This window comes from Phocoena sinus, chromosome 21, assembly GCF_008692025.1.
Source record: "Phocoena sinus isolate mPhoSin1 chromosome 21, mPhoSin1.pri, whole genome shotgun sequence".
In the NCBI taxonomy this organism is placed as follows: Eukaryota; Metazoa; Chordata; class Mammalia; order Artiodactyla; family Phocoenidae; genus Phocoena; species Phocoena sinus.
The window spans coordinates 4,245,266-4,777,500 of NC_045783.1; the positions used below are offsets into that span (position 1 = coordinate 4,245,266).

At 38.4% G+C, this 532,235-nt stretch overlaps 1 protein-coding gene and 1 long non-coding RNA gene across 3 annotated transcripts; one reads left to right on the forward strand and one right to left on the reverse strand.

The window, feature by feature from the left end:
* Positions 1-223,797: 223,797 nt before the first annotated feature.
* On the reverse strand, positions 223,798-475,767 carry LOC116746794. 2 transcript variants are annotated; one of them, XR_004347875.1, is made up of 4 exons: positions 475,550-475,767; positions 472,867-473,209; positions 272,478-272,552; positions 223,798-223,882 (listed from the first exon to the last, which is right to left on the reverse strand). It is a non-coding gene; the product is annotated as an uncharacterized LOC116746794 (long non-coding RNA). The 2 variants fall into 2 exon arrangements; XR_004347876.1 differs by lacking the exons at positions 223,798-223,882; positions 272,478-272,552 and adding an exon at positions 430,495-431,291.
* A 170-nt stretch (positions 475,768-475,937) lies between these two features.
* On the forward strand, positions 475,938-486,918 carry AGA (aspartylglucosaminidase). The gene is made up of 9 exons (XM_032618507.1): positions 475,938-476,134; positions 478,016-478,169; positions 479,513-479,625; positions 480,541-480,653; positions 481,851-481,965; positions 482,596-482,671; positions 483,508-483,615; positions 484,318-484,451; positions 485,862-486,918. Exons 1-9 carry the CDS (start codon positions 476,005-476,007, stop codon positions 485,960-485,962), a joined length of 1,044 nt encoding a protein of 347 aa, XP_032474398.1. The 5' UTR covers positions 475,938-476,004; the 3' UTR covers positions 485,963-486,918.
* The last annotated feature ends 45,317 nt before the right edge of the window (positions 486,919-532,235 follow it).

Below are 532,235 nucleotides of genomic sequence, written 5' to 3' on the forward strand. Positions count from 1 at the left end.
ACAATGCCCTGAGTTTCATTCTGTAGAAACTAAACACTCATGTATTCATCCACCAAATAGTTTCATGTCTTATAATGCAAGGCACAATGACAGAAGATAGTATCAACAAAATTTATAAATTTCATATGTGGAAGAAAACGCATGTGAAAATTCATTATATTATAGGTATTCCGTATTATATATGTGTCATTATATCATATGTATTATGTCAGATTGGAAAAATGTCCTCAACAATTAAATTCTAGATGCTAAAATAATCTACAGAAAAGTGACTGGAATCAAAATTAAATAAGGTGAAAGATTGGAAATTTCATCTTAAGATACAGGAACAGTTGTACCAGGCAACTCCCAGAAGCAGTCACATTTTTATCTACGTGAAGGGCACCCCTGGCAATTGCGCAGTCAGTGTACCTCTGGTGTGGTCATGGACAGTGGCCCCGAGACGTAAACTAAAAGATCACTAAGAGAAGTGAGAATACCTAAGGATCGCCTCCACCTGAGGAAGCAGCGTAGGCTTTGGAAACAGACGTGTCTTTGTTAGAATCTTGGCTACAGTGCTTACTGACTATGAAACCAAACTAATGTTTGTTTGTTTGTTTAAGGTAAGTACACGATACAACGTCCCTAGAAGAGCGGGATGAATTACTCATCTGCACGGTCTTAGTCCTCCTCTAGTGCTGGTGGATGTTGGAGGAGGTCATGGAGAGGATGTGACCATCGAGAGGCCCACTAGCTGGACCTGGACAATCTGAGGCGCCTCACCTTCTCCCGTCTTTGGAGTGGACATCCTGCCGAATGGTCCCCCACTAGGAGCCATTTCCAAGGTCACATCCTTGAGAGAGCAGTGTGTCCTTGAGACTATGTGGGTGGTAGACATGACTGAAACCAGTTAAGACCTCTGCATGTGTAAACATTTCACATTCTGGTGGGTGAGTGCAGAGATCTCCTTGTCTTGGGGCCCCTCGTATGTAAGTTCCCTTGCTTATTAAACCTGCCACCTACCTATCTAGAGTGGTCTGCCTCCTTCTTGGATTTCTCCTCGCCCTCTGGGTACGGGGCCAGTTTGCAAACCAACAGTGGATGAGGAAGGTGGATGTCAGCTCTGAGAAGCAGACGGCTGGACATGCACGTTCACGGCAGAAGGGCACCATCAGTAAGTGGACAACTTCCCACACTGTTGGTGGGAATTAAAGTTGGTGCAGCCACTATGGAAAACAGTACGGAGGTTCCTCAGAAAACTGAAAATAGAATTACCATATGATCCAGCAATCCCACTCCTGGCACATATCCAGACAAAATTATAATTCAAAAAGACACGTGCACCCGTAGATTCATAGCAGCACTATTCACGACAGCCAAGACATGGAAACAACCTAAATGTCTATCGACAGATGAATGGATAAAGAGGATGTGGTACATATATACAATGGAATATTACTCAGCCATAAAAAAGAATGAAATATCGCCACCTGCAGCAACATGGATGGAACTAGAGATTGTCATATTGAGTGAAGTAAGTCAGAAAGAGAAAGACAAATGCCATATGGTACTACTTACACGTGGAATATAAAATATGACACAAGTGAACCCGTCTACCTACCTATGAAACAGAAACAGACTCACGGACATAGAGAACAGACTTGTGGTTGCCAAGGGGGACGGAGTTGGGGGAGAGATGGAGTGGGAGGCTGGGGTTAGCAGATATAAGGCATTATATATGGAATAGATAAAAATCAAGGTCCTACTGTAGAGCCCAGAGAACTATAATCAATATTCTGTGATAAACCATAATAGGAAAGAATATGAAAATGCATATATATGTATAACTGAATCATTTTGCTGTACAGAAGTAATTAACCACATTGTAAATTAACTATACTTCAATTTAGAAAAAGAAGTGGGGGACTGACCATGCTGGGCGAGTAGGTGAATGTGTACGCCTAAACAACGAATGAGGTCGTGCTGGAAATTCCCTCAGCAGGGATCTTCCATGCTGACATGCAGTTCTATAAATGCACAGTTTTCTCATTATCTTTTCTGTATAGTTTACAGAGGTATTAATATAATTCTAATAAGTAAATATTTTAGTTTACAAAACTGATTTCTCATCTTTATAGAATTAAAACACAAAATTCTGAATTTGAGGAAAACACTAAAAAGTTATGTATTGGGTAACTGTATAAAATTAACTATGCACATTCTAAGTAGAGTTGCTTAAGCCAACCTACAGGAGCCGAAGGTGGTGTTCATTTTGACCCTGTAATACTTCAAAAAAAGGAATCCACTGGCTATCAGAATTTTAATGTTTTTTTCATTAACATTCAATATCAAGGACTCACAAGATTTCCGTTATCTGTTTCTCTACTCTCTAAACCTCTTCATAAATTATTTTAAAAATATTTTCCGAATCAGTTAAGTGTATTAATGTAATTCTTTTTTTAAGGATTAAGTAAAAAAACAAAAAAAAGTGTCATTTGTTAATTCAAGTCAGTGCGTCTGAACTTAACCTTCTAGTAAATTTGGATCGTTTTATGGATTATTTTACGAAGGGTAGGCTTGTAATTAGTAACAGCTAGCATTCTCCATTTTGTAATTTGGGGAGGATAAGTTATCAAATTAATAACATTTGAACAAATCTCAAGTTTTTAAAAGAGGAGAGATTTGTGTAGACCTTTTAGGCAACATTTTGAAAATGCTAAATTAAAAAGGTACAGATATTTTAGCTAACCTTGTTCTAAAGGCAAAATATGAATTATCTTTCCTCCCAACCCCAAGTTAGATAGGCCATTCACCTCTTTATATCCTACTGAGATTCTTCATTCTCTGAACTCTTCTAAACATTCATTTTCTCACCTCTGTACATCTTTAGATGCATACTCACTGTTCCAAGGGAAGCTCTAGCTACATCACCCGTCATCTGCAGAGAGCTGGGATTTCAGACGAGCCCTGGAAAATCATGTCGCCATTAGGCTATAAGCAAATTTGAAAAGGGAAAGTGGAGCGTACATACTACACCTGGCGAGTCTCTAATTACAATGGTCTATATCCATACACATTTGTCATTTTAATTAATTACTCAGGGCTCAATTCAATCCCTTTGCGGCATTCTAAAATTCCTATTGATTTAAGATGGTACGATTGTTGCCATGGAGTAATAGACTTTTTGGAATCAGTGTTTTTTATCCAATCAAGAACTATTCTAACTAGTTTGTCCTCTATGTGAAGTTCAGGTTCCTGCCACTTACCATCATTTTGCCTTTCTTTTTCCTATGACTATGAATACAAAGAATCTCTTTTGGGCGTTTTAGAAAGTCACTTAAGAAATTGTCTTCAGTCTTAACAAGTCCCATGTTTAACATCATTATAAGTATTCATAAAGGTTATTATATTTTATGTTGTTAATAGTTGCTTTAAATAAATATTAAAGGCTTATTTGGTAGGTAACATGTTTGCCTGTGAACAAATTCATTCATAGGAATCAAGATTAATGTTCAAATGCAACACAAACATTCTTAATTATTTATATAATACCTTTCATTCTTGAACTTTCCAATTCTGTTATAAGTACATTCTTGGTTTTTAATGTATTCAGTAACTTTAGAGATTTAACCGGTGTCACAAAAAAGGTCATTCACAACCACACGACAGAATTCCTTAGGTTTTGAGTAATATAAAATTCAGGAGGAAAAACATTCTTTAATGTTCCAAATTAACTAAATCAGAATCTACACTAAAATCCAATTAATTTAAATTGGTTATGTGTGTGTTTCCTTCATGAATTACTTACCAATATTAGCTAGTTAACTAAAGCATGTATATTGCCATGGGTGACTTCTAATAACTGCATTTATTGTTTACTTAGACTAAGGCACTTGTTCTAAGTGCTGTATGTGGACAGAGACTTAATCACAGCACACTTGTCGCTTACACTCTATTTCCACCTCCATTTTATAGAAGAGAAAACTGAAGCACAGAGGGGCTATGGAATTTCCCAAGTTGACATGGTAGGTGACACATTAGGTTTGACCTCAGATTCTGTACATTCAGAGCCTGCACTCCTAACCATTATACTCCAACGCAACATGTTTTTGTTTATTTTCACTATATTATAAAATGTTAGATGGTTGAGACCTAGTCGTAGCCATCTTGTTTCTCTCCCACAAGGTCATTAAAAAATAAGTACTGAGTATTTTTCATTGACACAACACATTTTATTAAAAGCCAACACAATTTGTGACCAACTCAACATAGGAACTGGGTCTCTTACTAAGTGCAAGATTTAGTTTGCTGGACAGCTTTATTTAGGAATAAGTTACATTCAATAATTGTCATTTGTTTTATATGAACAATTTGATGAGTTTTAGGGGACTGTTTATGTTCATGTCATAATGACCACAATCAAAATACAATATTTTAGCAATGTCTCAGAAAGTTCCCTCAAGCTCCTTTACAGTCAGTCCTCTTTCCCTGAAGCCTACATATGATGACCTGCCTTCAGTCAGTATTATTTGCTTTTACTAGAATATCATATAAATAAAATCCTGCAATATGTATTCTTTTGTATTTGAACTCTTTCACTTAGCATAATGTTTTGCAGTTGATCTAGATTGTTATATGTGTCAACTGTTTTCTCCTTTTCACTGCTGCTTAGATTCCACAGCATAGATGTATCCAAATTTGGCTAGAATCAGTCGATGAAAATTTAGATTATTGGGATTATTTCTAATTTGGTGCTATTTTCAGCAAAGCTACTACCAACATTTGTATACAGGTCACTGTGTGGATATATATTTCATTGCACTTAGGTAAATTTCTAGAAGTGGAATTATTGGGTCATGTGTAGTTTTAGATTCAACTACCTCTAAAGCTAATTTGTTTTCCAAAATAACTGTGCAATTTTATATCCCCACCACCAAAATAGGGAGAGTTCCAGTCACTCCACATCCTACCACTGGGGTGTTAATTTGAATTTCTCTGATGACTAGTGATTTTGATTATCTTTCATATGCTTACAGACCATTCATATGTCATCCTTTGTAAAATAATTATTAAAAATGTTTACCCATTTTACTGTTGACTTGAAAATGTCTTCTAGATATTTAAAATACAAATCCTTTAAAGGTTTACGGAATTCAGGGCAGTTGGGGCAGTCATCTCTTTGATAAGTTATTTTTTGCAGGAAAGATACTAATTATGAATTTGATTCCTTTCACTGAGAAAGCTTATTTATGTTAACTGTTTTTTTCCCTGGGTAGTTTATGGAAATTTGGGCCCATTAAGGATAATGTTGAACTTAGAATTACATTGCTCAGAATAGCCCCTTGTTATTACTTTATTTTCCTCAGGATCTACAGTAACGTTCCTTCTTTCATTACTGATATTGTTCATCTGTGTATTCTCTACTTGTTTTTAATCAGTTTCAGTAGGGTTTTATCAATTTTAATGACCTTTTCAAAGACTCAGCTTTTGATTTCATTGATTTTTCTCTTTTGTCTAATTTTTCTATTTCATTGATTTCTGCTGTTATCTATGCCATTTCTCCTTCTCCTTACTTTATGGATAATTAGCTTTGCTTTTTCTGTGTTTATTAAGAAGACACAGATCGGGCTTCCCTGGTGGCACAGTGGTTGAGAGTCCACCTGCCGATGCAGGGGACACGGGTTCGTGTCCCGGTCCGGGAAGATTCCCACATGCCTTGGAGCGGCTGGGGCCGTGAGCCATGGCTGCTGAGCCTGCGTGTCTGGAGCCTGTGCTCCGCAACGGGAAGGGCCACAACAGTGAGAGGCCCACGTACCGCACAAAAAAAAGACACAGGTCATTGAATTATGATCTTTCATCTTTCCTAATATAATCACTTAAAGTCATAAATTACTTTTAAGAACTGTGTTAGCTGCACCCAAATATTTTGAGAAGTTGTATTTACATTTCCATTTAGTTCAAAATATGTTCTCGGGCTTCCCTGGTGGCGCAGTGGTTGAGAGTCCGCCTGCCGATGCAGGGGACACGGGTTCGTTCCCCGGTCCGGGAAGATCCCACATGCCGCGGAGCGGCTGGGCCCGTGAGCCATGGCCGCTGAGCCTGCGCGTCCAGAGCCTGTGCTCTGCAACGGGAGAGGCCACAACAGTGAGAGGCCCGCGTAAAGAAAAAAAAAAAAAAAAAAAAAAAAAAAAATATGTTCTCATTTGCTGTGCTTTCTTTCTAGACCTATGGATTATTTGGATATTTCTGTTTAATTTCAAAGTACTTCGATATTTTTAAAATGCTTGTTTTATTGTTTTTCGATGTACTTATGTCGCAGGAATTTCAACATATGTTAATTTATTGATACTTAATTTATGTCCCAGCATGTGATCTGTCCTGGTGAATATATCATGCGCACTTGAAAAGAATGTGTTCCTATTGAGTAGTGTCTGCAAATATCAAGTAGGACAAAGTGACCGATAGTGCTGTTCAGCTTTCCATAGTTTTACTGATTTTTTTTAATCTAGTTATTATATTAGTTGCTGAAATAGCAATGTTAAACTGCTCTAGATATCATTGTGGGCTCATGTAATTTGTCCTTTAATTATGTGAATGTTCCTATATGTATTTTGAAGCTCTACTATTTGTCACATACATATTTACAATTGTTATGATTTCAAGGTGAGTTGCCAATTTTATCGTTAGGCAACGTCCCACTCTCCCTATGGTAATACTTTTTAAAATTTAAATCTATTTTATCCAGTACTAATAGATTAATAAAAGGCCTGCTACCCTGCTGTTCACATAGTATATATTTTCCAGCCATTTATTTTCAAACTATAGCTGTCATTGTACTTAAGACATGTCTTATTTTTCATGAAAATTAATGCCTTTTAATTGGAGAGTCTATTACAGTTTAATGTAATTATTAATATTGTAGCATGTTAATGTAATGCATTATTTGTTTCTCTTTGGCAACTCTGTTTATTATGACTGACATTTCCTGACTTTTTTATTGAAATGTTTTCATACATACTTATTTTCATTTTGTTTTTAGTAATTTTTCAAGGGATTCCATCATCTATTTCAAGTTTATATTATGCCACTTTACATAAAATATAGAAAATGTTAGATCATAAAGGTTAACTTATCCTCATCTTTTACACCACAGTAGAAATCTATAACTTTATATCTCTCTTATTCAAAAAAATAAGCCATTATTTTTTCAAGTATTCTGTCTGCTTTCTTTCTGTATTAGTTTGCTGGACTGCCATAGCAAGGGACCACTAACTGAGGGGACATAAATAACAGAAATTTAGAGTCTCCTAGTTTTGGAAGCAAGGAATTTAAGATCATGGTATTAGCAGTGTTGGTTTATTCTGAGGGCTGTGAGAGTGTGTTCCGTGTTTCTCCCCTAGTTTTTGGTGGTTTGCTGGTCATCTGTGATGTTCCTTAATGGGTAGAAACATCACCTTGAACTTAGTCTTTATCGTTACATGTGTTCTCCCGGTATGCAGCTCAGTGACCAAATTTCTCCTTTGGATAAAGAAACCAGTCATACGGGGCAGGAGTTCACCTTACTCTAGTATGACCTCATTTTAACTTATTACATACAATGACCCTATTTCCAGAAGAGTCATATTCTGAGGTACCTGGAGTTAGGACGTCAACGTATACATTTTGGGGAGACAATTCAACCCATAACACTTTCTCTCTGGGAATCAAATTATGTGTATGTTAAACTATTTGGTATGATCTAACAGCTACCTGAGACTCTGCTTTTTTTTTTTATTAATTTTTACTGGAGTATAGTTGCTTTACAATGTTGTTAGTTTCTACAGTACAGCAGAGTGAATCAGCTATATATATGCATATATCTGCTCTTTTTTGGATTTCCTTCCCATTTAGGTCACCACAAAGCATCGAGTTCCCTGTGCTATACAGTAGGTTCTCATTAGTTATCTATTTTCTACATAGTATCAATAGTGTATATATGTCAACCCCAATCTCCCAATTCATCCCACCCGCCGTTTCCCCTTTAGTATCCATACATTTGATCTCTACGTCTGTGTCTCTATTTTTCCAATTTTTTTCTAAGACATAACTTTAATGGCTGCATCTCCAAGATCACTGTCTTATTTCTCATGACCCTTCCCCTGGATACCAGCTATTTTTTCAAATTTCAGATATTGGATGTTTTCATATCTTTGATTTCCATGTGTTACTTTTATTGTTTTTATCCCCTCTAGTGATGTTTCCTATATTTTCAATATTTGAAAGTATATATACCTACATACTTTGTAAGTATATTTTATAAGCATATATATATATATATATATATATATAAGCAGTTTTAAAATCATTGTCTGTGAATATCATTTGGTTTATCTTAGGTTTGTTCTCAATTGATTGCTTTTAAAAATGGGTACCTAATTATAGATTCTTTCCATCAGGTATTTTGGAATGTGTCCCAGACAAAATTCATGTTAAGCTGTGGGGACTCTGGATTTATTTGTTGTTCCTGAAAGTGTTTTGTTTTAGCAAACATTTGTTTTGTTTTAGAAAATATTAGTTTTAACAAAATATAATTTGTTTAGATGCAAACTGTGCACTCTGTTTTCTGGGGTAGCCACTCATGACCTTCATTTTGATCCTTTCTCTTTAGCTGAATGCTTCGAGTCTGGCCTGTATACGCATGGTTCAGGGGTCAGCCAGATAAACAGAAAAACATGATTTGAGTACCCTCTTTCTGGCTCTTTCCTTTCCTAGATTTAGCCTTTTCTCTCTAGTGGTCATGGTTGCCTTCACTCAATTTCCTGGATTCTCAAGCCATAAAGTTTGAGTTTTCTACTGACAGCCTCACTGCTCTATGCTAACTGTGCCCGCCTCCAGTCTAAACTTAGCAAAAATGGGGAGACTACTCTGTTACTCCTTCCTCTGAGTATGATTATCCAACCAGAATCTGCTCCTTCTTTTCACTCTCCAATGCCTTCAAGTATCAGCTTTATGTATTATCTGCAGAGTTTATTACATGAGCTGTACAAGGGTCAGGCAGGTAGACCCTTACTCTCCCATTACCCAAAGGGAAAGTCCTGTCTGACTGTTCTCACTGCACTGTACAACCGTTTCTTTAAAACTAGTGACCCTCTGGCATGGGAAGCTCCCTAAAAGCTTACCATGTGGACTGTTCTATAGTAATAATTAGAGGAGGGAGTGAGAGATTTAATTGTAATGATAGTAGTGACAGCAGTAGTATCAGTATTAATAAAACAGAAATCAGTGAATACTTTGGAAGAGGCACTGTGCTATGTGTTTTTCATACCTTCTTTCATTTAATCCTCACGTAGTGTTGTAAGTTAAATAATAACATTATTATAATTTATCCAAAGTCACATAGCTTCTAAGACACAGATTCTGAAACCACATCAGTCCGACTTGAAAGCCTGTGCTCTCAACCTATACATCCTGTAGTTGTTTTTCACGTCTGTTTTATCAAGGCTAATTATATACATTTATAGTTACTATATAAAAAATATTATTGCAACTTAAAAATATTTAGGAAAGCAAGTGCTCACATCATATGTGTCTCATTTATAGTACAAAAAACCCACAGAATTTAAGATGTTGTACGAGAGAACTCTCAAGGGTTGACTCAAAGGAAAAAAAAAACCCACCAAGAATATTACTCTAGGCAAGGAACACACAGTTTTAAAATAGTTAACTAGAATATCCCTCAAGTGCCTAATACTGGACCACACACCTGATACATGCCATACTTCAAACACAAAATCCAATGAAAAGTTGAAAATATATACCTGAATAATATATGAATTTTTGCAGGACATAATTAAAACAGGGGTTAGTGAAACGCCTTAGAGAAATATATAAGAAGAAAATAAAGGTATTGACTACTTGAAATTTCTTCCAATTGAACTATGAAAAGAACAGTAAATCGAACTTAAAATGTAGAAAGATGGAATAAAGAGTAGAAACCTAAAAAAAAAAAAAAAAACCTAGAGAATTTAGACAAAGCGAAGAGTTGATTCTTTGAAAAAATTATTTGATAAATGCCTAGTGTGACTATTTAAACTAGAGAAAGCATGTTATTAGGTGCCAGAATTTAACATTGCAACATACACCACAGATAGTATAACAATAATAAAAGTGTATTGTAAAAATATGTTGATAAATATGACAAGGGGGTAAAAATACTAACTCTAATAGAGTCCTAAATAGAAAATGTTCATATTTTGTTATTTGTTAAAGAAAGTTAGTCCATTACTAAACACCTTCATAGAAAGAAAAACTAGCTCATATGGCTTCATCTAGAAAATTTTCTAGACATCCAAGGCAGAAATATCAATTGTATATAAATTCTCAGAAAGGCAAAAAAAAAGAAAATAGAAGATTAGATCAAATATATGGCCCTCACAACTATAATAACAAAAGCCATACACATCATTTCATTAGCAGTATCAAATATACGATCTCTGAATAATACAATCCATATCCTAACGTTTCCAAAAATGTACTCTAGAGATTCTTATTCCCCAACCTACAGTTCAGTTAAGGACCATGAAACTATATTAGATTGTCTTCTGAATCTCTTTTAATTTCAAACCGTCTTCCAGGCTCTTAAAAAAATGTATGACATTGCACTGTTATTATTACTTGGAAAATTCAAGTAGTTGAAAAATGCACAGTTATACTGCAGTTTACCACAAAATCTGGATGTTTCTGAATATCTTCTTTCTTATACTTAGATTCAGGTTAAACATTCTGAGCAAGAATGTCAGATAGTTGGGTGGTGGTGTACTTCATATAACATCAAATTACTAATATATTTACTAATTTGTTTTATCTTACAATTGATACAAAAATAGTTCCAAAATTACTACATGAATAACTCTAATCAAAAGGAAACACTGAATAAATCTAACATATACTATAGTTTTTTGCCTAAATAGTATATTCCAGGAAAGGTCTTTATTAATAGTACTGAGCACAAGAGTTTTATGATTGATTATTTTTGTATAATAATGTTAAAAATTAACATACAACTGAATTAACTTGTTTCTCATGTGTTCAGTTTTAAGTTGTTTATTATCATTGCTGGAACACTCATTTTTTTCTCTTGAGAACAAATATTTTCATGGTTTGAATGTTATCTCTACCTCTGATAGTATTCCTTTTTCTATAGTTGGCTTTGCCAGATGGTGATATACATGTCAACTTTGATATGATTAGCATTTCCATGGTAAATATTTTTTAATGCTTTCCTTTTGATCTATGTCTTTATCCTTTAACTGCTATGAGCTATGTTGAATACATGACAGCAAAATACAGAAAACATGATTTCTCTGTAACCTTCTGTCAATCCAATAATTTATAAATATTTACATTTGGTATGTGGATCCAAAAACTGCATTCATGAGAAAGGAACCCTTGTACACTGTCGGTGGGAATGTAAACTGTTGCATATGGAAAACAGTATAAAGGTTTCTCAAAAAATTAAAGAGAACTACTGTATGATCCAGGAATTCCATTCTTGGGTATCTATGTGAAGAAAGTGAAAACACTAATTAAAAGAGATACATGCACCCTTATATTCATCACAGTGTTGTTATGTACAATAGCGAAGATACGGAAGCAGCTTATAGATGGATGGATAAAGAAGATATGGTATGTTCATAGGATGGAATATTTCTCAGCTGTAAAAAGAATGAAATCTTGCCATTTGCAACAACATGAATGATCTAGAGGGTAATTATGCTAAGCAAAATAAACGAGACAAAGAAAGACAAATACCACATGATTTCACTTATATGTGTAATCCCCAAAAAGAAAACAAACCAAAACAGACTCACAGATAAGAAAGCAAACTGGTGGTTGTAAGAAGGGGGAGGGGAATGGACAGCACAGGTGAAAGGGAGTAAGAAGCACAAACTTCCAGTCATACAGTAAGTAAATCATGGAGATATAAGGGCAGCACAAGGAATACAGTCAACAGTTTTGTAAAAAATTTCTACGGTAACAGATGGATACAAGAATTATTGTGGATATCATTTCATAATGCACATAAATGTCAAACTACTAATCTGTACACCTGAAATCAACATTACATGTCATCTACACTGCAATTTAAAAAAATGCATCCATACGCAATTCAAGAACTCAGTTTAACAAATAAAGACTTATCTCTGAGGGAATTATTCCCCTTTGTTTCAACATGGATCCTTCCCTCCATGCTCTGTCCCCACACTCTTGTTGAAATTTTACTTTCATCAAGATTTTATGAAGTGTTTCTGTAATAAACTAATTGTTTTGAGTAATTTGTGATGGAATTTAAATTTCTACAAAACTACACTTGAGAGATGTAAAATATCACCATGCTTCATTACTAGAGTATTGCCAGTCTCTAGTGAGACTGTAAACATAACCCAACTTTTTTTCAAAACATATGAATGCTTATAGCAGGAAAACAATTTTGTTTAAAATTGCATCAAAAAGAATGGAATGCGGGTCTTCCCTGGTGGCGCAGTGGTTGAGAGTCCGCCTGCCAATGCAGGGGACATGGGTTCGTGCCCCGGTCTGGGAAGATCCCACATGCCGCGGAGCTGCTGGGCCCGTGAGCCATGGCCGCTGAGCCTGCGCATCCGGAGCCTGTGCTCCACAACGGGAGAGGCCACAACAGTGAGAGGCCCACATACCCCCCCAAAAAACAAACAAACAAAAAAACCCAAAAAAACAAACAAACAAAAAGAATGGAATGCTTAGGAATAAACTTAACCAAGGGGTTGAAAGACCTATACTCTGAAAACTAAAACACTGATGAAGGAAACTGAAGATGATACAAAAAATGGAAAGATATCCCATATTCACGGATTAGAAGAATTAATACTGTTTAAAAGTTCATACTACACAAAGAAATCTACAGATTTAATGCAAACCCTATCAGAATGCCCATGACATTTTTTCACAGAACTAGAACAAATAATCCTAAAAGTTATGTGGAACCACAAAAGACCCGGAATTGCCAAAGCAATCTTGAGAAAAAAGAACAAACCTGGAGATATCATGCTCCTTGACTTAAGACAATACTATAAACCTACAGTAATCAAAACAGCATGGAACTGACAGAAAAACAGACACATAGATTAATGGAATAGAACAGAGAGCCCAGAAATAAATCCATGCACTAATGGTCAATTAATCTATGACAAAGAACACAAGAATATACAGTGGAGAAAAGACAGTCTCTACAATAAGTGGTGCTGAAAAAACTGGACAGCTACATGTAAAAGAATGATTTTAGCACATTTTCTCACACCATATACAAAAATAAATTCAAAATGGATTAAAGACCTAAATGTAACATCATAGAACTCCCAGAAGAGAACGGAGTCAAAACGTTCTTTGACAAAAACTGTAGCAATATTTTATTGTCTCTGTCTCCGAAGTCAAAAGAAACAAAAGCAAAAATAAACCATTGGGGCCTAATTAAACTTAAAAGCTTTTGTACAGCAAAAGAAACCATAGACAAAATGAAAAGACTACCTAATGAATAGAAGAAAATATTTGCAAATGATATGGTAGATTAATATCCAAAATATATAAGCAACTCACACAACTTAATACCAAGAAAACACCAAACAACCTGATTAAAATATGGGCAGAAGACCTGAATAGACATTTTTACAGAGAAGATATACAGATGGCCAATAGGCACAGGAAAAGATGTTCAATATCGCTAATCAACAGAGAAATGCAAATCCAAACCATAATGCGCTATTACTTCACAGTTGTCAGAATGGTTATCATCAGAAAGTCTACAAAACACAAGTGTTGGCAAGGATGTGGAGAAAAGAGAACCCTAGTACAATGTTGGTGAGAATGTATATTGGTACAGCCACTATGGAAAATAGTACAGAAGTTCCTAAAAAAACTAAAAATGAACTACCATATGGGGCTTCCCTGGTGGCGCAATGGTTAAGAATCTGCCTGCCAATGCAGGGGACATGGATTCAAGCCCTGGTCTGGGAAGATCCCACAGGCCACAGAGCAACTAAGCCCGTGTGCCACAGCTACTGAGCTTGTGCTCTAGAGCCTGTGAGCCACAACTACTGAGCCCATGTGCCACAACTATTGAAGCCCACATGCCTAGAGCCCATGCTCCACACAAGAGAAGCCACTGCAATGAGAAGCCCACATACTGCAAGAAAGAGTAGCCCCCGCTCGCTGCAACTAAAAAAGAAAGCCCACGTTCAGCAACAAGGACCCAATGCAGCCAAAATTAAATTAAAAAAAAAAAAAAAAAGAACTACCATAAATCCAGCAATTCCACTCCTGGCTATATATCTGAAGAAATGAAAACATTAATTCAAAAAGATACATGCACTCTAGGGACTTCCCTGGTGGCGCAGTGGTTAAGAATCTGCCTGCCAGTGCAGGGGACATGGGTTTGATCCCTGGTGCAGGAAGATCCTACATGCCATGGAGCAATTAAGCCCGTGTGCCACAACTACTGAACCTATGCTCTAGAGCCCACAAGCCACAACTACCGAGCCCTCGTGCCACAACTACTGAAGCTGTGTACCTAGAGCCCATACTCCTCAAGAAGGGAAGCCACTGCAATGAGGAGCACGCACACCACGATGAAGAGAAAGCCTGTACATGGCAACGAAGACCCAACACGGCCAAAAATAAATAAGTAAAATAAATTTTAAAAAAAAACATGCACTCCAATGTTCACAGCATCAATATTTACAACAGCCAAAATATGCAAGCAACCTAAGTGTCCATCAACAGTTGAATGGATAAACAAGATTATACACACACACACTCAGGCACACACACAAACACTCACGTATACAAACAATGGAATACTACTCAGCTATAAAAATGAAATTCTGCCATTTTCAACAATGTGGATAGACCTAGAGGGTGTTTTGTTTAGTGAATTATGTCAGACAGAGAAAGACAAATACTCTATATATAGAATCTAAAGAATAAAACAAATGAATATAACAAAACAGAAACAGATTCACAGATATAGAGAACAAACTAGTAGTTACCAGTGGGGAGAGGGAAGGAGAGATGGGAGAGATAGGGGTAGGGGATTAAGAGATACAAAGTAGTATGTATAAAATAAATAAACAACAAAGATATATTGTACAGCACACATAAATATAGCCATTACTTTGTAATAACTTTAACTGGAGTATAATCTATAAAAATATTGAATCACCATTTTGTACACCTGAAACTAATGTAATATTGTAAATCAACTATACTTCAGTAAAAACACTAATGCTTATAGAAAGAAAAATATAGTATTTGAGATTATATGAAAATCTGCCCATTTGGATTCTATCATTAGTGTTGTTGAGCCTTTCCATTCACCTTGTCTCTAGTTAATCCAAATTTAAATATAACGTGCTACTTTCATTACACGGCACAAAATTTAGCAAAGCTTTAAGTCTTATGAGAAAACAGACATATATCTGATTACCTACCAAAAATATATATATATTTTACCATGCTGTACAGTAGACTTCCAGAACTTATTCATTTATATCTTTCAAACAACATCTCCACATTTATAATAAAATAGATTTTAAAAGACTTTTTTTTTTTTTTTTTAGAAGTTTTAGGCTTAGAGCAAAATTGAGCAGAAAATACAGAGAATTCTCAGTAAACTCTGCCTACACACACTCACAACCTCCTGCACTATCAACATCCCCACCACAGGGGAACATGTGTTACCATCCACACACTTACACTGACACATCACTGTCACACCAAGTCCATAGTTCACATTAGTATTGCCTTTTGGTGTGGTACCTTCTAAGGGTTTCAACCACTCTATAATGACCCATATCTACCACCACATCATCATACAGAGTAACTTCTCTGCTCTGTGCTCCACCTATTCACTCATCCTGCCCTCCTAACCCCTGGCAACCACTGTTTCTTTCACCATGTCCATAATTTTGCCTTTTGAAGAATGTAATCTAGTTGGAAGCCTATAGCGTGTAGTTTTGTTCAGATTAACTTCGTTCACTTAGTGACATGCATTTAAGGTTCTTCCATGGCTTTTTATGGCTTGAAAGCTCACTTATTTTTATGCTGAATAATATTTAATTGTCTGGCTGTCCCACAGTTTAATTATTCATTTGCCTACTGAAGGGCATCTTGTTTGTGTCCAAGTTTTGACAACTATGGATAAAGCTCCTATAGACATCCATGTGCAGTTTTTTGTGTACACACACCTTTTTGACTCCTTCAGGCAAATAACAGGAGTACAGCTGCTAGATCGTGTGGTTAAGGATATATTTACTTTCGTAAGAAACATCCAAATTGTCCTCCAAAGTGGCTGTACTGGCTGCTCCTCTTACTGCATTGGATCCCAACTCAGAAAAGCTCTAGAAAATGCATTAGAAGCCGTTAGGGCTAATTTGACTGTGATCTATTTCCCCTTTAAGTTAGTTAGGGAGGCTGGGAAGAGACTAGCAAAAACTGTGAAAGAAAAGTCTTAGTGTGAAGGGAAACAGATACACAACCTCACCCCCAACTCCTACCACAACTATACTTGCACCCCAGGGGGAAAGTACCTTTTACTTTATCCCACAGATAGTCCAAACGGTGCTAGGAGAAACACAGAAGGTAGTGGTGACAAGAAACAGAGAACCGGGGGAAGCAGACGAAAAACTCACCAACTGAAGCAATGCAAATTCAGCTGTGAGGCTGACAGGACCTTGGTGCTCCGGCCAGGTGTCAGGCCTGAGCCTCTGAGGTGGGAGAGCCAAGTTCAGGATACTGGACCACCAGAGACCTCCTGACCTCACGTAATATCAATCGGCGAGAACTCACCCGGAGATCCCCATCTCAACGCTAAGACACATCTCCACTCAAAGACTGGCAAGCTCCAGTGCTGGACACCCCATGCCAAACAACTAGCAAGGCAGGAACACAACCCCACCCATTAGCAGAGAGGCTGCCTAAAATCATCATAAATTCACAAACACCCCAAAACACGCCACCAGATGTGCTACTGCCCACCAAAAAGACAAGATCCAGCCTCATCCACCAGAACACAGGCACCAGTCCCCTCCACCAGGAAGCCTACACAAACCACTGAACCAACCTTACCCACTGGGGGCAGACACCAAAAACAAAGGGAACTGCAAACCTGCAGCCTGAGAAAAGGAGACCCCAAACACAGTAAGTTAAACAAAATGAGAAAACAGAGAAATACACAGTGATAAAGGAGAAAAGGAAAAACCCACCAAACCAAACCAATGAAGAGGAAATAGGCAGTCTACCTGAAGAAGAATTCAGAGCAGTGATAGTAAATATGATCCCAAATCTTGGAAAAAGAATGGAGAAAATACAAGAAACGTTTAACAAGGACCTAGAAGAGATAAAGAGCAAACAAACAATGATGAACAACACAATAAGTGAAATTAAAAATACTCCAGAAGGAATCAACAGCAGAAAAACTGAGAAGAACGGATAAGTGACCTGGAAGACAAAATAGTGGAAATAACTACCACAGAGCAGAATAAAGAATGAAAAGAATTGAGGACAGTCTCAGAGAACTCTGGGACAACATTAAATGCACCAACATTCGAATCATAGGGGTCCCAGAGGAAGAGAAAAAGAAAGGTACTGAGAAAATATTTGAAGAGATTACAGTTGAAAACTTCCCTAAGTTGGGAAAGGAAACAGTCAATCAAGTCGAGGAGGTGCAGAGTCCCACACAGGATAAACCAAGGAGAAACATGCTGTGACACATATTAATCAAGCTATCAAAAATTAAATACAAAGAAAAAATATTAAAAGCAGCAAGGGAAAAGCAACAAATAACATGCAAGGGAATCCCCATAAGGTTAACAGCTGATCTTTCAGGACAAACTCTACAAGCCAGAAGGGAGTGGTGGGACATATTTAAAGTGATGAAAGGGAAAAACCTAAAACCAAGATTAACCTAACCAGCAAGGATCTCATTCAGATTCGACAGAGAAATTAAAACCTTTACAGACAAGCGAAAGCTAAGAGAATTCAGCACCACCAAACCAGTTACAACAAATGCTAAAGGAACTTCTCTAGGTAGGAAACACAAGAGAAGGAAAAGACATACAATAACAAACCCCAAACAGTTAAGAAAATGGTAATAGGAACATACACATCAATAATCACCTTAAATATAAATAGATTAAATGTTCCCAAAAAAGACACAGACTGGCTGAATGGATACAAACAACACCTGTATATATGCTATCTAAAAGGCACCTGCTTCAGACCTAGGGATACATACAGCCTGAAAGTGAGGGGATGGAAAAAGATATTCCATGCAAATAGAAATCAAAAGAAAGCTGGAGTAGCAATTCTCATATCACATAAAATAGACTTTAAAATAAAGACTATTACAAGAGACAAAGAAGGACACTACATAATGATCAAGGGATCAATCCAAGAAGATATAACAATTGTAAATATTTATGCACCCAACACAGGAGCACTTCAATACATAAGGCAAATGCTAACAGTCGTAAAAGGGGAAATTGACAGTAACACAGTAATAGTAGGGGACTTTAACAACCCACTTTCAGCATGGGACAGATCATCAAAAATGAAGATAAATAAGGAAACACAAGCTTTAAATGACACATTAAACAAGATGGACTTAGTTGATATTTATAGGACATTCCATCCAAAAACAACAGAATACTCTTTCTTCTCAAGTGCCCATGGAACATTCTCCAGGACAGATCACAACTTGGGTCACAGATCAAGCCTTGGTAAATTTAAACAAACTGAAATCATATCACATATCCTTTCCAACCACAACGCTATAAGACTAGATATCAATTACAGGAAAAAAAAACATAAAACATACAAACACATGGAGGATAAACAATACACTAGTAAATAACCAAGAGATCACTAAAAAAAATCAAAGAGGAAATCAAAAAGTACCTAGAGGGCTTCCCTGGTGGCACAGTGGTTGAGAGTCCGCCTGCCGATGCAGGGGACACGGGTTCGTGCCCTGGTCCGGGACGATCCCACATGCTGCGGAGCTGCTGGGCCTGTGAGCCGTGGCCGCTGAGCCTGCGCATCCGGAGCCTGTGCTCTGCAACGGGAGGGGCCACAGCAGTGAGAGGCCTGCATAGCACCAAAAAAAAGAAAAAGAAAAAGAAAAAGGTTCAGAGGAAGGAACAGCAAGGAAGAGGTAGAGGCAGAACCAGCTACATAATCTGCAGGACCCAGTGCAATTTCAAGACTATAAACGCAGAGCATTAAACCATCACTGAATCCTGTGCAAGAAAACGGAGTTTCACCGAGAGCCTACGAATAGAGCTACAGTTATGCCCACACTGACTGCAGCCCGTGAGACCCATTTCACACTCCCAGCTGCCGGCACTGTAAGAGGACACATCTGTGGCAATTTGTTACAGCACCACGGGAAACAAGTATGTCGTCTTAGCGCCCAGCAGAACGAGAAGTGTGTCTTTTCCACCAAACCTGGGCCAATACTGGGCATTAACTTTCTTTTTTAATGTTTGCCAGGTTGGCCTTCAAAAGCTGGTTTCACAATGCTCATTTAATTTGTGACAAAATATTGCACAACTTGTATGGAAACACAAAAGACCCCGAATAGCCAAAAAATCTTGAGAAAGAAAAACGGAGCTGGAGGAATCAGGCTCCCAGACTTCAGACTATATTACAAAGCTACAGTAATCAAGACAGGATGGTACTGGCACAAAAACAGAAATATAGATCAATGGAACAGGATAGAAAGCCCAGAGATAAACCCACGCACATATGGTCACCTTATCTTTGATAAAGGAGGCAAGAATATACAATGGAGAAAGGACAGCCTCTTCAATAAGTGGTGCTGGGAAAAATGGACAGCGACATGTCAAAGAATGAAATTAGAATACTCCCTAACACCATACACAGAAATAAACTCAAAATGGATTAAAGACCTAAATGTAAGGCCAGTGACTATCAAACTCTTAGAGGAAAACATAGGCAGACACTCTATGACATAAATCACAGCAAGATCCTTTTTGACCCACCTCCCAGAGAAATGGAAATAGAAACAAAAATAATCAAATGGGACCGAATGAAACTTAAAAGCTTTTGCACAGCAGTGGAAACCGTAAACAAGATGAAAAGACAGCACTCAGAATGGGAGAAAATATTTGCCAACAAAGCAACTGACAAAGGATTAATCTCCAAAATTTACAACCAGCTCGTGCAGCTCAATATCAAAAAAACAAACAACCCAATCCAAAATGGGAAGAAGACCTAAATAGAGATTTCTCCAAAGAAGATATACAGATTGCCGACAAACACACAAAAGGATGCTCAACATCACGAATCACTAGAGAAATGCACATCAAAACTTCAGTGAGGTATCACCTCACACCAGTCAGAATGGCCATCATCAAAAAATCTACAGACAAGAAATGCTGGAGAGGATGTAGAGAAAAGGGAACCCTCTTGCACTGTTGGTGGGAATGTAAATTGATACAGCCACTATGGAGAACAATATGGAGGTTCCTTAAAAGACTGAAAATAGAATTACAGTATGACCCAGCAATCCCACTACTGGTCATATACCCAGAGAAAACCATAATTCAAAAAACACATGCACCTCAATATTCACTGCAGCACTGTTTACAACAGCCAGGGCATGGAAGCAACCGAAGTGTCAGGTGAATGGATAAAGAAGATGTGGCACATATATACAATGGAATATTATTCAGCCATAAAAAGAAATGAAATTGAGTTACTCATAGTGAGGTGTATGGACCTAGAGACTGTCATACAGAGTGAAGTAAGTCAGAAAGAGAAAATTAAATACCGTATGCTAACAGATATATATGGAATATATTTTTAAAAATGTATCTGAAGAACCTAAGGGCAGGACAGCAATAAAGATGCAGATGTAGACAATGGACTTGAGGACACGGGGCGGGGGAAGTGTAAGCTGGGACGGAGTGAGAGAGTGGCATGGACGTATATACAGTACCAAAGGTAAAATAGCTAGCTAGTGGGAAGCAGCCGCATAGCACAGGGAGATCAGCTCGGTGCTTTATGACCACCTAGAGGGGTGGGATTGGGGGGTGGGATAGGGAGTCTGGGAGGGAGCCACAAAAGGGAGGGGACTTGGGGATAAATGTATATGTATAGCTGAATTACTGTGTTATACAGCAGAAACTAACACACACTGTAAAGCAATTATAATCCAATAAAGATATTTAAAAAAAAAAAAGGAAAGCATAGTACTGAGATCCAAATCTCATGTGGCTCACCTTATAAATTGTTGATAAAAAATTTAAGAACATATTTATATGGCATTTTAAAAAACCTATTGTCTTGTATAGTGGTCTTCAGTAGCTTATTAAAGTTTTAGAAGATTCTCAATCATTAGAGAAAAACAGAAATAAAGTGTCTGTACCACTTTGCATTCCCACCAGCAAGGAATGAGAGTTCCTGTTGCTCCACAAACCACTGGCATTCGGTGTTGTCTGTGTTCTAGATGTTTGCTACACTATCAGATGTATAGTGATATCTCCTTGTTGTTTTAATTTGAATGTCCTGGATAACGTATGATGTGGAACATCCTTTCATGTACTTATTTATCATCTGTATATCTTGCTTGGTGAGCTGCCTGTTTAAGGTTCTTGAAATTCTGATTAATTATGTTGCTGTTTGTGGGTAGCAGATTAATCAACAGCAAGTGATTCATAGCAGGCATCCTTCTATTGATCACGTAATTGCAATGGTCTGATTATTCAAATTGTTTTTATTTCCCCATTTTATTAGAATTGGGTAAAAGTGCCAAAATGCAAAGCAAGAGATGATTAAGCATACTGTGTTAGAAGGAGATAAGCACCCTGCATTACGGGGAGACAGGCTTCTAATTATGCCTTCCAGGTCTTCCTTAAAGGTAGCAAAACAGATCTGTGATGCATGTTCCCAATCTCCCAATCAGCCTATATATTTTTTTGAAGGCTAGAAATCTTGAGTTTGTGCAGGTCAACATAGGATAAATGAGAACGCATTTGGATATAATAACGAGGTTTTAGCACAGAGCCACCGTGGAGAATTTGGGACGATTTATTTGGAGGGGATAGCTCAGAGACATACAGTATTTCTACAAGGAGAGACTGACATCCTACTCCTGGGCTGAATGTGGGCCAAGGTGCATAAACTGTTAAGATACGTCCTGATCCATCAATTAGGAATGTCTTGAGAGATTTTTCTGGGAGTTGAGCATTTGTTCTCAGAATATTGACAGGGGCATACTGTCTTAGAAATGATGTAGACTTTTGAAGGCAAAACGTAGCTAGGATAGGTAGAAGGCAGCAGTAAGATGCACTGAGTGCCCTTCTTTGGGCTTAGGAAGCATGTGCGGGGGGTCAGTCGATACCACGGCAGAGAGACAGCCTGTCTTCAAAATAACTAGCCAAGAGCAAAGCCTTGTGGAGCAAGAAAAACTCAGTATCTAGGTTCTGTAGGCAGATTTGCAGGGGCATTGCAAGAGTTCAGTTAAAGAGCAAAGAAGTGAACCCTAGGGGAGGTACAGAATGTGAATGTCTGCTTCGAAGAAGTTAGTGATAGCAGAATCATTACAGCTTCCACGATAAAACATTCAGCCTCGTTCCTCTGTTCCAATGTACCCAGGGTCCATCCTGGAGACTCCACCAGCATCACATGGAAGAGGTCGAAGGGTAAAGAAGCTACCACAGCCCAGTTCCCTGCTGTTGCCCCTGAGCGGAGGAGAAAGGAAAATAGGATAATTTGATATGGTATTGATGTTTTAAATTGGACACTGAAATTTTTTTATTTTGATACTTCGATTGTCTTAATTACCAAAGCGAGACATTTTTAATGGCTGAAAGTGACAGGAAGACTACAGGCTATCCTTGAGATCTCTAAAAAGGGCAGGGCAGGAACATGCTAGTTGAAAAGACCGATCCATTTCCTCTTTGCACTCAACAAGTTCGAAAATTGTTATAGGCTGGTTACAAAGCAAATAAAAATATACATGCATGCTTTATTTTGTTTCAACTTTCTCTCCATATATTTTAAATGAAATCTTTATCATAAAATAAATCTAAACAACAGTGTAAATTTTGTATAAACAAAGTGGGCTTTTCATTTTGTTTAATGATCTGCTAGTTTGATTTATTATAGCCAAACAATATAATTATAGATGTACTACAGTATACAGAACATTCTGTATAATATACTGTTTTTCATAAAAATATATTCCATATTTTATGTTTTATGTGATGTAGCATATATTACTTATTATATAGTATAATTTTAGGGCTTTAATATTGAAAATATAAAATGCATATAAAAATATTTTTGTATTTGTTATGGTTGGTAGCTAAGAAAGATTGGATACTGGTGATATATATTTATTTGTATATATGCATGCACACATACATATATACATATCTTACACATACGAATTCAGATAAGTATCACAACTATGTATTTATAGATAAAAAATGTTAAGCTGACATCATATAAGGGACATCAATACATGATTTCCTAAAAGAATCACACAATACTATTTTTAAGGTAAGAGTTAATAGTAAGTGTATTAGTCGTAATTTTTAGTTTGCTAAGTCTTTTCCTTCTCTTCCTTGGGGATGTCTTTGTGTTGCTTTGTTGGTTTGCAATAAGTAAATGTTTTATTATTGCCTGTGTATCTGTTACATGTTCAGAATACATTCACACACCTTATAAATTGTCCTGACCATGTGTAAATGCATTTAAAAATTTCTAATGTTTGACATACTTCAGTAACACCTGTGTCAAAAAGAGAGCCATGGCAACAAGACATTGAAAATCTGCTTTGATATTTAATCACAACTTTTCAAGTCTGAAGGATCAAGTAAAGCTTATCGTCTTTGAGTTTTTGTTGTTATGGTTGCTTCTTAATTAAGCAGGATCACCTTGAAAATAGCGCACATGTGGAATATGTTATTTTCTTGGACACATTAAAGAAGTTGGTTTTTACTTTCTTACCCATTTATACTGATCAACAACTGTATCTTGCCAAGCATAGGGACTTGAACTTGCTGTTTTTTCCTTTAATTATGATTTATTTTATTCCTTTAAATAATTTTTTTTTAACAAGAGTCACAGTCAGGGTCATTCTAATTTCATGTGTTGAAAACTGACACAGAAACTAGGCAAACATGATTTCCCTTTCTTTAACTTGGGGGATAAGTGCTTCACAAATGTTATTTCATGAAGATGAATAATAACAGAATATAGTTGGACTAGAAACACTGTCTTAAAAATCATACCTTTTCCTCCCCTAAATTCATTTCCAGAACACACAGTGATACGGTTTCCAGTCATCAAAGAATACTGCAATACAATTTTCCTTTCTTAGCTTTTTTTTTAAGTCAAATCTAAGATTGAATCGTTATTCTAGGCTTTGAATCCCATAGAAAGTCAGAGGATGAAAAGAAAAAAATAGCAAGGGCTAGCATAGCATGACTACATTAAACCTGGGAATCTCATGAAATCCAGAGACTTGCTCTTTCCATTTGATAGCATATTAGACTTTACAACCAACCACCAAGTCAGTGAGGGTAAAGTCTGTCCTTAGAAGAAGAGTAAATAACTCCCCTTAGACAGCTGACTTTCTTTAGTCAGTGACACACCTGCATAGTATAACCAGTTACCAAGAACACTGTTCCCACGTGGCAGTAATGTTAACGTAAGTTATCTAAATAAATTATTAAAGAATCAACCAATCCTTATATTTCTTAATATGAAGAACCATTTATTTCTAGCAATTTTTATAGGTTCTCAACATGTCACTTTGCAATAAATTATGTGCCCTTAATCTTACTCTTACTCTTTTAAATTCATATTAAAACTGCACTTGTCCTAGTATTTATAAAGTATAATTCACACAAATCATAATTAACTTTTACAATACTGGAAAGTTCTGACCACTCAAGGAGTATTTTTTCTATTTTCATGACCTCTATATTAAAGTACCAAATATTACTTCATTCTGGGGAGAGACAACACACAATCTTTTAAAGCACCATGAATTTCCTGTTTATTTTACATTAGCTCATGAAATTTCAATCACATGGGTATCTGTTCTTATTTTAGAAAAAAAAGAATAGAGAAGATAAATTGCTTAGAGTTTTGAGCCAGAGAAAGTCAGAGATATCTTCCTAAAGCTTGGGTCAGATCAAAACGTTTTAAGTAGATTCACTGTGCATGTGGAGCTAGGTTCCAAACAGATTAACTGCAAATTCAAAGCTGGAGATAGTTTGCCTCGTTTCTAAACTTTCTTTCTCACTGTTTCCCTTCCTAACCTCGGTTTCGCCACCATCTCAAACTTAACCAGCATTGCCCCAATGCAGTGTGCATTTTCATAGCTGCGATATTTAACGCATGCTACCGTTGACCTTAAAAATGCCGTATCTCCTCCACTTTCACAAGTCCTACTCACCTATCCCATTTCAGTGAAAATTACCATCTTCCCAGCAACCCTTCCTTCTTGCCACGGTTATTGTACACTTAGACATTTTTCTGTCATGCCTGCCTTGTTGGTATAACACGATAACATAGTATTCATTTCTTTCTCCTTTATTACACAGCAAGTAAAATCCACCACTCCTCTACATTTTTCATTAAGTGGAGAACACCGGATTTACAAAAAACAAGAACTCAGCAAATACTGATTCAAATCAAACCTTTGTATTTAGTAGTCATAATTCCAAAGATGGTATTGGATGTTGCCCTAACCAGTGAAAATTAAAAGAACATTTCTTCAGTGACTACTTGGTAAGGAGCATTGCACTGAGTTAAAGCGGGCTCCACGTCACTGTTGCTTACGATTCCAGCACAGCCATACCAACCCCACAGGGTCCTGAATGTTGGGATGTCAGTTCTTTTTTTTTTTTTTTAATTTATTTATTTATTTTTGGCTGTGTTGGGTCTTCGTTGCAGTGTGCGGGCTTCTCATTGCCATGGCTCCTCTTGTTGTGGAGCACAGGCTCTAGGCACGTGGGCTCAGTAGTTGTGGCTCGCAGGCTCAGTAGTTGTGGCACAGGGGCTTAGTTGCTCTGCGGCATGTGGGATCTTCCTGGACCAGGGCTCAAACCCGTGTCCCCTGCATTGGCAGGTGGATTATTAACCACTGCGCCACCAGGGAAGTCACTAGAACAGTTTTATGTTTACAGAAAAATTGAAAGAGTTCCCACAACCCTGCACCCAGTTTCTCCTGATCCTAATGTCTTACACTAGTAAGAATATTTGTTGCAATTAGTGAATAAATATTGTAACATATTTATTAACTAAAGTCCAGACTTTATTCAGATTTCATGAGTTCTTACTTAATGGTCTTTTTCTGTTAAGGGATCCCATCCAGGATACCACATTAAATTTAAATATCATCTCTCCTGATATCACCTCTTGGCTATAACAGTTTTTCAGACTATCCTTGTTTCTGATGACCTTGACAGCTTTGAAGAGTAATGGTCAAGTATTTTGTCAGATGCCCCTCTATTAGAATTTGTTTTTGTCATGACTGCAGTGAGGTTATGAGCTTAGCTTTGGGGAGGAAGATCACAGAAATAAAATGCCATATTCATCACCTCATACCAAGGGTACAAACTAGCAACATGATCTATGACTGTTAATGTTGACTTTATCGCCTGGCTGAGGGAGAGTTTGTCATATTTCTTCACTGTAAAGTTGCTCTTTTTCCCCCACATCTCGCTTCTGTGATGCCCTCCTTGGCAGGAAGTTACTTGGTGCAGCCCACACTTAGCGAGTGTGGAGCTGTGCTTCTCCTCTTTGAGAGTAGGTAATCGACATCCGTTACGTAGCATTCTCCCGCATGAGCCATTTTCTCTGCTCCCCAACTTATTAATTTGTTCAATCGTTTATTTATAATCACATGGGCTCATGGATATTTGTTTTATATGTTGGGTTATAATCCAGTACTATTTTATTTTACTCCTCAAAATGTTCTAGTATTGACCCCGACTGCCTCCTGTCTCTTTGACATATTCCAGTCAGTGTGTGTATGTGTGTGTTTGTGTTTAGCACTTTCCTTAACTTCTAGAAATACAAGATACTCCAGACAAATCCTGTATGTTTGATGCTCCAGCCCTATAATCAGCCACTTGTCCTGGGTGCCATAGTTCATTTTACTGGAGAATTAGAAACTAAGATCTGGGTGCTAGGTGTGCCCATTGCTACTTGTGTGTCACTTCTTTCGGGGTCTCTCAACTCACAGGGCAAGGCAATCTCTGTGTGTGTGCTAACCTGTTTATATAACGCATATCTTTAAGTATTTCTATATGTAACCATCTTCCCAATCAATTTCACTACCACATGGCTCCTTCCAGCATCCTCTCCTTGTCCGTGAATTCACACTCCCAACAGTGATATCTCTGGCTCCCACCATCTGCCCTTCAGATCTTTTGAGCATTTTCATTTGGTTTGTTTACTTTCCTACTGTTGCACTCTAAGTGTTCATTGTATACAGTATTTTGGGTATACAAAACGCTTGCTTTTAAATTGTAGGAATAAAGCTGTCATACCCTTAAAATTTTAATCCAGGGAGATGGCAGTACTAGTTCAGAGTCCTGTGATAAACAAATGTCACCCCCTTCACTATTTGTATTAGTCTCTTCAATTGTTTCTGTACAATCTGTGTCATTTTTTTTTACACATCATCTTTTATTATTATTTTTTTTAACAGAAGAACCAACCAAGAAGGTAATATTTCTTCTGTAGCTCTCTTTCCCAGGAATAAAAACATTGCAGTCTCCGCTGAGTTTCCTTTGCTATTTGTATTGCCCACTTCATCTCCTGCTTTTACCTCTTTGGGGAATAGAATGTATCATATATCTTTCTGAGGCCTTTTAAAATTCTATATTATTTCTTCAAAATGTAAGAAGATATAGTGCTTCAAGGTTATTTATACACATCCATATAGATGTAAAATTAAAATATTAGCATAAAAACAGATAAAAATTTTATTATAGCCTCAAAAAAATATAGCTTTGAAAAATTCCAGAAACAAAAACTGTGAAATCATTCTTTTTTTATGATTTAATATTTACTTAGCCCTACATGCTAGGCATTCTTCTGATCATTACAGATAGGGCACATAAAAGGACAAAAAATGTCCAAAGTCTCATGGCGTGTTTTCTAAGAGGAGACAATGAGCAAATGAATAAGAAAAAGTCAATTAGTGACAAGTAGAATCATTAATAAAAGCAAAAAAGAGTAGTATCTTCTAGTCTGTATTTCCAAATAATAGCAGCTTTAATTACTTTTATAACTAAAGCAATTTATAGACTAAAAATAGTTCTGTTTTAATATTCTAGACTTTCTCTTCTTTCAGCTATATTTGCTTATACTCAAACTTTAATACGCAGGATGTACCCAGCATATATTTGAACATATTTCTTCTGTAAAAAGACATGGAATTCTCATGCAATGCTGTGTGTGAATATGAGTATTCTTATCATAGTTACAATTTACATAGTTTTTCAGAGAGCATCAGAATTTTAGAAAGTATATTTAATATGTAAATGTGCTGTACCATATTTTATTATCTTGCAGTCAAAGCAGAGAGAGAGAAATATTTCTGGGTGTGTATGGGATTGAAATCACACTTTCTGATCTGAGGGCTCTACTTTTTATAGCCTTTGAAATAGGATGTAATGTCATACAATAATTATATGTATTTATACCTCCAAAAATAATGATTTAGTGTCATCTATAGAGCTGTGTGGTACAGCCCGTGGCCTCCATCAAGAATACTCCTAAGGATTTAGAGCGAGTGTGTGCTTGAATGCACTTATAACTGAATCATGTCCCTCGACAGAGTCAAATACATGTGTGCAGCCTGCCAAAGTGATGCTTTATCACCAGTTACGTGAACCAAATGAATGCCTGCCTGATTTTTAAAAATGGGTAGTGGATATACTTGGCAGGAAAAAGTAGCTGCGCCTGGATATTTCTAAGGAATGAGTGAATCTATAAAAAAACTGTGTGTGTGAGGGGGTGTATATGAATAACAAATTAATGTGTAAGGAAGTCACAACCTGGGGATTTTATACAGGCCAATCACAAACAAGTGTCATCATGACATGATACAAAAATGTGCTCTATAAATTTGAAGGAATGGTATTACAACACCATAGGGACCTGAATAATGGGAAGGAGAAATATTCCTTCTGTTGCATGTTTCTTTCTAGACCTGATGGTAAAGGCCTGATATTATCAGTAGAATCTATTAAAAAGTATGACAGTTTTAACGGTTCTAAGGAGATACTCCTTGCATTGAAATCAGTAAACGACAGAAATCACATCAAAGGCCCTGAATCACGTCTAGAAAACATACCTTTATAAGTTGGAACTTAAAAATGCTTTGGTAAAAGTTTGAGTTTCCTGGGTCATCTGCCACCATAATATGGAAATGTGATTGCAAAGTGGTGATGTTTGTTGTTTTAGGGAATCTCAGTGATTTGGTTAGCTGACATCTTGGCTCCAAAATGCCTGAGCAGTGCCGTATCACTTGCCTAAAAGTGGATATTGGAAAAAATTGCTCTCCTGAGGATTTTATCAGGTTGGCCAAAAAGTTTGTTCGGGCTTTCCCATAAGATGTTACCCAATATATCTAACTGCTTAGATGTTTCCATCAGGGGCAAGAATCAGAAGCCCACAGACAGTGGGAAGGTAGGTTAAGATTCCAGTGCCATATTTCTGCTCTGATTAATTACACTAGGTGATTTGATACTCTACAATGACTCCTTTTAAAAACCACATATTTATACGATCTTTTATATGTTATCTAGATACCTGCAGTTCTGTGCGTCAGGTAAGGAAATGACATTGCCTTCATTTTGCAAATGGAAGTAAACTGGTCTCAGAGAGGTTTAGTGTCTGCCTTCAAATCAAACCGCCAATAAATGATCGCCAGATACACAGATGGGTCATCTCGTCCCATGCCCCGTCAGCATCACACCACACATTGCCTTGTTATAAGAGGGAGGATGAAGGTCCAGGCATTCTCCGCCCCTTGGATCTCTGTACATGAATCAGACAACATGTCCGTGACTTTAATTGAACTATATATGAATTAAGAGAGTGGGAAAGTCCTTTTTTTCCTTCACTCTTGACATTTTAGGGATTTTCCTAAATATAATCTCCCTCTTAAACTCACTTTTATTGTTAAAAGGTACAACCTAGTGCAGCAGAAAGAATATTAGAATGTATCTCAAGACAACTCTAGCCGGGCCAATAATATGCTAGATTTCTTGGGACATGTCTCAACTGATTTAGCTTCAGCTAAATAGGTTTAGAAAAAGATGAGCTCCCACATATCTTTGAGCTATGAAGTGGTATGATTCAAAAATAGAGTAATCACTCCCATGGAGAAATCTCCTAAGAATACAAACCCAACACATTAACACAAGTGCCATAAATCATTATTATTATTTTTTTAATTCAGAAAGATTTCATTATCCCAGTCTTCGGTATTCTCAAGGATGCTGCAAAGCTTGAACATGGCACTTGACAGAAATACATCCACAATGCCTACGTGGAGGAGAAAACCGCTCTCAGCCTCTGGTCAGCACAGCGGCCAGAGCACCCTGGACTGAGGGCACGTTCCCAGGCACCTCCATCCAAAGCCACGCTCTGCCCCCTTCCTTGGTACCATCATCTGACTGAGGAAAGAGCACGAATCCTCTTGTAGCTTTAATGCCACAATTTCCAATAATGGCAACTCCCGCAGCCGAGGTGCGGAGATGGAGTCAAATTACAAAATTGTTCGCTCTTAGGACAATGGTTTAAAATTCTCTGGAGAACAAGAAATTGTTCATGAGAAATCAATGACCTTTTCTGATGGAGAGTATGGCTGTGGAGGCTGTGGGAGATGCCAGAATCATAATACTGCCTAAGGGGTGTCATGTATCCAGACCTGGAAAAAAATCTGTAAATATCTGCATAACCCAAGGAATAGCAACCGCATACCGTTAAGTGGGGAAGGTGCTAATTAAACGCTTCCTCAGGTAAATATCCAGTTAAAAACTCCTACACGTTAACACCTTTTTATAAGAAAGAGCAAGACCTGAAACTAACAAAAAGAATGTTGAAGACTGAATTTGTCAATGTATAAGCATGCCTCTTTATGACCTAAAGAATATCAATATCCTGTCTACTTGGTAGATCTTTTCCAGCACTGCCCTACCGAACGATTATTTGAAAAACCCTTTAGAAAATTAGGTCATTTTTTTTCTTTCACACCCTCATTCTGGGTCCCACAAGACAGGTTTTGTAGATAATAGGAAGAGTTCCAAAACTCACACTGACTTTTTATTTAATGAGAGGTACATTTGATTTTCTCCTGCCACTTAAAGAGGAGATTTATTCCAACACTCTCTTTGAATCTGAACAAAAGTCAACCCAGGCTCATTTTTAGGGATAAAAAAACCATTGTAAAAGAGCAAACCATCAAATCAGTGAACTATCTAACCCACATGACCATGGTTTGGGTCGCTGAGCTGCTTGCTTCCTTGGGAGTGTGAAGAGCTGTATTGTGCACAGGAATTCTGGAAGGAAAACAAAAGGGAATTCCAGCAAATAGAAACGCAGGCAACTAGAATTTTCCATGTAATACAGATTTTACCAAAAAAAAAAAAAGTCCATTTTAGGAATTTCGTGTGCCTTATCTGCATATGAGACCTAATCTGACTTGAGACCTGAGGACAAAATAAATGTTTTAAAATATCATCTGTCCCCTAAGAAATAAAACGTTTGTATTATTGGGACTGATTTTTGTCTTAAGAGATGATGGATTTAACGATTTCTCAAGGTCCATATTTTAGTGATGTGCCAGAGTGCTGTAATCTATTAGAAACATATTTAGAGGCAATGCATGTATCTTTATATAAGCTAATGACAAATATTATTTTATAATAAAAGCATCTCATGATAGGTACAAATGATGAAAATTTGCAGTATCTATATGTATGCATATATATGTGTGTATATCATGTCAACTTTTATTTTGTTGGATGTCATTAATGGGAAAGAAAAATATTACCTATTTGTGAAAGGCCCACAAGTTACTTGAAAAATTTAATTGTAAAACTCTTGGGTTCTTACAGTGGGGCAAGACAAAACATACTGGATCACATCTGGTTTAATGACACGGGAATATGGGGGCGGAAATGTCTCACTCAAAAATTTACTCTTTCTCGGGCAATGTGTCAGCAAACAATCATCAGATTTCACACAAAACCATGTTTTCAGTTCACTTCTATAACCCTCTAGTGTTGTTCTGTCCTTCAACAATAGGTAATTGGAAAAGGCACTCTGCATTTTACAAATGCTTTCCCTTGGATTTCTGAAAAGGTGACTTTTTCAAAAAATAAAAGCCAAAGCATTTCTAAGCCAGAAAAATCTCATATAATTAAAGCCTCCAGCTGCATGCATTTTTAATTCCACAGACAACATAGTAATTGACATATGTGATTCTGGATCACACTTCAGATTTTAAATTATTTTAATCTGCTGAACTGTGTTTAAGTGCACTAACCAGATACACTCTCAGTAATTCGGCTCTTAACGACTACCCATCACTGCAGAGCTACCTTTGATGTTAAAATACTCTAAGAAATAATGTAATTTCCCCACATGCTGGTTGGGTTACAGTCAGATGTTTCTTAAATATTTCATGTAAGAACTCTCCCTGACCCCTACCACTGTGAAAATGTGAGGAGATTTTACTTAGAATAATTTTATATCTTGCAGTTCACTGAATTAACTAGAATGATCAGGACCTCAACCAAATCGATTGCTGAACCAAAAATGAGATCAAAGCAATAAATCAGAAGGATGGAACAGAGGTAAAAATACAAATTACAAGAATAAGTTCAGAATAATTAATATCTGCAAAATTGCACTGCAAAACATCTTAGAAGGTATAAAGCTCATAGCACATTAAACTCTAAAATTTTAAATAGGCCTCTGAACCTGAAAAAGACTACCAATGCCTACTTATTTGCTGTAAAGCTAATAGACATGATACCAGAGAGCTTTGCTAACAACTACACCATCTACGTTCTATGCTTACTTCCTCTAGTGCCTGAAACCTCTAGCTGCCAGATTATTCAGATATATGAGAGCATTCAAAAGATTTCTAGTCACCTTTCACATACATCAGCCAAAATTATAGTTCTCTATATTCTTCTCCTTAAATTGTTTATACAAAAAATATATATGAAGGAAAAGCATAGAGATAATTAATTAAATTTAATAAGCATCCAATAGCTCCCATTATTAAGGAACTATGAAGTTGTTTGGGTAAATGAAGAGATGAAATCAAAACAATCATTGTGAGACATCAAGTGAATGGTTACCGGTGTTAATACAAAAGTTCAGGAAAGAGAAGGAGGGATACTGATATTTGGATGTTTATGACCTCATAACATGATTGTAGCCTCTACATAAAAGAACCTTTATAGTGTTGTATTCCCAGGAAAAATTACCTCCTAGTTTTGAAAAATACTTGATGAAATAATTTGAATTTATTTTAGTTGGTTATTAAATATTCATATTAAAAATGGAAATTGTTATGCAGAAAGTTTATTGAGTTGTGGCCTCGGGATAATCTGTTGGGAATTCATATGGACTCTCAAAGGACTCTGAACAGCAGAAACAATCTTGAGAAAGAACAAATTTGAAGGACTCACACTTCCCGATTTCAAAACTCACTACAAAGTTACTGTTATCAAGAGTGTGGTCTGATGTATTGACAGACATATAGACCAATGAAACAGAAAAAGCGGCCCAGAAATAAACTCTTGCATGTACGGTCAAATGATTTTTTTTTTTTTTTTTTGGCGGTACGCGGGCCTCTCACTGCTGTGGCCTCTCCCGTTGCGGAGCACAGGCTCCGGACGCGCAGGCTCACGGGCCCAGCCGCTCTGCGGCATGTGGGATCTTCCCGGACCAGGGCATGAACCCGTGTCCTCTGCATCGGCAGGCGGACTCTCAACCACTGCGCCACCAGGGAAGCCCCGGTCAAATGATTTTTGACAAGAGTGCCAAGACAATTAAATTGGGGAAAGGACAATTATTTTAATAATGGTGCAGTGAAAACTGGATATCCATGTGCAAAAGGATGAAGTTGGACCCTTATCTTATACCATATACAAACATTGAATACACAAACTGCATCAAAAACCTAAATGTAAAAACTAAAACCATAAACTTTTAGGGGAACAGTTCCATGACATGGATTTTGACAATGATATATTGACTATGACAGCAAAAGCACAGGCAACAAAAGAAAAAATAAGCAAGTTGAATCACTTCAAAATTCAAAACTTTTGTGCATCAAAGGACAACGTGAAGAGAGTGAAAGGGCAACCCCAAAAGAGGAGAAAATATTTGCAAATCACATATTTGATAAGAGATTTATATCCAGAGTATGCAAACAACTGCTAGAACTCAACAACAAAAAACCAAACAACTGAGTTTAAAAATGGGCAAAGGCTTGAACGTACATTTCTCCAAAAAAGGTACACAGATGGCCAATAAAGACATGAGATGATACTCAATATCACCAGTCATTAGGAAAATGCAAATTAAATAGACAATGAGATACCCCTTCACACCTATTAGAACAGCTATCACCAACAGAAAAATAAGTGTTAGTTAGGATGTGGAGAAATTAGAACCATTACTGGCCTTGCTGGTAGGAATGTAAACTGGTACAGCCACTTTGGAAAATACTATGGCAGTTCCTTAAAATATTAAACATACAATCACCATATGATCTAACAATTCCACTTCTAGCTATATACCCCCAGAGAATTAGAAACAGGAACATACCTTTGTACACCGATGTTTACAGCGGCATTATTCACAATGGCCAAAAACCAACTCAAGTGCCCATCAACAGATGTGTGTTTACAAAATGTTGCATATACATATAATGGAATATTATGTAGCCTTAAAAAGGAAGGAAACTCTTGATTATGAGTTTCCTTGATGAACCTTGAAAAGATGATGCTAAGTGAAATATGCCCAACATAAAAAGACAAATACCTTGTGATTCTGCAAACACAAGTTATCAGTGTAGTCGAGTTTATTGGGACAAAAAGTAGATTCATGTTCACTAGGGGCTGGGATGAGAGGGGGTTGGATGCGTACTGCTTTATGGTACAGAATTTCAGTTTGGGATGTTGAAAACGTCCTGGAGATGGAGATGTTTGCATAATAATATGAATGTGTTTAGTGCTACTGAACTGTATATGTAAAAATGGTTAAAATGGAAAATTTTATATTATGTATTTACCACAAAAAAAAATCAAAAAGGGGAAAAAAAATGTGTTGGGGAGTGAAAGAAGTAGGATTAGCAGAGGGGTGTTAACTGCAGTGAGGACACAAGAAAGGCCTCAGCAACTCCATAAGGGAACGCTGGACCTAGGCTGTCCCTTCAGAATTGATCCAGCTTGAGGACAAGAGCAGGGATCTTTATACCAATGGCATCTAACAGACTTGAGTACAAGCTGCTTCCAGGGATAGAATAAGCTTGGTGTGACTACTCTATTCTTCAAGATTCAAAGGAGGCGCATACCCGAGGATCATCAGCCACCAACACTCTCAGCAGCTGGGGGGGTGACTCACTCTTTGAGGGGAGATTTGGGCAACAAACCATGCCACTCATTACAGTCCACACTTGTGGGTCCCTTATTTAATGCTCTACCCTAACAGTGACATTGCTCCTTCACTTACTGTTGGCTTTCGCTTTCCCAATCCTGTAAGAGCCACAACAGACGCACGGTCATGGGTGAATCCCGTGTAAGAGGCGAGTGCTTCCCCATCAATAATATCAATACCTATTTCATATGCAACCTGATAGTTTTGCCCATCTTGACCCAGCACCCTCAGAATCCAATTATTTCCACATCTTCTCCCAGTTCTTCTTCTTACATGTTGACTAAATCCTGCAGCTGCTTCAGTTCTAAAATGTATTACTTCCTAGCATTCATTAATAACACTTGTAATACTTCTGATGACTTTTTAACATATTTCTTAGTTCTCTTTCTAAAAAACACTCCTAATTACCTGATTAACCTCCACTAACTGAAGATTGCCTCCTCTGTGGGTAACAAAATGAGAGCAACATTCTTTGTAGTTTTATTAGATGTTTTACACTACATAGATTGTCCTAATAATTGTGAGGCAAATTTTATCTCAATTTTACAGATAAGAACCTGAGACTCAGAGAAGTTAACTGACTTGAAAAGGATAAATAGCTAATAAGTAATAGAGTAATAATGTGGCTGCCAGACTGTTATCAACCACTTCCTTCTTAGTAATAGTAATGAAGGCTATTTATTGAGCATCTACAGTGTGACATACATTGTGAAAGTCACTCACATTTCAAATTTAACACTTATACCCACCATCTAGGAAACAAGGAAAAGTGATATTCTAAGTAGTATTATTCCAATGTTTCCAGTTAGAACCTGAACCTCAAACAGGCAAAATCCTTAACATAAGCCCACCTTATTTGTGACAAGACACCCTGTTTTATGAGTGTGCCATACCCAGTATGAATCCCTCAATAACCTTAGGAGTGTTCAAAAGCATCAAAGAAATTCTATCTGTATATATATACACACATATACATATGTATGGAATCATTAGGTTATAAAGTATTCCTTTTGTGGATGTATAGCACCAATTTCATTGTAAGTATTTTCTCTTAGGAAGAAAGTCACAGAATAACAACTAGCTGGCAAATATAAATGGCATTTTCTCCAGCACAAAATAGTTGAAATGTGTCACCTTCTATTTAATATGAAATATAGAGATAGCCTCATTCACCAGAGGGCAGAGAGCAGAAGCAAGAAGAACATCAATTCTGCAGCCTGTGGAAGGAAACCACATTCACAGATAGACAAAATGAAAAGGCCCAGGACTTTATACCAAAAGAAGGAACAAGATAAAATCCCAGAAAAACAACTAAATGAAGTGAAGATAGGCAACCTTCCAGAAAGAGAATTCAGAATAACGATAGTGAAGATGATCCAGGACCTCGGAAAAAGAATGGAGGTAAAGATCGAGACGACACAAGAAATGTTTAACAAAGACCTAGAAGAATTAAAGAACAAACAGAGAGGAACAATACAATAACTGAAATGAAAAAACACACTAGAAGGAATCAATAGCAGAATAACTTAGGCAGAAGAACAGATAAGTGACCTGGAAGACAGAATGGCGGAATTCACTGCTGCAGAACAGAATAAGAAAAAATAATAAAAAGAAATGAAGATAGCCTGAGACTTCCGTGACAACATTAAACGCAACAACATTCGCATTATAGGGGTCCCAGAAGGAGAAGAGAGAGAGAAAGGACCTGAGAAAATACTTGAGGAGATTATAGTCGAAAACTTCCCTAACAAGGATAAGGAAATAGCCACCCAAGTCCAGCAAGTGCAGAGAGTCCCAGGCAAGATAAACCCAAGAAGAAACACTCCAAGACACACAGTAATCAAACTGACAAAAGTTAAAGACAAAGAAAAATTACTGAAAGCAATAAGAGAAAAATGACAAATAACATACATGGAAACTCCCATAAGGTTAACAGCAGATTACACTTTCTTCTCAAATGCACACGGAACATTCTCCAGGATAGATCACATCTTGGGTCACAAATAAAGCCTGAGTAAATTTAAGAAAATTGAAATCATATCAAGCATCTTTTCCAACCACAACACTATGAGATTAGAAATCAATTACAGGGAAAAAACGTAAAATACACAAACACATAGAGGCTAAACATGGAGGTTATTACTAAATAGCCAAGAGATCACTGAAGAAATCAAAGAGGAAATCAAAACATACCGAGAGACAAATTACAACGAAAACATGATGATGCAAAACCTATGCGATGCAGCAAAAGCAGTTCTAAGAGGGAAGCTTATAGCAATACAAGCCTACCTGAAGAAACAAGAAAAATCTAAAATAGTCTTACACCTAAAGGAACTAGAGAAAGCCGACCAAACAAACCCAAAGTTAGTAAAAGGAAAGAAATCATAAATATCAGAGCAGAAATAAATGCACTAGAAACAAAGAAAACAGCAGCAAAGATCAATAAAACTTAAAGTTGGTTCTTTGAGAAGATAAACAAAATTGATAAACCTTTAGCCAGACTCATTAAGAAAAAGAGGGAGGACTCAAATAAATAAAATTAGAAATGAAAAAGGAGAAGTTACAATGGACCCTTCAGTAATACAAAGCATCATAAGAGACTACTATAAGCAACTCTATGCCAATAAAATGGACAACCTGGAAGAAATAGACAAATTCTTAGAAAGGGATAACCTTCCAAGACTGAACCAGGAAGAAACTGAAAATAGGAACAGACCAATCACAAATAATGAAATTGAAACTGTGATTAAAAATCTTCCAACAAACAAAAGTCCAGGACCAGATGGCTTCACAGGTGAATTCTATCACATTTAGAGATGAGCTAACACCCATCCTTCTCAAACTCTTCCAAATAATTGCAGAGGAGAAACATTCCCAAACTCATTCTATGAGGCCAACATCACCCTGACCAAAACCAAAGATACAACAAAGAAAAAAAACTACAGGCCAATATCACTGATGAATATAGATGTAAAAATCCTCAATAAAATACTAGCAACAGAATCCAACAACACATTGCAAGGATATACACCATGATCAAGTAGGATTTATTCCAGGGATTCGAGGATTCTTCAATATATGCAAATCAATTAATGTGATACACCATATCAACAAATTGAAAGATTAAAAGCTGTATGATCATCTCAACAGATGCGTAAAAAGCTTCTGACAAAATTCAACACTGATTTATGATAAAAACTCTCCAGAAAGTGGGCATAGAGGGAAACTAACTCAACATAATAAAGGCCATAAATGACAAACCCACAGCAAATATCATTCTCAATGGTGAAAAACTGAAAGCATTTCCTCTAAGATCAGGAACAAGACAATGTCGTCCACTCTCACCACTATTATTCAACATAGTTTTGGAAGTCCTAGCCATGGCAATCAGAGAAGAAAATGAAATAAAAGGAATGCAAATTGGAAAAGAAGAAGTAAAACTGTCACTATTTGCAGATGACATGATACTATACATAGATAATCCTAAAGATGCCACCAGAAAACTACTAGAGCTAATCAATGAATATGGTAAAGTTGCAGGATATAAAATAAATACACATAAATCTCTTGTATTCCTATTCACTAATGATGAAAAATCTGAAAGAGAAATTAAGGAAACACTCCCATTTACCACTGCAACAGCAACAACAAAAATACCTGGGAATAAACCTACTTAAGGAGGTAAAAGACCTGTACCCAGAAAACTATAAGACACTGGTGAAAGAAATCAAAGATGACACAAACAGATGGAGAGATATACCATGTTCACGGACTGGAAGAATCAGTATCATGAAAATGACCATACTACCCAAAGCAATCTACCGATTCAATGCAATCCCTATCAAATCACCAGTGGCATTTTTTTTTTAAAAACTAGAACAAAAACTCTTAAAATCTTTATGGAGACACAAAAGACTCCAATTAGTCAAATTAGTCTTGAGTGAATAAAACAGAGCTGGAGGAATCACACACCCTGACTTCAGACTATACTACAAAGCTACAGTAATCAAGACAGTATGGTACTGGCACAAAAACAGAAATATAGATCAGTGGAACATTATAGAAAGCCCAGAGATAAACCCACACACTTGTGGTCAACTAATCTATGACAAAGGAGCCAATGATATACAATGGAGAAAAGACAGTCTCTTCAAAAAGTGGTGCTGGACAAACTGGACAGCTACATGTAAAAGAATGAAATTAGAACACTCCCTAACACCATACACAAAAATAAACCCAAAATGGATTAAAGACTTAAATGTAAGGCCAGACACTATAAAACTCTTAGAGGAAAACATAGGCAGAACACTCTACGACAACAGTCACAGCAAGATGCTTTTTGACCCACCTCCTAGAGAAATGGAAATAAAAAAAATAAACAAATGGGACCTAATGAAACTTAAAAGCTTTTGCACAGCAAAGGAAGCCATAAACAAGACGAAAAGACAACCCTCAGAATAGGAGAAAATATTTGCAAATGAAGCAACTGACAAAGGATTAATGTCCAAAACTTACAAGCAGCTCATGCACCTCAATATCAAAAAATCAAACAACCCAATCCAAAAATGGGCAGAAGACCTAAACAGACATTTCTACAAAGAAGATATACAGATTGTAGACAAATACATGAAAGGATGCTCAACATCACTAATCATTAGAGAAATGCAAATCAAAACTACAATGAGGTATCACCTCACACCAGTTAGAACAGGCATCATCAGAAAATCTACAAACAATAAATGCTGGAGAGGGTGTGGAGAAAAGGGAACCCTCTTGCACTGTTGGTGGGAATGTAAATTGATACAGCCACTATGGAGAACATTATGGAGGTTCCTTAAAAAACTACAAATAGAACTACCATACGACCCAGCAATCCCACTACTGGGCATATACCCAGAGAAACCCGTAATTCAAAAAGACACGTGCACCTCAATGTTCACTGCAGCACTATTTACAATAGCCAGGTCATGGAAGCAACCTAAATGCCCATTATCAGACGAATGGATAGAGATGATGTGGTACATATATACAATGGAATACTACTCAGCCACATAAAGGAACGAATTTGGGTCATTTGTAGAGACGTGGATGAATCTAGAGTCTGTCATACAGAGTGAAGTAAGTCAGAAAGAGAAAAACAAATACTGCATATTAACTCATATATGTGGAACCTAGAAAAATGGTACAGATGAACCAGTTTGCAGGGCAGAAATAATGACACACATAGAGAAGAAACGTGTGGACACCAAAGGGAGAAAGTGGCCGGGGGGGGTGGTGGGATGGTGGTGGGATGATTGGGATTGACATATATACAGTAATATGTATAAAATAGATAACTAGTAAGAACCTGCTGTATAAGAAATAAAATTTAAAAATGTTTAAAAATGAGAAAATATAATATGTAATATAAAGTACACGAAAGAAGATGTGTTTAGAAATTAATACAATATGTAGAATATTCTAAGCTGGTTTTAGCCTACTCAGAAGAAAATCATCATCTCCTTTATGAGGTGTACTAAATGTATTATTTTTTTCTCAAAAAAATCCCTAAAAGTGTATACAGCTAAATGGAATTTTACTACTATTTTAATTAGGCTTGAATGATTTAATTGAGTAAGCCCAAATCACTTTATTATAGCAAGTACTAAAACAACATTTAGCTATTTATTGTTAATATGACAATCTAATGGATTAAGCTCTTCTGGGTTCCCAGAGGTAGGGGGAAAACCAAACTGGTGACTGAGTTTCAGGGTTCATGGAGAGTTTAAGGGCGTTTTGTGTCTGCGGTTAAAATACATGGAATCCCCAACACTGTATTCATTTGCAAGTGGTAAAGCAAAAACCTCAACAATCACCAAAACTGAAACAAAAATCTGAGCAAATTATCTAAAGCATAGTAGATGTGCCAGCACAGTATTTCAGATAATAAATGACAACAAGAAAATCTTAGAGGAGCTCAGTTCATTGTTGACGCCAATGCCCTTGATTTGAAAAGTTTTAAAGCGATGAGTTGGGCCCATATAGAGAGAGGAGCACAGCCTAAATTCACTCTAAGTTTAGAAATACATGAAACAGAGATTCTATTTCCTGTAACATAGGTTCAACTGCAGAGTGGGTTAATTTTATGAAATTCTTCCTAAAATGGGTTCAATAACCCTTACCCACAGAATCATGCTTTATTTAGTCTACAAATATTTGCAGATAACAGATGGTAACTGCCACAAATTAAATTTAGTCCTTTTCAATCTTGTGCATAAAAGATCACAAATGTTGGAAGTAAAATGCAATGAAGCAGCATAATCACCGAATTTTTTCCACAAGCGTGTACAACACTTGGAAAATGATTTTAGAGTGACAGCTTCCTATCTGGATTATTATACCTCAAATGTTTTAATAAAACAGAAAATAAGAGCAACAAGCGTTTTAAACAGAATATGTGACATTGTGGAATTGATAATACAATTGTAGAATTCGGAGAAATGAAACCCTCTATTCAGTGACCTTTTAATGTTTTGGGTTTTGTTTTTTAATAGTATGACTTCAACTGAAATCAGTCAGAAAAGAGGTCAATTGGAATGAACTCTCCCTTCCCAGTGAAGAATGAAGTTGAGTACGACCATTGGTAGAAAGTAGTAATCTTTATCAAATATGACTTTGTTCACATTTCTGTTTTTACACTGCAAATACGAACCTTTTCCAAATCTTAGTTTTTTTCCTACCCAAAAAAAAAAATCAAAGTAGTATTAAAAACAAGGCTAATGTTTTCTCCACATTATGAATACAAATGTTTTAGTTGCTAATTACATCAATGATGGAAAATTAAAGTGAATTATACTGCAGTGGAAAATCAGTCTAAACCATATAGATGACTTTATAAAAAATTATAAATGTGGCTAAAATTCCTGACAAGACAAGACAGGAAGGGCATGTGTAGAGAACCTTGAGAAAAAGTAGGGCATACAACCACAGGCTCAGGCTGAATTTGCATAGCTTCACCAACCAACAATCTACCATGACTTTACTGTTTCAGGCGATAAGCCTATTACACTCAGCAAAGGAAGACGCTGACAATTTGCTGTACTGGTTGAAATGATTAACAGTTCACAAGGAACAGGACCAACTGTGCTGAATTAAATATATTAAACTTTGAAGGCTTTACATTCCATATGCCCTCCACTGTAAATGCACATACAGTATAGTTTAAATGGCCTTGGTGGCTCCCTTTTAATGATGCAGTGGCATGTCAGCTTTGGAGATACAATTTAAATCTTTGCTATTAAATGGTGTTTCTAAACCATTTTAAAGTATGCCTAGTGATGGGGAAACAGTGTAGCAGGATATATTTAGAAGCCTGTACACACACACACACACACACACACACACACACACACACACACGGGGTCACTCATGCCCTGGCATACCTTAATAGACTTAGGAAGCAAAAATACTTAGATAATATATTTTTCAATTTTCATAGATAGTTAATACATTTTTAATCCATTGTGAGTCTTGATGGTTTTTTCTACTCCTTTCAATTCAAAGTTGCCTTTAATTACACATTTCTTTTTAAAAGAATTTGTTTCCTTTTATATGAATGTAGATTCTATGGAATCATAAGTTATTTTACCTGCTTCCACTTCATTCTCCTCATGTGTAAGCTACTGACATTCACACTAAATCTACCGATTTGTAATGAGGATTAAATCAATATAATATTTTAAAGCATCTACCACAATGTCCAGCATATAGGGGGGAGAACAAACATGTTATATAATAACACTCATGATAACAGTAACTATCAGTGTCTCACATGAATAGTGCATACTCATCTGGTATTTATTAAAAAATACCTCAGACAACCGGAAAACTTCTGTAGACTCTGGAAAATATACACTGTCTTGCCCACCTCACTTCTGGTGCTCCAGTGATGACAATATATCATTCGAGCTAACCTCACTGCTTCCTCTCCTACAAGGACAAAATTCAGCAGCATGTTATATTTTCTCCACTACAAAGGCATAATACCCCAAAAGGCTTTTCCTGCCTACCTTGATGAATAACACAGAGCGTGAGGAAATCGGGTTTCCTGACTCACATGGAATAGAACCATGCCTCCGGTTGTAGCTATGGGCAGACTCTGTGCCCATTTCCACTTGTATTCAAGAATTCTGCTTCATTTTTAAATGCAAGAACGTGTTTAGCCTAGTGCTTATATGCACATATATATATCAAAGGTCACATTTATATATTATTCAACATGATGGCTCGTCTCGGTAAAACTTCATGGTTGGTATTTTCAGAGTCCTGAAAACTAGCTTAAGATGGGCTACTTACAGAGGTTAGGAAGTAACTTAACTGACTTGGTTAAACATGTAGACCCAAAACTTCTTGCAACTGCTAATTATAACAAGATCAAAAATGAAAGCGGATGAATCAGATCATGGACGTCATTCAGAGGGAACTTTGCTATCACCTTCCCAGCTTGGCAACAGATCCTATCTTGCATCAGATAACTTCCTAAACTTCTCCACAAAAAAGACAAGATAGTGATGGCTCAAGGCATGCCTTCTCGGTAATTACATTTTCTCTTCAAGACCGTTATCAATGTCCCTGAGAAAATGCAACATAAGGACTATATAACCAACATGTTTTCATTTCTCTTTATGTAGAGGGGAAGGGGAGAGAGATGCTATAAATATATCAAAAGTTAAATCCTGGTGTTCAGCCTTTGGGATATTAGGACAGGTATTAAGAGCTTTCATTTGGTGGCTTAAAAGTCTGCCTCTGACTGATATTCTCAATATATGCAAATATATATATACACACACACACGTATATGTACACACATATATATATATCTTAAAGGATTAATTCTTTAAGGGCTTTGAGTCATGTTTTTACATAGTGTGCCGTTTAAAATAAAATCAACTAAGATGCTACTCAAAGCATATTTTTAAAGTTAGATGTTTCAAAGGATTAAGCTAAAACCATGAGAAACAAAGAAAGAATTATAGTTTTGAGCTAACTGGTAACCAGAGAGAGATACCCAGATTTGATACTCTTCGACTCACCTATTCACGCAGGGAGCAAATACTAAGTTCACTGCATGTTGGCCACTCTTATAGGCGCTATAAATACAGCAGCAAAAAATTTAAAAAGAGAAAATCCTGACATTACCAAGTTCACAGTGTGTGGAATATGTAGAAAAACTAAATTTTTGGTTTTCCACCCAATCCATAGTACTTTAAATTCTCCTCAATGATCATTAATTATTGCTGATGAATTTCAAAGGGCTAGATTTAAAAGTGAGAAAAAATAAAAAGTCAGATTATTGGATAGCAACGACTCCTTCAAAAGACTTTGAAATATCTTTCCTTACTATAGACAATTATTTTAAAAGTAATCTGCTTCATGTCGATTTATTATCACAAAGCACCAAAATGACTGAAAACTGAAGAAATTCTCTATGTTGGTGGACTGGTGAATATACATCTCTCCAGACAAACAAAATTTCAGCATTTCCAAATAACATTTTCAGCTTGAAATCTAATATTTACCTCCCTTACTGTATATGAAGGAGGTTACTAATACTTTAACATTTTAAAGAGATTGTGTTATTTACCTTTAACGATTGTGGGCAATATATTTTAATATTGGTTTTGAAAAATGCTGTAGAACTGGATCATTTTGATAGGTTTTTCTGTGAGAGACAGAAGTTATTTCCCTTTCTTTCTAAGATGTAAGATGGTGCTAGGTCTTTTATGATATTTATATTTTTATATTTCTGACCAAGACAGCCATAATAAATAGCATAAAGAAAAAGAAAACATACATAGATATGTAGATAGGACTATTAACATGCATTATTTATAAGTTTACTTTCTGCATCAGATTTTTAAAGCATACTTAGAAATATTAATTTTAAATTAAATATTCATTGTTTTCCACATATTATGATACCTTTCTAGACAAATGTGAATTTCTCTTTACAAACGTACTGGGATCGCTAGAAATCTTGCCAAAAGAGCCACCTCATAACACGTTTGGCTTTGCTGATTCATAATTTTGTGTCATCTAAGCAAGAACGGTTTACAGGCGGTGCTCCATTGATACTGCCCAAATATTATGAAATCCAATGTTGTGACGATGTATATCCTAACTATAAACTGATTTTAGTTTAGACAAACCAGATATAATGAGAGGTGCATTATGTAACCATCTGTCAGAGTTTACTTCCATAAAAAAATCTGGATGGAATAATTAAAATCAGAACAAAACAGTGATTATGAATTTGTGATTTGAGAATTAAACTGTGAGTGGGAAACTGATCAATTCTACTGCTAAATAACAAACATATCATTTCTGTGTTAGATATCAATTCCACCCTTGCTTCCTCCACTGAGAATCAGTAAGTTATGCCTTATTACATCAGCTTAGTCATTTGAGATATTATTAAACGACGATCGGGAGAGTAATATTTGTTACACATTTTGATTCATTAATCCAGTATGCTTTAAGCACAGAATTTGAATACATCTCATTCTACCATTTAACAAGTTCACCACCTAAACCTTGTACAGAGAAGGCAGGAAAAAAAAAGTTTTGACAATCTTCAAAAACGTTAGCAAAATTATCAGAGTTATTTTTAGTAAGATGATCATTTTTTAATGTTTTACAATTTAGAAGATCTTTCAGAGGATACCACAAATGCTTCTAAATATATCTCAAAAACTAGATCAAATAAATTTTGAAAATACTCCTTTGAGAAATACTCTTTGGGAAAACCATAGTAATTCTCTCCCTAAAGTGGAAGAGATCAGTTATGCTGACATTCAGGGAACAAACACTGAGGTCCCACAATAACCAGGTCTCTCAAAGGAGGTCAGAACGGCTGAGGTCAATAAAACCTCATCCTCAGGTCAAGCAAGAAACAAATCCTCTCTACAAGACAGTATCTCTAAATAAACCCTAGTTCATGCAAATTAAAATCCAGTAGGATTTTCATCCAGCAAAGCAATTATTCAAGACTGAAAATAAACAAATGCACTTCCAGAGGAACAAAATTGATTTTTTTTTTTTTTTTTTAACCACCACAAACACAATTGTACTGAAGGAGCCAATAAAGACCTAACTTCAGAGAGAAGGGAAACAATCTGAAAAAGAGGCTGGGATGTGAGAAGCAAAGGTAAACAAAGAAACTGGTGACCATACAGGAAAATCCAAAATATTTTCCCTATATCATTGTCATATTCTATGAAATTAAGAAAAAGACAAAACTAAAATACAAGATCACAGTAGCCCACCTGCAAGTGTTGTCTCTAAGTGCTAAATGCAAAATAGGCTGCAGCCGTAAAATCATTCCAAGTTAAAAAAAAAAAAAAATTAGTCATGATTTATGCATGCAGGGCAGGAAAAAAGGCTTATTTAAAAAAAAATAAACATAACTGTCCCTCAAGCCATGTAAAGATTTATCAGACATATTTTCGCCATTTCACATTCTCAAGAATAATCCAGGGAGAAGAGATTTTCCTTTTGGTTCAGTTGTTTGAGTTGCTCTCGCCCTGCTTCCCACCCTTTCAGTAACCCTCACGCTATCCCTGCAGACTCTGGGGTGGCTGTTTCTCGTGATGCCCTTTTCCATATTTATGAATTAGTTTTCTCTGCAAAAGAGATCATAGGTCCTATAAACACAATGTCTCATTCCCGCTAGTGCCGCACCTGCAGTGAAGTATCGGTTTTATCTTCCAGATCAACAGGATAGATATGAACAGAACAAGCTGTGTATTGTCTGAGCAATATCGCTAGGTAGCTCGACGTTGCCAAAAGATTTCTGTTCAAAATAGCTTCCGTGGATTTCTTTGTCTTACCACCAGTTACTTAATGCTCCACACCAAAATTGAAACGTGCAACAACAACCAAGTTAACCATGACACTTTATGTATTTTATATACATACGTATCAAAGTGTGTTAAGTAATCATCAGAAATCATACAACCACTCCTGCTTTGTTTCATCCACAGCATAATGTTAAAAATGTAGATTTTTGTCCAGCTCATTGTTTTATTGGAGGCATCGCATTGCCATTATTTGGTCAAAAGCATCATGGAAGATGTGAATAAGCTTCTAACAGGCTCAGAATTACTTGTACACTCTTTACATTTTTAATTACTAGGAAGACCCATGAGTAAAACGGTATCGACATGGTCTTACGTATTTTCCCAAATATTATGAAATTTGGGGTCGTGAGCAAATTATGATTTTAATTCTTCTGGGAATCAGAATTAGTAACTTAGAAGTTTTGACTCAGTTTCCAGCTGACAATAAATATCAGTTAAGCGAGTGAAGGTTGAGTCTACAAAGGGGCAGATTTTCAAAGTAGCTACAGGCTCTTCAGTAACTTAGAATGGAGAGCGAGAGAGACGCCTTTGGACAGAGTTGCTGCTGTGCTCTGAGTCCCAACACTTCCTGCCAAATGGACAGGAAGTGTCCAGCGGACAGTTCGGGAAGTGCTGCTTCCTCCTGAACCCTAGCGAGAGGTGACGCTCTTGAACGACCCTTAAGTTGTTTGTATTCATGGAGTTTGGAAGGGGGGAAGACTCCCATCCTGAGTCCCACTCAGGAAGTTGAAAAGAAACAGAGATGTGCAAATTCTTTGGTAGTAAACTTAGCCTTCACTGGAGAATTCATCAAGGTGAACGATAGGTGAGTCATTTAGGTCAAGGTAAACAACAGAACCAGATATTCTGTCACGTGGGAGGAGGAGAGGCAGCCTGGAGTCCATGTGACTTGTGCTCAAGTCTGGGTTATAATGAAATTCAAGCAAAGAGTTTTCCATGGAGGAGGGCCCTGAAAAAACCAGGATCTTACAGGGAGCAATACTCAGGGGGAGGGTACCGACAACTTATGACAGAACAGAGTCCAAGTGGAGGACCCCCAAAGACACCGTATTTTTTTCCCAAAATGACGAGCAGTTTATTGAAGATGCCATATCACTGGGCACGATCATGGGGCCAAAACTAGGAGAATTTTACGAGACAGTGAATTAATGGCTGGGCTACAAAATGGAAAATTAGAGCTGTTAAGGCCAGTAGATCATCGTTCTGAACCACTGGCTGAACCGTGAAATAACGAATCATTTTTAGGGAAGGGAGTATGGTTACCAGGCATCTGAAAGGATGTTATCAACACACCACTGCCATCTTTTTGAGCACCCACTTCCTGTTAACTCTATCTCTCTACAGACCTGTCCTCAGAATGGAAAGGAATAAACGATATAATTTTGTTTTCCCTTTGTAAAATGCTGAGTTAGGTTAGGATTAGGAAAAAGCTTCTCCAGCTACTCAGAAGGGCAGATCACAGATTGGGAATGTTCACCTGTCACTCTCATTAAAGCTGAGACTAAACTAGTATTCTAGTGAAAGTCAGCTGTAGCAATTTGCCAGACTTAGAGAACAGAAATTCATCTTAGAGCAGTACCGTTTTTAAGTAAAATCTTTGTATAAAACTCTACCCCTTTGCCACGCCCCCTCTCTACTCCATCTTGGCGGGCTTTGGGAGAAAATGAAAAGCAAGGAGAGAAGTAGCTGGCCACTACTGTTCCCAGGAAGCAGGCAAGCTGTCTGAAGCCTGTTCCATTCTCATAGTGGAGATTTAAATCAAATTCATAGTTATGAATATTATAAAGGACTGGATATTTTAAGTGCTGACTTAATATTGTGTTTTGTGATTTAAAATGACCTCAGGACTCCCTAAAAGTGAACAGAAGAGTTACAGGACCCACCAAAACTTTCATTTAATGGCAAAAGAATACCTTCTCTCATTTAGTAACAGCATTAAAGCGATAGTAGGGACAAATAATCAGCAGGTAAATTAAAAGAATCCCCTAAGTCACGTCCACTCAATATCTGTGTGCCATTTGCATAAATGAATCATTTCTTCTATTCAAAGGAGGATAGGACATAGTTCAAATATTAGATCAACTTACCCTATAAAGACAGAAAGTAACGTGGGAAAGAAAACATTATAGAAGTTCATTTTTTTTTTTTTCCTATACTGCCTTTCTCAGTATAACCATCTGGCAGTTTGCCTGTGACAATTACTGTAGAAACAAGTGGCTCTGAGCCCAGAGTAGTCACTGAAACACACAATAGATATTTAGAAGAAAGAGAATCTCCAATCACATGCAACACAGATGTCAGAAATGTAAAATGGTTGCATCGAGTTTGATTTCTTCCAAAGTTTTACAAGGCCAACAACATATTTCAATCACCCTCTCCATCTGAGTGCAATGACTTATCTAAAGCAGGGTCTCTGTTCTTGGCACTAATGACATTTGGGCCAGGTAACACTTTGTCTCATGGGGCCGTGCACATTGCAGGCTTCAGCAGCATCCCTGGCCTTTATCTATTCGATTCTGGCAACTCTCCCTAGTTGTGACAGCTGAAAATATCCCAGATGTCGCAAAATATCCCCCAGGGATTAAAATTACCCCTCACCTGCACCTCCATGACAGCTACGGGTTTAAAATCGGCTGGCATACAAAAATTTTGGTTTACAATGGAATGTTAACGTAATTTATTTTTATTGAGCATTTAAAAAAATTCACAGTAATTCAACACAAAATGATGTAACTTGTTAAGACCCAGTTGGAAAGGCTTGATACGTTAGAGGAGTATTGAAAATTAGGAGATTTTGTTTCCCTACGCCCACCAGGACCCTTCAGAGACAGATTTTTTATGGTACTATTAAAATGTGTCATGAAGTTTGGAAAACACAGAATCACTTTCATAAACAACTATTTTATTGAAAATTAAAAAGACTGTATCTCAACCCTAAGATCCTAATGCCACCCGAAGAGCAGATAAGTGTTGCTAATTGTAGCCCCAACTGAGCAGTGTAAAGCATCTACTATCATCCCAGATTTATTGAATGTCACTATAAAGGACAGTGTTCCTGATGCAGTATATCTTATTTCTTTGATATGCAGCCATAAGAAAATAATCTCTTATGATACTGATTTTATTGCTCTATAAAAATGCGTTAGTTTATTAAAATTGAATATCTCAGTCTTAGTATGAAGAGAAAGTGTCTTGAATATATTGTGAGTCAAACTAGATACGCATGGTCTTAATTTTCATGACCTTTTAAAAATATTCAGACCATATCATCAATTTTCTGATGTGTTAACCATAATGAAATATTTTTTATTTTAAAATTTTATTTTATTTAAAATTTATTTATTTAAAATTTTATTTTATTTTTTATTTTAAAAATAGCTTAGCCTGTAGATTTTCTTAACTCTTTTGTCATATAAATGGAATTGTCAGGGCCCCTCCCGATTAGGTACCTGCTCTTGAGGACATTTTTGTTTCTGTTATCATAGGAACAATTACTCGAGAAATTAGAATGAAAACAGTTAGGAAAGAGAATCAAAAGGGTATAGATCAAAAGGGTATACCATTATGATGCCAATCCACTTTCAATCAAGAGAGACAGCCAGTATTACATTTTGATAGATTATTTTAACAGAGAAGTAGCTGAAAATATTTAACAAGAAATATTTTAAAGGATCCTGTTTTAATGGACAAATTATTTTAAAACTAGGGAAGAACATACAATAGAATTTCCGTTCTTTTAAATACCTACTTTCTTCTCCAAACTCTGTTTCCTCAGATGATATCGAGTGAAATCATATGTCAGGCGAGCAAACAGTCAGGCACCATTAGTGTCTATCCCATCTGCTTCTCCATCCTGAATTCCTAATGTGAGTGTGAATAAGAGTTTGAAGTTATGAGTGTGCGTGTGTGCGTGCAGAGTATATTTTTCTTCTGAATAAGATAGGAACATAATGGTGTGCAAACAAAAGGCAATATAGGAAGTAATAACTTAATGGCCTTTAAGAAATTGAGTTAGGGCATTCCATGAACAATGACGTACCACGAAGGGATCACGTATAAAAATTTACATAAAAGGACAGAATGCTCAAACTCTCAATCTCTCTTCTAAAACCTAGAAAACTGAGACCCTCTGGGTTACAATGATATGAGTAAGGTCCTACTGAAAGGCAGTGCCTTAGCCAGGACACTACAAAGAACCCAGAATCATTGGCTTCCTCAGGCGCTATTCCTTTCATCACACGGTTTGCTGCATATAATACGTTGAATGGAGAAGGAAAAAGTGTACGTTACTTCAACAAAAGCTTGAAAATTAAGCACTATAATACATGCTAAAGTGCAGGAGTGAATTTGGGGACATTAAAACATTCAAAGATTTTTTCTATGTCATAACATCCCTCAGCGCACTTATGATGCCCTGTCTTTTGAACTCCTGGTAGCTACTCCAGTCGCCATGAACTTTGCCTAAACATCCCACACTGAAAGCAAAGAAATGACGAAAAATATATATCTACAGCAACTCAAAGTAAACCGCGTTTTTAGAAAACACTTGTGTGTCACGACAATGCAACAAAGGGACAAGAGAATAAAAGCTAAACTCACTCTCATTATATGCTTCTTTGAATAGTGGCACCAGACAAAGGCATCGCTGCAGGTAGAAATTCAGGCTTCAATGAGACAATCACCATTCACCTCAGTGACGAGGCTTAATGCTTATTTATTAAATTTTCAATGAAGTATTTATAAATGAACGCAAATTCTAATTAATCAAGAGTCACTTTATAAAGGGAAACTAACAACAATACTTCTAACCCACATTCTTTCCCTTCAACAATAAAAAAAAGGAAAGAGAAAAAAGAAAATCATATAGAGTCCATTTTTATTTGGGGGAAAATACAATCGATTTTCAGTCATGCTATAACTGACATAATCTAATGAGGAAATGAGCCATGGCCTTTTCCTTGAATCCAAATGATGTGTGTTATCATTTGGGGCTTACCTGTGCCACCTTCAAAAACACTTAGCATCTGTCTTTAAGATATGCTGTATCAGGAACCAGAGGGTTTTAGAGACTAGAAATGAAACTGGGGAAAGATCATATAGCATTTCACCGTAATATCCCTGGTTAACTACGGCCAGTTCACGTTCAGAAAACTGTGCCCCATCTAATTACAGTACGTATAGATGTGGAATGAACTAGACTACAGAGGGGAAAGAAATAACTGTGGGAAAAAGTTCTGTTTCATTTCATCTTGATCCTAGTGAAAGTTGTTCTTATGTTAGCAAAGCTCTGGACATTTTTTAAATAAAAGCAGAGAAGAGCAAACATTGCAGTTCCCTCCATTGGGAAGTCTGCATTTCTTTTCCTGGCATGACCTCCACAGGTGCTAGGTAATTGGGGCAATTGGCTTTGTACTCTGAGGGACCCTACTGGGCAGGATGTGATACAATCCCATCCTGGTTTTCGCCACTGCTCCCTCCACTGGCCAATGGGAATCACTCATGCATCATGCCTTGTCCAGGTATCTCTGGCCCTCATGAATTTATTCCATGTCACGTTCTATCCAGTCAGGGGAACTGATGAGAAGAGTTAAATTTGAGGAAAGCTTGTAATATATCAGTTAGTGATTAGTAAGAGCGAGTGTGATGACAATGCACTCTTTTATTTAGGATCGCCTGGGAAGAGCTCTCAGAGGAGGTGATATTTGATAAGAAATCTGAATGAAGGGAAGTAAAGAGTCATGGGCATATCTGGAGGGAAAACAGTGTAGACAGAACAACAGTCCAAGGACGCCTGAGCTTATTTGGTAGATGTAAGGAACAGCTACGAACCCCGGGTGTTGACAGTGGAATGAACAAGGGAAAGGCGATAGAAGAAGAAATCAAAGAGAGCAGGAAATGGAGAAGGGAGATCTGTAGCAGCAGATCATACGAAGTCACCCAGACCAGTAACATCATATGATTTTTCCATAAAGGAATCTCTACAGGTTCCAGACGGAAAATATCTAGAGTATGATTTGCAACGGTGAATCAGATCAGTCAGGTGGTTGCAATAGACCATATGAGAAATGATGGTGGTTTGAGCTACTGGAAGACACGGTAAAACCTGGCAGGAGTCTGGATATATTCTGAAGACAGACAAGAAGATTTATCACCAGGGGTCAGATAATTTGAGAGTTCTGTGGAAAGCCATTCTCTAGTAAGTTTCAGAGCTGAAATTAAGCCAATTCTCTCTGCCTTCAGGTGCACTTGAAAGTCCACTACTCAGTGGTTCCCAACCCAGGACGATCGTCGTTGGGCATAGCAGTATTGACAAAACACAGGTTTCTAAGTCCTGCTCCAATCCTACAGAATCAGACCATCTGGGAAAGGAGACCAGGAAGTCATTATTTCAGTATTCAACCAGGTTGGCAAACCACCTCATATATCATGCAGTGATCAGGATGATGGGTGTAGATATAAGACACAGACTTAACACCAAGAAAAATGACTCTGTTTGGGAAGTGTGCAGATAACACCTGTGTCAGAGTATTTCACAAAAGATAAACCATAATCAGGACCTTGAAGCATGAATTGTAGTTCCTGAATGAAGAATGGATCAAAAAACAGTAGACTTCAAACAGAAATTTCAGGAGGAAAAATCTTAAACTCTAAATGGGCCATTCCTTCTGAGCCTGGGACAGAGAACTGGAAGAATGGAGTGGGTAACAACACATTTTTAAAATTGAGATTGGTGTGAAAGCAAGTTTAAATCAGCTGACCTCTACTTTCTCTGTAAAATACAAGATGAGGTTAGCTGTTGAGGTGGCAGGTTACGATGGATATTTGGGCAAAAGGTTTGAAGAGAACAGAGAATTGTTTGAATCATGGCAGAAGAAAATGAGAAAGTGCCCTGGAAAGAAGAACACTCGGATGAAATTTCAGAGAACACACTGTAGTATATAACGTATAGAATAAATTATGTATTAATCTACTCAGCTGTGTGATTTCCGTCTGTTCTACTCCACAGCCTTGCACAGGAAGGGAGACACAGTATTGAGGAGTGATCCAAGTTTGAGGATTGTGGGCTTTGGAGGTGAATCTCACAAATTTTATAGGGAAGGAATGCATATTTGGTTTAGGAGCTGTGTGAGCTTAATCAATTTATTTAACTTTGTGAATCCCAACGTCCTCATTTGCACAATTGAGGTGAACCTTAACTCACTATGTTGTGGGGATTAAATTAGATAAACTAAATTGATTACTGTCTGATAAATGGTAGAGAGTCTAGAAGTGATACCCATTATTACTGCTGTTATTACTATGAGAGTATGTTCTTAAGTGGAATACATATAAATTATCAGAAATGAGAAGGCCAAGAATTAGGATAGAGTTTTGGAATGTCCACGTGCAGAGACCTTGAAACACCAAGAATAATGGCAGGAGACTTCATGAGTAAATGTGGAAAACTGACATGAGGGGCGCTAACCTATTTTTATATCTTTCCAACCTGTTGAGACCATTGTGCATCTATAATCCTTCCATCCCAATAATGTGCTTGCTCTAACTTCTGGCTCTGAGTCACCCGTAACTTCCCTTGATTTACTTTTTATATGAGCACAGTGATCTACCTAAGTCCTTCTGGTTTTAACTCACAAGGGTGCATGAGAAGGCAGGGAGGGTTATTGAACACATTTTGGTTTTCTGATCGGTTTTGTTTGTCACTACACAGGGACGAGTTTCCCCTCCCCTGTTCACTCCTTCATGCGTTTCCAATATGGCCTCTTAGCCAAGCTCCACAGAAAACCCTCCACTAGAGCCACGGATGACGGCTAGGTAGCCGAATCCCCAGGACCGTTTCCAGTTCTCACCTTGCTGGACTTTTCAATTGCTTCTTGAAACCCTCCCCGCTTGGCACCTGTGTCGCCACACTCTTTTGGTTTTCCTCTATCCTGCCCACTGCCCTGTCACGTTCAGACGTAAGTTCAGCAAACGCTATGTGATTATGTGGCAAATCGCTTCTATCCTTGGACTCCTTAAATGCTTATCAGAAATACGATTTCTTCCTACCTCCACATGTGGCTATGTCCGTCCCTCTCAAGGTAGAGCATGTCAAACCTAGTTTTGCTCCTCTTATGTGACCTCTACCTTTTAACACTTTCCAGGGCATGGGGAGACCCTTCTTTCCAGGGACTTTCTCCTCAGAGAGGGGCTGATCATCACCCAAGGATCGTTAAGCCATTTACAGACTTATGTCTAAATGCATGAGTCTAAGTGGTCTGCTCTCAACCCTAGACTCAACAATTCAAAGGATATTCACTCTCACGGGTGCCTCATATCTAATGTTAAAAACAAGCAAAGAAAAACAATTGAGCTGTTATGTCAGACCTATATTTTGCAATTTATTAGAATTTATGTTTCCAAGCCTTCTCTTTTTCTATAAATATATTAACCTATAAATTAAATTTCCACTAAACAGCCAGGATTACCTTAAAAAAACACAGACATAAGAATTTGCTTGAAGCTGTTAAACAGTCCTCACTGTACATCAGAGAAAATTCAAAGTCCACATCAGAACCTCAGATGCCTTCAGTCTGGACCAGGCCATATCTCATGAGACTTTTCCTACATCTATAGCATTCTAGACAGGTGGACCTCCTTCCAGATACCTGAAGACATACAAGCTCTTTTGCCAACTTTAGGGAACACAGGTCTAACTCGCCCTCTTTCCTAGAACCCTCTTCTCTATTCTCGGCTGGTTTCTTCTCATGACTCGAGTCTCATATTAAATGTCACCTCTTCAGAGAACACCCCGTTAATGTCTTTCTCCTCCGCTACTCTCCTCCCTTCACTTTTTTGTTTCCCACCTAGTATTTATCACACTTTTAATTGTATGGAATTCAGGTTTATTGTCTGCTTTTCTTCCCTCCACACACAGACACCACGGCCTTGAAAGAGCCGTGAGCCAGAGGGCACGGATGCTGTGTTTCCCACTCACCATCCAGCAGAGAACTCAGACCCAGCATGTGGTAGGCAAACCAAGCTATTTAGAACCAGTGAATACATAAAATGCCAGAACTCTTTCTAACTTTGTGAAATAGGTGGTTTTTTTTTTTTTTTTTTTTTTTTTTTGGTTGGTTTGTTTGTTTTTGCGGTACGCAGGCCTCTCTCACTGTTGTGGCCTCTCCCGTTGCGGAGCACAGGCTCCGGACGCGCAGGCTCAGCGGCCATGGCTCACGGGCCCAGCCACTCCGCGGCATGTGGGATCTTCCCGGACCGGGGCACGAACCCGAGTCCCCTGCATCGGCAGGCGGACTCTCAACCACTGTGCCACCAGGGAAGCCCTGAAATAAGTGTTTATGTGTGCAAGGAAATTTTGATTAGTTAATAGCAGAAAAAGCTCCAAGAATATTGTTTCTGTAAAGGTCCTTAAACAACATATCACTTTATTTTTATATTTTACCTTATCTTTAACATAGACTTTTCATCTTATGATCCAGAAAGAAAACTGCTTATATCAGGGGAGAAAAATGTCCAAGATCTATACAATATCTGATCACATTAAGTTTTATATTGTATTTGTTTTGAGGATAAAGGTTTCCAGCGTAATAGCGAACTTTAAAGGGAAAATTATATTAAATATAATACATTTACAATTTAGGACTGAATTCATTTTTGAATCTTCAGGCAAATCCAGAATATGCTTAGGCTGATTACGTAGAAACAGTATATTTGCCAAACCTCCAGTGACCCTAGTCAGCTTTTCCTTCTAAATGCCAGAAGATGCATCAGAGTTTGGTTATAATCTACCTTACCACTGGTGTTTATTTTTTAATAATAGTATGATTTTGTCAGTATTTGAAACCATTTTGTAACTAATATAGCACTTTTGGAATAAGCAACAATACTATCCTAAAACTGCTTGCATATTACAAACTAGCATGAAATAGGCTATTTTTGCTTCAGATTTCTGTTTTTGCTATTGGGAATATTTTAATACATCTTAATAGCTTCATTAAATAATTATATTAGTTTATATCAATGTCAAATAATGGATTCAAATTATACCTTTGTGTCTTTCAAAACTATTTTGAAAAAGTCTTAAGAAATTAACTTTTTGTTAGTTATCTTTTCTTACATAAAAACATTTATCCAGGGGCTTCCCTGGTGGCGCAGTGGTTGAGAGTCCGCCTGCCAAGGCAGGGGACTCGGGTTCGTGCCCCCTTCCCGGTCCGGGAAGATCCCACATGCCGCGGAGCGGCTGACCCGTGAACCATGGCCGCTGAGCCTGCACGTCCGGAGCCTGTGCTCCGCAACGGGAGAGGCCACAACAGTGAGAGGCCCGCATACCGCAAAAACAAACAAACAAAAAAAGCAAAACATTTATCCAAAAATAACATCATACTCTTGCCACAGTGAGACACGGTTAAGCTGCTAGTCACTGCCCACTGTATAAAATTACATGTGGAAAAATTTCATATTGTAATTTCACGGTTCTCCTTGAACAAAGAAAATCTGATTGATTGCCATCATTTACACAGCCAGAGAAGAGAAGAATATTAAAAAAAATCAAATATATCATTTTAAGCTTCTATCTACAAAGCTTTGAGAAGTGAACTAAAATGAGAAATCCTGCACTCCTTCCAGATTGCATAAAGCAGCTGTAAATTCAGATTCCACACTTCATCTTTCATTTTGATGTGCATTCTTTTGATCCCCGGAAATATGTTTATAATTTCCAAAAGAACTGCCTCAGAGGTAAGTGGTATCCAAATATTGTTTTGCAGAGATAAAAAATATACAATGTCAGTGGTATTTGGCTGTGGACTGATGACGCACTGCACGAGAATATAGAGACATCATTCCTATAAAACTTGTAACATTATGGTTTAGAGACTACTTAAGCTTTAACACAAATCATTTTTATTTTCCCACTGGAATTTAAAGCACTTTATTCTGTTATATTGTATTTCCTGTTGTTTCCCCATTTTCCCTGCATTATACTCACTGAAAATTTTGTCTTTGGCAAGCTGTAAGGAAGAAAAGAATAAGGAACGTGACTGCAAGGCAAACAAATTGGGAAAAGATGGAGAACCAATTTCCAGAGAAGGTATATTTTTAATGTAAGTGAGCTTAAGTCCATGCCAGTAAAAGACTTTTTAAAATTCGAAATAAATTGGTTCTGTTTTTTTCCTGATGAGTTCTGCCAGATAAACCCAGCAGTAAACAAAAACAAATCGACAATATGAAAAATAAACATACTGGCAACAGTACATTTTATCCTCATATTTTTCCTATTCAATATTGTAGAATGTTCTATTAGAATTACTGGAAGGCACATCACTGACAATGTGTAAAGAGGAGAAAATAAACTCTAAGTGATCTTGAAAATAAGAGAAAGGGGAAAGTCAGAGATAATTTCACTTCATAAATAATCTGACATCAGTGACAATTTTGAGTCTTCCTGTTGCTGTATTTGGTGAAGATGTGTGCATTCCTTAAGGAGTTCTTCAGATGTACTGCACATGGATGAGATTTAACACGTCTTTTCTTTCTAACAGAATAACATTGCAGTTGGTACACAGTGTCAGAGAGAAATAAAGAATAAAATGTTTTGAGTTCTACTGGGACAATAAAAATGATTTGTATTAAAGGTTAAATAGTCCCTGAACTATGTTACAAGTTTTATGGGAATGATGTGTCTATATGCTGGAGCAATGCATCAGCAGTCCACTGCCAAGAACCATGGCATTGTACATTTCTATTTCTGCAGAACGGTACTTGGATAGGATCTGCCTCTCAATAGATCCTTCCAGATACAGGAGCAATGGGCATCTTATCTAAGAATGAAATAAGGGATCATGACCCTAAATGGCACAACAGATCATTCAGCATAAAGGCCACTGTTGACGTGTTTCCCATCTGACTACATTTTGTGTTTCTTCAGTTTTTCAAGCAAGCTAGTTCTTTTTGCATGGAGTGGCAAACAGTTTGATTTAATATAAACTGAGATTTGAAATAGTTATACTTTGCCTTTTTAAAAAACATTCTTGAGATGTGGGAGTTTTTCAAAGCTTACTAATTAATTATATTTAGGAGGCAGTTTTATAAAAGGATGCACAGAATTGGCAATTATCTGTTGAAGTCAGGTTATACAAAGTCATTCAAGGAAACTAAATATTTTAATTAAATGAATGTCATGCAAATGTGCTCTATATATTCAGAAAAGTCTAGCTGAATATTAAATTATTTCTGCATATGGGAAATATTATGTCAGACTCCTTAAAATAATTGTAAGCAGTATGACTTCATAACCTCTTTTCTCACGTGGCTACTTGCATCTCTTCCCAAGTAAGCAAAGGCATTCAGAATGAGTAAAAGAAAATTTTCATGGAAAGTCAATGCTTTATATAGGATATTTTTGGAAAGGCCCTTATCTTTTATGTACCTTTCTCTTAGACTATAGGTTTAGTATACTGTATAATATAATGTCTATATCACTTTGATGAAACATAAAAAATTAAAGATATATAGAACAAAACCAAATTAATTAGTTTCTGGTAGAACCATAAAAGCCCATTTCTAAGCATCCTTAGATCTAAGATATATATCATTATGCTCAGGGTGAGTTCAATACAATCTCTCCAAGTCTTCATCATTAGCTTGGGAGCTATCAATTGATTTAACTTTAGATCTAGAGTCAGATGGAGAGGTGAGGAGCATATAGCATAAATGAGTGTAATAGATTGTTTAAAAAAGTCATCTGTCACAAAATATCCAAACTTTGTATGTACTGAAATGTGTTGTAATTATATTGCAACAAAAACAAGTATGTTACTGGCAAATATATTTTAAATTTGAAATCCATCTCAAAAAACAAAACATACCTTCCATCACTATTCTTTCCTTTGATTTGTAAAGTAAGCCTGAAACCCTTTCTTCTGCACCTATTATCAAGCTCAGGTCTTATGCTTTACATTGTGCTGTGCTTTCACAGTGTATGAACCTTGGCTTTCAACCTCTTAATAGCAGCAGTATTTAATTTTATCCAGTTCCCTACCAGAAAACAGATACTTCCATAAAACTAAGGTACTTCCATACACAGAATTTTTACATCACAGCTTTTATACTTAGAATAGCTACTACAAAGTTTTCTGTAAGAGTCAGACATTTCAACAATGTTGCCTTTAATGTTTGGAACTGCAATGCACCACGGTAAAATTTCTAATTCTAGCTCTTGACTCACCTAACCGTATTATATGATTGAACACTGCGAGGTCACTGTCATCAGTTTTAAGTCTGAAACTGTATTTTTTACTTTTTTTTAAAAAAAATTTTAGGAAAGTCATTTAGACAATCCTGTTAAGTTCCAGAAGGTGATTTCTGACAAGCTGTATGAGCCAGGTTAATCTTTAACAAAGGGGTTTCTGAAAAGCATAATTTCACAAGAAATCGGGTAAGCAAATCATATACTATTACTATCTTTATTCTACATAGCATTTGATAAGGTGCTTAGATGATGAACAATAAAAACAAAGGGACTTGCATCGATTCCATCTTTACTTGTGAGTTGAGATGGATTTTTATTTTAGGTGATAGAAACTCATGGAATTTTACATCTTAAATAATATGTTCAATATCAAATCACAAATCAACTAACTTCCAGGCAGTTCCGTAGACAATGGTTGAAGCCAAGGAAACATATGCAGATGACTAGCTTAATCTTCCTGAACAACAGGAGTTCCATTTAAAATTCTTAGTTAAAGCAGATCAAGGTGAATGATGAACTGAATGATGGTAACTAGTGTGTCATTGCCAAATATTTCCAAATGGTATTTAAGAGTTACATTAAGTTCAAAAGTAACCGATCATCTTCGAAACATTGCCTTCAGTCATTTTTCTTGGCAATTTTACCTTAAACATTTCCAGAACAATCCAACACGCATGCACACATATACACACACTCATACACAAAATCATGTTATGAGTGCATCCCAGTCATGAACCTCATGTCCACAAGTTCTGAATCACATCACAATCCCACTGATAATGCATTACAAATGCATGCCATCAACAGGTGAAAACAACACAAATCAGTTTTTGTTTTTTTTTCTTAATGTGAACTGGGTGTGCTCACCCATACTTTATATTTTCAAGCTTCTGGGCAACAGTTATGTCAGTTAGTCTTGTATTTGCCAATGTTTGTTCTATTTCTGTATGTACTTTTTTTTTCTTCATATGATAAGAGCATCTCCAAACTAACCGCTTTAAAAAAGTATTGATAAGAAAATTGTTTTCATTCATGATGTAACTGCTTTTCAGACTAGAAGTGCTTACTTACATTAAAAAATAAACCCTCTTAAAACTTTTCCTTTCAGTTCATTGTTTTTCATGACATGTCATTTCTTCATGTGGTTCATCACTATGACTGTGGTTTGTTTAAAAATGGTGCCTTAAATTGCAGTCTTTTAACACAGATGTACTTGGTTTGCATTTTAAGTACATAAGAATATTCTTCAGTTCCACTAAATAATATCTTCTTCGATTTTCCTGAAACACTCCCCTTCTTGGTTTAACTTTTATAAATTTGCTTTTGTTAGAAACACTTGTACAGAAGAATATTATATATCTTTTAAAAAGAAATTTTGTAAGCACAATGGAAAGGAAATATCTTTCAATGTCAGGAGAAGGATGCAAGCAGACATCATGGGAACCACGGGCAACTACAGAGGAACCGATGAGCAGCCCTACACAACTATGGCCAAGAGGGAATGCTGGCTTTGAGTTTGGAGCTCTTCCAATTTTTCAAATGAACTTGGGGATTGGGATTTTTGACCTGACATCTCATGATTTTTGAGTGTTGGTTCAAAATTGTTTGACTCTCTGTGTAGGAAAACAAACATGATTAAACCTGCATCTGATACTCAAGACCTATGTCTTTGACCTCTAAGTGTCCCAAGTCAACCTACATCTTTTTATAAAAGAGGAAACTAAGATTCAGAAAATTGATTTGCCCAAACACGCAGAGTGAGGTAATAAAGTTAAGAAATAAATTATGGGGCTTCCCTGGTGGTGCAGTGGTTAAGAATCCACCTGCCAAGACAGGGGACAAGGGTTCGAGCCCTGGTCCAGGAAGATCCCACAGGCCGCAGAGCAACTAAGCCCGTGCACCGCAACTACTGAGCCTGCGCTCTAGAGCCCACAAGCCACAACTACTGAGCCTGCACTCTAGAGCCCGCAAGCCACAGCTACTGAGCCTGTGCGCTACAACTACTGAAGCCCACATGGCTAGAGCCCGTGCTCCGCAACGAGAGAAGCCACCACAATGAGAAGCCCGCGCACCGCAATGAAGAGTAGCCCCCGCTCGCCGCAACTAGAGAAAGCCCACGTGCAGCATCGAAGACCCAACGCAGCCACAAATAAATAAATATTTTTAAAAAGTCATTAAAAAAAGAAATAAATTATGATATGGGGAAATATAATGGGGTCCACCACATTTAAAATGTGTCTAAATGTGTCATAATTTCATTGTGATTAAATTTTGAATCAACCAGTAAATATTAAAGAACGCTAACGATGTAAACTCTACCAAAATAACACAGATCACCATCTACCTTGGATTATGTCAAATTCAACCTGAATATACGTTTAGGCCAGACAATTTCTCAATATTTTTGTTGTTGTAAAAGGATAAAGGCAGAACTCCCAATTACATTTTAAAGCAAGTGCCTTATAGAAAAGTAAAATTTTAAATGTGCAGTTACTACATGATTTCAGATGGGCATTAGCAACTAGCATAGGCCAAAGGTTCTGATGACTAAATTGTCTTAACTGGCTCTTTGGACAGAATCAAACACTGTTCAACCCTAGCTGCATGGCTCTACCCTCTGGCACCTAAACAGCAAGCCCAAAAGAATCTCATTACGAAATGAAGTGCATTTGGTAAACATTCAGGAGAGCCAGTGCCAGTTGGAAAATAAAGTTCTGTTGATTTTGCCAAACCAATTTTGGTGAGTAGATGAAAAGGTTATACAAGGGCATTTGCTCTCTCTCGGCAATATTGTCTCAAAACTATGTTACTTTTCTAGTAAATAAAATAGTGCTTTGACATAAATATATTCTAAACTACGTATTTAAAGACAGTAAAAAAACTACTGGACACCTTTAGGTTAATTAGTTTAAAAGTTTTAAATGCTAAAAATACCTAACACATAGCCCTTCAATATTGCCTTTTCCTCAGCATATAAAATAAGGTTCAAGTGTTCTAACTAAATAAGATTAAGCATTGTTAAGAGAATGCTTTTTAAAAGCGCCTCATATCATTAATTGGCACTCAAATTCCGCTAATCCTTCCTGAAATTGTAACTGTCTCAGAAGAGCGGCAGCAAATTTCAGCATTTCTTTCTTTCTTCCTAAATATACCACGTTAACCTTTGCCCTACAGTTTGACATAAAAGGAGACACTGAATCATAAAGAACTCAGCTCTGTTATAGCTCCTTCTAAATTCAGATACTTCTCCCGAGCATGAAATTCTCTTTAAGTTAATATGCCCCATGGATGTGTATGTGGAAATGGAAATAAGCAAGAATTATACACTATAATTATAATTATACACTATAGTCAACTTTCCTCAACTGCACACACAAAAAATAAGGCAGAGGCATGAATTTTTATATCTTATTATACCTTTGTCTTTGGAAGACATCTCACTCTAGATATAATTCACCCCAGATATTTCTAAAGATCTGGTCACAACATTTCTGCAAGATGACAAAGCTCTGTGAAAAAGAGGGTCTGCATTTTTGTTCCGTTTCTTCTGAGATCCCCCACTCACAACTCCTTCTGTTCCAAAGACTGTCTTGAGGCTGACTCATCCATTCAACAAGCATTTCTCTGAGTGCCTGCAGAGTGCAGGGGCTATTTTAGTTACTGCACATACAGCAGTGAACAGAAAGGACCACATTCCTGCCCTTGAGGGATACCACTCTTGTGGGGAAAGACAGACAAAAAACAAGAGGACCGGTAAATACATACAAATCACACAGCCGAAGTTGACAGGCACGAAAATCATATTCAGTCAAGGGGTTGAGGGGGCTGCTGTTGATCTCTGAAAAGATGAGCTAAATTTTTCCTTTTCCGAGCATTTTATCATGAATCCTTAATCAGAGTATAAATATTTGCATTTCTACACTTTCTCCATCTCACTCAATCTCAGTAACTGGTCTTAAATTTTATGTTATGGTGGGGGCTTTCCTGGGGGTGCAGTGGTTGAGAGTCCGCCTGCCGATGCAGGGGACGCGGGTTCGTGCCCCGGTCCGGGAGGATCCCACATGCCACAGAGCGGCTGGGCCCGTGAGCCATGGCCGCTGAGCCTGCGCGTCCGGAGCCTGTGCTCCGCAACGGGAGAGGCCACAGCAGTGAGAGGCCCACGTACCCCAAAAATAAATAAATAAAAAAAAATTTATGTTATGATAATAAAAAGAAGAAAGGGAAATGTCTTGAAGAATAAAAAGCCTAAACTACCTGGCTTTAGAGCCCAGGCATCAGGATGTTCCAGTTTACTCTGTGCGCGGCAGTGAGGGGCCACCACTGCCCTGGCGTCACCTTTCTTTCAGATTTTCGTCCTAATAAATCCTTCGTTTTCATGTAGCGCACGCATTATGGCTGGGGAGTGGGTGTCCTCACTCTTTTTCTTCTGCCGCTAAATCTACGTTATCTTAGCAGTCATCCGCTTAGCGTAGGTGAGTAGGGATGCGTTCCTGAAACTCGAGTCACGATGTGAGGCTCTATTAGTCAAGTGGAAAGAATCCTCCAGAGTGAAGTTCGCCTCATCCTCACTACTAAACTGACTGGACGGAAGTGATTTTTCCGTTGAATAGTGCAGCTGGGCTCTTTGGAGAATATTAACACACAAAGTGCATGAAAGACAACAATGTTTCTAGTGAAACAGCATGTAGACTGCCTAATCCAGTACACGTGCAACACCAAAAAACCCCATTACTTTTGCATATATACATATGTATATACATAAACATAAAACGTATCTAGAACTTCTAAAACATCTATATTTAGGTTATAACAATTGGCTCTGAATAGCATAACTATTTCACTTTTGCTTCATAATTTTGTTTTTAGCTACACTCGTCTTAATCACTATATAGAAATTGTTAATTGTGTGACAAAGGAAAAAGATACAAAGTTTTCTTTTCATCAGAAGAAAAATACTTTTAAAAAAAATTAATTAATGAGAAGTTTTTTAACCAGTACATTTCTAACAACTCACATTTACCCAAGAGTAAAAAGAAAAACTATATAGCCTATGTTGAGAAAAAACATAGCTAATTTGAAGAGGTTTAAAAAGACCCAAAGATAGCAGAATGCAGTCCATATGTGGCTAGAGTAAGTCTTAAAACGTGTGTGTGTGTGTGTGTGTGTGTATGAGTGAGTGAGTGAGTGAGTGTAAGGCAGGTCAATTTGTGGATCACTTCTCCTGAAGGCAACAGAAAGCAATATATACTACGGTGGGTTTTTAAAAATTATTATTAATGAATCACATCATGAGATTGTATACAGGCGGGAAGCAGGTTGTGAAAGATTACTTAGCTCATTATTTTAGATAGATTCTCAGGAAAGAACAGAGATAGAATATCTATAACACCTTTATCTTGAAGATTTGTAGTACTTTTAATTGAAAGGGAGTGGATATTTACCAGGAAAAGGACAGGCGGCAAAGCAGGTGACCAAGATAGCTAATGAACACTGAATATACTTATATCATTTGAAAACTAATATATTGATTTTCGTTGTATGATTTTAACACATTGCAATTCTCACATGTTAATGGCTCATTCTTCTTTAACCTTTGTTCCCCCACCAATGAAACTGGGAGAAGACTGAACAAAAATAAAATTAAAGGTAAACATGATCAAACTAAAAGCAGTCTCATTAGGAGTAACTAAGAAAGCGAGTACACTAAAGCCACAGCTGAGAATGCCCAGATAGAGAGACAATAAGGTTGGTTAAGCACCAGTTGGGTGAAATCTGTAGCATTAGGGAAGGCATTCATTTCTTCAAGACAAGGTACTAGGAGGACAAGAGAGATGATAGGAATGGTAAAAAATCACCTCAACATTGCTCACCATTTACTTAAGAATCACTGATTTTGTGGGCAAGCGAGGGACTCAAGACTTATTCATTCAACAATCTTTACTTGAGAGATTTCAATAGTTATCTCTGCAGTGGTACTTCTAGCTTATACTAAGTGGTAAATAGTATCCCAAAGTAGAGAGAAAAAAGAAATCTGATATTTAGAATCTGTTCCGATCCTAATCTTTGCAGTTTATTTTCACCTTGACTTCTGTATAGAAATGCCTTGAGTAAATCAACATTTACCTTTTTGAGTTAATTATTTTCTACTGATTCAAACCCATTTGAATCTCAAAGTTTTCTACGCATTAGATGTTATAATGAACATCAGGTAGCTATCCAACTTCACGGCCTCTGGAATCCAAGCATGGCTTTCAGCCACACAATTCTACTGTCCTTACAGCCCTCTGTAAATTTCTGGCCTTTTCCTAGGTTTCTTCAGGGAGTTAGACATCTAATGAATTTCCCTTTTGAGAATATGGCTCAACACTTGGAGGGGATGGAGGTGTTACAAGTATTCAGATCAGCTTGGTAACTATCCAGGCCTTAATAGTATATCATACACCCAGCAAAGGTTAGAACTTCCATAAAACTTTTAGATTCTTGGTTTTATTTCCCCTGCAATGCTTTTACCCCTCCTCCAAAGCTTATAATATACTTTAATACAAGAAAAGAAGAAAAGTAGGAAACTAGACAATGTAGACCAGGGAGTTCAAAAAGTTAGCCTTTTTTAAGAGGATAAGGATTTGTTACTCAGTGATAATTTTACCGAAAGCCACAGCGAACAAAATTGACATGTCTACTTTTGCTAGTTATGAATGTGAATACTTGGAAGGTTGATACTCAGCTGCAATATTCTGTTAAAATATTTTAAATGGAGCATTTCAAAATGTCTATGAAGTATCTTATGAAATTGCCCTCATCATTTGCAATTCCTAAAGAAATATACTACAAAGAAATGTATTTTAACAATATTAGTAGACTTTTATTATCCAAAAGCCATAGAATTTCCAAATATATAGAATTGAGAATTTTAACTTTAGCTTCAAATACTACTCATGTCACCAAAAAAATTAATGTGGTGGCCTCTGAGTAGCTCAATCACAAAATGAGAGATTGGTAACTTCCTGACAAAAATAGCTTACAAATAAATAATAGCTCAACACTTTAAGAGAAGTACTAAGTTGGGTATTTTGCATACTGTCTTTCCATACTGGTAGGATTCATATTGAATGATGAACACCCCATTGTTAAAACCAACTGATTAACCTGTTTTCTGAAGACGTATGTCTGTAATTGCACTTGGTTGATAATCTTATCTTGATCAAGCAGTGTAAAATTTAGTATGTCAGTACTAAATTTCAAGAAAAAAGATATATTCTATACACTGACATGGAAACAGAATCCTGGAATGCAGTTTGGCTTTCGTTTTGTTTTGTTTTTCCCTATACGCAGGGTAAAAGGATACTGCATCTAATTCAAGGAGAAAAAGAAGTGTGATTTCAAGGGAACGCATTTTATTGATTATAGCAAAGGAAGGGGAACAAGTTCAATGGCTCACACTACTTGGGTCCTGACACAGATGCAACTTTGCTGAGGAGAAAATGAGTATGAGGTAATGCCGTCATAAATAATTGCTTGAATCATCTTGGGACTATAGAAGCTCAGGTTTTGTAAAAGGAGAAAGCCCTGTAAAGGTAAATGCATAGAAAGGCAAGCTCTTAAGGTAACTGAGGATTTTTCATTGGACAGAAGCTTTATACAATACAGGGTTTTAAATCTCAGTTTGGAATTCCCTCTAGTTAATAACTGCAGGTCAAAGCAGCTTTTACATTTTTTACTATTAGTTTTAACTACTACAAACAGAATTAAAGGGGCTAATGGAACAAACCCGATTAAAGAGCCTCCTCCAACACTGTGTACAGTGACACAGGCAGGAGAGGGTGTTTGTTACAAATAGCTCAAAAGCTTTTAAATGTATTTCTCGTCTGAATATTGAAATCAATATTGATCTGTACATTTGAAAAAGAAAAATCCAGCAATAGATTTAACAAATACCATTAAGATGGACTGGTAGAGTTTCCAGGATTTATTCTTGTCCCTTTTGGGAAAAGCCTAAAGTTAAAGATGGAGTGGGAAATGTAATGCCATTTATATGATAACTTTGTCTATTTTTTCCAAAATACCTTCTGACTTCAATATTTAAAGTGAAAGTTTAGTATACGCTTATCATCCTGCTTCCTTCCCCGGGAGATTAAGAATTTGCTTCAAGTCATATAGCTGGCAAGTAGCCAACTAGGTATCAGTCCTATGGAATGCTGTCTCAGTTTTATTTTTAATCTAGAAATAAAGAGAACCTGGTACCTGAAAAATAAAAAATAGTACAAGTTTTACTACGGCCAAATCTACTTCAACATTTTCAAAGATTTTACTTCTTTTGAACTTGCAATTGAACAAAATTAATTAGTATATAATAATAGAAGGCAGGTACCCTGCAAAGTGACTTAACGTCTATCATTTCATTTCACGAGAAACACTTCATGGGAAGTGATCTCTATTTTATAGTTGAGGTAAACCACAGTGTGGAGAGGTGAAACAACGTGCACGAGCTCCCGCAACCAGTAAACCAGGAGTCCACCCTTGACAAGGAAGGTGGAGCTGGTAGAAGGCTCAGAGCCCGGCCTTGGAGACAGACCACAAGGGGGATCATTTCCGCCACTTGCCACCTGTAGGACTTCTGTCAACTTTGTTACTTAGTGGTGCCTCAACTTTCCCTTCAGTAAATTAGGGTAATGGCTTCAAAGAGTTATTATAAATATTAATTGTATTCATATTGTTAAGATGCTATAAAAGTGTTTGGGGTAAATCAGTAAGAGACATCTCTCAATTTCCAAAACAGGATTTTCCTTTATATCTTACAATCCTGCTCCTTTACTATCTTCCCAGAGTGGCTTGTTTTTGTTACATGTATTATCTATTAAGAATGTGTAGGAAGCAATTTGGGTAATCATGCATTGCTCAGAGTTGGTAACGTTTTGGTAAAATGGAACTCATTTATGAAACAGTCACTGTAACTAATAAAAATAATTTAAAAGATTTTAATGTGTAAACCTGACAAACCATCAATTGCAAAGACATCTACCAGAGAAAACTTTTAGCAAAAAAATAAGATGTTACTGCAGAATTTACTTAAGAACTGTACAAGTGTCTATAAACTTCTCACAGGAATGATTAATAGATTTTTGCAAGTAATTCTCATTTAAAATATGGTTTTCCCAAAGATTAGAAACACTAGTTTCTATTACTCCCCTTAAAATATTTTTCAAAAAGTTATATTATGAATTAATGTTAACCTGACCTTTATGTAATTTGCAAATAGGACTTATACTTAAAATGATTCCCAGAAGAAACCTAAGACCTATTCTCACCAAAAGACAATGAAGTAAAATAGGAGAGTTAAATGCAAATTTTTTGTCTAAAAAACCTTATTTTATCTACAAAAAGTGATGCCATTAAATGAAATATCTTTCAACTGTTTGTCCAGCAATGTATTTGATTGTTAGTATGTGCTAAATAAGTTCCTCACTGGATAATATAATGCAAGAATCCAGTATAATTCAAGAATATGTCTTTATAACTCAAAGAGACTAAAGTATAAAGACTAAAATATGTCATGATAACATAGAAAGAATAAAGCTTAGGTCTTATTTTAATTCTCTAATTCTAGCATAATAAAGGAGAATTTTCTAATCTAATACAGTATTTTTCAATTTACCTCATCCATAGGTCTAAACTTATTAAATGACTAGTATTAGGCAATTCCCTTTTACATGTAATCATAGATTGGCATAGGAAGCAGTACATCCTATAAATATTTAAGAACATGAAATGAGAGTGAACTTAATAGTGTTTCAACCAAGTAATAAAAGTATGATATATTGATAAATATAATGTACTAAGCAGATTACAGATATATTTCATTTTACTCAACAAATGCCCAAAAACTTGTATGTAAATCATTTTTTTTCAAACTGAACCATAATTTAAATGAAACTGAAGAATTTGTAGAGACCTCTGCTTTGCCTCTCACTTCTTTTTCTCCCTCTTGAGGTGAGATTGCATGTGACTGCAAAAAAAAGAAACTAAATAGAAAAAAGTCTCAAAATGCTTTAGTCTCTTCTCATATTGTGCAGAAGAGGAAACATTACAATGCAGAGGAAAGATCAAAATTATTTTTAAGTAGAATCTCGACTAAAATAGAAAAATATCTTGAAATTAAATACAGAAGGGAGAATATTGCGAATGGGTGAAAAGCTAGATTGTTCTTAGAGTTTCATGAAACACCATCAGATAACAGTCTCATCAAAAGGCATGAAAATTTTCTCCTAGGTTATGTGTCCTTGTGTGTCAACCACATGGAGATTGTTCGATTACGCAGACACGATGTCTTTAGGTGTCATGAATGCTTCTCAGTGCCAAGAAAGTTTCTTGAAATACGTATATTATATGACCGTCTTCAATAAAACCCAGTTGCTTTCCAAGGTTGACTACTCATGTTATACTACTAAACCACCCCAAATATATTGTACAAGGAGAACTGGATACCGTGCCGTTTTGCAGATGCGTTAATTAATAAGGAGGCAGTAATTTTTAAAAAGTACTTGAGTAGTCAATAAGAGGCCAGAGATAATATGCATAAATGGAACATCACTTAAACAGTTGTGAATATACAGAAACATTTGTATTTCCTTGGTACCATCTTTAATTAGCATCCCAGGCAAATAGAACGTACGGACGCTTTGATGATAAAGCTTGCTATGGTTTCACATCGTGGTTCATTTCCCATTTTGAACGTTTTACATTGATTTTTCCCCGCTTCTTAAAGAGAATGCCCTTCTCGATGACCACTTTAACTAAATCTGAATAATATTACAAAAAAGAAGTTTATCAAACTTATAATAAGGAATTCAGGTTAAATCTAGGAAAAGCTAACACTTTTTTCTCCCATATTCTTGGAACAGCAGACAAATTGCCATGTTCCAGCGACTGTGTCAAGAATTTATAATAAATTATTTATTGAATGCTTTTTTATAAATTATTATACATATGGTCACCTACCTGAGGAATCACTGCTGAAAAATCAAAACCATGCCTGCCCTCTAACAAGAAACTGGGACATCTAATTATTATTAACCCCATAATACAAAATTTAAGAAAACTGTACAATTCTTCTAAAAGTACTTCAAAATATAAAAACCCAAATAAAATAAATGGGAAATGGTATTAAGGATTGTTTCCCAATGTAATAGTGAATAAAGTTTCACAAGCTATCATATTGCCAACATGAAAGGAAAATGTTGATTTCGGCACCTAAACATACATCTCTTCATCACCAAGAGGAGAGAAGTGACTATGTTGATACATGGTACCTAGTATAGCGTGGTACAAAAACCATCCCTGTCTTCCTACAGCTTGCAGTCTGACAGAGAGCATCACTGTTGGATGTGAGGAAGGTCTATGATACTATTATTCTCACTAGTTGGCAGGGCTGAAATCACAATGCCACCACCACCCTATGTCAACAATCTATGTCAACAGCTCTTGGAGAAGCTGCATCTAACTTTGGTCTCAACGGTCACAGCTGAAACTTTACTTTTTATCATACAATTGATTCATGCCTGAGCCCTCTCCCGTGCGGTAAATTCAACAGGATTAGGGGCTGTTTTATTGCTCAAGACTGCATCCTTAGCTTCTAGCACATCACCTGGCCTCTTTGGAAGAGATGAATGAATAGCAGCAGAGAGAGACAAGAGAGGGAGAAATAGAAAAATCAAACCTGACACAAGGAGCAATTCAGATCTAAGGGTGAAAGTTGCTAGAACTTAACAATGGACATTTTTTTTTTTTTTTTTTTTTTTTTTTTTGCGTTACGCGGGCCTCTCACTGTTGTGGCCTCTCCCGTTGCGGAGGACAGGCTCCGGACGCGCAGGCTCAGCGGCCATGGCTCACGGGCCCAGCCGCTCCGCGGCATGTGGGATCCTCCCAGACCGGGGCACGAACCCGTGTCCCCTGCATCGGCAGGCGGACTCTCAACCACTGCGCCACCAGGGAAGCCCAACAATGGACATTTTTAAAAGCAAAACAAATTTTCATGTATGTCAATTTTATGAGACTTTTTCAAAAAGGCAAACAATGAATTAAGGCCTTATATTACATAGCTCTCTAATCAAATTTTAAATGTTATAAGCTTAATGTAAATGTTAAATATATTTTTTATCAAGTATCTTGTCTTCAAACTTTCAGAAATTTCTCTCAGTTAATGATGGGAATTATTATCTGCTTTCTATAGATTAATTTTTTGAAGTGGAACAGACTTCTTTGTTTGGTCCACCAACCCCCATTTCCAAACTCTGAATATTTTTCTACAATCATATCCCGAACAAATCCAATTTTGTTTAACTGAAAGAGGCAGGAAGGAAACGTCTAACATGAACTGGGAGGTCATTAACTGGGATAGCGGCAGTCTAGCATGGCCTGAGATACACCTCGCCTCCTCCCCCTGGGCTGTCCACTAATACTGTACTGGGTTCAGTGAGAATCAGACTCGCTGGTAAAAGGTTAAGAGTCTCCCACTGAGGAAAACATCTATTCAGCTGTCAGGTCCCTAACAGAAGGCTACAGATTAAGTTACTGTGATCTTCCCCAACATCCTCTTTCTTCCCACCAAGCCACAAAGGGGCAGCTGATCACACTGAAAGAGAATGCGTTCTTCATAGTGAAAACCCATCACCCGAGTACTCTCAGGCAGACTCCAATTACCCTGGCAGCATTCAAAACATTCTACAGGCGCCATTCTGCACATAAGAGACTTTCTGATCTGAGTTTTGTGTGGCAATGTAAATACTTTAAGATATACGAAGACAGGCATTTTAACGTGTTAAATTCTTCTTATAATGGGAATTTCCTGTGTGAGCAAACTGAAATACATAATCACCATCTGACGGTTGGGAGGAGTTGGGGAAAAAAATCAAACACACAGTTAATGGGCAGAAGCTTCCTTGAGGGAACGTTAATTGTGATGACATAAAGACAGCTAACTTCTACCATTTATAAAGGCATAAAATATTCCAGCTTTGTCATATATTCTCATTTCATCACATGTTCACCATTTTATTATTGTTATCCAATTTTGAGAGTTGAGACCTCTGATTCTTAAAAACAAAGAATTATAGCAGGGCTAGGAGCCAAATTCCGACCCTTTGACTCAAGTTGAGTACATTTTTCATCATCTGGCCTTCGCCAAAACCTCTCACCCCTTTCCTCTTCTACTGTAAAGCAGTTATGAAATGGGAGAATTTTTTAAGCTGATTCTGTCTTTTGTTTTCACTCCTGAGATGAAGCAATATGTATCAGAAAGGAGAAACTTCTCAGAAAATAAGGCACTGTGGCTAGTCAGATCAGATTCTGGTCCCTGCATTGCATCCAGGCTGTTAAGATCCTTCCTGAGTTTTCTTTTTCCTCTATTTTTTACTGTATCTGGGACTGTGAGTAGATTCTTCCTCTGAAACAAGAAGCAACTTTAGCACGGTGCTGAGTAAACAATGTTTGATGTAAGACCATCATAAATACATTTAAATTAAATACTGAAACTGCCTTATCTTTCCACTTTTAATCCCCAGACTACCTTTATGAAAAACACTTCAAGCGCAACAGTGCTCATAAAATGCTTGTTATCACCAATGTTAAAAATCCGTAGTCAGTAATGAAAGTTTACATGACTTCTGTCTGCTAAAAAATAGCATAAAGTGAATATTTCTCATTTCTGCAAATGTAAACTGTCCTTTGTTATCACTGGTTTCAACGACGAAAAGAATTACAATGACTTTTTCTTTTTTAAGAAAAGGTAATCCTTACAGCTTCTATAAAAGGAGATAACTTTGCTTCCGTTAGTGTTACTGAAACTGTCTTTTTTCATTAAAAGAGGTTTCATAGGATATACTGCTTTATATAACTTTTCAATAACCAAAATTACATTATGTAGCATTTAAAAATTCAATCAGAGGGCTTCCCTGGTGGCACAGTGGTTGAGAGTCCGCCTGCCGATGCAGGGGACACGGGTTCGTGCCCTGGTCCGGGAGGTTCCCACATGCCGCAGAGCGGCTGGGCCCGTGAGCCATGGCCGCTGAGCCTGCGCGTCCGGAGCCTGTGCTCCACAACGGGAGAGGCCACAACGGTGAGAGGCCCGTGTATGGCAAAAAAAAAAAAAAATTCAATCAGAAACTGAGAGCTGATACTGTTAATTATGACCCTAAAACATCACAAAATTTGTGTACCAAGTACATCATTTAAAAAAATAAATAAAAGCTAAAATTGATCAGTGCAACAATGTCACCTGGAATGGCAGAATAAAGACTTCCAAAAATCTACTCCACCATAAGAGCAATGAGACCACCGCAAACTTTTTCAGAATCAGTGTTATCACAATTCTGAAAATTAACCAAAATCTTTCAGTAATCTAGCAATAGTTATTCAAGAAAAATTGGCTGAACAATGAACACTGTGACATTTTAATCTGCCCCATTCCTGAACACCAGCTCAAAGGTAGCCTTGAACATCAACAGCCCAGCAATTACAGTACGCATGAAAACCAGCAGCCTTGCAGCCACTGGAGGGGCTGGGGAAGACCTGGATGGGACCTACCCAAAAGGCTCATCTGCCGACCATTATGATCATCTGACAGCTCCTAGAAACACACACACACAGGGCTTGTCTTTATTTGACCTGACTCAAAGCTGGCTCACTGCAAACAGCTTTCTCCTACGGGCATTTGATGAAAACCAGTGGCAAATATCTGGAAACTGAACAGAAAGGAGCAATGAACAGAGACTCACAGATCCTTGGGGAAACAGTCAAGTGTAGCAACAGACACATAACGAATATCCCAGAAGTAGAGGAGAGGAAAGTGGGCACAAATACTATTTGAATAAATGATGTCCAAAAAGTTTCCGTACTTGAAGAAAAGCATTAATCTACCTAGCCAACTAATTCAACAATCTCCAAGTAGGATAAATTCAAGTATATACATATATATGTGTATATATGCATATGTGTGTGTATAAATCTTTCTAGGAGATTTAAGATGCAGCTGCCTAAAGCAGTAATCATTAAGCTGTAGTTATTGATGATCATATAATGTACAAAGATGCAACTTTTATAATAATGACATAGAAAAGTGTATACTAGAAAATATCTAACACAAAAGAAGACAGTAATGGAGGAACAGAGGAACAAAAAAGATATAGCATACAAATAGCTAAATGGAAGATGTAAATGCTACTTTATTGGTAATTACACTAAATGTAAGTGAATTAAACACTAATAAAACTAGAGATTTGTAGAATGTATTTAAAAAATAATTAAACTCTATGCTGTCCACAATAGATACACTTTAGACCAAGACACAAATAGACTGAAGATAAAAGAATAGACATACCCCATACAAAGTAATATCAGACAAAATAGACTTTAAAACCAAAACTGTTACTAGAGGCAAAGAAGTACATTTTACATTGATACGAGAAAGAAAGAGACAATTCAAGAATAATAGTTGGATATACCAATATTCTTTTACTTTCAGTAAAGAACAGCTACACAGAAGATCAACAAGGATACAGAAAGCTTGAACAACACTGTAAATCAAGTAGGCCTAGGCTCACAGCTACGGAATATTCAGCCCAACAAAAATAGAATATACATTTTGCCCAAGTGCAGATGGAACATATCCAGGATAAACTGTATCCTAGGCCATAAAGCAAATGATTAATTTACAAGGGTTAAAGTCATACAACATGTGCTTTCTAACAGAGTGGAATGAAATTAAAATTTAATAATGAAAGGAAAATTAGGAAATTTACAAATACAGTTGACCTTTGAACAATGTGAGGGTTAGGGTACTGACCCTCCACATAGTCAAAAATGCACGTTAACTTATAGTCAGCCCTCTCTATTTGAGATTCCCCTGTAGCCTAAGTTCTACACCTGCAGATTCAATCCACTCTGGATCATGTAATATTGTAGTATTTACTATTGAAAGAAATCCACGTATAATGGACTTGTGCAGTTCAAACTTACATTGTCCACAGGTCAGTTGTACATCAAAATTAACACACTCCTTAATAACTAATATGTCAACAAAGAAATCACAAGGGATACTGGAAAATACTTAGAAATGAAGGAAAATAAAAGGGTACCAAAAATTATGAGATGTATCTAAAAGTAACACTCAGAAGAAACACAGACATTTACAGCTATAAATTTAAAAAAGAAGTCAGGAATCAATAACTTCATTTTCTACCTTAAAAAATAGAAAACAATAGCAAACTAAACCTAAAGCAAAAAGAAAGAATAATCAAGATTAGAGAGGAAATACAGAATAGAAAAACAATGGAGAAAATCAACAAAACTAAAAAATGGTTCTTTGGATGAATCAACAAAATTGAAAAACCTTTAGCTAGACACAGCGAGAAAAAAGAAGACAAGTGACTAAAACAGGACTTGAGGAGAGATCACTATTACCAATGTCACAAAAATAAAAAGGATTATCAGGGAATATGATGAGCAACTGCCTGCCAATAAATTTGATTACCTAGGTGAAACGGACAAATTCCTAGAAAAGGCAAACATTACTGAAACTGACTCGAGAAGAAATAGGAAGTCTGAAGAGACATATCAGATGGCTTTGCTGGTGAATTCTACCAAATTTTTAAATGAAAAGCAACATCAATTCTCTACAACTATTGCAAAATATTGGTATAATGCTGAAAGCTTTCCCCTTAAAACCAAAAACAAAATGAGGAAGCCCACCCATGTCACTTCTATTAAATATCATACTGGAGTTTTAAGGTAGAGTATTAGGCACAAAAATAGGGGGTAGGGGGAATTGAAAAATTAAAACGCTCTTTTCACAGATGACATAAAAAATCCAAAGGCAATAAATCCAAAGGAACCTCCCCCCAAAAGAAAAAATTTATTAGAGCTAATATGAGTTGATTAAGGTTGCAGGATACAAGATCAATACAAATTAATTGTCCTTCTATACACTAGCAATGAACAATCACAAGTTTTTGTATGAGAAAATATTCCTTTATATCAAAAATAATAAAATACTTAGCAATTAATTTATTAAAATAAGTGCCAGTCTTGTACAAACTTATAAAATACGTTGAAAAAAACTGAAGACCTAAATAAATGGAAAGGCACCCCATGTCAATGGATTAGAAACAATTTAATATTGTAAAGGTGGCAATAACACCCCAAATCAATCTACAGATTTGAGGTATTCCCTAACAAAACCCCAGATGTTGTTTTTTTCTTTTTTGAACAAATTGTTAAGCAGATCCTAAAATGTACATGGAAATGAAAGGGACCCAGAATAGCCGGAAACATCTTACAAAGAACAAAGTTGGAGGACTCACACTTCCCAGTTCAAAACTTTGAACACAGCTGGAACTATCAAGACAGTGTAGTACTGGCATAAGGATAGACACATATATCAATGAATAGAATTAAAACTCAAGGTATAAATCCTTACATTTATGAACTGAATTTTAACAAGGATGCCAAGATAATTCAATGGGAAAAAAACAGTACTTTTCAATATATGATGCGGTGACAATTAGATACCCACATGCAAAAGATGGAAAATTGAGCCTCTAACTCACACCACTTACAAAACTAACTCAGAACGGATCAAAGATTTAAATGTAAGAGCTAAAATTATAAAAATCTTAGAAAATATCAGAATAAAATTCTGTGACTTTTGTTTAGGCAATGGTTTCTTGGATATAACATCAAAATTGTGAGGAAAAGAGAAGTAATGGATAAATTGGACTTAATTAAAATAGAAAAAGTCTGTATTTCAAAGGGCTCCATCAAGAAAGTGAAATAACAACCAACGCAATGAGAGAGAATATTGGTGAATCATATATCTGATAAGGGGCTAGTACTGAGAATATATAAATAACAACGAAAAGATTAATAACCCAATTTAAAAATGGGCAAAAGAACTGAATAGATTTCTCCAAAGAAGATACCCAAATGGCCAATAAGCATATGAAAAGATACTCAACATCATTAGTAATTAGAGAAACTCAAATCAAAACCGCAATGATGCCTCATTTCATATTCACTAAGATGGCTTTGATCAACAGGGGTGTAACAACAAATTTTAGTGAGAACGTGGAGAAATTGGAACCTTCATTCAGTGCTGGTAGAAATGTAAAATGGAGCAGCCACTTTGAAAAACAATTGGGCAATTCCTCGAGAAGTTAAAACGTAGTTACCATATGACCTAACAATTCTATTCTTAGAATTGAAAACATATGTCCACATAAAAATTTGTACATGAATGTTCATAGCAGCATTATTCCTAACAGCCAAAAAAGTTGGAAAAAACCCGAATGTTCATCCACGGATAAGTGGAAAAACAAAATGACATCTACCTATATAATGGGATAATAGTCATAAAAATGAGTGAAGTACTGATCCATGCTACAACATGAACAGTGAAAACATGTTAAGTGAAAGAAGCCAGGTGCACAGCCCACATATTATATAGTTTAAGTGTCCCAAATAGGCAAATCTATGATGACAGAAAGGGGATTAGTAGTTTCCAGAGACTCGAGGGAGGGTAAAATGGGTAGTGACTGCTTATGAGTATGAGGTTACCTTTGGGGGTGATGAAAATAATCTGGAATTAGGCAGCAGTGGTGACAGTTGGTTTAAACATATTGAAAACCTCAGAAATGTATATTTTACAGGGGTAAATTTTACGGTACTGTATCTCAATGAAACAGTTTGCTCAGGCCAGCTTAGTGTTAAGCTTACTTTATGTTAGCACGTTTTGAAGTTGTTAATCCATACTTGAGGATGTAATAACCTGTTAACTAAACATACGTAAACTGTTGTGTAGTACTTTTATAGAGCAATAGGTTCTTTCAAGCCTTGTAAAATATATCACTATCGGGGAGGACAGTAGTATTCCCCTCAGCCAGATGATCTAGTGCAGCTTCTCTGCCCTTTTTAATTGAGGTAGCTTTTATTTTATTATCATGGTAACAGCAAAATCTCCAGTCTCACATGTTCTTCTACAACACTGTTTGTCCCGGTGTGCCTGGGATTTACCTGGTTTTCAAACCAAAAGTCACATGTTCTCAGAACCCAAATGTGCACCAGAAACAAATCATCCGGCTCTGTGCCCGATCTGAACTCCAGACCCACACAATCTGTGAACTTAATATAATGGTTATTTCACCACTTCATCTGGGGATGACTAGCTAATTAGCAATGGTAGTGGGATACCAGTTACTCACCTACTTTCCTATCCCTTAACCTTAGGTTTGTTTCTGAAGACACTTAGTATCTTTCCTGCCCCTGTGTTCCCTGTGACCCTGTGTTCCCCTTGCTTTACATCTGTAATTAGAGCTCTCTGTTTATCTGATCACTGGTCTTCTTTCTCTCCGTTGCACCATTTAAGTACTTCTATGGCCCGCAGCAGCGTTTAATGAATTTCATGTTGTTCATTTCACATATTTATCAAATTCAGTCAGGTTTGTTCCAACCTGTTTGCAGGCAATGTCAAATAAAACTCAATTATTCAAATCATGTAGAGACAGTGATTAAACTCTGTATCTGTGACACTGAAGGCAAAATATATATGGGTAACTCAATTCTAAATCTCTGAAAGTAATAACTCTAAATCGCTAGAAATAATTTTTCTAATATTTGTCTTTCTGGGTACTCACTACAGATGTCAAGGACATGTTTGTCCTTAATCTTTTTATTAACTTTTAAAATAGCATTAGTCTTGGGGAAATTCATCTGCCTTAACAATAAAGGTATGGTTTACCATTATATGTAAAATGCACTTTCATTTTAAGCGAAGCACAAAAATGAATCTAATTTATTGCATATTTTATATTCTTATAGTTTTGGAGGTACAAAATAATAGCTATTTCTATAGAAGATTGTGGGGTGAAAGTACATGTATTATATCTTTAAGCAGATGATCAGAAATGTGATGGAAACATTTATATCTGTAACATGATTTATCATTAAATCCAAGCAAAAAAGCAGACATATTATGAAATATTTATTTCTTAAAATTTTGAAGTGTTTTTTTTTCTCCCGACCTGACACTGAGGAAAATGTTTTCTATCAGTGTCAGAAACTCTCGTTTTGTTATAACTGTGTAGGTTCTTTGAACTTTTCATACTGCAGCTACGCTACATGAGAATTCACTTCAATATATTTCCAGCCTCATAGCAATTCTGCAATACCCAAAATTTTTACAATGCCTTCTGTCAAAATGTTACAGACATGTGACAGAAAACAAAGAAGCAAACAAACAGATGAGTAAAAGTATACACTTGAAAACTCCCCTGCTGAAAACAGAGGGCTAGAAAATAATTGGCTTTTTTCATAAATAGCTATTTTTGATTAGATGCAGTGAGAACCTTTGTTTCTCATGGCCCTATTGTTATTTATATAGTCAAATAAAGTCCTGTTCTCAGAAACACGAAGCAAAAATAAATGTATCTTAACTTCCTGTGAAGATTTTGAAATAGCCGTATCTAAGTAAATATGCTACTACCTTCCCAGTGACTGAAGCGGAGTCTAGTCTTAACTAGGTACAACTTTTTAAATCTTGGACAGGTTACTCCCATAGATGAAGTGAGAATAAAATTCATGTCTACTAAATAGTGCTCAGTCCTTAAAATGGAATAAATGCCCAATACATGTTCATTAATTTATAACTGCTATTATTAAATGCAAAATGGGTAAATTGTTAGGTACTAAAACATTTATGAAATAAAGGCCACATGGTCTTTAAAGTTTGCAATGTATTATCTTCCTTTAAATGAACCCTACAACTGTAAAACCCAAAGTTTGTCTATTTGCACGTAATATCATTTGAAACAGCAAAGCTGCCTGATAAAATTAACGTAGATGATCTGTTATTTCTATCACTTGTTTGTTAAAATATCTTTGCTCTTGATTCCAAGCAAAGTCCCACTTATCTTTATAACCTGCATTTAACTTTTTATATTTTTACTTAGATATATTGTCTTACTTCAAGTCAGTCTAAGATTTATTATATTTTCCCCAGACTGATATACTCTCCAGATTTTTTTTTCCTTCTCCATCTGGACCCCTTTCTCTCTCCATCTCTTGCCACATGTAAGTCAATCTACCACAAAGGTTTACATTTTTCTCTTTCAGAGAATGTACCTGGTTGTCACAGATAATCAGATACATGTTTATTTGCTCCATTCAGTATTTTTAATTAGTCTATTCCTTTTTCACTGGTAGCATTTTCAGAGGTTCATCATTACCATTATATTCTTTCCTCAGCTGTGTTTTACATTTTTGTAGAGGAAGGTGCTTGCTATCACAGAAGTTGGTAGCATCAGTTAAATGTCTTTCAAGAATAATTTCTGGTGGGTGTTTTTCAGAAAAAAAAAAGTTATTGTTTATAGTATGAACTAATTTGACATTTCCCAAATGGTGACATTTCTTTACTGTTCTCCTGTGGAACTGTCTACACTAGAGCTAATTTTTCAAGTGGACACAATTGTGCCCAATGGAATCAGCTAGTTCCATTTCCCATGTTTCAACAGCTTTTAAGTCTTCAAACAATTTGACAAGTTTTGCTCCAAAGTATAGCTGAGATCCCATGTGTAAAACATCATAATTTGGTAGTCTGTTGCTTGGTCAAGTTCTTTCAAAACTCCAACAATCTTCAAAATTAGATTCTAAAGTTTTGGGTAAAAGATGTAATTAAAGCCACTTATCTTTAACTGGTTGATAAAGCATTTCTAATTACTTCTCAATTTTTCTCCTTCAAAACTCATTTGCACAGGCAAGGTAAACCCAATGTTAGCTTTATAATATTCAATAATAGCCCAGTCCAACCACATGACTTTTTAAAGTTCCAAATACAACTTCATCTAGGTAGAAAGCCGTCTGAAAAGGTATTACCTTTAGGATTAAAGCAGGGAACAATTTTGGTGAGAATAATGTTTAGAAAATGGATTCCATAGTAGACAGATTAAAAGACAGATTTCCAAAGGTTATCACTCCCGGATACTCAGGACAAGGTACCAAGCACAGTGTTATGGGACATGCCAGCTGCCTCCATACACCATCTTCCAGGCCTTCATCCAGGAAGCTCAGTTGGAAGATAAATATACTCTGATTCTTTTCTCAAGCAAGAACATAGTCAACTTTTTCCAGCAAACATGGGCATATTTAAAAAATAAATCAAACAACAAAGTGTTCCCATAAAAAAGAAAATCAGAAGATTTCCAGGTAAAAAACAAACTGTATTTGTCAGTTCCATAGTTTACTGGAAGTTCTGTCACTCTCAGCCTGCATTTTTAAATGGTAAGTAATGCATGGAACTCTGTAATAGATACAGCATCAGCCCTCTAGCTGCAGTGTTTTTATGCCATCTCTGCCCCTGAGTATTTTGAGGTTTCTAGTTTTGTCTTTAGAGTCTGCAATTTTCTCTTGGTTTTGGGTCTACTTCTACATTTCTATTGTGAACAATCATATTTGAATTAATCTTGGCTTCAGATAACACACTGCGTAGATTCTCTCTGCAAAGCATGACAGCTAATACCCACGGCACACTGAAGGCTTGCAGCCCTCAACCCCTTCTCTGGAATAGGCCTGTGTCTTCTGCTCCCACCAGTTGGTTTCATGCTCACCTAGACTTGGTTGTGCTCTCCCCACACAACTTTGATTATGGCAGGTGCAGCTGTTATTGAATTTATGTGATTATCCAAGTACTGGGTTGGCCAAACATTAAGATGTTACGGAAAAACCCAAATGAACTTTTTGGCCAACCCAATATTTATTAATCAAATGTGTGTTCCTGTGAAAAACTAAGTTGAACGCTTTTGAAAGACCATATATACGTGAAGACCCCACATCAGACCTCCTAAATATCAATAGCTAAAGCAAACATTGACAGAATTGAAAGGAGAAATGGCAATACGAAAGCAATAGGGGAATTTGATATTCCACTTTCAATAATGACTATACAACCAAACAGAAAATCAACAAGGAAATGGAAGACTTGAATAATAATATAGATCATTAGAGCCAACAGACATATACAGAACATTCTACCCAACAATAGGATGACACACATTTTCTGCAAGTGCACATGGAACATACTACAGGATAGAACTTCTTTGCCACATAACAAGTCTCAATAAATGTAAAAAGTATAAAATCATAAAATCATTAGAAAAATATCTTTTCTAATCACAATGCAATGACATTAGAAATGAAGAGCAGAAAGAAAACTGGAAAATCCACAAATGTGGAAATTAAACAGCACACTTAAACAACCAATAGGTCAAAAAAGAACTCACAGGGAAATAAACCCAAAGATAGTAGAAGGAAGGAAATAAAGATTAGAGAAGAGATAACAAAATAGAGACCAGAAAGTCAACAGAGAAAAATGAGGAAGGCAAGACTTGGTTCTTCAAACCAGTCAGCAAAACTGACAAACTTTGAGCCAGATTGACTAATAACAACAAAAAAGAGGAGTCTCAAACAAAATCTGAAATGCAAAAAAACTCCAACCATTACTACTGATTTTACAAAACAAAAGAGGATTCTAAGAATGTACCGTGATCAACTGTATGTCAAACAACTGAAAAACACCACTCATCAGTCATTAGCCAGATACAAGTGAAAGCCATCACTGAGGTACCACATCACCATTAGGATGGCTGTTACCTAACAATAAACAAAACCAACGAACAGAAAATAAGTAACAAGTGTTAGCAAGGATGTGGAGAAAACTGAACCCTTGAGCACTGGGTTGCAGTGGGTGACATTCCCACTGCTGGTGGGAATGTAAATTGTGCAAATGCTATGGAAAACACTATGGTGGTTCCTCAAAAAACTGATGAAAATAGAATTATATCATCCAGCAAGTCCACTGCTGGGTCTGTGTCCCCCCCAAAACAGGAACTCAAACAGATACCTGTACAACCATGCTCATAGTAGCATTATTCACAATAGACAAAAAGTGGAGGCAAATCAAGTGTTCGTGAATGGATTAGCATGATGTGGTACTTACATACAATGGAATATTATTCAGCCTTTAAAATGAAATTCTGATACATGGTACAACATGGATGCTCCTTAAAGACATTATGTGAAGTGAAATAAGCCTGTCACAACAGAACAAATATTTCATGATTCTACTTATACTGCATACCTAGAGCAGTCAATTTTATGGAGGTAATGGTGGCTACCAGGGGCTAGAAGGAGAGAGGAGTAGGGAGCTATTGTTTAGTGTGGGAAGATGAAAACGTTCTGAAGATGGATGTTACTGATGGTTGTATAACACTATCAATGTACTTTAATACCACTGAACTCCACACTTAACAGTTATAATGGTCAATTTTATATTATGTATATTTTACCACAATAAAACAAAAAAAGGAAAAAAGCATTTATGTGTATATATATGAATAGAAGGTGTCATTTTCTTTTCACTTCATTTGCCTTTGCTTTTATTAAGCCCATATTCTTACAAAATTAATATTATATAAAAATAAAAAGTGCATGTTGGAAATAGAGACCCCTCCAGGAAAATCTTAATATTGCTGATTACTTGTTCAACAGCTCTGAGGCATTTTCATTATCATAATAAATTATATCATTATATAATTATCTATAATTCTATCACACAACTATAATTGTAACTAAATGAACACATCCTAAGCAAGTACAATACTCCAGGGGTTGTATGTAATGAAAAGATATTTTACTTTATTGGCTTTGTCCCTTTCCAATTTTGAGAGGACTGTTTGCCTTCTTTATCTTTCGATGCCAAAAGTACTTCCTCTCAGAGGGTAAGCTTTCTCTAAACTTTTCCATTCCTATACCTACTTTATGAACCCTAGACGTTTTCGCAAGTATCCTAACAGCCTATTAAAAAAGTCAGAAGAGCCATCATACTAATTCTTATCTCATTTATTTAAAAAATTCCCCAAGCTATTTATATTTATGGGACTCAAAATAGATGTCCTATTAAACTGTTTGAGATTGCATAAAGAGAGAAGCACACAAGCTTGAAGGCGAATAGAGAGAGGTTCAAAACATGTATAATGTATTTTGATGAGGAGAATCAAAGGATTCCAAGATTTAATCACATGCAGAACTTTAAAGTTTAATTATAGGAGTCCATCATCTGGAGCCAAAGGCCAGAAAACTAATTCTTACTCATAAATGTAACTGAATTGAAGCTCATTTTGCAGAAGTGTCATCTGAGCTTCATGGAGCCATGGTTGTTTCAGCCCTTTGCTCGATTTACTTTGTTAGCAAAATTCTACTGGAATATAAAACAAATTTTGGAACTCAATTAGAAATCCTCTAATGCATTTTCAGAAAGGAAGAACTTCTGACCTAAAGCAATTTCAACCAGTAAAATTACATATATAGTCAAAATTCAGGCTAGGCTGGTAAGCAAACATAGTACTGGTAAATGGAGTCCTTAAAATTATTCATGCAGTGTATATGTGTATGTGTGTGTGTGTATATATATATATATAAATAGAAGGGTATTTTTTCTGAAAATTGAGTTTTTTTGTTACAATATATGGAAAACAAAGAAAAAATATAGGTATTAATAATAAAGAAATTCAAAATTTAATCTGGAAATTCATAAACAAGAACAATGGCTATGTGAATATGTTTCACTTAATCAGAGAATAAACTATAAATAGAAATATTTACTTATATTTAGGTCAGTGATCTCTGCATGGCAGAAAAATTGAGTTAGTCACAAAACATGAAAGCCGACTAAGCTAGGCAAGGAATTTTCATTGCTCTTTAGTGAAGGATATACTAGTTTAACATTGTAAGGAAATATACAAACCGACATTGAACCTTTGGCTTGTTTAGTTTAGGGGCATTTCAATAAAGTATTTCTGGTGCATTTTTTTTTAAACTGATATGTCTCATCTGCTTAAGTACTGCCTGACACATACTAGGTCCCTAATAAGCATTTGTTCATTAAGTTAGTATCTGGGATGTGGTCATGACAGCATTTCAGTTACAAGCAAAATGGGGGATTTTTTGCTCATTGGTAACAGCACCCTTGTTAGTCCTTGAAAATGGAAATCATTTGTATCCACACTGTTCTCACGCTGTAACAATCAGCTACAATGCCAACAGTAAGATGTCTTTGTGGAAAGAGATACCAGCAGTTTCCTGTTGTAAAGTGTCTGAGTTTCAGATTAGCTTCCAACTACTTCTAGAAATAATGACCGCTGTATAGTCCCCACTAGAACCTGGGAAGACTCAGAAGCTCCTGGAAAAGGGTGAATTTTTGAGAGCTCCTTCCAGAAATTGCTGACATTCTATACATTTGCCTCAGAGTTACAGACTCTCAGAACTGAGAAGGATTCCTATCAGAAAAAAAGTTGTGATTATGTTTTCTGATAACATTAATATTCATTTCAGAAAAGAAGATACAAATGAAAGTAATCCATCATCATCATCTTATTAGCGTTTAGATAGTGATTATAGGCGACAAACTTTTTTTGGGGGGGGGGGCACTGGTTTTCCGATGTCTCTTTGTGTATTTTGCATATTTTTTTCCTTTTTACCTGGGAATCAAACACTTGTACTTTTTACAAATGTGCTACAAGCCCGGGAACAAAGTTTTGCTGCAACTGAGTACAAGCGATGAAAGAAGTAAGGACACATTGAACTTAGCAGGTTATGTGACATGGTCTGAATTAATAACCACTTGTAGAGAACAAAGAGTAAGAAGAATAGAGTAGTGTAGCAAGAAAATGATTCCAAACCAAGGTTGCCTCTACGTTGGTATATACTTTGCCTCAGGTGTGCGTGAGGATTACTGATACCACACTGAGATAACTACTATAGACTTGTTTTGTGTTTTTGTGAGTCCTTGAAATCCAGAGTGATGGCAACAAAATCTAATGGAAGGATATGTTACTCCGATTTTCACTTAAAAGTCTATTTTTGTATTTCCCATGTACTCATTCTTTGAAAACAGAGTTGTATTGTTTACATATCTATTATTTCCATCTGCTTGATTCAATGCAATGAACAATACAGTAGGTGGTATATTCATATATTTCACTGTCTATTTCCCTTTTTTAAAAAACAGGTTTTATTTGATGTTATGTTGCCTGGCATGTAGTGTTTTCAATATATATTGAATATTATTGGTTTGACTTCAGTTGCCCTTGTTTTATTCATTAGATTTTCTATCCCCATAATAAGACTAAAATAAAGAAATTAACCCTTTCTGAAGGAAGAATGAGTAAGATGCAGCAAATACCCCTTGAGAAAAGGACATGATTTAAAATCGCAAAATAACTTTTCACATTGATGGAGTTTGGTACACATCCCTGCCCAATGCTGGGAAACTTCAGGAGAGTATTTTGTTTTTTGGGTTTTATTATTATGAAAGTCAAATTAACTTCTGTTCTGTGATGTGTGGTGGACCACCTACATTGTCCCAAAGCCTTCTTTTAAAGATTGCTTCAGGCCTCAAACTTGAGTTAATGGCAATCTTGTAGAATAGCAGCTCTGGCCACTAATAGGGTTGGTAATTTTGCCTGAGCAAGCATTCATAAGGAGACAGACCGTGAGGGTACAGGCATTTTGAAATGCCTCAAAAGGTGTGGCATGGTACTTTGCACCCCATAATAGGAGGAATATTGCCTTGAGACATTTCAGTTGATTAAAAAGATAAGCTTAGAAAATAAGGTTTGGGGCTACTTACATGAAACATATTTGTAAAAGTTGTCAAGAAAATGAGAAAAAAAATGAAATAATGTCAATAGAAATTAAGGGTATTTTCTGCCTAATAGAATGAAAAATTGTCAGTTTGGACCAAAGATAAGGAAGCGGGGGGGGCGGACTTTAGAGACACATATTGTCAAGAAGGAGAGGCTTTCAGGTTTTTTCTAACCTCAGCCTTAATAGAAGTATAAAGTGAGTTTTAATAAAGAATTAAATCAAGTGGCCTTACTAGACAACTTTCTTTATCTGGGTCAGGGTCTAAAAACATAGCTAAAATAGACAAATATAACTCCTCCATGTATTAATGAAGAAATGAGGTAATATGGGCTGAACCAGGGGTCAGTAACTATGGCCTATGGGCCAAATCAAGCCATCTGTTTCATTTTTGTTTTCTTAGTAAATAAAGTTTTATTAAAACACAGTCATGCTCATTCACTTGTATGTCGTCCAGTCTATGGCAACTTTTATGATACAATGATTGAACAGTCAAAACAAAGACTATACATAAGGCCTGCAAGCCTAAAGTATGCACTATCTAGTACTTTACAGAAAAAATGTATTGATCTCTGGGTTCAAATCTTAGGAAAACATTTTTGGAGAAAGTGCATCTTTGGAAATCTCTTAAGCGCTCTTGGGAAAAAGAGAAAACTAAGATGTATAGAATAATGATGTTAAATCTTGGGATATATTTCTTTCACATGTGCTTAAAAGAAGTCTTTGATATAGGTGCCATCAATACAATAGGTACAAATACAATGGGTACAAATGAGCAAACTGGGGGTCAGATTCTACACAAGGTTGCTCAGTCCGGGGTCTCTTCATACTCTTGCGGGGGTTATATATTACATAAGTGTGTTACATTTAAGGAAGTGCCATCTGTCCACAGACATAATGTATTTATATATTTACGACAATTATCTGACGGCAATAAGATGTTACATCAAAACCAGTATTACAGTTGGAAGTCAAGCATATTGAGATAGCACGCCCTTATTTTGAACTCACAGGAAGATGCCATCTGGGCTATTGAGAGTGATTCATAATACAATGCTGTACCATATGGAAATAACAAATTAGCATATTAGGTTGGGATGAGAAACCAGGTAAACAAAACTTGAACAAAGATTTGAATTAGCAGCAAGCATGGTATGGGTTTTGGGTTTTTTCCCCTGCACAGTGAAATGGTATCAGAGCATGAAGATATAAATGAACACTGGGAGAATGAAAAGACAGCCTCATATTTTGCCACATAAAGTTGTTAAATATTCTTTATGGAGACTGCTTCTGTGCGCACCCTGATTCTTGTGGTGCTATTAAAATGGAAATTTTGTGGCAACATTAATAAATGAGAATTTCTGTTAAATGTATGCGTCTCACAGAGCTGGGCTCCTTTTTATGTTAAAGGAATATGCCTCATTTACATTTTAATATTTAGGATTATATGACTCAGCTTTAAATATACAGACCCAATATCTGCAGTAAAGAAAATTCGCTAGAGATGGTGGCTAGACTTCCAAAATAAGCCAATCTTGTCATACTGTTAGCTTTTAAGATCATTGTATTTTAATACTGTTAGCATTTTCACAAATTCTAATGAAAAAAATTCCGGGCCATTTATATTACTCTGACTCTAATATATACATACACACATTTATATGCATATTACTAAAACAGTTTCTAACTGAATACTTTACTGTTTTGGAATTTTTTTTCCTTCGGTAAATTTAAAAAGACTGTTATAATGATAAACTCATTTACTAAGTAAGTGTAAGAATACATGTGATATATTCTAGAAATAGGTACAAAGTAGAACAAATGAAGGAGAGTTTATTTAAACTGGAGAATTTCACCACAGGATTGATATCTCAACTGAGTTTTAGAAAACATGTAGGATTTAGACTGATAGAGCAGGAAGAAAGCAAGTGTATCTCTGGCAGAAAGATGTTGGGAAGATAACTAGATAGAAATTCCCAGCAGGCATTAGGGAAGATGAGTCAGAGAAATCAGCCCAAGGATGCACATTTGGGACTCATATCTGGGAAGAAACCAAAAACAGTTGTGTGTACATAAGATCTCTAAGGGGGACAGTGTTGAAAAGGAGAAAGAAACAAGTGCAGAATATTCCGGCAACATCCATGTTGTAGAGTAAGAAAAAGTTGACAAGACAGCATGGGAAGAAGGAGAAGTAAGAAAGCACGTTTTGAGAGAAGATTACAGAACTTCAGAGAAGTGTGGGCAGCGTCAAATGCTCCGGAGAAGAAAAAGAGAAGGGATTTGAAAGGGTGATGGGCCTTGTCAACTACAAGATTAAAAACAACATCATTAGAGAAAGCAATTTCAACAGAAGGCCAGTGAACAGAGGGATGAAGCTCCACTCTCTAGAGAAATGAGAGCAGAGACAGTGCATGCACACCTGGCCCTTGTGGTTTGTAACAAGCTCAGAAGCCAGGGTCTAGGGAAAGGTAAGAGTACTTAACATTATTTTTTAACTTCTGTGTGTGTGTGTGTGTGTGTGTGTGTGTGTGTGTGTGTGTGTGTGTGTGCATGTTTGGGTTTAATTTGGGAATAGGTGAAATTTGATACCTCAGTTACTTGAAATTAAAGAGGTAAGAGATGAACGTCAGAAAATACTGGAGAATATACATGCTTAGTCTGAATGCACTAGAGGGAGGTAGAAACAGCTGACCAAGCAGAAAGAAGAGCATACTGGTCACCATTTAAAAGAAACTGAAGGGATCTTTAAAATATACCTGGTTCCTGGAGTGAATACATTGAGTACCATATACACAGTAATCACAGATACCTGAGAATCCTAGGATTAGTTTCCACGATTATCTAGATTCCACAGGACCTAGAATACCTTGGTATACAAGTTGTTTCCTTTATTCTGTTTAAGGAATTCAGCATGATCTTACACATAAATATTTCACTTAAATTAATAAGCCATTTGAGAGATAGTAAGAAGCTTTTTTTTTTTTCTTTTTTTGCGGTACGCGGGCCTCTCACTGCTGTGGCCTCTCCCGTTGCGGAGCACAGGCTCCGGACGCGCAGGCTCAGCGGCCATGACTCACGGGCCCAGCCGCTCCGCGGCATGTGGGATCTTCCCGGACCGGGGCACGAACCCGTGTCCCCTGCATCGGCAGGCGGACTCTCAACCATTGCGCCACCAGGGAAGCCCTAAGAAGCTATTTTAAGTTATCTTTCGAAGACATGAAACTTTCGTCAGAATGAGCATCTTTTAGAAGTTTCAGGATCTAAAAAACCTCTGACTACCTCACCCAATATTAAGTTAAAAAAAGAGTCTTTGAGAGTGAACAGAGCAGGGAAAATCATCTTGGAACACAAATCGAATTATTTAGCAATGAAACACTAATACATTGGATCCTCATAGGCCCAGCCGCTTCTGAAGTATTTCACTGGAGTAAGGCAGTTTCCTGTCGCTAGTACCATACTTCACACTTTAATCTCCTGTACAAATTCCCATCTTCTTCTGGAATAGGGTATCCTGCCCTCTTCTAACCAACGCAACCTCATCCCTTGGGACAAACAAGCATTATCAAATTTCTTGGCTTGCCTTGCTTTTGAAAATGAGGTCACTAATTCTAGGTCAAGGAAAATGCAGACTTTCAAGCCTTCTTTAGGCAGAGGAAGTGATCTGGTACTTTTGTGTGAGACCAAGACAACACATTCTCAATTGTATTGTATTATTTTGTCTTTGAAGTTCTTTTAACAACCATCATTCAGCATCTGAATGACACTTCCGTGTCAACAGGCTCCATCCCAGTTCACTCCTGTTTAGGAAGGCGCAGTTAGGCAGAAAGACCCCAATGGCAGCCGAGGCTGGAACAAACAGGGAAGCCCAGAAGTGTCCCCTCTGCGGAGAAAGAGGTGAGCATCCACAGGTTCTCTCAGCTCTTCTAACCCTGCGGGTCACTCATTCATTAACCCTGCGGGTCACTCATTCATTTGGCCAGCACCCTGGTTAGTCCTATCTCTACTGAAACGCCACATGTACTGAGGTCTCTGCCCAAGACTACTTTGATTTTGATAGCTCTGAATAAGTGTGTACTGGCAGTCCTCACAACTACTAGTGGGATTCCCCTTATCCATCATGTATTTATTTTAAATCAACAGTCCCTTAGCTTGCCTCTTCCTGCCTAGCATCTGGCAAGGGTAACTCTGGAGAACACAAGAGGGAAAGCGATCTGGAGATACTTCCACATTTTTTAATCATTCAAGGAGAAATTTCCTTCCTTTCTCCACACCATTACCTTTCAAAAGGTAAACAAACAAACTGGATGCAAATGTACATGTGCTCTAGCACATGGATACCCCCCTTCCATGTGGGAACAGGATTTCCAAATGTCCATCTCACATTTGCCACATTTTGGTCTAAGACGTATCTGAGTTTCTCCACTTAACGATCCTTTAAGGGAGATAGATTGGACTTAGCTTGCAATTCACGCTTACTGTTTTGGTCACATGGGGGCACAGTGATAGAATGGGGGGAGGTGCAAAGAGGAGGGAAAGAAGGGCCCAAGTCCCTCCGATCTTTCAGGTACGAAGCAGCAGAAGAAAATTATCTAAACCTTGTAGCTAGTTCAAATTTACAATACGGTAGAATTGTATCTTATATATTCTGTTTTTATGATTCACTGGGGCCTGTGAATTATCAGTGTATGGTACATTTATGCCCATTGCGTAGAACACGGAGCATAATTTTATCATTTAAAATTGCACAAAGTTATAGTTGTATGTCTTACTTTATGACATATTTTCAGTCATGTCTATGATTTATTTGCTACCGTATAATGTCAAATTACAACATTGTTCCTGTGAAGAAACATAAAACCTTTGGAACAATCTGCTTTACTCAGGTTTCTAAGAATGCATTGTGGTGACAAGTAGGAACTTGCCACAGCAGTTATGAACTCTCCTTGGCATAGATTTATGGTTAAAGGATAAAATGTCCCTTGTGAACATTTAGCAGGTTATGCCAAGCAAATTTTAAAATGTTGAGAGACATACTGTGTTTTAATCTTAACCTTAAACCTGAAAGGCTACTTCAGGACTACCTCTCTGAAATACACCCCTCTATGTGCTCCTGGCCTGAGGGTAGTTAGTTTCCTAAAGATGCTGTGTGTCTTTTTCATTTGACGCTTAAACATAACCTGCTTTGTATTGCTATTGTACTTCCGTAGCCTTTCTTTAGAAAGCCATCAATGCAGTATTATTTACATAGGAAGACTACAGGTTGTTAGATTGAATTAAAGAATATGCATTATACTGTTTCCAGGAAAGGCAATTCACCCCTGCACATGTGCGTACACACACACACACACACACACACACACACACAGAGTAACTGTGGCTTCTTAATAAATATCATGGTGACATAAGCCTCAATTTGTTCTGATTTCATAACATTTGCAGACTCACAACAGAAAGTAAAATCACTGAGCAAAATAATAAACTTGACATCTGAAGCAAAAGTTTAAACATACTAACTACAATACAATAAAATAGTTTTAAATATTTTACAGATAATTATTATAGTATATCATTTATTGTTATATAGAAAATTAAGGTATTTAGAAGACTTCAGGTATAAAAACACATACTAAATTACTTATTAAATTACTGAAGTACTGTTTTGTAAATATTTATATTTATTTGGGATATACCTTAAAAATGTTAAGGTATAATTCTAATTGCAAAGAAGTTTTGTCAGCGAATGCCTAAAGATCTATCTTACCTAATCTTACACGTAAAGAAAGGAAAAAAAGGGAAACAAAGCAAGCCCAAAGATAGTAGAGAAAGGAAATAATAAAGATCAGAATGGAAATAAATGAAATAGAGACTAAAAAAATTAAAGATTAAAATGATCTAGAAAAGTAAGGGCTGGTCCTTTGAAAAGATTACTACACACGATTTTATGCCAACAAAGTGGACAACCTAGAAGATACAGGTGAATTCCTAGTAACATACAATCTTCTAAGACTGAATCAGGAAGAAACAGAAAACATGAACAAACTGATCACTAGTAATGAAATTGATTCAGTAATCAAAACACTCCCAACAGGAACAGACAGCTTCACAGGGCAATTAAATATTCAAACAGTTACACCTGTTCTCAGGCAATTTCAAATGAAAGGAAGAAACACTCCCAAACTTGTTCTACAAAACCAGCATTACCCTGAAACCAAACCGGACAGACATATCACAAAAAAATGAAAATTACGGGCCACTAACTCCAATGAACAAAATCCTCAACAAAATATTAGAAAACCAAAAATCCTCAACAAAATATTAGAAAACCAAATTCAACATTACATTAAAAGGGTCATATACCATAATCAAGTGGGATTTATTTCAAGAATACAAGGATGTTTCAATATCCGTAAATCAATCCACGTGAATACAGCACATTAACAAAATGAAGGTTAAAAATCACATTATCTCAATAAGTGCAGAAATAGCATTAGACAAAATTCAACATCAATTTCTGACAAAAGTTCTCAACAAAGTTGGTATAGAGGAAACATACCTTAATGTAATAAAGGTCATATATGACAAACTGGCAGCAAACATAATACTCTATGGTGAAAAGCTGTAATCTTTTCCCCTAAGATCAGAAATAAAGACAAGGATGTCTACTATCAACACTTTTATTAAACACTGTATTGGAAATCTTAGCCACAGCAATCAGGCAAGAAAGAGAGATAAAAGGCAACCACATTGGAAAGGAAGAAGTCAAACTGTCAACTATAAACAGATGACATGATATTACATATAGAAAATCCTAAAGACTCCACCAAAAACCCTTAGAACTGATAAATAAATTCAGTAAAGCTGCAGGATACAAAATCAATATTCAGAAATCTGTTGCATTTCTATACATTAATAATGAACTATAAGAGATATTAAGGAAACAATCCCATCTACATCTACAAGAATAAAGTACCTAGGTATAAATTTAACCAAGGAGGTAAAAGACTTGTACCTATACATCAGTGTATAAGACACTGATGGAAGACATTGAACATGACACAAAGAAATGGAAAGATATACCATGTTCATGGATTGGAAGAAATAATATTGTTAAAATGTCCATACTACCCAGAGCAATCTAGATTCAATGCAATTCCTATCAAAATATCAAGGGCATTTTTTGCAGAACTGGAGGTAATAATCCTAAAATTTGTATGGAACCAGAAATCACCCCAAATAACTGAAGCTTCTCTTAGGTTTGGACAATGCGTTTGGACATGGATCCACCATTGGAGTATTCTATACAAGTTTCACTGCCTTAGAAATCCTTTGTGCGCTATCTAGTCACCCCTCCCTCCTCACTAAGCCCTGTTTTCACTGCATCCATCAAATTCAGATAAATTTTGTTTTCATTTAGTTCAAAATATTTTCACATTTCTCTTGTGATTTCTTCTTTGACCCATGCATCATTTAGAAGTGTGTTGTTTAATCATCACATGTTGGAACTTTCCAGTTATGTTTGTTATTGATTTCGAGCTTAAGTCCACTGAGATCTGAGAGAAGACATTTTATGATTTTTATTCTTTTAAGCTTGTGAAGGTGTGTTTTATGGCCCAGAATGTGGTCTGTCTTAGTGAATATTCCATGTGAGCTTCAAAACGATGTGTATCCTTAAGTTGGATGAAGCAGCATATAGATGCCATTTATATCCAGCTGGTTGATGGTGGTGTTGAGTTCAACTATGCCTTCACTGATTTTCTCCTTCTGGATATGTCCATTTCTGAGTGAGGGGTGTCAGTCTTCAACTCTAATAGTAGATTAACCTTTTTCTCCTTGCACTTCTATCAGTTTTTGCCTCATGTAGTTTGAGGCTCTCTCGTTAGCCACATACACGTTAGGAATTGCTATGTTTTCTTGGAGAACTGACTTTTTATCAGTATGTAATATGCTCTCTTTATCCCTTATTTTGAAGTCTGCTCTGTCTGAAATTAATATAGCTATTCTTGCTTTCTTCTGATTAGTGTAAGCATGGAATATTTTTCTCCATCCATTTACTTTTAGTCACATGTGTCTTTATATTTAAAGCAGGTTTCTTAGAGACAACGTAGACTTGGCTCATGTTCTTTGATCCACTCTGTCAATCGGTCTTTTAATTGGTTAAAGCATTTAGACCATTGATATTCAAAATGATTATTAGTATAGTTGGGTTAACATCTACCTTTTTTTTTTTTTTTACTGTTTTCATTCATTGGGCTTGTTCTTTATTCCTATTCTTGTCTCCCACTGTTTTTCTGTCTTGTATGCTTTTAAACACTTAATATGATTCCATTTTTCTCCTTCCTTAGCATGTTAATTGTACTCTTTTTAGTGGTTGCCTTGGATTTTAAAATATGTTTTTACAGCTAACCAAAGTTCTCTTTCAAATACCATTATACCACTTCATGGGTAGTATAAGTTCCTTAAAAACACAGTACTCCTATACCTCCTCCCATCCATCTCTTTTATCACTGCTGTCATTCACTTCACTTAGATATAAGTATACATAAGCATATATATATATATATATATACACACACACACATACATATGTATGCAAACATGCATAGGATATATACATAAATATACAGAATCAAATACATTGTTATTTTGAACAAATTGTTATGTGCTAGGTCAATTAAGAAAAGTAAAAAATTTTTAGTTTACTTTCACTTATTCCTTCTTCAATGCTTGCTTTCTTTATGTAGATTCAAGGTCTGCTCTGTAAAGAACCTTTCTTAAAATATTTTTTTTGTAAGGCAGGTCAGTTAAGGACAAATTTTCTCCATTTTTGTTTGTCTGAGATACCCCTTATTTTCTCTTCACTTTTGAAGGATAATTTTGCAAGGTACATAATTCTAGGTAGTGAGGGTTCTTCCTCAACATTTTAATATTTTCATTCCACTCTCTTCTTTCTTGAATGGTTTCTGAAGAAAAGTTAGATATAATTCTTATCTTTGTTCCTCTATATGTAAGCCCCCACCCCGGTTATTTTAAGGAATTTTTTTTGGAATCTTTGATTTTCTATAAATGGAAGAAAATATACCTTAGTTTGTTTTTTTTCAGGGTTTTTTTTGGGCATCTATCTTGCCTGGTATTCTCTGATCTTCCTGGATCTTTGGTTTTCGTGTTCGACGTTTGTGGAAACTATCAGTCATTACTGTTTCAAACATGTCTTCTTTTCCTTTCTCTTTTCTTCTTCTGGTATTCTTATTAAATTTATGTTACACCTTCTGTAGCTGTCCCACATTCCTTGGATATTCCATTCTGATATTTCTCTTAGTCATTTTTCTCTTTGCTTTTTGGTTTGAGGATTCTATTGATGTATTTTCTAATTCAGACATTCTCTTCTCTGCTCTGTGTGTTCTACTCATCAGTCCATCAAAAGCATTCCTCATTTATGTTATAGTGTTTTTATACCTAGTACTTTTTTTTTGGTCCTTAGAATTTCTACCTCTCTGCTTACCCTGCCCATCTGTTCTTAAACACTGTCTACTTTTCCATTAGAGCCCTTAGCATATTAATCATAGTTGGTTTAAATTTCTAGTCTGGCAGTTCCAACATCCATGCCAGGTCAGGGTCTAATGCTTTCTCTGTCTTTTCAAATTGTGTTTGTTGCCCTTTGGTGTGTCTTGTCATTTTTGTGTGATAGGTGGACAGTGTGTACTAGGTAAAAGACACCACTGAAAGTTGGCCTTTAGTAATGTGGTGATGAGGTGTGGGGAGAGGGGAAAAGTACTACAATTAGGTCTCAATCTTTTAGTGAGCCTGTGTCCCTTGCCTGTGAAATTCTTAAGTGTTTCTCAGTCTTTTTCTCCTCTCTTAGGTGTGACAGGATGGCTAGAGTGGTCTAGAGTTAAGTATTTCCCTTCTTCCACATAGAAGGCTAGATCCAGCTGAAGTTGTCCATTTCCTTTCACCAGGTTAGTCAGACTCCGATAATACCCCAGCAGGTTGGCCTCTGATTAACTAGTTCCCCCTGATAGCAGGCTTTATTAAGAAGAGTGCTCTGCAATATTTAAAAATGGTTCTTTTAGCCCTTCCCCTGCCAGAAGCCTGAGAGTATTTTTTTCCCAGATATTTACTGTGGGAATCTGGTCAAGCTCTGGGTGGTACCTCTCTAAATATTATGCACCTGCCATGACTAGGTCCCCCTGGAGTTTTTAAATCTGAGACGCATCCACATTGTGCCTTCAGCTCTTCATCAGTTGCAGTTCAGGTTTACTACGCCTGCACTAGCTCCCGTGGCAAGTTTCTGCCTCCAAGTCTCTGTTCCAGTAAGCTGTGACCCCCTGTGTTTTTCTCTGTCTACGATACTGGTGGCAGTGTTTTGCCCTGTGTCCTCCTCTCTTATGGATCCAGGAAGAGTTGTTGATTTTTCAGCCTGTTTCAGCTTTTTACAAATTGTTAGGACAGAGTGGGTAACTTCCAACCTCCCTGCGTACAGAATTATGAACTCTGTCCTAATATTTTGATATTTACTAATATTTATTTTTCATAAGTTGAAAATATGAGATAATAAAATACGAATTAATTACATATTAATCATATTAAATACTTACATAATTGCTTTTGTAACCATATAAATATACAGGGATTATTCCTAACAGGAAAATAATTTTTAATTGTTATATAAGTATCTGTAAGTTTTTACATACTTGTGTGGTTTATTTAATTGGGAAGAAATGTGTTACAGAGAAATGAGCCACTGAATAATTGGTCACCAAATTTTAGTGCTTATCCAGGCTGCTTTTTTACCTACGTATAATATAGTGAGGTATTTATATTGTATACGTAATTTTCCATGTAGGTATACAGTTTACTTATTTTGGAGACAAGGGTTTCCATAACTTTTATGAACATCTCAAATACATATGACCACAAAAACAAACAAAATTATTACTCTAAGGCATCAGGAACAAACTTTCACCAGTAAATACTGCAATGATATATTTATATTGAATGCTACATTTACATTTAGCTGTCAACTGAGAGAAAAAGAAAATGTCTTTTAAAAGTTCAGAAATATGATACCTTTGCCTACAAGTTTAGGAAAACACTTCAATTTTTAAATTTCTGTCTTATCTGATTCTGTTGCTCTGAGAAACTATTATCTTCATTATAGAATTAATGGATGCTACATAAAATCTCAAATGAACCAATTATCACTGAATTTCCAGAAATATTCAGTTATATAGGTGTTGGGGGCTGGCATGTGTTCCTACAAAAGTCTCGTTTGGAGCCCTAACCTCCATAGCTCAGAATTTGACTACATTTGGAGAGAGAGCCTTTAAAGGGTTTATTAGGTTGGAATTGAAATTAAGGTCATTAGGATGGGCCCCAATCCAATCTGGCTGGTGTCTTTACAGGAATAGGAAATTGACAATTGGAGACGCAAGGGGCCTGTGGACACAGAGAAAAGGCCATATGAGGACACAGGGAGGAGACGGCCACCTTCAAGTCAAGGAAACAGGCCTCAGAAGAAACCAAACCTGCTGACACCCTGATGTTAGACTTCTGGTCTCCACAACTGTGAGAAAATAAATTTCTTTTGTTTAAGCTCTCAGTCTATAGTACTTTGTTATGGCAGTCCTGAAAACCAGTACATTCGGTATATTGTAGGAAGAAAACAGTTGGAGGACTCACTCAGAATAAGCAATGACACACTCTACTTTTAAATTCTCTTTAAAAATGATGGAAGAACAAAGGTATTCTCATAGACTCAAGGAATAAGTAAATGAGAAACAAATATATATTTAAAAACTAAAGTATGTGCTTCAGGCAGAAAGAAAATGATTCCACATGGAAATACAGAAATGTGAGAAGCAATGAAAAACCCTGAAAATGGTAGCAATCATGAATAAAATTGAAAATGAATGCTAAACAACAACTGCAAGTTCCTATAAAGTCCAATAATATGTACTTCAATAGACTATTCACGATAATGCAAAAGTTGAGAAAGGAGTAAATAGAGCTTAGTGGTTTGAAGGTGCCATTGGTACTGTGGGAAGTGGTAAAAATAGTAATTTACTTTAGACTCAATACATTAAAATTATGCTGTAATCTTTATGGTAGGTGGTGAAAGAACAGTAAGAATGAATAAATAGTAAGCTAGTAGACTGCAAAATGAAATACTAAAATATATTCAGTTAATCAAATGAAGGCAACGAGATGAAAGGAATGTAGAAGAGATGGGTCAAAGAGAAAAGAAAAATGAGTGGTATCAGTTATTCCAATAAGTGTAAATAAATTAAACATGCCAAATAAAGCACTAAGAGCATCAGCCTGGGGGAAAAAAAAAAACCATAAACACACTTTGCTGCTAATAATAAAACCCAAAAAACAAAAAACAAAAATACAAAAAAAAAAACCTTAAATATATGGACTCAGAAAGGTTAAAAGCAAAGAGAAAAAGGAAAACCATGAAAGTACTAACAACAAGAAAGTGGCTCTATCTAGACTAATATCATAAATTCAACTTTAAAGCAAAAAAAAGGTCATTACTAGAGAAAAAGAAACATATTTCACATGGTGAATATGCATAGTTAAATGACTGTTTTGATGACCTCAACTGTGCACCTCTTACTGTATCTATGGCCTTTGAAATTCATTGAACTAAATAGTTGGAGTATATTTTCTCACCCCTCTAATTTGTGCTTGTCGATGCTACTTGTTTCTGTGAAATTAAAAAAAAAAAGATAGCAGACTGAGCAGAGGTAGGGGCTTGATGAAGCATGTGTGTGTTTTATTTTTTTCTCTTGCTTCTCTGCAGTACTTGTGAGAATATGCCTGAGATATCCTTTTGTAAGGACTTTAGAGACATGTAGATAAAAGAAAACACATGGAAGAGAGATGGGTTAATCCAATCAAGCCTGTCATAGACAAGCCAATGATCAGAAAACTTCCAAAAGTGGGGTGGGAGGATGGGAAAGACCAGGAAAATCTACAGAGTAAAGGAACCAACCTTCATCTGACTGGGATTGAAGAAGTTAACCCAAAAGAGAACAGGACAACGAGTCAACTTGTAGACACATAGGCAATATTAAATCATTTTGTAAAGTCATTATGTTTGGAGATGATTTGTTATCCATCATTATTATATAAAACATATAACTGATACAGAAACTGGTACTAGAAATATGACGCTGTCAAAAAAATCTATACCATGGAATTGACTTTGGTACCTGACAATGGACAGACGCTGAAAAAACTGGAAAAACAAACTGATCGCAAAGGCTGAAAAATGGCAAGGAACTTGTTGTAGGAGGCTTGAAATACAGCTACCAGTGTTTTGCAGTAGTGAAACAATCATAAGACTATCACCTGAATTAAATTAGAAAACAGGAAAAATGTGCCTAATGAACACTTGGAAGTTTTTAAATTGCTTTATGAAATACTGAAGATTCAGTTTGCTCTGAAGAGCTACAAATGATAAGCTTCTATGAGAAAGAAACAAACTAGAAAAGATAAAGCAGAACTTACAGAAAATAAAGAACAAAGAAAACTTAATGAGTTTGATAAGAAAGTATCATCTCCAAAACTCCTAGATGGCAAAATATTCCTATAGGGTCTTCCCTGGTGGCACAGTGGTTAAGAATCCGCCTGCCAATGCAGGGGACACGGGTTCAAGCCCCGGTCTGGGAAGATCCCACATGCCGCGGAGCAACTAAGCCCATGCACCACAACTACTGAGCCTGCACTCTAGAGCCCGCAAGCCACAACTACGGAGCCTGTGTGCCACAACTACTGAAGCCCACGCACCTAGAGCCAGTGCTCAGCAACAAGAGAAGCCACCGCAGTGAGAAGCCTGCACACCACGACAAAGAGTAGCCCCTGCTTGCCACAACTAGAGAAAGGCCGTGTGCAGCAACGAAGATCCAACACAGCCACAAATAAATAAATAAATTTATTTAAAAAACCTATTCCCAAAGGAAAATATGTTATGGAGTTGAAAGTTAAAAGGATGTGGCAGGAAAATGCTTGTGAATTAAGACAATGTGTAGGATATTATCTCAGCTAGGAAAAAAGCGCTTCCATAATCCTAGGAACATTGTGTGATGCATCAGCATATCATGCCCAAAATGAGTTTATCTAGGGAGAGAAGCATACATATTTCTAAGGGAATTATACGAGTGGATTCTGGTAAATGATGTGTAATGGAATCACATTTATAGACAACCCACCAAGTTTCTAAGGGAATTTAACTGGCTAATTTCTCCAGCCTGGACTAAAATGGACTGATATTGTTTAAAATGAAAACAAACATACAAAAAAACCCTCTCTCACATCTTTCTGCAGACAGAATGACGATTAAAATAACATGAAAAAGTCTCAAAATTTCCAGCATCCTTTTCAGAAGTGATCAAGGAGTGGAACCAGAAAGGATTTATGTTCAAAGTACCAGAGACAAAAGATGTCCAAAAAAATGGGTTGAGGAACTACTCCCAGGCATTATAATTAAGGCCAAAATGAAAAACATTCCCCAAACTTGGGGTATTTGCCACGATTTCCCAAGCTAGATTTCTGAATACTAATAAAACAGTAACTGCTACATGTCCATTGTACCCACTCTTGAGTAGGAAATTCTACTGTAGTTATCTTTTCCTTGTTGCACTATTAAGGTTTAGGATGGGGTGAGTAGATAACTTCTTTTTTGTCAAGAATTCTTCAGGACATGACGAACCATGTACAAGGAATCATACATTGATTTAATATAGATAACAAGATTCTGGAAAATGAACTTGATGCAACTGAATGAAACTTTGGGGGAAACTGAGAGAGAACTGATCATATTTTTCACATGGAAGGTTTGTAAATAATTGTGACCAGGCACTGATTTGTGGTTGATTGCACTGACTGCCCAGAATCTTCAGCTCTATTTGTATAACAGCTTTTTGTCTTATGACTTTGCATTCTTTCTCACTAAAGAGGTAGAGTCTATTTCCCCACACCTTGTATATAAGCTTTGTCATGTGACAATCTGCACTGGTCATCAATTTATTGCTTTTCAACTCTGAATTATCCCTCAGGACCTGCTCTGCAATAACGGACGAGACATTGTAATTATTTCTACTTTACAGGGAGCACAACACTCTGTCATCAAAGGTCACTAAAGGACAATGAAGGAAGAAAAAACTCCTAAGTTTGAGTGTTCTAAATTTTTACTTTTTCTTGCCTCTTACTTCATAATCTGTCTATGGTCACAAGTGGGGACATCCAGGGAATTTCTGCCCGAGCCATATGCCCAGAGTAGCATCCCTCAGTGATCCTACGGCCCTGGCCTGACCTTGGTGACTTCTCAGGGCCCTCCTGATACACAGAGTGTATGCTCCAGGACTGACAGCAAGGGCAACACTCCACCTCCCTCTGTGTGCCTACTGGTAAGTCTTAGCTTGTCTGCATGGTGGAGGGTTATCTTCCAAATAACCCTGCATGCTCTTGATATAGACACTGTATCTTCTGATGCAGACACTGCATGCTCCCAGCCTCATGCCCACAGAAACGCACTGTGCAAACTCCTACTAGCCTAGGCTTAAGTGCACCCTGGAGGGTTGTTTCCACTGGCTCTCCTGACAAGGAAACCATGTGCTTCAGCCTTCATGAACAAGAGAGGTGCCATGACACCTTCTATGTGCCTGTTTACCAGCCTCGATTCTCCTTTGCCCTGATGGTCATTCTTCATGGACCTTCTACATGGACTCTGTGTGTTCCCTGTTTCCCAACTACAGTGACATCCCAAATGCCACTGCATGCCTACCCACCAGGCTTGACTCACCTGCACATTTGAAGGTTATCACCTGATTGCCAGAAAACTGGACTAGCTCTGGCAGAAGCAATCTAGTGTATATCTCTGCCAACAAATGGGCTTAAGCCACACCTTCTCTGATGAGATTTGACCCCTAGCTTTAGAAAGGGCACCCTTCCTCTCTAATTTTGTTCTTCCTTAAGGACTCTCTCAAAACCCTAGGCTATCCATTAGTTATCTTTCCTTTTTATAGGTTGCTCTCCTAAAATAGTTTCATAACTACTTACATTAAACTTCTATTTAAACAACTATGCCATTTGTCTCCTGATTGGTCCCAGACTGATATGCTTATCTTGCCTAATAGGATGTTAGCAGATTTCTTACCAGCAAAGGCTTGAAAGAGTGTTGCATGTTTCTACTTTGTCTTATTTCTCTGTAGCTATCATTAGAATATTCCATGAAAGCTAACCAGATCAAGGAACAGAAAAGAATTGTAAGCATGAAAATCACATGAAGGAGAGCAGAGTTTTCACATAACTTATAAGGGAGCTGAGCCAAGATCAGCAGAATTGGCCTAGGTGACCCACAGCTGACTTCAGATGCATCAGTGAGCCTGGCTTTGACCATAAATTTTGTCCAGTCCATATGCTTGTTAGAAATATATCCTGTCTGGAGCCACTAGTTGTGGTATAATTCTTTATACAAGAAGAGAGTGGCAAAAGATAGCTGACCCAAAGGCCAATATATATGGAAATCCTAACTCCACAATCTTAAATCTGTATGACACCAATAATCCAGTTTTAAAATGAATAAAGCAATAGAAAACAAAATTAAAGGAGAAATGTTAAAATCCCCAACTTTACATCATTTAATGTAATGGGAAAAATCCAGAAGCTATCAAAAAAAGACAAACTCAGTATAAATTGACAGAAGAAAAATATTGAGCAAGTATTTAACTGAAGATTCTCAAAACATACGCAAAGTTGCTTGGCACTACTGTCATCAAGCCCAATGCGATATTACTGCAGGCACACCATAATGGCTAAAGAAAAAGAAAGAAAGAAACAACACTCTTCTAGTTATCTACTGCAGCAGAATGAAACACCTCAAAACTTCGTGGAGTAAAACACATCAATTTCCCTCTCATGCTTCAAGAATTCCAGCAGCCTTACCTGGGGGATTCTTGTGTTCTACATGGAACTGAAGGGGTCTAGTGGCTGGGCTGGTGGGAAATATTTAACACAACTTCACTCTTGTGACTGGCATAGAAGGTTTGCTGGAAGACTGGGATTAACTGATACTGTCAACCAGCCCTCCCTAGCTTGATGGTCTGAGGGTGGTCAGACTATTTACATGGTGGCCCAGAGTTCCAAGTGAGGGGCCTTCAAGATGCCCCAAGAGAAGCTGAGATGTTTCCTATTATAAGTAAAATTCCAGAACTTCTGTTGCAGTCTGTTGGCCAAGGAATTCATCTACACCAGCCCTGATTCAAGAGGAACAGAATTAGACACCGCCTCTCAACAGGAAAATGAGGCAAGAATTGCTAGCCATTAACAACCTACGCAATTACAAGTATGTGCATGGAGGGTAAATACCTGGTTGATGGGAGTGTGAAACGGTATATCCAGTTCTGAAAACTGTTTGGCATTATCCTCTAATCATATGCGTGTCTGAACATACAGTAATTATACTCCTAGATAATTACGTAAATGTAAACACATATTCTCCAAAAGACATGAACTGAAATGATACTGTAGTGCTGTTGTGCCCCAAATGGGAGAACACAGGAATATCCTTTAATAGTAAAATGACTAAAAGGTGTGTGACAGATTACAACCTGCCATCCAACACTCTTCTTAAAATAAGATTTTGACAATGTTATTCCAAAGGGGTGGGATGTATATTACTTCTCTCCTCTTGAATCTGGGTGGATTGATGGTTACTGTTAGAGTGACACTATGTGACTTTTGAAGCTAAGTCATGAAATAAGTCCGAGTTCCTGCCTGATTCTCTCGGGATGCTCACTCTTAGAACCAAGCACTGTGCCATAGAGAGCCCAAGTATTCCACTGAGAGACCAGCCTGGAGAGAAATGCACCTTGCATGAGCCCAGAGCTGTCAGCTTGTGCCAACAGGCCTGAGACATCAGCGTTGGGACCAGAAAGCAGGTAAAGCCCTAAAGCCTTCCTTAGAAAAGTGTTAGTGAGATCCTGAAAGGCCTCAGGGAGGCTGTTAGTGAAGATGTAAAGGAAGGACATGTTATTGGAAGTTTGAGGAGAGAGGCCCCATGTTATGCACGAATGGCACTGCTGGTAACACTGCCCGCTTCAGGACTGCGGAAGGTGGGAACAGTACCCAGTGAGCCAGATGACCTAGCTGAGGAGATTTTCAGATAGAATATTTGAAGGGCCACCTGTTATCTTCTGTTAGGATTAAAAGTGAGAAGAGAGACATGACTTCAGAAATGTTTAAACAGTAAAAGCCAGGACATACTGAGTTGTAAAATAAAACTGTTTCTCATCTCCAATCTCTCCTCGTGGCAAAATATTCTCAAATTATGAATCTTAAAGACATTATTCCAGGGACCTTCAAGATGGCAGAGGAGTAAGACGAGGAGATCACCTTCCTCCTAAGAAATACAACAAAAAAACATCTACATCTGGTACAACTCCTACAGAACACCTACTGAATGCTGGCAGAAGACCTCAGGCTTCCCAAAAGGCAAGAAAATCCCCATGTACCTGGGTAGGGCAAAAGAAAAAAGAAAAAACAGAGACGAAACAATAGGGACAGGACATGCACCTCTGGGAGGGAGCTGTGAAGAAGGAAAAGTTTCTACACACTAGGAAGACCCTTCACTGATGGGGGGTGGGGGGGTAAGCTTCAGAGCCACAGAGGAGAGCACAGCAACAGGGGTGCAGAGGGCAAAGCAGAGAGATTCCCGCACAGAGGATCGGTGCCGACCAGCACTCACCAGCCCGAGAGGCTTGTCTGCTCACCTGCCAGGGTGGGTGGGGTTGGGAGCTGAGGCTCGGGCTTTGGAGGGCAGATCCCCAGGAGAGGACTGGGATTGGCGGCGTGAATGCAGCCTGAAGGGGCTAGTGCGCCACAGCTAGCCAGCAGGGAGTCCAGGAAAAAGCCTGCACCCGCGTAAGACGCAAGAGACCATTGTTTCGGGGATGCGCAAGGAGAGCGGATTCAGAGCCCTGCCTAAACGAGCTCCAGAGACAGGCGCAAGCCGCAGCTAACAGATCGGACCCCAGAGATGAGCATGAAACACTAACGCTGCTGCTGCAGCCACCAAGAAGCCTGTGTGCAAGGGTAGGTCACTATCCACAGTGCCCTCCCCTCCCCTCCCCCAAGAGCCTGTGCAGCCTGCCACTGCCAGGGTCCCGTGATCCAGGGACAACTTACCCGGGAGAACACACAGCACACCTCAGGCTGTTGCAAAGTCATACTGGCCTCTGTGCTGCAGGCTCGCCCCACATCCCAATTATAAATACTATACCCCTCCCTCGCCCAGGCCTGAATGAGCCAAAGCCCCCTAAACAACCGCTGCTTTAACTCCGTCCTGTCTGGGTGGGGAACAGATGCCTGAGGGCTACCTACAAGCAGAGGTGGGGCCAAAAGCAAAGCTAAACCCCAGGAGCTGTGCGAACAAAGAGAAAGGGAAGTCTCTCCCAGAAGCCTCAGGAGCAGCAGATTAAACCTCCACCATCAACTTGATGTACCTGCATCTGTGGAATACCTGAATAGACAACGAATGTTCCCAATATTGAGGCAGTGGACTTTGGGAGCAACTGTAGACTTGGGGTTTGCTCTCTACAACTGATTTGTTTTTGATTATGTTTACCTTAGTGTAGTTTTTAGCACTTGTTATCACTGGTGGATTTGTTTATTGGTTTTGTTGCTCTCTTTTTTATTATTATTTTATTTTAATAATTATTTTTATTTTTATTTTTATTTATTTTCTTTCTTTTTTTTCTCCCTTTTCTTCTGAGCCGTGCAGCTGACAGGGTCTTGGTGCTCCAGCCTGAGCCTCTGAGGTGGGAGAGGTGAATTCAGGACACTGGACCACCAGAGACCTCCCAGGCCCACATAATATCAATCAGCAACAGCTCTCCCAGAGATCTCCATCTGAACACAAAGACCCAGTTCCACACAACAGCCAGCAGACTCTAGTGCTGCATGCCCCACACCAAACAATTAGCAAGACAGGAACACAGCCCCACCCATTAGCAGAGAGGCTGACTAAAACCATACTAAGTTTACAGACACCAAAAAACACACCACTGGACGTGGCCCTGCCCACAAGAAAGACAAGATCCAGCCCCACCCACCAGAACACAGGCACCAGTCCCCTCCACCAGGAAGATTACACAAGCCACTGAACCAATCTCACCAACTGGGGGCAGACACTCAAAACAACAGGAACTATGAACCTGCAGCCTGAGAAAAGGAGACCACAAACACAGTAAGTTAAGCAAAATGAGAAGACACAGAAATACACAGCAGATGAAGAAGTAAAAACACATCAGACCAAACAAATGAAGAGGAAATAGGCAGCCTACCTGAAAAGGAATTCAGAGTAATGATAAAGATATCCAAAATCTTGGAAATAGAATGGAGAAAATACAAGAAACGTTTAACAAGGACCTAGAAGAACTAAAGAGCAAACAATGATGAACAACACAATAGATGAAATTAAAAATTCTCTAGAAGGAATCAATAGCAGAATAACTGACATAGAAGAAGGGATAAATGACCTGGAAGATAAAATAGGGGAAATTAACTACCTCAGAGCAGAATAAAGAAAAAAGAATGAAAAGAATTGAGGACAGTCTCAGAGACCTCTGGGACAACATTAAATGCACGAACATTCGAATTATAGGGGTCCCAGAAGAAGAAGAGAAAAAGAAAGGGTCTGAGAAAATATTTGAAGACATTATAGTTGAAAACTTCCTAACATAGGAGAGGAAATAATTCCAGGAAGAAGAGAGAGTCACATACAGGATAAATCCAAGGAGAAACACCAAGACACAATCAAACTATCAAAAATTAAATACAAAGAAAAAATATTAAAAGCAGCAAGGGAAAAGCAACAAATAACATACAAAGGAATCCCCACAAGGTTAATAGCTGATCTTTCAGCAGAAACTCTGCAAGCCAGGATGGAGTGGCAGGATATATTTAAAGGGATGAAAGGGGAAAACCTACAACCATCAGTATTCTACTCAGCAAGGATCTCATTCAGATTTGACAGAGAAATTAAAACCTTTACAGACAAGCAAAAGTTAAGAGAATTCAGCATCACCAAACCAGCTTTACGACAACTTCTCTAGGCAGGAAACAAAAGACAAGGAAAAAACCTACAATAAAAAACCCAAAACAATTAAGAAAATGGTAATAGTAACATACATATTGATAATTACAGTAAATATAAATGGACTAAATGCTCCAACCAAAAGACATAGACTGGCTGAATGGATACGAAAACAAGACCTGTATATATGTTGACTACAAGAGACCCATTTCAGACCTAGAGACACATACAGCCTGAAAGTGAGGGGATGGAAAAACATATTCCATGCAAATGGAAATCAAAAGAAAGCTAGAGGAGCAATCCACATATAAGACAAAATAGACTTTAAAATAAAGACTATTACAAGAGACAAAGAAGGACACTACATAATGATCAAGGGATCAATCCAAGAAGAAGATATAACAATTGTAAATATTTATGCACCCAACATAGGAGCACCTCAACACATAAGGCAAATGCTAACAACAATAAAGGAGAAATTGACAATAACACAACAACAGCAGGGGACTTTAACACCCCACTTTCACCAATGGACAGATCATCCAAAATGAAAATAAATAAGGAAACACAAGCTTTAAATGACACATTAAACATGATGGACTTAACTGATATTTATAGGACATGCCACCCAAAAACTACAGAATACATGTTCTTCTCAAGTGCTCATGGAACATTCTCCAGGATACATCATACCTTGGATCACAAATCACGCATTGGTAATTTTAAGAAAATTGAAATCGTATCAAGTATCTTTTCCAACCACATATGCTCTGAGACTACATATGATTTACAGGAAAAATCTGTAAAAAATACAAACACATGGAGGCAAAACAATACACTACTAAGTAACCAAGAGATCACTGAAGAAATCAAAGAGGAAATAAAAAATACCTAGAAGTAAATGACAATGAAAACACGATGACCCAAAACCTATGCGATGCAGCAAAAGCGGTTCTAAGAGGGAAGTTTATAGCAATACAATACTACCTCAAGCAACAAGAAAAATCTGAAACAAACAACCTAGGCTTACACCTAAGGCAATTAGAGAAAGAAGAACCAAAAAAACCCAAAGTTAGCAGAAGGAAAGAAATCATAAAGATCAGATCAGAAACAAAGAAAAAAGAAATGAGGGAAACAACTGCAATGATCAATAAAACTAAAACCTGGTTCTTTGAGAAGATAAATAAAATTGGTAAATCTTTAGCCAGACTCATCAAGAAAAAATGGGAGAAGACTCAAATCAATAGAATTAGAAATGAAAAAGGAGAAGTAACAACTGACACTGCAGAAATACAAAGGATCATGAGAGATTACTACAAGCAACTATATGCCAATAAAATGGACAACATGGAAGAAAAGGACAAACTCTTAGAAAAGCACAACCTTCCAAGACTGAATCAGGAAGAAACAGAAAATATAAACAGATGAATCACAAGCACTGAAATTGAAAATGTGATTAAAAATCTTCCAAGAAACAAAAGCCCAGGATCAGATGGCTTCACAGGCAAATTCTCTCAAACGTTTAGAGAAGAGCTAACACCTATCTTTCTCAAACTCTTCCAAATATAATAGAGAGAGGAAGCCTCCTAAACTCATTCTGCGAGGCCACCATCACCCTGATACCAAAACCAGACAAAGATGTCACAAAAAAAGAAAAATACAAGCCAATATCACTGATGAACATAGATGCAAAACTCCTCAACAAGATACCAGCAAACAGAAACCAACAGCACATTAAAAGTATCATACACCATGATCGAGTGGGGTTTATCCCAGGAATGCAGGGATTCTTCAATATATGCAAATCAATGTGATACACCATATTAACAAATTGAAGGATAAAAACCATATAATCATCTTAATAGACACAGAGAAAGCTTTGACAAAATTCAACACCCATTTAAGATAAAAAAAAAAACTCTCCAGAAAGTAGGCATAGAGGGAACCTACCTCAACATAATAAAGTCCATATATGACAAACCCACAGTCAACATCATTCTCAATGATGAAAAACTGAAACCATTTCCTCTAAGATGAGGAATAAGACAAGGTTGTCCACTCTCACCACTATTATTCAACATAGTTTTGGAAGTTTTAGCCATAGCAATCAGAGAAGAAAAAGAAATAAAAGGAATCCAAATTGGAAAAGAAGAAGTAAAGCTGTCACTGTTTGCAGATGACATGATACCATACACAGAGAATCATAAAGGTGCTACCAGAAAACTACCAGAGCTAATCAATGAATCTGGTAAAGTAGCAGGATACAAAACTAATGTACAGAAATCTCTTGCTTTCGTATACATTAATGATGAAAAATTTGAAAGAGAAATTAAGGAAACACTCCCATTTACCACTGCAACAGCAACAACAAAAATACCTGGGAATAAACCTACTTAAGGAGACAAAAGACCTGTATGCAGAAAACTATAAGACACTGATGAAAGAAATTAAAGGCAATACAAACAGATGGAGAGATATACCATGTTCTTGGATTGGAAGAATCAACATGTGAAAATGACTGTATTACCCAAAGCAATCTACAGTTTCAATGCAATCCCTATCAAACTACCAATGGCATTTTTCACAGAACTAGAACAAAGAATTCCACAATTTGTATGGAAACACAAAAGACCCCGAATAGCCAAAGCAATCTTAAGAAAAACGGAGCTGGAGGACTCAGGCTCCCTGACTTCAGACTATACTACAAAGCTACAGTAATCAAGACCGTATGGTACTGGCACCAAAACAGAAATATAGATCAATGGAACAGGATAGAAAGCCCAGAGATAAACCCACACATATATGGTCACCTGACCTTTGATAAAGGAGGCAAGAATATACAATGGAGAAGAGACAGCCTCTTCAATAAGTGGTGCTGGAAGGGCTTCCCTGGTGGCGCAGTGGTTGAGAGTCTGCCTGCCAATGCAGGGAACATGGGTTCGTGCCCCAGTCCGGGAAGATCCCACATGCTGTGGAGAGGCTGGGCCTGTGAGCCATGGCCACTGAGCCTGTGTGTCCGGAGCATGTGCTCCGCAATGGGAGAGGCCACAATAGTGAGAGGCCCGTGTACCACAAAAATAATAATAAGTGGTGCTGGAAAAACTGGACAGGTACATGTAAAAGTATGAGATTAGTTCACTCCCTAACACCATACACAAAAATAAGCTCAAAATGGATTAAAGACCTAAATGTAAGGCCAGAAACTATCAAACTCTTAGAGGAAAACATAGGCAGAACACTCTATGACATCAATCAGTGCAAGATCCTTTTTGACCCACCTCCCAGAGAAATGGAAATAAAAACAAAAATAAACAAATGGGACCTAATGAAACTTAAAAGCTTTTGCATAGCAAAGGAAACCAGAAACAAGACGAAAAGACAACCCTCAAAATGGGAGAAAATATTTGTAAACGAAGCAACTGACAAAGGATTAATCTCCAAAGTATACAAGCAGCTCATGCAGCTCAATATCAAAAAAACAAATGACCCAATCCCAAAATGGGCAGAAGTCCTAAACAGACATTTCTCCAAAGAAGATATACAGATTGCCAACAAACACATGAAAGGATGCTTAACATCACTAATCATTAGAGAAATGCAAGTCAAAACCACAACGAGGTATCACCTCACACCAGTCAGAATGGCCATCAACAAAAAATCTACAAACGATAAATGCTGGAGAGAGTGTGGAGAAAAGGGAACCCTCTTGCACTATTGGTGGGAATGTAAATTGATACAGCCACTATGGAGAACAGTATGGAGGTTCCTTAAAAAAGTAAAAATAGAAGTACCATATGACCCAGCAATCCCAGTACTGGGCATATACCTTGAGAAAACCATCATTCAAAAAGAGACACGTACCACAATGTTCATTGCAGCTCTATTTACAATAGCCAGGACATGGAAGCAACCTAAGTGTCCATCGACAGATGAATGGATAAAGAAGATGTGGCACATATATACAATGGAATATTACTCAGCCATAAAAGGAAACAAAATTGAGCTATTTGTAGTGAGGTGGATGGACCTAGAGTCTGTCATACAAAGTGAAGTACATCTGAAAGAGAAAAACAAATACCGGATGCTAATACATATATATGGAATCTAAAAAAGAAAAAGTGGTCCTGACGAACCTAGAGACAGCACAGGAATAAAGACGCAGACGTACAGAGTGGACTTGAGCACACGGGGAGGGCGAAGGGTAAGCTGGGACAAAGTGAGAGAGTGGCATGGACATATATACACTACCAAATGTAAAACAGATAGCTAGTAGGAAGCAGCCGCATAGCACAGGGAGATCAGCTCAGTGCTTTGTGACCACCTAGAGGGGTGGGATAGGGAGGGTGGGAGGGAGACGCAAGAGGGAGGGGATATGGGGATATATGTACACGTACAGCTGATTCACTTTATTATACAGCAGGAACTAACACACCATTGTAAAACAATTATACTCCAATAAAGATGTTGAAAAAAAAAAAAGACATTATTCCACAGTTGCCTTACAGAGAGAGCAAGGCAGAGAAAAGCTTATGGCTGTGGGTTCTGTCTGGTATGTCACACACATACACACATATATATCATGTATGACTGTTTTAAGCCACTATGTCTTCTACAGTAGGTACAGCACAGCAAGTATCACAGGAGCACTGTGGTGTATTTACACAGCAGAACGCTACTATAGGCAATGAAAAACGACAAACCCTACAGATACGAACAAAAGCATATCGATGACTTCACAGTACGGTTAGGACCAAAAAGTGTATATAAGGCATGAATCAACGTTTAAGGTGTACAAGTGGACAAAATCATTTCGTTCTTAGAATTCATCATAGTGCCTTGTCTTGGAAGTAGTAAAGATTAGTAGGGGTACAAAATGAATTTTTCCTACCTTAGGTATCCTCTCTTTCTTGATCTGAGTGCTATTTCTGTGGGTGGGCTCGTTTTATAAGATTTTGTAAAGCTTTATAATTATGATTTGTGCCTTTGCTGTATGTTTAACTGTTATACTTGTGTCTGTCAGAATTCAGTCTTGGAAACAGAGGGAGATCAATGCAGTTAAAAGTGTTCTGGGTTCCAGCCTTGTCTGGAAGGACATAAAGGCACTGAGTTATGTTACACTCTAACAATGTAACAACAATGCCTGGGGTGCATGCTGTAATCTGGAAGGTAACCACAAAAAAGAGGAGGTAGCTGCTAGCAGGAGAATGTATCATTAACAAGCTAATCATCGAGAAAAATCAAATAAATATGGTAAACACAATATTGGCCCAAAGGATGGCAAGAGAGAATAGGGAACAGATAACACCTCTGACAAAGAGAACAATGGCAAGTCAGAAGACAGAGTAAAAGTAAATATGCCAGTAACTCCTCGACTCTAAGTGACCTAAATTAGGTCAAAGAAGACTACAGCATTTCAAAAGGCAAAATAGTTTCCCTGATAACCTTGATCCAGGTTTGTGACAGCCTTTGTCCTTCTGAAACTGGGGTGCACACGGATGTGTGGACAGCCACAGGACAGTTTCAACAGAGAAGAGGTCCATCATCCCTCCACCTCTTCTGGGTTCAAACAGATTACTCCCTGAATTCTTCCTGTGCCTTTAAACTAGTTACTTTGATTACTTTACACGTCTGTTCTCCTCATCTGCTGAAGACACAATAATAGTATCTACAGTATAGGTTTTGAGACAATTAACTAAAGTTCTTAGCAAACTAAGGTAGCTAATACCAATAGGCAGAGCATGAAAATTTTATTTCTGTTATTTCTACATATAAAGGAACTCAAGGCTCACCAGAAATAATGGTAGCTTCAAATCCTGAGTTCATTATTTTTGTTTATCTCCAATTGTCTAGATGTTCTTGTCAAGGAATTTTTCTTCTCCTTTTTAAATGTAGAGTTCATGTTGTTATTTCTCTAAGTTTCTTTTCGTTTCCTCTTTAAATGTAGAGTTCGTGTTGTTATTTCTCTAAGTTCTTTTGTGCTTGTACTGGAATAATACTGTTATCGTGAATAATATACTTGGGTCGTATTTTCATTCCCTCAGTACTTTTAAAACACTGTTTCATTGTCTTCTGACTTTGACTCTTACTATGGAGAAATTGAAGACCAGGCTCGTTTTTCCTGCTGTGAGGTGATATTTTTTTGGTGTGACTGTCTAAAGAATTTTATCTTTATCCTTGAAGTTCAAGAGCTTCACTTCAGGCTATCTGCAGTCTTTGTTAGAATACCCCGGCTTTTGTTAAATGCCCTTTAGCAGAGTCCATTTCCATTAATTTCCCAGTGTATCTTCTTCCCATAGAAGGACACCATTGGGCTTCAGATAATTTCCCCAACCCAATATGTGGGTCTGGAGTCTATTTGTTGGAAGGAATCAGCCCTGTTCGATTTACAATGTTGTACCCTTTTCTGTCAGTTTCTCCTCTTCCTCAGTCAGAGTAGGGAAAAGAAAGTGTGCCCACTGGTTTCGTTCCTCTACACACCTGAAGATGCTAATGGAAATTCCCCAGGACTGTATCATTTTACCAGGATGGCTTCTAGAGAAAGAAGGCAGGTTAAGGAACTGTGATTCCTTTTTGCTTTTCCTGCAAGATTCACATTAAGAGAACCTTGTTTTATCCCCTGGCTTGAAGTTTTGAACACAATTTCATTAAATTATATCTCTTTCCTTATTTTATTTTATGGAAATTTTGGTGGTTTGTTGTTGTTTATTAGCTTTTACTTTTTTTTTTCATTTCATCAGGATCTGGGAAAGGAAATTCTATGAAGTTTAAGTTCACTGTCATACTTGTGCTCTTATGTACAATTGACAAAGAAGGCAAATTAAAGGTAAATATATTTGAAGGAGAAAACAGACTTGGAGAGCCCTACATGAACCTAAGACCTTTCAAGAATAAAGGAACTTGAAAAAAATAATGATTCTTTCTTAATCAGAACTGAAAAATGTGAGGAAATTTTTTTGAATATGAAAAGAAAAAGAATCAAGAATCATGTGTATTTTGTACAAGCATAAGAAATTGACATGCCGTTAATCTTATAACCTCCAGTAACTGTATATAAGCTATTTTCTAATGTACACTGTTCATGGAGTACATGAATGTAATGGTTTTTCCAAAGTGACATCAACAACCTAGATGAAATTTATAAGCATTTTGTAGCACCACTAGAAAAGAGAGTTGAAATATTGAACTACCAACACTCCAGAGTACATTTGCACATTTGAAAACACTGATTATAAGTGTTAAGAAAAAATAAAAATAGAAGTTATGAACTGTTAAAATCTTGGTTACATGTTGATCCTTGTACCCTATGGCTACTGAATATATGCTTTTGATTAGAATTTTGGAAATGTCAATTATTCTTTCAGCATCATGGTTAGAGTTCCTAATTCTAGAAAATGTTATAAAACATGATATCCATTAAATTACTTGATCTGTTTATTATTATAAACTGGTACCTGGCTCTTGAAAAGAAATGGACATATAATTTGAGAGAATCTTAGAATTTTAGACCTAAATAGGACCATAAAGATCAGATATTACAAACTCCTTCATCTTATAGATAAGAGTCTCATAGATGTGAAGTCTTTCAAGCTTCCTGCTCATGTAGCAACTAGTAACAGAGAAAGATGTAACTTTTTCCATATGGAAGGGAATAAGTATATTCTCATTTTTAAAGAAATCATGACTTCTATTTTCTTTTCATTCTTAGAATAAGAGATCACTGCACAACTGTAATTGCTTCCAAAATTTACATTTCTGACATAATAAAAAATTAAACCATTTCTGTAAAAATTAATGAGTATTTTCAATATTTTCTCAGTCCTTGGTCTCCAGCTTTTTTTAAAAAGCTTTGTGGTCATACAGGGTGGTTATACTTGAGCCCCAGCGAAGAATTAACACACATGTAGAGCCGGAATGAGGATCTGAGATGTGAGTCGAAAATTCTCATAGAATCCTGATCTTGCTTCCAACGGTGTGTCCATCGACTCTCTGTAGAGCAGGACTAATGATATGGAATTGAGAAATAAAATTGCATAGTAGAGTATTCCTCCCAGAAATAACCCGTTTTAGTAACTCAGAATGAGAGAGTGCAGGAGTGATATTCTGGCCAGTTACATCTCTTTGTTTACGAAGAGGAGAAAAGTCCCAGATTTATAAGAAAATGTACAGCTTTTGGAAGGCAGGAAATTCTGTTTTATGTCAAGACAAGTATAAGCAGACATCACCTAAGACCTATCTGAATCTTGAATATAAACAGTCTAAAAATAGAAACATCTTCTCATTAGAAAAGAGTTCCTATAATGATTGCACAGGTACTCTTTAATAAAAGTACAAAAGCAGAAGTTCAAAGAGACCCCAGAATTGTAGTTAAACTATTTTCCTAATAATAACTACCCTGAGAAGCAGATAAAGTACAGCCCTCTTTTCCTAGGCTTCAAAGTCCAGGAAATCAGTGAGAACCAAATAAAAGAGTTCCAAAATAAAGTGTGTCATGTTGTGTTTCCTTGGTTTTAAAAGTGTATCAGTGGATCTGTTACAGATAATGGGCATCAACAAATAAATACATCTATTTTCTATAGATTATTATGGAAATTATCTCTAGTTTCTCTGGACAGCTTTACAAGCAATTCCTAGTCTTCTATTGATGCTGTGTACATAACATTTAAATGATGTAACCAGCCTAATACTGCCCATGTTCACAAATTCAAGGGTTTATACCATCATTGGACCTCTTCCAGTTATTATTAGGCGATCGTGGAATTATAAATTTGTTGAGTTTATTGTAATGATTATGTTTTTTCCTACTTTTGGCTCATCAACTGTAAGAACTCATGTTCAAACTGAGAAACTCAGGATACAAAAAGTACACACTAATTATAGACGCCTATCTTCCTTTCAGTAACTCATGCTTAGCTGATATACACAGGTACCCCTTCCTTCCCCTGCAATTCTCTGCCAGTTACCGCTTCCAGTGTAAACACAAAATATTTTTTCAACTCAGACACTGAAATGGCTTAATCTACTTCTTTTATTCTGAATCTACAGTACAGTGATCCTTCCTATGTGTAATACTGACGTCTTCCCCTTACTCGTCCTATTTTAACGTTGTTTCTACTCCTTTTCTGCGCAAAGCTGATTTTATGTATCTGTGTAAGGATCGCAGTGTTTTCTCTTTCCTTCCATTAATTTAATACATTGCTTATGATTTCATGCAACACTGAACAAAGTTCCTAGGAGGGTCTAACTATCTAGACTGTCAAGGACACATGATATAACCACCATCCATGCTTCACCCCAGATACAAGACTGGCAGAGCAATCCTACATATGTTGATAAAAACTGACTTTTCTGACCTGCAAAGCAACCCTGGGAAGAAGAGGGAATCAACGTTGCATCTTCATTTTACAACAGGATGAAATCTAGTTTTGTTCAAATAACTCAAGAGACAAAAATACAGGTAAAATGCAATCAATAAAGTGATAGGCAGAACCTTTAGCAAAGTTTTTAAGAAATTTTTAAATTTCTGAACCACATTTGAGGATTTCTTCTGGTGAAGTCCCACTCTCCTACCCCAGCCCTGATCTCTGATCTCTGCTTTATCCTCTGTAACCCAGGAGGCTAACTCCTCGATTCTGTGCAACTCACTATTTCTGCCTGCTGGCCTTGAGATTAGAGGAAAGAAAGATGGATATGCATCTTCCCTTCGGACACGTGTCCCTCTCTCATAGCACTTGTTACCTCCCCTAGATGCAGGGAGGCCTCCTGCACCAGCTCAACGAGGTGTTTGGGCCACCTGAGCTCCAGCTCTGAGTTCTACTAACACTATTTCACCTCCTTGGGCCTTTAGGCCTAGGGGTGATAACATTTTTCCAGCGGTGGTGCTCAGCCCTGGGTGCCTGTATTGAGGCCTTGTGTGTCCCTTCATCCCTGCCCAAGCCATTGTAAACAATCCTCTCATTCTCCTCATTAGTACTTTTTTGGTGAATCTGGTTTCCTGCCTGAACCCTGACAAGTACATCATTATAATGCCAAATGTTAATAATTAACAACAACTCATGGTTTTGCTTGCTACCTTATATATAATTTATATATTTATTTATATTTATAACATAAATAACATATTTCAGAAAAGCCTGTGCTGTAGGTAAAGAACTTTAGCATCTAGCTCTTAGTTAACCTCTACCGGTTAACTAAATAGAAAAGAGAAAGGAATAATTATTAAGAGACTTCCTGGACATTTGATTTGCACGTGTACAGCTTTGCTCAGAGACAGAAACTGACAATGTCTTGCACTGATTAAAGCCATTCTATCAAAAGCAACCGTAAAGGCAGAATGTCAGCCGACCATATGGGCACTCTCACCAGTAGAGACTTCGCGGTGTAATGAGGTTGTATGGCTTATAAACTTTTAAGACTATTTTCAAAAGAGAAGTTTAATTGAGAAGCAAAATTGAGCAGAAGGTGCAGAGATTTTCCATATGGCCCCATCCACCACATGCACAGCCTCCTCTGCTATGAAATCCCATCTCAGAATGGTACACTTATTACAAATGATGAGTCTACATTGACTTACCACCCAAAGTCTATAGCGCACCTTACAGTTCACTCCTGTTGTATGTTCTAGGGCTCTGAACAAATGTATTTTGACATGTACCCATCAGGATGGTGTCATACAGGGTATTTTCACTGCCCTAAAAATCCTCTATACTCTGCCTCTGCGTTCCCCTCCCCCAGCCTCTGGCAAAACCACTGGTCTTTTCACTGTCTCCATAATGTTGCCTTTTCCAGAATGTCACAGAATTGGAATCATACAATATATAACCTTTTCAGATTGTTTTTTTTCACTTAGTAGTGTGTATTTTCTCCACGTCTTTTCATGACTTAATAGCTTGTTTCTTTTTAGTACTTATCTACTTTTAACATTAATCAGAAAAATGCCAGCAACATGGCCCTAAAGAACACTTGCCAGTCTTGACATGAGAGATGCTTCAGCATGGCCAGATATCAACCTGACTTGACTTTGACTGATGGTGATGAGCTGGGATTGAAGACTGATTAGAACCAGGGCTTCGGAGTCCACATGCCTGGGGTGAAATCATGCCGTACCAAGCTGTGTGACCTTGAGCAAATCATAACGTCTCTCAACTCAGTTTATCTGTAGCTGTGGAATTAAAACCACACTTCAGAGCATGGTTGTATCAAATAAACTACTCAAGAGCACATAGAGTTTGGAAAGGCTTCAGCACCAGTAAACATTAACTATATTATAAATGGGGAAAAAGAAAGGTATCTAACCAACATTCCTGAACTTCAATAATATAGATATCCGGGAAGAGAAAGTTTAATGATTTTTCCAGTTATTATCCTATGACTTCCCAAATTCTGGCTTTTGTTTGAATAATGTTCTTACAATCCTGCTGTTGTGAAGAAAGGTCAGGCTATAGGACCAGAGCCACAAAAGTGGCTGAGAACCGAGGTGCTGAGCCTCAGTTCCTTAGAGAAATGTGTCTGTCCTATCCCTCATTTCCATATTGGAGGCACAAAACAAAAAGCTATAAACCACTGGTACACTGAACACAGAATGCAAGAGGAAGAATCTCACACAGATGGTGTTGGATGAGCAGAACCGATCATTTAGTTAATTCTTCAAATAGGAACGCGCAAGACTAACTGACACGATAACTTGAAGATATAGGGAGGTGCTGACTACCGAGAAAAAATGTCTTTACCCTGTTGTGAGAGTCCACTGACGTGCTTGGCTTTCTGATACAGTTGCAGAAAATTTGAAGTTGAGATGACAAGAAAAGACAGCAAGGATGCCTCCAAATGTTTACCTTGACTACTGTGTTTTAGTGAGTTAGAAACTACATGTTGGTCTATTTGAATTTCAGATGACTAGCTCCGAAGTAAGAGTAAAAAATGCAAAATAAAGTTTTAATATGATCTTCAGTTTTATTTTTTTAATGTGTAAATAAGGTCATAGTAAGGTTAAATCAGGAGAATATTGTAAGGAATTTAAATGAAATGACAAAACTTAAGAAATTTGCCTTAACATTTAAAAAAGGAATAATGCTAATAAAAATGAAGTACAAAAATTGATTCAAAACACAATTTACAATAATATCTGGAAAACAAAAGGAAATAAATTATGAAATGTTCAAAATATAAGAAAGCATCCAAATTAGTAACAAAAGACCAATGAGATTTTTAATGGACTGTAATTTTAAAAACTTACAAATCAACTACTAAAAAAGAAGACACATTTGTTTAAACATCATTTAGGTGCTCTTTTTGTCTTGAATGGCTGCTGGGTGCTATTCAGGAATACTTGCTCTCCCTCTAAGCTGTGTCTCTCATGGGAAAATGTTTAATTTATTTTCAAATCAACTCCCTTCAGGATGGTTGTTTATCTCTATTTCCTTTCCTCAAAAGATAACTCAGCTTGGGTGGCTACTTTTGCTAAATTACACATCTCCTTAGGCATTGCTTGTTTATTTCTAAATGGTCTCTCTCTAGGGTGATATATGGAACATTTGCTTTGTCTATAATAAAGAATGACTGCTTTTTTTAATGAATAGTGCATGTCAGCATGAAAAAGCTATATACACAAATTGATTCTGAAATTTGTACATATGAAAATATTTTATTTTTGTGATTTAAATTGAATCTATAGCATTCACTTCTTAAATTCTGTGAACCCTTACACCACTAAAATAAACCAAAAAAGAACGCATTCCCTACTTTCAAGCTTTTCAAAACTGTTTTCCTACTAGAGGAAACAGTACTTTACAGAGATAATAGTTCTTCTACAGAGGCCATTTCAAATGCTGGTAGGATGATATCCAACACAATTTTATAATGTTTGAGTGTACAGGTAAATGACAATTAAAAATATTATGTTGTTCAAAACATCACCCCTAAAAACAACTCCAACTAATTCCTACAGACTATTTTATCTCACATAGAATTTATCCTAATTTGCCAAGAAAATCAGGTGAAGTCAGTCAAGGTATGAGCAACAATTTTAAAAGATATTAACATATATTCTGTAGAGGAACAGGTGATTCAGGCTCAATTTTCTGCACTCATTGCATAATCTCACACTAGTTTTCTTTCCAAATGAAATAGAGTTTAATGATCTGGACTGCCACCCACCAGATTGCATTCTCAGGCGACTTCTGTGTATCCGGCTGATCAATTTTAAAAGATTCTGGGCACCTGTTCAACTGCCCTTGCTTCCCTTTTAAACTGTGATTCCTACTGACATTTTCCTGGGTTCTTCAACTCTGGCCACAACCAATCTGAAGTTAACACTTCAGGTTATTCTGAGCCAAAAGTTTATATCAAATTAAAGTCTAGTATTATCACTCTATTTACATTTATGAGTCAAGTCTCATCCAGTAGCCAGTTTTCTACCAGCTCTCCCTGACTTAACTCTTGTAACTACTTCCCAGAATGTTATATTATTCTTTTCTACAGAAGAGACCTATAAAACTAGTAATCTTCAAATAAATATCTCAAAAATGAATGTTATGAGTTGAAGAAAATATTTATTGAGTACATACATATTTATCAATTTTCCTATTATTTCATTCAATATTGAAAATAACTTTTTAAACTAATGAGTAAATGGAAATTCCAGGAGATTATATAACTTTCTTTATATAGATAACTGTCAGCTTAAGCTTAAAATCCATCGACATAGAAATCTAATATTTTCAGGGCCGTATATGCTGCTGCATATCAAAAACATATTCCTACTCATCATTTTCAATGACAAGGTTTACTGTTGTATCTTTGAGTATCACAAAGCTATGATAGAAAGCAAACTGTTTTCTGTTGTGGTGGTGGTGGTGGTGGTGGTGGTGGTGGTGGTGGAGGGGAGAGAATCCTGCTAATATCACTGTGAGATACTCAGCTTGACAAATCTTTTTTGACCACAATATACAAGTTCATTGAAAAGCCTCAATTGAATATGTGTGGTGATACTGTTGTTAAAAGACTAACAAGTCAGGGGACTTCCAGATTCCAACATGGCAAGTAAGGAGCTCTGAAGTCCTTCCTAATGACAAGGAAAAAGATGAAGAAATTTTAAAACTTAAAATTATTCTTAGACCCATTACAGAATTGAGATTTCGGGGCGGGGGGGGGGAACTCCCCTCCATTTTGGAGAGAGAGACAGGCAAATACAGACAAACACAACTCAGCTTGAGCTGAAGTCTCCATGGGAAACAGAACCAGTTGGAAAATTTACACGGTAATTAACAATTTGCTGGACTCTCATGTAGACTAATCTAAAGGTTCCAAACTCCAGGGGATCCAGTCTTAGGGTAGTCCCTACACTATTCTGAGTTTTATCTCCAGGAGCTCAACCTGGTTATCACAATACTGGAGAAAAATCCTGTCTGGCCTCCAGCAGGGGAAGGATAAAAGCATCCATTTTGAAATATGCCAAAGCACTGTCTTTGCAACCAGGCCCCCTTCAAAAGAAACTATTTTACCAGAATGAAAACTATTGGAATTTTTCAGACTGAAACAGACCTGGGGGAAGTCCACTCTAACCATACTGTTCTACGGGGCAGGGGTGGGGTAGTGTTGCTGAAAAACTCTTGTGAATTTCACAGCCCACAGGCATAGCCTCACTTAAAGACTGACATTAATCATAGGGCTTTAGAAGTTTCCCCATATCCACACAACTTGCCACTACATTGTTAAAAAAAAAAAATATTTACAGCAACTCCTTTTACCCACTACATCATATCTAGCACTCAAGAAAAAATTACAAGGTATACTATTAGGAAAAAAAATACGGTTTTAAGAGACAGAGCAAACATCAAAATCAGACTCAGATATGGCAATGTTGTTGGAATTGTCATACTGGGACTTTAAATCAACTATGATTAATACCCTAAGGGAGCTAATGGATATAGTAAATAGCATATGACAACAGATAAGCAATCTAAGTACAAAGAAGAAATTCTGAGAATTCAAAAATAAAAATACTAGAAATCAAAAATACTATACCAGAAACGAAGTATGCCTTTGAAGATGCCTTAGTAGACTGGATATGACTGAGGAAAGAACATTGGAGCTTGAGGATATCTCTGTAAAACTTCCAAAACAAAAAGCAAAACCTGAAAAAAACAGAACAGAATACCCAAGAATTGTGGGACAACTACAAAAGGTCTAGCATATGCATGATGGAAATACCAGAAGAAGAAATAAAGCAACTGAAAAATTAGGTGAAGGAATGACTGTGGATTTCCCTAAGTTAATGGAAAACACCAAGTCACAGATCCAGGAAAGCTAGAAAGAAACAAGCAGGATAAATGCCAAAAAGAAAACACACCTGGCATATCTCACTCAATCTGCAGAAAATCAAAGATAAGTAAAAACTCTTGAAATTAGAGAGGATGCCTTACCTATAGAGAAAAGTAAGATTACATCTGACTTTTCCTGAAAACCATGCAATCAAGAAGAGAGTGGAGTGAAATATTTAAAGTTTTGAGTGAGAAAAAAACCCCACGATCTAGAATTATGTACCCTGCGAAACATTCTTCACAAGTAAAGGAGAGGTTGGAGGTTAAAAAAAAATGAAGAAGAAATACAGACTTTCTCAAACAGAAATTGAGGGAACATGTTGCCAGTAGACCTGTCTTGAAAGAAATTTTAAAATAGGCTCTTCAGACAGAAGGATATATGTGGTGATGAGATGAATTGGGAGATTGGGATTGACATATATACACTAATATGTATAAAACAGATAACATAAGAACATGCTGTATAATAAATAGATAAATAAAATTTAAAAATTTTAAAAAAAGGATATAGGTCATAAAATAATCAGGTCTGAGCATCTGAGAGGGAATACTTGAAGGTAACATAAGATTTATTTCTCCTATTCTTAATGGATTTAACAGACAACAGCTTGTGAAAATAACAATGGCAACAATGCATTCAATTTTGTATGCTTATATATGTATACATGTGTATATATGTGTGCCTCTGTATACACTCACATACAGTCATCTCTCAGTATCCAAGGGGGGTTTGTTCCAGGAGCCCCTGCATATGCCAAAATCCACAGATGCTCAACTCCCATAATCAGGATTCTCAGTTCTGCATCTGCAGATTCAACCAACCATGGATCATGAAGTATTATATGTATTTATTGAAAAAAATCTACATATAAGTGGACCTCCACAGTTTAAACCCATGTTGTTCAGGGTCTCTCTATCTCTCTCTCTCTCTCTCTCTCTCTCTTTCTCTCTCTCTCTCTCTCTCTCTCTATATATATATATATATAAACTATGGTTACATGTATAAGAGAAATGAATGTCACCAATGATACACGGGATGGGAGGGAGGGAGGAGTTAAGAACAGTTTGCTATTTTAAGGTCCTTGAATTACCCATGAAGTGGTATACTGTTATTTGAAAGTAGACTTGAATTAGTTGTAAATGTACATAGCAAACTTGAGGACAACCACTAAAAAACATTTTAAAATAAGAATTGATATACTAAGAAGGGAGAGAATATAAAATTATATATAACTCTCAATTAAAACCCTAAAATGCAGGAAAAGTGTGAAAGTCAAAAAATAAGAACAAAGAACAAGTTCAGTGATTAGAAAACACTAGTAGATATTAATCCAACTGTAGCAATAACCAATTTAAATATCAATGGTCTAAATACACCTATTAATGGATAAAGACTGTCAAAGTAGATCAAAATACAAAATCCAATTATATGTTGTCTGTAAGAAACACTCCAAATATAAAGACTTATGTATATTAAAATTAAAAGGATAGACAAAGAGATACCATACTAACACTAATCAAAAGAAAGAAAACAGGAGTAGCTATATTAATTTTGGACAGAGTAGACTTCAGAACAAAGAAAGTTATCAGGGATAAAGAGGGGCACTACAAAATGATAAAAGGATAAATTCTTCAAAAAGACATAACAATCCTTAAAGTGTATCTCCTAAACAGAGTTTCAAAATACCTAAGGCAAAAGCTGACAGGACTGTAAGGAGAAACAGATGAACCCATTATTAGAGTTGGCAACTTCAACACATCTCTGTCATCCAGCCGACAGAAGCACACAGTTGTACTCAACAGCACCATCCATCAATTGGATATAGTTGACATTTATCAACTACATCATTCAACAACAGAATACACATTCTTCTCAAGCTCAAGTGGAACACTTACCAAGACGACCACATTCCAGACCAGAAACCACACCTTAACACATTTAAAAGGATAGAAATCATACAAGGTCTGTTCTCAGACCATAATGAAATTAAACTAAAAATCAGTAGCAGAAATATAGCTGGGAAATCCCAAAATATGTCAAGATTAAACAACACACTTTTTATTTATTTATTTATTTTTATGGTACACATGCCTCTCACTGCTGTGGCCTCTCCCGTTGCGGAGCACAGGCTCCGGACGTGCAGGGTCAGCGGCAATGGCTCACGGGCCCAGCCGCTCCGCGGCACGTGGGATCCTCCCGGACCGGGGCACGAACCCGTGTCCCCTGCATCGGCAGGCGGACTCTCAACCACTGCGCCACCAGGGAAGCCCAACAACACACTTTTAAGTAACACATGAGTCAAAGAAGAAATCTCAAGAGAAATTTTTAACATTTTGAATGAAATTAAAATAAAACTATAACTTATCAAAAATTATGGGATGTGGCATAAACAGTGCTTAGAGGGAAATTTATAGCCATTAATTCCATATATTAAAGAAGAAACACCTAAAATCAGTCATCTAAGCTTTCACCTTAGAAAATTAGAAAAAGAACAAATTCTAAAATAAGCAAAGAAAAATGATGTTAGACCAGAAATTACTGAAATTAAATATGCCATCAATAAAAAAAACTCAGTGAAACTAAAGCCTTCTTCTTTAAAAAGGTCAATGAAATTGATAACCATCCAGCCAAAGAGATAGAACACAAATCAGTAATGTCAGAAATAAAACATGGACATTACTACAGATCCCATAGAAATTAAAAGAATAATAAATGCATATTTATGTCCACTAATTTGAAAAACTAGATGAAATAGACCAATCTCTTGAAAGACATAATCTGCCAAAACTCATACAGGAAGAAGCAGACCATGAGAATAACTCTGTATCTATTAAAGAAAGTGAGTCAAAAATTAATAACCTCCCAAACAGAAAGTACCAGGTCTAGTTGCATTCACTGGTGAATTCTATCAAAAAAAAAAATCATACCGATTCTTTACACTCTCTTTCAGAGGTTAGAAGTAGAGAAAATATGGCCTAGCTCACTCTATGAGGCCAGCATTACCCCAATACCATAATCATACAAAGACATTACAAGAAAAAAAAAAAACTACACACCAATATCTCTCATGGATATAGATGCAAAAATCCCTAACTAAGTATTAGCAAATTGAATCCAACAAGATACAAAAAGAATTATACACCATGTCCAGTTGAAATTTATCCCAGGTATGCAAGGCTGGTTTAACGTTCAAAAATCAATGAATGGGGCTTCCCTGGTGGCGCAGTGGTTGAGAGTCCGCCTGCCGATGCAGGGGACGCGGGTTCGTGCCCCGGTCTGGGAGGATCCCACATGCCGCGGAGCGGCTGGGCCCGTGAGCCATGGCCGCTGAGCCTGCGCGTCCGGAGCCTGTCCTCCGCAACGGGAGAGGCCACAGCAGTGAGAGGCCCGCGTAACGCATAAAAAAAAAAAAAAAAAAATCAATGAATGTAATCCATCATATCAAGAGGCTAAAAAAAATTTACATAATCACATCAAGAGATGTTAAAAGAAGCATTTGAAAAAATGTAACACCCATTCATGATAAAAACTTTCAGTAAACTAGAAACAGAGAACTTCTTCAACTTTATAAAGAACATCTGAAAACCCTACAGTTAGTGTTATACTTAATGGTGAAAAAATCCAAGATTTCTCAGATCAGGAACAAGTCAAGGATGTCCCCTCTCACTATTCCTTTTAAACATTTTACTAGAAGTCCTACCTAATGCAATAAAAAAATAAGGCAAGAAAATGAAACAAAAGGTATACTAATTAGTAGGAGATAAAGCAAACTGTCTTTGTTTGCACATGACATGATTTTTTTTGTAGAAAATTCAAAAAAATAGACCAAGTAATTCCTGGAAATAATAAGTGAATATAGTTAGGTTACAGGAAGAAAAGGTTAATATACAAAGGTCAAATCATTTTCCTGTGTATCAATGAACAAGTGGAATTTGAAATTCAAAAACAGTATCATTTTTTTGATACTGTTATCATTAGGTCCCCCCAAATAAAGTACTCAGGTATAAATGTAACAAAACATGCCCAAGGAATGAATGTATGAGGAAAACTACAAAACTGGTTAAAAAAAAATTAAAGAGCAAAATAAATGAAGATATAGTTCATGTTCATGAATAGGAAGCCTCAATATTGTCAAGATATCACTTATTCCCAACTTGATCTATAAATTCAATGCAATCCCAATCAAAATTTCAGCAAGTTATTTAATATGGACTTTTACAAACTGATTCTAACGTTTATATGGAGAGGAAAAAGACCCAGAATTGTCAACACAATGCTGAAGGGGAAACAAAGTTGGAGAACAATGTTGTGTGACCTCAAGACTTACTGTAAACTATAGTAATCAAGAAAGCATGCACAAGGATGTTTATAGCAAGTTTATTCAGAATTGCCAAAACTTGGAAGCAACTCAGACGTTCTTCATAGGTGAATGGATAAATAAATAGTGGTACATCTAGACAACTGAATACTATTTAGTGCTGTAAAAAAAAAAAAAAAAGCTATCAAGCCACAAAATGACATGGAGTAACCTTAAATGCAAAATGGATCATAGACTTAAATGTAAAAAGCAAAAGTATGAAATTCCTAGATAATCTTGGGCATAGTAATGACTTTTTAGATACATCAAATATATGAACCATGATAGAAATACTTGATAAGATGGACTTCATTAGATTAAAAACTTTACTACAAAAGACAATGTCAAGAGAATGAAAAAACAAGTCACAGGCTGGGAGAAAATATTTGCAAAAGACACATCTGATAAAGAAATATTACCTAGTTAATAAAAAAAGCAATTATACTCTAATAAAGATGCTAACAAAAAATAAAATTAAAAAAAGAACTGTTATCCAGAATATAGACTCTTTAAAAATCAACAATAAGAAAATAACCCAATTAACAAATGTGCAAAGACCTTAACAGACACCTCATCGAAGATGATATACAAATAGCAAACAAACACATGAAAAGATGTTCCACATCATATGTCATCAGAAAAATGCAAATTAAAAAAAAAAAAGGAGATACCCCTACACAACTACTAGGCAAGGGGAAAATCCTGGACAATGACAAAAGCCAAATGTTAGTAAGGATGACGAGCAACAAGAACTCTCACACACGGCTGGAGAGAATGCAAAATGGGACACAGCCACTCTGCAAGATAGATTGGTATTTTCTTACAAAACTTAATCTTCTCTTACCATGCAACCTAACAGTCATGCTTCCCGATATTTACCCAAAGGAATCATAAACTTATGCCCATGCAAAAACCTGCTCACGGGTGTTTATAGCAGCATTATTTTTCTTTTTTTTTTTGCGGTACGCAGGCCTCTCACTGCTGTGGCCTCTCCCGTTGCGGAGCACAGGCTCCGGACACGCAGGCTCAGCGGCCATGGCTCACGGGCCCAGCCGCTCCGCGGCACGTGGGATCCTCCCGGACCGGGGCACGAACCCGTGTCCCCTGCATCGGCAGGCGGACTCTCAACCACTGCGTCACCAGGGAAGCCCAGCATTATTTATAATAGCAAAAACTTGGAAATGACAAGACATTCTTCAATAGGTGAATGGATAGACTGTAGTACACCCAGACAATGTAATATTTTTCAGCACTATAAAGCAGTGAGCTATCACGCCATGAAAAGACACGGAAGAAACTTAAATGCATATGACTAAGTGAAAGAAGCCAATCTGAAAGGGCTACATACTATATGCTTCCAACTATATGACATTCTGGAAAAGGCAAAACTGTGGAAACAGTACAAGGATCAGTGGTTGCCAGAGCTTAGTGACGAGGGAGAAGTGAACTGGTGGGGCACAGAGGATTTCTAAGGCATTGTAACTTCTGTGTAATACTGCAATTGTGGATAGACGTCATTATACGTTTGTCCAAACCCCTAGACTGTATAACCGTAAGAGAAAACCCTATGTGAATCATGAACTTCAGGTAATGATGATGTCAATGTAGGTTCATCAAGTGTAACCAATGTACCACTCTGCTGTGGGATTTTCATAGTGCAGAAGTCTGTGCTTTTGTGCGAACAGGGGTTACGTGGGAAATCTTTGTACTTTCTGTTCAATTTCGCTGTGAGCCTAACACTGCTCTAAAAAATAAAGTCTATTCCAACATTGAAAAATAGTACTAATAGATCAAAGATAAGAATGAGAAGAAAAACATTTTGATATCTACCCCACGGTTAAACTGAGTTCCTTTTGACTTCTTTGTTAGCGTCTGGTCTCTCTTTAGTACACTGACAATTGTCTACTGATATGTAACAATGAGTGGCCAAAAAAACCTCCAAAATGAGTCAAAACAATTTTGTAGAAAGAAAAACAAAGTTGGGGAACTTACACTACCAGAGAGTCAAAAACAGTGTGATATTAATGTAAGGAGAGACATATAAACAAATGGAACTAAAGAAAGAATCCAGAAACAGATTCATACATGCATCAATTAAAAGTATTTTACAAAGGTACCTACATAATTTAATAGAGAAAGGATAGTCTTTTCAGAAAAATGTGCTGGGATAATTGGCTATCCGTACATGAAAAAATCAACCACACCTCTTACCTCATAACATTTATGAAAAATAATTAGAATTCACCTAACTCTTAGAATTTAAAGTATAAATTTTTTAGAAGAAAACATAGGGAAAAGCTTGTGAACTTAGGTTAAGAAAATATTTCCTAGAAACTATATTTTAAAACCCTACTCATAAAAGAAAAAAATTGTTAAATTTGACACATCAAAAATTTAAATTTACTATTGAAAAGACCCTGCTTTAAAAAAAATGTAAGGGCTTCCCTGGTGGCGCAGTGTTTAAGAATCCACCTGCCAATGCAAGGGACATGGGCTTGAGCCCTGGCCCGGGAAGATCCCACAAGCTGCAGAGCAACTAAATCTGTGCGCCACAACTACTGAGCCTGCGCTCTAGAGCCCGTGAGCCACAACTACTGAGCCCACGTGCCACAACTACTGAGCCCACACGCCACAACTAGTGAGCCTGTGCTCTAGAGCCAGCAAGCCACAACTACTGAGCCCACGTACCACAACTGCTGAGCCTGTGCTCTAGAGCCTGCAAGCCACAACTACTGAGCCCACGAGCCACAACTACTGAAGCCTGTGTGCCTAGAGCCCGTGCTCCACAACAAGAGAAGCCATGACAATGAGAAGCCTGCACACCACAAAAAGAGTAGCCCCCGCTCACAACAACTAGAGAAAGCCCACGAGCAGCAACAAAGACCTAACACAGCCAAAAATAAATAAATAAATAAATTTATTTAAAAAAACCAAATGCAAGTCATAGACTAGAAGAAAATATTTGTATAATACTTATCTGATAAAATATTCGTATACACAACATATGTCAAACTCTTACAATTCAGTATTAAGACAAATATCCTCATTTTAAACCAGATAAAAGATTTAAATAGACAAGTTAGCAAAGAAGAGAGACAAACAGCCAATTAGCATGTGAAAAGATAATCATTAGTCATTAGGGAAATGAAACTAAAATCACAAAGAGCTACCATCATATACCCAGTAGCTAAAATTCTACAGTACAAAACGGTAAAAACATGGAGGAACTGAAGAATACATACATCACTGGTAAAAACGCAAAATGGCAGTCGCTTTCGGAAAGCATTTTGGTGGTTGCTTATGAAGTTAAACATATATTTACCACCTGACCCAGAAATTCAGATACTAGGTATTTACTGGGAAAAAAGTGTACTCCCACACAAAAGCTTGTACTAGACTATCAATACAGTTTTCTTTGTAATAGTCAAAAACTAGAAACAACCCAAATGTTATCAACTGGCAAATGAAAAGGCAAACTGTGGTATACCTATACAAGGTATTCTATTTAGCAATAAAAAGAAGTAAAAAACATCTCAAAAGCATCATGCTATGTAAAAGAAGAGAGACACAAAATTATGATATGATTCCACTCAGATGAAATTCTAGAAAAGATAATACTTTGCTGATAGAAGCAGATTACCGGTCATAAAGGGTCAGGAAATGGAGCAAGGGATTAACTACCAAGGAAATTTGAGGGGTGATGGAAGGTCCTATATCATGATTGTGGTAGTGGTTACATAACTTATACATTTGTTGAAATTCATCAAATTGTACTCGTATCTGGTGAATTTTATTTCTTATCAATTGTATTCTTATAAAGCTGAGGACAATTAAAATTAAGTTGGTTTGAAAAATCAAAGTCATTATAAATGGTGTAAACCAGCTTTCTTTCAAAAAGAAAAAGAAAAAAAAAAAAAGGAGGCACCAAGTTTGGGAACTAAGCATCAGTCAGAGGAACTAGTTGAGAAACTGAGTTCAGACTGAGAACCACCATGTCTGCGGGAACCTAGGCCATATGAGTAACGGGTGTATGGCGCCTCAGCCAGGAGCCCAGGGGTGAGCCTGCTGCTAGAAGCTCAAGGTCATCACCAGCCTTTCACTGGGCCATTATCACAGTAGAGCCAAGGAGAACACCCAGGACACAGGGATCACTACATATGTCCCTACATTATAGATCCTGACCCTAGGTATTCCCTCCATAAACTACCTCTAGATAGATCCATCTTCTATACATTAACAATAATGGACTGCTTTGCTTCTTCTGCTCACATTACTTGTGTCTTGTTTTAAAAGTAATGTCTATCATTTTTATAAAACATTAAGATTTCAGCAAAGCACAAAGAAAAAAGTGAGAATTGCCCATAATGCCAGTATCAATGACACTTTGAAACGGCGATAATACATGATTTTTTTCCAAAATATTCCCAAAGACTTATCTTTTGTTGCAAACGTGGAGTTTACTGGAAGTAGATTATAAATTGGGCCTCGTTTCTCTTGGTGGCTCCCCTACCTCTCAGTCTCCTTTATAGTGACCACCCCTCGTTCCTGTCCTGCATTTTCTCCTGTCTGTTCCTGGGTTCCCTTCCCAAAGGGCAGCTCTTAACTAGTCTTCAGCTCTGGTGGTATGACAGAGTTTCTTGGTAACCACCTTTGGTGCTTCCTCTCTAGTTGGAGGGATATATAATGAAAGACCCAAAGGAATGAATCTCAGAAATTGCTTTGCAAGTTGAGTGACAAGAAAGAGTCTGGGTTATGGAGTTCTGCCCAGCATCCTTCATAGATATAGACCATCCTGGGTCTCACCCATTGAAAAAACTGATCCTGACTCAGTATCACAGCTACCACCCTTTGATCATACCTGGATAAGGAATAGGGATTTCTGGATAATACAATTCTCTTTTTCAAAGAAATTTACTCCAACATGAACTGAGTCCATGAACTGAAATACTGTTAAATATCTGATTTAATGCTGCAAAATAAAATTGAACAGATCTTTCACTACTGAGAGAATTTTAGAATCTTGAATCCCCTACTGTAATGGATTATATGACTTTTATAGCTCATAGCATCAGGCGCTGTATTAGTATTATCTTTCCTTCTTACCAAGATAGCCTTACTCAGAAAGCTGTATGAAGTGCACTGTGTCACTGTTAAATAGAAAACCTACATCCAGTCCTAGCTTTCTTTTTAATCACCTGAAAGCTACTCTTTTGCTGGATCAAGCATTATGAATATCAGTTATCACCGACCTTCAGATGTACATTTATAAGTTAATAGTTTAACTTGATATTTTAATTCATCATGTACTTCTAAATAAAAACTCTCCTTCAAGCGACTTATGATCTGATAAATTCTTTATTAATATGAAAGAATAATCCCCTCGCGCCCCACGATTCCTTCATTCTTTTTTGCTTCTTCGTCATTTTAGTGTTATTTAATGATTAGGACATTTCAAGAACAACGAGTCTGATGTGGAAAAGACCTTAGAAGTTTTCTTCAAAATATAAAATTTTGTTAAAAATCCATTTCTTTGTGGTACGCGGGCCTCTCACCGCTGTGGCCTCTCCCGCTGCGGAGCACAGGCTCCGGACACGCAGGCTCAGCGGCCACGGATCACGGGCCCAGCCGCTCCGCGGCATTGTGGGATCTTCCCGGACCGGGGCACGAACCCGCGTCCCCTGCATCGGCAGGCGGACCCTCAACCACTGCGCCACCAGGGAAGCCCCAGTACAGGATTACGCTTGAAAATGTAGGAGGTAAATCAATTCTAATTTGATCAAATAACTTCACAAAGGAAATGTATCATGTCTTAGCGTTGTGTTCATCAATTTGCATTCAGAGTGAAAACTAGTCCCCTTACTGGCATACAGGGCTTCCTTAATAAATATTTTTGTTACAAACAAAGGACTAAGATGCTAATAGAAGCTTAGCAAAAATAAAAATAACAAAACTGTCCTATGTTCAAATCATTCTACAAATAGCCTGTAGTGTTAAGAAGAATGAAATGATGATTTTCCTTTAAGAACATCAGTCTTGTTATGATGTGGAGAATGGCTGAGTGAAGGGCAAAGATGGACCAAGAAAGACGAGCTGGGTGGTACGGCAATACTCCTATTGCAAAATCACAGCATCTTAGACTACTAAGATTCGGAAAAGAAGACAGAATCAAGATCTGCATTAGAATTATATTGGTCTGGATGGGAAACAGCATCAAGAGATTTTGTGGATATACGGCAAAAAAAAAAAAAAAAAAAAATAGTGGCCATGTGAATAAGAAAATACAGGACTACATATTTTCCCAGGAGCTATTAGATAGTTACACAACATACTGAAAAGACAAACTCAGTGAGGATAAGGTTTAGAAGGAGATACTGTTTAATGTTTTGCAACTGAAATATCTGTGCACTATGCACGTGGAAACACAGATTTTGTGAGTCGAAGAGGTCCTGGCCAGAGATAAAATTTGGGAGCCATCATGCACTAAGAATATGAATGAGATGTTTGGGAAAATATATTTAAAAACCAAATCGGCTCTCGACCCAGAAAACCTCTCCACCAAAGTAGAAGAGGAAGAAAACAATGTTATTATCGGGTAAGCATTAAACCAGAATGTGATGGGCATCACAGGCAATCCACGAAGAGATTACTAAGACAGAAAGAGATCTTCCCTTTATAGAGCCAAGCAGGTATCACCCATTACATACATGTTCTCAAGATCAACAGTCACTAGTCCTCAAGGAAGAGGACTTGACAATGCCATTTAATACAAAATCCACCCTAAATTCACCGGGCGATTAGTGACTATCTGTGTCAGTGACTTGGCTTTATACAAAGGAAGTTAATACAGGGGTGTTAGCATAGCAGGGAGAATTTAGGTAGGGTAGAGAAAACGTCTTCTGAAAACAAAGTCAAAAAGCTGCAAGTCCACGCTATGGGGTAGCTTATCCACATGGATGCTGCTCTCATCAAGGATGAAGACTCATTTCAGTGCTGTGGTATGACCAGGAGATGAGAATGACGTGAATACGTGAGCTAGCCCGGACAGCATAACCCTCAAGTAAGCAGTTTTGGGGTTTTTGTCTTTGATTTTTTTTTTTTTTTTTTTTTTTGGAAGTGGAGGGAGTGCTGATCTGGAAGCAATGACCAGGAACAGGGAGATGGGTCCTGATGCCCAACTGCTGGCCTTCAGGTATGTGAGATGTGAGAGCAAAATGGACCCGGTTTGAGTAAGTTGTAAAGATGAGACTGAGGAGCGTGTAGGCTGAAGAGAAAGCAACCTTGAGAGATTAGGTTAAAATATAGAGGGTTGTGTAGCTCCAAGATGCTGTGGTGTTCTAGAGACACCTCAGCAAACACCCTCAGCAAGAAAAGGGAAGGGGGCGACTCCATAAGCTCCCATGTTGTGCATCACAAAATGGGAGGGAGTGTCTGGGTCACAGCTGACCTCCAGGGAGCCTTGAACTCACCCTGGTGAAGGTAAACAGGGAATGAGTCACAGCTGGTTTACTGCAGATCGTTTCCAAGTAAAGTAGAGAAATCACAGCCATTACTCTGGATCCATCTGCTCTGCTCTGTTGAATGACGGCCTTTGCAATGCTGTCATTCAGTGCTGGAAACTGATTACTGTGGACTGAATTGGGTCCTTCCAAAATTCATTTGTTGAAGCCCCAACTCCCAATGTGATAACACTTGGAGATGGGGTCTTTGGGAGGTAATTAGGGTTAAGTCATTCCTAGGGGAATAATTAAAAGATAGATTTGTCCAGGACTGATCCATTATGTCTGGATTGGGGTCAATCAATTAAAATATGTATATACACCTATATATCTGTATATACGTATGTGTCTTTAGGTGTGCGTGGTATCTGTATCCTCAGGTGATTTTTTCAGTTTTTTTTTTTTTTTTTTTTTTTTACGGTATGCGGGCCTCTCACTGTTGTGGCCTCTCCCGTCGCGGAGCACAGGCTCGGGACGCGCAGGCTCAGCAGCCATGGCTCACGGCCGCAGCCGTTCAGCAGCTCCGCGGCATGTGGGATCTTCCCGGACCGGGGCATGAGCCCGCGTCCCCTGCATCGGCAGGCGGACTCTCAACCACTGCACCACCAGGGAAGCCCAGTTTTTTTTTTTTTTAACATCTTTATTGGAATATAGTTGCTTTATTTACATTGTTGTGTTAGTGGCTGCTGTATAACAAAGTGAATGTCATACAGAGAGAAGTCAGAAAGAGAAAAACAAATACCGTATGCTAACACATATATATATATGGAATCTAAAAAAAATGGTTCTGAAGAACCTAGGAGCAGGTCAGGTGATTTTTAATAATCGTCCAAGTTTGAAAAACATGATTTAAATTTTGTCACCCAAAATGTGTTCTGTGGGAGCCATGAGAAATTCAGAACATAAAGCTAACTCAAATCTACTGAATCAGAGTATTCATTTTAACAAGATCCAAAAGTGGGTCATAGTAATATTACAGTTTGAGAAGCTCTGTTCAAAGATGTGCAAAATATTGCACGAAGGAGAAATGCCGTCGAGGATACAGAACACTGCTTCAGGATAGCATGGCAAAAGTAAATACATGAAAATCAGGCAAAAGCAAAGAATTCGAGACAGAATGGTGAGACACTAACAAGCAGATTTAAACAAACAATTAAAACCGACGCTCGAACAACTTTGGACATCCAGCGTGTGTGATGGGAAATCACGTTCTTCAAGCTATAGAAGATGAAGGCAAATATCCAGAAAAAGCTCTAATAATTCAAAAAGATACATGCACCCCGTGCGCATAGCAGCACTATTCACTATAGCTGAGACATGGAAAACCTAAATGTCTATCAACAGATGAATGGATAAAGAAGATGTAGTACATACATATAATGGAATATTACTCAGCCGTAAAAAGAATAAATAATGCCATTTGCAGCAACAGGGATGCAACTGGAGATTATCATACCACATGAAGTCAGAAAGAGAAAGACAAATCCCATATGATATCACTTATATGTGCTTATATGTGTAATCTAAAATGACACAAGTGAACTTATCTATGAAACAGAAACAGACTCACAGACATAGAGAATAGACTTGTGGTTGCCAGGGGTGGGGGGTGGGAGTTGGGGGAGGGATGGAGAGGGAGGTTGAGGTCAGCACATGTGAACTTTTATATAGAGAATGGATAAACAACAAGGTCCTACTGTATAGCACAGGGAACTATATTCAATATCCTATGATAAACCATAATGGAAGAGAATATTTTAAAAAGAATGTATATATATATATGTATAACTGAATCACTTTGCTGTACAGCAGTAATTAACAACATTGTAAATCAACTATAATTCCATTAAAAAATACCAAAAAAAAAAAAGATGAAAGACACACAAATGGGAAAACCAAGAAAATCTCTTATAATTATATCCTAGGAAATGGAAGTATTAAACAATATATACATTTTAAGAGATATTCACAGATTGTCTATAACATAATTTAGTAAAAGCTGTGGTCTAGAAGAGATCAGAAACAAGACGAGGAACACTGCTAACATTCCACTCCATGTTTTGGATTATGGGAATACAATACTCCAAGAAAAATAAACGGAAGATTAAAAAAAAAAAGAGGAGCGTCTTCATAAACGAATCCTATGTGGTTGGTTTGGAAAGCACAGTGAAGCTTTGGTTGATCCTGTGTTAAAAGCAAGAAGGAGACATAGAGAGGCTGGCAGTTCACGACCAAGGTCTGACCGTTCTGGGCTGCTTGCTGCAGAGGCCATGTGTCCACGTCCTACATTCATGGCTGCTCCGGCTATTGCCCATTTTACATTCAGCCTCTTCAAGGGCAGAATTCACTCAGAGTATAGGACACACGTGGCTGTTCTAGGAAGGACAGACTTAGGATGGAGGATGAAACTGGAGAGTCAGGGTGGTTCAAATTATAAAGGTCTTTGAGAGCACACTGAAGAATGCGAGCTACATATTTAAGCTACTTGTTTAAATGTGACTGTTTAGAACAATTTTTTTCTGTCCCAAATTAGCCTCCAAATTAGCCTCCCTAAGTTCAAATGATAATTGTCATCTTGCCGATACCTGTATTTAAATTTAATCTCTGATAGATTTAAAAGTATGACCTAAGGCATATGCATCCCAATTTTGTGCTCCAAGCGTATGTTTCACCAGCAAAATGATGTCAGTATTCTGAATTAACAAGTGTCGGAGGTTGTGTTATAAAAGATATGTTATACGGATGGAAGTATAATCAGGGAATTTTATATCCACCACTCAGCACTACCTCCAGACCTGAAAAAGATTCAAAATACATTTTGTCTAATTTCCATTCAAAAAGAGCCCAGGAGTTTACAGGAACTCTTGATTGTGTGAGAAATTTATTCCAAAGAAAGGGAGGCCACAGGTGGCTTCAGGGAATGGGTTTTCAACTTTTTATTAATTGGAAGAGGCAATTAGGAGACAGGAAGACACTGAAAAGAGAAAAAACTTGCTCTGAATACTTTTTAACTGGTACTATTGTTGCAATGATAAAAATATAAGCCATGATATAGCAGTCTTTGTGAAAGCATATTGACACCCCAGGACTTGGAAGGAGTCCCGACCCAGCAGGCAGCTTTCAGGAGGCCCTTGATTGGGTACCCCAGGCTGCCAGAGCAGCGAAGTCCCTGCCGAGGAAAAGGCAGATGAGAACTATTACATCAGGATGGGGCCGGCGCTCAAAGCCAGAAGGCAGTAGCCAGAACTGCTGAATTTTAATAAAATTCCAGATGTAATACCCATGTATCTGAGCGACTCCAATGGCGTTCTTTGAGACTTTCAAGTGAATTATTAGTTTACATGTTGTTAAGCACTTGGATGATGTAAATCTCATTTAAATAGCAATGGACTTTGGGCAAAATAATCCGCTATACGATGCAAAGTAGAAAGTTTTATTTTTTATTTACATGATTTTAAATATTCTCCTATAGTTTGGTAACTATATATGAATATTTCTACAGAGTTTTGAGGCAAAACCATACAAAACCTTGCCTCCCTGACTGCTAAGCAGAAAGTTGAAGGAGCTGACAAGTGATTGCAATCATGTTGCTGAAAAAATCTCCTTCCTTTCCCACTGCTATTTCCAGGATAGGAGAAAAATCTAGAAGTGGGGAAATTTCCACTCTGAGTGAATATGCTTTTTTTTCTCCAGCCTAAAGGCAAAATGATATCCTTGCTAATTTAGAGAATTTTAAACAGTTTTTTATGGCACCTGAACATACTTAAGATTATCTGACTAAAGAAAACATCTAGAGGAAGGATTATTAAAGATAGAGTTCGAAGATGTTATTGACATTTGTGCGAAGCCAGGTTTGATTCTGTTCACAGCCGCTTTCTAAGGAGTGGGTCCAAGCTTCCACCATAGGCTCAAAGCGACTATGTGACCCAATAATTTAGAAGCAGTAATCTAAACGGTAAGTATTGTTTAGTGGCCTTTACAAGGAAGCTTAAAGAGCTTTGTACTGGAGATCAGGAGACCTGCTTCTCGCTGAGACTCCTCTGGTACCATTCTAAATATCCTTCTAGAGCAAATTCTTTCTCTCTTCTTGACCTCAATTTTCTCACCATGAAAACATAGTGGAATTAATCTTTAAAAAACATGCAATGAGTTGTATTACTTGACCCACTCCTCGGTCTATTGCACCTGTAATGTGTTGAATTATGTCCCTCAAAGAGATATGTTAAAGCCCTAATCCCCAGTAACTCAGAATGTGACCTTATTTGGAAGTAGGGTATCATTTATAAGCATAATCAAGTTAAAATGAAGTCTTTAGGCACTAATCCAGGATGACTGGTGTCCTTATAAAAGAAGAAATTTGTACACAGAGATATACACCTAGAGAAAACAATGTGAACATAAAGGCAGAGACAGGAGAAATCCATCTACGAGGCAAGGAACATCAAACCTTGCCAACAAAGCACCAGAAGCTACCAGAGACGGACGTACTGGAGTCTCCCTCGAAACCCTCAGAAGGCACCGACCCCGCCAACACTTGATCTCTGGCATCCAGCCTCCAGAACTGTGAGACACTAAATGTCTGTTGTTTAAGCCACCCAGTCTGCGGTACTTTGTGGAGGCTCAAACTAGTATACATCCTAAACCAAACAGTCTGACCTAATCCATATTATACTTCTGCTATGCAATGGCGGTGAGAAGAACGCTAACCTACTGTCTTTCTTCCCCAGCCTGTCTTATGTCTGTTGGCTTTCCTTATGTTGTTTGGGGGCTTTCCCCAGTGGTGTGGCCATGCAGAATACTTTAGAAGCCAAAGGTCCTCAGGGAACCCTGACAAGGTGCTCTTAAGTTTCAGTTGAAAACCTGTTAAGCTCTTATCAGTAGAACTCTACAATTTAACAAAGTATAAAAACTTACAAACGAATAGCTAGTGGGAAGCAGCCGCATAGCACAGGGAGATCAGCTCGGTGCTTTGTGACCACCTAGAGGTGGGATAGGGAGGGTGGGAGGGAGATGCAAGAGGGAGGGGATATGGGGATATATGTATAGCTGATTCACTTTGTTATACAGCAGAAACTAACACACCCTTGTAAAGCAATTATACTCCAATAAAGATGTTAAAAAAAAAAAAGGAAAAATATCTTTCAAAATTCTCCTTCCAATTGTATACTGTTGTCAGCCTTGTCTCTCGGTATCATTTGAATGGTGAATTCACCTACACAAAGCAGCGTCAGAACGCACTGACGAAAATATAAGCAGCGCTTCCTTCCCAAGACTCTCGAGTGTCACTCATGACCCGAGAGCAGGATGTGTGTTTCTAGCTTCGTGGCTGAACTGGTATTACTTAGATCTGAAAGTTTACTTTCGCTCGACCATCTGGTGGCTGCGAGGTCTCACTAATCAAGCTCCCGGAGGACTGACCTGCCATGTGACATGATTTCTAGCTGTTGCTTCAGCTCTTGCAGACACCATTTATTTATTGTTTTTTCCTCAAGGACTCTAGCTTCCAACTCCCCGACACTGATCCTTTTACAGATTTCGTCCTTTTTACTGGATACCCCATCCATCTGTTTTCCTCCAGTAATTTTCTGTGCGCCGTTCTTGAGTGCCGTTTTCCAGTTTATCACTGTCCCCTGGAACCTTACATTCTGATCCATAAAACCGACTTCCGTGTGTCCCGCCCCAGTGTGGCTACGCGCTTCCTCGGCCAGCAGCTCACTGTGTCACTGCTGCCCCTCCAGTGCCCCTGCTCGCGGCCACTGGCCCACGCGTCATTAGGACAGAGCCGTATCCAAACAATGTGCTGATTCACAGGGTACAGGTGGGAAAAACGCCTTCCTGATCTGTATACAATGGGAGAGATGGATCTTGAAAGATTTTAAACGGCAATTTAAGACTTATCAGAGAAAGACAAATATTGTAAGATATCACTTATACGTGGATTCTACAAAATAATACAAATAAATGTATATGCAAACAGAGACAGACTCACAGACATAGAAAACAAACTAGTGGTTATCAAAGGGGAGAGGGGAGGGGGAGAGGCAAAGTAGGGTATGGTATTAAGAGGTGCAAACTACTATGTATAAAACAGATAAGTAACAAAGGTATACTGTACAGCACAGGGAATTACAGCCATTATCTTGTAGTAACTTTTAATGGAGGATAATCTGTAAAAATACTGAATCACTATGCTGTACACCTGAAATATTATGTCAACTACACTTTAACAAAAAAATTTTTTAAATAAAACTTATGAAACAAATTTAAGGAATGAAATCAACTTACTTGTAAGGCAAGATGCTAATAAATGTGTTCCCAATGTTCTGCCATAAAAGATCATTTCTTTGACATATGATCAAGTGAGGAAATCAGCAGTAAGAGTAACTGATACAAAAGAACTCAGTTTTTATACCACTGATAAAGAATAAAGCTTACAAGAAGTAGGAAGGAATGAGGGTGTTTCAAACAATGTTATGAATTAGGAAAAACACTGGAGTCGTTTTCCATAAGGATGACCGCAATAAGAGGATAGAGGAGTGTCGGAATCATGTTGAAAATATTTAAGTGACTATTTGTAACTGACAAGAACTGAGGGATGAGATCAGTATGACAGGCTTTTGTTGGAGGAAATAGTAGTAGCATAACATATTTAAGAGAGCTTTGCTATCAACATGTGTTATTTAGTGCAGAAAGATTTTAAGTAGTTTATACCTATTTTCCTACTCTAAGGCCATTTATATTGTGATATTGTTAAAACCATCCCCTTGTGTTTCCTCAGTTTGCTGGAGATCCCGCAATGGCAGGTAGGCATTGTGGCTGGAAGAATAAAGCGGCACCCATTCTTTGATTCTCTCTTAACACAACCCTTATTCTGTGTCCATATAAAGTAGTGATAACACTTCTGGGAGTGAGGTCTTCCACTCGACTCATGAATTACATACTGTTGATCTCAGCTAATCATGGAGACTGAATCACTGTTCTGAATTCTTGATCCCATCTCTGTAATGCAATTGGGCAATCACACCCTTTACTGTGGGACTTTACAATGTTTCCCCCACTGAGGAAAGCAGATGCTTCTCTCCCCACTGATACTGAACCTGCTTGTGTGATTTGCCTTGGCTAGTACAGGAGAACAGATATAATATATGGCAGGTACTACCAGGAGCCTTAAATTTGCCTGTGTGGTCTTTGCAGTCCTCTTGCAGACTCAACCTGCCACCATTAGATTAAGGAAAAAAAAAAAAAAAAAGTCACAAATAGACCCGAAAAGAGACAAAATAAAACCACGGCAGAAATTTAAAAGATAATGGGAATATTATTAACTGCTTTTTGCCAATAAAGATGAGATTTAAATGAAATAAAAACATTTCTAGAAAATAAACTGCTATTTAATTTCTCTGGTATAGGTCAAATCAGGCTATTGAATTTTAGGTTAAGTTGACCAATAACTCTAAGGGAATTAAATAATTTTTTTCAGTTTTATTGAGGTATAATTGACAATTAAAATTGGAATCTATTTAGAGTCCACATTGTGATGGTTTGATGCACATATACATTGTGAAAAGATTCCCACCATTTACTTAACACATCCATCATGTCACATATTTACTTTTTGTGTGTTTGAGAACACTTGAGTTCTACTGTTAGTCAATTTTAATTATACAAAAGAGTGATATCAACTACAGTCTCCGTGTCATACATTAGATTCTCAGACGTCATTCACCTTAAAACTTTACCAACCCCTCCATATTTCCCCCACTCCCCAGCCCCTGGCAACCACTACTGTACCGTTTCTATGAGAGTCTGTCATGTTTTTGGATTCCTCATGTGTTAGAGACACCATGCAGTATTTGTCTTTCTCTGACTTATTTCACTTAACATAATGCCCTCCAAGTTCATCCATGCTGTTGCAAATGGCAGAATTTTCTCGTTTTTCAAAGGTTGAATAGTATTCCATTATATGTATATGCCACATTTTCTTTCTTCATTCATCCATTGATGGCCATTTCCTTGTTTTCATACCTTGACTATTGTGAATAAAGCTGCAATGAACAAAGGAGTGCAGACATCTTTTCAAGACAGTGATTTTGATTTCTTTGGATGTACATCCAGAAGTAGGATTGCTGGATCATACGGTAGCTTTATTTTTAAATGTTGAGGACCCTCCACACTCTTTTCTATAGTGCTGTAATGGTTTATATTCCCACGAACAATGCACAAGTGTTCACTTTTCTCCGAATCCTTGTCAACACTACTTATCTCTTTTCGATAGTAGACACCCTAACAGGTGTGGAGTGTGATACTGTGGTTTTGATTTGCATCTTCCTGAAGATGAGTGATGTTGAGCACCCTTTCATGTACCTGTTGGCCACTGGTATGTCCCCTTTGGAAAAATGTCTATTCAGGACCTTTGCCAATTTTTTAATTGGGCTATTGATTTTTTGCTTCTGAGTTTTATGAGTTCTTTGGATGTTAACCCCTTATTAGATATGTTGTTTGAAAATATTTTCTCCCATGTCATAGACTGCCTTTTAATTTTGTTGATGGTTTCCTTTGCTGGGCAGAATCTTTTTAGTTTATTGTAGTCCCACTTGTTTATTTTTGCTTTTGTTGCCTTTGCTTTCGGTGTCAGATGCAAAATATCATTGCCAAGAACCAAAACAAGGAGCCTACCCGCTATGTCTTCTTGTAGGGGTTTTAGGGTTTCATTTCTTATATCCAAATCTTTAATCCATTTGGAGGTGATTTTTGGTTTTGGAGTAGGATAGGAGTACAGTTTCATTCTTCTGTATGTGGATATCCTGGTTTCCCACTACTATTTATTGAAGAGACTAGCCTTTTCCTATTGAGTATCCTTGGCCCCCTTGTCAAATATTAGCTGACCATAGATTTGTGAGTTTACCTCTGGGCTCTCAATTCTGTTCCAATGATCTATGTACCAGTTGTTATGGCAATACCAAACTGTCTTGATTACCATACCTTTTTTAAGTATAATTTAAAATCATGAAGTGGGATGCCTCCAGCTCTGTTCCTTTTTCTCAAGACTGTTTTGGATCTTCTGTGGTTCCATACAAATTTTAGGACTTTTTCTATTTCTGTGAAAAATGCCATTGGATAAAATCTAATTAGAAAAGTCCACACCAGATCACTGCTACCAGGGAGCATAATAAGACTTCTGTTTTTCTTGCCCCTTCCACACGAAGCCCAGTGGGTCTCATTAGCAGTTTCGAACACCTACCAAACAGAGGTGAGCATAAAACGGATGAGATGATATTGCTGAGTTGCTAACTGGAAATTTGCCATAAATGTCTTAAGGAAAATATACAGAAATAAAGAAATCTAAACACTCCAGTAGCTAGTCCAGATGAAGTTTTTTAAAAGATGCTTTATAGTAGTAACAGAAAAGACACTTAGGAATAAGCCAATTAAAAGTTGTGCACAACTGGTAGGCAAAAATGGTGTAAGTTCAAAGACCTTAAAGCAAACTTAATTAGATGGAGAACGATGCCATGTTAATAAATCAGATATCTTAATATTGTACATATGTCAATTTCCCTAAAACTGACTCACAGATTTGATGCAATTTTTTAAAAAACACTTTTTTCAATACAACTTGACAAACTGATTCTAAAATGTATATGAAACAGTAAAGGCAAACAGTAAACAAGATGTTGATGCAGACAGAAGAATGTTGGCGGGAACCTGCCCTACCCAATGTCTACACTTATTATTATTGAGAAAATAGTGAAAACTATGGTACAAAGATGGACAAACTGACCAAATGAAAAAAAGTAAGTTACAAGAGACAGACCCATTCTTTTAAGGAATTTGACATAGGACAGAGGTGGCATCAGTGGAAAGGCTGCCCCATGAAGGGCACTGTGACATTGTTTCACTACATGGACAAATGAGGCTGGAGTCCTACCTCACAACCTGTAATAATGAGTTTGACTACTTTTGATGTTTCACTGCTGACAACCTTCAACCACATCATTCCTCCTTTTCCTCTTGCCCCAAAGTGAGCAGGAAGTTCACATATACAGAGTCTGTGCAAGGGAATCCACAGCTCAGCCCCATACCCTAACCAACATAAAAGCCCTGACATAAAAACCTCTCCTTTCTGCTTCTGTCCAGACATTTTTGGACCTGCACAGAAGTCACCCTGCTCATTAGGTGAGTAATAAACCATTCCATATATATATATAAATATAAACTAACAACCTTATGTAATAGTGCTTCATCGATTGTAAGGAATTTACCACATTAATGCAAGGTGTTAATGTTTTAGGATGTAAAGGGGTAATGGGAGTTCTCTGTACTTTCCTGTCGATTTTTTTTTTTTGGTAAAAATAAAACCAATAATTTGAAAAAAAGCAACCTAATGTAAAATTTGCAAAGACATGGACAGACATATAAAAGAGAGGTCACAAAGAGCACAACTGTTTGCTCCCTTTCATTAGCCATCAGAAAACATAAATTAAAACAGAAACATAATTTTACACCTATCAAATTCCCAGTACTAAGAAATCTGAAGATACAAATTGTTGGACATGATATAAGGGAACTGGAAGTCCTAAATTCTCATAGTGAAGGTGTAAATTGATAGAGCCATGTTGGAAATCAATACAGAATTATAAAGTTGAATAACCACATACTGTTATAACAAATTTCCAAAGCTAGATTTATTCCCTAAGAAACATGTGAAATAGAAGATCTACTCCAAAATGATTAAAGCAGCACTGTTCATAATGAAAAACAAAAGCCAACCAGGGACAAAAATATCATTCAACAGAAAAATTAATACACTGAGCTATACGCACGTGATGCAGTTTCACGGGAGGAGAAATGAACGCTCTACATAGCAACGTGGGGGACTCTGATACGTAATATAGTGCAAAGAGTCTAACCTAGGAAATGAAATACAGTGTGATTCAATTATTATACCGATTAAAAGCAAGTAAAACTAATAATGTTTTATGTAGGAATATATATACTTATGTAATTAAATTGTTTTTCAGAAATAGTGCAAGAAGAAACACAAAACTCAGGGCAGTGATTACTTTAGGGGGGAGCTAGGGAATGAAAAAGACAAAAATGCAGTAATTCTGGCTCTCAGACTGACTACTGATTTCATCATGCTCCTCCCTCAACTGTGTTCTATTACATATGTATCTTACTGAACTCTCTCTTGCATGTATCGAATAGCACCAAAAATAAAAAGCCAATTCACAAAATAAGTAAACAAAGAATTTACTGGGAGAAATTGGTTGGGTGTAGATTTATCGGTTGTAACAAAAAAGGATTAAACCCATACGTGAGATAGTTAAAAAGAAATCAATTATCGAGAACGAACGTATAGACACCAAGGGGGGAAAGCGGGGCTGGGATGAACTGGGAGATTGGGATTGACATATATACATTAATATGTATAAAATAGGTAACTAATTAAAACCTGCTGTATAAAATAAAATAAAATGAACACACGTCTAAAGAAAAAAAAACTGCAGCCTGAGAGCACTAGTAGTAGGCCACTGAAGCTTAGGGAGAGGAGCACAGGCAAAAAAACAAAAACAAAACAAACTCTACCCACAATATAAATCAATGGAACAGGATAGAAAGCCCAGAGATAAACCCACACACATATGGTCACCTTATCTTTGATAAAGGAGGCAAGAATATACAATGGAGAAAAGACAGCCTCTTCAATAAGTGGTGCTGGGAAAACTGGACAGCTACATGTCAAAGAATGAAATTAGAACACTTCCTAACACCATACACAAAAATAAGCTCAAAATGGATTAAGACCTAAATGTAAGGCCACACACTATAAAAATCTTAGAGGAAAACATAGGCAGAACAGTCTATGACATAAATCACAGCAAGATCCTTTTTGACCCACCTCCCAGAGAAATGGAAGTAAAAACAAAAATAAACAAATGGGACCTAATAAAACTTAAAAGCTTTTACACAGCAAAGGAAACCAGAAACGACAAAAAGACAACCCTCAGAATGGGAGAAAATATTTGCAAATGAAGCAACTGACAAAGGATTAAACTCCAAAATGTACGAGCAGCTCATGCAGCTCAATATCAAAAAAACAAACATCCAAACCAAAAATGGGCAGAAGACCTAAATAGAAATTTCTACAAAGAAGATATGCAGATTGCCAACAAACACATGAAAGGATGCTCAACATCACTAATCATTAGAGAAATGCAAATCAAAACTGCAATGAGGTATCACCTCACACCAGTCAGAATGGCCATCATCAAAAAACCTACAAACAACAAATGCTGGAGAGGATGTGGAAAGAAAGGAATCCTCTTGCACTGTTGGTGGGAATGTAAATTGATATAGCCACTATGGAGAACAGCATGGAGGTCCCTTAAAAAACTAGAAATAGAACTACCATACAACCCAGCAATCCCACTACTGGGCATATACCCTGAGAAAACCGTAATTCAAAAAGAGTCATGTACCACAATGTATATTGCAGCTCTATTTACCATCGCCAGGACATGAAAGCAACCTACGTGTCCATCGACAGATGAATGGATAAAGAAGATGTGGCACATATATACAATGGAATATTAGTCAGCCATAAAAAGAAATGAAATCTGAGTTATTTGTAGTGAGGTGGATGGACCTAGATAGAGTCTGTCATACAGAGTGAAATAAGTCAGAAAGAGAAAAACAAATACCATACGCTAACACATATATATGGAATCTAAAAAAGAAAAGTGGTTCTGACGAACCTAGGGGCAGGACAGGAATAAAGACGCGGATGTAAAGAATGGACTTGAGGACACGGGGAGGGGAAGGGTAAGCTGGGACAAAGTGAGAGAGTGGCATGGACTTATATACACTACTAAATGTAAAATAGATAGCTAGTGGGAAGCAGCCGCATGGCACAGGGAGATCAGCTCGGTGCTGTGTGACCACCTAGAGGGGTGGGATAGGGAGGGTGCGAGGGAGACGCAGGAGAGAGAGGATATGGGGATGTAGGGATACGTTCGGTTGATTCACTCTGCCGTGTGGCAGAGGCTGGCACAGCATTGCGAAACAATTATACTCCAGTAAATATGTTAAAAAAAGAGACACAAACTACTATGTATGAAATAGATAAGCAACAAGGATCTATTGTATAGCACAGGGAATTATAGTCATTATTGAGTAATAACTTTTAATGGAGTATAACCTATAGAAATACTGAATCACTAAGCTGTACACCTGAAACTAATGAAATATGCTTCAATGGAAAAATTTAATAAAAAATAAATAACTGCATAGAAAAAGAAAAGAGTAAATAAGACAGGCCAAGTCCTGCTTTCAGTATTTCACAGAAGAGAGAAATTAAATAGTTGGTTATAATTTACACAGTTAATTAATGAACTATAATTTCCATAATTGGACTTCCCTGGCAGTCCAGTGGGTAAGACTCTGAGCTTTCGATGCACGGGGCGCGGGTTCGATCCCAGTCAGGGAAATAGGATCCCACATGCCACGTGGCACGGCCAAAAATATATATATATACACACACACACGTATATATATGCACATATGTGTATATATACGCACATCTATGTGTATATATACATAAATTCCATAGTTCTTAGACATGAAGATAGTTAATGGTAACATTTTTTAATTAAGAAAAAATGTTTGTCGGAGTGCGGTTGCTTTGCAATGTCGTGTTGGTTTCTGCTGTATGGCAGGGTGAATCAGTCGCGCGTATACATATATCCCTTGTTCCTTGGATTTAATGGTAATGTTTTAGTGTATGTTTATTCAAGCTATTTATAAAAGCAATATATTCATTAAAAATTTTTTAAATTAGATAATACCGTAAATAAACAACTCTACCCACAAGGGAGACCCAGAAATATGTACTAGGCCAAACATTATATATGTAGGAGGAGAAACACCGCTTGCAAAGACTATGCCCTTAAAAAAAAAAAAAAAGAAAGAAAAAAATTACCTAGTTCTACCACCCAAATAGTTCAAAACTAAAACACTTAAAAAGAAATGCTGTGGGACATTAACTGCTATGCTTTCTTACTTTGAAAGTATATATATATATTCACCATTTCAGCTAAGAAATCAAAGTTTGAAAAAGCAAGGTATAAGACAGTAAACTTCAATTCTGCTTCTCACCTTTCACCAATTTGCTACTCAAAATATACAGTTTCCGTTCACTTCTCTAGGCAATGTATACCCAGGCTGGAGTTCAGTCATCTGCCATTGACATGTTATTTATAAACACAATATTTCTATCTCACTTAAAGCAAAACAAATTAAGCCAGCAAGTATATTGTGACAGGGAGGAAGATCAAAATTTCAATCCATGGCTCATCCCTCAGGATGAAAGACCACCCACAGATGGCATGCTGTGCCATCCTGTGCACAATTTAATGAGTGAAAATTTTTCTCTTTGGAAATTGAATTTCTAGGCAGCTGTTCATCCTGAAAATACTGTAGTTCTCAGAGTTGCATTGTTTTTCTTCATCGCTGGGTACATGTTCGCCTGTGGGCGTTATGTGCGCACAACTTCTCCCTTTCTTTTGGCCTTTTGTTTTGGGATCACGGTGGAGAAATTCATTTAGAAGTGTAAATATAGTATTTTTTCTTATTCTGAAATATGAATTAAGGTATACTCAGAAATATTGACTTTTCTCTCTCGAGCGTCTGCCCACCAGAAAGGAAAAAAGTTCTTGTCATTTTGCCCTCTTTCAGCTTTTGTATCATGGTTCTTTTTCCTTGGATGCAATGGCTACCATTTTTTTTCTTCAGTTGGCTCTACCATCCATCACTCGTGTCTGTTCTCTTTTATTCCCACTGGGTCCATCGCTTCCCTTAGCAAAGCCCATCGTCCAGAAACTACAGTATTACATGTTCCTAATAACCTAAGCTAGGAATCCTTCACGTAGACCTCGTCTTATTTTCTGCTTCAGTGGTTTTGTTTAGCATTAGCTTAGGAGACTTTAGAGAAAAGTAGACATATTTGTTCATTTTGCTGTTTAAGTACACAATCTCGTGAACCACTGAGAAAAACACACATTTTAGCCATAAAACCACGAAGCTCAGAATTCCAGCTGTAATCTGATCATCAGTAGCCGAATCGTCAGCTAAAATTGCATGTCTATTTAAAGCTTACCTAGACCCCATATGGTTTTCTGGGAAGAGAAATGATAACTAGCAGATTTACTCATTCCTATCGGCCCCAGATGCATTGTTTCAGCAAAGGATTGGCAGAATTTGGAAATTCCTTTTAGGGTTTGTTTTTCCATCAGCTCCCTCTGAAACCTGATGTTCACGATGAATAGCCTTCATAGATCATAATTGGCGCTATTATTGTAATAATAATAACCACCACAGTGAGAAACATTATCAGCATCTAAGCTGTGTTGTGCTTGTGATTCCTAAAACTGTGAGGCATTATGGAGTAGAAATTAGACCTATTAAAGACATCAGTCCTTCATTTCTCTACTCCACATCTTTATCTCTATTACAGTATCTTCCCTTCTTTTTCTTCAGTCTTCCTATTTTGAAGCCTAGAGAGACTTTACATCCTGTTTTACCCAGGGCAGCCTTGGCTTACACCCACCATACCCAACAATTATATACTATTATATCCTTATTAATAGAGCCTCCTTTTATTCTTACAAGTTTTCCAGTTTGGGGACATTATATGGTTACTTTATTTGAGCCCAAGAGGTTGATCTTATCTTTATGAAACCATCCTGAAATGCTACCAACCTCAAGTTCCAGTAAGACAAGGGTAGTGGTGAAAGTTGATAAAGGTGACTCCAGTGGAGAAATAACAACACTGCTGCCCTCATTTCCATCTCTAATGGAAAGATGGTTTAAAATATTCTACCTCTCCCCAACCCACCCCATTAGCTGTTAGGATTAGATTTAGTCTGCCTAGAACACAAAACTCAAAATCTAACTGGTTTAAATATACAAGGATTTATTCTATCAAGTAAAAAGGGGTTCAGCAAAGAACATCTAGGTTTGATATTACAGCTTCTGTTACAGCAGAGACCAAGCTCTACCTGAGTAACGATACTAGCACAGTTTCCACCCTTGATATCCCTTTGAGATCCAAAGTGACTGCTCAAGCTCGTCTTCCCACTTGCATTGCAGCCAAAAGGCAAAAAGGACAGAGAGCAATAAAAGACACACACATACACACCAGCACGTGTGCAAACACACGATTACCTGACTACCTATCCCACTTTTATCATCCCATTCTTGAGCTCCAACTTAACTTTTGTTATCACTGGTCACAATTTAGTCACACCTAAGAAGGAAGATAAGACCTAAAAAGAAAGTTCTCCTTTAGCTGGGCATATTACATTCTCAGAAACAGAAATGCTCCGATAGCACACGGAAGAGTGGTAACGTAGAGGTTGGGAGGGCAATTTGTAATCCGACACACTGCCAAACATGCCACGTGTTCAGGAGGGCTTATAGGACAGGGCCTGTGCCAGATGCTCTGGACTAAACACTTGTGCGAGTTATTTTAACCGTAACATGACTCAGCTCCCTGAAGGGGAGACCACAATCACTTACATCAGAGGATTGCTTTGAGGACCGAGTTCATCTATGCAAAGCTCTCTGAGTAGTTCCTCACACGACCTACACACTCCCCAGATATGGCAGACTCTTTCCATTGTCATAATATGCACACGATTTAACACATTTACTTTGAGGGTCCTTTTGTGACACCCTTTATCGTATTTTCTCATTCAGTAACGTGCCCTAAATACAACACTGAGAGGATACCTAGGTTAAGTTCAGAAATCTACATTTAATACTTAAGTTTACTGAAGAATGCCCATTAAGTGACAGTTGATACACTCGCATTGCCTCTAATTCACAAAACTGCACAAGATAGATTACGATGTTTCAAAATTTCAGCTGGAAGTCAAGTTGGTGTCCAGGGGCATTTCCTTTGAAAGAAGCTGGCGGGCTCTCCTCCAAAAGGTCTCATAGGGTAACACATATCATGTTGGTGAATTTATACAAGCTTTGGTTCTCATCCTTGCAGGCCTGGAGATCTTAGTAGCATGCTACATGGGGATTAGTCTCTCAGGATGCCTTTCATTAACCAAACCCACAAGTTTCCATTTATAATGACAAACATAACCAGACTAGAAACTCACAGATAACCAGACCCACACAGGGAAGATAACTTTTATCAGAATGGTGTTTGATGAATTTAAAAAAGCAAAATTCTTCTACTGTTGAAAGCCATCTCCACAAACGTCATTGCTTTAAAATGGCAACACTGACACATACACGCTGCTATATTTAAAATGGATAACCAACAAGGGCCTACTGTATAGCACAGAGAACGCTGCTCAATATTATGTAACAACCTAAATGGGAGAAGAGTTTGAAAAAGGATAGATACATGTATATACATAACTGAATCACTTTGCTGTACAGCTGAAACTAACACAACACTGTTAATCAACTATAGTCCAATATAAAATAAAAAGTTAAAAAAATAAAAATACGAACACTAAAATGGGTCAAACAAATTAAAAATAAAATAAAATAGCAACATAGTGGTTGATGACAGTACTTCACTCCAGGTTTCCTGGGTACACACCTTTCTAGGCTTCCCTTGCTTATCAAGTTTTCCTTTGACAGGCATGTTCTTTCCTTAGCTGCTCAATACATTCAGTCAGGTTTCAAGCAAGCCTCGTACATCCAGGAGCCATTCTGTCTCTTATTGCACGTATCTGTCAAGTTATATTCTGTATGATATAAAATTACGGACAGTCCGACTTGTAAAAGTCTACCTATCGGAGAGGGCACACCTCATTCCCTAGCTCATGCAGACCTTTCCCCGGAATACTCTTGGGGTCCAGGGCAGGCTGCCCCAAAATATGCCTCAATGGCATATTATTTTGAAGTAAAGTTAGTTGAGAAACAGCCTATGCGGGGAAAATGATATTTAAAAAAAAAAATTCTGACCACCTTCTTTCCCCCTAAAAGCGGGAAATAATCCTCCCATGTGAAGTCATCCTCCCTATACAAGGAGAGTAGAAAACATCCTAATCAACAGTTAGGGAATTCAAGACTAAGAGAGAACGTTTGCATAAAATCTTTGTTACATATTCACTGATTTGCTAACCCAAGCACAAGCCTGCTTTGGTCACTTACCGGGTTCCATTTCCCGCAGACCTCCATGTGTGCAAATTAAATTGTTGTTTGGTTTTTTTTTTCCCTTCCTGTTACTCTGTCCTGTGTCAATTATTAAGCCTGTCAAAAGAACTCAGTAGGGCTAGGGGGTGGGGGAATTTTCCTTCCCCAACAGTAAACAAACAAAAAACCACCAGGTCAAGAAATACTTACCCACCATTGTATGAGCAAGAAACCACAGTTAATTTGAACTGGCTGAAGTGAAAACAGCAATAAGTAAAAGAACTGGTTTGAACCAGATATGACTCCATCGCTTTCTCTTATAGTAGTGTATTTGCTAGAAATTTCTTGGAAATATTTTCCTTTGCTCACTCTCTATCCACACTACACATCACCCTACGTCTTGTCATTTAACATATATTCACTTGTCTGGAGGGAAACAGGAAAACATGAGTGCGTGATTTGGCAAAAGCATGAAATACACGGAATGAGTTATGCACCAAATGTTCACAGATAGATGCTTCAGAGGGGGAAGTGGACTTTTGATAGCAACCTTTGGTGAGAGCTAATATTCCCTGAGGATAGCGACCTCCGTAATCATTACTTCTTGCTTCTCCCCTTACTGTCTGTTTCAAAAAACACCAGCAAGCCTTCTCACAGTCTTTGCTGTAACAGCAGCTTTGCCTTGTGGTCAGCCAGGTGGTTTCACTAAGATAATGCAGTCCGTGTTCACACAACAATAGCAGAATCAAGCATGATTGAAAATTAGGGACAGTCCAATTTGTCACAGCTCAGTACAATAGTCCCAGACTGGTATTATAACGGAACAACTGACATAATCAATATTAGGCTTCTTGTGGGGCTGTGTAGGCAGATTTTACTGAATAAAATCAACAAATGTTGTAGGTACTTCTAATCCCACCATAACTGCCTAGATGTCAAATATAGTCTGTCATTTGGAAACATGATCTATAGGGTCCAAGGTAAAGGCAAGTTCATAGACCAAGAACCAGTGGTTTAGATATAGAAAAGACTGAAAGATTGCCCACCCATACTTCTACTTAAGATAGCATATTATTCTCCAAAAACTGTAATAATCACTCATTTCTTTCTTCAACACCATAAGTAACGCGGAATTTACAAACACACAGAGTAATCCATTCTTTTGTAAAAGTGTGATTAGTAGAAAGTTCTTTATGTAAAGACCAAACTTGGAATGCACATAATAGGGCATCTCTGTTCTGTACGACAGTTGTTTGGATCTTCTTTCGTAGTTAGGTTGCCTCTAATAACGATTTCCTTCTCTAGAAATGTCTCCAATATCCCTCATGTGACCAAATTGTAAATCTCTCTACTTTCCCAGGATGAATTCCAGTTTATCCAAGCCTTTCTCAAAATATTTTTGCTAAAGTTTACAGAACACCAGGTGTCACCTCCCTCATATTCAGTGAGCGCAGTATATCTATTCATACAAGAAAAGGGCATATTTTTATAGGCCATCCTGAACTTTGAGTCAAATGGGTCTCTGAAAACAATTCCAATAGCTAACCTGCTGATTGCTTACCCTGTTCTGGGTGCTATCTTACAACAGTTCTATGAGCTAGGTCCTGGTGTTACACCCACTGTGCAGATCAGGGAACTAGACCACAAGCGAGTTAAAAGAAACTCACAGAAGTTACCGCAGCCAGTAAGTAATGGAATTCAACTTGATTGCAGGCAACTAGTGGCTAGATATCCCGCTATTTACTATAACTCTAGTCCAATGGTTATCAAAGGGTGGCCTGCGGACCAGCAACATCAAAATCCTCAAGGAACTTGGTGGAAATGTAAATCATCAGGCCTAATTCCAACTCTATGAATCAGAAACTTGGAGCGGGGGGAGACGAATGCCAACTATTTCAGCAAGATCGTCCACCAAGTCTGGTGGATGCTTGAGTTTGACAGCCAATGCTCTACACACCATCCATCCAGGTTCTTAAAAATGCAATGCGCACATGACTTTCAATCAAGAAGACTAGAAACAAAAGGGCCTGGACATCTCCAAAGAAGATATACAGACCGCCAACAAACACATGAAAGAATGCTCAACATCATTAATCATTAGGGAAATGCAAATCAAAACTACAATGAGATATCATCTCACACCAGTCAGAATGGCCATCATCGAAAAATCTAGAAGCAATAAATGCTGGAGAGGGTGCGGAGAAAAGGGAACACTCTTGCACTGCTGGTGGGAATGTGAATTGGTACAGCCACTACAGAGAACAGTATGGAGGTTCCTTAAAAAACTACAAATAAAACTACCATATGACCCAGCAATCCCACTACTGGGCATATACCCTGAGAAAACCAAAATTCAAAAAGAGTCATGTACCACAATGTTCGTTGCAGCTCTATTTACAATAGCCTGGAGATGGAAACAACCTAAGTGCCCATCATCGGATGACTGGATAAAGAAGATGTGGCACATATATACAATGGAATATTACTCAGCCTTAAAAAGAAATGAAACTGAGCTATTTGTAATGAGGTGGATAGACCTAGAGTCTGTCATACAGAGTGAAGTAAGTCAGAAAGAGAAAGACAAATACCGTATGCTAACACATATATATGGAATTTAAGAAAAAAAAAGTCATGAAGAACCTAGGGGTAAGACAGGAATAAAGACACAGACCTACTGGAGAACGGACTTGAGGATATGGGGAGGGGGAAGGGTAAGCTATGACAAAGCGAGTGAGACGCATGGACATGTATGCACTACCAAACATAAGGTAGATAGCTAGTGGGAAGCAGCCGCATAGCACAGGGAGATCAGCTTGGTGCTTTGTAACCACCTAGAGGGGTGGGATAGGGAGGGTGGGATGGAGGGAGACGCAAGAGGGAAGAGATATGGGAACATATGTATATGTATAACTGATTCACTTTGTTATAAAGCAGAAACTAACACACCATTGTAAAGCAATTATACCGCAATAAAGATGTTTAAAAAAAAAAAGGGCCTGGACAATGAGATCTGGTGTTCTTGTAAGTTGTGGAGTCAGAAAGCCACACGTGGTGACTGCCAACAACGGATTTTTCAAGAATAACTCACCAGAGAGAAGGCCAATGTGACAACTCATTCTGAAGTAGCATGTCAATGTAGAATTTCTATCTTGTTTTTAACACTATCTTTGAGGAACTATCTGGACCTCTTAAACTGGAAGACTGAACCCCTACCTGCCTCTAATCACTGATAAAAGCTTAGAAGGTTTGTCTATTTCTTGGGAATTAACAGATTTCTTATTGCCTATTTTCTCAGTGACTGAAATCTCATCGACGGAAAATGGATTCCTTGTTCTAGACATAGTGAGCAGAATAAAAATGAATGCATTTTCTTGAACTACTTACAAGACCATATTGAATGAAGTCAAGGTCACTGTAATCTTTGGGGGTAGATCACTTTGGTACTTCTAAGAATTACTGCTCAATCAATCACCGTGATTATTGGGTTATAATTACTTTTACTGTTTATGTGCAATTACAATGTATGGTTATCAGTCCCAGAAAAAGTAATAACCATCAATCAACCAATTACAATTTATAGTTGCCATAGGAACAGAACCAGTCAAAATATATCTGGGTGCACTAATTGGGCCTAAAATTTCATAAGATAGTCTCACCAAGACATTTGCACCTACCAAGCTGCTGCCTCTGACGAGAGTAAAAGTCAACCAGCAATTCCTGTTATAATACTTTTTAGGTTACTTGTTAGCTTAAATTTCCTTGATCCCAAAAATATCCCCAGGAAGGGTGAACATATGTTGCTGTTTGGTTTTAACGGTGGGGAAACATGCAGAATTAGCGTTTCATGTACACGTAGATACTCTAATAATAATGCCAATTATTTCCAATTATTCTCCCAAACGTAGATGGTGAGAAGGCAGCTGTGGTTAATAAAAACAGCACTTAGTGCTGGAATCGGAAGACCTAGGCTGTTCACCACAGACCATCTGTGCAACCTTGGGCAACTCATCCCAACAGCTCTGGGCTTCGTTGCCTTCTATGTAAATGGCGATACTAACACTTTCTCTTTTTACCTTACAGGATATGTATGAGGATTCGTTGAAATTTATAGGGAAAAGCTTGTGTAAAAGGTGCAACTCAGCTTACATAAATGGTTGTAAATTATTTTAATAAAACTAATTTATTCACCTTTCTTTCTATGGATCCATTTTAACTCTCCCTTAAAACATGGGAGAGTATTTGAATTTTTCTTTGTCTTAGGATGTCATGTTTTCCTTTAAATATTGCAGAAAATAGAAAAAATCTCAGATGAACAAAAAATAATCATACCTTTGATTTATGTTGTGGTTTTCTTTTCTAATATCTCAGAGATTAGAAAAAAAGAAAATTAACACTCAGCTAAGGCATATTTATAAGTATTTTTCAGTGAGAGATTATGTCTTTGCTAGTAAGAGAGTCGGGGACCCAAAGATAGAAAAATACGTTGCTAATAGGGATTTGCATGTGGGTGTCCAATTGCATGGACCAGGTGTGTTTTACGATGAAGACACTTTTGATACAGACTTAAAAGTGGGGAAAAGTCCATTTCCTTTTCTTATGTGCAATCATATTTTATGTGTGTTTGTGTAAAAAGATAAGAGTAAAAGAAAATATATATGTCCTATCATTCTATCTTGTCTCCATCACTAGACTTTGCACTTCACTGAATTTCTAGAATAGCAATATAAAAGTATATAAATAAACCTCCAATTTGAATCAACTCTTATCTGATAAGTATCTCCATGCAGCTGTCTTCTTGCAGAAATGTTTCCAAACCATAGTTGGGCTATTCAAGAAAATAATGAAAAACACTTCATTCAAATGCAATTCCTTACACCATCACAGAGTTTCATTTTGATGTTCCTCAAATCATATACTTATTTTTACCTAGATATAGATATTAACCTTTTCTTTTATGACACTATTATTATCATCATCAACTAAAATTCTTTTTTGGAAGATCTATTGTATAAGAGGAAAAGGTACTTTCAATAAAGAAAGGGTATCTCTCCTAAGGGAGCTGACAACAGAATGTCATGTTGTTTGTATTAGAAGTGCGATTCTAGCTGAGGTTTTATTTTTTTAAATACCTAGTACACCAAATTATCACACAGTTGAATCTATTGCCTGGTGGTGTATTAGAAAGCTGTATTCACAAGGGCACTAAGTCGGTTACTATTAGGTAAGTTTCTACTCAGCATAGGGCCAAATTTCTGTTTTTAATTGACTAATATTTTCTTGTGGTGAGAAATAAACATAATCTGGACAACTGGAAATTAAAGAGGCAAACCATACCTGTGACATTATTTAATATAAAAGAGGATTATGACTTACACATCCACATTTTAAAGTGATTGTATGACTGTCAATCCTTTAGGGAGACAAACTTATTATATAATAAATTTGAATCAGAGAACTCACAACAGCCAAGATAATTTTTCCTAGAAGTAACCATATAGTAGAAAAATAATGGTGAATTTTTTTTGTAGGGAGGTCAAGCACGAGTCTTCAAGGTGAGATGAATAGGACTCCAAGAAACAACAGAGATGGTGGCATTTGTTGGCCAAAGAGAAGTGATTCTGAAATAAGGAGGTGAGCTTCCTAATTGCAACATTATTTTTTGTGCTTATAACTTTTGGTTTGTTTATTCCTTTAACAAAAAGAATCATTTCAGATCTCTGAGTGAAATTCTGGGTAAGAAGTCGAGTGTCCTTTGAGGACCAGGGCTGGAAGTAGGAAGGATGTCAGTGAGGTTTATCCTCTAAAATGCTAGCTTCTTTCAATATCCAACTGTCATTTCCCAGTTCCCAGAATCATGTTTAACCGCTGAGACGTTTCTAAGATTTCTCACCATGTAAGGCTGAACTGGGATCTCCTTAAAAGTACAGAGGTCGTAAAAGTACCGATTAAGATCCTGTGACTGGAAACAGACAGTTACACGTTTAACTTTCTGATATGCCCCTTATCAGCACTGTGAACTTCAGGAAACCACTTAACTTGACCAAGTTTTTTTCTTCATCTGTACAATTTGAATATCAATCCCAAGTGGGGTTCATTTGGAATCATGTCTAGGCAATAGCTCTGTGGCCGATAGGTCTGGAGGAGTGAACCTCCAACAGGAAGAAAAGGTCACCAGTAACTAATTCTGAAATGAGGCCAAGAAAAGGGAATAGACCACGGACATCAGGGCCATTAAAGACACAGATTACTAGAGACATGAGTAATATTAACTGTTACTATTTCAGAAAAGTGAGGGTAAAAATAAAATCAGAATGGGATGGGTTGAGTAGTAACACGTGAGGTGCCGGAGATGGTGAGTGTCAAAGGAACAAGAGTTTTGAAAACAGGACGAGGGAACTGAGAGCCTAGAAGTGACAATGGGAGGACTAGTTGACAAGCCCAGCTCTAGACCCCGAGGGCTTAGGTTTGAAAGAATAAAAGAGTTCACAGGAAAGGACTTCGGGGGAATTAGCATCCTCAGAGAGACGCAGGTCCCAGGCAAGGCAGGGAGAGAGAGAACATCTGACAAGCAAGCCAATATATAACAGCAATCGCTGAAGAAGTAAATGCCTTAGGGAAGTGCAGAAAGGAGGGAAGTGAGGAACGGGGGTCTGAGTCAGGACGAGAAGCCTGACGTAAGCATTACAGCCTGGATCCACGAGGGGAAGGCAGCTGCAGGCCTGGAGACACATACTGAGGCTTGGCCATTAATATCAGAAATGAGAGGTCCGTCCTGGGCCTAATGCATAAGCATTTTGCTTCCCTCAACCTTGCTTTTTGTCATATGGAGTCACGTTCATTACAAGTCAGTGTGCTTATGTTTGGGATAAAGACTTTCTTGCTGCATACTTAGCCACTGGTATGTCCTCCTAAAGCTGTAACCTGTGTTTTGTTTCACACGCCGCTCTAGCAAGAACAGTACCTTGGAGTCGCAGTGTTTTTCCTCTGAGGGTCTTACCTGTAAAGCATCACATTTTCCTACCTGCCTCTCCCAGAGAGAAGTTGAATTGCTTTAATGACTAAGATTTAATTAAATCTTTATTCCCAGGGAAAATGATGTTATTTTTCTAACTCTGAGGCGGTATTTCTCATAATTTGGTCCTCAGATAATAGGCATCACCTTCAAAAGAACTCATTAAAATACACATTCTTGAGCCTTGCCTTAGACTCACCAAATCAGCATTTCTGGCCAGGAAACTTCTGCACCTTCTACTGAATTCATCTTTACGAACGTTTGAGGAACATTTTTTAAAGAATCCTGCCCCCAATTAGAAACAATTGCAATATTTCTAAGAAAATATAATATAGTATTTCATAGAAACAGTAGAAAAGTGGTTGCCATGGCCTGGGGGTCGGGGGAGAGTATAGGAGACTTTAGTAAAAGCGTACAAACTTTCAACTATATGATGAATAAGGTCTGAAGATATAATGTAAAATATTGTGATTATAGTTGATAACACTGTATTATATAATTGGAATTTGCTAAGAGTTATATTTACTAACTTAAATGTTCTCACACACACACAAAAATACATGAAGTGATGGATTTGTTAATTAGATGGTGGGAAATATTTCACAATGTGTGTGTGTGTGTGTGTGTGTGTGTGTGTGTACCAGATCGCCAAGATGTATACTTAAATATCTTAAAATTTTGTCAATTAAATCTCTAAAGGTGAAAAAAAAGTCAGTCTAACTGAATTTCCCTGGGGCACTAATTCTCCACAAGTCATTTCCTTTGATGGCTGGTTTTGTTGTTGTTTGCTTATTTGGTTTTTCTGGTAGATAGGTTTCCCACTTTCCCTTATTATTTTCAGACCATTTTCCCGCTCATCTCCCTCTAGAGAAAGGAAGACAGGAGGAAAGGAAAGGAGGAGGGTGCCTCTTCCATACTGAAGTTTCCCTGGGTACCACATTAACCCTTCCTTGGTGCAGTAATGGATGGACCTCCTGGTCGTGCCCCCTCATTCACTGAGTAGGAGATAGAGATCACTGCCTTTCTTGCCAGCTCTATTTCTTTCAGCATTCCTGGTGAGGTCACCATCCAGAAGAATAATCTACCCAATATTCTGGCCTCTAAGTTCCTTGATCTTGTGTCCAGAGATCTTTATTTTTTTTTCAGTCTCAACTCAGTTACTGAACATCCTATTCTTATCTTTATCAATAACTACATTTTAGCATCATCAATAATTCAAATGGATAAAAATCTCAGCTTCATTCATGCAGTTCTCAGATGTGTGCCTCTCACTTTTTTCAGTTATGACAGGAACCCAAACCTCCCCATTTTACTCTTGAAACTCCCCTTACATTGATTCCATCCTTTCTTTGATTGTCCGTACTTCCTTCCTGAAGTACTTGCCTTCTTAAACTATTCAGATTCCATGGTGTAATTAACACTGCAAAATTATTCCCTATCATGGAGTTTCAACTTTCTTCTGCCCCTCTCATTCTCACCTGGCAACACCCCCAAATCTGGTTCAGTCCAGGTCTCTTTATACTTTGTGCCAAAAGTGATTGGAGAAAAACGAGTCATGCTGGCTGATTTTAATACAGGTGTAAGTCCAAAACTTTCAAGCAATCTTCCAATGCTACTCAGCAACCTCAGGCTATATTTTCCTGGCCAATTTTCTGTCCTTCCTTCCAAGATGATTGCTTCATAGCTTCTCCTTTACTTATAAACCTAACATACTTACCCTTTCCTCTTATTCAACTGTTCATTCAAAAAAATATTTTCACTGTCTCTTCATTTACATTCTTTGTTTTCCTTAACATAATGTTGGATAAACTTTCCTTGCTCCTAATTAAATACAACCCTGCATTTGTGTAATCTCACCTAAACAAAGACTTTGCTCCTATATTTCTCCCCACGTGATTAACTTTTTAATTTTCTACAATACTCCCATCAACCTGTAAGTATCTCCCGTTTAAAAAAACAAACAAACCTTGATCTCATAATTTTCTACAGATGGGGACAGCCTGATTTCATTCATGTTAAGAGTAATATTCCTTTAAAAAAATATGTCGGTGCTAGTAATCCCTACAGGCTCATGTCCCACTGACTCCTTAACCCACCTCAATCAGACTTCCATCAAGACCATCCCACTGAAATTCATCTTGAAAACATCACCAATGACCTCCATCAGATAGTTACCTGTGGCAGTTAACCACCAGTCCTCCTTAAAATATTTTCTACCCTATTCTGGTTTTCTGCCTAAAACACTGGCTTCTCCTCGTCAATCTTCTCTTTGGACCTTTAAATGTCCTAAATATGCAAGTGTTCTAGGGTTCAGTGCTTCACCATCCTCTCTCTCTCATTCTCAGTTTGAGTCCCACATCTTAAAATATCGTTTCAATACGTATTTGATGAATGAGTGGAAAAAATAAGAAATTATGGTAGAATTAATCGAGTCACTTTGTGTCTCTGCCGTAGGTTAAGATCCTAGGAAGAAAGGTGAATTTAAGAAGTTCTCCATGAATCATTCAGAAATAGAAATTCGAAATTTAGGAGTCAAATGACCATATGCATATCATCTTGACTCCCAAGTTTGAAATCATTTCTGTTCACGTATGTAACTGCCTAATTAAACATCTCTACTTGGAAGCGTACCAGACGTCTCCAACTTGTCAAGTTTAAAATAGAACTCGACTCTAATATTGTGTGTTCTTCACCATATAATATCAAAAGATAAAATAAAACAAACCTGCCTCACCTACCCTCTTCTCCATCTTAATACATGTTACCACCATTTAATCAGGCCGAATATCTAGGAAATATTGTCTCCTTTCCTTCTTTCTCATTCCAAATCAAGCAGTTCTATTAGTTCTACCTGCAAAATAGATGCCCAGCTTCTACAGCTTCCATCTGACAATTTCTTACCAATGCCTCAGTCTAAGGCATTTTCAACTTGTACTTGGACAATTTATCTAGACTCCTTCCTAGCCTTTCTGCTTCACCTCTTGCCCTCCTATGGTCCGTTCTTTACACAGTCACAAAGATCTTTTAAATTCGTAGACCACATCATTACCCTGCTCAAAATCTCCCAAATCTTTCCATTGCTTGCCAAACAGTACCCAGAATTCTTACCAAGGTAGAAGAAACTCTACTTGCCCTGGGTTCTGTCTACATTTTTATCTGTGTAATGTAACAAACTCATCCTCAGTCTCATGATTTCAGTTACACTGGCTTTTTCATTGTCCCCTAAACACACAAAGCTCACTTTCACCTCGAACTGTGCACATATGGTTTCTTCTGTCTGATACTTTATTTCCTCAATGTTATCTCTTCAGAGAAGCATTCAGAGAGCATCCTATCTAAAATACCTGCCCAGGGTTTCAGTGTCTCTATTACCTTGCTTTGTATCATATTTATATGTTATCTTTATTCTTTATATCACTATATATATATTTATCAAAATTCACTCCTATTTGTCTGTCTTCTCCACTAGAATTCAATAGATTTGTTCACAGCTACTTCCCCAGTATCTAAATTAGTGTTTGGCATAGAGGGTATTTTCGATCAATATTTTTGAAAGGAACATCAACACAAGATTGATGGTTCCTTCAGGTATCTTGCTAGAGCTTCAGGTGGCAAGACTTAAAGATGTAGCCTGGCTAGTTTTTAAATCTGAACTATTTAAGGTTACAGCTTAGAAGTAGTGCTAAGAACATGGCTGATCTCTTATATAAAACTCGATGCATTTCTGGTACTATGGATAAATAACCCTGAGATTGTTAATGTATTACATAGATCATATCTCCTCTGGACACTGAAACTCCTGGTTAAATACATAATACAGTGTTGGGTCATCATATATTAAATCAGTAAGCTTCAAGCTCTTTTGAGTCTATTCTATGGCAGAAATTTGTTTTACCAGCACAAGAAAATTTATGCATGAGTCTGAATAAACACACATCATTGAAATGAAAGCTTAGCAAACATTGATTCTACGTGTAATGTATGTCCAGCTTTTCTACTATACTGTATTCTATTCTACTCTAATTTTGGTTTCATTACATTTTTAAAATGTTCTTTCGATATTACGATTTTATAATGCATAAATGTTTCTCAAACCATAATTTATAACGCACTGTACATTACAAGAGATTTTTAAAAAGAGGAAACAAGAACAAGTAAATTTTATCTCAAATCTAAAGAAAAAGCTCTAAAGATGCAGACCTCTCTACACCTCCACCATCCTTAATCTTTTAAGTAAGTAATAAACAAGGGATGATGCCTTGTACGCCTGTGGTTATATCAATCTTTCAACAATTTGTCTGATGGATCTAAACATAAATCCAGGTCAAGGAATCACAGAATCCAATAGATGCTCATGTTTTTAGCTCATTACATTCCATTTAATCACCTCTGAATTATGTAGAAACATTTAATTTGAGTTCAGGTTCCTAAGAAACAAAGCAATGGAGGAGATGTTTTAAAATCTACAGGCGCTGGAGGGCAAGGACTAAGAATAGGCTTGAAACCTGGACAAAGCCTTCGTGGATTTATTCCAAAGCCCAGAGAGGAAAGTGTTCTCCACAACATCTGTGCTGTGTTCTAGGAAATGTCAAAGTGAACATTGGAGGCCTTGAAAATTAAAGTCAAAACAATCACCATCTGAATTTGCCTGGAGTATCTATTGAAAAAAAAAAAAAACCTATGACAAAAATTACTCAAAAATCTACAAGCATACATATCACCACTTATATAGAAAGTAGAGTCATGTGAGACAGAAAAAAATTTTTGATTTTGAAATCAGCTGTGGGGAAAAGGGTTGAGTATCAGAGGGAAGCTGTAATATTTCTTTTTAAACTAAATGTATTGCCTGTTTATAGATCCAGATAGAGTTAATTCAGGGAAAAGAAATCATTTTGAAGGGTTACATATAATTATCTCTAAGAGACATTCACTTAAATCTGATAGTCTCAAGATTTAGTAGTGGGAAAATGACCTGATTCTCAAAGTGATCACCAGTGTATTATGAATTGCATCACTAAGTTTATCTAATAACAACTCACAAGTTGTTAGAAATTTTGTAAATACAGAATTTTCAGAAAATAAATTTTTGTACTTTGTCTTTCTTGTTTAATTATTTTCTCTAATTTGTACCCAAAGGTCTTTTGAAAAGGTGGAATGTAGTATACAGATGAAAGTAATGTGTGTTTAAATACGTAAAATAGAACAAAGTCCATGTCATGGACCCACAGACACACCCAACATGCCAAAGCTTATTGGAATGTTTAAGTAATAAATTTAGATATAATTTTCTGGAATTATTAAAGAAATAGCCAAATTGGATTAATAGTATTTTTCATCAAGAGAAATCATATATTTTGATCTCCAAAAATACATTTTAGCTAAACTCCAGCAGGAAATTATCGGTGGGTAGTTATATGAGAATCAGATGATCCTACCACAAACATTTTTATAAAGTATTTAAAACTCTAACAGCAACAAAAACAGAACACTGTTCCATCCAGACAGCAATTACAGTGATCATTTCTAAAATGAGAAAAGGTGCAAAGTGGTGCAAGTAGTTTGACTCCGGTAATTTACATTTTGAGTTCTTTCAATAATTAACTAGGATTTGCTATGCATTAGATTATTGCCTCCAAATATGTGATCTTTTGAAACTTAACACATGACTTAACTAATATCTCATCTGCTAATAAATGACCCTAGTAACACTGCATAAGAAGTTTTATTAAGACTGAACTTTGAACCTCAAGAGGGATAATGCTTTGATGGCTTTCCTGAAATTGGTATCACTTGGCAGGCAAAGCAAAAGCTGCAAGAGGACAGAAAAGATGACGGATTCAAATGAGATCAAGAAGACCCCATTCTCATTGCATTCTAGAATAGAAAAAGAACATTAATGGGAGCACTAGGGAAATATGAATAACGTCTACGGCTTAGTTAACTGCATTGTATCAATGTGAATTTCTTACATAATTATAGTGCTGCTATCAAAAGTAAGATGTCAGCATCAGGGGAAGCTGGGTGAAAAGATGAAGGGAATTTACTAACTTTACAATTCTTATTTAAGCCTAAAATCATTTAAAATAAAACATATACATATTACAAAAGAAAGAAGACCCTCTTCTCCTCATTCAGTCGTTGAGTGTGAATATTCAAAATGAGTGCCATTTCCTATGAGTCACACCTCTTTTAAAATTCGAATAAACCTAAGATGATTAACACGTTAAGATGACATTAGCCATTAAACCCAATGTGATGTTTTAATCCTTTCCGAAAAGAAAATAATTGGGGGAGGAGACAGGACCATAAGGGATCCTGTAACCTCAGGGAATATAGAAGTCCTAAGGGTTCAGGTTAGAATGCCTACAGATTCACCATGAAATTCAGCACTTGGTGATTTTGCTTACTATTCCTGAGGTTTAATTTTGAAGCTAGGTAGGAATAACAAAGATATGAAGATCTTAAAGGATTTGAGAAAAGAATCTCTCCCACAGTTCTTCAGTAAGACATAATTCACAAGTATTATCTGTATCTTATAGGAGATATGTATAACTATGTATCTGGATTATACCGGCGGAATAAATGCATACATCATCTTTTTCCTAAAGAAAGCTTTTAGAGAATCAGGCTGGCTGAAAGTCAAGCAGACATAATCAAGTTTACCGTGAATTATGCTTATTCCTCAATTTTATTGTCATTGAGGAGGAGTTGCCGTGAAAGGAACATACCCATTCTTCCTGCCCCCAGCTTCTTCCTTTTCTCATGAGCAGAGGAATGACTTAGGTCATCTATTTGTGATGGTCCTGCTACTGGTATTTTCTGCATGCTCTCCATGTACAGGCATTGCATACAGAATTGGATGAGGGAGGCTTGTCATTTTCCAGGCCTTCCTGAGACTGGATGGGCAGTTCCCTGCATTGCCATGATTATGGACTAGAAAAGCCATTAATTCCAAACACATAAGAATTGTCTTTCCACCCGGATTTTACCTGCAGTATGGTGATTTGTTGGTTTCTTGTCCATTTCTTAGTTGATCCAAATTTGGGTAGGAAACATGGGTGTCAAACCCACGTAACACGCATAGGCTGGGATGCTTCAGTATTAGGCAACGAGTGAAATTTGGGGTGAAAATAACCTATGTAGAGGCTTTAGGTGGGCCCAGGATTAGCTTTAGCAGCGGATGTCTGAACACAACATCACTGCAGCCCATGGCCAGCTTCTCCAAGGAAAGCCTGTGTTTCACAGGTGAGTGGCTCTTCCATGTAAGCAGGAATGAAGGTTTGCCACCAAACAGGAGGTGGCCTTTGGCAAGGAAAGCACATGCTGGTTTCACACTGCACACTCTACAACTGATCTTGAAATTCATGGGCCGAGCTCTACTAAAGAGTGCAGCTTTAGAAAGATTACATCGAAAAGGAAACATTTCTGTCCCACTGAAGACCCTCCCTGAAAAGCAGACAATGACAACGTGTGCTTATTTCGCTGTGTTAATCATTTTACCCAAGAGAATAAAATCTGGATAGACAGCAGAGTAGAGCTTTTTAAATGGCAGACATGGAAAGAGATGGCTGAGTTCAAATTCTAGTTCTGTTTTTTTGACCTGTGTCCTTGGGCAAATGAGTAAGACTTCTTTATGTTATTTTCCTTATCTATATAAAAGAGGAATGATGACAATATTAAGTTCCTCTTAGATTGTTTTCAGTTAAGCCACATACGCATTTTTTAAAGTGATGAATAGGAAAGCCTTAGTAAGCACCAATTATTACTTTTCCACTTATGCTAGATTCTAGATTGTACATTCGAGATTGTACAGAACTACTACCATTATTTTTTTAAGTGAAGTTCAGAATTGCCTTCAGGGCTGATACACAGCAACACTGAAGGACAAACTGAATTCAAGTGTGATGAGATTTAGTCATGTCTTACACGTGGTCTTAAAACAGCTTTCAATTTATTAAATCGGTAAGTTCTGCCCATGGGTTAGTATTTCAAAGGCCAATCTATGTATACATCCAAAATAGTGGTCAAATAAAGAAATGGGAGTTATCTAGTTCTATTTAGGCTACAGATGTATCTGAAAGAACACCATTCCCACAAAAGTAAACCCCAGACAGAATAAAATTCATAGTTTTTATGGAGCTAGTAAAAGGTGATAGATAAAAATAAGCCTTGATGCACTGAAATCCAGAGGGAAAAATCCCTTCATTGGTAAGCAGATAACCAGGGAAGTTTTTAAACCTGGGGGTAGGTGTACACATCTGGGAATGGGTGTACCTTTAGTAGTACACAGATAAGAGCAATAACACGGTACACAGATAACAGCAATAATATAAAATCAACCAAGTCTTAGAAGACACTATGGGATAGCTGGATGGATTGGAATATGGAAGAGATATAAACACAAAAATTGTCTTAGCCCAACAAGACACACACACACAGGCTGAAATGGTAAGAAAGCAGCAGTGAGGAAAAATGCTGGGTAGAGAGAAATGTTAACATGAACATTCCCACAATGGTTGAACCAGGGGCCCTGTCAGAATAAAATCCAAAAGGGAATCCAAATATCTGAAATAGTAGCCAACCCATACCAGCTTAAATATCAACAAATTTATTAAGATGAAGGCTTGGAAAAGTGGATGATGAGCTAATCATAGGTGAACTCAATGTAATTAAAGACAGATAAGACCTACGGTATTCACTATAAGCACCAGACAGTATACAGAAAATAATTGTCCTCTTGAAAAATAAAAAAATGAGACAAAAATATTACACTTATTTCTTATATACAATGTCTAGAATAAAAATAAATAAAAGCTATGCAGAGAAGCAGTACAGTGTGTCCCATAACGAGGAAATCATAGTCAATAGAAGCAGAACTACTGAAGATAAAATTACTGGAATTAGCAGACAACTAAAAAAAAAAAACTTTTTTTAATTTACAGAAAAAGATAGATATAAAAGGGTGAGGAGGAAATGTTCATTCCAAAATAGAAATGGAAGACCTAACAAGAACCAGAAGGATTTGCTAGAAATTAAAAATACAATATATTAATAAAAATTTATTGGATGAATTTCAAATTAGACATTGCAGAACCAAGGTGAAGTAACTTGATAACAGGTCAATAGAAATTAGTCTAATTTAATCACAGAGGAAAATAAGATGGAAAAAATGTATAGAGTATGTGCAACCTGTGAGAGATATCATCTATCATGTATATTTGTAGTCCTAGGATGTCAGAAGTAAAAGAATGGGCAAAAAATACATTTGGAAAAAAAGTGGCAAAACTTTTCTGAAGAAAATATGAAACCACATATCCCAGAAACATAGACAACTCTAAAAGAACAGGTGAAAATAAAAGTATGCAAATCTATATGACAATTAAATTGATGAAAGTGAAAGATAATCAGGTATTTTTAAAGCAGCAAAATAGGAAAGACACAGTACATGTAATGGAACAGGTAAAACAATGGAAGGCTTCTCACTGAAAAACAATCAAGTTGAAAACCAATGGAACTAAATCATTAATGTCCTGAGTAGCAATAAGCACCATCAAAACCCAAAAAGCAAAAAGAAAGAGAGAGGAAAACCTGTCAGAATAAAATTCTATATCCAATAAAACTGCAACACACAGGGCTTCCCTGGTGGCGCAGTGGTTGAGAGCCTGCCTGCCGATGCAGGGGACACGGGTTCGTGCCCCGGTCCAGGAAGATCCCACATGCCGCGGAGCGGCTGGGCCCGTGAGCCATGGCCACTGAGCCTGCGCGTCCGGAGCCTGTGCTCTGCAACGGGAGAGGCCACAACAGTGAGAGGCCCACGTACCGCAAAAAAAAAAAAAAAAAAAAAAAAACTGCAACACACAAAAGTGAAGGTAAGTGAAAACAGAGAAATTGGGACCAGCAGAACAACACTACAGATTCGATTCAGAAAATGGAAAAACCCACTGAAAGCTGCATAGAAGTTATAAACTTGGCATAAGCACAGAGAGAAAAAAAAAAAAGAGGGAGGGGAATATACTGATATTAGATAAAGTAGTTTCTAAGGCAGGAGAGAGACATTTTTACTAGACATGAAGGACATTTCAAAAAGATAAAAATACTAATATTAAATATCCTAAGTATGTTACTATAACGAGGTTTTAAATGAAAAAAACTTGAGAATTAGAGACAAATCGACAAATCTACAGTTACAGCTCTAGATTTTGACTCTTCTCACATTATTAAAAAAAGGAAGAAGAAGATTTGAACAATACTATTAACCAATCTCATCTATTGACTTTTATTGAATTCTGTAACCACAACTGCAAAATATACTTAGCAAATATGCATGGTATTCACAGAGAAAAAAATGTCAGGTCACAAATAAATGTCAAAAATGAGAAGAATTGAAAGCATACTGAGTATGTTCTCTGATGACAATTAGAAATCAATAGCAAAAAGTAAATTAAAAATCTGCCTCCCTAAATTAAAAAGGTGACCACCATCTTCTAAATAATCTATTTGATCAAAGAACTCAAAAGGCAAAGAAAAAAAAAATTCCAACTGAATGATAATGAAAACACAGTGTCAGAATTTGTAGGATGTAAGTAAAGCTGGCCTTAGAAATTTATAACTTTAAATGCTTACATCACAAAAATCAAAAACCCAAAGTTTCTACCTTAAAACTGAAGAAAACTAAAGTTTGGAGAAGGAAGGGAAAGATAAATATATCAATGAAATAGAAAACAAAAATAAAAACAAAATGACAGAACAAAATTTCATTCTTTAAAAAATAAAATTGACAATTTTTTTTAATTGATGAGTGCTTACCAAGAATGGGCAATACAGAGAAAACACAAATTAACAGTACTGGTAATGCAAGAAAATATATCATTTCAAGCGCCATGTACATGAAAACAATATATAAGCAAACTTTTTGTCTGTAAATTCAACAACCTTGATAAAAAGAACAAAGTCAAAGAAAGGCACAAATTACCAAAACTGACCAGAATAATTATAAAATCTTAATCATCCTATATTTCCAATATAAATAGCTTCCAACAAAGAAACTTACATATGCAGATAGGTTTACTGTTTAAGTTTAGCAAACACTTAATGAAGAAAGGATACCAGTCCTATAAAATCTTCTTCAAAAATAGAGAATATTTCCAATTCATTTTATGAGATCAGTGTAGTAACTCTTATACCGAAATCTGACAAGGACATTATAATAAAAAAAATTCACGAGCAAAAATTCTACCTAAAGTATTACCAAGTCCAATGCAAAAACATACATCATGAAATGATTATATATCACTCAAAGCAATGTACCACATTATATGGAAGAAAACCTTATGGTCATTTCAATAGATAAAGGAAAATATTTGATGAAATTCAACCATCATTAACGATTAAAAAAACACAGTAAACCAGCACTGGAACAAAATTTCATCAGAATTGTAAAGAAAATCTTCAAAAAAGCTATGGGTAGATTTACACAGAGCAAACCTGAGAGAACAGTGCTCAGAAAAAGAAAAAAATAGAAAGGAATGGAAGAAAGAAAAAACATGGATGAAACTTATAAATATTACATTGAGCAAAGAAAGGTAGACCTGAAAGAATACATAATTGCTTGATTCCTCTTATTTGAAGTTTAGGAACAGGTAAAGCTAAGGTTTGGTATTTAAATCAGAACTAGTTCACTTTAGAGGGTTGGAGATTGACCGGAAAGGGCAGTGATGTCCTGGGATGATGCAAATACTCTATCCAGCTGACCCTTTAACAATACAAGTTTGAACTGCAAGGGTCCATTGATGCCGAATCTTTTTCAACAGTAAACACTACCATAGATGGTCCCTGGTGGGTTGAACCCAAGATGCAGAACCATGTATAAGGAGGACCAACTGTAAGTTATATATCTCTAGGATGAAGAGGTGAAAGAGTGGTTTGAACAGTAAATGATCTTAGCAGACCCAGAACTCACTGATTTTGAGATCAGTGAATGAAGGTATCCCCATAAAATGTAACATTGTAAAGTATGTCACTATGCCAGAAAGAGAAGGAAAAGGAACAGAAAAGGCAGCACTCCAGTCCAGAAGTCCCATCAACCTCACACTGAACAGAAAAGTCACTGGACCAAGTTCAGAAGCAGGTTAGTGACACGTTGTAGAAAGAAGTAACGGAACGTCAGAGAAAACCGCAAAGGAAAGACCATCCCGATACAGCTGTGGACGAGGTAGTTTAGTTCCAGAAAAATCCCTGGCAGCTTCGGGAGTCTACTGATGAGAATTTGGTGGTTGGCACAAATACAGGGACAAGGAGACATCTTTGTCTAGAAGTTAGATTTTCCAGAACCCAGTAATTCCACAGAAAGAAGCAATGGCATCAAGCTGTCATGGTTCTGGGGTCCAGAAAAGAGGAGCTCGAAAAGGAAATGGAAATTGTGAGGTTTAACTATGTTCCATGAGAGAGAGGACAACCTGAAATAAGTCCCAGGTTTGGGTGGCCAGCATTTCAAGTTTATAAACTTGGCAGCATCTCAAATGCCATTCTTTGAGAGAGGAGACAGTATGCAATAGATGGGTTTTATTCCAGATACAATAAGTATTAAAGGCAAACATTAAATGAAGAATTCTTTGAGTTTTCACTTCATGGCTTCTGGACGTATGGTACAGACTGACCAGCATTCTAGCCAAAAAGGCTTTTCTTTCTACCCTGCCTTCTTCACAAACCCTCTCTGCTGTGGTCTTCAGCAATCCCAAGCAGCAGGGTTTGGCTTCATAATTTTTTTTTTTTTTTTTTTTTTTGCAGTACGCGGGCCTCTCACTGTTGTGGCCTCTCCCGTTGCGGAGCACAGGCTCCAGACGCGCAGGCTCAGCGGCCATGGCTCACGGGCCCAGCCGCTCTGCAGCATGTGGGATCTTCCCGGACCGGGGCACAAACCCGTGTCCCCTGCATCGGCAGGTGGACTCTCAACCACTGCGCCACCAGGGAAGCCCCCTATGCTCTCTCTTGCTTGAAGTTTTGTAGCCATGGGACCTGCCATCTCAGGAAAATCTTGGCTCCAACCTCTGACTAGCTGGGAAAGTCTATCTTATTTTGATGTTCCCTCTTTGCTGCAGCCATTCACTCAAGATACATTAGCCAACCTAACATCAGGTATGAAGGTAATATTTTTTCCATCTACCTGACTCCCATATTTCCATTTCTCCTTGGGTTCTAAACATGGGTGTTGAAGAGACACATTGATTTATCAGCCCCATCAAGCCTTTCCACAGTTGTGTACGAGGAAGCCTGGGAGCAACAGGAGATTTAACCAGGATAGACTAGGAGGTCACTGTGCTCAGTTACGCAGACTGCCTTCACCCAGCCAATTGGAAAGAATGATAGATTTTCGGGCTTCCCTGGTGGCGCAGTGGTTAAGAATCCGCCTGTCGATGCAGGGGACACAGGTTCAAGCCCTGGTCCGGGAAGATCCCACATGCCATGGAGCCACTACTAAGCCCATGAGCCACAACTACTGAGCCCACATACCTAGAGCCTGTGCTCAGCAACAAGAGAAGCTGTCGCAATGAGAAGCCCACGCACCGCCGTGAAGAGTAGCCCCCGCTCGCCACAACTAGACAAAGCCCATGCACAGCAACAAAGACCCAATGCAGCCAAAAATAAAGTAAATATTTAAAAAAAAAAGAGAGAGAAAGAATTATAGATTTTCTTTTCTTCTAACAATTCTGTTGTCATCTCGGTACAGGAGAAAATTTGGGGTGGTGTAACTGACGATCTTGAAGTTTATACAAATAGAGATAGGCAAATATGGGCAAAACAGATGTTACAAAACTGAATGCCAATGGAAACGTCATCTCATACCTTCTGGGGTTTTGAATCATTTTGAGCTACTGGACAAAGGTAAAGGAAGAGGGAAAAGCAAGCAACATTCATGAAAGACTGGGCCTTGTTCTTCCCTAAGCTATGTGCCATCAACTCAACTCCCACAAGCATCACTTCAGTCCCATGGTTAAATACATTTAAAATATCAACCCATCAAACTGTTTTAAAATTTAAAAATCACAGCTACTGAGTAGCAGTGTTAACATTCAAACCTGGAGTCACGATCTTCCATTATCTAATGCAAACGGTAGGACCATCTCATGCTCTCTTATACTTCTTGACCATTTTTTCAAGGTATCTTAGGATGAGAATACTTACTTGCCATTTACATTTTTCATCCTGATGGCAACAGCTTTGTTTCCCAGAGTATATGACATCATCAGAGCAAATAAGCTATTATAAACGTAAAGCAAAAGAGATGAAGAGTTGTCTACTTGAGACTGAATAACTTTGCTCAATAAGGTGTAAATTTGTACCTAGATCAGTGGTACTTGTTGCTGCCCCCCAGTTGAGGAGGTGACATTTAACAGTTGCAGTCTAACCATTATTTGAAATGTTTTTATTATGCTTTTTTCGTTGAGTTGTTGCTATTTTCTGTTAAATCATTCTCAAGAGACAGTTTTAGACATGCTTATTTTAAAGGGATTCCACTATTTTATATATCTTTCTCATATCACATTAAGAAGACAGCCTAATGATGCTATATATTTGATTAACTAAGAACATGTACCATATGGAGTAACTGACAGCCAACATTTGTGATAACTGATTAGTAACCTCACTTCAATTGATGTAGTATATACATTAATTCCCTTTAGGCTCTAAACAGCCAAATGAAAGGAAGAAAGAAGGCATTTAACAAATGAGCAAAAGCTGTGTGTTCATTCCTCTTAAAACAGAGGGGGAAAAAAGTCATATGTGATTGCAAAAATTACCATTAAAATTTCTCCCAGGGGAAAAAATATATTTTGCTTTCTCTGTTTAAATAAATCCAATCTCCCAGATTGTACATGATATGAAATTTTCATCCACTCAGAGAGCATTCATTTCACATCTCATCTATCCTGTGAATGAGATGAGAAAATCATTTTCACTTGTTTTTACTTTAATAGCATAAAGAATCCATGGTGAATTGCATATTTACAATCTAGGATTATCCAGTCTGTCATTTTCAAGATATCAACTCACTGCACTTCTTTGCACTGTAGACTCACAACCACATTGCTTCATGACTATGCCATTCTTTCCACATTTATTTCAATAAATCATGATATTTCAGGCAGGCTTCAAAATCCAAAAGCCAGAAACGTAAACAAAGAAGGAAAGACTAAGTCTAAAAAAAACCCTGTTCATCAAATTCAAGACTATACAAGCTCTTTGAAGCATTCTTTATTTTCAAGGGCTGTGCTTAAAAAACACCATTTTCCCCACAGTTAGCAGTTAGAATTTCATCATAAAATACTACCGTAAAATCTATTTAATTTTCCACCACAGGGAGGGAGGGTTTGATCTCTTATTAAACATTTTATGGAAAAGTCTAAAAGTGCTTTCGATTCTTTATCGAATTGAAATCTAGGCCTTGCAAACTGCTGGCATCACACACACACATAATAGTATCAGCCCACGGAGTACCATTAGGTCATAAAGCACTGCTGCCCCAACATCTCTGGTACAGCAGCTGGTGCCCATGCAACTTTTACGACAGTTATAAAGTCATTTATTACGTTTTCTTTATGATGCTAATGCATTGCAGCCTGTTACTTTATTGCTCCCACTGTGATAAAGGCTGAAATGTATGAATATTGTAGGGGAAAAAAGATATCTGTATCTATCCATCTATCTTTCTAGATAAGTAGACCTAATAGCAAAGCCTGTTGCATTAAAAATCTCTTAAAGAAACTTAAAACGTCCATAAAAATATTAACAAGAGATATCAAAAAGGAAACATTTTTGTGGGACATTTTTTGTCATTTTGTTTCACTGTTCCCCACAGAATTATTTTGTTTTAAGTTTTACCTTGCCAAAATATACTAAGGATGATCTGAGTACCTGACTGGGTTTTTTTTTTTCTCCCCTTAATTACAATATCATCATTGTGTTAGAATATAATTTGTAATTCACTAGGAGGAACAATGACTATGTGATTTCCAAAGAATCACATGAAAAAGAACAAAGTCATTCAAAGATACTCATGTCCATGGACCCAAAGGTGCCTATAACTGATAATTACACCTTGTTCAAATTGCCTAAACTGAACACTCCCCTATGACACAATTGTACATAAAGAGAATGTAGTTTTCTGTTGAGGGACAAAATCAATTATGTTAATTAACTGCTACCCTGTGCTAAAGCTGAGGTAGCAGGTGACACCTACAGCATGATAACTCCGAGGGGAAATTCATTCCCACACTGGGGTCCTTCCGTGCTACTATTACTGCTTCTCCATTTCTTCTTTTCTCCATGCTCTTTACCTTCCTCTTTTACCAATTACAAAAAAAAAAAAAGTTTCAAGAACAAGAAAAAGTCCAAAGGAAACAATCATTTGTTTAAGCAGGTCTTGAAGTGGGACGTTCTATTTACAATTTTTTTAATATTCAATTTACCCCCCAAAGCAGTCAGAATGAAAAGGGAGATGGCATTTGAGGAAAAGCTTAACAGTGTGTTTTTTAAATTAGACTGAATTTTATTCTAGTCTCCATCTTTCTATTCTATTATCAACATGATTTGTAAAATTGTTCCAGCAATGAGCCAGCACAATTTTAATCATGGATCTCAGTATTATTAGACTACTAAAATGACTTAATATTGATACTGAATTTGGAGCTGGATGGGCTCTTAGAAATGGTTTTACTCATTTAACTGAGAACTAGAAAAGTTCATCTCGAGAGGTTTTTACGTAGCTGCATACTACGTCCTTCATTTCTTCTCAACCTGTTTTTAGTCTCAACACAAGGATCGGGATGGAAAAGGGACCATTCTCTTGAAGTGTAGGCTTCCTCACAGAGATGAAGAGTGGAGTCATTAAGACACTCGGTGCCTTTCTTGTGGCTGTAAAGTGCAGTAGCAGCCCAGTGTGAGCTCTCCTGTGTCTTGGATCGCAATCTGGTTATCACCGGAGGAAGTGAAGACTCCTGGTCCTGAATGTTTATCTCAAAACTAAATCGGTACTCTACATTTTTTATTATTATTTTTTTTTGCGGTATGCGGGCCTCTCACTACCGTGGCCTCTCCCGTTGCGGAGCGCAGGCTCAGCGGCCATGGCTCACGGGCCCAGCCACTCCGCGGCATGTAGGATCTTCCCGGACCGGGGCACGAACCCATGTCCCCTGCATCGGCAGGCGGACTCTCAACCACTGCACCACCAGGGAAGCCCGGTACTCTAAATTTTGTCTGACAAATTCCTACTCAAGTACAAGTTGAGATAAATTAAATATGATAGAAAAATTGTATGTGTATTCAAATTAGATGAAGGAAGAAATACAAGTGCATTAGATAAACTATTTTTTTTTTTTTTTTTTTAAATATTTATTTATTTATTTATGGCTGTGTTGGGTCTTCGTTTCTGTGTGAGGGCCTTCTCCAGTTGTGGCAAGCGGGGGCCACTCTTCATCGCGGTGCGCGGGCCTCTCACTATTGCGGCCTCTCTTGTTGCGGAGCACAGGCTCCAGACGCGCAGGCTCAGTAGCTGTGGCTCACGGGCCCAGTTGCTCCGCGGCACGTGGGATCCTCCCAGACCGGGCCCGAACCCGTGTCCCCTGCATTGGCAGGCAGACTCTCAACCACTGCGCCACCAGGGAAGCCCAGATAAACTATTTTTAAAACTTGTATCTAACTGCATAACTCTGGGCTCTTAAATACATTCCAAATATTTCTAAAGTCAGTGTCCAGTATGTTTTCATGCCTGACTAAGAAGACTTCATCTTACGTGGATAAGTTTATTATACCATGAATAATACATTTTAAATAAAATGATGATCTAAGAAAATGAGACCACCAAGAGCACATTTCCATGTCCATCTGTTAATTACAGTTACCTTCAGAGAAACAGTGTAGGAGTGTTTAAACTTACTCAGAATCTATCACATTAAGTCCCTAAATATGTGCTTAATATTTAAGTCCCTGAAAAGCAGTAGTAATAAAGTGAGAAGAGTTCTATACCAATGTTATCTATTTAGTATAGATTGAGTACATTTTATCAGCACGTATTTCTTTTTATCAGTATATATTTAAATGTAATGTGATATTTACTATTTTTATTTGTAATAGATAATGTTTTCTGAACCAGAAAATCAAAGGAAAGAATGTGGGAAGCAGCCGCATAGCACAGGGAGATCAGCTCAGTACTTTGTGACCACGTAGGGGGGTGGGATAGGGAGATGCAAGAGGGAGGAGGTATGGGGATATATGTATAGCTGATTCACTTTGCTATACAGCAGAAACTAACACACCATTATAAACTAACACCATTATAAAGCAATTATACTCCTATAAAGATGCTAAAAAAGAACGATAGGCTTTTCTCAGTCTGATGTAATAATTTTAAATCAAAAAGTATGTATTTTATGTAATATTTGAACCATTCTATTTTATACCAGTGATTGCCAGCCTTCTTTTAGTCTCCTAAATGTGTGGAAAATGAGTTAATTTTATGTCTCCAGATATATGAAGAAATTATATTAGATTTCAAAGGATATTCAATAGCGTACATGTTGATTTCTTTGTGTGTAAATATATAGAGAATATATGTGAACAGATAAATCTCACAGAACAAATGAACTTGCTTCTAAGTGAAAAGATCCACTTTATATACATTTTTTCGTTGAAGGAAATTTATTACAAAATACTATCAAAGACCAGAAGTGCTACAAATATCACAAATACTGACTATAGCATATGTGACCTTTTTCTGCCATCTAAAGCAATGTAGTTTTTGTTCTCAAAAATTTAATATCTGTTTCATTGTACTCTATGAATTTTCTTTTTTGGACTACTAAACTCAAGCGAAAGAACATTCATATCTCATGGTGTCTATCTAGCCATAGTCTTGCAAAATGCAATTCTGTTAGTGAACCAGAAACTCTGCTCATTGTTTGGGTCAGAACACATTAAAATGTGTCGATGCTTAAACGCAGCAGCATTTCAGCCTTAGGAGAGATGGGGGGTAAAAGCCAGACAAACAGACTATTAACGGATCATATGAGAAAATACCCTATAGAAATGAATAAAGGTAGACACAGATGAGAAGGGCGTTAAGGGAGTGTCTATTCCCAGTTGACTGCCTCCTGTTAAAATGAACTTAACCTTAACATCGTAAAACACATTTGGTTTTAACACACACATAATTCAACTTTGCACATGAATCACATATACTTGTGACAAACAGGTCAAAGATGCCTCTAGAAACACATGGGTGAGTAAAATACAGTTAGTGGGTTTTCCCACAGTCCAAGAGACTAAGGAAAATTCAGGAACGGTAAAATGTGACTGAACCTCAATTGAGATGTTGATGAAATCAAGTCGGGCTTATTATAGAATCCCCACCTGCTCTTAACTGCATTAAGTTTTTAAGCTGCGCTTTTATAAACTGGACCATATGTCATGTTTCTCCATATGCTTCTTAGCAGGCGTAGAGAGTTCTTAGTACTTTTTTAGACAGACTGAGCCCTGTGATATGATTATCACGGGTCAATGACCCAAGTCCTGGGTCATTACTGCATCTTCGCCATTTGGAAAATGGTGCTCACACACCTGAAGTAAGGTGATAGATTAGAATTAGATGTGTGTAGTGAACTCAACTATAGGCTTAAAATACACAATGCATTTCCAGGGTAAGTAGATGAGTTACTGAGGATTCAATCCTCTCTGTGAAACTAATTTAGGAGGCAGATGCTCCAGACAACTTTGATGGCCCTTCAGTTTCTTTATTGCAAATCAAATACTTGCTAAGTTGGGTAAAAACAAAGGAAGACAGCTGTCTTACCAGTATGTATATTTTCATAAGGATACCTAATCAGGCTCTAAGTGATGTGACCCAGTTAAAAAAAAAAAAAAATCCTCACATTTGTCATTACTGAACATAATATGCCCCAATGATAAGGCAATGAATTCTGGGGCTCCAGAAGTGATTCATTTCAGAAAAGTGTAAGCCATGGGGTATTTTCAGGAAACAGGAGGATTCATTATGACTCTGATAAAAGGGAGTGTGAGAGCACAATGGCACAATAAAAGTTATAATTAACTGCTGTGAGCCTTGAGAAAATGTAAACCATCATCTGTCTCATAAAACATTGCTCCCATCATGGTTAAGTTACCTCTGGAAATACATAAAGATAGGTAGTGCCCTGTCTAACCTGGCATTAGATTCATTCTATAATTCATAGTCTCCCAAATATAGTATTTCCCTACTCCAGTGGCATTTTGGACACAACTCTCATTAGGGATTTATCATGCTGTAGTGATTAATTGTTTAAATACAATTCTCCCCTACAGCGCAGAGAGGTCTCTGGAGGCACGAACCATATTTTTTCTCTTTTGTAACACCAGTGCTTGGCACAGGGCTAGTTGTTTGATTAATTATCAATTAATTGTTAATTAATTATTAATCTTACAACTGAATAACAGAGAATATAGTAGGGGGTCTACGATTAAGATGTATGTATGAAAGGTAACCACAGCAAAAATAGGATGGGGATAAAATCCTGTTTATGGCATTTTACTTGTGGATGGTAAAGTGGATGTGGGTTGTTCCAGAGGTAGCCAAATGTATGCTAATACTAACTACAGCAGGGGTCACAAACCCAAATGGCTACTGAGAGAAACTATGTATTTATAGAGAAGGTATCATACGCTTATTTTCCTATCAAGAATATTACTTTCCCAAAATTATTTTTCAAAGTATCACATATGCCAGTGTTTGAGTCCTAATCTGTATGCTACTCAAAAAGGTAAATCATTTGAAAATAAGATGCAACTGTTTCAAGGGAATGGCCCAAGATGTAGTAAGAACTTCTGAGCAGGAAAATGCATAAGGAGCTATTACAGGCTTGAAAAACAGCTCAAGGACATAGCATAGAAAGAATAATCAAGCCAATACAGGAAGTTAGCTGAACAAAGAAAGAATACAAGCAAAGTGCATGGTCCTCTCTTCCTGAGTAAAGAGAAACCACCTGATACACTAAGACAATGATGTCTAAACTTGTCACACCCAGACCTCTTGGGAAATTGCTATATGATCTTTAATAGAGAAATAATTTTAAGTAAAAGAATATTCTTTTAATAGAACAGATAATCATGATTTATCCTATATATAGGGGAAACAATCTATAATATTTTAATAATTTGAACTATACATGAAACATATTGAACAGTACATTTCAAAAATGACAGCAAATAGTGTTTCATTTAGGAGTCAAATGAATATTAAAAGATGCAGTAAGGGGCTTCCCTGGTGGCGCAGTGGTTGAGAGTCTGCCTGCCGATGCAGGGGACACGGGTTCGTGCCCCGGTCCGGGAAGATCCCACATGCCGCGGAGCGGCTGGGCCCGTGAGCCATGGCCGCTGAGCCTACGCGTCCGGAGCCTGTGCTCCGCAACGGAAGAGGCCATAACAATGAGGGGCCCACGTACCGCAAAAAAAAAAAAAAAAAAAATAGATGTAGTAAGGTGTATTCATCATGATATATCAAATATTTTAAAAATCTATTCTTATATCCTGAAATTTGTAATTTTATATTTACTGATTTAAAAAAAAATCAAGTGATTTTTTGTGAGAACAGACTTTTCAAAGGGCAAATATGGTTCTCCACTCAGTCCCTCCATCTACTCTTAGCTTGACACTCCACAGCTTGGCTTTGCACCAGGATGACACCCAAGTGGGGCTCACAGAGTGTCTGACACCCTGACTGCTTCACAGCCTTGTCAGCCCCACCTTCCTTTAGACTCCCATGAGCCTCCTGGTCATCTGTCACTTCCTCACACCTTCTCATTCATTCCTTTTGTGGGATCTTTGAATAAGATACTTCCTTAATAATATGAAGCCTCCCATATCCCCTCCCTGTGTTCAGATTTCAGTTCAAGTTTTACTTCCTTGGGGAAACCATTCCTGACCCCAGGGGCTTTCACTGTAATTTAAAAAAATTATTGAAATCTAGTTAACTTAAAATATTATATTAGTTTCAGGTGTACAACATAGTGGTTTGATATATATAGATTACGCACTATACAGAGTTATTATAAAATATTGGCTAAAATATATGCCCTAAGCTACACATTATAGCTCTGTAACTTATAACTGGTAGGTTGTTCCCCTTTAATTTATGTATTTATACAACCTCATTTCTTCTTTCACAGCACTTGCCTCAGTTTGTAAAGATACTCCCCTTTGTGTGATTCTCGTATGAAGTATGTCTCCTGCATGAGAGCCAGGCACCTGCCCGTTTTCTCTCCTCTACAGTGCCTAATTCCAACTCAGAGTTCCTGAAGCATTTTAGACATCCCTTAAGTATTTACTCATGAGTGCAAGAATGAATCAGCTGTTACAATGCACATGTAGTCTGAGATATGCTAATATTTTTATAGTTAATAAAGCAGATATTTTTGTGATTAATTAGAAAAAGTGTAAGATGAGCAGAAGTCCTCAAAACAGAGCCTCAAATCAATTAATTAAATGAAAAGGAGTGGAGAGCCTATTAGGAACTGGAAGGCACTAATATTGGTAACCACAAGTTACTTTCTACCTAGAATGGGACAGCAGGAGAGGAAATAAAGTATCACACAAAACGCAGGGTAGGAAAAAGGTGAGGAAAAGTCCAAGAGACTAATGGATGAAATAAGCCCACGTTTCAGGGTTTAGTAAAGCATGGGACAGGCATGGATCACGTTTGGATTTTCTTAATGCTTTTTTTAAAAATGTCCCTCTTTTTCTCTTTAAGACCTTACCTCTAGTTGCCGTGCCGGATGAAATATTTTAGTATACTGAGAGAACTTCACTACCAGTGATAGACACACACAGAACCTTCCTTTGAAGAAGATATTTATTCCTTATTTTTTTTCTTTTTTCACTATTTCACTCTTTTCCTCTTTGCATCTAAGCATTTTATAGCTAACCCACTTAGAGCTATTAATTTGAATTTCCTTTCAAACTAGTTCCATTATTTGTGGTGGAAAAGCAACTTGTTAATTAACAGAACTGTCCTCCTCATCCCTTTTTTATCACAGATTTGTTAATGGAATTAGGTGGTTTACAATAGTTCACCTGATAAAATAGTGTCACGAGTATAATGACTCTGTTTAAGGGAAGCAGCAATGGTGTGAAGATGAAATAGCAAGCTCATAGTAAGAGAGCACAATCTGAGTGGGAGTTTAAGATGTGAAGCTATTACACATCAGGGGTCAAAAGAAACACAGCCTACAGTAAAGCAGCAAAAAGGTGAGTTTCTAGGTGGAAAGTTCTCAACTACCAGGCTATATCTAGTTGATATATATAAAAATATTCTATTTAGAGTTGTCCTTAAAAGTGTTGGTAACCTATTTAATTTTCCTTGAATGCTGGGTAAAGGTGTAAAGGTCAGGCCTACATATAAAACTTTTCCAGAAAATTCTAGCCAAGATATAATGAAAAGTTCTACACTCCTTTTGTTCCATGTAGATGAATGCCTCCCATGTCACCCATCCCCACTTGGTAGGAAAGGATGTCATACTTACCACATGCAGCTCCTGAAAAAACGGAGGACAATGTGAAAATAAAGGACAGAAAACAAACCTACAGGAGATTAACTTTTTCTTGGAAGCCAAGCTTTAGTGAGTATGTAACACAGTAATCTCCTGAAAGCTCAGACTGTATGATTCTTTTGCAAAGAAGGTAACATTTTTACCACCTTCAATTCAAGGTTCTAGTCACAATTCTTCGGTTGAAAATTTGAGAATGTGTGGCTTTGTTAACAGGTTCTTTTTAACTGTCTGATAAAAAGTACACACTGAGGCTGTACTTCCACCTTCCCTGACATACGATGCCTGTTCATCCTGCCGCCATCACATTGTCCTTCAGTTCACCTTCATGATGGCTGCTTGGGTTGCAAATTATCCATCCTTCATGTGTATACAGACTATCTAATAGTAAAGGATGTGACATTCCTTACCCAGTCCGTGATTGGGGTTAGGTGTCAATGAATTAACATACAGAAGGACTTGGTACAGAACCTGGTACGTAAGAATTCAATATATGTTGGCCATTATCTTGACCCTACGTGAGAATATATATTTGAATACTCCAATGTGTGCGAATTCCAATTTCTACCGAAACGCAATCATTTTTTAGTCCATTTCCATATGAGGCAAGTATAGTCAATTCTCATTATTTGTGGATTCAGTATTTGCCAATGTACTTACTTGCAGAAATTTCTAACCTCCAAGATTAATACTAGCCGTGCTTTCATAGTCATTCACAGACTCATGCAGATTTGACAAGTATGAGTTGCTGGGCACACACATTCCCAGATGAGGTCAAACCAGGTGGTGTTCTGCCTTCTCCTTTCAGCTCTCATACTGTAAACAATGTTCTTTTGTCAGGGACACTTTAATGTCCATGTTGCTCACATTTATGATTTTTGTTGGTGATTCCACCCTGTGAAACGGCCCCCAAACAGACAGCTCAAGTACCTTTTAGGGTTTCTCAGAAAAAGAAGGTTGTGCTGGCCTCACAGAAAAACTACTCTATTAGATAAGCTTTGTTCAGGCTGAGTTACGGCGCTGTTGTTTGTAAATTTAATGTTAGTGAACCAACAATATATACGAAATAAGATGTTTTTAAACAGAAACCCGCATTAAAAAGTATGTATGAAAATTGTCGTGACCAGAGGCTTGCAGAAACCAGCTCTGTATGTTCTCTAGGAGCAAAGGTTCAGTATCCCTCCATTCAGAGTTCACGGCAACTTTACAGAACATTACCACAAACAATGAGAATTGACTGTGCTAAATGTAGAAGATTATGTATGAAAATGGGTAAATTATTTAATGTTTCTGAAAAGCAAAAATATTAATAAAATAGATTGGGGCAAGAATATGATTTTGTATGTCATACATAATGAGTGTGGTTTTTTTTAGGCAATTAGAAAATCCATTAAATATTTTTGTTTAGAATAATTGTCTAGAACTGACCCCCCCCCCCCCCCAAATAACCCAGAATGAAAAGAATGCTTCTAAGCCTTCATTTAAGGAAAAAATCCTAGGGAGCAGAGAAATTAGAACTAAGAAGTAAAAATCAAAGTTTAGTTGGAAGGGAAACAGAGACCAGAGGCTGGGAAGTGCTGGAGCTGACATCAAGCCAGATAGTTGAATTGAGAGCCTAAAGGGACAGCACACAGGGATCTCATCAGCGGTGGAGCTAAAGAAAATGAAATAAATACCAAAATGCTGAGACCAAGATGCTCTGGACCTAAATTTTCAAATGAGGAATCTATTTTATGAAGAACCATGAATATCTCCTGGAATGGGGGAGCTCCTTAAAGAAAATTGGACTCATAGTATAAATATTAATATACTTTAAGATAGCATTATATATCTCAAAAGATTCCTGAATCCTTCTCTATGAGGTCATAATATACAATCATCCCTCAGTGCCCACGGGGAGTTGGTTGCAGGGCCCCCATACATCCCCAAACCCCTGATGCTCAAGTCCCTTATATAAGAATGGAGTGGTAAGGTGAATACAGGCAGCCCTCAGTGTCTATGGTTCGGCATCCATGGATTCAACCAAACACATATCACATTTCAAAGTTATTTAGCTTTCCATCCAGCTGAAAAGATTCTTGAGAGCAAAAATCACTAGTCCAACCATCATGTTTGTGGTATACCCCCAAAACTCATGAACTCATGGTTCTAGGAACAAAAGAGTTATTTATTGAATAACTCGATATTAGAATAGAATCTTCAGTAATAGAATTCTTGGAATATTTTCTCCCTCTCTCTTCCTCTGTCTCTCACTTGCCCACCCCCAATATCCTTTAGCCTGTGTGTGGGACTGACACTATCAAACATGGCTGTGCTTCTGGTATGTTCACAGAGGCTCTGGGAAAATCATGAAATCTCTTATTATTATACGCCATCCCCCTCTCCCACGTAGGGAATAACAAAGCTAGTTATGGCTACATTCAAACCAAGTTTTGTACACTGGGCATACTAACAAGAAAAATCTTACTTTGGGGACACCATTATCTATATGATTATCACAAAACAGGAGCTTTGAGATCATGGAAAAAATTAGCTACTTTAGTCACACAGTACAGGCTTTCTGACAATCTTAAACATGCTCAAGTCGTGTAACAAGCCTAATCCTCTTTCCTACAGAATAAAAGTAGCCTGTAACAAAGTAACATGGGAAATATGGTTACACAACAAACAATGAAAGTATTAATGATAATAATGCCTCTTTAGAAGGCAGCCAAACAGTTATTCGATTGCTAAAGGTTACTGTACCAAAAACTCTCAATTACGCATTTTAAGGAAGTCCTTTAAAGACATCAACTTCTTTTATAGCTTAGTCTCCAAATTTCTAATCAAATCTAATCACTGTCATAATTCCATGTTGCGTTATTTAAAAGTCGCAATGGAAATTACGTGGTAAGGTAAAACTATGTGCTAAGGAAATAACATTTAGAAATAGAAAGGAACATATTTATTCTCCAAAGGAAAGTTGATCTTAGAAAGTCCAGAAATAAGAAAATATTCTTATATCATTAATCATTTCACATTTTTCAGGTGTCATCCAGTTCTAGTCGTATTTATCGGCACTTACTTAATTTTGAAGTATACACACATGAAGAGTTATAATCCAAATCTGCTGAAGAAAAAGTAAACAAAGGAAAGAGCCCCACTAAATTCCACTAAATCTGGTACAGCTATTACAGAGAGGAAAGTTGTTCTTAAACGTGTAACAAGCTTACGTCTCCAGAGTGATGTGGTGGTAACGCATATATTAGTTTTTTCACTCATTTATTCAGCAGTCACATACTGGGCTTCTATAAGAGACAGTCACTTTCCTCAAGGATCTAGAAGTCTACTTATTCCTCGAGACACCTAAACACAACTGCAACATTCTGAATTGTGCTTTAACTATCTGGTGATCTGAGAAGGCAAGACTAAAAACACGTGTCTTGAAGGGTAAGCAGGAGTTTACCTAGTCAAGACAAGGACATTCCTAGCAAGATAACATACATGTACAGAAGAGAGATTTTAAAAATACATCTGTCTAGAAACGTGAGAAGATCTGAGTGGTTGGAAGCCAGATGTTGGAGGGAAATCTTCTAAGAAAGTAGTAACAGGATCAAATCGTGAAGGATCTAGTTTACCGTGCTAAGTTTGGAGTTTTTCTGTTGTCAATGAGAGGCCATCAGAAACTCCTGGCACTGAGTATCTGTCTTAGTTTGCCCAGGCTGCTGTAACAAAATAACAGAAACTAGATGGCTTACAAACAAATATATTTCTCACAGTTCTAGGGTTACAAAGTCCAAACTCAAGATGCTGGCAGATTCAGAGTCTGGTGAAAGCCTGCTTCCTGAGTCATAGACTGACTTTTTGTTGTGTCCTCACAGAGTGGAAAGAACATAGAAATTTTCTCTAGTCACTTCTATAAAGTCAGTGGTCCTACTCATGAGAGCAGAGCTTCCCACCTCTCAAAGGCCCCACCCTCCTAATAACATCACCTTAAGGGTTAGATTTCAATATATGAATTTGGGGGTGACAATGAATGTTTGGAGCATAGCAACATCCTATTATCAGGCTTGCCTTCTGGGGAAGGTAGAATGTACTGTCATTAACCTGAGTGTGAAATATTGGAGGATCTTGATCAGAGGGAAGACCAGACTCTCTCTCTTACTAAGACCACCCTTTTCTTACCGCCAGGTTCCTATGGTGTGAACATGATTTGCTGATCAGAGAGGACCAACACTGATCTTCCACCTGTCTGGAAGAATCTTCAGATCTGAAGTATATCCTTCAGATCACTTTTGAGAGATTTTCCGTATTTCAGCGAAAATTTATAGAATTTTAAAGAAAACTTTGAGACTGAATAGGACACTTTTACGCAAGCCTCAGTCTTCTTAGAAGGCTGAGGTGGGTATCTGTCAGAGAGCACAGTTCAACAGAAAATGCCATTTGCCTTTTGACTTGGGTTAATGTTTCCTGAGTCCGGTTCTTTTTCCATAATAAGACACTGAAATTTGTACAAAACTTTGCTGTGTATAAAAGAGTATTCTTTTAAGCCTTATATCAAACACCTTTCTCAGCTCAAGGGCAACTACATACAAAAACCACGTTTCATTTCTTCTGAACACACTGAAAGAATATAGCAAAACAATTCTGATTCTGAGAGCATATGTTTAATAGCATACAGTTAATAAAAGAATCAGTTCAAAGAATCAAATTTTCTGAATAATTATAATTTCTTATTTAGGTAATACTTTACCTTTTTTCAATTTTTAATTGAAAATTTTTTTAATTGTTTTATACATTTTTAATTTTCAATTTTTAATTTGTTTTATACATAGCTCTGTTTCAAAACTTCTAATTTTTCTATGAATCTAAAACTAATTGAAGCTCACAGAGAACTAGAAAAACAGAATCATAAACAGAGCAGGATTTTCCTACTAAACAGAAGTCACCATTGATAATATTTCTGTCGTCCTTCCTTTTTTATAAATCATTTTATTGTGTAGATATTATGGTCTATATACAGATTTCCATATATTTAATCTTTATCACAATACTGAATGGAATTAAAATTGTTCGTTATGATTGGCTAACAATCTACTTACCATAATTTAACAATTTCTTATTGCTAGACATTTTGGTTATTGCCTGTGTTTTTGTTAAATTTTTTTTTAAAGTCTAATGTGTAAATATAATTCTGCATAATTTCTAGTCTATATTTTGGATTATTCTCTTACATCATGTATCCAGAAGTAGAATTACTGAGGCTTATACTATAAATCACCCCTGAGAATGTGACCCACAGCGTATCATTGACAGTGATCGTGACCCATTCCCAGGGGAGTCATGAATATAAGGTCTTGAACCCGCTTCCCCCTAGAGGGTCAAGACAGGTAAAGACCTTTGAACCTAGAAGCCTGTGGTCACCAATGCAGCTCTAATTTCCTCTTTTATTTAATGTAGTCTAATTTTCATTTTGCCATCTCTTTGGCTTAATGTCTGCAACTTTTTGAAGCTCTGTTTAAGTATTACTAGTTTATAGATATTATCCAGGGTTGCACTGTTTTCTGCTTCCTTAAAAGTTAAGTTCAGAGCTTTTTCTGCACTCAAGTATAGATTTTTAAAAAATCCTCCCAACATTCATTATGATAAAACGTCTCAACAAAGCAGGTATCGCAGGAATGCATCACAACGTAATAAACATAAGCCCCCAACTAACATCATACTCAATGGTGAAAAGCTGAAGGCTTTTCCTCTAATAAAAGGAACAAGACAAGGATGCCTACTTTCACACTTTGTTCAACATAATATTGCAAGTCCTAGCCAGAGCTATTAGCCAAGAAATAAAAGACATCAAAATCAGGAAGAAGTCAAACTGTCACCATTTGCAGATGGCACGACATTATATATAAAATCGCTAAATTCTCCACCAGAAAACTGTTAGTACTAATACATTCAGTAAAGTTGCAGCATACGAAACCAATATATAGAAATCAGTTGTTTTTCTATACACTAATAAGAAAATATCAGAGAGAGATTAAGAAAATAATCCCATTTAAAATTGCATCAAAATTTTAATTGCATTAAAATTGCATCAAATATGGTAACAGTATGGAGGTTCCTCAAAAAAATTAAAAATAGAACTACCATATGCTTCAGCCATTCCACTTCCAGGTGTTTATTCAAAGAAAAAGAAAACAGTTACTTGAAAAGATAGCGGCACCACCATGTTCACTGCAGCATTATTTATTTACAATACCAGAACGTGGAAGCAATGTAAGTGTCCACTGTTGGATGAATGGATAAAGGTGTGGTATATATACAATAGAATATTTCTCAGCCCTAGAAAAGGGCCTTGAGTTCATTATGCTATGTAAAATAAGTCAGACAAAGACAAATACTATATGATCTCATTTATATGTGGAATCTAAAAAAAGCTCATAGATACAGAAGAGATTGGTGGTTGTCGGGGGAGGGGGAGTCACATAATGGGTAAGTGTGGGCAAAGGTGTAAACTTCCAGTTTTAAAGTAAGTCCTGGGCATGTGATATAAAGCAAGGTGACTATAATATCGTACTGCATATTTCAGAGTTGCTAATTAGATCTTAAAAGTTCTCATCACAAGAAAAAAAAATTATAACTGTGTGTGGTGATGGATTTTAACTAGACTTTTGGTGGTGATCCTTTTGCAAAATATACATGTATCAAATCATTATGGTATACATCTGAAACTAATGTGTCAGTTATATCTCCATAAAAAATCTTTTCTATGGATATTGCAAAGAAAAATGTAGCCTCTAATTGCATATTATAAAAACGAACTTGACATTAGTTATATGCACTAAAACACTTTAAATGGCTCTTAGTTAGAAACTGTATTTGACTGCATTAGATAAAATGTCCAAAATAACAGTGAATTAAATGAGAGTTCTCTCTCACATAAAACAATTCTGAAGTTATGAATTCCAGGGCCAAAATGGCAGTTCATTGCCATCAACAAGTCAAATGTCTTCTTTTTCTCTGTTGTTCTAGTGCATGGCTTGGTCCACAAAATTGCTTCCTGGTCTAAGTTGGCCACTGAGTTTCCAGCTACACATCTGTGGTCTAGCCAGCTAGAGGGAGGAAGAGAATAAAGCAAGGGCCACAACTTCTGGCTTGAACAGCTTCCTTGAAGCTTCCTTGAAGAATCTGCTCTGACCACCACTTTCAAGGAGATCCAAACCAAACTGCAGATGATCTTACAAGCCCACCTTCTTGGTCAGAACCTAGTTCTATGTTCACACCAGGTGCAAGGTAGGCTGAGAAATACACTACAGTCAGCTTCATTGACAGCAAAATATATAAGCTGTCAAGATTCTGTTACCAAGGAAGAGAAGAGGCATACTGACTAGGCAACCAACAACCTGCTATCTGTGACAACTTTTCTTCCACTTTGGTCAATCTGTCAAACATGCAATATAGAGTCTTATTAAAATTGTCAGTTTCCTCCTACATATTAATGCTATATAAATGCAACAGAATATCTACATTTTAAATTGTTTTTTGGAAATTACAAAGTTAGCATCTCCTTACTCCATAAAATGACTGTCTCTGTTACAAGTTCAGATTCATGATCACTGTATCTTCACTGAAATCTACTCCAAACACAGTAAATAAAACACTTTTACACATCTAATACCTTTACCTTGAGTTTAAATTTGTCTGAAACTAATGTCTAGCTTTACTTTTATTCCTTAATAAATTGTTGCCTAATCTCTCATTTTTAACTTTGTACAAGTAATTCTGCTTTGGGGGTATCTCACAAATACCTGTATTTTTAAATGAACTTGATTGTCTAACTTTCAACACATTTTGTTCTCAGAGTAGTAGCTGGTCTTCTGTTCCTTTGTTCTATGTTTTTGGGGTTTTATGCTTTCTAACTTTGCTCATCCTTTCACACGTTGTAAGCTCAATGATGTTTGCTTTGTGTTGATATTTTCAGTTATTTTGATGCACATATTGTTCTTTTAATTTTACTACAGCATTTTACAAAAGAGCATTTTAACATGCATTATTATTATATTCAAGCATCAGTATGTTTTTACTTTAAAATGAGAGATGGAGGGGGGACCTTCAAGATGGCGGAGGAGTAGGACGTGGAGATCACCTTCCTCACCACAGATACACCAGAAATACATCTACACGTGGAACAACACCTACTGAACGCTGGCAGAAGACCTCAGACCTCCCAAAAGGCAAGAAACCCCCCCCCTCCACGTACCTGGGTAGGGCAAAAGAAAAAATAATAAACAGAGACAAAGAATAGGGACGGTACCTGCACCAGTGGGAGGGAGCCGTGAAAGAGGAAAGGTTTTCACACACTAGAAGCCCCTTCGCGGGCGGAGACTGCGGGTGGCGGAGTGGGGAAGCTTCGGCGCCGCGGAGGAGAGCGCAGCCACAGGGGTGTGGAGGGCAAAGCGGCGAGATTCCCGCACAGAGGATCGGTGCTGACCGGCACTCACCAGCCGAGAGGCTCGTCTGGGAGCTGAGGCTCGGGCTTCGGTCGGAGCGCAGGGAGAGGACTGGGGTTGGTGGCGTGAACACAGCCTGAAGGGGTTAGTGCACCACGGCTGGCCGGGAGGGAGTCCGGGGAAAAGCCTGGACCTGCCGAAGAGGCAAGAGACTTCTTCTTCCCTCTTTGCTTCCTGGTGCGCGAGGAGAGGGGATTAAGAGCGCTGCTTAAAGGAGCTCCAGAGATGGGCGCGAGCCGCGGCTAAAAGCACGGACCCCAGAGACAGACATGAGACGCTAAGGCTGCTGCTGCCGCCACCAAGGGGCCTGTGTGCGAGCACAGGTCACCGTCCACACCCCCTTCCGGGGAGCCTGTGCAGCCCACCACCGCCAGGGTCTCGGGATCGAGGGACAACTTCCCCGGGAGAACGCACGGCGCGCCTCAGGCTGATGCAACGTCATAATGGCCTCTGCCGCCGCAGGCCCGCCCCGCACTCCGTGCCCCTCCCTCCCCCCCCCCCCACCACCGTCCCCCGGCCTGAGTGAGCCGGAGCCCCCGAATCAGCGGCTCCTTTAACCCCGTCCCGTCTGAGCGAAGAACAGACGCCCTCCAGCGACCTACACGCAGAGGCGGGGCCAAATCCAAAGCTGAGCCCCCGGGAGCTATGCGAACAAAGAAGAGAAAGGGAAATCTCTCCCAGCAGCCTCAGGAGCATCGGATTAAAGCTCCACAATCAACTTGATGTACCTGCATCTGTGGAGTACATGAATAGACAACGAATCATCCCAAATTGAGGAGGGAGACTTTCAGAGCAACTGTACACTTAGGGTTTGGTGTCTGTGACTGATTTGTTTCTTAGTATAGTTTTTAGTGCCTGTTATCACTGGTGGATTTGTTTATTGGTTTGGTTGCTCTCCTCTTTTATTATATTTTATTTTAATAATTATTTTTTAATTTATTATTATTTTTTCTTTCTTTTTTCTCCCTTTTCTTCTGAGCCGTGTGGCTGACAGCATCCTGGTGCTCCAACCTGGTGTCAGGCCTGAGCCTCTGAGGGGGGAGAGGTGAGTTCAGAACACTGGAACACCAGAAACCTCCCAGCCCCATATAATATTAATCAGCAAGAGTCCTCCCATTGATCTCCAGCTCGACGCTAACACCCAGCTCCACCCAAGGGCCAGCAGACTCCAGCAATGGACGCCCCATGCCAAACAACCAGCAAGACAGGACACAACCCCACCCATTAGCAGAGAGGCTGCCAAAAATCACAGTAAGTTCACAGACACACCAAAATACCTCTGGATGCGGCCCTGCCCACCAGAATATAAGATACAGCCCCACCCACCAGAACACAGGCACAAGCCCCTCCACAAGTCACTGAACCAACCTCAACCACTAGGGGCAGACACCAAAAACAACAGGAACTATGAACCTGCAACCTACAGAAGGGAGACCCCAAACACAGTAAGTTAAGCAAAACGAGAAGACAGAGGAATATGCAGCAGGTGAAGGAGCAGGGTAAAAACCCACCAGACCAAACATATGAAGAGGAAATAGGCAGTCTACCTGAAAAAGAATTCACAGTAATGATAGTAAAGGTGGTCCAAAATCTTGGAAATAGAATGGAGAAAATACAAGAAACCTTTAACAAGGACCTAGACCTACAGAGCAAACTAACTGATGAACAACATGATAAATGAAATTATAAATTCTCTAGAAGAAATCAATAGCAGAATAACACATGCAGAAGAATGTATAAGAGACCTGGAAGATAAAATAGGGGAAATAACTACCTCAGAGAATAATAAAGAAAAAAGAATGAAAAGGATTGAGGACAGTCTCAGAGACCTCTGGGACAATATTAAATGCACCATCATTAGAATTATAGGGGTCCCACATGAAGAAGATGAAAAGAAAGGGTCTGAGAAAATATTTGAAGAGATTATAGTTGAAAACTTCCCTAACGTGGGAAAGGAAATAGTTAAGCCAGTCCAGGAAGCGCAGAGAGTCCCATACAGGATATATCCTAGGAGACACATGCCAAGACACATATTAATCAAACTACCAAAAATTAAAGATATTAAAAGCAGCAAGGGAAAAAAGGGAATCCCCGTAAGGTTAACAGCTGATCTTTCAGCAGAAACTCTGCAAGCCAGAAGGGAGTGGCAGGACATCTTTAAACTGATGAAAGGGAAAAACCTACAACCAAGATTACTCGACCCAGCAGGATCTCATTCAGATTCAACAGACAAATTAAAACCTTTACAGACAAGCAAAAGCTAAGAGAATTCAGGACCACCAAACCAGCTTTACAACAAATGCAAAAGGAACTTCTCTAGGCAGGAAACACAAGAGAAGGAAAAGACCTACAATATAAAACCCAAAACAATTAAGAAAATGGTAATAGGAACATACATATCCATAATTACCTTAAATGTAAATGGATTAAATGCTCCAACCAAAAGACATGCACTGGCTGAATGGATACCAAAAAAAGACCTGTATATATGCTGTCTACAAGAGACCCACTTCAGACCTAGGGACATATACAGCCTGAAAGTGAGGGAATGGAAAAAGATATTCCATGCAAATGGAAATCAGAAGAAAGCTGGAATAACAATTCCCATATCAGACAAAATAGACTTTAAAATAAAGACTATTACAAGAGACAAAGAAGGACACTACATAATGATCAAGGGATCGATCCAAGAAGAAGATATAACAATTGTAAATATGTATTTACCCAACATAGGAACACCTCAATACATAGGGCAAATGCTGACAGCCATAAAAGGGTAAATCGACAGTAACAAAATAATAGTACGGGACTTTAACACCCCACTTTCAGCATTGGACAGATGATCCAAAATGAAAATAAATAAGGAAACACAAGCTTTAAATGACACATTAAACAAGATGGACTTAACTGATATTTAAAGGACATTCCATCCAAAAACAACAGAATACACTTTCTTCTCAAGTGCTCATGGAACATTCTCCAAGACAGATCATATCTTGGGTCACAAATCAAGCCTTGGTAAGTTTAAGAAAACTGAAATTGAATCAAGTATCTTTTCCAACCACAATGTTAAGACACTAGATATCAAATACAGGGAAAAAAATCTGTTAAAAATACAAACACATGGAGAGTAAATACACTAGTAAATAACCAAGAGGTCACTGAAGAAATCAAAGTGGAAATCAAAAAATACCTAGAACTAGGGCTCCCCTGGTGGCACAGTGGTTGAGAGTCCGCCTGCCAATGCGGGGGACACGGGTTCGTGCCCCAGTCCGGGAAGATCCCATGTGCCGCGGAGCAGCTGGGCCCGTGAGCCATGGCCACCGAGCCTGCGCATCCGGAGCCTGTGCTCCGCAACGGGAGAGGCCACAACAGTGAGAGGCCCGTGTACCACAAAAAAAAAAAAAAAAAAAAAAAAAAAAAAAAAAAACTGGAAATAAATGACAATGAAAACACAACATCCCAAAACCTATGGAATGAAGCAAGTGCAGTTCTAAGTGGGAAGTTTATAGCAATACAATCCTACCTCAAAAAACAAGAAAAATCTAAAATAAACAACCTAACCATACAACTAAAGCAATTAGAGAACGAACAAAAAAAACCCCAAAATTAGCATAAGGAGAGAAATCATAAAGATCAGATCAGAAATAAATGAAAAAGAAATGAAGGGGACAATTGCAAAGATCAATAAAACTAAAAGGTGGTTCTTTAGAAAATAAACAAAGTTGATAAACCATTAGCCAGACTCATCAAGAAGAAAAGGGAGAAGACTCAAATCAACAGAATTAGAAATGAAAAAGGAGAAGTAACAATGGGCACTGCAGAAATACAAAGGATCATGAGAGATTACTACAAGCAACTATATGCCAATAAAGAGACAACCTGGAAGAAAAGGACAAATTCTTAGAAAAGCACAACCTTCCGAGACTAAACCAGGAAGAAATAGAAAATGTAAACAGACCAATCACAAGCACTGTAATTGAAACTGTGATTAAAATTCTTCCAACAAACAAAAGCCCAGGACCAGAGGGCTTCACGGGTGAATTCTATCAAACGTTTAGAGAAGAGCTAACACCTATCCTTCTCAAACTCTTCCAAAATATGAGAGGGAGAAACACTCACAAACTCATTCTACGAGGCCACCATCACCCTGATACCAAAACCAGACAAGGATGTCACAAAGAAAGAAAACTACAGGCCAGTATCACTGATGAACATAGATGCAAAAATCCTCAACAAAATACTAGCAGACAGAATCCAACAGCACATTAAAAGGATCATACATCATGATCAAGTGGGGTTTATCCCAGGAATGCAAGGATTCTTCCATATATGCAAATAAGTCAATGTGATACACCATATTAACAAACTGAAGGAGAAAAACCATATGATCATCTCAGTAGATGCAGAAAAAGCTTTAGACAAAATTCAACACCGATTTATGATAAAAACCCTCCAGAATGGAGGCACAGAGGGAACTCACCTCAACATAACAAAGGCCATATATGACAAACCCACAGCCAGCATCATTCTCAATGGTGAAAAACTGAAACCATTTCCACTAAGATCAGGAACAAGACAAGGTTGCCCACTCTCACCATTATTCAACATAGTTTTGGAAGTTTTAGTCACAGCAATCAGAGAAGAAAAAGAAATAAAAGGAATACAAATTGGAAAAGAAGTAAAACTGTGACTGCAGATGACATGACACTATACACAGAGAATCCTGAAGATGCCACCAGAAAACTGCTAGAGCTAATCAATGAATTTGGTAAAGTAGCAGGATACAAAATTAATGCACAGAAATCTCTGGCATTCCTATATACTGATGATGAAAAATCTGAAAGAGAAATTAAGGAAACACTCCCATTTACCATTGCAACAAAAAGAATAAAATACCTAGGAATAAACCTACCCAAGGACAAAAAAGACCTGTATGCAGAAAACTATAAGACACTGATGAAAGAAATTAAAGATGATACAAACAGCAGGAGAGATATACCATGTTCTTGGACTGGAAGAGTCAACTTGTGAAAATCACTATACTATCCATAGCAATCTACAGATTAAATGCAATCCCTATCAAACTACCAATGTCATTTTTCACAGAACTAGAACAAAATATTTCACAATTCGTATGGAAACACAAAGGATCCCGAATAACCAAAGCAATCTTGAGAAAGAAACACTGAGCTGGAGGAATCAGGCTCCCTGACTTCAGACTATACTACAAAGCTACGGTAATCAAGACAGTACGGTACCAACACAAAAACAGAAATATATAGCAATGGAAAAGGATAGAAAGGCCAGAGATAAACCCACGTACATACGGTCACCTTATCTATGATAAAGGAGGCAAGAATATACAATGGAGAAAAGAAATCCTCTTCAATAAGTGGTGCTGGGAAAACTGGACAGCTACATGTAAAAGAATGAAATTAGAACACTCCCTAACACCATATACAAAAATAAACTCTAAATGAATTAAAGACCTAAATGTAAGGCCAGACACTATAATACTCTTAGCTGAAAACATAGGCAGAACACTCTATGACATCAATCACAGCAAGATCCTTTTTGACCACGTACTAGAGAAATGGAAATAAAAACAAAAATAAACAAATGGGACCTAATGAAACTTAAAAGCTCTTGCACAGCAAAGGAAATCATAAACAAGATGAAAAGACAACACTCAGAATGGGAGAAAATATTTGCAAATGAAGCAACTGACAAAGGATTAATCTCCAAAATATACAGGCAGCTCATGCAGCTCAATATCAAAAAAAAAGGACAACCCAATCAAAAAATGGGCAGAAGACGTAAATAGACATTTCTCCAGAGAAGGTAGAGATTGCTAACGAACACATGAAAGGACACTCAACATCAATAATCATTACAGAAATGCAAATCAAAAGGACAATGAGGTATCACCTCACACCAGTCAGAATGGCCATCATCAAAATATCTACAAACAATAAATGCTGGAGAGGGTGTAGAGAAAAGGGAACACTCTTGCACTGTTGGTGGGAATGTAAATTGATACAACCACTATGGAGAACAGTATGGAAGTTCCTCAGAAAACTAAAAATAGAACTACCATACGACCCAGCAATCCCACTACTGGGCATATACCCTGAGAAAACCATCATTCAAGAAGAGTCATGTACCACAATGTTCATTGCAGCTCTATTTACAATAGTCAGGTCATGGAAGCAACCTAAGTGTCCATTGACAGATGAATGGATAAAGGAGATGTGGCACATATATACAATGGAATATTACTTAGCCATAAGTAATATGAGTTATTTGTAGTGAGATTGATGGTAGAGACTGTCATACAGAGTGAAGTAAATCAAAAAGGGAAAAAAAATACTGTATGCTAACACATATATATGGAATATAAAAACTAGTAATAATGATAATGGTTCTGATGAACCTAGGAGCAGGACAGGAATAAAGACACAGACATAGAGAATGCACTTGAGGACACGGGGATGGGGAGGGGTAAGCTGGGACGAAGAGAGAGAGTGGCATGGACATATTTACACTACCAAATGTAAAATAGATAGCCAGTGGGAAGCAGCCGCATAGCACAGGGAGAGCAGCTGGGTGCTTTGTGACCACCTAGAGGGGTGGGATGGGGGGGGGGGGAAGACACAAAAGGGAGGGGATATGGGGATATATGTATACATATAGCTGATTCACTGTTATACAGCAGAAACTAACACAGCACTGTGAAGCAGTTATACTCCAATAAAGATGTTAATAAATAAAATGGTTCTCTTATGAGAAAACAATAAAATAAAATGAGGGATCAGCACACTATCTCTATTCAACTGTTCCCTTCAAAATGTGTCTTATAAAGATAAAAGTTGTATTTATGTTTAAAACAAATAGTTTGATATTTAAGTTCTATTATCTTTTTTCTGCAGTTCGATACTGGTATAATTTCTGAGCCTCTCCATTTACAATATTTTTCTGCTGCCTTCACACATAGCAAATTCTTATTCCATTCTCTTTTCACCCTTAAAATATCTAGTATATTGTTCCCTTAAGTTTTAATTGCAAAAAAGATAAGTATTCTAACATTTGTTTCTTTGATAATTTTATTAATACACTGTATATGGCCTATATTAAAATTTCCTTTCTTCAAATTCCTTTATTATTTAAATATTAGAGTTCATGCTAACCTGTATACCTTCTAGAAGAATTAAAATATAAAATTTATGTTGCAAGTTACTTCTTTTTTTACTACAGCATTTCTGGTTTTGTTATACTGTCCTTTCCAACAGAAACCTAAGCAGACATTCAAGTGTGTCATAAGAATGTTATTTGTCAACATGACAAATTCACATTTTTTATTAGATTGTTTAAAGCAGCTAGACTTTTGTTTGCATGTCCTTTTCACTGTCACCAATTTCTTTTTTTTTTTTTCCATCCTGTCATAGACCCCAAAGTCCAGTAAACCACACTGATGGGCACTGAAAGGGCACAGTGGTGAATTACATCACGTGGTGTGCTAACAACCCAGGTCACGAGCTTTAAGTTGTAGAGCTAACAGCAGCCCTTTGTGGATCTTATACTTCCCGTTATAATGTAATCTTATACTTCCCGTTATAACTACATATTTTATCTGGTCAAAGTGTCATACATCAGCCAACAACCATAATGAGAGGAAGGCTGACTTTTCTTCCTACATTACTCTGGGGTAATGGCTATTTTGTTTCACAAGAAAGGGAGTGTGAACCAGTGTACATCACTGGTTCAGTTTTCCAGTTTAATCTCATTAACCTCCATGCTTCTGAAAGGTGATAAAACACAGAGGTTAAGAGGATGGATTCTGGAATCAGCTGTCAAACTTGCCTCAAAGTCTGTAAAATAGGGAGAATAACTACTTCACTGAGTTACTGTAAGGATAAAACAAACTACTATAGATAATACACAGTAGTGCCTATCGTGTCAAAACCCCATAGCAGTGTTAGCTGTCATTACTATTGGGTAAAAAATCTCTCCAAATCAGCCCAGCTCTCCAGTGAACATACCATTGGTCATAGTTTTTAATTTGCTGTCACGTGTATCTCTTTGCAATTAGGAGAGACTTCCAGGATTGCTAACCAGACAAGGTTCTAAACCAGAATTCAAAGGATGCCTTTGGTTACTGCAAGTCAACTATCCTTTTACTTACATTTCATCAAGAAAATAGACAATCTTTGTGTTTGTTTTCTTAATGTAATTCACAAGGCTATGGTCACCTTACTGCGACTAGAGTGTAAACAACCTGATAGTAGGCGCTATGACTTATTCAAATTTTCACATGGATTTAATGCGGTCTGTGATGTAGCTTGTTACTTCAATTTTTCATTGAATAAAGGAATAGATTAATGAAAAAGTGATAGAAAGACAGAATCCGTGTAACTAATCAAGGCTCTATTTTCTTTCTTCGTACTCAAAAATTTTAATCTGAAATTGGTAAGGAATAGATTGAGAGGAAATACAATGAACTTGAATAAACTTGCTTAACTTTGGTAGACTCTAGAAGTAACAATAGCAAACATATGGATTTCACATCTCTTAAAATACACACGGATTAAAATTAAAAGGAATAAAGTGCTTGGCAAACATGATCTTTAATTCAACAGATGGATGTCTTTTCTACTTTTGGTGATACAAGAAATTTAACATAATGAAAATGTGTATTTTCTGCCTTAATTTTTGCATTTTCTTGCACTTCATTAAGAAAACTTAAAATCCCTCTGGCCTCTTGAGGTGTTTCGACAGTGAAGATTTTATTTTAACGTTTTTTTTTTTTTTTTTCTTGGCAGACAAGACAGTAGAACCTATCCAAGTACGTATTTTACTAGATTATAGACATCTGCTAAATTTAAATAGGTTAATGGTCACGAACTTATAGCAATGGCATTAAGTTACATGCCTACCAGCCACCAACATATTACTGATATACACATAGTTTACCATATTTCAAAAGCTACTTGAGCATCTTTTATTTAAATTATGACTACATTTACTATTAGGATTCTATAGAATTAAAACGACAAAGTAATTTTGAATTTTCATTATCTGCTCTAAGAACATTAATTATTCTTGATATTTTCATATTAATTTGAATTCTATGAAAAACTAAATTTTTGAACTAAAATGTGGGCAGATACGAAAACAAGTATTTTCAAATATCTTGTGGGATGTGTCTTCCAGCTTAGTCTTCATAGTCTGTTTCAAAATTGTTTTGTTTGCCAGGTTCCCCTTTTCATCAAAATAAGCATACTTCACTTAGAACCTAAATATGATTTTTATTTGTCAAGTATATTTCTATTTAAAAAATTTGAATAAGACTCCATTTTGAAGTTATGTTGAATTACTCCAAGTATTTAGTTACTGTTGACTAACCGTTAGATTAAAATGTGCTAAATTATGTGAAAGCATTCACAGGTATTCATGCTATAAAGTTCATTTTCGAAGGTTATATTGCTTTTCAGTGTTCCATATTCAAACTCACTAAAATAAAATTTTTTAAAAAATCAAGTGTTAAAAGATATCTATGCTACAAAAAAGTTAAGAATTTAAACAAAATGGTTATAGTTAATATTAGCAATGGTACAGGAAACAAATAATCAGATGGTAGGAATTTGCCATACTTCAATCTGTTTTGGAAATCAATTTAGCAGTATGTATTAGTAGTCTAAGACACTTGAGAATTTAGTAATTTGGGTTAAGATATATGTACCACTGGTAATAGTGTAAAATGCCTGGAATTATCTAAGTGTCTACAATATTATGATGGTTAAATTATACTAGTTTTATGATAGTATTAAAAAGTCATGTTTGTGTGTGTGAGAAGAGCTTTAAATGTTTATAGTCTTTGAATTATTCATCCTGCTAAAAGCCTACCTTAGCTATAATGACGTGTAGGCAAAGACTTATATACAAGGATATTATAGCGTTAGGTAAAATATCTAAAGGAGATTTTTTAGATACATGTATTCTTCTATTTAATGGAACAATCCAGTAATTTAAATCATGCTTTTAAAAGTCTTTAATACTTGGGGGGGAAAAGGTTAATAAAAATGGTGAATGAAAATTCAAGGAGCAAAACAGCACCTAGTTTTTTTTCACCAAATTTTGTAGGTAAGATACACAAATTATAAACACTCACAAAAAAGAAATGCAAATACTGTGAATACACCTATTAAAAACTAAAGAAATTTACTTATGACCTGGCTGCATGTTTTTCCTTTATAATTATGTACATTTTAAAAATGTAACAGTGAATGTGAATATAATATTGTGGTATAAATAGCATTTGGATTAAATGCTAAGAACACTGCAGAATGGCTCATGTATTTGATTAAAACTATATGAAGTATGTTTTGGGCAGATACTAAATTGCATAGAGATTATTAAGTTGTATCTTCAATGACTTTCTATTTTCTTCATTGTTTCTACATTTAGTAATTGGAATTTTTCTGTAAGCAACGTTTGTCCCTTTTCTCCCATTTATTCAGTCAGTTTCATCAGTATGGACTCATGGATATTAATTTTATTTGGGGGATTATAATCCATTACTATCACCATTTTGTTGGTGAAATTTTTCCAGCTTTGGGGCGGTTCCTGTGTCCTTTATAACGTGCCCCCATCCTTTTTCTTTTGTTTTCAGCACTTATTTACTTTCTGATATTGCAAGACGCTCCAGGTTTATCTTGCGTATTTCCTGCTCCAACCTCAGAATCAGCCATTTCTCCAAGAAGCATGGCTTCTTTTATTGTAGAATGGCATTTAAAAACCAAGATCTTGGTTTCTTATCATTACGGGAGCATCACTACTTCTGGGAACACTGTAGTAATAATTTATGCAGGCAAGATGCATGGACAAATGTTAAAATGCGGTCAAAACTTAACAGGTTTTTGCATACCCCTAAAATATTCATTATTGTGATAATTTTAACATGTCCACAAATCTTTAATACCTCTCACCTCAAGAGATGGAATTTAACCACCACTATCCTCTCAAGTGTGGGCTGGACTTACCTTCCTTTTAGTAATTAGAGTATGGAAAAAGGGAAGAATAATAACTTTCCACTGAGGAATCCCGGCAGACCCTTCTTTAAGCAAATAGTCCAGGTTAACTCACTGAAATAAATCATGTTGATAACACCCCAATGTGATGTGATTAAAACCTCAAGGGTACTCTTCCATTAAATCTGTAGCATCTGGTTAATCATAACACATATGAGACAAACTCAAACTGAGGAATGTGGACAAAAAATATCTAACCAGCCGTCTTCAAAAGTGTCAAGGTCAGGAAAGGTGAAAGACCATCAAACTCTCATAGATCGGAATAGACTGAGGAGACATGAAGACGAAATGCAGTGTGGTATCCTGACCGGATCTGGGAACAGAAGAAGGGCGTTCGTGGGAAAACCAGTGGTATTCAAGTAACATCAGGCAGTTTCGTAAGTATTATCATACCATTGTTCACTTTACAGTTTTGATAAATGCATCACGGTTATATACAGTGAAACCATTAGAAGAAGCTCTGCAAAGGATATATGGGAACTCTGTACTATCTTTGCAATGCTTCTCTAAGTCCAACATTTTGAAATAGAGTACAAAGTGCAAAGGTAGGAGAGGGTTCGAAAATTCACATCTCTTAGTTAACACAGTGCCGTATAAAGGAAGGGCTGCCTGCATGTCTGTTTCATCCCATATCACAGAGCCTAGAACAAAACAGACGCTGGATAAATGGAGCCTTCAGTTATTAGTAATATTTTAGAGTAATGAGACAATGTTAAAAACGTAAATGGAAGTTATATTCTCTTGGAAGTTGAAACTGGAAATTTACACGCAATATCATAGGCAGTATGGAATGACTGAAAACGTGTGGATAGACTGAAGTGCTTCTAGGTACACAAATGGGAATCATATATAGTGATGTTATCTAAAAAGAAATGATCTTCAATTTACTTTTATGCAGCCCAACTTGGAGAAGGCAAAGAGACTAAATGTTGTTTTATGGGAAGAGATGTCTTGCTTCAATACTGAATCATCCATCCTGTGCGTCTCTGGGACCCGAGTCACGCCTTTGATTTCTCTTTTATCCCTCTGATGACTAGTTCAGCATTCTTTACATTGAAGGCTCTCAATAAGTCCTTGATGACTGAATGCTTTTTGCGATTCTTTCATCTTCACTGATTTATTGCACTCCTTTGAACCAACAACGAAACACAGATGGGGAAATTGATACAGCACTTCTGAAACCTGTTCAATTAGTTGTTCAACTATATTTTAAAAGGGAATGTGCATCTGTCAGAATGGGAGGAAGGAGAAAGTATTTTTCATTTTAAGAGCCTGTGTCCATTTGGCTGATTCTAGTCAAATGGAAGAGGTTAGCAATGATTCTGACTTCAAATGTCAGGCCTCCCAACTCTTTCTGCTTAAAGCTGCGGAACACAAGCATTTTTCCTGCCTCAAAGAATTGCGAAACTTTATCTGTGCTTTTAAGAAGCATTCAGTGGTGGTGATTTGACACATTGGTCCCATAAACCTGACTAAATATATAGCACTTGGAAAATCGGGACAATTTAAGTGTTTCAGGTCTCATATAAAACAAGAAAGTTCATCTGGTTCTGAGGAAATAGGCTGTGAAAATAATGAGCACTGAAGCAAATTTAAGACTCAATAGTTATTAATGTTTCAACTTTGTGTAGCTTTGTCAAGGGAAGCTATAATTCTATTAAGTAACTACTTCAATTTGTTACACAATTATTTAGCTTACAGCACTATGTTTAGAATAAATCTGAATTAACCTGCATATGAAAAAGTTTAGACTCAATTCTTCATTAAGCCAACTGACCACCCTCATTCTTCTAAGTCTCCAGCAGGTGACAGTGAAATTTTCATGGCTATACAAAGTACTTAGCGATAACTAAAATACCTTGGCTTCAGAAAAAAATTCACATTTTAAAATGGACCTTGATAAAAAAAATATATCAAACCCAATTGGTGGTTGCACTTCTCTGTAATTAAGCCTAAAATGTAAATCTAAATGAACAGAACTCAAAACTTTGATGCAGAGGCAATACTCATACCCCAAAAAAGAAATTTTATAGAAAAAAATCTCACTATCTTAAAAGACACAATGCAATTAAGCAGATGTTTGGCAGCTAAGAACTTATAAGCAGAGAGGTACATTTTCTAAGAGGAAAGCAGAGTATTATTAACACGTTGGAACATTTCAATACAATACATATACTTATATTTAAAAAATAAAGGTGTTTCATCCACATAAGAGGCATCAGTGCAGAAAAAAATGGGCCAATCAATTCTATTTCCAAAACAACGTTTGCATCCTACAGGAACAGATTTGTCCGTATGGTACATGCTGAGATTAGATCTGCATCTCTCTCACCCTTTCCTTCCGCCTTAGCAGAAGAAAGTTCTTCTGCATGTGGAAAATCCCAGGGTTTTAGCTGCTTTGGCCTCCTACTCAGGAATCAGGTCCAAACCTCTTTGCCATGAAGGCAACGATGCCTATGAAAAGACGACTGTGCCTCCTGCTTCTGCTGTCTTTAGACTGTGTCAACAAGGAAGAGCGAGCTGGAAAAAGCTCAAAGAACACATTCTGCCTGGATATACTCCCTGCATGTAAACCCAGGCAAAATTGAAAGGAAGCTTAAATATCTTCCATTGAAAGACATCCAGAAACCTCTCATTGCTGACTCTCAAATAACATTCGTGTTACAGTTTAGTATAAAGGTAAAAACTACCACACCATTTGATTGGTCTTTCTGTGGTTAATTTTTTAAAAAAGCTTTATCAAAGTCCATATACTGAGCAATGGAGTCTGCAGAGCCATTTTGAATGGGTTCAGCCGTATCTCCTAGAAAGCAGACAGAGCATGAGATGGCAGCAAAAAATAAACCCCATCAAGTCTGGTAGTGCGGCCAAGCCGTTGGTATCAAAGCCACACGCGGTTAATTCAGTGAGGTCATGACCCTGCGGGGGGTGAGGGATCACTGCGGGGCAGCTGAGCAGCTTAGAATGAACTGAAACGAAGCCACAGTGGCAGGGCTGTACATGTGTTCAATAAACGTCCCCAAAGCACAGTGGGAACCAGGGACAAGCCCTGTTGACATGGAGCATTTTAGTGGTAGAAGCCGAACTTAGGTAAGGTAGCGTTCCCCCCTTGAGTGCTAGAGTTTTTGCCATACAATAAGGCAGCCTCCACATGCACTGACAAATCATTGGTGGCATATGGAAGTCATTGTAGTTTAAGATATAGCATCATAATAGCAATAATCGTCTTTTAAAAATAAGTTGCAGTTACTCGGAACAAAAAATGAATGAAATAATGCCATTTGCAGCAACCTGGATGCAACTAGAGATTATCATATTAAATGAAGTCAGTCAGAAAGAGAAAGAAAAATACCATGTGATATCCCTCAAATGTGGAATCTAAAATATGGCACAAATGAACCTATCTACAAAACAGAAACAGACTCACATAGAGAACAGACTTATGGTTGCCAAGGGGGAGGGGTTGGGGGTGGGATGGCGTGTGAGGTTGGGGTCAGCAGGTGTAAGCTGTTACATATAGAATGGATAAACAACAAGGTCCTACTTTATAGCTCAGAGAACTGTATTCAGTATCCTATGATAAACCATAATGGAAAAGAATATTAAAAAAAGAATGGACATCTATGTATAACTGAATCACTTTGCTGTACAGCAGAAATCAACACATTGTAAATCAACTATACTTCAATTAAAAAAATCAAAAAAATAAGTTGGAAGGATGTAACATGTAGCACAGGGAATGTAGCCAATACTTAATAACTTCACATGGAATAGAATAAAAACATAAAATTACCATGCTGTATCCTGAAACTAGTATAATATTGTAAGTCAACTATACTTCGATTTTTAAAAACGAATGAAAAATAAACAAAAATATACTGGGTAAAAGCTTCAGTGACCCCATAGAATTCAGCACATCAACTGGTTGGCATGAAGGCCTAACGGTTTTTACTGGTTTTTACCTAGAACCCGGAGCATAGGATACACTTAGTACATAGATTCTGAGTTAATAGTTCTTTCATGAAATATACCAGACACTGAACTAACTCAGCCTCTGTGTAAACGTCATAATTGGCCGACTCTCTGGAGGTTTCAAAGCAAGGATAACTGGGCCGGGTAGACGGCTCCGGGTGACTGCCAGGGACCTGCCCTAAGACAAAGGTGAGTGAACTTATCCCTGTCCACCGAAGTTGTGAAGCTTTCGATGTAAGCTCACTGCTACCAAACCCAAGGCTGGTGCTTGCAGGACAGCATCCACATTCCTCCCCATGTCAGAAGCTCACAGCAGTTTTTAAACATGTATTCCACCCTATCTGCTGAGTGGAAAAAGAAATGGGAAAACTGCTGTAAGATATGATTTTAAAAAAATGTTTTACTCCTTGAATTTCGGTCACAGCCATTGTTCACAAATGCCACTTTTTTCCCGTGACAGCTCGAGGGCTAATAATGACATCGGTGGGGGGCATGTTTCAGTCCCTGTTGGTTTAGCAAAAAAAACAGGAATTATGTTGAAGGCATATTTCTACTAGCGATTCCAAAAAGGAATATATGACTAACACAGGAGGGGAAAGTCATCATGAACTGAAGTTATAGATGTTCTAAATGGTGAACTACTGTGCTTGGAAGAATATGTTATAAGCCACTTGATGAAAAAAAGAGCAACTGGACTATAAAAATGAGCAAATAAAAAAGAGTATAAAAAGGCCAGGGTGAAGTAAGTAGTGAAAGGCTTTTAGTACCAAGACATTGACTGGAGTCCATTAAGAAGTGGAAATGGGATTGCAGGTGTATTTGCAGAGCTGGCCCTGTGCTGTATTCCAACTCAGTAATTCTACAGGCATGGAGCAGATGAGCACAATTTCTAGAAAAAATAAATGATCAAAAAGGCAGAAGAACGTAAGCATTAGTGATAATCACTGCTGAAAATAAGAAACTTTGGGGCTTTAAGTTCTTCCACAGGTGCTCAGTGGTATATATTCACAGATGAATTTCTGTGCAAAATAAAAGTGCATATAAAACGTGTTAGTGACAAGTAAGAGGGATCAACTTCTCCACATTAATGAAAACCACACAGCTTAATTATGGACAGTGTGTCTTGTTAAGTATCTATGACCAGAGAAGAGAATGAGAAGTGAAGAAATAAACAGTAAAGCTAAAAATAGCTTAAGATTAAAGTAACATAATTCAAAGGCAACATGATAAGCGTTGACAGTCATTTTAATTACCAAATAGCAAAAAGTAAGCAACAGCAGGAGCTTGCAAGATTCTGTGTCTGTCTAGCACTGCATAAATTATCCCTCGGTCTGTTTAGATCCGCTAAATAATATCTACACACATAAATCAGGACTATCTCAATCACCTTGCTACAAGAACTAAATCTACACAGTATAGAGCAAACGGCCAAGTGGAGACTTGATATGGGAAGTTCTAAATTTATACTTATCGCGCCACGTAAATATACAACCTAAATATCACAGTGAGAGTGACATGCAAACACAGCTTCACAACAAATCCCCAAGCTCATGCTTCCACCTAGACTGTTGCTCTGAAGCCCCTCCTATATGGAAAACAAGGGCCATCTTTAGTCATCACATAACTCTCATCGGCCTAACTGCCCCAAACGTGGAAGACTGTTGAATGTCTTGTATAAACTCTCGTGGGAGGCGCAATCTGACACTCCTGCACTTGTGCAGTGTCTGCAAAAGAGGCCTGAGGGACAGAGCCTGAAGGTAATAAAGTTCATCGCTTCTCCCAGTGGAGGGCTAGCATCTCAAATATTGATACATTTGGAAAGCAGGGGGACACAGAACACTGTCCACTCCTGTCTGCATATTTCTCTCCTCCAAAAGTAGCCAGCCACCCCTGCCAATTTCTTGGGTCAAATTCTAGGAAAAACTTACAATGTTTACAGTTGAGCTAGGAAAAAAAAAATCCCTGGCGGGGTGGGGTGGGGTGGGGGGTGGGGGTAAAGGCCACGAATGTACTTAGCATTGAGCCTTAGGCTCCAGTCATGGAGTCCAGAAGAAGTGGCAGCTAGAAAGTCTGCAACGTAGAACTGCGAAGTGGTCTCTGTGGACTGCTGTTCACAGTGGGCCACACTCACATGTGGAACTACCCTCTATCAGAGTAAGCCCACGCCATATCAGTGACCAAACTCTTCCATGAGTTGACAGCGTTGGACAGGGCAGGGAGCCAACCACTTCTAGCGCACCTACTATGTGGTAGGCGGCGTACAATCTACCAGGTGCACAGCATCTCTTTTCATCTTGTCAATAGCCATTAAGGTGGACAGCAGCCTACTGCATCAAGAAAAAGAAAGCTAGAGGAAGTTAACTGCTTAGTGCCCAATGCCAGGAAAAACTGCCCAGTCCGGATGAAATCTAGGTCTGTGTTATTCCCAGTCCCACGTTCCTTATGGCTGACTCGCCAGAAGGCTGCTTCCACCCAGCTTCTGCTAAACCACTGACACCCGTCCAACCTTGAAGGCCAGCAAGCACGTGCATAGTTCCAGAGTATCCCCGGAGCCAATGAGGAGAAACATGGCCCACAAGCAAACATGATAGTGACTGTGGTTATGATTCTTCAATGTCCTGATTGAGCTCATAACTGTTGAGAAATTTGAGAAGCGTCATTCCCTAAAATCTCAGGCATGAGGGGAGAAAATTAGATGTTCAGTATTCTGTGTTCTGAACAGAGCACCTGGACTAGGTAGATGCAGAGAACCTATCACCTCAGCTCGGAAGAACGTCATTTTGGAATTTTCAGAATTTAAGGGAAACACCAAAGGAGGCTGGATAACTGTTAGCAAGAATCTTCTATAGAGCTCTGCATGCAAGATCGGCAAAGACTGGAAGGTGCCCAGTGCAACGTCAGTGCTGAGGAATGAATCTAAGATGTAAAGCTGTAGACCCACGGGCATCAGCAAGGCCAGGACTTGACACTGCAAAAGGGCATTGCATTATGGCGGAAATGTGTAATTTAGAAGGCGCTTCTGAACATAGCTCTAGACTCTGGTGATTTTGGTGTCTAGACTAATAAAACTTACGTGTAATATACGTATTTCAAGAAAAAGTCATCATCATAACTTAATCAAAGAAGAAGAGCACAGTTGGTCCTTGAACATCAGTTTGACCGCAGGCCCACTTATAAGTGGACAGTTTTCAATAGTGAACGCTTGGCGGCTGCAGAGGACCCTGTAAGTTACAGGTGGATTTTTGACTGCTCGGAGGGTCACTGCCCGGCAAACCGCCCCATTGTTCAAGGGTCGACTGTATACAATTTTATGTAAAAAACTGAATTATCAAGCCATGGTTCTTAGTTTGGAAATAAAAATAAACTTACTAAAAATGATAATTGAATGAAATTACTATGGGTCTTTCGTTAAAGACAACAGCAGAATAGGGGAAACAAGGTATCTCCAATATCCTTGTTAGAGCTTTAGAGCTACTTTGTGAAATTTTCCCCAAGGTGTACAATTAGTTGTCCAAATTTAGTGACAGTACAGAATTACATGAGAACTAGAGAACACGTTTTTGCAATGAATCAAGTTTGAGATATTACTTGCATGGTTTAACCTACAGACATGAAGAATAATATTTATTAAAATACTTTTCCGGGAAAAAAACATGATATAATTACAATGCATGTATAGAATGGCTTGAAAATGAATAGTATTTAAAATCCTATTTAGCAGAAATGTGAAAAATATTGTGTATTTTTATTGATGAGCTGACACTATTAACCCTTATAAATAGGAACTTTTGTCTTTTGCTTTTGTTCTCCCACTTGTAGCAATGGTGATGTATTTTCCCAGAACCGCTGGGAAAATGATCTGGATGATTCTATTGCACCTTATAAGGGCAGCCCTTAGTCACAGAACAAAGCAAAGAAAAATGACCCCTAGTCTTGGTTGCATTTGGCCTGTTCCGAAAAATCACCTAGTAACCAGCCACCGCTATGCGGTTGAGAATCTTCATTTTGAAATCTAGAACTTAGCTTAATAGCCAATTTCCTGAGACATAAATGATTACACAGTTAAGTGACCTTACAAATTTTGTTTTGTTTTGCACAGTTCTCTACAACTGTGGACATTACATAAATATTGCTTCACTCAACTAAGTGTCTGGATAATTGTACTTGTCGGGTAAAATTTTGTTCTGGGAAGTTTTGTCTTTCAAATGCACGTTCTTCCCTTCTGAACCCTAAGGAGCTCACCGAGTCGCCACCCACAAAAACCTGATACACCCTCTTTCACCATCTAGTGTGACTGGGACTTTGTTTTTCACACTTCCTTAGAGCCCATCTCACCTGGAATTATGTACACTGTATTCATACACGTTGTAGGTAAATATTCTCTAGATCTGCTACAATAAGACAGTTGCCCCCCTACAATCGAACTACCTGCCCCCTTGGCTTCTACCGCTATAAATCAATGCCTGTGTTTCAAGAAGAGAACATCTGTCCATCTTCAAAAGGAGAATAAGTGCATGAACACATCGGTTGCCTAGAAGTAGTTAAGAAATAACACTATCCGTGTTGGAATCATTGAATAGTAGAATTTGAAGGACCTGATTTATTTTGCAGATAAAGAATTGTACTTAGGAAGAAACATAATTCACTTGGTGTCACACAGCTGGTAAACGGTATAGTGTGTGAGCGCACGTGTACACACCTTAACCACCTTAACTTCCACAATCAGATCACTGCTCATTCTGTTACTCCATCTGGGAATTGGAGATGCCAATGTTATGCTTCCTGCTGTGCTATTAATATCACTCCCCCCTCAAAAAAAATCACTTCCACTGTGTTATTTGCATAGAAACATACAAGTGAGAAGGGCAGTAACATCATGACAATGTTTATGGCTTTCTTATGTAGCCTGATAGAAGATGCTACTATGCAACTGTTCTTCCTCGTTTAAGAAGGGATTGGGGTCTATTGGAGGCCAGATGATAAATGGAATAGTAGTCCAAGTCTGTTTTACTCTAGGTCCAATGAGTCTGAATGAACCACATGTTCCCAGTTATCTGGGATGGATACACATGGCAACTGTCATAACCCCCAATCAATATACTGACCCAGATTGAGTCAACATTGTAGGAAGGGCCAAGTAGAAACCCTGGAACCTGCCACCCTTCAACCTAATTAATAAACCAGAAGCAGTACAGCATCCAGGTAGATTTGAAAAGTTTGGCAACATCCTCAGACTTAAATTATGTAAGTGTGGATTTTGATTACCAATATATCCCTTTGAATTCACGTTTATGGCCCCTTCATAAACTAGAAGGACAGTAGACGATAAGAGGGGAGTAGAAGAAACAACCAAGTGGAAATCCTTTTTACAGCTCCTATGCTGTAAGTGATGTGTACACTGAACTAGATTAACACCACTTCTGGAACTTAGCACACGGCTACTGATCTGATGAATCCAAGCTTTTCAATCCTCATCAGAAAGCAGTTCATTCTTATGTGGAAAGGGCAACAGTACACCTACAGTCTGGCTTCAGTATGATGTTAACTCCTTTTCTCTGAAAACTATAGTCTGTGAGGACTTGATATCTTATACCACGAAGTGTCATGCAGGCTTAGTGTATGGTAATTGTTCCAGGGTATAGTGGCAAGTGCTTTAGAGGGTGAAAACAACAACCTCAAGAGATTCAGAGGCCTTTCATATTGGTAAAGTTTTTTGGGGGGGAGGGGTTCTATGATCTGGGACACTCCAGGAGCACTTCCAACACAAACAAATTAGTACACCTGGAACTCCCTACTACAAAATAAGAGTCCCAGCACTTGATGGCCCCTTGAGGTTTTAGAGACAGCATATGTCACTCTTGCAAATACTACTCTGACTCATCTACTGGTTGGATCAAAAGGGTCCTAGTTTCATGTGGGGCTTAGAGTGAGAGAGGAATGTCAGGTCCACTCTGTGCTACAAAATCCCTACCATGCAACCTGCATGATCTGGGAAAGCCAGTGGTATGATAAATAACCCTAGTAGCTAAAGATGCAGAGAAGTGTCTGGAAGGCCCCCACACAGAGTCACAGCACAGACCCCTAGGGTCCCAGAGCAAGGCCATGTTATTTACAGCAGAGTCAACACTTCCTGCTATGCCACTGGGTCCTGATAATTAGCCAGTGTCTGACCATGGAACATCAGTGACTCTGAGATCAGAGTTGCACGTCAGGAGGTGAATACCCACAGATCTCCGCATCGTAGGGTCAGCTGGCACAAACCCCATATGTGATGGATACGGCAACTTGGTGATCAGGTCCAAGCATATCCAAATGTCTCAAGTTTCATGAACAGGATTGCCTCCCAACTCTTGGACCAGCACCTTTGTCAGCTCAACCTATGGCATTAAAGAGCCCCCTAAGGCCAGCATACAGGGAAGAAGAAAACACTCAGATCTGGTTCACAGATGGGCAGCTAAATGTGTTTGTGCTGGAAACACATCTTTTGCTTAATAGTGTTGCCACTACAGACCCACTTACAGGTGGCCCTGAAGACATCGTGAGGGAAAATGTTCCCAGTCGATAGGGTTTCATGCTGCTGCGAAACCCCTTTACATTCACTAAGCTGTGTCTGTAAAGAGTTAGCCTGAGAGAATATACGTTAATTCCTGGCCAGTGGCAAGTATCTTGGCTGTGGGTCAGGAGTCTTAAAATAGCAAGTTTAAGATGGTGAACAAGGAGGTCTGGGGAAAAAGTACGTGCATGGGCCTCTGGGATAAAGTACAGACTGTAGGCATCTTTGTGTCTCATGTCCACGTCCACCAGAAAGGCTCCTCCGCAGAGGAGGTGTTCAACAACCTAGCCGACAAGAAGAGTTGTCTGGTTCCTTCAGCCAGGCCCTGTCCTCAGCCATCCCAACGGGCCCACATAAGGAATAAGCATGGTGGTGGGGAAGAGACCATGCCCGCGCACCATAGCACGGCTTTCCTCTCACCAAGGCTGGGCTGCCTACTTACACTCCCGAATACTTACCTCATTAGCGCACACTGCACCGTGGTAGCAATTGACCTGAGTACCTAGGGTGGTTGCTACTCACTGGGACAAGACACCTGGGACCTGGAGGAACCCCCGAGACATCACTTGGTACTTCTAGGCCTGTTGACACAGTGAAGGGGGATCATAGCGTTCTGAACTGATAGGAGATCAAGTCCCCCGAGAGATGAAATTCTGCACCTCGGCTGCCATCAGCAAGCTAAAATGTGGGCCAAGAGTAAGGGACATCCCGTATGGGTGATGGAAAAGGGAGATTATTAATTACAGCCCCGAACTGGCTGCAGCAACGGGGACTCCATCCTGTTACACTTACTTCCCTAAGATAAAGGTGTGGCTGACTTACCACCATTCTGAGCTGGGCACAAAAAAGACCTAATGATGCACCTGTGCAGCACAAAGGATGGGCAGGATGCAGACAGAAGAGAAGAGTTGCTGCCCCTTTTCATCCCTTTGGCCTGCAGAGCTAGTGAGACTGGGCAATTTCATGCAAGGTGACCCTCCAACTAAGCCTTCCACCATAATTCCTTTCCATTTTCTTTCAGATTTCTGTCATAGAATCACCTTCCAAGTCTAAAATTCTGACCAATGGGCCCTCTACAAATGTGTTACAGAAGTGAAAAGTAGTTGATACTAGGAAATCCTCAGCCAGTACAGGAGGAGAGCCGGTGGATAAATGCTGCAGCCCAGGGCCAAGTCTGGGAAGCCTTCTACATGCTTCTCAGATGTCCCTGCAAACCCCAATCCCTGGTGCCTGCAGCAGAGACACAGATAACATACTCTGGTCACTCCTTCCGTCTCCCTCTGCCTCCTCACTCCTACCCAGAGTCAAGTCTCAAATCAACCTGCTGCCCTGATTGCAGACCCTGCTTTCGGAAACAGAATGGAGACACCTAGGTCTCATGGAAACCTCCTAGATATTAAGAACGATTCATATATACTTATTATCATTTGTAATATTAGCATTATTGAACTGGTGCTAGATAAGTGTACATTATGTATGTACATTAGCATATGTAAATAAGATTATTCCTGTATGAGCTGTGGTTTTATTCACTGATGATATTAAAGTTTATACTGAAATACGTCTCTCCATTATAAGTGTTAAAGTACACAATTATCCATCTGCTGAGCTGACATTTTTCAGCCTGACATTTAATATTGTCACAGACAAACAGTCCTACTGAGCCTTGCCTAGGATTTCAAAGACAGTGTCTGCAGGCAGAAACGTTTTAATTAAAGTTTGAGTTAATGAAAATTATGAGTCACAAAAATAACTGCCTCAAGTAATATTAAATATCCAGACTGGAGATAAATCTGGAAGTTCTAATCTAAAAGCTTTCAATTGTCTCTAAGTTTGCTAAAATGAGCACAAGGTTCAGACTTCCACCACTGTCAATTTTGTTCAATTTACTACCTTGCAGAATTTGTAAACAAGCCCATTTCCCTCTTCAGAGATGAGTTCTTTCTGTTGCTGTTGTTTTCAATTTTGCATTCCCCACAGTGATTCTCACATAGTAATAAAAGGAATATTAGCTAACGTTTTGATCTCATGCTATGTAATAATTTGTTTTACACACGTTTCCATATATAGTTTTTACAGTATCTTTGTGAAATAGAGTGAGATCATCCCCATTTTACAGATAAAGAAATTATGGTACAAAGATATAAAATAAACATCCAACATCATGCCTGGTGGTAACACAAGGATAAAAATCCCAGCAGTCTGACTCCAAACAATCCATTTCTAACAACTAGACAATTGTGACTAAAAATATATTTTAGGGAGGTAAGTCCTCCGATAAAACTCTTAAGGTTTTAAAAAACTACAGCTGTATCTATGCAATTTTCACCATCTCATATACCAATATATACCTCTATATTTCAAATATTCTTTGAGAATATGCTTCATTCTTATTCTAAATCAAGAAGATAATTTAGTGTAAAGGTCAGAAAGCCAATCCTCATGGCACCACTCAACACAATTTCTTAAACTGACACCATATTTTAACTGCCAACTCACATTCCATCAAGTCTATCCATACTTAAGTGCATAAATATGAGTTTTTTAACCAAATTCTTTTCATGAAAATTATGCTTTCATGGCTATAACTAGGCTATAAAAGGTAGGTCTTTCTAGGTGCTTAGAGAAATATGCCATTAGGAAATTACTTTCTTCTGAAATTTAAAGAAACAAGTAAGCAAACTCATCCGTGGAGTTTAAAAATCACTCGAAGAATAAAACTGTCTGATTTATGAGGAAAAGTCTAAGAAGCTAGATAAGCTGATACCTGATGAGAGAGAAAATAAAGGTAGTAATATAACTGAAAGTTATAAACACCACTGAAGACAGAACTATTTGTCATCCTGGCTTTTCTGCTGTATCTTGGAATAGTGTGCTACTGTCAAGTGCGAAGGTGGTTTTTCCCCACTTTTGAGGTTTTATAATCTGCTGCCTTGGAAATGCAACTCCCTGATCAAAGTAGAACAAGTTTGCCATTTATATAATAGGTACCAATTTGCTGTGAATAGACTTAATTTTATTAAATCTTCTGAGATTTCATATGAGTCATTCCGTCAATATTGACTGCAATTTAGATAAAAACTATTCAGCTTTGGAATCTTCTCTTTTGTGTAAACTATGCTCATCTCAAAAGATGATTACTTAAAGCCTGCTCATTTACAAAATGGCCCCAGAATTTATTCTTTACTCTATGGCGAGTTCCAGCGTGGGACAACCCTTTTACCCGATTGCCAGAAGGACTTCAGTGTAACCAAGCCAACTCTCCCCTGTAGGGGATCAGGGAGTGGAAGATGGACCTGTGGGCGAAGCAGCTGAGAGTAGGCAAGCAAACCCCACGCTAGTAAATATAGAACCTAACCTGACACCAACATCCAATGTCTAGAAATTCAGAACTTTCTGTCAAGCTCTTGAAAAACAGAGGACAAACACAAATAGAATGAAAGTTAAAATGAAGCATAATATCCCCTAAGGAAACAAAACAGGACACAAACTGTTTACGTTTGTTCAAGACAGATGAATACAATGATTCAAAAAGAAAATGTAAGCACTATATATAAACTAGGGAAATGAAAGAGAACGAAGACCTACTTAAAATGCCCAACTGTAAAATAGATAGCTTGTGGGAAGCAGCCCCATAGCACAGGGAGATCAGCTCGGTGCTTTGTGACCACCTAGAGGTGGGACAGGGAGGGTGGGAGGGAGACGCAAGAGGGAGGGGATATGGGGATATATGTATAGCTGATTCACTTTGTTATACAGCAGAAACTAACACACCCTTGTAAAGCAATTATACTCCAATAAAGATGTTTAAAAAAATAAATAAAATAAAATGCCCAATGCTTTGTCTATAAAAGTTCTATTAACATTCAAAGAAACACAAGCCCAGGCACAGAGCTATGACACATGAGGGTGTTTGCAGGGGTAAAGCCAGGAAAAAAATTACCTTTAGAAATTCTTTTAAAACTGCCAAGGATAACCGTTAATAAATTAAGAACGTTAAGAGCACAAAATGATTATGTTTAATTAAGTTTACAATCTGTCTTTCCTAAATTATACATGTTATTCTCTAAAACAGAAATTACTTATAATTCTAAAAATAGGTGAAACATTTTTCATTTGAATTGCTATTGTCCACGTATTATCTAAAACACCTTCCCAACTTGTTGCATCACTATTACCACAGCATGTTTCAGATGTCTTTATGAGATAAAGACACCATGGTGGTAGGGATAGTCAAGCATACTCCTTAAGATCATAACCCAGAATAATTTCATTTTTAAAAGCCTCTCTCATATGTAGAACAATTATTTCAGTTTCATACACTGAACTTGAGTTGTCAAGCCCAATACACAGACAACTCACAAGAATAGATGTTGTTCTTGACATGATTATACAAAGGTTTGAACTGTTAGGCAAGATGGGAAAACCTAGGGTATGCTCCCCTTTGATGCATAATCATTCTTCCTTTTCTGGATTTTCCCATGATGTATTGTATTTAGCCTTACAAATGTCAGTTTTCTGGGGGGAATCTGGTGGCAAGATCATTTGACTGTTGGATGGATTTAATGTGAGCCTCTAGGAAATGTGCAAACCTCATATGTGTTTAAGAATTTTCACCTTGAACAAATTGCTTGTTACACGCAGATAACTAGTCTCAGGTGTATATTATCCCACGGGGCTAAATTATGATTCGCCAAGCTTAAGTCTCAGAAAAATTTGAATGAAGTTTTAAATAGTGGCTCTTTTACCTTATAATTTGATTAAGTTTTATAAAAATTGAAACGTACAAATTCTAATAGAATTATTCAAAGTTAATTACTATTTACAGAAAAAGTTATTTGACCTTTTATAATCATGAAGGACAAAGGGGAAATTGATTAATTGTATGTTATTGAAAAAGTCCATGTAAGACATTACATCAGTAGTATTTTCAGTGTTAAACGTTTTAATCCCACAAATACACTGCAAGTGTTTACACCATTAAATTTACCACTCATTTTATTTACCATACTCTGACACAAAAGATCCAAAGGTATTTTTGTGATTCATCTATCACACCAAGTTTGCTGTGGACACGCAATTTTCTGCATGAAAATTTTATCCATCTTTAAACCTTCTATATAGGGAAGTTGAGCATGAAAGATTCACTGGAGAAATCACAGGTGTAATTCTATATACTTAGTTATGAATGTTTTGGAAATGTCACCATCATTTCTATAGTAAGCATCTTCTTATTTCAGGATGGCTGCTTTCCATACAAAGCACAGATATAGAAAACTCAAATTCTTTCAATAACAATGGACATTCCCCTTCAAATGTGCCTAACGTTTTAACTCCTTTAGACATCTATGTAATTTGTGTTTGTATATCTTTAACTTTGTCTAAATACCAAGTATTTTGGCAGAAAAGAAATTATGAATATGGGTATGTGACATAAAAACTTGTCTGAAAAGTCTAGAAGCCCTTTGATGACGGCAACCAATTAATGAAGTCATTACCATACCGCTTAGACAGCAGTAGGAACGAAGGGAAACCCAGGAGAACAGAGCACCGAGTCCACCTGGACTGATCCACAGGCAAAGCATCAACAGTATGCAAATGAGTTAACAGCAATACAGGCTGCATTCCCAGAGTAAACCATTTCATCATTTTCATTTTGTAGACAGCTACTGAAAGCTTCCTGCTTGACCCTGAATTAACAGTTCCAGCAAAGCTGTATCTTGCAGTTTAGAGTAACACTACCTGCAAACCTTTGGAAAAAGAGATCAAGATTTGCCAAGGACTTCTGCAGGGAAACTGCTCAAAGCTTTAATTGTTTCTGTAAATGAGGGTCTACACACATGAGCGGAAACAGAAACAATCTCCACACACAATGCCACAGGTGGGTAACATACAGCCTCAGTGCCGGGGTAAGGAGATGAACGTTCCTGTCAGGAGCTGGTCACCTCAGCAAAGACATTCTATTTCTTTAAGTCTGTTTCCCACTGGCACAGTGACCTTAATTCCTGCTCGCCAACTTCAGGGAGCTGTTGTGAGAATTAAGTCAAATAATACATACAGAAGTGTACTTTCCAGATTGTAAACTTCACAGAAATACTTTATCTGCCCTGGGTTATCGGACAAAAACATGATCCTACTTCTATTTGTTTCCTTTTCTCTGATTCCTTATTTTCTCCCCTGTTCAAAGATTTGTACTAGAGGAGCCCATGCTCTCAAGCTCTGAATTTCTGTGATTTTCAGGGGCATATGCTCTAAAGAAACGTTCAGAGATTAAGAAGCCTCAAGTCTCTCTCTTCCTTTTATGAGTAGCTAAGAATATAAGAAACATACTTAATAATTTAAGTAGTAAAAAAATTTCTAAATCCTGTCAGTAGTTATTCAGGTTGTATTCTTACTGTCATCTAAATATAAAGTTATGGCTTAACTTGAGGCTTTTCAAGCAGAACTGGTAGAAACAGTGGAATGGTGGTTACCAAGGGATGGGAGTCAAGGACTGGGGAGATGATGTTTAAGGGTAGAACTTGCAACCAGCAGATACATAAGCAGATAAACAAGTCCTGGAGAGCTAATACTCAGCGTAGTGATAATAGCCAACAATACTGCATTATAAACTTCAAAGCTGCTAAGCGACAATTGTTCTCACCATTAAAAGAAATAATTACGTGACATGATAGAGGTATTAGCTAGTGCTACAGTGGTACCACACAGCAATATATGAATTCATCAAGCCAACACCTTGTACGCCTTAACTTATACAATGTTAGATATCAATTGAATCATAGTAAATTAAAAAAATTGAGACTTTCTTAACTGTGAGGTTTAAACAATTCATTGTGCCCAAATCCCCCCAATTTCCCACATTCCTCCCCCTAGAGAAGGGTACTCTTGGGAATGAAAGCATAAAATATCTTCAGACTGTTATCAACAAGAAAGTCCTATCATCATACAACATCTGAAGCACCTCTAGTTACCTCTTGAAACAATTAGGCTGACTTTTAGGTCACATCCTGAGAGAGAGAACATTTCCGCTTACGCAATAGCAAAAACATGTTCACACCAAATAGTATAACAGAGCATACAAAACTGCCACACACACACAGAAGCTGTCTTTGCTCACACGGCTCCCGTGTGCTTGAATTCCAGTTACTACGGTTAAGTTAGATAATATAGTCCCAACAACAGCTCAAATTTAAGTTACCACTCATATTAACTATGAGTAATTGCATTAATTACAAACTTTGCTGCTAGCTCTTCAGTATGCAAACTCCAACGTAGATATCAGATGTGCATTGTGATCAGAGCCCATTCAAATATCTCAAACTTCATTGGTGATTCGTTGTGCATCTGTTATTCAATTCACGCACAGACAGTAAAGCACGTAGCTGTGCTGTCTCCTTGTCTCCCAGTGATAAACCCAAGTAACATTTTTACAAAACTCGATAGTTCAAAGAGGATGTGACTAATACAGATAAAAGTACAGCAAAGAAACCTGAAAACACCACCAGAAGTCAAATCAGAATAAAACGTACATGGAGCCATAGGAGAAGTCAACCATGGGACTATTGTCACTGCTGCTGGTCTAGAAACTCTAGATATGCAGCCAGAGGAACTTGGTGAAGCCAAACTGATCCACATCAATAAGGAAAGTGGTTTTAATGAAAAGGATGAAAATGTCCCAAGGATTAGAAGTGGGTAAGAAGCTCGTATTAAAAGGAACTCGGCAATATTCCACAACATCAATGGCACAAGGATAAAATGATAGCTGATTCCAACTCAGAATATGACAATTAGTGTAGGATGTAGGCACAGAAAGGATGCTCACCCCATATCAGGAGTTGTACAATGAGGGAAAAAAGTACTACTGAAAACTATTCTTGTACCTATTTACGAAGAGTTGGCCACCCCATGCAACTGGGAATTTAGCAACCGCATGTCCTCTCCCAATAGGAATCCTGACTCCAAGGCAGGCGGGTGTAGGATACGCAGAGTATAGGACCCAGGGAAGGAGCCACGCAGTCGGACCAGCACTGGGTCAGAGAGATTTCTCTGATCCACACTTACCTAAGATGCCACCACTTTCCGCCCTCACGTGAAGGAAATGAAGTCACTGTCGGAATAACGTTCAATATCTACTGTTGTTTGTTGGCTGGAAAACAAACAAACAAAAAATACTTCTCAATGTTTCCAATTACAGTGAATAATCTTACCGTTTTCCATTTCCCTGTACATTATTAATGACCAAAAAGGAGTATTTATTATTTAGACCAAAATTTATAAAAGTCATGGAAAAAACATGATTTTTTGCCATTTATTTGATCACTTTGCAGTTTCGGTCTACAGAGTAATTTCCATGGTTCCACAGTACCATTCAAAGCCAAGAGATGTATCTACACACACACAACGGGGTTAAGGATAATCAGAGCCTTGAAGGAATGGGATTGCATCGAGAGCTCAGCACTGAGTGTTGTTCATGCTGCTTTTATTTTATTTAATTGAACTTGGTGCTCTTATGTATATAAACTCATACTTAACATGTATTTCTTCTAAGAAGTTCACGTTTCTGCTCTCCTTACCTTCAAGGTGACATCTCCACCACCACAGGTAGATTTAACAAGAAGCGTATTTTTAGTTCTCCATATGGCTGACTTGACTTTGCTCTAGCCATTACAAGGCACATTAGTTTCTTGCCAGGATGCTTTCTATCGTGGAAGTAGGCTTGAGGCCTATCACACTCCATGATTTTAATGTTAAATACCTTTCTTTGCCTTTAAATCTCTTCAGTTTCGTCATTTTCCCACTGTCCTACCTTTGGCACTAGAGAGTGTTATACTTCCTATTTTTAATCAGAAGCATCTCTTGTGTGTTCTTTTAACACTTCTGTTTTGCATGATGATGCTTTAGTCATCTCTATAAAATCTGCAAGGCCTAACAAATTTCGGGGACCTTGTCAAGTTAAAATAAGTATTATGCTAACATGTAGAAGGATGTCTACAGTCTGCTGCATTGAGAAACTTTCCTCTTAAAAATCCTGTTGAAAGTTTATCTGATGAAGCTTTTCTAACTGGTTCGTACTTCTCATGTTTCCTGAGTTGTTATCTTCTGTCTTTTGTTTACAGAACCATGGCACCTGATTTTATAATCAGTTGTAGGTTGCCATTAATTAAGCAGTTATGCTAAATAATCTAAGTTTTTTAAGGGTTTCCATCATCATCTACTGTGTATTAACGTATTGCTGGTATAGATGCTATAAAATAATGTATCATGTAGAGAAATTTGGTTTTAATAAAAGATTTGTTATTCCTTACTTTTGTTGGCACTAAAACAAGATAAGTGAAAGCAAGATATTGCTCGAAGAGTTATGATTTTATGAGCAATCTACAAAGAAACTAAAACTGTGATATATAACTCGGCTCAAAGGTAGGCATCTAAATTGCTCTGGGCACGTTTCACGCTAAGTTTTCGACCGTAGACAGAAACGTCAAGTCCTTCTGAAACCTATTATCAAATGAGAAAAAAATTTCCTGGCTGACACCCTTATCTTAGGCTGGAGCTCTGACACTCGAGTCAACTAACAGTTGTAGCTGTTTCACAGAAAAGGTCAATTTTGACAAATGGCCTCTTACACCTGGTGAAAACACTCATTCACAGTTAGGCTCAGGTTCTATTCAGTAAATGCAGTTACATAATCAGAGGCATCTCTGGATGGACCACAATATACCACAGGGCTTTCACATAAAGGAAAGCATAAAGCTACATCTTTGTCTTAATCGATCCTCCTAACGACAAGGACAAACAGATTAGTATAAAAAGCTAGAGGTAGCAGAGTTATGTGAACATGTCACTGCAGGTATGTAAGAGTAAGACCCTGGTGCCAAGGAATCAAGGGTAGATGAAAGTTAAAAGATGATAATTATACACAGCCCCCACTGTACCCTCTATTATGAGAAAACTTGGTAGTGAAAGTCACAAGTAAATGAAAAATCCAAAGTAGTGACCTTCTTCATACAAGTCTGGTTAGATGGGCAAATTCACATGTATTCATTTTTTTAATTTAAGATTGAGAGATGAATGTTGTATGAGTTATTTTCTTCTCTAGTCCCCGAATAATTCTCATAACTCATTAACTTTTTAAAAATTATCCCCGAATGTCATCAGAATTAGCTGAAATACTTTTAGGACTTAATAACCAACATACTAACATGTTTCATTTTAGAACTTGTTTGCAAAACAGAAACAGACTTACAGATATGGAAAACAAACTTATGGTTATGTTGGGGAAATGTGGTAGGGAGGGATAAATCAGGAGGTTGGAATGAACATATACACACTACTATATATAAGATAACCAACAAAGACCTACTGTATAGCACAGGTACCTCTATTCAATATTCTGAGATAAGCTATATGAGAAAAGAATCTAAAAAAGAATGATTGTATGTATATATATGACTGAATCACTTTGCTGTATGCCTGAAACTAACACAACATTGTAAATCAACTATACTCCAATAAAATTAAAAATATTTTGGGGCTTCCCTGGTGGCGCAGTGGTTGAGAGTCCGCCTGCCGATGCAGGGGACGTGGGTTCGTGCCCCGGTCCTGGAAGATTCCCACATGCCGCAGAGCGGCTGGGCCCGTGAGCCATGGCCGCTGAGCCTGTGCGTCCGGAGCCTGCACGTCCAGAGCCTGTGCTCCGCAACAGGAGAGCCCACAACAGTGAGAGGCCCGCGCACCGCAAAAAAAAAAAAAAAAAAAAAAAAAAGTATCATTTTAGAAGAGAATTCTTATTGTGTTCACATAGAAAAGGGGCTAACTTACACAACTTTCTGAGAAATGTGGACATGTATTCTATGACCAAGAATTGATCCATCAAAATAAGTGTTTGTCTGAATGCCTACTGGGTGCTTAGCAGTGCTACGTTATGTGGGGAATGGAAACGGTATCACAGTGCATTTTATTAGACGAAATTTGTGTGTTGCACTAAGGGTTAAACAATTATAACCCTTGCACCTGGTGAAAACACTCGTTCACTGTCAGGCTTAGGTTTTACACCCTTTCACCAGGTGCCGGGACAATGTAACAATTCACAGGAGATGAGGATGAAAAGGGGCCAAAGGGAAAGGACGTCCTGATGGAGGATACTGGTCTTCATTTTTGTCATCACCATCTACTAGAACTTTGATAGGTAAGAAGATCACTGAGCACTGACAAAGAGGGAGAAAAGGTGGAATCAGGGACAGTGGTGAGAACCTGATGTTATTTCTGGACAGTGGGGCAGGAGAAAAAGGAGGGAGGAAGAAAGGAGAATAAGGGACAAGGGAACACTAAAATGTAAGAGACAGAGGGAAGGCTGGTGGAGAGGCAGTGATAAGTAAAATGACATTAAGATAGGCCTGAAAACCTGACAAGTTCATATAGAAAAGAGTCAATAGTTGTTGCTCTTATTTTAAGAGGGCAGTGAGATTATGAAAGTGCCGTTCAAGGCCTTTTCATCTGGCAATGCAGTGTTGCAACAATTGCCTTCTTGTCAAACCTTACCCCTAGATGAACCCTGGAACGGAGGAGATCAATGTCCCAGTGGAAGTGAACATGTGAAGATTCAAAATATTAGAACTGACATCCAATAAGAATTCAGGACACATGATAAAGCAGCAGCCTCACAGAAACAAGAGCTGTAGCCATTAAAATGGGTGACCAAGGAGGGCTTCCCTGGTGGCGCAGTGGTCGAGAGTCTGCCTGCTAATGCAGGGGACATGGGTTCGAGCCCTGGTCTGGGAGGATCCCACATGCCACGGGGCAACTAGGCCCGTGAGCCACAACTACTGAGCCTGCGCGTCTGGAGCCTGTGCTCCGCAACAAGAGAGGCCACGAAAGTGAGAGGCCCGTGCACCGCGATGAAGAGTGGCCCCCACTTGCCGCAACTAGAGAAAGCCCTTGCACAGAAAGGAAGACCCAACACAGCCAAAAATAAAAATAAATTAATTAATTAAAAAAAAAAAAAAAAAAATGGGTGACCAAGGAAGAGGATTAAAGAGAAAACTTCAAGAAATACTTGTGGGTGAAGCCAGTAATTGAGAAATAAAAGCAGTATTGAGAAGGAAAGAGAAGCAGTATAATGAACTGTTAAAGAAATCAAGAAGGAGACATTAAGAGGCTGACCTAGCGAAGTTGTTTCAAATGTCAGAATAAAGCCAAGAGCAATCAGGCTAAGTTGGTAATGATAAGGGAAGAAATTTGGGAGGTACAGTGTCAGCAAAGTTCTGAGCAAAAATTACAAGCGAGTAAAAGAAACAGTTGGGTAGTAAAGAGAGAGGAAAGACACTGTATGTCAGAAAGAAGTGCAATGTGAATTACAGCTCTATCCTTGGGAAGGCAGGGAGCAGCTGAAGGCACGGCAGTGGAGGGCATGAAATTAGACTGGCTCATTTCAGGTCCAAGGTTGACTTCTCCACTTGCTGTACTCTAGACAATTTTGTCTTCACCCCTTTCCTTCATCTGAAATAATGAGATAATTAGGGTGTCTATTCCATGAGGTTGGATTGAGAATTAAATACTTAACCTAGGAAAAACACTTAATACATGTCTTGGCAATGTGTCATTACAGTATTATGCTGACAATTTGTTTGTACTGGGAACGGAGTCAAAGAGGAGAATGTGCTAGAAAGGTAGTGACCACGTTCTAGGAGCAATGATGTGGAGGTTACCCTGATGTCACTGTGGCATTGGACCTCCTCAGTCTTTTGGAACAGATTAAAATCAGCAGTTTTCATAGATTTCTAATTCTGTACTAAAATTTTCCCACCAATACATAAATCTTGGAGATTATTTAGTATAAAAGATCGTACACTTTCCACAGAAGAACCTTATAAACAGAGTACATCTAGGACTCACCAATAGAGTCTAAGTTGGCATTCTGTCACTACTTTGATTTCTTGTACCTCATCAAGAGCTTTAGAGAACACTTCCTGAATGATGGTATCATATTGGCATTCTTTTTTTAAAATAATATTTATTGGAGTATAGTTGATTTACAATGTTGTGTGAGTTTCTGCTGTACAGCAAAGTGAGTCAGTTACGCAGATGTAGAAAACAAACTTATGGTTACCAAGGGGGAAAGGCGGGGTGAGGGGGATAAATAGGGAGATTGGGATTGACACATACACACTACTATATGTAAAATAAGAACCTACTGTATAGCACAGGGAACTCTACTCAATACTCTGTAATGACCTATATGGGAATAGAAACTAAAAAAGAGTGGATATACACATATTGCCATTCTTGGTCTGCTCTACAAGGTAAAGTCATATTCAGTTTTTTGTAACAAAGATACAGTGGGAAAAGATAAAACAGTAAAGGCAGTTGAGAAGATGACATTTTCTCCTTTAAATCAATAGCAGCTTAAGCATCACCAATGGATTTTAGGAATATCCCACCGTTTGGCACTAAGTCTTAATTATGTCACAGGACTTATCTTTATTTCTTATTTTATACTTAATGACATACTATTTCTACCTAAAATTTGAACGTTTCATAGTTACATATATGGCTTGCTTTTCTAAATGATTTGGTAACTCCAAGTTACCACGGAACCTAAAAAAGACGACCTCATCCCTATATGGACAAGTTTCCATTAACATGGCACCAGCAAGGACTCCCTGCTTACCAAGTTTTACATTGTGTGGTTGTGTAAGTTGAACAAAATGATAAAAAGCTGTCTAAAAATCAAAATATTCAAGGTATATAGGCTTATTCTTTAAAAAATTCTTTGGAAAATGTTCAGTCGTAATGCAAAATAATTGAGCTTATAAATACATTGCATGGTTTAGATGTGCAGACAACAGGGCACATCTTATGCACTCCTACTGGAATGCCCAGTCATTACCAATGTACACCAGATGGGAGTGTTGCACATTAAGTAACATAGCCTCCCGATTATCGTCCTTTGAAGTATGTGAGATTTACTATAAGCCTAATTCTAATTCAGTGAATGCCATCAACTGATTGTATGATGGGTCATTTTCACTGCGGGGTGCAAGAGAATTACTAAGAAATTTGACAGGCAGAGCACATTACAAAACAATCTTGTAAATTTGATAACTGATACTTGCAAAGTTGCATTTATTCAAAAATAATGTGTTCTCTACATACGGTGACGTGCGAAAACTTAGGCCATCCCCCAAGAATACGAAGTGAAGCATCTTTAAAAAAGAAAACAAAAACTGATTTTGAGGCTCTGCAGTAAAAAGAAAATCTATGTATTGATTTAAAACAGACCTGTCACTGAAGATGGCATTTTTAACCAAAAGCAAGCCAATGCTTTAGCAAGTATGTGAATCCATTATTCACTGGATCTCAGGAGTGAAGACAGGGCTCTTGTCTACCTTCCATAGAGGCCTCACAGAACCCGGCCAGCCGCCGTGGAAGTAAGTGCCTGCCTCCTCCCCACAGGTCGGGATGGAGAAGCAGCCTGGAAATCCTTAGTACATTAACAGGTACCCAATATTCTCTGAGCTACCCAACTGCCGTTGCTAAGTCCTAGCTCTATAAGCAGCAATTAGAAGTACTTGGAGACACGTTTGCCAGAAACTCTGAAGATCACTGGTTGGAATGAAGCAATTTGCTTACACAATTAGGTTGCTGGGGGGTTTGATCAGAGAATCTGGAAGAGAGAGGGCCTTTTTCCCACAGTTACCAAGATTTCATTGTTTCAAACTCTAGATCAGTTGTCATATATACGTCGCATGCCAGAATTTTATATTTCTAATAACCACAGTAAGAAGTAAAAAGTGAAACTTATCAATGTATTTTTCAAACCATGTATATTTTATCCTGTGTATATATAAAACTTTTCTTACTAAGTCTTCAAAAGTCAGTGTGCCTTTTACACCTATAGTACATTTCAATTCAAACTAGCCACAGTTCAAGAGCTCAGTAGGAACGTATGGGTAATGGCTACCATTTTGGACAGCACAGATGTTGATCGTACCCAATATCAAAGCTCCATTATTTTCTTATTATTTATCAAAACCAGAGTAGTCAGTAGACTAGAAACTTGAAAAGAAATATCTACAGAATTTTCTAAAAAGAGTTAAACTATGTGCAGATAATGAAAACAAAATTTCTATCAGAATCCGTATTTTTTACCTAAGCCATAATGCCAAAATTACATTTAGATGATTGATCGCAACATTTACTTTTCATCAACCATAGTAATAAAATGCTGCTCTATAATTCACCCTGTTAGTTTGGTTAACATAGAAATCACACTGGTTATTTTAGACTCCACCAAATTTTGCATTCTGAATTATATGTATTGCATGTCAACACTGATCTAACTTTATATGAGGATACAATTTCCTTCTACTTTATGATAGGAATCTCAACATAAATTTCTTTTAATTATCAAAAACCTTTATAGATATATTTGGTAATTCTGTGACTTATTTCTTGTCTAAATTTTCATTTTCCACAAATCCTATTCAGAGATCTCAACAATTTATCATTAAAAAATCTTAGGTTTTTTTTTTTTTTTGCTATTCTTAGAACAAAAAATCTAATTTTCTTGAGTTATATTTAGGATTTATAGATTTGTAATATCAATTTTTAAATTATGTCTACTTTATGTACCAAGTTATCTGTAATTTGAAACTAAAAAGGTAAAGACCAAAAATGCATGAATGGTTATTCTTATTAATTTGTAGTTCGAATAATTGTTTCTTTTCTGACTAGGTCTTCACTCTTTTGTAGCCTAACCTGGGCTTAGCATCTTCAAATGTTTTATGTACAAAGTATGTACTATTAAAAAAAAGCTTAAATTCTTAAACCTGGCACCAAGATTTTAAAAGTACATTCTCAAACTATTTTGCTACTCTTGCATTTATAACAAAATAATTTCTCTCTGATTACTTTCCTCCAAATGCAATAACCATTTTTCAGCTTCCAGTTGTTGGTGCCAGGCTTTCCCCATCACTGAATGTTATTCCTTCCTCATTTAACACAGTCAGTTTCTACCCATACTTCAAGTCCCACATCAAACATTTCTTTTTTGGGAAAATGTTTCCAGAGCCCTCCAGCCTAGAGCAATCTCTCCTACCTCTGATCTCGTCTAGTGCCTATTATTTAATAGTTGTTTTAGTTGGGATTTTTAAGAGACCAAAAAAAAAGTCTAAAGAATAAAACAAGCAACTCTGCCTAACTTTAAGTGATTGCAACTGTTGTTGGAAGGATGTAAGATCACTCACAGGATTTAAGGCAACATAAAGATACCTGGACCAGATGTGAACATGCAGCCATCTATAGCTGGGACCAATACACACTTAGATGGACATGTCAATCAAATGCATCAATTGTAAACATTTTAACCTCCTCATTGTAACAATTAAGCCTCAATGTCCCAGGAGAGAAGTATATGATTGGCCAATATCACCTGCCAGTTATTTAAGTGTAAATGGTGAAGAAAAGAGATCTGGGAGAAGTATGCCAACTAGTCCATAATAAAAAGAGACTGGCAAGCTTCAGGTATACCATCTCACCAGTGCAGAGAGAGATGCTCCTTCCCTGGGAAGCTGGGATGATATTATTACAGCCAAAAAGATGATGGGTGGAAAGAAATATCACAATCTAGTAGTTTACTCTAGTAATAGTTTCACGTATTGAGCTGTATTTGTCCTGAATGGCTATTTAACTTTTCCTATGCATAAGTTATTTTGCTCCTTTAAAATGTGTAAAAAAAAATTGTTTCTTTACATCTTGTGTGATATCTTATATAGTAGGATCCTACTTTGTTTTTTCCATTCAGTTCCTTTCTAGGAATGTTGGCAAATATTTTTACTATAATTTAAATGTTTAAGATCACATGTGTAAACAGGCACAGGCTGACACATACTTTCTCCATATTCATGCTTTTACATGTCTCAATTTAGTTCACTTCAAACATACAGACCTCATATTCTGTGCCAGCAACACACTAAACTCTGGGACAGAAAGAAAAGATGTCCCTGCCATCAGATCTAGTGCTTCTGTATTTTATAGTTTTGGAAAATAAGTGCTATAATAAATCATGGTCTAACAACCTGATTTTAAAATGCCACTGATTTTGTTTCCAGCAACTTAGAATGTCTGAAGATTTGAAAGGTATTTTTACTAAACCAAAGGGGGGAAAAGAAATTCTCATGAAAGCAAACATATAAAGTCTATTTCTTTAGTCTTCATGGCACAAAGAAATCAGGCATTTTAAAACTAGTCTAGTGGTATGCACATTCTTAACTACAAATAATCTCATTTATAATTATATTCCCAGAAATGGGAAGTACAATGTTCAGCACATAACTACATCACTTTTCTTCTCGATTTCTGGCATTTCAAAAGTCAGTTTTAAGTTAGTCTGTACAGTACTTTTTCTTTGAAATATTTAACTAATGATTAAGTACCCATTATGCATAGGCTATAATGCTAAGCATTTCTGGGACCAGAAACCTGAAAAATATAGTGTGCCTTGAAGAGTTAACTTTTCAGTGGAGGTAAGTTCTGTCTGCAAACAACTATAATATCGGGTAGTATATGAAAAATTGCAGAGGACAGTTTAACTGCAGAAAATCCAGAGGACAGAGATATTTTTGTCTATGGTGCTTTGGTAAATTCTCTTAGCTACAGATGTAGATTAGCTGGACTTGGAGGATTCCTTCTATCTTTCTAGCTTCTTCTACTGGCCATGTCTCTTCTTCCTCCTCCTCTCTGAACAATCACTCTTTAAAATCATACTTGAGCTTTTTTGACCCTCTGTTCTTGTTGCCACAAAACTTCCAATTACCCTTATTCAAGGTTCAATGAGTCATTCGGACTAAGTTTGAGTTTCTAAACATTTGCCAAGTCCTGTGCTACCAGAACCATTGCCTTCAGAAAGAAACACTGTGGGAATAATCCCACAAGTCTAGTAGAGGTATGGAAATCAGCTGGGGCAGCTGAAACTGAAGTGGATTGGATAGTGGTAAGATCAAGGAAGACCTTCCTAGAAGATGCAGTTGGGTAGGATTTTAAATATTGAGTGTTCCGGGAAAACAGCAGTAATTATGAATTCTAAGTGTTGTAAAAATAGCTGGGGCAGGTTGTATGAACGGGTGTACTCCACCACCATTGGTAGGGTGAGACGCAAACCAAAGTACTTAAGCTCTGGTCCACCAGGGGTGCATTCTGACGGGGAAGGAGGCATCAAAAGGAGATGGGCCAGAGGAGAACCAAGAGCACGAATCTGCCTACATCACTGGAAATGTTATAGCTCTACTCCTATTTAAAAAGTTATGTTGCACAAAATTTTAGTAGGGCTAGTTGCTTTAATTTATTTTTGACCACACTGTATTACAACTATAGGCATTATGGGATATGCTACTGAAAGACTTTTAAAGTACAGCCATCTAGACATGATCGTGAATCCATATAATCACTGAATTCATAGCATTTCCCATGGTATTACTCTATTGACAAAAACCTGAGGTTAAGCATTTCCTTCCAACATCCCATTTGAAAATAATATTCAAGTTTAATACTTCTTATATCTCTAAAAGCACACCTGGTTGAAAAATAAGATCATAAATCACTTTCACTGATAAGTTACCTGTGAATCACAAGTTATTAATGCAAAATTTTGCTCAATAATTTGTTAGCTCAAGTATAGGACTTGACATTGCCTCTAGAGGTTGATGAAAAGAATGTACAAGAAAGCAGAAATCCTGCATCATTCAGGTGACTGAGAAAAGGGTTAACTTGTTGACTTTTAAATAAAAACGACCTACAGATTCACAATCCACTGTCCACTTGCCAACGAGGTATGGTTACAAACGGTAGAAGCCAACTTCATTTAACCCTCATTGTGATTCTTTCGAAAAAAGCTGCATACATTCATGTTAACTGCCCATCTAAGGCAAAAAATATATTTCAACAACTTCAAATACGTATCTACTGTAAGTACTAACTTATTAAAAGTGGGTGTTCCTAAATCTTAAGATGGCATAACAATCCAGTGTTTAAACATCGCTAATGCATTCTAAGAGTGAAATAATATTTTACATCAAGCTAGAATTTAATAATATTTTTTAAGTCATGGGCAATCTAAACAAAAAACAAGGTAAGTTTGTAATGAGATTGCATATAAATGGGACCCAAAGTGCTGCTGGATCTAACATTTATCCTTCAACACTGGATTCACCCTACTTGTAGTGATTGCTCTAGGAAAATCATTCCTCCTGAGACATCTTGCCCCTGTCCGAACTCATTCTTCCTCCTGACACTACGGCTGGCACTGACATCAGAGCTCCTAAATCTTGCCAATGTAGTAAAAAAAATAGTTAAGGCTGAATATTCGTGGGCTGGGGGATGAGTGTGGGGTGGCATGAAGAGCACAGGCACAATCTTAAGAACTTAATACCAGAGCTACAGAGATACATCATTACCTAATGCTGTGTAACAAGTCACCCCAAACTTAGAGACTACAAACAATTATTATCAGGTTCTGTTGGTCATGAGTTTAGAAAGGACACATGGAGATGGTTTCATTTCTGCTCCAGTGTCAGGAACACACCTAGAAGACTCAAAATCCAGACCTAGAGATATCTGGGAGCTCATTTGCTCACATGTTTGATCATAGATTCTGATGATCAGCTGGGGGACTAGCTGGGACTATCAGCTAGAATAACCTACAGGTAGTCCTTCCGTTCCAGGGTCAAGTGTACCAGGAGAAGGATTGCCAGTAGAAGCTACTTTGCCTCTTCTGGCCAGGCCTCAGAACTCATGCAAAGTCACTCTGCTGCATTCTACTGGTCAATGAAGTCACAAAGATCCACCCAGGCTTAAGGAGAGAGAACACAGACCATACCACTCAATGGAGGCATGTCAACATTTTAAGTACTGTATATAGGATGATATATACTATTACACACGTGCCTTGTGTAGCTGTCTTTGGAAAATAGAATCTTCTGCAAGTACTAGAAGAAACAATTTTTTTTTCAAATGGCATTCTCAATTTGAAACTACTTTTCCAAATACTTGGGAAATTACTTTAGTAGTAATATTAAGTCAGTTCAACACATTAGCCTCTGTACCCAGTATGTTATCTAAAATGCATAAATACCAATACGGTACATATAGGCTTTTCTGAGATTGGAACCAGCTTCCATTTATAGTATTGTTTCTATGAAAACCTCTCTGGCTTTCCACACTTACTATAAGGTCAGGAGCACATCTGAACTTCCAGTTACACACAATCCTAGGTGAGCACTGCTGATTTGCTCTTCTTCCTCGAGTTCCCCACTTCCTCCCTCCCCCACCAGCAGACTCATATTCAGCTGTGGATGAAGGCTTAACGTGACATGAACTTGTGACACACCAGTAACGCTCTCCTATTTCCAAATCACGCATTCCAACATAACCTCAGGACACTCTTCTCAGCATATAATTACCTATACGAAAATGAGAATGCTATTAGAAGTGCTGAGAGTTTCAGGACTAGTTATTACTGGAATGTTATGTGGTCACCACGGCCTCTGTAAACTGCCCTCTTGCCTTGGCTACAGGAACCATTCTCTAGATGAGTGAAAGCAATGTGAAATTCTATCTGGAGTCATGTTTATAATGGTCGTCCTCAGACTGTCATATTAGGGCGGCACAGGCAGACACGCACTCAGATATTCTTGACTAAATATTCTACCATTTTGTATGCTGACACAATTATTAAAAGGTATCATATCTTTTTGTCAGAAACATAATTATATGTCTCAGTAACGAGGATTTCACAGCTAGGATTATAATGTTCTCTGAAAATGTTCTATGGCCTAATTTTTCTAACAATTTAATAGGCCTCTAGATGTTATAACCAAGTTACCAAATCTTCTGTCTTTCAAAATCTGTGATTTATACAAGTGTACATAAGTGGTCCAAAATAGTTATAACTGCCAATTGAACAAAGGAATATCTTGTCAGGAGCTTATCTTCACAACACAGGCATTTATGAAATTTGGCTTCTAACTTAAATTGAAGTATCCATCCCCTCTAGTTAATAATAGAGTGAAGTGTGTCAAAACCACAGTCATTAGACTTAGTGTTGTATGTATCAGCAACTTTAAAAGTTCAGTTTCTTATATACCATATATTACATATCACTTAAATATAAAATACATATCAAAGAAAATACCAAGGTTAAAATGTTGAATTTTTCTCATTGGATGCACAATCAAGTTTTGGGTTTTTTTTCTTTTCTTTTTCTTTTTTTTTTTTTTTTTACTATAATTTAACCTCCATCTTTATAAAACTCGATAACTTCTTTTGATGGATGTGTAACAAGGTTCCTCGTGTATGGAACTGGTGGAAGGAGTGAGAATCACATTCCTTTAATCAGAGAGTGCAGGCCACGTAAGATGCAGCTTGTGGGATCAGACAACATTGGAAATGTGACCAGTGAGACCAAAGGCTTCCTGAATCTGACTTATCTGACTGTTCTTTACTGTACTGCCAGCTTACAACTTTAGAACAGACCAGAAGCCTCAACATCTCAGGAATCTAGAAAACCAATAGTGGGGAATAGGCCAACAAGCACTGGACTAAATATCCAACATGACGCAAGCAGTGCAACTTAACGGATACTTCCGGAACAACCTGTACACACAGCAGGTAGTACTGCCCATAAAGCTGAGACTTTTCCAATTAGGATTTTTATTGTTCAAAGGAGGCCTCCACCTCTGCAGTAGAAGATAGGATTAATTTATAGTCTCTTGTTAAATACTGTGATTATTTATGGGTTAGCACTTTATAAAGGCAAATATGGAAATGTAGGTAGGTAGAGGTTTATTTTTATGTTCAGTTTTGTGACGAATGCAAGAATTCTTATCTCCAATTTTTAACAAAAGGAGGAAATATAAACATGCCTTCCTCCATGCTGAAGTTGAAGAGGGTTAGTCATAAGCTCCAGTATTAACTTCAATGTAACTTAAACCCAACCATATCCTATTGAATGTAAATGACAAACCTACACTTACAAGGCAGAGATTGTCAGGTTAGATAAAAAGGCATGTCCCAATTTTATGCTGCTTAAAAGAAATGTACTTTAAATATTAATATCTAAGTAAGTTAAAAGTAAAAGGATGGAAGTAATAGACCATCCTAATCAAATATGCTGTAACTACATTAAGAGAAGGCAAAGTAGATTACAGAAGAATATAACCAAGAATGAACAAAGTCTTCTCAAAATGACCAAGAGGTAAATTCATCTCGAGGACAGAAAAATCCTGAACTTTACATATGTAACACATCTTCAAAATACATAAAGCAAATCCTGATGGAACTTCAAGGAGAGATAGACATTTCCACAACTCAACTTGAAGATTTCAATACAACTTTCTCAATAATTGATAAACAAGTAGACAGAAAATCCAAGTCTATGGAAGACTTCAGTAACACTACCCACCAATCAACCCAATTGACAGTTTTAGAATAATCGCCTCAGGATCAGAATATACATGGTTTTCTCAAGGGCACAGGGAACACTTACTGAGATGGGTCATATCCAGGACATAACAAAAGTCTCAAATTTGAAAGGATTCAATCCATACAAAATATGTTCTCTGACCACAATGGAATTACACATTAACAAAGATAATTAGAAAATTATCTGGAACATAACTAGAAATGAAACAACACTTCTAAATAACATGTGGGTCAAGGCAAAACTCAGAAACAAAATTAGAAAGTGCTTTGAACTGAATACAAATGAAAGCAGAGTATAAGAATAAGTGAAATTCCACTAAAGCCATACAGAGGCACAAATGCAGAGAATGAAACTGTGCTATAAAAAAGCCCTCAAATTCATCATCTCATGCTGCATTTTAACAATAGAAAAAGAAAAATTAAATCTAAAATAAACAGATGAAAGGAAGTATTAGTGATCAGAGCTCACACAAACAGGAAAAAAAGAGAAAAATCAATGTACACCAAAACTGGCTCTCAGAAGGGAAAACGAAAAGTGAATCTAGTCAAGTAGTCTGTAAAATAAAAGAGACAAAGACTATCAGGACTAAAATAAAATATAACTATGGATCGTATTCTACAAATACAAAGAGGATTTCAAGGAATTACGAACAATTTTGTGCCAATATATTCAAAAACTCCAAGGAAATGACAAATTCCTTCAAAGTTGAAGAAAAGTTAAGTTAAAAATCTATTACAGGAAATGAGTCTGCAATTTTTCTTTACTTTTTTAATGTCTGATAGAGCTATTTATTTAGTCCAGAGCCCAAGCAAGGTTTACACATTACATTTTTTTTTAACATCTTTATTGGGGTAAAATTGTTTCGAATGTTGTGTTAGTTTCTGCTGTATAACAAAGTGAATCAGTTATACATACACATATATCCCCATATCCCCTCCCTCTGTGTCTCCATTCCACCCTCCCTATCCCACCCACTAGGTGGTCACAAAGCACTGAGCTGATCTCCCTGTGCTATGCGGCTGTTTCCCACTAGCTATCTATTTTACATTTGGTAGTATGTATATGTCCATGCCATTCTCTCACTTCGACTCAGCTTACCCTTCCCCCTCCCCATGTCCTCAAGTCCATTCTGTACGTCTGAGTCTTTATTCCTATCCTGTCCCTAGGTGCTTCTGAACTTTTTTTTTTTAGATTCCATATATATGTGTTAGCATACGGTATTTGTCTTTCTCTTTCTGACTTACTTCACTCCGTATGACAGATTCTAAGTCCATCGACCTCACTACAAATAATTCGTTTCTTTTTATGGCTGAGTAATATTCCATTGTATATATGTGCCACATCTTCTTTATCCATTCATCTGTCGATGGACTCTTAGATTGCTTCCACGTCCTGGCTATTGTAAATAGTGCTGCAGTGAACATTTGTGGTACATGACTTTCTGAATTATGCTTTTCTCAGGGTATATGCCCAGTAGTGGGATTGCTGGGTCATATGGTAGCTCTCTTTTTAGTCTTTAAGGAACTTCCATACTGTTCTCCATAGTGGCTGTATCAATATACATTCCCACCAACAGTGCAAGAGGGTTCCCTTTTCTCCAAACGCTCTCCAGCATTTATTGTTTGTAGATTCACTGTTGTTGTTGTTGTACGCAGGCCTCTCACTGTTGTGGCCTTTCCTGATGCGGAGCACAGACTCTGGACGCGCAGGCCCAGTGGCCATGGCTCACGGGCCTAGCTGCTCCGCGGCATGTGGGATCTTCCCGGACCGGGGGTTAGGGTTTGTCTTTTCCTTCCCTTGTGTTTCCTCCCTAGAGAAGTTCCTTTAGCATTTGCTGTAAAGCTGATTGGGTGGTGCTGAATTCTCTTAGCTTTTGCTTGTCTGAAAGGGTTTTAATTTCTCTATCAAATTAGATCTGGGTAGAGTGCTCTTGGTTGTACGTTTTCCCCTTCATCACTTTAAATATGTCCTGCCACTCCCTTCTGGCTTGCAGCGTTTCTGCTGAAAGATCAGCTGTTAACCTTATGGGGTTTCCCTTGTATGTTACTTGTTGCTTTTCCCTTGCTGCTTCTAATATTTTTTCTTTGAATTTAATTTTTGATAGTTTGATTAATGTGTCTTGGCATGTTTCTCTTTGAACTTATCCTGTATGGGATTCTCTGTACTTCCTGGATTTGATTGACTATTTCCTTTTCCATTATAAGTTAGTTTTCAACTATAAACTCCTCAAATATTTTTTCAAATTATTTTCCTCTTCTTCTTCTGGAACCCCTATAATTCGAGTGTTGGTACATTTAATGTTGTCCCATGGGTCTCTGAGACTGTCCTCAATTCTTTTCATTCTTTTTTCTATATTCTGCTCTGCAGCAGTTATTTCCACTATTTTATCTCCAGGTCACTTAACCGTTCTTCTGCCTCACTTATTCTGTTATTGATTCCTTCTAGAAAAATTTTAATTTCATTTATTGTGTTGTTCATTGTTGTTTGCTCTTTAGTTCTTCTAGGTCCTTGTTAATCATTTCTTATATTCTCTCCATTCCAAGATTTTGGATCATCTTTACTATCATTACTCTGAATTCTTTTTCAGGTAGACTGCCTATTTCCTCTTCATTTGTTTGCACTGGTGGGTTTTTACCTTGTTCCTTCATCTGCTGCGTGTTTCTCTGTCTTTTCATTTTGCTTAACTTACTGTGTTTGGGGTCTCCTTTTTGCAGGCTGCAGGTTTGTAGTTCCCATTGTTTTTGGTATCTGCCCGCAGTGGGTAAGGCTGGTTCAGTGGATTGTGTAGGTTTCCTGGTGGATAAGGCTGGATCTTGTCTTTTTGGTGGGCAGTAGCACATCTGGTGGTGTGTTTTGGGGTGTCTGTGAATTTATGATGATTTTAGGCAACCTCTCTGCTAATGGGTGGGGTTGTGTTCCTGTCTTGCTAGTCGTTTGGCATGGGGCATCCAGCACTGGAGCTTGCTGGTTACTGAGTTGAGCTGGGTCTTAGCATTGAGATGGAGATCCCTGGGAGAGCTCCCACTGAATATTATGTGGGTCAGGAGGTCTCTGTGGTCCAATGTCCTGAACTCGGGTCTCCCACCTCAGAGGCTCAGGTTGACACCCGGCCGGAGCACCAAGAACCTGTCTGCTACACGGCTTACATGTAAATGGGTTACCTTCTCCAACCCAAAGGCACTGGGTGGCCAGCCTTCTGTTCTCTGCTCAGTCCTCCAGCCATCTGTTGTCCTCCCGGCCTGGTCAATATGGAGAGCCTTCCTTGGATCCAGGTGCAGCTGCATTCCCTAGCATCTAGAAGAAGCAACAGACACCCCCATCCTCCCCTAACCCCGCCGCAACTCATCACGATCCGGGAGCGCCCGAGGCTCTAAGTTTGAAATTTAAGAAACTTTCCCACAAGGAAAGTTAGTGACACCTATGTCATCACTGGTGAATTCTACCAAACCTAAGTAGAAAAATTTGGAATGCTTCCCAGTACACGAGGTCAAAACTAGACATTGTGAAGAAAACTGCACAACAGTACTTCTCACGAACACACATTAAAATACTAAAAAAAATGGTGAAGATAAATATACTTTAAAACATACACCATGACTAGGACTACAAGTTTGGTTTTACATTTGAAGCTGAATAAATACTGTTCACCATATTATTAACAAATTAAACAAAAGGCATGATAATCTTAATAAACTCAGAAAAAGCATTTTGACAAAATCCAACATTCATGTCCTGATACTCTCAGTAAAGTAGGAATAAAAGGGAACTTGTTCAACATAAAATTCAGCCACACTGGCTCAATGTTGTTAAGATGTCAATTCTCCCAAAATTGATCTTTAGATGCAATGCAATCTCAAGAAAAATACCAAGAGGATTTTTGTAGAAATTGACTAGGTGATCCTATAATTCCTATGAAAATCCAAAGAAATCAGAATAGCCAGAAAACATTCTAAAAGAAAACTGGAGAACACTATCTGACAAGATTTTAAATGTGAGTCATAAAAAGACAGTGTTGCTGGCATCAACATAGACAAGTCAATCCATGAAACAGAATAGGGAGTCCAGAAGTGGGCACACACACATGCACAACTGACTTTTGACAAAGCTTGAAAGACATCTCAGTGAAGAAAGGGTTTTTGTCCAAATATAGGAAAGTTGCACAGCCATGCACCAGAGAAAAGTGAACTTTGTTCCATATCTTCTACAAAATACAAAAATTAAATCAAAATGGATCATATAATTAAATGTTAAACCTAGAACTAAAAATTCCGGAAGTCAACATATGTGAAAGGTCTTTGAAAGTGGGCTTGCAAAGATTTCTCAAATATGACACTTAAATAATCCGTGAACTAAATTGGTAACATTGGCTGTATCAAAATTTAAAATTTCTCATCTTCAGGATATATAGTTAAAATATAAAGCCAAACCACAGTCTAACAGAAAAGTTTGCAAGTTATGTATCTGAGAAAGAATTATATCCAGAATATATACAGAATGTTCAAACCTCAGGAATTTTTTAAACATAATATAAAAGGCAGACAAAATATGTGAGCAGACATTACATCAAAAAACATACGGATGGGAGACCCTCAAATGGCAGAGGAGTAAGACGTGGAGATCACCTTCCTCCCTACAAATACATCAAAAATACATCTACATGTGGAACAGCTCCTACAGAACACCTACTGAATGCTGGCAGAAGACCACAGACTTCCCAAAAGGCAAGAAAATCCTCACGTACCTGGGTAGGGCAAAAGAAAAAAGAAAAACCAGAGACAAAAGAATAGGGATGGGACCTGCACCTCTGGGAGGGAGGTGTGAAGGAGGAAAAGTTTCCACACACTAGGAAGCCCCTTCACTGATGGAGAGAGGGGGTGGGCCGCGGGGAAGCTTCGGAGCCACGGAGGAGAGAGCAGCAACAGGGGTGCAGAGGGCAAAGCGGAGAGATCCCCGCACAGAGGATCAGTGCCGACCAGCACTCACCAACCCAAGGGACTTTTCTGCTCATCTGCTGGGGCAGGTGGAGGCTGGGAGCCGAGGCTTAGTCTTCAGAGGTCAGACCCCAGGGAGAGGACTGGGGTTGGCTGTGTTAAGACAGCCTGAAGGGGGCTAGTGCACCACAGCTAGCCAGGAAGGAGTCCGGGAGAAAATCTGGAACGCCAAAGAGGCAAGAGACCATTGTTTCGGGGTGCACGAGGAGAGGGGATTCAGAGCACTGCCTACACGAGCTCCAGAGACGGGCGTGAGCCACAGCTTTCAGCACAGACACCAGACACAGGCATGAAACGCTGAGGCTGCTGCCACTGTCACTAAGAATCCTGTGCGCAAGCACAGGTCACTACCCATACCCCCCAGGAGCCTCTGCAGCATGCCAATGCCAGGGTCTCGAGATCCAGGGACAAACTGCCCAGAAGACGCGGCACGCCTCAGGCTGTTGCAACATCACGCCAGCCTCTGCTGCCTCAGGCTCACCCCGCGTTCCAATTTCACTACCATACCCACATACCCTCCTCATCCTAAGTGAGCAAGAGAGCCCTAATCAGCTGCTGTTTTAACCCCCTCCTGAGCATGGAACAGACGCCTGCGTGCAACCTACACTCAGAGGTGGGACCAAAACCGAAGCTGAACACCAGGAGCTGTGCAAACAAAGAAGAGGAAGGGAAATTTCTCCACGCAGCTTCAGGAGACGCAGACTAAATCCCCACAGTCAAGGTGATAAACCCCGTATCTGAAGGATACCTGAATAGACAGTGAATGTTGCTAAAATTGAGGCGGTGGACTTTGGGAGCAACTGTAAGACTTAGGGTTTGCTTCTGCATATAATTTATTTTTGGTTTTATGTTCATCTTAGTGTAGTATTTAGTGATTATCATTGGTAGATTTGTTCATTGGTTTGGTTGCTCTTTTTTATGTATTTTTTTTCCTTTTTCTCTTTTTGTGAGTATGTATGTGTATGCTTCTTTGTGTGATTTTGTCTGTACAAGATTGCTTTTAACATCTGTCCTAGGGTTCTGTCCGTTTTTGGTTTTTGTTTTTTTCTCTTTTCTTCTGAGCCATGTGGCTAGCAGGGTCTTTGTGCTCAGGCCAGGTGTTGGGCCTGAGCCTTTGAGGTGGGAGGGCCGAGTTGAGGGCACTGGACCACCAGAGACCTCCTGGCCCCTTGTGATATCAATCAGCAAGTGCTCTCCCAGAGATCTTCATCTCAACACTAAGACCCAGCTCCATCAAACGGCCAGCCAGCTCCAGTGTGGGATTCCCCATGCAAAACAACTAGCAAGACAGGAACACAACCCCATCCATTAGCAGAGAGGCTGCCTAAAATAATCAAGTTCACAGACAACCCAAAACATACTACCAGATGCAGCCCTGCCCACCAAAAGGACAAGATACAGCCCCACCCACCAGAACACTGCACCAGTCCCCTCCACCAGGAAGCCTACATAACCCACTGAACCAACCCCACCCACTGGGGGCAGACACCAAAAATAATGGGAACTACAAACCTGCAGCCTGAAAAAAGGAGACCACGATGAGAAGACACAGAAATACCCAGCAGATGAAGGAGCAAGGTAAAAACCCACCAGCACAAACAAATGAAGAGGAAATAGGCAGTCTACCCGAAAAAGAATTCAGAGTAATGATAGTAAAGACGATCCAAAATCTTGGAAAGAGAATACAAGAAACATCTAACTAGGACCTAGAAGAACTAAAGAGCAAACAAACAATGATGAACAACATAAAAAATAAAATTTAAAATACTCTAGAAAGAATCAATAGCAGAATAAGTGAGGCAGAAGAAAGGAGAAGTGACCTGGAAGATCACTGATTTTTCAGCAGAAACTCTGCAAGCCAGAAGGGAATGGTAGGACATATTTAAAGTGATGAAAAGGGAAAACCTACAACCAAGAGTACTCTACCCAGCACACATCTAATTCATATTCGACTGAGAAATTAAAACCTTTACAGACAAGCAAAAGCTAAGAAAAGTCAGCACCACCAAACCAGCTTTACAACAAAATGATAAAGGAAATTGTCTAGGCAGGAAACACAAGAGAAGGAAAAGACCTACAATAACAAACCCAAAACAATTAAGAAAATGGTAATAGTAACATATATATCGATAACTACCTAAGTGTAAATAGAATAAATGCTCCAACCAAAAGACAGAGGCTGACTGAATGGATACAAAAACAAGACCCATAGAAACGCTGTATACAAGAGACTCACTTCAGACCTATGGACACATACAGACTGAAAGTGAGGGTATGGAAAAAGGTACTCCATGCAAATGGAAATCAAAAGAAAGCTGGAGTAGCAATTCTCATGTAAGACAAAATAGACTTTAAAATAAAGACTATTACAAGAGACAAAGAAGGACACTACATAATGATCAACCGATCAATCCAAGAAGATATAGTAATTGTAAATATTTATGTACCCAACATAGGAGCACCTCAATACATAAGGCAACTGCTAACAGCCATAAAAGGGGAAAACAGTAACACAATAATAGTAGGGGAATTTAACACCCCACTTTCACCAATGGACAGATCATCCAAAATGAAAATAAGGAAACACAAGCTTAAAATGACACATTTGACCAGATAGACTTAATTGATATTTATAGGACACTCCATCCAAAAACAACAGAATAGACTTTCTTCTCAAGTGCTCATGGAACATTCTCCAGGATACATCATATCTTGTGTCACAAATCAAGCCTTAGTAAATTTAAAAGAATTGTAATCGTATCAGGTATCTTTTCTGACCACAATGCTATGAGACTAGGTATCAATTACAGGAAAAAATCTGTAAAAAATACAAAACACATGGAGACTAAACAATATGGTACTAAATAACCAAGAGATCATTGAAGAAATCAGAGGAAATCAAAAAATACTTAGTAATAAAGGACAATGAAAACACGACAACCCAAAGCCTATGGGATGCAGCAGAAGCAGTTCTAAGAAGTTTATAGCAACACAATCCTACTTCAAGAAACAAGAAACATCTCAAAAAACCTAACCTTACACCTAAAGCAATTAGAGAAAGAAGAACAACAAAAAAAACCCAGTTAGCAGAACAAAAAGAATCAAAGATCAGATCAGAAATAAATGAAAAAGAAATGAAGAAAACAGTTGCAAAGATCAATAAACCTAAAAGGTGATTCTTTGAAAGGATAAACAAAATTGATAAACCATTAACCAGACTCATCAAGAAAAACAGGTGGAAGACTCAGATCAACAGAATTATAAATGAAAAAAGTAACAACTGACACTGCAGAAATACAAAGGATGAGAGAATACTACAAGCAACTATATGCCAATAAAATGGACAACAAGGAAGAAATGGACAAATTCTTAGAAAAGTACAAACTTCCAAGACTGAACCAGGAATAGAAAATATAAACAGATGAATCACAAGCACTGAAATAGAAACTATGATTGAAAATCTTCCAACAAAGGCCCAGGACCAGATGACATCACAGGCGAATTCTATCAAACACTTAGAAAAGAGCTAACACCCATCCATCTCAAACTCTTCCAAAATATAATAGAGGAAGGAACACTCCCAAACTCATTCTATGAGGCCACCATCACCCTGATACCAAAACCAGACAAGGATGTCACAAAGAAAGAAAACTACAGGCCAATATCACTGATGAACATAGATGCAAAAATCCTCAACAGAATACTAGCATATGGAATCTAACAGCACATTAAAAGGATCATACACCATGATCAAGTGGGGTTTATTCCAGGAATGCAAGGATTCTTCAATATATGCAAATCAATGTGATAAACGATATTAACAAGTTGAAGGATAAAAACCATATGATTATCTCAACAGATGCAGGAGAAGCTTTTGACAAAACTTAACACTGATTTATGATAAAAACCCTCCAGAAAGTAGGCATAGAGGGAACTTAACCTCAACATAGTAAAGGCCATATATGACAAACCCACAGCCAACATCGTTCTCAAGGGTGAAAAACTGAAACCATTTCCACTAAGATCAGGAAGAAGACAAGGTTGTCCACTCTCACCACTATTATTCAACATAGTTTTGGAAGCTTTTGCCACAGCAATCAAAGAAAAATAAAAGGAATCCAAATCAGAAAAGAAGTAAAACTGTCACTGTTTTCAGATGACATGATACTATACACAGAGAATCCTAAAGATGCTACCAGAAAACTACTAGAGCTAATCAATGAATTTGGTAAAGTAGCAGGATACAAAATTAATACACAGAAATCTCTTGCATTCCTATACACTAATGATGAAAAACCTGAAGGAGAAATTAGGGTAACACTCCCATTTACCATTGCAACAAAAAGAAAAAAATACCTAGGAATAAACCTACCTAAGGACACAAAAGACCTGTATGCAGAAAACTATAAGACACTGATGAAAGAAATTAAAGATGATACCAACAGATGGAGAGATATACCATGTTCTTGGATTGTAAGAATGAACACTGTGAAAATGACTATACTACCCAGAGCAATCTACAGATTCAATGCAATCCCTATCAAACTACCAATGGCATTTTTCACAGAACTAGAAAAATTTCCCAACTTGTATGGCAACAAAAAAGACCCCAAATAGCCAAAGCCATCTTGTGAAAGAAAAATGGAGCTGGAAGAATCAGGCTCCCTGACTTCAGACTATACTACAAAGCTACAGTAATCAAGACAGTATGGGTCTATATTTCTGTTTTGTGCCAGTACAATTGTACAGGATAGAAAGCCCAGAGATAAATCCATGCACATATGGGCACCTTATCTTTGATAAAGGAGGCAAGAATACACCATGGAGAAGAGACAGCCTCTCCAATAAGTGGTGCTGGGAAAACGGGACAGCTACATGTAAAAGAAAGAAATTAGAACACTCCCTAACACCACACACAAAAGTAAACTCAAAAGAGATTAAAGACCTAAATGTATGGCTGGACATCATAAAACTCTTAGAGGAAAACATAGGCAGAACAGTCTATGACATAAATCACAGCAAGAACCTTTTACACCCACCTCCTAGAGAAATGGAATTAAAAACAAAAGTAAACAAATGGGACCTAATGAAACTTCAAAGCTTTTGCACAGCAAAGGATATCACAAAGAAGATGAAAAGACATCCCTCAGAATGGGAGAAAATATTTGCAATGTTTTTGTTTTATTTTGTTTTTATTTATTTTCTATTGAACTATACTTGACTTACAGTATTATTTTAGTTTCTGGTCTACAACTTAGTGATACAGTATTTTTATACATTATACTCCATTTCATTTTATTATAAAATACTGGCAATATTCCCTGTTCTGTACAATGTATCATTTTTTAAATTTAATTTTTTGTTTATTTATTCTTGGCTGCATTGGGTCTTTGTTGCTGTGCTCAGGCTTTTCTCTAGTTGTGGCGAGCAGGGGCTACTCTCATTGTGGTGCACACGTTTCTCATTGCAGTGGCTTCTCTTGTTGCAGAACGTGGGCTCTAGAGCACAGGCTCAATACTTGTGGCACAGGGTCTTCAGTAGTTTGGCTCACAGGATCTAGAGCACAGGCTCAGTGGCTGTGGTGTGCGAGCTCTAGAGCACAGGCTCAGTAGTTGTGGCGTATGGGTTTAGTTGCTCTGCAGCATGTGGGATCTTCCTGGACCAGGGCTCAAACCTGTGTCCTCTGCATGGGCAGGTGGATTCTTAACCACTGTGCCACCAGGGAAGCCCTGTACAATATATCCTTGTAGCTTATTTTATACATAGAATTTTTGCCTTTTGATCACCTAGCCTTATCTTGCCCTGACTCCTTCCCTGTCCCCCGGTAAGCACTAGTTTGTTCTCCATGTCTGTGAGTCTGTTTCTGTTGGTAAATCCACGTGTTTATGCTTTAGATTTCACCATGTAAGTGATAACAGACAGTGTTCTTCCGACTTACTTCATCAGGCCTAACACCCTCTAGGTCCACCCAAGTTGTTGCAAATGACAGGGTTTCATTCTTTTTTATGGCTGAGTAGCATTCCATTATATATATGTACCACATCTTTATCCATTCATCTGTCAATAGACGCTTAGGTTGCTTCCATATCTTGGCTATTGTAAATAATGCTGTCATGAACATTGGGGCGCATGTATCCTCATAATAATCTGAAAAACTAAGATGTGAGTACTTTACAAACTTTTAAGTCATGAACTCTAAATAGATAAATTAAGTGATTTTGAAAAACAAGAGAAGGGAAGTAATTTGGGTCCAAGAGAACCTAGAAGATGGGTTGAATCTTAAACGGAAATTTTAAATAAGAAATCTGAGGTTCAAAGAAATCAAGTTTACTCTCCAAAACTATACGAATAGCTATCAGCAACATCAACTCCAATCCCTTAATTCAAATCCAATTTTGTTTACAATATACCATTTTAAACTTGATATTCTGGCAGAATTTAAAGAATCTGTTAAAAGTTTGAAGGCAGAGAAAGGAATAATCCACTGATTGTAAAAGTCATCAGAAAGTAACTTGCAGTATCATTCAACTTGTAGCACATAAAATGAGGTAAGAGCTTCCATCCTGGACATGTTTTGCCCCGGTAGACCCAAAGAGTATATTCATTTGCCCCCCTTTTCATTAACCTGCTCTCTATGACAAGCCGTTCCTTCACCCTTCTCTTCTATGTAGTTTCGTTCGATTGACCCAATTCTCCATCACTAAGTATTGGCATGTGGTCCAAGCTTACTAGGATTACCACATCCTCTTAGATAATTTCATTGCAGCCTCCTCAACATAGCTATGCCTGAAGCCAAGCTAGTTTGATCTGGGTTTCTGACCTCAACAACCTCCCAAATATCTTGACTATAACATGGAATTTACAATGGTTCCAAATGTTGTATTAAGTTTCAGATTTGATTATTTCTCAAGTTACCTAGAATAAGACTAGAAAAGTTCTATTTATTGAACATTCCTGTTGAGATCCAGGAGTTCAAGAAAGGGAAATTCTATTTGAAAAGCTGAAAACAGCTATCAATTAGGCCCACCTTATTATGACACTTTAATGAGAAACCTTCTGCTCATGGTAGGGGAAGGGAGATTTCTGAGTTTGAAGAGCACGCTGGCTTACAGAAGTTTATGGTGTCAAGTGATGTGACGCAGAAGTAACGAGTTCCTCTTGGACCAAGTTTTGTGGTGTGATTTTTAGCTGCTATCAATCCTCCTGTATTTCTACAGCCTCTCAGTGAGCCTGTGAACTACCTAATAGTTTTACAATACATTTCCTTTCTGCTTAAGTCAGCAGAGGGTTTTCTGTGGCTTGGAATTATATTGCTACAGTAAGGGACAATTTCTTTGGGTGGAGTTTTCCCTGCTTCCAAGACTTTCATCCACAGTGAGGCAGCTTACTCGTTTATTTATTTTTAACATATTTATTGAAGTATAATTGCTTTACAATGTTGTGTTAGTTTCTGCTGTATAACAAAGTGAATCAGCTATAGGTATACATATATCCCCATATCCCCTCCCTCTTGCGTCTCCCTCCCACCCTCCCTATCCCATCCCTCAAGGTGGTCACAAAGCACCGAGCTGATCTCCCTGTGCTATGTGGCTGCTTCCCACTAGCTATCTATTTTACATTACTTTCGGGATGCCTAGAGTCCCCTCGGTTTTCACTTCAAGAAACTAATGGTTTCTAATGATGGAGAACTCTTCACCTTGGCTAGGTATATCAATTTAATTTCTCCATCAGGGGTCAGAATTGCTTTCTAAAACAGAAGAAGCCGTATCATTTTTTGAGCTCTGTACTGGTGTTGTCATTTTGGTTGTAGTTCCACATGTGCACTGCCCAAATTCTTATTCCACTACCAACCTCTTAAAACCTGACAGATGGCTTGAATTACAGGCAAACCACTGCCTTGTATCCATTATTTTATTTCAGTTAGTTACTGTCTGCCTGCTTGACTATTAGTTTTCACTGCTTAAGGAAATCCTGACCTGTTTTCCTGTCTTGGTTTTGACCTGTGATTCTGTTTCATGCTTCATTAGGTAAATTTCCATCTTCCTTTAAGAGTTTGAGAACTAACTCAACTTCTAGATCCTGCCTTGGATCCTGAAGGCTCTCTGCAGTATTTTTCTTCTAGGACAATTAAGTCATTTTTTGGCTCTCAGAGAGCAGGGAGGAAAAAGGAGGGGGGAAACTAAATTCCATTCTCAAGTCGTCTAATATTTTCATCTTACTATGTTACTTAAAACACATAAATGAAAAATAATGCACAAGACCTACTAACTCCATTAAGAAATTAGACATGACCAATATGGCTGAAACCCCCTGTGTATTTCTACCTTCCGTATCTCATGGCCTCACTACCTTCCCTGAAACGAACATAACCCTCCATTCGCTGTGTGCGAGGTCCCTGCACAACTTTATGGTGGTGGTTAATCTTTGGAATTTCTTCAGTTTGGGGTTGAGGGTATGTCCTTTGAGGGGTATTGCTTCCTTCTACCAAAAGCCCCACTGTGCTCACGTTCAAGGCCTCGTCTCTTGTTCCATACGTGTTCCTTAAAATGCAAGCCTTTTGGTTACCAAGATTAGCAAAAGACTCCAATGCATGTATAGCTTCAGCTGACAGCTCTGGTTTCCAGTCCCCTCTGGTTTTCCACACTAGGATCTTTGCTCTACAGCACTTCTGGATGCTTTGCGTGTTGAAGTGGATGCCAAGCTCCACTTCAATAGATAGCTTATCTGCCATGTTGCTAGAAGCAGCTCTGTGCTTACTTTTTACATTTCCTTTGATAATTGCATTTACATATTTTAAACTATTTTAAGTTGAATGTGGCTATTTCAAGTGACTATTATTACCTATTAAAAGTTACAGTGTATAGGGCTTCCCTGGTGGCACAGTGGTTTAGAGTCCGCCTGCCGATGCAGGGGACGCGGGTTCGTGCCCTGGTCTGGGAAGATCCCACATGCCGCAGAGCCGCTGGGCCTGTGAGCCATGGCCACTGAGCCTGCGCGTCCGGAGCTTGTGCTCCACAACGGGAGAGGCCACAGCAGTGAGAGGCCCACGTACCGCAAAAAAAAAAAAAAAAAAGTTACAGTGTATAATCTAAAACTAAAGGGTGGTTATTGTAGGTATTGGAGATTATAATTGTGTTATGGTGCTTATATTGTTATTTTATTCAATTCCATGATAAGTTATAAGGTCTAGATATAAACAATTATGCAAAAGCAGAATAAAAAATTAAGTTCCCCAAACACATTCTAAAAGAGACCCAGGATATATTGGGCTTCTGTTTCCAATTGTCAAGATGGATCATCACGTCTAAACAATTGGTGATCAACTGATCTCTCACCGTTGGTGCTGAAAGCATTCTCCCGAGAAAATAGAAGCTACTGTTTCCTTGAAATATGTTCATCACCACAAATGATACGAGATGGACTCACTCTCGTTATTTTTTAATGAGGATTAATAATCTCTGCCACTTTCACCACACACTCTGTATCAAGACTAATATCGCTACTTAAGCGCCATCACTGCCAGGTGTTCCAAACTCAATTTCCTGCACAGGAAATTATAAGAAACCATATACCCATGTCCTTAAAGTAAAATTGGGTATTACAGATACGTCCTTCGAGTAAAATCGGGTATTACAGATGACAATTGAATTAGGCCAGCAGAAGTTATAAAATGATGGCAGAGTCAGATAATCTACGTAACAGACAAGATTATCAATTGAAATCGATGATGGTTGAAGTCAGGAGAGCGGGAGTGGCGGGTTCTAGGTGATACAGCCTGTGTGTGATTCTGGAGGAGTTACAGTGTGGGACTTGGTCAAGCAAGCAAGTGAAAATCTAGGAAGAGATGTGACCACACAGGAAAGAAACAATCTCCAGAAACCCAGCAACTCTACATTCAAGCAGATGTCTTGTCAAGGACACATCAAAATGAAGACATATCCATTTTACTGGCAGTCTTCAGGAAGTATTAGATCTCTTAACCTGATTTAGGTGTTTAAGCAGATTAAGTTTTCTCAAGGAAGTCTGCCAACTAAAAATAGATCTGTTCACTTAGTCCCAGTCAACAGTATTTTCTTCTGTTTTGTGAAGTGTTTGTGCCAATGAGATTCTTCCACTTCCTGAAATCTGCCACTACAATGTATATAAAATCTGCATTACCTCTATTATATAGACTGCATTACCTCACGATGAATCAGATTAACTTGTCTCTGGCAGATAGATGCGGAATAAAAAGTCACATCTTCCTTTAAAGTGAGTGCTCAGATTTGTAGATACTCTGAGTAAAGCAACCATCACTTCACAAGTGGAATAAAAGGAATACGTAAATAGTTTTGACTTATACTCATCGTGGATTGTAAAAGAAACTAACTCAAGTCTCAGTTTCCTCCTGTTTTTCTGTGGGATTTTTACAGTTGTAGTTCTTATATATTATGATCCAATTCAAGTTAATATCTGTATATGATTTAAGGACTGAGGTTCACTGTTTTTCCACATGGATAGTCAGGTTCCAGGACCATTTGTTAAAATCCTTATTTACTCTTTTGAATTGGCTTCCTTCCTTTGTCACAAATCAATTGACCATAAATGTACAGGTACATTTCTGACCATTCTATATGGTTTCATTGATCTGTATGTCTGTCCTTAGACAAACACCCAACAGTTTCTACTGTAGGTTTCAAATCTTGAAATCAAGTACAGTGTATCTTCCAAAATTTTTCAAAATTGTTTTGGTTATTTTAGTTACTTTACCATGAATTTTAGAATTGGTTTGTCAATTTTTATAAAAAGTGTTGCTGTACTATCGATATGGACTGTTCTGCACCTAGAGATTAATTCAGGGAGGATTGGAATTTTTAAAAGATTGTCTTTCAATCTATAAATAGGTATATCTCACCATTTCTTTAATTTCAGCAATATTTCAGTGTATATTTCTTGACCATATTTTCTTAAATGTACCCCTAAACACTTTGTCATTTGATGCTATCATAGATAGCATTTTTATTTCAATTTTCAATTTTTTGCTCAAAGTACCGAGAAATACAAATTGAGATTTCCACATTGACCTTGTATCCTACATTCTTTGTAGTTTCACTAGCAACTTACATATTCTATAGATTTTGCACTTAGGAAATCATGTCATTTGCAAATGCAGACATTCTTTTCCAATGCCAGTGCATTTTTCCTTGCTCTGACTGTTACTACAGCCAGGACTTTTGGTTCAATATAGACTGTAAATGTTAAAAGGAGAAATCTTTGCCTTGTTCTTATGGGGGGGGGGTGGGCATTTCTTTTTGCACTATAAAGTATGATGTTAGGTTTTTCCCACAGAAGTCCTTTATTGTGTTGCAGATTTTTCCTTCTAATCTCATTGAGAATTTTATCAAGGATGACTGAATTTTGACAAGTCTCTCTGAATCCATTGAAATCATTTTTCTTCCTTAACTAGTTAATATGGTTAATAAAATTGATGTCCCAATAAGCCAAACTTGGATTCCTGTGATAAACCCGTTTGTCATTATTCTTTTATACATTGCTGGATTTGATTTGCTAAAATGTTCTTAAAGATCTTGTCTATGTGCTTAAGTGGTACTGTCTGTAGACCTCCTTTCTTGTAAGGTCTTAAGTTTTGTTTTATTATCAGAGTAATGCTCGCTTCCTAAGATGAGTTAGAACGTGTCCTGCCATGGTGTGCGGAATTGGTAATATTTTTCAAAATGCATCTGGAGAGGAATTTTCATTTGGAGGTTTGTGACATCAAACGGAATCAGGCTAACATTTTCATGTTCTAGTGAGATATACCTTTAGTGCTTCTCTGGGAAACTGCCCATTTCACATAAGTTTTTTATTAAATTGGTACAAATTTTTTAATATAATTCCTCTTTATTATTTATAAACAGGGATTAGTAAACGTTCTATAAGATGCCATATAATTTAGGTTTTGTGTGCCATACATTGTCACAATTATTCAACTCTGCTATTATAGTACAAAAGCAGTACAGGCATGAAAACAGCTATGGCTGGGCTCCACTAGGACTTTGAGTGAACAGCTGGCTAGATTAGGCCTAGAAGCTATAGTTCACTGACCTTTAAATATCCATAGCATCTCCTGTGATTATCTGCTTTTTTATTCCTGATCATGGTAATTTTATCTATTGATCTTTCCAAAGAAACAGTTCTTGGTTTCATGGACTATTATTTTGTCATTTATGGCTTTCATTTTTATTATTTCTTTCTGCTGTTCACCTTGTGTTTACTTTGCTCTGCATGCTTTAGTTTCTTAGGGTTGAAGTTTATATCATTGATTTGGAATCTTTCTAACATCAGCACCTAATATTATAAATATCCCTGTAAGCACTGCCTTACCTGCATCTCAGAAGTTTTAATGTGTGAATTTTAATTTATTTTGAAACATTTTAAAATAATTTCCTTTATAACCACTGAATCCTTTAGAAGTACACTACGTTATTTCCCACTCTTTGATTTTATGTCTTTATGTTGATTTCTCATTTAATTTCAAAATGCTCAGGAGATACTCATTTTTCTAATCCTTTAAAAATTGAGACATTGTGTGGCCCACAATATGGTCTTGATCAATGTTCTGTGGGCATTTGAGAATGTTTTTTGCTGTTTGGCATATTATTCCATAAATGTTATAGGTGTGGTTGCTTGCTGGTATTCTTCACATCTTCTGTGTCCTTATCTGTATAATTGCAGACATGCTGTAATTGAGTTATCCAGTTTTCCTTATACTTTGATTAGATTTTCTCTGCATACTTAAGCTTATTTTGCATATATAGATAGGAGTTTTGTATCTTTGTAATTGACCAATTTATCAAATATTCTTCCTTATCCTTGTAATATTTCTCCTTCTGAAGTCTACTTGATCTGATATGAAGTAATTTGTGTTACTATTTACAGTATTTAAACTTTTATATTTAACCACTCTATATCTTTATAAAATAAGTATGTGGGAGATAGCATATAATTGGTTCTCGCTTTTTTAATTGAGTTTAACATCTGCTTTCAGTTGGTTATTAGGTCATTTAACATTTAATTCATATGGTTGATCTTATTTGTTTTCTATTTGTTACCACTGTTCTTTGTACATCTTTCTTTTTGACATCCTTGTAGATTGAGTTTAGAACTTCTTATATCCCCAGAAGCCTAATAGCTGCATTTTTGTTTTCATTGTTTGCTATGTTTAATATACATCTTTTAGTGTAACTTCAGTACATACAGAAAAGCCTTACAATTGTATGCTTCTGTTTCCCCTCCCATACATTATATTCTTGTCATATTTTACATCTACTTAAGCTATAAAACTTTATATACAATCAGTTTTTGCTTTAACAGTTATTTTTAAATATTTAAAGAAAGACAAGAATGACTTCTCTTGCTACTTTCATAAAACTAGGAGTCCTAGAATAAGATTACCTATTTGCACATGACAAGACCTAAAAATTGAAATGCAAACCCTAAAGCTTACACAAAACACCAAACTGTCAGAACTAAAAGAACTCAGTGAAATTTCTGGATATAAAAATATATTGGCATTTCAATATATAAACCAACTGAAAAGGAAATTAACACAATTCCATTTACAATAGGATCAAGAAGAATGCTTAGGATTAACTTAACCAAGGAGGCAAAAAGACATGTACGCTGAAAACTATAAAGCACTGCTGAAAGAAATTAAATTTGACAAGTAAAGGGAAAGACATCATGTTCATGGACTGGAAGAATGTTGTTAAGATGACAACACTACCCAAAATGATCTAGAGTCAATTCAATCTGTATCAAAATCCCAATGAAGTGATTGGCAAAAGGAGAAAAATTCATCCTGAAATTCACATGGAATCTCAGTAACCAAGTTACAGTCTCCCATTTCCCAATTGCTTACCATAGCTTTGTAGCAAGTTTTGCAAAGAAGTGTGGTACTGTCACAAAGAGGCATACAGACAGTAAAAGAAGAGAGCCTCAAGTTGGACCCTTACCTTATGCCATATACAAAAATTAACTCAAAATGCAAAGTCTAAATGATCTGGAACTATTAAATTCTTGGGAGCAAACATGGGGGAATAGTTTCACAACACTGGATTTGCCAATTATTTCTTGGACATGACACCAAAAACATATAAATTGAACATCAAAGTTAAGATCTTTTGTGCCAAGTACACATCAACATAATGAAAACGCAACCCATGGAATGGAAGAATATATTAGCAAATCACTATCTGATAGGGAATTAACATCTAGAGTATATAAAGAACACCTACTAAACAAAAATCAAATTTGTTTTTAAAATGGGCAAAGAACATAGACATTTCTCCAAAGATACACACATGGCCTGTAAGTACATGAAAAGACAATCATCACTCATCATTAGAGAAATGCAAATAAAACCCCAGAGATACTCACTTACATCTACTAAGATGCCTACTATCTAAAACAATTACAACAAATATTGGCAAGTATATAGAGAAATTGGAACCCTTGTGTACTGTTGATGGTAGAACAGTGCAGTCATTGAGGAAAACAGCATTTCTTCAAAAAACTAAAGATAGAACTACCCTACGGCCCAACAATTCAACTTGAGTGTATACCCAAAAGAGACAGCAGAGACTTGAACAAGTTTTGTGCTACCGTGTTCATAAGAGCCTTATTCACAACAGACTGATCTTGGAAGCAAACCAAGTATCCAATGACAGATGAATAAACGGTACATTTTAAGACAGTACTCTTCTCCCTTATCCTTACTGCTGCTGCTACTGTCACTTAGATTTTCTCCAATTAACTATTTCATTATTATTTTTAAATTTCAGTTTCTAAGTATGTAGCTAAGTTGAGGATTGCTCCATGTGAGGAGGCCATTTTTGGGGGGCTGCACTGCGTGGCTTGCGGGATCTCAGTTCCCCAACCAGGGACTGAACCCGGGTCACAGCGGTGAAAGCCTGGAATCCTAACCACTAGGCTACCAGGGAACTCCTGAGAAGCCTTTTTATTTTCCACTCCCTGAATCCCATTAAGCTCCTTCACCCATCTCTTTGAGAGGTTTTTACTTCTTATTGACTTGAGGCAATTATATGTTTACATACAAATTGTCTATGTCCACTTTAAATATTTTCTCCAAGAATCTAGTCACACTGCGGTTATTTTTTGTCCTCATGCAGTCCACCTTAGGATAGGGACAGGGGCAGCCTCCTGGAAAGCACCCCCCTCTTGGGCTAGAACGGGAAGCGCCCCAGCAGGAAACCTCAGTCCCCTGACTGCTGAGCTTCGCAAAGCCTGCCACTCGGAGTACCGCTCTGCACCTGTGTTCAGGAATGCTCCCACTTTTGTTAGATGCCCCGTCTCACAAAAGAGACGGGAACATACAAGGATCAAGCAGCCCGACAGGTCCCTCTGCAGGGCTTGAATGCACCTCCCTGCCAGGTGATCCCACACCTCTCCTGCTGCCGGGGTCCACCACCTCCAGGCGTGTATGGCCTTGATGTGGCCCCATCACTGTGAGCCTCCCTTCTGCGGGCTCTCAATATTCCCATGTGCCGCCATTTCACTCTTCAGTACCACCTTCCCTACTTTCTTAGGAATTCTTCACAGTTCCTTCCCCTCTGAGAAATTCTTTTACTCTTGTTAATCACACCGTATTTGTGTGTGTTCTATCATTATATAGTTTGTTTCTATGGTTTGAGGTAGGAGCAAAGACTGAAGCTTAACACAACTTTGTCCCAGCTCAATTTCAGAGCATCCTGGCAGAAAGACAGAGGCTCAAAGGCTCCACTACAACTGAACTTCAACTTTTAAAACTCTTTGAGGCCTAACATAGGTTTCATTCACCCTCTAAGAAATGAGCCTGATGCCTAATAAGATCAAACAAAGCACTCCATATACAGCCCCTTACACCACACAACTTCTAGGTTAGGAAGCCCACAGCACATACTAGAAAACAGATAGTTACTGGTCTCAATAATTCGTTACAGTTAAAAATAATGATACTTGTTAACAGATTAATGAATATCACAATAAAGAAGGCTGTAAAATTTTAAAACAAAAAAGTACTTTCCATTAAAGCATGACAACTTTGAATGTCCACACATCTCCAAAATGTATTCCTTTTTCCTTTCCTTCTCATCTGAATTAAGATACTTTCCAATGGCAGGCCTGTAGATGTTGGCACAAGTTAGCAGTGTAAATAAGGGCCAGGAGAGAGGATTTGTCAGGCTAAAAGCTGGGATTCACAGCACGAAGATGCTTCTCCAATAACAGCTGTTCACCATTCACTCACTAATGGATCCGAGTTGTTTGCGGACGTTTTAATGGGAAGATAAAACTGGTGGCAGAGTCTCGATGTTCTGATAATATTTAGTTTATAACATCGTGTGGAGGCAGCTATCCTGTGTGCTGCCTCAGGCTGAGTCACTACTTGTCTTTCATGGAGGGAGTAATGTTGAAAATCACACCTCCCAAGGCTCAGCCAGCTACAAATTTCATTTTTTTTTTTTTTTTTTTTTAAACTGAGAGGGGGCCGGGCCATTGACTAAGGATGGATCCCAGCAGTGTCACAGATCCCAGGAAGAAACGCAGGCGGGGTCGCTGACCTGGCTGAACACTCCCACCACGGAGGCAGAAAGAGCCTTTACTAACCCATTAAGCCACACCCCAAGCCAATTAAGCCCGTGTCTCTGGGGCTGGGATCCGTGTCAGATACTGAAAGCCCCGCAGGTGATTCCTCTGAACCCTCAGCCAGAGTTGAGAAACTATCACGGAGCTTCTGAGTCAGTGACTTAAAGCTTTATGGTTTCGTCCATCCAGAAAGTGGTCCTTTCCATTGGATTTTACCCTATTTTGCAAGGTTCTGATTCCTTATGCCCTCCCACTGGTATTTACCACCATTGAATCTTCTTCCAGAGAAAGTTACCAAATTCAGAGTACCCTGAAACAGGTATTTAAGAATTTCCATCTACATTCACTTGAAAACAAAGGGACATTTAGAGTGATTGCTTCCTCTACACTTCTTCTTACATTTAGAATCACAAGAAACACAAGACAGATTTTTCAAATATAGCTTTTTTTCTCTGTAACACATTCCTTTGTAATTATAGCCATTACACAAGCACTTTTATTTTAATTGAATGTTTCATTATCTCTAAAGTGATTCAACCTGCAGTGCTCTCCGCACAATCATGTCTGAAGAGAACAGCTCTCTCCCAGGAACTTTGCAAAAGGCAGCAAAATACACACACACACACACTATTCATTGAACAGTTCTTCCTAAAAGATAGTTGTTACTATAAACAAGTTTCATTTCAAAGAATGACGGGGAACATGTTCATTTTAATTATTACTTTTCTAAACATAAGAAAAGTGCGGGATGGTTTAAGTCCTTAGTGCCCCAAAGTGTGCTCAGGAGACTGAGCTGCGGTTAAACATACAGAACTTTCTCGTTATCCCATTAGCAGTGATGAGTTTGCCCTGGGTCATTCCTTGGCCAGCTCAGCAAGAGCCTTGTAACCAATAGCACATATTTCAAAAACGAATAGCTAGAGACAGCGTGGTTATTTGCCACGTTCGACAGCAGAGAAGACAGACTCTCTCCTCCTCCCCGCTCCGAAGCTATGGGGTGGGAAGGTGGTGGGATGTAGGGGCCTTGACTCTCAGAGAAACCTAAGAACAAGGGGCCGTAAGCAGCCTCAGGGGAGTTGGACCAGGAACACGGTCTCAGAGTTGAGGTGACTCGAGTCCAGGGGCATCTACAGAGAGCATGTGTGGAGCTCCTCATGGGTTACCCAACACGCCCGCATGAGCTTCCCACCGCTGCTGAAGCAACTGCGGCAAACAGAGCGCCTTAGCACAACAGAAGGACGTTCTTACCTTCAGACGTGTAAAGCCAAGGTGTTGGGCAGGGCTGCTTTCCTCCCGGAGGCTCTAGAGAAGAACCCCGTGTCTCTTTCAGCGACTGGAGGGGCCCGTGTTCCCGGGCTCACGACCCCTTCTGCACATCACCCGCCATCTTGCTTCCAGCAGCACACCTCCAGCCATGGCTGGGAGCTGCACGCCTCCCTCTTATAAGGTCAGGGTCACATTGACTCCACCTGGATAATCTAATCTCCCATCTGAAGACCCTTAACTAATCTCGCCATGCAAGGCAGTGTATTCACAGGTGCCAGGAATTAAGGTGTGCACATCTCTGAGGGGGGAATTGTCAGCCCACCAGGATTCCCATCATGGGGATACACTTCACGTGTGATTTTTCTCCTGAAAACAATTTAGGGATCATACAAGAAAGATGTGGCACAAAGACCTATGCGTAACTCATAACACCAGCTAAGATGAGAGGAGTGGAAGAGCCTATTTGAATTGTAAGTTTTCTCACAAAACGTAAATGAGAGAGAACAGTAATTGAGCAGAAGGGAACCGTGAAGCTTGGTTTCTATTACTGCAGCTCAGTAAGAGCTACCGTTAAAACATCAAGCTTCCTATGTGCCAGCCGCTGCAGTTGGTACTTGGTATGTGAGACCCCATTTAGTACTGCATGGATATTTCTCATTCACCAATGAATAAACGGAACCAAACAGAATTTAAGTAATTTGGCCAAAGTCACACAGCTAGTAGGTGGCAAGACGAGGATTCTCGTCCTTGGCTCTGGGCACCAGAGCCCGTGGGTGTTCCTGCTGCACGAGATGCCTTGACTGTTGAGGGTGCAGGAGGCACGGTGGACAGCGGCAGCAGCCCTGCAGCAGGACTCAGAAAGCTGCCTCCTGCTCCAGTCCAGCCGCCACGCAGGCTGTGGGGAAACGCAGTCACTTGTGAAAGGAAAGATCTCGTTCTACCTTGTCTCTTCCTTCTTTATTTCTCTGAGTCTCAAATGAGAACCTTATTTGCTTCTTCCAGAAGACCTGAGGATAACAACCTTCCAGGTCAACGTCTCACGCCCAGGTGCATCTCCTAAGAGGGTTTCCCTGAGGCACTGCGTAATCTTGCCTCCGACCCCTGACGACTTTGACCTTTCAGTTACCTTCACATCTCTCTCTCCAGGAAACCGACTTCTGCTTCCTCATACCAATCTGACAGTTCTTTCTGTTGTTTGTTGGCTTTTCTTGTTTATTTTAACATACTTCGTTGAAGTGTAATTTATGTAAAGTGTACCCATTGAGATGCACATTTCAATGAGCCTTGATAAATGTACACACCCATGCCACCACCTCCCAAATCAAGATACAGAATGTTTCCGACACTTCAAAACTTCTTTCCTGCACCTTCTCAGTCCTCTCTTCAGCTCTAGTCCTAGGCAGCCACTGATCTGGTTTCTGTCACAGCAGATTATACTGGTCTTTTCTGGAGCTTAATGCGAATAGAATCCTACAGTAATACTCTCTATGCCTGGCTTCCTTCACTCAGTGTGATGTTTGTTGAGATCCCTGTTGTTGCACCATCAGTAACTAATTCATTTGAATCACTAGGTGTTATTCACCCAGAGCTGTATCTCTAAGAACTTAGAGCACAGTGCTGTGAAGGGTGTATTGGACTTCATAGTGAAACAGAGCAACACCCTATGGTCCTTACCACCCATGTCCTCCGCCTGCCTTTTGTCTGTGGAAAAACTTTAGCCAAAGAATAAGTTTAATAAGAGCAGCGAGAAAATGCAGAAACAAAGGAAAACCGTCAGAGGAGACCAAATAATAATTGTTTAGTCATGAAGCATAGTCAAGGACCTTTAGGTCCTCCTCAAGGGCTATAGATAATGGTCTTGAGCCATATCCTGTGAGCTGTCTTATTGATACTAAACCCTACCAGGTGGAAGACATAAACACATGATGACCAGGCTGTAACCAGACATAAGCTGCCACAATCCTGAGAACTGGCCTCAAAGAAATGGAAACAAACCGACCCTGGAACCGAAGATTAACTGTGCCTAAAACTATCGAGATGATGCTGGTCAGAGCACCAGTGACCAATTTCAAGATGACCGTCAGAGCTGCCTGTGCTGTTTCTGCAGGCAGCCCCTCCTTCTGTCTATAAAAGCTCTTGCCCCCTGACTGCCTGGGGAGGGGGAGCTGGCCTTTGGACAGGTGCCACTCCCCACCCCTCCCCGCCCTGGTTACCGGCGTCCAAAATAAAGCAAACTTCCCTGTGTTTCGCTGGTGGCGCAGTGGTTGAGAGTCCGCCTGCCGATGCAGGGGACATGGGTTCGTGCCCCGGTCTGGGAAGATCCCACATGCCGCGGAGCAACTGGGCCTGTGAGCCACGGCCGCTGAGCCTGCGCGTCCGGAGCCTGTGCTCCGCAACGGGAGAGGCCACAACAGTGAGAGGCCCGCATACTGCAAAAAAACAGGAAAAAAAAAAGAACTTTCCTTTCCACCAACCTGGCTTCTGTATTGGCCTTTGAGGGGGGAGCAGCCGGACCCCACTTTCGGTTACAATAGCACTGACTCTGAAGAGAAGAAAACTTGCTAGAAAATTACAATATTTTACCCACAGAATCTAGCAAAATAATTACCACGTTTACAGTAAAACATTTTATAATCCATTTAATTATTTTATTAGAAATGCAGAGCCACCGCAGCTAGAAGTATAGAATTCTAGGTACTAATATGACTCCTGTCAAGGAAAGGCTAATTTTAACAATTGCTTAGCACGTGTTTCCTTTGCAGTTTTCATTTGGTCCTTTTAAAATAAAATAAAAATGGTTTATCCTGTGATATTTGCAGTGCTATTACAGCACTAAACACAATGTAGGGATTATAAAACATCTAACATTTATTCAAAAGATCAGTTATAGAAATACATATTCAGGGATTTAATCGTTTGCTTATACTGGAAATTATGATTTCATGGGTTGAGATGTGCCAGATACTCCTTGTGAATACTCAGCGTATTTCACACCATTCTAAACCCTCTGCTGTATGCAGAGGCATCAATCCTGAGCACTTCGCTTGCAAGTCTTTCTTGCCAGGAGGGTTATGGACAGTACCACCAAGAATCTGTGGGTTTAGGAAGATGGAAGAGATTATTCTCAAGTGTTGACTGCAGAGAGATGCTTGGGTGTCAGCAACTTACTGACTTGGGAGGCCGCCTGCGGATTCTGGAGGCCCTATTAAGAGTCGTCTGCTTTAGTTCAATCACAGTTGAGACTGTTGGGAGTGGCTTCTTTGTACTCCGTATTTTTTCACTCCTCAGACCTTCCAGTGGTTTTGTAGCCTCTCATTTTCTGCGTTAAATGTATTACTGGAAGTAGAAAACTGCAAAGTAAACATCGTGATACAATTAAAAGAAATTACAAGGCTAAGGCGTGGAATACACTGGATGTCAGTGAGAAGGGCCCAGCATTTGGGATCATTCTGCCCCGAATTAAAACAAGACAAACAGCTGAGGGAATGAGCAGGAAACCTTCATCCTCGTGGAACCAGCAGGACAGGAGCTGGAAGAGGCCCTGCTATCTATATAGCACTGTAACCACCCTTTAAAGTGCTGTCTCCTAAAAGTAAATATAAATAGCAGTAAACAAGTAGACCATAGCACTTCTGTGAGTTACATCAGTGACCCAAACTAATCTCATGCTCTGCAACTGGGTTTGCTGATTATATATTTCTCATGTTCTCAGGTACCTGAAAGAGGTTTACAACTGTCTCTGCAAGAATATTACATCATCTAACATTCTGACAATTATTTCTAAAAAATAATATTTCAACTAAAATGTTCGGCACTTCATCAAAGATATCCAGAGACGTAAGAAGCTATGACATCTGAATGGAGACCAACACACAAAAAATGTTAAGCAAAAATGAGTCCTCAGTTACTCCAGGTAGTAGAATCAATAGATATGGGTTGTAAAATAACTATGCTTACTGTGGAGATAAAAGGAAAGCATAAGCATTTCAGCAAAGAACTCAAAGATTTAAAAAAAAAACAAACAAATTTTATATTCCAGGTTTGAAAAAGAAGCGAGTACAAATTCTACACTAAAAATGCAATTACTGAAATTGAGGACTCGGTAGCCAAATATAACAGGAAATGAGATTTAGCTGAAGAGAACGTTAGTAACTGGGAAATAGATGAGAAGAACTATCAAGAATGAGGCACAGAAAGACAAAGGAATAAAAACTACAGAAGAGAGGATGAGACAGCAAGGATACTTAGAAGATTTAATATGTTTAATTGTGAAAACCACAGAAAATGCAACATACATGAATAAATACAAAGTAACACGGACTGAATAAAAAAATTAGATACTGTGGTGTTTGAAAGTATTTATAGAATTAAATAAGTCAAGAGAGCATAAAATGTCTAGGTTAACAACTAAAGACGACTAAAAGGCTATATAACTAGCCCACCAACAGGAAAAAATGGAATAATAAAAAATATTTCAATCAATCAACAAGAAGGAAAATGAGAAGTCAAATACTGAGGGCAGATAAGAAAAATACAGTAGCATCATATAAAGTCCAATATATAAATAAATGGCAATGAACCATGTGAAAGAAAATGCCTGATAATCTAAATGAAGTACAAACAATATATACTTGCTTTGAAGAGATATATCTGAAATATAAGGATGCAGAAAATTTCAAGTAAAAGGATGGAAGAGATATGTCATTTAAACACCAATCAGAGAAAACCGATGTATAGGCAGACCTCAGAGATGCTGTGGGTTCAGTTCCAGACCACAGCAATAAAGCAGATATCACAATAGATTGAGGCACACGTAGTTTTTGGTTTCCCAGCGCATATAACAGTTATGTTTACATTATAATGTAGGTTATATGTAAGTGTGCAATAGCAGTATGTCTAAAAACTGCATACCTTAATTTTAAAATATTTTATTGCTAAAAAATGCTAACCATCATCTGAGCCTTCAGCAAATTGTAATCTTTTTGCTGGTGGAGTTTGAAATATTGCAAGAATTACCAAAATGTGAAACAGAGACACGAAGTGAGTAAATGGAAGTTGGAAAAATAGAACCAATAGATTTGCTTGATGCAGTATTGCCCAAAACTTAAAATGTGTAAAACAAGGCAGTATCTATGAAGCACAATAAGTGAGGTATGCCTATACCTATATTAATATTAGATAAAGTAGACTTTAAGGCAAAACAAAGTCCTAGAGCTAAAGTAGGTCACTTTGCAATGCTATAAGCTTTACTTCACCAGAAATATATCTTGACCAGTAAAGAACTGGCCAGCCTAGCCCAGTCCAAACTTCTTCCCATAGAATCATCACCTAATTAAATAATGTCTTCTGAAGTTACTGCTTTGTGATGTGGCTGGGCGCATACACAGACAAATCTAATTGATACTCGGAGGAAGAAAAGCTGCAGAAAAAAATTCAGCAACTGTCTTACTGGCAAACATTGCTTTTTTTCCCTTGAGTTCAGAACAAAATAAGAATGATTGACATTATTACTCTGATTCATCATTGTGCTCGTCCTCCTAAACAGGTCCAAACATGGCCTGAGAGATCAGAGAAAAGTGACAGGGGAGGGGCTCCTGTGGTTTGGACCTCCGACCAGTGCATCAGAGGAAGGCGTCCTTCTCAGCTTGTCCAGGTGCAGGGCAGAAGGGGAAGCAGGGGTGAGGCTGAAAAGCTATCGGCAAACATCAAAATATGGCCTCAGATTCTTTATTACGCTTTCTCTCCCCCCGTATCTTGGACACCGCTAATGTATAGGTCTTAGATCCCAAAGAAGATATGTTTCCACCAGGAATCACAACAATGGTTGAGGCTGCCACATTGTCACTTACGGCTCATCAGTCAGCAACAAACGGGGATCACAGTTGATTGATCTTGTTTATCAAGGGGAAAATGGAATTGCTCCTACAAAACTGACTGAAGAAGAAGAATGTCTGGAATTTGCCCCTGTCCAGTGCTACAAGTTAATGAAAGGGTATGACACCCCCAAATAACTGAGATCTTTAATGACTCACAATTTCATTGATAATTTGCTACAATCTATGAGGTTAAGAACTATAACTGGATGAGGCTCTAGTTGAGGGCAAAGAGAGCAAGAAATTGGTATTGGAAGAAAGAGCCTAGAAATCCCAACTTGTGACAAGTTGCAGAAGCTCATTCCCTTCCACTAATATTGTCTATATGATGAGTGGTCATTAAGTTATATGATATTAAAGGAGGGTGATGATCGGGCTAGTAGATGAATATGTATCACAGAAAACTACAGAGACTTATAAGAAATTTTGGTCCCCTATTTTTGGGTTCATAATGGGCACATCTCCTGGCACCATGTTGGGCAAAATATGATGTTGCCACTGATGAGTCTGGAAGTTCAAATAAGAGAATAAGATGTATAACGAACTAATTGTCCAACTAATTGTCCATACCAGATACAGTTTGTATCTTTTCAGAAATATTCTCACTCTTCTCACTACTCACGGAATTTCTTGGATTCTTTTCACAACAGGGTTCAGTTGTACTCTTCCACGGAGAGGCACTGTGTACGATTTGGAAGGCAGAACCAAAGAGAGGTCATCCTGATTTGGTGGTGACCACTGGGGACAAGCACGTGGGCACCAGCACGGCGGATGTGTGGTTTTGCTCATGACTCGGGGTCTTATCTTTTGACAAGTACTAGCCACAGCGCTACAGGCAAGTCGGATCATTCATGACCGAGACCAGCAGCCACGGAGTCAGGAGCACCTTCCTGAACCCACTTTAGAAGGTTAGGATCTTTGCGATCAAGTTTAGTTATTTGCTATCATGAGACTAGAATTTTCATATATGAGTCAAGTGTGACTGACACTGGAATTAGAAAATGACCTTTTAAAGGTCAAAACAATGGCAGAAATGACAAAGGAGATATTTTTTTTAAATCCTAAGCAAAATTAAATATCAAATTTGAAATTTCGTATTCCTGTCATATAAAGATGATTTTCAAAGCTGTAAGAAAAATACCCTTCTTTAAAAAGTGGACAAGCAGTAGATAGAATGTTCACGCCCCTAAAGCTATAACTATATATTAAAATATTAATTATATATTACAATACTCAGCCTCACTTGTAAACAAAGAAATTAAATTAAAATGAGAACTTTTTCACCTAAAATTTTCTTCAAATTGTCAAATTTTTTTTTAAAGTCATCCTTGTATTACCAAGGGTATTTTGAAGTAGGTGTCCTCAGACAGTGCTGGGGGGTATATATATTATTGTGTATATTATATATCAGCCTGCATCATAGCAGGAAACAGACGGCATACTCTGAGTCCTTAACTGAGGACAGTTTAATGAAGTTTCTCCTTTTGCAGTGCAGTTGCAGTTAAGGGCATCGTAAGGAAGAGTGAAGGATCAAGGGCTAGCAGCAGCAAAAAGCCATTACCACACTCAAGACTGAGAGGGGAACAAATCGGGTTGGAGGAGACTGAATGAAGTCAGGCTCTGGAAGTGTGGGTTCTGTACGGGAGCTGTAGGTTTACAGCACAGCCATTGCCCAGAAGAGAATTAGTGAGCCTGTGGTGGGTAGAAATAGCTGACCTGACCTACTCCCAACTCTCCATCTCCAGCTTGTGTCTCCCTGTGACTGAGCCCGACTAGAAACCGAACAGCAAGGAAGCCTAAGTGATGTAATCGAATTCCTGCCAGTGAACTTCCCGGACAGAAAGCTGAGCAGGAAGGGGCAAAGAATGGATGTTAGGGTCAGGGCTGGAGGAGGGGGAGGGAAATAGAATACAACCAACCATCATATAGTATAAATTATATCTCTCTAGTAGACATATGGCATTGTGAGTTAAGTTTCATGAAAACGTTCATACACTCAATTGAATAATTCACCTCTAGGAATTTATCTTAAGGACACTATTGAACGAAAATACAATTGCCATTGCATTACTATTTATAACTGGGAAAAAAGAAATAGCTTAAGATTTTAGAGTAATAGGTTAGTATGATGGAGTAATATGTCACCAGTATAATCATGATATATGTGGGTTCTGTGCTTCGTCACCCCTTTGTATCCTCAACATCCTTACCTCTATTTGAGAAAGTGTCTTTCTTTAATGCAACAGGATTTAAATATCACAAACAAACTATACATATATATATGATTTTTATATATTTATATTTATTTATAGATTTAATTTTATTTTAAAAATTATATATATAATTTATATTTATATAAATATATATTATATTTAATTTATATTTTATATAAACATTATATATATTATTTTTTATATGTATAATTTTTTTTTCTGTTAGGTCCTCCTCTCTGAAGAACTGCAAATATGGATAGCAGCATATGGATTAAAGGATGGGCAGTGTGTAGCAGAGTTGTTACCTACGGAAAAGAAGCAGAAGGAGATCAGAGGAGGAGTCTTCTACATGTTGATATGTGTTCACTCTGTCACTGCTTAAAAAAGGACCCAAGGACAATGGTCAAGAAGAATTGGTGCTGTCATCTGGACTTCACATGTACTCCTGGTCAACTCTGTATGACAATGGGTCGTTTCTAGTTAAGACTTCCACCTGCATGCTTTTCTCATAATTATGGGTTAAATTAGCATTGCAACATATGCAAGAATACTTTGGAATCTGGAAAAATAATGTGCTGTTGAGTATAGTAGGCAGGTTACAAGATGTAATATACCACTACAGCGTACACTGTCTTCACGAACCTAATTTAGATTTTAAAATACCTATTTTAAAATGCCTATATGAACACTATTTTTGAAATGTTAACAGAAGTTAATTCTGGATGGTGGAATCATGCTAACTCGGCTTTTTTCTTCCCTAAGAAGTTTTCCAAAATTTTCTAAATGTTTCTTACATGTATTATCAGAAAATATCTCTTAAGGAAGGGAATTTTTATCTCAGTGTGGACTGTGCAGTTCTAGTTAGTGAATGCTGACTTAATAAAGCTATTTTCTGAGAGGGTTACACATTATGACATGCCAAAACTAATCACTTCAAAAAATCACATAATTTCAAGCCATGCCTCAAAAGTTTGAATTACACAGTACAACGGAGAATGAGAAGTTGAACCACAATAAATACCACAAATGCAGAGGGATACACAATTCGCCGTCGGACTTACACAGATTAAGGTGCCATTAAGTGCAGGTGTTGTGGCCTGATCTTCAAATAACAGGAGAGTTCAGAGGTCTCTTTATTTTAAATAATCCTCATCTTTAGGTTCCTTCCAAGAAAGAAGGAGTTTGGGAAACTGAATATGACACTGAAACTCTCAGCACAGAGGGCATTATCCCCCTCGCCATAACAGTATGTGCTCTGGTCTGGCCCATATCTTCATCTATCAGAGAGCAAAGGTAAGTGAGCTATTTCAGCAAATTACCCCTTAAACGTAGGTCTGAGGTGTGGTGAAAGCAGCCGTGAAGAGTGAAGAGTACCAGGGGCAGCTCTTACAAAGCACAAGCGAACTTGCATGGTGGCAGCTGCCCGGGATGTCGGCTGCCCCCTGTCTTATGAACCATTAGAAGCAACAGAAATATGTGCCCCAGAGAAGGGTGGGGCTGATGTAATTCTATGATCATTTAAAAATTGAAGACATTCAGACAACGCATTCAACCATTCTTGGTTTCAGTTTTCTCCTCTGTGACATGGAAATACCAACACTTACTTATCTCACAGAGCTACTGAAAGGACTGAGTTTGATGTAGGTACTGAGAGCATTGATGTATTCCTTCATTCTTTCAACAGATACTTATTGAGGGCACAATGTCCAGGATATAGTAATGAACTAAACAAAGGAATTCCTACATTATATGCTCTAGTGACAGGACAGACAGCAAACAGTAAAACAAAAGATAGTGATACGTTAAACTAAGGCAATGGGACAGAAAGTGAACTAGTAGCTATTTAGAATGTCAAGCAAGGTCTTTGTGGTGAGATGAGCTTGAGATTACCCCTGAATGCCAGGAAGGATCCAGCCAGGTGCAGAGTAGGGATAAGCCCACCAGGCAGACAGAACATTGAGGGCAGAGGCCCCAAAATGGGCTTAAACATGGTATGTTTGAGGAACCAGAAGGAGACCAGGGTGACCGCATTGCCACGGACAAATGAGAATGCGTGGTGCCCAGTACATATTATGGGCTCAGTATATAATAGTTGTTACTCACATAATGGGTACGTAAATGGCAAAGCAATGAAAATGCATCCCTGGGAATAACAGGTTTATCACTATAATAATGGTCATGATGTGTAAAAAAATACCTATTATTAGACTGCCACAGCCTGATGGATTGTCTGATGATAGGTGCCAATTGTGATTATGAACCAGGGACAAGTCACATTACAGACCCATGAAGTACTTCAGTTTTGTCCAGTATACTATAATTTGCCACTGAGTTTCTCACAGCCTCAAGTGAAATGTGAGTCAGCCTCTCCAGACCTCAGCAGGGTCTCCCCAAGGCCAGGCTAACTGGCTCCTCCCAGCCAAAGCCTAGGGCCCTCCTGCACATCTGGCCAGAACTACTGAGCAGGACATTATATGCTTGTTGAACATCCTTGTGGGGACATCCTCCTTGATATTATCAAATAAATGCCAAGGACTGAGAAGGAACAGGGTTTTTTTTTTTAAGCATACGTGAAATGACTGGCACTGAAGAGTGACCAAAAGTTGGCCTTATTAAGCTTGGTCCACACCCAGCAGTTAGCTATATTGGAGTCACACAGACACACACCGACATATTGATTTTTGTTTTCTCTAATAAAATTACAGACCTGAGCTTTGAGTTTACTTCTTAATGAGAAGGTGTTTATTCTTTCGTGATGACTCCTTTAGGCACCCTTTTTTGGGAATGTTTATATAAACTAGACTTTAAATGATGACAAGTAATCATTGTATGACCTCTCTATAATGTTGCTATGTCAATCTCAAAAAACAAATGTTAAAATGTTGTCCAGTATGTATTTTAAATCAATAACATTACCATGGCAACTATTAGCAAATCCATTTTAATCTGTACTTCTCTTGTAGACAAAATAGAATACTTCAACATTTAATAAACACGGCCACTTAATTGACTTTTACTCCATAGGCTATTTATTCTGGTAACTATTAATTTTTCACACAAAGTTAGATAAAGAAACAGAACTTAATTGAAAATAGTAAATACAACATATTTTATTTTTCCCTGAGAGCATGTTCTGAAAATTGATTATTCTTAAAAATAGTGGATGTAATTCCACAGGTTTTCTATCATGTATGATATACTAAATTGTAATTATTCAGGGTAGTGAAGGAGACTTTGCTTTGGATATCTCAAGAGTAACAGATAATAAAACATGCACTATATAAGCCAATTTATAACATACCTCATATCTGTAAATAATCTTGGATCTGTTCGATATGGTAGGAGGCACTGCAATTTCCATACAGCTAAAATATCACTAACAAAAAGACAAAAGAATAATTTTATTGTTTCCATAAATACATAAAATCAACACCATGTGATTCTGAGACTGAATAATTTGAGAATCAATCACAAAACTTACGGTGTTTCAACATTTAGAGGCATGTATGTTTTCATTAACTACCAAGCACACAGTTGTATGAGCCACAAATTATCTTAGTAAAGACAGCAGTAGTTAAATCTTAAAGCAAACCCCTTCCTCACATGCATTCTTAATCTAACGATGTAAGCCATCGTTTTTAAAGATTACTTTATTCCCTATGTTCTCAATAAATGTAGTAAGCCAACATATTTTTTCTTTTGCTTTACATTTTGCTGTAATATGGTAAAAAGCCTCCCAAAAGAAGACCAATAAATATTATTCACTTGAATTTTCATGTGCAAAAAGGCAGTGATTTAGTTCAATAATTTTACTTTACTTTAACTCATTAGAACTTCAGCTACTGTCTCATCTGTGTGTATCTCTGTGATTGTATAATTTTGAATATATACTTTTTGTACCACCTCCTTAAATAGACAGAAGACAAATTTAACAGGACCAAAATTCTATCAAAAATGTGCAGGTATATGTGGAACTGATTAATCAGGAAACAGTGTTGTTATCAGAAGAATTTGTCACTATCTAATGCCATGAACCACTAATAAAGTTAAATGACTTCAACTTTATATATTCAAGCCATCACTGTCATAACAGATATACAATATTTTACCTTGGGAAAATATTTTGAGATGAAGTAATAAGCAGAAACAATATTTTCAAAGTCTATATTGTGTCACCAAAGCTACAAGCATGAATCTTTGGGAAAGAATTCTTTGATTCATGAGTGTAGCACTTTATAATATTTTTCTTAAACTTCCTAGGGTGATTCTTTTTATATAATTTCACCAAATGACATTATCTCCCTTTCTTGTAAGCATTCCAAGAGAAATATCACCAATATAGGACAAGCACTCTTACCACAAAGATTTATTAAGGAAAATAATCAAATAAACCCCATATATAAACAGATATATAAAATAAGACATATTAAACAAGTTATATGTGTGCATGTAGGTAGTGAGAAATCCTGAGCTATCTCAATCTATTAAACCTCTTAACCCAGCTCCCCCCCAAATATAATAATTTAGACTTTTTTGAACTGGTTTTTAAGACCTTTGAGTGCAATTGCTATATTCAAGTTCCTTGCACCTCACCCTATGCCTTCACTGCTGCTCTCGGGCCAATGGCTATCCTCTGTGCTAACATGGCCTGCCCTAATGTCCACACACCCAGGCTTTGAATTTTTTACCTCCTGTCTTTCAAGAAGCTATTATCTGCCTATTCTCTACATGAGACACCACCATGATGATCAAGATACTGACCAGCCTTCCAAACCACACCCTCGCATTCTCCTGGTCCTTTCTCTCTTGTCAAAATGCAACCATAGGGCTTCCCTGGTGGCGCAGTGGTTGAGAGTCCGCCTGCCGATGCAGGGGACACGGGTTCGTGCCCCGGTCTGGGAGGATCCCACATGCCGCGGAGCGGCTGGGCCCGTGAGCCATGGCCGCTGAGCCTGCGCGTCCGGAGCCTGTCCTCCGCAACGGGAGAGGCCACAACAGTGAGAGGCCCGCGTAACGCATAAAAAAAAAAAAAAAAAAAAAAAAAAAAAAAAAAAAAAAAAAAAAAAAAAAAAAATGCAACCATAGATTTATTTTTGGGCAATTTCTAAATTTCATCTAAATGGAATCATACATTATATACTGATTTCATCTGGCTCTTTTGCTCCACGTTACGTCTGAGATTCTCTCTGGATGTTGAGTACGGTAGCAGAGGCACACTGTTTGTTATTGCTATATAGCAGGCTTCACAACCTAGGCACTCTTCACATTTTGGACTGTTAGAGACTGTTCTATGAATGCAGAGTAAGATGTTTAGCAGGAATGCTGGCCTCTAGTCATAAAATGTCAGCAGTAGCGCCCCAAGGTGTGACAACCAAAACTATCTCCAGACATTCAAGTTACCCCCAGTTGAGAACCATAGTTATATAGTCTTCCGTAGTTGGAATGTATCTTATAATTATTTATCCAGCTTTCACTGATGGAAATTTGGTTGTTTGGGGTGTTAGTAACAATCTGGACTTACTCAAGAAAATAAGGCCACCCTACTATAATCATGAGAATAAAGTGGTTTCGTATGTAAATTAGAATTTACACAAACTTCGCGAGAGCTTGGCAGGGGTGGTGGCAGAGGAGGAAACGTAGGATAAACATAAGGAAATTGCCAAACAATGTAAGCACAGGTGAAGAAGAAAGTTTGGGAAGCAGATCCTGGAGACTCCACCTGAAGCACCAAGGCAGGTAGCTGTCAAAGGCCCCCAGGAAAGCTGCATGCTTCTCAAGGTCTGCGAGAACACACCCACCAACTGTCTCAGTCAGCAGCAGCAAGTTAGGTTTCCAGCTGCTCCCTGAGAAGATGTTCTGAGTCAAACATCCAACTGCACATCAAGGTCCACCAGTTTCAGTGAGATTCCTGTGAGAAGAGGGCCTCTAGTCCTCTTCACCTTCCACTGTGAGTTACTCTCATTGACAAAACTTAATCCTGAATAATATCAGGAATGGGATTCCGGAAAATGTCATCCTAAGCTTCTTTTCTGCATTTCAGAGGGAGATCAGAGAGTGATGTTCAGTTGACAGGAGACAATCCAACACAGCAGCTGCTCTAAAGATTCTTGCATGTGCCTTTTGGTGCCAATATGGACTCAGTTGTGTTTGATGTATATGAAAGAGTGACACTGTTGTGTTATATAGTAAGGGTCATAGAGTACTACCATCAACAGTGTCTGAGAGTTCCAGTCACCTCACGTCCTTGCTATCACTTCATACCACTCTACATTTTGAAATTTTTGTGTGTCTTAATTTTAGCCATTCTGGTTGGTGTGTAATGGTACCTTACTGTGGTTTTAACTTGTACTTGCATGTTGACTAATGATTATCATTTAGCACCTTTTCTTATACCTTTAATCCACTGGGATACATCCTGGTTTATAGTGCCGGTCTGTGGCCCTTGCCATCATTTTATTAGTTTGTCTACCTCCTTCTTATTCATTTGTAGAAATTTAAATGTATGTATATACACATGTATGTACCTATATGTGTACATCTATTTCTATATCCATATTTATATCTATGTCTAGACCTAGATCTAGATAGATCTGGGTATGATATCATTATTACTTATGTGTCACAATTATCTTTTCCTACTCTGAGACTTGGCTTTTAATTATCTGAATGCTGTATTTTTTAATTTTGTTTTGATAGTAGGGTCAGCTGCAGTCCTAAGATACAATACAGAGATTTCCTGTAGATTCTTCCCCACTTTCCTCCAATGGTAACATTATGCAAAATTCAAGTATAATATCAAAACCAGAAAACTGATATTAACATAATCTATCAATCATTCAGATTTCACCAGTTTTATACACACTCATTTGTGTGTATGTATTTTAGTCAAAAAATATCTTGAGACAAATGAAAATGGAAACACAACATACTAAAACTTATGGGATGCAGCCAAAGCAGTTCTAAGAGGGATGTGTAGAGTTATAAATGCATGTATCAAAAAAAAAAAAGACTTCAAATAAACAACCTAACATTACACCTCAAAGAACTAGAAAAAGAAGAAACTAAGTCTGAATTTAGTGTAAAGAAGGAAATGATAAATAGAGACAGAAATAAATGAAACCAAGAAAAAGAGACAAGAAGAGAAGAGATTAACAAACTAAGACTTTGTTCTTTAAAAGATAAACTTGACGAATAAAAGAGAGAGATGACTGAAATAAATAATTATAAATGAAAGAGGAGACATTACAACAGATGCCACAGAAATACAAAGGATCATAAGAGACCACTACAAACAGTTATATACCAACAAATTGGACAACCCAGAAAATGGATAAATTTCTGGAAACATAAACCTACCAATACTGAATCATGAAGAAACAGAAAATATGAATAGACCAACAACAAATAAGAAGATTTGAGTCAGTAATAAAAATATTCCCAGCAAGTAAAAGTTCAGGACCAAATAGTTTCACTGATGAATTCCACCAAACATTTAAAGAAGAATTAATACCAATCCTTCTCAAACTCTTCCAAAAATTAAAGAGGAGAGAATATACCCAAATTCATTTTACAGAGCCAGCATTAATTACCCTGCTACCAAAGCCAGATGAGGATCTACAAGAATAGAAAACTAAAGGCCAATATCCCTGATGAATACAGATATAAGAATTCTCAACAAAATACTAGCAAACAGAATTCATCAAAACAATGAAAGGATCATACACCATAATGGAGTGGAATTTGTACCTGGGATGCAAGGATGGTTCAACATATACAAATCAATATATGTGATATACCATATTAACAGAATGAAAGATAAAAATCATATGATGAAATCAACAGATACAGAAAAAGCATTTGATGAAATGTACCATTTTTTAAGATAAAAATTTCTCAACAAATTAGAAATAGAAGAACCATGCCTCAAAATGATAAAGGTCATATATGACAGACCCACAGCTAAGAGCTGAAAGTTTGTCCTCTAAGATCAGGAACAACACAAGTGTGTCAACTCTCACCACTCCTAATCAACATAGTAGTACTGAAAGTCCAGGCCACAGTAATCAGGGAAGAAAAAAGAAACAAATGTATCCAATTTGAAAAGGAAAAAAAATTGTCTCTGTTTGCAGATGACATGGTCTTAGATATAGAAAACTCTAAAGACTCCACCAAAAAAAAAAAAAAAAACCTTCTAGAACTTATAAACAAATACAGTAAACCTGCAGGATAAAAAAAAAAGCATATAAAAATTAATTGCATTTCTATATACTAACAACAACTTACCTGAAAAAGAAATAAAGAAAACATCCCATTCACAATAGCATCAAAAATGTTAAAATATTTAGGAATAAAATTAACCGTGGAGAAGAAAGATCTGTACAGTGAAAACTATAAGATACTGAGAAATAAAATAGAAGACACAAATAAATGGAAATATATCCCATGGTCATGTATCGGAAGACTTAATATTGTTAAAATGCCCATAATCCCCAAAGCTGTAGATTTCAATGAAATCCTTATCAAAATTTCAATAATATTCTTCACAGAAATAGAAAAAATGATCCTAAAATTCATATGGAAATGTGAAAGACCCCAAATAGCCAAAGCAATCTTGAGGAAGAACAAAACTGGGGACATCACACTTCTTGATTTCAAACTACACTACAAAACTCGGGCAATCAAAACAGTATGTTGCCAGCATAAAAATAGACACGTGAGACCAATGGGACAGAATTGAGGGTCCAGAAATAAACCCACGCATATACAGTCAACTAATATTTGACAAGGAGCCAAGAGTACTCAATGGGGGAAAATAGTCTTTTCAATAAATGGTGTTGGGAAAACTGGATATCCACATGCAAATGAATAAAACTGGATCCCTATTTTACACCACTTACAAAAATTAACTCAAAATGGATAAAGATTTAAATTAAATCAAAATGGACAAAGACCTGAAATCATAAAACTCCGGGAAGACAACACAGGGAAAAAGCTCCTTGACATTGATTTTAGCAATAAGTTTTTGTATATGACACCAAAAGCACAGGCAACAAAACCAAAAATAAACATGTGACATGCAATTACATCAAACTAAAAAGCTTCTGCACAGCAGAAGGAACAATAAACAAAATGAAAAGGCAACATATGGAATGGGAAAATACATTTGCAAATCATATATCTGTGTTTTATATTCAAAATATGCAAGGAAGTCATACAATTCAACAGCAAAAAAATCCAATTGAAAAATGGACAAAAGACTTGAATAGACATTTTTTCCAAAGAAGAAATATAAATGGCCAACAGGTACGTGGAAAACTGCTTAACACCACTAATAATCAAGGAAATGGAGATCAAAACCACAATGAGCTATCACCTCACACTTGTTAAAATGACTATTATTAAAAAATAATAATAAGAGATTACAGATGCTGACAAGGATGTGGAGAAAAGGAACCTTTGTGCACAGTTGGTGGAAATGTAAATTGGTGCAGCCACTATGGAAAACAGTATGAGGTTTCTCAAAAAAATAAAATAAAACTACCATATGATCCAGCAATCCCAATTATGAGGATATATCCAAAGGAAATGAAATGTCTATCTCAAAATGTTTTCAGCACCCCCATGTTCATTGCAACATTATTCATAATAGGCACGACATGGAAAGAACTTGAGTCCACTGACAGATGAATTGATTAAAAAATGTGATATATATAATATATTAACATATCTATATATAAATGCTATTCAGCCATAAAAAAAAAAGAAATCCTGCCAATTTTGACAACATGGATGAAACTTGAGGGTAGCTAAGTGAAATGTCAGAAAGAAAAAGACAAACATTGCATGACCTTACATAAGCAGAATCTTAAAAATACTGACCTCATAAAAACAGAGTAGATTGGTGTTTGCTAGGGGCGAGGAAGGTGAAATAATGGGTAAAGATGGTCAAAGGGTACAAACTTCCAGTTATAAGACGAATAAGTCCTGGGCATCTAATGTAAAGCATGGTGACTATAGTTAAAAATACTGCTAAATGCTAAGAGAGTAAATCTGAAAAGTTCTCAGAGCATACACACATACACATACACACACGCACACACATACACACACACCGTAACTATGTGAGGGGATGCTTTTGTTAAGTAATGTTACTGTGGTAATCATTTTGCAATATATACGCATGTCATATAATTACATTGTATACCTTAGAGTTATAAGCTATATGTCAATTATATCTCAATAAACCTAGAAAAAATTAAAATGTAATTTCTTTTTCTTCCTGCTGTTATTGTTTCTACTGAAAAATCTGGCATTATTCTTCTTTTTGCTCTGTTGAAAAAAAATGTGGTACTTACTCTGGCTGCTTTGAAGATTTTATATTTATCTTTATTCAGCAGTTTTATATAATACATGCAGGTGTGATTTTCTTTTTATTTCTTCTGATTAGGACCATCAAGCTGCTTGAACTGTAAGTTGTTGTCTTTGCCAGTTTTGGAAAATTCTCATACAATGGTATCTCACATAGTGCTTCTGTTTTATTCTCCTCTTTCTCTAGGACTTAAGTTAAATGTATTTTAAATTTTTTTCAGTATATCCTCTATATCATTTATACTCTTTCCTGAATTTCCCATCCTATCTCTATATGTGTTTAAAGGAGTCTGTTTGTGTTTTTAGTTTCCTCATTTTGTCTTCTGCCATATTTAATACATTAATTATTCTACTTCTCTCATTCTTACTTTCAATTACTGTATTTCTTTAGTTCTAAAATTTTACGTTGACCTTCTTACAGATTCCAGGTCTGGAAAGTCCCCATCTTTTCATCAACTGTCAATCTATTTTTACTGCCTGTATTTTTTACCTTGGTTTTTGTGCATTTTATAAACATATTTAGTAATTTTTAGTCATAAAAATTGTAGAGTTTCTGCCTGATGATCTTCCTAAAAAGAGGATTAATCTTCACAAAGGCATGGACTGTGTTGGTGAATCACCCTGGACCAGTCAAGGAAAGGTTTGGGGCTTTGCGAAGTTTGAACTTTCTTTGATCTGCTCTTATCTCTAAAGCATAGACGTATGCCTATGGGGATATGCTCTTAGGGGGCATTCTTTCTCGGATCTTAACTGAAAACCTCCGAGTCCTTTGGAGTCATCCAATGTGTTAATCTCTAAACTGTTGCTTCGCTTTCCCTAGAAGTATTAAACTGCTGAAATATTTGCTCAGTCCTTTAGATCTCCAACTATAGCCGGCTGCTTGGTTTCTGGATGTCTCTTCCTGAACACCCCATAGTTTAGGAAGTGGTCAAAAGCCTTGGTGGTAAACTTCATGCAGTCTCCCACTCACTTGTCTGCAGTTATTTTTTTCCACTCAAGTTCAGTTCTTGGAGGGTCCCAACACCAACCTCTGTGTCCCCAGCATGAGACCTCTGTTAGTTCTAGGCCTCCACTTTCTGCCCTTCGTCCTCACCCATGGACTTGGCAAAACGCTGAGGACAACTGCAGAGAGGAATGTGGGACTCAGAAGTCTCTCTCCCTTATCTCCAGAATTTGGGCCCCTCTAGTTCTGCCTGCCTCGATTGTTCTCCAAAGCTTTTCAAGAGTTGTTTTATATCCTAATCCAGCTTTTAACCTTATTAAGAGAAGGGTTAGTCTGGTGGGTGCTACCTTGTTGTGGTTGACAATGGAAATCACTGCTGAATTACGTGAGTTTGCAGTTATGAGAAATCCTAAGGGAACACATCTCTTGAATAAATGTGACACCTCTGAACACTGAAAAAATATCAGATACAGTTACTTCTACTCGTAGGATTGCATTTTCTCTCTTTCTATGTTGTTTCATCTCTTCTCATCTCTTCTCTCTCTGTGATGGTGGTGGGAGTTTATCACAACCTGCTTTTAGTCAAGTAGAAAAGTTGCCAGATCAAATTTAACCTAAGAGTTTTTGTTTTAAATGATTATGATGATTTCAGTAGAACACAAGAAACAATCTTCCCTGTTGTATGGTAGCAGCTCAGGATTTCAAGGTTAACTAATTCCATATCAGCCTAACAAATTTTAAAATTTATAACTAGTTTATTTTCCTTTAAAAAAATGCCCAAGTATGTTTTTAAGGAACACTTAATATTTGAGCATTTGTATGGTCCTTTACCGATGTTTTATTCCACCTGCATTGAATATCTATGTGTGAGAAACCCTCAGGATGTCAGCAGAACATCTGAAGTGCTATGAACTGAGTTATTTAAAATCTAGTCTCCAAAAAGTACTTGAAGTGCCTATAACTCAGCTAGCTGAAGACACAATCACAGAGTGGAACTTTCTATTCCATATGCTGAAGTAGCTCATTGAACAAAAAGGTGCATTAATGTCTACTATGCCGAGAAATCTAACGTTAATTTTTTGACTTGCGGCCAGTGGAGTCTGCTGAGTCTGTTATGGTAAACATGAGATTTTTCAAAGAATTGTCCAGAGAAATCAGCCCATGAATTTCTTTTTTTCTGGATGCTTTCTTACAAAAAAGAACCAAAATGCTTGCTATGAAGTGGGAGGAGGTGGTGGTGTCAGGGTATAAAAACTTAGAAATAGATTACCTACAATCGCACTGGATTTCATTCCCATTCATTCCTATGAAATAGAAATGAAGGTTTATGGGATCTGTAAGATAGATGAGCACTTTAAATCGCTCTGTCCAGTTTCACTGCAAGCTGATGTCTTATCCAAATCAAACAACAGCGTACTTGGGGGCCAAAAGTTGTTACAAGTCTGCCACACTGGGAAATATATGAAACAAAGAAAACAAAATATAGTGAATAGAGCTACTTATTAAGCATGAAAATGATCCTCATCTGGGATTACTTGGATGCAGTTTTAGAAGCATTTCATTCCTCAGTTGTCATTCCTGCAGTAAGCACTAAATCATTGATGTATTTTTCCTCGCAATTCATGATTTCCCATCTTAGAGCAGGAACTGAGGGAAGTATTACAAACTAGGATGGTTTTATGAAAGAAAGGAAAAATAGGAAAGCGATAGTTAAAAGTAACGACTTATGAAGTGATATGTAAAAATCAAGCCACAGGTTATCTGTGGAGGGTATAGGGAGGAGCATCAGAATGTCAGTTTTGAAGAAACTGTGTTATTTTATTATTTCTTCCAAACCTGGAGGCAGAATAATAAGTCCAATGCAGACTTAGCTTGAATTACAAGAGATTTCAATAAACTGCCTGTCTGGGACCCCATAAAAGCCTATTGTGCTGTTCATTACATAAGACACGAAATACAGACAAACCTCAAATCCTGACAATGTACACTTTTATTTATCCATGAAGATAACTTTATGCAACTAACTTCGTGCAGAAATAGATTAAACATCTATTACTGTAATCCTGATGATTTCTAATAAATTAAAAGTTACTTTTGTGAGCCATCCAATTATTAATCATTAGGTGTTGCATTCTTTCAATTAAAATAAATGACCTGAATAATGCATGAATATGTGAATACGAGAATAGTTAATTGCTAAAAAATGTAACGATATTTGAAGACCTTGGGTCAAAATCTGTGGTCAAGTGCATGTACACAGACCCACTGCCCTGAAACATTTAGATACTCCTCTCTTGGTTATTTAAAGAACAACAATCAGTTTTATCTGGAACTGATAGCCTTTGTTAACCTTTAGGTCTGATGTTCTTATTTACAACTTTGAAGCTTGCTCTGAATTCAGAATTAATGGACAATTTACTAGAACACTAGATTAACAGAATTTTATGTCTGGAATGCATAGAAATGTGCAAAGTTGTAAGATCACACCTGGCAGAGCTAACTCTTCAATTGAGAAGGAGTAAGGGGAACTCAGTGGAAAAAATCTTTTTAGAAAGTATGACATCTCCCATCAACCTGAAAGTTCAGTGGAGGACAGCTGACTAGGTTTCCATTTTTTCATCCATTTTGAGTCAGTCATTTATGAATATTTATTCACTACACACTAAATTTTTTTTTTTGCGGTACGCAGGTCTCTCCCTGCTGTGGCCTCTCCTGTTGCGGAGCACAGGCTCCAGACGCGCAGGCTCAGCAGCCACGGCTCACGGGCCTAGCCGCTCTGCGGCATGTGGGATCTTCCCAGACCGGGGCATGAACCCGCGTCCCCTGCATCGGCAGGCGGACTCTCAACCACTGTGCCACCTGGGAAGCCCCTCCACTAAATTATTAATTAGGTTTCTTATATCTCCCTCCAGCCTGTCTTGACCCCTTGATCATCAAAAGTTTTCTTTTATTTTATCTATATTTACTTCTATGAAAGTCTTCTAATTTTAAGACAGTGATATGCTCTATTCAAAGATTTCAGTCCTGTAACAGACTAACTTCCCTTGAAACTGTAATCTATCTCTACATAATGCAGAAACACCACATAATATTATCTTAATCTGCTCGGGCTGCTATAACAAAATGCTATAGACTGGGTGGTTTAAACAACAGACATTTATTTCTCAAAGTTCTGGAAGCTGTGAAGTCCAAGATCAAGGTTGCCAGCAGATTCAGGTCCTGGTGAGGACCTGCTTGTAGAAAGCTGCCTTCACACTGTGTGTTCCCTTTCCTTGGTGCAGGTATTGGAGAGAAGAGGGGGGAGGGGGAGAGACAGAGACAGTGAGAGAGAGATCTGTCTTCCTCTTTATAAGGACACATCTCATCATGAGTCTAACTCTCATGACCACTTATAAACCTAATTATCTCCCAAAAGGCCCACCTCCAAATACTATGACGTTAGGGGACAGAGCTTCAATATATGAATTTGAGGGGAGGGGGACATAAACATTCAGCTCATAACAATGTTTATTAAAGCTTTATTAAACTATGTGAACAACTCCTATTGTATTCTTAGTATCCATGCATTTTTTTTCTGAAAACATTGCTAGGAACTGCAAGTTCTAGGAACTGCGATAAACACAAATTTCTCGAGTTTATGAGGAATTTACAACTTTGTGGCAGAGAAATGCACATTAACAGATAACTGGTTACAGCAGTGAAATAAAAATATATAAAAACTGATGTAAGAACACAGAGAAACTAATTCATTATGACTGGAGGGACAGGGAAGGTTTACAATAAGAGGTGAGAATTAGCTGGACCTTAATGCACGCACAATGGGAAGTAAGGTTGGAAAAATCTGGAAGGCTATCTGGGCAAAGCAAACTGGTCTGCAGATGGATCAAGCTTTTCGAAAATAACCCACTTAGAATTAGCGAATAGCATTCCGAAACTCTATCAGAAAGTTTGTGATGTCTGCACAGCCACGTTTTAAATTTTTATTTATTTAATTTTTTTTGGTACTGACAGGAGCTGAGGATGGAAAAGGGAGTTTGGACCAGATTATGAAGGACTTTTAAATGGCATGCCAGAGATCTTGGACTTCACCTGGTAGACAGTGGGAAACCAGCTCAGCTTTTTAGATGGTGAATGAGTCAAGATACCAGATTACTAACATATTAAAATAATAGCTAATATGTATGAAGTGCTTTTGGTATACCTTCTCCATATAATTCTATGAACTTTACATGCATTAACTTATTTCATGCTCACAGTAACCTCATTACGTAAATGTTAGAATTTTCTTCAATTTATAGGTGAACAGACTAAAGCTTGGAATCACTTGTGTAAGATCACACAGGGAAAAAGTATCAGAAGCAAGTTTCACACTCCAGTCTTTCTGTCTCCAGGGATTTCACCACTAACATCTAAACTATATAAAATTAAATTTATCAGGGTGGTTTATAAAATGAAATGTACAAGTAAATGATTAAAATTTTGGTGCTAATCTCCTCTCCATTTTGTTTCCCCTACCCTGGACTTGGAAGAGGCTTGTTTTGGATCTTGGGGGTTGGGGGACAATGGGCATCTATTGTACTTGAAAAAATAACTAGAAACAATAAAGGAAAGCTAAATAATATCACCCATAAAAAAATCTATTATTGCACTCCACTGCTTTTTAATGCTTGCTCTAAAAAATTATTGACATGCTCAATATCTCCCTTTTAATTTCTCAAGTAACTTCCAGAGAATTTACGTGAGGTAGATAATAAAAGAGATAATAAGTGGTTCATGAAAGATGATGAAGTTGAATTTAAGAACATACTTTTAAAACCCTTCTAATAAATGTTGCTTGTTTCAAAGCTCCGTTCGGTTCACAGCGCAGGAACAAGATGGCAACATTAACGGAGATTCAGAATAGATTCAAATATAAAATGATGTTATATGATGTGTAGCCATAAAGAGGGATATTCTCCCTGATTTGATGATCTGCTTCCTATGCTTGGTGACCTTGAAATATTATCTTGATTCTATTCACCTCTGTTTTTGATTTATGATTTCCAAATTCAAAACTAGATCTGTTAAATTTATCCTGATTCTTATATACATTCTTCTTTACGGAGATTGTTTTTTCATTGTGAAACTTGTTTTTCCTGATCCTTGTTTATAATCCTGCTACAAATTAGTCATTCTGTTGCCCTCCATCTAATGTTCCCTAAAACAGCATAACTTTTCACCAAGTACATTACTCACCCAAATGGATCATAAAACTAATAAAAGTCCAACCGACTTTTGAGACTGTCAACAGACTCTCAAGGTGTCCAATGGTTGAGTTGCAGAAGTTGTAAAATAAATAATAATACATTTATTACAATCACAAGGATTATAGCTTAGGAGCAGAGTTCCAGTTTGGGGGTTTGGGGAATTGGAATAGCAATAAAATCCTGGAGAAACCAAGAGAGAAACTCAGGCATAGGAGCAAGAAGACATAAATTCTCTTCCTACAATTTTTAAGTGGATCCTGAAACTGAAGTTTGGCCATAATAAACAGGGTTAAAACAATATGACCTGTAGACTGATGGCATCAAGGTTGATTCGATGCTGAGTCCAAAGAGAAGAACCAAGTTCTTTTTGTATTTGTCCCAAGAAGATGGCCTAGTTGCAGGGCCTTGGGTCAATGTGAAACCAGCCTCCAGAAGTTAAGCCATTGCAGAATGAACAGCATGGTAATGAGGTAAGAAAAGGGACAGGTCCCCAAGCCCTCAATCTGTAAGATACATGAATGGGAGGGGCACCAGGGATTTTTAGGGCAGTGAAACTACTCTGTGTGATACAATAATTGTGAACACACGTCATTCATTATACATTTGTCCAAACCCATAGAATATACAACACCAAGAGTCAGCCATAATGTAAACTCTGGACTTTGGTTGATAATGACATGTCAATATAGGTTCATCGATGGTAACAAATGTACCATCTAGTGAGGAATGATGATAATGGTGGAGGTTATGCATATGTTAAGGCAGAGGGGGAAATCTATGTCCTTTCCTCTCAGTTTTGTTGTGATCCTAAAACTGCTCTAAACAATAAAGTCTATTGAGAGAGAGAGAGAGAGAGAGAGAAAGGTGAAACCAGCAACAGAATAATAAAGATGAGGGAAGATGATTCTAGAGGGAAGATTTTCATTGGTCATGTTCCCCAGTGTCCTAGAACAATGGAGGAAAACATTTAATGCCTTGGGTATGTCTGCAATTTTTTTCACTTTACTACCATTTTAGAAATTCAGAGCTAATAAACTCTTGACAGTAGTATTCAGTCAAGTACTAGCTGGCCTCCTTGAGTTCAGTCTCTCCTTCCTCCAAGCCACATGCTACACTGCTTCTATGTTTATGTTTCACAAATCTCTAACTTCAGCCCCCGCCCACCTGAATTTCTCAATAAACTCCTGTTACCAGATGAAGTCTAATTTTTCAACATGTCATAGTAGGTCTGAGCAGGTTAAATGTTGCAGTCACCATTTAGTTTACAATCGAGGAATAGGTAAAATAATATTATGAATAAAACATACATACAAATGTGTCCCTTCAAGAAATGGGGAGTACAGTAAGGAAACAAATTGTACAACGTGAAATACAATAAAATCTGATAGATAATAAATTAAACAGTAAAGCAGAAATAGGAGGCAATCAGATGAATTCTAAGAAAGAAACTGTCTCCTGATGAGGGCCTTGTAAAGAAACATGAGTATCATCAGACTAGGGGCTGGTAAAAATTGCTTAAGCAAAGATTAAGCCCGGCTGAAGCAGTGAGTTTAAAATGTGTTCATTTTGAGGAAACAAAGTAGACAATATAGTTAATTGGGGGCCAAAATAAAAAGAGTATGCCATGTTTTGATTTTACAAAAATACGTATAACTTCTTAAAGAATAGGAAGTCTCAATGAGCTTTTGAGATCAAGCCAAATGATAAAATCAGCATTCCACAACTCAAATACTCAACGATTTGAGTTTCAGTTATAGGTTGGGTTTGCCAGAGGAATTAAAGAGAGTGGATTCAGTTTACTCCAATCTGACCAGATGGATTTAGATGGGTATAATAAAATCAAGTGCTGATTTTAAAATAAATACTAATAACAATGATAATAATAGTAAAACAAGGCTATTAATTAGAGGAGACAGAGGAGGAGCAGTAGATAATGGGATTAAAGTTTTGCCCAGGCTCATTACAAAGGAATATGTCCCCAGTTCAGGCATTTTTCCTCAGGATGGACGTGACTGGTGGCAGAAATGATATTAGCGGTTGTTGAATTCTGCTTTTGCTCTTAGTGCCTGTCTTGGGTTTCTAGTACAAAAGGTCCAAGTTGAAGCTCAAAACTTAGACAAACCAGCAAACTATGCATTCCAATAATCCCACCCATATGCTCACTCCTGTTACTTCTGCTCCCCTTACTACCACCAGAGAGAAAGGTCTTTTCTCACTGATTTATTGACTCTTCAGCACTCTTTTTAAAAGCCAGCACCAATTTCAGGTGTACAGCGAAGTGATTCAGTTATACATATACATGTATCTATTCTTTTTCAAATTCTTTTCCCATTCAGGTTATTACAGAAAACCTGAAACTAACACCGCATTGTTAATCAAATATACTCCAATATAAAATTTTAAAAAAATTTTAATCCATTAAAAAAAAAAAGAATTTTACTTTGCATGACTCTGCCACCTCAAGACTCAGACCAGAAGCATTTTTAATTAAAAAATGTTAAAAATAAAACTGTTTAAATTCCAAAAAAAAAAAAAAAAAAAAAAAGCCAGTGCCTAATTGTTAGTGGCTCAACTGTTTACTAAAAGAGCAAACGTTTAGGGGAAAAAACAGATATGAAAATACTCTGAATTTCTCACTCAGTGATGATTCCAAGACGGTCATTTTTGCTTTTTTCATCACACAACTTAGACTCATACACAAATTTGATCTTTCCTTTCCTTTACCTTCTAGTGCAGTGCTTAAGATTATGGACTCTAAAATCAGACCACTTGAGAGGTCACATCTTAGCTCTGTTACCTACCGGTCATGTAATCACATGACCCAGATAGGTAACCTCGCTGACATCAGTTGCCGTATCTCTAAAACGGCAAGAATGATGGACTCCTCTTCATAGTTTATTCTGAGGAGTAAAAGACTCAACACTTGAAAAAAAATAAAATATTGCCAGGGACACAATATAAGAGCTGGCAAGATGAGGAAAATCACAAAATGTAATTTATCAATACGTAATTATTTCTATTGTCCCTTCTAGGAAAACAAAGGTCATCAACGCTCTCCACATGCTACAATCAACGGTCAAGTCTTCATCCTACTCGACCCACCAGCACTGGCTCGCTCACCCGGCTTCCCTTATACCTCGCTCTCTGGATCCCCACCTGCCACTGCTTCCCTGGCCCATCATGGCAGATTCTGCCTTTTCACACAATGTCTCAACAGTGCAGTGCCCCAACATTCAGCACTCAGACCTTTCTCTTTTCTCCTTGTGTGATTTGATCCAGATCCTGATTTACAAACCTTTCATTAAATGATGTCTCCTAAATTTAAGTATCTCAGATAGAACTCTCTTCTGAACTTAAAATTCACACATCCAATTACCTATTGAAAATCACCATGTGGGTGACAAATAGATAGCCCACAATTAAATTCTTCCTAACTGAAAATCGGAGCTTTCCCAACACCTGTTATACCCACAGTTTTCCTGATCTTACTTTACAACTACATCATCCTTTTTGTAGTTTAGGATAAAAGCCTTGAAAACATTCTGGGTTCCTCTTTACTCTAAAGCTATATGTCTAAACTGCCAGTAGATTTTGTTGCTTCTGTCATCAACATACACCCCAACTCTGACCACCTCTTTAGCATTTGCACTGCTATTCCGGTCCATCCTGGTCCAGGCCATTGTTATCTCTTGCTAGGATTATTTGGATAGCCTCCAAACTGGTCTCCTTCCTTTTACCTTCCCCCCAACAATCAGTTCTCAACTCAGCATCGACTGGTGCTTCTAAAATATCATTTCATTCACAACACTCCTCTGATTACACTATTCCAATGGCTGTCCTTTTCACTCAGAGTAAAAACTGAAGCCTCTCCCTGAACCTACAGGGTCTATCCTGACCAGCACCTCTTACTTCTCTGAATATCTCTCTTGGTCTACCTTTAATAACTAATAAATAATGAGAATGACGATTCCTGGCATACGTAAAAGGAGTAGATTAGCCAATACAAACAATTTATCTAGAGTATAGAATAAGAGGACCAGCATGATGTATGGTTTTGAAAAAATGATTGAAGTTTTTATTACTTTGACTTTCTTATGCCGACTTTGAAGAAAATGAGTTTGCTACCAGATGAAAGAAAAGGGAAGGGAAGGGAGAAAATTGAGAGAGAGAGAGAGAGAAAGCAAGGAAAGAAGAAAGGAAGCTAGATCTATACATATAAACACACTATTCTTCTTTTTAAAACACACAAAGCAACAATCTATTCCAAGATAAATTACAGTCACAGAGGTATCTCAAATGTATAGGTTTGTAAAACCACCTATACATTTAAACAAATTGTAAAATATGTTAAAGAACATCAGCTATCTCAAGGATGATATCTACTAACATACAAGAATTCCCTAAGGAATTCTTACTGATTATGACCGTCATTGTCATTAACATCTCCTGAAATAAGTTATCTATAAACAGAGAACTTGAGTACAGTTTGCCAATGTCCACTTTTACTCATGAATGAGTTTTACTCAGAATCCCACATAAATTGATCATTCTATGCAAACACATAACTACTGATGGAGTTGTTTTCTTTGTATTTGAGATGGAGAGGAGCAATCCTGTCCAACTGCCATACTTGTGGGTTATTAATTAATTTCATATCCACCATTATTAAAATATTATTATTCATTGTTGAATGTGTTAATGAAAAGTAACTACTTGTCACAGGCAAATATTATCAAAAGAACAATAAGGCAATGAAAGTCACACAGCCAAAAATGTAATCCACTTGTCACTTCACTGAAGAATTCAATAACGCTGGAGACATGCAATCGTGGGAGAAACATTCAGGACAAACAATAATAATATTCTGGATTTATTTTTCTTTAGACACTCAAAAAAATTTGTAATACTTAAAATGTTGGGAAATATAGGATAATATTGCCCATGCATGGAAAATTTGAGAAATAAAGCTAAATTTAGAAAAGAAACACATATTCTGATAAAATATACTGGGGGAATTAGTTCAAGCCATAGGATAAATTGATCACATAAATCTCTAGCAAAATATATTAATAGCTACAGTAAAATCCAATAAAACAAAATTAGTATCCTTATGCCTCAAGGCACATTCGACTTCTCTCACAAATCTGTTTCCAACACCATTTCAGCTCGATGCCCTCTGTCTGCCAAGAAAGTTTGTCTTTAAGACTTTTTTCTCAAATAAGGAATCTTTTTAACACTGGAAAACTTTGTATCAGAACCGTACAAAGCTCGTTTTGAATAACCATTTGGACAGATAACTAGAGAAAAACTTTCTTTTCCTTGCTTTCCTATCATTAGTCTAAAAACAAAAAACTAAAACCATAAATAATGCTCTTAATTCTGGCACTTATGCCCCTAATTGTATGTCCATTAAATGAAATAATGTAATGAAGATTTTTTGCAGACCGTAAGGTTATACAATGGTAGGCGGTATGATTATCATTTTATTTATAAGAAAACACCTAAGACAGGGGCTCTGTTATGTATAGCTGGCCAACAAAACATTGCTACCTGTCCTAAAATAGAAGTTTAGATTAATAGATCTGCTACCTTTTCCAGAATACTCTTTTAGTGCTCTATTTAACCACTTGATCTGCTTCCAAAGTAGGTAAATTTATTTTGTTAAGCAAATATTAGAATTACTTATTAGCATAATCATGTTATTAATTTATTATTCAAAAGCTGACTTAAGTAGTTAAATAGCTCATCTTCAGAATGCTTTGCATGGAAGATCCACATTATTTTTCTTCTGGAATAAGAACAGAATCCATATCTTCTCACAAGGATGAGGAGGGTGATAACAGTCCTCAGGGTGAATAACAATGAAACACATACACCTTTCTCAGAAGCCAACCCGATTCAACAGGTACATCACGTTACTTTCATCTTTCCAATTATGTGAAGACAAGCTAATTTGTAGTGATGCGTTAGAAGAACAGTTAATAACTTTGGTCTCCTCAGAAGTACCTATATGTGTAGCAAACACACAAAAAAACAACAAAAGAAGTAAAAACCACCCACTCTTTTGTTGTTCTCTGTGTGTCTCTGTTGTACAGATATGAGGCCTACCATCTTGTGTTCTGACTGAGTGTCTTGTTGGCCTAAGGTAAGGACAACTTTCCTGCGGCTATCACTGAAAAGCCATGGTATTGATTACATGGCAGAGACAGATATTAGGAGAGGAAGCAGTAACTCAGAAGGAGGGCTTTACATAACAAAATGGAAAGTCATTTTGTTTTCCTTGGTTCTCACTCTTTAGAGCTTAGACATCAAGGATTCCAGGTAAAGTGAGGCCGTTTCTTGGTGATGGGTTGAGAGACCATACTATTCCATGGAGGCAAAGACCATGGCTGAAATATTCCCTGTTAAGAACCTTAAGGAATAGTTGAGTAAACCGTGTGGTTGATGCTTTTTCTAATTGCATTTTATTTATATTTTCTTGCATTTTTCAAACCTTTAACAAAGTCCTATTAAAATATTTTAGGCTGGCCTATACTTTGCTACAAAGGTGGGGCATTTCTGGCCCTCACGTCTCAGGTCAGAGGTAAAATACAAAGAAGCAATTTTGCTAAAATCAGGATGATGGTGACAGTGGTAATTTTCTCCCCCAGTTAGGAGAAAAGGAAATAGTTACTCCATTGCATGATATGTTGCTAAAAGACCAGTGGGTTTCCTCTCAGTCAAAGATAACTGGGTTTTATGGAAAGGAGGTGCTTTTTTGTTGTTTTAAATAGGTTTTGTTTCTTTTTATAACACCCTAAACCTAGGTCTTTAAGGAGTAGGACTAGATGGAAATGTTTTCGATATTTTGGGATTAGTCTTTCATGGATTAGCATTTGATTTGGACAAGTTTTAAAACGATGTTTACAGATTCAGGACGCTATCCAATCCACCAGGAAAACCCTTGGGTTCTACCTTTAAAATAGATTTGGAATCTAACCTTCTCAACAGCTCCCCTCCCACTACCTCAAAATCTACAGCCCTCCTACTGGTCTACCTACTTCCTCATTCTCCCCTACAGTCTGTTCTTAGCATAGCAGCCTGGCGATCACTTAAAATGTAAGCCATCCCATCCCATTCCTTTAGTGGAAACCCTGAAAGGCCTCTCCATTTCAATCATGCCAGATTTGTACTGTGGAACCAAAGGAGATCTCTGACCTGACTCCCAGCTCCCACCCTTGATGACTCTTTTCACTCATTCTGCTCCAGCCACAGTGACCTCCTTACTCTTCCTCAAATATACCAAATGTGCTTCCTTTTGTATTAACTGTTTTTCTGCCCATAAAAAATCATCTCTTCTCCCACATACCTGTAAGGCGAGCTTCCTCCTTCAAGTATTGGGTTGGCCAAAAAGTTGGTTTGGGTTTTTCTGTAAGATGGGCAACCCAATATTTGATTAAATGTCACCTTCTCAATAGGACTTATCCAGACCAGCCTGTATAAAACTGCAACTCTCCTCATCTACATCCACATTTTTTTCACCTTGTTCTAAGTTTCCATTTTCCTATTATGCAATATATTATGCATCAGTATTTATGCATCATATTATATTATGATCAGTATTTATCACATGCTGTCTATATCCCCAATTTAAGTGCCACGAGGGGAGAGATTTTTATTTTGTTTACTACTATGCCTAAATCATTTTAAACCATGTCAAACACATAATAAGTACTCAAAAAATTGTTGTTTAATAAAGTTAAGGACACAACAAAAGAGGATTCAGACAAGCTCAGAAGAGACCCCACCCTAATCCTAACAAAGATACTAAATTACTGCAAGAAAGAGGTTTTTCTCACTCATTCTTTTCACTCATATTTATTGGTCTAACTACAAGCCAGTTAGAATTCTAGGTGTTGGGGATACACTGATAAACAGAAACTAACAGAGTCCCTAACTGCATGAGTTTATATACCAGTGGGGTAATCAAAAATTCTAAAAAACACAAAAGTAAATCTCCTTTGTTATAATAGTTAGGGTGTTACAGGGAGATATATACCTTCATCAAAATTAAAAACTTGTGCTTCGTAGAATACCATCAAGAAAGTGGACAAAATAACCTATAGAATAGAAGAAAATATAAAGGACTTATATCCAGATACATAAAAATTTACAATTCAACAAAAAGACAACTGAATTTTAAAAATTGGCAAAGGATCTGAATAGAAACTTCTCCAGAGATGATATACAGATAACTAAAAAGTAAAAAAACATGCTCCACATCTTTAGTCATGAGGAAAGTGCAAATCAAACCTATAAAGAGACATCAATTCACACGCACTAAAATGGGTATGAACACAAAGGCACATAATAACAACTGCTGGTGAGGATATGAAGAAATCAGAAACCCCATACAACGTGGGTGGGAGGGTAAAACGGCACCATGCTTTAGAAAATAGTGTAGCCATTCCCCATAAAGCTAAACACAGAATTACCAAATGACCCAGAGATTTCACTCGAATGTATATGCCACAGGGAACTGAAAGCAAATATCCTCAAAAAACCTGGTCAACAATGTTCATAGCGGCAATAATTACAATAGCCAGAAATGGGGGGAAAAAAGTCCATCAACTGGTTAATGGATAAGCAAGTGTGATGTAGTCATAAAATAGAGTACTATTTGTCCACAAAGAAAAATGAAGCATCAATACAGTTAGTCAACAGAAAAGGCATAATCTTCCATCAGGATAATGCAAGGCCGCATGTTTCTGTGATGACCAGGCAACAGCTGTTACACCTTAGCTGGGAAGTTTTTATTCATCTGCCGTATTCTTCAGACATTGCACCTCCGGATTTCCATCTATTTCGGGTCCTTACAAAATTCTCTTAATGGAAAAAATTTCGATTCCCTGGAAGACTGTAAAAGGCACCTGGAACAGTTCTTTGCTCAAAAAGATAAAAAGTTTGGGGAAGATGGAATTGTGAAGTTGCCTGGAAGATGGCAGAAGGTAGTGGAACAAAAGGGTGAATACGCCGTTCAATAAAGTTCTTGGTGAAAATGAAAAATGTGCCTTTTATTTTTACTTAAAAACCGAAGGGATGTTTTGGCAGACCCGATAGTATTGATACCATAAACCAAAATCAGTTTCAAACAGACAAAAGAGTGAATATTTAAATAAATGATTAAAAAATAAAATTAAAGGAATATTTAACTTGCTGATTTGCAAGCAATTTATTAATTACTAAAGCAACAAAAATAATTACCAAAAAAAAAAAAAACTGAAGACCTGAATGCACAGTAACTAAAGCTTCTTAATGCCAAAAAAGAACTTAAATAAAATCAACATAAACATTTTTAAATGAGAAAATATGACAAGGTTAATGTTGTGTTTGTATACACACACACACACACAAACACACACACGTATACCCTTAAAAAAATAGGAAAATGTAATAATGAATAGGCAATTGGACGAAAGAGAAAATATTCCACTTCTGTAGTTACTAAAGTGATTGAAGAAAAACATGCTCTAATATGTGAAAAATATGTTTCAATATATTGTGCACTGCTCATGTGTGGGTACAGGGAATATAAACTGGTTCGAACATCTGGAAAACATTCAACAGTTTGCATCGAGAGACTGAAAAATGTGTATACTATTTGACTTAATTATTCTAATTCTGACACCTTTCCTAATTACATCACCACATATTTGGATATAAAAATATCTCCATTACAATATTGTTACAATAACAATCTTGTTATAATATGTAAATAAGTCAAATTTTCAACAATTAGAAAAGAGTTCACTTAATTAGGACATATCTATATACAAGACTATTTTATGTAATAAAAATAGGTGTTTGAAAAATTTTAATGTCAAGAGAATATTTTCACAGTATAATATCTAGTGAGCAAAACACTACATATACTGTATTAGAGTTTGTTCACAGTTTGGGGGTAGAAAAAATATTGAACAGAAATACACAAAATGCAAATATGCTAGTGATGAGAATACACTTTGGTGAGTATGAAGTGATTTTTATTTTTTCTTAATTTGTTTTCTATTTTCTAAAATTGGCATCTATTCCTGAGATAATCATATACACCACACCAGGAAGCGGCTTCTGCTGGAATTGTACTTTTGCTTGAATCATTTTTCTTCTTTCCTGCCAGTTTGCAATTATTAAAATGTGACTCTGAGTTGCAGAATTATATTGAGTTTCATTTAAATGATAAAGCAAGTATTTTGCCACTGCCAACTTTACAATAAAATTGATATTTTATGCTATTTCCTCTATTATCAACATAAATGAGTTTTCTGAAACATAAATAATAATTGTAAAGGCTATTAGGGCATTCACATCTTTTAAATATGTTCATAGTTTATATTTTCCCCCAACTCTTCCAACGTTCAAAGAAACAAGTTTAACAAAATATTATTTATACTTTTTTAATCTTTACACCTCTGTATGTTATCAGTTTGGGAAGATACGGTCAGTAACTTTATGAAGAAACTTAAATTATAAGTGAAGCTTATGAGTCTAAAGTACACATCTTTAAACTACAGGCACATAAATCGATACAGGACAAAACTACTTTGTAAGGAGCAATGAGGTGAAACTTAATACTAATTAATTTGCGTTTGCTTAAGTTCAAATGCAAATTAAAAGTAAAGGACTTCTTCAGGTCATTGTTTCCATGCTATCTAACAATGATCACATTGATATGAAAGAGGCATCATTTTTCTGACATGTGATATTATTTACAAAAAACAAATACTGAAAGAGTAAATTGTACAGAACGTTTTTTGGTTAAATCATTTAAATGAGATTATTACCTCTTTTGGTCGTGTATCCTCCCCCCACACTCCCCCAAAAATCCAAATATTTTAATCTTCAGGCAAATTCACACATGAAAATGAGAGTAATAGTTAATTCAAATCCTGTCCTTCTCCTCAGCCACGAACACGTTTTTAAATTTTATAATGGCAAAAGGCATTGAAAGAGCATCAACAGCTTATTCTAATCTAAGTTTAAGTTTCCTGATTGCTGGTTACAAGCCCTCATTCCTTAGATACTTTATAAGAATTTGTTTTTATGAGAATAAAAGCCCAAGCACAATTTTTTAAAAAGACATTTACACATTACAGCCTTGTGAAAAATTGAATCAGCTGACCTTCACATCCTTTCATTCTCATCTAAGCTATTTTAAAAATTGGCTATTTGGGGTTTGGCTTTTTTATTTTTATTTTTTGTAATTTACAGTGTATATTGGTACAAGTTAGATTGTCTTGCCCATATCATTTTTATTCCAAATCTATTTCCCCTGAGCAGTCAAAACTACAATATCACATTTATTACTATCTATTTTTTATTATTCCTCAACCTTGTAGCTATGCATCGCTTCTTTGAATTTCTCTCATTAAAAGTAATACACATATATGTTTTAAACTTGTAAATACATTTCATGTCATATACTATTGGACTAGCAAAAATGATATTAATAAATCGACCCATGTTTGCAGGACTTCCGTCCCCCTCTTTTCTCGCCCTCTCTCTTTCTCTCATTTAATTCAGCATCCTCAAAGTGTAGAAACGATTGGATTTTCATTAAGTCAGCAAAATGTCTTTACACATTACAATGAGCAGCTATCACTTAGGAAATGTCAATAACCATAGATGTCAACCTGTGCTGATTTGCTTCCACTGAAACACAGACAAAACTCTTCCTCTGGATTTATTAGCTATTCATACTGGGAACATTCAAATACAATTAAACTTTTGAGTATGGACATGGGTCATAAGGAGTGTGGAAAGTGCAGTGTTGAATGTAGAAGCTGTGGCTTCTAATCATGGCTTGGTCCCTGACCAGCTCTGAGAGTCTCAGCAGACCAGTTACAAGATCTTCCTGGATCTCAGTTCCATCTATAAAAATGGTATTTAGTTATGATTTCAAAATTGTTATTCAACTATTGTTGAGGAAATATAATCAAGAACACAATCTTCTTCCAGCTCATAGAAATCACATAACATAAAATTATATATATATACATATACAGCTATATATGTGTGTATATATGTGTATATATACACACATATATCTATGTATGTATATATAGAGAGAGATTTATTATAGGAATTGGCTCACATGGTTAGGGAATTTGGGAAGTCCCACCATCTACCATGTGCCAGCTGGACAACCAGGCAAGCTGGTTGAACTGGACTTGAACTGGTGTAATTAATTCACTCCAAACCCAAAGGCCCAAGAACCAGGGGCACTGATGTCCAAGGGCAGGAGACGACAGATGTCCCAATACAAGCAAGAGAACGAATTCACACTTCCTCTGACTTTCTGATCTGTTCGGTCCCTCAGTCAATTGGATGGTGCCCCCCTGCGCTGGTGGGGGACATCTTTTTACTCAGCCTACAGATCCAAATGATAATCTCTTCCACAAACACCCTCACAGACACGCCCAGAAATTGTATTATCAGCTATCTGTAAATTATGTATACCAGCTACATTATACCAGTCAAGATGACACATAAAATGAACCATCACATAATAACAACAACAAAAAAGTTCTCGCCATGGTCTATAATGTATTAAGAGATGTCTATGTGTGTGTCTAAGACAGAAATCTGTGGAATAGTGATGGGATAAAAATACACAAAGGGCTTCCCTGGTGGCGCAGTGGTTGAGAGTCCACCTGCCGATGCAGGGGACACGGGGTCGAGCCCTGGTCTGGGAGGATCCCACATGCCGCGGAGCAACTGGGCCCGTGAGCCACAACTACTGAGCCTGCGCGTCTGGAGCCTGTGCTCCGCAACAAGAGAGGCCGCGATGGTGAGAGGCCCGCGCACCGCGATGAAGAGTGGCCCCTGCTTGCCACAACTAGAGAAAGCCCTCGCACAGAAACGAAGACCCAACACAGCCAAAAAAAAATTAATTAATAAACTCCTACCCCCAACATCTTCTTTAAAAAAATATATACAAAACAAATGGGTAGGAATCTATCAATTATGGACATATCACGAAAGGTCCAGCGTGATGAGAGACAATCAGGAAGTGAGTGAAAGGGAGGGAGGGCAGAATAAGAGTGTGAGAGGCCACTCCAATCCTGGAAAGGTCAGTAACAATTTTAGGGCTTCAAGGCTTTTACTTAATCACACATCTTCACTGAGGCTGCTTGTAGTATAACTATATTCAATTAAATCTATGTTCCTTCAAAAATCATAGATTCAATAAAAAAATTTTTTTGCTCCGTTACTCATCTTTCATTGATGAAACCATACATTTCTTCAGAAGGACAATATGGTAAGGCAGAGAATCAGTGTGTGATTTAGACAGAAAATGCTACACAGCCCCTGAGGAAGTATACAGCAGCTTCTTTCTAAGATTTGTTTCCTTTTTTGCATTACTCTGGGGCCTTCTTTTCAAGGAAAAAAGACGAGCTTATTGTTCAGTCAGGGAAGGAAAGAGCCATACACTCAATAAACGTTGATTTCTTATAAAGTTTTTAAAGTACAGGTATTTTTTCTATGTTTTTTTGTGTGTAATTTTACACAAGGGAATTTGTATATCTGTTCTCTGCTGTCAATCTAGAGTGTCATTTCTTCTCCTGTTATGAGGTGCATGGAACCTATGAAAAATACAGAAAGCATTCAGCGTAGACTGCGTAACATACATAAAGAAACGTATTTAGTGTAGATTGAGACAGATTTGATTTAAACCACATCACTACAACCACAACATCGACACACACATTACACAACCATGCCTGCAAAAAGGAAGAAGAAAAACGTAGTCAAAGGAAATGCTTTATGACCTGTTTTACCTACTTTAAGATGCTGACTATTGAATAATTCTGCTGCCTCAGAACTAGGTTAACTACTTAAAGTTGTGTAAACGTTACTGATTATTTCTGTTCTTTTTCATACAATTAACATAAACGTGATCTATGTTGGTAATTTTTAAAAACACGCACACAAAGGACCTCAGGCAGCATTAAAACTGCTGATCTGCAGTTTGCTCCCAGGAAAGCAGAGCTCATTCTTACATACCCTGAGGGTGAGCGAGTTTAGGATATTTTACTGAATTCACAAGTTAAGTTCTATAAAAGAGAACATTTAGAAATTAATGCTAAACTCTAAACAGGTTTGGATGTACCACACTAGATCTCAAATGATATGCAAAGGTTTTTTTAAGGAAAAAAAAAAAAAAGCAACAGCATAATTTATAAAACTACTTTCAAATTATAGGCATTGAAAAGAACTGTTCACCAAGCTACTCTCCAATTACAGTTGACCTGCAAACAAAGCACAAGGGATTCCTAAAGGACATAATCTAAGGAGTGGTTCTCAAACCCACTGCATATAAAATCATCCCAGAAATTCTTATGTCATTATTCTGAGACAGGGCCCCTTGTCTAAAGAATGACTGGGTTATGATTGGCATTGTAAGCCTAGAATATTCAGATGTTAGCATTATATATATATATATCCTTCCCACATCCCCATACACAAAATACACTAAGGACAGAGAATACCTGAGGAAATCAACCTTTTCCCAATGTCTGATAATGGTATTGTCTAACCAGAGCTTTATGGATCCAGTTGAGGAATAGCATTGAGACTTGATGCTAAGCTAACACACTGGGGTGAGAAGGGGAGGGTGGAAACTAAAAACAGAAGGAATAGATGTTGGGACAAAATACCCTCCAAAAGTTGTTGTTAAACTGGTTTGGGCCTTACCTTCTAGGCATTTCCCCATCAATGAGCCCCTTCTACCACCTCAGCTGTGGTGAAAATTCTCTGAAATCTTCAATGACAGAAATTTCTCCCGGTCAGGAAATAAGGCTTTGGTGCCTCTCCAAGCTGTTTCGTTTCTGCATCTGAATGATGCAAACTCCAAGTTCAGTTTATTGGTTCGCAAACTGGTTCCCAGACTCAGAAGCGAGGAGAGACCAAGAAAGAGGCAGCCACTCCAGACTGGGAGGGGGCAGGTTTAATAAGCAGGGAACAGACACCGGAGGCTTGTCTTGGGCGACCCTAGATGCGCAGATCTCCACCCACCCGCCAGAACCTTAAGAGTTGACTGGTGTCCCTCATTTTATTGTGCTTCAGAGACATTGTGTTTTTTACAAACTGAAGGTTTGTGGCAACCCTGTATTCAGCAAATCTATTGGCACCATTTTTCCAGCAGCATTACTTTAAAATTAAGATATATATATATATATATATATATATATGTGTGTGTGTGTGTGTGTTTTATATGTAAATATATACATATATTTTTTGTAGACATAATGCTATTGCACACCTAATAGACTACTGTATAGTGTAAACAACTTTTATACGCACCAAAAAAATTCGTGTGACCAAAAACTTCGTGACTCGTTTTATTGTGATATCCACCATCCAGATGGTCTCAACAACACACTGCTCTTTCAAGGCTGCGTCCTTGAAAACAGCTTCTGGTGTGTGAACAATGGGCAGAACGTACATTCCAAGTACAGGGAGCAGGGAAGGAGCCGCCAATGGCCTTGCGTCAACTGCTCGTCACATCCTCTCAATTATCTGCTTCAACAATTTTCCTAATTTGAGATAGACGCTTAGAAACAGATTAAAAAAATAAATTTCCTTAACTACTGAGGTGAAGAGAGAAAAGCTGTATTTTAGATTCCTGATAGAATTACTAACAAAATAATGTACTCTTCACCTGTACCGACCCTAAAATTGTACGTTCCACTCTCCAAACTCTAGTTCTGACCAACATTCAAAACATGGAAACAGGAGCTTCCCTGGTGGCGCAGTGGTTGAGAATCTGCCTGCCAATGCAGGGGACACGGGTTTGAGCCCTGGTCTGGGAAGATCCCACATGCCGCGGAGCAACTGGGCCCGTGAGCCACAATTACCGAGCCTGCGCGTCTGGAGCCTGTGCTCCGCAACGAGAGGCCGCCATAGTGAGAGGCCCGCGCACCGCGATGAAGAGTGGCCCCTGCTTGCCACAACTAGAGAAAGCCCTCGCACAGAAACGAAGACCCAACACAGCCAAAAATAAATAAATAAATAAAATCAAAAAGAAAACAAACGTGGAAACAGGGTCATGTCAGTTCTAAAGAAACAAACCCAAATCAAGGCTGGAGAATAACTGATTCTTCCATCTCCTGTCCTCCATTACTTTGGTACAGGTACCTTCACTCTAAAATCAAACATGGAGACTTCTGCTTCAGGCCATCTCAGACTTCCTAGAACTGAAATGACCTTCCTGCTATTAATAAATAGAAAATTTGGGGGCTTCCCTGGTGGCGCAGTGGTTGAGAGTCTGCCTGCCGATGCAGGGGACACGGGTTCGTGCCCTGGTCCGGGAAGATCCCACATGCCGCGGAGCGGCTGGGCCCGTGAGCCATGGCCCCTAAGCCTGCACGTCCGGAGCCTGTGCTCCGCAATGGGAGAGGCCACAACAGTGAGAGGCCCGCGTACCGCAAAAAAATAAATAAATAAATAAATAGAAAATTTGACAGCATATATAAGGAAACTGTTTTCAGACATTGGGCAAGAAACAGCACTTGACTGTAATCCCTAAAGGAAAGAAAATGAACGTGGTGAGACCTATCATAACCCCAGATTTCTGCCTAAAGGCAAATCAGTCTCTCTTCCTTGAAGAGGAAGAGATCAGAGTTCAAGGAGGCTGAGACAGTCAGAATAGAGTACAGAAGAGAGAAAACTATGCAGAGAGAGAGCTCCAGAAATCTGCTTACTGTTTCCCTTAAGTTTATTGCTGAAAGCTAAGATGCACAGGCAAAGAGTGAAACTCCATGAGGCCAGGTGAGAACACTAGGAAGCTATAAACTGATCTATTCTCAGAGCTCACCCCGGGAAAGGGAACATTCGAGTTCTAAACATCCAGAATAGAAAATGCTCACTGAACACACAGGGTATCCTTTAAAGACCACAGAAGAGTATCGCCTTAGTAACCAGGTTCAACAAGCCCTACGTGAAGATCACTCTATATCCACCTATGTAGAAAGAGTTCTAAGACAGTCTCCAACACTCCTGCCTCTGTCATACATGCTTTGTACTAACCCCTTCCCTTCAGTGTGGGCGGAACACTAACCACTTAACAAAAAAGTTACATTTATTTATAATGTAAAAACTCTCTGCAAACCAGGAATAAAAATAAACTTCCACAAAAGATAAGAGTAAAAATCAATGAAATAGACAATGAAAAGATAATAATGAAAATAAATGATACCAAAAGTAAATTCCTTGAAAAAATCAGTAAAATTGATAAAACCTGAACTAGACTGATCAAGAAAAAAGAGAGGATATAAATTATCAACATCACAAATAAAATGGGTAATATTGTTATAGACATCAAAAGACTAATAAGGGAATATTATGAACAATTACAAGCCAATAAATTTGATAAATTAAACAAATTACTTATCTTAAAAGCCAGAAAAATTGACTGAATAAAAAAAGTAGAAAATTTGAAGAGCTTATATCTGTTAAAGAAATTGGATTTCTTTAAAGATTTCTCTTAATGAAAACAAAAAAAACTTTTCAAATCCCAGATAAGCGCCCACAAAAATAAATAAATAAATAAATACATTTAAACACTTGGCATGCGAAAATAAAATTTAAAACCTCTAGGCTGAAATGACTTTATTGGTTAAAAAAGAAAAAAAAGGAAAAATATCCAACAACCATCGCAATAACTCCCAGAAAATTAGAGATAGAAGGGAACTTTTTTAACTTGATAAAGAATATCTATAAAAAACCTAGAGCTCACATCACATTAAACATGGAAAAACAATAATTTCCCACTAAGATCAAAAATAAAACAAAAATACTCACTCTCATCTCTTTTACTCAATTTTGTTAGCGTACAAAAAGGAGGGAAATTGAAACAAAATTCGAACAGGTTGGGAATGATTTCATGATCCTGCATTCAGAAAGAGCTAAAGAAATATACAAGAAACGTAACAGAATTAATAAGTGAATTTAGCAAGGTGTAGAGTATACAGTTGATAAAAATAAATACATTTCTAAATAAAAGCAGTAAAATAAAACGGGAAATTTTAAAATTATTTTATCTTATAATAACATCCAGAAACAAGACCTTCTTGTTCAACTTTGAACAAGACAGGTACAGTGAAAACTACAAAATATCGTTGAAATTAAAGATTTAAATCAGTGAAGAAATTGGGACTTCCCTGCTTGTCCACTGGTTTAGACTGCCAGTGCGGGGGGCCCAGGTTCGATCCGTGGACAGGGAACTAGATCCTGCATGCCACAACTAAGAAACAGTGCAGCCAAATAAATAAATAAATACTAAATCAATGAAGAAATACACCATGTTCAAAGACCGAAGAATGAAAATTGTTAAGATAGCAGTTATTTCAAAATTGGTCTTTAGAATCAATGCAATCCCAATCAGGCACATTATTTCTTCCCGTTCTCCCTTATTATTGCCATTGATTTTCTTTCACTGTTCCATGTAAAAACCAAGGTTACGAAAGAGTGTTTCTGAGTCTATTGAGCTGGGAAGGAATAATGGTGACTTACTCTCAAGGAGCATCAATGTTTAGGACGTGGGCAAAACAAGGAGAAAATAGTGAGGGAGACTGAGGGTAAATTATCAGAGCAATTGTAAAACAACTAATATGGAATGTTTCAAGAAGAAAAGTAAGGGGAATTATCATTTGCTGCAAAGAAATCCAGTAGAATGAAGTGAAGAGAGACCACTGGTATAATAAAGGGGTTTTCTGGTATCCATAACAAACACCCCCAGAAATGTGTCCCCAATTTATGTGTCCTTTCCTTTGAGAATCATCCTTCATCCATCTATCCATAGGAATGTGTGCTTTCAGTCATATACATACTGTGCCCCATTAGCATAATTTGATGGTTGATTGGTGCTGTTCCAATAAAGTTCTCTCCAGATAAACTGGAGTTGCAATCCATCAAGTTCAGTTACTCGGTGTTGGATCATCTAGAGTATTTAAAATTTTTCAACTAAAAATTGAGCCTGTCATTGTAGGTGTCAGAAAGAAAACTGTCAATATCAAAATGTCTCAAACCAGACTTCTAAAACTGACCATAACCTCGAATTTCCTATCTCAGTGAATATCGCTCTACACAAAATAGATTCATTTACTTTCATTTATTCAACCTTTTTAAAAATGTGTATTATATTTGTAGGGCACAAAATATGGTATATGTTAATTTAACCATAGCAGTGATGTTGTTCAAACCTCCAATTTCTTCTTTATAATTTATGTATTTGATAATACTTTAACGAGAGTGGTCTATTAATGATTCTTCCAGTAACTGTGTGGTTGTCTTTTAAACTTGGATTTTCGATGGCTTTTGTCATAGATATTTTGCTCTTCATAGCTTTATGACTAGATTGCCTTCATCATGAATTATGCCTGAAGGAGCTATTGCATATAATGAGCCTTCAGTAGTGTATACTACACATAGGTAAAAGTGGCGATTACTGTCCTAGGAGTAAAAAATTACCCTCTTTGTCTCATGTTTTTGAAAGTTTTTCTTGAAGGAACACTGTGCACTCGTCACTGTGTCTGGCCTTGGAGATAGACTCTGTCCCCAAAGAGTTCACATTTTAGTGAGATTCAATACACAGCCTTATTATGGAATGTAATATTTTTTATCAATATAAAAATTAATAGTTTTATTCTCTTAAATTTTATTTTGTCTATCATTAATTAAACTCCCATGTGTGTGTCTTTCCTCTTGTTTGTTTAATAAATGTTTGCCCATTCTTTCAAAATTTTCAGTGTAACTCTGCTTTAGGTTTTTCCATTATGGGCAGCATATAATTGAATTTACTTTTGTTTTTGTTTTTTGACAAAATCTGCGAGTGTTTTTGTTTCAGTAGGGGACTTTATCCTGTGAACATTTATAGCAATAACTGATGTCCTTGGTTATATTTCTGTTTTATGTTTTTGGTTTATTAGACTTCCTTGTTGTTTCATTTATTTTCTGCCTGTTTATTATATGCACAGAGCTCTTCTACTCTATGCAATGATTTGAAAGTTGAGCTTTTGAAACATTCCAGTGCTATTTGTCTTTAAGTTTTCCAAAACCTATGTGAATCTACTTCTCCTAATATGAGAGTTAAACAAATATACAAAAATGTTACTCTCTCTTACGCTGGAGGAAAATATATCTTTGATTTTTCTACCCCTCACCCATTTCTATTTTCTTGTGAAATCACTCTTGAAATATAAACCCAAATAATCATTATTTTATTTTTAAGAAATTATAAGTATTTCCCTTTTGTTTTATCCATCCCAATGGGAACTGATTTAAAATTTTCATTTCATGTTAGTATTTCAGCGATCATAAGTAGTACTTAAATATTATGAAGCACTCATTCTTAAATTCTTCATTGGCATTTATCTCAAGTTCAGTTGTTCAGCGGGAATAAGGCTTCAAGAGATTCACTCTTCCAGCTAAAGAAATATACAAGAAACGTAACAGCACCACTATCCCAGCACCCTGAAAGACATGTTTCTGAGAAAATCTTTTTTTGTTGCATTTACACATATATATCAACTTGCTTGGGTGTTGACACTTTGTTTCCAAACTGTTTTCTCTCAAAATTTTATAGCTGGTTATTGCTCCACTGCCTTCTGGAATTTCACGCGGTAGATGATTGTTACCATAGGATTTTTTCTTAAGTAACCAGATTTTGTTATTGTTGTTCTGCTTGAAAGCCAGCAGGATTATTTTTTTTTCTTGAGGCTGAAGATGTCACTAATATTTCTCTAGACAAGGGTCTCTTTTTCAGTTTTGCCTAGAAAATAACAATCTCTTTCAAGCTTGAGATTTTATTTTTACTTCATTAAAGTTATCTTCATTCATTTTTCATTCATTCTGTTTTTTTAATTGCTTCTGTTCCATTCGTTTTGGCTTCTGCTTCAGGATTTTATTACAGAAAATATTTCTACTTATTATCTTTCTGCTCATTATCTTATGTTTTATCTTTTCCTCTGTATTCTGGAGTAACTTGTATACCATCTGACTCACTCAATTTTCTGTCAACAGCTCTATACGGATTTCCTGTAGTTCTCAAGTCTCTTGCTATATTTTTAGGATTCCTTGCTGTTCCTTCTCATTTCCGTTCTCTCTCTCTTCATCTCTGCTTGTCTCAGAAGCTCACCATCTTCCTCTGCTGTTCTGTTCCAAGCGTCATACTAAGCACTGATCTTATAGAGATGAATACAACATAGCTCCTGACCGCAAAGGGTTCACATTCCAAAGAATGAGACAAACACACAACAGATAATTGGAAAACACTCTGCTAATGAACTAATAGAAATGTGTAGAGAACATTATGAGTCCATCAAGACGAGGCCCGGTGGAGACACGAACGCTCCCTGGAGACAAGCTGCAAAGGACAACTAGGATTTCACCACATGAGGTGGGAAGGGGAAGGCTCTCTAGACTCAAGGCATTTTGGACAAGTGCCAATAATACTTGTGTGAAACACAGTCGATTCGGTACTGGTGAGCCTCAAGTGCCTTGTGAGAAGTAATGAGAAATGAGGCAGGATATGCACATAAGTGTCTATTCCTGGAGATACCTATGACTGGATACCTACCTATGGGAGGTTGGATTTACATTGTGGGTGGTGGGGAACCATTGGAGATCATAGGCTTTTATGCAGGAGAGGATTTCAGAGAAATAAAACTAGAAGCAGAGAGATGAACTGGAAGTAGAATAGGTGTCTCCTTACCGTCCCTGCTCTTATACTTCGGGTCATTTTATGAATATAAAGGGATTATTTATTTTTATTATATCTGATTTCTTATTCGATTTTCACAGATTCTTTACTCAGAGCTTTCAGAGTAATGTTCCCTTCCCTTCATAGTGCAGATTTTAATGGATTTCACATGCAGTTGATATATCTTTGCTCACTTTTGAATGAGGATGTTTCTTTTTAGGTCTGACTTTTGCCAACACAATGATACTAAAATGTTCCTAATCACCACTAACTCCATTTCTAACTCTAACTCCATTCATGTGATAGCTAGGAACATTTTTCTCTCAAATCTAAACCAGGAGTGAATTATCATGCTACTAGCTTCAGTCTTAATTCCAATAACTAATTTAGGATTATTCTTGAGTGACTATAGTGAACTATTAATTTCTGTCAAATGCTATAACTCTGAAAAGAGAAAAAATGTTGAATAAAAGCAGTGGTCTCCAAACTGGTTTCATCAAAATATCCCATCAGAAACAGAAACAAAAAACAACACACAGTATATGATACATGTGAGAGCTGATATATTAATAAGCTACTCTCCGATCTAAGTGCTCCTGTTCAGTCATGGAGTAAGTGCACTTTTTCTAGTTCAAACATCCCCTGTGACCCAAGCCAGAAGACAGATAAGTAGAAGTCTTCTGTTTCTTACCTTCTTATTTCCCTCCAAGTGTGCACAGGCAAGGATTATGTTTATCATTCCAGCCCATCAGTTTTTCAGTTAATTCTTGTGTAGCATGACTACTATTTTTAGGTTCCATTGTTGTGGTTTATTTTCATCACTTTCATGTGTAGGCAGACAGAAGGAGATTTTCATGAGCATTTTAGTTTGAACGTGGTGTAGGACATATCATATATGGCCAGTCAACAATTCACCCAAGAATACCTGAAAGATCAACATTCTAAAATAAAAACCTGATCATATCACTCCCCTCGTTAAAATCCTTCAGTGACTCCCAATCACCTACAGAAAACAATTCAAACTCCTCCATGGGGGATGTGGTCATTCATGACCTGGCTTCTGCCTTCTGTTTTAATATCACCTGTGTCCATTGCCCCAGACATACCCTGGCCTCTTATGCTTTGGAACCACTTTATTCCCAAACATCATTTACTCTTTAATGCCATATGTCTTGGCATATACTTCTTTTGCCGTAAGAAATAAGGGGAATCTACTATTCTCCTCTCCTGTCTGTTCAGCCAACAAGTCATTTTTCCAGAGAGCTAATATGTAAATCACCACAAGAAATGGGCATTCCACCTACTATACATGATTTTATACATGTGTATGATGGTGTGTATACATAGATGTCTACACATACATACATACACATGTATGTGATTACATCAGACAAGGTATAATAGAGCTTCAAAAGAATGAAGACATCTTCAAGTAGTGTCTTCTCTCTGTCTCTCTCTGTCTCTCTCTCTCTGTTTTATAACATGGTACTATGTTATATATATAAGGGCAGTCAGGGAAGAAAGAAAAGAACTGATATGTCTGGTTCAGGCAGTAGGTTTAATATTCCTATTCTCTGGCTGTCTTCCTTACTAGACTGAACTTCTTCTAATAGAGTTTTTGTCTTTGTCATTTTTATATTGTCAGGGTCTACTATATATCAGAAACATAGTTCATTATTTGATGAGATGATGAAGGAATGAAAGGTAGGGAAGCAAACTAAAAGGGAGTAACTATACATAGAAAATATTTTTCCTATGGAGGAGTCAAATATATTGGTAGGCTGCAAGGTTGGGCAATCTACTGATTCAATGCAGTTCCTATCAAAATATCAATGGCATTTTTCACAGAACTACAACAAATAACTTTAAAATCTGTATGGAAACACAACAGACCCTGAATAGCCAAAACAATCTTGAGAAAGAAGAACAAATCTTGAGGTATCACACTCCCTGACTTCAGACTATACTACAAAGCTACAGTAATCAAGACACTATGAACTTGCACAAAAAAAGACACACAGATCAGTGGAAAAGAATAGATAGCCCAGAAATAAATCCACACACTTATGGTGAATCAATCTACGACAAAGGAGGCAAGAACATACAATGGAGAAAAGACAGTCTTTTCAATAAGTGATGCTGGGAAAACTGGACAGCTACATGTAAAAGAATGAAACTACAACATTTTCTAACACCATATACAAAAATAAACTCAAAATGGATTAAAGATCTAAATATAAGACCAGAAACCATAAAACTCCTAGAAGAAAACATAGAAGGAAAACTCTTTGACATAAATTGTAGTAATATTTCGGAGGATCTGTCTCCTAAAGCAAACTAAACTTAAAAGCTTTTGCACAGCAAAGGAAACGATGACAAAACAAAAAGACAACCTACTGGATGGGAGAAAATATTTGCAAGGCATACAAATTTTTTAAATTGAACAGATAAATATTTTGAAGAACTTTTAGTAACTGAGTAGGGGTGGGTGGGAAGCAGCAAACTTTAAATTTTATATTTTGACTATGTAAGACATAATATGTAGATTTTAACACCATCATTGAACTCACTTTAATGATGTTGCAAATATCAACATTTCTAAAATACTGATATTGGAAGTATCAATATTTCTAAAAAATAGCTAAAGAAAAAAGCATCAAACCATGGATATACCTAATGTACTCAAAATACCATATTATTTGTACATATTAATTAATATGCTACTTATCCCTCAATGAACTTGTAGTCATAGTAATAAAATCTGATAAAATATATTAGAGATAACCTAATCTAAAATATTTTTAAGAATGAGAATCCAAATGATTTCTGATTACTCCAGAAAGATCCCTGAGTATATGAATGTGCAGTTTATTTTATGAAGAAATATGCTAACCCACTGAATTACCACTCAGTCCTTTACAACTCTTGAACTAAAACTCTGTATTCTGTTGCTTCTTCTAAATTGGTTTCTATATAATTCCCAGAATCCAGGCCTGTAAACTAGGGCTTGTCTGTATCCTCTTTTACAATGTAGACAAGGCAGCATTTTTGTCTATTTTAGTAGGAACGTTAGGTCTCTTTGGAGGATTATTCAAACCACTGCCAACCCAGGATGTTAGTTTAATGTTGAAACTATTGTTTTGCTATTTTGCAATTAAACAGATTTTTCCTGATGCAAATATTCAGCAACCTTCTTTAGGGACATTTTTAAGCAAACATTCCCACTTTGTGTGGTGTAACAAATGAAGTAATTTTTGTATTTTTCCTGTTACGTTTTGTAAGATTGTAAAAGTGCTTTACTCCTAGAATGCCCTATAATGGCTATAAGCACAGCAGTATGAAGAAAAGCTTTAAGAATACAGAAACACAGTTTGAAACAATGTGGAGTAACTGTGTCGACTTCAGGGAAATAACAACAGCAGACAGAGTGACCTGGCACACAGCAATAAGAAATGAGGTCATTCACATTTAACAAAGAGCCTTGGGCGTTTTAAGGGAAAAGAATAAGCCAAAAACAACCATTTCCCCAAGCCCAACGATTTTTCAGAGTACAGTAAAACAGAAAAGCTCCTGATTCCATATGGGTCCATGTAAGTACTGTTATGCCCACAGCTAACAACAAGGACATAATCTTGTCATATTAACTTCAAATATGGAGTCCAATGTAACGTATTAGTGCAGATTCAATAGATTTCTTTAACCAAGAAACTTAACATTTACTCTCTCCATTTTCAACTGCTGACTTTAGCATTCTTATTTTCTATGTTATGTCTTCAAGTAATTTTCTACATATTCAGAAAACGAAGTAAAAAGATCTATTGGAGAACTGTGGGTCATGTTCAGCCAGCTGGTAACTGACATACTTTCTAACAGCACACTTTTCAGTAGGGCGCTGCTATGGGGGAAAATCTACCTCCCGTGGATTCTCTTCAAAGCTATAAAAACTCATTTTGCTTTCTTTTGCTTGAGGTTGGGGTGGGCCGTGATGTTACGTCCTCAATTCAGATGAAATGATTTTTGTTCCGCACGTTCTGTTTAAAGGCCTGTAATTTCACCACGGTTGATGGTGGAAATGAAGTTTGGTGGAGGAAATGATGTGGAAAGCTGCATTTGATATTTCTGGGCTGTCCTAGTGAGTTGGAGAGTGAACAAGCTAACAGATTTTACACACAGCATCTTGCAGGACATTAGACAGCGAAACGTCCTTTCCTTTTCAAAGAATAATTATTGTGGTTTGATTTATCGATAATGTTTACACTGTAATTATAATAGAAATAATGAATGGATCTTCTGTCTGCTAAGAGTTATGCTCCCTTCTTTGGAGCTTGTTGGTGGGCTCTACGAATAAGTCAAACAAATTTAACATATTAAGGCTGTTAAGCACAGTAATTTTCAGCTGAGCAACACAACAGCTCTGTTTCCAGGCAATAGTTTCTTGTAATAAATTGACATCAAAACAAAGGAAAAGTTGGAAAGTTATTTCTGCTAACATAGAAGTATGTATTATATAATGAAGCTGTTTGTGTGTAGGTTTACGGTGAAATCAACACTTCATCTTACTGCATCATAGTATTGAAATGCAGAAATGAACCAGGCTCAAGTAGAATAAACATGGAGAGTTCTGAAATCTATGGTAGAACAAAGCACAGGTTCAAAAACCATCCCGGTATATGGGTGGGCTTCTGCATCCTTTCTTCTTTCCTCCTTCTTCCCTCCCTTCCTCCTTCCCTCCTTCCTTCCATCCTTTGAGAGACCTTACTGCAAAAACAATGTGATCCTTTCAATGAAATAATGCCACATGATTTCTTAATCACTTAGCCTTTTGCTTGGCCATTTGGGGTGGTCACGCCTGTCACCTCCCGGCTGCAGGCAATAATGAAAACGGACCTCTTCATTAGTTACATACAATGCATAATGGCTGCAAGACTCTAACATCCTTTATGCAAATGATTTTTAGAGTTTATTAATTAGTTTTTGAGGAATATTAATTTCTCCAACCCTCCAGAATTATTGCTACTGGGAAATAGGCGTGAATTCATTTTAACGATGATAAAATTGCACTCAGTAACAATTAATGGAGCAAAGCAAAAGAGACCTCTGTATCAAATGAGAAGCACACTCTTACAATAGCTTCTCGTGGCCACTTATGGTTTGTATGCACAGACACGATTTTAAGCACAGTAAGTACTATCTCTGGTCAGATAAATGTTTCAGGCACTGGGTTTGAAAATAATTTATATGCAGCAAATTAAGTTGAGTTCAGAGGTGTTTTATCATCAACGTGCCTATGTTTCTGTATACTGAAAAAATGAAAAGTAAAAATTCAAAACATGCCCAAGGGAGCATCTAGTAGTGTTTTGCTGGACCGCTACTGAGCTATTTATGCTCAACCAATAAGACTGCCAGGTGATGCCAGGAATGCATCCTTTGTGACTGCAAATGAGGGACTTGGTTTTAACTAGAAACACCGTGGGGCAAATATAAAAAACACTGACAAAGCACAAAGTTAATTTTGTTAAAATTAACAGTATCTTTTATTCTACCAGTTCACTGTTAAATACAATACCTTAGGCAATATTAGGAAGCAACCTACATTCACATTTGTGGGTTAGGGATGTCAGAGCTGAGTTCCATTTTGTTTTCTACCTTAGGAGTAAGTGAATATAGTATCAGAACTTACATATATGTTTTAAAATATGTTCTTGGAACACTGAATTTGAAAACGCCATCAAAAAAAGATTTTAAAAAATAAGCAAAATAAAATATTGTGAGCCACATTTTGTGATTTCTTTCTTTTTGCATTAAATGCTAGTTTAAAAGACTAGTGTCTGTGACCTATTTAGAGAAGAAACTGATGAGCCAACAATTAAGTTCGGGAAGAAAAACAACCTAAGATTTTTGAGATTCTCAGATTGGTGAAGGACGAGCTCCTTTTATGAGCAGTAAATAAATGCTTCAAGTTGTGGCAACCTATTTACGTAGAGAAACACATACTGTTATACAGTATACATCAAGTAGTATAAAGAGTGACTACATCAGAGATGAGAAAACAACTACCGTTGAAACACGTCACCCGTTTTTATTGCATGCATATCTGTTAGCTCTCTTCAAAAGTGTTTTTGAAGTTATTCAAAACAGGTCCAAAGTGTTTCATAGGTTGTGAGGTCTCAGAACTCACTGAGAATATAAATCATGTTGTGGACTCTCCAGAAAAAAAAAATTTTTTTTAATATGCATATATAAACTGTTGCAAGATCTTTTTATTGCTGCCGGTACTCTGAAAGCAATCTTTGAATCTTCTTGTGATTCAACGATCTAGGCTAAGAAACCCTGGTTTAGCCAGCGAAAAGCTCTTGAACGTTGCTGAAAAACTAACATGTCTAAAAACATTACTCATTACTCTGCCTTCATGTCTAAAGTGGTCCACTATTAATATCAAAGTGTTTTATCTTGGAAATCACTTGCTAAGCGTGCTATGCTAACTGTAAACGCTTACATAATATCATGTCAGCATGTAACCTTGTCAAGATAAGTCAAGTGCATGTTCCGAAAATTGTCTACTCTGAGGTTTAAAACAAAGCAGGCAAAGAAAAACCCAGGCCCATTCAGACCCAGGTAAAGTGCTACAGGAACCAGGTGCAGCGCGAGGACTGGGAAGTCCCGTGACTGCCTGGGATGCAGGAGACTCATAAGAAAGTAGAGGGGGCTGACAGCCAACATTTCCTTTCTCACAGTTTTCTGTACTGAATGTTACTAGCTTGTGACAGAGCTAGTACGTCGCATCTTATGTCTAAGAATGATGACCATACAAAACTGGACAAAACCCAGATCTCTAAAGTGTGCTGGTTTCACTTACAAAAATAACATACTTTTCATCTTTATCTTGAGAATACAGTATTGGTATTGCAAATTCACAGGAAAGTAACTTTGCTCTTTTTTTAAGAACTTATCTCAGGACATTTCAGAATGTGGTCTACTGATCAAACAAGGGTAGAAAAATCAGTCTCATGAAGCACCTGAGTCCAGTGTGTCTCATTAATCTTTTCTTTTCTCATTTCCTACTTAAAAAAAGATTCTGCCCAAATAAGACTCTTTGTATGTAGGAGACATGTTTATCCCTAACCTATTCTCAACACTGGATGGTAGATGGTAGAGGCAGGGCAAAGTCACCTCCAAAAAGGAGGTAACAATATAAAATTATCAACAGACGGATCTGGAAAGAAACGAGTATATCATGCAATGAGAGAGCAGGATAGAGAGGTAGCTACAGCGGCGGTAAATTGTGAGATGAAACTCCAGGGCAAGTAGGATTTCTACACTTTGAGGTTGAGTGGAAGGTGGGGCACAAAAGGAAGAGGAGAACTATGGAAAGCACTGAACCCAGGAAGCATTTGAAGCGGCTGGGAAGATGGGATGGAGAGGTGGGAACATCGTAAAGACAACAGGAAACCCCAAATCACCTTGATGATTCGCTCTCTGCACAATTCAGAGCGCCATTGGAGGAAGCATGAGTTTCATCGAACAGAGAGCTTGCAGCGCGACTGCTGCTCCAACAGCAGACTTGGAAGTAAGAAAGGATGGTGTTTCCTCTGAGATAGAAACACGTAGCGAAGGGCAGAAAATATGAGGCCATTTTAAGGCATAGCAGAGGGAGCTAACATGAGATAGTCCTGTTTATTTTATCAAAATAGAAGAGAAAGTTAGTTAATGAGAGGGAAGTCAGGTCTTGAGAATAAAACAGTCTAGGACTGTTCAGGGGTCAAAAGCTAAAAAGAAGTGAGGAGATTCGTGGAGCAGCAGTAAGGATCCAGTCGGTCTCGAATACTATGAATTTCAGTTGAACTCAATCAGTGTGATTACACAACTTACCACAGAAACAAAACTCCTCAGATGGAAGTGGGAACAGCGGTATCAAAATTGGGAAAATACTATATATTATTATATTATATATAATTATGTTATTAATATACAAATATACCATAATTATTATATAATATATATTATAATTATTATTGTATTATAATATATTCTAGTGAATATATATATTCACTAGAATTATTCTGGGAAGAAAATGTTTTTTTAAGAAATATGTGGATAGGGGCTTCCCTGGTGGCGCAGTGGTTGAGAGTCCGCCTGCTAATGCAGGGAACACGGGTTCGTACCCCGGTCCAGGAAGATCCCACATGCCGTGGAGCGGCTGGGCCCGTGAGCCATGGCCGCTGGGCCTGCGCCTCTGGAGGCTGTGCTCCGCAGGGGGAGAGGCCACAACAGTGAGAGGCCCACGTACCGCAAAAAAAAAAAAAAAAAAAAAAAGCAAAGGCGTACCTAAAACCCAATAAGGATGTGACCTTAGTGGCTTATTCACTGGACCATGGAGTGTCACATGCAAAATGTCATTTTAATTATTTATGCAGGAGAAAGAAATTCCATCATGGACTTTTTTCCTTTTAGTCTCAATTCACTTGTAGAAAGAATGAAATTTTGGGTTTATATAGTGCATTTTGCCTTAGGAATACAAAGTGCTTTGGAAACATCATTGTAGGTTTTCCAATAGAGTGAGATTAGATGCCTGTTTTTATTCTCCTGCACTGAGTAGAAAAATGACTTGGTCAAAGTCAGTCAAGTTAGTGACAGAATTCAGAATTAAACTCAGGACAAAAGGATAAATACTCCAAGACAAAAAGACTCATTCAAAGGAAAGTAGCACATTATTTTTGGCATTAAAATATATGTGTTATCAGACGTATCTTAAAAAGCTTTTGAAAATCAGAATTAAAGATAAGACAGACTAATAATGGAACCCAAAGTCATGTAGGCTACCGAATGAATGACCCAGCCATTCCTAATTAAATATGTAATGCTCAACAAATACAAATTACCCATTTTTAATTTTTTCTCAGGAATTAAGTTTAATGAGTTAGGAACCATGAAAGCAATAGTCTCTTAGATAAGAGTACAATATTTAGTTTGTTTTGTTTTTTGCTTGTCATTGTTTTGAGACTGAGATTGATAACATTTTGCTTATTGGGTAATTGCAACGTTAATAAAAACAAGAGGTTTATGCCTTTGGCACTTTTCTTCAAAATAAACACAAACAAACAACAGCCAGTATTCTAACCCTAGTCTGGGTCCACCATTCTCCTGGATAGGCAGTGGAATTTTCACACTATCGCAAATACAACTTCTAGAAACAAAACTTCCAACGTTTAGCAATGGCATCCTTCTGTCCTTATTTTACTGTTATCTAGTCACATCCTGGTCCTTTCTTTACAATTTTTAAAATATTTTTATTGCAATATTTTAGCTCAACAGATACATTTAAGGGTTTACTATGTGTCAGGTTCTGAGGAGATAAAAATGAGTGAGAAAATGGTTCCTACAGTCAAGCCTAGGGAAGAGGGCAATTATATAAACAATTTTAATAGCATGGAAGAGATATAATAACAGAAATATTTATGGAGTCCATAGAAGTAAGTAGGACAAAGGGGATACTACAGAGGACGCATTGCCTCTGTCACTGTTGAGTGGGTGGACTGGCTTGGGGCGGAACAGCTGAGCATCCCAGCGCTTTAGGATGGTGGATAGTATCCTGCTAACATTACCACCGGTCCTTTCTAAGGCTGAAAACTGTATTTCCCAGAAACCACTCGGCCTGAACGGCGCCAGGTTAGAATCCATCACTGACAGGAACTTGTGGGAGTTTGGGAAGGAAGGAAAGCAGAAACCATTAAGCTTGGTGTTTGACAGTAACGCTGCCACAGGTTTCCAGATCTTCCACAGACTTCCACTTTGTGGTCCCTAAAATCAGCAGCTTCCTCCAGGCTGACGCACTGACTATTCCTCCAATCTCCCAGCCTCAGACTTCCAAGCCTTTGGTCTCCCAGGTCCTACCATATTCAGATAAATTCAAATTCCTATATTAGAGCCCATATACAGATTCCTATATTAAAGAGCTCCTTTCCCTAATACTTGTACTAAATATTTTCCTGGCTGAATCCAGAGAGATGCAGACAATTTCACAAAGGAGAAACTCAAGCAAGGTTCCGAAAGCTAAATAGGAGTTCATCAGGCAAACAAGCTACAGAAATCATTCCTGGATAAGAGAAGAGCATGGCCATTGGATGCAAATTAATTGCTCTGAATCTATGAAGGAACAAATAATACGCATGGCTAAATGCTCCCAGAATTGTCCCTCTCTCCAGCCACTAAGACAGATGATGCATTTTCCTGCTTAGTTTTAGCTCTTCACTCAAATTCCAAGGAGTGGCCCAGCCTTGGGATCAAAGGTTGAAAGACAGAGGTCAGCTTGGGGCTTAAGGAGCGCCACTCAGAGACAGCTCATCTGAGAATAAACTCAGGCAAGGCGAGCAGAGCCAGATGGGAAGACAGAAGCTGGGCTCTGATGGGACAAATTGAAGCCTCATCTCCAGCCGTGATGGAAATTAGTTCATCTCTTGGATTTCTCAGTCATGTGAAGAAAATGAAGAGGAAAACCTTCTTCCTATAAAACACTTTGACTTCTGTTTACATTCACTCAGAAACAGGGGTCCTGATTAATAACACCGTGTGGGAGAAATGTAAGCTTTCGAGTTACTGTGAAATCGTTCCTTGGTTCCCACGCTGATTCTACAATCCCTACAAAACTGTACAAAAATGAAGTTGTATAAGTGAAATTCATTTTTCAACAAATACTTATAGCGTCTGACACTGTACTGGGCACTGGTCATTCAAAAAAACGAACAAAGATGCTTGTCCTTGAGGAGCTTACATTCCACCAGATAGAGACAGAAAATAATTGGGAAAAAAAGTCACAAATAAGTAAGTTATGTAGCATACCATACAGAGGTAATAGGTGTCTCCTTCCTCAACCCCAGCTGACCAAAAAGGAAAGAACTCACCAGTTTGTGACAACTGCTTGACATCCCCTTTGACCCAGGGATGCCCCAAGGTCCTACCGCCTGCCTCTCCCCACTTCTCTCTTTAACCAGCACCTCTTTACTCATATGGGTAGCTTGACAAAGGGCCCTTACAACCTGCTGTGGTGAATTTAGAAAAACAAATTCCCTTTTTGGCGGCATCTGCAAGTGCTGGTTAGGAACCAAGTCCGATCAGGTGACGGTGAGTAGGAAATGTAGGGCCTCCCTACTCAAGGCACACGTTCTTTCCCTTCTGTAATCCTGCCGCTGCTTTTCTGATGACCCTGGCACCATCAGCTGCCAGGTGGAGAATCTCATTTTCTTCCGGGAGTACTCAGTGCTGTGACTATTAATAAGAAACCTTCCTCTCTTAGGCTTGTTGTCGGTTATGTCATTAGCACAGCCATCTGGTACTTCCTTGGGGATCACAGTGAGTTTGGGCATTGGGCAGGTCCCTCTAGGGTTGACTGAAGTACAGACTTATTACTTCATGTATCTGTTTACATCCTGAAGCCTTCTCCTTCATCCCTCCATCCATACCTTTAGTTAATGAATTTCCTCATACTTCACAAGGAAAAATGGAGCAATCACAAGATAACATTTAGCAGACTTTCCACCACGTCCATTACCTACCAGCTTCTGCTCTACATAATCAACTCTCCCATTTGTTAACTGAGATGAACATTCTGTGATCCTTTCCAAAACCAACTCCTCCACGTTTTCCCCAGGATCCCATCTCCCCTTGGGTGCTCAAACAATCCTTTCTTCGTCTTCCTACATCAACATTTTTAACTTCTAAATGGCTTATACCCACAACACAAACATATTCAGTTATTTCTGTCATCTAAAATTTTTAAATCTCATTTTCTACTGTACCTGCAAAGGAGCCTGAGAAGGAGTGTCCAGGGAAGTAGGAGGAAAACAAAGGACATGGACTGTTGTACCCCGTGTGAAAAATAATAGTAGTAAAGGGAGAAGGAGTAATGGTCACGTCAACACTGCTGTCATATGAGAGGATGACATCCGGAACCAACAAGGGTCGTTCCCACATGGAGTCACTGGTGAGTCCTAAGAGCAATTTTGATGGAGAGGTGAGGGTAAAAATGTGATAGGAACACGTTTCATAAAGACCAGGGGAAGAGGCACGGGATGCAGAGCATTAGCTATTTCAAGGAACAAAGAAGTGGCGTGGTACTGAAAAGGGAAGTAGAGACATTGGTTTCACATAGTATCAAGGAATTCCATCTGGGGTAACAGGCAGAAAAGCAGCGTAGCTTAGGAGCAAGCATAGGAGACAGACAAGGCAGAGTTAAGACAGGGCCTGGAAGGTCTTTTCTGATTGCTTCAAAATTTTTAGTGTAATAGAAAGCAAGCTGAGAGGGAGGATAGAAGATATGAAATGGTCTTCTTGGGAGAATCAATTCTGGATACACAGTATGATCCAAGCAGCCCTCTTGAGGTTCATGGTCAGGAATTCAAAGTGAGACCGGTCAACATGACTGTGTTTTCTTCAGCCCCATTATAATGCAGGCATGCAACTGGGTGGACAACTGACTTTAATCAGGTTGTAAGTTGGCCAAGCCAGTATAAGCCAGCAAGGTACAAAAAAAATCTGAAATTATATGCAAAGGACTTATAACAGTTATTGACCATGAAATTCATGGTGGGTAAGGAACAAGCGCATGAAACAGGTGAGGGAGTTAAATGATAGTAACACCAGTGGATTAAGGGATCTTGGCATCACTGAAAGATTTGGGGACTGAGTGTGAGCTGTCATAATAGGAAGTATAGTTAGAATAGGGTGCATGAAATTTAGGTTTTAGAAGGGTTATTATAATTATTGACAAGGTCTAGTACCATTCTTGGAAGCAGATGTCTGAGATAGAATGAAAGGCAAGGATGGTACATTCAAGTAATGGTATAAGTGAGGTCTTTCTCTTTAAACTTGTTGAGTAGCTTTCTATTATTGGCAAGATTAAAGTCACAGCTCCATAGCATATGACACTAGGCCCTTGATGGTTTAACTCTCTCCACGTCCTATTCTAATCTAATCTCTCAGCCCTCTCTCATGTACCTTCAGAAATTCCAAACTACCTCAGTTTCTCTGAATATCACTTTTATTTTAGTACATCTTCATATATAAATATTGCTCCCTCTGCCTGTAATGTTTTTGTTTTCCTTTCTTGCCGGACTGATAAATTCCATTATGCTCAATCATCTGTGATTTTTTTTCCTGATGATTTTATTTATTTACATATATACGCAGTATTTATTGTCTTATGAAAATACGACCAATATTGAGAAAATAGTCAGTTTACTCATGTTTGTACATTTTGTGCCTAAATGAAATGTCTGACACATAAAATAAATATATTCAAGATGAATAAATGGACAGATAAATATTAGTAATTTCAATTCTTCATAAAGTATTCATACTCCACTTCCTAACTCAGTTTAACTCTCATTGATGGCTATATCCTTATGAAATCAAAGGCCACTAGGTTGATTGAAAGGTACCTGCTACTATCAGAGAGGAAAAATCAGCTTCTCTTCTTCACATTCCCCCGTGGGCCAGACATCTTCAGATTGTCATAACCCAGGAGGCCAAACCTTCCTATAGCTCCCCTCCTACCTGAGCTAAGGTACACATTTACAACTCATCCCTACGATACATTCGGAAAAGCCCTGTTTCACAGAAGTCTATACATAAGACATGTTGCTTTGTTATAACAGGAAGGCTTATATTGAATAATGTTAGTAGATTTTTCAATAGAAAAATAATATTGTTAACTGAATACTGTAACTTAATTAGAGAAAAAAGAAAAACTGGGGATACAGGAGATATCCAGTAACTTCTGCAATTAATATACATCTTGATTTAGTGCAAAGGGAGCACGCCTGTAAGAAATACTACTCTATCCACTAACCTTAGTGGGAAAAATAGCTAAAAGTATCTGATACCGGAGATGTGAATCAGGTAACGTGTTAAGTAATGTAATGGAAGTCTCCCCAAGCCACCAGAGGCATAGCCAAAGAGGAAATTGTAGCAAAATGGTTATTTTGTTGTTCAGCCCCTTTTTCTTACTGAAAAGATAGGTGTGGTAGTTGGTACGTGTCTTATCTGCTGTATTGGTCCTGCCCTTGAGTCACTGCAATGACACTCTTTGACCAGGATATTTACAAGCTGCCCAGAGAATCCAAGGCTTTTTTTTTAAAGAATACAGCAACTGTTGCTTCTCTATCTACAGACTGTGGGCAAAACATTATTTCACATTTGGTCTTTGAGAGTCCTGGGAACCATAAAAGGGCCACGAGATGCCCTTGTCTTAAACCACCTGTCCCAGGAGGTAATTGCTCAAAACAGAATGGTGAAATCCCATCCACCTACTCCATGGAGACCTCTGGAATCTCTCAACCAAGCAAATAAGCTTCCTTCTTTCAATTTTCTCCCCAACTCAGGAGGAAGAAACCTTGGGTGAACCCATAAAAAAAATCTCCCAATAGAAAACTTAAAAATGCATAAAAATAGTGATGAGTGTGTGCGTGTGTGCGTGTGTGTGATATCTATAAGTAAGGAAAGAATCGATTAGAAAATATAAAGAAAATCCTCAGAGAAACTACATGGCGATGCCCATGAATTGAAGCTGTGACTGACTGAGGGATTCTGCTGATCTCAGTATGCTTGGGCTTGAGTCAAAACACACATGAGGACAGGCAAAGAGGCCTTGAGAAGTTTTTACTAAGAACTTCACATATACTTTGAATGAAGACTCAATAAAACCATAAAATAGAAAAGAAAGAAAATCCCCACCAATGGAGGAAGACCAAAAGTAGTTTTTGCCTGTTTTATCCTGGGCTCTGCTCAGAAAAATTAAAAATCTCCTGGAAATTCATAAACACAACAGGCTTGAGCCATGAAGTTCAAGCATAATCTAGAAATCCCTACTTCAAGAAATCAACATTAAATATAGTCTGAGCTGCTGAGAAACCTGTAGTACCTGGAAAACACAGACAAAAAAACCAACAAAAAACACCTCTCTTGAGGGTCGAGCCCTCTACATGACCCGAAAGTTTTACTGCAAATAAACTCTCACTAAAGATTTTCTCCCAAATCTTACAAAATATACTAGAAAACAACCCAACATTAGTGTGAACCGGTGGGCACAACAGGTAGCAGAAAGAAATACTGAAGAACTACAACTAATAGAACTATCAGATATGAACAATACAACGAGTTCAACTGACTAAGACATAAAAGCATTCATCAAAAACATAAAAATCTGGGCTTCCCTGGTGGCGCGGTGGTTGGGAGTCCGCCTGCCGATGCAGGGGACACGGGTTCGTGCCCCGGTCCGGGAGGATCCCGCATGCCGTGGAGCGGCTGGGCCCGTGAGCCGTGGCCGCTGAGCCTGCGCGTCCGGAGCCTGTGCTCCGCAACGGGAGAGGCCACAAAGAAACGAGCTGTATCCAGAATATAGAAATCAATCCCTCAAATCAATATGAAAAGATACACAACTCAATCATAAAATGGGCCAAAAGGATATCCTTTCACAGAAAAGATATACAAATGACTACTAACATATGAAAAGGTGTTCACCCTCATTAGTAATCTGGGAAATTTGAAATAAAACCTTCATGAGACACCACTAAACATGCATTAGAACGGCCAACGCCGTTTTTGTGAATCTCAAAAAGAGATTCACAGCTCAGTGTGGGTGAGCGTGTGAAGTATAGGAAGTCACGAACAGTGCTAGAGGGTGTGTAAATGCATGAAGCCACTTGCAAAACAAGGCTTATTAAACTTGATCTGTGACCAAACAATTCCACTCCCGGTATACACCAGCGCTGCATCCACGTGTACCAAAAGACATTTTAAAAATATTTCTGGCAGCTTTAGTTATAAGCTCCCCAAGCAGAAAAAAAAAGAAAAATCTATCAACATGAAATGAACGGATAAACTTGTGGTATATTTTATAAGTGAAATCCCATACAATAAATGCGATGAATGAACTATATCTACACATTCACAAACGTGTACGTTTACAAAAATAATTTTGAGCTAAAGCAGCCAGGCGGAAAAGGATATACACGGTATGATTCCAGTTACATAAACAGGCAAGATCAATTTCCTATAATATTAGAAGTCAGAAGTGGGGAAGAAAGAACAAGTTGCTGTTGCATGAGGCACCAGGGAGGGATGGTCATTTGAGGTTTGGGCAAATTTCTATTTCTTGACATGAGATGTGTTTGCATTGGTGTCATTAGCTTTGATAATTTTTTGGGTTGTACATTTATATGGTGTATACTTTCATATATGCATATCATACTTCAATAAAAAAAGATTTAAGAAAACAATAGTTAAAACAGACTGTGTATTTTTTTTATTATCTGCCTGTATGTACATAGTTTATCTAGATATATTACATAAGTGATGATGGTTACACCTGATGATAATGTAGATGAAGGATTGGGCTGTCCAATGTGTTTGAAAATCATCCCTACTTTGAGGTACTTTCACACTCTACATGTCAAACCAGAAAACTTAAAACTTTGTTTTCAATTCAAACTCTCCAATTATTTGGGAGGATCTTTTAGCTCTTCGATGTTTTAGATAATTCCTCCATTAAGAATCAGAGTGGTGCCTGTTGTCTGTGTCGCAGAAATAGAATTAAAACACAAAATCTCCCCTCAACTCAGAAAAACCTCCACTACAGTAGAAGAGAAAGAAACCAATTTTATTATTGAGTAAGCAGTAAACCAGAATGTGATATGCATGGCACACAATCCAGTAAGAGACTGTGAAAACGAAAAGAAATCTCACCTTTCATAGAGCCAAGCAGATACAGCCCATTACACGCATGTTCTCATCATCAACAACAGCTAGTCCTCAAGTAAGAGGACTTGACAGCTCCATACGTCACATAGAGTTCACACACGGAGTTTACCTACCCACATAGTTGTGGCAACCATCTGTGTTAGCTAATTGGCTTTATCCAAAGGAAAAATAAACTTCTAATGTCTTTATGAAAAGGGGTACTTTGCGGCTTGGAGTGAGGTACCCACCGAGGTCAGACTTCACCTTCCCATAGACGCTGGGAGCTAGAGGCACTTTCCTCCTTCATAATTACATTTTAAAGAGATGGTTCCTGGGACCTTGAGAAAGACAATCCTGGGTGATAAATCGCCAGAGGCTTATTTAACTTTTAAAAATATTTACATACATTTTAAAGAGCTAGAGAAAGAACTTAATTACAAGTTTTCTAAAGTAAACACTTTAAGAAAATGGATAGGAGAAAGTCTCTTCTCAACAGAGAGCACTAAGCCTCTTATTTAATTTGTATTTGCCTTTACCTTGCCACTTAAAACCTAATGAATGAAGAGAAAGGCTATCTTTAATAATATATTTGATAGATTTTGAATTTTTTACTATGTCCATATAGCATTTATCATGTATATAGGTATTTCAACTTACACGTTTATATACACGTATATGTGTAAATTATTCATTTTTTAAAAGAGAGAACTAAAAGAAAAATGATAATTCAGTTCAGACATATAGAAAGTTAAAAAACTGAGTTTAATTGTTTCCAGTGTAATATCTATAAGTATCCCAACTATTTTTCCCATTCACATGGCAATACTGAATCAGGCTAAATTCCTAGTGACAATTTAGAGACAAATTAATCCTTGTTAATTCAACAACACACTGTAATGAGCTACAAGGAGGGAGGGAGATGCAGATTCTGATTTGTGGCTGCAATAGCACCTCTGATTTTGTCATCACTGTATTAAAATAGCATTTTAATATTTTGAAACTCAGCATCTCCATCTTAAAAATACAGTAAGTCTAATTGCCAGCCTCATCAGGGTCTCACCCAGTTGATTAAACCTTACTGAAAGGTCTAGTGGGGGAGCTCCAAGCTGCTCAGTTGCCTAATAAGCCTGTATCAAGCGATTCCCCTCACTCGCAATACAAGTTCCAAGACACGAGGGACCTAGTTAGGGGATGGTTTTAGAAAGTGTCTGGTGAGCTTCTTAATTAAAAGAAAGAATCTCTGCTACAGTCAGTATGTGTATAATTTTTTAAAAGACTGCCACCCTTATTTCACTCCCAAAACCAATAATGTATATATGAAATGTGAATGTTTTTATGGCTATGCATTTTGCTAAAAATTACTTTCAAACAAATATAAAATACTCGGTGAAACACAGTTCTTTACTTAACACAGGGCAACTAAGACCTTGATAGAAGCAAGGAAGAAAGAATGAATTTTTTTTTCTTGCCTTCATCTATGATGGTAATTAGACAATACAAAATATATATATGTATATTTAAATGTATACATATAAATTTTACATATAAAATGTTATATTATATATATATATATATATATATATTTACACACATACAGAGAGAGAAAGAGAGAGACTACAACATAAATCTCTTCAGCAATATATTCCAAAATCTCGAGGCACTTTACTCTGAAATTCTTTTTAATAAAATCAAATTATATTGTGCCAAATTAAATATATTTAGATTTTCTCTTGTTATTTCTTATGGCGAATAAGAAATACTCCATATCCATCTCACTCTTACACATCCTTAAAACTTCAGATTAAATCTCTTTTTTTCTAAATATAGGTTTTTCACTTGCTCCAACCCATTGAACCTATTCTCTGAAATGATACAAAATGATTAGCCCACACCTCACAATTTAGTCACCACTGCCCGTAGCCTCACGCTGTTCTATAATTGTCTTATTTTCCAGAATAGAGTATAAATTCCTAGAAGACTTTTCTTAATCATCTCGTCACAGGTAAACTATTTCAAATTGACCCAGTCCTTTAAACATCAGTATGATATTCTTATTAAACTTCTTAAATCCTCAGCATTCCTTTTATGTTTGACTCATACCGTTCTCAGAAATGTGTCTCCCGTGTATCGATTGCGATTGCACACATTTTTAAAGTAGGACCAAACACTAGAGTCAAATCTAGCTTTTGAATTTCATGCTATTTTTACTTGCACAGTTATAGCCGTTTATTTCGTATTATTGGTGTTATTTGTCCAGGTTTCTGTTTGTTTGCTTATTTTCCTGTTGCAGTTTGGTTTTCCTTCCCAAGAATTTTTGTTCTCAGTGAGCTTCACTTACTTCCTTTATGGTTGTGGTTCCATTTTCAAGGGTCATTTTATAATCATTCTATCACTAAAACTGACAGTTGATAGAGTGGCAAAGGGAAGAGTTCAGATTGGTAAACTGGATGAAAGACAAGTCACCAGAATTGGATTAAATGCATTTAAGTCTGAAGGAATTCAAGGGAAAAATAGAGGAAGCACGAGCAAAGATGTAACACCTGTCATTGTGAAAGGTGCTTGTCTCAGAGCCCTGACCTGCAGGAGAGCCGTCAGTCAAATCTTAGCCCTGCCTCCACGGGCAGAATTAGGGCTACACATGGACAGACGGCCACCCCACTTTCAGCAACCAGAAGCATCTGGCCAAGCGGCATGTCTTTATTCCCCAGCCCTGTTGACTTGCAGGATCTGAACACTGTCTTGATTCCCTAAGTTCTGTCCCTGAATCCCATCTAACCCTTCGCCCCTTGCTGTAAACTACACCAGAAAATCAGGTTCCCCACAGGCTCTCTCTATGAAGAGCTTACATGAATCTTCTCTCAGAAATTTGATGTTTCAAATGGGGAAGTGAAACATCCTTGAGACCATCATCAGGAGACCAAACTCTACCCCCAAGATTCCCACCACCACCACCACACTACTTCCTATTTGAAAGATTAAGTAGCCACAGGGAAGGATTGGTATGGAGCCATCAGTGAAATGTTCTTGGTGTCATTGCTCCATAGAGCCCCTCCTACATAAAGTTTACTTTTAAAACAGAAATAGTCACAGGTGTAGAAAACAAACTTACGGCTACCAGGGGGAAAAAGCGGTGGTGGGGGGGTATAAATTGGGAGATTGAGATTGACATATACACACTACTATTTATAAAATAGATAACTAATAAGGACCTACTGTAGTGCACAGGGAACCCTACTCAGTACTCTGTAATGACCTATATGGGAAAAGAATCCAAAAAAGAGTAGATATATGTATATATATAAGTGATTCACTTTGCTATAAAGCAGAAACTAACACAACTTTTTAAATCAACTACACTCCAATAAAATTTTTTTTAAAAAAATGAAAGATAACATATCACGTCTTTAAACTTCTCTAGCAACAAATACCTATCAAATTTGTAACAGTTCACATAAGATTTAGCAAATTCATTTACTTTAATTATTCTTGCCTGTCTCTTCTTTGTTTTCATTTTGTATTTTTGTTGGTTTTTTTATTGTTCTGTTTTGGTTTTTGTGTTGCATATGCCCTATGAGTTCATTAAACCTCTTCATCCATACTCAATAATGTTTTTGTTTGATGTTTCGTTTTGTTGTTATTTTGAGCAGAATAATAATAAGGGATGCCAGATGCAGTGTCAGCCATCAAGGATGCAGGGGCAAGCAAGAATCATCCCGCCAACAAAGGACTTCACAACCCAGCGCAGCTGACCAATCCATAGACAAGTCATCCTAGGTACACAGAGCAATGAGAAACCCAGCATGGGCAGGGTGATGGTGCAGAGGGATTAAACAAACCAGACTGAGAGAGTCACAGAAAATTTCCTGGAGAAGGTGACAGTTCAGTTGAGCCTAAAACAGTGATAGGTAAATAGGGGATGTTATTTCTCTTCGTGAAATACGAAGAGAAGGAAATGTAAATAAAAGTTTAGTGGTAATAAGCAGCTCTGAGAATGTTTTGTATCATTGATTAACACACTGCAAAAATTTTATGCTCCCCTCTGAATTGGTTTTGTCTACAGTTCAATTTCAGTATGAGATGCGCTCCCCCAAAAAGGAAATGGCTACACCATAAGGGCTATCCTGCTGACAGAGTAAGTCACAAGTGGATAAAGTTATTATTGGTTACAAGACAGATACGTAAGTTGGTAGAAAACTTATAAAACATTATGTGTTAACTCTGGAAACATTCTCCACTTAGCACACATTTCAATTCTACCAGTAAACAACAAAAAAATTATTTGAAAGGTGAATTACGTTTTGTCTAAAAACTGGGACCTCACTGAATCTCTTGTCCTACAAAGTGAGTTGAGGATACATACTTTGTTTCTTTTGCCTTGTAAGGGACATCTTGCTTGAATTCAATTTGTATGTGGATGAAACGTTCAACCTGCTAATTTACTGGTTAATATTCCCTTTTGCCATGTACCGGCAAAAGATAATTGGCAGTAATGTGATTTAAACTTACTTGAATTTGTAGCTGTTAATTGAACTTTCATTTTTAGTAACTCTGCATCACAGCCTAGAAATAACTGAATTCACAAAACATGCTCCCAAATCTCCTTCTGAAGAAATAACCATCAGACTGGGAAAGTTTCTGTATCCTCCCTCCCATCTGGAACCTAGGGGATCAACTCTAAATAACCTGTAGCATTATCATCTATACCCATGATTTGGTGATTATGGAATGGGCTACTTATCTACTTATCTCTCAAGGAAAGGAGAGTACAGCACGGTTAAAGGAGGAGCCATTAATCCAAGGAGGGGACTCTGAACTAATTTCAGTGAGGGATGAATGTAGTCAAGAGGTGATTTTAAACTGTAATGATGAAGAAAGCAATCAGCTGATGCAGATTTTAGACACTGTACCAGGAACAATAATGAGAAAAGAAGATACTTAATCACAGTCACAAAAGAATTATAGGAATACATAATTAAAGCAATGATAATGAGCAATAAAACTCTTGGTGAGATATCTTTCAAATATCACTAGCAGAGGAGAGTAAGAAGCAAAAGAGACACTGTCGTCTGTGCTAGTGATAAAGATTTTGCATAGAAGTTCAAGAAGACAGTGGGTAAAGACAAAATTCTATAGCTAAATGCAAGTGGCCATTGGATTTGTGAAGAAGGGGTTTAACAAATTTGCAGGGTGTACACTGTACAAAAACAAAAACAACAACAAGAAGACATTTAGTATTTTAATATATCCTAAGAATAGGGGAGTAGCAGCTAGGAATTTATACATGAAATTGAGGAAAAATTGTAGAAAAAGTAAATGTCTTTCAAAAATGCAAATGTTAGCACAGAGAAGCAAAACAAAAGATCTCATGGATTAGAGAGAAAAAATGGAAAGCAGGTCATTTTGTAGATAGAAGTATTAGTAAGAGATTAAACAGAACATGACAATGAATGAAATACATTCACTGCCGGAAATCAATGTCACAAAAGTATAGGTTCTCTAAGACCTAAAACTCAAAAATTTTTCTTTACAAAATGGAAGTGAGGACAAGGTAGAAATAAGGTTTATAATCACCCAGAGACCAAATATTATGGAATAATGTATGCAATAAATAGCAAAATGCAAGGGAATTAAAATCATAAATAACAGTGATATTCGCTAGATATCCAGTGTATAGTTATACATGTATTTACATATATGTGTATAGTATATTTATACATATATACGTGTAGATCAATAAACAAATTTATTTCATCATTCCTGATGTCCTCTGTGTGTGTGTGTGTGTGTGTGTGTGTGTGTGTGTGTAGAATAAGCAGCAACATACAAGGGAAATAACATGCCATGTTTGCATGTATACATGCATGTATGTAGAAAATATAATGATGTATGTGACAGACAGATAGATATGCATATAAAGATTACATATATAAATGAGGATTAATACTCTTAGTACCCACCAGGTGCCAATTACAGTTTTAAGTGCTTTATACATTAACTCCTTTAATCCTTGTAATTACCCTATGAAGTGTGTGTGAGGTAGGTCCCACTATGGCTCCATTTTACAGAAACAGAAACACAGCAAGCAAACATGCTTAAAAAAATAGTTAAGTAGCGGGCCTCCCTGGAGGCGCAGTGGTTGAGAGTCCGCCTGCCGATGCAGGGGACACGGGTTCGTGCCCCGGTCCGGGAAGATCCCACATGCCGTGGAGCGGCTGGGCCCGTGAGCCGTGGCCACTGAGCCTGCGCGCGCGGAGCCTGTGATCCGCAACGGGAGAGGCCACAGCAGTGAGAGGCCCGCGTACCGCAAAAACAAAAAAATAATAGTAAGTAGCAAAGCTGAGATTCTGAACCCAGGACACTTGGCTCTATGGCCCTATTAATTGTATTAATCCTATTATACCTGCCGCTTCCCGCGGTACAAAGACGGTTGTGTACAGCAGACCAAGCTTCCTTCAAAGGAAATTAACAACATTTTTCAAGAAATAAAAGAGGAAATCCAAAATGTCAGCCTTTAAATTGTATTCCTTTCCACTCCCCAAAAGGGATTAAGTGTGATCACAGACTTCACGTAAAGTTCAGCATCGATGGCACAGCAACTGTAAACAGCGGTTTGCCAGGTGAGGGACTGCTTAGTCAAGATGCGTATGCTTTCACGTATCCTAGTAACCTAGACTTGACGAAATCGACCCTGGAGCCCTCCGAAGCTACTGACTGAACCTCAGTGTCTTTACCTATTATATTCAAAGACTCACTGAGGAACGGTAAGATCCCAGAGTCTGAGCAAATGCAAACATGTTACCCACTTTACAAAAATAAGTAAGTACATTACGTTACCCTGAGGAACTATACACTAGTAAACCCAAGGAAGGACTGGGAAAGGTTCTGCAGCAATAAATGACGGAATCAACGCGCAAGACTTCCACAGTTCCGGGGGGGTGATGAGTAGGAAGGAATATACTCATCAAAATGGGTAATAGCTCCCAACTGTGCTAGCTTCCTCCTTCTTTGAAGCAAAAAACTGAGTTTCTAAATGTATTGTGGGGTGTTGAGGATGGGTGGAGAAAGTATGGGTGAAATTCTCAACTCTATTACGTTTTCAAATGTTTTCACACAAGTCAGTTTCCCTGGCAAGTGTTCTATTTTCACCTTTATTTGTACTTGTACGTTTTCACTTTTTCAATAACAGTGCTTTAAAATATGCACAGGGATTTCTTCATGGCCTAAGAACATAAAAATAAAGTATAACTCAGTACGTAAATTTCTGGAGCAGGTATGCGGATTTTCCCCCTCATCCATTCACTATACTTAAAAATTACTATGTGCGAGTCGACGATAACGAACACAAAATGAACACAACCCCTGCTCTCAAGAAGTCTGCAGGCTGGTTGGTAGGGAACAAAACAAAACAAACAAAAGAACCCCGGCGTTGGGGTGGGTAAGAGATGGGAGAAAAGATGTCCAGGGTGCTGCCCAGGGGCGGGGTCAGTTCAGGTTTTACTGGAAACTGGTATATAAAACGCATAACAAAAGGTGAATTAAAATGCCAATAAAATTTAAAAGGAGGAAGGAGAGGATCTAAGGGAATGCTTTCAAGGGAATGCAAAGTCCCCAAGATATGAAACAATTTCATGTGTTTGGGGAGCTGAAGTTAGTGAAACGGTTACGTGATTTTCATCTGTTTTATTTCCGGTTTAGGAAAGAATTAAGCTTCTGTCATATATGGACATAGGGTGTGATTGTCGCTGCCGGTCCCTCAACCACTCTTTAAAGCTATTGCTTCAGAATCTCTTGCGGGAGAGCCTAAGAAACCGCCTTTTGGGCAGCGTCCAGAGGTGGCTTTCTGCGTGGGGAAGTTAGAGTGTGATGCAAACCACACAGTCTGAAGTGTTTTCAGAGGTTTTCAATCAAAGCTCTTCTCCATTCTGTGCAGCAGTGTATCAGACTGAGGGTAAGGTGGCCTCAAGATTGGACCCAGAAATCAAGGTAACATCAAGATAGGCATGCGTGTAATTGAACAAATCGGCCTGCTTGGAGGAATCCTTCATACTGATGGAGAACAGCTGTAAAAAACTAAAACAATCCATTTAACAGGTATAGTTAATACTCTCTTGTTCTTCATGATCGTTATTAGATAATACTTGAGTCTTGAGGCCTCTCCTACAAAATCTTAGCTTCAAATACATGGGATTTCTTTCACTCTCTGCATAGGGCTCTTCACATGTTTTACTCATTTACTCAGCAGAATTCTTTACCTATGGTCAGATACCAGCCTGCCATAACCTTGTACGGAAGACAGAAAAGAGAATACAATTGAATATTCAGCAGGAATCATAGTCTGCTAGAATTTTTTTCTTTTAGGACCCGTATCATGCAACAAAGTTCAAATAAAAGACGCTTATAGTGAAGTATTTTTACTGTCCTCAAAAATAATTATACTGTCCTCAAAAATAATTATACTTGGATAAAAGTTAAGCTAGCTCTCCCTAATTGACAAGACGGCATAATAAAATTCAGGGACAGAGAAGGGTGACGGTCCATATTTCTGTAACATTCTTGATTTGAGGAGAACCTTTCACTTATTCCCTGTCATTCAAACTTTTTCTGTTTATTAGGGAGGAAGAGTGGCAGGGGTGTACTGGAGTGGCTCGGAATGGATTGGAAAGAAGAGAGAATAACAAAATATTTGGGAGTTTTGTGAGGTTTAACACCACTGGTAGTCTAACTGTGGCCAGAGTGGGAGTGTTTACATCACAGAAAATCACAGGGTTTTTTTCACTTTTCTTTTCCAGTTTACTAGGACATCAGTGCTGTGTACCTGACAGCACAAGACTTGGAGTTTTGGTGAATGTAAGCTTAAATCTTTACTCTGCAATCACTCCCTTTTTGAATTTAGGTAACCTATTTGAACTTCGGTTTAACTTCTCCCTGAAAGGGATAAAGTTAAGTTATTTTGATAGAGAATTAACTTTATATAAAATAACTTTTGGTTAGAGGGTTTAATCATTTTAAAATGACACCTAGTATGCCTTGCTGGTCTTGTAAATTCTGCCCCTTGTGTTTTAATATAATGAATAGACTACTGTTTAAAATTTCCATGGTCTTTGTCACCGATAATTTTTCAGATTTCAAAAAGATAATTCTTTCAAAACGTTGTTCAGAATGTCAGACACCTGATGAAATTACAAAGCAAGACATTCTGAAGAAAAATTACTCAGAGAGAAGTTTCAATAGAGGCAACAAATTTTTTTCTTAAAATTTGCCTTAAAACACATCGAAGTAAATGATTTAAAAAATGTTTAACTACAAAAGTTAGTAACCAAACATGAATGACTACTGTTCATTTCCCCTAAGAAAATGTATTTCCTTTGCTCTATAGTGGAGCTGGTAATCAAGCTGCCCAGTTATTTCATGGGTACATTGTTAAGAACTTAAAACTTGAGAGCAAGCAGTGGTGAGGATGTTTTTAAATTTGAAGTTTGTGAAAGGGATGCACATCACAGCTCCATGCTAGTGGGAAGAAATGTATGACTAGACACTGAAGTACTGAATGCACAATGCAACAATATCATGAAAGAATCAAAGGTATTGAAGACACATCCTTCCACACTGGGAAATCAATTAGCAGCAGTTCCCAACAGAACTTTCTGCAATGATGAGGTTTCCGAGCTATGCTGTTCCACATGTTAGTCAACAGCCACAAACAGCTTTGGAGCACTTGAAAATGAGAATAGTGCAAATGAGGGAGTGAAATTTTTATTTTATTAAAATTAAATCAACTTAAATTTAAGCCTAAATATCTTTATGTGGCTGGCGGCTATCAGTGACAAAAGTGCAGAACAGAGACGAGGGGAAGATGGCGGAAGAGTAAGACGCGGAGATCACCTTCCTCCCCACAGATACACCAGAAATACAACTACACGTGGAACAACTCCTACAGAACACCTACTGAACGCTGGCAGAAGACCCCAGACCTCCCAAAAGGCAAGAAAGTCCCCACGTACCTGGGTAGGGCAAAAGAAAAAACAGAGACAAAGAATAGGGACGGTACCTGCACCAGTGGGAGGGAGCCGTGAAGGAGGAAAGGTGTCCACACTAGGAGCCCCTCCGCGGGCGGAGACTGCGGGCGGCGGAGGTGGGAGCTTCGGGCGGAGGAGAGAGCAGCCACAGGGGTGTGGGGGGCAAAGCGGAGAGATTCCCGCACAGAGAATCGGCGCCGACCGGCACTCACCAGCCCGAGAGGCTCGTCTGCTCACCCGCCGGGGCGGGCGGGCCGGGAGCTGAGGCTCGGGCTTCGGTCGGAGCTCCGGGAGAGGACTGGGGTTGGCGGCGTGAACACAGCCTGCAGGGGTTAGTGCGCCACGGCTGGCCGGGAGGGAGTCCGGGGAAAAGTCTGGAGCTGCCGAAGAGGCAAGAGACATTTTCTTCCCTCTTTGTTTCCTGGTGCGTGAGGAGAGGGGATTAAGAGCGCTGCTTAAAGGAGCTCCAGAGACGGACGCGAGTCGCGGCTAACAGCGCGGACCCCAGAGACGGGCGGGAGACGCTAAGGCTGCTGCTGCCGCCACCAAGGGGCCTGTGTGCGAGCACAGGTCACTCTCCACACCCCCTTCCGGGGAGCCTGTGCAGCCCGCCACCGCCAGGGTCCCGGGATCCAGCGACAACTTCCCCGGGAGAACGCACGGCGCGCCTCAGGCTCGTGCAACGTCATAATGGCCTCCGCCGCCACAAGCCCGCCCCGCACTCCGTGCCCCTCCCTCCTCCCCCACGGCCTGAGTGAGCCGGAGCCCCCGAATCAGCGGCTCCTTTAACCCCGTCCTGTCTGAGCGAAGAACAGACGCCCTCCAGCGACCTACATGCAGAGGCGGGGCCAAATCCAAAGCTGAGCCCCTGTGAGCTGTGCGAACAAAGAGAAAGGGAAATCCCTCCCAGCAGCCTCAAGAGCAGCGGATTAAAGCTCCACCATCAACTTGATGTACCTGCATCTGTGGAATACCTGAATAGACAACGACTCACCCCAAATTGAGGAGGTGGACTTTGAGAGCAAAATTTATGATTTTTTCCCCTTTTCCTCTTTTTGTGAGTGTGTATGTCTATGCTTCTGTGTGAGATTTTGTCTGTATAGCTTTGCTTCCACCATTTGTCCTAGGCTTCTATCCGTCTGGTTTTTTTTTCTTAAAAATTATTTTTTATTTTAATAACTTTATTTTATTTTATCTTACTTTATTTTATTTTATCTTCCTTCTTTATTTATTTCCTTCCTTCTCTCCTTCCTTCCTTCCTCCCTCCCTCCTTTCTTCCTTCCTTTCTTTCTTTCTTTCTTTCTTTCTTTCTTTCTTTCTTCTTTTTCTCCCTTTTATTCTGAGCCGTGTGGATGAAAGGCTATTGGTGCTGCAACCAGGAGTCAGTGCTGTACCTCTGAGGTGGGAGAGCCAACTTCAGGACACTGGTCCACAAGAGACCTTCCAGCTCCACATAATATCAAACCACAAAAATCTCCCAGAGGTCTCCACCTCAACACCAGCACCTAGCTTCACTCAACGACCAGCAAGCTACAGTGCTGGACACCCTATGCCAAACAACTAGCAAGACAGTAACACAACCCCACCCATTAGCAGAGAGGCTACCTAAAATCATAAGTCCACAGACACCCCAAAACACACCACCAGACGTGGACCTGCCCACCAGAAAGACAAGATCCAGCCTCATCCACCAGAACACAGGCACTAGTCCCCTCCACCAGGAAGCCTACAAAACCCACTGAACCAACTTTAGCCACTGGGGACAGACACCAAAAACAACGGGAACTACAAACCTGCAGCCTGCAAAAAGGAGACCCCAAACACAGTAAGATAAACAAAATCAGAAGACAGAAAAACACACAGCAGATGAAGGAGCAAGATAAAAACCCACCAGACCTAACAAATGAAGAGGAAATAGGAAGTCTACCTGAAAAAGAATTCAGAATAATGATAGTAAATATGATCCTAAATCCTGGAAACAGAATAGACAAAATGCAAAAAACATTTAACAAGGACGTAGAAGAACTAAAGATGAAACAAGCGATGATGAACAACACAATAAATGAAATTAAAAATACTCTAGATGGGATCAATAGCAGAATAACTGAGGCAGAAGAATGGATAAGTGACCTGGAAGATAAAATAGTGGAAATAACTACCACAGAGCAGAATAAAGAAAAAAGAATGAAAAGAACTGAGGACAGTCTCGGAGACCTCTGGGACAACATTAAATGCACCAACATTCGAATTACAGGGGTCCCAGAAGAAGAAGAGAAAAAGAAAGGGACTGAGAAAATATTTGAAGGGATTATAGTTGAAAACTTCCCTAATATGGGAAAGAAAATAGTTAATCAAGTCCAGAAAGCACAGAGAGTCCCATACGGATAAATCCAAGGAGAAATACGCCAAGACACATATTAATCAAACTGTCAAAAATTACATACAAAGAAAACATATAAAAAGCAGCAAGGGAAAAACAACAAATAACACACAAGGGAATCCCCATAAGGTTAACAGCTGATCTTTCAGCAGAAACTCTGCAAGCCAGAAGGGACTGGCAGGACATATTTAAAGTGATGATGGAGAAAAACCTGCAACCAAGATTACTCTACCCAGCAAAGATCTCATTCAAATTTGATGGAGAAATTAAAACCTTTACAGACAAGCAAAAGCTGAAAGAGTTCAGCACCACCAAACCAGCTTTACAACAAATGCTAAAGGAACTTCTCTAGGCGAGAAACACAAGAGAAGGAAAAGACCTACAATAACGAACCCAAAACAATTAAGAAAATGGGAATAGGAACATACATATCGATAATTACCTTAAATGTAAATGGACTAAATGCTCCCACCAAAAGACACAGATTGGCTGAATGGGTACAAAAACAAGACCCATATATATGCTGGTCTCTACTAGAGGCACATACAGACTGAAAGTAAGGGGATGGAAAAAGATATTCCATGCAAATGGAAACCAAAAGAAAGCTGGAGTAGCAATTCTCATATCAGACAAAACTGACTTTAAAATAAAGACTATTACAAGAGACAAACAATGACACTACATAATGATCAAGAGATCGATCCAAGAAGAAGGTATAACAATTGTAAATATTTATGCACCCAACATAGGAGCACCTCAATACATAAGGCAAATACTAACAGCCATAATAGGGGAAATCGACAGTAACACATTCATAGTAGGGGACTTTAACACCCCACTTTCACTAATGGACAGATCGTCCAAAATGAAAATAAATAAGGAAACACAAGCTTTAAATGATACATTAAACAAGATGGACTTAATTGATATTTATAGGACATTCCATCCAAAAACAAGAGAATACACATTTTTCTCAAATGCTCATGGAACATTCTCCAGGATAGATCATATCTTGGATCACAAATCAAGCCTTGGTAAATTTAAGATAATTGAAATTATATCAAGTATCTTTTCCAACCACAATGCTTTGAGACTAGATATCAATTACAGGAAAAGATCTGTAAAAAGTACAAACACATGGAGGCTAAACAATACACTACTTAATAACGAAGTGATCACTGAAGAAATCAAAGAGGAAATCAAAAAATACCTGGAAACAGATGACAATGGAGAAATGACAAACCAAAACCTTTGGGATACAGCAAAAGCAGTTCTAAGAGGGAAGTTTATAGCAATACAATCCTACCTTAAGAAACAGGAAACATCTCGAATAAACAACCTAAACTTGAACCTAAAGCAAGTAGAGAAAGAACAAAAAAAACCCAAAGTTAGCAGAAGGAAAGAAATTGTAATCAGATCAGAAATAAATGAAAAAGAAATGAAGGAAACGATAGCAAAGATCAATGAAACTAAAAGCTGGTTCTTTGAGAAGATAAACAAAATTGATAAACCACTAGCCAGACTCATCAAGAAAAAAAGGGAGAAGACTCAAATCAATAGAATTAGAAATGAAAAAGGAGCAGTAACAACTGACACTGCAGAAATAAAAAAAAACCATGAGAGATTACTACAAGCAACTCTATGCCAATAAAATGGACAACCTGGAAGAAATGGACAATTTCTTAGAAATGCACAACCTGCAAAGACTGAACCAGGAAAAATAGAAAATATGAACAGACTAATCACAAGCACTGAAACTGAAACTGTGCTTAAAAATCTTCCAACAAACAAAAGCCCAGGACCAGATGGCTTCACAGAAGAATTCTATCAAACACTTAGAGAAAAGCTAACACCTATCCTTCTCAAACTCTTCCAAAATATAGCAGAGGGAGGAACACTCCCAAACTCATTCTACGAAGCCACCATCACCCTGATACCAAAACCAGACAAGAATGTCACAAAGAAAGAAAACTACAGGCCAATATCACTGATGAACATAGATGCAAAAATCCTCAACAAAATACTAGCAAACAGAATCCAACAGCACATTAAAGGGATCATACACCATGATCAAGTGGGGTTTATTCCAGGAATGCAAGGATTCTTCAGTATACGCAAATCAATCAAGGTGACACACCATATTAACAAATTGAAAGAGAAAAAACATATGATCAACTCTATAGATGCAGAGAAAGCTTTTGACAAAATTCAACACCCATTTATGATAAAAAACCCTGCAGAAAGTAGGCATAGAGGGAACTTTCCTCAACATAATAAAGTCCATATATGACAAACCCACAGCCAACATTGTCCTCATGGTGAAAAACTGAAAACATTTCCACTAAGATCAGGAACAAGACAAGGTTGCCCACTCTCATCACTGTTATTCAACATAGTTTTGGAAGTTTTAGCCACAGCAATCAGAGAAGAAAAGGAAATAAAAGAATCCAAATCGGAAAAGAAGAAGTAAAGCTGTCACTGTTTGCAGGTGACATGATACTATACATAGAGAATCCTAAAGATGCCACCAGAAAACAACTAGAGCTAATCAATGGATTTGGTAAAGTAGCAGGATACAAAATTAATGCACAGAAATCTCTTGCATTCCTATAAACTAATGATGAACAATCTGAAAGTGAAATCAAGAAAACACTCCCATTTACCACTGCAACAAAAAGAATAAAATACCTAGGAATAAACCTACCTAAGGAGACAAAAGACCTGTATGCAGAAAATTATAAGACACTGATGAAAGAAATTAAAGATGATACAAATAGATGGAGAGATATACCATGTTCTTGGATTGGAAGAATCAACATTGTGAAAATGACTATACTACCCAAAGCAATCTACAGATTCAATGCAATCCCTATCAAACTACCACTAGCATTTTTCACAGAACTAGAACAAAAAAATTCACAATTTGTGTGGAAACACAAAAGACCCCGAATAGCCAAAGCAATCTTGACAACAAAAAAATGGAGCTGGAGGAATCAGGCTCCCTGACTTCAGACTATACTACAAAGCTACAGTAATCAAGACAGTATGGTACTGGCACAAAAACAGAAATATAGATCAATGGAACAGGATAGAAAGCCCAGCGATAAATCCACGCACATATGTTCACCTTATCTTTGATAAAGGAGGCAGGAATGTACAGTGGAGAAAGGACAGCCTCTTCAATAAGTGGTGCTGGGAAAACTGGACAGGTACATGTAAAAGTATGAGATTAGATCACTCCCTAACACCATACACAAAAATAAGCTCAAAATGGGTTAAAGACCTAAATATAAGGCCAGAAACTATCAAACTCTTAGGGGAAAACATAGGCAGAACACTCTGTGACATAAATCACAGCAAGATCCTTTTTGACCCACCTCCTAGAGAAATGGAAATAAAAACAAAAATAAACAAATGGGACCTAATGAAACTTCAAAGCTTCTGCACAGCAATGGAAACCATAAACAAGACCAAAAGACAACCCTCAGAATGGGAGAAAATATTTGCAAATGAAGCAACTGACAAAGGATTAATCTCCAAAATTTACAAGCAGCTTATGCAGCTCAGTAACAAAAAACAAACAACCCAATCCAAAAATGGGCAGAAGACCTAAGTAGACATTTCTCCAAAGAAGATATACAGACTGCCAACAAACACATGAAAGAATGCTCAACATCATTAATCATTAGAGAAATGCAAATCAAAACTACAATGAGATATCATCTCACACCAGTCAGAATGGCCATCATCAAAAAATCTAGAAACAATAAATGCTGGAGAGGGTGTGGAGAAAAGGGGACACTCTTGCACTGCTGGTGGGAATGTGAATTGGTTCAGCCACTATGGAGAACAGTATGGAGGTTCCTTAAAAAACTAAAAATAGAAGTACCATATGACCCAGCAATCCCTCTACTGGGCATATACCCTGAGAAAACCATAATTCAAAAAGACTCATGTACCAGAATGTTCATTGCAGCTCTATTTACAATAGCCTGGAGATGGAAACAACCTAAGTGTCCATCATCAGATGAATGGATAAAGAAGATGTGGCACATATATACAATGGAATATTACTCAGCCGTAAAAAGAAACGAAATTGAGCTATTTGTAATGAGGTGGATGGACCTAGAGTCTGTCATACAGAGTGAAGTAAGTCAGAAGGAGAAAGACAAATACCATATGCTAACACATATATATGGAATTTAAGGGGAAAAAATGTCATGAAGAACCTAGGGGTAAGACAGGAATAAAGACACAGACCTACTAGAGAATGGACTTGAGGATATGGGGAGGAGGAAGTGTAAGCTGGGACGAAGCGAGAGAGTGGCATGGACATATATACACTACTAAATGTAAAACAGATAGCTAGTGGGAAGCAGCCGCATAGCACAGGGAGATCAGCTCGGTGCTTTGTGACCACCTAGAGGGGTGGGATAGGGAGAGTGAGAGGGAGGGAGATGCAAGAGGGAAGAGATATGGGAACCTATGTATATGTATAACTGATTTATTTTGTTATAAAGCAGAAACTAACACACCATTGTAAAGCAATTATACTCCAATAAAGATGTAAAAAAAAAAAGTGCAGAACAGATTTTTAAAATGTTTTCATGCTTGTGTGTGTGTGTTTGTGTGTGGGTGGGTGGGTGTGTGTGTGTGTCCAGATGGTGGTAAGGATAGAATAGTGTAAGCCGTAATTGTAACATTTATATAACAGGCTACAAATCTCATGTTTCTTCCTCATTTTAAAGCTATGTGGGACTCATGAGTCACATCTCTTAAAGTGCCTTATTTCACGTCCTGTCTGCTGTAAAGCTGTGAAAAGAAATGTGCTTTCAGGCTTAGTAAGTGGCTTCATAAGTGTAATTTTTGCGCTATAATGACTGATCTTAGGTAAACAGTAAACAAATAATATAATGTATTTTCTCAACAAATATTAAAGAATACTTGTGTTTCCAAAGCATTATTGTGTGCAGTCTATTGAAGGAACCAGTAACATTTAAAAGCCATTTTTAGACTCTCCTTTTTATAATTTACTTCCCTATAATGTAAAAAGTAGAAGATATTTCTTCTGCCAGCTCTATTAGTCTTTTCTCTCCTTCATGGTTTTCATAATAGACAATATTTACAGTTAAAATGAATAAAAGTCTATCGTAGAATTTTCAATCTAGAGATTCCAAGTTTTATTCTTTAAACTAGTGGTACAGCTAGGACCTCAGGGGGATGAATAAAGATGAGTGAATAACTTTTGATGATCTCTTTCATATTTACAAATATGCTGGCATTACAGTACATGATTCATACCAAGGTACAAACTACCTAAATAAATGCATGCTTTTAAAAAGTCTTTACATCTGTTAAAAAAGGAAGAGCATTAAAAAAAAATCAAATGTCAGTATGTCATTAATATTAAGAAAAATGAGCTTAGCAAGGTTCAATATATGATGAGAGTTTTTTCCTTGACATTTAACCCATCATATTAAAAGCTTCTTCAAAGAAAAGAAATATCAGCTTGTCACCTGGAGATCAAAATTGAGCTGTTCTAAGACAAACTGCTGTTTCTTCCCTATGATGAAATTCATAGGATGGACAAAAATGTCAGGATAAAAATAGACCACCTAGGAAAAAGAAAAAAGCCATCAGGAGAAGAAGTATAGCTATTGTTATAATTACAACTAAAAATAATTTAAAAGCCAGTTATTTTTCCCTAGTAACACATAAAAAAACACACAGCACATTGATTTATACTGTTAAATACTTATGTGAGAATAAGATGTGATAAGACAATGCTTATGGTAGCCTGTGGGTTTAATTTTAATAAAAGATGAATCATGCAAAATGTGGTATTTTAAAGGATTGCAAATATTTTAACTTTTACTATGCAAAGAACATACCACAAACTGGCATTTCAAAATTCTGGGATAACAAAAAGGAAGACACATATGAATATTAAATATCATGCAAGATGCTGGAAGGTTGGGTACAAAATAAACGTATCTCATGAGGAAAATCTCTGAAAATTCAAGAGTGACAGAACAGTAAATAAATCTAAATATAAAACTTATCTTGGATACATGCCATAGAACAGCAGCAGACATCTCAAGATGAAATCTATTACTCCCAAACACATTCCCCCAAAGAAAAGACTGAATATTAAAATAACAGGCTTTTCTGTTTCTGTGAAATGGAAGAATATGAATTTGGGCAGATTTTATGAAACATAAATACTGTTCACCACTGGCCACCCCATATTATTAATTGTTCAGTTTTCAACGTTATATTCTGAGAAAACTATTAGCTACTTTCATGGAGACTTTATCCTGTAGGTTATATTCCAGTATTACCTAATGAGATTTCAATGCTCGGCAAATGAATACCGTTATCAGTCATATTTGGATTTTACTTAAGAACTATGATTAGCACTTTTTATAACTCATTTTCAATTATTTAGGGATGCATTTTCTAGTCTTCTTTATTCTACACTGCTTTTCCAATCCATATTTCTCCTATACAGTGAATAATGCAAAGAGAGAAGTTCAAATCAGGTATGGGCCAAAATTCACTGTGACTTTAAAGAAAATAAATACCATAGTATGTGATACACCTGGCATATCAGATTGGCAAAATATTTTTTAATTTTGTAAAAGCGTTGGACTTAGATTTTAACAGTGAAACAGAGAAAGAAAGCAGGAAGTGCTTAATGGATTATTTTGGGTTGTGCATAAAATGTGTTACAGAAGGAATAACTAGTGACCAAGCCCTCAGAAACAAAGAAAAATAATAATAAAATAAAGTGTAATTCTACACAAGCTAGACCTAAGACTTGGTATATTTTAGCTTCCCAGAGTGAAAATATTGGCTAGTATTAGAAGACCAGAATGGCAGACTTGTCAGTTTTCCAGTTTATGATGACAGAAATGTTTTCCATATCTGTCGTGTGTTTATGTCATCGTGAAAACATACAAGAAAATTGCCTTAACCAGAGATGATCCATATCACATTCAAAAGTGTGTAACATTTAAAAACCTAATACGCAGGAAAATTTAAGGGTTAACACTGAACGTTCTTCTCAGTTTTGCAAAGGGATTTCAAAACAAGATTTAGAATAGAGTATGTCTGTGTGATCAGTTGTCTTTATGTTTTAAAATATAATTTAACACGCTATTTGATTTTCACCACAGGTTCACATAACTGAATTAAACACTTACACGAGTCATGTTTTCACTTTTTTCAGTCGACATTAAATTCTGAGTATCAGCCATGTCAGTTAAGTATTCCATAGTAAAGGACCAACACATTTTGTTTTTTTCACTCCCCTAATAATAAATACCTAAGCTGCCTCCAATTTTCTACTTCCACAAACATAATCAGTCATGTCCCTGCTTGGAACTGAGGACTAGATTTTCAGAAGTATAAGGACAAACATTGGATTGTTGAATAAGATATAAGCATTTGTAAATTCACTACTATGTATTTCCTTCCAAAAAGGCTGCACCAGACTACGATCCTACAAGCTATAGATGACAAGTATCATTCCTCCATATTCTGGTTATCTTTCTCATTTTGTGAATCCAATGGGTGTGAATTACTATTTTACCTTTGTTTTATTTTGTGTTTATCTGATTATTAAAGAGGTTTCACATCTTTACATGTAATTAAGTCATTTTGTGCCTATTTATATTCTTTGCCAATTTTCTTACTCATTTCTCCACCTTTTCTGTTTGCTTAGAAGACATTCTTTGTATCATTTCAATATTTAGTCCTTTGCAAACATCTTCTCCCAATCTGTCATCCATCTGTGAATACTTTCTGTAATAGTCTCCACTGAACAAAATTCCTGAATTTTTACGTAGATAAATCCATTGCATTAAAACCATATGCAATGTGTTTTTAGGGTTCTGAAAAGAACTTTCTTCCCATCCCTAAATTTTTTATAGTTTTGCTATTTACATTTATATCATTAACCAACCTGTAATTCATCATTGCATGGGGTAGGATACAGGAAGCCGACTTTATTGTGGAAGTCTGCTTTCCCAAAACAATTCATGAGCTGTTCAGCCTTTCATCACTGGATATGGAACCACTTCCATTATTACCTAGTTCCCAGATCAAGGGGTCTGTTTTTTTTTTGTTTGTTTGCTTGTTTTGGTTTTTGCAGTACACAGCTCTCTCACTGTTGTGGCCTCTCCCGTTGCGGAGCACAGGCTCCGGACGCGCAGGCTCAGCGGTCATGGCCCACGGGCCCAGCCGCTCCGCAGCATGTGGGATCTTCCCAGACCGGGGCACGAACCAGCGTCCCCCGCATCGGCAGGTGGACTCCCAACCACTGCGCCACCAGGGGAGCCCCAAGGGGTCTTTTTTTGAACTCTATTTTGTTACATTAATCTTTTTGTTATTTCCTACAATAGTAATAATTGTGTTTATTACTTAGGCTTTGCAGTGCATCTGTATATCTCTTAGGAGATATCTTCTTTTTTTGTCAATTGAGCTTTTCATGGATATTTATGTACATATGTTCAATTCTTCTAAATGATTTTTTATTCGAATCACATTGAACTTATAAAGTAATATAAAAGTATATTGTTAAAGACATATTATGTCTCCACATTTATTCAGATCTCCTTTTATTTCCTTTACTACAATTTAAAAATTTCTATTACAAGGGTTTTGTGTATTCTTTCCCAGGTTAATTTTGACACACTTTTACTTTTTGTTGTTGTTGTTTAATATTACATTTTTTAAAGTAGTCATTACTGATTTAGATGAATGCTGAAGAAATAAATAAGTTGACCTCATATTCATCAAAATTACTCATTTTTCCTATTAATTTATAATTTGTTAATTCTGCTAGGATTTCTATGGCAATCATATCTCTGAAATGATAGAGTTTACTCATTTGTTCTTTTTCTCAAATGTTCTCAAAATTCACATTTATATTACTGGACTTTAAAGAATTATTCCTGATCTCCAGTAATTTATTGAACTTTAATAATGAAAATTGGACACCTTTGTTTTGCTCCCAAAGATAATGTGTCTAAAATTAATCTTTAGATATGACATTTGATATAATTATGGTATAGGCTTTTAACACATTAAGAGAGTTTGTAAAATTTTCTGAGCATTTTAAAGTACGTATTTTAAATAGAAATACAACTTTCTAAACTGTTTCAGTATATATATTGTTTGCTTCAATATTTAAAATAGATAATGAACTTCACCGAATTCTTGTTTAGCATCTATTGACATATTTATGTGATTTTTCTCAGCCTATTAAAGACCTGAATTACACTAGCAAATTTTACAAAGTGAAACTATCCTTCTGTTCTTATTATAAACCTTATTTAATCATAAAGTACTTCTAATTATATTTGGGGATTTAGTAAGCTAGTAAAATGGTATACTCAGATGGGATTATTTCCCTACATATGGCTGAAATTCTAGGAAAATCAGTATTAACCACTCCCATAATCCACAGAACTCTAGACCCCTCCCAAGCAGCACATGCATGCATATGACCCTTCAGTCAACCTTCACCTCCATCATAAAAGAGGTAGAGAAGCTGAACAAGGTTGGTAATCAAGGAGATGATTTTTCAGAAGCCATCAATCCACTCTAAGTGTCAATTTCCCCACTGGGAAGAAGTTGGGAGTATTTCAAGCCTAGAGAAGAGCTTCAAGGAGCCCTGGATTTTTTAGAACAACAATTAACTGAAGTCTGACAAAGGCCTGTGATGTAAAGATGGGAGGATTTGGAAACGGACAGAGAATGCTGTAGAGAGAGAGAACGTGAGCAGTGCAGGAGACCAGCTATGACCCCCCTATATCAGCTGGGGCAAGAGCATGTGAGTGTTTCTCATAAACCCAATGTGGGCTACATGGAAATAACATCTGCCAAAGAAATTTTCAGTCCTTCCAAAGGACCAAGTAATCACAACAGGGGGCTGGACCACCCAATTCCAAGCGGCTAGGGGAGAAAACACCACCTACTTTGTGGGAAATGTAGTCAAGTTTTCCAACAGAGGCTTTCAAAGGACTCAAAAGGACTCATATAAGAATGAGTAAAGTAGGGCTTCCCTGGTGGCGCAGTGGTTGAGAGTCTGCCTGCCGATGCAGGGGACGCGGGTTTGTGTCACGGTACGGGAAGATCCCACATGCCGTGGAGCGGCTGGGCCCGTGAGCCATGGCCACTGAGCCTGCGCTCCACAACAGAAGAGGCCACAACAGTGAGAGGCCCGCGAACCGCAAAAAAAAAAAAAAAAAAAAAAAAGAATGACTAAAGTATAGACATTCTCCCGGCCAGGAGGAAATAAGAAGAAAATTTACATCAATCCTAGGGAAAATATCTGTCTTAACATTTAGATAGATGTATTAATATCCAATTTTTTGTATGCATACCTATATGTATATGTTTTTATACACTATGTATGTGTGTATATGGGTACATATATGTGTGTATATGTGTATAAATACATATATAAAATAGGTATATATGTATATATACATATATAAAATAAATTTGAGCCTAAATTCTTCATAAAGTGCTAAATACTGGGGGTTTTTTACTCAAAACTATACCATAAATGTTTTACTTATTAATAGTATTTTCTAAATTGTATATAACATTGAAATTGACTGAACCAGGGTTGGCAGATTAAAAACAGAAAATAAGTACATTTATTTTTCGCTACCGTTCTTTCCAATTTTGAATTGTTCTTATTTATTCCTGGATGAAATAATAGGCAGGTCTGCCTTTCTTTTCTGATCACTGTTAGGTATTAACAAGAACTCCCATTTTGGGGGGGGTATAAAAAGTCCTTTCCAGCCTAATATCTAAGCATGAATCTCTCATCCAATTCACTTTCCTCATTCTCTCTTGCCTAAGCTCAGACAATTAGTAACAGACAAATAAATCACTATTTTCTCTCTCGTGGATTCCTTGGTAGTCTTCCATCACTGGCGTTTCCTCCCTGTCAACCTGGTCAGAGACACAACGCTTTCTCCCCAGAATTAACACACTGCTGCTTAGCCCCACTATTCACTCCTCTGTTAGGACAACTTCCAGGTGGACCTTTTTGATGGGGTTCATTGTGAAATCATTAAGTCCCTCAAGTCCAGCTTCTTTCTGAGTGCTCTGTTTCTGGCCCCCTGGAAACATGCATTTTTTTAAATTGAACTATAGTTGACTTACAATATTATATTAGCTTCAGGTATATAACATGGTGGTTCAATATTTTTGTAGACTATACACCATACAAAGTTATTTTAAAAAATATTGACTATCTTCCCTGTGCTGTACATTACATCCCTGTGATATAAATTTTATCTTATAACTGCTAGTTTGTACCTCTTAATCCCCTTCACCTATTTCACTCCTACCCTGTGGTAACCACTAATTTCTTCTCTGTATCTATGAATCTGTTTCTGTTTTGTTTTATTTGTTCACTTTGTTTTTGAGACCCCACATATAAGTGAAATCATACAGTTTTGACTTTCTCTGTCTGACTTTCACTAAGCATAATACCCTCCAGGTCCATCCGTGGAAACGTGCATCTTTACCCCAACATCAATGCGTGTGCACCAGTCTCCCACTCCATCTTTCTTCCTACTCTGCCAGCAATTATAAAGCTTTTAGACTTTTTCTCACACCTGTGTCAGGTACCAACCCCTGTGTCTACAGCACAGTCCATACAGGTCAAGATCCCTAAGTGCTTTTCCAAAAGCTCTCCTAACCTGGTTCAAAAAGAAAATGTACCTCACCTCCCTAAAATTTTTGTCCAAGGAAATTCACATTTTAAAACATGCTGTAATGAATTCCTAGGCTTCTATTATATACCTGGAGGTGGGTGATGGTCTAATGGTGCAGAAAGAGTTTGAGGCCACCTCCTTTGTAATTCACAGATGGCCTAAAACAGCATCTCAGAATATGGGACCACCTGGCTTCTACTTTATTTCTGTTTGGGTGCTCTGGCTAAAGTAAAAAAGAATCATTGATCAAGCCCCTTAGATGTGATTTTTAAAGTTGTATAGTGTAAAGTGCTTAAAGGTATCAAGACTTAATTATCTTCCAAGCTCCTGCACAATGAAGGTTGTCTTTATGTTCTTTGTATTCATTCTTTTATATAACAAATGTGTATAGTAGTTGCTTACTATGAGCAAGGTACTGCTCTAAGAACTGGAACTGTAGTAGAAAATAAATCAATTCTCATGGAATCTACATTCTAGTGAGAAAGACAGACATAAATGAATAGTTTTATTATAGGTAAATGCTATGGCAAAAATATAGAGTGTAGCTAATAGGACCGGGGACTGCATTAAGTGTCATTAGGAAAGGTAATGAGTAGATAATTAAGTAGAAGTTGTAAAGAAGTGACAGAGGGAGGCCCGCTTAGACTATGGAATAGCATCCAGGCAAGTACAAGGGCCCTGCAGACACCATGTGTTGTCCCGTTAGAGGAAAAGCAAGAAGACCAGGAGAATTCTGAATATAAATGGTAAAGTTGGGCTTCCCTGGTGGCACAGTGGTTAAGAATCCGCCTGCCAATGCAGGGCACACGGGTTTGAGCCCTGGCCTGGGAAGATCCCACATACCGCGGAGCAACTAAGCCCGTGCGCCACAACTACCGAGCCTACATGCTAGAGCCCACAAGCCACAACTACTGAGCCCGCTTGCCACGACTACTGAAGCCCATGCACCTAGAGCCTGTGCTCTGCAACAAGAGAAGCCACCACAATAAGAAGCCCGCGCACCGCAAGGAAAAGTAGCCCCCGCTCGCCGGAACTAGAGAAAGCCCGTGCAGCAACGAAGATCCAATGCAGCCAAAAATAAATAAATAAAATAAATTTATTGAAAGAAAGAAAGAAAATAAATGGTAAAGTTCCAGAGTCACAGTCTCCTTTTTCTCATGATCTACTTTCTTGATGCTAAATTCACTTTTCAACCTGCACTGGGAAAGCAAAAAGTGACATACATTCTTTTCACAGCCTTTTTGTTGCTGTCTACTGCTGTCTACGAGGCATTTATTTGACAGACCTCTCCTAGAAACCTACAGGACTGTCTCCTTCTCAAATGCCCATCTCAAGAAAACTCTGAAACAATGTAATACATGAAAAAAATACAGACTGTGTAATTAATCTGAACCAAGGCTAAAGTTTTACTAGACTCATGCCGGTCAAGTTACTCAAATACAAATGGCCACATTTAAATAAGAGATAAACCATGTACTTTTGGTCATCTCCAATTACTAGCTCTTTAATTTTCTCTGAGTTTGTAAACATCAGTCTCGTTTCATTCAATATTTTTAATAAGTTTAATTTCAGTTGATACTTTGTCGAATCTAAAAAAAATTTTTTAAGATTAAAAATAATGTTTGCACTGCGTGAACTCATAGCCACTTGGGGGAAAGAGAACAAATAGACTGGACCAGAGTTGCAGTGAGGCTTTGCAAAAAGTACAAAGAAAGTACTATGGGTATAAAGTGCTGGTCTTAAAAGATGGCCCCAAGTTCTTTGACATGCCTCACCTTTTGAATTTGGGCAGGACTGTGACTGCTTTGACCTACAGATGACAGAGGCTCTATTTCAGAATTTTGGATGGCCTTTTATTTCAAACATTCAGTAACTATAATCCTTCACGATCCTTCAGACTGTCAGGTATTGGGCTAGAATTTTCTTTTGATAAGAGCAGACCCCGTATCACTTATTCTGCCTGCGAAAGTTGGGGAAGGCTTCAGAGCACACGTACCATTTGTCAATATTATGGAACGACAGCCTGATCTATTCGATGTGCTCTCTGCGCCACCAGTCAGGGCCAACACCCAAAAGCCTTTCATGCTTTGAAATGCACCTCCAAATCATTTCTCATTTGCATACTACTCGATCTTCATTTTTGTCACCTGCCTGAACTTGGTACAAATCCTGAGTCATTCTAGAGGTAATTTCCCAAGGCAGGCCAGTCAGTATTGTGACAGCAGATTATGGAAGAAGGAAAGCTGCCTTCTTTTGTCCCTAAAAGAATAAGAAGGAAGGTAAGAGGGAAAAAACACACAAGGATTCTATTGCCTTTTCATCTATCTTATCACTGTCCGTGTCAGCTCTGCAATGTAGAGGCATCATTTAGTCTTTGTGCCAGAAAAATAAATGGGGGCATCTTTGTTTTCTTTTTTGCTAACCTATTTTTTAAAAATCACTTAGTTAGGCCCAGAGGCTGTGCAATGGGAGTATACAGGGTTTAGGAAAAATAAAACCAAGGAGTGAATCAGGACATTTTGTATGCTTGAAGCTTTTAGGAGGGCAAGTGCTAACTGAGGACGTGTACCATCGTTATGATGACTGATTCATCATGAACAGCATGATTTCAGAAAGAAAAGGAAGAAGCCCCTACAAGCAGCTTACTGTCAGGTCTCCACAATAAAAATTTGAGATAGAAGACAATGAACCCTACATTCAGACATTATTAATCTATCGTTCCTCTACCTAGATTTTCTATTACTCTGCTCATTATAAATCTATTTCACATGTCACTTTCCTTGCAAGTACCTCAAGTTGATATTCCCCCCCAGTTTGTGCTCTCTCTCCACCCCAAACCCTTACCTACTCTCTGCTCTGATGATTTCAGTTCCACAAGGTATCTGTTGCCAAATTATCACAACTAATTTCCTCCTTTCAACTGAAGGTCACCGTTTGTTTGAGAAGAGCAAAAAAAACTACAAGAAGCATATTGACATTGTGTAAATGAGAGCCAAACATCAAGGGGCGTGTGGTTCATGAACAAAGGATCATTGCTTCGTGTGTAACTGCAGCATTAAATTCCACTGTATGATTGCGAGAGAATGAGGGAGAAAACCAAAGGACATGTTAGTATTATCATAAAAATGTTTTAACCGGGCTTCCCTGGTGGTGCAGTGGTTGAGAGTCCGCCTGCCGATGCAGGGGACACGGGTTCGTGCCCCGGTCCGGGAAGATCCCACATGCCACGGAGCGGCTGGGCCCGTGAGCCATGGCCGCTGAGCCTGCGCGTCCGGAGCCTGTGCTCCGCAACGGGAGAGGCCACAACAGTGAGAGGACCCCGTACCGCAAAAAAAAAAAAAAAAAAAAAAAAAAATGTTTTAACCTTCTGGATTCCCTGAAAAGGTCTCAGAAAATGTCAGCATATTCTGAGAACTGTTGTCTTATATCCAAAGTTCCATTCTAGCTAATATTGATATTCTGATTTAATTTCTAAGGTCCTATTGACTGTTTTGAAGAGTATGATTACTTTCAAAATACTAACAAAGAATGTGAACTGAATACTCGGTAGAAAAATGTTGAATTCAAAATAAAGGGAAGAATAATAGAAAAGTGGTTTTTATTAGAAAGCCAATTGTAATAGAAAACTTAAATCTATGTATGCACCAAGTTAAGAAAAAAGATACCTCTATTAAAACACTTGTCACATGAAAAAACAAAAAAAAAAGGCTTCCGGTTAAACTCCCTGCAGAGGGGATATGCCAGAGGACAGCCCGCCAGGCCCGAGAATGCCCACCCCAGGCAGTGGGTTCTCTGGCCTTCTTCCTATGTACAGTCTGATTCTTCAGACTTAAATGCCTATTAAAGAGAACAAAATGCATTTTGTTTCTCTTGTACACAGATACATAGGGAAGTACTTATAAAATATGTGCCCATTTGTAATATTCGGCACAACACCCTGTGTAATGAAATTGCCTCTGTTCTCCTGTGGGCCAGGAAACACAATGTAAGGAGGAAAGATCATTCTGAAACACATATTAGATATTAGGCCTATGATTCAAAGACTAGATAACTGTGCAAATAATAACCGCAGCTACAACAGTATCTTATGATGTAGTCACTAAATAAAGCAAAATGATAAACACTTAAGAGGAAAAGTACAACAAATAAATTGCTGGAATATATTTTTACCTTACATAAAGAAGTTTGTAGTTAGAGTCATACTTTTAAATTAGTTATGCTATGCTGGAGTAGTTACGTGTGTGTGTGTGTGTGTGTGTGTGTGCGTGTGTGTGTGTGTGTGTTCCATAAAGAGAACATAAAATATATTTTAATATTTTAAATTTCAGTGTCAACGTTTCATTCAATGTAACTTCAGCGTTTGCCGCTAGCTCGCTGATTTATGGTTGCAGAAAATGAAACACGGGTAGACTAGCAATTAGTTATATAATTATCCGATGTGAAAGATTCGTAAAATACATAGGAATCTTACCTTTAATACAAACTTTATGTTATAATACTTCATTAAATTTGGCTTTCAGCTGTCAGTTATACATTATTACCATCACTATAGTGATTAATTAACACATTTGGGGTTAGATGAGAAGTGAATCATTTGTCTATGTTTCATATTTTAGATAGCCTAAATTGTATGTTTAAGTATATGTTTAGATAGTCACTCATCTAAAATAAAAAAGGAATACTATCTCTACATATCCACCAGTAAAGATGCTAATAGACAAACAATGTGTTAAGTGAACGTTGTGGAAAATAGGGACCATTTCAAAAAGGCTAACAGAACAAGTTTGCTATATTATTTCAACGTTCATTTCACTTCTAGGGATAATTTTCCTTACCTATGAAAATTAAGGTTTAAATACCATGCCTGTATCTCTAAGGTGTTACTGTTAAAAGTTAATCACTTGCATAAATATTCTTTGTTTAAAAATTAGAGAAAGTCTGTTTACTAACAAATACGATCCCTTTGTTAACAGTTTAACCTTTGGAATTATAGAAGTATAGGAAGTGTACAAATATAAGACATACCCTCTATCCTAAAAAAGTTTATCATTTCAGGAGGCAAACCTAACACACATGAGATGATCCAAGACAGCATAAAATTAGGACAAAGCTGTATTGTATGAGCTGCAAGAGCTGTGAAAGTTCACAGGCAAGGAGATCAAGGAAGCTAGAATCGCTGGGATGCTTTCGTGGGGGAAGCTTTCCCATTCAACAATTCAAGATATTGAACGTTTTCAGCTAACCAGCTCTTGGTCACTGTGCACCTAAACTTCTACTATAAAACTGAAACTACATTTAGAAATGGAAGTAGAGGAAATTATTCTTTTTTAATTTTAAGAGATGTTCACTGACAAAAATTCATGCGATTTTCTCACAAAATACAGAAGAACCAGTAATAAATGAAATATTAAAATGAACAGTTTTCGGTAGCATAAAGAGCAAATAAAATAAGCTAAGTCTTACTTATTAGTTTTCCACTCACAAGTTTAGAAAGTAAATTATTCTGGAGAAAGAGGTTATCCCTGGAAGAATGAAAAGGAAAGCCAAGTCAGAACAATGCACACTGGCTGAGGAGTAATAAAAGGTTCTCTCAACAGAATTCATAAATTTGATATGGGTCAGCAGTTCCATAACTTTACTCTTCAAATTTAATTGGAAGAAAATTTAGATAATAATTTATTATGTGGTTACTGGGAACAAACACTCAAAAATATTTTTAATTTACCAACAATAATAATGGAAATGCAAGCATCTGAGAACCTATAGGATGAGAGTAAATGGGAAACATATCAAAATGGGCTTTCTAGCTACCCTCAAGATTCAGAGAGGAGAGGTCTCACACGGGAGGAGAGACATTGGGATAAACAAGATAAATAAAGAGGAAAAGATCTAATGGATCTGTAGTGGCAGAGACAAGACAGATAAATGTACAACAGCTAGAAAGGCAATAAGAGGAACTTACATGGGTGATTACCAACTGACCAGCAGTGTTGAACATATAGTACATGCTTAATAAATAAATACTCCTTAGTTGATTTCTACATTGCAACATGAGGAAAGTTAATGCTACAGAGTACAGGGAAGGTAAATACAAACTGGTCACAAACACAAAACAAGAAAATACTGGTTGTATCCCATCATAGAAAGAAAGATTTTAAAATACATGTTTGATAATACATGAATATTAATTATCATTTATAAATGTGAGCTGGAAGAAAAAATTTTTGAGTTAAATATATTGATATAATCAATCAGATACTATAAAATGTTCAGATTTTCTTCAATGCCTTTTCCAATGGGGATAAAAGAAAACACATTGTACAAAATGGTACATCAAATTGTACTTTCTCTGTCATTCCCCCACAATGACCTCAGGAATACCAGTTAGGTAAATTTAGCAGTAATGAGTAAATAAAAATCGGGTTAAAATTGGAAAAGATAAATCCAGTGAACTATTTATGACTTCAAAACTGTGAGACATCAAGAAATTTAGATAATTGAAGGAGGAAAGTGTGCACATAAATTCAATACATTATTTAACTGATAGCACGTGAAACATGAATATTTTGCCTTAATTGAAACTAAATGTTTATTCCCCAAGAAAATCATGTCAAGGAAAAAGACAAAATTGAGTACACCTCTAAAAGAAATAGTAAACCTTCTCTGCATTATCAAAATGGGGTTTTTCCTTTGTTTAGCTTTTGCTTCCACAGCTTTATCAGACATGGCAGGAAATGTTTGGCTTCCAAGCAGTAATTGTGGCTGGTGACTGAGATGCACCGGAGCCATCACTGGGAGTGAATAGTTAATCTCACTGTTCTTATTAATTCATCCACAAGAAAGGACAGAAAAGCAAAATATCAAAGGAGTACTGGGAATGGCTTTAGTAATAGTGAGGACCCTTTAGGCAAAAGAGCCTCAGAAATGTACGTCAAAAAGACCATTAGACTCTAACTTTATTAACTTACAACGTAGAATGTGGCAATGCGTACCAGGAGCGCTTCTTTGAACACAAAGCCACACAAGCACATTCTCAAGGAGCAGACAGGTGGTTCATTATCCGTTACCCAACAGCTTTATCTCCAAGGAGAAAAAAAATAACAACCTCTGGCTTCCTGTGTTCACATTAAAATAAAGCATACATAGACATCAAATGTACTATGTTTCCTAGAAAACCACGGATATGTATTTCTTTTATATCTAAATGTAACCATATATAAGTATTACAAAACATATTTTAAAAGGGAATTTTAACTAGTTGTATTTATATAGTCACAATAGCAATGCAATTCATATTTTTTGTTCTATCAATACACCTTTGAGTACAATTTTCAAAAAATATACCAAATTGAGTACATTTTGCATAAATTCAATATATTATGTTATCGTAAATAATGCAGCAAAAGTCATATTGACTCTAGGGAAAAGGCCTAAGACTCATAAAGTATTAATTTTTTTTTTTTTGACATGTCTCTATCACGCCAGGTGTCTACCCTGGCCTGAGATGACTCCCTAATTCTTCAATGTGTCTACTATAATTCTGGATATCTCCCTAGTTCCCTAAAGTTTCTACTCTATGTTGTTTGTTTCACTTACACCCCACATATGTCTAGACTGACTGAGGTTGTCACCCTAATTCCCCAGGTGTGTTTGATCACGGACATCGTCCCAATTTTCCAGGTGTGTTTGACCACGGACATTTTCCTAATTCCCCAGGTGTTTGTACACTGACTAGTGATTTCTCCCTAACTTCCTAGATTTGCCTACTATCACCTAGGGTGTCTCTCTAATCCCCAGGAGTTTCTAAACTATCGTTGGATGTTGCCCTAATTTTGCAGGTTGTAAACACTAACCAAAAAAGTCTTTCTAAATCCCTGGGTGTGTCTACACTGACCTCGGTTGAATCTATAATTCCCCAGTTCAATCAATGTCTTTGGATGTCCGCTCAATTCTCCAGGAGTGTCTTTTCTGATTTGGGATGCCTCTTGAATTAATCAATGCTTTTATCCTAATTTTGAATATCTCCCTATTTCCCCATGGTTGTCTATATTAAACTGAGATGGTTCCCTCATTTTCCAAGTTTTTTCCAACCCTAACCTTGTATGTGTGCATAATTCCCCTGATGTGTCTACACTGAACTGGGATGGCTAACAAATCCCCCAGGAATTTCTACACTGACCTGGTATGCATGTAAAAGTTCATTTAATTTGCTTTATTTTAGGAAATATGATTTAAGTCAGAAGAAAAATCAATGGAAACATCAGAAAAATCATAGATTACAATCTTCATAAAATACTGATAAATTTTCTTTACGAAAGAAATTATTTGAATAAAAAATCTTACTTTGAAAGAAGAGAACTATTGAGTTTATAGAATACAACAAAACTTGAGGATATCAAAATAAATGTCTATATATGGGTGTACTAAAAAGATAATGCGTAGTAGGCATAATGTATACTTGGCTAAAAGGAGTCATTTGTTCTAATTATTCAAGAAAAAGTTAACATTTTTACCGTCAAAACATGGTAATGTTAACGTTGCTACATCTCAAACTTTTCTAATAACAAGAATAGAGATGTCAGATACAAAGTAGCACTACGTATTTGTATTGATAACGATGCTGTTGCCCTAATAAATGAATTCTGCTGATACTGATACCCTGACATCACGCAAATAATTGTTCATTCCTTTAAAAGAACAGTATAGAAAGTTGCACTTTAATATTTTTTCAAATAATTCATTTGGTTTTTTAAGAAAAGGAATATCCTCAGGGAAATTTTCAAATAAGGATTAAACACAGAGACAGATTGCCTCAAAACAGAGATCATCAACTGTACTTGCAAATGAGGTATCGATGCAGAGCATTTGTTAACATTTCCATTTTAATTACTAGTTAAATTGTACTTATTTTTAATTGTGAAAATCAACACTCTGAAAGTTATTTTTAAAGGTTGCACTCCACAATCGTTATTGTTACTGTGTAACTAAAACCTCACGTACATAAGTGACACCTAGGATTTAGGTTTTATGTCTTTTCTTCTCATTTTGAGGCTACAGGAACTTGAAGTAATCCAAAAATTAAACCATCTACCTTTTTGATATTTCAATACTGACAATTATAGACCAGACACAGGGAATTGAGTCAATTATTTGGATACTATGAAATATTTTCCCATTTCTTATCACACAGGGGAAATTTAGGACAATTTATTTATTCAGAAATTCAGTGTCATGTATATAATATTATATGTGTATTTGTTGGGATTTCGGGACACTTGTTTAAAAATACCTAAACATCTTCCATTATGAGTATAGCATCTAAAAATATATCTTACTGATATTTTAATTTCCTTCTAATTAAAAATGTAAATGATATTCCAGGCAAATTTTTTCATCTAGAATTTTATTTTTAACCTACATCCCAACTTTTTGACCCTCAGCAATTGATAAATTACTGTAACATTTGTCAAGGAGTGGGGATTATGTAAAATATGTAATATATATTTATATTTTATGCAGTACTTAAAATATGCACATGAAATATTTTACACATATAACCCTGATTTGTTTTGAGGTTTTGATTCTAAAATACAGAGATGACTGCTACTTTAAGATGTTGAATATATGTTGTTAAAAATACAGCTATCAGATAATTAAACATTCAAGTACATAAGATATACCTTACAGTTTGAGAGAAAGCTATATATTATTTTCCTAACACAGAAATCTATCAGCAGTGATATTTGCCAAATGATTGAACATAGTGACCTTAAAAAGAAACGAGTATTAAGAAATGTATTTCACTCTTTTAAAATTGTATTGATGAAATTCATGTATCCATAGTTGAAGAGAGAAATCTACTAATTCATATATATATATATATATGTATATATACATGCACACAATCAAAACATGCATTTTGTCATAGTAAATGGACTTTTTAATGATCCATTCAGCAAGGAAAAATTGTTTCCCAGCAGGAATTCCACAGATTTCAAAACTGTCTGAATGCACAATAATGAAATTACTTGAGCTCAGGTATTGCCTTTTTTATTATTTTTAGTGTCTGCCATTCTTCCATGAAAGCACATTCATTCATTCTGTCACCCGGTTAGCATCATAGCAAGTTATGACAAACCAAATAGCGTGGGTAAGGAATCAAACATAACATATTTTGTCCAGAGAAATAATCTTATCTCTTTGCCTTCTTTTTCAGATACATCTCAGCCATCTTATAAATTCAGTCTCTCAAAATCAGACTAAAGTCCAGTCACATTGCCATGCATCATTCAGAATAAAATCTGCATTCTATAGAAAAGTCAGTGATCTGAATATTTGATTATGCTAATAGAAATGCCCTTCTAAATTGGGGGATTTTCAAAACTTATTCTTATATTGTGAAAATACTCCTAAAAGTTCAATTTAATTCTTCTTGTATTTTACTTGTTATTTTTAAACTAGATAAGTGCTTTGCAATAGAGCAGACTCACCTGCTTTAGTAAATGTGACTGGGATTGTGTTTTTGTTAACTTTAAGCTATTACCATGACAATTGTTTTCCATTAATTCATAATTAACAGATAGCCTCATCAAACGAATTTATGAAACATTACTGTGATTTGGGTTGAGAAGATTTTTACCAGTGCACGTTATCATTTATAACAAAAGACTACCATTAACATCTCTACCTTGGAAAGCTTACATCTGTTTATTCAGGTTGACTACAGGCTCAAATTTATCACTGGAAAATATATTCAAATGCCTAAAAAAAAAAGTCCTTTAACCTCATATTTATAATTATGTAAATCATCTTTGACTAACAGGAGTTGACATGTAATGTTTTTAATATAGGGCTTCCAGACTACTTAGACACAAAATTTCAGAAATTTAGAATAAAATCACATTAGGAGTTTAACCTGCCTCAAGAGAGCACTTCAGTTTGTGTATACAATTGCCATGAGTCACTGTAAGTATTTTTCAGTCAACAAACATTTATTGACTGGTGTTTATGCGCCAGTCATTGTGCTACAATGCTAAGTACATGGGGATTAAGTACATTCAAGACCTCAAAGAGCTAGAGTTACAATCCAGCAGGAAACAGAGCCAAGAAAATCAGTAACATTTGAATACCATTACACAGGAATACAACAGATGCAATAGAAGTAAAGAGAAAGAATGTATAACCCAAACTGAACAAAGTCAGGAAGGGCTCTTTTGATGGCTAGGATGAAGTACACTAGCCCAAGAAGATGAAAGTGGTTTTCTGTTGCTGTTGTTGTTTGTTTGTTTGTTATAAAGTAACAGCAAATGCATTTACAGAAAGACAACAATATGATGTAAGTTCAATACAGCTGGAGCAGAATTTGGTGATTACATTGACCAAAACAACTGATGTTTATTTTAATGGCTTAATAGTTCATATATGTTCTTCTATATTCTTCATTTCTACCCATAGAAACTCTTTTGAAATGTGTAAAATATTTTTTAAATCTCTAACAATTCCACCATACAAAAATAATTGATATTACTCTTTCTGTGTATTTCTTTTCATTGTTTTTTCAGTAGAGCTACATTTTTTTTATTAAATTGGAGTCACTGAGTATATGTAGCTTTACACTTGTTCTTCTCTTAACATTGTGAATCTTTTCCCATGTCGCTAAATGTTTTAAATTCTTTTTTAAAATAATATTTTTAGTGACCATAAATACAGCATCATCAAAATGTACCAAAATATACTTATTCAAGCCCCTAGTTTTTTTCTTTGTTAGTTTGTTGTTGTTTTTTAACATCTTTATTGGAGTATAATTGCTTTACAATGGTGTGTTAGTTTCTGCTTTATAACGAAGTGAATCAGCTATACGTATACATATGTCCCCATATCTCCTCCCTCTTGCGTCTCCCTCCCACCCTCCCTATTCCACCCCTCTAGGTGGTCACAAAGCACCGAGCTGATCTCCCTGTGCTATGCGGCTTCTTCCCACTAGCTATCTATTTTACGTTTGATAGTGTATATAAGCCCCTAGTTTTTTGCACTTAGGTATTTGCTATGGACTAAACTGTGTCCACCCAAAATGTATATGTTGAAGTTCTAACCCCCAATGTCATGGTATTTGGAGGTGGGGCCTTTGGGAGGTAATTAGGCTTAGATGAAATCATGAGGATGGGACCCCCATGAAAGGACTAGTCTCCATATAAGAAGAGAGATCAGCCATGTGAGGACACAGCAAGAAGACAGCCTTCTGCAAACCAGGGAAAGGGCCCTCACCAGGAACCAAATTGGCCAGCACCTTGATCTTAGACTTCCCAGACTCCAGAGCTGTGAAAAACAAACGTCTGTTGTTTAAGCCACGCAGTCTCTGGTATTTTATTATAGCAGCCCAAACTGACTAAGACAGCATTTATTTTAAAAAATAATAATAAAATTAATTTTATTAATTAAATTTTTAAAAACTAACATTAAATGTTAAAAAACTAGAAAAAATATCAATATACACCTATATGTGATATTATCCCTGATTATTTCTTTAGGATAGATTTTTAGAAGTGAGATGACTGGAGAAGAGTATATAAACATTTTTAGGGATCCTGATATGAATTTCCAAACTGTTAACCAGAAAGAATGCATTCCAACCAACAGTATATGAGAAATTTTATCTTCTAAGCATCTCTTATCATATTTCTCATCTTTTAATTATTTGGATATTTTTATCTTGGTCTAACTTTTATTGTGAATATGCAAACTAAATTTGACGGTCCTCTGTCACATTATGTATACTACTGATTATTATTAAGCCACTATGACAACATATACTCACAGTTAACAAAGTTAAAATTTTATAAACCTGAGATTTTAAACTTCATTTTTCTCAAATGAGAATATTATTAAAAGTATAGCTTCCCTCAGCAGTTGAGGTTTTTGAACACTCCTTATCCGTGACTACCCACAGGCTCTCTAAATAAAGGCATATGATGAAGGAATGACGATGCAGTTATGGAGTATCAAATTCACCTTCTCTCCTGACCTTCTCATCCACAGTGTTTTTAATTATGTTACATATTGAGACTATATAATGTGAAACTTCCCTTAGAATTCAGAATATTTCTGTACATTTTTGTCACGCTCTAACATAACCTAAAATGGGACAAGTTCTTTTATTTGAGCATATTCTTTTTAAGACCAAAAGAACTTTGAATAAAATCCCAAACCTCAGGGTTAATCCCCTTAACCAACCACTAGCCAATAGTATTTCCAACTAAGATTACAAATTTTCATAAGACCCAGAGATGGTATCAACAATGTTTGATGCCAAAATTAAGTTGGTGCCAACATTTGCTTTCGCTAAGAAAAGCATGAACTGTGCATCTGTTTCCTATAGGCAGAACAATTCTAGTGCACTCAGAAGAAGTTCCTGAGTAGGACTCCATGTAGTTCTAGATTAATGTAGATCTCTGGATTAATACTTAAAGGTCCTACAAAACATATACACATATAATTGAAGATTCTGTAAAGCATATATACAATCATTTGTAACCTTTTATTCTTGAGGACAACTAAGTTAGCTTCTGCAAGAGGTACACTTCAAATTCTCTACGGCTTAAAACAATATAGGTATATTTCTTGTCCACCTGAACTTCAACAACCTGAAATCCAAAACTGCTGTCTGGAACACACACCTCTAACATCGGAAGACAGAGTGCTCAGGAGAGACACAGCAGCTCTTATCTACCTTGGTTCCTCATGACCTGCCATCTCTGCTCCTAGTTTGTTAGCTGGAACAGCATGGACGGCTAGGGAACGGAGAGGGGCAGAGGGAGGGTGGATGTTACTACTTGTCTTTGCCCTGTATCTTAACTAAAGGACACTACACAGCCATAATACATGAAAGAGTTAACAGAGGCCAGATGTCTACTATAAAATGTTCATTGAGTGAATTTTCAACCTTATTTTAGACCCTATTGGAAAACATAAGAAGTTGAAGACATAATCTCTACCCACAAAAATTCTGAAGTTTATGATATAGTTAAGCAGCTGATGAAAAATGTATGAATAGTTTAAGGGCTATTTTTTGCACCACAGAAACTGAAAACTTTAATATGAAAGGGGGAGATCCAGGAATAATTAGTGTAGGCTTCATAACAAAGGTAGGGTATAAGTTTGTCCCCAGAGGACAGAACAGTGGGATTTACAAAGGAGGAAGGAAAAAGAAAGAGCAATGGAGGCAAGATGATGGGCTCCAGGGAAGGCAAAGGTGAGAATGAGTGTGACAGCCTCAGAGAGCCTTAAGGAAACGGGCCTAATTAGACTAGTGAGCACATTTTGAGAAACAGTAGGAGATAAAATTCAACAGACAGAGCAGAGACTCATGTAAACCACACAGAGGAACTTAGAATTGATACAGTCGAAAATTGGGAGACACTTAAAGTTCCTGAGTAAAAGACTCAGATCTATTTGGTTAAGAATTACACCTCAGGAGGACCTTCAAGATGGCGGAGGAGTAAGACACGGAGACACCTTCCTCCCCACAGATACATCAGAAATACATCTACATGTGGAACAACTCCTACAGAAGACCTACTGAATGCTGGCAGAAGACCTCAGACCTCCCAAAAGGCAAGAAACTCCCCACGTACCTGGATAGGGCAAAAGAAAAAACAGAGACAAAAGAATAGGGAAGGGACCTGCACCTCGGGGAGGAAGCTGTGAAGGAGGAAAAGTTTCCACACACTAGGAAGCCCCTTCACTGACGGGGATGAGGGGTGGTGGGGGGGAAGTTTCGGAGCCATGGAGGAGAGCGCAACCACAGGGGTGTGGAGGGCAAAGCGGGGAGATTCCCGCACAGAGGGTCGGTGCCGACCAGCACTCACCAGCCCGAGAGGCTTGTCTGCTCACCTGCTGGGGCGGGCGGGGGCTGGGAGCTGAGGCTCAGGCTTTGCAGGGCAGATCCCAGGGAGAGGACTGGGGTTGGCGGCGTGAACACAGCCTGAGGGAGCTAGTGCGCCACGGCTAGCCAGGAGGCAGTCTGGGGAAAAGTCTGGACCTGCCCAAGAGGCAAGAGACCATTGTTTCGGGGTGTGTGAGGAGAGCGGATTCAGAGCACCACCTACACGAGCTCCAGAGACGGGTGCGAGCTGCAGCTATCAGCGCGAACCCCAGGGACGGGCATGAAACACTAACACTGCTGCTGCCACCACCAAGAAGCCTGTGTGCAAGCACAGGTCACTATCCACACCTCCCCTCCCAGGAGCCTGTGCGGCCCGCCTCTGCCAGGGTCCCGTGATCCAGGGACAACTTCCCCGGGAGAACCCACGGCGCGCCTCAGGCTGGTGCAACGTCATGGCCTCTGCGGCCGCAGGCCCGCCCCGCACTCCGTGCCCCTCCCTCCCCCCCGGCCTGAGTGAGCAGGAGCCCCCGAATCAGCGGCTCCTTTAACCCCGTCCCGTCTGAGCGGGAACAGACGCCCTCCAGCGACCTACACGCAGAGGCGGGGCCGGATCCAAAGCTGAACCCCGGGAGCTGTGTGAACAAAGACGAGAAGGGAAATCTCTCCCAGCAGCCTCAGGAGCAGCAGATTAAATCTCCACAATCAACTTGATGTACCCTGCATCTGTGGAATACCTGAATAGACAACGACTCATCCCAAAATTGAGGTGGCAGACTTTGGAAGCAACTGTAGACTTGAGGTTTGCTGTATGTGACAGACTAGTTTCTGATTTTTATGTTTATTTTACTATAGTTTTTAGTGCTTGTTATTGTTGGTGGATTTGTTTATTGGTTTGCTTGCTTTTTTAAAAATTTTTTAATTTTAATAGTATTTTTTTGTTTTTTATTTTAATAACTTTATTCTATTTTATTTTATTATTATTTTCTTTCTTTCTTTCTTTCTTTTCCTCCCTTTTCTTCTGAGCCATATGGCTTACATGGTCTTGGTGCTCCTGCCAGGTATAAGGCCTGAGCTTCTGAGGTGGGAGAGCCAAGTCCAAGACATGGGGCCAACAGAGACCTCCTGGCCCCATGTAATATCAATAGGCAGTTGCTCCCCCAGAGATCTCTGTCTCAACACTAAGACCCAGCTCCACTCAACAATCAGCAAGCTCCAGTACTGAACGCCCCATGCCAAACAACTAGCAAGACAGGAACACAACACAACCCATTAGCACAGAGGCTGCCTAAAATCATACTAAGTTCACAGACACCCAAAAACACACCACCAGACACGGTCCTGCCCACCAGAAAGACAAGATCCAGCCTCTTCCACCAGAACACAGGCACCAGTCCGCTCCACCAGGAAGCCTACACAAGCCACTGAACCAACCTTACCACTGGGGGCAGACCTCCAAAACAATGGGAACTACGAACCTGCAGCCTGCGAAAAGGAGACCCCAAACACAGTAAGTTAAGCAAAATGAGAAGACAGAGAAACATGCAGCAGATGAAGGAGCAAGATAAAAACCCACGAGACCAAACAAATGAAGTGGAAATAGGCAGTCTACCTGAAAAAGAATTCAGAGTAATGATAGTAAAGATGATCCAAAATCTTGGAAACAGAATGGAGGAAATACAAGAAATGTTTAACAAGGACCTAAAATACCTAAAGATCAAACAAACAACAAATAATAAACAACACATTAAATGAAATTAAAAATACTCTAGAAGGAATCAATAGCAGAATAACTGAGGCAGAAGAACGGATAAGTGACCTGGAAGATAAAATAGTGGAAATAACTACCACAGAGCAGAATAAATAAAAAACGAATGAAAAGAACTGAAGGACAGTCTCAGAGACATCTGGGACAACATTAAATGCACCAACATTCAAATTACAAGGGTCCCAGAAGAAGAAGAGAAAAAGAAAGGGACTCACAAAATATTTGAAGAGATCATAGTTGAAAGCTTCCCTAACATGGGAAAGGAAATAGTCAATCAAGTCCAGGAAGTGCAGAGAGTCCCATACAGGATCTAAGTAAAAACATGCCAAGACACAAATTAATCAAACTATCAAAACTTAAATACAAAGAAAAAATATTAAAAGCAGCAAGCGAAAAGCAACAAATAACATACAAGGGAATCCCCATAAGGTTAACAGCTGATCTTTCAGGAGAAACTCTGCAAGCCAGAAGGGACTGGCAGGACATATTTAAAGTGATGAAAGGGAAAAACCTACAACCAAGATTACTCTACCCAGCAAGGATCTCATTCAGATTCGACAGAGAAATTAAAACCTTTACAGACAAGCAAATTTAAGAGACTTCAGCACCACCAAACCAGCTTTACAACAAAAGGTAAAGGAACTTCTCTAGGCAAGAAACACAAGAGAAGGAAAAGACCTGCCATAACAAACCCAAAACAATTAAGAAATTGGTAATAGGAACATACATATTGATAATTACCTTAAACGTAAATGGATTAAATGCTCCAACCAAAAGACATAGACTGGCTGAATGGAATACCAAAAAAAGACCCATATACATGCTGTCTACAAGAGACCCACTTCAGACCTAGGAACAAATACATACTGAAAGTGAGCAGATGGAAAAAGATATTCCATGCAAGTGGAAATCAAAAGAAAGTAGCAATTCTCATATCAGACAAAATAGACTTTAAAATAAAGACTATTACAAGAGACAAACAATGACACGACATGATGATCAAGGGATCAATCCAAGAAGTAGATAAAACAATTGTAAATATTTATGCACCCAACATAGGAGCACCTCAATACATAAGTCAAACGCTAACAGCTATAAAAGGGGAAATTGACAGTAACATAACCATAGAAGGGGACTCTAACACCCCACGTTCACCAATGGACAGATGATCCAAAATGAAAATAAATAAGGAAACACACGCTTTAAATGACACATTAAACAAGATGGACTTAATTGATATTTATAGGAGAGTCCATCACAAAACAACAGAATAAACTTTCTCCTCAAGTGCTCAAGGAACATTCTCCAGGATAGAACGTATCTTGTGGCACAAATCAAGCCTTGGTAAATTTAAGAAATGAAATTGTATCAAGTATCTTTTCTGACCACAATGCTCTGAGACTAGATATCACATACAGGAAAAAAAACTGTAAAAAATACAAACACACAGAGGCCAAACAATACGCTAATAAATAACCAAGAGATCACTGAAGAAATCGAAGAGGAAATCAAAAAATGCCTAGAAACAAATGACAATGAAAACAGGAGGACCAAAAACCTATGAGATACAGCAAAAGCAGTTCGAAGAGAGAGGTTTATAGCAGTACAATCCTACTTCAAGTAACAAGAAACATCTCACATAAACAACCTAACCTTACACCTAAAGCAATTAGAGAAAGAAGAAAAAAAAACACCCATAAGTTAGCAGAAGGAAAGAAATCATAAAGATCAGATCAGAAATAAATGAAAAAGAAATGAAGGAAACGATAGCAAAGATCAATAAAACTAAAAGCTGGTTCTTTGAGAAGATAAACAAAATTGATAAACCATTAGCTAGACTCATCAAGAAAAAAAGGGAGAAGACTCAAATCAATAGAATTAGAAATGAAAAAGGAGAAGTAACAACTGACACTGCAGAAATACAAAGGATCATGAGAGAGTACTACAAGCAACTATATGCCAATAAAATGGACAACCTGAAAGAAATGGATAAATTCTTAGAAATGCACAACCTGCTGAGACTGAACCAGGAAGAAATAGAAAATATGAACAGACCAATCACGAGCACTGAAATTGAAACTGTGATTAAAATTTTCCAACAAAAAAAAGCCCAGGACCAGATGGCTTCACGGGCATATTCTATCAAACATTAAGAGAAGAGCTGACACCTATCCTTCTCAAAGTCTTCCAAAATATAGCAGAGGGAGGACCTCTCCCAAACTCTTTCTTCAAGGTCACCATCACCCTGATACCAAAACCAGACAGATGTCACAAAGAAAGAAAACTACAGGCCAATACCACTGATGAACATAGATGCAAAATTCCTCAACGAAATACTAGCAAACAGAATCCAACAGCACATTAAAAGGATCATACACCATGATCAAGTCGGGTTTATCCCAGGAATGCAAGGATTCTTCCATATATGCAAATAAATCCATGTGATACACCATATTAACAAATTGAAGGATAAAAACCATATGATCAACTCATGCAGAAAAAGCTTTTGACAAAATTCAACACCCATTTATGATAAAAACTCTCCAGAAAGCAGGCATAGAGGGAACGTTCCTCAACATAATAAAGGCCATACATGACAAACCCACAGCCAACATCGTCCTCAAGGGTGAAAAACTGAAACCATTTCCACTAAGATCAGGAACAAGACAAGGTTGCCCACTCTCACCACTATTATTCAACATAGTTTTGGAAGTTTTAGACACAGCAATCAGAGAAAAAAAGAAATAAAAGGAACCCAAATTGGAAAAGAAGAAATAAAACTGTCACTTTTTGCAGATGACATGATGCTATACATAGAGAATCCTAAATATGCCACCAGAAAAGTACTAGAGCTAATCAATGAATTTGGTAAAGTAGCAGGATACAAAATTAATGCACAGAAATTTCTTGCATTCCTATAAACTAATTATGAACAATCTGAAAGGGAAATTAAGGAAACACTCCCATTTACCATTGCAACAAAATAATAAAATACCTAGGAATAAACCTACCTAAGGAGACAAAAGACCTGTATGCAGAAAACTATAAGACACTGATGAAAGAAATTTAAGATGATGCCAACAGATGGAAAGATATACCATGTTTTTGGATTGGAAGAATCAACATTGTGAAAATGACTCTACTACCCAAAGCAATCTACAGATTCAGTGCAATCCCTATCAAACTACCAAGGGCATTTTTCACAGAACTAGAACAAAAATTTTCACAATTTGTATGGAAACACAAAGGACCCCGAATAGCCAAAGCAATCTTGAGAAAGAAAAACAGAGCTGGAGGAATCAGGCTCCCTGACTTCAGACTATACTACAAAGCAACAGTAATCAAGACAGTATGGTACTGGCACAAAAACAGAAATATAGATCAATGGAACAGGTTAGAAAGCCCAGAGATAAACCCACACACATATGGTCACCTTATCTTTGATAAAGGAGGCAAGAATACACAGTGGAGAAAAGACAGCCTCTTCAATAAGTGGTGCTGGGAACACTGGACAGCTACATGTAAAAGAATGCAATTAGAACACTCCCTAACACCATACACAAAAATAAACTCAAAATGGATTAAGGACCTAAATGTAAGGCCAGACACTATAAAACTCTTAGAGGAAAACATAGGCAGACACTCTATGACATAAATCACAGCAAGATCCTTTTTGACCCACCTCCTAGAGAAATGAAAATAAAAACAAAAATAAACAAATGGGACCTAATGAAACTTCAAATTTTTGCACAGCAAAGGAAACCATAAACAAGACCAAAAGACAACCCTCAGAATGGGAGAAAATATTTGCAAATGAAGCAACTGACAAAGGATTAATCTCCAAAACATACAAGCAGCTCATGCAGCTCCATATCAAAAAAACAAACAAACAATCCGAAAATGGGAAGAAGACCTAAAGAGACATTTCTCCAAATAAGATATACAGATTGCCAACAAACACATGAAAGGATGCTCAACATCATTAATCATTAGAGAAATGCAAATCAAAACTACAATGAGGTATCACTTCACACCGGTCAGAATGGTCATCGTCAAAAACTCTACAAACAATAAATGCTGGAGAGGGTGTGGAGAAAAGGGAACCCTCTTGCACTGCTGGTGGGAATGTATACTGATATAGCCACTATGGAGAACAGTATGGAACTAAAAATAGAACTACCATATGACCCAGCAATCCCACTACTGGGCATGTACCCTGAGAAAACCATAATTCAAAAAGTGTCATGTACCACAGTGTTCATTGCAGCACTATTTACAATAGCCAGGACATGGAAGCAACCTAAGTGTCCATCGACAGATGAATGTAGAAAGAAGATGTGGCACATATATACAATAGAATATTACTCAACCATAAAAAGAAATGAAATTGAGTTATCTGTAGTGAGGTGGATGGACCTAGAGTCTGTCATACAGAATGAAGTAAGTTTGAAAGAGAAAAACAAATACCGTATGCTAACACATATGAATCTAAAAAAAAAACAGGTTCTGATGAACCTAGGGGCAGGACAGCAATAAAGATGAAGACCTACTAGAGAATGGACTTGAGGACACAGTGTGGGGGAAGGGTAAGCTGGGACGAAGTGAGAGAGTGGCATGGACTTATATACACTACCAAATGTAAAATAGATAGCTAGTGGGAAGCAGCTGCATAGCACAAGGAGATCAGCTCGGTGCTCTGTGACCACCTAGAGGGGTGGAATAGGGAGGGTGGGAGGGAGACGCAAGAGGGAGGAGACATGGGGACATATGTATACGTATAGCTGATTCACTTCGTTATAAAGCAGAAACTAACAAACCACTGTAAAGCAATTATACTCCAATAAAGGTGTTAAAAAGAAATAAAAAAGAATTATACTTCACCTATTCCCATGAGGACATCAAGGAATAAGACCGAGCAGAGTCTGCTTGACGAATCTAATGGACTTAATGAATTTAATGAAACAGAAGGAAGAGATGCCGGGCTACACAGCACTTGAAACAACATCTCGGCAGTGATTGCTCAACTGTGTATGAGTCTCGCTCTTAATTTTCTTACTTAAAAGAAAAAAGATGGGGTTATATATTTTTCACCATGGGCCAAAAGAAATTAACCTTCACCAATATGTGTCATGATACCAGCAGTGTTTGAGAAAGGCCTGATTGGTAATTGTCTCCGGAGTGAGTTGGAGTGACTCACAGAAGTTAGAGGGAGCAAAGCCATCATCACTAGGGCCCTGCACCATTCTTGGCAACCAACACCCAAAGGACCAAAGTTATTTTATGGCGGTGGCAGTGACCCAACTGTAGGAGAAACTGCCTGGTATGAGTTTATCATTGGAGTCCCTAAATATTCTCTGAGAAGTAAGTGCTCCTAAAGGAAGGTGTGGCATCCTAGAGTTTTCACAAATTAAAGAAGACATCACTGAAACTGAAACCAGGAACCATGCACTGAGCTTCATACTGACGCTTCCACAAATGCAATTAGAGTCCTTTTTCCTTCAACTCATCCCTTTTATCTCTGCCAAGGGGCATAACATTGATGTTGCTAAAGCTTTACACATGCTAGCGTTGATTATTTAGACAAGATAAGGAGATGGATTATATGAATAATTTAACTTACCATGACTAATGGTATTGCTTTCGGAACACCCAAACTTCATTCAAAAAAAATCACACAATCTTAAGGCTGTTAAGAATCCTTTGGCGATCATTCACGACGCCTTCTCCTTTTCATGTAACACCACATCTAAATTATTATAATAGCTACCATTTTAAAATCTTTTGGAACAGAAGATGGCATGCTCTCTAATTGATTGTAGCCTTAAACATTATAAAATATATCCAGTTTACAGATTGCTGTTTTTATGGAGAAAGATGACTAAAGGTAGACTCTCTGTAATATGGAATAAAGGAACCAATGCAAAAAAAGAAAAAAGTTTAAAAATGCAATTATGTTTGTTTTAAAACAAATTAAGATAAGATAGTAAATTCCCTAACACTGTCCCTTGGTTGCTATGCTCCTTTTTCAAATGACAAAAACATTGTGATACATCTTCTTGTGTGACCACTTAGAAAAGACTGTTTTATAAAAGCATGTGGTTAAGAAATATACATGATTTTAACAAGAGGTAATGACAACCGATTTCATCTCATTTATCACTATCTTCTGTGAACTACAGAAAAAAACAAATTTTAAAATCTATTCAAGAAAATATGAACAACTAAATAATTACAAAGAAATAGCACCACAGCGCACTTCAGCTGCTTCCACCAGTTGTTATGGGTTCTGAGTAATAATTCAATCAACATTGTTCACGCACAGATATTTGTTGATTCTCTCATCATAATATAGATGATACAGTTTTGCTCCCTGGGTTAACGTGTGACAATCCTCCAAGTTGCTGGGTTCTATACTGTGGATCTCAAAACTTATTGGAGACATTATGACATGTTTGGGGCTCTTTTGAAACAAAAGGTACCAATCTGTTCATTCTACATTCATAGGCTGTGCTACAGTATCAGTGCAGAAGGTTTTACAAGCCTGACAACTGTATGAAATGCCACTCTACAATGAAAAAAAAAAAGGCTGAATTCAAAGAAATATGAACATTATAACTAAAAGCCACGTTTCCTTTCAATCAAATAATAAGATCTAACAATCTTTTGAGACCCTCCAAACAATGGACTAATTCTTTGATTCTGCCAGATTAAATTAAAAATAAGTTACAAAGTAAGATTTTTTTTACTTTCATTTTTTATGCTTTTTATTTGTTAGCTTGTATCCTTTGCTCATCAGTTTTGCTCATTTCTTTAAAATGGAGACAACCAATGGAAAATGCACCAGAAAAGGTCACTGAAATAAATGCATAAATGCACAATTTTGAAAACATTGTTAATAGCACTATAGTATATTCACAAATATGTAGCTTGACATCTTTAAAAACATACTGTCAAATTGACCTATCTGGGTCAAACTGAGACATTATTGACAATCAAGTTAATAAGCATTTAGACATTTTTAAACCATCTATTGTTCCTTTGATAATTTACGACCGCTTCTTTGTAAACATCATGATCTATAATTCTCTAAAAGTATGAGGCCACGTTCATTACCAAGAGGATTGTACTGACTTGTCTATGACTTACAAATGGCAAAAATGTATCACTTTTGATTTCTAAAAACTCCAGGGGTCTTGGATATTGATGCAGAACAAAGTAAGTTCATAACTAGCTTCAAGGTGTCAGAATTTCTAACATCACTCTAGCATCTCAGTGCTGTCCAAATAGCATAAGAAATCACTAAATTCTAATCTTATCAAACGACAGTTTTGTGGGGACTCAAGTTCAGCTCTCAAAAGTTTAAGCCAAGAAGTTCCCTTTCCGTGAAAGACAATTTGCCAACACCCATAAAACACCAATTCTTCTCTCCAACCACTCAGAAATGAATTTACTTGTAAAAATAAGTTTTCACTTGTGTATTTGCTGTAAGAGAGCACCTACGGATTTATACTCACAACAAATATATATAAAACACTAATTATGCCTGATATTATATGCAAATGCATATATATATACTATTGGTCATATTTAGATTTTAAGTCCTTAATAGGTGGATACCCTACACTATACACACTGTATTTAATGTGTGACATGTAAAAACAGGTAAGTCTCAGAGATGGCTAAGAACAAATGACCTCTGATAATAAATACAGCAGATCTACTGTCACAGTTCTGTGTTTCACCAGGCACCCATATTGATTCTACTTCCACGTTGTAGAAGATAAAGCTGGCGTCATGTACGTACACATTTTTAAAACTTACAAGTATTACAACCCCACAGAAATAATGCAACCTGTCAATATTTTTTTCTAAGAATAGGGCCCCGCTATATTTTATATTTTAATAAAACAGATATTTTTCAACTAATGTCTTCTCTCTGCCAGCCCTTATCCTCGCAATGTGTCTAATAAAAATTGGCATTTACGTGCAGATTGTACATTACGCAGAAGATACCAGATGAGTGCATCAGCTGTTTTACAATTCCAAGGGTAAATTTACTGATAAAACTGTACCATGTGAACTAACCTGACACCCATCAATAACAGCAGATTCTATGAGTTTTCTGACGAGCTAACCTGTTACTCCTTAAGGCGCAATCAAACACGATTGTTGTAAAATTAAAACAATGGGCCTTGGTTAAAAGGCTCAGAAATTTTCTTTTCCACAAACTTAGAAAAGGCTTGTTTTAAATTGAGTGTTTCAACCTCATACACATTTTTCTTAAAACCTCTTCTTTAATAATGTTTGCGCCAAAGTGTACTTACTATGCCATCTTCAGGACATTTTTAGAAAACAGCTCTAGGCAGGGAGTTAGAATATAATATCCTTGATGGGGTTTTTTAAGAATTATTTTAAAGATATAGAAATTTTTGTATATGTACATATATTTTTAATTATAAAATCTGTTGGTTAAAATTCTATTGTAAAGCAAATAAACTTTATGTGGCAATGTAAATGTATGAAAAATTTGACATGTAAATGTGTACACATATATACATACATACATATTTAAAGTACTTGACAGTTTCCAAAGCACTTACATATCATCTTATTTCATATTTACAGCATATCTAGTATAATCCTTTTTCAAATGAGAAAATTCAGGTATTGACATAAATTAGTTTGTCCAAAGTTTCAAACTTTTTGAACCGTGTAGCCCAGATTCAAGCCTACATCTTTGTACTCCAAGAAAAGAACTGTTTCCCCTAGCATAATGATTATGATCTTTATAATCAATGAAAAATATATACATAACTCCTAACTATTCTTGTTCAATAATTTTGAAAAACATCTGTAATGAAAGCTGGGATAAGTCCTGCATAGGATGGTCGTATATCACCAACAAATCAGACATTTATATCCAGCTCAATTCTTTCATCATTCCTGAACTTCAAGAAATCTATAGGAAAACAAGGAAATATCTGACTGGTAGAAACTTTTAGGAGAATTATACAAATCAGTTCACATATTGCTTATATGATAAACCAGAATATACAAATACAAATTTGCCTTTCTTATACCTCTAAGACATTCTAGAGAGAACCAACGCGATGCCTTAATGTCATTTTGGGTAACCATATATCCTGGTTTACTTGGGACAGTAGTGATTACTAGTAGAATGCCTTTTTAAACATTCAAATGTGTACAAACTTGGACAATATATTCAGTGATCAACTGAAGATGGTTTATGAAGTAGAGCAGCACACCTAATCCAATGGTCCTAATTACAACTTGAAGGTGGAAAGCCAGATGACAGCACCATGAAAGGCTTCCCCTCATTAGTAATCCATTTATTCTAAACGCATCCTGGAAGTAGGCTTAGAACCAGAAGACAAACATTCCGATTCTAGTGTTGTCTTTTATAAAGTTGGTGAATTTGTGTATATCCCTGAAATTCTCTAAGTCTCTGTTTCCTTGTACCAGGAAAATAATACCTCCTCCCCAAGGTGTGTGTAAGGACTAAATAAAACAACCACATGAAATCAACTAGAACTCTGCCCAGCACCAGGACTGTAGAAATGAACGTTTGTTATACATCTGTACATCTCTGAGGATTAGAGAGATGGTCTGGACAAAAGCGATATCAAACAGATGCTTTTACTGAATGAATTTTAAACGACAGGGAAGCATTACCTTTACAAGAGGAGATTTTTTAAATATAGCCTAATCAAATTCATCTATTTTTTGAAGATTAACAATTCTCACAAATAAACCAACAAAATATGGCTTTCCCTGATATGAAAGAAATGCCAAAACCCACTGGATGCTAATGCACTTCAGACATCACCGACTCATGGACTTTTCTAATGAGAATACCTCTTCCTAGAGATAAGGTTCCTAAATGTATGAGTTACAAGCCCAGTTTGCAAGCCTGAAGGAAGCTATGACTCTACCTCTAAAAACAAATAAGTTACATATAACAAATAAATTATATATGTGTATATACATATATTTATACGTATGTACAATACACACATATGCACAACCATGCATACAATTTCAAGAGGTTTATGAAAAACTCTAAAACCTATCTCATGGGTTTTTGGTTACGAATTCCTAAACTCAAGCAATGGCTTGCTCTTTGCTGACCCCATAACACATGTACTATTATAGATATTAAACAACTGAGATGGCTGTTTAATGAAGTAATACTTAGTCTTGCTACACGGCTCTCTGCTGATATGTTTCTACTCTGTTCCATGCCAGCGCATTCTATTACATTCTATTCTGTACTATACTGTACTGGTTTTAAAAACGAATAAGAGCCGGTTTAACCAACTATATTGATTTCAGATTTCATGGTCAAATGGAAAACTATTGCTGCAGGTATGACAGCAGTGGGCTCGGTACCATGAAGGAAAGATACTGCTTAGCTGCTGGTTAATGACCTAAAGGAGACAGACTTTGAAAGGAAAAGGGTAGGGCAGACAAACGGCACTAAAGGATCTGAAGAAAGCACAGCCTCAGGCTCCTCCCTCCTGTGAACAGACCTCTGGTAGACTTCAGAGAGGAAGCAGCCTCTACAAAGCCACTCTTGTTGTTTACTTTAAGTAGACTATTTAATTTGTATTTGCACAAAAATGAATGGTGGGTGAGGGAAACATGAGCCCTGGACGGTGCTATACGTCCTTAAAATAAATCAATCTTGACACACCGTACTGAAGGAAAAATATTTTCTTAGCAAAAAGCCCAAATAAAATAAATGGGAAATGAAAGCATTTTCAAAAGTAAGTTTGTGTGTTTATTTACACTGACCTTCTTTCCAAAAGAATTTGAGAGGACTTCAAAGGAAATCTAGGATTTGTTTCTTCAAATTAATTTGGAATTCGGTGCATTAGCCATGAAACACTCAGAAAGTAGAAGAGTTGGTTCAATAAGAATACTCCATCCGCTATGCACAAGAACAATGGATTGCTGAGTTCAAGGTCCCTAGACACTGACAAGTAGGTTCTAATTGTGATGTGTTCAGCCTGTATCATCAGAGCTGTTAACCATCTGAATGAAAGCCACACTGGGTGATCTTTGCTGCTATTGGTTGTTTTGAGCAAAGACTAATCCATTAAAGGGTTACACAAGGAATACTTGCAGTTAGATTCACATTTCAATTTAGAAACAGAGACTGGCGAAAACATTCATTGATTCCAGGTTAAAAGAGTGAACTGACGATCAACAATTCACATGAAAAATAAGCAATCCGTACCATGTTTTAAAAGGTGATTGGTGGGCTTCCCTGGTGGTGCAGTGGTTAAACATCCGCCTGCCAATGCAGGGAACACGGGTTCGAGCTCTGGTCCGGGAAGATCCCACATGCCGCGGAGCAACTGAGCCTGTGCGCCACAACTGCTGAGCCCACGTGCCACAACTACTGAAGCCCGCGCGCCTAGAGCCCGTGCTCCGCAACAGGAAAAGCCAATGCAGTGAGAAACCCGCGCACTGCAACGAAGGGTAACCCCGCTCACCGCAACTAGAGAAAGCCCACGCACAGCAATGAAGACCCAATAAAACCAAAAATAAATTAATTAATTAAAAAAATGCTACAAGAAAAAAAAAAAGTAGACCAGTGAAAGGAAGAGGAGGAAAGGAGCATTGGGGAGAACACAAGAAGCACTGGAAAAATGGTGCAGGGGCAGAAAACAATGGTGTAAAACAGATGCAGAGAAAATAGGTTTCTCAGAAGTTTTGCCACCTAGATGTTTCAGGTCTTTTTGATGTACCTATATTACCAATCCAGCTGCCCAGTTTTTCTGGCAAATTATAGTCTGTGGTGAGTTTTAAATAAGTCAGCTTACTTTGTCTTAAAAACAACTGTGATGTCTAAATTTTGTCAAACAAAAAAAAACAACCCTCCAGTAAGCATTATTTTAATGTATCAAAGAATAGGCTATGTTAAAAGCAATTTGAGAGAATTTATGAATGTTACTTTGGGCAAGAACGTTAGTACTATTTTCTGATAACCTTAGGTATCAAAGCATTATGAAACAGATCATAGTTTATTTTTTTTAATTTATATGGAAATGCAAAGGATCTAGAATAGTCAAAACAATTTTGTTTGGTTTTTTAATTTGTTCGCTTGTTTTTTGGCTGCGCTGTACAACAGGTGGGATTTTAGTTCCCCGACCAGGGATTGAACGTGTGCCCCCTGCAGTGGAAGCAAGGAGTCCCAACCACTGGACCACTAGGGAAGTCCTAGATCATAGTTTATGAAAAGCTACATAATACTTAGTTTATTATTAAGCTCTATGCAGCTCTGTGAAAGTATCTAGTCACTAGAAAATGGTTTAAATACATGTCTACAGATATAACTGATGAGTTTGTACCTTGTGCTTTAGATTGGGAAATTTAATAAGTTTTGACCGCCAGCTATACTACAAAAAGAAAATACTTCTGAAGAAACAGTCTATCATTCTTTGAAAATTACATAACTTGGATTACTAACCTATCTGTATCATTTGATTGTATAGATTTAGTCATAATCTTTTCATTTGTTTTATATAAGCAAATAGGACTATTTGAAGTAGCCCACCAGTTGTAACCTTAAAAGCACAAAGGACATTTCATTGCTCACATCCATAATTCTCAAAAATGTTCCTGATAGCCACTATATTAAAAGGGGCTAGGATATCATATATTATAAATACTAGAGTCTAGAGGGAAAGACATAAAAAATTTTTCATTCGAGAGTTGAGTTGGAAAGCACGAGAGAGAAGGCAAGTACAGGGTCTGCCTGGGCATGAGTATATGTGTGCACCTAGAATACGGACCTATTAATCAAATTCATACCAATTCATCATCAGGTTCTTTTTTAAACCATTTTCATTTGATCTGTTATAGAAGACTGGTTTTCTAACACTTAGCATCCTGGCAGTTTACATGAACATATGTCTGTAAAATCTCTACAACTAAACAGGATTTTATCTGCAATGTGTCCTTCACGAGGCTACTGCCCTTGAGAGCTCTTCTCCTCCAACTCAGTTGTCCTCTTGAGACCTAAGCTCAGCCCCAGGCGCACTGTGGGTGCCTTGGCCATCTCTCAGAGTTGCAGGATTCCAGCTTCCGCCATTTGATTCTAAGGCTTATTTTTGTGCTTCTTTCTCCTTGATTATGACAAGGAGATCTTACACGTGGCACATGTCAAGTAAGAAGTGCATACAAATATTCACTCTGCAGAAAACCTGTTTGGCTGACTAGGGCAGATAAAATGCTATTTATTCCCCAAACCTCATTTCCTTTTCCTTTAGGCAAGCAGCTAGATTATATTTCCAAGCCTCACTGACAGGTACATAGAGCCACATGACTGAGTCTCTGCCAAAGGGACGTGGGCAGAAGTGGTGTATGCCACGTCCAGGTCTCCCAGCTTTGGTCCCTATTCCTTTATCCATGGAAAACTTAAGGCTTTAAGAACCACTAGCTACACAGCACATTTGGTCACAAAGCACATCAGCTCAGTGCTTTGTGACCACCTAGAGGGGTGGGATAGGGAGGGTGGGAGGGAGACGCAAGAGGGAGGGGATATGGGGATATATGTATACGTATAGCTGATTCACTTTGTTATAGAGCAGAAACTAACACAACATGGTAAAGCAATTATACTCCAATAAAGATGTTAAAAAATTAAAAAAAGAAAAACCACTAGCTAAAGGTGCCTGGTCCCCTAATGCTTGCACAGAGCAGAGCACCTCTGACACACTCCACCGTGACCTAAATCAACAGACCAGAATGTTTGTGAGAACCACACCCTTACTTGACAAGCCACTGAAACGCTGGGCTGTTTATTTCAGCAGCATGTGTCATTTACTATCTTTAAGACAGTTTCTGAGGATTGATGGGCTGGGATGCGACTGTACATTGTTTTCACATATTTTAGTGAGCCCACTGTCCTCGATAAGAGACTGAGAGCATGGACACTATGATTTTATAAACAAGTAACAGTTCATGAGAGATAAGGGCTCAGAGGACAGGAAAGACCCCCAGAAAAGGAGAGATCTCAAATTGTAAAAGATGGGTATCATACATAAATGCCAAGTCCTGAATAAGACCCTAGAGAACATCTTGTTTTTCCTCGTTTCTTTACAAAATTGGAAATGGATGTCCCATGGCTTCTGTTTGTTTTTTTTTACTTGGAGTATTGTTGATTTACAATATTATGTTAGTTTCAGGCGCACAGTGTAGTGGATTCAGTATTTTTGCAGATTATACCCCATTATAGGTTATTACAAGATAATGGCCATAGTTCCCTGTGTTATACAGTATATCCTGTTGCTTACCTATTTTATATATAGTAGTTTCTATCTGCTAATCCCATGCCCCGAATTTGCCCCTCCTCCCACCCCTCTCCCCCTTGGTAGTTTGTTTTCTATGTCTCTGAGTCTGTTTCTGTTTTGCATATACATTCCATGGTTTTAAATGAATGCCCTGAAGTCGCATAAACAGTTGGAAGCAGAGCTAGAACGATAACCTTGATCAGTCGTTACATACTGTTATCCTAGAAGACTACAGAAACTCCAGGATACTTTTGTAACCTTTATTTTCCTGAGAAATTTAATGGAACTCAAGCCTGCAAAGAATTGGGGAGGAAGTGAGAATCCAGTAAGAATTCTTAGAGTTTAAAGAACATACTCAAAATTACCAGCTGCATTTTCCATCTTCTCCTTCAAAAATTCCCCAATTACTCCATCTAGGGCAAATCCTGTCACCAGTGGGTCCATCCTGTGGATGCTGGGAGGAACCTGGACGTCGAGAGCGCTAGGCTGCTTTCCATCCTCTGGGAGCAACTTAATCCATTTACCCAAGTGTGTGATATAAATATCAGTCTTTTCCACAACTGCCACAACAAGAAAAGGAATTGGAGTAGGCACCGCTCTAGAGAAAACCTGATGCCTTGGCAGAATGACATTTGGAACTGTGAGTACCGCAAGAACCCTATCTGATGAGGAGAAAGAAGATGGAGGTGAAATCTATTTCTTTCAGTGGATTCAGTAACTAGCAGCTTGTGCCTCCCTAACCAGCAAGGGACCTCAGCCTTGGAAGCAATGACTTATCAACAAAGCACAGTAACATTTACAGTTAATCTAAGTGCCAACTCATCCCACGTATATTTTAATCCAGGGTTTGGCAAACTACGCCCCACAAACCAAAGCCAGTTCACCACTTGTTTGTATAAACAGAGTGTTATTAGAACACACGCAGGCCTTTTCGTTTATGTGTTGTTGGTGGCAGATTTCTCACCACTACAGCGGAGTTAAGTACTTGGGACACAGACCATATGGCCTGCAAAGCCTAAAGTATCTACTAACTGGCTCTTTCTAGAGGAAATTTGCCAGCCTCTGTTTTAATCCATCAAGATCTAAGTTCTCAATTTCATATTTATATTTCTAGGTCATTCCAAATTTAACAATCTCTGTTTGGGGCTTTAGTCTCAACAGCCATACAGAATTAAAATAAAGAGAATATTTTCTAAATTTAATTCTGTGAGGAAAAGCTCACAAGAACAGGACATTTTCCTGGGGTGCATCATGGTATTCTCTGATCCTTACATTTCAGAACAAATCATCACTACCATATTGAATAGGCAGAAGGCAGATGAAAAGTAGGAGAAATCAATTCGAGATTATGAAGAAAGTGATAAATTGGAAGGAAAAAAAAAGGTTTTAGCTATTAGAAATGAATGTCAAGTTGAGTCATTGATCTCTAGCCAACTGACACTCTACCTTTTAAAACCCTTGTTTTAATGTCTTTTTATGCAAACTAAGAAAAAGGGATTTCCCACACCCCCCCAGACTAAATAATATACTTTGTGAAAGTACTGCCTCAGTTTAATCCCATAAAACAGGATGGACAACCTACAAAAGCCCAGCTAGCTTTTCAAAATAAACCACAACATATCTTTTTATCTATTGGTGCTAATACCTCAATAAATTTTGTGGGTTTTTTTTCTTTTTTTGCTTTTGTTTGTTTCGATTTTCACTTTTACCTGGATTAAGACAGCTACGTATTTTCTGAATTAAGAAGTGTTTTAATTCCCTCAGGTCACTGGAGGCAGGGGAAGTATGAACCCCTCTTTACATCACTTCTGTATACAGTCCTTGGTGTAAAAAGAAATGCAATACAGTTTTGTTGATTGAATGGTTCAATTAATAAATGATTCAGATAATGAATAAACATTTATTTTGTACCGTAATTCATGATTTTTCTGAACTTGATAAAGTTCCATTTTAACTTTGTATATTTTAGTGCTGAATTTTTTAAAAATATGATAATGTACAGTAGAAAAGGTGCTAAAAATAGCTTGCTATTCAAAATTGTCAAGTTAGTTATACTTACTTGCATTTTTTTACTGAACTGATATCCAAATTTTACTGGGCTCATGTACCTAGTACTGGCACATGAATTTCACATTCCGATATTCTCCTATACACTTACATATGATATATTCACATATCACTTTTGATTATGTAAAAAAACCCTGATGAACTGCATTTGGTAGTTTACTAGGATACAAAGTAAAACAATCAGATCATCCTATGGAATGGAAGAAAATATCTGAAAACCATATCTGATAAGAGGTTAATATCCAAAATATATAAGAAACTACAACTCAAAAGCCAAAAAAACCACCAATAACCCAATTTAAAAATGGGCTAAGGAGCTAAAATGACATTTTTCCGAAGAAGACACACAAATGGCCAACAGGTATATGAAAACATGCTCAGCTTCACAAATCATCAGGAAATGCAAACCCAAATCACAAGCTATCACCTCATACCTGTCAGAATGGCTATTATCAAAAACCAAGACAAGTGTTGGTGAGGGTGTAGAGAAACTGGAACCCTTGCACACTGCTGGCAGGAATGCAAAAAGGTACAGCTGCTACTGAAAACAGTATGGAAGCTTCTCAAAATAAAAATAGAACTAACAGCAATCCTACTTCAGGGTATTTATCCAGAAGAATTGAAATTGGGATCTCAAAGAGATATTTACACTTCCATGTTTATTGCACCACTATTGACAGTAATCAAGATTTGGAAACAACCTAAATGTCCATCAACACATGAATGAAGAAAGAAAATGTGGTATGACAAACAACAGAACACTATTCAGTCTTTACAAAAAAAAAAAAGGGAAATTCTGCAATATGCAACAAGATGGGTAAACCTTGGGGACATGAGGCTGAGTGAAATAAGCACGTCACAGAAAGACCAATACTGCATGATTCCACTTTTATAAGATATCAAAAATCAGCAAATTCATAGAATCAGAGTGGGATGGTGGTTGCCAGGTGCTAGGGGCAGGGGAGAGGGGAAGGAGGAAAATGGAAATTACCAGTCAGTTGGCATAAAGTTTCAGTTAAGCAAGACAACTAAGTCCCAGAGATCTGCTGTACCACATTGTACCTCGAATCAACAACAGTGTAATACACACTTAAAAAAAGTAAGAGGGCAGATCTCATGTGAAGTGTTCTTGTCATAATAAAATTAAAAAATTCTAAAAACAACTAGACCACTTAGTATGTTCTACTCTTGCTTTTAAAAATTATCTAAACTTAAAAAAGAGAAAGAAAACAAAACTCCTAAAAAGTATAATAGCATAGTAGATAGATTTGTATAAACAAGCTAGATTTTTCTGTACCACATTCTCAAAATACGTGATAAGAGGGCACTGGGAGTGGTTACCTTCAGAATTTCTCTAGAAAAATCTTAAAGTTACCAATATATTTGAATTAGGTTTTATGTTTATGTGTGTGACTCGTGGGTAATTGACAGATATCGTGGGGCAGGAGGAAATCAGCCCACCTCCAGCCACCCCTAGATGTTGCCCTGTAGGTAATGAATTATATTTATCTTGTTTTCATTTCCCCCCCAACTGGAAAAGAATACATATGTTTTAGCATTTTCAAGTGGGCAATAAACAAAATTTTTAAAGTATGTCTTGTACTAGAATTCAGATATTGAGAAACTAATTTTGCTGAATCCTCAGTGACTGGTGAGCAAATCAAGCTCTACTGCCTTGAGACAAACTTTCTATTTCCAAGGATTATGATCTCTTCATCTCTCTGTCTCCCATACTCTTAAGAAAATTCTATTTGTAAAAGCTAAAGGGAACCTGTTTTAGCTTTATTGATGTCACACTGAATTATCACAGAGTCACTTTCTTAATTGTAGTATTTGATAAATACGCTGCTTTCCTCCCAGAGTCAATAATATAATGAAAAATGTTTATACAGCACTGAAGTATATATTAGAGGTTGCTTAAGAACAGAGAAATATATTACTTAAATATATATCATAAAGATGCTAATGCAATCAAATTGGAACCTAATTTAATTGAGTTATTGATTTGAAAAGCAATTTTCTATCAGAAACTGCCATTATTCAAAAACTAATTTTATGCCTTTAAGGAACTTCTCCTACCATTTTCTTTCCTAAGACGTTGATGGCTAGGAAAGGCAGAAATGAACTGTCACTACTACTGAGACCGTATTTGTTCAAACAATGTTTTGTTACATCTGATAAAAGGCTGTAGCTGAAGAGATTTTTATTACCTTCAAAAAGTGTCACTTTTTCCTAACAAAGACACCAGAACCACCAATTAGTCCTTCCAAATATAGTCAGTGTGCTACAAGGGAGTTCTCTAAGTACGTAAGCAGGGAAGATGGTTACCAGTGGGGAGGCAGTTAAGAAACCTACCTGGGAATACTTAGCACGCAGGTTTCCAACGTCGGGGGGTTAGAGTCTGGATAACAAGCCTGACAGGACAGCAGATCGTGGTCTATAGATTATTTACTCAGCGTGTGATCACTAGCTTTAGCAAAAGAGGAAAAAAAGCAGAAGTCTGAAGTTTAGCTAAAGTTGAGAAAAGGGAGCCGAAGAGCTATTCCTGCTTTCAAAAAAAGCAAAGCATGCAGCTACCACGGTGGCAAAGGCTTAGAATCTGTGGGGCTGGAGGGAAGATCTGAAGCCTTTTGAACAGCAAATGGCCCTGAGCAGTATTCCACATATTTGCCTAACCAATGGAAGCTGGAGTACAGTTAATATTGGGCATTTTTCCGACAATGGGATGAGTTTGCAACGTCAAAGCTCCTCGGCAGGCACAGCTATTTGGGGGAGGAATTGGGGGCAACCTGGGAGCAGTTTTTACCCTATAAATCCTATTCTCAACCACAGAGGCAAACGAGGGGGAAAATGGTCATTTTCATGATCACGGCATTTAAAAGAAAATGGGAATGGGGGCAGCTCATTTTTCCAAAGGCCTTTGTCAGAGGAGGTCTGTTGAAATACATCTAGTACAAAAGAATTCATCCAGGTCATTTCTGAAACACGGATCATGAGTTTGTAACAATGTCTAAGAAAACTGTCTAGCACATGAATATGCTGTTAATGGAACTTGAGAATTTAAAAAGCATTTTAAATTCTATGGCCATCCCAAAGATTAAAATAATCACTGTTTACTCTGTCCCCGTTATGAAATACCATGCCAAGACTTAAATAGTCCCCAGCTAGGCAAAGCAGAACCAAACATTGCCCAGAACAGTTAAAGCAGACATTTCAAATGCCACGTATTCTTCAACTTTTGTGTTTTTGAACGTTTCATCCGTGGTCCCAATGCCATATTTCCATAGTAGAAAAGCGTGGAAATGTTCACCAAGTCACGGTAGTGGTGTTATTAAATGTTCATAGCACATATTTCCCTAGATCTCTTTGATGCTTCTGTTTGAAAGGTTATGGTAGCCCCCCAGATGTATAATGCTAGAATTTTCTGCATCCATTTCATATGCCAAAATAAAAGAATTTTTTAAAAAAGCAAGGGGTGGACTCTAAAAAATAAATAAATAAACTTTAAGTCTAACCTTAGGACTCTTTATGTGTGTAGCAATCATTATGCATTTTTTCCCCCAACTAAATAGAAAATGACTAGTTTATATTCAGCAGCGAAAATCGCGATGCCATTCCAATCACGGTGTAAAATGCACCAGTTATATCCAACTGGTGATCTTCACAGACATACACACACACATTTCAAAAGTATCTCTGCACTTTCTCCAGAAATACTAGGCTCTGGCTTAAATAGCACTTATAAAAGATGAAGGATAAGTATCAAAGTATAAGTACCACAGATATGAAATGTATCTAGTGAGCCTACGCAGGAGAAAATGTTACTAAGTGAAATGTTATAAAGGAAATTTCCATTACGTTCTAATATGCTAACATGGCTTCTAAACCATCATTTTCTTGTTTTTCTTAGAAGGTATATTCACACTCACGGTCCTAAGTCAATTTCTTGGCACCGATAAATTAATTAAGCAAGGAGGCTTTAATGCAGATGCAGGTGGCTTTAATGCCATGGGGACCACGTGAGTAAACCCAACGCTAAGTCTGCAAATGCCTCAAGGTTAAGAAATCAAAACACCAAGGACACGGAGTCACAAACAGCCAACGAGGCTTTACACTATAGCCAATCATTTTCTTACTTTGCTTCCACCTTTTCTCTATAATCGTCTCCTCTCCAGCTCCTGTGGATGGAGCGTTCCTAACCACTTCCAGTTTGGCAATGCCTGATTCGAATAGTTTTTTGCTCAAATAAACTCTTAAAATTTTTATTACGCCCCAGTTTTTCTTCTAACAGTTCTGGTGCCGGAAGAGAAAACCAAACATTCTCCCGATACCCGCTAGGGGCAAAGAGCAACTACGTGCAGATACTCTGAGCCCCTGAGCCCGCCGTTTCCTCGCCACCTCCCACGGTCATGGGCAGGGCCCTCTCACATCCTAGATCTGAGCTTTATTTAGCGTCATGAACTTTCAGACTTGGAGCATTTCTTTTTCCAGACTGGGTCCAGAAACCTGCCAGAGTGAGACTGGGTCTGACTTAGAAACCAGACTGTGTCCAACGCAGAAACCGGACTAGGTCCAGGGCTGGACTGGATCTGACTTAAGCTGAACCAGATCCAGTATGGGGCTTCAGGTGAATAAAATTTGTTTTAAGGTTGAACAGGCATGTTAACCTCGCCAAGGATCATCTCGAATTACAGTGGCCACAGTAGAGAACTTTTAACCTAGGTAAACGTACCCAGTTAGGAGGAGCCCTAGAAAAAAAAAGGGGGTCTCAGACAGGCACTCACCAGAAAGCGTAGAGGGAACATTATTTTTCTCCTCTACAGTTTCTGGGGACCTGGATGAGACCCGCTTGGACACCCCTGCTTGCTCCAGAGCCTGCAGATGGGATCCCGGGGAAACTGGCAAAGCCGGCAAAGGGTGAGGGTTCTTACCAAAATCAGCTCTCCCGGACCTCTGCTGCGCGGCCTGGTCGACAGCAAGGGACAATTTCACGTTGTCCCTTCCTTTCCAAACCCAGATGGGCAGGAAAAAACAGTTGTGAGAATGAGATCTTTGAACCGTGACTTAGCTTTTAGGTGCCCATTGGTTGGGAACCTTTCCCTCCCAGGGACAGCTCTACCTGTTTTTTCAAGTTCACGTGATCTAGTATTAATCTTCAGTAGATAAAAGATATTGAAGTTTGTGGGTTTAATTAAAATAGGCATGTCTTCTGAGTTATCAGCCTTAAATTTAACATAGACATGCAACTTTTATTCTGCCTGGATTGGCTAGTCAAATAAGTTATCTCTGTTACAAAATTTGTCAGCAAGGAAAATAACTCAAGATGATGGCTGGCTGTTTAATGTCTTATGAAATTTTCATGAGTAATCTAAACATGATTGTTATGAATAAATGAATAAATAGATGTTAATAAAAGTTTATAATTGAACTTTTCGATGATGATGAAGCTTTATAAAATACGCATACTTAAAAACAGCTCCTAAAATCTTTTGGTAACTTGAAACCTTAGATTTTTGCTGAGTTAAGTTAAATAATGGGCATTCGTTGACTATCTAGATAATTTCCAAATAAGATAAAATATCAAGGCATTAACTACTCAGCATACGTGTATCTACTTCTGGTTCCCTATTACAGAAAAACTAGACATGTTTGGGTCTATTAGTAAACATTTCTGGGCTGCATTTAAAATTTTACTATAAGAAAGAATATACTTCTACAAATTATGAAATGTATTTATAGACTTATCAGTCCAGAGCGTACTAGTAACAGGTAGTACACAACTGTTTACTTCTTAGTAAACTAAGGATTCTAAGGGTTAAAAGTCTAATGAATATATGTAATTAAAGCTATTTAGCAATAATAAGGGTGAAAGGAAACAACTGTGTATGAAAAGTAGGTAAGAAAGTTAAAATGACGAATTGTTCCAGAATGAGAAAGAGGAAAAAACATAGGACAAAATCTGAATAAATATTAAAAAGTTGTAGAAGCTTCATGGAAAAGGAAACTTAGGATAGGAATTTTATGGATGTTTGAGCTGGCTAAGATTGGAAGGAATTTATTTAAGCTTAAAAACATGAGTTTTAATATCAAAAGTACACTGATGCAAAATTAGAGTTTGGTTTTCTCTCTGCTAAAAAAACCAAAGTTTTCTTAGATTATTGATATACTCTTAATAAGATATTGTAAACAGAGGTTTTTCTTTACCCTTTAAGTAATGTGCCCAAACAGCAAAGATTGTGTGTCCTACCAAAATAGTTTACTGTGCTTCACGTTGTTTTTTGGGGGTTTTTTTTTGCGGTACGCGGGCCTCTCACTGCTGTGGCCTCTCCCGTTGCGGAGCACAGGCTCCGGACGCGCAGGCTCAGTGGCCATGGCTCACGGGCCCAGCCGCTCCGTGGCATGTGGGGTCTTCCCGGACCGGGGCACGAACCCGTGTCCCCTGCATCGGCAGGCGGACTCCCAACCACTGCGCCACCAGGGAAGCCCTTCACATTGTTTTTATCAGGGCTTCGATTACTTAAGAAAACCCAGTCTTCTCAGTAATAAAAGAGCAAAGTTTTGTTCACAACTGTGTAATCTTCTGTATTTGCCTTTAACATCTTCCATTGTCACTTTCGTTAAATATATAGTTAAGTATTGCTTCATAATGAGCTGTGATCCTAGTTAACCAAATGTTCAAACCTTTGGACAGTTTCCCAAAATCAAAGTCTAAAGGGACTCTTTTTGATCTTAAATCAACTTTGATATTTCCCAGAAAGCCCCTGGAAAATCTCAAAAAAAATTTTCTCTCACCTTGTAGAAGAAAGATGTTAAACTAATTAGGCTTACTTCATATGTTAAATTATGTGGGAAGCATTATTAAATAAGAAGTGATAATAAACCTTCTTAGGTTATATGTGTGTGGATATATGTTACTGATACAGGTATTGCAGAAATTGTTTAACGTTTCTAGAAATTTGTCAATATTCTCATTGTCCAATTATTATTCTAAATCATTGTATACCACAGAATAACTACATTTCTTCATCAGATTTTTAACCATGGCCATTTAAAAAAATTCTTTGTCATTTATAAACAGTTATTGCTTTACTCTGATGCTTCTGCAAATGTGCTTCATCTTCAGAGAGATTCATGGAAAGGACTGTGACAAGCCCTCTAGAATATAGGCTTCTGATAACTTTAAGATCATAAAAACTGAACTGTGTAAGAATTTCCAGAAATAGTGGAAATACTGGATTCAAGCAGAAGAGGAATAAATAATATGGGATTGAATGAAGTAATGAGGATAATTATGTATTTTTTATAACTTTTTCTCTGAAACATTGCTGGTTCCTTAATATTTTATTTTTCTAGATTTAAGAAACCTTGCTCTCCTACACTAAGATTTGCAGTAACTTTGTAAATATACCTATGTAAGTAGAACTGAAACATTTACTTTTTCCCCCTATCTGATCACTCCAGAATTCAGAAACTTATTGAGTATTTTTATTTCCATGATAATATAGTTATTTGCATAAGTTCAATTAAAATGTATCCTCCTTATTACAGGACACAATTGGAAACATTGATTGTATTACCAAGGTTTTGAATGTCATATTTGAGAATATGCATAAAATCAGATATGACCAAAAAAAAAAAAAACAAATTCAGATATGACCAGACAGCTTTAAAGAACTATGGTTGACTTTATGGAGCCAATAAAGCCCCTTGGAAAAATCAGTCTGGTGCCTTGTTTACAGGGTTACCAGCAGCCTTACCAGGTAAGTAAAGAAGGTCACTTCCTGGCAGGCCCAGGAACCTCAGCCTTGAGGACCTCAAGAAGAGAGGAATTCACCTAAATGTATATGTATTGCAGGTAAAGTCTGACAGTAAGTTCTTGGCTTGTCTTCTTAGTCTGAGGAGGCTTTTAAAAAATCTAAGATTCCTTATGAAAAGTTCCAGCAAAGCATATTCAAAAGCAGCCTATATGGTTGATCATAATCTTGCTGCTGTACTTATATAAATAATCAGGCCAGGTTTAATGACACTAGGCTTATCTTTGTAAAAAAACAAAAGTCTTATTGCGATTATCTTTGATAGAAAGAAGGGTGATTATAGAGGAAAAGTTATATTTCAGTAGAAAATTATAACATAAACTTATGGATATCAGATTCTAGTCCCGTTCATTGTCTTTGAGATTATCTGTCTATAAACGGGACTGGATCCTGAATTCTACTAGTATCCTCCAATATCTGGCTACAACTCTCCAAACTCATGTTTCCAATTTTCGCACACCCTTCTGATTTGGCATCAATAAGATCAAAGCCTGCCCTTGAACCTCCTTGGAAGGGCCTATACCAGGTCCTCCTCACTACCGAGATGGCAGCCAAACTTCAGGTACTTGAACCTCGGGTCCATATTCCCATTTGAAAAGGGCTCCTCCGGACTTAGAACTGCATACCAGCTGGAGTTCTAAAATTAACATTGAGTAGGGAGGCTCCTCCACAGAAGCAGACAGCTTCTTGAGGTGGACAGCTCTCTCAAGACCCAGATCAACATCTTCACCTCCAATATGAAATCTCTGTTCCTTTTGCCTTTCCGGTACTTGCTCCTTTTGCCTTTCCGGTACTTGCTCCTTTTCTCCATTAATACACAGGAAAACAACGCTCCTTAACTCTGGCAACTATTCCTGAGTCTACTGCTAAGGCCATAGTTGTACAGTAGTCCCCAGGCTTTCTTGCTAAAGTGGCTTTAGATAATAGAATTACTTTAGATAACTTACTGGATGAGCAAGGAGTCTGTGCCATAGCAAATACCTCCTGCTGTACCTTCATCAACACTTCTGCTACTGCAGCAAGTACGAGAAATTAACAAACAAGTCACTTGGCTAAAACATGCTGATGACCCTCAGACACATTCTTTCATGTATCTGATACCAACTGGTTTAGTTCACGGGGCACCTGGCTAAGGAGGATACTCCAGTTTCTCAATATTATCATCCTAAGACTTATCATTGTAACCTCCCTAGTTTGCTATGTTCTCTCAAAGATCTCAAATGCATGTTCACAGCCATCAGCAGTACATCAGATGGACTCACTGAGTTTGGAGAAACAGAAACAAGATGAACAATGAGATGAACAGCAAAAAACAGCCTTCTATAGATCTGACATCAGAACCTATGAGTTTCACAATGAGACAAGAGCAACTAAACTCTGATGGTGACAGAGAATGGCGCTAATACCAGTACACTGTCAGTCTCTCATGTATGAGAGGATGACCAAAAGGGGGGATTATTAAATTAAAAAACAAGGAGGCCATTAGACTGAGGTAGCTCTAATGCCGTGAGCGCCAAACCAAAATCTAAGCCAGCAAATGCCTCAAGGTTAGGAAATCAAATCAATAAGTACAGCCAATAACAGACAGCCTACAAGACTTCACACTATAGCCAACCCATCATTTTCTTACTTTGCTTCTGCCTTTTTTCTATTCAAGTGTCTCCCAGAGCTCTTGTGGGTGAAGTGCTCCTGAGCACTTCCGGTTTGGCATCACCTGATTTGAATTCATTCTTTTGCTTAAATAAACTCTTAAAATTTTTAATATGCCTCAGTTTACTAACAGAACACAGCACATGCAGTAATTCTCCAACTTTATGGCGCACATAATGCAGTTTCCAGCCTAACTTTTTCTCTCTTGTCTGGTTTGCAAGTTCATTAATTTGTTCAGAAAATATTTGAACAGCTAAGCATCCTCCAGGAATCTCAGAGATCATTTTTAAGCAATTTTATTAGAATCCTAGTGGAAAATGAATGACTTAAAACAAATAAAAATGAAGGATCCTAAGAACTGAAACAACTTTGGGGCAGTTTTTACTTCACTTAAGATTCTTGAGATGGAGCATTACTTTAAGGGAAAAATACTGAATTTTAATTCTTTGTGAACCTGATCTGTCCCTATTTTCTTCAAAAATGAAAAGTTATTTCCATCCTAACCATATCTCACTTCTGCTCAAAGTCTGTTTTACTTCACTGTAGTTTGCATTACATCAAAACATTATTTTCTGGGCTTTTTTTTACTTGCTCCTGCCTTTCATCCGGTGTTTTTAGGTTACCTTATAATCCTTCATTCCCCAGACTTTATCTGACTAATCCAAAGAAAGTTGCTCCAATGCATGAAATAGACAACTGGGGGGGAGCACACTGTATAGCACAGGGAACTCAACGCACTGTGGCGCCCTAAATGGGAGGGAAATCCAAAAGGGAGGGGATATACATATATGTATGGCTGATTCACTTTGCTATGCAGTAGAAGCTAACACAACATTGTAAGGCAACTATACTCCAATAAAAATTAATTTAAAAAAATTTTTAAAAAACAAAGAAACTTGCTCCAAGTCCTGTTAGCATGTTTTTATTCCAGAGTCTTTCTTTACTTCTTCCATAGTAGTAAAAAAATTTAGCTGGGGGGCTTCCCTGGTGGCGCAGTGGTTGAGAGTCCGCCTGCCGATGCAGGGGACACGGGTTCGTGCCCCGGTGTGGGAGGATCCCACATGCCGCGGAGCGGCTGGGCCCGTGAGCCATGGCCGCTGAGCCTGCGCGTCCGGAGCCTGTTGCTCCGCAACGGGAGAGGCCACAACAGTGAGAGGCCCGCGTACCGCAAAAAAAAAAAAAAAAAAAAAAAAAAAAAATTTAGCTGGGCACAGAGACACAAAGAATAAAGACTGTATTTACCAGATTCCCTGGCATTTATATGTAGTTATGTGACTGTGTTCTAGACAAGAACATGTAAATAAAATTGTTACTTAACAGTTTTCTAGATACTCCTGAAGAAAAAAAAAAAAAAAGAAGTGAGGTGCATGTCCTTCTTCTTTTCTCCCTCTATACCACTGCCTGGAGCCATCTTAAACCATGTGTCACACAGAGCTGAGAAACAAGACAGAAAGAACTTCAGTCCTTGGCAGTGTGGACTACTATAGGGACCGTGGACCAGCTACTTGGACTTGTATATGTGAGGGAGAAATAAACTGCTATCTTGTTTTGAGCCACTTTGTTTTTCTTTTAAGTTTTTTCTGACACATACAACTCAATGTCATCAAAAGTATTCAGCCAACGTTTGCAGGACTGGACTAATTGTTTCTCACTCCTCACTCACTCCCTGTAATCTGTTTCTACCTCTTTGTCCGTGTTCATGTAACTTGCCCCGTGCCCTTCTGTGGGAATATATGGGCCTACTGGACTCACTGACTTTGGACTTTGACAGCCCATGTGACACTTTCCACATCTGAACAGAAGCCTTCGAAATGATTGCAGTGGGCTCAGCCTGGCTCTATTCTCTCTCAGTCATGAGACCAGCATTAGACACATGGAGGCTACTCCACCATCCTGGGTCTCAGAACCATTAGACACGTGGACCCAAGCCAAGCAGAAATAAGTGTTTACTGAAGTAAGCCACTGAGATTTTGACTTTTTTTTGTTGTTTGGTTACCTCAGTAAAAACTAATACAGAAATTATATATCAACTCAAACAACCATAAAGAATCTTATAAGAAACTAGGCTCCATAGACTAGTTTAAGTATGATTTTGAAAAAATGAGGCATAACTGTTTATCTTTGGTGGCAGTAACACCATTTAACAGTCTTTGAAATTGCACATGGTACAACATAAGTAAGCGAATGAATCTTTTTTTGGTGAAAAGACTCAAGATAATCACAATGGTCTTTATAATTTGTTTATTTCAAATACTTTACTAGTCCTTGAACTTCACCTCGCACCTTAAGTGAATTTCCCTTCTTTTGTGCTTCTATGAAAACTGGTACAAACATCATTACCCTTTGCATGTTGAATGACCGTTATCTCTAATAGGTCTGTCTGGTTGAAAAATAAAAAGACAGGATTTAAAACAAAAATAGTGACTTCACCCATGAAACAAGTCTGGTACAGAGAAAGGATTATAAGTAGCATACCCTTATCAACCTATGTGAACGTAAGATAGTAGCAGGGTAGCCTCTCTGTGACTAATATATAGGCTAAAATCACAGGAAAACAGGCATCAGAAAAGTACATGATATATGCTCTGTCAGCTGAGAGCCCTAGAAGCAGTGGTTTTTCCAGAGTAGCAAGAATATTGAGCACCTAGAACTTGGTTTTTAATACGATTCTGGAAGAAAAGGAATGAGGGATCTTTGGGAAAATGGCTGCTTCTGGATTTAGGGCAGGAAATATATAAGCGAGTAAGAAGGAGCTGGAGCATCTAGTAGTTCCAGAAAGTAAGGAAGAACTCATGAACATTAAAACAAACACACCACAATGATGTCAAAGGGACGTGGGAGCCAACTGAAAGAGCTCCCAATGGCAGCAAAATATAAAGTATAGTTGGATTATATCCCAAAATAAATATAACTATGCATGAGTCTATACAATTATAAATGCTTAAATAATGAAGGAGGGAGGGTGGGAAGGAAGGAAGGAAGGAAGGGGAGGGAGAGAGAAGAGAAAGGTTAAGTATCCTAGGCAACGAATTCCAAATAATTTACATAGACACTCCACCTTCAAGGAGGTGGAGCACAACTCCCTACGCCTTAAATGCGGCTGCACATAATGACTTGTTTCTAAAGTGTACAGTGTGGAAAGGGGAGGGAAAAAGTAACTTTATAGCAGAGAAGCCTGTCACACACTATTCTCAGTAACTGGGTAATTCTCAGTCGACACCAACTGTGGTTAGTCACCTTGCTAAGACGCACCTTGATGTGACAAAAATGGCACACGACTTCTGTGGTTTTCCGCCCCCAAACACATAATCCCGTTCTAATCATGAGGAAAACATCAGACAGTCCCAGATGAGAGACAGTCTATAAAATATCTGACCAGTAACTTCAAAACCGTCACGATCATGAAAAACAAGGAAAGTCTGAGAAACTGTCGTTCACAGCCAAGAGAAGCCTAAGGAGATACGATGGCTAAAAGTAATTCAACATCCTGGATGGAATCTTGGAACAGAGAAAGGACATTAGGTAAAAACTAAGGAAATATGAATAAAGAATAGACTTTTAAAATAATAACGTATCAATAGTGGTTCATTAATTGTAGCAAATCTACCACATTCGTGTAAGATATTAATGATAGACAAAACTGGGTGTTGGGTATCTGGGAACTCTGTATTATCTTCACAGTTTTGCCATAAATATTAAAATGTTCTAAAACAAAAAGTCTATTTCGAAAAGTAAATGTAGCTTTAAAATTTATTTTAAAAGCCATATAATCCTCTTCTTAAAACCTCACATTTTCTTGATTAAAATGGGAATTTAAAAAAAAAGCTTTTCAAGATACATTTATTTTATTGCCCATCCTATAGTATCAAAGTAACTAAAACATTATCTATATTAAACTTAGAATGCAATTTCATAATTTGAAGGTTTTACCATTTAAAAATATCTAGAGGTAATTTAAAAGTCATTATAAATTATATAGATTAAAAGCTATTTCAAACGAATTAGATTCTTATTCATATGCTAAACCTTGTTCCATAAATATATAAAGTCTTCTAGGAAACCTAACATTATGTCTTTTAAACATGTGGATAAAATAGTGGTAAGATTTATACTGTGACTAAATGAAGAAGAAAAATTCAAATGTAACACTTGGTCAGAATGGTCTGAACGCTAGAAAGATGGATGAGAATGAAATTTCTAGGTTTTGTCATCTTCTAACCAGTTTTGCATCAAAATCCAATTCAAGTAATATAGAATAAGAAGCAGCAGTAACTATAAATACGACCTAAATTACAATCATGTATCTAATAACTATTTGTACCATGATGCATTCATGTTAATTCCAGCCCTTCTTTGCTTCCTAAGCAAACCAAGAAAAGCATCATAGCACAAACTCTCAGAGGGATTAGCATTTCTTTAATAGTTTACATTAAGTGATTCTGTACATTATATATATACACTTTCTCCTTCTAACATATATTCATTTTCTTTACAAATATTACCATAGGCTTTACTTTGCTGGGTGATTGGTGATTTTCTATTTCCTCTTTGAAGCACCTGGCTTACCCTACTTGTTGATGCTTTCATCGATTTTCTATTTCCTTTTAGAAAGAGATGAGAGTATTTAAAGAGGTCATGCTACTTGGCAAGAATAAGATGTTACGTTGTGTGGTGTTTCTAGGGAATTTCACCATTAAACTTACTGCTTTTATTTTCATAGAAAGTGGTGATTTTTTTTTATTCAGATTGCACACCATTGTGTTGTCTCTTTATTTTACGTTTAAATGTGTTATTCTACAGCTTAACTTTGCAAGACAAAATTGTGATTGTTTTGACTGGTTTAAATGTATCACCATACCAGTTTCTATTACAGTGAATTCTCAAAGGGAATAACCTAAATTTTGAAAGGCTATTTTGAGTCTCATAATATATGTGTGTGTGTGTGTATGTATGTATGTATGTATGTATATATATATAATCTTGAATGTTGTGACAATTTAAATCATAACAGAAATATTAACTGCTCAAATAGCACTTCTGAACGTAAACAATTATTGGGATGATTCAAGTAACGATCACCTTCTTCGCCTTAATTGGAGTGATGGTGTGGGAATCTCATAATTTACCAGAATGTGGATTTCTGCCTTAATGGAATGACTATCTATCTGAGTGAGAAAACAAACTTGGCTTTTAAATTTTCTAAGAGAATACAATTTTGCTACCTACCCAGAATCAACCATCCAAATGCCATGCAGTACTAGTCAAACATACTGCAGAGATCTGATTTTTTAAAGGATCTACGTAAGGGACATGATAGCCAATCGTTCCTCTAGAACTGCCCGGTTCAGTTCACTAGCCACTAGTTACCTGTAGCCATTGTACACTTAAGATGTTATTAGTATTAATGGAGACATTCTGAGAGTGAAATATCACCAGAATATCAGAGAAAAGAATGTAATATATCCGACATTAATAATCATATACTTACTGTACATTGAAATAATATCTTGACTACATAGGGTTAAACAAAATGTTTTTAAAATTTATTTTACCTGTTTCTTTTTTTAGTGTAACCACTAGAAAATCCAGAAGTACCTAAGTGGTTTGCATTCTATTTCTACTGAACAGTGCTGTTCTAGATTCTCTCAGCTCTGTTTCTATGATAGATCTTATGACTGTACCATGTCTGGACTGTTTTATCTTAGATCCCTATAGCAATGACATGATCAAATTAAAATGTAGTTCTATGTCTTTGATTTGTGAGATATGATATGAAAAAAAGGTTCAATCTTACAATAGAAAATTATGGGCTTGTGCTATCAAACATCACTAGTGAAAGCTGTTCCCCAGAAACTTGTGACCCACAGGGATTTGAGCCAAAGAAGAGAGGGCTTTTATGGATGAGCCGTGCTAACCTTGACTCTGATTAGGCTGTCTCAGGAGATCTGTCCAGCAATGTTCCTTAAAGATTCACAAAGTTTTCCCACGCTCTATTGCTTCTCTAGCTGCCTTTTTTCTTTCCAATGTCCTTAATGTCATAGAAACACCGAGTCCAAATTTTGCATCAGTAATGGAAATCATAAAATTTTTAAATTAAATTATAATAACGTTCATATCCACTGGCAGAAAAAGATTAATATTTATGGTATATGACTTCATGGGGTATATACTGCAAGTTTACTTTGTTAGTTTTCAAGCACTTCCCTAAAGGTCTGTGCACTATCACAGAAAAAAAAGTATTACTTTAGAAAAGAACTTAGTGTGTGCCATGCATGCCTAGAAAATAAGAAATGAGAGTTGCGTCTTAAAAGACTATTCAAAACTAACGATTCCAAGCAGAGACCTGTTTTGTCAACTTTTCAGCAGGTGGTAAAAGCAACAGATAGCAACAGTCAGTCATTTAGAAATAGGAGAGAAAGAAAGGAGAGTAATTTAGAAGAGGCAGCTGTGACCTAGAGGCACATGGGAAACCTGCCTACAGTCTCCTTAGGGACAAAACAGCAGGAACCAAGCCACGGGAAGCCAGCAGAAGGACAGACCCAACAGGGGGCCATACTGCCATGTCATGGGGTTTTATTTGTGTTTGTTTGTTTTTGTTTTATAGGAGGAGAGAGATTATTTGTTTCTTTAATCGTGATGGAGGATTTCAAGCTATGCCCCACAAGCCCAATCCCCGTGATGGCGGAAGAAACTCTGCAACAAGGAAACTAAATAAAGCCTGCAGAATCATACCAATAAAAGAAGGTTGGTTCAAAAAAAAAAGAATGTTGGTTTATTTCACAGTGTTACATATCTGTTACCAGTTGTAAGCTCTGAAATCTAAATTCAATCTTGAAATTCTTGCCATTAAAAGGGAAATAGGGGTTTCCCTGGTGGCGCAGTGGTTGAGAGTCCGCCTGCCGATGCAGGGGACGCAGGTTCGTGCCCCAGTCCGGGAAGATCCCACATGCCGCGGAGCGGCTGGGCCCGTGGAGCCATGGCTGCTGAGCCTGCGCGTCCGGAGCCTGTGCTCCGCGGCAGGAGAGGCCACGGCGGTGAGGGGCCCGCGTACTGCAAAAAAAAGAAAAAAGGGAAATAGGATGAAGATATACTCTGAATTTTGCATGCCAGTAACCACATTTGCCACAAATCTCAAGATTAAGAACCAAGACGTGGGCTTCCACATGCTGCATACTAAGTTCAACATAATGGGCTCTAGAATATTTCCTACCAACAACACACTCTGTAGTACAGCGGTTAAGGAACAATCCCTCTAAGAGGAATCTTACTGGACTGAGGCACTGAACAAGTTTAAAAGGGCTAAAAATACTGTTTGTCTGAAGTCTCATACCACTGGAAAAAGAAGAAATGTGCCCTCTCTCCTTCTGATTCCCTCTTAATTGTCAACCCAACCATGCGCTACCATGGTTTGTACTATATATCTGATTACTTTGGGACTTTTCTGCGCCCCAGTGACCTCTTATCTTTTTTTACAACTTTACTTAATTCTGCAAGAAGAGCTGTGTGCCCCTGCCATAGAAGGACTACAATATGCTTCTCGCAGGCAGCGATCTGGGTAACTGGGCAACCGTGGAGCTCTGGTTTGGAGAGACTGACCAGGAAACTAGAGCCAATGGTGTAAAGGGGGTTCTTGCTGCCAGCTGGAAAAATAAGCATTTTAGAGTCTTCATAATCATGAAGAAAAAAATTCTACTATATAATCACTTCTACTTTTACACATTGGAAAACTCATATGAAAAAGTTAGAATTATATTTTGGCAAAAGTTACAGTCTTGCAAGGTCCAAATGAAAGTGTTGTGTTTGGGCTAAAGTTGAAGAGTCTGCCTTTCCTCAATGGAAAACATCTTACCTTAACAGAACCCAAGCATTCCCTAATGGAGATAGAAAGAAGTATTTGTGTTTTGGTCCTCCAACCTTTTATATATTCTTTACCTTGAAAATAAGCCTTTAGCCTGAAAAGTAGTATGCAGACTTGAGTAAAATCAGTAACTATCACGTCTTTACAAATTTATCCAAATCTTTAAACTTCCTACACCTCAGTTTTCCTTACTGAAAATTATCATCATCATTATTATTGTTACTATTACTAAACCTCCATACAAATAAACGCTAGGTAGAGGATTGGTTTGAAACACACATACCTTCATTTCATGTGAGCACTGCAAACAAAGAAACCATCTGCTGACTTAAATAAATCAGCCTGAAAACACTGACAATAAAGGAAAAATTCAACAGCAGTTTGCTTAACCCCAAACCGGCACACATTCAGTTTAAAAGTCTTCCTATTTAATTCCCAAGTCTCTTTTGTATATAAAAAAGAAACCTTCACTTAGACTTTTATAAATGGTATTTAGCCAATTTGCTCTACAAATGATTCCTTTGAGATCTTTAGAGATCACACAAGTAGAAAAATCCCTCCTTTCCTTTTCTTCCATAGCACTCAGCCATCCGTTTTGATGTACCCTCACACCTAACCAAAGCCGCAAAAATGTGTATCTGAAACCAGCTGTCAAATCACAGCAGCTACAAGTCTCCAAGAGGCAGCCCGCCCGGTTTCTAAATAGCAGAAGTAATCTTCTACCAAAGTGCCTCAACGTCTTCTGATAGCAAGTGCATTCTGGAGATGTTAAAACCTACTGTGAAGAGCGAAGACTGAGCTTGTGCTCCGACTGGATCGTCCCAGGTTTAAGAACCTTGTGCCATATTTGTGAAGGGATGTGTTTTGACTCAGCCAAGACCCTCCTGATCCTGGAGTCATCTGTACAGAAACATGAAGATTTCCTGTCTGTCTTAGTGCTGGAGGAAATTTCTCGTGTTTTCCTGGCCCTTCTCTCTTAGAAGCCTAGTATATCAACTTGGTAAAGATATCATTGGAAGAAAATCTCCCTTAACATGTCTCTCCATTTTCCATAGTAGAAAATGAAGGCCAAGAGGGTTAGATCGAGGCCAAGAGGCCAAGATCTCACAGTTCATGGAAAAACCAGGATTCCTCGTGCAAAATTCATAATATTTCCTCTAAACCGTAATGCCACCTGAAAAGAGATTTATTGCAAGAATTAGCTGTATGGCCTAGGTGAAATGGAGATACATAGAGGAATATACACTTCTTTCACCTGGATATCATGGGTGGTCACAAGGCAAGTCATCCAGATCTGGACTCCTGGTTTCTGCTCCTTGAAGCTGTGTTCTTGCACCATTTAAATCATCGTAGTTTTAACCAATATCGCTAAAGACCAGTGAGGTGATGTAATTTGGGGTTATATCAACCTACTCAATATTACACTCTTCCCTTTGGCAGGTTTATTAAAAATCAAACGATGAAGAATGAAGGCAGATTGGATTGCTTGGTTGGGCTGCCCCCTGGTGGCAACCTGTACAAAGCACACGCTTGTTGAGTTTTGTGACAAATGCCTATTGATCCACTAAGCAGCATTTTGTTTTAAGCTGCGTCTGGATTAAGGTTAGTGATCAGCTCTCTCATGGAAGTCGATTCACGAAGAAGCCCAAGCATAAGGGACAGGAGGTTGCCTAAGGTTAAAAAAAAAAAAAAAGTAGCACCAGCTATACTCAAGGACCGCTGAAACTAGATCCACTTTATATTTTCCTCAAAAATATTATGCTTAGTAAAATGTAATGGAGTCTAACAACTAGACTCCTTTCCTCAAATCACTATTATAGATGGTGTAAATTAAAAATCAAAATGAGGACTGGACTTGAAGTTAAACAAATTGGGCTCTAGATTTGACTCAGTCATGGTCTGTGGTCATTCAACCTTTCTGACCTCGGCTTTCATGCTACGAGATTAGATGAGCTCAAAGATCACTTCTGCTGCTACAGTATATAATTGGAACACAGTGCTGAATTATATTGGCTTGGTCCAAAAGTTCGTTCAGATTTTTTGCAGCATCTTGTGAAAGACCCAAACAAACTTTTTTGGCCAACCCAATAATACATGTGTTCATTTATTTGACAATTATGAGTTTAAAAAAATCTATTATGTCCTTGGTACTGTCATGGTAGATTCATAAATGAGGCTTTTCAAAGGAGATTCTCCCATGCTGTGGGGAGAGCAAACATCACATTGTGAAATTAAAATGCATGCTATTTATTGTCTCTCTGGGTTTTGATCTCCAAATCAAATAGCAAAGAATCCTGGCCCATTAAGAAATAACTACCTACAGAACTTGCTCCTATGGCCCTTATTAATGTATCACTACAGGGGATATACTAAGATCTGAATTCTTTTGACATTTACAATAAGGTTTGTGCTTATAAATACAAGACTGCACCATATTCAAACCTATTAGCATATTATAACAGATTAGATGCTTGAAATCTGCAAAGGCAGTTGGTCTGCAACCCCCTTGGGGAAAAAATCTAAGGACAGTAACAGCAATAATCTCAAATCACAGAAATGCCTTTGAAAGTTGGTTTTATAGCGCTAATTCGGGAGGAAAACATAGACAATAAAAAGAAAATTATTCAATGGAAGTCATTTTTTAGGACACTCATCACACTGGACTACATAGCCAGTTTGCCTCACTAATTCAACAGGATAGTTCAGGACCCACTGACGGAGGCACCCAAACAAAATGGACACGGGAGCCCCAGGAAACTGGACAACGCGTATGAATGTGTGCTTTCCCTCTGACAACGGAAGCGCTAATAGGTTACTTCTTCTTGGGTTAATAACATTGTGTGTGCGTGTGTGTATGTGTACATAAACACAATAAAGAGATGAATAATTTAGCATTTTAGTATATTAAGAATATGTGTTAAAAGCTATGGGACCCTAAATTCCAGTTTTTAAAATTTGTTCAGGTAAGTTGCTAGAATTCTATTTAGTAAAAGTAAGTGACTTCAAATTATGTACGAAACATAAATATCTTCAAATAATCGCTAGAGTGTATTCGTTGCTGTGTGCTAAGCACTGTTCTAAGTGCCGGTGTGTTTAAAGTCACTATTTTTCACAGCGTCCTTATGAAAAGATTCAATGATTATCTCCACTTCTCAGGTGAAGAAACTGAGACAAAAATCAATCAAGGAACTTGCCCAAGGATATACAACTAACGGGTGAGAAAACTGATGGCCACAGCCGAAAAAGTCTGGCTGCAGAGCAATGCACCTGCTCACAGGCACTTTGCTCCCTCTCTGCACTCTCTCGAATAGACTACCAAGCAAATGAACTCACTGGCTCCTCCCAGGACCCAAACGAAAGGGCAGCTCCAAAGGGAAACAGGTGGTGTCATGAGAGGCTGCGGCCAAACCTGCCCTTCCATCTAAGATGGCTCTTGGTGCGTGAGGGCTGCCATGAAAGAACCACAGGCAGGGCTTAAACAACAAAAATGTATTTTCTCACTTCTCTGGAGGTTCTGAGAGCAAGGTGTTGGCGGATTTGGTTGCTCTAAGGCCTCTCTCCTAGGCTTATAGATGGCGGTCTTCACAGGGTTTACCCTCTGTATGTCGGTCTGCTATTCTCTTTTTATAAGGCTGCTAGGCCTATTAGACTCGTGCCCCACCCTAATGGCCTCACTTAACTGTAATTACCTCTCTAAAGACTCTATCTCCAGATACAGTCACAGTCTGAGATACTGGGAGTTAGGGCTTCAGCATATTCACTTGGGGAGAACACAGTTCAGCCCATAATGACTGTTTCTGTTCATTTTCACGAGCATTCACACAGGTCAGGAACCTGAGCAAAGCTGCTGCAGAGGCTGGGTTCTTTGAACATGTGGCAATTAGAATAGAAGTAATGTACGTAATTACCAGAGTACTTACTAAACATTCGCACTGTACACAGCGCTACACTAAACACTCACGAAAGGACTGTGAATTTTAGCCTATATCAGTGTGGCTGTTCTTTGAGAAGGTCCAGGTGTGTGATACTCTGCTTGGTGCCATGAGAAATGGGAAGAAATGTAACAGCCCCATCCTCTAGGTACTGGAGACCTTGTTGGAAAAAAAGGAAAAGATAGGCGTAGAACACTAACACAAAAGCATAAAGCAGCTTTACAACAGAGGCCAAAAAGAGTTTATAATTACAATTAGGTGAGGGCGGGGAAAATTAAGTCTGAACCTGGAAGAGAGAATGTCAGTTCTAAGAAGATATCACAGATTAGGAAGGCTTTGGTGGAGAATCAAACTTGACTTAGGGCTTCAAGACAGACAAGATTGAAAAGTGAAAAGAAGGCATTTCAGAGAAGCAAAGCCCAGAAGACCGATCAAAGAAGAGCGGGAAGATAAGTTTTTCCTAAAGTGAAGGGTTCTATAGGAAGTGATAGGAGTTGGCTAGAAAGGTAGATTGGAAAGGTTACAGGCAGACTGCCAAGATATTTCAGGTTCAGTTCCAGACCACAATAAAGCAAATATCACAATGAAGAGAGACACACAAATTTTTTGGTTCCCCAGTGCATGTAAAAGTTATGTTTACACTATAGTCTACGTGAGCAATAGCATTAGGCCGATAAAAAAAAAGCGGGGGGGGGGGGGGGCTTCCCTGGTGGCGCAGTGGTTGAGAGTCCGCCTGCCGATGCAGGGGACGCGGGTTCGTGCCCCGGTCCGGGAAGATCCCACATGCCGCGGAGCGGCTGGGCCCGTGAGCCATGGCCGCTGAGCCTGCGCGTCCGGAGCCTGTGCTCCGCAACGGGAGAGGCCACAGCGGTGAGAGGCCCGCGTACCGCAAAAAAAGAAAAAAAAAAAAAGGTACATACCTTAACTTAAAAATTCTTTACCATTAAAACATGCTAACCGGGCTTCCCTGGTGGCACAGTGGTTGAGAGTCCGCCTGCCGATGCAGGGGACGCGGGTTCGTGCCCCGGTCCGGGAAGATCCCACATGCCGCGGAGCGGCTAAGCCCGTGAGCCATGGCCGCTGAGCCTGCGCGTCCGGAGCCTATGTTCCACAATGGGAGAGGCCACAACAGTGAGAGGCCCACGTACCGCAAAAAAAAAAAAAAAACATGCTAACCATCAGCTGAGCCTTCCTCAAGTTGTAGTAGTGACATCAACGATCACTGATCACAAATTCCCATAGCAAATATAATAATAAAATCATCATCACCGTCATCATCAAAATGTTTGAAATATTGCGAGAATTACCAAAATGTGACATAGAGACACGAAGCGAGCAAATGCCGTTGGAAAAATGGCGCTGATAGACGTTCAACGCGGGTTGCTACAGACCTTCAGTTTGTAAAAAACACAGTATCTGTGGATCGCAATAAAGTGAAGCATGATAAAATGAGGTATGTACATACATTATCTATAATCACCCAGTCTTGGAAGGCGAATATTATTATAATCATAAAGTTACAGAAGAGGAAAGCAGATGCAAAAAGTTTCACGAATTATCAAGTTACAGGGTGGTAAGTATGTAATAAACAGCAGAGTTGGGATTTGGGAGACTTGCACCTTCAAGTTTCAACAAATCTACAGCAAGACTTGATTATTAGGATGCAGATATCCTTGACACATCTTCATGTTTATTTCCACCCTAATCGAAACCAAAATTTAATAATAATTTTGTTAAAAGACACCAATTTTTTGGCTCTAGTGTACTAAGACTTCATTATTAAGGTCACTACTCAAATGGTAGGAAGGGGTCTCTGAGAGCCAGTACAAAGCAGTGCTTTCAGGCTCAGCTTTAAATAGAATAGGAATGTGATAGGATTTCTGGGGTGTCAAGAAGCCTACATTCTCTTCCCCCAAAAAGCTTCTTTTAAATGCTCCTGAACGGGAAGCAATGCCTTCCACATACTACATCTTCCTGCTGGGGTGTCTGTCTCTTTCATACTACCTATGGCATTAGCTGTGCCTCTTGTTGTCAGGTTGGGACCCCGTTACTTCTCCTTTAGTACTTACAGAATCAATAAATGAACAAAGCAATTATGTTCAGCACTTACTAAAGCATCTCAAAATTAGTAACTCAAAATAGACCTAAATGGGTAACTTACTGATTCCATTCAGCCAGATTCAGTGGGAGACAACGGAAAGACTATGGGCTCTGAAGTCACGTGTACCTTGCATAGAGAGTCAACCCCAATTCTTACTGTCTGGTTGACATTGTTGGGGAAGCAACTTAACTTTTCTGAGCCAGTTTTCTAATCTGAAAATGGTAAATACTTAAATCACTGAGTTGTCATAAATAGCAAATAATATGTAGAATAAGCACAGTGTTTCATATACAGCAGTTGCTCAAGAGATATTAACTCCCTTTCTTTCCATTCTACTGAGTCTTCTTTGATAAGAAAAATGAAAATAACATGTGCACTGACCATCTGAAAGAACATAAGATCTCATCGAGCAGAAGTAGGGCAGTGGTGTACCGATAAACCAGATACAAAAAAAAAAAAAAAAAAAAGCCCTGTTTGTAATGTTTGCCCATTTTAGTGATATAGATACACCCCTCTAGGGCTAATTTCAGGCTACCAATAATAAAACTACCAGCTCTCAAACTTTAATATTTAACAATCTGTTTTCATAAGCCACACTAGCTGGTTCCACACCAGAGGAAACTGACGATTGTTAGTTTCCTCATGCAGTATTGGGCTCTTTTGTCCCTGTTTCCTGTCTTGTCTTCAAAGCATGGGTATAAGGAGTGGTTAGGCTGAATTTAGAACAAGCCAAAGTAAACGTTGATAGCTGGGAGGAAATACTAGGCACTGAGCAGCTATAAGACGCATATAGGTAAAGGCAGAGACATATAATAAAATATTTAGTTAATTACCTAGTCCCAGAGTTACATCTACAGCACCTCTGATAGTCCCAGTACATAGTATTGCCATCTATCATTACTGGTTTAATATATCGATTAGATATTTTCCTTTCATCACAATTGAAATCTGAGTCAATATTGTATTGCATTTTCAGGTAAGTAGAAGTTTCAGCTGTAACTGACTTAGTTATAACTGTGGACAGTCAACATACCAGTCTGAAAATGGGGATAATGATACCTATTTCCCAGGGTTGTATAAATGCCTAGAGCCTCCTGGTGATCCTGGATGGCAAAGTATTTGAGTGTATGGGCTCGGAAGATGTAGAAGCATCTTGGTTCTTCCACATAGAACCTGTGTAAAATAGTCTAGTGACTTATTCTCTATATGTCTGTTTTCTCATCTTTAAAATAAAAATGATGATACCTAACTCACAAGGTTGGTCTGAGGATTACATAATATAAATTATACAAGCTTCTTAGAACAGTGTTTGGCACAGGACAAGCTAATGATAAGTGCGACCCATTATTATTTGTAATGTATGACCATTAAGTAAATGTTTATTCTCCTGCCCATCCCTGTTTCTTCTTACTTATGTTGGTCTTCATGGCCTTCAATGTTTTTGATAATTTGACCCTAGCTGCCAATTTAACCTTCCCTCCTTCTGCACTTCAACATGTACCAACAGGCTCCTCTAACACTCACATTCAATACCAAGATTCTAGACCTGCCAGAAATATCTTTCCTACTTTCTCCCACTGGCCTACATCTGCCTTAACTCAGCTGGACCGTATCTTCACTCCAGCCTTCGTGGCTCTTCCTTCTCTGAACCCCTCTAGCAAGTATACTTATGCCACGTAATTAATCATTTAATTATATAGTCCCTTGTATTTTTCTTTCTGCTCGAGAAAGAGAATTATGTTAGGTATTTATCCTAGCTCTAGAATTGTATAAGAAACATAGTACTTCCCCCAATAACTATGCATTAATTTACTATTTAGAATTAACTACGCTATGGTATCGATAGAGCTTTAACAAAAGAAGTTTTGTTTGCAACTGATACCCTCTGCATTAAAATGTCAACCATGTAAAAAAGGATGAAATAATGCCATTTGCAGCAACATGGATGGACCTAGAGATTATCATACTAAGTGAAGTCAGACAGAGAAAGACAAATATCATATGATATCACTTATATGTGGAATCTAAAAAAACGATACAAATGAACTTATTTACAAAACAGAAATAGACTCACAGACAGACATAGGAAACAAACTTATGGTTACCAAAGGGGATGGGGGTGGGTGAGGAGGGATAAATTAGGAGTTTGGGATTAACATACACTACTCTATATAAAATAGATAACCAACAAGGACCTACTGTATGGCAGAGGGAACTCTATTCAATATCTTGTAATAGCCTATAATGGAAAAGAATTTGAAAAAGAATATATATATATATAACTGAGTCACTTTGCTATACACCTGAAACTGACACAACACTGTAAATTAACTATACTTCACTTTTTAAAATGTTTTGAAAAAATGTCAACCAGGTAAGAGTATATTTAAGAGATAATATTTAACTGCTTAAAATTATTAATCATTCGCTGTTATAGTGCGCCATTTGAATGCTAGATATTTCCGAAGTTTTAAGTCTACTGTCAGGGAACTCATTAGATTATGATGAAAAATTCTATTCTAGTCGAGGTGGAAGCTTTACATACCAAAATGCAGTGAAAATAGTTGCTCTGGTTTAGACTGGAACGTGAAAAAGAAACAAAGATACACCCTTAACGGGATGTAATGTGTAGATTCCTTTACACTCAGATGATGATGAATGGCGTGTGGTCACCCAGGCCTCTAAAGTAGTCAGAACATTACACGGGATATCCTGAGACAGCAGAAAAAATAATTAAGAAGAAGTAATATGCTCCCAAAAAGCTCAGCTCTGCTCTTGAAAGTAAGCTCGCGCCGATGGATGTCGGAGTACCTGGGGAGTCCACTAGCGCGAGCTGGGCGTATGCGCCGTTGCTTTGTGAGACCCGTAGTACTTTTGTCAGTTCATTTGCATCTAAAAGTTACTTGTGACTATTTCCTAACTCTGTTCGATCCCACGAGTCCAGGCTTCCGTCTGCATTTGCCATACCAAAGAAATTTTGTGACTGCAAAATTCAGGCTATCTAGACCTGCAAATGTCACACACAGTATAAGTAAAGTCAATCATTTCAACATTTAAAAAGTTCAACTAAGATCCACCAGGGCTCCTTGACCAATGATTTCCTGAATTAGTTATCTAGAATAAGGGATTTTGTTTCTTTTAATGCCTCTCTGGAATGTACTGCATGTCTTGTTTATACAATCCTACTTTTCCGGGAACGCACTGACAGAAGACAGGCACTTAAAAAATGTTTGTTTTTCTACACTCTGACCTTTAAAACATAGAAAAACAGAGACTGAAAACAATCACAATAAACCAGATGTAATGTATCTATTGGTATATGTGCAAGCTGAACCCTAAATATATACATTTACAAAATTAAACACATAGAGAATTTTGAAAGATCAGATTTGATTTAGAACCTCATAAATTTTCATAAGTAAGATTGATCCAATCGATCGTCCTGAGAGGAGAATATGAAGGAATAGGATCCTGGTTTCGGCATCCTGGGTCAAGGTAATCATAGCCACAGGCACCCAGGCTGGGACCTTGGGTACCTTAGTTCCCAGGTAGCCTCAGAGCCAGGTGGCGCTCCTGGCTCTCAATAAATGCTTACGAAAAGAATTAAAGTAGTTTTGTAAAAAAGAAAAGAAAAACAGGATGTCCTGAGTGAGTGAGTGACAGAGAGAAGATATCCCTTAGGAACAGACTAAGTTTCAAACTAAGACCAGGAAAGGGAAGCTCTGGCAGGACGAAGGTGGGTAGCGATGGGATCCAGAGGGAAGGGAGATCACTTTAACATTTTGTCTCTTTTTGTCCCACTGTCTTTATGTCCCTTCATTTCTCATTTCCTCCTCAGTTCTTTTTCTTTTCTACTTTCTTCTTTATTTTAATGTCCTTTGTCTGCTCACTTTATTTTATCTCCTTGATTCTCTTTACTGATTTTTTTTCTTCCTCTAGTCACCAGCACTACTGACTCCATTCTCTGTAAGTTACTATTAATTATGGTTTGGTCCAATGTCTTCAAGCAAAGTGGCAATAAACTGTCGGTAATGGGCACATCCTGTCACTTTTAACAGATTTCAGTAGAGATACATAAAAGCAGTAGGCAAGGCCCACAGCCAAGAGAATAAAGAAGTACAACAGGCTTTAGCCAGTTACGCAAAGAAGTGTTACTCTTCCTGGCATGAAGGAGTAGTGGGTCGGGGTGAAGAGGTCCGACTCCTCAATCAGAAATGATTTCCAAAGAACGGCCCTGTTTCCATCTGGCACCATCACACTAGCAAAGCTCTGTGGGAGGGACATTCGTTACGGATGCAACACTTTCCCAGTGGCAAAACTGTAGTAATTCCACAGTGCTTCTCTAAAATATAACCAAAATAAGGACAGCATTGCAGATGAAATCATCTCTCTCCCAGGTGACACTGTGAAAATAGTTTTACCTTTAAAACAGTTTGCTGAGTGGATTTAATAGTTTAGAGAAATATGATTATAATGCCCAATAGGAAAACATTCAACATGTTTAACGTGAACGTTCTGTTGGAGTACAAGATACAGACAGAAAAGAGTACCCATCCTAGGTATACAGGTGGATGACTTCACCAGTCATATACCTAGTTCCTAAATCAAAACAAAGTATTATCAGAATCCTAGAAGCAACCCCCGTGCCCCATCCAGTTATACCTATCACAACCCAAGGGGAATCATTATCCCAACGTCAAACATGTTTACGTTGCCTGATTTTGTTCTTCATATGATATTTAACATAATATTTCATTTATTACTCATTTTACTATTTATGATGCTTAATATTTTTAAATAATTTCATTTGAGCCAGGTTCTTTTTCTTGAAACTAGCATGCATGGAATCGAAAACCTCTATGAATGAAAAATTCACACAAAAATTTACCAATGATATAATTAACTTTGATAGATTTAAAACAAGTACGTCAGGGATTAGGTTGCATAGTTAGGACACTATAGCAATGTGTAATCTCAAGAAATATAATAAACTAAGGGAAAAGAGAACTATTTCTCTAATCAATTTATAAATGCAAACACGAACTTAAATGTTTAATAAGTTGTCATACCATGGAATTAATTTAAGTAACATTTATTTTAAAATAACAATCTGAAAGTTATTACAAATAAATATAAAGTTCTAGGCTGTTTTCCAAAATTCCATTACATAATAAAAGGATAGTAAAAGGACAGTTTTATAACAGATTATGAGGAAAAAGTCCTGGGAGATTTAGCTGAGCCAATTGCTTGGTTCGACTTCTTTAAAAAGCTAATTCAATCCCAGTCTGTAGTAACAGAAGTATTGCGTTGGCCAAAAAGATGGTTCTGGGTTTTCCGTACGATGTTACCCAGTATAATACTCAGGAAGAATAATGCTTGTATTCTCTCAAACTGTCATACCCTTTCTGGCATGTCACATGTTCTTTGTTGTACCTTAAAAGACACAAGGTACTTTTGTACCTAGTTGTAAACTAGGTTGTCTGGAGGAGAGAACTCAATTTCTTCAAAAGATGTGGTAAAGGTTTCCTGTAATGAATAGTTGGAGAAACAGAAATATTTAGGGCTACAGAATAGAGTTTTGGGGGACATGACAGCTGTCTCCAGATATTTTAAGAATTGCCATGTGAACGGCAGAATGGATTTAATAAAAACTTTTCTTGAGGGTAGAACTGGCAAAAATTAAGTAACAAGGAAAAGATTTTGCTAAATATATATAAAAATTTCTACCTAATAATTATAGTTGTCCAGTAGCAGGACTGGCTGAATCAGAAGACTATTTCCCATTAGAGTAGAACTGAACCTTCAGGAAAATAATTTTCTCCAAATTTAAGAAAATTCCACCTAACAATTGTAGTTCTACAATTTGCTGACTCAAAAAGGCAACGATTTCCATAGTTACCAAGTGTCTGCAGAGGGAAGGTCATGTTTACGGATGTTTCTACCTACATACGGCAGTCATTACAGAACCCTGAGTTCTCTTTGAATGTTAAATTTCAATGATTTTATGTTTTATAATCATTGAATAAGTTTTTATACTACCTCTTTTTCTTTAAAAAGGTAATTAAATTTTTCAATATGTTTTTTCTTTTTTATTGAAGTAGAGTTGATTTACAAAGTTCTGTTAGTTTCAGGTGTACAGAAAAGTGATTCGGATATATATATATGTGTGTATATATACACACACACATATACATATATATGTATGTATATATTTTATATATTTATATTCTTTTTTCAGATTCTTTTCCATTATAGGTTATTACAAGATACTGAATACAGTTCTCTGTGCTCTACAGTAGGTCCTTGTTGTTTATCTACCTTATATACAGTATTGTGTGTCTGTTGATCCCATACTCCCAATTTATCCCTCTCCAACCCCTAAATTTTGCAATATGTTTTAAAACTTGGGCACAATGTATTTTGTTAAATAACTAAGCCTATTGAAACTTTCTGCACTAGCAACTAGTGAGTTGCCAAACCATCACGTATCTCTTGTGTCAATCAGGATGATCAAACAAGTGATGCAGTAACCAAAGCCCCGCAGCCTCAGCGGCTTTGGAGAACACAGTTCATTGCTTGCCCTTACTCCGTGTCCATCACAAGCTGCCTGGGTCTAAGCTCAAGGTCTTCCTGGACCCAATTTGCAGAGTAGCCAGCTCCCTGTAACACTGCTGGTTATTAAGGCAGAGGAAGAAACAGTGGCAAGTCACATACACTGTTAAAGCTTCCACCCCATGGGCATACACATCACATCTGCTCAGATTTCATCGGTTAAAGGAGGTTTATTAATTAGGAATTTTAACAGTGGGTGGGAGGACCTGTCAATTACACTTCCTCTATTTCGCTCTTTTGCTTCACGTCAGGACTGCTCGCCAATAAGAGAAAGCCCTTTACAGATGCCTACAGGAAATGCAGCCTCCTTGCAATGATTTCTCTGCGTCCTTAAAAACAAACGAACAAAGAAGCCTGTGCAGCACACTTATGACGCTAGTGCAAACTATAGCTGAAGTTGGAGTGAAAGATACTCAGACTTGAAACCGGTCTATCTCAGCTCATTGTCTCTCAGTGTACTAGTGAGAGTTCTCAGTTATTGACTTGGTGTTATTGGGTGATTAGAAATGAACTTTATTCTGAGAAATTGGGAGGCTCATGTACTAATTTCATACTAATACATACAAATCTTGTAAAGATTATGGTTGATCTGCCTCACAAGTGGAACAGATTACACACGTACACACACACGCGCACACACACACACACACACACACACGACAGGAGCCTCGCCAGTCACTGCTTCTGGAACTAAGAAATTAAATCAACTTTCACATATTACAATGTTTCCTCCTCCTTCAATTACTTTTCTTTTTTCCCTCTGGAAATATAAAATAAAAATCTAAATCTTCCTCAAAATTATTTGTCTTTATTTCACCAAAATTCCATTTTTGTGGGCAAAAGACAAGATGACGTAGCTGTGAGTAGCCGTCTCCTGTGAAAACAGTGAAACATTCATCACACTGAGATATTTTTGATCAGTGACCTTAAAAGGAAGTTGGCTATTACAGGTCAAATTTTAATTCTTCCAAAATCATTTCCCATATGCCTCCAGAATCTGCATATTCCCCTCCTCATTTCTTCTCTCATGTGTCCTTTTCACTCCCTCCTGCTTGCCTAGAGAAGGGTTCTCTCTCGTTTTAATGATCTAGCATTTTAAATGGAACTAACTGTCTTCAGAGCTGTCTTGACAGATTCTCACAAAACCATGTCTTGATGAGAAGCATTTCAGACAGTTTCTATATTTAACAAATCTGTGTGGAGTGTCCCCTTGTGTCAGGATGGAGACCAGGTACAGGGATTTAGGGATGAGCAAGTCCCAGCGCCCGACCTTAGAGACGTAACAGTCCTGCAGGAAAGACTGAAAACCAATTATGGGATCATAATGGAGCATCTCATAAACGTCAGCACGTTCCCATCTTCATTATTTCCTTTCCTTTCAAGTATTTAAACACACTTAGTCCCAAATGGAAAACAATTTAGAAGTCATCCCCAAATGCCTGTCCCATGACTAAGGCTGCCTAACCCACCTAAGATTCTTCTAACAAATGTAGGGATCTTTCTTATAGATCCTTGGGATCTTTTCCAGGAAATTCGGATCTGTTAGACTGGAATGGGTCTCTGGGAATCTAGTTTTCCAAAGCTCCCGGGTGATTTTTCTACACAACCAATTTTTGAACTTCCGTATCAGAGCAAATAATGAGATTGCCTTTCCATACATGCACACACACACACACACACACACACACACACACACAAATACACACAAAGAAAAAAACAGGCAATAAAGAATCTTTTAATGACATAAGAGCCTATCAGTGTATTCCTACAAACCAAAATATCGAAAGCAATATAGGTCTAATTTTTAAAATGGAAATTTTGAGTAACTTGTGGGTATGGAGAGTATTGCTTCTTACCATGAAATGGTAAAAATGGAGCAGCCCCCAGCTTATATGGTAGTAATATGTCTGACAGTTTAGGAATATATAGTAAAAGAGCTAAACTACTGACTCCAATCAATTATTACCAAAGTAACATTAAATGGGTCAATAGTTCACATAAAACAATTTTTGCAAGATTACAAAGTAAGTGGAATGAAATATATGTAATCAATAGTTGATACAAAACCAAAGGAAATGGGGAATGTTAAAAGACAATTTACTTGCCTCAGAGTAAGGAAAATACCCCGAATAAAATGGACCAAAATGGATAAAGAAGAACAACAAGAAGTAGTCAAGTCTGAGAAAGAAGCATTTGGGAGAGCTAAGATGAAGTTAAGGAAGTGGCGAATAAATCAATATACATCAGCAAGGGGGAAGGAAAGGAAGGTGGTTCAAGATGGTTCAAGAGTTTAAAGTACATGCTAACGCATTTTCCAAGTAGCAGAGGAACTGATAGGAGAATTTATTGAGCAAAAAGAATGTATATCTCATACATAACCACGTAGCTAAGTGCCGCGGCTTATTCCCAGAGCTGAGTACAGGAATTCAACTAGCCAAGTGGGGTTTGGGAGAGGATCATTTAAATTCTATTGTACTGTATCCCAAGCCCTGGGAATAGAGCATCCGTCCACAAAGAAAGGAATTGCAAATATTCAATACAAACAAGCTGACGGTGCAGAACCAGAAGGCGTCAGACAAAGAAGAGACACAATAAAATCCAGCAGCTCATAAATAAACTAGTGAACTAGCGGAGTCTATACAGTTCCAGTAAATCTGGAAATCCATGGAGTTAATGTTTAGGATGAAATCAGCCGAGCTATGTGATAGCACATGAGGCTATTACATGGCGGGAAAAAAAAAATGTGACTGTTAATTCATCAACACTCAGAAACAGAGTCAGAGTAAAAAGAAAATATACACTGCACGATTTTAAAATTCAATGCAGCCGAGTAATTGAGGGTTTCATGAGAGGTCGGTTGCAATTTTTGGCCTAGTTCTCAAAGTAGAACATAATCTTCCAGAATGTACCAAATGCTCTCCAAGTCTAAAGACGCAGATTAACATCGTAAGCAAGTTTGAGAATTAAGTCTACCTTTGGACAATTATGGACAGCTTGGGTCACCTCATTACGGGGTTGGTCACAGTCTACCGCATGACATCTGACGCGAACCGTTTCGAAGCACAGGTCTGCTTCTTCTATTATTAATTTCTACCCGAGGGCAAATGCCAGGAGGACTTACTTTAGTTTCTGCCACCTGCTGCCATTTCAACTGTCAGGAACAGCGGGAGTCAAAAATGAAAGCACCACCTTAAAGAAAGGCTGTGCCACAGTGTCATTTTGAAAACTGACAGCTTCGTGCAGTCCCCAGTCTTAAGGAAGGGGATTTTCTCTTGTGCCTTCTGTTGCCATTTTGACAAAGGAAGACATTCTCCCACCTCTAGATTCAGGGGAATGGTTCTCTTGTTGAAATCCAAATTTGGGGGGTGAAAAATACATCCGCAGGGTCTGGCTGAGTCCAGGTGTTGCTTTTTCAGTATCAGAAGCCCAGAAAGATGAGTCAATTCTTGAAGGAAATGACATTGAACTCGTGTCAGATTCAGCTGCTTTGATTCAGCAAAAGCCACAAGAGTTAAAAACAAGGGTGGGAGGGAGACACAAGAGGGAGGAGACACCGGGATATATGTATATGTATAGCTGATTCACCTTGTTGTACAGCAGAAACTAACACACCACTGTCAAGCAATTATACTCTAATAAAGATGCTAAAAACAGCAACAACAACAAGAATATCAGAAAATTTTTGGATGGTATCTCTGTTTCTGAAAAAGGACCAGTTCATCACGCTGATGAATAAGATCTGAGTGATCCAGCTACAGAAACTGCAAGAGGCCAGACTCATATGTGGTAAGTTAGAAATGGATAAAAGCTCTTTTGACTTGGGGGGAAAAAAAAAAAAAAAGGCAAGTAGAAACAGATTTGCAAGTCACAAGTGGGAACTTCTTTACCCCAAAGACTGTAAACTATTGTGGGACACGGCATAGCTTAGAGTCTGTTCGTTCAAAAGAAAAGAAAAAAAAAAAACAACACTGGAGAAATGGATTTTTCTGTCTGACCTTTAATATAATAAAGAGTCTAATTTACTGTGTGAGAGAGCCCACAATAAACCAAGAAGATAAAGCGATGCCAAGGTTTTAATTTAAAATAAAATAAAGAGAAACTATATTAGCTTTGTATTGTGTAGAAAAGATAATTCAGAAAAGATAGCTCTGAAGGAGACAAGAGGCTGAAAGTAACAGAGTGGACAGCTGCTTCAAGGCTAATTGTTAAAATCCAGGAAAGTTTTTTAAAAAGAAAATTTCTTTTCTTTTCTCCCGAGGCACCATGTTGGGGGATACTTCTACTCATTGAAAGGAAGAGCAGGACAGATATACATCCTTTTTTCCCTTCAGACAAGTGTTGTCATGAAATACAAGTATTTTGAAGAAATACAAATTCTATAACTACTGACTTTATTTCATAATAAAAGATACCTTTAGGGGCTTCCCTGGTGGCGCAGTGGTTGAGGGTCCGCCTGCCGATGCAGGGGATGCGGGTTCGTGCCCTGGTCCGGGAAGATCCCACATGCCGCGGAGCGGCTGGGCCCGTGAGCCATGGCCGCTGAGCCTGCGCGTCCGGAGCCTGTGCTCCGCAACGGGAGAGGCCACAACAGTGAAGGGCCCACGTACCGCAAAAAAAAAAAAAAAAAAAAGGGAGAAGTAAGATCTATCACTTATGTGGCCCTTCAGCACACAATGGATGGTTACTTTACTAATATGCCTTCACTTAAAATAACTGATAGAAAGAAACATAATGAATTAGGCTTCAGGAGAGTGACTCTCTCCATACGGGACATTGCTACAAAAACTCCTGGAAGTAGAGGTCGACTAATGTTTGTATTTGAATTCATTCTTGCATTGAGCACCTGGGTGAGTGAATCAGGTATTATGTCTCTGTTGCTCTCATTCACCGGAGATTGAGGTAAATCAAACTGAAGAAGATCTGACCCCCTCGTGCCCACCCTGAGTCCCCAAGTTTTAGGCCGCCCTCAACCCATTATCAAGTGTTGACTCTCGCAAGAGTTAAGAAACAAATGAGGATTCCTACGTGTATCCAGCCTGCCTCTCTTTCAAAATCCCCTCCTCCCTTCTGTGGACGGCTCCTTCCTGACCTGCAAACTGCACGTGGGCTTGAGCTTTTGAGAAATGACACAGCTTTGACCTTCTACTGCTTTGGACCTCTGACCTCCTGATCTACCCTCTTTCCAACCCAGCCCCAAGTTTAATTCTCAGCTTGGGTCGTGCTCTCTGAATCCGGGTTTCCAGGTCAGCCATTGCCCATGGATCAGTCTGACAGCTCCAGCGAATGCTCTTGTAGGTTGACAATGTAACACTGGGGGTGGACGTATTTGTGTTGTGATTCCTAAAAGATTTAAATATCCATTACACAGGGTATGTGATGGGGGTTTACAACGAGGGCAACTTGTTCAATTACGACTACTTCATGCATTACTTCCCACCTGTGTGACAAGTTGCAATCAATTCTCTGTCCCCTTTTCCCTGGCTGCCACCCCCACCCTCCACTTCGGAGTTTCCGGAAAAAAAAAAAAAATGTGTTCATTATATACTTTTTTATGCCTGCTACACATGTAGCAAATCACCCCTTTACTTCTTGCTATTCTTCTGTCGAGAAAAACACAGGATCACTTTCTATTCTTTTTCTAATCTTTCTATTTAGGTGACCCAGAATATGATACAAATCAGGAGTTTTTCAGTGTTTCCAATCCCTCCACTCTCCTAAAATTGCATTATTCACGGTCACCGACAACAGTTTAACTGTCCTCTTTATTCCTTATTCATTGTATTCCATGCCAGGCCGTAAATGTTGAACAAACCCAAGGGGTGAAATAGAGACACAGGACTAGGGCAAATGGAGCAGAATTTTAAGGAGTGCCAGAGGCTGCATGATGTCGGCCTCAAAGCCAGTCCATCCTGAGGGTTAGACAAACCTGCCCATCAACAGCTGTAGGTAAGTCGCACATGCAAGCGTCAAGCGGAGCACCGAAGCCAAAACCTACATTAGATTCAGCAAACAATGGCGGTTGAGTCCAAGAAATATTAGAGAGCAGAGGAGATACAGAGTTAAGAATGTGGTTTCAGCATCTGAGGATCAGCTACCAGCAAAATGCAATGATCTAGGGCTTCCCTGGTGGCGCAGCGGTGGAGAGCCCGCCTGCCGATGCAGGGGATGCGGGTTCGTGCCCCAGTCCGGGAAGATCCCACATGCCGCGGAGCGGCTGGGCACGTGAGCCATGGCCGCTGAGCCTGCGTGTCCGGAGCCTGTGCTCCGCAACGGGAGAGGCCGCAACAGTGAGAGGCCACATCAGTGAGAGGCCCGCGTACCGCAAAAAAAAAAAAAAAAAAAAAAAAAAATGCAATGATTTAAAGGCTGGGCAAAGGTGCTTCTTAATGACTTTTGGCAAAAGCAGGAACCCTTCTCCGATCCTACTGGTAGAGGTAGAAGTGAGGGGCTAACTGGGGTGGAGAGTTAGAGGCTAGGAAATAATGGCGCGTCCCACCCTGACACCACCACGCAAGCTGCTGAAGGACTTGACCATCAATTCTATCTTGAAACGTTTCTTTCCTTTTTTCTAAGACGTCCTAATTTTCCTCCAACTTCCTTCATTCTTCGACCTCTACTTTCTTTGAAAACTTCCTTTTCTGAACACTAAATTTAGATCACGCTGGGTTCTCTCTATAGATGAGATAAAAATGTTGATATAGATAAAGATGACATCACATAGAGTTCAGCATGTTGGTCCACAGTGGGCTTAAAACCAGCATATATATATATATATATATATATATATATATATATATATGAACATATATATAGTCCCATAGATACATGTAGGTGTATATACAGATAAATGATACATATAAAATATATATTTGTATATACACATTCACTGTAATATGTGTACATTGTTTTTGTGTGGGTGTGTGGGTCCATATTCTCACCCTAGAATACCTCATCTTCTCATGGCTAAAGCCATGACATATTCACGTAGATAAGTTGTTAAACAGACAGGATACAACCTTACCATGAAGGCACAGTCCTACATCATAGCAACTAAACGGACAGATCCAATTTTGATCACCTACATTCCCTTAAATTCAACAGATCTGACACTAAACTCATCATCTTCAAAATCAACTTAATTAGGTTTAAAAAAAATTTTTTTTAAAGAGAGCAGGAGAGGGCTACATATTGAATCCTATACTGAAGATCTCACCAGGCACAAGGGCACACAGAGGCACAACTGATGTCCTCTGAACGTTCCTCTCTCCTCCACTTGGCTGTGTTCTTCTGTGATGATTCTTTTCTCAATCAGCCTCTCACCTCATCGAAATCTTCTTTCCCAGCAGATCCAATTAAAGGCCAGAAATTCAATTCATTTTCCTACTTTAGGTTAAATGTCCATCCCCAAAATAATTGTTGTAGCCTGAGGCATGGAATATTGACTATCCAAGCCTGGGATAGAAGCCAGAAAGATGAACACAGACCGTATGTGGAAGAGGGTTGCTTCCCCAAAGGAAGGTGAAATGCCATTCCTAGAGGTGGGGAATGAATATTGGGCAAAGACAAGAGATTCTATGATGGTTTATTCTTTAATTATCTATGGAATCATATGGCCGTTTTTCTTGACTACTTTTTCTAAAATAGGCCCCCTTTTAATTGCTTCTTTTAACTCATTTCCTTCATATAACTTATAATGTTTGCACTTTTCAATATTTCTTTTCATTTGTTTATTAACTGTCCAACACACTAAATCAGGGCAGCTTATTCAGTTCAACACAGCTGCATGAAGGCAAGAATCTTGTCTGTCATTTTTGGTTTGGGTTTTGTTATCTCAAGTGCCTAGCACGATCCCTGGCACATTTTTTTAACTCAAGAAATATCTGTTTTTAAATGACAGAATTGCACACAATACATATGAAAAATATCTAGAAATACTTCTTTAAATGTTAACAGCTATCAGTGTGATGAACTTTGGGGTAATTTTTTCTTTTTTTTTTTTTTTCTTTTTCCTTTGTTTCCAAAATGTCTGAGCACATGAGAATACCTACAGTTTTCTTTTCATTTGTTTCCTTTTCATAAACAATATCACACTTTAAAATTTGTTTTAAAATTGTAAAACAAACAAACAAACATACAGCTTTGTTGAACTGCCTGGAGGCAGATGAATTCCAGGGGCAGGTGTTGTAGTTGCCCAGATATGAATGGCTTGGATTGGGTAGGGCCAGAGGGCCTGCAGACTGAAGAGATCCTTCCACAGCTCCCATACCATCTTACCTAACGCCTTTGCTATTCTAGAAGAACTCAAAGTATCTTCCAAAAGCCCTCACTCACTCATACAATTTTGTGCATTCTTTGTACATATCCTGCCTTGAACTTATAGTCCAGGCATCATTTTTACAAACACTTGATGCAGACAGCCTGCAAAGCATATAAAAGAGGTGATATGGCAAAGTAGAAACAGCACGAGTCTTACAAAGAAACAGTGGGAAAAGCCATAGGCTTTGGCGTAAGAGAAACATGGCTTGACTTGGGCATCCCTGAGCGTGCCGTTGGACTTCACACCTGTGAGTCATGAGCACTGAGAATCTATGGCTCGTGGAGAGTGCAAGACTGTGTGGTCATCAGAGTCACCTTCAAACATTCTTCATGTTTCACGGGTTACAAATGTCTGAAAACTTTTCCTTCCTATCGTATCTTTAAGTAACCCTTTCCTTTCACACTAATAGGGAGAAAACTACTCATGAGCAAGTAATCCTGACTGGGAAACTTTCTAGTAGCTCCCCCATGAGTAACAGAAAGGAGACGTCCTGCATCCCCTGAGTGGAGGTGAGCTAGTAAAGGATGTACCGTCTGTTGCAGGAGCCTCCATGAGAACTGAGCAAGCCAGAGTAATAGGCTTCACCAGATACCTACTATGAGACAAGCATATAGTAAAAAAAAAAAAAAAAAAAAAAAAGACACTCATCATTGCATTAGAGAGTTTTCCTCCATTTTACTAGATTTTAGTTTTACTAGATTTACTAGATCCACAAATGATGGTTAACTCCTTTGAGCCTCAATTTCCTCAAAAGATGACACTGATAATGACGATGTGATGAGATAATGAATATGAAATGAGGTGACCTATCTTAAGAGCTTAGTACTGGGATCTGTAGAAGCTAAACAGGGGTTAATTCCTCCTCCTATTTCTTAAATGGGTTAATGGAACTCTTTTGCCACAGAGATTATTGGGAGGATTGAATGAGCTGACAGACAGAAAAAGAGTTTGCAAAATGTAAAGCACCATACTGATATTCATTCGTATGACTACTAGCACGAGAATTATGTCTGGTCAGTTGACAAGGATCTGTGTCTCCAAACTGAGCACCGGTAGTTGTACCGGGTGTCGAGTCTAGTTGGTTGCACGAGTGAAGTAGAAAAATCCCCATTCTGGGAATCCAGGAACCTGGGTTTGACACCTGCTACCTCTGTGAGTAGGTCACATCATCCCCCAAGCCTTGGTTTTCCTTTTGTAAAATGATTATAACACCTACTCGGCAGTCATTATGATATTTAAACAAATTCAGGGAGATGAAATTCCTTCTAAAATTGTAAGGAGGCAGCAGGTCGGGACAGGAGCTGGAGCTGAGCTGGATTATCAGCTCTGAAGCCCAACAAATGGCTGAACTTCTCTGAGTCTCAACCCTACAGGATCAAGGCCTCGGGGCCCTTGCAGAGATGTAGTGAGGTAGGATATCATGCCTCTCAAACGTCTCAGCCGAAGTCCCTTTAAGAGCACAGGAGACTTCTCTGTGCACCCACAGGAACCAAGTGGAAAAGTGGAAAGGGCCGCTCCAAGCATGACATTTCTTTTCAAACAATAAACTGATTGCTATATTTTATGCAAACAGCGCATCCTCCCGCACAATATGAGTGTATTTTTATTTTCAAAAATCTTTCGCCCTCAAATGCAGTAATATTAATTGTCCAGGAAGAAACGCTATATTTACCCACTCATTCAGAATAACCCAGTGCATTGCTACGTGGTATATGTACCCAGTTTGAGAAAAAGAATATTGTAAAAAGGTTTACCAGGGCTAAGGTTATAGAAATCATGCCACCATATTTGTTCCCTCCAAAGCGCAGCTGCGTTGTCCCCAGCAGAGCTTTCCTGACTGACGTAGCCACTCTAACCGCCCCCCCACCCCCCGCCACGAGCGCCTCTTCAGGGAAGATGCAACCATATGAGTTCTTTGCAACACACGCCATTCATGCCACTCCCACCTGAGAGCAGGTTCTTTTATAACCGAACCTCTTCCCAGAAAAGTTTGTTCAAGTGTCCTTCTGAAGATTCTAAGATTATTTAGAATGCATCAAAATCGTTTTAAACCCCTATTAGGCATTGGTGAACTCACAGATGATTTTCAGTAGAAGCAGAGAACTTAGTCTTACATGGCTACATCCCAAGTTATGTCGTCTAAAAATATGAAAACTGATGTGTTGTCTTAAGTAACTGTAAAAATTTACTGTCCTCCAGTATTTTCATACATACTTCTCTCTGGATCTAGGCTCCAGATGTAGAGTGTAAGTTTAGGCTATTTTCATCTTGTAAATTAATACTATAAAAATACTTGGGTCAATACAGTCATTCTGCATTAGTTAGCGACCCTAACTAATGTGTCTTAGTTGTAGCATTCTGTGTCTTAGTTGTAGCATTAAAACTGTATCATCTGTGAATGCACCCTCCATGTCTTATTCAACTTAGCAGCCCGCCCATCACTTGGCAAGCAGCCTTGCCCATAATAGGATCTTGGAAAGGGTTTGTTCAATGCGTGAATTATGGATCTTTCCATAAACGCCCTTTGAGATTTAATGACTTTCTCTCACAAAGCACGTTATGGATACTGTAATTTAACCTGTGATTGTAAACTTTATCACAAAAACTTTGGAACCCAACCAAATTTGTTTCTCTGAAGTTTTATCAATTCTATATGTCGGGGTCATTCAAGTAAAAAGCCTATATGTTACAATTAGTAAAATCTTGTCTAATAGAAAGCGATTCTCACAGGCAGTATAAGAATTTTCTGATTTTCTATTTTAAAACACAGTAAATGGTTTTAACTAAACACATTTTAAAAGTCAATTATCTTATGTACCTAAACCTAGCATGTTCCCACAGGCTCCACATTGACCTGTGTCCACTATTCTGCTGTTTTATATGGCAACAGTGTGACCCCTTAGTAGAGACATACAGTAATTTCAATACCTTTGTTCATATTGGTATTGACAGATTAAATCTAGGTTTACTATTTAAAATAATCAGATATTTATTTATGATGTCTTCATGATACAACTTACCCTCTTCCCTTCATTCTTTAAAACTCTTCATCTTGGGGCTTCCCTGGTGGCGCAGTGGCTAAGAATCCGCCTGCCAATGCAAGGTAAACGGGTTCGAGCCCTGGTCCAGGAAGATCCCACATGCTGCGGAGCAACAAAGCCCGTGCGCCACAACTACCGAACCTGTGCTCTAGAGCCCGCGAGCCACAACTACTGAGCCTGAGAGCCACAACTATTGAAGCCCGCACGCCTAGAGCCCGTGCTCTGCAACAAGAGAAGCCACCGCAACGAAGAGTAGCCCCCGCTCGCCGCAACTGGAGAAAGCCCGCGTGCAGCAACCAAGACCCAACGTAGCCAAAAATAAATTTAAAAAAAACTCTTCATCTTTGCTCCCTTCTTTGCTGACTGATCTTAATTTGCCAGTTATTTTGATAGAAATAAGTTTGATTTAAACTGTGGAAAATAACTCTTGGAAGAATGCTATCTAACTGAATAACCTTGCAGCTATCTCTCCGGAATGTTATATCTTCTAAATAGAAAATGTCTTTTACTTTTAAAATACCCTATTAAAATATTCCGTGCTATTAAATAAATCCTCTTTTTAAACAATACTAGGCACACTAGATGAGATACAACATATTTCAAGTTGATATTTCCCCCAACATTCCAAACACCAAAAATCAATTTTTTTAGATCTGCTAAAAGCAAAATGGCTGAAAAACTACTAACTGCCAAAACAAACAAAAAAGTCTAAACAAGTATCAACCCCCAACCTGGACATAAAACTCCTGCCGTCACTGCTCACTGTACGCTCTGCACTTAGCTGTCTGCCATCTCTCCTTCCTACTAATACTAAAATGCAACTATCACTTTATCAACTTATAAGAGTATTCCCTCATTTCTTTTATCTACATGACCAGTAGGTTTACAAACCATTAGTGCCATAGCTACTATGTCCAGAGTTATAACTATTTTCTGGTTATTACAAAAAATCAGAAGGTACCTCTCCAAGGAGATCATTCAACCACTAACATCAGTGGAGGCCCTCGATATTCACTTGACACAACAGAATCTGATTCTCTGTACACTGATTCTAGGAATGTAAGTTTGGATTAGAAATATATTCAAAGTACAGATTATGCCACCCTTAAAAAGATGCAAAGATCAAGGAGAAAGAAAATCATCTGGGGGTAATCAACTTAGAGAACAAAATGATTATGATGTAAGGTTGTAATAAGTTCATACACCCGTGTTTGTTTCACTTGTGCATTTTCTTATAGAATTAATTACCTTACTAAGTATGCAAAGATGCATCTTGAAGATGTTTATTGTATTTTGAATGAAAAGATACTAAGCAAATTTGGGACTACGGGATATGAGCTGTAATTTGGTGACTGTAGATGACATGAGTATACAGAGGAGGGGAAGTTCTGGGGCAGGAAGATTGTAAGCCCAGGTCTGAGGAAGGATCCTGAGGGTCATGGGTTTAATTGAACAAACAGACAAGAATGAGCAAAATGCATGCTCTTCATCTGCCTCCAACAAGTCTGAAGTCCAGTCACAGGCGTATTTCAAGTAAATCAGAGGGTATATGGGGAGGGGGGTGGAGTAGAGACGGGTGAAGGAGTCCAGTCACCTGGAGGGCAGAGCAAAAACGTTTGAACACTACTGAGGATAAAAAGGGAGCCCAGGGCTTCCCTGGTGGCACAGTGGTTGAGGAGTCTGCCTGTCGATTGCAGGGGACATGGGTTTGTGCCCCGGCCCGGGAGGATCCCACATGCCGCGGAGTGGCTGGGCCCGTGGGCCATGGCCGCTGAGCCTGCACGTCCGGAGCCTGTGCTCCACAGTGAGAGAGGCCACAAGAGTGAGAGGCCTGCATACCGCAAAAAAAAAAAAAAAAAAGGGAGCCCAGAAGAGCATGCATAGACTGGCAGAATAGGAAAAGCTTTAGAAGTTACAGGTCCGGGCTTCCCTGGGTGGCGCAGTGGTTGAGAGTCTGCCTGCCAATAGCAGGGGGACATGGGTTCAAGCCCTGGTCTGGGAAGATCCCACGTGCCACGGAGCAGCTGGGCCCGTGAGCTACAAATACTGAGCTCTGCGCGTATGGAGCCTGTGCTCTGCAGCAAGAGAGGCCGCGACAGTGAGAGGCCCGCGCACCGCGATGAAGAGTGGCCCCCGCTTGCCACAACTAGAGAAAGCCCTCGCACAGAAACGAAGACCCAACACAGCCAAAAATAAATAAATGAATAAATAAATTAAAAAAAAAAAAAAAAAAAAAACATGTAGGTTTAAAAAAAAAAAAAAAAAAAAAAGAAGTTACAGGTCCTTGTGAGAAGGGAGTAGAAGGTTAGGAATTTAGGCAGCATTTGGTAGATACCGCGCTGAGAGTCAGGGAAGGACAGAGCTTGATCAGAGATCTCAGAGCTTGAGCAACGCCTTAAAATATTTAAGTCCAAAACTCAGTCATTCTGGTCTGGCAAAGTGAAATAAAAACAAAAGTCTACAGGGTCTGGGAAACAAGCAACTGGGAGGAGCCTGAAGAATCATTAAAACTGATGTTGAAATTACTAATGATACAGAAGAAATGCAGATTGCAAGTGCTGAAATTATGGCATAAGGTGGAAATCGGTGAATTCATTCCACTGAAGACAACTTAGGGCTTGTTGAAAAATCAACATTTTCACACATAAATTTTATATAAGTTGCCTTTTAAAGCAATCAGCTCAAAGGATAGAGATGTTTGCAAAGAAGCAAATGACATCAGGCCAGGGTTTTTCAGTAGGCACGTCACCCTTTTTCCTCATGGGAGATGCTCTCAGGTTATCATGATGGTTTCCAGTTCATCCAGGAGGGAGACATGCTGGACATCAAAAGCCAAGAAAAGGAGTTCTCTGAGCGTCTTAGTTCCCAGACAGCCTTGCCACACTTACCTAACGTGGTCGCAAACTACTTCGATAAGTCAAATTACCCAAATCTAACTTCCGAGTTATAGGTACAATCTCTGGTATACTCCCAATGCCATACTGTTGCGGTATTCAAAGACCATATAATAATGAGTAGGCAGTCTGCATGTACAGTCACATCGTAATTACATTTTGATAATCATTGTGCAGACATGTACCGTCATTAATCTTCTGCCCCACGTGGCCTGGGGAACTGAGTAGAGCAGCCCTAGCTGAGGTCTATCAGCACAGATTTAAAGAAACAAAGAAGGCCTAGCGGGAGATACCGGGGTTACATGAGCTCTGATGGAATTTGATCCTAGCCACAAAGAATTCTTGATGAGATTCTGGTCAGGGCATTTAAGGGGGCCAACAGATCTCTGCAAGATTAGAAATTATTTCTGCAGTACTATAACTAACTAGACAGCCATCCTCAGTGTAAAACAGACAAGCTTTGTAAATGAGTGTTTTACATGTCAACGTATTTCTTTATTTAGTACAATTATTATATTTGCAGCACTGCACCCTACCTCCAGCTCCATCCTGGTTATCATTTTTATCAGTGTCTTTAAATGGAGACAGAAGACACACAACAAATTCTAAGATCATATGAAATAGGACCAGTTAAAAAAAATGTATCAAACAAGCGTCAAAATGCAAAGGAACAAAAGAAAACAAAAACAAAACCTATAGGCTAAAATAATGAGCTTACTAAAAGGGAATATTTAATTGGGACAGAAATAGCATATTTGTACTAAACACATCATTTATAGTTTCTAACAGACCACACCACCCCTTCTAAGGGGTTTCCCTCCTACGATTCCGGCTGCAGCTGTGTCTTGTACAGCAAAATGCACCAGTCTGGATGCAGAGAACTTAAAGGGGGGCATCTGATCTAAGGATGCCATTCCCAGATTGTTCCATGAGTTTTGGGGGGGAAAGAAAAAATAGAATTGGACGGTAACTGCTTTGCAATATGCAAAAATCGCATGATAATTTTTAAGAAGAGCTAAAAAAGAAAATTAACCTTAAGAAAGAAGCTATAAAATAGGGAAAAGGCCAAGAGTGTGAAAGAAAAGCAGACAGAGCTGAAGGCAGTCGTGTGCCAACAGCTGGTGGATAAGCGGGGTGTGAAGAGATCTCTAATTTGCAGCACTTGACAACTGGACGGTTTCTGTGACATGAACACTCCTAGCCCGGCCAGTGTAAGGTGACCGGTGTATAGCCACCGAACGTGTGGCTGGAAGAAACGCCGCCGCTACACTCCCCACACACTCAACAGGCGAGACCGAGAATTCCTGCCCCTTTGGCGTGCTGGACTTGCTGGAATCTGTTTCCAGTCTCCACGAGGTTTGGTTTTACCATAGTTATTGTTTGCGAGTGGCCATTAAATTGCAGTCTCCCTCATTAAAACTGAAGCTAAGTGAATTCATACTCACTATAATTAAAAGAGTCCCCTGTAAGACTTTTTTTTTTTTTTTTTTAACCCAATTCAAAAAACAAAATGCAAGCGCAGTATGTGGAAGATTTCAGTAGCACAGGCTAGAAGTATTTAGGTGCTTTAGACTGGAGAACGCCGGGTGAACTCTCCATCTCTGTTTAACATGGGATGTGAAAGCTGAATTTCCAACTTCCTTTGTTCGCTTACGTTTTCGTAAATTTCCAATTTCCATCTTCCTTCCTTCGTTTATGTTTTCGGCATTAATGAAAAAAAAGACAGTAATGACTAAAGGTGGCTTTGGCTCTTGCCCCAAAAGAATTGCAGGAACAAAATTCCCCCGGCTTCTTCCCTTCTGTGAAGAATGGGGACAGAGGTGGGCCACTGATTCAATTATAGCTTCTCGTGTTCATCTCTGCTGCAACACAGTGGTTTCCAGAATGTCATCCCGGGACCAGTACCACCAGTCTCACCCGGGAACTTTTTGGAAATACAAATTCCCTTCTGAAGACCTCCCAAGTCAGAAACTCCGGGGTGAAACACAGTAGTCTTGTTTTAACGAGCCCTCCGGAAATTCTGGAAAAAACTATGAGATCCTTTAGTATCACTCTTCCCTTGGTGGTGCTTCCCCTCGTGTCAGGTGTCCTGATGGTTAACTCAGAACGTCAGTGGCAGGGGCCACTTTCATTTTCTACACAAGAATTACTGTTATTAATAATAATTCAAATTTCATTGTATTTTGCTCTGTTCACAGCTGCCTAACGCACAACGCTTATTCGCTCAAAGTCCCCACTTCCGGGGTCTTGGGGGACATCTCTTGTTAGTTTCTGAGACGCACCCTGGCACTTTCTGCTCTGACCCCCTTTGCTGATGTCCTGGGAGTGGCACCAGGGCTGGAGAACTTCCGGATCGCAGGACCAAGGGGCAGCAGGCTTATTGGGAAAGAGGTTAGGGGATTTGCCTTGAAGTTAAGTTTAGAGGCAGACACGCTGTTTCTACGTTGTTTACGTGTTACACATCAAAAGAAATGACAATGTCTACACATCAAAATGATCTGCCGGGAAATCTAAGAGATGAGCTAGAAGTCACACGAGTTTGTGTGCACCATGTAAGGAGGGCTTGTAAAACTTAGTGAAGAAATGCCGGAAGCAATCATTGTAGTTGACAAATCTACTGACATTGCTGATGGGGAGAAGCTGAGGGGCGCGGTGAACATCTGCCAGGGGATAAAAGGTTGTTGAGAATTAAGCTAATTTCCTAAGCCATCATAGTAACTATAAAAGTCCAAGCAGGGCTTCCCTGGTGGCGCAGTGGTTGAGAGTCCGCCTGCCGATGCAGGGGACGTGGGTTCGTGCCCCGGTCCGGGAAGATCCCACATTCCGCGGAGGGGCTGGGCCCGTGAGCCATGGCCGCTGAGCCTTCGCGTCCGGAGCCTGTGCTCCGCAACGGGAGAGGCCACGGCAGTGAGAGGCCCGCGTACCGCAAAAGAAAAAAAGTGCAAGCAATATTCAAATTTCCATCGAAGACAGTGAAAAGAATTGACAGGTCCATCCAGCCCCCTGATGCATCTTTTGACCTTTCTGTTGAGTAACGTGCCAGCCCTCAAATGTGAGCGTTCCTCAGGAGCAGCAGGGGCTGAGACATCGCGGTGAAAAACCGTGCGCACTTCAGTACCACTGCGAATGCACTGCTTGCCCATTCTTCGTGACGTTTTTAAACTATGGCTTCAGTAGTAATTCGGTGGTAGCAGAGTATACCTGCCTGGGATGTATTTATCCGTGCTTTACGGACTATGATAAAATAGCATAGTAATTTATTCTAAACCTAATTCTGACCAAAAGCATTTACACAGAAACGGATGTGGTAACGATCCCTAACATTCAGAAACTTTAAAGAAATGAAATATGACAGGTGCTTTATGTCATTCAGCAAACGATGACGTTTCTATGAATAAAGAGGAATACCATATGCAGAAAACTTTAAGTAGTCAGAATGCAATTAACCCAGTTGAAGTGTAGCCAGATTAGTATAGTCTGTTCCAGTGAACTTTCTGGCAGTGCCTTTTCAGTGCCAACATCAATGAAGTTTTCAAAATTAAATCTCAGAAAGGCAACTCAAAGCAAAGCTTCTACTCGATGAGTATCTAGGAAAACTAATTTAGCTTTTAGCTTGCGATATAACATAAAGCAAGACTTGTATGGTATTCTATATCTTTTTGGTGAAACAGCTACAATGTAGGTTTTAAGAAAGTGTCTCAACTCAAAACTGTACTTGGCATTTTGAGGACACTGTCATACTCTGCTCCCTTCATGGCTTTGCTCACAGGAGGGAACGTAGAACACACAGGTGGGCGGGGAGGAAGTCGTTCACTTGCATGTGGCAGGCTCCTGGCAAGCTCCAGAGGAAATATCAGTGTGAGGTCATGGATTGGCAACACCCCAGAAATAGGAACATGCAGTCCACTTCGTTGCAGCAAACGCTTATTTTTAAGTAAGCTATAGCCATTGCCATAAAATATACACACATTTAAAAAAAATCAAATTCTAGGCATCTGATGAAAAGGTATTAGTAAACACTTTTTTTAAAATCCCAAGTTAATATTTATTTTAAAAATTGCAATGAACTCCTTTTTTGTGTTTTGAAAGACTTTGCCCTTGAGGAAACCGATGGCATATTCACACCAGAATCCATAAAATACAAACACTCTTAGAATAAAGTTGTATTTTTCTAGCGAAAAACAAAAACAAAGCAGCTTTTGCGTAACTGTATGGCGTACCTCAGGGTAAGATTTTTTTTTTCCAACACCAAAAGGTGAAGAAAGTAAGTTGATACACAGTTCGGTTGCTGTCTTTCCCCTGTGAAAACTCAGAGAAACAAAGAGAGCGATGTCATTGTTTTATGATTTTAACTCTGCTGGAAAGCTGCTCTAGTAAGTTTCTACTGCAGGGCATGCATTTGATGAAAATCTTAAAAGCAGTTGAATGGTATAAACCGTTGACTTTTATCCTTCCCTATCATGAGTCCCTTATTCTTTGAAGGATCTTTCCCCGGGAAGCTTTCAACTTCCATTGTCATGCGAAGCCTCTTGTATCCAGAGAGAAAACTAAATTAACTTTTCAAGGACATGGTGGTCTGGAAAGAGGAAAGTTATTTACGAACTAAACATAAATTCAGAAATCGAAACAGTTCCTCCACTGAAGTTAAGTTTTGTGAGCAACATATTTTCTCCCTTAGACCTATAGAGATTATAGGTGAAACTCTACCACCCCGCCACAAAAATTCTGCCAATCAGATTGTCTGTATCATTTATTCGTTGGATTTCACCTCTTCATTTTTACTTCAGTTAACATGCCACTGAATGAATTCTGAAAGCCAGTTATAGGCATCACAAATTTTCAAGAAATGTCTTAATTTTAAGTGTTTTATGCTGTGCCAATACAGTAGTATAACTACTGTTTTCATCTTGCTGAATATAATTCTTCTAGAAAAAGCAGATTTCCTCCTTTCAAAAACTTAAGCCTGGCATTACTCTGCATCCTCATGTAATGTAAAATCAACTGAAAATTAATCTCTGCAATCAGCTGTTTGAGTTGGAAACAGGTAAAAATTGAATACCACCAGCCTCTCCACACACCTGTAATTACACACACACACGTTTAATTCTTCATATGTGAATTATAGAAGAGGCTCAGGAAATGTGGGTTGTTCTACTGCTAAAGGCAGATACAACTCAACCTGTGAAGAACATTAATAATAATAGTATAAAATTTTAATATTAATTTAGAGCAAAAAGTAAGCCAAGACTTCAGGCTCTTTCATACAATTACACAACTTATATTTATAAAACGTCTGCTCTGTGAAATGCTGTATTCACCTAGTAACCCATTTCCATTTCATTTCCTTCCGTCCCTTGAACTTGACTGGTGTATCTTTTTTTTTTAATCAAGTCTTAACCCTTTAACCTACTAATGAGAGGCCTTAATGGACTGTTGAGTGGCAGCCATTCTTAATCCCTATGATCGCTTCAGTGTTAGCAGAGATGGAAATTAAAATTATTCACTCCAGAGCCTTCATTTGTATTATTATATCATTTTATGTTAGTCTTCATCGATTTGAGTACTTCATGGGCAGCCATGTCTGTGTCCAGTTCCCATGTGCTGCTTTTCTTTTCACAAGCATTTTGGAAGAAGATGAATATTTCTGAGCCGCAGTGAATCAGATTATAAATACCAAAAGATTTCAACAAGAGGGTAACTGAAAAGAAAAAAAAAAAAAAAGTCAAGAAAATCTAGGCCTAGCTATAGAAGCAACAGATGTAGATTTTAGGGGACATAAACCCTGTTTACTTTTGGACTAGTGTCTTGTCCAGCCAAGTTTAGGACAGGATAGAGCTAGGACCCAGGTTCCCGGGGTCTCAGCCCAATTTGTCTTCCGTTACTCCACTCTGCCATCAGCGTCTCCTTACAGAAGAACACCTACCGTACCAAATAATTTACATAAATCCTTTTTTTAAAAAAAGAATGAGGGTAGAGATTAGTTGCTTTTAAATGAAAAGTAATTTTTCATTATCTAATTAGGTATCTGTTCATCTGTGATCGTATTTACCAGTTTCAATTTCTTATCAAATCTACATTCATATAAATTCACCTTCCACACGGATGTTTTATCTTCCCTTTCCTTTCATTCTTTCTTTTTTTTTCTTCCTTCTTCCTTTTTTTCCCTTCTTTTTCTCTTTATGTTTAAGATTATGGATTTTTTCTACCTTAGCAGTTTTTCCCATCGATAGTAAGTCAGATGATGTAAACCACTGGCAGGTGTACAACTACAGACTATGTGGGACATGATTATACCAAGATGCTGTCTCCTTTGTCTTTCATATTCAAGTTTTCACCTCAGAGAATGATATCTCTGTGAATAAGTAGAAAAGGTCAGGGTGCGATCCACCACACGCACACACTAAACATAAGAAGCCTGCCCTTCTGTCCTCTGCACTATGTTAGTTTCAGGTTTAGGTGACATTCTTTAGCATCACCAACCTCCCTGTTATCCCTGCTAAAACCTAAAAGACATATTTACCTCCTTCCTCTTCCGCATCTCCCAGAATTAACCGATCATAAAGTCCTTCTGATTTTTCTCATGACTAAATTTCAAATTATTCCATCTTTTCCATTTGGCCCTACTATTCCTGCCCTTCCTATCTCTCAGCTGGATGATGGCAATGCACTTTTAATTGGTCTTTTTTGCCCCAAAGCCCCACCTCCATATTACTGCTAAGATGAATTATCTAAATTAAAAATCTGCTGAAAAGTCTTTAATGGCACTTAAAAATATGTCCAAACTCCTTACTCTCTCATGCATGGTCCTCTGGGATCATACCTTTCCAGTGTCTACCGTTTCAGTATTTCCCCACCTCAGCCCCATGTGAACTTCATAACAGTTCTTACAACTGTTTTTACAACTCAGTTCTGGCATCGCTTCCTCCAGGAAGCCTTCACTGGCTTCCCAATTTGGAGCTAAGTAACCTGTCTAACCATGACTCTCATAACATCAAACCGCTATATTGGAATTATCTATTTATATGTTTGTTTCTCCTACAAATTCGCAAGTTCCTTTCACAGTGAAAAGTTCTCCTTAAACATCGTAGGTATTCACTTAAGATGTGTCTAATTCTCTAATCAGTGAATTAATTAATGAGGTGTCCTGAAAGAAAACATGACCCACAATGAAGATTTTTGAAAGGAAAGATCACCTTCAAACAGAAAAATAGCAAGAAAGATTTCACGGTGGCAGCAGCATTTGACGTGAGCGTTGTAAGATGCGTAAAGTCCAATAAGCAGTGTTCCATGAAAGGACTTGTCAGGAGAAGATGTCAAATACAAAAGTGAGAGACTTGTCAGGAAGCAGGATGTAGTCCAGCTTCACAGTCTTGGAATACGTGGTTGGTGTAAAATAATGGGTGGAAGTAAAGACTAGAACAAAACGATGAAGGATCTTTACCTTCAAACTAGAGATGCTGACCTATGTTCAATTAAAAAAAAAAGGGCTATCATTTATTCAACATAGACTTTGTGACACAGATATAGTGTATGTAGACGTATATATACTGTATAGATATAACCTCTTTAAACGTATTGACAATTAAACCATGAGTAGATACTATATCTATTTTACAAATAGGGAAAGTAAGGTATATGGAAGTTAAGCAACTTCTCCAAGATCACACAGCTAGTTGGTATAAAACCAGGATTCAAAACCAGACCATCTGGCTGAGAAACTCACACTCTCAAAAATGCTGAGGATTTTAAATCAGGGAAAGAGAAGCAAAATCTTGGGATAGGTTTATTTTTAACCCATCAAGAACCTGCTGAAGTTCTGATTGTCTACTTGATTGGTTGGTTGAAAGCTAGATTCAGTCATGGCCCAGGATGGATGAAGTTAAAAGGACAGCACTTTCTTTTCTTTTTTTTTTTTTTTTTGAGTAATGTAAAAAGAAAACAAAGAATAGGGAGAATAAATAGTAATAATTCTTCTAGATTTTTTAATGAGTGACCACTAAGCCACCCCTTAACTCTGTATTCTAAGGCCCCCTTTATCAAGACGCCAAGTAATACACTGGTGAGATGAAGTGTTACCTCTATTCTTGAAAAGTGCTGTTATCTGTGGATAAGGGTAAGTTGCTTGAGCAGAGAGCTCAGATTCTCACCAGCTCTACGCTTCTTGTACGGCCTCCCCTCCCTCAAAAGTCTTATAAGAAGTACTCTGCCGGTTGATGGGGAAGAAAACATTTAACCTTCGTTTCCTAAAGCAATGTGTTAGACCCATGCAGAGGTGGACCGATACAGCATTTCACGACCATCAGGGGAGCTGTGATGGACAGCAGGAAAGATTCACCTTCCCAGGGGGCACCAATTTTGGTGTGGTTGGGGAACTGTCCCTGGGGATGTGATATACACCTCAAACCATCATCAGATATTTGATGTTAAGTAACACAGACAAAACACACAGGCCTGGGAACCAAGGAGTGAAAGTAGCATCTCTCACTGTTACACCTGCAGTCCCTCTCATAATATTTTTGCTTCCCACCCCTGAAACTTTGGTATCTTGATTTTTAGAGGTTTTCGTACCATAGCGTAGATGGATAACTTCCCCAACACCAATGATCTCCCTCTGCATGTTAATAATAGAACACCCTGCATATTTGTTCAGTGAATGGCTGCCCAGTAAGAGACAAGTTCCAGCTTTCCACTGCCTCTATATAGAGTTATGTGCCATAGTTCTAGCTAATGAGGTGAGATCTGAAGATGTGAAGGATGCATGCAACTTCAAGGTCAAATCCTTTCAAAAGGAAAATTCTTGAACTTCCCTTCCTTTCTTTCCACATGTGTGTGGGCTAGAATTCACAGGTATAAAGCAGATGAGCCAGTCCTGAGCATGCAGATGAGACCCTGAGGCATTACAGAGCTACAAGATAGGACAGGATTGACAGAACCCCTGGATAATCTTATTAAGCAAAGATACTTCGATGCCTTAAACCACCGGCCAACTCTGGACTCATGTGAGAGGGAAATAATTATCTCGTTCAAGCTATGATATTTGGGGCTTTCTTCATTACAGCAAGTTAGCCTGCACTGTAACTTAAAAAGGTACCCAAGGGAGAGATGCTCTCAGCTGAGAAAATGAAAATGGTCTCACTGCACTAGCAGACGAGGTCTGGTCACCTGGGGGTCCACATGTCACTGGACCAACAAAGAAGAATCGTCCAGTGACATGCATTTACTGCATTTACTGGGGTGATTAATACAGTTAAAGGGGAAATAGAGTAACTGCTAAATTGTGAAGATAAAAAAAATATGTCTGGAAAACTGGGGATCCTCTGGGTTGCCTCCCAACTCTACTATGACCAGAAAGAGTTGAGTTACCCACAGAGAATAAACCCTGATTTGTTTATGTGCCATCTGAGGGAAAACAGGGCTTGGAATGGGGAGTGTAATGGTTAATTCTACGTGTCAACCTGACTGGGCCACAGGGTGCCAAGATATTGAGTCAAACATTATTCTGGGTATTTCCATGAGGGTGCTTCTGGATGAAGCTAACATTTGAGTCAGTAGACCCAGGAAAGAAAACTGCACTCCTAAATGTGAGTGGTCCCATCTAATCAGCCCAAATGAAATTTTCAAAAGCTGCCTCCTTTCGGTTTTGCATAAGGGAACCCCTCCTGCCTGACTCTTGAGCTGGGATGTTGGTCTTTTCTGACCTTTAGACTCAGACCGGAACGTCAGCACTTCCTGTGTGTAGAGACGGTAGGGTCTCAGGATGGAACTTACACCACCTGCTCTCTTGGTCCTCAGGCCTTTGGACTTGGACTGGAGCCACACATCTCCTCTCCTGGGCCTCCAGCTTGCTGACTGCAGACCTTGGGACTTCTCAGCCTCCATCCTCGTGAGGGCCAATTCCTTATAACGATCTTGACCAATAGCTAGCTAGCTAGCTACCCAGCTGGATAGCAAGAACCAGATGCTACTTGTCTGTTGGAGAACCCTGACTAATACAGATAGTGAAGGGAAGAAGTTATAAACGTCCCCTATGTTCTCATGAAAGTTATATAGAAATATAGAAAAATAGGGCTTTAGAAACTATCAATATTTTCTTAATTTCTCTTAAGTATCCCATATCACTTCTTTATCTTTTCTCCCTTTCCTCTATTGCTTTTCTATAGGGTCTTCAGTTTTACAAGTAGTGGTTAACTTTATAATATAGTCCACAGCTTACAGGATGGCAGGGAGGAATGGATATCACCCAGAGATGTACGTAGGAACTGGTGAGACCTTGGATCTTCTGCCTGAATCGAGTATACTTTGTTGTCTACATGAGGAAGAGGTGCTGTTGGTTAGGTAAAAGCATGTTTCGTGTGTGTCTATTATTGTTCTGTTGAAATTTGAGGATGAGAAGCAGGTCATGTACGCTTTCTGACGGGACCAGGAGAATGGCAAGAATATGAACTGCTTCACTCAACACCAATCCCACTGCTCTGCTGGCATCCCCTCCTGTACTGCCGGAGCTAAGCATCTAGAGCAACCTGCCTCCCCCAGACTGTCTTCCATCCACAGCTCTTTCCGTCCTTTAAAGTACGCCAATCAAATAACTCATTCAAGATTCTGATTAGAGGGTCTTTCCTGGTGGTGCAGTGGTTGAGAGTCCGCCTGCCGATGCAGGGGACGCGGGTTCGTGCCCCGGTCCGGGAAGATCTCACATGCCGCGGAGCGGCTGGGCCCGTGAGCCATGGCCGCTGAGCCTGCGCGTCCGGAGCCTGTGCTCCGCAACGGGAGAGGCCACAACAGTGAGAAGCTCGCGTACCGAAAAAAAAAAAAAAAAAAAAGATTCTGATTAGAAACTGATGGATGTGGGCAGATGCAGATCGCCCGTGAGCTGTAATCTGTAGAGGGACACTCTGGATTCAACAGATGGATGCCCTAACTGGGCAGCTTCCTCATTTGGGCAGATGTGGCTTGGTTTTGAAGCCAGAAGGAAGGGGCAGCTTCCTGGTGGTGGCCGAGGCAGCAGCTTCCTCTGAGAGCCACCTTGAGGGGGGAAGCCCAACTCAAAACTTCAGTTTTCGTAATGCCGTGAAAGCCATGTAGCGCTTAGAATTATTTCTGTTTTTAAACTGCCCAGCTGGAGTATTCAAGTGTAGATAATAAGTAGCATTATAATAGTACTGTGATTTTTTTGTTGCCATCTCCTCTTTTTGATAATTTACCTGAGTAAGTAATCAAGATGACTAAGACATCTTTAATGTCAAACTTTCTGTAAATCAAAAGTGTAGGGAAGGTGTAGAAATCAGGAGAGCAGTTAGGACTAGTGAGTAAAGAAGAAACAAATGGTTAAAGTTAAGAGAGTGACTAGAAAGGCCAAGAGAAGCCTACAGAGATAGAAAAGATGGCCCAGGGTAGAATTTCTGGAATAACAGTGGGAGAAAATTAATAACTAATAATAACAGATAAAGCAGGCAGAGATAGGAAGACTATCAAATTCTGTGTCGGGAAAGCCAGGGTGACGGATTTCTGCAAAAGTGAGGAGGGGCATTAGTGTCTGATGTCAAGGGCTTATCAAGGAGGATGAAAAATGGAAAAGGACCATTGTTTATGTCATTATACAATCACATGTGACCTTCAAGTTTGTCGATCCGTTGTTATGGACTTACGGTGGAAGGCAGATTGTTGAGGGTTAATAAATGAGAGGACGCAGCAGAAATGGAATATTTGAGGGTGTCAAAATATTCTCTTTCCAAAAGTTTTGTTTATTTAAAAGGCACATCAGAAGCCAGTTCCCTGCGGAAATAGCATGATCAGAGGAAAATTTCTATTCTATCTTATAGACAAAGGAGAGAGGCTAGTGGGGCGGAAGAAACTGAAAATGAAATCGAAAGAAATGATAATTAATAAAGAAGTGTTCAGAAATAATAGGGGAAAACTAGGATGAAAAGCTGAAGTTATGCAGATGATCTAATAAGAGCCCAGAAAAATCATTATTTCTTCCAACAAGGAATCATTTACTGTATAGGTTAGGAACATTAATTTAACCAAGAAATCTCTCACGACCAAGTTTCTCTACTTTCTCTGTTCATCAGAAAAAATAAAGAAACATAATTTTGTTGTTACAAAGATGTTAGGAGATTGTGCCTTACCATTCACATTCTGGGAGAACAAGAGTTCAGTGCCACTCTAGTCACAACTCAGAACAACTCTGCACCTTTTGGAAACATGGAATTGCAGAACGTTGCAGCTAGAATGGACCTTACAAGAGAATGTTGAGTTCTTTGCTCCTCATTTAAATTAAGGTTTTCAAAGAGGTCAGATGCAAAGGAATTCTAACTGAAACACAACCATAAAGAAAAAATTGTTGTCTCTTCCAGATACACTTCAGACGGAGTTCACATGAAGCCTGTGGTTCAAGGACAATTGTCTAAGTCCACACAAGTGAAGTTAATTGGCAACAAAATCTCTATTATGTATGTTTGATGGAAATGATCTGGGTGAAACAGAATATACCTGTATACTTCGGGACCAAACAAAATCATAGCACCCCTTGTCTTAGAACATTATTTCCCTCTTTTTACCTTGAATCATATAGGTTGATTATCCATACTGAATTCAATAAGCACTTTTCTCCCCATCATTTTGTCATCCATCTTCATGGTTTAGTTCTAAGTGAATGATCTAAAACTTAATGCAGTTTCTCATAAGGGTAAAAATACTCTGAATCAGCATTTTGGGGCCCTGAGGACAAAGAAGCCATCATGTTTGAGTTTCTCTGAGAACTGTTGTAAAAGCGGTAGTCTTAACTAAATTCTATACGGCAAATCCACAAATCAGGGTCAGCACAACAGACACAAACCACACACTAACAGAAATGTTGGAAAAGGCTGTCTCGGGCACCCAATCTTTCTACCATGGAGTTGCATAAGAATGGACCTTGGGGGAATTCCCCGGTGGTCGAGTGGTTAGGACTCTTCTCTGTCACTGCCAGAGCCCAGGTTCAATCCCTGGTCTGGGAATTAAGATCCTGCAAGCCATGTGGCTGGAAAAAAATAAAGAAAGAAAAATAAAAATTCTCCAGTCCTACAAAAGTCACTTTAAAAAAATGAAAAGAAAAAAGAAATAGAAAAAAATTAAAAAAAAAAAAAAAGAATGGACCTTGGGCATGGACACTTCCTTACCGAGAGATAAGGAGCTCACACAGCTCGCGCTGGGCTTATCCCCTTGTGTGGATGCTCTGCTTAAGCCTGTGTGACATATGGTACCTGGCCAACCCCACTGCTTTATCTATCCTCTGTGGGGAAGGGAAGCGTCCTTCCATTGTGCATGAGAGGCATGCACGTAGGTGAATAACCCTGCGTAGCTGTGGGAAGAGACCTGCTGGCCGTGGGGGACCAACGCCCACTAGTAAAGCTGAACTTTTGCTGTCTCTTCATGTAAGTAAAGCATTGCTCCATCCAGTGCTTGACTGCACTGTGTTTTCCTTGGCAACTTCCATACAAGATACAATCATGAGAAGTGTTTGGACTTCTATTCCTGGTGGTTGGTGTAGTGATGACCTTTGCTATTCTGCATGGAGTTGGAGCCCTCCCTATGGGAATGATAATCAATGCTCAACAAGAAAGAGATTCAGAGAAAACAGAGTGTCACTTTCCAGTACTAGGATACATCTATCTGGCAACCTTCAAGTAACAGAAGTCTTTGTACATTTCAGAGACAATGGACCAATAGCAAATATAATTAACAACCTCGCATGGGAGACAAAAATGTTAGTTGGCCAAAGGAAGTACAGGCAGATTGCCAAGTCTCTGGAGATTTTAAGAGGCTTCCGGCTCTCTATTAATGGAAGTACATTATAATATTTAGCATTCATAGGCTTAAAAAAATGTTAATCACCTCGGTGAATGACAGCCTCTGAGATAAACCCCAGTGAAACCCACCTCATCTCCTCGTGTTCATGCCCTTGTGTAAATTCCCTCTCCTTGAGCGTGGCCTGGACCTAGTGACTTGCTTTAATTGAGTAGAATACAGTAAAAGTAATGGGATGTCATTTCCTCAAAAAAGTAGTGGTTTTCATTTTGGTGCCCTTTTTCATTCCCTCCATCCTTCTTCACTCTGAACGAAGCCAGGCGCCATGCTATAAAGTGATCCATAAAGAGGCCCATGTGGCACAGAACCATCTCCATCCAAGAGCCTGTGAGGACCTGAGACTCACAGGGGTGACTTTAGAAGACAGTTCTGCTCCATCAGGACTTGAGATGTCTGCAGCCTCTGCTAACAGCTTAGATGCAGCTTAACGAGTTGCCCTGGTCAGAGACACACAGACACCCCTGTGCCCCATGCCTGACCTACCAGAAACTACCCAAGAACCATGTCTGCTTTAAGCTGCTAAGTTTGAGGGTAATTTATCACACAACAATAGATGACTCATACAGTCTCTAAATTTCTAATGTTAGATCTGTCCTTGGGATAAGTAAGGCATTTTATTTATTTTTAACAGTGATTTGAATCCAGGCACTATTCTAAGTACCGTACAAATATTAACTCACTCAAGCCTTACAACAGTCCTTTGAGTTAGATTCCGCTGTTATTTATTTTTTTGTAGATGAAGGAACAAACCACTTTTCCAATGTTCAGCACTTCAAGAGGTAAAATTTAGATCCACACTTTTAACTCTGATGCTCTGCTGACTCTACGAGACAGTCAACGTTTGTTATTTTCATTGCTATTTAGGCAGACACCTCCCCCCAAATAAATTCCCTGCAACTGAAGTATTCTAGTCAAATAAGCAGTTCATGAGTGTCTCAAGCCAAGAGCTCTATCTGTATGTCTTGCCTCTACCAAGCACCTACCACATAGCATACATTCAGAAAACGTGGGTTGAAAAATATTGACTTAGGGGATGGGACAGCAGTGGGGTCATGCAGAGAAGAATCATCCCATGTGAAACGAAACATCCCAGAGTTAATTTTACTGCTACTCACACTCCCTATAATTATTTCAACCCAGTCTATAAAAGGAAGTCCAACCGTGCATTTACATAGATGCATTTTTCTAGCTGTTTCTCTTTACTTCCATCTTGTACCAGTAGGAAGGAAAGGTTTATCAGCTGGTCAATGACAAAGTAATTTATGAACAGTGGAAGTAATTTGGAGACACTGGACGCTCACCTGGGCGTTGGGAGACCTTACTTTGTTGTTAGTAATCATGCAATATCACACCTTCTGTATTCATTTTTAAAGCTGAGTGAATTGGTCCTGAATGAAGCCTCATGAGATTGTTTTACAGTTAATACACAGAATTACCGTCAAGTAGAGGGAGATTTACATGGGCATCGTAAAGTATCAGTTCATCTCTGAGATGTCTCTCCACTTACAAATATTTCTTTTTAAAAATTAATACATATATATAAGTTTGGCTACAATGGAATACAAAGGAAAGAAGAAAAAATGCAGTAGTGAAAAGTTCAGGGAGAAAACACAATGAAGCAAGAAGCCAAGAAGCCCGTGAGCTTAAAACAGTTCAAGGGAAAAGAGGCCGTATTGTTTGGATCTGAGTCACTATGGTAACTGCAAAAGGACCTGGTCCACAGAATTAAAGGAGCTCATTTGTGAGTCCCTAAGAAAAGCTGCAGATATGACTTCTTTCTTTCTCAAAGAGGGCAATTTCACAAAACAGAGTAGGGATGAGAGGAAACAAGAGGGGAATGAGATCAGTTCCCTCTACCCCAATCCACGTGGTACCACCCGAACTCACAGGTATTTGAACATCGAGTTTCCCTTACTAGGAAAAGTTCAGAGATAGTTCAAAAATGGTTCTTTAATCAACTGAAAAAGAACAATCCAATGTTTAGTTTTCACGACATTAAAGAAACACTGGAGAAAAATATAGATATGGAGTGTGTATTAATGCCAACATAATTACCAGTATATTCTGTGACTGGAAATATGGAGACTGCTTTTATTATTGAGAACTTACAGAGTGAAATATTGCAAAAGGGCCTTATTAGAGTATATTTTCACTTTCCATATTTACTGCTATATTTTTGCACATCCCTTCAACACCTTTGTTTATTACTTGATTTTTACGAAAATACAATGTAGAGGTCACACATATGCATTGTTTTATACTAGTAATGAACCCCCAAAGTGGAAGAGAATATACAGCAAAAAGCAGAAGGGAGGGCTTCGGCTGTTAACAGAAGAAATTCTGTGCTTCAAAATTAAATACTGAATTTAGTTGCTAAATATTTTGTTTCTTGTCAGTAAAAGCTTCCCTCCACTAGAGCAGTATTATAAGTAACTAATATTTGCTAATAATTTTATAAGTTTGGAAGTGCTTTCAAATTCCTTTTAATCCGTACAAAAGCCATGTGAGGTGTGAACTGCAACTATCTCCTTGATGAGAAAAGAAGCTCAAAAAGCAAAACGGCTTGTCCTAGAACACCAGAGTTTTCAGTATCAGATTTCATTTGTGTTTCTCACTGCATGCTGCCTATAATTACATTGCTGAGGAATATGCGATGCTCAGGAAGAATCAAATCAAGGTAGCTAGTCACTAATAGTATATCGTTTCCTTGAAACAGGTATTCCTGATATTTAATTCCCATAAAACTGTCATCACACGCAAAATATGACCAATAGGTAAACAGGGAAAATAATTACACCGACTTCAATCCATATGACAAATGTATGTCTAGAGAGCAGAAGAAACATGTTTAAAAGAAATGGGGAAATGCCTGTAGATAAACCAAATTATGCAACTGCATTCAGAAATAAAGGCCCTTATGGCTATTTCTGTTTCCAGATATTGAAAAAAAAAAAAGTGGAAGTGCATTTTCATGATTTACTTTTAAATAAGATTGACACAAATGTGATGACTTGGGGACTTAGGGTAAAAATCATACCTAGGAAAAATGATAAATACGTTTATAGAATATCCTACACAATAGAATTATAAGGAAACCACGGAATTTCTGATGTTTCTTTGTCATCAGCAAGAAAGTGGTAGGTGCCGTGGCTATGGTATCACCACACATAGCAGAGCATGCATATAAATGAGCACACTTTTTTTAAACTTTTTATTTTGTATTGATGTATAGTTGATTAACAATGTTGTGTTAGTTTCAGGTGTACAGCAAAGTGATTCAGTTATACATACACATGCATCTATTCTTTTCCAAGTTCTTTTCCCATTTAGGTTGTTACATACTATTGAGCAGTTCCCAGTGCTCTACAGTAGGTCCTTGTTAGTTACCCATATTAAATCCAGCGGTGTGTACATGTCAATCCCAAACTCCCTAACTATCCCTCGCCCCCGACCCTTCCCCTCTGGTAACCGTAAGTTCGTTCTAAAAGAGCATAGTTTTAAAGAAGATTTCAACTGTGTTTACTTTAAACATTCTAAATATTAGAATACTAAGCTCTTCAAGGAGTTTTAAAAAATCCTGGCAAAGCTACACGGAAGGCATGGAAAGAATACCGTACCGCTGAAAAAAAAAAAGCAAATTAAACGAGTCACTTTAGCCTTGACCTAAACTCAATGACAGGTCTGATATTCTGAATCTGTCTGGGAAAACTATATTCCACAACTGCTTGAAAAAGCTATGGGGCATCGTGATTTATAATAGCAGTTCTGAACAAATAAAAACCCCACGTTTTTACACTTGAACAAAATTGGGCTTGGACAACAGGGAACCTGAAACTCATTTGGATTCACGCCGTGTTTCAAAAGCACATCCCTAGGACCTCTTAGCATCCGTCGCGGCCCTAACTGATGGGCCGGACCAAGTACTCCAAGCAGAGCTACACGTTGACCAGACTCTGCATGTTTAAAACCTCAGGGGCTGCATACTTGTACAGGCTAGCTTTTCTTTTTTTTTTTTTTCGTTACGCGGGCCTCTCACTGTTGTGGCCTCTCCCGTTGCGGAGCACAAGCTCAGCGGCCATGGCTCACGGGCCCAGCCTTTCCGCGGCATGTAGGATCTTCCCCGGGACGAGGCACGAACCCGTGTTCCCTGCATCGGCAGGCGGACCCCCAACCACTGCGCCACCAGGGAAGCCCTATCTTTTCTTCTTCCAGTAGGACACCTGAAGGAGGCCGGGAGGCAGAGAATGACTGTAATCCAAGTTGGAGATCATAAAAGTATGAATTAAAGTTTCGCTGCCCATCTGTGACATTACTTTTGAACTCACTCTGTTACTAAACTGATCACATATGGGTTTTCCCCAGTAGTCCAAATGTAATTCAGGAACAACAGCCATCAATTAACATTCATGCCTTGTACACAGATAAGAGAATGGAGCTCATTTTTACTTTGTACCAGGAAGAGATGAAAATCTGCAGGCACTGAATTTCAGGAGCTTTAAAGTGTGTATCTTTTTCATATTCTCTGAATTATACTACAGGACGTCTGAGACCCCCAGAGCTCAGCCTCCAATATCCTCTGAGACTGAAGCAGGTGTTGAATAGGGAAAATGCTCTCTAATAGCTTGGTCAACTGCACCATTCTATTCTTATTCTTTTCTTGGTTCATAATATCTATTTATTCCTGAAAGACTCAGGCACAAATTGAGCTACATCGCTGTAAAAAATGAGAGAAAGAAAAGAACAGCCAGCTTCTGTCCCTTTACCAGGAGGGGTTACAACAGAACTTAATAGGAACACGACTGGATCGGGGCAGACAGGCTGATAAAAGGAGGTCTGATCCTCCATAGGCAGAGGCTTTTAAGCCCCACGTGGCACAGAAGGATATCAAAGTTTCCAGGCTGGATTCAGGAAATCCAGTTAACATTACCGTTTAGCCTGAACACATGGTTTGAATACAATAGATGGTTTTTATTTTTGTGTTATAAAGTCGTATATGGTATTTTGGGATCTGACCCAACTATTCAGAAAATTTTTAACTTTTCCCATAAAAGTAAACTGACAGGGACTTTTCATTATCAATACTTTTCTAAAATGGATTAAACATTTCGTTCCCTAAATTATGCTGCATAGGTAATGTTTCTTTCATCTTTTTTCTTTATTATCACAAAACCTGTATAATTTTATCATCATACCAGAGCAGAAGAAGTTACTATTTCATGAAGATATAAGCTATCATGGTGATTTCAGCCTGAGCCTTGGAGAATTCTATGTACAAACAGATATTTTATAATAAAAGTGATTTTATAGTAAAAATGATTCTGATAATGAGTACGATATAATATTGATATCCAAAAGTCTTTGTTCCAAAGATTCTGCTCTTCTGAACTCCTCAGAAATCCTCAAGCTAAAGTTGTGTAGATGCATTATTTGTATGTTTTAGTAACCAGATAATCTATGACTTTCCTACACAGGCAGAGGAAATGGGAATTATATAATCAGTTACCAAATTGGGCAAGTGATAACAAGCCTATACAGACCTATCAAAAGTGGTCTACTCCTTCTGCAAAGGAACATTTCCTTCTAATCAGACGAAGGCCTGGACCCCTCACATCCCTGTTCTTTGGCAGACTGACCTAGAGCAGCAGCAGGGCTGTGATACACTCTGGCTGACAGAATGTTTCCCCAGCCTGGGAAGTTCCACTGGGCAGATCTACGGAGAATGTGCAGGTCACCACACTTCACGTACTGACGCTTAATGGAATTTGGGTGGGTTTTTTTCATGTGAGAATTACTATGACATTTTATTTTAGTGTTTTACGTTCACTCCAACTTGAATCTGTACAGATTTTAAACAAGAAAATACACCATGTACACTTTATTTCATGTTATCTGCTATATAGTTTTATTTTAACTTGGGGACTCACTCCCTTTATTCTATACATATTGTTTTCTTTGAAAAAATATATCATTTTCTAAGAACATCTCATATTTGCTGCCTTCATGGACTTTGTCCTGTCATTATTTCTACTTAAATTGCTCATCCCCAATCTTTACCCATTATAAGTCTTCCAAGAACCCATTCATCTGCTAATTCCTCAACGATTACCCCAGACAGACAGAATCTCCCTCTACTCTGGACTCTTAGAGCCACACTTGCAGTGTGTGTTACTTCTTGTGTCTATTTAGAGAATTATTCTCAAGATAATTATAGTACACAGGGTAAGAGGAAGAAGAGGGGTGATAATATATTCTCTCATCACCGGTAGGCGCTCAACGCATACCTACTAAATAAAGTGTCCTGGCAATTAAGAACAAGTCTACGTGTTCGTATATTTTTCTTATTAAATGCCATTTATTAACAATTGTAAATTTTTTCAGGAAAAATTCTAACAATGGCAACTCTTTTACGAATTTATTGTAAGCCCCAAAGTGGTATTTTGTCTTTAAAATCACTATTAAACATCCAAAGTTCTGTTAAAACTCTATGAGTACCAGAAACTACTGGCCAACATATGAAAATAAAAGGAAAGAATGCCATGACAAAGAGGAGGAATCAGACAGAGTAGGACACCAAAGGAAATCTACAACATCACAGGAAATGACACCTTGAATCTACTGCTCTCAAGCAAGGAGTGAATATTACAACCGTATCCAAGTAACTGATGTAGGCAAAATGAAAGGGAAACTAGTAGAAAAAACATTCACACAAAACTGGATTGACTCTCAATGGCGTTCATAAATGGTTTCATAACTTACAAAGCATAATGGTGCACCTATACCCTCCACCAAACACAACATGGCAGGTTTAAAGTAAAAAAAAGACAGTTCAATTATACAAAAATACACAATACAGGAGCCAGGTCACACAGCACAGAGTGAGCTAGATGGCTAACACTGTCGAGAAAAATCCTGCAGGGGAGAAATGGATTTGAATTCTTCAGGATAACAACCAAGTCAAAAGTCAGTCTAACCACAATTTTCTTTCTGAGACAGACCTATTCTGCTGACACCAAGTTGCGCTGTGCAGACATCATTAATGAGTAATTTATTCAGATAAAATTATTTGCTCTTTCAGGATATCCTTATTTAGGACTAATCCAAGATGAATTTTTGTTTACCATAAATTTTGCCCTTCTGTGATTTCAAACTTATTTCAGGCATGTGGCTGCATAGAATAATTATAAAGGGCTTTATCTTAGAGCAAGTTAAAACCAGATTTTTATAGACCAGTATTTTGACTTCCTCTCCATTTTTAGTGGGTTTTCTTTCTTTTAATTTGCCTCTTCCCAAACCCACACCCAGCAGTACAAAGGCTGGAAATTCCCCTCCATGTCAACGCAAAAATTTTATTCAGGGGCTTGCCTGGTGGTGCAGTGGTTAAGATTCCGCCTGCCAATGCAGGGGGCATGGGTTCGAGCCCTGGTCTGGGAAGATCCCACATGCCACGGAGCGGCTAAGCCCGTGTGCCACAACTACCGAGCCTGCATACCGCAACTACTGAAGCTCACGTGCCTAGAGCCCGTGCTCCACAATAAGAGAAGCCACCGCAACGAGAAGCCCGCGCACTGCAACGAAGAGTAGCCCCCGTCTGCCACAACTAGAGAAAGCCCCCGTGCAGTGACGAAGACCCAACGCAGCCAAAATTAAATAAATAAAATAAATAAATTTATTTAAAAAAATTTATTCAGACATTTGTGAATTCTACGTCTTCAAGCTTAGCCTAGTTGGTTGAGAAAGCTAGTTCTTGGCTTCCTTCAACATTCCTCACACTTGTGGTGCCTTCCAGCTGTACTCCAGAGTAGCTGTCTCATTCTTCTTGAGTTGGGGTAAACGTCTACATAACAAGAGCAAAAAGATCTAACAAAGGAGCGGAATTGTTCAATTATATGTTATCAAAGTCCAGTTAGGGGGAACAGAGTATACCCAGTAACATAATTCTTAAGAGGTCAATTGGGAGAAAAACATCATGTTTTCTACTAAATGCAACCACTTGCAAAATCCTGTATGTTAGCTCTGCAGATGTACTTCCTTTTAAAATAGCTCTCTGGGGCTTCCCTGGTGGCACAGTGGTTGAGAATCTGCCTGCTAATGCAGGGGACACGGGTGCGAGCCCTGGTCTGGGAGGATCCCACATGCTGCGGAGCAACTGGGCCTATGAGCCACTACTACTGAGCCTGCGCGTCTGGAGCCTGTGCTCCGTAACAAGAGAGGCCATGATAGTGAGAGGCCCGCGCACCGCGATGAAGAGCGGCCCCCGCTCGCCGCAACTAGAGAAAGCCCTCGCACAGAAACGAAGACCCAACACAGCAATAATTAATTAATTAATTAATAAACTCCTACCCCCAACATCTTCTTAAAAAATAAATAAATAAATAAAATAAAATGGCTCTCTGTAGAATTTAGCAGTTAAAACAAAAACCAACTGTAAACCAGACAGATTTCTCACTTTAGGCTCTGTAGACCACCAGTTATTTTGTTCCATTTTATGATTATACACATTTGGGTTAGGTATCAATGGCAATAAAATCTTGCATTTTACAGATCCTTCCAGGAGAATGTGGACTACGGTTGTAAATACTTATTTATAGAACACAGTGCCTAAAGGAAATTTTCCCCCGGTCCCCAGTACACACTAAATAAACTTTACATTAGAGCTCTAGGGTCAAAAGTGGGGAAAGAAATAGCCTTTCTTGAGTTGTTACAGGTGCTAGGCCTGGAATCTTGGGTGCTTCGTGTCGGTTTCAGCACTTGACCCTCTAAGCCCAGAAGGAATCGGTCATGGTCATTGTATAGAGGCCTGGAGATTGATTTTCCCAAGTCATCCAGCTAGTCACTGACACCATTGAGTCTGATGGCTCCAAAGTCTACGTGCTTTCCACCACAAAAATGCATCTATTTATCAAAGTGGAGGATGAAAAAAGATAAGCTTTGGGTACAAAAAGGCAAGAGCAGGTTTCCTTTGCAAAATTTATTTTGGCTTAAAAGCCCACATATCTTCCCAGATCTAAATCAAATACCTCCTGACCATCCTCTTCCCTTTTTTGAGTCACTAACCAGAAGTGATCTCTCCCTCCTAACACTCTGCAAATATGTTTTCATCTGACAAATCATTACTACATCAAACTCACGGGACGGCGCTCAACACCAGGGTGTCCCTTTTTACACTCACACCTATTTCTTAGTTTAACGGTCAGAATGTCAACTGATCAAACGTCCAGGCGAGTCCCCCTGGCCAGAGCTCGGCGGGAATAAGACCCCGGAGTTACTGGTAATTTCTCTGCGTCCTAATTACTGTCTTGAGTCCTCTTTCTCCCTCCAGAAAGAAATGGAATTTGGAAGCGTTTGCTCAAAATAATAAGAATAATGATTCCATAAATCTCATAAGTACTTACATTTCTGTGCTTCTCAGTTTGTGCCAGAGTTCATCATCTGTACATATGCAAAGTTCCAGAGAGCTCTGTGGAGCCCGAGAACTCAGGGAGCCCAGGGTCCACACCACGGGGAGGGCCCAGGGCGGGTAGCAGGGTCAGAGCAGGAACCAAGGCACAGAGAGTCTGGACAGACGGGGCCTCAAACAGCCCTGCAGTTTTTCTGTGTGACCAGGGACAGGTAGGAAGCGGACGTATTGGATATATATCAGAAATGACCTGGATGGTGAAGACCAGGGTGATGACAGCTCTCCTCAGCAGACAAGTGAGCAAAGATTGAGCGTCAGCTCTGTCGTCCCCAGTGCCTCACCAAAGCCCTGTCCCTAAGTTCCCAGAACATACACTCAATCCTTGGATGAAAGGAAAGAGGATTCTCCAATTTGACTGAATGTGTCTGCTGGGGAAAAGGAACTGGCTCAAAGTATACACAGAAAAATTAAAACCCACATTGCATATATTGAGTTATAAATGCTTTATACGAACTAACTCAAGCCTCAGAAAAAGCTACTGATATTATTTTTATTGCTAATTTGTACACGTGTAAACAGAGACATTTTACAGAATAGGAAACAAGGTTGAATAACTTGCCTAAAGTCACACAGCAAATAAGTGGCAAAGTTAGGATTTGACTCAGGCTGAGTCACTATTTATTATTAGCATCACCAATAACATAAACTACATAACTGTCACCTTTTGCAAGTATTAATTCATAGTGCTGTTTACCAAACATTGACAATAAATTCCTAGTTCATAAAACGTAAAAAAAAACTATAGTAATAAGTAACGTCATAGAAACGTTAAAAAAATTGGCTGATGAGGTCCATTTCCCCCTAAGTAAATTAAACTAATTAGAAGCATATTCACATATCATGTAGCATTCACTAGAAAAATCAGCAGCCAGTAAAAATGTGTATTATTGATATATTCAGTAGTATTTTGTAATAACTACAATCCATTAGTTTTACTTTTTTAATGAACATAAAAAGAAAGTATTAGTAATATACCAATCTTTATTACAACCTCTCAACCCATCCACATAAGACTATATTTAAAGATATGGTTTTATTTTCTTCCAGGACAAGAAAGTGATGTTCTTTATTTAAAGCTTTATTTTTCAGATCAAGATAATTTAGCTCTTGTCATTGACCATCTCTCTTTTAGAAAGAAAAGGAAGAAGTAAGATCCAGCTTTAGAAAGCCCTGATCATTTGGTTTCAAATTTACACTAGAGAAACTACCTACATCTAAATGGAAATGTGCAATTGTTTTCTGAATCGTTGGTATCTTTAGCAAAATTAGAGCTAACCAGCATGAAAACTCTGCTACTCAAAACCACAGCTAACACAAACCTGAAGTATGTTTCTTTGTCACCAACTTGAGTCAGAATTGCCTTAATTGCATTAGAATCTGAAATTTCAATTAACCTTATATATTTTTTAACTATCACTTCCCATTTTCTCTTCCCTAACCTTTCCATAGTTAATGATGCACAAGAATCCTGTTCCTTACACAAACTAAGATATAAATATGCAAGAATCCCATTAAAAACCAATTGGTTGGGGGCTTCCCTGGTGGCGCAGTGGTTGAGAATCTGCCTGCCAATGCAGGGGACACGGGTTCGAGCCCTGGTCTGGGAGGATCCCACATGCCACGGAGCAACTAGGCCCGTGAGCCACAACTACTGAGCCTGCGCGTCTGGAGCCTGTGCTCCGCAACAAGAGAGGCCGCGATAGTGAGAGGCCCGCGCACCGCGATGAAGAGTGGCCCCCGCTCGCCACAACTAGAGAAAGCCCTCGCACAGAGATGAAGACGCAACACAGCAAAAATTAATTAATTAATTAATAAACTCCTACCCCCAATATCTTCTTTAAAACAAACAAAAAAACAATTGGTTGAGCTTCCCTGGTGGCGCAGTGGTTGGGAGTCCGCCTGCCGATGCAGGGGACACGGGTTCGCGCCCCGGTCCGGGAAGATTCCCCATGCCGCGGAGCGGCTGGGCCCGTGAGCCATGACCACTGAGCCTGCGCGTCCGGAGCCTGTGCTCCGCAACGGGAGAGGCCACAGCAGTGAGAGGCCCGCGTACCGCAAAAACAAACAAACAAACAAAACCAATTGGTTGAGGTGTGGATTTGGTCATTATTTAAGTCATATGCCTTATACTGAGTGGGATGGATACCCCATCTCAGTAACTATAACCCAGCCCTCTATTACGGGGCCTTGATTTCCTGATGAATAGAAGAAGTAAAGCTCTCCTAGGAGGGAAGAAAAGAGTACAAGAAGGAGAAAGCTAGCTAATAAAAAACCAGCTACAAGCTAATAAAAAGACTGATGAAACTATTATACAAATGGAATATTGAAGGTTTGCAAAATACATTTTAAAAACTATTCAATCATCACAAAATAAAACAAAGAGAAAATATATTAAGCTCTTAAATACATAGGACTTTTCCAAAATGGTGCAATAGTCGTAATTAAATGAAACAAATTAATAAATTGAATATAGACATTTTACGTGTTATTTTCATGATAGTAGTGGAGAAAAATAATAATCATAATGGGTAAAATGAGAAATCTGTTGACCTTATGAAAACGAAGGCTGGCATTTTTAAAGTTACATGTTCTTTTTCCTATTTTAATTTAACACTTGGAAAATGCTTACCACGTGTGAGGTTTTTGCAGGGTTTTGCGATAACACTAATCCTTAAGGAGCTCACAGTCTTGCTTAATAAGCAGTCCTTTTTTTTCTTCTCCAGAATAATACCAATAAGAATTTATTTTTAGAATTAACTAACCAAATATCAAAAAGGTTACCTTTTGTTCATAAGTCCATAAAGGATTTCAGCTTACCGTCTTTGTATTTCCACCAATAATCCTCTGAAATGAACTTCTTTTGAAGGCATGCTATTCTACTTCTAGTTTCTATTTTGTAACTATCCCCAAGACAAACAAACATTATCTGAATTTAAAAGGTGTTGACTGACATAAACACTGCCATTAACACTGGTCAACAGAATTAGGGAAACTGAGTTGGATGCATTTCTCAACTTTATAACTTTCTGTTGTTTGATTTGATATCATGTGTATATATTACCTGTGTAATTTAAAAAGAAGTATTTTATGGAGGAAAAACAAAAAGAATCTGTTGGTGTAGGCACCACCAACCTTAACACTTTTCAGCTGTGTTCAGAATCACCTTACCATGGATGGAATCCGGGTAAGCTGCTTTGCCACTAGCTTTGACAGTGGAAGAATACAATAGATTTTGAAAATAGTGAGCTCCCCATAGCTTGCAACAAGAGTTTTGCTGGTTGGCACCTTCAACATGGTGGACAAGCTCTGGTTTCTCTGACCACTCACTACATGCAGAAACTGATCTAACAACTTTATACTAATGAACTCATTTCATGTTGAGTTTCTATGTATGATATACAGTCAAGGGGGTTTTCTGTTTGGGGGGTTTGTTTGCTTGTCTTCTGTCTCAATCATTTTCCTGTTCATTGTTGTTCATGTGTCACTGAATTCACATTTTGTGTCTCAGAATGATTCTCACCAAAAAAGGATTTTGCCCATATACGTTCCAGACATCTTGTTGTTTTTTTTTTTTTGCGGTACGTGGACCTCTCACTGTTGTGGCCTCTCCCGTTGTGGAGCACAGGCTCCGGACACGCAGGCTCAGCAGCCATGGCTCACGGGCCCAGCCGCTCCGCGGCATGTGAGATCTTCCCGGACCGGGGCACGAACCCCTGTCCCCTGCATCGGCAGGCGGACCCCCAACCACTGCGCCACCAGGGAAGCCCCAGACATCTTTGATTTTTCTCACCACTTTCAATTTTTAAAAAAAATTATTGCTCCCACTTTTTTTTGTTGTTGTTGTCATCATATCTATGTTCTTACTAGCACTTAATTCACTATAGTAAATCCCTTTCTGCTTAAAATAGACAGACTGGTGCCTGTTCACCAACCCAAAGCAAAATTTCTCTCACTCTGCTTTTTATTCTTTCTACATCTTGGCTTTAGAGTTTTTCCGAGTTCCTCTCAGCCCTCTCACTCTTCCAGTACATTCTATCTCAGCCTTAGAAAAATAATAGAGTGTAAAATACAGAGTGCCCTGCTCTTGTGGTCAAATAACGAGTTCAAACTTCGGGCTTCTGCTCATAAGCTACCCAACCCTGAGGGCTCTCATTCAAGTTCTAACTCAAGAAAGAGATTTACAGCATTTGCCTTGGACCAGGGATGCAGCGACCAGGACCCCAGACCCAGGTCAGGGGATGCAGATGTGCCGTAGGTTACATCCCCTGTCTGTGGATGCATTCCGCTGCACCGGGCAGGGGACAAGCAACGCTTGCATATCAAAGGTGAAAAGGGGACACATGAATAAAGAGAAAGAGTGGTGACTCCTTCAGCCTAAGGGCAGGGATTAGCACCTGTAGCATCTCCTAAGAGAAGTGCTGGATTCCACACCTTCAACAGTGAGGATGGGGCCAAGACTCCTAACCCTGAAGCAGCCACAACTCACTGCAAAGTCCAGTCAGATGGCCTGTATCTCAGGAAGGAAGTAGAACAGAAAAACCCAGCAACATAGTCAAGCAAATACAAGCAACAGTCTCCTTAACTATTTCCGGAAGGAAAGTCTAAGGATGCAAATAGAACAAAAGCCTTCCAAATAAAGAATTCCACAAGCCACCATTACCTAGTTGTAGCAATTCTTGATCCCAGAATCCTGATTAATCCTTTTATTCACTCAGAATAGATGAATTAGAGAATTAGTACCAGGCACAATATATGCCAGGCTGAAGACATTGAGTGAATAACACAGTGTCCATCTTCCCGAAGTTTCCATTCCCGTGAGGAACAGCAACCATAAACAGGGAAGGAAGAAAATAATAATTTCCCATAAATGCTAAAAATGTACCAGGTAAAGAAACAGGGGGTGGGTTAAGTAGGTTGGTCAAGGAAAATGCTTTTGTAAAGTTAACATCTGAACAGAGATTGGAATGTGTGGAAGAACAGATCGTCCAAAGGTCTGAGGGAAGAGTGGTCCGTCCGTGTTTGGGGGTGGAAATGAGCTTAGTACGTTCGAAAAAAACAGAAGGCGGCAATTGGGGTTGAAGTGCAGAGAGAGAGGGAGAGAGTGGTAGGACGAGGGACCCTAGAGAAGTAGTTTCCAATCTAGGTGAATGTTGGCACCTCCCAGGAGCCGTCAAATGCCAAGTATCCAGCTCAGGTAGGATTCTTCAACTTTACAGGCAATTCTCAACGTGCGGTCAAGATTGAGAACCTAGAGCTTTCCTGCCCAAAAAGGATTTTCGTCCAAGTGTGATGGGAAGCCAGAGGAAGTTGCTTTTGTTTTGTTTATTCTGTTCTTTTAATGGTAGGGTGTCGTTATCTAATTTATATTTGTAAAAAAACAAACAAAAACAATGTTATTTGCAGGAGGGATGGTAGATTGTATGAACAGATCAAAACAGTGCCTGTGTGGAAGCAGAGATGCCCGTGAGTGGGCCGCTGTGGCCGCACTGGGGGATAAAGGAGCACCAAGAAGTGGGAGAAGTACTTGTATTTGGAAGGTTTTATTAAGAGCCAATAGGATTTGCTGATGTAGGTTTGAGGAAAGAAAATCCAGGATGAATCCCAGGTTTCTAGTCTGAGCAACTGGAGGAAGGTGGCGTCACAGAATCAGGTTTCAGGATCTTCCAAACTTTGAGCTAGATGAATTCTGAGCCTGAGACCAAACAAAAAATGTTTCCAACTCATCATGCTTCAAACGCAATGCTTAAGCATACGTAGACACAATTCACACTGCTTTTCCTCCCTCTGCCTGCCGGTTAAGGTCCTGAGACCCAGAGCAGACGTGGTATTTCTCTCTGTGATCAGTACCCTTGTACGACAAAGAAGATTTGCACGTTTCTTAGGTTTTCTGTAGGGAAGGGCTGGAATTTGCTGCAGGTAATGTCAGAGAGATTCTGAACTGTGTGTATTACATTTTCTGGAGCAGAGAATTTGGGCTGAGAGGGTGGCCTCGTGGTAAACTATTTTTTGATAATCTCTGCCTATGGCATCATCCCGATAGGTCCTCTTGTGTAAATCTTGTTGGAGGCCAACTCATGGGCTATCTCTACAACTTTGGTTTTGCTTTCTTGGTAAGATGGAGACTTTATTGAGGAGATAAAGTAACATATCAAATGAACAAGGAAGCAGAATTCCTCAACAAAGAGACTTTAAGTGGATGATTTTCTAATGTTAGTTAATCTCCCTTCAGGCAGATATCTGTGATATGGAGAAAGGTATTTATTTGGCATACGTTGCTTAAGAGCAATGAGTCACACTACAGAAATAAGTGCTACAGTCTCTACCAGAGAACGTACATAGGCATGTAAGTAGTAGCTAGCCCCAAACTAGGGGCTCGCACAATGCAATTAATTAATACTACAGTGGGTAAATAAGTTGTACAACAGTGTGTTACACACCAATGAAAAAGAAAAAATTATGATTCCATGCAACAATGTAAATGACTATCACAGACATGGTGTTGGGGGGAAAAGAAAAAAAAAAGCCAGACATAAAAGGATACAAACTATGTTTTCATTTACATAAAGTTCAAGAAGAGGCAAACTATTCTACAGTGATTGAGGTCACATTGGGGCTTATTTTTGAAGGGGATGGAAAATGGCTAAGTACAGCTGTTGGAAATGTTCTATACCTTGCTCTAGGTGGTGGTAACATGGAAGCATTTCTATATGTAAAAATCCATCAAGTTATACACCTAATATTTGTGCACTTACACTATAAACACAAGATGTACTTAAATATCCTCTATAGAAATATATAGATAGCACCTGGGTCATCACTTGCTTATGTTCATGCAGGCAGCCCCAGAAAACCTGGGGACGTGGACCGCACATCAGATGCGCAGGCCTGGGCACGGCGTTTGCTCCAGCGTATGAGGTCAGACCAAAAACAAATGCACCCGGTATGCCGCACCACCCTTCACACAAGACTGTTATCAGTCTCCAGGTGAAGGTATTTAAAACTGAGTCATTCCAAATATGCTATTCTTGGACCGCTAGGTCCTTAGTATAAAGTCTACAAGATCACACTCCTGTTGCCAAGGAAGAAAATTTCTCTTTCTGAGGTGTAGATATTCCCAGTGCCAATACCTTTAGCCAATCTGTGCTCCTTTGTCAAGTGCAAGGGAGTTGCTTATTTATTGGAAGTTACTTTTGACTGTGATACCAAGAGCCCAGGAGGAAGTTGCAATGCTACAAAAGTCAGCTGTTACTAAAACAACCTGGAACTGAGCTCAGTCAGTGGCTACGCCTTATACAAACAGCAGAGGACTTCCTTGGCAGTTGAGATGCTGCCAGGGAAACTGACTGACAACGTGTTTTCTCCTAACTCCTGCACATCCATATGGCACCAATAGCCCCAAGTGGTGGTCCACTTGGGTGGTCCAATAGAGGCCCTTCATAGCTGGACCTAGAAATCCTTAGGCCTTGGTGGATTTGTGACTCAGGAAAACTGGGGCTAGAATTTGATCATAGGGTTTCATTCTAATATGCTTTTCCCTAAAACTGTTCATCGCCAAGTCTCCTCATTTTCCCTGTGTGAAAGGAGATGCCACCGCTCGGGAGACTTAAACACAAAGTGTGGGACCCGTACCTGCTTCCTCTGTAAGAGGAGATGGACTCTGCTGCACTCAGGTTCTCAGAGGCTACTGGATTGGGAGCCCCAGTGATTATGCCAGGAAACACCTTCTGAAGCCAATTCTCTTTCCAGGGTACGCTGCTTGAGAAACAGCATAATTTGAAAACTATGATCACTTTTAAACCTAGTTGTGTTATCTTAGTCTTAATATAAAGATGACTTGTAAAACATCTGTGCTTCATATGGACAAAGCCAGGGAAAATATTCAGCTAGGAGCTACATTCGTTTCACATCTGCAACTAAAGTGCTCTGCTATTATGCTCTCTCTTGGGAAGAATCCATCCATATGGCCACACGGGAGAGTTAAATAAAATAAGTTGCATAGCTACAGATAGAGTGTAATTTATATGCATCAAAGAGAGTAAATAAATTGAAAATGATTATAATGGTCACGAGTAACCAAGCTCTCAGCCAGGGCCAGGAAGTTCTGGCTCCAGGTACAGACTTTCCTGACCATATCTCATCAGAGACACACGTGAACAACCAAATCCAAGGATCTACACAATAATATTTAGGCCCAGGAGTTACATTCAAGCTATTTAATTTGGGTGCATCGGCCCTAGTTAATCAGAATGAATACCTGTTCAGAAGAGACAGCAGCTGTTGTGAGAGAACTGTGTACCCAGCCTGCCCGAACATCTACCTTGCCTTTCATGATGAGAAAAGAATCCCCTGAAAAAGATGGAGTTCATGCCCAGAAGTGAGAACTATCTGCAATTAGCATATGTAGTTCTACATAACAAACCATGAAGCCTCAACAGGGGGTTCAAACGCACGCAGGCTGACTCCAGGCTGTGTTGTCTTAGGTGTTCTGCTGGGCTTCTGATACACCAGGACACCAGGAATAAGTATATGGGTCCCCTTATTAATAAGCTTCGCCTTTGCTTGCAGTTGCTCAAAGTATATTTCTTAAGCATGAATCGAAATCAACAAATATGCATGAAAGGTCGCTCTCCTAATTAGGCTCCGCGTATGACTGTGCGGTTCTTCAGATCTGTATTTCCAGCCTGAGTCCTGCATGTCTTTAATTTCTCAAAGGGACTGCATTTTTCCGGGTAGAATGATGGGAGGCTTGGGCTTTTAAAAATCACTCCGGGTCTTCCCTGGCGGTGCAGTGGTTGAGAGTCCACCTGCCGATGCAGGGGACACGGGTTCGTGCCCCGGTCCGGGAAGATCCCACAGGCCACGGAGCGGCTGGGTCGGTGAGCCATGGCCGCTGAGCCTGCGCGTCCGGAGCCTGTGCTCCGCAACGAGAGAGGCCCGCGTACGGAAAAAAAAAAAAACTCACTCCGATAGGAAGCGTCACCTACTACTCTTCCACTGGGCAGACTCAAGTGTGTCATGACACTTCCTATTTGTCACCATTAGACAATCTCTTCCATTCTGGGAATAGATACCATTTAATTATTTCATGCCCAGTATCATATATGTCATGCCTACATTCATGGAATGAGTTTTTAAGGTCATCTGTTCCGTTCCCAAGTCTTCTGAAATTACTACATTTACTTCCTGTCAGATAAATGAGAATGTTTATCACCAACAGACCAAAGAGGGTAATTTCTATTCTAATATCTAATACCTAATAACCCTCATTGTCAAGAAATGTCTTGTGTTTAAATAACTTAATCCTTTAGGCTTCATCTTAACTGGATTTTATTTCAATTTATCCTCAATAGTTACTGACCTTGAAATGTCACCAAACCTGTTAAAAGAGATGAAGCACTTTGGAAGACGGAATGAAATTTTATAGCGACCTAGAATAAATTAGTGAAGTAATGAGAACTTAAAAAAAGTTTAAGGCTGAACAAGTTATATACATATGAGATTATAACCTGACAACATAGATCACAGTGTTACAAACCCATATCTTTGTATTTAAAAAATATAAGCAAAAACAGGGGAGAAAGGATCCTTTATGCCCCTCAGAGCCCTATTTTACCACTAGTGTAGGTCTTACAGCTAAGAGTGGCCTAGAAAATGTGACTAGTTCAGATAATAGCATTATGATGATTGGAAGGTTAGTAATACATAGGCACTTCTAAGACTAATGAATGCTCCCTGAAAATGATCATTTGTATAAAGGTCAAATAACTATTTAAGATAATTTAGTATTTGCCCCCAAAGAAAATTTTCTTTTGTTTCTCTTTCCAAACAACTAAGTAATGAAATGACTGTGTATATTTTGTGTTAAAATTTTAGATGGAGATTGTCTTTTCTTAGGTTGTAATCTTGGTGATTACTATCTTTTCTAGGAAGAATCTGTGTTTTTTCTTAACCTAAACTACATACTTAGCTAGAGGCTTCTAACCCATAAATAAGTAACCCATCATTAACTAACCCGTGTTTGGTTAGAATTCATTGAGTTCACCTCAGATATTATTTAAGTAATTCAAAATGCTTTGTAAAACACCACCACTGAGCTCTTACGGTTGGTAATAACATTGTTTTTCTTGCATTTTCTCAATAACTATGCAGTTACCTTTCGTCTCTATGTTTATATGTATCACAGCCCTTATAATTAAGTTTGGGTGGCGGTAGGGGAATATGGCATCACTCCTGGTCAAGTTTAACAGACTCGTAGAGGTGGAAGGAATTTTAGTGATTCAGTGATAGGTGTGAGAGTTGTGATAGGCAGGACCAAGTCAGCTGCTATGGCTTAGGTTTATTTCACATAGTCTTGGACAGGTTTATTTATGTCTAAACCAGATCCACCTTCTGTGAGCAAAATCCGCTTCCTCTTGATCTGTCTTCAGATCGAGGACGTGGAAACTTTGTCCTTTGCTGTTCAGGAATTGTTTTTCATGTACTTGAGTACCATTTAGGTAACCTTCCTCATATCAAAGCCATTTCTGTTCTCTGCATTCCAATGCCCATGTTAGGAGCTAAGGAATTCTTTCACTTGATCACCTTCCAAATTGCTCTCCTCTGCTAAATGTGAAACGCTTTAACTCAAAGGAAATCAACTAGAGAATTCTTAATCTAATATATTTAACATATTCTAAACATAATCATTTCTTTTGCTGGTGGTTTAAGTGGAAAAGAGTACACACATGTGTGTTATGTTTGTGCATTTTGAGTCCTGGTTGTTTATGTGATCGCAATCAGATATTATAATATGATCCAATACAACATAACATTATACTTTGGAGGCAATATCATTTACCATAAAACGATGTGGTTTTTTTTTTTTTTTTTTTGCAGTACGCAGGCCTCCCACTGCTGTGGCCTCTCCCGCTGCAGAGCACAGGCTCAGCGGCCATGGCTCACGGACCCAGCCTCTCCGCAGCATGTGGGATCTTCACGGACCGGGGCACGAACCCGTGTCCCCTGCAGCGGCAGGCGGACCCTCAACCACTGCGCCACCAGGGAAGCCCCAGGATGTGGTTTCTGTAGGCAGACATTATGAATTTGTATTCTGGCTGTACCATTTACAAGCTATAAGAATTTGGATAAGGTATTTAACCTCTCTGGTTAAACTCACAGCTCACCTATACAGTGTTAATAATAATATTAATTGTAATATAATGTTATAATGATAGTGTTAAGAGGATTCAATAAATTAACACATGAAATATTTAGAATAGTGCTGGAATCACAGTAAGTACATAATAAATGGTAGCTGTCCGTCATCATGGTCATTTTTGTGTAAAGAAGGTAACATATTGATATATTTAGGCATCATCGGTATCACAGCTCCTAGCACATTCCCTAATTGGAAACCAAAATTCACACCCCCTTCAGGACAAATTAAAAACACCACCACAGATCCCTTCTCTTGCAGAAGGTCTGACTCTACAACCTGTCGGTTCATAGAAACATCAAATTTACTTGAGTAATTTTACCATTCCCCTTTTTTCCCCAGTAGGTTCACAATATAACATAGGGATTATATAAATATCCATTATCATTTCAAGTGTTTTAAAAAATTCACTAACTCAGGGGATCGCCATCCCTCTCCTATTTTCAAAAGAAATAATTCACACAAAGTGAAGAACCCAAGTCACGGAGAATTAGTTTCCCTTACACTTTTCCCACCCGGCCTATCAACTTCTTGTTGTAAAGAAGGGATGCTTGCTATCACTGAAGGGCTTTGAGGCAACCTGGTGACTTTGGTAAAATTAATTTTCTAAGTCAATAATGAAACCTCTATCACCAAGTAGCAGTAATTTTCAGTTTTTCATTTGTCTACACTTTGAGGTACAAAAGCATGTAACAAAATTATTTTTAAGGTATTCAGAATGAAAAGAAAAAAAGAGGGTTAGTCTAAAATTTAATAGCTGTCCACAGTTTAAATCTGAAAGTAAGAGGTACAGTGCATGTTTTAAATCTTCGTAAATTTAAACTTTGTGTAAAGGTCTTTGTTTTCTCCTTGCTGTTTCTCACTTTTGTCCTCGTGATTTCTAGGACCCGAAGGCCTGCCCTTTCAGGCTCTGCAGAGTTACTTCAACTGCTACTATAGGCTCCCATTCAGCCCTGGGATTGGGGTATAGAAAATGGCACCTATCAAATTTAAGGGATGGATTTCTTCACTTTGTATTTGAAGTATTAGTGGGGTTTTAAAATATATATTTTGGAGAAATTACAATGAATATATAATCCTGATATCATTCTAAAAAAATCTTTTCAGTTTAAATTCTCTTTTTTTTTTGAAAAGGGAAAAGAAGGGGTAAAGAAATAAAGGAAGGAAATGTTTAAAGATCGCTCTCGGAAAGGAACAGGGACGAGAATGGGGAGAAACAAGAATCTGAATTGTTTCAGTGGCGCCAGTGGCGCCAAGCGATGCAGGAAAGGAGGAAGAAGCGTAGTAGCTGGAGGGCAAGGGGGCCGGGCCGTGAGGGTGCGGGGTGTGAACACTGGGTCTGAGGCAAAGAGTCCGAATAATCGGTGTCCGGTTATGGGGGGAAGCGCTGAACGCCGGGGAGTCCCGACCAAAGAAAAAGCCTGTTTCTCAAGCCTCAGGGTCCCACTCCTGCTGAGACTGCACTGGCCTAGTATCGATTGTGGTTCGCCACGGATTCAAGATACCACTCTGAATTCTCTTCTAAATAATGCAAAAAGATTAGAAATTGTAATGACACATTCATTAGTTTATTTTCGACCTCTCAGAAAGTTAGAAACAAGTGCTGAACTTAGATCCATATTATTAAAAGTGTTTCTTAAGGATTTCTGCAATTAGAATCAAAAGGGAAATAAACCACCCAACCCGAATGATATACTCTGTGGTGGTTAATTTTATGTGCCAGCTTGATTGGCCTACGGGATGCCCAGATGCTGGTAGAACATTATTTCTGGATGTGTCTGTGAGGGTATGTCTGGGAGAGACTGCCATTTGGTTCAGGAGGCCCTCGCCTATGTGGGTGGTATCGTCCAATCCCTTGAGGGCCCAAATGGAACACAGAGGCTGGGGAGGAGCAAACTCTCTCTCCCTGAGCTGGGACGTCCGTGTTTTCCTGCCTCTGACCTCAGAGCTCCCAGTTTTCAGGCCTCAGATCCAGACTGGGTTCCACCATTGGCTTCTCTCGTTCTCCAGCCTGCAGACAAGAGACTGTGGGGGTCCTCAGCCCTCCACAGCCATATGAGCCAATTCCTACCATAAGTCCCATCTCGTATCTACCTATTTATCTGTACCCTATTAGTTCTGTTGCTCTGGAGCACCCTGCCTAACACATACGCATTGGAAGTTTGCTTTACTGTGCTTATCTGTGTTTTGGTTACTCACTTACTCCCCCTGCAAGATTTTCTCTAAACACGCTTTAAAAACACAGTAAGAAAAAGAGTCTTTACTGAATAATTTCTCTACACATACATTCACTTTTTGTGTGTGTTTAAATTAGAGATGGCAGCTCCCAGAAGAAGGTTCCATCTAGAGATAAAAGGTGAGTTTTTCCAATCAGAAGCCACAGGATAGAACAAAATTAATTAATTTTAAAGAAAAAGAAAACTATTTTATTTCAATCTCAGTTAATGTATTTGACAGCTAACGTACATTAATATATAGCGTAACTCTATTCTTCCCAGTAATTGATATACCCTAGTGTTGTTTGCTTAAGATAAAGTTATCTATAGAGCATTCACTAAGTGAAACATTGCCCTAAGTTATAACAAAAGTCTGTTTTTTTTAAGATATTAAAAAGTAACAGAGGGGCTTCCCTGGTGGCGCAGTGGTTGAGAATCTGCCTGCCAATGCACGGGACACGGGTTCGAGCCCTGTTCTGGGAAGATCCCACATGCCTCGGAGCGGCTGGGCCCATGAGCCATGGCCGCTGAGCCTGTGCGTCCGGAGCCTGTGCTCCACAGTGGGAGAGGCCGCGACAGTGAGAGGCCCACGCACCGCGATGAAGAGTGGCCCCCGCTTGCCACAACTAGAGAAAGCCCGCACACAGAAACAAAGACCCAACAGAGCCAAAAATAAATAAATAAATTTAAAACAAACAAAAAATGTAATAGAGACTTCCCTGGTGGTGCAGTGGTTAAGAATCTGCCTGCCAATGCAGGGGACACGGGTTCGAGCCCTGGTCTGGGAAGATCCCACATGCCGCACAGTAGCTAAGCCCACGCACCACAACTACTGAAGCCTGTGCGCCTAGAGCCCGTGCTCCACAACAAGAGAAGCCACCGCAATGTGAAGCCCGCACGCCGCAACTAGAGAAAGCCCGGGCACAGCGATGAAGACCCAACGCGGCCAAAAATAAATAAATTTTTTTTTTTTAAAGTAATAAAGAGTAAGTCCATAGTTCCATATAGTTATACACAGAAATGCCTGAAGATGCTGAAATAGTCTAATTTTTTTGAGGTCTTTTTCTTCCTGAAGATGCCATGATTAACCACACATATAAAAAGTCAAGGCAACGCTTTAAGATCCTTCCCCTGGAAACATCTGGTATTGAGGGAGGGACGTGTCTGATATTTCACCTACCTACAGACAGAACGATTCTGGAATCAGGCTAATTACCACCTTTGCTGTTTTAGCCTTCACGGAGCACCTGACTTTTCCTCTCAGAGAGATGAGGGAAGCCAGGCAGCTATACGCAGATTGACCCTGCACACAAATAATCTGAAGATTGACAAGCTTCATTCTCTTTAACTATTTCGTTTTGTTTCATAGAAAGAAAATGAAATGACCACACAATTCTCTGGCTTTATTTTGGCAAACGCTATCATTGAAAGTGTAGGACCAATCAATGACACCTCTGGTTGAAATTTATTTCTAAGGAATATCCCAAAGGAGTGATTTCTGAGAAATAATATGCAGCCTTCACTTGACTTTATCACAGCCGGATACGAAGTGAAATTCCCGGCTGGAATTTAACCACCCAGAACCAAGCGCCAGATGGCTTATCTGTACCTCAGCCCGACAGCTGTGTCCTGATATGCACAGCTGGTCTTCACATTTGAATGACAATATTTAAACGATAACACTATGTGATGTAGAAAAATGTGTTTGGGTGGCTCGGGTCTTGAAAACTAGATTACACAGTTGCTCTTAAAAGTAAATCCACAGCCTCAACGGCTCATTCACATTCCTTCTATTTGTGTTGATGGGTCTTGGCTGGAGATAAGAGTTTAGTGCCACGTGGAAGCATTCCAGTGCCGTTCCTATTGTGCTATCTGCCCGCGTGGCTCCCCTGGGTACCCACCATGTTAGATTTTCCTTCACAGAAAAATAAGCACAGCATAGTTTTCATAGCAAAGCTGGAGACTTTTAAAATTTTGTGATAATTAATAGATATTGCATTCTGCCAAGACAGAGGAATTCAAAGGTACCTGGTAGAAAGCAGCTGCTATAGAAATTCTTCAACAGTGTGGGGATGTTATTATGCATTTCCCAGTTGAGTCACAAATATCATCAGATGAACAAACATACCAAAATTCATACCAAAATTCAGCACTTAAAAAAAAAAAACTATGAAAGGCAACTGTCAAAGAAAATATATTTGAATACATTTCGGACACGAATGAAAAATTTGACCTATTTCAAATGAGAGATGGATGAACGAATGTGCAAGCCTTTAACCAATAAAATATATAGTGACAAGTTTTCTATGTTCACGCTCTGACAGAGGTTCCCTGTGCTGCTGCTTGAAATTTGATGGGCGAGGACTCAAGGGAAACTTACCTTTAATATATATCCAAAGTCATTGTGGATATAAGGGAGAAAACATTATGTTTATAGTAAGGAGACCTGGATATATTATCTCCATGCTACTTTTAGTTACAATGAGTTTGGTCATGTCAGTTTCCTGCTGTAAACTTCAATCCCTTCACCTGCACAAGGAGCCGTGGATGAGGGGACGTGTGTGTGCCTATGTCCATAAACGGTGATGAAACACAAGGCAATGTGACCGTGACTGCTGTGTGGTTCCCCAGGGAACTCCACTCGTAGGACTCCTGTCCCTAGCCAGGGCTCTGAGTCACCTGCAAGATAGAATCCAGGAGGGGCAAAGAGCGGCCTGATGGTCACTTTCACAATAAACCAAGAGGATATCTCTTTACCGCGAGTCAAACGGGCTTCATCCCATGAAACCCAGAGGTGGACCAACTTCCCCGGACGGGACCACAAAGCACAGGGCAGGACAAGGAGCCCATTCCTGGGAGCAGCTCAGGCTCCAGAGGAAAAGGTGAGTCTGCCCAGTTTAGTCTTCTCTGACTTATCACTCAAATAAGTCCCTCGGAGCACAGGCTGGAATGGCCATAAGTTCAGTGAACACCCTCAATGAACAGGAAAAGGAATGTAAGCCGTTAGGAGAAAGGCTCCCTCCTGACTTTCCTAGCGGAACCTCCTCGGGGAAGGGAGCTGCAGTTTGCAGGAGAGTCTTGTGATGAAGGACTTTGATAAGCTCCTCCCTCAACTCCAGCGGACCACTCCTGTGAATACGCACTGAGGCCGCTGTGAGCAATGTGGGTTCTGCCCTCCTGAGACTCGGCAACCTGTCAGAGCGTGACACTAATTAAATCAACTCCAAGGTCACTCTGTTCCCCAAGCCAAAAGTGTAGTCCTTCTCCCATTTCTCATCCTGAGTTGTGACTGGTCACATCACCCAGCATAGTCAGCTACCCCCAGGCATCTTACACCACGTACCCAAACCATCAGCAAGTCTATAGGCTTTTCCTTCAAAACCCATCCAGAATCTCACCGTTTCCCATCACCGTCACCAGGACGATCCCATCCGGCAACCCCATCACCATCACGCTGCCTCATTTTCCTGCGTGGCTTCCACGGCGCTTTAACATACGACGTATTTGTTCAGTGGCTTACATAAGTTCCATCAGAGTGGGAATTTCTCTGATTTGTTCACCACTGTATCTATACCATATAAAAATATCCCTGACACAGAATAAGCAACGAATAAATAATTTTGAAAAGAAGAAAGGGAAGAAGGAGAGGAGAGGGAAAAAGAGGGGAGAAGGAGGGAAGGATGGAAAGAAGGAAGGAAGGTGAATGACGAAGGGAGAGAGAGGGAGAAAAGAGGGAAGGAAAGAAGAGAAAAAAGGAGACAACAGCTGTTGAGGTTTCTAAGGTGAGTCCAGCCCAGATTGTAAATTTCCTCGTCCTTCATTTGAGGATGGAATCTGTCTTTGAAGCCTAGAATGTGATAGTCAGCATATGCGAAAAGGGCTGTTGCCGTGTATTACAACCTCCTTACTCTCCAGCCCTCTAGCCCTTGGCATCCACCAAAATGGGCCCTCTACCTTCACAAGACCCTCCAGTCACTCGAGACCTTCCACTCACCCAGTTTGGTGACTCTCCCTTAAACACACACACACAGTGTTCAGTCTGAATGTTGCCATTGTCAGCAACACCAATAAATTTCCCATCGACCAAGTAGACTCCCTCCGCAGTAGCGGATGATTCCTCCTTTTTACATTATAATTCAGGTGCTTTAAGATGATACTAGAGAAAGGCAACGACCATGATTAATTAGGATTCAGCAACATCAGGCCGCTTGATGTCAAGTGGATCTGCTTGCAGGCTCCACAATCTGTTTCGTTCAATTATTGCCCACCTTTACGATACTTCCCATAATGAATCTTCTAATTTCCCTCACCGATTTCCAGTCACCATTTCAAACTTGCTGTAATCTTGGCAGGTGATTTTTACTATTCCCAGAGAATATCAAGATTATCAGACATTAAGTTTCCCATATTCCTTTAACCTCATATTCTCAAAAATAATGCTGTTTCTAGGGCTTCCCTGGTGGCGCAGTGGTTGAGAATCTGCCTGCCAGTGCAGGGGACACGGGTTCGGGCCCTGGTCTGGGAAGATCCCACATGCCGCGGAGCAACTAGCCCCGTGAGCCACAATTACTGAGCCTGCGCATCTGGAGCCTGTGCTCTGCAGCAAGAGAGGCTGCGATAGTGAGAGGCCCGTGCACCACGATGAGGAGTGGCCCCCACTTGCCGCAACTAGAGAAAGCCCTCGCACAGAAACGAAGACCCAACACAGCCATAAATAAATAAATAAAAATTTAAAAAATCATAATAATGCTGTTTCTATCAAAGAGGGAGAATATGCCCCATTCCTTCCCACCTCCCTCTGAGCAGCGTAATCATCATTCTGATGGTGAATGAGGCTCCTTTGATCTTGAGATGTGAATAAGATGGGCTCAAACCCCAATGTTATACCCTGATGAAGTCCAAAGTCCTTAAAAAGTTTCTAGAAATTTCCAAAGGTCTTAAACTCTCAAGGTCACCTCAGTGTCTGGCCTCTTTCTGTATGTGTTGCTCCTATTATGTACTACACTGACCCAGAAGTGACATCCAGCCACTTCTTTCCAAAAAAAAAAAAAAAGAAAAAGAACAAGAAAATGTTGTGAGTGTTGAATGAAGGCTTTTACTGGAAAGGTCAAGAGACACCATTCTAATCAATAAGAACGAAGTAGTTTTCTTCTGGGCATGTCTGGGAATCTCCCACCCCCTGGCTTGAACATGGATACGATGTCTGGAGCAACAGTAGCTGTCTTGTGACCATAAGGCAACAAGTAAGTTCTGACATTTCAGAGCTACTGAACCAATGCCAACCCCTTTTTACTTCTTGTTTTGTGCAACAAAGTAAATCCTTTTTGCTATAAACCGTTACTAAGTTTTCTGTTATTTGATACTCAGAGCACTTAAAGCTGATACAAAATTTCAAAATCACAGTTATCATAACCCTAAACCTGTGAAGTTCAAGAGTTTAAAGATGTGTGATCTAAGCTTTTACAGTTAGAGCCATCGGGTTTAGTAGTTTAGGGCACCTAAACTACTAAATGCCATCAGGACCTTGGGATGCAATTAAAAGCTAGTTGGTTCACAGCTCCTTAATTCTGTGACCAGAAGATGATAAAGATGGTAGGAGGGTCAAAAAGCCCCTCTTCCTCGGAATGAGAGGTCATTTTCTCTCACTACCTGACTCCCTGAATTTGCCCCAAATTTGGAGACCTGCCTACTATCTCAATCTGTCCTGGCTCTTCAGAAACCTGTGTTAGTGACGGGCCTTGCCCACCCACCTGAGCCATGTAAGAGTCCTGAATTCCTAACACTGACCTTCACCCATGAGCTAGCATGATACTATTTTAATTTCTACAGTCTACCATATAAACTCAATGTACTACCTGACAGGTTAACTCAGAAACATTATTTATACATGAAGACTTACAATTTAAAAGACAGTAGAAAATGATCATTTTTGTTCAGTCATAAATGAATTTTATACCTCCACTACAAATTACGTTGTATGAGCAGTTAAAGGTTTTCTGGGGTGCTCAAAATATTCTATTTGTTGACATGAATGGTGATTACATGGCTGTTCATTTTAAGCAAAATTCTTTAGGTTGTATCTTTATGTCCTTTGCTATATTTATATTTCACAATAAAAAGGGTTTAAATGGTGTAAAGAATATTATTGACACACAAAGAGGCTAAAGATATCTTTAAAAAGCAGGTTACACAACAGTTTGTGTACTGTCAAGATTTTTCACCAGACAGATATGTACCAAAATACTAATGCCTTATCTTCAGTCAGGGCTAGAGTACAGAGTACTGAGAGATTGTCAAACACCTATGTGTTTCTAAAAAATGACAGAATGAACACCAAGTCATATGTAAAATAATCCTCCCTTTTAAATTTTTATATGAACCTTTGGGAAATAACAGACTACTTAGATAGTTATACACAAGCTACATTTGTTCACATTAGAATATTTTTCCATTTAAATCATGATCACTGGATGAGTATTACTTTAAATGGTGAGAGTAATCCTGTGAGTCATGGATTTTTTTCTTTTTGGAATCTTGCTTTTATTGTTAAATTTATCCATTGAAACCATTTGTGACACTAGTTAACGATATGAAGGTGATGTTTAAAGTGGTAGGAAGACATCCTGAAGTTTGTTCTGTTGTCCCCGCCTTTCTTATTATAATGAATCTCATTTATGAAGACATAACATTACAAACAACTGTCATAAAAGTAGATTCCACCATGTAAAATGGTCTACTATATCCTTGTTATGATAACTTTATTGTAGCAGTGACCAGTATTAAAATCACAAATTGAAAATAGGTTGTATATAACTTATTTTGAAAAGAAATCACTTAATAAGACACTATTCTTCTACACAATCTTGGTCCTGTAAGCCACCAAGATGACCTTTAAAGGTTAAAAAGCCAAAAAAAAAAAGTTTGTGATTTGAATCTCCTATGATTTGACAGATGGGTTCAAGGGCATGACCCAGGAAAAGTATTTCAGAAAGGAAGAATGCTTTCTTTTCTGATTTAGAGAATAATAAGATAACACTTATATCTGTATAATGACTCTAATTATACCAAAATGTACAATCAGGAAGAATCATCAAGTGTCCCAGGATTAGTGTAAAAATGGACATAAATGAGAAATGCAGTACCACAAGGTTCTTTTGTTAGCAACTATTATTACTTACAGTCTGCAAAACTGACAAAAGCATATGCCAATCAAATAAATAACCTGTATTTAGATAACCCAGGTAGTAGTTCACTGGGGAGTTCTTGAAAAAAGAAATTATTAGTTCAATGCCAAGTCACGCTTACAGCTTCGAACAAGGAGGAAAACATGGGCATGTTTCTCAAATGGATTTCACAGAATCAGTGCAAAAGCCGGAGGGGACGGCTTACTTTTTTAAGCCTCAGATTTGAAATACCTAGACTCCCTGCAACTACAGCATTAAATCCTCTGTGGAACCACGGTTTCAACTGCTATCAGGAGAGACTCAACTCTTCACCCTTCTGAGACTGATAAATTTTTTTTTTTTTTTTTTTTTTTTTTTTGCGGTACGCGGGCCTCTCACTGTTGTGGCCTCTCCCGTCGCGGAGCACAGGCTCCGGACGCGCAGGCTCAGCAGCCATGGCTCAGGGGCCCAGCCGCTCCGCGGCATGTGGGATCTTCCCGGACCGGGGCACGAACCCGTGTCCCCTGCATCGGCAGGCGGACCCTCAACCACTGCCCCACCAGGGAAGCCCGAGACTGATAAATTGAAAGCCGTGAAGTTTAGAGGAAATAGAGGGGAGGCTGCAGCCGCCTGCACTTCCCCCTCGCCCCACAGAGGAAGTTCTCTACCTGTAACACCGTTTAAGGTTCCATCTGAGGCTGTCTCCTTGGTGAGGCTAGAGGATGGTGTTTTTAAGACACTCCAGAAATCTCACAACCCTGCCATGGACCATCTTTGTAAACACTGAAACCACATTTTAGTCGAGGGAAAACATTATTTTTAATTCTCATTTAAGACAGTCGAGGAAGTTCTAAGTGCTTACTTAAAAATGCATTATAGGTATCCAGCCAACTCTTCACTAGTCCCGTGGAAAACTCTGAATCTCAAAATGATTTCTTTTTTGTTGCTTTGTGTATTTCTGCACCACCTCCTCCCTAACATCAATTGCTTGGCAGATGCCAATTAAACAACAGAATTTTATTGAATTTTCGTTGTACTTTACCATTCTCTCACATCCCCTAACTCATTCCCAAAACTGCATAAGATAAAGAATAACACTCTTATTTTCTCCATCTCACAGATGAAAAGTTTGCCTTGGGAAGATTTTATGAATTAACCACACTGATACGTTGTTGCCCTGTGTTTTAAGATCCAGACCTTGAGAATCCTCCCACAATATTGCTAGTTGTAAGTTCCATTTAGGAAAATAAGCTTTTGACCAAAGAAAACTGTGGAATGCATTCTGAATTTAAATAAAAATAATGTATATCTAACTATTTTGATTTATCAATAATGCTACATACTTCTGCTGTTATATATAATTAATGATTTAAAAGAATAAATAATTGGAGAGGATGCTGGAAAACTGTGGACCACTTTCTTTTTTAAGGTCTCCTACCTAACTGATTAACGGATATCTCTTTTCACTTAGATTTACCTCAAAATAAAGCATGAGCATCCAGTTATACACAGGCGCAAACGAAAACCTGAGAGTAACATGAGGCGACTTCTAGGACCGAAACTCAAACTATGCTTCAACTGTGAGTCAAGGAAAAATTAACGCAGAAGAAACCCAAATGTCCAGCCTAATTTAACATCTTTAAGCCACAGCTGCAGAGAGGATTCTAAATTGAGGCAAACTGAAGAGTGGATCTGCCGGGTATTGTGATAAATGTTAGAAAGCCACCAAATAAGTTAGATTCCTTTGAGATGGCACACTAATTATTTTAAATACAAATATCCTTGGGGAAGCTAACATATCACGATCTTTTCCCCAACACTCCCACTATGAAACAATTTAGCTGTTTTCCTCCAACCAATAGATGAACTGAACCTCTCTGATAGGAATTTTGATTTCAAGTAGGAAATTTGGACAAGAGTGGACTTGACAGGAGGTAACAAGTTCAGGCTCTTTTAGCCAGAAGAAATATACATGCCCAACTAGAGAGAGCTATAGAGAGCAGCGGGCACGGAGGCCAGTTTTTCACATATTATGTTACACAATTATTTTTATTATTTTTTACTTATTTTTGCTTAAGACTTGACCTGGCTCCCGAGGTTGTATCAAGAAAACTAAGGCTCAGTGCAGGTGCTAATGAACATTAATTGAAATTTCAGATTTCAGTTGGCATTAGTTTACCCTGATGACCCCAGCACAAAGGACTTGCTCCTCCTTCAAAATCCCACAGCAGAAGTTTATAACACTTCTCTTTAATTACACCTTTTTTTTTTTTTTTTTTTTTTTAATTTGGCTGCATTGGGTCTTCATTGCTGGGCTTTCTCTAGTTGCAGCCAGCGGGGGCTTCTCTTGTTGTGGAGCACGGGCTCTAGGCGCACGGGCTCAGCAGTCGTGGTTCGCAGGCTCTAAAGTGCAGGCTCAGTAGTTGTGGCGCACGGGCTTAGTTGCTCCGCGGCATGTGGGATATTCCCGGACCAGGGCTCGAACCCGTGTCCCCTGCACTGGCAGGCGGATTCCTAACCACTGCAACACCAGGGAAGTCCCTACACCTAATTTTTTAATAGCACTTCCCTATCTTGGGATAATTCTTCTAGGCTATTTTACGCTATTTAAATTGTCTATTTAATTTCATAGCAATAAGAGCCTTGAAGATTTTGTAAACCTTGCAACTCCTACCATGTTAATATTTTAAAAGTCTGGGGGTGGGCTTCCCTGGTGGCGCACTGGTTGAGAGTCCGCCTGCCGATGCAGGGGAGACGGGTTCGTGCCCCAGTCCGGGAAGATCCCATATGCCGCGGAGCGGCTGGGCCCGTGAGCCATGGCCGCTGAGCCTGCGCGTCTGGAGCCTGTGCTCCGCAACGGGAGAGGCCACAACAGTGAGAGGCCCGCGTACCGAAAAAAAAAAGTCTGGGGGTGGGGGTTGGGATGAATTGAGAGGTTGGGATTGACATATATACACTAATATGTATAAAATAGTTAACCCCACATCACCAAAGTAAGACTTGAGTTAATCACAGTTTTGGCTCTCCCAGAAATGCAATCTTAAACCAGTTAATCAGGAAACGTCTGGTCAGCACTAGTTAGGTAATCTGTTTCCTCCCCTATAGGCAAGTAACTGAAATAACCAACCTGCTTTTCTGCCAGTGTAGCTACCTTTTTCCTTCTCTCCTCTGCCCGTGAAAGTCTTTCATGTTGTACAGCTCCTTCGAGCTGCTTTCTACCTCCTAGATTGGATACTGCCTGATTCGAATTGATTTTTGCTCAAATAAATTTTTAAAAATTTAACATGCCTCAGTTTATCTTTTAACAGTTCTAGTGTCAGGAGAGAGAGAGAGTGAAGTACGATATACCCCTGCCACCCCGCGGCCAAGAGCAAAGAGCAAGCAAACGTGGGTACCTGCTGAGCCCTGAGCTCACGCTTCCCTGCCGGCTCTGGAGGTCATGCGCGAGTCCCCCGGATCCTAGTCTGAGCTTTCAGACTTCATGTGAGCACTTCTTTGTCCGTACTGGGTCCAGAAACTGGTCGGAGTCAGGCTGGGTCCGACTTAGAAACCAGACTGGGTCTGGGGTCGGACTGGGACTGACTTGAGCTGGACTGGGTCCCGTGTGGAGCCTCAGGTGAATCAAAGTTTGTTTTCAGGCTGAACAGGCAGGTTAAACTCATCAAGGATATTCCTGAGCTACAGTGGCCGCGGTGGAGAACTTTTCACCTAGGTAAGCGTATCCGGTTAGGAGGCGCCCTAAAAAAAAAAGGGGGTCTCAGATAGGCACTCACCAGAGAGTGTAGACGGAACACTATTCTTCTCCTCTACAGTTTCTGGGGACCTGGATGAGACCCGCTGGGACACCCCAACTTGCTCCAGAGCCTGCAGATGGGATCCCGGGGAAACTGGTGAAGCCAACAAAGGTTCTTACCAAAGTCAGCTCTCCCCGACCTCTGCTGCAGGAGCAAGGGACAGTTTCATGCTGTGCCTTCCTTTCCAAACCCAGATGGGCAGGAAAAAACAGTTGTGAGAATGCGATCTTTGAATTGTGACTCTCGACTTAGCTTTTAGGTGCCCGCTGGTGGTGACTGTCTCATTCCCAGGGACAGCTATGCCTGCTTGCTTGTGTCCTGAGAACTTGGCTTGGCAGCTGTCAGGTTGCAAGCCCCTGAATATGGCCTGGAAGAAACGTGGGCTGCATCCCATTTGAGGCTTGGGTCATATTGACTGTTGCCAGCTCTTGGGGGGAACTGAGTCTTTCCTTTGTTTTTGGGGGTGACTCTGGATCTTGAGAGAGTAGGATCTTTTGTACCCTTTTGGGGGATACCTCTGCATCCAGGGGCTTGTTCAATACTGCCAGGAATCTACTCTCTGTCCCAGCTGATACCTGACAAGATAATTTGAAAGGATTTTTTTTTCCTTTTATTAAAGTAGCTCTACAGTCATAAGTTGGCCAAACTGGAAGCTGATACTTAGAGCCTGAGAGCAACTTTTTTTTAGGTCTTCCCTAAACTAAAATGAAACTATGTACCCAGAGGGAAAGAAAAACATTCTGAAGCCTTTCTGAAAGGATTTACTAAAACATTCCAAAGACACAGAACTCTAAAATCTGAAACATAGAAATCTTTTGATTTTCATCTTAGTGGAAGATCTTCTACCTGATATAAAGAAGCAAATTGAGGGTAAGTAGTTGGATGAGTGGGTCAGTCTCTTAATATCATTCAGGTTGCAACGCAATTATTTACGGAATTAAAAACATCTAACTTGTATTACAAATCAAGTCTTTACAGGAACAGAAATGCAGCTCTAGAAACAATTCAAAGCACACTCATCCTTTTTTCTTTTTTTTCCCCACCAATCCCCAAACCTCCCCAATGAGATGTCAAAAGACTTGAAGACTTTGTAAATGATCTGGACTTAAAGAGCAAGAGTCCTTGGGGGAACCTGCATTCTTTCTCTGTGCCTTTTGAGACGTAACTCTTCTACCTGGTCTTCTCTAGAAACCAAGGTAATTCTTATCAGAAGCGGGGGTGGGGTGGGGGGAGGATATTTTGAAATCCAGGCCTAAGAAAAATCTTAGAAATCTCTTTCATAAAGATTAGTTAAAAGTTATCTGAACAGGTAAACATATTCTATTGGCCAGGAACACAATTTGGATCCAATGTTCTTTTATAAACTGGTGAGTTTGCATTATCATACCTGTCTCATGGCTAAAATCTTAAAATGAAAGCTATAAGATCTCTGTTTGTACCTGTCTGTATGTTTATAATGCCTAGGTATGTTATAGATGTGTGATTTTTTTAACCTCCCAATAGTATTGTCACAATTAATTTTGTAAACAGCTCTATTTTAATTGGCTTAAAGACAAACATTAAATAAATCAAGTATACTCAGAAATATAGAAACTAACCCAAATGTTTTTCAATTTCACATGATCTAGGCTAATCTTCGGTAAACAAAACCTAATTTAAGTTTGTCACTTAATTAGAAGAGGCAAGTCTTTGGAGCTCTCAGCATTAAATATAGTACTTTTATTCTACCTCGGTTTACAGAGTCAAATAAGCTCGTTATCTCTGTTGCAGAATTTGTCAGCAAGAAAGATAACTTAAAATGATGATTAGCTGTTTAATGTCTCATGAAATTTCCAAGAGTAAATCTAATTGTTAAGAACAAGCAAATTAAATAGACATAAGTAAAAGGTTATAAACGCACTTTTCAACAATCATTGTTTTATGGTATGTCTACTTAAAAAATAGTTCCCAGAACCTTTAATACGCTGCAGTTCACCTTTCAACAAGGTAAAGTCTCCGTTCCCCCTTTATTCAAACTTTATTAAGCACTTAATAGTACCAGGCGTAAGGTAAAACACATTCAGAAAGGCACAGAGGAAGCTTCGTGCCCCGGAGGCGCGGGAAGGTACACTTCCCTGAGCTGGGGAGAAGGCTGATTTCTGCTTCGCCAGTGTCTCCATTTCTTTCAGCTCAGAGGTGCAAAACCAGAGGACGTCCTACAAAAAGCTGTAGAGGAAAGACGACTTTAGGTAGGGTGGGAGAAAGCTAAAAGAAGCTTGGCTGTAAGCCAGGCCGCCTCACCTACCCTCAAAAACCATCCCGGATCTCTGCGGCCAGGCACCCCACGGAGCACACTGTGAGCTTCGCAAACTTAGCGACTTCAACTTTTAATAAGAGCCTAACACGTTAAAATCAAACTTGAAAGCTCCCAGGGCCGTGTAAGCCAAGGCCGAGCAATTTCATACTAACTTTCGGTTGACTAGCAAAAAAAAAAAAATCTCCGTAGACTTAAGAAAGACGGTAGCGCGGCCCCCCGGAGCCCAAGGGGCACAAACACCTCCCGCGGTCCCCAGGAGGAGGCCAGATCTCGCGAGAGTTGAGGCGCCCACACCGCGCCCCAAGGGAGCCGGCGGCGCTGGCGGAGCGGGAAGGTGGGCGGGGCTCCGGGACCGCGAGTTCCGGGTTCCCCAGCCGCGGAAGTACGGGGGCCCGGGCGGCCGTGGGCTTCGTCGGGGTTATTCTTGGCGGCGGCGCGTGGCCATGGCGCGGAAGCCTAGCCACCGGCTGCTGCTGCTTTCGCTGCTGCTGCTCTGCCGGGCCCCGGTGTGCAGCTCCGGCCCTCTGCCCCTGATCCTCAACACTTGGCCTTTCAGGAATGCAGCCGTAGCAGGTGCGGGGCCGGGGTCTGCGCTGCCAGACCTCGCGGGTGGGGCGGGCCGCCGCCGACCGCACCGAGCTGCTGGGAGCCGGGAGGCGGGCCTTCCGCAGCCTCCCCTGCGTCCTTTCCCGCAGCCGCGGCGCCTCGGGCACTGGACCCTCCTCCCCGCCACTGCTGCATTTTAGATCCTCAGCGTTTTTTGTGACTCCCTCTCTGCAGCCCCGAGTCACTGTATTTTCCACCCTGCTGCCGACCCGGCCTTTCTGCTCAGACTCTTCCTCCAGTGGCTCCTACGCCGGCTTTTGCGTGACCTCCAGCGCTTTCCTGCCTCTCCACCTCACCTTTGGAGCCCGTCACATCTCCCCAGTACCCTCCACTTAGGCTTCGCCGACGACTAAGTTCCCCAACAAAGCATGCTCGCTTTACGTGTACTTTTTGTTGCTGCATGCTGACGCGCTGTATTTGCCACCTGGAAAAGGAGTTCCAACCTTGGTTATACGTTAGGATCATCCTCAGAGCTTCTCAAAAGGACCCGTGCCTGGGCCCTACCTCCTGAGGTTTTCCTTTCACTGCTGGAACCAAAGTTTTTTTTTTTTTTTTTTTTAAAGCTGCCTAAGTGATGTTGATTTGCAGTCAGGATTGAGAACTACCAAACTAAGATATTACCTCTTCCAGGAAGACTTCCCTCATTTACTGTCCTCAAACCCAGTCTGAGTCAGGTGCCAGGCTTGCGTGCTTTGATATCATCCTGAACATACCATTACCTTGTCATTTTCTTATCGTACTTGTTTCATTCAGTTAAGACATACTACCCTAGGAGTAGTTTCGGACCCCTTCTCCCCCATTTGAGGCTGCTAATATGATTTTCTGGGGCTGAATTAGCTTTAGAATTTGATGGAGTTAAGTTTGTATGTTATAGGCAGTGCATATGATTCAGAGAAAAAATGAGGAAACAGGCTGTGAGAAAGAAATTCCCAGCGATAATGAGACAGAAAAGAAAGTTCAGGGCCCTGCACTGGGAACAATTCTGTGTATGTTGTCTGAATTCAAAAGGGAGGGAACTTCTCTAAATATACTTTCAAGCCTGTTCTTTCAGTGGTAATGCTTATTATTTACCAATAGTGTCATTAACTCGTCAAGGAATTCTATTTTTATTAGTAAAGAAATTGACTATTGAACACCTCCCCCCCCCCCCCCCCCCCCCCCCCCCCCCCCGCCCATTCCATGTTTGGGGCTCTGGAGAACATAGTTTAGTGTTAAAAGCATAGCCCCTGGAACCAAAATGGTTACTTTTGAATCCTGACGCTGCTGTCGACTAGCTGTGTGACCTTGAACAAATAACCTCTCTGGGTCTGTTTCTTCCTCTTTAAAATAAGGATAGTAATGGTACAGTACCTGAAAGATTAAATGAATTATCCACGTGAAGCCCACGTTGTAATTATTTGCTGTTATTTTGTTGTTATGGAGACTTGCTGGTATATTTTTAATAATCTGATGATGCAGAAGAAATTTTCAGGGCTATTTCATGAATTTTCAGTTTGCCTTTTAGTAGCTTCAATTGTAACTTATAAAACTGAAGGAGAGAATACTTCTTTTCTCACACACACACACAGTAGAAACAGGTATTATTAATAAGAGAAAAATAAGTGAAAAAACCCTCACTTTGCATCAGCCAAAGTCTGAATTCTTCACGGTAAAGGGTTGTGTTATGTAATTCTGTCTATATCACTGACTGCTTTGCAGCACCTGATAGACAAAAAATTCAGTTTAACTTGGAGTAAATGTGCAAACAGTTTTAAAAATAGGAGTTTTCAGGCTGTTTTTGGTTTGTTGCCTTTGGCATTGAAAAAAACATGCGTGTCTACACAAGCACTCTTGGGATTTGATTGCCAGCATGGAGGACGTTAGCATCTGGAGGGTCTGCGCTGGACGCGGTTGAGAGCGGCTGTGCGGCGTGTGAACGGGAGCAGTGTGACGGCACCGTGGGCTTTGGCGGCAGCCCTGACGAGTCTGGAGAGACCACCCTGGATGCCATGATCATGGACGGGTAGGAGCGCCCTGAGAAGCCTTAGTGCTCTCTGCACCTCCGCTGCAGGTTGAGTTACATGTATGGCTGACTAGTCTTCTACTGAGAGCAAGATGGACAAATATATGTGTGTTTTTAAAATTTTTATTGGGGTGGAGTTGATTTACAATGTTGTGTTAGTTTCAGGTGTACAGCAAAGTGAATCTGTTATACACATATATCCACTGGATATCCAGTGGATACATACATCCACTCTTTTTTTAGGTTCTTTTCCATGTAGGTCATTACAGAGTACTGAGTAGAGTTCCCTGTGCTGTACAGTAGGTCCTTGATGTTTATCTGTTTTAGATATAGTAGTGTGTTATATGTCAATCCCAATCTCCCAATTTACCCCTCCCCCCACAATATATGAGTTTTGATGCAGGTCAGAAGCCCTAGCATATTGTACTTGGCCTTTCCAAACACAAGGCTTTTACTCCTCAATTAAAAGAAAGTCATGCAGCAACGTGGAGGGACCTAGAGATTATCATACTAAGTGAAGTAAGTCAGACAGAAAAAGACAAATATCGTATGATATCACTTATTTGTGGAATCTAAAAAAAACGATACAAATGAACATATTTACAAAACAGAACTAGACCCAGAGACAGAGAAAACAAACTTATGGTTACCAAAGGGGAAAGGTACAGGAGGGATAAATTAGGAGGCTGGGATTAACATTTACATACTACTATATATAAAACAGGTAAACGACAAGGACCTACTGTATAACGCAGGAAACTATACTCAATATCTTATAATAACCTATAATGGAAAAGAATCTGAAAAAGAATATATACATATATAGAACTGGTTCACTTTGCTGGACACCTGAAACTAACACAACATTGTAAATGAACTATACCTCAATAAAAATTTTATTTTGAAAAAAAAAAAAAGAAAATCATAATCATAGTAGAAAACTATCACATTGAGGTAGGTAGTCTCCTTAGGACAGGGAGAGCCCCAAGGTACAGAAATACGTCTCTGACCTGGTAAACCGTCATTTACCCACCAACCACACACGTTGTGGGTGGCCTGACCTGAAGCCTTAAAACCCCTTTCAAAAGCCATATTTAAAACGAGCCATGGGAAACTGAGAATTTTAGTGCGCTGGGAACATAGGGGTAATAGAGTCTCTGTTTGTTCCTTAATATGTCTGAATGTGGGAATTTGTATGAACTTCATGGATGTGCCGTCACGTCTACGTTAAGACAGTGGAGTTTATCCTACAAAACACTATAGCTTGAAGTAAAGCAATTTTTAAAAAATTTGTGAACCTATAAAAATACCTTAAAAGATCTTACTGTACTTTTTTCTTGCAGTACTACCATGAACGTAGGAGCAGTGGGAGATCTTAGACGAATTAAAAATGCCATCGGTGTAGCACGAAAAGTACTGGAACACACGACACACACACTGTTAGCAGGAGAGTCAGGTATATTTTAACTGTACTCAATTTTTATGTAGGCTTGTGTCTATTGTCTTCACTGTGAAAAAAGGACTCAGTATAAAATAGTGGATAAAAGCAGACCTAAGTTCAAATTCAAGCTGTTTTACTTAATATCTATTTAACTTCGGATAAGTTACTTAACCTCTAAATTGTACTTTCTTCATTTTTAAAATAGGATTTTTAGAAATCAGTTTATTATTAATAAATGAGTAATTGCTGGAGGGAAACAGGATTCAGCATTATTTCTCTTCTTGTATTACATTTTTATGGGTGTAAGACCCAAGGCGCATAAGATAACAGAAGATGGGAACGGATGGAGTTTTGCTATGGCAATGGCACTTCCTTGAACACCTCCCAAGGTATATACCCAGAACCATACCGTGATCTGTATTCAAAAAGATCATTCTTAACCACGTATTAGCTCACAATTCCAGTAGGCCCCCTTCAATTTTGTTGAAACAGAATGGAAAACTACCTGACAAACACAGGAGCTGTCAGTCTTTCATGGAATCCAGTGGTGACTTTATTTGGTGTCTCAATGTTGTTTTACTCTCTGGGCATCGCACCCCAGTTAGAGTCGCGGTTGTTCCGAGGTGTCCCTTTCCTTTTGTGAAGCAGAAGCAGGGAGATTCTGGAGGGAAGGTGGGAGAGGAGAGCTGTCATCACACCGCCCACAAGGGTCTCAGCAGATCAGGGTCAGGAAGGACGTAGGGAAGTCGAGATCCAGAAACTGATGCCCATAACACTCTTCACGTGTGAATACTCCCTTGACCATCTGTGTTTACCCCCAGGATGGCTGCGCTCCCCGTACGAGACAGCTGACCCCCAGTACTTCCTGTGCATACATTTTGTTTAAAAGATAATACTTAACCCACTTGCATTTTTCTTCCTCATCTCCAGCCACCAAGTTTGCCGAAAGCATGGGGTTTATCAACGAGGATTTATCTACCAACGCTTCGTGTGCTCTTCATTCAGATTGGCTGGCCTGGAATTGCCAGCCAAATTACTGGAGGGTACGTATGCATGATTTTTTAAAGTTAAGTTATTTGAAAATACTACGTGACATCCCTTCCGCTCTCAGTCATCTACCTGTTGCCTACAGTGCTAATCAGCACCCTGGTTGCACTTCAGAACCAACGATTGATGCCAACTCTGGGCACAGGATGGTCTCAAAAGCTCCCCAGCTGCATCCGATCCACGTCCTGAGTGGGCAACTCCCGGCCCCTGGCAGTGGTTTCAAGCTGTGGGAGAAGGGCTGCCTCACTCAGAACTGCTCTGCTGTGTTTCCTTGTAACAGAAGGTTCCATGTATTAAGAAAACAAAGTTTGGAAACGATTAGTCTAAAATATTTCTTATATTTTATCTATGTGAAGTATACCCAGTATCTTGCCTTTTTTTAACTTGGGGATTTATACGATTAGGTGTCTAGTATGTTACCAGGAAGATAATTTATCTTTAAGTCAATGGGACTTTGCTACCCAGAATCCTGCTGTGAAGCGTGTTAGTCTTTTACCTGTTTCTTCGCCAAATCCTAGTTACCTCTGAGTAACCAGGGAGTCACTTGAAAGAGGCCACTGCATGAAACCAAGTCATGGGAGGCACCTGGTGCGCAAATGAACAAGACATGAGTTATAGGTTTCTTGCTTTAATACTAATCCATATCCACAACCTGAACTTATGAATTTGGATTATTTTCCTGAGCCTTTAAGATTCATAAAAGAATCTGAGAGTACAGCTTAGGATATGTTCACATGTACCTAGCTTTGAAAAATAGAAGATTTTAAAATAGATTTTGCTTTAAATTTCAGAGTAGCTCTTCTTAGGTCAGGGAACAAATTCTAAAATTTAAAAGTCATGTTCTGTACCTGATTTCTTTGAGAAATCTAAAAAAAAATCTAATCTAAAAATCTTCATTTATATTTGCCATTGTGCTGAGAATTTTTGGCATATATAGAGAAAAAGTGGGGATCTTTTCCGGATAATATAAGTGTCTCTTCCGTATTATATAATTCTGAGACCAGACTAGGTATTTAGTAAAATTATATCCATCTGTCCACATAAGACTTAGCTAACCTTTGGCTTTTAATTCTTATCTTTCAGTTACCCGATGTCCTTTTGGTTTCTTGCTAATGTTTAGCGATTGTACATAACTACATGCTGGTTTCTAAAATCACCCTTTCTAAAAAATAAAACTTAAATCTCGTTTACAGAATGTTATACCAGATGCTTCAAAATACTGTGGACCCTACAAACCACCTAGTATCTTAAAGCGAGATGGTTCTACTTACAAAGAAACAGGAGACAGTTACGGTCATGATACTATTGGTAATTTGCCTTCTATACCGTTTTTATGGTTAAAGTTCAGCTAGTTTTAATTGCCCTCCTGTAGTTCTTAACTTCTTTATCCTTAATCATGTACCAGAAGGTGATTTTGATTAAGTGGCAATTAAGAAAACACACACACACACACACACACACACACACACACACACATTCTTTTCATATCATCTGTATACATTTTGGTAAATTTACTTTATACATAAATCTGATGATTCACTTGGGGATTTTAAAATTTCCGTTTGATATTTAGTTCTTTAATAATGTTATGTTTGCCACATTCAAATGATCTTTCCAGTCATTTCCTGTAATGTTGAAAATTTCCATTAGTCTATAGCCGTGATTCTCTTTGGCATTACCTTTGAAAAAGCATTGAAAAGTGAGCAATTTGAAGTGAGGATATGGGGTGTCTACAAAATGATGCTGTGAAACGAGGTCATTAAAAAACACAGATTTTACCACTGGTGTAATTTTCAATATTCCCAAGATTCCTATTGTCTTCTACCTGAAAATAATGGAAGAGGATATTTATATTACCAACTGCTCAATTATTTGGTTATATTTGAGGTACACTTTAGAGTTGATACCTACAATGATTTTTTTTTTTTTAATTTCTAGGCATGGTTGTCATCCATAAGATGGGAAATATTGCTGCTGGTACATCTACAAATGGTATAAAATTCAAAATACCTGGGTTAGTGTTTCTAAAAGACCAGATCTCGAAAATATGTACTGAGTATCAACCAATATGTCCTAGGTGCTATGGGGGATGCAAAACGCAAAGCACAACCCTACTCTCACAGCTAAGATTATTGTGAAAGAAAATAAATTAGTAGCTGCTAAGTGCAAAGGAGAAGGTGTCTCAGCCAGGGCTGCAGAGTTTAGGGATGGTGGTGTGATCAGATTAAGCTGGGGCCATCGGGGGGCCTGGAGAGAGGGGCTGGGAGCTGACCCTGACCCTGAGAGAGGGACCAGGGACATCCAGGCCAAGGCACTAGCAGATCCAAAGTAGCACAGGCTCAGGTTCAGGGCTCCCAATGGCCAGAAACAAAACCGCACATCTGTCGGGTGCGGGGGAGGAGACCAGAGCCAGATTTCAGGGGGTCTTTAAGGATTTCTGGATTTTATTTCAAAGTAGTAGAAAAGCATGGAAGGTTTATTACAAGGAAAAACTTGAGTAAAATGTTGGCACCTGACCTAGACAGCAGGAATAGATTGTAGGTGAGGAAAACCAGTTGGAGCCTGCTGAGATAATCCAGAAATGAGATGATAAAGGATGGCGATGGTAGAACAGTCACCGTGAACCTGTGCCATCCCACCACGAATGATGGGCTGCTGTGTGATTCTCATGTAATGAATGAATGTGGGTTTATGAAAACCTAAGTGGAAAAACTAAGGAAAGTCTATTCTCTGTATTCTGATGAAGAATTTACTTGAAACAATAGTCAGTGACTAAGTAGAAACGTCTCCTAAAAGAATTTTCTGCACTTGACTTCCTGTCCTGAATGACCATGCTGTGCCCTCCCAAAGTCGAATAGGAGACTCGCCAATACCTGGATCTGGGGCCTACGCCGACGACACTGCAGGGGCTGCAGCAGCCACCGGGGACGGCGACATACTGATGCGCTTCCTCCCAAGGTGCGCCCTCCTACATCTGTGACTTCAGAGATCTTGGAGATGTTGTCCCTCAAGAGAGAAAATAATTGTCTGTGCCGTGTGATCCGCATTTGTGTGTACGAGAGCTTTTCAGAAAGCCTGCTTACCAAGTCTTGGCACCATCCCTTTGACGATCCTAATCATTCAAATGAAGCAACCATAGTCCTCTGAAACAGAGTAACAGTGCTCACTCCGCTTCACAGATGAGAATGCTTGGATCTATTTAAATAATTTATGTAAAGGGACCGCGATAATTGATGATAAAAGTAGAAAATGCAGTCGCTGTGTACAATTAATTACTGAGAGAATCCTTGCAACTAGATGTTTTGCGCATGCCTAGTATTTTCCCCCGTTGACTGTAGCCCCATTTCTTACTTAAATATAACCTCTATACTTCATGACTTCAGGCTGTTTTTACTAAGTAACAGTTATTCAGCTGAAGCCAAAAATAAAAGTCCTTATCTGAAATGAGTGGGTGGATTAGTTGAAAAGGTAGACATGGTATCAAGGTTTACTGCCTCTCCTGTTGATGCTTTCACAGGAGTTACAGACCTCTCTTCACTTACATGCCCTGTATTTTGTCAAATGTGACAGTTTTGATGGTTTTAGATGTCTAACCTCAAGTAACCAAATCTGGAGTTAGTTTATTCTGTGATACTAAAGTTCTGCCTCTGTTGAAATCAGCTACCAAGCTGTAGAATACATGAGAAGAGGAGAAGATCCCACCACAGCATGCCGGAAAGTGATTTCAAGAATCCAGAAGTATTTCCCCAACTTCTTCGGGGCTGTGGTATGTGCTAACGTGACTGGAAGTTATGGTGAGTTTTATCTGAAATTCATATTTATGTGAACCTGCAAGTGTTGATGAGGACAGAGACTTTAAAACGCTGTTGGGTATTTTAATCCTCTGCGATAGAAACAGGGACTGTATTGAGTAGGCAATGGATAAATGTTAATTGTTGTGTCAAGACCCCCAGAGTGTTAGAAGTGTACCTGAAAGTCTCCTCTGTTGACTGCGGTGGTTAGGATCCAGTCTTTGGCTGTTCGGTCTTCCCTTGACGTCCGTCCTAAGGAAAGTTCAGCTTCGGCTCAAGTACATGCTGAGATGGGCTAATGTAGTCAGATGTTTTTATTCATTAGAAGTACGTAGGGATGAACGGTCTTCCCCACTTCTCTGTTCATTATTTAAAGGTCTCAGTCATTTAGATCTCAGGGCTCCCCGGTACAGAATGTATTACTAATCAGTAGACTAAAGGCGTTAGCAGAATCATTTTCGCACTGTATTTGAGGCATGTCCTTTGCTTCATTTACTTTCCATATGAGCCCATCACAGTTTCAAAGCATTTCAAGATCAACCAGTGCTGCTCCTCATTGGTGAGGTTTCAGACGGGGAAGATGCACGGCCTGGTGATCAATGCAGCTCATTAGGCTAGACCGCTTATTACTGTGCTTTGATCTCTTACTTCCCACAGTTTGGTATCTGAAAAACTGGTCTGAGGAATTCCATACTCTTTTTTAAGTACTAAAATACAAAAGTCGATGTAAGTTATGGGTGGGGAGGCTTTGTGTCTAAAATAAATCAGTTTCATTGATTCCCTCTTAGGAAATAAACCTTAGAAGGCTCAAAGTTAGATTTAACAGGATGTAAAAATGATAATTATATAATTGTAGATGAATTTAAAATTGACCAGCCCCTTATATTTAAAGTAATGGCATTAGAAGGGCTCCCTCCAGGTGTCTGAGCAGGTGAAGAAATCACTGTTGTCTGACAGAGAGCATCTTGACAAAACAAGGCTCACTTTCTACCCATGTAGAAGCGTAGAAAAGAGCAGGGTGCCCGGGGAGGGGAGGATTATGGATGGATGAAGGGAATGGCCTAGTCACTAGGGAAATACAGTTGTTAGTGCGTGCCTGAAAATTTTCTTCTCCTACGAAAAGGATATGAAAACATTAAAATAACAGTAGCAATGACCGCATATGTATAGGAGCAAAAAATCAGCCTATATTCTGAGGTTCAAAGAGATGGCTTTCCCACTGCCTTTCTTTCCCCTCATGGACTGTCAGCTAGTCTGCACTAAGGTGGACACACAGCCCACTTCCGTGTGGCCCGACTGGACAGCAGGCACACAACAGCCAGTGTGGAGGTGGGGAAGCAGTGTCTGTAGTGGTTGTACATGACATGTGCATTCTATATTTAACCAAACAACTTTTTCTCTTCTTGGCCCTAGGTGCTGCCTGCAATAAACTTTCAACATTTACTCAGTTTCATTTCATGGTTTACAATCCTCTAAAAAGTGAGCCAGCTGAGGAAAAAGTAGACTGCATCTAATCCATCTTTTCTGTCCACATCTCTATTTAAAGAAGAAAGAAACAGAGGCTGAAAAGGCTGCTCACTGTCATCGTATAACGTGCCTCATGTATTCTAAAATTCTTTGTGTAAAATAAGCACAAAAATTTTATGCTAGAAGAGCATTTTCACTTTCTATATCTGAAAAATTTTTCTTATCTTTTTTTATTTAAGCTTTGTATATCCCCTGAAAATATTTGTGTGTATGTATTTTGTATATGTTTAAATTTTGAGTGATATTTGGATTTCTGCTCAGTGTTTCAAGAAATTGCTACTTTGGGGATTTATTTCCATAAATAAATGATACAGTAAAGTGATATAGTAAAGCCACAAGAAATAATCTATATTTGGATACTTAAAATAATTTGAGTAAACAAGCATTTTAGACCCAAAGAAAAAGGTAACAATGAGTCACAGCATAAGTCCTGACTGAATCTCAGTACCTTAGAGTAATATGTCTCTTATCGCTGATTATCAGTTGTACATAATGCTCTCTTCTAGCTTGAAGAGGAAAGAATGCTGTTAATCATAAAGGTGCGTTTTGTTTAGCACATATTAGAAACTGTGGGCCGTCTTCTGACGAGCAACTGTGTTGATTTTCTTGGGCTTCTTCCTCTGATGGTGCGCTCTCAGTGTGTGAAGGTTTTTAGCCACCAAAAAAATCTCTGACCTTTTAGCTACAAATATTTAGTATTGATAATTTCTTCCGAAAATGATTTAGGGAACTTGATCTGTACTGTGGTTTTACTAATCTCTTGTGCACGTGTTGGTGGTTTGAATTAGCAGTGAGTCAGTAACCCTCGTCTGCCTTGTTTTTTCTGAGCGCTCGGTCAGCCGTCTGCGGACTAGACAGGACTGTAAGTGCGCTTTCTCAGGATCATCTTTGCTTCATTACCTTCCTTTTACATCAGGAGTCATTAATAAAACTGTATGTACAATATTGTCCCCCACCTTTAGTATATCTGCTCCGTTTTTTTCCTACACTCATCTTAAGATTTAATGTTCTTTGTAAGTTAGGGCTAGAAAGCTGTAGTTTTGAGAATGCCCTTAGGTCACCTGTTCTCACACCTTGTCATGTGTCATCACTGTCTGGGGAGCCTCTTCACAAATGCCCTCTGCTCTGTCCCACCCAATCAGAATCTTCACAAATGGGAACTTGAAAGCTGGACTCCGTAGCTGCTGATGGCAGCCTGAAAGCTAATAAGGAAACAGTCCCGCAGCCTCACACAGAGCAGAAGGGGAAATCTGACTCTTGTGGGTTCCCCCAAGGTACATCGACTTGCTAACATCTGATACAGGGCCTTGGAACAAAGGGAAAGAAGCCAGATTTAAACTTGGAGTATATTTATATCAAGATGAAATGCCTGTTTTGTGTGTTTGCCATCCGTTGATACGTTAGGCAGCCATGTACCACCAGAAAAATGAATTTGAAAATCTTCATGGCCTGTCACTCCCCAGCAAATGAGAAGTTTAGCTGATCCTGATTTATAGAATTCTGACCTGAAGTTGTTAGACATGTATATGTACACGATATACACATAAACAAAAAAAGGGTCTGTTTCCATTACCAGCACTCAGATGACTCCTTTTGGTTTCAAAAGGCAAATAATAAGCATAATGCATTTTTAATTGAGATATCATACATAGACTATAATATACTTTTAAAGCCCATAATTTTTAATTGTTGAACTTCTTTTTAAAGTGTTATTACATCTGATGCTTGGTATTTGAATTTGGAGCTAAGAACATAATTGAACTCAGTATCTTAATAGTTTAACTTCATTTGAATTAAAAACTGATGACATAAATATGTATCTTAATTGGATGCTAATTATGAAAATAGATTAAGACCTATTTATGTCACTTTACTGGTCGTTTTTTCAAAAAGATTCCTAGACCTTTAAAAAAAGCTTCTAAAAAGGCATATTTAAATTTTTTGCTTGTTTTCTTGAGTATTATGCTATTTATGTGTTACTCAATATATACTCAAGCCCTGTCTTAGGAAGTTAAAAAGATGAGATCACAAGGTCTACAAAAATGGTTCATCTGCGAATTGTTTGTGCCCCACATGTGCTATATGATGAGTCTTTTCATATACAACCCAGGGTCAGCCAGTAATGAGGTGCCATATTTCAGTATTTGGAAAAGCATAGCCATTTGAAGGGTGAAGTCATTGCCACATTCAAAATGGATATAATGGGGAAAGCTAAAGCTGCCATCGTCAACCTATTTGCTTCTGAGTTAAAGGGACAGGAGGCCATATAGTTCTAATGCAGGGACAGTGCACTAAAGAACTGGTCAACTGATTTAAACCTGTGACCTTTCTATGCTGTGCATTAGATGTGGTTGCTCACGTATTCTCTTTAATTAAAAGTTGGTTTCTGGAATGTGGATGGTGACATATAATAATATGAGAAAATCAGGTATTAGAGTAGATGTGGGAAAACAAGGTCCCTACCAATTGCCAGCAATCTGTCTCTCTCTCTAACTTGTGCAAAATCCTTAAACACCATAAAGGTCAAAACACTTCTTTCCACTCCTAAATAAAACCAATGTCATTTGTCTTCCTCTCCTGTTCTGTTTATGGTAATAAAGGCTGACTGAAAATTAAACCAAAGAGTTAAGAATAAAAGCGATCCAAGCTCACTCAGTTGAGTTCTTATGATGCTAAAGCAGTGTTGTATTGGAGACCCTTTAACCAGGGAGCCAATGGTTAAATTGTTGATGTCCTGAAATCAGCCATGTTGGGAGTATTTATACCACATATGTCAGCAAATATTACTAATTAGGGCTTGTTTTCCCCCTAGAAAGACAGTTTACCAGCATACCATTGGCCAAAAGTGTTTTGAGATATGTAGCATATATATCACACACACCCACACACACGTATGCATACACACACTGTCTTAGAGGAACTCTGGAACTTAATTCCCACCCTGGCTCCATCACTTACTAGCTGTATGCCCATGAGCAATTAACTCATCTTCTTTGTGCCTGAGTTTTCTATAAAATGGGAATGTGGATCATAACAGTACCTACTTTACCAGATTGTTGTGGAGATCTGCCTAAAGTATTTAGAACAGGGTCCCACACAGAAGGTGCTCAGTAAATGGTGGCTAATATCATTGCTGTTATGTAGCCTGAAGCAAGAAATCAGACTTTAAATAATATTTTGAGCAACTGTACCTGATACATCATGTACCTTACTGGCCACCATTTGCATCGTATCGAGCCCCTTGGCCTGACTCACTGCATTGACTCAGTACTGCTACTGGAAAACCACGTGTGAATATGAAGTTACCTGTGCCCATTATTCTCTGCCTGGGACCACAAAGGTGGCATTTGTACACACCTACACACTCGCCTTCCTTTTCCCACTGCATCTTCCCTGCAAGGAAAAAACACAAGGCAGGAACAGCATCAGTGAAATGTGTTCCTGAACCTACTTAGTTATGTGTGAAATGTTGCTTGTGGGTGATTAATTTATTTCTTAATCACTGTCTGTTACTCAAAGAATGGCTTCTCACAACCCTCCTAACGTATAATAATACAAGTCAAGATGATAAACACGTGCTTATTTCCTCTCCCTCTACTGCTCTAAAATTACATTTAAAAAGAAGAATAAAGATAAAATAAGTCCACAATATCAAAGGGAATGCAAGGGGATCAGTGGAAGACTTCCAGAAAATTCAGAAGATGGAAGAAAAATGTCAAAAAAGAGTGAAGGAGGTTATACTGAGAACTGGTGAAGAAAATCTGCTCATACAACTCTGGGAAGATTGAGAGTTCAGATGTCAGTAATAATACAGTAAACTAGTGAAATATAGAGTTAAAAACAAAATATATATAGGAATCCTCTCTGCTCTCTGCCACACACACACACGCACACACACACAGAGGTTGCACACTTTGGATAAACTTGGAGAAGGAGCTAGGGAAGCTAGCTCAAAGAGTTCCTTTTCCCAAACACGGCACTCTGCATGCAGCGGTTAACACCATCAGCTCCTAGCTGGTTCATCCTAAAATAAGGACTGCCAATTGCCAAGCCCTGCCCATGTTCACGGAGCACAGATTGGACTTTCTGACAGTTGCCTTATTCTTAAACATTAGATGGTAATCTAGGATTGCTGGATAGTTGAAAAAAGTCTACAAAATGAAAGCCATTTTCTTAATGTAGGAGGAATCATACATCCCAGAATGAAGCAGGAGGAAAGAGAAATAACTTGGGGACACAAGAAAACAGTAAAAGAGAAAGTGCAAGAAGTATTTTCAGTGAGATTTTAAAATATAATATCCTTCAAACAAGAACAGGATAGTATGAAAAAGGAGCAAGGTAGAGGAAAGAAAATCTTCAACAAAAAAGATTTAAAAAAAATAGGGCAAATGAATTTCTCAATATAAATAGATACATTTCCCACAGTTTAAAGTGTTCACTGATTTTGCTTCAGAGAGAAATAAAAAAAGACACATGTTCAGACGTTGTGAAGTTTCTAAACTGTTGGATAAGTTTCTAAATGCTCCCAAATAGAAGGAACATGTTGACATACAAGGAATGCGAACCAGACTAGTGCCAGACCTTTCATCTACAAAACACTGGATGCTGGAAAACGAGGAAGCAACCAACACCTTCCTTTTTTTTTTTTTCAGGAAAAATTAAAACGATCAACATTAAACAATTATCAAGCAAGAGTAAGGGCGAAAATAAAGATCTCTATAGACATGTAAGATTCAGAAAGCTTACTTTCCACCCATCCTGTCTTACGAAGTTACTTCAGGATATTCTCCAACAGAGTGAGCATAACATTTGGGAGGGAGATGTGGGTCCAAGGAAACAACGGCTTCCAGTTTGAGAGCTTAGTGATAGTAGTTGTACATCAGGCCTGGCATGCTGACTGCATTTGAAAAAAAATATGAGGCTAGAATAAAGTTGATTAGAAAAAGAGATAAAAAGCAAGAGAGGAGGAGGGGAGAGAAGGAGGAGAAAGTAAAAGAAGAGAGAGAGAGAGAAGCAGGTGGAGAAGAAAGAAGGAAGGGTGTGGAAGAGAGGGAGAGGGAGAGAGGGAGGGAGGAAATTAAGAGAAAGAAAAACTTCAGGAGAAAAAATACCTGGGAGAATCATAATACATAGAGAATATTTTCTGGCTCTACAGGTTATAATAATTGGAGCCTTCAGATAGGCTATGGGTAGGTGAAAAAAGAGACCATACACTTTGTGCCCTCCAAGTTCTCGACTGATTTTGTCAAGGATCTAGAAGTTGAGCTCAGGTGGGTGACTGATGCCGCTTCCTTTCATCCCTAACGGGCAGGCAGCTGCCAGTGGCACTCTCCACACAAAATAAGATTGTGTCTGATGCGAGAAGCTTAATTTTGTTCTCTGCTGAAGCCCTTTCATATTCAGGATTTATATTGCCATTTAGGAAGACATGCCACATCTCTGAATGTGGTAAAAAGCAGAATCACTGCCCAAATGCCTTAAGCAGCACATCTGCTTCCTATTTCACTGAATCCCCACATAACTATATCAATAGAACAAGGTAAGCACTGTTAATGATTTTCAACTATTAGAATAATGGTTTAAGCTTTAGCTCTTCCACAACACACACACACACACACACACACACACACACACACACACACACAAACGCACCTTGAATGAACTTGTGGGCAGAGCTAGAGAAGCTAGTGTTAAGGTTGCAATCATCACTTCAAGTACTGGAATCCAACACAAAACTTAATCTGGTTGAAGACCAGACTGTGACTGTGAACTTGCAGACATGCGGAACAGTAAAATTTAAATGATAGAAGGCGGGAGGTGGAAACGGGAAGAAAGATCACATAAAGGAGGGGGAGATATTTGTAATATTTTGTAACATTTTCATCTTACAAAGTGGAAAATCAGGAAATGAAACAAGAAACAAAGGTGTTGATGTTTACAGGTAAGCAAGAAACAAAATATATGACTATAGTGATGTAACTACAGTGAGAGGCATATGTAGAATCTTTATCATCTAAACTTGATTAATCAGAGAAGCAGCATAATCATCACTCCCCCTTAATGACATGGGGTTTATCAGCAGGAGAGATCACTGAGCGATTTCTTATGAGGAGCGGAGATGGGAGATAAGGTCACTGATGCTTCCATGATAAGCCTTTCTCTTCTAGAATTACATCAAAGCTTGTTAAAACTCACTTTATTTATATAAAACATGGTTCATAGGATCTGAGTTTCATAAGTGAAATCCACATTTGAGATCCCTGAGTCTAACTTTGTATTTTGTAGCTGAGTAAGCTGAGACTGAGAGAGAGGTGACTCATAACTTAGAGAGAAGGCCAAATAATTAGTGTCAGGAACATGTCACTTGTCTCTGCCTCTGTCAATCAGGTTTATCCAAACAAGGGTGTAACCACTACAGTTAATTCTATTCTTCAAGAAGCTGCTGTTTAATTTTTTTTCCTTCTTTAGCAAGAGCAGTCTGTAAGGTTCTCAAATCCTAGATCAGACATCATGCTCAATAACCTCCAATATATCCATGTAATTCTAAAGAAACCAGATCACATGTAAATGATAATCTCAAGTATCTATATGCTTTAACAAAATACGTTTTGTCCAACACTCCATGTCCTTTTTAAATTACTAGGTGTCTTAGTTTGGGCTGCTAGAATGAAAAACCCTAGGCTGGGTGGCCTAAACGACAAACATCTATTTCTCACAGTTCTGGAGGCCGGAAGACCAAGATGAGGATGCTGGCAGGTCACGTACCTGGTGAGGGCCTCTTCCTGGTTTGCAGATGGCTGTCCCCTTGTTGTGTCCTCACCTGGCAGACAGACAACTCTTATAAGGACGTCTCACTCTTAGAAGGGCTCCACCTTTATGACCTCATCTAACCCTAATCACCTTCCAGAGGTCCTACCTCCTAATATCACCAGATTGGGAACTGGATTTCAATAGGTGAATTTGGAAATAGTGGGGAGACAGACATTCAGTCCCTAACACTAGGCTTCTAAAAATTTAACTTGTACACAAAATTTCAGATATGGGGGATAAATTCACGGAATTCATGATTCTGATGGCACAGAGGACAAATCCCGTATTTTGAGCTGTGGCTATCAATTCTAAGGGCATTTAGTAAGGGTTATTATACATAGGGTAATATTTTTAAAATATATGTATCTTGTAAGACAATTTGTTTGAATTATCTGATACCCTTGACAGTTAAAATAATATGCAAAAAGCATGATAATACCTACCTCCTCCCCTAGATTTGGTTCATTTCATAAAATCATTTCAGTGGATGTAGCTTATCCAGTTGCCTCATTCAACCAGATGTTGGTATTGGAAAAGAACCATTAGTTGATATCATTCAATAAGATTCTCTAGCAGTCTATTGCCAACAAGATAATCCCCTGTTCAGTGGAGCATTTTGAAGCCAAATTACACAAGTCAACTAGAGTTCCTATGGCAGACTTATAAAATGGAGGGAAAGGAAGTCCCTGATATCACGGGTATAAAAAGCAGGAAGGGCAGAAACACATAGTTATCCGATCATCTACAATTGCATGGAGATGCCCCCCACCCCCATGCCCACGCCTCCCCTGGAGGGTCCTCAGTGTTCTCAGAGAAAACAGTCACTGAAAGAAGATGCAAACAGGGCTGTGCAGTGACATCCTAACTGGCTGTAGCGGAGTTTAGGCCTAACTAGCCTTTCTGAATTAATTCGAATCTCTAATTGTTTGGCTTGGAGACCAACCAACTCTGCCAGGGCAGTCCCAGCTTCAGAGGTCTCCGTAAGGTTGGTTGAGGCCTTTGCAGATCCTGCATCCCCCCCAGTCCCGCCTCCTTCCTCGTCCTCCCTGGGAGCTGTGTTTGGGCTGCCATCTTGGGATGCACACACATGTTCACGTTTGTTAGCACCCTGCCAGGCCTGCGGAGACCTTTCCACTACTGGCCCAGCCACAGACATTTGCGCTTCTGATCCCTGTTAAGGATCAGGAGAATTAGAAGAATTGTAATGGCTTCTTTCCATGACTTGTTTGTACGTTACCCTCTGTCGACTTAAAAACAAACCTAAAAAATGTACTACGTGAAGGCTGTGTTTATTCACTGTCTTACTGAGGCCGATAGCCCGGGAGACAGCCTCTCAGCTCTGAAGCGGGGAGCCAGTATATATGTGATTTTAGTAAACGGGGTGCGTGCAACCCAGAACTCATCTTGGTGGAAGGTTGCTGCTGGTCACGAGGAATGGGTATCTTAGTTAATGGTTTTAGTGCTTTTCTAAGCATGGGAAGAATCCAGGTTTGTAAAATATTTCTCCTAAAAATATCTAACTTTCTGAAGGCCTGATCTACCAGTTTTCCCAGAGCACAGAGGGCCTCATTCCTGACCTCCGCCCTGAACTCCTTTCAAGTTGTGTTAAAGGCCAGCAGCTGCAGTGGTGAATGACTCAATCCTTGTAGAGCCCGATGGTGAGCCACATTCTTTAGTTGGCAACTTGGAGAGGCTACACCTGAGCTACACTGGAAAGAGCATCAGCTGGAGTCAGGACACAACAGTTCCTAGCAGAGGTGACTCCGGAACCCCACTTAGAAGGAGGGACAGGAATCCAATGGAGAACGGAGGCTCAGGCCCTTCTTGTAACCGAGTTTGTGTAGCGAGCACATGCGTTTCTGTTTTTATGTGGGTCTCCTTTGGGGGCTGCTGGAGAACAGGAGGGGGCTTCCTCCCAAACTCACCCTTGGGTACTGACCCTGGCTCACACCCAGCCCTGGGTTCTTAGGGTCTTCATCTCTGAACCGTGGGTTTCCACAACAGAACCCAAGAGGATAAACGGGAAACTGGCTACTTTTAGTCCCCAAACCATCAGCAGGATCTCGGAGCTAACCAAAAATGCAGGTTCTCAGGCCCCACCCCAGACCTACTGATGCAGAATCCGCATTTTCACAAGACCCTCGCTGACACGTATGACTGGGATTTAGCAGCACCAAGCCAGAGGGCGCCAAGTCTCCTTCCAGAGGAGCCAGCCTGGTGAATCAGGAAGAACACACGCTGGCATTTGGTAGCCCTAAACTGGAATTTTTTTCTGCCACCACATTATCTATGTGCCATTGGAGAAATTCCTCGACTTGTCTGAACCTTTTTCACATCTGTCATATTGGGTCTCTTAATATATGTACTGTTTATAAATTGTGAAGCACGTACCACAGTGCCTGGCATACAATAGGAATGAGTATCTTTTAATTCCCCTCCCTTGCCTGCTCTCTCCTGCAGAACCAATATTCTGTGATTCTACGGATCTCAATTCCTGTCATAGACCTCACTTCTACTGCCATTGCCCCCAACTTAAGAAAATAAACATAAATGATCAAATCTGACAAAAGTAAGATCATATACTAAGAACTGGTAGCTATCAGTGGCAGCAAATGGAATTAATCCAGGATTTGATATGCAATATCCCTTAGAAATAAACACACGGGCGTCTTCCTCTCCTAGTGTCAGTCAGTTCAGCTAGAAACAATCAAGCTAACATTTCTGCTTTTCAGGTTATCAAGGTGATGCTGTTGCTTGGGGGCAGGATGTGCATACCCCTGGAGTGTTGTCTCAAAACAGGGCGACTGTTTACCTATTAAGAGTTTTCAGTCTTTCAAAGTAACCCTGAAGAAATCTGTTTATTCTAAAGAGTTGTTAGGGGAGTGAAATGTCTCCCAAGATATCTTTTAAAATGCTGTTCCACTGTATCTTGAGGTGATATGTTTTGTCTTTTACTGAATAGGTTATTATTCAGAAATGCTCACTTATCTTCACACTCTTCGTTTTGAATTCAGCTACACTGTGACTTCTCTGTAAATCTTTTATGAACAAGGTCTCTGGTGGGTCCTCTTTAATTGGTTAAGGATTGTCAGACGAGAACACTGTCAAAACTCTAGACAGCATTTCTTTCTAAAAAGATCATGCAAAAAACTTTGCCTGGGATAAGGTGTCTGGATGCAGATAAAAACAAACCGCGCTCTTTGCCCACGAATTCTATTTGAACCTGGCTTGTCAAAACAAGGAGGGCTTTCAAGTGCTCCATTAGCAGTCGTATTCTTGAACAGCTTTGCTTTTTAAAACTGAATAGTTTGTGCTGTGATTCCGACAAAACGGAAAGAAGGAAGGGGATTGTAGAACTTTGCTTATAAAATATTCTTGTAGCTATTCTTTCGTGGTAGACCAACAGAAGGTATAAAATGCAAAAGCCTCTGAAGGGTTTCCTTCTGTCATCTTACAAATCTAGACAGCAATTTCATTATCCAGTGTGAAGGAATAAACATAAACACACACAGACATCCACCTGCCACGTGGACACCATTTCCTTTTTTTTTTCCCTGTTAGGTTATTGTCTACCCCAGAGAATTCATGCTTGACTATGTATTGGCCCAGTTCAAAATCCTCCCTCACCTTCTTCCTTCCTTCCTTACCTGAAACTTGTGAAACATCTTCCCAATCTCTTCCCTATTCATATTACAACATGCACAAATGTCTCCTAGGCTTTTCTGTGTACACCTTTGGAGAGCCCCAATAACTAAGATGGCTATTACTACATTTGTAATTAAACGTATTTCTAAATACTGTATTTGGAACTTCCCTGGCGGTCCAGTGGTTAAGACTCTGCGCTTCCACTTCAGGGGGCCCAGGGTTCGAGCCCGGGTGAGGGAACTAAGATCTCGCATGCCGCAAGGCATGGCCAGAAAACGAAAACAAAACCTAATAAGTAAATTAAATAAATAAATAAATAAATACTGTATTAAACTTAGAAGTGGTACTACAGTCAATGTCAGTACGTTTAATTCTAAATTTTCTATGCTATCATACTTCTGCATTAACTGAGTTATTTTATATCACTTTTTAAATCATTTAAAAATAAAACTGGATCACTAATCATTAGAGAAATGCAAATCAAAACTTCAGTTTGGTACCACCTCACGCCGGTCAGAATGGCCATCATTAAAAGGTCTACAAATAACAAACGCTGGAGAGATTGTGGAGCATGTAAGTTGGTGCAGCCACTGTGGAAAACAGTCTGGAGGTTCCTCAGAAAACTAAAAATAGAATTACCATATGATCCAGCAATCCCACTCCTGGGAATATACCTGGACAAAACTATAGTTTAAAAAGATACATGCACCCCTATGTTCATAGCACCATGGTCACAATGGCCAAAACATGGAAACAACCTAAATGTCCGTTGACAGATGAATGGATAAAGAAGACGTGGTACATATATACAGTGGAAGAGTACTCAGCCATAAAAACGAACAAAATAATGCCACTTGCAGCAACACGGATGCACCTAGAGATGATCATACTAAGTGAAGTAAGTCAGAAAGAGAAAAACAAATACCATATGATATCACTTACATGTGGAATCTAAAATATGACACAAATGAACGTATCTACGAAAGAGAAACAGACTCATAGACATAGAGAACAGACTTGTGGTTGCCTGGATGGGGTGTGGTGGGAGGGAGAGGGAGGGACTGGGAGGTTGGGATTAGCAGATGCAAACTATTATATAGAGAATGGATAAACAACAGGGTCCTACCGTAGAGCATAGGGAACTATATTCAACATCCTGTGATAAACTTTAATGGAAAAGAATATGAAAAAAATGTTAAAAAAATAATATTAGCATTCAAAGCCAAGATTAAACTAAAAATGAAAACATGTGCGATATTCTGCCTGATACCATAAGTTGAACTCAGGGAAAACAAGCTGATTCTACTGTTAATATTAATTAAACATCATTAAGAAGATACATTTCCTGCCAAGGTCTTCATAGCAGGCATTCCAAACCTAATACTACATCAGCAAATATTTGATTATTACTTTTGGCTTACATTCTATTGGGTATAACATCCCTCTGCTTTTAGGAGACATAAAATTTTTGCAGGCTTTGAGAAGTTGCTTTGGATTGGCATAATTGATAATCAAAACTAAATTATATTAGTCTTTATGCCTTAATATACCTTACTTTGGATTTGCAATGCATTTCAAGATGTTCTTATGTCCATTTTTCTTAGATTTTAGAAAAATCATTCACAGCCATTTGTATATTCAGGAAATTCATGAATCCCAGCACATGCAGAGTTCTGTTTTCCCAAAACCTGCTTTCATTTTGGCAACTCCCGGTCAGCAGTCAGTAGGAAGGGCTTTCCCACCACTCATCCTGCACCAGAGAGAAATTTTCTGCAGGGAACGGGACCAGAGCTGTCCACTCCAAACACAGATGCCTTGCTGGGAGTCCCTTCCCTTCTTTTGAGATTCTGATCTGCTTTGGCAGAAGGGCTCAAAGGGTCAGGGGTAGTTGAAAGAACTTGCACAGGGGACAATTTTTATATTCTCTCTTTCACCTGGGAGATTTTTCATAAGCCTGCTCAGAACCTCTCTGCTTGGTATGCAATACAGAAATAATGGGGTAAGTCTCCTAAATTGAATTGAACTGACCATGGATTTGAAGTTGCTGCCTTTCCCACTGAGTTAAAGCCAAACAGAGTTGCCTCCCCCAGCTAAGCTTTGATCAGTAGTTCAGTACTTCCCTCTTCCTGACTTAAATGCATCCAGTCCCCAGCCCTGGTTTTATTAAATGTTCTTGTTCACTCCACTGGAAATGCTTTAACTGTGGCACCTGCTGGCTGTGAAAGTGATTAGGATTTCATGGGACCAGAGCGTTTCATTTCTACTAAGCCACACCATGGACCATAAATTAATATAGGATTATGCCTCAGCATTTACTCTGCAGGCTTGTTTTGAACTGAAAAGGAAAGGCAATTGAAAGGATGAAGAAAAAAAGCAAACGATCAGATGAAAAGTGAACAGTTGTATGAAACCTGACCGTGTGTATTAGCATAAGAGCTTCCTTAGGAGGAAACTAAGAAGCCTACGCTGTGTTACTCCGTTTCTACTGATAAGCATCATCCCTCCTTTCAAGGCCTGACTCACTTTACATATGGAAAATGTCTTACCCTCTGCCAGGATGTATACGGGTCATCTTTTTTTTCTTTTTTTGCGGTACGCGGGCCTCTCACCGTTGTGGCCTCTCCCGTTGCCGGAGCACAGGCTCCGGACGCGCAGGCTCAGCGGCCATGGCTCACGGGACCAGCCGCTTCGCGGCATGTGGGATCTTCCCAGACCGGGGCACGAACCCGCGTCCCCTGCATCGGCAGGCGGACTCTCAACCACTGCGCCACCAGGGAAGCCCTAACTTCTGTTTTAAACCACTAAGTTTTGTGTTGATTTCTCACACGTTAATAGATAAGCAACTGTCATCTAAGTCAAAAGACAAGATCTTGTAAATGGAATACCTAAGAAACACATCTTAATACAAAGTTGATATATTTTTTTAAAAACATCTTTATTGGAGTATAATTGCTTTACAATGGTGTGTTAGTTTCTGCTGTATAACAAAGTGAATCAGCTATACGTATACATATATCCTCTCTCTTGCGTCTCTCTCCCACCCTCCCTATTCCATCCCTCTAAGTGGTCACAAAGCACTGAGCTGATCTCCCTGTGCTATGCGGCTGCTTCCCACAAGGTATCTATTTTACATTTGGTAGTGTATATATGTCCATGCCACTCTCTCACTTCATCCCAGCTTACCCTTCACCCTCCTCGTGTCCTCAAGTCCATTCTCTACGTGTGTCTTTATTCCTATACTGCCCCTAGGTTCTTCAGAACCATTTTTTTTTTGAGTCCATATATATGGGTTAGGATATAATATTTGTTTTTCTCTTTCTGACTTATTTTACTCTGTATGACAGACTCTAGGTCCATCCACCTCACTACAAATAACTCAATTTCATTTCTTTTTATGGCTGAGTAATATCCCACTGTATATATGTGCCACATCTTCTTTATCCATTCATCTGTCATGGACACTTAGGTTGCTTCCATGTCCTGGCTATTGTAAATAGTGCTGCAATGAACATTGTGGTACATGTATCTTTTTGAAGTATGGTTTTCTCAGGGTATATGCTCAGTAGTGGGATTGCTGGGTCACATGGTAATTCTATTTATAGTTTGGTAAGGAACCTCCATACTGTTCTCCATAGTGGCTGTATCAATTTACATTCCCACCAACAGTGCAAGAGGGTTCCCTTTTCTCCACACCCTCTCCAGCATTTATTGTTTCTAGATTTTTTGATGATGGCCATTCTGACTGGTGTGAGGTGATACCTCATTGTAGTCTTGATTTGCATTTCTCTAATGATTAGTGATGTTGAGCATCCTTTCATGTGTTTGTTGGCAATCTGTATATCTTCTTTGGAGAAATGTCTATTTTAGGTCTTCTGCCCATTTTTGGATTGTTTGTTTGTCTTTTTGATATGGAGCTGCATGTATTGCTTGTAAATTTTGGAGATTAATTCTTTGTCAGTTGCTTCATTTGCAAATATTTTCTCCCATTCTGAGGGTTGTCTTTTGGTCTTGTTTATGGTTTCCTTTGCTGTGCGAAAGCTTTGAAGTTTCATTAGGTCCCATTTGTTTATTTTTGTTTTATTTCCATTTCTCTAGGAGGTGGGTCAAAAAGGATCTTGCTGTGATGTATGTCATAGAGTGTCTGCCTATGTTTTCCTCTAAGAGTTTTAAAGTGTCTGGCCTTACACTTAGGTCTTTAATCCATTTTGAGTTTATTTTTGTGTATGGTGTTAGGGAGTGTTCTAATTTCTTTCTTTTACATGTAGCTGTCCAGTTTTCCCAGCACCACTTATTGAAAAGGCTTTCTTTTCTCATTTGTATATTCTTGCCTTCTTTATCAAAAATAAGGTGACCATATGTGTGTGGGTTTATCCCTAGGCTTTCTAACCTGTTCCATTGATCTATATTTCTGTTTTTGTGCCAGTACCATACTGTCTTGATTACTGTAGCTTTGTAGTATAGTCTGAAGTCAGGAAGCCTGATTCCTCCAGCTCCGTTTTTCTTTCTCAAGATTGCTTTGGGTATTCAGGGTCTTTTGTGTTTCCATACAAATTGTGAAATTTTTTTGTTCTAGTTATGTGAAAAATGCCATTGGTAGTATGACAGGGATTGCATTGAATCTGTAGATTGCTTTGGGTAGTATAGTCATTTTCACAATGTTGATTCATCCAATCCAAGAACATGGTATATCTCTCCATCTGTTTGCATCGTCTTTAATTTTTTTCAACAGTGTCTTATAGTTTTCTGCATACAGGTCTTTTGTCTCCTTGGGTAGGTTTATCCCTAGGTATTTTATTCTTTTTGTTGCAATGGTAAATGGGAGTGTTTCCTTAACATCTCTTTCAGATTTTTCATCATTAGTGTATAGGAATGCAAGAGATTTCTGTGCATTAATTTTGTATCCTGCTATTCTATGAAATTCATTGATTAGCTCTAGTAGTTTTCTGGTGGCATCTTTATGATTCTCTATGTATAGTATAATGTCATCTGCAAACAATAACAGCTTTACTTCTTCTTTTCCAATTTGGATTCCTTTTATTTCTTTTTCTTCTCTCACCACTATGGCTAAAACTTCCAAAACTATGTTGAATAATAGTGGTGAGAGTGGACAACCTTGTCTTGTTCCTGATCTTAGAGGAAATGGTTTCAGTTTTTCACCATTGAGAACGATGTTGGCTGTGGGTTTGTCATATATGGCCTTTATTATGTTGAGGTAAGTTCCCTGTATGCCTACTTTCTGGAGGGTTTTATCATAAATGGGTGTACAGCAGTTAATTTCTTAGCCACATACCTTTAAAGTTAAAAATTTAAAGGAAGTTAACTGAAGAAAAATTAACATTGAACTTGCTAAATTTTTTCTCATTTATTGCATACAAATGGCAATATTTTATTCCCACAGGGAACAGGATGAATGTAACCTTTTTGAACTCCTACCTTCCACCAGGCACTGTCCTAGGCCATGGACATGCAATGGTAAGTCAAAACAGATCATGACCCAGCCCTCTTGGAGCTTACTGTCAAATGGAGAAGAAAGACAGCAATCAAATATTCCACTACACAATTTGGAATAGGTGTATCACAGTAATTACATATAGTGCTCTGATAACTATAGCAGGAAGATCTGACCTAGCATTGACGACAGCTAAGTGTCCCCCAAAACCATGATACTTAAGTTAATATCATAATGGTGAGTCAGAGTTAATCAGGTAACATGGGGTGGGCATGCTGAGCACATAATTTTCCAGACTTGGTGTGTACGGTACATTTGAGGAGCTGGAGACAAAGACGATGGTGCAAGATGCAGCCTGAGATCACAGGGCTTGGTAAACTGTCTTACTGCTTATAAATTTTTATCTGAAGAGTCACTGAAGTATTATAAGCAAGTGACATTGGAACAGAGAAGGGTCTTGGCTTTAATGTTATCTGATTCACATTTTGAAAAATCATTTTGCAGCGTGGAACAAATGATTGCTGGAAAGCAGGATGGCGTTATACAGAATGAAAAAGGAAAAGGGCTGGTGATAACAAACATTGGGGAAATAAAAACAAAATCTTCTTGCATCCCGGAAATCATCTTCACAAAGGTGGCAGAGAAATGAAATCCTTTTCTTGTTGAATAAGCATTAAACCAGAACATGATTCGCATCTCAGGCAACCCTCTAAGAGGTTGCAAAGACGGAGAGAGAGCGCCCCCTGTGCACAGCTGTGGAGCAGTTCTGTGAACCAGCCAACAATCCTGGGAGAACAGGAAGCCCTGCACAGCTAACCAATCCCAGGGGGAGATTCCCACTACATGGAAGATGGCAAAGATAGTCACAATGCTGGTCACCAGGAACAGAAGAGCAAACGCTCTGCCTGCTGCCTCTTGGTGGTGCCGAAGCAGGGCAATTCGCCTACATGTACCCCTGTCCTGATGCAGTGGAGGACGCCGTCCTCTCCCCGTGGAGGACAGACATAACAGCAGAGTTGGCCAGGTGCCACATGACACACTCGCTTCAGGTGAAGACCATAGAGCACTTACTGAACCTGAAGCAAAGAAAGATATTCCCACACAAGATGACAAGCCCAGTATGATTTGTGTGGGCTCCTTATCTCTTGGTAAGAAAGTGTTCCAAGCCCAAGGCCACTCCTATGCTGCTGAGGGAAGCTTGTTAAGACTGTACATGAGACCAACTTTCCCAACAGTAGCCAGGCAGATACAACACATCACCTACATGCTCTTGAGATAAACAACTAGTCCTCAAGTAAGACGACTTAACAGCACCGTTGGTCACACATGTTCACCCCAACTTTACCCGGTAACTGGGGTGGGGTGACCATTTACTCTAGCAAATTGGCTTTATCCAGAGGAAAAACAAACTTCTCATATCTTTTTTGACTGGAGGTGGTTTTGCAACTTGAAGCAAGATGCCCACAAACTTAGGCTCCTACCCTCCCACACAGGCTGGGCGTCATAGGTGCTCTCTCTCTAGACGTTACGTTTCAAAGAGACAGTTGCCAGGTCCTTGGGGAAAACATTTCTGGGTCATTAAGCTGACAAAATTTCTATCAAGTCTTCAAGAAAATGTATATACATTTCAAAGAGAGGAGAAAGTACTTAGAATTTTTCTAAAGTAAATGCTCTGAGAAAAAGGAGGAAAAAAAATCTCTTATTTTCAACAGGGAGAATTAAGCCTCTTAATTTGTTTTTCCCCTTACACCTGTCCAAGGGAAGATAGAATGTATTTCAGGAAGAATGGAGTGTTGAGAAATGAATACCTTCCATTAAATTTAGGGTCACAGAAGTCATTGGTGACTTTCACAAAGACGGTTACTAGGATGTCCTTAGAGCAGAAGCCAGATGGAGCGAGTTAAAGATGACTGTCGGTGAGGGGATAGAAAGAGTAAGAATAATAGGCTTCAATTTAATGAAGCTGCCTGTGAGGAGAGGGAGGGAAGCCATACCTGGAGGGGAGTCAGGCAAGTCAGAGGTTGCTGCTTTCCCTTCAGGTGGAAGGTGCCTTAGCAGGTTGAAAGCCAACGAGGAGGCTCTAGGAGAAAGGGAAAAGGGGAAATTCAGGGTAGAGCAGCAATAATTCATGGCGTGAGATTCCTGGGGAAGTAAGGGAGGATAGGATTCAAATCTAGGGTAGAAGGATTGAAAGCTTGGCAAATGAGGAGAGTTTGGGTACACGGAGACAGCTCTAAATTCTAGAAAGCAGTCAGAATTTTGACGAACAACTTTTTAAAGAGATACAGATTTTGTTATATTTTTGTTTGAAGGCTAGATTAGTTCTGGAGGAAACAGCGTTCAGCCCCATATGAGTGCAAGGGAGAGACGGTCACAGCGGTACAACTGTACTTACGGAAGTGTGAAGCCAGGGACAGAGGCAGCAAGCTGCTATCCTAGGGGAAGGAGGAGCTTTCCAGAGCCCAAGGACACCAGGCTCAGATCTGACAGTGGAGGAGGGCCCTGCTGGGAGCTTTAAACCTGCCCAGACAGCCACAGCAGGACACACGGGCACCGAGGTGGGGCGGGAAGCTGAGGAACACCTAAGTCTCTCCTGCTGCCCTCCCAGGTCCCGCCTCGGTTTCCTGTGGGCAGGACGCAGCGGAGATCAAGGGAGGGGTCAGCCTCCAAGGCCTCAGAGCTGAGTAGAGAACAGGAAGGGGAGGCGGAAAGTTGGGGATCTGAATTCTCATTCCATCTTTAACCTTGAATTGTCTTGAATTTTGTATCTGTCTCCTCTTGACACACCCGCAGAGGAGGCACCGTTCAAACGCAGGAGAGAGAAGCTGCCAAGCCCAGGATGCTCCACGGGTGACACTCGTCTGGGTTTGCTGCTGCTCCACTTCTCAGCTTTCTCTTCTTGTTTCTCCACCTTGAATGTCTGCCTTCCTCCAGGCTCGGTTCTGGGTCCTGTCACCCTCTTCCATGCTCCTCCTAGGCTGCTGTCCTGCTGTCTCATCCACTCCCATGGCTCCAAGTCTTGGCTACAATGTGATCACTCCCAAATCTGTTTCTCCCAGCATCTCACCTCCCCCCGACCCTCTCCCTCTCCCTCTCTCCACTCGTCCACCTCCCCCCGCCCCAACTTGGACTCATGGCTTGACGTGCCTCCTGGAAAGCTCTACTGGGACGCCCTACAATCATCTCAAACTCATCAGGTACAAATGGAACTCCTTTTTCTCACCAAACGTGTTCCTCCTACCACGTTTCCCATCTCAGGGGTTGACAACACCATTCATCCAGTCCTTCAAGACCTCGACACTCTTGTCTGTCACCACACAAAGAGTCAATCACATTTACCTCCTGAATGTTTCAAATCCATATATTTCTCGCCATCCTCACCAGCATCTCCTCAGCTTGGCCACCACTTTCTCTCATGGCGACTATTCCAACCAGGCACCTAACTGATCTTCTAGCCTCAGTTCATGGCTCTTCTCTGATCCATTCTCTAAACTCCACAGCAATCTTCTGATAACTCAAATGTGATGACACATGTAATTCTCAGGTAATTACACTGGTGCTAGCATAGAGGGCTAATCTTTAACATGGTTTAAAAACATGTTATAAGGGGCTTCCCTGGTGGCTCAGTGGTTAAGAATCCGCCTGCCAATGCAGGGGACATGGGTTCGAGCCCTGGTCAGGGAAGATCCCACATGCCAGGAAGCAACTAAGCCCGTGCACCACAACTACTGAGCCTGTGCTCTAGAGCCTGCGAGCCACAACTACTGAGCCTGCATGCCGCAACTACTGGAGCCCATGCGCCTAGAGGCCGTGCTCCGCAACAAGAGAAGCCACCACGATGAGAAGCCTGCGCGCCGCAACGAAGAGAAGCCCCCGCTTGCCACAACTAGAGAAAAGCCTGCACACAGCAACAAAGACCCAACGTGGCCATAAATAAATAAATTCATTAAAAAAACAAACAAACAAACGTGTTATGATATGGTCACTTCTGACATCACCAAGCCCATTTTTCACAAGTCCCCACTCCTCACACGCTATCTCCAACCAGACCCCCTTCTTCACCAGGATAACTCCTCTGCCTCTCCTCCTTCTACTGTAAAGTCATCACTTCTTACAGGGTGCTTTCCCTCACTATTTTAGTGTCCCTCTTAAGGGCTCACCACCCCCATCATAACATTTATCACATGAAATTGTTATTGCCTATTAACTGTCCTTCCTGAATGATAAGACAGAACTATTTCTGCGTTAAGTATTCTCTCCCCAGTTTCAAGCGTAATGCTTTAACCTGAGTAGGAAATCAATAGATATTTTCATATAAAAGAAAGAAGGAAGGAAGTAATAAAACTCTTCCATGGAACAATGTTGGAATTGGTCATAAGGGAATTTTGTAAAAGTATAGGATGCTACAGTAGCTAAGGTGGCCAATGAGGGTGGTTTAAAGTTTGAAGGGTAGGGAAGGCAGGCTTCTTAGCTACTCGTGGTGGTACCTGTAGGCACACAGATCTAGTTCTCTTAAGCTTGAAGTTAGAGGTAGAATTAATTACATGAAAACTTCCACAATAACAACATTTATTAGTGACAAAAAAATGGTCTCTGTTGATATTGGTACGTGACAATTAAGTAGTAAGACGTGGCAGGCTGTGACTGAGTCTGCAATAAGCCATATTTGGGTGTTTTGCACAAGTGTGATAACAGGGTGTCATCTTGACAGTAGGTAGGATCCTGAACCCAGTCTACAAAATATTAAATTACAAATTTTCCTGTGAAAATCTTTTTCCTAGATTCTTTCCCTTTAAGTGCTTTAGTATCAAAGTAGAAAACAAAATAAGGGAATTTTGAACATTAAAAAAAATTTAACTTCTGGACTTTGATGAAGCAATTTTAGGATCTAACTACATCCCTCCTTACTCGGCCAGGTCAGAAGCAGCAAAGGTGGGATGGAGCTAAAGTGCCCACTGCTGCTTTCTGCCACCTTTCAAGAAGGGCATTTCTTTTTTTTTTTTTTTTTAAAGATTTATTTTTATTATTTATTTATTTATTTTATTTTTGGCTGCATCGGGTCTTGGTTGCGGCATGTGGGATCTTTGTTGAGGCATGCGGGATCTTCAGTTGCAGCACGCAGGCTTCTCTAGTTGTGGCATGCGGGTTTTCTCTCTAGTTGTGGCACATGGGCTCCAGAGCGCGTGGGCTCTGTAGTTTGCAGCATGCGGGCTCTCTCGTTGAGGCACGCGAGCTCAGCAGTGATGGCGCACGAGCTTAGTTGCCCGGCGGCATGTGGCATCTTAGTTCCCTGACCAGGGATAGAACTCGTGCCCCCTGCATTGTAAGGCGGATTCTTTACCACTGGACCACCAGGGAAGTCCCAAGAAGGGCATTTCTTCATGTGATGGCTGCTAGCCCCGTGGATATTTAGAAATTTTCTCTCCCATGAGAGAATACCCTTCAACTTTTGGAACAGCATATCCAGAATATTGGTAAGGTGGGTAGATGTTCTTAAGTCAGGGACTTACTGTCCAGAGACAGACAGACAAACAGAGGAAGTCAAAATATCTTGTGGGGCTTGTCCTTGGAAAAATAATTATACCTTCAAAGATTCACTTTTTTGATATGACATAAATAGGAACAATATATTCATCAAGTCAGATGTTTTTTTGTCTTCCATGCAGGGAAATTTCTGTAATCAGCATGCTTGTTTTATTTTAATATGTAGGAATCTTTGCTTCATGGCTTAAGGAAGATGGGGGTGTGTGAATATCACGGTGCTAAGATTCTGCCTGGGTCCATTTTGCTCCCTGATTAACTTTGTGGCCAAGTGACATTGCTTTCTACTAGATTTATTTGGAAATCACCGTCCTTTCTTCCAGTCGAAATCACTTTCCTGCAACTTTTCTCTTTTAGACCAAAGTACTAGATTTATGCCTTAACTCAGATGAATTTATTGGACAGTAGGCGAGCATGCAGGGTCTTACTTGCAGATTGGGGCAAGGGGTCTGTCACATCTTTCTTTCCTACAAGTTCCATTCAACTTAGCTATGAAAGCACATTATACCACTGAACACCAGATGTGGCAGGTTCTTACGGCTTTGTGAACAGGTTTGCCATTTTTGTTTGGGCTGCTGAGTCAGGAAATTGACATTCCACTGTTGTGGTTTTAAAAGTATTTGCTGTGACTTCATTTTTTTCTCCCCTCTGACAGTTGAAGCAGAAAGGTGGATTAGCTTTCTTGATTCCAATGATCTTCCCTGTAGTATACCGCTGATACGCTACTGTGTCAGATGAGTTATGTGAAGTAGAAGAAAATGTCACCTGGTAAATATGACAGTGTTTGAGGGAGGCCTTGAAAGATATTTCTTGTCATTGATGGGTCTCCAAGAAATGTTTTTTTTAAGGACAGGTAGAATTCTTTTGAAATATTTGAATTGGATTTTTTTTTCTGCCGAATTGGCTGAAAGATTACCATGCAAATGCCAACTTTTGTTTTTAAAAGAGACATAAATTGAGAAAGTCAGTGTAATATTCTACTTGATTTCATTCCACACAGAGAGTTATTGGAAGGTGTTCTTCAGGGAATCCTTCTCTGTTTTTTCTTATTGTCATACAGTAGATCACATCTCAGAAAGACCAGGTTCTCACTGCCACATGGAGAGAGATTTGAGACAATGACGGGATAATATCTGGCGACAATGTACGTCTTCATGTTTACAGGTTTTGTGTTGTGAATTGGTGAACGAAGGCTTAAGTACCTGTGACACTTTCAAAGCCTTTTGATTACAGAGAACTGCCTGCAGTTTCTGGCCATCTGGTGAAGCTGAGTTTAGTTTTCTTTTAATTCAGTATTTGTTTCATAATAGCTTATTATTATTTTTTAAGTGTACAAGGTTTCCTGATAAATCACCTTTATCTTTTTACCACATTGACAGAATTTGAATCACAGTTAAAATATAAAATGTTCGGGCTTCCCTGGTGGCGCAGTGGTTGAGAGTCTGCCTGCCGATGCAGGGGACACGGGTTCGTGCCCCGGACCGGGAAGATCCCACATGCCGCGGAGCGGCTGGGCCCATGAGCCATGGCCGCTGAGCCTGCGCGTCCTGAGCCTGTGCTCCGCAACGGGAGAGGCCACAGCGGTGAGAGGCCCGCGTACCGCAAAAAAAAAAAAAAAAAAAAAAAATATATATATATATATAATGCTCAACTATACTTCAATAAAAAAATAAAAATTTTTAAAAATGTAAAATGCTATCCATATTTTTTTCATGGTCAAACATTATTACTTTTTTAAATCAACATTCAGTTTCTTCCTTTATGCTATCCATATTTTTGAGGCAAGGATACATCCCTCAAAACTTTGTAAGGATGAAGGAACTGCTTACAGAGGTAAGATTAAAAAGGAAACTCGGTGATTATGCCTAAGGACTAGGCAGAAAGTGATGGCCGGGTGTTAAATTTGAGTTCTTTGCCTTTAAATTTGAGTTCTTCGCCTTATGAATTATATCACTGTGTCTTGGTATGATATCAGGAAATCAGTATGATATAAAACCCTGAAATAAGGTGTTGTGGTTTAAGCTGGACTCTTTTAACTCTTCACAGAACAGAGACTAAAGACAATAAATGTTTCTGAACTGCTACAGTGGCTCATGACTTCTACTAGTTAGGACTGCTGATTGCTAGATTTGTTCAACTTTTTTCCATCAAAAATTAAAACTTCTGGGCTTCCCTGGTGGCGCAGTGGTTGAGAGTTCGCCTGCCGATGCAGGGGACACGGGTTCGTGCCCCGGTCCGGAAAGATCCCACATGCTGTGGAGCGGCTGGGCCCGTGAGCCATGACCGCTGAGCCTGCGCTTCCGGAGCCTGTGCTCTGCAACGGGAGAGGTCACAACAGTGAGAGGCCCGCGTACGGCCAAAAAAAAAAAAAAAAAAAATTCAAACTTCTGAATCATTTTCAGCACCGTATTGAATATATTTTTCCCTTTATTGACAGAAGAATTCCTGCAAAGATAAATAGACTTAGGTCCTAACTCTCGTTTAGTCAATTACTGGCATTTCAGTACAAATGCAACCTTCTCAATTGAGAGTTCCTGTCTTGCCTTCCTCTTGGTATTTACGTGATCTGTAACAATTACCTCCGGACCTCAACTTCCTTCAACTCAGCACTTAAGCATTGCCAGGTAAAGAAAAGTCCCCTAATCATTCTCAAGAAGTCTCCCTATTTGCAGACCAGTCTCTGCAAACTAATGAGCAATCAGCAGGGCCTTTACTGGAGCCAAGAAGAGACTGGATGTAATTTTACTGCCTTAGATTTAATGAACAGAAACTGGGATATGAAACTGGATGAGAAGAAAACCAATGGTATTTCTGTTAGCATTAGAAACATACCTGAAAGAAAAATAACACAGATAAATAGGGAGAAAAGGAAAGCTTGCCCAGCAATGAAGAAAGACTTGCCAATGCTAAGTAACTTTTTCTGTATGTGGTAGCTGACACCTCCCCTTAAATACACCCTTTTCTGTCCTTCACAGCACACCTCAGGCTCTGAGTAACCAGGTTTGATCTGCAAGATGAATTAGGAAAACCCTAGGGACACAGAGGGAAACAGACAGTAATCTACAGGGAGATGAATCACCCGTCCAACTTGAAAATGCCTGGCTCCATCCTAGGTCAACTCCTGTGCTAATAGCATTTGCTTGCTACCTGATTTATCCTCCGGGAAATCTACTTCTGCAGAATATGTGAAAAGAGCAAGAATTTAGGAAGGGTGGAGGCAGGTGGATGAACGGGAATACGATTTGTATTAGAAATAATACCAGAAACAAAAAGATACGTGTATTCTTTTGGAGTTGATATATTTCCTGGGAACATTTACTAGAATCCCGCCCTGGTTCAGAAAGATTGACTAATCCAAAACTTGATGTGGCTCAAATAATCTGAAATTTGATACAACTCACGTTTTATGGGACCCAACCCAAACATGAAATAGAAAAATTTGATTTATTTTCTGAAATTGCCCTTATAAAATTAATATTTGCTTTGAAAAAGTGAGACTCCATATTCCTGCATTCACTCTATGCCCTTACCATTCTTTCTGTGGATTTATCAGACCAAAATACACACAACATATGTGTGTACATTTGTGGTACATGGCTGCATGCAAACATCACACAGAGGTTGCTGGAAGCTGAGTGATTAGCAGGAGAGGAGGCTGAAAGGAAGATAGTTTATGAACTGGGTGAACTGCTAAGGTATCCAAGAGTGGCCAGGAATGACGCTATACTCAGGAAAAAAAATGAAAACCAAGGAACAAATGAAGAGAAGCAATTTAATGAGAAAGAGGAAACCAGAGTAACTTTGAGTGGAAGGATGAGAGGGCCTTCTTCCTCTTTAGCCAACCCATAATTTTACCTGTGATCTATGAGTTTCGAGAAAACGAACTTTGCCAGCACGCTGCTGGAAGAGTTGACAACTACCAAGAAACCTATGGATGGAGAGAGATCTGAACAGCACAGAACCCAGTTGGAGCCCTGAGAGAGTAAAACAATAGATCCACTCATCCTTTGGTTATTTCTTGATTTTTCTATCTCAGACACTATTCTATGTCCAGGAGATAGAGCTATGAAGAACCAGACAAGGATCCTCCCCAGTGAATCTCATGTAGGCAAGGGTGTAGGGGAGGATTGGGGAGGGAGGAGTTACCAATAAACAAACCCAACAATGAGATCCTCTCAGACTGACTGGTAGGGTCTGGGTGCAGATTTAGGTTGGTTGATCACAGGTCTTCCCTGAGGTGGTAACTTTGAAGCAAGGTCTGAATGTTGGGTGGAGCCAGGCATGGAAGATATGGGGTTGGATATTTTGCAGTGAATATTAGTTACCAAAATTGGTCCATAATTATCCTGGTCATCTCTAATACATACAGAGTTGCAAAATGACATCCTACTAAAAGCATTTCTGACAGTTCTGGCAACTTCCATGTAAATGTTGCATTAAATATAATGCAGTATATGCCCTAGTCATTCTTTGACTTTTTAAAAATAAAATCCATCCAGTTCCCTCGCATACTCAGGCATATGTCTCCTGTTAAGATAATCATCTTCCCTTCTAATCTTCCAGTATTAATTACGGCTCCTTTCAATGTTGGCACTCTCAAGGTTAATTTGAAAACAACAAAAACATGTTTGGGCTATGTAGAAAGTTTTATTTAGAAAAAGATTATACTAAATGTTTGTCTTGGCAGGAACAAGTATTTTTTTTTGCCTGTGATTCAAAATTATCTGTGCTATTTCGTACCTGCTTTCAAGTAGCCGAGCTACATCTTACATGATAACCAAAATGCTATATTTATGCTCGTGACTATTTACATATTGGCAATTTTCCCTGTAATGACATCCCTTCATGTCTTAAGAGCAGGGGTGCTGCCTGGCTTGGCTTCAGGCTGTCTTTCCAAGGATGTGTGAGTAGTGAACAGACTTGGAAGACGGCAGAGAGCTCTCTCTGCAGCAAAGGCAGGTCTGAGTACTGTCCAGCGTCATAAAGGTAACGTCTTCCTCTGGGCAAAGGTCAAGCAGGCTTACTGCTCATTATAAAGGATTTGGGTTCCTTTCCATTATGCTATTGACTACCTATGCAGGCAACACCTGCCTTCTTCATGGCACCTGGCGGGATTCAGGATTCAGAGAAATGGTGCAAATACAGATTCTCTGGCCACTGCTGCCTCTGTGGGTAGTGAAGTACTTTGTTCCTGACCTGGGAGTTTCATGTCTTCTTCCAGCATTCATAAATCTGTTAGGCACACTCGTTGACTTGTATTCAGATAAAGTCTTAGACGCTTCACAATTCTTGACAACCAACGTGTTAAGCATCTTTAATTTCAAACATGGTATATAATGAATGATAAAATACAGTTGACAATAGACCACTGATAGAAGTATAAACAGATTCCCCTGAAGGTACGTCTGAGGGACAGATAATTCTGGCTGGAGAACATATGGGAAGTTTTAGAAATTAGAATTCAGTGGAGCGCTTGGGGAAGGGCAGGGCTTTTTCAACCGTTGGAATAACAGGGAAGTGCATTCCTAGCAGTGGGAATAGTTCGTGTAAAGTCTAAGAGCATGTTTGCCAACGACCTGGAAAAAACATAAGCATCCAAATCTGGGGGGACTCTGAATTCGAATTCTGTGTAATTTTTGCTTTTCTTCTTCATTAGAATCATGGAGGATTTTTTTTTTACAAGACAAAGTTTCACACTTTGTACTTTGCATTGAAGAACTGGCTTTGGTACTGGAAAACAACACTTAATAAGATAATTTCTAGTCTTCCAAAATGAGGGTTGGCATTGTCTTAAATATTCTAAACAAAGGGTGATTTTTTTTTTTCTTTACTGCTTTCGGAAAGAGAAGGAATGCACATAACACTGTAGATAAACTTCACAGTTCACCACCTTCGCATAGGTAAGATAGGTAGTATCACCGGGGTGATGAGAAATCAGGGCGTCTCCTCTGTTTCCTGTGTAATCTATGACTCCAGGAAATGGTAGATACCTATTGAGACAGAGAAGCACAACTTCCCTTGTAACCAGCAGGACTCTATGGCCCTATGGGGCCTTTCTGGGACAGAACCCTCCCCCCTATCTGCTGTCACTCCTCTCTGAAGTACCCAGAAGTACCCAGATAATAGTATCTCATGCATATTTCTTGAGTTTTTCAGATGCTAGAAACCACAACCAAATGGAAGAAATTAACTACCTGATGGTCATGAGCGCATAGCTGCTAGACCTTCTGGTGCCTTAGGATTGATAATGTTAACCACCTTATGACCTCAACATCAACCAATCAGAGAACTGCACACGAGGTGATCACACACCCTGGGATGCCCTTCCTCCACCTGGCCTTTAAAAATGCTTTGCTGAAACACTTCGGGGAGTTTGAGCTTTTCTGGGGGGTCCACGAGCCACCCATTCTCCTTGCTTGGCCCTGCTATAAACCTTTCTTTGCTCCAAACTCTCTGATATTTAGGGTTTTTTGGCCTCACCGTGAGTTGGGCACCCTTTCGAAGCAGATTTTCAGACCCATGAGGCTTATTCAAGGGGACAGCTCAGTTTCTTTGCACAGCCTACAGAAAAGGTAGTCTGGCTAAATATATATATATATATATATATATATATATATATATATATATATATATATATATATATATATATAATTCCCAGAAATACAGTCTGAAGATTGCAGCCTTCATCTCTTGAAAGACCTTAGTAAATGTCAATGATTTGAAGGTACACTCCAATGTCACATCAAGGACCATGCTTGCTAGAAACAGCTCATTTACACTCAGAGGGAAATAGAAATAAAATGTGGGAATGTAGCTTTTCAGATATCTTAGCAGCTGATTCTTGATAGAATTGATGTTAAAAAGTCCTAGCATTGATGATATTTATCCCAATAGCACAATATGAAAGCATCAAGGTCACTTCCTAAATGTTCTTTCACTATGTTGTTTTCCAGAAGTGTAAATATGACAGTGTCTAGGAGCTGCCTAATAGTGGTTTTATCATAAATTCTGAATGATGGACTTTCAGACAGTCCTAAGCATCCCACAGTGAGCTCTAATAATACCAAAGGAGATTTTTATGATGAATACAAATGACCCCTAAAACCTATAATACATCATGGAGAGTAATATCACAGCAAGAAGGGAGAAGAAAATGAAACTCTAAATAGGCATATGCTTTTATGTACTTTGATTGAATTTGTATTCTTTCACTCCCTCAATCCAACAATAAACATTATTATGGAAAATAAGAAAAATATCTTAAATATCTCTGAAAATTTGCTCTGTAAGAAAAACTAATATCGCATTTCTATTATAAGACATTTGCATTATAATTTTTACTTATTAGCTAAGTTTAGTATGAAGATCATGCTTTACACATGCTCCCTTCTGAAAAGATTTTTACATGTATTCTCACTTAAACTTTAAAATAACTCTAAGGAAATATTCCCATTTTATAGACAAAGGGACCAAGGCATTAAAATGACACTTTGGCTAGCTCCCAGGGTTAGTGAATGATAAAACCAGGAGTAGGAACTTTGGTTGTTTGAAAATTGTACATTAGCCTTACCAACTACCTAAGAGTCACATAAATTAATTTTAAGGCTACCATTCTAGTAAATCTCATTGTGTAAAAAATGATCCCCGAACTTAGAGGCGTTTCATTTTATTTTGTCATGACTTTGTGTGTCGGGGGTCTGGGCAGGGCTGGGCTAGGCTTATCTCACCTGGAACTCTGATGCAGTCATCGTCTGGAGGTCAGCCAGGGCGGCAGTCTTCTGGGGGCTCAGCTGGCTGAGATGTCCCAGAGGGTAACTCACGTAGCTGCGCTGGAGACTGGCTGTTGGCTGAGAATTGAGCTGGGGCTCTCTCTCTGGATCCTCCCAAAGATGCCCCTCCAATGTGTGTTGTCTCAGTGTAGCAGGACCTCTTCCATGATGTCCGACTTCCCTCAAAAAGAGCACCTGGATAAAGAATGAGGCAGAAGGCATAACCTTTTATGATGTAGCTCAGGAAATCATGGCACCTCCTCTACTATACTCTATTCGTTAAAGCAGTCCCAAGCTCTTTCCAATGTCAGGAGTGTTAAATAATTTGTGGCCTTTTATTTTTAACCACTACTGTCTCTAAGGTCACTTTTCCCCTCTGATTTCATTAAAGAGAAATTAAAAAAAAATTTTTTATTGAAATATAGTTGACGTACAACCCTCTGATTTAATTTGAGCTAAATATCTCTCACATAAGTTTAGATAAATTTTCTAATAAAAACAAAAAACAAAAAAACCCACTAATCCAATTCATTCCTTTAGAGGTAAGATAAATTCTAGGTGATTTTTATCAAGTAATTTTAAGATAAGAGACCTGCTTAATTTGCTTTTACGTTCAATGTTTTATGTTCTTAATTTTGATTAAGAGGAGGACATTCTAAAATCAGTCAGGTCTACAAAGACTAACTACAGAAGAAAGTGATAATTTCAAAAAGAAGAAGAAAACAGATCACAAAACTTTTGCTCTTAGTAACTCCTATTGCTCCGTGGTCAGCTCAGGGCTTTTTTGTGAGGGAAACATGACCTCTGCATAAATGACAAAAAGGATAATGGAGTAAACACCTGTGAAGTTTATATAATCGTTATCAGTTTTTTCTTAACGACAGTTCAGTACCTTTTTCTAAAACCGAGTAGAAAGAAAGTAGCTCACCTAGTTGGATTTAAAGCATTCTCTCTAACTAATGGTGCTATGCAGTGAATGATAATATTGCCTATCTCTGGATGCTCTGTAGCTGGTTCAGCATCTTTCAGACAATGGTACCCACACAAGACAGGCCACTCCATGTATCAATTATTTCTTCAACTCAGTTGAATACTTAGAAATGATAGGTGGGAAAAGCCATTGCAATTACATTTAAGATAATAATTTTATCCTATGCAACAGTTTACATCTATGTTCTGTGTCAAAGTTTTGAAATGTTTTTGATCAGATTTTGATAATATGATCCTCACAACAACCTTGGAAGGTAGACAGAATCACCATTTGCAGTCACATTTTAATGCTAACTATATAAGGTTGGTTAATTTGCACACAAACTCCTAAAGGTAGATGAAGAGAGGACTAGAACTGGGGCCTGATTCCCCCAGTACTCTTTCCATCAAATTACTAACAGAGGAGGAGCCACCATGACAATGGGGAAGGGGAGTCTTCTGGGTTTGTTATTTGGCCAGAATAGGTCTGAGCTATTTCAAAAGCCCAGGTTATTTGGAAAACCCAAGGTTATTTCAGGAAAGAAAACATGTAGTGGTTAAAAAAAAGGGGGGGAGGGGAGCATCAGTCTAAGAATTGAAGAACATGCAAATCATATATTTTCTGTTATTCTCAAGTTTAGAAGATAATTTACTGCATTAACATTCATGGGCTTTGAGAAAGAAATGGAACAGTCAACAAGATATGACTGCAAATATGTGAAATCATGCAAGTTAGAGATAATATGAAAATATAGTTATCGTTGTGGTAGTTAGTACCCTTGGGAGATACTGTTGCTTTTTAATGTTGTTAATATATGGTATTTTCAACTTAAAAATAAATCTGATTGATTCCTCAAAGTCTAGCTTTTGAGGAAAATGATGATGTGGAAAAGCTGGGAAGGTATAAGACATGCACTGCTTCCTAAATAACTATGTGATTTTGGCTCTACTTGATAATTTTGGTGATCTTTTACAAGCAGGTGGTGGAAAAGCGGATTGTATGTGGCTCTAAAGTTGTTTCTACTCAAATGAGGATATGTCTGAATCCACAAACCCCTGTGTGCTAAGTAGTGTTGTTTACTTGAAGACAAAATTAGTCTCTGGGCCCCACTCTGACAGTCTGGTGGCGAATTCCATTTCAATAACTATTGGTGTCCTTCTGTTCCAAGGTCCTCAAAGTTCCTTGGGTGTGTGGAGACTCACCCAGAGCTGACCACATGGGGATGCTCCACCGATTCGGGATGCCTCAAACACATTCACGTTCCAGCCCCACATGGTCCCCGAGGGTCAGCTTTCATGCTTTGGAGCCACTCAGCGCCTTTGACAAGGTTGCGGACGCTGCGATTACAGCCGGATATCTCTGCAGCTCCTTCCTTTGTGCTCAGATGCGCTGGTCTCCTGCCCTGGTATAAATTTCTCCAGGGGCTCAGGATTCTTGAAAACAAAGGTCAGGCTTTAAAATCTTGCTTCTGCCACTTTGCTTGGAAAAGTTATTTAACTTCTACAAGCTTCAGTTTCCTCATCTGGAAAATGGGGATAATAAAATTGGGTTATTGTGAGGATTAAAGGAGTTAACATGTTAAAAATATTTAGAATGGTCCCCGGTACGTGGTAAGTGCTAACTATTGATATTATCATCATCCAAATAAGATAGTTCCTGGAGTTCAAACGTAGTGAAGCAGATCCGTAAGTTTTGAAATCTCTCTATGTAGAATGTGTTTGTACATAATATTTTCAATACCTAAATGTATACTTTGTTCAATTAAGCTTAGAAGAATAAATAGAAAGAAACAGCAGTTTTAAAAGCAGCTCTGCACTCATGCATGATTTGGGGAGAATCAGAATAGAAGTATTATTTGTAACGTCCTCCTTACTGCTGGTTAAGATGGTAGCAGTGGATCTAGGGATATGTTTCCAGCCTATATTTAAATTGACAGGAAATAATAAGACAGCAAGCAGGTGGCTATTAACCCCTCTTGCCCAGTGAGGTAAGTATCTGATACTGAGTAACAGGAAAGTATTTTAGAGAAAAAATTTTTTTTTCTGAGGAAATCCAATCTTTTGTACGACAAGATAATTCCTCCTCAAGCCAAGGCTCTATCTAAAACACCTCCTCATCCCAGGAGCAGTAGAGTCACAGAGGTCCTTGTTAGAAAGTCAATCACAGCAAATGTTGTGCAAAAAGGAAACAGATCCTGTGTTTTAACATTAGAGGAAAAGAATTAGAAAACTAGGACTCTGTCCTAAACTAATGAAGCAAAGGCAAGATAGAATACTGCTTTTGTTTTTCTTTGAAGTAAAAAAACATTTAATAGAACTAATGAACTAACACTAATGACATTTTGAAATCCCGCTTGTTAAAGTTCATTGTGTTTTGTCTTTAACATACAAATCACAAAAAATTCTACTCAGTATATAAGTAAACAGGATCATTGATCAAGTTTTACCAGTTAGATCTTGAGTTACAGTATCAAAACAGATCCATGTCTAAAAACTGTTGACCCTTTAATCACATTCAGTTCTCCAGGAGGATCTAGTGTATTTTTTTTTCATTTCATTTTTACCCCAACTATAGAATTTATAATGAGAATGAAGGAAAAAAATGTATTAAACAATATATTGGGAACTCTTATTTCCTTAGCATCCTCTTTTCCCAAACTTCTTGGCTCCCCTGCAGACACCAAGTACAGTTGACTTTTTCTCTTGCATTGTGCTTCACGTCTCTTTATTTTTATTACCAGAATAGCCACTCTAGCCTAGACCTTTACCATCAACCTCATGACCAAATTATTGCAAATGCTCTCATTCTTTTCCCATCTCACTCTGTACAGTATATTGCTCATAGACTATACTTTATCAAACTCATCTCTACTAAAACTCTTCAGTACTTTTCTGTAGGGTTAGATCTAGTTCCTTGAATGACTGGGTCTCATCTCACGTCGTTTCATATTCCAGATCTTACGTCAATCTGCCTTCCACTATATAATTTCTTACTGTCCTCCAATTATGGCCTCCATCCAATCAAGTGGGCTTCCTTCCAGCCCTCTGAATATGTGCCGTGGAGACCCCATCTCTGTGCCTTCGCTTGAGTGGTTTTCCCATGCCTAGAACAACTACCTTACTAAAGTCACATTTCTTTTGTCTCACTAGCATCCTAACTGGTGTATGAAAATTATTTGCAAAATTCCAACTCAGAGCAATGTCTTCTTTTCCTGAATTCCTACAGCATTTCTGGTAATGGTCTGTGTTCATATTAAATAATTCTTTACATTGATTTCTAATTGTTTCATTAAAATAAAATATTCTGTATATTGTGAGAGATGAGTAATTACTCCTAGGATGTATCTATACAGTGGAAATGAAAAGATGATTACTTCAGACATCTGATGAACTTTAATATTTCTCTACATCCAATTCAGACCTTTCAGAACAAATTGTCCAAGTAGATCAGAGGAGTGGCTGGAGAGGAAAGGAGAAACAAACTGAAAAGCACATCCTCAAGTCCACCTACCTGTACTTAAGCAAATCTCTGCAGGCAGCTCCTGTGGGTGTAGTTTTGGTGCACCTTTGTCTCTCAGAGGTCTTCTGCTGCTGCTTCCATCTCCTCTTTCCCCATTCTCAACAATCATGAATGCTCATCAAAGGTACTTTTGCTCTGAGAGCAGCAAAAATAGTTCAGTTATAAAAATCTAGCTTTATGTTGGTTATGGTCTATGGTCTTAAACTTAGGAATACCTGAATAGTTTTTCATTACAGAATTTTACATATTTATCTCAGAATGACATGATAGGCTTTTTTTTTTTTTTTAATCTGAGATTGACTGAGAGAATCGGAAGCGCATGCAAACATCTCTCAGGGCTGCAGGGGAAACAGGATAGTGAGGGTGACCTCCAGATGACAAGGAAGAACAGGTATTTTTGACGTAGCTTACATTCTAGTTATCGCTTCAGTGTTAGTTAAGGAAGGGAACTTTGAAATAAAGTTATGTAGTAGAAGGAATTGTGGAATCACAAATGATTAAAATTACAATAATTGTAAAGTCTGAAGGATGTGATTTCCCTACCAGATACAAATGTATCAGACAACCATAGAGGAGACACAGGGAACAGTAGCCATTTGAATGAAGGAATTTCAGTGGCACAGAGAAGGTGCCCTGACACTGGAGAGGCTGATGGTCCATTCTGGTTAATAGATTGAAGAATCAAATCCAAGACTTCTGAATGGTATTTCTTTTTTTTTTTACATTTTTTTTTTTTTTTTTTTTTTTTTTTTGCGGTATGCGGGCCTCTCACTGTTGTGGCCTCTCCCATTGCGGAGCACAGGTTCCGGACGCGCAGGCCCAGCGGCCATGGCTCACGGGCCCAGCCGCTCCGTGGCATGCGGGATCCTCCCGGACCGGGGCACGAACCGGTATCCCCTGCATTGGCAGGCGGACTCTCAACCACTGCGCCACCAGGGAAGCCCTGAATGGTATTTCTTAAGACAACATTTAATAAATGCAACCCAAATAAATGTAACCAAAAGTTTTAATGCATGAATGGCAAGTGTATTCAGGAAAAATATGTGCTTGCTGTACTAATTAAGGAAAGATGAACCTTGCCTGAAACAAGGTTCAAATTAGCTTCCGATAAAATCAATTAAATACAGGGAAATAATTCTTGAATTAAAAATTCCAGGGCTTCCCTGGTGGCGCAGTGGTTAAGAATACACCTGCCAATGCAGGGGACACGGGTTTGAGCCCTCGTCCGGGAAGATCCCACATGCCGCAGAGCAACTAAGCCTGTGTGCCACAACTACCGAAGCCCGTGCGCCTAGAGCCTAGAGCCCGTGCTCCGCAACAAGGGAAGCCACTGCAATGAAAAGCCTGAGCACCGCAACGAAGAGTAGCCCGGCTCACAGCAACTAGAGAAAGCCCGCGCACAGCAACAAAGAGACAACACAGCCAGAAATAAATTAATTAATTAAAAAAGAAATTTTCAGAAAGCCAACTTTTAAAAAAATGTGAGATGTAAGATTTTTAGCTTCCAAGGCTCAGTTGAGAGTAATGAAGGAATTTTATAGAGTATTTTATAGAGTACTTAAGGAAAATAGGAAGGACTAAATTGTTTATTACATTGGCCAATTGAACTGTGGGAGGAAATAGAAAAGCCCTACTGGGCTGTGTAAATTCTTCAACACCTGTGTTAAAAGCCCTAATGAAAACACATTAGCAAGTGAAAGGAAAGCCTGCCTAAAATTTGAATGTCAGATGCTTGGAAGATGAAAGAGGGTAGAGAGCATGCAGATTACAAAATCACTAGGAAGGCTACCAAAAGACGAGAGGAGGAATAGCATTGCAGGGGAAAAAGCAGAAAGCATCACGGTATTGAAATCTTACTGTGGAAAGTATGTACTTGGTGTTAGGCCATCTACTATTTTTTTTAAATGGCAATGGAACATATGACAGAAAGTTGACAAGGATAAATCATTCTAAGCTAGGAGTATGAGTACTAACAGGGAGAAATGCAAATTTTAAAACACAGTGATTGTCTGTAATGTAAGACTACCCTACTACTCTGTTGGTGAAATTTCTCCATTGGGCAAGAATAATTTAGGGAAGGATAAATGGCTACAGCCTTGAATCTGAGCAGTAAACAGAAGTCCTCGCTGGAAGTATTTGTGAATTAAGCCACGATATAATAGGAATCAACGTCTTCTTGGGGAGCAAACACTTGAAAAAAATCTATCACTTGGTTACTCAGCTTTAGGAAACAAACCATGATAAAATACAGGTACTGTAAGGCAGAATCAATAATGAGCAGGAAATCTGTACACTGTTTAAAAACACTCTGGAGCAAACCCAGGAAAAGTGTAAGCTATGCATCAGAAAGAACCACCTCCCATCTTTCTTCCTCCTACCCCTTTGCCTAACTCTGACTCTTTTTCTCCCACCAGTTACTGCCCCTCTTTCCCAACTTCTTACACATAGAAACTCACAGATAGCACAGTTACCTGGCAAATAATAAGCCAGGATTATCAGAAATATCTTTTCAAAGATGGTTATTTTTCCAAATGAGAACCAAAATCCCATACATTGTGGCAGATTAGGGACAAACTAGAAATCTCAAAGGCCGGAAATAACTCAAGGTGTACTAATATTATCCCAGTCTCCCAGGATGAACATCTTGGAGTTCTTCTTCATTCTTTTTTCTCCTTCATTCCCTATATCTCCCTTTTTAACCTAATTGTCCCAAATCAAGATTGTAATAAGTACAACTTCTGGAGTACTTCCTATACATCTGTATGAATATATTTCCTCTAATGCTCAAAACAATGGGTAAGGTAGACATTACAGCTCTCTTCCTGGAAGTAAAAGAATTAAGGCCCAAAGACCTACAGTGTTTGCCCAAGGCCGTTTAGTGGGCAAATGCCAAGAGCTGTGTCTTAACCAAAATTCCTTTCATTAACTTGAGTTCCTTTTCTTATAACCCATCCCTGTCCCCCCCAGCAAGGCCTCATCACCTCTTAATTATTGCAAGAGCTTTGTGACTTTTAGATGCGTCTCCCTTTTTCAACCCATCCTCCACAGTAGTTCCCAAGCAAAGCTTTCATATCAGAAATAAGTTGTGACATCTGTTTGATCTGTACTTTCAGAAGAATACAGTCAATGGGAAAAGGATCCAAAGGAGGGCAATTAGAGACATCAAGAAGAAGTAGAGACAACAGTGTAGTAACAGACTGACTGAATTACGACTCTGAAAAGTCAAAGCTCAGACGAGATATGACAGATGCCAATAACATAAGAAGAAAGGAAGGGAGTGAACACAGGTAAGGCAGCAATTCAGAAAAATGCCATGAAGCTCAAAGGAGTGGTGAATGGAGAACTTTTAAAGGTCTAAAAGGAAAAGCAGCTTAATTGGATGAATAATAAACTTCTGAAAATTCTACTCTGTGAGATGCTAAGTATAAAAAACATGAATGCCTTCAAGATGGCTTTGGATAAATCTACAGATAATAGCCCTGTAAAGAATCATTAAGGGAAGCTTCTGTAATTTGGAATACATTTTAATTCTTTCGAGGTTAACATCATCTATATTAGTTAATAACTTCCTTTTTTAAAGGACACTCTGTGGCTATAGTTAGAGACAGAATCATAGGCAGAGCAGTTAAGAATCTCATTCTATAGGGAAAGGCAATGTAGCTTGATTCCACCTATGACTCTGCCACCTACTATCTTGGTCAATTCACCTGTTCTTTCTAAGCTTGAGGTTGATATCTGCAAACTGGGGGAAATGATAATTCCTACCTCAGAGTATGCTTGTGAAAATGAAAAAGATATCTATGTCTATATCTATATATCTCCATGCCTAGGACATGGTAAATACTGAAAAATAGTTAGAAATCTATGAACCTTCCCAATAATTTTGAAATAATGATGAGAACCAGGGAGCAGGAAAGGAAGGGGAAGGGAGGGGAAAAAGGGATTGTAAAAATGGAAATAAGCCGGGATATTTCAAATAAATATGTAGTGTAAGGAAAGCCAAACAAACTAAACATCAAAATTTCTCAGTTAACAGGAAAAGTGGAAATGAAAAATTAGTAGAAATGATTGGAACAGACAGTAACCAAATAATCTGACAAGTTAATGAATCCATTAGGTAACCCTCTGCAAGGAAGAAAACACAAGATACAAAATTGTATGCAGATGTAACTTTTTTTTCCCCCAAGATAGTCCCTAAATGGTACTAGGCGCTGTCACAGATAAAAGCGAAGGGAGCTCACATGCACACTGCTTTTGAAGTCCCATCTCAGTGGTCCAGTAGGAAAAGAGAGGACCTCAGTTCAAGGTAAATGTGGCCCATGAAGGGAGCACCATGATTGGATTTGTTTAATGTTACTTCCCTATTTCATAGAAATTTGATGTACTGATAGTTTAAATAAATAATTTATTTGAAACAATGATAATTTAAAAGAGAGTGAAAATAATGATAATAAAAGAAAATTGAGTATTGTTAAGCCAGTGAAACCTCAGGCCTGACCTTTTGCTATTTGTCCACAAGCATACAGAGAGTTAATTTAGCAAGTTTTAATGGGAACGTTAACTGCTTCACGGTCAATCAGGCTGTGAAGCTGTTCCCTGTGGCAGCTCTGAAATGCAATGGTGGAGGACCAGCAAAGCTTGAGACGTTTATTTCTAGCCATCTCCTGTGCCTGCCTGAAATTCCTCTTCATCGATCTCTTGATAGACTCTTAAAAAAAGCATTATCTTCTTCTTCTGACCTGGAGGAATTCTCTCCTTCTCTTTCAGACTCTGAGTATCAGTCACTCTTTGGTGTTGTATCAGACAATTTGATAACCGTTCAGAGCTACAGTCCATATGAAGGGAGAAAAATAATTTTTTCCCTCCAATTCCCATCTAATAAAGTGTTCAAATGACATTTTGTAAATAATTTTATCAACCATGCTAGAGGGCTAGTGTCCTGTGGCCCACAAGCTGGATTCATGGATTTTTGCCATTAGCTCCCTTGGTGTCACTGGTCATCTGAGACGCTCTTGGCCTTTTTTATTTTTTTAAGGAAGGAGAAAATAGTGTGCTCAGATGTGAGAGGGTTAGCATAAAAAACGATAAGTTATCTTTAGAAGGGTTTTATATTTTTGCACAGGAGAAGATGTCATAAGCAGAAAATTTATTTTTATAATACTGTTAACCTTTGATTTATGACCTAATATTTATCAGGAAATCCTGTCACTTATAGAGAGCTATCATGTAATTTATATCAACAAGCTCAACTCTTCAGCCACCGATGCCAGAGTAGTCTATCCAGTGAAATTCAAAATCGAGTAAAGTGTTATGTATATGAAGCAGTTTAATAAATTGCAACATGATTTTCTTTATTTGCTTATTAGAAAATACAAAACAAAACAAAACTGTGGATTCTTTCCCAAGAACAAGTTCATGTAGTAATCAATAATCATCTGAAAACCCAAAGGAAAGAATAGAATACATTCTCACTAAACCAAATGGTTTCAAGATAAAGTGCTGTGTGATGAACGAAGAAGAAGAAAACATTTTAAAATGTGTCCATTGTTAGCCGTGATTTACAATCGTCCTTGTGCTCCTCTGGGTACAGTACAGAGAGGCGAATGCACCCTTCTTTGTGATTCAGAAACTTTTATTCTGAGAGAACAGCCTTTTGACCATCATTCCCTGTCATGGGAGTAATTACAAGAGAATGAGTTAAATCGATACTTACTCTAAACTAGTCCCCTGACTTTTTTTTAAAGAAAAAAGTGGAGGTAAGCTTTTTATTTTGATATTTGTCTTTTAATAAAAAGCAGTGAAATACAGTAAAAAAAAAATCACCAATTAATTGCACAAGCTAGGTGATAGTTCATTCATGTTTTATTTTTATCACCTTCTTTACTTAAAGTCTGAAAAGGTTTTTTTAAAGAATATAAGATTTGAATGAGTTGGAAGAGTGACTGGTAAGTATTCTTGGCACATCAGAGAATGTGGGAAAAGTCAGAATAATAAAGGAGAAAAGAAGAAACATAGACTTGAAAACAGGTTCAAATACCACTGAGACCAGACTGAAGTTTCTCAACTCTGCTGACAGTAGAAACACCTGGGAAGCTTTTAAAACATACTGATGCCTGAGCCCCACTCTCAGTGGTTCTGACTTAATTGGTCTGACTTTGGACCTGGGCATAGGTATTTTTTAAAAGCGTTCCCTTCTTTTAATATGCAACCAGCGTTGGGCATGCCCTGTATTAGGCCAGCACTTCACGTGTGGTGCATGGGCCCTGAGGGTTCCTGAGACATTCCCACGTGGTCCATGAAGTCATAATACTTTTCATAATAATATTCAGGCATCATTTGCCTTTTCCACTGTGTCGACACCGCCAATGATGGTGTAAAAGCAATGATGGATAAAACGGCTGCCATACTAGCATGAATCAAGACAGTGGCACCAAACTATGCTAGCTGTCAACCTATTTTGCACAATCACAAGCTTGAGGTTAAAAAAAAAAAGCCAGTTTCTCTTAAGAATGTCCTTGATGAGGCAGAAAATAGTATTAATTTATATTAAATGTCAACCCTTGAATATGTTTTTTTAACGCTCTGTGTGACAAAATGGGGATTACACATGAAGTATGTCAGCTCTGTAGCCAAGTTTGATGTTGTCATGAGGAAAACACTGTGATTGTTTGAACTGTAAGCTAAAATCAGCCAGCGTTTTTGTAAAAGATGTTTTATCTGAACAAATGATTAATAGGTAAGCTATAGGTATACAGATTTGGGTATTTGGCAGACATTATACTGAAAATGAATAAAGCAAGCCTGGTACATCAAAGGAAAACAACCATCAGTAGGTGTCATCAGTGATAAAATTTGAATTTTTACGTGAAAATTACATTTTGGAATACTTACCTTCACAACAATGAGATTTAACAGCATCTCACAAGTACCTGACTTTTCTTACGAGATCGGTAGTTATAATAATAAATATTACTTTTTGGTATTGTACAATGAAATCATACATATTTGTAAGAGCTGCATAAATCAGTTACTCAGTATTTTCCAGATGACCAATGCAGGATGTTACAATAGCACGCGTGGGTAAAAGATGCTTTCAAGTACAAGATAAGCCAATGGATCTCAATGTAACAGAGTAAAAGATGTTCACTGATAGGGTATCAATTTCTATGTTGCATATAGCATCTAAGAAATTATCACTTGTCAAGATTTGGTGTTGTGTCAAAGAAGAAAATCCCAAATTAGCTGATGAGACAATTAAAACACTCTTCCCTTTTCCAAGGACACAGCTGTGTGAGGCCACAGTTTTTTCTGGAACTTCAATTAAAAGAACACATTGCAACATGGGATTCAGAAAGAGAAACAAGAATCCAGCACTCCTTCTCTAAGCCAGCCATTAAAGAGCTTTGCCAAAATGTAAAGTGATACATCACTCTTCTCACTAAATGTGTGTTTGTTTTGAAAAATCTAGTTATTTTTCACAAAATATTTTATGTTAACATGTAATGGGTTTATTATTTTTTACTTAATAGATGTTTATAATGTCTCCATTTTAAGTTTTAATACGGTGAATATTGATAGATGTAACACGCACCTACATTGTGGTTCTCAGAAATTTTTAACCGTGTGTAAGTGGTCCTGAGAACAAAATATTTGAGAACTGCTGCCCTAAACCAGAGGCAGGTAACAAAGCCTGGTCAGACGACTGCTCTGACCGATACTAAAATCCCAGAGAAGCCAGGAGAGTGTTGAGGAACCATGTGACACTGTCAAGGGAAAGTGACAGACCAGAGAGATGGCTTTCATGGTAGAGAAAATGACAGCAATTCAGGCACGAGAAGACTGACACCTGAACCCGAGCTTCGATTCGGATCTGTGGAAAGGAAGATGCAAACATTCTGACTGCTCTAGAAGAAATTATTCTGATTTTTAAGGCAAGGAGTCAGAATTCACTCTAAGAGTTTGTCTTGGGGTGACTGCTACTGATACATACACCCCATGGTTGTTTAAGGGGTTGGGAGGCCTGGAGGAAGAGCATTAGAAATTAAGTCCTGCTTTGCTCTGGTGAGGTTCTTCCTGCCCCCAAATTCTTTGTGATAATTTAAAATAGCCTGTCTCATTTTTAGGATTTTACTCTCTGTATGAGGCTCTCTGAATACATCCATTCAGTTCTATTTATTGTGTCGGTCTTGAATGTGTTATAGGATGTATGTTCACGGGTTAGACATCTCTGGGAGCGGGAAAGAGAAACTGGCCATGGAGCTCTTGAGTGGAGTTTGAGGCCCCTCAGCCTGGGGTCTCAGAGCACCAAATCATGCTCCAGGAAGGGCAAAGACTTCGGGAGGTGAGCTAAAGATTACCGAGAATAAGACAAGTTTCGACCTTTGGGATACGATCGGTTTTGCAGAAAGCTGAGAGTGTTCCTTTACTCTGGGATTCTTCACTGGGTTTGATACAATACATTTTCAAGAGCTGACTGGCTTGCTGCTTGGTTAACCCTGCTTCCTATGAAGCACTCCTTGAAAATCAAATTGCCGTGTTACACTTGCATTGTGTGTTATGCCTGGAGTGTTGTCCTTTGAAACAGATTGGTCAGGGCTGCTATTCACAGCAGAGCAAACAGCAACCAGCTTGATATTGACACTGAAACTGTGCTTTCCCGGAGAGAATGCCAAAGTAAGTTATCAGAGACTACTCTTGAAAAATAAAAGAGCTGAGTAGGAAACACACACACACACACACACACACACAGCCCTCTCTCCTTGACTAAACACGTCTTCATTCAGTGGGAGTACTCACATTCTCGGGCACAGCTGAAGAGTTCTCCTATAATCTCTCAGAACGAAGGCAACATCTCCTGACTTCTCATTTATAGCTTTGCTTCCGACCCTTCTGTGCTAGTCATATTCATGCATCATCGTCACCTGGCATTGGATGTGTGGAGGCTGCCTTTATGGCCTCTAGGAAAAGGACATTCACTCCAGTTCCTGAGGGACAGATATACAAAGTCAGCTTTCAAGGAATTTGCTAACTGACATGGACTTCTTCATTCTGTAACCCCATTTGGGGGAAAATAATTTCAAACTGGCCTCAGATATTGGAAATATATCGAGTTCCAAGAGGTCAATATCGTCCATCAAATATTTTTCTGAGAAAGGCAACGCTGAAGGCACTATCATGGACCCAAAAAGCTACCAACACTTTAACTTTGTAACATAGCAGGACGTTTAATGAATTTATTACCAGTGGTCTTGAATACCTGAATTAATAGCATTATTGTGACATAATAAAATTTTATGAAACGATCTGATCAAAATAAAGGTTTCTTTTCCAACTTATGCTTACAAGAGATTTTCTGATCATCAATTAAGACTTTGGAGGTGGTCTCGGGACATGAATCCACCACCTTCTCCTCAGATTGCTGGCTTCTCTGATTAAAGCACCTTTCCTTTCTACTGACACTTGCTTCTCGAATTATTGGTCAGCAGCCAAAACTGAGTTTGGTAACATTTTGATGATATTTGTGTGGAGAAGGGAAGGAGAAGAATCTATCCTTCTCAACGATAAGTGCTTTGGTTTCCTTTAGTCTAAAACATCTTCATTTCTTTAAATATTTTACTTGAGATTGTTCAAGGTTTCAGTTAATAGAAATGTCTCAAGCATTGCGCTGTTGTCATAAATCACTTAAATTGCCAGGTTATATTTTACAGCTCCGGTTGCTTGAATATTTATTGTAAAGCACCAAGTGCAATAATTTCCATTTTTATAATTAACAAAAACATCTGGAAGAATAATTCTGGTTGGTAAGGCAAGAGTGAATGCAGCGTATTCTCAAAATGTTGTCAAAGTTCTTAAGTATCATGCCCTGTCGGGAACACTTTAATTAGAAGAGCAAAGGGAGTGTACTTACCAGAGGCGGAGTCACCGACACTTTAATGTTGTGATGAGCCACCAGTAACAAGATGCTGCTTGGCCATCTTACGAATGCCCTTCTTTTCAACGCACAACTCTCTTTTTTGGTGCATTTTCCTACAATTTTCGAAACACTTCCTCAGTCTTTACTCATTAACTATGTCCTTCATGAGGGCAATTAAGCCTGAATTTGGGTCTCCCAGTATAATTCTGATGACAGTATTTAACAATTATACTTGTCTCCCCAAATCTCTCCTAATCTCCAGCTACCCAGTACTCATATCATAACCTTAGATGTAAGAGAGTCATCCAAGTAGTTCTCAGCCATGGTGTTCAAATAACTCACTCTGGAAATGCCCCATTTTCACATTCTTTATATACACATTATTCTTGAACTTGTTTTCTCATCTGTGGAGTGATCATAATAAAATCTATTTGTATATGTATATTATATCAAATACCACATTGTATATACCTCAAATACGTAAACTTTTTATTTGTCAATTATACCTCAATAAAGCTCAGGGGAAATCTTAAAAAAATAAAACACACAATTATACTTGTCTCAGACCTAACCTATCTACATCTTTTATTCTTTAGTTTGACTCTGTTATCTTCCTGAACTTTTATGTCTATTCATTCTTCATTCTTTAAAGAATGCAGTCTACTTTCTTGTTATACTAGACAGCAGTTTGGCTGTGCTCTTTTTCCTCCAAAATTTCTCCTTTTATGTTGCTCCCAAGGCCCCAGGTAGTTATCCTTGACCTGAACCTACCATTTCCCCCTCTGCATTTTCACCTGTCATGCACCCTTGAACATTTCTAATACATGCCCTTACCAGAGCCTTGCCTATGCTGAGATTCTTATTTATATCTTAATCATTTTCTATATCAAATACTACCTCTACCTCATTTACAGCCCTCTTAAATCTTTAATCTGTGAGTTTCAGAAGATCTAGGATTCTGCTGCTACACCGTTAGCTCTGCATTTTTCAAAGCTCTATATTCTCGACCTTTTCCTATAATCATTAAAGATTATACCTCAAGGCTTTTTCATCCTTTTTTTTAAAAAAAACTCTGTTACCAGCTCACTTGGTTTATTCTTGATATCTTTTAAACTTTCTTATACTTTACTCTTGAAATGGTCCCATAAAAAAAAAATCGCGATACAATGTACGTAATCTCCATTGTGTTTCTGTGAAGTTTACTCTCACAGTATTATTCAACATATAGCAGTCGAATTCCTATAGTCTGTGCTAGAAAATGGATGGGCACCGAATATAAAACGCTACACTGCATATAGGGCATCTGCCATCACGTGTTTACCGAATTGATTCCTCAGTGTCATCATTATGAACCTAGATTCCTATGCGAGGCTGTAATAAAGGGTTGACTTTACAACTGAAAGAGACAGTAAGGCCCCTTAACATTTTGAATTCTTGATCTCTGCTTTTTGTGGTTTCCTGCATTTCTCTGTGTCTTCTTGCTTTTATCAGTGTGGATAGCAAGAAGCAACCTCTCTCCCTAACTCTTATTTCTGCTTTGGTCTCCCAAAGTCTGGAATAATAGACATTTATAATGAAAATAATGCACAAAGAGTAAATAGGCTGAGAATCTGATCCTCATTTTTAAGATGGTAGGAGTTCACCCCGAAAATAAGTTGTGGAAATTTAGTGCCTAGACTTGGGGAGCTGCACTTTATCTCCTCAAAAGCATGTTTTGCTTATTCCATGGTGCTCTACTTCTGTACGACTGTTGGATACACAGGTTCAAAATGCAGATGTCATTAAATCTGTTAGTGAGGTAGCTAAGGGTATGCTAAAAATTTATTCACCTCCAAAATGCATGTGCCATAGCCACTCCTTTAGGTGAAGAGAATAATAACTTAGGGACAGACAGTAGGCAAGGAAGCAAGGAGAGTGGTTGGTGGTCTCCACGAGCCCCCCTCTGCCCCCCCCACCCGGTTATTTGTCAGGTGTGGTTAGTCCAGGGGAGGACAGGAGAGTCCCCCCAGGGAGTTTGAGATAAAGTTGTCCTCCAAGAATAAAATCAGGAAGATTCAAAAAGGTAATGGATGAGATTAGTTATCTGTGGAAATGACATACCTTAAGGAATAGTCAGAAAGATTATGTGGAGAAATTTAGAAACACCCTGAGGAATTTGACAATGGCAGAAACTTGATTGTATCCGTGTATTTCCAGCAACAATCGAAACAAAGTAAATGGATGAAGCTGTAACACAATCAAGCAGGAAGCTAGTCTGTTATAGTGAATAGATTAAGTGCTCTAATCACAATCAATTGTACCGTAACCCACCTGAAGAACGAAGGTACTAGCGGATACTGGGGGCTGGAGAGCCCAGGAAGCCAGGATTTGTCTGTGACCAGCTCCCTCCACCATGAGAAGGGCAGCCTCAGCCTCCACTTCCAAAACTGAACGGGGGCTGTTTCCATAGCAATTTGTATTTCAAAGGCTTAATTCACATGTAGATTTGCCTACGGGGAGAGCGAGCTTATCAGCAAAGCAGATTTCCCTATCAGTTTGGAGGCCAAAGGATTGCATTCTTAGAATTAAAATAACGGCCAAAGAGCAGTCAGTAAAACTAGTAAAGTAAGAGGATAATGTTAATTCAACAGCCGCTATGGAACGC

Bases quoted from the DNA above. Each gene is read 5' to 3' on its own strand.
- AGA (XM_032618507.1), top strand. From the start codon at position 476,005: ATGGCGCGGAAGCCTAGCCACCGGCTGCTGCTGCTTTCGCTGCTGCTG. The intron at 478,170-479,512 runs GTAGGAGCGCCC...TTTTTCTTGCAG, and splicing joins GATGCCATGATCATGGACGG to TACTACCATGAACGTAGGAG. The intron at 481,966-482,595 runs GTAATTTGCCTT...TTTAATTTCTAG, and splicing joins TTACGGTCATGATACTATTG to GCATGGTTGTCATCCATAAG.